The sequence below is a fragment of the Rhineura floridana genome, chromosome 1 (genome assembly GCF_030035675.1).
Source record: "Rhineura floridana isolate rRhiFlo1 chromosome 1, rRhiFlo1.hap2, whole genome shotgun sequence".
In the NCBI taxonomy this organism is placed as follows: Eukaryota; Metazoa; Chordata; class Lepidosauria; order Squamata; family Rhineuridae; genus Rhineura; species Rhineura floridana.
This window is the reverse complement of record NC_084480.1, coordinates 306,276,287-306,853,002: the sequence shown is the minus strand read 5'-3', so window position 1 is coordinate 306,853,002 and position 576,716 is coordinate 306,276,287. Positions and strand designations below refer to the sequence as shown.

Below are 576,716 nucleotides of genomic sequence, written 5' to 3'. Positions count from 1 at the left end.
ACTTAGATCTCTGCCACATACGCTGCCTAGAAGGGGTAGGGGAGAAATCAATTCAGTCGGCATTCGAAGGTGAACTTATCTAATTTGCACTTTCCCAGACATACGCAAACTGAAACACAGCCATCCTGCAAAATTCACCACTTTTTTGGATTTTGCAGTGCAGTTCTTCTGCCAAGTAATGTGCACGAAAATGCATGTGTGAGTGACTGTAGAGTGTGCATATAAATGAATTTTTCATGAAAATAACATACAAAAATGCAATATAACAGGGGAAATTGCTTTGCAAAATGTGTATATTGGGCAAAATTGCATTCAAAAATATGTATATTAAGAGAAATTCACTCTAAAATCTTGATACATTTTCAGGAAAACTTTGTTTAGAAATTAAACAATGCAGAGAACTGAATTTAAGATTGGAAAAATCAGAAACTGAAATTGGCAGACGCACCCATCCCTACCTCCCATTCAGTTTTTTCTCATTCTTTGGAGCGATCCATGCCTTATCACATTATTATTATTATTATTATTATTATTATTGTTGTTGTTGTTGTTGTTGTGATTGTGATTATTTACTTGTCTCCTAGAAATCTCAGGAATCCTATGGATTTATTGTGTCTTCTCTGAGGGCAGGGAATGTTTAACTGTCCCCTCTTCCCCCACCAAAAACACAGGAGGCAAGGATCTGTGTCTCACTGCATGTCCCAATGAGAACTCCCCATTCGTCATTTTTCAGCTCACTGAAATCCACTCAGCCACATTTGATAGAAAAGTGTATTTTGAGCTCCAGCTCATACTTTCCAACTCTCTCCCCTGTGGATCCCACACTCTTTTCTGCCTAAACAAAAGAAATGTCTTGGTTGCATTTTATATTTCACTTTATGTATGGTTAGAATCCTTTCTCTGACTGATGGTTTTAATATTCATCGTTCTTGCTTATGCATATCTTTTGTCTTCACTGGCTTCTGGCTCACGTGGGACTTGTGTCAGATAGCGGTAATTTGTCTTTGATGCAGCTGTTTTTAAGTGCCAGGAGTTAATAAGACTTGATGAGTGGCTTTTATTTATTCAACTAGCAATACCATGAAGAACAACTTTGCTCCTTTTAACACCTAGACAGAACACATCTGAGCATCAAGAACTAATATTCATGCTGCTGGCAAGATGTATGACTCCCTCTCTCTCAGAAGGCCTGGAGAGCTCATTCCTTTTAAAAGATTCTCTTGTTAAACTAGCCACCTTTTCACCCCTTCTGGCTGGCTTCTAAGAGATAAATAACCAGTTTTATTTGTACTTAATGGAAGGCAGAGTGAATGGTTACAACAGCAAGAATGGCGTATGGAAGGGATTACCTCGCGCCATATGTGCCCACTCAAACACTTTGATCTGCGGAATTGGCACTGTTACAGGTGCCACATAATACTTGTTCCAAACTTGCAACTTGTTCTTTTAGTGTGGCAGCACCTACTCTTTGGAACTCCCCGCCTATTGACATCAGGCAGGCACCTTCCCTGTATTTCTTTTGGTGCCTGCTTAAAACATTTCTGTATAGGGAAGTGTCTTCAGACACACAGATGGATGCTTTAATTTGTATTCCTGCATGGAGCAGGGGGTTGGAATTGATGCCTTATGTGTGTGTGTTATGAGCCTTCAAGTCAATTACGACTTATGGCAACCCTATGAATCAACGACCTCCAATAGCATCTGTTGTAAACCACCCTGTCCTTGTAAGGTCAGGTCTGTGGCTTCCTTTATGGAGTCAATCCATCTCTTGTTTGGTCTTCCTCTTTTTCTACTGCCTTCTGTTTTTCCCAGCATTATTGTCTTTTCTAGTGAATCCGGTCTTCTCATTATGTGTCCAAAGTATGATAACCTCAGTTTCATCATTTTAGCTTCTAGTGACAGTTCTGGTTTAATTTGTTCTAACACCCCATTATTTGTCTTTTTGATAGTCTATGGTATCCGCAAAACTGTTCCCCAACACCACATTTCAAATTAATTGATTCTTCTCATATTCACTTTTTTCACTGTCCAACTTTCCCACCCGTACATAAAGATTGGGAATACCACAGTCTGCATGATCCTGATTTTGGTGTTCAGTGATACATCTTTGCATTTGAGGATCTTTTTAGTTCTCTCATAGCTGCCCTTCCCAGTCCTAGCCTTCTTCTAATTTCTTGACTATTGTCTCCATTTTGGTTAATGATTGTGCCAAGGTATTGATAATCCTTGACAAGTTCAATGTCCTCATTGTCAACTGTAAAGTTACAGAGATCTTCTGTTGTCATTACTTTAGTCTTCTTGACTTTCAGCTGTGGTCCTGCTTTTGTACTTTCCTCTTTAATTTTCATCAGCATTTGTTTCAGATCATTACTGGATTCTGCTAGTAGTATGGTATCGTCTGCGCATCTTAAATTATTGATATTTCTGCCTCCAACTTTCACATCTCCTTCATCTTGATCCAAACCCACTTTCCATATATGTTCTGCATAGCACCTTCAAACTGCACTACTCTATGATTCTCTATTATTCTTTGTTGACTGTTTTGATCTTTTTAGTTAGTAACTGTTTTAAGTATGTTTTTAATTACTTGTTTAATTTTTAACTGTTTTAACTTTTAACTGTTTTATTGATAATCTTAATATTTTTTATAAACCACTTAGAGGTCTTTACATTTACTCCTGTACTCCTTTAAGGTATATTCACTAATAGGCAAAAAACCCTGCAGTTTAAGAACGTACCTATAGCCAACAGATATTTCTATCAAACTTTAAAAAGCAGGGAAATTGGGCAGCTATAGTGAATGCCCCAAGGGAGCAGGAGACCTGACCTCCTCTCTGAGATATTGGACTGCCCTACAAATGTGTCAAAATGCAAACACAATTTGGGTTGGTCTTTCACAGTCCAATGCACTTCCTGTGTAGCTTGGAAGAATTTGGTAACATGTGCCTCTGAGCATATGGTGAGTGGTGACAACACCTGCAATCAGCCCAAATAATAGAAAGAAGACATGTGCTGTGCTGATCTTGTTTTAGCAGGGAGGAAGCAACATTATTAAGACAGTTGAGATAGTTCAGATGGTCACTTTAAATATGTCTGATTTACTTTGCAATTTTAGTGAAGTTTCCTATAGGAAATCATTTTCTTTTGTTTCTATTTCTGTGAATATGTGAAGTACAGCAACACCTTTGAAAAATTTACACTAAAAACTCCAAACATAATTGTGGAATAATGGCACTGACTATTCTGCAGAATAGTCTCCAGTGGACCTCAGAAGTGTCTCAATTTGAGCAAGATAAAACGGTGCGAGGTGAAATATATTCTCGTGGCTGTATAATATATACTGACATCTTCTCTGTCAGGGGGCCTCTGGTGTCTCTGTAGCATGGCTGGTCCATCCTGATGCAAACATGGCCAGTTTGGAAGGGATGTGTGGTACTGATGGAGTGACAGTGAAGGTGGGGGGATGCAGCAGGTTAAGGATGGTGGAGAAATACAATTCCGTTTTCACTTTAAGGTGGACCTACCTAATTCACACTGAAATTCACACTTCTCTGAATTTTCCAGTACTGTTCTCCAGCCAAGTAATGTTGTACAAAAATACTTATATTAAGGGAAAGTGTCCATCAAACAGGACATATTAGTGAACGTAACAAACAAATATGCATTGTTTTAAGGAATGTTGTTTTGCCGAAATGTGTATATTATGCAAAGTTGCATGCAAACCTGTGTATATTAGAAGAAATGGGCACCAAAGAGCTGATGAATTTTCATGAGGACTTTTTTTTTGTTTTAGAAAAATAATTTACAGACTGACGTGGAAACGTGGAGAACTGAACTTAAAATCGGAGGGGAAATGAGAAACAGAAATTGCCAGACTCGCCCATCCCAAGGTAGGGGCCAGTGAGCTGTGCAATTCCCCCTGCAGAGCCAGCCCTGCCATTAGGCAGAGTGAGATGACTGCCCCGGGCAGCAGCAGAGCTGTGCTTGAGCACCCCAAAGCTAGCCTGCTTCCCCACCTGTGGTGAAAGATGTTGTCCCATTGGCTGCGCTGAAGTGAGATTTCGCAGCCAGTTTAGCTGGCTTCTGTGCTTGGAATGGTAGGTGCCATCTTGTCCTTTGCTCAGGTAACAAAGTGTATATGCACCTCTGTAAACAATGCTTGGGTGGAGAATTGCATTACACAACCCACATGTGTTTTTAAACATGTTTCCATCCATAATATGCAAACCATTTTCACTCAAAAGACACTTTTCTAAACATATTTTATCTGAAAACACTCATTTAAATGCATCTAATGCTCTTTTTTGAGCAAGAAATAGCTTCAGAACATTTAGGAAGAGCAAAAGCCAGTGGATAACTAACCCATTCTAATCTCTCTATTAGTCCAGGAGGTATATCAGTGTATCAGTGCAGTTTGTTTTGGAATTCACAAAGATCTAATTCTGAGAACATCCTTGTTGAGTGGTTCCAAAAGTCACTCCTTTATCCCATGGGAAGTGGGATGTGGACATTACATCCTGAGGGCACTTGATTCAAACCTGTCAGTGGAGGCACAGGGCACCTCCGTGGCAAGGAGTCTTTATGCCCATATGTTCACCAGCTATGGCTGTTCCTGGATCAGTACAGCCTGGCCTCAGTAATTCATGCTATGTCCTCTGTGTGGCGCTACCCTTTAAGACAATTTTGAAGCTTTAGCTAGTGTACAACAGTGTTGGGCTATTAAGTGGGGCAGCTAGATGGGATCATATGACACCAGTCCTCAAAAGTCTGCACCAGCTGCCTATGAGCTACCCATTCTAATCCAATTATTTATTTTTATTTTACATTTATATCCCACCTTTCCTCCAAGGAGCTCAAGGTGGTGTACATGGTTCTCCCCCCTCTCCATTTTAGGCTGAGAGGCAGTGACTGGGCCAAAGTCACCCAGTGAGCTTCATGGCTGAGCGGGGATTTGAACCCTGGTCTCCCAGGTCCCAGTCTGACACTCTACACCACATTGGTATTAGTATTGGTATTGGGGATGGTACTAACATACAAAGCCTTAAATTGCTTAGGGTTAGGGTTAGGGCCAATACCTACCAGCCTATGCTCTAAAACTGGCAGGAGAGGCCCCGCTTGTCATCCTGGTAGCAAACATGGCCTGTGGGGCAGTGGTCCAAGACAGGGCCTTCTCAGTAGCAGCACCCCATTCATGGAACTCCTTCCCCAGGAAGTGTGATTATCCCCCACACTGTTAACATTCAGACACCAATTTGCCTGGACACTTGGGCCACAAACTGGCTCTGGGATTCAACAATTCTGCTATTACACTGTTTGGTTATATTGTGTGTTAGTGTTGTGATTTTTAGATATTTCAATTATTAGGTTTTTTTATGCTGTGCACTACCCTTGGCTCTTTAGGAGGAAAGTCAGTATATAAATGAAATAATAATAATAATAATAATAATAATAATAATAATAATAATAATAATAATAATAATATTAGCAGCCTTCCTTCTCTCCCCCACCCCCACCCCCGCTTTCTTGGTTGCATATGCATCCATGAAACCATCATAAAGAAAACAGGGCTAATGATGTGGTGAGTCTTTTTCTGCCTCATCTGTGTGGGAAGGAAGGACACTATCTGGACCCATTCAACAACTCAGCCTGCATTGTCTGATGATGATGTTGTTGTCGCAGTTGTCGTTAGTATTTCTATCAAGCTCTTCTGCTCAATGAGCCCGCAGAGCTGCTTACAAGGGATGGGGAGAAAAGGGGTGGAGAAACAGTGCATGAAAACAAGAACATCTAATATGAAACCACAGGCTAAAACAATCATTAAAAGCATCAGTTACTAAAAGCACGAGGAACAGCAGCTGAGCTAGATGTTAATAGCCTGTTTGAATAAATACATATGCAGTCACCTGTTCAGGTCAGCTTGGATGGCTTTAAAAGAAGATTAGACAAATTCATGGAGGACAGGGCTATCAATGGCTACTAGCCATGATGGCTGTGCTTTGCCACCCTAGTCAGAGGCAGCATGCTTCTGAAAACCAGTTGCCAGAAGCCTCAGGAGGGGAGAGTGTTCTTTCACTTGGGTCCTGCTTGCGGGCTTACCCCAGGCACCTGGTTGGCCACTGTGAGAACAGGATGCTGGACTAGATGGGCCACTGGCCTGATCCAGCGGCTCTTCTTATGTTCTTATGTCCTTATGTTCATACCATACATTTAAAGCACATTTAAAACACAATTAAAGCATGTGGCTTCCACCAAAGAATCCTGGCAACTGCAGTTTACCTGTCACAGAGCAACAATTCGCAGCACCCTTAACAAACTGCAGTTCCCAAGATTCTTTGGCAGAAGTCATGGGCTTTAAATGTGCTTTAAATATATATTGTGTAGACAGCCTGAGTGTTGTTCATCAGACGATGATGAACAGTTGCATTATGAGCACAGAACCTTCCTGAAACCTCAAATATCTTGCAACCCCCATATAGCATGGGAAAGGACTCTGGCTCAGGAGCAGAAGGGCTGTAGCTGAGTGGCAGAGCATCAGATTTGGATGCGCAAGATCCCCAGTTCAATCCTTAGCATCTCCAGGTAGGGCTAGGAGAGACTCCTGCCTGAACCCCCCATGACTGCTGCAACCCAGACAATACTGAGCTAGACACACCGTGGGTCTGAGACAGTTTAAGGCAGCTTCCTACACCCCACCATAGTTATGTACGAGGGACAGAGTAATGATTCACCCCTCCTCCCGCACTGCAGGTAAATTCATTGGAGGACAGATTGCCCAAGCTTCCAAGCTGTAAAGTGGCAACGCCCACTGATGAAACTGAAGATAAAGATTTATCTCATGTTTGCTCAGTCCGAGGCAATTTGTCTTGAGCAAGCTTTGGAAAAGGAAGATGAATATCTCATCCAGACAAGTCAACAGCATCTGGGCAGTTCCTATTGAATCAAAAATAGAACATGTTATTCCAGATGCAAAGAACAAGTTGGGTTATTTCATTTTTATGCATCTTAGAACTTGTTGTCTTTGCCCTTCAGTAGTGTTCACGCCACTTGTGAAAAATCAAAATGCCTGGCCTGGACATTGGCACTTGCTGTGCCCCTGGATCTGATCTGGAGGGGGAAAGGGGAGAGGGTGTCAGGGGAGGGACTGCTCGCTAGCAAGGGCAAGGCAGCCAGAGCTGCCATTGACGCTGGCTGTAACGTCAAGAAGTCGTGCTTGCTTGTCCCTCCTCGCTCCTATTCCATTTTCCTTGTGTGCCATGTCTTTTAAGATGATGAGCCTGACAGCAGGGACCATCTTAGATGTGATTTTTGCAAGCCACTCTGACAGCCTTTTGGAGCTAAAAGGTGAGGTATAAATGCTGTACACAAACAAATAAAAATAAAAACCATCTCACATTCTCGGCTTCCAGTTTGAAGCTAAACACAATTGGCCGTTCATACACTTGGGACCTGAGATCGGTCTTTGGTTGATGGCAGCTTTCTGGAACATCACATCTCATAAGAACATAAGACGTGTAAAATTATGCATATTGAAGCAAAAAATCTTAATTTCACATATACGCTCATGGGGTCTGAACTGGCGGTGACCGACCAGGAGAGAGACCTCGGGGTTGTAGTGGACAGCACGATGAAAATGTCGACCCAGTGTGCGGCAGCTGTGAAAAAGGCAAATTCCATGCTAGCGATCATTAGGAAAGGTATTGAAAATAAAACAGCCGATATCATAATGCCGTTGTATAAATCTATGGTGCGGCCGCATTTGGAATACTGTGTACAGTTCTGGTCGCCTCATCTCAAAAAGGATATTATAGAGTTGAAAAAGGTTCAGAAGAGGGCAACCAGAATGATCAAGGGGATGGAGCGACTCCCTTACGAGGAAAGGTTGCAGCATTTGGGGCTTTTTAGTTTAGAGAAAAGGCGGGTCAGAGGAGACATGATAGAAGTGTATAAAATTATGCATGGCATTGAGAAAGTGGATAGAGAAAAGTTCTTCTCCCTCTCTCATAATACTAGAACTCGTGGACATTCAAAGAAGCTGAATGTTGGAAGATTCAGGACAGACAAAAGGAAGTACTCCTTTACTCAGCGCATAGTTAAACTATGGAATTTGCTCCCACAAGATGCAGTAATGGCCACCAGCTTAGATGGCTTTAAAAGAAGATTAGACAAATTCATGGAGGACAGGGCTATCAATGGCTACTAGCTGTGATGGCTGTGCTCTGCCACCCTAGTCAAAGGCAGCATGCTTCTGAAAACCACTTGCCGGAAGCCTCAGGAGGGGAGAGTGTTCTTGCACTCGGGTCCTGCTTGCGGGCTTCCCCCAGGCACCTGGTTGGCCACTGTGAGAACAGGATGCTGGACTAGATGGGCCACTGGCCTGATCCAGCAGGCTCTTCTTATGTTCTTATGTTCTTATGACTTACTTGCTGGTGGATGCATTTCCTTATATCAGTTATCAAGTGGCCACTTTAACTTTTTTACCTTTTAAAATTAGAAACAGATCTATATCCATTAATCCTACTAGATGTCTGGCTAAATTGTGGTTTTAGGACTTCCCCTCGTATTGGGTCCATTTTTATCAGTGGTCCCCAAACTTTCCATCCCCGCCCACACTCCACTTGAAAATTGCTGAAGGTCTTGACGCAGCACTTAATGATTTTTCTCTCTGTTGCAGCAATTATAATGTGCTGTGGTAGGCACTGTACGGTTTTGAATTTTATCCTTTACTGCTTCCTTCATTTCTTATGTTGTGTTTTATTGGTTTAGAATCTGAATTCCATGGAATGGAAATTGTAAGGCAATATAGGAAATAAAAGAAACAATAAAAATACTGAGAACTCTTAACAGCTAACACTCTCTCCTTTCATGCTTTTTGCAAGAAATGTTGCTAAGGATGCCTGCATTAACAAGGATCTCATTCTCAGAAACAAAAAAGATGGAAGAGGGCGTGGCTATGACTATCATGAAGGGACCCTGCACTTCTGAATTTGCCACTACACAACTGGTTGTGTTATGACCTGCGGTTACATTAAACTGACTTTCTTACTGGGCATCAAAAGTCAGTTGAAGTTCTAAACCTAGAATGGTGTTGGGGAAGGACTGTATCCAGATCGTGGACCAGATGCTTATCTCCCCCACCCCCTGTGGGATAATTTTGACAGTCCACCTGCCAATCACCTGACATCACAATGACATCAGGTGACTTGTTTTTGCCCACCCCAACAATCAACTGATCGTCAGGTCTTGCATAGCTCTGGTGCAGCTCTAAATACTACATCAACAAATGTAAGTTGTGCCTACCTCCCAGGATTGGGAGGGAGGGACTTGGGGGCTGGCCACCATTTTTGCAGCTGACAATGTGATGAGCAAAAAAGTCAGAGTGCATTTGGTGGCTGGCTGGCAAGGAGGAGAATGGAGGATTGAATCTCACTGGATGGCTGACATTTAGAAAGAAAGTGAACTTAGAAATGTTTGAAATAAGAAGGTCAAGGGTGAGGCTTTGGTCATATATGAACCTTCACGAGCCTTTAAGATCAGCATCAGAGACTATTCTGTCTGGCCCATCTTTTGCAAAAAATGCAGTTGGCAGGTACCAGAGATGGGACCTTCTTGGTAGAGGCACAGCAGTTGTGGAATTCTCTCCGGGGGAGAACTGCCAGGCCCTCTGTCTTCCTGGTTTTTTTTTTTACAGTGTAATCCTATTCATGTTTACTCAGAAGTAAGACCCACTGAGTTCATATTTTATGCCTTTTTCTATCAGGCACTAGATTTCTACTGTTTTTATGCTATGTACTTCTACTTTAATGCTGCTGTGTTTTTCTGTTAGGGTAGAAACACACTCACTCTTCTGCTGGTTCTAGTGTGTCTTCACCTCTCTCTTCTGAAAATGGGGGCACACGACGCTAGTCAAACCCCACCCCATTTTACTGTAAAACCTGGTAGGAGCTGCTTGAGTGCCTTTTTTTAAAAAAAGTTCAGCTTCACAGAGATTTTGCAACTAATCGGCAGATCAACCCATTCCTCCTCCAGGTGTGGCAAATGGAAACACTTTGATCTTGCAACTAGTGTATTCACAGCCTTCGTTTGTTTTGGTTTATCTCTAATCTGTGTTTTTTGTAGTGGCATTCCATTTTTCCCCTTACAAGTAGCTTTGGAGGAGACTTCAGAGTGAGGTGTTAATAATTAAAATAGGAATAAAAAAGAATAATAAACGGCAGTGAGATGGAAGCAGCTCTAATATAATATACTCTAATATACTCTAGTGCAGACATCTGGCTTGCAGGATCTACGTTTATCTTTTTTGACTAGAACCCTCAGGTCCACTAGATAACACTTGAGTTAAAGGATGCCTCTGAGCATGTGCTCTGTTCTGGAATTTGTTTTCACAACCTGAACTGAGCTCCCAGTCCTTTCACCCACAGCCTCACTCCTGCTTTTCCCCCAAAGGTGCCCCCTTCAATTTGCTCCCTTCCCTCCTCTGTTGTTAGCCATTCCTTTCTCTCCCCCCCCCTTCCTATCACTGGTCTTGGGGAAGCTGTCAGTACACAGTGCTTTTAACCTTCATTAAAAGGTCCTGTCCCTTATTAGCACGTTTCAATTTGGCATGGGGATAGATTCAGCTGGGCTCAGGTTTTATAGTGGTGGTGCAGTGAATCTGCTCTGGGTTTTAGTCTCTTTCAAGGAACTGTCCAAGGTGCTGAAACATAGTCATGGGTTCAGCACCTTGGAAAGCTCCTTGACAGTTTGGACTAAAACCTGGAATGGATTCACTTCCCTGCTGCCATCAGAGCCACCAGTCACCACTGGAGTTGAAAAAGGATTTACCCAACCTGCACTAGCCAGATCCATGTGAAGATTGGAACATGGGCTCACTTTTGAATATGCTATTTGGTGGGATCCATTATGATGTGGTTGGAAGGCTGTGACACTCTCTCTTCATCTCCTTTGCATTGGTTTTAAGCCTGTACTTTTCTCCTTTCTATTGTTTTATTGAGATACTCCCTGCACATCCGCACGCGCGCACACGCACGCACGCACGCACACACACACACACACACACACACACATGCACACACATTTTGGAAATGAATGCTGTAAGTCCCCTGAGACTGATAGTAGTTGATGACATGCTGTCACTCTCAGGGGGAATTATGCAGAAAACTTGAGAGTAACAGCCTGTCATTAATTTCCCACTGTAACTGGTTCAGATGCTAGGAACATAGGAAGGTGCCTTATACAAAGTCAGACCACTGGTCCATCTAGTTCTGTACTGCCTACATTGACTGACCAGGTTGTGGCCATTCCCAACCCTATATTCCCAAACCCATGGAAATGCTGGGGATTGAACCTGATCTCCACCCTGGGCTCCTGCTGGGAGGAAGGGAGGGATATAAATAAAATAAAATAAATAAATGAATAAACCTAGGACCTCTGCATGCAAAGCAGATGCTCAACTACTGAGCTATGGCCCTTTCACAAGAATGAAAAGGAGCCACAGCCCTCAGACAACCTGGCAAGTATATTAGAGCACAGAGGCACTGTGTAACTCATTAAGTCTTTTTTTAAAAATCTTTTTTTTTAATGTTAGTTTTCATGTAGAATATTTTCAGACTTTCGGGAATTTCTCCTTTTAAAACCCCACACGGAAATTGGATGGGATGGACTTGAAGTTTGTGGGATTTTGGATGGATTGGAATTTATTAATGTGCACAAGAAGACTAAGGTAATGACAACAGAAGATTTATGTAACTTTAAAGTTGACAATGAGGACATTGAACTTGTCAAGGATTATCAATATCTCGGCACAGTCGTTAACCGATATGGAGACAATACAGGCATATCCCGCTTTAACGTACGCAATGGGACCGGAGCGTGTATGTAAAGTGAAAACGTACTTAAAGTGAAGCAATTATCTATGCATGTACTGCACTGCAATCGCCACTAGATGGCAGCGGCATCATGCCATTAAGTGTCCGTTATTGCGAAACGCATATGTTAAAGTGGGGTATGGTGGAGTATGGAGCATGTACTTTATAGCGAGGCGACTTTAAGTGAAGCTACTTTAAGTGGGGTATGCCTGTAGTGAAGAAATCAGAAGAAGGCTAGGAGTGGGGAGGGTAGATATGAGAGAACTAGGAAAGGTGCTCAAATGCAAAGATGTATCACTGAACACTAAAGTCAGGATCATTCAGACCATGGTATTCCCGATCTCTGTGTATGGATGTGAAAGTTGGACAGTGAAAAAAGTGGATAAGGGAAAAATTAACTCATTTGAAATGTGGTGTTGGAGGAGAGGTTTGCGCATACCATGGAGTGCGAAAAAGACAAATAATGGGGTGTTAGACCAAATTAAACCAGAACTGTCACTAGAAGCTAAAATGATGAAACTGAGGTTATCATACTTTGGACACATCATGAGAAGACATGATTCACTAGAAAAGACAATAATGCTGGGAAAAACAGAAGGGAGTAGAAAAAGAGGAAGGCCAAACAAGAGATGGGTTGATTCCATAAAGGAAGCCACAGACCTGAACTCACAAGATCTGAACAGGGTGTTTCATGACAGATACTCTTGGATGTCACCGATTCATAGGGTCACCATAAGTCATAATTGACTTGAAGGCACATAACAACAACAACAATGTGCACATCCCTAGTCCCAATCTGGGAGTTTCCCATTTGTTTGTCATGAGAATTACAGTATGCAGGAAGAATGCTGTATACAATGAAGTTAATTAAGACATTGAAGGTCTGCCAAACATTGCTGGAAAGGCAGTATAAAATCAAGACTCAACTACTCCAGGCATTAAAAGCTGGAAAGCTTCCTGCAGTGGCCATAATGACATACTCTGCATTGGACCCAGATCAAATGGTTACTTTATACTGTGGGAAGGAGAGACTTTTTTTAAAAAAAAAATCTCATGTAAGCATGGAGGCCATCAGTAGATTTATTGGTTCATGATCTCACATCTCTGTCGATTACATCAGCTGATGCAATGGAAGAATTATTCCAGTTTCTGGATCTGCAAATTTCTTTTCTTACTTTTTAAAAAAAAATACTACCATGACAATTATGTCAAAGTTGACCAGCAAATTTAATCCATACTGGCCATTTTATGTATAATGGCACTGCTGCTGGCCTGTGAAGTCTGCTCTTGGAGGCTTTAAGCCAGGCTATGTTCAGGGAACCAAGAGATATAAGAGGGCATTCTGTTTCCACTCCACCCCATATTCATCTCATGTTTCTGTTCTGCTGCCGTTTAGCTTCCGACAAAAACAACTTCATTCCCCTTACTTCCAGAAAGGTAAAATGTTACATAATTAATTATCATTACATGATTCCACACAATTCATTTCAATGTAAATTGGTGGTGGTGGTGAGTCATCAATTACATAGCATTACAGATCATTTGGTCTACGGCCATTCTACCTTGAACATGGCCAATCTCCTCTGATCTTGGCAGCTAAGCAGGGTCAGGCCTGGTTAGTACTTGGATGGGAGACCACCTGGGAAAACCAGGTGCCGTAGGCTTAGAGGAAGGCAATGGTAAACCACCTCTGAATACCTCTTACCATGAAAACCCTATGGATATATCCAAAAAAGATGCATAGGGTCGCCGTAAGTTGTAATCGACTTGAAGGCATATGACAACAACAACAGATCATTTGTGGACTGAAAACAACTCCAACAAATGCTAGTCATATTCCTTGGATTGATTTCTCTTCCGGACATGGGACGAATAAGCATCAGCAATTTTCTCTCCTGTTTCCATTCAAACTCCCTGACATCCCTAGGGGAGTTAGCATGATGCCTTCTAAGTATTGCAGACACCAGCTCCCATCTTCCCAGACCATTGGCCATGCTTGCTGGGGCTGACTGACGTCCACAGTGTCTGGAGGATGCTTTCTGGCCCTGCTCCTCCATCAGATCCTCGCCCCCACAAAAGCCTGGGTGTATAACTGCATCTTCAGCCATTGCCGAAAACTCAAAAGGGGAGGGAATTCCCCAATGAGGTGCCAATACAGAGAAGGCCCTCTCTTATGTAGACTTGTACTGAATACAGTCAACTTCAGTACCATCAAGAGGGCCTCACCCATAGATCTTCATATATAAGCTGATCTATATGGCAGAGGGTACTTCATTGCACTTGTCACCCATTCCACGACTTTGTTGCACAATTTCCATGTATGATTTATCCTTGTTGTATGATGAGAAATGTGCACGAAAGATCTGATCACAACCTAGTCATAATGGCTCTATGCAACCTCCATATGCAGAACCCGGTTCAGAGCTGGTATGCCTGTTGATATCAGCTGTTGGAAAGCAACGATGGGAGAGAGATTTGTTGCCTTCGGTCCTACTTCTGGGCTTTCCATAAGAACATAAGAAAGGCCCCACTGGATCAGGCCAAAAGCCCATCTAGCCCAGCACTCTGTTCTCACTGTAGCCAACCAAATGCCTTTGGGAAGCCTGCAAGCAGGACCCGAGTGCAATAGAAGTCTCCTCACTTGTGATTCCCAGCAGCTGGCATTCAGGGGCATTGCTACCTCCATCAGTGGAAAGAGAACAGAGACATCTCACTGCCACTGCTGCTTGGCAAGATGGACTATTGGTCTGGTCCAGCAGGGCTCTTTGCATGTTCTTGTGTTTACTGTGCTTCATATGTGGCTCATGAATTCCAGCTTCTTGTTCTTGTTTGGTCACAGCTTATGGCCCAGCATTGAATGTCGTGGTACCCTTGATGTAAATGATGAATATTAAGCCATGACCTTTTTTCTTTTTCAAACAATGCTAGTGCAGAACTGGGAAGCAGTTAGATTCAGGCTTTGTCGTTTGCACAGCAGCAAATTTTAGCTGCGATGTGAAAATGATGGAGCGGCTGACTCTTCAAGGTACATTAGCTCATCAATAGCAAGTGCATCTGAAGATGCCTTTTAGGTTTTGCTGTTTCTGAAAATCGCCTATCACTAATTGATTTTTCTGACCTTTCCAGCCAGTACAAAAAGAAAAAAGAAAAGCCCTTATTGCTTCTCAAACAAGCTGAGGAAGAGGAAAAGAAGGATGGCAGGCTGCCAGGAGAGAGGAATGGCTGGCAGCCAGCCAATGGGATAGTGATGCTACGTGCCCTGAATGTGAACCCAACCCATGGAGCGATCCCTGTGACTGCTAACCTTGAGTTAGCAGTGGTGGTGGTGGTGGTGGTGGCACTGCTGCAGTAACTGACTATGAGAAGCACTGGCAGAGAAATGTACAGCTCCGTCACCATGTTTAAAGAAGCAAGCAGTCATCCAACTTCCAGGCACAAGTACTGCAGCAATCCAAGGAATATAGTGCAGGATGTGTGAAATCATGTCACACACACGCACACAAATTAACAAGTCAGCAAAAAGTCTGATTATTTTCAGCCTCATTTCAGTGCCAGAATATGCACACTTAGAGGACCGGTTGTGATAGGAAGCAGGGAAGTTAATGAAAAAGGAAACTATTCCAATATAAAAAAGCTGGGGCAGATATTAACCTGAGCTGGAAATAGATAATCGTGTTTGAGAAGGAGGAAAAAAATGGTTTGAGAATGGCATGGCTTTCCATAGCATATTCTAGCAGTAGCACCTCTCTTAGGCAGGGCTGGCCCAAGACGTTTTACTGCTGAGGCATAGGGCAAGATGGTGCCCCCCCACACACACCTCAAACCCAAGAATCTTTGCTCAACACTGGCAATGGGACACCCATCCTTTACCACATCTGACAGTAGAAAGTTAGCCTAGGTAGAAGTGTAGTCATCCAGGGATTTGGGGGGTTGGAGATACCTTACTTTTTTGGGAGCAGGGTCCCAACCAGGTCCCTATGTATGAGGAAATCAGTGTGAAAGGGAAGTGTGTTAGCCACTGAGGAGTCCTAGTCCTTTCATGGTGACTGGAGTCAATCAGAGTGAAAGGAGGTGAGTCAGCCACTGAGAAGACTCTTCTCAGTAGCTAACACACAGCCTCCCCTTTCGTGCTGATTGGCTCCTAGGGTCATCTTTTGTAGTGAAGTGTGGAGTCGGTGGTGATATGGAGAGCAAGGGAGATGAGGGAAAGTGGCAAAGAGGTGCTGCTGTGAGGGGTGTGGTGTGACTATCATGAAGAGAACCTGCACTTCTGAATTTGCCACTACACTACTGCTAGGGGAACCCAGGACAGGCAGAGTGGCACATAATGATTCAGCACCTTGCTGCTGCTTCCCACCTCCCCTGACTGTGGCAGCCACCTCACTGTCCAATGGTAGGTCTCTCTCTTTTTTATTATTTATTTATGATTTTCCAAAATATAAGCATACGTTGCATACTTTGGATTCCAAAGTACTTGCATATTATTACCTACAAAGGGAATGGCGTTTCTGTGGCGGCACCTCTGAACCATCACCATGAAATGTCTAGGGCTTAAAGAAGGAGTGGCAAATATGCATCCTGTGAATCATATCTGCCTCCCAAAAAAGCTTTTTGTGCCCCCCCCCACATGCCCATTTGGTTTTTTTTTATTCACCATTTTTTATTCACCAATATATTCACCATTCCACAGGTGATGGCATGGTGTCCTGCAGTGCACCTGAGGGCAGCAGGCTGCTTTAGGGAATGTATGGCAGTCCTGTGGCCTGTGAAGGGAAGGAAATTCTGTGCTTGCCATTAGGGTTGGCTGCTTACACCGGCCTTGACCCACCCTCCAGCACTGAGAGCCTTCCTAAGGAAGCTGCTTCAAGAAGAACTCTGACTTCTAGGTTGAAGCATTAAAGGAGGGATGCTAGGTCCTAACCTCATCATCTTTTTTGGGGGGGGGGTCTTTTTGATGTAAAAATATTAGATACGTTTACTTGACCCATTTGTGAGCTTTATGTTTGCTTAGATATATGTTAAATGATCAGCTGACACTATATTTATTATTATAATCATCATCATTATTATCATTATTATTATTTGCATTTTTGCACTCAGGTGCCTTGAAGCAACCTGCATAGTAAAAATAAAATAAAGACATTAAAATCCGATAAAACAAAAACTAAAATACGCATCCAACAATATTTAGTGTTGTAGTGATATTATACTTTTTTATTATATATTACTATTCATTTCATTTATGAATCATTTCCTATAAAGCACCGCAAAGTGATTTAATTGTTGCACTTCTGTATTCAGATAGTTTGTTTCTTCTGTGAACTGCTTTGCCCACAGAGGTATTTGTGGGAAAAGTGGCATGAACTTACTATGACTACATAGGTCTGATCCACAAAGGAGGGGATGTCCAGGGGTTCAAGAGGATCGGCTGGGAGGGGCTGTGTCTAGGGATGGAGGAGAAATTCAGTTCAGTTCACATTTTAAAACTGAATATGTCAAATTCACAACTTCAGAAACAATATGAGAACCAAAACACAGCTACCCTTCAAAATCCACACATATCCTAATTTTGCTATGTAGTTCTCCAACCAAACAATGTTTACAAAAATGCATATATTAGGGGAAAGTGTGCATAAAAACAAATGAATGAGTGAGGAAGCATACAAACATGTTAGGAGAAATTGCTTGCAAAAATGTGTACTTTAGTCACATTTGCATACAAACTTAGGCTTCTTAGGAGAAATTCACACTAAAATGCTGAAGGATTTCCATGAGTTTTTATTTTAAAAAATCACAAAATGCTGCAGAAATGTGGAGAAATGAATTTAAGACTGGAAAAATAAGAAATGGGGAGAATGGAAAATGACAGATCCAAGCTGGGATTACTGCGCCCTCCGCATCTGCCACCTGAGGCGATTGCCTAACACTGCCTAATGACAGGACTCACCCTGTCCGCACTGTTGTTGTTATTAGTTCTTACTGAGAGGCCCGGCACCAGTGGGTGGCTAGGCTGGGCCCTGGCTGAGGGCTCCTGTGGCCCCTCCTTAGGGTGGGAGGGTGGACCTCCAGCTCCATGATCTGCATAGGGTTGCCAGGTCGGAACAATCCAAAAACCTGAGAAAACGGGGGCAGGCCCTAGTAATGTCATGGGGTGGGCCCTAGTGACATCACGGGGCGGGCCCTGGTGATGTCATGGGGCGGGCTCTAGTGACATCACGGGGTGGGCCCTAGTGATGTCATGGGTGGGCCCTAATTATGTCATTAAGCATGATACATTAAGTATCAACCACAGTTGCTTGGAGCATACAATTAAAAAAAAAATTCTCTGATTGGAAATTAAAATAGAAATCTTACCTAAAAGAGGGTGTTCCCAAGTCCAGCTGAAGTGACAAGGTCATTCCTTCTCACAAGCTTAGGGTGCATGGATGCAAAATGGAAATGGACTGCCTTCGTCGGTCCCAAATAGGGTTTTCATGGTAAGCGGTATTCAGAGGTGGTTTACTATTGCCTTCCTCTGAGGCTGAGAGGCAGTGACTGGTCCAAGGTCACCCAGTCAGCTTCATGGCTGTCTGAGGATTCAAACCCTGGTCTGCCAAGTCATAGTTCAACACTTTTAGGGAACATTTAATCTAGCTTACTTGCTTCTGGCAAGAAGGGTTTACGTGCCCTCAGGCCAGGCCATTATAGGAAGAAAGGAGCTTAGTGTTGCAGAGATGTTAGATGGGAGCACAGATGGATGCTGTAGTTTGTCATGGGTGGCGGGAACTCTAACTGCGAGGGGGAAACTACGCTTCCAAGGATTCTTTGGGGGAAGTCATGCACTTTAAATGTGAGTTGGATGTGCATTATTTCTTGCTGTGAGCTGCTTTAGTTTCCTCTAGAAGCTAACAAGTAGGGCCCCAATACCAAAACAAAAAAATAAAAATTAACACATGGAAGGAATACACCAGGCATAGGGAACCATAGGACTTCCAGTTATGCCTCTGGTCCTGGGGAGTTGCAATTCAGAGCCATCCAGAAGGCCTAAAAAAAAAAAACAAGCAAAGCCCCCCCCTTTTTTTTAAAAAAAATTGAAATAAAAGAACATAAGGTTGCCAGTGGTAAACTTACCAGAGTCAAACCCACAACATTTTAAAGGAATTTATACACCTACACACCTGATCATGTGTAAACAATTAAATAGCTGAAGTTAGTTCAAAGCTTGTAACTAAGCTACAATCCAATACACACTTACCTGGGAGCAAGTACCATTGAACCCAATGGAGCTTACTTCTGAGTAGACATGTATTGGTTTGTAGTAAGAAGTGGGGGATGATTATATTGGATGGCAGTGGTGAAAACAACCCTTAATCCTCTGCTGAATTTTCCTCTGAGTAGCTGCCTTTTGTGTTTATTTATTTAAGGCATTTATACCCCACCCTTTAGCCAAAAGGGCTGGGAGACTGTTACTTGTGTCTGCTGTATAATGGCCAAGGGTGTTGCTAGCAGCAATGCAGTGGCAAATTTAGGAGTGCAGGGTCCCTTCATGAAAGTCACAGCCACACCCCTCCCACCTTTCCCTCTTCTGCTGCTGGGTTGAGAATGAGATCCTTGCTAATGCATTCTTCCACAACAGAGGTCCCTAGGAGCCTATAGGCATGAAAGGGGATTTATTAGCTACTGAGAAGAGTCTGCTCAGTGACTTACCTCCTTTTACTCTGATTGGCTCCAATCAGCAGGAAAGGACAAGGATGCATGTTAGAAGACTCTTCTAAGTGGCTAACACACTCCCCTGTCATGTTGATTGGCTCATAGAATGCTGGAAACACAGGGATTCTGCTGAGACCCTGCTCCCAAAAAAGTAAGGCATCTAAGACTCCCCGAGACCCTGGACGACTACACCCTTGTTGCTAAGTTCTTGAAAAACTCTGGGCAACAATCTGCATAAATGTATACAGTGCTTCTGGGCAAATTAAAATAGTGTGTGTACACACAATATATTTAAAGCATGTTTCTCCTTCCCCAAAGAATCCTGGGAACTGTTGTTTGTTAAGGGTGCTTGAAATTTTAGCTGTGAGGGGTAAACTACATTTCCACAATTCTTTGTGGGAAGCCACACACTTTAAATGTACGGTGTGTATGCAGCCTGGGATCTCACTGGCACTGTAGTTTGCTGCCCTATGAGCAAAATAAAAATAAACATGTGTTTTTAAAAAGTGGGGAGTAGCAGATCTTGGTCTAGCAGAAAAGACCCAGGGCTCAACCTCCCCTGATAATGCCCCTAGCGATTGCAGATTATTATAAATAATAATTAATGCAGTTTATAGCAAGCAAAAAAGACGGGTCTCTGCCCTGAGATGTTTAGAACAGAAAAATAAGATGAAGTCTTTCTTCTGGTTGACCCAATTCATTTTAGAGGAAAAGACTCTAAAGCCCATCCCAAGCCTAGTTACTCCAAAGCAATCCTCACGAAATTCAGTGGGCTTTCTCGCACCCAAGCGTGTTTAGGATTGCAGTCTTCATCCTGGAGGAAGAACATGCTTTCTTGGAAGTAACTATCATAGGAGGTTCCCAAAGGGGGCACAAGGCTGCAGCAAGTTTTTCTGAGTAAATGAACACTTACAGAGAAAGAGAGAAAGAGAGAAAGAAAGAAAGAAAGAAAGAAAGAAAGAAAGAAAGAAAGAAAGAAAGAAAGAAAGAAAGAAAGAAAGAAAGAAAGAAAGAAAGAAAGAAAGAAAGAAAGAAAGAAAGAAAGAAAGAAAGAAAGAAAGAAAGAAAGGGTGGAGAGCAATTTCTGGTTTCACCAGCCCATGTATCTCCACCCCGAGCAGAGAGTGAGTCTGCTACAGGCTGCTGGTGCTTGGGAGAAAAAGGCTCCCAAGCATGCAAGAGAAGAGGTGAGGGAGCCCTGGGATCAGTGAGGGAAAGAAGCGGAAGGGGGGATAGAGCAGGGGGAGGGAGAGAAATACCAATGTTTCTCACGCAAAATAAAAATAAACAGACAAAGAAATCAAAGGGGGAGGGGAGAAAGGGGAGGGAAGTCAAGGACAGGGAGAGAGGATGCCTCTAAATGCAGGGGGGGGAAGGTGGGACGCTATCCTGGGTGAGCTGGAGCTGGAAAAGAGGCAGCGCCCGATGTGTCATCCTCTTATTGCCTGCACTTGGAATGCCACTGCTCCCCGGCCACAGCTGCTCATCAGCTCTAGAGCAGCTAGAACTCCCTAAAACCCTCAAAGCCGGGGCATTTGCCAGCCAGCCAACTCACCTCCTACTTGCTCCAATTTGCTCCACGCCACAGAAGAAGCCTGGGTTCGGCTCTCATTGGGCCTCAGGGGCAGCCAATGAGAATGAGAGGTGGTGCTTGGGAAGGCAAATGGAGTCCTTCCCCTGAGGTGTGCACGTCTGCATGCAAAGGAGAGAGAGAGAGAGAGAGAGAGAGAGAGAGAGAGAGAGGAGGCAAAGCAGATAGAAGAAGCAAGGGGAAAATTGGCGTCTGCATGACTGGCTCCTCGCTCCTGGGAGTCCACAATAGCTGGAGATTAAACAACATGGGGGCAATTCTGGCCGGAGGTGAGAAAAGCAGGGGCGGGGCCGGAGTCTCCGGCTGTTTGCCGGAGACCTGGCATCGCTAGATCTGCAGCAGCATCACATCTTGTCACCTGATACTGCCATGGATCACGGAGTGGGAGCTGCCAGGCACCCCCCCCGATACAGGCGGTGCGGGCTTAAATAAGCCTGCCCGCCTCACCTACCTGTAGCATTAGTGTGTAAGCATGCACTCCTTGTGTGCTGCATGTGCATGCCTGCCACCACCCAAGATGGCGGTGGGTATTGTTACCAGGTCTCCGGTTATTGGCCAGAGTCTCCAGTTTTTGGGGGGCTCCTCCGGCTCTCCGGCTAGCACCCCTTAATCTCAGGACTCTCAGCTTCAATTTTTAAAAAAAAAGTTTCTAGGTGGTCTGGTTCCTGAGATATACACCAAAATGTCAGCCGCCCCTCCTGTGACTGTTTAATCTATTTACCTGATACAAAGCTGAAGTTGGTTCCTAGTTCCCAGTTCCTTATTTGCTTGAAAGTTCAAAATACTAAAAAAGAAGAAGAGTTAACAACTACAGCAACTTCAAACTAAATGTAACATGTCTCTGACCCCCAAAATATATGTTGGGCTACCCTGTATGATATATCACTCTGATCGGGGGACTCTCCCCATCAACAATAACAATACATTTATGCAATCAGAATCATCAGGCCTCTGATATTATCATAAATATATAATGATGTCATAAAATCATAAAAAATAAGTAACTGGGGGTGCCCACCCCAAACTCTGCTCTGGAACAGGACAAATCATATACCCCAGGAAAGGGGAGGGTGTCCTCTATGAGATATAACTGCGTCCCGCCTGGCCTAGAGCTTCTGCTGGGAGCAGGGCACGGAGGAGGGCATCTATGCAAAATCAAAATGGAAAAAAACACATAGAAAAAAATAAGTAACTGGGGGTTCCCACCCCAAAATCTGCTCTGGGCCAGGACAAATCATATACCCCAGGAAAAGGGAGGGTGTCCTCTACGAGATGCCACTGCGTCCTGCCTGGCCTAAACCTTCTGCTGGGCGCAGGGGAAGGTTGAGGTCATCTATGCAAAATCAAAGCAGATCAAAACATACAGGAAAAATAAGTAACTGGGGGTGCCCACCCCAAAATCTGCTCTGGGACAGGATAAATCATATACCCCAGGAAAGGAGAGGGTGCCCTCTACGAGATGCCAGTGCATCCCATCCGGCCCAGAGCTTCTGCTGGGCACCGGGCACGCACGGGTGCATCAATGCAAAATCAAAATGGACAAAAACACATAGAAAAAAATAAGTAACTGGGGGTACCCACCCCAAAATCTGCTCTGGGCCAGGACAAATCATACACCCCAGGAAAGGGGAGGGTGTCCTCTATGATATGCCACTGCGTCCCGCCTGGCCCAGAGTTTCTGCTGGGCGCAGGGGAAGGATGAGGGCATCTATGCAGACAGAAAGGGTAGAGAATCTTCTTACTCTTACTCATTTCTCAGACCTCTTTCTGAAGTGAAGGGTCAAATCTGTAAAGAAGTTTGGAGCAGCCACATTAAAATATAAGGGCAGGGCATTCCAGGCATGGGGTTGCCAACCCTGCTTGGAGATGGTTGTCTTTGCAGAGGATCCCTAGTCAAGGTTTACCAACAGCACAATCCAAACTATATCTACTCAGAAGTCAGTCCTGTTGAGTTCTATGGGGCTTAATCCCTTAGTAAGTGTGTTTAGAATTATAGCCTTCAGGGGCATCCATCTTTACTCCCGAATGCTCCCATCTAACATCCACAACACTAGGCTCCTTTCTTCCTACAGTGACCTTCTGGTGACTGGCCTGGCCTGAAGGCACTTAAACCCTTCTTGCCAAAAGCAAGTAGGCTAGATTAAATGTTCCCTACCCAGGCTCCATCTTTTAGATAAGATGTCTAGCTTAATTTCCAGTCAGATTTTTTTTAATTGTACGCTCCAAGCAACTGTGACTGATGGTTAATGTATCATGCTTAATGACATCACTCGGGCCCGCCCCGTGACATCACTTGGGCACTCCCCGTGACATCACTTGGGCCCGCCCCTAAAATCTCAGGTTTTGGGATGCTTCTGACCTGGCAACCCTAGCGGTGGGGGTGTACCTAAAGGGTTGTCACCCCTGCCACCATCTTGGGTGATGGCAAGTGTGTGCTCACAACATGCAGGGTGTGCATGCTGACACGGGAGTAGGTGAGGTGGGCGGGTCTTATATAAGCCCCATGCTGCCTGTATCAGGAAGGGGTGTTCGGGTGTATGGTACTGCGGGCCTGGGGCAGGCTAGTGCCTAAGGGCCCGGTCATGCCTGGTGCTGACCCTGCTTACTGAGGCCCCATAAACCAGGATCATAGCCACTCTAAAGCAAGATCACACAGCTACAGTTTCCAGAGTGGTTTAACAATCTATCACCCTTCAGAGAGAACTCTGGACCAGGGATGTGTTTGAATTTCACAAAATTCGAATTTGACACCGGATTTCCTATTTATTCGCTTTTTCTTTTTTCTGTCCTCATGGATTGGGATTTTTAATAATTCACCTCACAAATATCAATATCAATATTTTCCTTAACATTTCAATATTAATATTGATAAGAGGAAAATATCAATATTTTTTTAAAATGTATGAAAAATATATTAATATTTTTGTAGGAAAAAAAACAAATCAGTATTTATTACAAATGGCTGATCTCCAACGAAGCGGTAATGGAAGGAAGTTCAATTGAGCGAAAATCGAACCGGCACAGAAATGCGGATCCCACCCTATTCTAGACATTGTAGCTTTGTGAGGGGAATTGGAGTCTCCTAACAACTCTCATCATCTTTAACAAACTACAGTTCCCAGGATTCTTTGGGGGAAGCCATGACTGCTTAATATGGTATGCTACTGTTTTAATTGTAAAACAACACCTCAAAAATAACGATTAAGTGCTTTTTGTACGTTGCTTCTGACAACTTTCAGTGATTATAGTGTTCCTTCAAGCTTTTTCTGCCACACAATTTTTAAATGTTGTCACGACAGGCATTTATTCATTTCTTTAGCTACCTTCCCATGAAAAGCTGAAGACCCAAATGTACCTATTAAACATGTGTTTTTTAAAAACATCTCAGAATGCATAGTGCAAACCAAGAAAATCCTGGCACTGAGAAATATCCCTCTTCTATCATGCCAAGGTTGTAAGATTTTAAGCAGCAAATAAAAACAAGAAGACTGTGCTTCATATTAAACATTAAGCAAAAGCTATTGTGTTTTGTTTGCTTGCTTTGTGTCAGCACTGAAAGAAAAAAAAGGGAAAGAAAGGTTTAGATTTGGCTCCCCTGTTCTATTTAGGAGTCTACCCTATACCTATTCAGATCATTGGCCCATCTAGCTCAGTTGGTCTGTCCCAGCCTTCCCCAACCCGGTGCCCGCCAAATGCTGTTGGAGTACAATTCCCAGAATCCTTGACCATTCTTCATGCTGGCTGGGCTAATGGAAGGTATAGTTCAAAACATCTGGAGGACATCACATTGAGGAAGATTGGTTTATATTGCCTGGTTATGGCTCTACTGGGTTTCAGACAGGAGTCTTACCTGGCCCTGCCTGGAGATGCTGGGGTTTGAACCTGGGAATGAGCAGACATCACAGATGCTGACAAAGAAGGTTCCCTGGGGAGACCAGTTCATTATTATTGTTATTACCATCATTGCCATTTATAACCTGCCGTTCACCCAAAGGTCACAGGGCAGGTAACAATTTTAAAATATGACATTAAAATCCATTTGAAAACAACCTGCATAGCTTCACCAGAAGTATCGAGAAAGGCCTCCCATAGGTATTCAGAGACCTTGACTCCTTAGAAGATGAAGGTCAACTTGCATACTATCCAACTGTCCCTACCTACTATGAACAATTCCTAATTGCTGTTACATCTTCCTAGAAAATCACAATCCCTGTTTTTTTGGTGGCCTGTTGTGCTGACATGCTCCTCTGCAATGCCTGTATCAGGCAGTAGGGTTATTCATTGTTGGGGAGGAAAAAGATAGCAGGCCACACTTGCAAGTTGAGTTCTTCTCTGGATCAGGTTTAAATCTGAGCTGAAGAAGAACTTGTAGGATTGTAATGCTCTCTTTATATTTGAAAGGAGTTTTACAAGCCACCAAGTGTTGCATTTCCAAGCCATTCTGTGACATCACTGGTGCAAACCAGCCTGCTGGTGAAGTTTAGTCTATCACCTGGAACACATGCCTAGGTAATGGAAGAAGTTCACATATCTACCTGTAAGTCACTAATTGATAAAAGAAAGACTGCCAATCCCTACAGTATAGAGTTTTCTCTCTGGAGTCTCAAAGTGTCCTTTGTTGGGTCCAGAGCTTGGAAAAGTTACTTTTTTGAACTACAACTCCCATCAGCCCAATCCACTGACCATGCTGGCTGGGGCTGATGGGAGTTGTAGTTCAAAAAAGTACCTTTGCCAAGCTCTGGTTGGGTCCCCTTTCAAAACAGTGGTCCTCCTTCTATAACTTGTGGGCTCTCTAGTGGGCATGTCCTACTTTGGTTAGTCCTAGAGGTGGAGAGCACCAGATAGGAGCAGGGCCATTCTCAATGGTAGCTCATCCGCCTTGCATGCAGAAGGTCCTAGGTCCAATCCCTGGTATCTCCAGGTAGGGCTGGGAATGCCCCCTGTGTGAAACCCTGGAGAGCCACTGCCAGTCAGTGTAAACAAGACAGAACCATGGTCTGACTCAGTATAAGGCAGCTTCCTATGTTCCTGTGTTTTGTTCCTATGACTGAGAGCCACAATTTTGATTTCTGGGATTGCCCCAGGGTAGAGCTACATCAAGAGCATTGTGGGAAATTAAACTGGTTGCCACCCAGTCACCTAGCACTGCCTGTTGCTTCCAGAAGAAAGACTTAAAGGGGGGAGGCAGGCATCTGTGGTAGACTATGTCAGGACACTGGGCCCCTACTACTGTTTGAGGATACCACTTATCAATGCCAGGCCTCTCTTGTCCAGGGATGGGGAACCTTTTTCAGCTCAAAGGCCACATTCTCGTCTGAGCAACATTCTGGGGGCCATATGCCAGTGGTGGGTGGGGCTAGAGGAGGAAGTGGATGGAACAACAGGTGCAGATTTTACCCTTGCGCATCAGGCTAGTTTCTACAGACACTCGCACATCCCTCTCTCTCCTCCATCCAGGCAAGCAAGTGTCATAATCAGAGTTCACGGACACATTCTGACCAGGCAAAAACACTCTGGGAAGGGCTCTGAGGGCCAGACAGAGAAGTCTGGAGGGCCACATTTGACACCCAGGCCTGAGGTTCCCCACCATTCTCTCCTATCCAACAACGACTGATCTCTTTCGGAGATTCTGTCTCTCCACTGTCACAACACAAATTCTAGCAGCTTGCTGAAACCATCAGAGCAAGTCACAACTCTGAAGAAAATTGCATTTCCTTGCTTTTTTTTTAAACGACCTTTAAAGAAGTGATAGCACTAAAAATAAACAAGCAAAGCCAGCAGCCGCAAAGGAATAATCTCACCCAGCGAAGTAATTTTTCAGGCAAAAATGACTCAGCCATTTTCCACTGAAAGACAAATCTCCTTGGGAAGAAAAAAAAGGGGGGGAATGTAGGCTGCTTTATGTAACAACTGCCTACATTTCTGCTTTGAAAATTAAAGAGCTGCTTGAGGAAGTATGTATTCCAAACCGTTCATGTACTGTGGCAACACATTTTCCCAGCTCTATGGCTGAAATATTAACCTCCAAAAGTACTTCCGAACATCTAGAAATATATAACATGACTAACTTTTTAAATGCTTGGAGGAGGAAAAAAGAAACATCTTCAAATGAAGCCAGAATCTTAAATACAGTCATGTCAGTGGATGGTAATGGGAAATCATTCATGTGGGAGGATCTGAAGTCACAGGCAGTGGTAGATTGGGATCTTAAACCACAAAGTGCTGCATTAATTTACATAACAGTTCAAGGTGCTGGTTTTTGTGTAGAAAGCCCTATACAGCTTGGGACCAGGAAAGGTGAAATATTTATTTATTTATTATTTGATTTACATCCCGCCCTTCCTCCCAGCAGGAGCCCAGGGCGGCAAACAAAAGCACTAAAAACACTCTAAACACCATAAAAACAGACTTTAAAATGCATTAAAACACAACATCTTTTAAAACATTTTTAAAAAAGATTTCAAGACTTTTTTTTTAAAAGGTTAAAAACATTGGGGTTTTTTTAAAAAAAAAAGTTTTAAAAACATATTAAAAAGCAACTCCAACACTGAAGCAGACTGGGATACAAATAGCATCTCACCAATATGTTCCCAATCAATCACTGCACTCTGAGGGCCTCCTGCAGATATCATCATAGCAGAAGGTCCACTCCAGACAATATAGGAATTGGTCCTTTAGTGCTGTGGCAGCCACCCTCTGGAATTCCCTCCTGTAAATATTGGACAGGCACCATCACTCTTATCTGTTTGGTGCCTATCAAAACCCTCCTTTTCCAACAAGCCTTGGAGAGCTTTTCAAGTCTGTATGCGTATAGGAATTCTTTTTAGATGTTTTAGTTGTTATATCATTTGTGTATTTGCCACCCTGGGCTCCTTTGAGAGGATGGGTGGGATGATGATTATGATGATATGATAGGGAGGGACATAGAAAGGTGTCGTATACTGAGTCAGATTATCGGTCTATCTAGCTCACAATTGTCTGCATTGACTTTGGTTCTACCTGCAGTTGCTGGGGATTGAAATTGGGACCTTCTGCATGCAGAGCAGATGCTCTACCACGGAGTAGGGATTGGCCAAGCTGTCCAGTTCTGTTTCTCTCATTTCTCCTTTTCCAAATCTTATTTCCAGTTGCCCATATTTCCACACCATCTTACTTTTTCTTTTTTTTAAAAAAAAAGTTATCCGGAAAATTCATCAGCATTTTAATATGAATTTCTCCTAATGTACAGTTTTGTTTGCAATTTTATATAATATCACACATTTTAAAAAGCAATTCCCCCCCAATATAACACATTTTTGTATGTTATTTTTACTAATATATACATATGTATTCCCCCTGTAGTCTGAAGTGATATTGTCCTTCTAGAGCTGCACCATGTGATTCTCCTAACCGTGTAGCTTGGCTCTGAGTTAACTAAAATCTCCTGGTTCTGGATGTTAGGCCTTAGCTGCCTCTGGGTATTTGCTTTAAGGAATTTTAATGTTAGTTTTTGCTTTTGGAAACCTGATCATTTGGGCAGCTGTCCTCATCGACAGATTGGACACTTCACTCTAGTTCTTTTTTTAGTTGATTAAAAAAAAACAACCCAAAGATTTTGCTTTGTCTTTTTCTCCCAGCAGTTGCCAAACTCAGGAATGTTCTTCTAAAATGAAGCTTGCTGTAAAGAACAGATTGTACTTGCAAGCAATATTCCATTGTCAAGGGTTAAGGAAATGGTTCTTTTGCATAGTAGGCTATCCATGCAGAGAAAGCATTTTGAAATAGCTGGCCGGCCCCCAGCCGTTCCTAAATGGAAAACTCAGACAGCGCTGTCTTGGTTTGCTACCAGAGTGGAAATTGCCGAAAGGATGCAGGGGGCCGTGCGGGTGCCTGCCAGGAAGCCGTATTTTCTCATCTACGCTTCTTAAGCAAAAACCTATAAATCATTCTCCGCCATCAGGCCATTGCTTTAGTTCTGTTTCTTATAAACACAGCAGCAGCCTGAGATGAAATATGAGCCAAGCCAAGGCTGTTGGATTACCCAGGCTGTTCCGTGGAAGGGAATATTCTACCAACATATGGCAACCAGGCGGCTTTCAGAGAGCCCAAAGCATAACATTCTGCAGTCCAACAGCATGTAGGTGGTCCGTGATGTTAACCCTCCATTAGTTTCTATGCTAACTCTATTCTTACTGGTTCTATAATTCAGCCTGCACACTAGTACCTACCTGGCAGCTCAGTATCTTGGGATAGTAGCTACCACTGCAAAAGCCTCATCATGTGCTATGATGTGGCTAGGGTTGCCATTTCCTTTTCTTTTTCTGGCTCTGCTCTTGTTGCCTTTAAAACAACATCCCCCTGTCAAACAATTTAGCTTTTCCTGGCATGAAGATAAAGTCCTGGTGGAAAACATACCCCGCATCATTTCACAGCGTCGAGCTGCTGTGACAAGGCACAAGAGCAGAGGCAGTAAAAAATGTTGGCAAACCTAGATGTGAAAGGCAGGGACTGGCTAGGATCTGGCAGAAAGGCTCTTGCACCGCCACTGCAAGTTTGCAAGTGGTAGGGTTTCATTTTACAAAATATTGTTCTTGGCTATAGACTGTGGTAGGGAGAGTAGTTAACCATGAGTCCCAGTTTGAATGACATGCTAAGCCAAACCTTGGTTTAGGGCAGCATGCAAGGGCAGTAAAAAGGACCGGGGAGGAGTAAAGCGACTACCAGCACCTCTCCAGAAGCACACACATTTGTGTGGTCTTCATAAGCTGGAGTTTGCCTTTACTGTGCAGTGTGAACCACGTCAATGTCTTAGCAATAATCAGTGGTGGAATGGGGTGGCAGCAACTCCCTGACCTCCTGGCAGTGGAGTTGCTGCTGCTTCCTGAGAGGGAGAGGGGTGCAAATACACAATATGACAGTACTGTCAGTGTGTTTGCACAAGGCTAACCTCCTTGGCACCTTACCCCTCCCACTCTCCCTCCCAGGAAGCAGCAGCGGCTTACCTGACAAGGTCAGGTAAGTGCTGCCACTCCATCCTGCCATCTGGTACTACATATTAGGATCTTTGGATGAAGTCCTACTAGCAGTGGTGGATGGTGGCCCCATGTCAATGGCACAGTGGAATCCACTCCAGGTTTTAGTCTGAAGCACCTTGGACAGCTCCTTGAAAGTTTGGACTAAAACCCAGAGTGGATTCCACTGCCCCACTGACATAGGAGCCACCAGCCTTCACTGCTTGCTAGGGCTTCTGGGCAAGTTCAGCTATGGCACCTTCTTTCCAAAGAGTTCTGCTCTTTGAAGTCCACAACTTTAATTCACTGTTAGGTTTTCTATGTGCTGTCTTATTTTTAGCAGGCCACCGGAGCACAGCATAATTTTAATTCTGTTCGGTATATTATTCTTGGCTGTCTTTTAACAAATTAATAATGGATTTTAAGTGGTTTTTCCAAAGAGTTGTTCTTGAATTGTTTTCAAACGTAGTCGTTTTATATTCTTATTCATTTAAGACATTTCTCAGAACGTGTGTGTCCTGAAACACCCAAAACAGGCATAGATGTATGTCAAAAGAAAACTAAAATTGAGATAAAAAGCACATAATAGGTAACAATAGCCAACAAATGCACCAAAGAAATCAAAACAAATGTGTCTGGAATGGGAAACTTTTTCCTTACACTTACTTATGGAAAGCGGGTTGTGGTTCCATTTTGTGAGTAGAAAGGTGGAAGTAGAAAATAGAACAAATGTGTACATAGTATCATTCTGTAGTTAGGCATTAGGTGGCGCTGGACTTAAATGTATTTGGGTGGAGTCAAGAGGTCCCTGTTCCTGCTCTGTTCTTGCTGGAGAAAGACAATAAAGTACTTGTCCAGCTTCCTGATTAGCGTACCCTCTACCCTCAAAGCCTTCCATGGCCATGAATAAGATTATTTCCTTCCTTTCTTCCTATATCTTTAAACAGCAGGTTCATATACATCTAGAGGGCTCCCTTTCCATTTATTAAAGAGTATGAGGACCTTTGCTACAATGAAAGGCTACAGCATTTGAGGCTTTTTAGTTGTAAAAAAACTGACTTAGGGAATCTGATATGGCCCCATACCTTGGAATGAAGGTCCTTAAAGAGGTCTGGGCCTGACCAGTGCCTGATTGGGAGGGCACATGCCAACCCTACCTAGGTAGGCAGTGCCATTGTATGTTTTAATCACTAGGTGGTAGTAGTTCTACTAACTAGAGCAGAGTTGGGAGTTATCTTTTGCAGTTCTTTTTCCTGTTTGAGAAAGGCAATAAAGTTCTTGTCTAGCTTTCTGGCTCATAGGTCTCCCAAGCCTATTCCATGATGGGAGAAAGGTGAGATGTGCAGCCCATTTCAATCAGGACAGGATCATTAGGCATGATATAGGGCACCAGATTCCATCCCTGACTCTTTCTCTGCTCTTGCCCGGTCAGGTCATGTGAGCAGTAGAAGGAAGCATCTGCAGCAGCCAACTCAGCCGGACGACAAAACTGGAGTGCCGTCCACCACTTTAACCCAGATTACTAAAGTGACTCACAGTTTTAAACGGAGCCAGAGAATCCATACATCAGGCCGATTTTCCTGTCTCTGACAGCTGACAAACAATGATTCTGCAAAAAGACAATGCATTCAGTTCCTGATGTGGCTCATTGGGTATATTTGGCATGCCAGATGCCCATGTCAGAGCAAACAACCCGTAAAGATTATTTTATATGGCAGTCAAGATGGAAGCACCAGCCTTTAAATGTCCAGCTTTCTGTTCTGTGTCTTTATTTATTATTTATTTATTATTTATTTTATTTATTATTTAATTTGTATCCCGCCCTTCCTCCCAGCAGGAGCCCAGGGCGGCAAACAAAGCGCTAAAAACACTTTAAAACATCATAAAAACAGACCTTTAAATACATTAAAACAAAACAGCGTTAAAAACATTTTTTAAAAAAACAACTTTAAAAAAGGGTGAAAAACATTATTAAAAAACATATTAAGCAATTCTGACACAGATGCAGACTGGGATAGGTCTCAACTTAAAAGGCTTGTTGAAAGAGGAAAGTCTTTGAAAGTGCCGAAAAGATAGCAGAGATGGTGCCTGCCTAATATTCAAAGGGAGGGAATTCCACAGGGTAGGTGCAGCCACACTAAAGTTCCGTTTCCTATATTGTACAGAACGAATCTCCTGATAAGACAGTATCTGCAGGAGGCCCTCACCTGCAGAGCGCAGTGATCAACTGGGTGTATAAGGGGTAAGATGGTCTTTCAGGTATCCTGGTCCCGTGCTGTATAGGGCTTTGTACACCAAAACTAGAACCTTGAACTTGGCCCAGTAGCAAATGGGCAGCCAGTACAATTCTTTCAGCAGCGGGGCAACATGTTGGCGATACCCTGCTCCAGTGAGCAGTCTCGCCGCGGCATTTTGCACCAGCTGCAGCTTCTGGACCAACCTCAAGGGCAGCCCCACACAGAGCGCATTACAGTAATCCAGCCTCGAGGTTACCAGTGCATGGACAACAGTGGTCAGGCTATCCCGGTCCAGAGATGGCTGCATCTGTCTCACCAGCCGAAGCTGGTAAAAGGCACTCCTAGCCATGGAGGTCACCTGGGCCTCTACCGACAAAGATGGATCCAGGAGCACATCCAGACTATGGACCTGCTCTTTCAGAGGGAGTACAACCCCGTCCAAAGCAGGTAACTGACCAATTATCCAAACTCAGGAACCACCAACCCACAGTGCCTCCGTCTTGCTAGGATTCAGACTCGGTTTATTGACCCTCATCCAGCCCACCACCAAGTCCAGGCAGCAGTCCAGGGCTTGCACGGTCTTTCCCGATTCAGATGTTATGGAGAAATAGAGCTGGCTATCATGAGCATACTGCTGACACCTCACCCCAAAGCTCCTGATCACTGCTCCCAAGGGCTTCATATAGATGTTAAACAGCACGGGGGACAAGATGGTACCCTGCGGCACCCCACAGCACAGCTGCCAAGGGGCAGAAAGACAGTCACCCAATGCTATTCTCTGAGAGTGACGCTGGATATAGGATCGGAACCACTGTAAAACAGTGCCTCCAATACCCATCTCACCAAGTTGGTTTATCCCAGCTGAGAGTCAATGACAGCCTCTTGGGGCACACATATAGTTATTTCAAGGGACCATTTTGAGCAACTTTTTGGCTCAGTGCCAGTACAGTACATTGAACTATACCGGGGTGGAGAACCTCAGGCTTGAGGGTTGAGTGTGGTCCTCAAGGCTTCTCTGTCTGGCCCTCAGGACCTTCCGCAGGACATGCAACTTGCTGACCCTACTCTGTGCCCTCTTCCTTGAGTGCCTTTTGCCTGGCTGAAATGTGTCCTTGAATTGTGACACTGCTTCTTGCTTACCTGGAAGGTGGATGGAGACACTGTGTGGGTGTAGAAACCTCTGACTTCTGTATGGCTGCAAAGTGGCCTCCTGTGTGAAGGCAGCTGGTGCTCTGACCACTTGGACCCACCCACTATCTCTCACCCACCACTGGCATGCAACCCTGGAAGGTTACCCAGGAGGGGACCGTGGCCCTCACACTGAAAAAGTCTCCCCACTACTGGTCTGAACAGTAGCAAGTGGGAAGCTTATCTCCCTGTTGGCTGTCAGGGTCAGCGAAAGTGAGCAGTGCTCATGATGACTAGGGATGAATCAAGGCAACCTGACAATATAAGAGCCCTGATGTGTTAGACTAACAATGGTCTATCTAATCTAGCAACACCGCCTCCAACGGTGCCGGTCGGATGCTTCAAGGAAGTCCACGAACAGAGCATGAAGGCCCTGACCTATTGTTGTCCTCTAGCAACTGATATTTTTCCTAGAAATTTTGCTGGCATATGAACTTGCTTTATTTTTCAGAAGCCATCAAGCCCAATATTGTTCACTCTGATTAATAGTGGCTCTGTAAGGCAGGGCTGGGGGGGGGGGGGGCTGTGGCCCTCCAGATGTTGTTGGATTGCAACTCCCATCATCCCTGGCCATTGGCCATGCTGGTCAGAGCTGATGCAAGTCAAGAGTCAATCAGTGTCTGGAGGGCTGCACGTTCTCCACCCATGCTCTGAGGCCTCAAGTTTTCCCCCAGCCCTTTGACTTTGAAACTGACTTTTAGCTGGCGATGCCAGGGACAGTGGTCAGGACCTCCCTATGAAAGCATGAGCTCAACCACTGCACTATAGTGGCCTTATCAAGAGAGCCTAAATGGCACTTAAAATTCCACAGATGTTTTGTTCAAGTAGAAACCTCAAAATTTGCTTTAGACAGAATTCAGTGCAATTTCAGGCTGTGTGACGCCTCCCACCCCACTCCTGAGATGTTTTGCTAACGGATGGGTAAGAAATTTAAACAACAACAGCAACCTTATCAACACTCTTTTGGCTTCCCTCAAAATTCCTGAGATGTCAGAATAAACTTCAAACTTCAGTCCCAGCAATTCTTATGACCATTCAGGCAAGGCTGGTTGGATCATGAATCTTGGATTGTATCCCATGTTTTACCAAGGTAGCCCCACCCTGGAGCACGTGGTCTAGCAATTCATGTCAAAGCAACCCAACCAAGTTCACATGCTCAGGAGACGCCAGTTTAACTTTTTTTCACCTCAGACAAAGTATTATTTATTTATTTATATCCCACCCTTCCTCTCAGTAGGAGCCCAGGGTGGCAAACAAAACATTAAAAACACTTTAAAACATCATAAAAATAGACTTTAAAATATATTAAAACAAAACATCTTTAAAAGCATGTTAAAACAAAACATGTTTTAAAAAGTCTTTAAAAAAAAAGCTTTAAAAACATCTTTAAAAGCAGTTCCAACACAGATGCAGACTGGGATAAGGTCTCTACTTAAAAGGCTTGTTGAAAGAGGAAGGTCTTCAGTAGGAGCCAAAATGATAACAGAGATGGTGCCTGTCTAATATTTAAGGGGAGGCTAGACATCTGAAGAATTGCTGCACATTTTCCATGCCAAGCCAACAGAGGACTCCACTTACCATGTGCTAACCCACAGGAAGCAAACTGTATCTCTCATTTACTCTGTCTGCCAAAACAGGAAACGTGAGAAGACCAATGGGTGAAAACTCCTTGCTTACAGGATCCATTATGCTAACAGACATGACCTATGTTTAATCCCTGATCACCTATCAAGTCCACTGTGGAGGCTTAGTGGATACCAGTAGTGGCTGGTGGCTCCATGTCAGTGGGGCAGTAGAAGCTGCTCCAGGGTTTTAGTCTGAACTTCCAAGGAGCTGCCTACCTTGAAAGTTTGGGCTAAAACACAGAGTGGATTTCACTGCCCCACTGACACGGAGCCACCTGTGTTGCACACAAACCTTCTCCAAATATATCTGATATTCCATAAAGATTTGATCTTCATTACTTAGTAGTAATGTGTATCACTTTACTTACTTCAAAATAGGATAAGCCAACCCTACTGTGCTCAGGGGATCTTCTTGCTCATTCTGCTGAGTGGGGCCCTTGGCGTCTGCCCAAAAGTCTTGCCCTGTTGGCACCAAAGCTGTTTTAGTCTCAGTGGGAAAACATTCAAAAGGATAATACCAAGTCTAGCCAATCCAGAGGTATTGTACTGTGCCTGGAAGTTCCCTCCGTGGCAATTAAATCTTTCAATAGGTGGGTGGATGCATTTGGCACATGCAGGTAAATGTATGTACGTGAACATGAAAGCATCCTGCAGTGCGCAGCCTGCTAAACACACATTGCAGCCGCTAAAGTGTCTTTTGAACTGTTAATAACATATAGGACAATTATGCTTTCCTAATAGATTTTGACTTGCTGTAGCTGTGGTAATTTGTGCCAGATTGGTTTGAAATCTGGCACTTTCACCAGGTAGATAACATGTGCCGACTTTCAAGTTATTAGCCCAACAGATGCCATTTTTATAAGCTATAGAAGTCTGAAACTTTTAAAGACGAAAGCTTCATTTTGCTAACTCATCTTAACCATTGGAGCATTTCTCTGCTCCTATAAAGTAGCAGTTCTAGCGTTAAGGCTGTTTCTTTAGACTTTTCAACCTTATCGTTGTAATGAGTGCAATTTGTGTTTCAGTTAATTCAATTGTGTAATATCAGTACTTGGATGTTTAGAATATATACAAGTCCCCTTTGTGTGAACCATGAAATTGCATTATATCTGTAGAGGATTCTCCCTCCCTCCTTTGTATTCATCCCATTTTTGTTTTTCCTTCCGTACGCTAAGAGAGAACTGCACCGACAACAGCAGCTAAGTAAAGGCATTGGCAGACAGCCAGAGTAAGGGTTGTAATGAGTCTTCCATGGTTCTAACCCCTGATGTTTCTAAGTGGTGCTTTAAATTCAGGCAGGATATAATATAGCCTGAATGTCCGTTCTGTCCTTTAGCCTGTGTTAGTCACATGTATTATTGAGATGCATCTATCATTAATAATCTGTCTATTATTCAAAAGATTGGATGCTTCCCATTATGCATGCCTACTCTCTAATGGGATTTATAGCTCTATTTTCCACTTCAAAAATTAGCCATAGTCAGAGGAAGGTTGTTATTTTTAGATAAAGAATTGCTCCTTGTAGGGCTGGAAGGTGTGACGTTTGGCTGGAAGGGGCAATAAGGTGGCTACATGTCATAGTCTATTAGGAAGAGAGGTCTTGTCTGCATCCTACTTAAAGTGAGGTGTCCAGAACTGGACATAATACTCAAAATGAGGCCTAACCTGTGCCAAATGGAGGGGAATCATAGAATCATAGAGTTGGAAGGGGCCTTGTAGGCCATCGAGTCCAACCCTCTGCTCACAGCAGGAAATCCACAGCTAGAGCATCTCCCGCAGATAGCTGTCCAGCCTCTGCTTGAAGACATCCAGCGAAGGGGATCCCACCACCTCCCTAGGCAGTCGGTTCCATTGCCGAACTGCCCTTACTGTCAAGAAATTCCTTCTAATGTCCAATCTGAATCTACGCTCCTGCAACTTAAAACCATTAGACCTAGTCCTACCCTCTGGGGCAGCAGAGAACAAATCTGTACCCTCCTCTATGTGACAGCACTTCAGGTACTTAAAGAGTGCAATCATGTCGCCCCTCAGCCTTCTCTTCACCAGACTGAACATGCCAAGTTCCTTCAACCTTTCCTCATAAGACTTGTTCTCCATACCGGCTATCATCCTCGTCACCCTCTTCTGAACCCACTCTAACTTGTCTATATCTTTCTTAAAATGAGGCGCCCAGAACTGAACGCAGTATTCCAGATGAGGCCTGACCAATGCAGAATATAGTGGGACTATTACTTCCCTCGACCTGGAAACTATAGCTCTGTTTATGCAGCCCAAAACCGCATTTGCCTTTTTTGCCGCAGCATCACACTGCTGGGTCATGTTCAACTTGCAAGGTCTAGTAGTTCATGTGATTTGCAAACTACACTTATGTTTAATGCAGCCTAAAATAGCATTTGCCTTTTTTGCAGCCACATTGCACTGCTGGCTCATATTCAGCTTGTGATTAACAACAATTCCAAAATCTTTCTCACATATAGTATTGCAGAGCCAAGTGTCCCCCATCTTATAACTGTGAACTTGGTTTCTTTTTCCTAGGTGTAGAACTTTGCACTTATCCCTGTTAAATTTCATTCCGTTGTTTTCAGCCCAAGGCTTCACCCTATCAAGATCACTTTGAATCTTGTTTCAGTCCTCTAGAGTATTAACTATCCCCCATAAATTCTGTTTCATCTGTGAATTTGAAAAGCATTCCCTGCACCTCCTCATCCAAGTCCTTAATAAAATTTTTGAAGAGCACTGGGCCCATGACTGAGTCCTGCAGTATCCCACTTGTTACCTCCCCCCAGTTTGAGGAGGAATCATTGATAAGCACTCTTTGGGTATGATTCTGGAACCAACTGTGGATCCACATGATAGTTGTCCCATCCAACCCACATTTAGCTATCTTGCTAATCAGAATATCATGGGTCATTTTGTCAAAAGTTTTGCTGAAGATGAAATATATTATGTCCACAGCATTCCCACAGTCTACCAGAGAGGTTGCCCAATCAAAAAATGAAATAAAATTAGATTGACAGGATTTGTTCTTCATAAATCCATGTTGGCTTCTAGTAATCACTGCATTGTTTTCAAGATGCTTATAAATTGACTGCTTTATAATCTGCTTCAGAATTTCCCCAGGGATTGATGTCAGGCTGACTAGTCTGTAGTTCCCCGGTTCCTTCCTCCTTTTTGCCCTTTTTGAAGATAGGGACATTAGCACAACATCTGACACTTCATCCTCCTCCATGATTTCTCAGAGATAATAGACAGTGGTTCCAAGAGTTCTTCAGTCAGTTCCTTCAATAGTCTAGGATGCAGTTCATCGGGTCTTGCAGATTTGAACTTGTTCAAAGTGGTTAGGTGTTCCTTGACCATTTGTCTATTATTTATTTATTTACTGTATTTGTATACTGCCCCATAGCCGAAGCTCTCTGGGTGGTTTACAACAATTAAAAACATTTAAAACAAATATAAAAATTTAAAAACACATTTTTAAAAAGCAATTTAAAAACACATGATAAAATGCCTGGGAGAAGAGGAAAGTCTTGACCTTGCACCGAAAAGATAACAATGTTGGCACCAGGCGCACCTCGTCAGGGAGATCATTCCATAATTTGGGGGCCACCACTGAGAAGGCCATCTCCCTTGTTGCCAGCCTCCAAGCTTCCCTCTGAGTAGGCACCCGCAGAAGGGCCTTGGATGGTAAGCGTACTGTATGGGTGGGTTCATGTCGGGAGAGGCGTTCCATCAGGGATTGTGGTCCCAAGCCGTGTAAGGCTTTATAGGTCAAAACCAGCACCTTCAATCGAGCTTGGAAACATATGGGAAGCCAATGCAAGCGGGCCAGAATCAGTTTTATATGTTTGAACCGTCTGATCCCTGTTACCAATCTGGCCGTTGCATTTTGCACAAGCTGCAGCTTCTGAACTGTCTTCAAAGGCAGCCCCACGTAGAGCGCATTGCAGAAATCTAACTTGAAGGTTACCAGAGCATGGACAACTGAAGCCAGGTTATCTCTGTCCAGATAGGGGCAAAGCTGGGCCACCAACCGAAGTTGGTAGAAGGCACTCCGTGCCACCGAGGCTACCTGAGCCTCAAGTGACACAGGTGGTTCTAGGAGAACCCCCATGCTACGAACCTGCTCCTTCAGGGGGAGTGCAACCCCATCCAGGACAGTTTGGACATCCACCATCCGGTCAGAAGAACCACCCACTAGCAGCACCTCAGTCTTGTCTGGATTGAGCCTTGAACACAAGTCAGGAATTTCTTGACACAATTGCTTGACACAATTTGTCTTCCAACAGATATGGGGGTAATCGGAGTATTTGTTCTGTTTGCAATTTGTTTGCAGGGAGTCATATGATGTGTCAAGCAATGTTTATCATACACTGGGCACCTTCCCCACCTTGTTGCAAAAAAAGCTGGACTCTTTTTGGGAGGGGGAGCAGGCTTGTAGTGCAAGACCTCCCAATCAATTTTAATTGTGCAAGCTGAATTTGCCAGTATGTGATCAAATCCCACCTGAAAATAGCGACAGTCTGGAAACACCCTTGGAAGGCTAAATTGTGTCTCACCTTAGCTTATGGCATATTCATTTCTGTACTTTTGACCAGTCTCCGGAAACAGGAAAAGGAAAGGAGATACTATCAACTGTTCTGAACTGGTGCTTTGCAACCCTCCCGGAGTGTGGTGGCCTTTTGTTCTGGGTGCCTGTCAGGCTCAGAATAGCCTCCCAAGCCACTTAGATCTTCATCCAGCTGCTGAAAAGATACATTAGGAGAAAGCCACTAGTGCAAGAATTTACCCCCCTGTGTTTTGAAAGCATGCCAGAGTGGACCTAGGGTTTATTTCCTGCTCATGAATGTTGAATTTGAGCAGCCAGGCAGCCAACCCAGTTCAGCCTGCCAGTCAGTGAGTTACTGGCCATTCTACTCAGCACTGCCAGATGAAACAGTGAGTTCTTGCTTTCAAGTTTAACAGCTAGGAAGTGAGGACATGTTGCTTCCCCATCCCCAATTCTCCTTTCTGGTTTCTGGGACTGAGCTGTCTCCTTAATATGAGAAGGAGTATTATGGGGCAGGGATGTATCTGTATGCCACCATTCCACTGCAGGAGAGACAAAGCAGAGAATGTGCTTGTGCATACAGAAGTCACTTTTAAAAAAAAGAAAATAGGATCTCTTCTTTTTTTACGTTTTTAGACCATATGGTTGTGACTCTGTGCATAAGATGTGGAAGCAATACCCACTGAATCCTCAAAAGCCAGAGGTGCAGTTACATCATCATCATCGCAACAACAGCCTGCTCAGAAGTCCTTGTGAGTGAGAGCCAAAACAGGAATGTTTGAAATAAGTAAATAAATGCATTGATGTCTGGTAGCTTCTAGCTACTGAGCACGCCCGTCTGCTTGAGCAGAAGCTGGTGAGAAATATTGGCAGGAGAAGGGCTTGAGTTCTGGAGCTGTCTGTCAAGAAAGAGCAGTGGGGATGGTGTGCAGTTTGTTGTTGGGTAAACTGAGGCAAGGCCAGCAGTGTCCATAGGAGCATAAGAAGCTGCCTCCCTTCTGCCAAGGCAGACTATTGGTCCATGTTGCTCAGTATTGTCTATAGTGACTGACAGTGGCTCTCCAGGGCTCTCTGCCACCCCTACCAGGAGATGCTCCACCACTGAGCTATGGCCCTTCCATCTTAGTGCCTGCTCAGCTTGAACATTTGTAAATAAACAGATGTTACAAAGCACCGTAAGACTCCAGTGCTCTCTCATCAGAAGGAAATGACTGTCTAAGACAGCCCCTGGAACTTTCAAGCTGCTGCTGCCCACGGAAGTGGGAAACCACAAAATGGAACTATCTGAAAAGGTCTTGCTAGGAAGCGGCAATTTATTGTATGTGTAGCAGTCAGCTTTGACAAAGCCCGAAAGCATTTGTCCACAGCCTGCAATTCTCTCAAGACACACACACACACACACACACAAAAGAGAGAGAGAGTATTTTGCAAATGGCACAGCAAGGATTTCCAAGGAGTAAATACAGAGGCTTGTTCTATGAACTGGAAACAGATGATTAGAATGCAGGATTGAGTCTACCTAGACTGATTCCTTTCAAACTCTCCCTTCCTGGTCCAGCTCTTCTCTCATAGGATAAATTAGCAAAACTCACACAATAAGTGAAACTATTCTCTTGTGCGTTGCAAGAGGCGACGCTTTAAGGAATGTGACTCGGCTACAAAAAAGAGAGAGTAATTTATGGGTTACATGTCCGAAGATGCAAGGACAGATGAGTGCTTACAAAAAAAGTATGCCCTAACTTCTGCTTTTGAAGGATTAACCAGCAAACACCCCACGGAGCATGCATGCTTACCAGCTGCTGAATACATTAAATTGCGGGAACATGATCCCTGTTATTCCTCATCTCATTCAGTCCAAGTCCAAGGTTGGAGTTCAAGGTTCTTTTCGCCTGCAAGGCTGGCTCACGTCTGGGATAAAACATTGCTAGGATAAGAGAGGAAGCCATGCATCACTCCTCCTCCACTTCTTAAATCTGCTCGATTTCAAGGGGGGGGAAGCATGTGCCCAACTCAGTGGAGGATTGCCTGTTAGGGTAAATGGGATACTGCCCCACCAGCCTCAGTCTGCCCTCCCCACCTGGCACCTACCTGCCTTCTTACTTACATCAGTCCAGAGGCACAGCCCATCAGCCTCCTCCTCCTTCGTCACAGTGTTGCCTTTGTAGAACTCAGCAAGGAGGAGGATTGGGACAAAAACAGAGTTAGCTGGACCTGCCTGTCATTGGTTCTGACTCCACCTACTGCTGCATCCTCTGCCTTCCACCCTCCCAGGCCCAATGGGCACCAACCACCACTGGCCCTGCCCTCCCACTGAAACAATGGGACTTCATCAAAAGCAGTGGAGGGCAGTCCATTAGGGTGAATGGGGCACTGCCTAAACCCTAATACTCATCATACACGTAAAAGCACATTGAATGCACATGGCTTCCCCCCCCCAAGGAGTCCTTGGAACCGTAATTTATCCCTCACAGAGCTACAGCCCCCAGCACCCTTAACAAACTACAGTTCCCAGGATTCTTTGGGGAAAGCCAGGTGCTTTCAATGAGCTTTGAATGTGTGGTGTGTAAGCAGCCCTTGTCTATTTTGTTTTGCATTGTGGTCCATTTCTGTATTTTGGAAAGAAAAACTTTACAGCAACAAAACAACAACCGAGTGCTAGATTTCTGTAAGGAGCGTTGCTGTTCTGCTTTCAGGTTAGGGCAGAAGAGCAGTGATTGAGCACTGCTAAGTTGTCCAAGTCTGGAAGCACCCTGAACACTGGAAGGATATAAACAGGGATGGCTGGTGCCCACTGGGACTCAGTGCAGGCTGGTCCATTAGGACAAGTGGGGCACTGCCCCACCAACTTCAGTCTGCCTTCAGCCAGCCGCCACCACCTGCCTTCTTACTTGTAACCAGTCTGAGGGTGGCCCTGGCTGTCAGCTTCCGCCTCCTTAAGTCTCAGTGTTGCCCTTGTAGAACTCAGGAGGGAAGAGGATGGGGACAGAGCTAGAATCAGTTGTCTCTGCCTGTCACTGTCTCTTGCTTTGCCTACTGTTGGCCTCCCTGCCTTCTGCTCTTCTCATTTCAATGGGCACCCAGCCCAGTTGACTAGACTGTGCCCTTACTCCGACTGCCTGGATTGTGTCAGGCCAAGTAAATCTTATTGTGTGTCTACACGGCAGACTTAACCCGCTACATTCCATCACCCCAAGGAATCCTGAGAATTGCAGTTCTATGAATGCGATTAGGACTCCCCAAACTACCATTCCCATTATGTGTTTTTTTGGGGGGGAGCCATGGTAGTTTACTTACTACACTTATATCCTGCCTTTCCTCCAAGGAGGTTCTCCCTCATCCATTTTATTCTCACAACAACCCTGTGAGGTAGATTAGACTGAGCTTCATGGCTAAGTAGAGATGTGAACCCCGGCTTCCCAGATCATAGTCCAACACTTGAACCACTACTCCATTCTGGTTCTCCAATAAAGTAAGATTCTAGTCCTCATGGTTATAAATAATGGGCCTGGGTTAAATAGGTGCATAGGAAGTAGCCTTTGGTCTGCCTAGCTCAGTATTGTCCACACTGACTGGCAGCAGCTCTACAAGATTTCAGACAGGGAGTCTTTCCTAGCCCTGTTTGGAGATGTGAGGGATTGAACTGGGGACCTTCTGCATGCAAAACAGTTGCTCTACCACTTAGCTATGGATGTATAACGGATCTCCGTTTGTAGTATAATTATGCCCGCTGTGTGTGGCCAGGGAGCGCCTGACAACAGTCTCCTTCCTTTTGATTTTTAAAAGCACAGATACAAGAGCTGTGGGGAAGGATAAGTCCTTTGCAGCTGTGCAACTGTACCCCACAGCTAGTAATTAGCTTTATGATAGATCCCATAAGCTATTATTATATGATGAGGAAGCAAAACAACAGCCGAAGGACAAGAACAGCCAAGGAGTAAATGGAGCAGGCGACCCACGCAGCGAGAAAGAGGAAACAGCCAACTTGGAACAGACCCAAGCACAACCAAACAAGAAGGCAGGAAAGGCAAAACGTTGTGATGAATATGCCAACTGGTCTTAAGCAAACTAGAGACAATATTTTACCCTCTCTTTTTTCATTTCTTTCATGGAAAAGGGCTTTTGATTTTGACAATGCCCGCTACAACAGCTGGGCGTGCGTAACATCACAAGGCAAATCATGTGTCTCTACAACCAGCATGGCATGCTGTATAAGCGACACCAGTGCTGCAGCACTGGGAGGACAGCGTGAGAGAGAGAAAGTCAAATAGGGCTATGGACATTCATGGATCAGGATAGTCTGGTTTCAGTCACCCATGCTGTAATAACCTTTCCATTGGGCTACTGTAATGCACTCTTGGTGAGGCTACCCTTGAAAATGGCCCAGAAGGTGCAGCTGGTGCAAAATGCAGCTGTCAGCCTGTTAAGTGGGGCAGTGAGATAGGGCCCTGTGTAAGGATGGGGGAGAAATTCAATTCAGTTTGCATTTAAAGGTGAATCTCTATCTTATTCATACTTTCCAAAACAACACATAGACTCAAACACAGCCATCCTCTGAAAGCCACACTTTGCTGAATTTTGCAGTGCAATTCTCCAGCCAAGCAATGTACATAAAAATACTGGGGTAAAGTGCGCATATTAATACATATATTGGTGAAAATAACATTAACATGCATTAAATCGGGGAATTTGCTTTACAAAAATGTATATATCGGGGAAATGCATACAGACATGTGTATACTAGGAGAAAATGATGCATTTTCATGAGGACTTCTTTTTAAAAGTCACAAATTAATGTGGAAACATGGAGAACTGAACTAAGAGTGGGAAAATGACAAAACAACACTGACAGATTCGCCCATCCCTAAACCATATGCCATTGGTCCTGAAAGTATTGCACTGTCTTCCTGTGAGTTATCAGGGAAATTCAAAGTTTTGATACTGGTGTGCAAAGACTTGAATGAATTGGGCCCCAATACTGAAAGGAGTGTCTCTCCCCATGTTTACTAACCTGTGCTTTAAGATAAGCAGGGAAGGCCCTGCTGATGGAGCAACTAATGGATATAGCCCATGGGGTGGTGACTCGAGACAGGATCTTCTTTGTGGTGGCACCCTCATTGTGGAACACCCTTCCTGGGGAAAGTGCATTGTAAACTGAAGATTTTTTTTTCCCATCCAGGATTTTGAGACTTGAATATTGGCTGGCGATTTAGCAGTTTGCCATTGCTGTTCCAGACTTATGGCCAAAGCCATACAATGATGCTAATCTTGATTTCCAGACCAGCAACATTTGAGCTAGCTCTGGGAATTTTCTTGAGAGAGCTCCGGCTGGCATTTGGGACAGAGATAAAAGGAGGCACCGCTGTGAATACTTTCTGGGCAGCAACAGCAACAATGTCAGCAATCAGCAGAAGCTGTAACACTTGTGCTGGGGTGACAAAATTGTTATCTCGCATTTTTGTATGGGGATATCATTAATTTATATGTTCCAATTGATTGATCGTTTGTTTTATGATGACTTGAAATGTTATAATGTTTATTTAATCAAACTGAATTATTTGTTGGATTGTTATGTTTTGGAATGACTTAGCATTTGATTGCTATTGCTGTAGTGATTTGCATTTTTGCTCTGTTGCTTTGAGCCACGTTGAGCTTATTTATATTGAAAGGTGTCATATAAATTTAAATAATAAATACATAATAAATAAATATTTTAGGGGTGCCATTTTAGAAGTGTTGCTTTTATGATGCTGTATAACTGCCCTCAGCTCCTATGAGAGGAAGGGTGAGGTAGGAATACAGTCAATCAAACAATCAATCAGTCTTTTTCAGAGGACAGGCCTCTGTTTGAAGTTGTCTTCTATTTGAAGAGTTCTGTCCAAATCTGTTTTAAAGATACAAAACCCTAAGAAGGGAGAGCAGTGATGGGGTGATGGGCTTGAAGTTGCCTATCAACATTTAGCACCTGGACAGCGGGCTGATCACAGCCATAGGCACACAGTCCCCTGTCTATAATCTTCCCAACTAGGGTGAGATGGATTGTATCTCTGTTTAAATTATAGTAATGATTTCTAAATGTGCACCTCTACATATAAATTAGCATGTGTATATTTTATGCAAAATAGTTGTCCTCTTTTTCTGGCAATGTGTAAGTGGCCACCCAACTGCCTGCCATCTGGTCCAGGTGTGTGGGGGCAATGTCTGGGCCTCTCATGCATCAGTGGGCTGCTTATCTGACAGCAGTGGGCAGCAGGTGCACTCTGAGCATAAATGTTACTTTTTAACTTCCCACAATTCCCTGGAAAGATGCTACAGTGGGGCCATTTTTTGGGAAGTTAAAACAGTGGCTAGATTCAGCTTGGAGTGGGAAATTTTTTAAAGGGTGGGCCACAGCAGGCATCAGCAGTGGACCCTGCCAAGACTCTTGGGCCCTGTCTGCTACCCAAGGATGCCAGTTGTTGGCACTGCTTTTAGATGGTTTTGCATTTAGATGTTTAAAATATTTTATGCTTCTGTTATTCCCAGCCACCTTGAAATGGGATTTCAACTGTGCATTTGCTAAGTACCTCTGGATAAGTCTGTGTTCCTTCAGTCGCGGTTCCACACCAGCAGAATAATAATGTTTAGCATTTATATAATACATCCCAGGTTAGTCCCAGGGCATAGCCTGAAGGTATACAATACAGGAGCATTACTGATGCTAAGCAGGCCGGCATCTGGTCCATGTGTGGATGGGAGACCACCTTGGAACCCATACGGCAGCCTTGAGTTCTGTAAAGGGGAAAAAAGGTGCAATATAATTATAGAGTTGGAAAGGGACCTCAAAAGCTATCTAATCCAACTCCCTGCTGACATGCAAGAGCCAGTATGCTGTAGTGCAGCCTTTCCCAACCGTTGGGTTCCCAGATGTTGCTGGACTACAATTCCCATCATTGCTGACCATTGGCCATGCTGGCTGGGGCTGATGGGAGTTGTAGTCCAACAACATATGTGAACCGAAAGGTTGGGAAAGGCTAGTGTAATGGCTAGGCTCAGCCTGGGAAAAATCCACACTGAAATCCCCACTCAGCCATGACATTGTCCCTTAAGTCAAGCACTCTCTCTCTTTCATCTTAGCCAACCTCACAGGATTGTTTTGAGGATAAAATGGGATGAAGCCTGTGTATGCAGTTCTAAGTTCCTTGGAGCCACACTAAAGGATTTATTTCATACAAGAGCAGAACAAGTACTATGTGGCACCCATAACATGGAAAGCACACCTTGAATTTGGTCTGGTAGCAAATCAGCAACCAGTGCAGATTTCAGAGCAGAGGTATTCTGTGCTGATAGGGTCTCACTCATGTCAGCAATCATGCCACAGCATTCTACACTAACTGCAGCCCCTGGGTCAGGTTGTGCTGCATGGAGATTTCTGTGACATTGGCTGACTGGCTGCAGAACCTTTTTAGTTTGGGTTAAGAACCCTGACTGGTTGTGGGATGCTGAGTTTTCTGTCTTACTCATAGGAATCTTGTTGTGGCTGGTATGCATCACTGTCTTTTCTTTTTCTTTTTCTATTTGCATTTCATTTACATCTGACCTTATTCCATTATATCCATAGAAGCAACAACAGTGGTTCCATGCGGTCAGCTCAACCCTCTTAAACTGATGATGCACCTTGTTATTTACATGATGGTTTGTTTATTGCCCAAGAGAATTCACATACTGGGAAGTGTGGCTTCAATAGCCGTTGTTCCCAATCTACTGCCTGTGAAAGTAGATCAAACCATGTGTATTTTCTCTCTGTCAATTTTTACTCACTGGAATTGGGTTGGTTGTCAGAGTGAGTTTATAGCAGCCCACAGGACAGGCAGGAAAGGGTAGAGAATCTTCTTACTGTTACTCATTTCTCAAGCCTCTCTCTGCAGTGAAGGGTCAAGCCTGTAAAGAAGTTTGGAGCAGACATGTTAAAAGGCAGGCAGGGCATTCCAGGCAGGGGGTTGCCAACCCTGCTTTGATATGGATATCATTGCAGAAGATCCCTAGCCAAGCTTTACCAATAACACAATCCTAACAATATCTGCTCAGAAGTAAGTCCTTAGTCCGTTAGTGTATTTAGAACTGCAGCCTTCCGGGGCATCCATCTTTACCCCCGAGTGCTCCCATTTAACATCACCACCACATTAGCCTCCCTTCTTTACAATGGCTTTCTGGTGACTGGCCCGGCCTGAGGGCACTTAAACCTTCTTTCCAGAAGCAAGTAGGCTAGATTAAATGATCCTTACCTAAATTGTCTAAGCAAGTGAGAAGGAATGATCCCGTCACTTCAGCTGGACCTAGAAACACTCTCATTTAGCTAAGATTTCTATCTTAATTTCCAGTCAGAGAGTTTTTTTGTTTGAGTGGTATGCTCCAAGCAACTGTGGTTGAGCTTAATGTATCATGCTTAATGACATCACCAGGGCCACCCACTATGACATCACCAGGGCCCACCCTGTGACATCACTAGGGCCTGCCCCTGAAATCTCAGTGTTTGGGATACTTCTGACCTGGCAACACTATTACTAACTGAGTTCTAAATAAGTCACTGCTGCTCTTAACCCAGGCCTGCAACACAGTTTCTTCCTAGGCCAAGGGAAGGCAGAGCAGAGAGTCTGAAGCAAACAGTGCACAGTTAATTCACTGTGTTTGAATACAACACAAAGATTATTCTTCCAGCCAGGGGCATGATGCTGTACTATTAAAACCACAGATTTGATGCCATTAAAATTTAATTTAGATCAGAGTGCAGAAATATACTTTGTGCACTGATCGCAATATTTGTGTTATTGCAGAATCTGCCATTTCCTGGCAAAAGTGTTATGGTTATCTCTACCCCACACCTCACCCCACCCTGGGAGAGGAACAGAAGCTGTATATATTTGGAGTGTTTGATGGATCATCCCTGTAACTATTTTTTTAAAAAGAGGGTGGGGGGAGAGTCACAATCGTTCCAGTGGAATCACACAAACATTAAGAAATCTGTGCTGGCTAATTGGAAAATAATTCCCAACAACAAAAAAGCAATTTTGTTGCTAAGCGCTTAGAACAATAGAGGAAGATGAACATATATTATTTGAAACAAATGCTCCACAGTGCCCCATTAACCGTAATTCATTGGGTTTTGCAAAGTGAGAGATAAGCTTTTCAATTAACAAACCTCTCTTATTTGAAATAAGAGCTGGATGTTCACAGGCTGATAAATCGCGAGGGCGCCCATTTCTTTTCTGTTAAGAAGCCTCGGTCCCCCGCCCCTTGGGAGCGACTCCCATTTTGTGGAAGACTGAAGCAAGATAAGTGAGTTGCCCTGGGCCTGCTCCTTTCTCCTGCCTTTTGGTCTGATGCTCTCGTTGCCTATCCAAGCATTAGTCCATATTCACAGGAGATGCTTCAATGAAATAGCCGCATTTCAGGGTCACACCCCCAAGGAGGAAAGCCTAAATATTATATATCTGAGACAGCATATAAGCAGATTGGGTGAGATAAAAATGATCTAAATTCTTCCTGGTTTTTCTAAAAGGAGCTTGGATCCTTTCCAAGTTAATCAAGTGGACATTGGTCCATTAGGTCAAGTGGGGCACTGACCCATCAAGCTCAGTCTGCCCTCAGCCAGCCCCACCTGCCTGCCTGCCTAACTTACAACTAGTTCTGGGGGATCACTGCCTGTCAGTTGCCTCCTCCTTTGTCTCAGCATTGCCCTTGTAGGATTCAGCCAGGGGGAGGATGGGACCAGAACTAGAATTAGTTGGCTCCACCTGCCATTGGCTCTGGCTGCATATACTGCTGGGTAGGGATGGGGTTTGCTGCCTAGTTCCAATCTGCTTGTATTGCGATAGGCCGTTGTTCCATCCTGATCTACCGTTTTTTGTTCCAGCTTGCTTTGGCGCTTGCCGATTCGATCCACTGTGTGGTAGTTTTTTTGCTCGTGAGAAAACATTGCATACTTTTTAATGTAAATGCCTATGTAAATGATCACAGTGTTCCACATGGCTTATTTTTTTCCTATTTATCAGACCTACACACTGTTACGAATGCATCAACTTGGATGAAATTACGAAGATAATTACGTAAAATTGGGGGGAATTGAAAACAAATCTGCGCCAATTACAGCCACAGCCCACCGCAAAAAAATCTGTGCTGATTATTTATTTATTTATTTAAAATATTTCTATCCCGCCCTTCTACCCTATAATAGGGCACTCAGGGTGGCTTACAAAAATAAAATCAAACATTACAGCCACAGAGAGCCGCAAGAAATTAGTGCTGGTCTGAAAAGATAGCGGACTGTCAAATTCGGTCAGAATCCAGTACTAAATCTGATTTAGTGGATATTCTCCCCCATCTCCACTGTTGGGTTCCTGTCTTTTACCCCACCAATTCTAATGGGGAGCCACCACTGAGTTAATCCAAGGCAAATTGTGTAGGCGGATGGGAAGGGGAGCTCACTCCTTTTTATGGCCACATCCATACCTTAAATTCAAAGCACATTTCTTCCCCCAAAGAATCCTGGGAACCATAATGTACCCCTCACAGAAGTACAATTCCCAGCACCCTTAACAAACTACAGTTCCCAGGATTCTTTGGGGGAAGTAATATTTATTTATTTATTTATTTATTTATTTATTTATTTTTATTTATTGGATTTTTATACCGCTCCACTAGCATAGCTCTCTGGGCGGTGTACAACAAATATGAATAAATACAAGAAAATCACATAAGCAATACAAAAACAGATATATATAGAAATCCACAATCTAAAACCAGATTAAAAACATATATAGAAAAAATTTAAAATGCCTGATAAAATAAGAAGGTTTTAACTTGGTGCCGAAAAGATAGCAGCGTCGGCGCCATTCGTATCTCTTCGGGAAGACTATTCCACAGTTCGGGGGCCACCACTGAGAAGGCCCTAGTTCTTGTTACCATCCTCCGAGCTTCCCTATGGGTTGGAGCTCGGAGGAGGGCCTTCGATGTTGAGCGCAGTGTACGGGCAGGTTCATATCGAGAGAGGCATTCCAATAGGTATTGTGGTCCCGCACCGTATAAGGCTTTATAAGTTAAAACCAGCACTTTGAATCTGGCCCGGAAGCATATAGGTAGCCAGTGCAAGTGGGCCAGAACAGGTGTTATGTGTTCGGACCGCCTGGACCTCGTTATTAGTCTGGCCGCTGCATTTTGCACCAGCTGTAGCTTCCGGACCGTCTTCAAAGGCAGCCCCACGTAGAGCGCATTGCAGTACTCCAATCGAGAGGTTACCAGAGCATGAACAACTGAGGTGAGATCCTCTCTGTCCAAATAGGGATGTAGCTGGGCTACCAACCAAAGTTGGTAGAACACAATTCGTGCCACCGAGGCTACTTGAGCCTCAAGTGACAGAAAAGGATCTAAAAGTATTCCCAGGCTACGGACCTGTTCTTTCAGGGGGAGTGTAACCCCATCTAGAACAGGATGAATATCCACCATCTGATCAGAGAAACCACCCACCAACAGCATCTTAGTCTTATCTGGATTGAGCCTCAGTTTGTTAGCTCTCATCCAGTCCATTATCGCAGCCAGACAACGGTTCAGCACATTGACAGCCTCACCTGAAGAAGATGAAAAGGAGAAGTAGAGCTGCGTGTCATCAGCATACTGATGACAACGCACTCCAAAACTCCTGATGACCACACCAAGCGGCTTCATGTAGATGTTAAAAAGCATGGGGGACAGAACTGACCCCTGCGGGACTCCATATCGGAGAACCCACGGTGTCGAGCAATGTTCCCCAAGCACTACCCTCTGGAGACAACCCGCCAAGTAGGAGTGGAACCACTGCAAAGCAGTACCTCCAACACCCAACTCCACAAGTCTCTCCAGAAGGATACCATGGTCGATGGTATCAAAAGCCGCGGAGAGATCAAGGAGAATCAACAGAGTTACACTCCCTCCGTCCCTCTCCCGACACAGGTCATCATACAGGGCGACCAAGGCTGTCTCAGTGCCGAAACCGGGCCTAAAACCCGATTGAAATGGATCTAGATAATCGGTTTCATCCAATAGCACCTAGAGCTGGCCAGCAACCACTCATTCCAAGATCTTGCCCAGGAATGGAACATTCGCTACTGGTCTGTAGCTATCAAGATTTTCTGGGTCCAAGGAAGGTTTTTTCAGGAGTGGTCTCACTACTGCCTCTTTCAGACAGCCAGAGACCACTCCCTCTCGTAGAGAGGCATTTATCACTTCCCTGGCCCAGGTGGCTGTTCCATCCCTGCTAGTTTTTATAAGCCAAGAGGGGCAAGGATCCAGTACAGAAGTGGTTGCACGTACCTGTCCAAGCACCTTGTCCACGTCCTCGAGCTGAACCAACTGAAACTCATCCAACAAAACATGACAAGACTGTGCTACGGACACCTCACTTGGATCAACTGCCATAAACTGGGAGTCTAAGTCCCAACGATATATGCTTTAAATATGCTTTAAATATGTGTTATGTGTATGGTGTGGATGTGATGTAACACTTGGACAGGCAATGAAAGCATCAGAGTAAAAAGTCTGTGTTATCTGAGTAACTTTGTAAGGCACCATGTGCCCTGGTTACATAATAAAATAAATGATTATTATAAGAAATCCATTTCAAACCACCAGCAGAGAAACAAAACAATGCCACAACTTTTTTTGTTTCTTAAAGTCAACACAAGTTGGCCCTTTCGGTTGATTGGTTCATCTTGAACCCATCTTACAGAAGGTCCAAGTAATATTCAGATTTCAAAGCAACAAGGCCTGAAAACTCTGTGACGAGTGAGCTGGTTGAGCTGAGAGTGGCCTCCAGGCTGTCACTGCAGGAAGAATTCAAGACCATACTGGCAACATAGATTTGTTCATGTGAAGCTTCCTACTTTACATCCATCTCTGGTTTACTACCTGGTTTTCTGCTTGTTCTTCCTCCTCCTATGTTTCATGCTCACTCCCACATTCATGCTCCCTTCTTCCTATGCTCCCTTCCATTCTGCAAGGCTCACCTCCCTCTTCCTCCCTCCCTCCTTCTCACCAGTATCCTGCCCGTAGGGTGCTGAGAGTTAGGAGACTTCTGTTCCCCTGACAGAGCTCCAATGGCCAGAGTGGTTTAACAATCAGCCTCTCTTCCCAGAGGATTCTGGGAAATGGAGCTCTGTGAGGGGAATAACAGTCTCCTAACAACTCTCAGCACCTTTCACAAACTACATTTGCCAGCTATGAATGTTTAATGTGGAATAAATGTCTGGTGTGGATGTAGCCCTACTTTCATGCACCAACTCTCTTTCACTCTGCTTTCTCTCACTGATTTCCATTTGCTGCCCACACCCTCTCTGCTGGTGTTCCTTGTGCTTCTGCTTCTTTTCCTGTATGTCATCAGCTCCTGTTTCCCTGTCTCACCCTGGCTCTCACCCTGCCTTCTTTTACTGTTGGGCTGAGCATCATTGGGTCTTCAGCACACTCTCCCCACAATATCACTTCCAGTTCAACCACCCCACTTTCTAGTCAAGCTGCCAGCACCTTGGTGCATCAGAGAGGAAGCCTCCCTGCCCCTTCCTAACAGTTCAATTAAAGTGGATTTTAGTGCTGTGTTGCCCTGGCACAACCAATCCACTTAAAAAAAACCTGGACTCTTTGAAGTTAGGAAAGTAACGAGGAAATAAACTGAAAAGTGTGGGATGAACAAACGGTGAATGGAAAGAAGTGTAAACACCCCACAAGCAAATCAGGATAAATGTTCATCATTGCAAAACCACCCCATAAACAAATCAGAACAAATGTTCAATAGAGGCCAAACATAGAGCTTATCCACTTCATACTAAAAACACTGTTTTTACCTCTGTTTACTATTTTGCACCATCCACAGTAAAGGTTCAATGCCAGCTGCAAACACGGTGTTTTCTATTCACACTGAGGGGAAGGATCAATCACACAGTTTCCTAATGACCACTCCCTCTAATTTAACATTTCCACTCCCTCTGGTTACTTGGCAACTGAGCATGCTCAGTTTGTTCTACCAGTTAGTTTCATTTAAAAAAACCTGGAAGTGCAATTATTTGTATTTTCACTGATACAATACAGCTGAAATACAAATATTTGTTTGAGCAGTGTTATGCTTTTGTGCACAAGTTAGGGGGGAAAGAAAAATAAGGCACTATTTGCAGCAACATAAAAAAAGGCCAGCAGAATGGGGGACAGCACCTGGAAGTTGCTTGTCAGCCTATAGGAAATAAAATGAACAAAGGGAGGAGGAGATAATGGGCATGGAGAGGGGAACAATTGACAAACCCACCTGCAAGCACTAGAGAATGGAGTGAAGATGTTTTTTCCCTTTTCGTATTATCAGTGGATTGGGTTAGTACAGATTTACAGGGGGGGAAGTGTGTTTTAGTTTGCCAGGAATATAATGTGAACCATGCAAATTAAAAGGATATGTGAGTAGCACCATACACTAAACCACCATGTAGATGAGCCCATAGTCTACCCACCACCATAACCTTTGTGCAAGCAAATCAGGATGAATGCTGAATAAACAGGTCATTTGGAGGGGCCCAGAGTGAAATGTGTGGTGTGCCATTGGGTTCCTTGTAGCAAACAATGTTTCCTGCTACTTCACATATTAATTAGTGAGCGTCTCCAGAACATGTCACGCAAGCGATAACCGTTCCAAAGGGTTAGCAAGCAGCGCAAGCAACACAGTGGGACACCTGAAGGTCTTCTCTTGTCTCAGAGTGTTGCTGTTCCTTAATGTAAATAATGGTAGGGAAGGATGTAATCTGTTCTGGGATAGGCTGTCTTGGATGGGGGAAACACCCTCCCAATTGTTAGTCTTGAAAGGGACCCAACCAGAAAGTCAGATATAATAGCTGCGTACACATAGCTCTAGAGCCCATTCAAAGCACATCCTCTCTCCAAAGAATCCTGGGAATTGTAGTTTACCCCTCACAGAGCTACAATTCCCAGCACCCTTAACAAACTACAGTTCCCAGAATTCTTTTTTTGGTGGGGGGAATGTGCTTTGGATGTGCTTTAAAACCATGTTGTGTATGCAGTCAGTGTCAGAGTTGGGAAAATCCTTTCAGATTTCAGAGCGAGGGAAAGTGCTTGGAGTGGGGGAGATTTTAAACAACACTGAAGGCCTGCATTCGACTGTGGTGGGAATTAAACCATTTTACGAAATGCAGTGTATTTTAAGACCATTTGTTGTGGTTACTTTGTTACTTCTCATAAGACAGCTTAATGCATAAATGAAGAGGCTGGCAGTGCATCTGAGTCTGTGTGTGTGTGTGTGTGTAAGAGAGAGAGTGAGTGTGTGTATTTGTATGCCAAGTTTAAACTTTCAACACTTAAAATTCAGGACTCAGTCACCAAGCTCTTTTGAACAGCCACAAAGAGCTTGCTCAGAATCCATCTCCTCCTCTCCAAGGATGAAGGCCTCTTTGACCTAGTTCTTATTAGCAAAAGAGCCCAGTGCCACTGCACAAGGAAAAATAATGACAGCACATATATCTTTTCCTACAAGCAGAGAGCTGTAAACAAATGTGTAACTGTTGTTGCTTTTTAACCAAGATTATCAACCACCTAGGCATGGGGAGAAATTCACAGATTGCTCCACTTCTTAATGTGAAACTACCAAATTTGCATTTTCCAAAACAATACGTGAACTGAAATGCTGCTTTCCTTTGAAATCCACACTTCTCCAAATTTTGCAATGCAGTTGTTCAACCAAGTAAAGTGCACAAAATTGTATATGATAAGGGATTGTGTGTATAAGATGCATATATTAGTAAAAATAACATACAAAATGCATTTTATGAGGGGGAATTGCTTGCAAAAATGTGTATGTTAGGGAAAATTTGATCTAAAAGGTGGTAAACTTTCATGAGGGTTGGAAAAATGAGAAACTGAGAAAACAAGACATTGGGCTTATAACACGAAAGTATTAGTTCATACTAAAGTCATTGTTTTTACCTTTGTTTTCTATGTGCACTGTTCACAGTAAGGGCTCAATGCCAGCTGCAAACACGGTATTTTCTATTCACACTGAGGGGAAGGATCAATCACACAGTTTCCTAAAGACCACACCCTCTAATTTAACATTTCCATTCCCTCTGGTTACTTGGCAACCAAGCATGTTCAGTTTGTTCTACCAGCTGTAGTAGGTTTAATTTTTTATAAAACCCGGAGTGTGATTATTTGTGTTTTCCCTGGTAGGATACAGCTGAAATACAAATCTTTATTTGAGCAGTGTTATGCTTTTGCATACAAGTGCATACAAGGGAAAAGAAAGTAGAGGCACCATTTGCAGCAACATATAAAAGGTGTGCAGAATGGAGGAGAGCAACCGGAAGTTGTTTGTCAGCCTACAGGAGATAAAATGAATGAAGGGAGGAAGAGGGAGTGGTGTGGAGAGGGGAATGATTGACACACCCACCTACAAGCATTAGAGCAAAGCATCTGCAAGCACTAGAGAAAAGGAGTGAAGACCTTTTTCTTCCTTTTTCGTATTATAAGTCGATTGGGTCAGTACAGGTTTACGGGCGGAGGGGAATGTATAATATCTTCTGTTTGCCAGTAACATCATGTGAACCATGCAAATTAAAAGGAGATGTGAGTAGCACCAGACACACAGCAAACTACCGTGTAGATGAGCCCATTGATTCCCCACCCTTATAACCAATCAGGATTATCAACTGCCAAAAGCATGTTCTGTGTAGAAAACAGTAATTGAAGGTGGAAAACAACAACAGCAACGACAGCGACATTATAACTGTTCATAGTACTTTACGAAGTATAAGAAGTCAGGTTCCTGCCCCAAATAGCTGACAATGTAAGTTTCAGCACAACAGAGCCAACAAAAGAAGTAGGAGAACAGAGGCAGGGATATAAACAAAGGGGAAAATATGTGGTGGTTACAGATTCATATACTTCAGTCTAATTACAGTGGTGTATGGTAACTAGGGATGGGATCTGTTGGCTGGTGCCAATTCAAAAGCATTTCGTCAACCTAATAGGCCAGTATTGATTTGAGTTAGTTCTTTGTCTGCTAGCCGCTGCTTTTACCAATGGGGGGGTTGAAGGGGGAAATAGCCACAGGAAATCACTACATAAAAATCCAATCAGTAACAATAACCAAATTAATGGAAAATTCAGTACCAAATCCAAATTGGGTGGAATTCTAGCACATCCCTAATGGGGACACAGTGGTTAGGCCGAAGCCTTCATGGAAAAGATGGGCTTGGAGGCGTGACTTGAAAGAAAAGCCAGTAAACTCCACATGATGCAAGCTGTGCCCATAATCCTCCTGTAGTTCTGCTCCTGGCCCCACAGATTCTGCCTTGATTCCACCTCAAGCTCCAACCTTCTCTGCCTTCCCCAACTTCACCCCCTGGCCCCATCTCAGAAACGAGCTTTTTTTTTCCTTTCAAAAACAAAAATTGGCTCTATACTTTACAATAACTCTATATTTTACTAGAAACCTTTCTGATAATATGTCCTCCAAGGAAAGGGCATATCACGGTTTCACCAGCTGATTTTGAGGATTTGAAGCACCTTTATGAATTGCTACCGTGGCCTCATGGAGAAGTCAACACAGTCTGTATGCATTTTCCTCTCCAATTTATTGATGATGGGTGATGGTCTAAAGGCTTCTCAACAGCATCACCATGAAGGATGCTTATCTTTTACCTGGCATAGAAGCAACCTTCTCCTTGACTGTTGGATCCAGTTGGTTCACTGGATCTAATTTGAGGAGTGAATGCCATCAGATTGCAGTGGAGAAGGAAGAGAGGCCTAAAACAGCCTAGTGTCCAGATTACTCAGAAGCAGAGATGGGGAAGAAATTTGATTCAGTTCACATTTAAAGCTGAATCTATCAAATTTGAACTTTCTGCAACAATAGTTTTTAAGCTTTTTGGTGCTTTGTTTGCCGCCCTGGGCTCCTGTTGGGAGGAAGGGCGGGATACAAATTAAATAAATAAATAATAAATATGAGAACCGAAATTTACACTGATCCAAATTTTGCAATGCAATTCTCCAACCAACCAACGTTTGCAAATGTGCATATATTAGAGGAAAGTGTACACAAAAATGAATATATTAGTGAAAAAATACCACTATGCATTATATTAGGAGAAACTGCTTGCAAATATGTACATTAGTCAATGTGGCAGACAAAAATGTGTTTATTAGGAGAAATCTGCAATAATAAGATGCTGAAGAATTTTCATTTTTACAATTAAGAATGGGAAAATGAGAAACCGGAGAACCAAACCTGACAGATCTTTCCATTCCTACTCAGGAGGCTTGCAAAGGCTACAAGGTTACTTGCAAGCAAGGAAGCAGGCAGGCAGCAGTGCCTTTTAAGATTGCTGGGGTGGGGGGAGAGATAACATGGATGGAAGGTGTCATGTTCCTGGGGTCAGACTCTCTTTTTTAGTGGATGAAGCTGGGGATTTGGAGTGGATGGGAAAATTGCCCCCATGGCCAGTCTCAGAAGCACCTAACCAGTGGGAAGCACTTCCATAAGAAGAGCCCTTGGTGTGGCAGTACCCCTCTGGCCAGAGGATGTCTGACTCGGACCACTCCAGCTCAGAAGCCCTCATGAAATCACCATCTCCCCATCTCCCTCAGAGTCAAGAACTGCTAAAGCAGGCTGGGTCCCTTTGAGCGTACAGGCTCCTCTCAGCAAAGGCAGAGCTAGCTGCTGAGACAGCAGTGCAGCTCCTAAGATGTCTGCTGCTGAAGCAATATCTGAGCTCTGGTCATATGAACAGTCTGATCCCTGTGTAGAGCTCTCGGGGGGACCCTTGTTTCACCTTTGCTGAGGTAAGTGCTTACAAGAGAATAGAAAGGAATAGGGCTGCCAGGCTCAGGGCCTGAGAATGATTCTGTATCTTTAAGAGAAGAGACAATTCAGCCAAGTGCAGGTGTTCTTGCAACACTGTAATGGGAAAAACCACAAGGTGAAATTTTCCCTTCCCCCTGCACAACTTTTAGATACAGAAGACCTCTTGGTTGCCAGGCCCAGTCAGAGAGAATCAAGAGTTCAAAGTGTAAAAAGAGAGAGAGAGAAAAGCCAGACCTTTTTGGACTTTTTTCTGTCAGTGTTCTCATAATTTGTTGAAATTAATTAAAAATCAGCCATGTTCACAGAGTACCTGTAATCCTATTACTGACCTTGCCCCATACTCTGACCTTCATCTTCTGCAGTTTAAAAGTTAAAAAAAAAGCCTAGCTGATTTTAATTAATTTAAGAAATGTAGCATTGAAGTAAATGATAAGGCGAGGCATGCTCAGTAAGAATCAACTGTCAGTGTTCTGAAAGCCAGACTCATTTTTATTTATTTTATTTAAAATACTTATACCCCGCCCTTCTTCCAAGGAACTCAGGGCGGCTCACAATTAAAACAATAAACAATCAGAACAACCAATATACATGTTAAAAACAATTAAAAATAGATTAAATCAAAATAGATTAAAACTATAACATTTTCAGTTAAAAGCCCGCCTAAATAAAACAGTCTTCACCTGGGCGCGAAAGGATGATAGCGAGGAAGCCAACCGAACCTCGCTAGGGAGGGAATTCCACAATCTAGGGGCAGCCATAGAAAAGGCCCTATTCTCTGTCTCAGCAAGAAGAACTTGCGAGAAAGATGGAATAGTAAGGAGGGCCTCACCGGATGATCTTAAAATCCGGACAGGTTCATAGAGGGAGACACGGTCTAACAGATAGCCTGGACCTAAGCCATATAAGGCTTTATAGGTCAAAACCAGCACTTTGAATTGTGCCCGGAAACAGATTGGCAGCCAGTGGAGCTGGTATAGCAAAGGAGTAGTATGTTCTTTGAACCCAGCTCCAGTTAACATTCTGGCTGCCGCTCTTTGTACCAATTTAAGTTTCTGAGCAGTCTTCAAGGGCAGCCCTACGTAGAGCGCGTTACAGTAGTCTAATCGGGATGTAACTAAGGCATGTGTTACCGTAGTCAAGTCTGACTCATAGCTGTGGGGCTTGCCTAATCCGGGGGCCACACCCACACCAGACCTTTATTTCACTTTAGACAGTCATAGCTTCCCCCAAAGAATCCTCGGAAGTGTAGTTTGTGAAGGGTGCTGAGAGTTGCTAAGAGACTCCCTATTCGCCTCACAGAACAACAATCCCAGAAGAGGGGCTGACTGTTCAACCACTCTTGCCACTGGAGCTCTGTTAGGGGAATAGGAGTCTCCCAACTCTCACCACCCTTCACAAACTACACTTCCCAGGATTCTTTGGGAGAAGCCATGACTGTCTAAAGTGAAATGAAAGTCTGGTGTGGATGTAGCCAGTGACAGCTTTGATTTAAATTTGGGTAGGAGACTCTACATGCCTGCTGTAGAATAAAAAGGAAGGGAAAACACTGAAAAAGAATTATACTATTCAAAATGTTTTGCTTTAGGAAAGGAAAAGGGCTTCCCTTCTGCCCAGTGCCCACAGACCCAATCTCCTCCCCTCCCTCCCTCTCCTTCCTGCCCTCCTCCTCCCAGGTCAGTTTCACCTATCCTAAGCATGATTTCAGAGGAGTAAATCCTACTGAACTCAAACGGCATACAAATGATCAAACCTGCCCTCCCCTCCTCCTCCCTCCTATCCCCCCCTTTTGCCCCTTCCCTCTCCCTTTCTGCACCCCTCCCTTTCCCTCTCCCATCCCCTTCCAATCCCTTCCTTCCCCTCCACCCCCTCCCCCTCCACCCCCATGGTCAGTTTTACCTATCCTAGGACTACAACCTGGGAGACCAGGGCTCAAATCCCCACACAGCCATGAACCTTGACTGGGTGACCTTGAGCCAGTCACTGTCTCTCAGCTGTCCACACACCCAATCTCCTCTACTCCCCCTCCACTCCCGCTTCCTCCCTTCCCTTCCTGCCCTCCTCCTCCTCCCAGGTCAGTTTCATCTATCCTAAGCATGATTGCACAGAAGTAAATCCCACTGAACTGAAAAAGTAAGCAAATTATCAAACCTGCTCTCCACCATCCTCCTCCCTCCCATCACCTCCCTTTTGCTCCTTCCCTCCCCCTTCCTTTGCCCCTCCCTCCCCCTCCCCTTCCAATCCCCTCCTCTCCCCCCCCGATGGTCAATTTTACCTGTTCTTAGCATTATTCCACAGGAATAAATCCCATTGAACTCAATATGCATGCAAATGATCAGACCTGTCTTTCTCCTCCTTCCCCTCTACTCTACTCTCCTTGTCCCCCCTCCCCCCATGGTCCCCTCCCTTTTGCCACTTCCCTCCCCCCTTTGCCCTTCCCTCTTTCCATGGTCCCTTCCTGTTTGCCCCTCCTCTCCCCCTCCCCCTCCCCCTCCCCCTCCATTTGCCCCTCCCTCCACTTCCAAACCCCTCCCCCTCCTTCCCTCTCCTGTCCCATACCCCCTCCTCCTCCATGGTCAATTTTACCTATTCTTACTATGATTGCATGGGAATAAATCTCATTGCACTCAGTAAGTATGCAAATGATCAGACCTACTTTTCCCCTCCCCCTCCCACCTGCTCCCATTCCCCCCCCCCCGTGGTCAGTTTCACCTATCCTAACCATGATTGCACAGGAGTAAATCCCACTGAACTCAATAAGCATGCAAATGATCAAACCTGCCCTTCTCCCTCCCTCCCTTGTTACCAAATTCTTCCAAGCTACACAGGAAGTGGATTGGACTGTGAAAGACCAACCCAAATTGTGTTTGCATTCTGACAAATTTGTACAGCAGTACAATATCTCAGAGAGGTGGTCAGGTCTCCTGCTCCCCTGGTGCATTCACTATAGCTGCCCAATTTCCCTGCTTTGTAAAGTTTGATAGAAGTATCTGTTGGCTATAGGTACGTTCTTATACTGCAAGGTGTTTTTTTTGCCTATTAGAGAATTATTCTTTAAATATAGCCATATCTATATCTATCTTATCACAACAGTGCAATCTACACAGGTCAGTCTGTCACCCCCTCCCTCCTTTTTACAAAAGGAAAATGGGATTAGTTTATTTTAGGGTTGCCAGCTTTGTGGAGAGAGGGGGAGAGAACTCATTATGGTTGTTGAGATGCCTTTAACAGGATTGATCTGCAAAATTCAGCAGGTGACGTTTTTCATAGCATGGTGCTAAACATGATAATCTGCTAATTATAAATCCTGTGTTGAAACCTGTCCTCCCATTTCTCAAAATCTTTCTTCAACTGCAAAAGACACTTCAATTGTTCTGCTTTAGAGTTTCTTTATATTTTATACTGTAAAAACTTTGTACTTTTGGTGGGTGCAGGACTGAGCTCAATTTATCATTGCATAGTTGCTGTGGGTGGTGTATGTCTCCTCCTCCTTCCTCTATTAAACATTTCTCCAATGACCTGCAGCCTCCCCAGCTGCCTGAGCTAGATGGACCAATGGTCTGACTGAATATAAGGCAGTCTTCTGCATTCTCTTATGATGTCTTATGAATGAATTTATTTTCTAACAGTGAATTGTGTTACTTTTTTATGTTGTGAGCCATCTTGAGCATAGATTGTTATGGAAAGGTGGCATACAAATAAACAGTGGTGATGATGATGTCAATGGAAACTCCTCTCAGTGCAAATACCAGCTTCAGGAGAGCAGTTTTTGTTAGGACCACAGCAGGTAAGGAAAAACTTTCACTTCTCCTTCATGCTGCCCCCTCCCCAACCTCTGAGATTCTGATCATTATGAGCCCCCACTCCAATAGCTGTTGTTATTTAATTTTTTAAAAAATGTGCTCATGAAATGCATTTAACTTTGCATCTAGTTTGGCTCTCGGTGTGCAGGTACAGAGTAGGGATGGAGAACCTCAGGCACTTGAGATTCTTCTCAGACCACATTCCCTCCCCAGCCCTGCTGTGCACCCTTCTTAAGTTGGGTTTGTTTGTTTTTTTGTCTAGCTGGAATGTGACCTTGAACTCTGAACATGCCTCTTGCTTGCCTGGACGGAGGATAGAGAAGGATGGGTGAGTGTGTGTAGAAATGCTAAGCCATTGTACAAAGGAAACAAAGTACATCCATTGTTCCACCCAGTGGAAGCTGGTCCGTTAGGGCAACTGATTTTATGCCTTCTACGTTACATTTTACCTTTGTAGTCCCTTATATATCAGAGCTTGGAAAAGTTACTTTTTTGAACTACAACTGCTATCAGCCCAAGCCGCCATGGCCACTGGATTGGGCTGATGAGAGTTGTAGTTCAAAAAAGTAACTTTTCCAAGCTCTGGTATATACGTGTGTGTGTATATCTGTCTATCTATTATATTTTATGTATTTTAATTGTATTTTATGTATTTTAATTTATTTTAATGTTTTTGTGATTTTACTGTTTACAATTTTATTATGTACGTGTTTGATTTTATTTTTGCAAGCCCCCCTGAGTGCCCTATTATAGGGTAGAAGGGTGGGATAGAAATATTTTAAAATAAATAAATAAAATAAAAATAGAATAAATTGGGGTGCTGTTCTACCAATCACAGCCCCCCCATCTGCCCACCACCTTACTTACAACCCGGAGGTAGCACTGCTTACCATTTTCCTCCTCCTTAACTTCAGTGTTGCCCTTGTAGAACTCAGCAGGGAGAAGGAGGAGGACAAGACTAGAGTTAGTTGGCTCTGCCTGTCATTGACTCTGGCTTCACCTACTGCTGGGCTCCCTGCCTTCCGCCCTACCAGCCCCAACTGGCACCAGCCACTGCTGGCTCCACCCTCCATGGGCATGTGGTCTCCAGAAGAGATTGCAGCCCTCAAGCTGAAGGAGTTTCCCCCATGCCTGCTACAGAGGAGCTGTCCCCTACCTGGGGCCTTCCAGATATTCCAAACTACAGCTCTCAGCCCCAGCTAGCACAGCCATTTGTAGGCCAAAACGTCTGGAGCAGCCAAGTCTGAAAAACCCGTTCTAGATGCTTTTGAGGAGATTGGCCCAAAGGAGATCTCAGCCCACAGGGGTCTTGAAGACAAACCATGATGAGGTGGGCTGTGTGTTTTTCTGACTCTCGGCCACCAATTCTAAAACATGATTCCTACGAGCATGTTGGTTGTGAGACAAGGAGCTGGTGGTTTCTGGTGCACTGGATTTGACGAGATGATCGTGCAGTGCAAGGAGTTGGAGGCCCTGTGCCAAGAGGATGCTGGATATTGGCACCTGCATGAAATAAATCTCTAGCTGGGAAATGATTCTACTGCAACTGGGAAGGGAAATGTCAATGTTTTGTTTATATATTTATGAACACTGACCAACTTCTGAGCCCTTCAGTGACTCACCAAACCTGCTGCTGCTGCTGCAGATGCCAGGAAGAAACAATGATTAAATCAAAGAGCTATTTTTAAAAAGAAAAATAATAATCCAGAGGCATGCTCGAAACAAACCCTTTTTAAAGGAGCAAGCAGTCAAAACTCAAGCATTTTGGTGCTCCAGTTACTTATTTAAAATTTAAAACCTACGATTTATCTCTTGATCCCCTCCCTCCCTCCCTCCTCCTCTCTTCTTCCAACTGCAAGCTCTTAGGGGTAGGATATTGCTTTTTTGCTTTGAAATTTCATGGTTTTGGCACTGTATCTTAATACTTGAACATAGGAACATAAAGAGAGCCTGCTTTGCTGCTGTTGTTATATGCCTTCAAGACGATTACAACTTATGGCGACCTTATGATTATATATGTATAGGGTTTTCATGGCAAGACTTATTCAGAGGTGGTTTACCATTGTCTTCCTCTAAGCCATCCACTGTCACTCCCTTTATTTCCAATGATCAGAGGCAGAGATGGGGGACAAATTTAAAGCCGAATTGATTAAATTCCCACTTTCCAAAAAAAAAAAAGGGAACTGAAACACAGCCATCCATCAACATTCGCACTTCTCCGAGTTTTGTGATGCAGTTCTCCAAGTAATGCTTACAAAAATGTGTCTATTTGGGGAAAGCATGCATTAAAATGAATATATCAGTGAAAATAACATACAACGTGCATTATATTAATTGCATAATAGTGTACATTAGTCAATACTGAAGACAAAAATGTGTTTTATGAGGAGAAATTCACACTAAAAGAATTTCATGAGAATTTTTGGAAAAAATTGCAGAAATGTGGAGAAGTTAATTTAAGATTGGAAAAATAAGAAACAGAGAGAACCAAAATGGACAGATTTTCCCATCCCTATCAGAGGTGTGGGGTGTTGCATATGGAACCCCAAAAGCACCATCCAGGTACAAGGGGAATTCAGCAGAGAGCAATGCCTAAGGTTCCATCAGCACAATGATTTTTCTTTGCATGACGAAACAATCTCCCCCTCTTCTCCCACTGTGTGCACCCTTAAGCTGTTCTGGGGTTTTCCCCAACCCTCCAGACTAGTTTTGGGGGTGATGTGGGGCATGTGCAGGTGGAACAGAGGGAGGGAAATCTCCTTGTGCTAGCTCAATACCACCCAAGGTTTGCAGAAGAGTAATAATACTAATAGTAATTGTAATAATAATGTTGAAATTAGCAAAGGGAAAATGATCAACACCAGACTATTATGCGGTATGGAACATATTTGTGATTTAAATTAGGGAGCACAGACCCAAAACAGGAATGATGGGGCACTTCTCAGACTCTTGGACAAGGACCAGAATGGGCAAAGATGTACATTGGGTGGAATTGTGAAACTGGAAAAACCTTCTTCTCCTACTAGGTTTGCAGTAATGTGTTGCTGCTGTTTATTTTATTTGTACTAAGCTAACCTCCCCACCAGTTTGCACCTCATCCCTCCTGGTAAGCAGTAGTGATTCACTTGCTGGAAGGTCAGGTAAGTGAATTATTATTATTATTAGGTCCCAGACTGACACTCTAACCACATTGGCTCTCCATGATTATGCTGGCATTGCTGCCTATACAGGTGTGCATCAGTCATGCAGAGAGAGAAACTGCAAAGGTTATGCCAATTTTGATTAATTAATTAAATAGATTTATATCCCTCCCTTCCTCCCAGTAGAAGCCCACTATGCCACTAAATGTGGTCTGATTTGGAGGATTTTTCAGCCCTTCCCCTGAACCCCAAACCAGGTTGGGCTGAATGGATTTTAGCACATGAGTTGCTATGAAGCCCGAAGGGATCAATTGGCTGCTTCATTTTAAGTAGGCTACGGATTGGGCTGACAAGTGTGTTTTTCTTAAGTGTTCATTATTTTGCCAAGATCATACTCTTTTAGAACTGATGTGCCATTAGAGAAATGTGCCGTTCTCCCCCCTCCCCCTCTGTGATGCTCATTGTAGATAGATGCTGAGACCAACTCATTTAAATTTTAATTTCCTGTGAGCCACTTATCTCAGCAGGGCAATCAGGGAGCATCCTTGAAGTTTGAACAATTTGCATCTTCTTCTGTCTCTGGGTAAAAGGAGACTACTGTTAAAGCAGAAAAAGCAAATGGGTCCGATATTTATGCAGGCATATCCCCCTTTTCAGCTGCGATGGTCTCACCAGCAGAATAATGTTGGCAGGTTCTGCAAAATCCATCTGTATGTGAAGCCAGCAGCCCCAAACCCATTCCCTACATCTAGATGTGTTTCCATTGCACCAGGGACACAAACTGGAGCAGATGCATGGTGTGTACTGATTGACTTTAGTCCTCCTTCACTATCCACGCCACCTTACCCTTTTGTTTGCAGTTTGGAGCTTCAGAACGTTCTGAAAAACTCACTCAATTTGGCCCAGTTGGAGAGGTTTGAATTTAAATTAAGCGCACTGAGGGTAGAAACCTTTAAGAGGCAAAGCCAATGCTGAAAGATGCATCAAAGATTTGCACTTGCTGTTCATCAGACATTACCTGGGAGATCTTAGTTCATTTATTGGAAAGATGTTAATGTACTTGTAAATTTTTAGTGGTGCGTGTTGCAGATGTTTTCCCCTCTAGGTTGCACCTGCATTGCAAGGAACCTAGCACTCTGCCTACCGTTTGCTGTTGCTGTTTACATAGGATTCAGGTGTGGCCACAGAACATGCATTGTAGACCCAGGTGGAGCCTCCAAGTAATTGGATCTTCACAGTTCTTAAACCCACCCCCTTTTCCATTCATGTCCATGGACTGAAAACCTCTTCCCCACCATACTTCTGGCATTCCCAAAGTCCAGGGCAGATAGCATGTGTGGGCAATAAGACTGCTGCCAAATGTGCTATTTGACAAGAACTGCTCACGTTACAGCAAAATATGAAATGTGGCTCAAATGCATGGCTCTCCTCTTCCTTCATCATCCCTTTATCCTTTTGTGTCATGTCTTTTAGATCACAGGTAGGAAACCCTTTTCAGTCCAAGGGCCACATTCCCTTCTGGACAACCTCCCAGTGGCCACATGCCAGTGGTAGGTGAAACCAGAGGCAAAACTGGCAGAGCAATGAATGTGAATTTCACCTTTGTACAGTAGGCTAGTTTCTACACATACTCTCACACACCCCTCTCTGTCCTCCATCTAGGCAAGTAAGAAGCATTATCAGAGTTCCAAGACATATTCTAGTTAAGCACATACACTAAAGGAGGATGGCAAGCATAGTTGGGGAGGGGTGTGGCCTGGGAAAAGAGGGTGTGGCCTCAGAAGAGCTCCATGGGCCAAATAGGGGGCTACCTTTTGCCCCCGGTCTGAGGTTTTCCCCCACCCATTTCAGATAGTAAGCCTAAAGGCAGAGACTCTCTAGTTCATTATTGATCTTATGCAAGCCTGTTTTGGCAGAACAGTTGGGCAAAATGCTTCAAATAAATAAAAATTTCAAGGAGATCAAACCAACCTGAACTTGGCTTTACTTGGCAGTGGAGACAATTCTCCAAAATGGCTGCTCAGGTAACAAAGTGGATTCTGACCAAGTCAAGGAAATTGCCTTGCTTGCAATTATGAAATTCATCTATACAGCCAGCCTTCACCAACCTGGTGCCCTCCAGATGTTTTGGACTTCCTATTTCCATCGCGTGAACTAGGGCTGATGGGGATCATAAGCCAAAGCATCTGGAGAGCGCCAGGTTGGCAAAGGCTGCACTGAACCATCTTGCAGCGGAAGATATGCAGTGAGCAGCAGCTCACCACATAAGAGTGTCAGCTGAATCGCCCAGCTTGAAAGTTGTCAACTGTTTCTGAAATGTCACACTTAAACTTGTGAATTGTTGAAGCACTGAGACAGAGGAAACGGATTGGCTCAATAATCAAACACAGAAATGCTCCTGCCCAAGAGCAAATTTGAGGAAAAAGATCAGATGATGCCATCAGTGTTTCATGCTTCACGGAATCAGCCTGCAATCTGACCTTCTAACACGGTAACAAGATGACTCAGTATAGCCACAGGACAATTAGGATTAAAGGGATGGAATGTCCTCGATTTAAAAAAAAATAAAATAATTGCACATAGCAAACAAGCATGTCAGAAGATTGGGCTAGAGCAGCGTTTCCCAACTAGTGGGCCACCAGATGTTGTTGGACCACAATTCCCACCTTTCCTGACCATTGGCAATGCTGGCTGAGGCTGATGGGAGTTGTGGTCCAACAACATCTGGTGGCCCACTAGTTGGGAAAGGCTGGGCTAGAGCCTATCACCTGATAGGCACATAAAATGTGGTCTTTACAAGAACGTAAGAAGATCTGGCTGGATCAGGACAAAGGCCCATCTAGTGTAGCATCCTGTTCTCACAGTGGCCAGCCAGATGCCTCTGGGAAGCTCACAAGCAGGACCTGAGTGCAAGAGCACTCTCCCCACCTGCAATTCCCAGCAAGTGGAATTTAAAAGCATACTGCCTCCAGCACTGGAGGTACAAAAACTAGCATCAAGCCAATCCTGTTTAGCTTTGGAGACAGAGTTATAACAGGCCCTATCAGATATAATATAAAAAATAAATCATAAATACATCCCTGAGTGACATACATGACCATCCATGAAAAATAATAGCTGTAATATGTGTGATATATTTAACCACTTTTATTGGCGTTCATGTCTTTTTTAAAAATCTTGTTGTCCATCCTGACAAATCTATGGACTATCCGCATTTGGAATACTGTGTACAGTCCTGGTCTCCTCACCTCAAAAAGGATATTGTAGAGATGGAAAAGGTTCAGAAAAAGGCAATCAAAATGATCAAGGGGATGGAGCAACTCCCCTGTGAGGAAAGGTTGCAGTATCTGGGACATCCTATGAAGTTAATGTTAGAAGATTCAGGACAGAGAAAAGGGGGTTGGACTTGATGGCCTTATAGGCCCCTTCCAACTCTACTATGATTCTATGAAAGTACTTCTTCACACAGTGCACAGTTAAACTATGGAATTTGCTCCCACAAGAGGCAGTGATGGCCACCAACTTGGATGGCTTTAAAAGAGGATTATGTATTTATTTTTTTATTTTATTTAGATCCTGCCCTTCCTCCCAGTAGAAGCCCAGGGCGGCAAACAAAAGCACTAAAAACACTTTAAAACATCATAAAAACAGACTTTAAAATATATTAAAACAAAACATCTTTAACATTTTTAAACACTTTAAAAACATCTATTTTTTAAAAAGGTTTAAAACATATTAAAAAGCAATTCCAACACTGACGCAGACTGGGATAAGGTATTTACTTAAAAGGCTTGTTGAAAAAGAAAGGTCTTCAGTAGGCGCCAAAAAGATAACAGAGATGGCGCCTGCCTGATATTTAAGGGGAGGGAATTCCAAAGGGTTGGTGCCACTGCACCAAAGGTCTGCTTCCTGTGTTGTGCGGAATGGACTTCCTGATAAGATGGTATCTGAAGGAGGCCCTCACCTGCATAGCACAGTGATCGACTGGATATATAAGGGGCAAGACAGTCTTTCAGGTATCCTGGTCCCGAGCTGCATAGGGCTTTATACCCCAAAACTAGAACCTTGAACTTAGCCTGGCAGCTAATAGGTAGCCAGTGAAATTCTTTCAGCAGTGGTGTGACTTGTTGGCGATACCCCAGTGAGCATTCTCGCCACTGCATTTTGCACCAGCTGCAGCTTCTGCACCAACCTCAAGGGCATTAGACAAATTTATGGACGATAAGGGTATCAGTGACTACCAGCCATGATTGCTATGCTCTGCCTCCATCGTCGGAGGCATTATGCTTCCGAATACAAGTTGTTGGAAACCGCAGGAGGGGACAGTCCTCTTGTGCTCAGTTCTTGCTTGCAGATTTCCCCTGGGCAACTGGTTGGCCACTGTGAGAACAGGATGCTGGACTTTTGGGGGCTCTTCCTGATGAGGCTTTTGTTGTGTGCTCACCCTGCCTTATTCACTCAATTTTTCAGAGGGTCCTATTCTTAAATTGCTCCTGTTCTTAAAATATCATTCTTTAAATGAAGTTTGTCACTGACTTTCATATCACAAAGTAAAAAGACAATAACCCCCCCCCAAAAAAACATCCTGGGAGGAGGTGAAGCATGGCTCTAGGGGGTGTCCCCATTCCCCCCTGCCCAGGCCTGTACCCAGGGGGCAAACTGGAGTGCCACCCCTCCTAGAGCTGTGCTTCACACACACTCAATATTTTTTGGGGGGAAATGGTCTTCTTTTAAACTGAATGAGCTTCATTCCTGTAAGTTAACACACTCTGGATGGAGAAGGATTGATGGGAAAGACCACTGCTTTTCCCTTCCCTTGTCCTGGCTCTCACATTCTCTTCACCAGTGTGGGGGGATTGGCTGGCTCTATGCACCTCTTCCCCCCAAATGCCCCACCTAGAAATGTGGCTGCCCCACCTAACAAGGAAGGCTGGCTACAGGGCTAGGCCTCTCCAGCCACTCTCACTGAAGCCCTCTAGCCATTCCCCTCTGATGCAGATCAGACTTGCATGTTCCACAGGCCTGTCATGCACCCCTTAAATTAGCTTGCTACTTTCAGGTGTGGTGGAGGACGCTGATGGGAGCAGCTTAACTCTTGTGTTGCACGCAACACCTTGCACATAGTGAGGATTATTTTGGCATTAAATGGACACAGTAGTAACAGAAGTCACAGTTCACTTGGCATTTTCACGTGCCCCACCCCTGTGAATGATAGCTGCACAAGAGCTCAAACGAGGCTTGCACAGCAGGTGTTTCCAGCGGATCTCTCACATGTTAAGGATGGGAAAGAAATTTAATTTTGTTTGTATTTTAATGAGAAACTAATTTGCACTTCTTGAACCAATATGCGAACAGAAACATAGCTATCCTTCAAAATTCATACTTCCCTGAAGTTTGCAGTGCATTTCCTCAGCCAAACACTGTGTACAAAGATGCATATATTAGGGGGAAGTGTGCATAAAGATGCGTATGTTCTTGAAAATAATATACAAAATGCATTATATGTATCAGGGGAAATTGCTTGTAAAAATGAGCATATTAGTCAAAACTGCATAGAAAAATGTGTTTATTAGGAGAAATTCACACCAAAATGCTGATGAATTTAAAAAACACAAATTGCTGCAGAAATGTGAAAAAGTGAATTTAAGATTGGAGAAATGATAAACTGGAAGAAACTGAAATGGACAGATTCATCCATCGCTACTCGCAATGCAGTCAAACTGTGTGCCCTTTACCTTTAGAGGTGTGATTTCCCTCTTTGATTAACTGCAGATGGTGTGGCTGATTTGCTTAACATTATACATGAAATGATGTAACCTGAGCAAAAACAGCAACGCCCCCCCAAAAATCCCATCTATCAACCCTTGCCAGACACATTTCTTTGAGCGCCTACAGCATAACTCCAGCTGTTTTAACTTTTCACCTTTGTCCTGGTTGAATGGGTCAGGGGAGAGGGAGGGTGAAAAAGGCAACACATGATGATTGAGAAGCAGCACTTAGCTTGATTAAGATTGGTTGGCTTAGATCACCTATGATATAAAAACAGACAGGATGAAGACAACTGATACCTGCACAAATGCAAGAGCCTTTTCCTCATTTGTCTTTGGCTACTTACCAAGTTGTGTGTGTGTGTTGGTGGTGCCGATTTTCAAAAAGAGCTTCATCAAAGAAAGGAGGAAAAGAGAGAATTGTTATTGGGGAAAGGAAGAGCCATCATTGGGGAAGGACTGCAGATGAGTGGAAGAGCATCTTTCTTTTCTTTCTTTCTTTCTTTCTTTCTTTCTTTCTTTCTTTCTTTCTTTCTTTCGATTTATTAGTCGCCCATCTGGCTGGAAGCCCAGCCACTCTGAGCGACGTACAAAATAAAGGCATATAAACATCAAACATAAAAGTATATAAACATCAAAAAAACAAGCAATAAAACTAAACAAAGTAGAAGCTATCCCCCAACCCACACAGCCCAACCCAAAGATCAGAAAGTCCTCCTAAAGAAGCTGCTTTTCAAGGCTGGAGGGTGGGGCAAGGCAGGTAGAAACAGCCTCCCCTGATAGCAACAGAGTCTTTCTCCCCTCATAGTCCTTCTCCTGAGGCAGCTCCCTTTTGAAGGCTGGAGGGTGGAGCAAGGCAGGTGGAAGCAGCCTCCCCTGATGGCAACAGAGTCTCTCTCCTCTCATCATCATCTGCTTTGCATTCAGAAGGTCCAAGGTTCAATCCCCAGCATGTCCAGGTAAGGTTGGAAGAGACTCCTGCTCTGGACAGCTGCTGCCAGTCAGGGTAAACAATACTGAGCTAGATGGACCAATGGACTGACTCAGTATGAGTCTTCCTATGCTCCTATGTGCTTAGTTGTGGAAGGCCCATACCTGCAGAGCTCAGTGACCAACTGAGTATATAAGGGGTGAGACAATATTTCAAGTTTCCTGGTCCCAAGCTATATAAGGCTGTATAAACCAACACCAGCACCTTGAACTTAGCCCAGTGGCTAACTGGCAGCCAGTGCAATTCTTTCAGCAGCAGCATAACATGGGGACAATATGCTGTCCCAGTGAGCAGTCAAGTTACTGCAAAATGCAGCTTCCAGACCAACCTCAAAGGGGCCCCCATATAAAGTTCATAGCCGTCTTACCAGGCAAAGTAGGTAAAAGGCACTCCTAGCCACTGAAGTCACCTGGGCCTCTTGCAACACCCAGGAGCAGCCGCAGACTACGAACCTGCTTTTGCAGAGGGAGTATGACCCCATCCAAAGCATGCATTTGACCAATTAGGGCATTCACATTTTAATGTGAACCTACCTAAATTGCTTTTTCCGAAACAATACACAAACTGAAACAGCCATCCTTCAAAATTCCCACCTCTCTGAGTTTTGTGATGCAGTTCTTCAGCCAAACAATGTTTACAAAAATACATTTATTAGAGGAAAATATGCACAAAAATGCACATATTAATGACAATAACATACAAAAATACATTATAGTAGTGGGAAACACTTGTAAAATGTGAGACAAAATTGGACATAAAAATGTGTATATTAGGAGAAATGCACCCTAAAATGCTGATAATTTTCTTGATTTTTTAGAATTGCAAACAGTTTTAAAATTGCAAAGTTGTAAATGCTGCATATTGAACTTAAGACTGAAAAAATGAGAGAGGAACCAAAATGAACAGATTTGTTCATCCCTAACTGCTCCTGGGCTTTCCTAGCAATGGCCATGAAAAGGGCCCTACCTCTCCCTCATTGGCTTCTCTGCTACCAGTGCTCTCCTCCTCTAGTTTCAGACATGATGGTTGTATGTTTGCCTCTGATATTATTAAAGAAAAGTTATAAATAAATAATAAAGCTATCCAGTTTTGAAGTGGACCTCTTACGTAAGTACATAACATAAGTGGCCCATCTAGTCCAGCATCCTCGTCTGACAGTGGCCTACCAGATGCCCATGGGAAGCCCACAAGGAGGCCCTAAATGCAAAGAGCACTCTCCCCTCCTGCAGTTTCCAGCAACTGGTATTCAGAAGCGTACTGTCTCTGACAATGGAGGCAGAGCATAGCCATCGTGGCTAGTAGCCTTTGATACTGGTCTCCTCCATGAATTTGTCCCATCTTCTTTTAAAGCCATCCACTTTGGTGGCCATCACTGCCCCTTGTGGGAGGGAATTCCATAGTTTAACTATGCATTGTGTGAAGAGGTACTTTATATATATATATATATATATAAACATAATTGTGATTAACCAAACAGAGGTTTTTATTGTATTAACAAAACGTTTCAGCTTCTGCCTTCATTAGCTGCTAACATACAAATGTATGTATATATCCTGCCCTTCCTCCCAGCAGGAGCCCAGGGCAGCATTCTTCTTTCTTCTGCCTGTCCTGAATCTTCCAACGTTCAGCTTCATTGGAAGTCTGTGAGTTCTTGTGTTATGCAACAGGCAGAAAAACTTTTCTGTATTCATTTTCTCCATGCCATTCATAATTTTATCTATCATGTCACCTTTTCTCTTACAGCTCAGTAGTAGTAGCAGTAGAATTTATGAGGCTTATAACAAGGGGTTGCCAACGAGGCACTCAGGGGCACACATGCACCCACAGAGGCCTTCCCTGGTGTCCACAGGTCCCTTCCTTCCATCCGTCTCCTTCCTGAAATTAAGCTTGAAAGAAGCATTATCTTGTAGCCAACAGAATAGGTTGTGGTGTGTGCTGGTGCCCATGACAGTTTCTTCAGTTTCCATATGCGCCCCAAAAAGGTTTGCAGTCCCTGTTTTAAAGTATTTATGCTGTTTATAGTGCTTGGTGTGGTCATTTCCAAGAAAAGCTGTGGTCCATGATTTTTATCTAGGACAAATAACATCACACTGTAAACTGAAAATGAAATATCTTTTAAGCCTTAAGTCTAACTAATAGGAATTCATTTTGTACCGGAACAAACTGTAGAACAGAGGCAGCCAGCATGGTGCCTCCAGACGTCGTTAAAGTACAGCTCCCATCATCCTTGGCCATTGGTTATGCTGTCTGGGGCTGATGAGAGTTGGAATCCAGCAACATCTGGAGGGCACCACATTGGCTACCCCTGCTGTAGAACTTTGGAAATGAGGTTAAAGATGCTTACTGCTCCCCCTCCCACAAGCTCACTCAGAAAACACTAAGCCATGAAACTCCGCTTGGTGCCTCCGTCAGCTCGGCTTCCAGGGTGAGTGCCCCACTTACCACCAGCCCAGCCCCAAGGCCACATTTGCATCAGAGAAACTAAACCAATGCCATCCACAGTACTTTGATGCAGAGGGCTGCTCTGAGCTGCAGTAATGTAAGAAGTAAATCAGTAAATCAAGCATTTGCTGCTTTTCACTGGTGACAGTACCAGCAGTGCATTCCATACTCTTTGAAAGTAGAAAAGCAATGACCGCTTTCACGGGTCTTTTGGGGTGAATACCGACGTTAGGATAAATAGATTAAGTTGCACACTTAAGGCGCTGGGTTTGTTTTTATTCATTTAAAAAGTACCCCCCTCTCTTTCTCTCTCTCTCTCTCTCTCCTCAAAAAGAAACTCAAAAGTAGCTTGCAGCCATAAAATATAGACAGAATAAAATCAACTCCACAAACAACATTGAAAAGCGGGCAGAAAATATCACATAAATGTTTGATAATATACTTGTCCACCTAAGGGAGACGATTGGACCCTTGGATGATAAGGGAGTCAAAGGTGTACTAAAGAACGATAAGGAGATTGCAGAGAAGCTAAATGAATTCTTTGCATCTGTCTTCACAGTGGAAGATATAGGGCAGATCCCTGAACCTGAACTAACATTTGCAGGAAGGGATTCTGAGGAACTGAGACAAATAGTGGTAACGAGAGAGGAAGTTCTAAGCTTAATGGACAATATAAAAACTGACAAATCACCGGGCCCAGATGGCATCCACCCGAGAGTTCTCAAAGAACTCAAAGGTGAAATTGCTGATCTGCTAACTAAAATATGTAACTTGTCCCTCGGGTCCTCCTCCGTGCCTGAGGACTGGAAAGTGGCCAATGTAACGCCAATCTTCAAAAAGGGATCCAGAGGGGATCCCGGAAATTACAGGCCAGTTAGCTTAACTTCTGTCCCTGGAAAACTGGTAGAAAGTATTATTAAAGCTAGATTAACTAAGCACATAGAAGAACAAGCCTTGCTGAAGGCAGCATGGCTTCTGCAAGGGAAAGTCCTGTCTCAGTAACCTATTTGAATTCTTTGAGAGTGTCAACAAGCATATAGATAGAGGTGATCCAGTGGACATAGTGTACTTAGACTTTCAAAAAGCGTCTGACAAGGTACCTCACTAAAGGCTTCTGAGGAAGCTTAGCAGTCATGGAATACGAGGAGAGGTCCTCTTGTGGATAAGGAATTGGTTAAGAAGCAGAAAGCAGAGAGTAGGAATAAACGGACAGTTCTCCCAATGGAGAGCTGTAGAAAGTGGAGTCCCTCAAGGATCGGTATTTCAACTTGTTCATTAATGACCTAGAATTAGGAGTGAGCAGTGAAGTGGCCAAGTTTGCTGACGACACTAAATTGTTAAGGGTTGTTAAAACAAAAAGGGATTGCGAAGAGCTCCAAAAAGACCTCTCCAAACTGAGTGAATGGGCAGAAAAATGGCAAATGCAATTCAATATAAACAAGTGTAAAATTATGCATATTGGAGCAAAAAATATTAATTTCACATATACGCTCATGGGGTCTGAACTGGCGGTGACCGACCAGGAGAGAGACCTCGGGTTGTAGTGGACAGCACGATGAAAATGTCGACCCAGTGTGCGGCAGCTGTGAAAAAGGCAAATTCCATGCTAGCAATAATTAGGAAAGGTATTGAAAATAAAACAGCCGATATCATAATGCCGTTGTATAAATCTATGGTGCGGCCGCATTTGGAATACTGTGTACAGTTCTGGTCGCCTCATCTCAAAAAGGATATTCTAGAGTTGGAAAAGGTTCAGAAGAGGGCAACCAGAATGATCAAGGGGATGGAGCGACTCCCTTACGAGGAAAGGTTGCAGCATTTGGGGCTTTTTAGTTTAGAGAAAAGGCGGGTCAGAGGAGACATGATAGAAGTGTATAAAATTATGCATGGCATTGAGAAAGTGGATAGAGAAAAGTTCTTCTCCCTCTCTCATAATACTAGAACTCGTGGACATTCAAAGAAGCTGAATGTTGGAAGATTCAGGACAGACAAAAGGAAGTACTTCTTGACTCAGCGCATAGTTAAACTATGGAATTTGCTCCCACAAGATGCAGTAATGGCCACCAGCTTGGATGGCTTTAAAAGAAGATTAGACAAATTCATGGAGGACAGGGCTATCAATGGCTACTAGCTGTGATGGCTGTGCTCTGCCACCCTAGTCAGAGGCAGCATGCTTCTGAAAACCAGTTGCTGGAAGCCTCAGGAGGGGAGAGTGTTCTTGCACTCGGGTCCTGCTTGCGGGCTTCCCCCAGGCACCTGGTTGGCCACTGTGAGAACAGGATGCTGGACTAGATGGGCCACTGGCCTGATCCAGCAGGCTCTTCTTATGTTCTTATGTTCTTAAGGGAACGTGTTTAAATGCAGCCTGTTTAAAGCTCTTTACTTTTCACATTGTTCTTTATATCAAAGCGCTTTGTTCCAGATAACTCCAGGAGGTGGTTTAGCATGCATCAGTTGAAACAGCTTTTACATGCTTTTAAACTGACAGTAGCTGGGATGATAAGAGTCCCCTCTGACAGTTGGATAACTTGTTAGGCTATCAGGCATTTGCTAGAAACTAACAGTTGAAAACAACAGAAAGGGGGACAATGTGATCCTGAAACCAGTCTGAGTGAGGCCAGCACTTCCTTCCCTCATTTGTAAGGCTGTGTTGGAATGGAAAACATAAGGCTTGGTCACACGTTACATTGAACAGTGGCCAGAGTGTTCTGCCCTTCAGCTTCTATGTTGAAGGGAAACATCTGGTAGGCAAGACATTGTAGTAAATGCTGTGAAATTGCAGATTTCCAGTTACTATTTGCTGGTTAAAGATCAGGGCTGGGACCAAAGGGTGGCCAGGTCGGGCTCTAGCCGAGGGCCCCTAAAGGGCCCTTCCTTAGGGTGGGAGGGTAGCGCTCCTGTTCCGTGAACCACAGCAATGTCGGCTCCCCCCCCAATACAGTCAGTTCAGGCTTCAACAAGCCACATGCACACCCCGCCTACCTCTCCCTTCCCTGTGAATGATGTGCACACTGGTTAGGCACGTGCGTGCAGCTTGCATGTCAATCACAGGGATGGGAGAGGTAGGTGGGATGTGCGGGCAGGCTTATTAGCCCTGCACTGCCTGTATATGGGGGGACTGAGCTACAGTGCCATGGGCCCAGGCAGGATGGTGCCCAAGGGCCCAGTCACACCTGGCGCCTGCCCTGGTTAAGATATTTATTGAGATGTAAAACAACCAAATGGCCTTAGCAACAGTTTAGTCACTAGGTGGTGATGGACTTAGTTCTGTCTGGGCGGAGGCAGGAGTTTCCTTTTCTGTTCTTGCTTAAGAGAGACTATTGCTAGTCAAGAACTTTATTAGCTTCTCAGTCAGGCTTTGCTTGCTATCAATCTCCCATGACAATCATCATCAAACTAACTGTGAACTATGGACAAGCGATGAAGAAACAAGAAGGCACACCTGAACGCATTGCACCTTACTGTGTTTGTCAGCAACTGTTGTGCTTTATATCGCGTCTTGGGGTGAGCGCTACCAAGTTCAAGCAGCTTTACAGAAGTTTTGCAGCACTCTCAGTAATATACAGATCCTCTGTGGCGCAGAGTGGTAAATGGCGGTAACGCAGCCAAAGCTCTGCTCACAGCCGGAGATCGATTCCAACGGAAGGAGGAAGTTGAATCTCCGGTAAAAGGGGTCGAGGTCCACTCAGCCTTCCATCCATCTGTGGTCAGTAAAATGAGTACCCGGCATATGCTGGGGGGTAAAGAAAGGCCAGGGAAGGAACTGGCAATCCCACCCCATATATACGGTCTGCCTAGTAAACGTTGCAAGACATCACCCTAAGAGTCGGAAACGACTCGCACTACAAGTGTGGGGACACCTTCACCTTTTACAGTAATATACACACAGCTTTCCAGCAACAGCCAGTGCTGTTTCTATCATCTGATTAGGCCTAAGAATATCTGAAATAAGATTAGTGTTCAGGGGGGGGGAGCATGCAGCCTACTTCACAGAGGACAGTCATTTAGTTCAGATGAAGATAACTTTTGGCCCTCTAGATGTTGCTGAACCACAACTCCCATCAGACCCAGCAAGCATGGCCAGTGGGAGTTGTAGTTCAGCAACCTCTGGAGGGTTCCCCACTCTGGCTTTAGATTGAACTCATATTGCTGGGTGCATTTAGAAGAATTGTAGCAGATATTTCCATTATAGTAATTATCTTAATTATTGTGGTTTCATTCATACACACACACACATACACACTCTAACATTGTTTGATAGATGACCATTTTCTATATTTTTAAGATTTTCAAGGAAGAAAATTCTTGAAAGAAAACTTTGAGGAATGCAGAGATTAATGGCTGCCAGCCACAACTAATTCTCCAATTATCTGTTGTCTTTTTGGCGCCAACTGAAGACCTTCCTCTTTAAGCAAGCCTTTACATTATCTCAGGCTGCAACTGTATTGGAATGGTTTTTTAAGGTGTTTGTTTTCAAGATTTCTTAGTGCTTTACCATTGGTTTGCTGCCCTGAGCTTCCTTTGGGAGGAAGGGCAGGATATAAATTTATTTTTGTTGTTCTAAAAAAAGCATTGGTTTATTTGTATGCCACCTTTCCATGGTAATCTATGCTCAAGGCAGCTCACAATAAGTTACACAATTCACAGATACAAAACAATATTCAAACAGGCAAACAGTAAGCTAAAGAAAACATCTTATTAAGACATATGCAATAAACTGAAACAATATTCTTTTAATTCATAATAAGCTCCCAAAACAGAATGCAAAAACATAATCCCAAAAATGGCAAAAAATAATAACAACTGTCCTCTAGAATTACATTGTGGCCCAAACAAAAGCCCCTAAACAACACACACACACAGTCAAGGCAGTATCTGATATCTTCAGATGGAAATGGAAATGGACTGCCTTCAAGTTGATCCTGACTTACAGCCAAGCGGTCTTCTGTATCTTTAAAAGTTGCGCAGGGGGAAGGGAGAATTTCACCTTGTGGTTCTTCCCATTACAGGGTTGCAAGAACACCTGCACTTGGCTGACTTTCTTTTCTCCTAAAGATACAAGATCAGTCTCAGGCCATGAGCCTGGCAAGCCTAGAGAGGAGGTACCATTACAATACGAATGATGGCATCCCTCTGCTGTTTTAATTACTACCAGCAAACAGAAATCCATGCTGTGAGGATAGGAAGCCAAGTGCTGTCAACACTTTGATCAGTAAACCAAGTGCTAGAGTTTGTTCTCTACTGGAGGAGATTCTTGCTGCTGAGAAGGCCTTCTGCAGGGGTAGCCAATGTGGTACCCTCCAGATGTTGTTGGATTCCAACTCCCATCAACCAGCATGGCCGGTGGTCAGGGATGATAGGCACTGTAGTTCAGCAACATCTGTGCTTCATGAAGATGTAGGGTTGCCAGGTTCAGGGCCTGAGACTGATCCTGTATCTTTAGGAGAAGAGAAAGTCAGCCAAGTGCAGGTGTTCTTGCAACCTTGTAATGGGAAAAACCACAAGGTGGAATTCTCCCTTCCCTCTGCACAACTTTTAAAGATACAAAAGACCTCTTGGAGGCTGGGATTAAGATTGGGAAAATGAGAGAACCAAAATCAACAGATCTTTCCATCCTTAATCTCCAGTGTTGGAGTCAGTATGCTTCTGAATACCAGTTGCTGGGAACCACAAATGTGGAGACTGCTGCTGCACTCAGGTCCATAGGAATCTGGTTGGCCATTGTGAGAATAGGATGCTGGATTGGATGGGCTTTTGGCCTGATCCAGCAAGGCTTTTTTCTTTTCTTTTTTTCAACCTTTATTCCAAGGAAAGCAAGCTCAAGGTACATACTAAGATCCCTGAAACCTCTTGCCACTTGAAGATTGGGGTGAATGTAACAATACATTCGCCTCAGTCGTTCATGCTCTGGTAACTTCTAGATTGGACTACTGCAATGCGCTCTACGTTGGGCTGCCCTTGAAGATAGTTCGGAAACTACAGTTAGTCCAGAATGCAGCAGCCAGATTGTTGACGCGGACCAGAAGGTCCGCTCATATAACACCTGTTTTGGCCCGTCTGCACTGGCTTCCTATTTGTTTCCGGGCTAAATTCAAAGTGCTGGTTTTGACCTATAAAGCGTTACACGGCATGGGGCCGCAATACCTGGTGGAGCGCGTCTCCCAATATGAAACTACCCGTACACTGCGCTCAACATCTAAGGCCCTCCTCCGAGTACCATCCCATCAAGAAGCTCGGAGGATGGTGACTAGAAATAGGGCCTTTTCAGTTGTGGCTCCCGAACTGTGGAATGGTCTCCCCGATGAGGTGCGCCTGGCGCCGACGCTGCTATCTTTTCGGCGCCAGGTGAAAACCTTTTTATACGCCCAGGCATTTTAAAGTGTATTTTTACAGTATTTTATTACTATGTTGTATTCTGGATGTTGTTTGGTTCTCGTATTGTTTGTGTGTTTTTGTTTTTTGAGTTATTATATTTATTGTATTTATATATTGTGCCTGCTTTTACCTTTTATGTACACCGCCCAGAGAGCCTTCGGGCTTAGGGCGGTATATAAATTAAAATAAATAAATAAATAAATAAATACCTCGGTGTTTTCACCCAGATAGATTGTGAGTCAGGCTCTGTGCTATCAGCTGGTTATGTTTTTTCCCCCTTTTCTATTCTAGGCAAGGAATGTTTCTGGAAACATTAGGATTCTTCTGAGTGCTTAACTCTTGAATTTATGGGACAGCAACAATTGCATGATCTCTACAGTGTCTCAAAGGGTCTGTAGGAGCATACTGCAAATGGTGCTCACATACTTCCATAGCCTGAAGAACAGAATCTTAAAAGAAAGCTAGCTTCTGCAAATTATGCAGCTCTGAAACCCATTAGAAGCACCCTGGGTTTGAAAATAATTGGAACATTTATAAATTTACACTCTAGGATTGCCTTTTAGTCTCTTCAGACTCCTCAAGACACCCTTCTCTATGTGCAACCCTACAGTCTAGAAAAGAAAAGGTAGTTGCAAATAGTATACAGCCAGATTCTATGCACTGTAATTTGAAAGAAAAGGCCTTGGATTTCAGTAGTCAATGTGTTTACAATTGCTGTCTAATCAGGAGGGCTTGTGTAATCAAGTTCTCTGCATGCAGCCAAATGCAGATGCTCCCACAGTGCCTGTTTAGCAAAGACAATAACCACCTCTTTCAGGTTCCTGCCCCTAGTAAAAAATAACAACACCAGAGTCATTTGCATTGTCCTCCTGCATTTTTCAGCAACAGTCATGCTTTATGGCAGAAGGCTTCATGCCAGCACTATGCGTTCTCGCTGTTTTACAGCAGTTTTGCAGCACTTGCAGAGCGCATCAGGTCACTGGAGGGGAGAGCCAGAAGAGAGGGAGAGGAACATCCTTCTCCCCGCTCTCTGCTTCTGTGGCTGCTGCTGTCCCACTGGAAGGTACGTAAAAGGAAGGATGGGAAGAGGGTTAGGGGCATAGGTCAGTGGTAGAGTATCTGCCTTGCATCTAGACGGTTCCATGCTCAGTCCTTGGCATCTCCAGGTAGGACTGGGATAGATCTCAGTCTGAAATCCTGGACAGCCGCTTCCAGTCAGTGCAGACAATACTGAGCTAGATGGACCAATAACTGGCTCAGCATTAGGCAGTTCTCTACATTCCTTTCCCAAGCTCTTTGGTTTGGTTTGAGAAGTGAACCCTTTTCCTCGGGGGTTTTTGAGGTGGGGGCACAAATTGGTTCATTTTGCCTTTTGAGGATGTCTTCTCGAACCATTGTTCATGGGTGCACACGTGTAATAGGGTGGGTGTATTACAGGAGGGTCTTTTTTTTCAGCCCGCAATACCTTGTGAGAAACCTTCCAAGGGCTGTGTGCCTGTGGTGGGCGGAGCCAAAGACAAAAGTGGGTGGAGCAATGCATGCAACCCTCACCTTGCCGAGTAGGCTACATTCCAGCTGTGTAAAAATCAGAAGTTTGTACACACAGAGATGCACACGCTCGCACTTCCCCCATCCAGGCAAACAAGAGGCTTCGTCACAGTTGGAGGACACATTCCGGCAAGTCAAAAACGCTCAAGGGGGGCATGGAGCAGAATTGATGAGAGGGTGTGGCCTGGAGAGACCCCCTCCAAAGGGCAGGAAAGAGAGACCTGGAGGGTTGCGTTTGACCTCCGCCCCGGGCCTGAGACTCCACCCTCCTGTTTTATATGGATGCATCTTCATTCCAGCACCAATGAATGTAAACACACACACATAGACACAGAATGCTGGTCCATTGCTCCCTTTCTGCCACTAAATGTGTTAGAGTTGTGGCTATGACACAATCATCTTGTGAGTTAATATCAGCGGCTTGGATCCTTGGACAGATGCCAAGGCTGTCTGGCTTGTGCCTCCACCTTTGAATAGATTTTTCCCAGCCTGGGGCACCGAGTGTCATGAGGTGACTGCATCTACTTGCCCTTTTAATTTCCCACACAGTGCATCCATATAATGCCCTGGTGAATTGGTGTGTGTGTTACAAATTGCAGTTTCAATGTTACCAGGTGGCCAGATCTGAGTCCTGAGTGCTGTTGCTGCCATGGACACCTCAAAAGTTCGGACTAAAACCCAGAGCGGATTCCTCTGCCCCACAGATATGGAGCCACCAGCCACCATTCCCACCACTGCCATGGGGCCCACCAGAGGAAAGGGCCTATCTGGATATGCCCTGCTAAACTGTATCAGATCCATGGCTGAGATTAAACATCCCACAGTTTACATATCTTTATGTATCTTTTTTATTGTAAATCACTTGGAGGTGCCTCATCAGAAGTGCTTCATAAATGAAATAAATAAATCATCACCATCATCATTCTTGATTTTTGTCTAAGGCAAACTGTTGTGGCTGATTCCCTCAATCAGCTACAGAGAAGTGAATGCAATGCATAGCGATGGGCTAGAACAAGGCTGGGGAACTGGGGCTTGATCCATTGTTAGGCCCCATCTGTCCTAGATGTCTAGATTAGTGTCATGCCACTTTAAACAATCATGGCTTCCCCTAAAGAATCCTGGGAACTGTAGTTTGTTAAGGATGCTGAAAGCTATTAGGAGACCCCTATTTCCTTCACAGAGCTACAATTCCCAGAGTTCCCTGGGAAGAAGGATTGACTTAAACCACCCTGGAAACTGTAGTTCTGTAAGGGGAATAGGAGGCTCCTGTCTCCTAACAACTCTCAGCAAAGCTACACCCAGGAGCAACTGCGCCAAGATCCCAACCTAGAGTCGTTGTTTTTAAGCATTTCTGGGCAAACGTCCAAGGCCATGTGCCAGTGGGGGGTGGGGCCAGAGGCAAAAATAGGTGCAGCAAATACTGTAAATTTTACCTTTGTACAGCAGGCTACTTTCTACACACCCCTCTCTGTCCTCCAGAAGCAGAAGGCATCGTCGGAGGTGAAGGACACGTTCCAGCCAGGCCAAAAAACATTAAAGAAGAGTGTGAAGCAAGTCCAGTGAGGAGTGTGGCCTGGGAAGAGAAGGTGTAGCTAGGGAAGGGTGGGATCTGGGCACAATCCCGAGGGCCAGATACATGGCCTGGAGTGCCGCATTTGGCACCCTATGTGTATGAATGTGTACTAGGACGCTGTTCTTCACCCTTGGGTCCCCAGATGTTGTTGGACTACAACTGCCACCATCCCCAGACAGCATGGTCAATGGTCAGGCATGATAGGGGTTGTAGTCCATCAAAGTCTGGGGACCCAAGGGTGAAGGCCGTTGTCCTAGGACAGAGTTGTATGGGGCAGCAAGGAAGGAAAAGCTGAATCATTTCAGAAAGCAGGAAATGTGTTGACAGTGGTGCAGCAGATGGGGAACTGAGGGGAGCACAGCTCCAGGACATTTTTCAGAGCAAGGACTTGGGCCCCATCTGCATTGTACATTTAAAGCAGCATCCTACTACTTTAAATAGTCCCCCCAAAGGATCCTGGGAAATGTAGTTTGTTAAAGGCGCTGAGGGTCATTAGGGAACCCTTCCCCCCCTGGGCTACAATTCCCAGAGTTCCCTGCGAAGTGGAATTGACTGTTAAACCACTCTGAGAATTGTGGCTCGGTGAGGGGGATAGGGGGTCTCTTAACAACTCTCAGCACCCAGGATTCTTTTGGGGGAAGCCATGACTGTTTAAAGTGCTTTAAATGTATAGTGCAGATGGGGCCTGTGATCTCCTCAAGCTAGTACAGCTCTGGTGATTTCATGAGCTTTTAATAAGGCTTTAAGTTTGTTTGTAACAGATTAGCATGGAGAAGGTCACAGAATGAGGCAAACAATCCAGCAGTGGCTGGATACTACTTTTGCTTTTCTTTGATGAGACTTCCTGCCTCACGCTAACAATTTAAATGATTACACTTCCTCATGTTAGCAGTTTAAATTTTGTGTGTGTATCTATAATAATGAATCAAACCATCTGCTGCCTTTCTGGACAATCCTTGGGGATGTAGCTGTGGAGGAAGATGCGATGATCTCCCTTACTTCAGCATTTACCCCAACGTCACTCTGTCTGGGTAACTGAGGGAGGCAGAGTTGAGAGTGCAAAGATCACATGCACTGATATTATCCCAAGTTGTTTTTGAGACTCTGATACTTAAGCTTTGTTTTCTTTGCATAACTTTGTCTCCATAAAGTATTCATTACAGAAACATCTGTTAGGGATGCTCCAATTTACATCCTGCAACATGGTCATAAAACTGTAGCTTCAAGCTTTAACATGGCAGAGACAGACTCCAGTGGGAGAGCAAAGAGCTTGTACTAGAAAATATTCAAAGTGTTATACAGCATTTAAACTGGAGGGAGAAAAACCTCCTCTCTCCCTCTCGCCTGGGTAACTCATTCAATGTGAATTTTGCACAAGCTCATATTACAGTTCAGCCTTCTCCAATCTGGTGCCCTCCACATGTTTTGGACTACAACTCCCATCAGCCCCAGCCAGCACTGTAGACAATACTGAGTTTGATGGACAGATAGTCTGAACGGTTATAAAGCAGCTTCCTATGTTACAGACAGGGGCTGTATTTGCAGATGATGGTAACACTCCCACAAGGAACAGTACCTCCAAGGGAGTTCCTCTGGAGCACATTACCTCATGATACTGTAAAATGCACACCCTCCTCCTCCTCTGCATCTCAAATGCAATTTGCTATAAAAGAAATCAATTATATCCTTCCACTTGCTATGATATTAAGTAAGCTACTGCAACAAAATGTTGCAGTGAATGTGGAGTGTTCTTATTCAGGGAGCCTGCCAGCCATACCCTCATCCAGGATAACACTATCACACACACACACACACACAGAGAGAGAGAGAGAGAGAGAGAGAGAGAGGACTTAGTATCCCATGGCTACTGAGCATGCTCAATCCTTATTGGGCTCTTTGCAGTTTGCTTTTTTGCCTTATTTCATAAGAACATAAGAACATAAGAAGAGCCTGCTGGATCAAGCCAGTGGCCTATCTAGTCCAGCATCCTGTTCTCACAGTGGCCAACCAGGTGCCTGGGGGAAGCCCGCAAGCAGGACCCGAGTGCAAGAACACTCTCCCCTCCTGAGGCTTCCGGCAACTGGTTTTCAGAAGCATGCTGCCTCTGACTAGGGTGGCACAGCACAGCCATCATGGCTAGTAGCCATTGATAGCCCTGTCCTCCATGAATTTGTCTAATCTTCTTTAAAAGCATCCAAGCTGGTGGCCATTACTGCATCTTGTGGGAGCAAATTCCATAGTTTAACTATGCGCTGAGTAAAGAAGTACTTCTTTTTGTCTGTCCTGAATCTTCTTCCTGTACTTCTGCAAAAAATGCCCCCCCAAGCATGTCACTATCTTCCTCTTGTTTCTCCTTGGCCCTGTTTTAATTACTGTACATAGCCATTGGCACTCAGCACCTGAGTTTGCTATTAGAAGGAATTTTAGGTACATAACAAACTTCTGATCCCCCTCCTTTTTCAAAGATAACTCACATTTCCAACTGGGACCTAACTCAGCTACAGGCAAAAAGGAAACACAAAAGTGTGTGTGGGGTGGGTGGGGAGAGCATCAACGTCCAAAGTAGCTGTGACAGCAGACTACGGGTCAAAGTTCAGTTCCCAGGACCATCCTGTTGTTTGCTCTGTACAGTAAGTGATTCTGACTTTGTATCAAACTAAACCTCCCTAGATGGGCTGCAGCTTGCCTTTCTTTTCCATATCTTCCTAATGTCTTTTTAAACTATGAATGTATCAATGTGCTAGCAACCCTGCATCCTAAGATTTGTTTAGCTGAACTGCCGATTCTTTGTGGCACAAAATCTCTACCGCTATGATCCAGGGATTGTTTCCCTGCTGATCTGCAGAGGAGTAGCTAATGATGCTGGCCCTTTTCCTGGCTTGGCCTGGAGATGGAAACAGCAAATGGGAGGGAGAAGATAATAGCTAGATGGCAGAAACAGATATTGGCTATGACCCAAGGTAGACTTAAGCATGCTGAAGCCCATTGAAATCAATGGGCTTATGAGTGCTTAACTCTGCATTGGATTGTGGCCATTGCAATTAGCTGGGAGGTGGGACTTGAAACACTTGAAGCGCTTGGAGCCAAACTACACATGAAGAAGAATCAGCTGATATAATTGACTGGGAAGTCCAACCTTACCTCTGGGGTCATAGTGATTTCTTAAAGGCTCCTACTGGTAGGAAGGGCGGGATATAAATGTAATAAATACATAAATAAATAAGGGCCTAAGGACCTATGGGCTTTACAAAGGAAAATTAAGATCAGCTGGCTCTGCTTGCAAGTGTACAGTCTAAAACGTACAGATCTGATCTAGAGTTTGGCTTGACAAAAACACAGGAAAACAAGGGACATATCTTAAAACATAGAGACTATGTTGAACAGATAGCTGTAGGCACAGCTTATCAAGATTGTAGCAGTCTTGATGCCCCATCCACATCTACTGTAGTCCCCAATGAGGTGTCCAGTGCAACATCTGCTACAACTTCTTGGGAACGGTTTCAGATGATGCGGCCTGATGGCGTGAACAAGGTGCTTGCAGTGATGTGGCCAGCAACATGTCCTCTCGACCCTTGCCCTTCTTGGCTTATTAAAGCTTTCCGAGGGGATTTGACTGAGTGAATCTAGGGGTGGTCAATGCATCGTTGTGGGAAGCAGTGGTTCCAAATGCCCTGAAAGAGGCAGTGATCTGACCACTTCTGAAAAAGCCCACCCTGGACCCATTGGTTTGTGACAACTACCGACCGGTTGCAAATACCCCCTTTTTAGGAAAGGTGATTGAGAGGGTTGTGGCTCAGCAATTGCAAGTACTCTTGGATGAAACAGATTATCTTGACCCATCCCAGTCTGGGTTCAGGCCTTGTTATGGGACTGAATCATCCTTGGTTGCCGTGATGGATGACCTTTATCGGGAGAAGGACAGGGGGAGTGCAACCCTGTTATTCTTACTTGATCTCTCAGCAGCTTTTGATACCATTGACCATGGTATCCTTCTGGGCCGACTTGGTATTGGAGGCACTGTTTTACAGTGGTTCCAATCCTATCTCCAAGGTCGCTCTCAGAGAATAGCATTGGGTGACTGTCTTTTGGCCACCTGGCAGTTGTGCCGTGGGGTGCCACAGGGTACCATCTTGTTCCCCATGCTGTTTAACATCTATATGAAGCCCTTGGGAGCAGTCATCAGGAGATTTGGGGTGAGGTGTCAGCAGCATGCTGATAATACCCAGCTCTATTTCTCTGTAATATCTGAATCAGGAGAGGCCGTGCAAACCCTGGACCACTGTCTGGACTCAGTGGTGGGCTGGATGAGGGCCAATAAACTGAATCTGAATCCTAGCAGGACAGAGGCACTGTGGGTTGGTGGTTCCCAAGTTTGGATAATTGGTCAGTTACCTGCTTTGGATGGGGTTGTACTCCCTCTGAAAGAGCAGGTCCGTAGTCTGGATGTGCTCCTGGATCCATCTTTGTCACTAGAGGCCCAGGTGACCTCCATGGTTAGGAGTGCCTTTTACCAGCTTCGGCTGGTGAGACAGCTGCAGCCGTTTCTGGACCAGGATAGCCTGACCATTGATGTCCACGCACTGGTAACCTCAAGGCTGGATTACTGTAATGCACTCTATGTGGGGCTGCCCTTGAGGTTGGTCCACAAGCTGCAGCTGGTGCAAAATGCAGCAACTAGACTGCTCACTGGGGCAGGGTATTGCCACCATGTCACCCCGCTGCAGAAAGAATTGCACTGGCTGCCCATTTGCTACTGGGCCAAGTTCAAGGTTCTAGTTTGGTGTACAAAGCCCTATACAGCTTGGGACCAGGATACCTGAAAGACCGTCTTACCCCTTATATACGCAGTCGAACACTGTGCTCTGCAGGTGAGGGCCTCCTGCAGATACCATCTTATCAGGAGATCTGTTCTGCACAACATAGGAAACGGACCTGTAGTGTAGTGGCACCTACCCTGTGGAATTCCCTCCCTTTGAATATTAGGCAGGCGCCTTCTCTGCTATCTTTTCAGCACCTTTTGAAGACTTTCCTCTTTCAACAAGCCTTTTAAGTTGAGACCTATCCCAGTCTGCGCCTGTGTTAGAATTGCTTGATACGTTTTTAATAATGTTTTTAACCCTTTTTAAAATATGTTTTTAAAGCTTTTTAAAAAATGTTTTTAACATTTTGTTTTAATGTATTTTAAGGTCTGTTATCATAAAAACATAATATTTATTTATTTATTATTTGATTTATATCCCACCCTTCCACCAAGCAGGAGCCCAGAGCAGCAAACACAAGCTCTAAAAACACTTTAAAACAATATAAAATTAAACATGGTAAGGCTTGTCTAGTATGGAAATACAATTACAGGGAAAGCTTCACCAACTGACATTCTGTCTGTCAGATATCTTATCGCTTGTGTGTAGCCCCTGTTTTACTTTTGGAGCCTATACTTCAGCACAGCAGCTTGTAATATTCTGAATGCTGATTCATCGTCATCATAACTAAAGATGAACTATTTATGAACTAAAAATTCGTTTGGATGAATTTGAACTTGTTCGTTTTGTAAAAGTACAAACTTGATCTGAAACTAGTTCCTTTTTGGACAGAATGAATTTGAACTAGGACTAGTTCATTTTTTAAATGAACTTTCCAAGCACTGGGCAGAGATGGTAGTAAATTATTATTATTATTATTATTATTATTATATAATACCCTTCCTCCAAATGACAAAACACTAAAAGCATTTACGAAACATATTTTAAAACATAAAAACAAAACAACTTAAAAAAAAACTTTTAAAAAATCTTTAAATACAGTTCCAATGCAGATAAGGACTGGGATAAGGTCTTTACTGAAATGCTTGTTGAAAGAGGAAGCTCTTCAGCAGGCGCTGAAAAGACAACAGAGAAAGCACCTGTTTAATATTTGAAAATGGAAATGGACTGCCTTCAAGTCGATCCCGACTTATGGTGACCCTATGAATAGGGTTTTTCATGGTAAGTGGTATTCAGAGGTGGTTTACCATTGCCTTCCTCTGAGTTTAATATTTAAGGGGAGGGAAATCCAAATGGTAGGTGCAACAACACTAAAGGTCTGCTTCCCATGTAGGTAGGTAATATAAGAAGCTTAAGAGAGGAAAGAGGAAGATTAAGAAAAGTTGTGCGGCTTGGATGTGAGTAGGAATTGATTAGTCTATTTCTAGTCTATGTCAATTTCACATGTTCATAAATCCGCACTTTAATCTGCAATTTTTTTAAAAAATCTGCATGAATATTTGTATCTAAATATTTGTTATATTATGTATTCTATCACAAAATATGTGTTTATAATATGCATGTTTTAATGCAATGTACACTCTTATAGGGCTTATCCAAATGGAGCGGGATAATCCACGGTTTCCATATTCGGTTTGTCATCTGATACTCCTCACTTTGCCTTTTAGTTCGCTCTTTCCCAATTAAAAAAAATTTTTTTTGCACCCGCACACACAGCGGTAAGACCCCTACATTCTTTTCGCTTTTTCCAAGCTCCACCTCTAAAACCTCCCCCTATCAACCAATTGGTCAGCAAAAAAATTACGTATGCTCCTCTCCCCCTTTGCAACTAAGCACAATATGGCTTAGTTCTGGCCTGGAAGGAAAGGCTGCTGGTCAGTTTCACGCCTGCCTCCCACTAGAATGAAATTGACACCCTTTTCTTGTTTGCATTTACCTTATTACACTTAAACAAATGTATGCTTTTCTGCCTTTATTGATATTTAAGAAGATACACAGGCTGGCAATGCACTTATTTCTCCAAAAAAGCAACGTGTCCCCCCCTCCTTCTCCCATTCCTTCCCACAATGAAATTGACAAAGCTTTCCAGAGCAGGCTTGAAACCGACCAGAAGCTCTTTTCTTGTTTGCATTTGCGATATTACACTTAAACAAATGTATGCTTTTCTGATTTGAAGCAAAAACCCCAGCAAGTAGAATGAAATTGACAAGGCTTTCGGAGGCAGGCTGAAACCGACCATCCCCCCTTTCTCACTTGCTGTGCATTGCAGATCTCACCCAGAGCGGCCGCCCAGTTTGCAGGCTGGCAAAAAATAAAATGCATCTGCACAGTAGTTGCAGACACCCCCCCAACACCCCACCATTGTGATGATTGGTTCAATTTTCCCGGGCTTATTCTTGCACATGTGCAAAAGTGCAGATATGTGATTGGCTGGAATGAGGAGAAGGGGCAAGGGGAAACACCCAAGAACCGCCCATCAGCTGTAAAGTCCACGGTATTGCATCCTAACTCCTGAAGGCACAGCGGATGATTCCCAATTTTAAACAGCAAATTGCATTTTTGCCGGTATTGCAAGGGGCGGATTTAACCCACGAAAATGCATAACAGCGCGAGACGTCATTTGGATGACCAAAAAATAATGAACACACATAGCGGGCATGTCACACATTTTGCAGTCGTCTGGATGAGCCCATAAATGCATTTTATCCAAAAATACATAGTTTGTAATGCATTTTGGTACTGTTTTTGAACTGAAACTTTATCGCAAATTTTGAAGAAGTGCAAAATGTGAATGATATGAATGCTTATCCACGCATTAGCCCAGAAGGTGCTGATTAGGTCATTGCTCATTGGCTTTCATAGAAATCACAACCTTCAGTCAACCCTAGATAGAAAAAGCTATATGTTATCCGTTGCCTGCTGTATTGTGTCTTTACATTGTTTTTATATGATTGTTTTAAATTGGGTTGTATTTTTTGATAATGAGTTATAATCAGATAAGTCCTACTTGAAGCAGACCCATTGAAATTAATGAACCAAAGTTACTCATGTTTATTAACTTCAGTAGGCCTATGGTGATTAGGTCTAGCACTGAATATGGGGGGAAATCATATATTTGGCAAACTTGTGTACAAAAACTTGTGTATTAGGAGGAATGCACATGAAATTTTATCATATATTCATCTACGCACATAAGTATGCCAAATATATTTCTCCCAAACAATTTCCCCTGATATGATGTAGTTTTGCATGTTTTTTTTTTCATTAACATGATTGTACACATATTTTTTGGTTGAAAAGCTGCATCACAAAATTCAGAGAAGAGTGAATTTCAAAGGATAGCTATGTTTTGGTTCAGATATTGGTTAACAAAGTGTGGATTAGATAGGTTTGCATTAAACTGTGAACAAATTTATCCCCCACCCCAAGTCAGGGTCCTAAGGGTGCCTCCAGACTGTCAGTATTTTGCAGGAAGGGATGCAGGCGCATACCAGGAAATTTAAGTTTTTGCAATTAAAGTGGATGAAAGTGCTCTGTCACCCTAGCAGAACAAATCCATTTTAAAAATGAAACAAACTTTTTGCACTTAGGAAAGTGATCGGGAGTGAGGAATGAACAAATAATTACACATAAACAGCCTGCAAGCAAATCAGGTTAAATGCAGGATGAATGTTCATTGCTGTATATAACCTCCCTGCAAACAAATTGGAACAAATGCTCAGTAAAGATCAGACATGCTCTTACCTCTGCCTAAGCTTTGCACAAACATCAGGATCAAAGCTCAATAAGTGAGTCATCTGCAGAAACCTTATGTTGCATTATGCATTATAGAGGTAAATGGCATCAAGGCTATTTTCAGCGACAGCCCCGTGTTTTTTATCATCTCTACTTCTACTCTGAATATATAAAGAAGGGAGAAAAAATGAAAATCATACCCATATTCGGAGCACCAGGAGTTAGATAAACAGACACCAGACAAATGAAGAGAAATGAGAAAGAATAGAAAGAGGAGAAAAACTAAAAACAAAATCTATCTTGGACAAATTTAATTTTAGAAAATGAGCAGCCACCCATGAAGAAATGACACAGAGGCATGCGGAGAGGTTGGCAACAACAGATGGGGAGAGATCTGAGCTGCTTCCAACATTATGTTCAGACTTCGTGGATAGATTTCTTAAAGAAATCATGAGAACGCCTCCATGTTGCAATATTCCATGAAGATTAGTCATTGATGCAAAGATTCCAACGCAGTGCCTGTCAATGGGACCCAAGTAAAATGTAAGATTCTGTTCATGGCTTCGCCAGATAAATGCTTCAATCCTTATGTGACATGATCATTTAAAAGAAAAGAAAAAATCAGTCCTTGGGTTACAAACATTATCCTCCCGTTCCCCTCAATGAGCACATTAACAACTAGCTATACAATTGTTTGCCTTAATTTATTATAACTTTCTTCTAGAAGGATATGCAGCTACCCTGCATGTGGCCACTCAGTTGGTGCTGTTAATTGTATTAAATAAAATAAAATAAATAAATGGACTGCCTTCAAGTTGATTCTGACTTATGGCGACCCCATGAATAGGGTTTTTATGGTAAGCGGTATTCAGAGGGGGTTTACCATTTCCTTCCTCTGAGGCTGAGAGGCAGTGACTGGCCCAAGGTCACCCAGTGAGCTTCATGGCTGTGTGGGGATTCGAACTCTGGTCTCCCAGGTCGTAGTCCAACACCTTAACCACTACACCATACATAAATCAAGATGGAGGTGCTGAGGGGACCCCTGCCCTCCCAAAGCCACTCCTACTATACCTTTACTCCTAGAGACAGGGGTGGGACCATTGCAGTGATTTTGATTGGCTGTGCTATCTAGAGATGATTGGCCAGAACAGAAGATGGACAGAATCAAGTCCAGAGTGTCTCAAAATGTGAGGTACTGTATTGAATATGAATGTAAGGAACAGAAAAGGGACTGGGCTATAGGATTTATTTATTTATTTATTTAATTTAATTTATATACCGCCCTAAGCCCGAAGACTCTCTGGGCGGTGTACAGAAAGATAAAAACAAGCACAATATATGAATACAATAAATATAATGAATCAAGAAACAAAACAACAAACAATAAAAGAACCAAACAACATCCAGAATACAAAATAATGATGAAAATGCTATTAAAACACATTTTAAAATGCCTGGGAGTATAAAAAGGTTTTCACCTGATGCCGAAAAGATAGTAGCGTCGGCGCCAGGCGCACCTCATCGGGGAGACTGTTCCACAGTTCGGGGGCCACCACGGAAAAGGCCCTAGTTCTGGTCACTGCCCTCCGAGCTTCTCGATGGGATGGCACTCGGAGGAGGGCCTTAGATGTTGAGCGCAGTGTACGGGTAGGTTCATATTGGGAGAGGCGTTCCACCAGGTATTGCGGTCCCATGCCGTGTAGGGCTTTATAGGTCAGAACCAGCACTTTGAATCTAGCCCGGAAACAAATAGGAAGCCAGTGCAGATGGGCCAGAACAGGTGTTATATGAGCGGACCTTCTGGTCCGCGTCAGCAATCTGGCCGCTGCATTCTGGACTAACTGTAGTTTCCGAACAGTCATTCAAGGGCAGCCCAACGTAGAGCTCATTGCAGTAGTCTAGTCTAGAAGTTACCAGAGCATGAACAACTGAGGTGAGGTCGTCACTGTCCAGATAGGGACGTAGCTGGGCTACCAAACGAAGATGGTAAAAAGCATTCCGTGCCACCGAGGCCACCTGGGCCTCAAGTGACAAGGAAGGGTCAAAGAGAACTCCCAAGCTATGAACCTGTTCCTTCAAGGGGAGTGTAACCCCATCAAGAACAGGATGAACATCCACCATCTGGGCAGAGAAGGCACTCACCAACAGCGTCTCAGTCTTGTCTGGATTGAGCTTCAGTCTGTTAGCTCCCATCCAGTCCATTATCGCGGCCAGGCAACGGTTTAGCACGTTAACGGCCTCACCTGAAGAGGATGAAAAGGAGAAATAGAGCTGCGTGTCATCAGCGTACTGATGGCAACGCACCCCAAAACTCCTGATGACCGCACCCAGCGGCTTCATGTAGATGTTAAAAAGCATGGGGGACAGTACCGATCCCTGCGGGACTCCACAATGGAGAGTCCAGGGTATCGAGCAATGTTCCCCAAGCACTACCTTCTGGTGGCGACCCACCAAGTAGGAGCGGAGCCACTGCCAGGCAGTACCCCCTAATCCCAACTCCGTGAGTCTTCCCAGAAGGATACCATGGTCGATGGTATCAAAAGCAGCTGAGAGATCAAGGAGAATCAACAGAGTCACACTCCCCCTGTCCCTCTCCCAACAAAGGTCATCATACAGGGCGACCAAGGCCGTTTCAGTGCCAAAACCGGGCCTAAAACTGGATTGAAATGGATCAAGATAATCAGTGTCATCCAAGAGCCCCTGGAGCTGGCCGGCAACCACCCGTTCCAGCACCTTACCCAAGAACGGAGCATTCGCCACAGGTCTATAGTTGTTCAGGTTATCTGGGTCCAAGGAGGATTTCTTCAGAAGCGGTCTCACTACCGCCTCTTTTAGGCAGTCAGGGACCACTCCCTCTCTCAGAGAGGCGTTTATTATCTCCTTGGCCCAGCCGGTGGTTCCGGTCCTGCCAGCTTTCACCAGCCAAGAGGGGCAAGGGTCCAGCACAGATGTGGTCGCCCGCACCAGTCCAAGGATCTTGTCAACATCCTCAAGCTGTACAGACTGAAACTCATCCAATAAATAAGGACAAGACCGTGTTCTGGATGCTTCATTAGATCTCACTGCCATAACATTGGAGTCTAAGTCCCGGCGAATGCATGCGATCTTATCCTGGAAGTGCCTCGCGAACTCATTACAGCGGGCTACAGATGGATCTATAATATCCCGAATGTAAAAATGTAAAATGAATGTAAAAATGTAAAAAGCCCTCGTACAATTTTAAAGAGCTCCGCCGGGCGGGAGAGAGATGCCTTAATTGTGGCAGCAAAATATCTCTTTTTTGCTGCCCTCACCACTACTATATACCGCTTAGAAGAGACACTCACCAAGGCATAATTGCATTTGTCAGGAGTTCGCCTCCATCTGCACTCAAGCCTCCTCCTCTCTTGCTTCATCACTCTCAACTCCACGGTATACCATGGAGCTGTATGAGCTCTACATAGGAGGGGGCGCATGTGGAGGTTTAGGGTGGTTAGGGTGAGCAGTGCCCCACCTGTCCTTAATGAGGGGCCTCCATTGAGAAAGGGGCAACCAAACTGATCAAGGGGGATGAAACACCTCCCCCATGAGGAAAGATTTGGGGCTTTTTGGTTTAGAGAAAGGGAGAGTCACAGGTGACATGATTGTTGTTGTTATGTGCCTTCAAGTCGATTACGACTTATGGCGACCCTATGAATCAGCGACCTCCAAGAGCATCTGTTATAAACAACCTTGTTCAGATCTGGTACATTCAGGTCTGTGGCTTCCTTTATGGAATCAATCCACCTCTTGTTTGGCCTTCCTCTTTTTCTACTCCCTACTGTTTTTCCCAGCATTATTGACTTTTCTAGTGATAGAGGTGTATAAAATGGTGCATGGCATGGAGACAGTGGATAGAGAATTGTTTATCTCCCTCTCTCATAACGCTAGAACTCAGGGACATGCAATGAAACTGAATGGAAAATTCAGGACGGACAAAGGAAAACACTTCTTCATGCAGCACATAGTTGACCTATGGAATTCCCTCCCACAAGAGGCAGTGATGGCCACCAACTTGGACAGCTTTAAAAGAGGGTTAGAAAAATTCAGGGAACAAGCAATGAATAAATTGTTAATAATAATAATATAATACATTCCATGAACTGCAACAATATTTTGGGACTGAGAAGTGTTTAAAATTTGCTTAATATTTCTTCTTGTGATAAGCTTACTAAAAAAAAAAATCCCTCTTACTCTGTGTACGCTGAGTGTATATGTAACCATATACACACATGCTTTGTATTATCTCTGCTCTTCTAAACAGATTAGTCTCCAATATCAAACTTTTTTTTAAAAAAAATGGCAATTTTAAACATGGCAACAAATCCGTATAAAAGACAACCCTCCTTTACTCCTTGTGCTGCAGATGTTGCTAGCTGCCAGTTCTGATATCCCTTAGAGACATAATTCATTTGGGGGAATTGGGTCTCCATCCCCCAGAACTGGAGTGTCACAGGAATCTTTGCGATACAGATGATGCATCGTTAAAAAATGATAAATGTAAACAGATGATGTGCTTTTCTTTTCTTTTTTTTAAAAAAGGAAGCATCTCCATGACTCCCACATATAAATTTTTCCATTTGTTGCTCTTGAGTTCCAAACCGAGCTCATACGGAGGAATGTCAGGGAACAAAATGAGGGCCAGGATTCTGGCTTCGATCCTGCTTCCCCTTGGCTCTTTGCTCTCTCTCTCTATGCTTTTTCAAGCACTGCAGGAGCTTCAGGCCTCTTCCTTGCACCCTGTGTCTCTGCAGGCTCAGGGCTCCTGAGGGAGGGAAGAATAGCCTGGATTGTTTTCAGGACTGGGTCCTTTCCAGCGTGATAAGCTGACTAAAGAGGGCCAATTCAAAAGAAGCCAATTTCAGAAAGGCAGTCGAGGCAGGATTGAAAAAGTCATCAGGACTGCCTGGTTGGAGAAGGAATAAAAGTAAAATGTGCAGGCAAGGGCAGGGGTGCAGTCATCCAGGGTCTCGGGGGGTCTTAGACCCTTTACTTTTTTGGAGAGCAGGGTCCCAACAGGGTCCCTCTGTCTACAGCATCCTGTGAGCCAATCAGTATGAAAGACACTGAGAAGAGTCTTCTAACATTCTTCCTTCATGTTTCCTGCAGATGGGAGCCAATCTGAGTGAAAGGAGGTGAGTAAGCCACTGAGAAGACTCTTCTCAGTAGCTAACACTCTCCCCTTTCATGCTTATTGGCTCCTAGGAATGCCTGTTGTTGTGGGACAAGGCATTAACAAGGATCTCATTCCCAACTCAGCAGCAAAAAAAGCAGGAGGGGCATGACTATGACTAACCTGAAGAGACCCTGCACTTCTGAATTTGCTACTACACTACTGGGCAAGGGCAAAGAAACAAAAAGTGACCTATAGCCATAAGGTGCTTTATTGCACAGACACAGGCCTGGTCTACACTTACAGCAGTAGTGGCTGGTGCCCATTGGAACTGGTAGGGTGGGAGGAAGGGAGCCTACTGGGACTGATCGGTAAGAAAGCAGGGAGTCCAACAGTAGATGGAGCCAAAGCCAATGACAGGCAGAAGCTTTACTCCCATCCTCCTCTCTACTGAGCTCTACAAGGGACAACACTGAAACTAAGGAAGAGGAAACTGACAGGCAGTACTGCCCCTTGGACTGGATGAAAGTAAGAAGGCAGGCAGGTGGGGGCTGGCTGAAGGCAGAGGAGGTTGGTGGGGCACTGTCCCATTTGTCCTAATGGACCAGCCTCCAGTGCCTTATAGCAGAATGAGATGGTATGGACTGAACCAACACTTGAGAGGTCATAGCTGAGAAGGCCCTGTTCCACATGCCTGCGTCTAGTTTTATTTGTAGGTGGGTACCAAAGCATACCCTCTGTAGGAGATCTTAAACATAAGAACATAAGAACATAAGAAGAGCCTGCTGGATCAGGCCAGTGGCCCATCTAGTCCAGCATCCTGTTCTCACGGTGGCCAACCAGGTGCCTGGGGGAAGCCCGCAAACAGGACCCGAGTGCAAGAACACTCTCCCCTCCTGAGGCTTCCGGCAACTGGTTTTCAGAAGCATGCTGCCTCTGACTAGGGTGGCAGAGCACAGCCATCATGGCTAGTAGCCATTGATAGCCCTGTCCTCCATGAATTTGTCTAATCTTCTTTTAAAGCCATCCAAGCTGGTGGCCATTACTGCATCTTGTGGGAGCAAATTCCATAGTTTAACTATGCGCTGAGTAAAGAAGTACTTCCTTTTGTCTGTCCTGAATCTTCCAACATTCAGCTTCTTTGAATGTCCACGAGTTCTAGTATTATGAGAGAGGGAGAAGAACCTTTCTCTATCCACCCTCTCAATGCCATGCATAATTTTATATACTTCTATCATGTCTCCTCTGACCCGCCTTTTCTCTAAACTAAAAAGCCCCAAATGCTGCAACCTTTCCTCGTAAGGGAGTCGCTCCATCCCCTTGATCATTCTGGTTGCCCTCTTCTGAACCTTTTCCAACTCTATAATATCTTTTTTGAGATGAGGCGACCAGAACTGCACACAGTATTCCAAATGCAGCCGCACCATAGATTTATACAACGGCATTATGATATCGGCTGTTTTATTTTCAATACCTTTCCTAATTATCGCTAGCATGGAATTTGCCTTTTTCACAGCTGCCGCACACTGGGTCGACATTTTCATCGTGCTGTCCACTACAACCCCGAGGTCTCTCTCCTGGTCGGTCACCGCCAGTTCAGACCCCATGAGCATATATGTGAAATTCAGATTTTTTTGCTCCAATATGCATAATTTTACACTTGTTTATATTGAATTGCATTTGCCATTTTTCCACCCATTCACTCAGTTTGGAGAGGTCTTTTTGGAGCTCTTCGCAATCCCTTTTTGTTTTAACAACCCTGAACAATTTAGTGTCGTCAACAAACTTGGCCACTTCGACTTCCGGGAAGGGTGACTTAGCCTGTGCCTGCTTTTGAGACGGGCTCCTGCCTCAAAAGAAGCTTATTCAGATATATCAGTCAGATTTTTTTTTTTTTTGACTGATTAAACTTCTCCCGGGTAGGGAGAAACGAAGAGATTAACCTCAAAGCCTATTTTTGTTGGGACGACCAGATCTCATTAATTTATGGGACGAGGTCCAGCCGACGAAGGTGGGACGGATTTTCAACAACAAGCTCTATCTGATAAAGCGAACGTTCATCTTATCTTCTAAGAGAGAACGCACTAACAGGCAAGCACCCTTCTTTCTATATTTTTCTTTTACTTGACTTAAATTGTTGCTGTTTAAAAGAGATTTGCCAGATTGATCGGTTTTTGACATCTCACTGGGGAGCCATAACTTCTCTCTGCTACTCACTAATTAATAGCTTATCTCTGTTTTTGTTGCAAAAAGCTGTCCTGGATTTGCATTCTAAAGATATACACAGAAGAGGGATTTCTATTCCAGATTTTTATTTTGAAGAATATTATATTGTCTGAGACTACTCTCTTTTTGGTCTATTTTATTTTGACGAATCTGTTTCCTGACGACCGCCATTAATTGTTTCGATCCTGGGAACTGCATTTTGTTTACTTAAGCATGGAGAGATAAGGCTGTCTGCTCTGTTTATACTGTGATGTCACCAAGTTTGGAGTATTAACCCAATTGTTGCTGAAATAAGAAGTGGTTTTCCTATATTTTTCTTTTAAAATGGCAATTAAGAAAGTGGCTGAGAATCTGGAAATAACTATGTTTCAGAAAATAATGGATGAGATTGAGATAACGAAACAAAACCTGCGACAGGGTTGTAAGGAGCTGAAAATTGAATTGAGTAAAATGAAGCAGGAGATTAAAGATATAGGGGTCCCTGTGAGAGAGGTGACCCTGGAAGGGGTCCCTGTGAGAGAGGAGACCCCGGAGATTGGAACAAACGTGGAACAGGAAAAAGATTTGGAGTCTATGGACTTTAGAAACAAAATCTATTGTTTGGAGACACAGGAGATTAAAGACATAGGGGTCCTTGTGAGAGAGGAGACCCTGGAGACTGGAACAGGGGTCCCTGTGAGAGAGGAGACCCTGGAGACTGGAACAGGGGTCCCTGTGAGAGAGGAGATCCCGGAGATTGGAACAAACGTGGAACAGGAACAAGATTTGGAGTCTATGGACTTTAGAAATAAAATCTATTGTTTGGAACTCAATGTTATCTCTGAAGAAATTAATGAAGATTCTAGAGATAAAGTTATCAATGGCATGGATAATCTTCTGGACTGGAATGATGTGATGGAGCCCAATATAGAGAAAATCTATGGAATTAACTGCAGCCATGTGACAATGGAAAAACTTTCAAGAGATGACCCAGTGTATTTTGAAAAAAAGAACAGAGATATGATTTTACAGCAGTATTTCAGCAACCTATTCAGAATGGATGGCAAGAAAATATTTGGGATAGAGGTAATTCCCATCAGACTCTTACTATATGACTATGGCTTTGACAGCAAGATTATTATGGAATACTGATAATGGAAGATTGGATACTGAAATTACTGGACTTAACAAGACTACTGAAGATGGAAGATGGAAAATGGAACTAATAGGGATAATAGAACAATGGCTACTGAAATTACTGAACCTAACAGATTCTGATGTGATGGATTAATTGAAATGTTTATTTTGACTATGGTTATGACAATAAGATTATCATAATTAGTAATGAGATGGATTAATCGATATGCTTATCTGGAAAAAAAAATTGATAGATATATTTCTTAAAGAATTGAAACCTCTCTTTGACTTTTTGTGGAAAGAATAAAGTAATGTTTATGAGATTTGATGATTAAGTAAGATAACTACTGGAGGAAAGTGATTTTATAATATGACTTAAGAGACAGGATTGTTATATATTATAGACTTATAACTGATTTGATCTTTGACAAATGGGAAGTCAATATTTTACTTTTTATTTTTTATTTTTGTTTTTTTTTTCTTTTTTTCTTTTTGTTTAACTATTTTTGATTTTGTTTTTTTGTCTTTGAATGTTTTATGATTTCGTCTTGTATGTTTTATGAAAATCTGAATAAAAATTATTGAAAAAAAAAAACAAACTTGGCCACTTCACTGCTCACTCCTAATTCTAGGTCATTAATGAACAAGTTGAAAAGTACAGGTCCCAATACCGATCCCTGAGGGACTCCACTTTCTACAGCCCTCCATTGGGAGAACTGTCCGTTTATTCCTACTCTCTGCTTTCTGCTTCTTAAGCAATTCCTTATCCACAAGAGGACCTCTCCTCTTATTCCATGACTGCTAAGCTTCCTCAGAAGCCTTTGGTTGAGGTACCTTGTCAAACGCTTTTTGAAAGTCTAAGTACACTATGTCCACTGGATCACCTCTATCTATATGCTTGTTGACACTCTCAAAGAATTCAAATAGGTTACTGAGACAGGACTTTCCCTTGCAGAAGCCATGCTGGCTCTGCTTCAGCAAGGCTTGTTCTTCTATGTGCTTAGTTAATCTAGCTTTAATAATACTTTCTACCAGTTTTCCAGGGACAGAAGTTAAGCTAACTGGCCTGTAATTTCCGGGATCCCCTCTGGATCCCTTTTTGAAGATTGGCGTTACATTTGCCACTTTCCAGTCCTCAGGCACGGAGGAGGACCCAAGGGACAAGTTACATATTTTAGTTAGCAGATCAGCAATTTCACCTTTGAGTTCTTTGAGAACTCTCGGGTGGATGCCATCCGGGCCCGGTGATGTGTCAGTTTTTATATTGTCCATTAAGCTTAGAACTTCCTCTCTCGTTACCACTATTTGTCTTAGTTCCTCAGAATCCCTTCCTGCAAATGTTAGTTCAGGTTCAGGGATCTGCCCTATATCTTCCACTGTGAAGACAGATGCAAAGAATTCATTTAGCTTCTCTGCAATCTCCTTATCGTTCTTTAGTACACCTTTGACTCCCTTATCATCCAAGGGTCCAATCGTCTCCCTAGATGGTCTCCTGCTTTGAATGTATTTATAGAATTTTTTGTTGTTGGTTTTTATGTTCTAAGCAATGTGCTTAAGGCCCAGGCAGGTTGGTAGGAGCGCAGGCAGTCCTGTCAGCGGCCCACTCACAAACCATTCAGGGATGCAAAGACCATCACTAGCACTTTAGCTTGGAAATGCACTGGTAACCAGTACAACTGGCATAATGCAGATACAATCCACTCCAACCACCTGGGATGGAGGCATGCTGGAGACTGCAGAGGATAACACTGTCCCTGGCACACCAGAAGGCACATCTTGACTGCTCTCCCTTTTGCCCCTCCCAATTCCTTCTAGGCTACTGGGGAGAGCTGGAACGGATCCTCTTTGGAGATGCTTGGGTGGCTCCAGGAATCCTACCCTGCATCTCAGGCTCAGACACCAGTTAACTTTCTGCCATTGTCCCTGTCATCTCACACATCTTGTTCAGGTGAGGCTGTCAAGGTGCTGAACCGATGCCAGGCTGCGATAATGGACTGGATGAGAGCGAATGAATTGAAGCTCAATCCAGACAAGACTGAGACGCTGTTAATAGGTGGTTCTTCTGACCAGATGGTGGATGTTCAACCTGTCCTGGATGGGGTTGCACTCCCCCTGAAGGAGCAGGTTCGTAGCTTGGGAGTTCTTTTAGAACCATCCCTGTCACTGGAGGCCCAGGTAGTCTCGGTGGCATAGAGTGCTTTCTACCAACTTCGGCTGGTGGCCCAGCTACGCCCCTATCTGGACAGGGAAAACCTTGCTTCAGTTGTCCATGCTCTGGTAACCTCTAAATTAGACTACTGCAATGCACTCTACATGGGGCTGCCCTTGAAGACGGTTCGGAAACTACAGCTCGTGCAGAATGCAGTGGCCAGACTGATAACTGGGACCAGGCGGTCCGAACATATAACACTGATTCTGGCCCGCTTGCACTGGTTGCCTGTATGTTTCCGGGCTCGATTCAAGGTGCTGGTTTTAACCTATAAAGCCTTGCACGGCACGGGGCCACAATATCTGATGGAACGTCTCTCCCAATACGAACCTACCCGTACACTCCGCTCCACATCGAAGGCCCTCCTCCGGGTGCCTACTCAGAGAGAAGCCCGGAAGGAGATAACAAGAAAAAGGGCCTTCTCAGAACTATGGAATATTCTTCCTGATGAGGTACGCCTGGCGCCAACATTACTATCTTTTCGGCGCCAGGTAAAAACCTTCCTCTTCTCCCAGGCATTTCAGTTTCAGTTTTTAGCTTGTTAGCATCTTAGTATTTTTAGTATTTTAGCTTTTTAATATTTAATATGCATTTGTATGTGTATACATATGTTTTAATTTTTTTGATATTATTAATGTATGTTTAAATTGCTTGATACGTGGTTTTAATTGTATATCAGATGTTTTACTTCTTGTGAACCGCCCAGAGAGCTTCGGCTATGGGGCGGTATATAAATTGAATAAATAAATAAATAAATAAATAAATCGGCACACTGTTCAGCGATAGCAGCCAGTGTAGCGGGTCAGAGCTGTGGAGCTACCCTCCTCACACCAACGTTGCTGCAGCTTACCTGAATGGGACTGGGATACGGCAGGGTGGTGGCAAGGTTGGGGCTGTGTGGACACACTGGTGGCAATGCCAGAGTGGCTCTGCCAGTGTCTCCAGGCAACCCAGACCCCGCCAGACTCTGCACTAGCCTTGTCCAGGAAAGCTGCAACGGCCTGAGTTTCAGGAGGGCGGTCTGCGTCTCTGCCCCAACACACCAGTCCCTACTAGGGTTGCCAGGTTTAGGGCCTGAGATTGATCCTGTATCTTTAGGAGAAGAGAAAGTCAGCCAAGGGCAGGTGTTCTTGCAACATTGTAATGGAAAAAACCACAAGGTGGAATTCTCCCTCCCCCCTGCACAACTTTTAAAGATACGAAAGACCTCTGGGATGCTGGTCCTGGCAACCAAGAGGTCTTTTGTATCTTTAAAAGTTGTGCAGGGGGAAGGGAGAATTCCGCCTTGTGGTTTTTCCCATTACAGTGTTGCAAGAACACCTGCACTTGGCTGACTTTCTCTTCTCGTAAAGATACAGAATCAATCTCAGGCCATGGACCTGGCAACCCTAGTCCCTACTGCTGTTTAGTCACTGGGCTATGACATGCTAGAGGAAACCATCCCAGCTAGCATGCAGGGGACATTGTCAGGAGATTCCCCAACACAGAGATTGAAAGATATTTAGGTTAAGATGCCCCAGCTGACCTGCCAGTCTGGCTTTACACATGGTCCCCCTTCAGCGTCTTCTGCTCTGGTGGCACTAGCAATTAGTGAGAAGCTATGAAATTATGCTCCTCTCCTTCGTTCTTCCTCCAGGTATGCACCCTGTCATGGACAAGAGGTATGCCATCATCAGCATAACACGTGGCAATGTTTGCAACCTTCCAATTAAAGGGAGGCAAGCTGTTTGCGTGGGCTGCGGTGCTCAGCATGATCACAGCACCAGCTGGTGAACACAAGCTTGTATGCAGACACACCAAAATGCAGGACAGAGACGAGCCACATGCTGGTACCAAACTCTTTGGCTGGCCCAAAACTCTTTCTGTTTGGGGAGAGGCAAACAGGAACCTATCAACAAAGCAGAGGAGAGGACTGCTTGTGAAAACGGAGAGATAAAACCTCATCAACACTACAGAAAGCTTCTCAGTGCAACTTCTCCAATTCCTGCAATTCTTTCAGCTGTGATTAATTAGCAACTTGGGGTGTTGTTTTCCTGCCCCTGTCATCTTGTTGATGTATTCAGAAGTGTATTATCCTTAACTCCCAGTCTGTGTCTGTGTTGGAATTGCTTTATAATGTGTTTTTAAACCTTGTTTTTTTAAAAAAAAAAAACAATATGTTTTTAACCTTTTAAAAAGAAAAGATGTCTTCAAAGCTTTTAAAAAATGTTTTTAAAGATCTTTTGTTTTAATGTATTTTAAAGTCTGTTTTTATGATGTTTTAAAGTGTTCTTAGTGCTTTTGTTTGCCACCCTGGGCTCCTGCTGGGCGGAAGGGCGGGATATAAATCAAATAATAAATAAATAATAAACTCTTTCCCAGCAGTCTTTTCTGTCCTTAGGTTGTTTGCAGTTTTACTTGATGCATTTGGGTATGACCAAGTCATTCCATCACTCCTAACTCGCATACTCAGCGGAATGACTTGACTGCAGAATAGGCTTTCTATTGCTATGCATTGCATCTCTTCACGAGTCACTGTTCTGGGCTCGACTCCTTCCAATCTGCCTTTGCTGGGCATCAGCAGTTCTACCCAGTTTCTGCCTCTGAAGTGTGCTTGAGGTTTTTTCTTTAGCATACAGGTTTTGAAATGTGCTGTTTTGCAGACTGAACTGCACCAGTGTCCCTAGCTGCAATTAATTTCATTGGGTTGGATCCAGATGGGCAGAGCCAGCGGAAGGAGCGCTGGTGCAGCAGGTGCCAGGAGGAAGGTCCATGGCATCCAATTGCCATTCAGAAGCCTCCAGGCCAGCTGAACACCAGCTCAGCTGTGAGCTGCACATGGGAACCGGAAAGTAAAAGCTGGCTGTCACGAATATCCCTGCCGGGGAGTAAGCATTCTCCATAGACTTCCATTGTACTTATTTTCTAGACTTAGACCAACCTTTTTCTCGGCGTACCTTTGGCCTGGATCAGTACCTGCAGAAGCCCTCTGAACATGTGTGGGATGTTGTCTTATGTCCCCATCATCAGCCCCTCCTGTGACACACCCTCAGAATGCCCCTTTTCAGGCCTTCCACTGGCTACCGCCAGCCCCCCTTCTGCTGGGCTAGGCTTCTCCAGCAGGCCCCTGGCTGAGCCAGCAGAGTCCTGCCTCTGCCGCAGCTGAGCCAGGATGAGGGGCTTCTGCCGGTGGAGCCCGGCTGAGCTGGGACCTTGCCGGCTCATCTGGGGATCCACCATATTCACCTCCCCACAGCCTGGTGTAAATAACAGTTGGATTGCGCCCAAAGTTAGGCATGTTTTAGTTTGTCATGACACTTACTAAACCCGCCCTTTTGCCATGCACATTGATGGTGCCCACTAAATAAACAAAAATGTCCTTTAACCAGCCCTGACAATCCTTTAAGGAGCCTCCTTCCACCAATCTTTTAGTATTGCCTTTAAAATCAGAAATACTCTCAGATCCGGTGAGGTTGCAGGTGTTAACGGGGTGCTAAAAGGTACTCTAATTTATTTTGGCACACACAGGAGTGTTTCATCCCTTGCCTTCCACAGGAGTTCAGTCCTAGAAAGCCAGTACAGATGGTCCCACAGTAGGAACCAATTAGCTGACAAAGCAGAGGCAGAGATTCAGAGCTAAAGTAACTATCCTGTTGATTGGTTGTTCCATCTCTCTGCTTTCCCTGGTTTCTCTCTAGGAAGTATAAAATAGCTTTTCAGATCAGGATGCGACAGATTAAAGGAAGGGGCAGCTAGGACTGATGGCTTCTGTGGTAGCGACGGGGGAGAAATTTGATTTTCTTTGCATTTTGATGAGAAACTACCTCATTGGCACTTTTTGAACCAATGTGCAGATTGAAACAGCATTATCCTTTCAATTATGCACTTCCCAAAGTTTTGCAATGGAGTTTTCCAGCCAAACAATGTGTACAAAAATGCATACATCAGGGGAAAGTGTGTACAAAAACGCACACATTAGCTGAAAAATAACACCCAAAAATGCAGTACATATGCACTTGCAAGGGGTAATGCTTGCGTACAATTGTCTGCAACCTGTATTTGATTGCCTTATTAATACATTTGCAAAAATGTGTGTACGTTGGTCAAAACTGCAAACAAAACATGTGTGCTTTAGGAGAAACATGCACTAAAATGCTGACAAAATTTCATGAGGATGTTTTTTTAAAAAGAACGCTATGGGAATATGGAGGACTGAACTTAAGATTGAGAAACGGAGAAAAACCAAAATGGACAGATGCATCCATCCCTTTCCTGTAGGAAATATGCTGTGTGAAGGACAGCACAGAAATGCCCAAGTGAGTCTGGAATTCAACTGTAGCTTTAAATCAACAGTACTTATGCTTTCATTATACTTGCAACTTTTTTTCAAAGAAAAGTCTGTCTCAAGTTTCCAGGCTCCCCGTGTCTGCATGCTGTGTATTCACGCCAGCAATGGCTGCTGATGTCCCAGTTCTGTTGGGAGGTAGGTTTGCAGCACTGGAGCAAAAACAGGGAAATGTCCCCATGTGCAGGAGCAGAGAACACATGAGCCCATGAAGCTGCTGAGTCAAAACCAGACTTTGCAGGAGCCAAGTGGCTGCTGTTGATAAGAGCAGCCTGGAGTCTCTGGCTCCCTTCCCCCTGGTAATATTTAGAGATGCACAATGCATGTGTTGGTTGTATTTCCCTGCTGCTGATTACTGCTCTCATTGAAACATTACTAAGCAAGAGAGAAGGAGAAAACACAGGGTTCTAGGGTGTTTTTTTCCTCCCCAGCGGTAGTCACACACCAGAATGGCCATAACATGTACCTCCTGGCAGAGAGTTCTCCAAGGTCTAAACTAGAGGTGAAAACCCTTTTTCAGTCCAAGGGCTGCATGCCTTTCTGGACACCCTTGGGCCATGTGCCAATGGTGGGCAGGGCCACAGGCAAAAGTGAGTGGGACAACCAATGTAAATTTTATACTTTAAAAGAAATATGGAGAAATCAACCGGTTCCCCATTGGAAAGGGTGTGAGACAGGGGTGTATTTTATCACCCTATTTATTTAATCTGTACGCAGAACATATCATACAAAAAGCGGATTTGGACCAAGATGAAGGAGGTGTGAAAACTGGAGGGAGAAATACCAATAATTTAAGATATGCAGACAATACCGTACTGCTAACAGAAACTAATAATGATGTGAAACGAATCCTGATGAAAGTTAAAGAGGAAAGCACAAAAGCAGAACTACAGCTGAACATCAAGAAGACGAAAGTATGACAACAGAAGATTCATAGGGTCGCCTTAAGTCGTAGTCGACTTGGAGGCACATAACAACAACAACAACAGTTGACAACGAGGACATTGAACTTGTCAAGGATTATCAATACCTTCACAGTCATTAACCAAAATGGAGACAATAGTCAAGAATCAGAAGAAGGCTAGGACTGGGAAGGGCAGCTGTGAGAGAACTAGAAAAGGTCCTCAAATGTATCATTGAACATTAAAGTCAGGGTCATTCAGACCATGGTATTCCCAATCTCTATGTATGGATGTGAAGGTCGGACAGTGAAAAAAGCAGATAACAGAAAAATCAACTCCTTTGAAATGTGGTGTTGGAGGAGAGCTTTGTGCATACCATGGACCGCAAAAAAAGACAAATAATTGGGTGTTAGAACAAATTAAACCAGAACTATAACTAGAAGCTAAAATGATGAAACTGAGGATATCATACTTTGGACACATCATGAGAAGACATGATTCACTAGAAAAGACGATAATGCTGGGGAAAACAGAAGGGAGTAGAAAAAGAGGAAGGCCAAATAAGAGATGGATTGATTCCATAAAGGAAGCCACAGACCAGAACTTACAAGATCTGAACAGGATGGTCAATCTCCTCATTGTCAACTGAAAAGTTACATAAATCTTCTGTTGTCATTACTTTAGCCTTTTTGACGTTCAGCTGTAGTCCTGCTTTTGTGCTTTACCCTTTAACTTTCATCAGCATTCGTTTCAAATTGTTACTGGTTTCTGCTAAGAGTATGGTATCGTCTATGTATCTTAAATTATTGATATTTCTCCCTCCAATTTTCACGCCTCCTTCATCTTGGTCCAGTCCTGCTTTCCGTATGATATGTTCTGCGTACAGATTAAACAAATAGGGTGATAAAATACACCCCTGTCTCACACCCTTTCCAATGGGGAACCAATCGGTTTCTCCATATTCTGTCCTAACAGTAGCCTCTTGTGCAAAGTATAGGTTGTGCATCAGGACAATCAGAGGCTGTGGCACCCCCATTTCTTTTAAAGCATTCCATAGTTTTTCATGATCTACACAGTCAAAGGCTTTGCTGTACTCTATAAAGCACAGGGTGATTTTCTTCTGAAATTCTTTGGTCTGTTACATTATCCAACGTATGTCTGCGATATGATCTCTGGTGCCTCTTCCCTTTCTAAATCCAGCTTGGACATCTGGCATTTCTTGCTCCATATATGGTAAGAGCCTTTGTTGTAGAATCTTGAGCATTACTTTACTTGCATGAGATATTAAGGCAATAGTTTGATAATTACTGCATTCTCTGGGATCCCCTTTCTTTGGAAGTGGGATATATGTTGAACGCTTCCAGTCTGGGGACCATTGTTTAGTTTTCCATATTTCTTGACAAATTTTTGTCAAAATTTGGACAGATTCAGTCTCAGTAGCTTGTAGCAATTCTATTGGTATGCCATCTGTTCTTGGTGATTTGTTTCTTCCAAGTATTTTAAGAGCAGCTTTCACCTCACATTCTAACATTTCTGGTTCTTCATCATACGGTTCCTCCATGAATGAATCTGTCATCCTGGAATCTCTTTTATGTAGTTCTTCAGTGTATTGCTTCCATCTTCCTTTTATTTCATCTCGGTCAGTCAGTGTGTTCCCCTGTTCATTTTTCAACATCCCTACTCGTGGTTTAAATTTTCCTTTCATTTCTCAAATCTTTTGGAATAGGGCTCTTGTTCTTCCCATTTTGATGTCTTTTTCTATTTCTATACCATAACTATTGTAATAGTTTTCTTTGTCCCTACGTACTAGTTGTTGTATAGTTGAATTTAGCGTTCTGACCGTGTTTCTATCTCCTCTTCCTTTTGCTTTCCTTCTCTCTTTAACCATTTTCAGAGATCCTTCAGTCATCCATTGAGGTCTTTCTCTCTTTTAAACAAGAGGTATTGTCTTTTTGCATTCTTCCCTGATAATGTCCCTGACTTCATTCCATAGTTCTTCTGGTTCTCTGTCAACTAAGTTTAAAGCCTCAAACCTGTTCCTTATTTGATCTTTATATGCTTCTGGGATGTTATTTAAATTGTATTTTGGCATTATGAGTGCTTTGTTGTTCTTCTTTAGCTTTACTCTGATTTTCGATACGATCAGTTCATAATCTGTACTGCAGTCTGCCCCAGGCCTTGTTTTTGCAGAAAGTATGGAACTTCTCCATCTTCTGTTTCCAATTATATAATCAATTTGATTCCTATATTGACCATTTGGTGATGTCCACGTGTACAGTCGTCTTTTTGGTTGCTCGAAAACTGTATTGGCAAGAAACAAATTATTGGCTTCACAGAATTCAATAAGTCTTTCTCCTGCTTCATTTCTGTCTCCTAAGCCCCATTTCCCCACAATTCCTAGTCCTTCTCTGTTCCCAACTTTTGCATTCCAGTCTCCCATGATTATCATCATATCTTTTTTTGGTGTGTGATCAATTTCTTCCTGTACTTCTGCATGAAAGCTCTCCAATTCCTTTTCTCCTGCGTTTGCCATCAGAGCATAGACTTGGATGATGGTTATGTTCATAGGTTTCCCATTTAATCTCATTGATATCACTTGCTCAGACCTTGCGTTGTAGCTCCTAATTGCTTTTGCTACATCACTTCTCACTATTAAAGCAACCCCGTTTCTTCTTGATTTCTCATTTCCTGCATAAAATATTTTATAGTTGCCCGATTGAAAATGTCCCATTACAGTACATTTTAATTCACTCACACCAAGTATTGTAATGTTGATACACTCCATTTCTTGCTTGACAATTTCTAACTTTCCCTGGTTACAAAGAAAAATAAACACAGGTATAAAAATACAATAAAAATACAATAAAAGCAATACAATTTACAAAAATTAAATAAAATAAATAATAAATAACATTATAATAACAAATAACATTAAATAACAAATAACATTATCAGTTGAAATACAAATCTTTGTTTCAGCAGTGTTATGCTTGTGCACACAAGTTAGGGGGGAAAAGAAAAATAAGACACAGTTTGCAGCAACATAAAAAAGGCTTGCAGAACGGGGAGAGCAGCTTGAAGTTGTTTGTCAGCCCACAAGTAATGAAATGAAAGAAGGGAGGAGGAGGGAGTGGGCATGGAGAGGGGAACAATTGACACAGCCACCTGCAAGCACTAGAGATATGGAGTGAAGACTTCTTTCCTTCCCTTTTTGTATTATTAGAGGATTGGATTAGTACGGATTTACAGGGGGGAAACTGCATGATAGCTTCTGTTTGCCAGTAACATCATGTGAGAACCATGTGAATTAAAATGGGATGTGAGTAGCACCAAACACACACTAAACCACCGTGTAGATGAGCCCATCTAAACAGAGGTCTTTCTCAGCTCTGCTAGCATAGGTCCTTCAGCTGGGGCTACATTGTGATCACATTGCAGAAACAGAACTTTTGGAATTGGGCACAGACTCCAGCATACTAAGTGACTGCTTTGTTTTAAAGGTTCTAGTCCTTCATAATGCAGAGGAGGAGGTGCTATGGATCAGGATATCAATAAATAGGCACGACTTCAGCACTGTCCGAGGCTCTTCCATAAATGGAATTGCTTATTCAAAATGAGCAGACATTTTGCAAATATGCTTTAATTTTAATTTATTAATGCTTTAAAAAATTCTGTGTCGGTATGGTATTTAAGGAAAGGTCATCTGGATATATTTTGTTATAAATGTTTGTATTACTGCTATTGCTGGGTGTTGTCGTTTTTTGTAAGATTGGAATAACCATTGCTTGGAAATGCAAATGAAGAAGTGGTATATCAATGTCTTACACAAACAAAATGTTTTTTAAAAATAAATAAAACAATTCCTTCTAAAAATATATTATATGCTGCTTTTAATTTTTTTAAGGGGAAATAAAATCCAAAACAGTGCACACAAATGCAAATTTGTTCATACATAAAGCCAAGTTCTTTTTAAAAAATGCATCAGTACAGAATACAACAGCAGCAAAATTAAATCAACCAGTGCAAAGTCTTCAAGAGAGATCCTGCCTTCAAAATGATAGCAGCAGGGAAAATAGTCAAGCTGCCTTCTACTGTGTCAGGCCACTTGTCCATCTAGCTTAGGGTTGCCAGGTTCAAGGCCTGAGACTGATCCTGTATCTTTAGGAGAAGAGAAAGTCAGCCAAGTGCAGGTGTTCTTGCAACATTGTAATGAGAAAACCCACAAGGTGGAATCCTCCCATCCCTCTCCACAACTTTTAAAGATACAGAAGACTTCTTGGAGGCCGGGCCTGGCAACCAAGAGGTCTTCTGTATCTTTAAAAGTTGTGCAGGGGGAAGGGAGAATTCCACCTTGTGGTTTTTCCCATTATAGGCTTGCAAGAACACCTGCCCTTGGCTGACTTTCTCTTCTCCTAAAGATACAGGATCAGTGTCAAGCCTTGAATCTGGCAACCCTAAACTAGCTCAGTATTGTCCACACTGACTGGCAGCTGCTCTCCATGATTTAGACAAGGGGTATTCCCAGCCCTATCTGCAGAACCTGGGGATTGAACCTGGGATCTTCTGCATGGAAAACAGATGCTCTACAACTGAGTTATGGATGTTTTCCAAGAGCTAGTGTTCATAGTGGGCAATGTTGGGCATCTGCTGAGACCCACACCCTGCAAGGGGCCCATTGCTACTCTCTGGAGTCTCCTGGTCCTAATAATCTTTGTTGCCATTGTCTGTAATCTAGAAGAATGCAAGCAATGACAAGTGTTGGGAGATGTAGCACTACCCTCCACCTGCCTTATGCCCCCTCAATGGTTTTATGAACTGGGCCAGGAGGTAAGGGCAAGTGAGTGAGCAGTGGTGCTTGGAGGTTGGTGGCCCACGGAAGGCACTTTGCCCAAGGGTCCTCCAAAACGTGGAGTCAGCACTGAACAGCAGACTCTTTGGAGAAGGCATTCTAAAGCATTTGGGGTTCAATGGAGGGTGGTGGGAGCTCATCTCTTGTGGAGGAGGCCAGTCTCCATGAAATTCAAAGCTTCTGCAGACCTTAACAGCTGGGAGGACTCATACATTTGCATCACTTATATAGGATGAAGGATTAGGCTTTCCTTGGAGAATTTTGGTGGGGTAGGAGGATTTAGCAGTGAGGATGCAGAGCCTGGCCTCTGTGTTATTGCACGATGTAACACAGGATCAGACTGCTAATCTGGTAACAAACACACAACACTGTCTTTAAAGCTGCCCTCATTAAATTCCATTTCCGTTGCACTTTTCTGAATGAGCTCTGAGCCAAAAGAAAAAGAAAAATGGCACATTCATTGCCCAGTACTGGAACTCCTGGCAAGCTTGGTGTATAGAAGGGACCCTCCCTTTGCTTTCATAATGGGAAAAGGAGAGCCAGCAGGGATGCAGCCCTTGAAACCCCCTTGACTGCTCATTTGGGAAAGAGTAGCAAGAATGGGCTCGGCACTGAAAGTCAGGCTACAAAGCAACATCGTTTGAAACCCAGCAAGGAGTCCTTAAGCCAGTTAAGTACCGAAGACTGTGATTAATAACTCTGTTTATGCAACAACAGGGTTGTCAGTGTTTACACTGCCTCTCCATATGCGGTTTTAGTCATTTCTACAAGAGCTTGCCAACCATCCAAGTGTGTTGTTATGAAATCCAGCATCTAGTCACATCACAGGGCAGATTTGGAATGTTGGCTTTTCATCGCTGTGCATGTTAGAAAGTACATAGAAATCAAGAAACTGGGGGGAACATCTGTTAGGTGAGGGCATCCATCTCTGCTGATTCTCTGCTCGAGGGAAGATTATGCATGCTATACTAATGTGGTGCATAGTAATTTCCCTTTTACATTGGGTTTTTAAAACTATTTGTAAGGATTGGGAGGGAGGAGAAGAGAGGGGAAAGGGTGAACTGATGTTGCCATTACAAGAGCATCCTGATAGAAAGGTCAACCCTGACATGCAGTAAACAATTAGTTCACGTTCGCTTCGCATTTCGCAGTATGAAGGCGGCCTTGGCCAGGCTGCGTGTATTCTGCCATTTCATGCATAAGCAAGGAAAGTGCAAAATTAAGTGGCAAATTCAGCATCCTGCAAGCCTGTATCTCCATGGCAATGCATCAGCTTTTCATGCAGAAGGTCCCAGGTTCAATCCCTGTCAGCATCTCCGGGTATGGCTGGGAAAGTCCCTGCTTGAAACCCCGGAGAGTGGCTGCCAGTCAGTGTAGAGAATGCTAAGCTAGAAAATCAACTTGAAAAGTGTGTGGATGAGAGTAACTGAGGTTGCAGCTTTGTCCTTCAGAGCTGGCACAGCAAACCAAATCATCCATAATTTTGCTCCAACGAGGCCTGCTTTGACACAGTGATGATGTGACGTGGGACCTCCATAGTGACTTAATTTGGCCCACTGTCCAAATTCTCACTGGACCCAACCTGTATCAAGATAGCAGGCTTATGGCTTCCTTGCAAATTATTTGAAATGCAGATTGAACTAGAAATCCTGGGGGACCATTTTTCCATCAAGTTGAGCTGATTGCATCTGTGAATTTGGCCACAAAAAAAGTTCTCAGCGCTGTGGGGCTGCTTCTATCTGGAGTAGAGGTAGGGAACCTGAAACTTGGAGCTGAATGCGGTCCTTCAGGCCCCTTTATGTGGCCCTCAGGACTCTCCACAGGCCACACTCCCTTTTCTGAAGGCCACACCCCTTACTGGTCCCACTCCATTATATTATTACTATATAAAGGCAAGAGCCACACCTGTTGCTGCACTTACTTTTTGTCTCTGGCCCCGTCCACCAATACACACACACAAGCTACCTTCCCAGGCTGACCCACCCACCCCCAACTTATAGCCACCCATTTGGTGGGCAAGCAGGGGTGTAGTAGTCCAGGGTCTCAGGGGGTCTTAGACCCCTTACTTTTTTGAGAGCAGGGTGCCACCCAGGTCCCTATGTCTCCAGCGTCCTACAAACCAATCAGCATGAAAAGGGAGCATGTTAGCTACAGACAAGAATATTCAGACATGCTTCCTTGTCCTTTTCCTGTTGATTGGAGCCAATCAGAGTGAAAGGAGATGAGTCAGCCACTGAGAAGACTCTTTTCAGTAGCTAACACTCACCCCTTTCATGCTGATTGGCTCCTAGGAACATCTTTTGTTGTGGAAGAAGGTGCATGGGGAAGGACTGAGGAGTGTGGAGATGATGCCAGCAAGCAAAGAGATGTGACTGTGAGGGGTCATGCATGGCATGACTATCGATTCATGAAGAGATCCTGCACTTATGAATTTGCCACTACTCTACTGTGGGCAAGCTGAGTGTGAAGATGCTTTTGTGCAGCGCTGCACATCCCACTGCTGTGTTTGAGAATTGGAGTGTTTGGGGCAACAGAATAATACTGATTATTTTATTAGGCATTGCATCTCCTTCTCTTCTTGTCCATCATTTCCACTTTCTTGTATGGTATTATAGCCAGCCCGGCTGCTTTAGGCATTGAATTGCAGAATTCCTGCTTCGACATCTCAGGATGTCACTCTTTTGTGGAAGGGATTCAAGCACATGCCAGAACTTTAGCTTTGCACAATTAGTGGATTAAAGTGCTGTGTTGGCCTAGTACAAGAAATCCACTTGATGGGTATGGCGCACTGAAAAGTGGGATGAATGAATGGTTCATGGGAAGGTGTGTAATACTCTGCAAGCAAATGGGGATAACTGTTCATTGTTGTATAACCTCCTTTCAAACAAATCAGAACAAACACACTGTAAAGACCAGATATGATAATCTAACTTCTGTGTAAGCTTTGTGCAGGCAAATCAGAATGAATGCTCATTGTCTGGAGGAGCTCTCAGAGAGAGATCAGTTTTCCTCTCACTGTATATCTTCCAAGCAGCTTTGTGAATCACATTTTATTCTAGAATCAATGTAGACTTTGTTTTTTATCTAGTCCACACAGTCTAGGCCTATTGCATAATTTTTGCCCCTGGAGAACACTTATCAACAAACTGGTTTCATTCAGAAAATGAAAGCTCATTGCAGACTAATTCTGTGCTGCCCTGCAGTGTGAAAAGAGATATAGGTGGTCGGGTCCCAACAATGGAGAGCGTCTCCATACTTGCCCAATGACATTCTGGGTGGGTATATACCAAGATCACAAGGGGAGAGTTTTAAAATGTGTATCAAGTAACCACACCCACGCTAAATTGAAAGTGCCATGTTGAGGACAAGCATGATTCTGTACTGAGAAACATTTTTGAGCTCCAAATGGGTAAATGTGTATGCAGCCCTAGAATGTCAACACCTCTCAATACACACACACACACACACACACACACTCCTCGTGACCTTCCAGGAGGTTCTGCCGTCAGACAATGAAAATTTGCACCCTGGAGATTTATCAGAAATCAATGGCTATCAGTCATGATGGTTAAGAGGAATCTCCAGATTCAAGAGACCGGATGCCATTGAATACCAGCTGCTTGGGAGAAGAGGGCGAGAGCTATTTCCTTCAAGCCCTTATTACGGACTTCCCAAAAGTATCTTGTTAGTCACTGAGAGAAGCAGGACGCTGAACTAGATGGACCTTTGGCCTGACCCTCCAGGTCTTTACATATGTGATTCTCAGACATATTAATTATAATTTGCCTTCACCAATTAAAACTGATCGCCACTGATGGCTCCCCATGAAATTGACATGGGCTCAACATATATTCCTAGGGCCAATTTACACATCACGACTTTACATTACTTCACCTAACTGCTGTTCTCTACTCCAGGAGATGCAAGAAGACAAGAAGTGTCTTGCTGGGTAGGGCCAAAGGTCCATTAATCCTGTATCCTTGCTTCTCAGTAGCTGACCTGATGCATCTGGAAAGATCACAAGTGGAAGGCACGATAAAGGCAGCCATTCCCAGCATCCGTGACCCTCAGAGGTATACTGTCCCTAAACGTGAAGTTTCTCCTCTTTAGATGTAATGGCTAATTAAAATTAAGAGGCGGTATGATAGGCATCTTCAGATATTTAAAGGCCTGTCACATTTCCTCTTTCAACAAGCCTTTTAGGTTGAGACCTATCCCAGTTTGCGCCTGTGTTAGAATTGCTTAATATGTTTTTTAATAATGTTTTTAACCCTTTTTTAAAGTTGTTTTTTTTTAAATGTTTTTAATGCTGTTTTGTTTTAATGTATTTTAAGATCTGTTTTTATGATGTTTCAAAGTGTTTTTAGCGCTTTGTTTGCCACCCTGGGCTCCTGCTGGGAGGAAGGGCGGGATACAAATTAAATAATAAATAAATAAATAAATAATTGATGGGGGACGGTTCAGTGGTAGATCATCAACTTTGCATGTGGAAGGTCCCTGATTCAACCCCTGGCATCTCCAGGTAAGGCTATGAGAGACCCCTGCCTGAAACCCTGGAGTGCAACTGCCAGTCAGTGTAGAACCTTTCTGAACTAGATAGACCAATTATCTGATTCAGCATAAAGCAGCATGCTATGCTCCCAAAGTGGGTGAAACATCCAGAGGGTAGGACTTGAAGCAATAGGTTTAAATTACAAGAAAGGGAGTTTTGAATGAACATTAGAAAGAACTTCCTGATGGTATGAAGTGACTGTTTTACTGTGGAAGAGATTGCCTTGGAAACGGGCTCTCTTTCACTTGAGGTTTTTAAGCAGAGAAGATCTCTGTCAGGGATGCTGTAGCAGCAGATTTCTTGCACTGACTGGGGATTGGACTAAGTAGCCTTTGAGGTCCTTTCCAACCTTATGATTCTATGAGACCTATCCACTCCATATGTAAAGTAACCTATGCTAGTGGCCCTCATTTTTTAAAAACAAAAAAACCTCAAAATAAATATAAGCACATCTAAATCACTTATTGACACTAAATAATAATAAAGATTTAAAGCACACACATACAAATATTGGACCAGGTTTTAAACAAGCCAGTGGCACCCATTGTTCCATTGCGAGTCTCTTGGAAATGGACTGCCTTCAAGTCGATCCCGACTTATGGCTACCCTATGAATAGGGTTTTCATGGTAAGCGGTATTCAGAGGGGGTTTCCCATTGCCCCCCTCTGAGGCTAGTCTTCCCCAGATGGCTAGGGCCTGCTCAGCTTGCCACAACTGCACAAGCCAGCCCCTTCCTTGTCCACAACTGCCAGCTGGGGGGCAACTGGGCTCCTTGTGACTATGCCGCTTGCCCACGGCTGCACAGGTGGCAGGGCACGTAACCCCTGAGCCACTCACTCTGGGGGTGATCTTTAGCTGGCCCTTGACACCCATGAGACACGAGCGGGGATTTGAACTCACAGACTCTGGACTCCCAGCCAGGCTCTCCTCCCCACTGTGCTATACCAGCTGTATATGAGTCTTTTATCACACTGCAAATAAAACAACATTGCGAAACCTCTTGCAGGTTTGTGACTGCTAAACATTCACATTTTCCCCACAAAAAACAGGCATCTTAATGCTAGAGAATTAGATGCGTTTCATTCTGAATAATTATGTTGAATATCCTGCTGAATATCCTGCTGTTTCCTTTGGCTCTGGTCTTTTCCGCTTCTGTTCCCTAACTATTATGCAGCGCCTTTTCTGCACAGTTGGACAGCTGCTACTGTCTGGTAACACTGGTTATGGCATGTCACGGTTCTGAAAAGCACAGGAGCCCTGAAGCATGTCCCGTACCTGCCACAGAACAATCAGCCAGTGTGTCCTCACTGATCTTCCTAAGGTCAGGGTGAGAGCAAATTTTGACGCTCTAGAAAAAATACTCAAATATAATGCCTTGGGCTCCTACTGGGAGGAAGGGCAGGATACAAATCTAATAAATAAATAATAAATAATAATGGCACCTTCCCACTACCTGTGGACCAGGTCTTGGAATTCTGGATTCAAGTGGTACAGGGCGGGGAGAACTATTTGTTCCCCTCTGTTCAGCACTGGTTAGGCCTCATCCTGAGGACTGCATCCAATTCTGGACACCACACTTTAAGAAGGATGCAGACAAACTGGAACGGGTTCAGAGGAGGGCAATGAGGATGATCAGGGGACTGGAAACAAAGCCCTATGAGGAGAGTCTGAAAGAACTGGGCATGTTTAGCCTGGAGAAGAGAAGACTGAGGGGAGATATGATAGCACTTTTCAAGGACTTGAAAGGTTGTCACATAGAGGAGGGCCAGGATCTCTTCTCGATCATCCCAGAGTGCAGGACACAGAATAATGCGCTCAAGTTACAGGAGGTCAGATTTTGTCTAAACATCAGGAAAAACTTCCTAACTGTTAGAGGGGTATGACAATGGAATCAATGACTTAGGGAGGTGATGGGCTCTCCAACACTGGAGGCATTCAAGAAGCAGCTGGACAGCCACCCATTGCGTATGCTTGGGGTTGGATTCCTGCATTGAGCAGTGGGTTGGACCCAATGGCCTTCTAGGCCCCTTCCAACTCTACTATTCTATGATTCTGTTGGAATAAAGAAAATTAGTACCAGGGTGTTGCCTGAGGGCAGAGTCTTCTGGTTCAGAGGTGAGTTTGGGAATGGATCCCAGCATCTGGGGCACATTCAAGGGTGGAGGACAGCAGCAGGGTTGAATGGGACCCAAAACAAAGATGTTTGACTGGTCTGAGGACAGATCTTAGTGCAAAATTTAAATCAGGTATACAGCTTGGAAAGTATGGCATCTTTTCTGGGCAAGCAAGTGTGATTGACCTGGTCTTTTGATTTTCTGAGAATTGACTGGAATGAAGGAAAAAAGTAGGATGCTGTTGTTGTTTTCCTGATTGGCTGCCAACCCCTATACCAGGGATGGGGAACCTGTGGCCCTTTATATGTTGTTGGACTCTGACTCCCATCAGCACCAGCCAGCATGGCCAATGGTTAGAGATAAGAATGGAAGGATATGTCAATTTCACTCTCTCAGTTTCTAGTTTTTCCAGTCTTAAATTAATTTCTCCCCATTTATGCAGCAATCTGCATTTTTTTTTAAAAAAAATCCAAATAAAAACTCTTCAGCGTTCTATTGCAAATTTCTCCTAATAAACACATTTTTGTATAGCGTTTTGACTAATGTACACATTTTTGCAAGCAATTTTCCCAATCTAATGCATTTTGTATGTGATTTTCATGGACAGTGTGCATTTGTATGACACTTTCCCCTAATCTATGCATTTTTAAAAACATTGGTTGGAGAACTGCACTACAAAATTCAGATAAGTGCAAATTTCATAGGATCATTGTGTTTCAGTTCTCACATTGTTTCAGAAAGTGTGGATTTGATAGATTCTGCTTTAAATGTGTATAGAATCAAATCTCTCCCCCATTCCTACCTGAGACAACAATTACATATGGATAAGTGGCTTGTCATACCCTTATCCAGCTCCTACCCTACCCTGTGACAAACAGGGTATAGGTCAACTGGTAAACTATTTTTATAGGGAAATAGATTGTTACTACTTATTGACAAGGCTGTACTAAAATACTGATGAAGAGAACAATAGGCTGAAATGTGTCTTTATTGCTTCTAAAAGTGTGTGTGGCTAAGACATTATGGGGTTGTTCTAATGCATTTGGGACATGACATAATTGATTCTCTTGCCTTTTCCCATCAGTTCTAGATAGTCCTCTTTCAACCAGCTTTTTAAGTAGAAACCTTATCCCAGTTTGCATCTTGTGTTGGAATTGCTTTTAAAGATGTTTTTAAAGTTTTATAAATATGTTCTTAAAGATATTTTGTTTTAATATATTTTAAAGTTTGTTTTTAAGATGTTTTAGAGTGTTTTTAGCATTTTGTTTGTCACCCTGGGCTCCTTCTGGGAGGAAGGGCGGGATATAAATTTAATTAATTAATTAATCAATCAGTCAGTCAGTCAATTATTAACAACAACAACAACACATAGCTCTTGTGTTACATACATCTTAATGGTACAGAATACAGGATCCTACTCAGAGGAGACCCATTGAAATGAATGAACCCAAGTAAGTCACATCTATTAACTTCAATGGGTCTACACTGAATATGACAAGCATTGAATACTATTTGTAATGCATATATTAGCTGCAATCCAGGAGAGACTTAGGAATGTCTAGGCCTGTGGGTTTCACTGTGGCTATTTTGTTCAAGCGGTTGCAGAAGGAACAGTAAGAACATACAAACTCTTTTCCATCTGAACACCCAATCATTGACAGGGTTGCACTTTCCCTAAAAGGTCAAGACAGCAGGCTGGGGTTGTTTTTGGATTCATCACTGTCTAGGGAAGCTCAGGTGGCAATGGTAGCAAGGAGTGTCTTGTATTAGCTTAGGCTGTTATGCCAACTACATCCCTATCTAGAGAAGTCAGCTCTCACCCCATATATCCATGCATTTCTCATATTTGCCACCCTTGGCTCCTTCTGGGAGGAGGGATGATATAAATATAAATACCTGAAAGATCATCTTGCCCCTTATATACCAGTCGATCACTGCGATCTCCAGGTGAGGGTCTCCTGCTGATACCATCTTATCAGGAGGTCCGTTCCACACAACATAGGAATAGGGCACTTAGTGCTGTAACATCGACACTTTGGAATTCCCTCCCCTTAAACATTAGAACAGCACCTTCTCTGTTGTCTTTTCGGTGCCTGCTAAAGACCTTCCTCTTTCAACAAGGCTTTTAGAAGCCTTTATTGCTTCTAAAAGTGTGTGTGGCTAAGACATTATGGGGTTGTTCTAATGCATTTGGGACATGACATAATTGATTCTCTTGCCTTTTCCCATCAGTTCTAGATAGTCCTCTTTCAACCAGCTTTTTAAGTAAAGACCTTATCCCAGTTTGCATCTTGTGTTGGAATTGCTTTTTAAAATGTTTTTAAAGCTGTTTGTTTTTTTAAAAAATATGTTTTTAAGATGTTTTATTTCAGTATATTTTAAAGTATTTTGTTTTTAAGATGTTTTAGAGTACTTTTAGTGTTTTTGTTTGCTGCCTTGGGCTCCTTCTGGGAAGAAGGGCTAGACAGAAGTTTAATAAATTATTACTATTGCTATATTATTATTATTATTAGTAGTAGTAGTAGTAGTAGTAGTAGTAGTAGTGATAATAATAATGTCTGGACGACTGTAATGTATTGTATGTGGCAATGCCTTTGAAGATGGTTTAGAAACTTCACCTGGTTACCAGCAGGTTTCCAAACCCAACTGAAAGTGCTGCTTATTACCTTTAAAGCCCTGAATGCTTTGGGAGTAGGATGTCTTTCAGATGGACTGTTTATTGCACAAGAAAACCAGAATGAATTCTCAGAGTTTGTAGATTATACCCTGTCCACGGTTTTCTGAGAATTCCTAATTATTTGTTTACCGGAGGGGGGTGTTATGCAGCACTGGCTCCAGCAATTGTTATCCCCCACTTTCCAGTTCATTTTACCATCATTTTCCTTACCACAGAAAACTTTTGGAAGCGACTTTCTTGTGCTAGAAGGTCAAATCCACTTTAATTGCACAACCTGAATTTGTCAACATGCAGTTGAATCCCACCTGCAAAATACCAACAGTCTGGAAGCAGCCTGGGTTACTTAAAGGATCACCTGCTCCACTGTCTTGTTTGCACCTACATTACTGCTCCAGTACCTGCCAATGAAAGCAATCAGTCTGGCGAGCAGTTGTAACGATGGCCCTACAACTGAAAATCACAAATTTGCAAACGGATTGGCCCTACACTGGATAAAGATATTTCACCTAGCATTCCAAGAGTGAACTTATTGGGTGCAGGTAGGAATGGGCGAATACACAGTTTTGGTTTCTCTCAGCTTGTTCTCACGTTTCCAATCTTAAATTCAGTTCTCCACATTTCCACATCAGTTTGCAATTTTTTTTAAAAAAAGTCCTCATGAAAATTCGTCAACATGTTGGTGTGAATTTCACCTAATATATTTGTATGTAATGTTTTCAAATATACCCATTTTTGCAATGCAATTTTTCTTAATATAATGAGTTTTTGTATGTTATATTCTCTAATGCAGCCTTTCCTAGCCTTTGAGTCCACAGATGTTGTTGGACTACAACTCCAATCTGCCCCAACCAGCATGGCCAATGGTGAGGAATGATGGGAATTGTAGTCCAGCAACATCTGGAAACCAAAAGGTTGGGAAAGGCTGCTCTAATATATACATTATATTTTATATGCACACTTGATAACCTAGTAGATGCATTTTTGTACTCATTACTTGGCTGGAGAACTATGTTACAACATTCAGAGGAGCATGAATTTCAAAAAATGGCTGTGTTTTGGCTCACATATTGTTTTGGAAAGCTCAAATTAGGTGGGCTCATCTTTAAATGTGAACTGAATCAAATTTCTCCCCCATCCCTAGATGCAGGCAAGCAGAAAGACTGCAGAAGGACCATATGGAAGGGCTCAGCCATTGTTGCCCTTCATAGAGGAAGACCCCCTGAAATGCCTGTTGACTGTGGCAGACCACCAAATTATGCAAAACAATGTGATTAAATGTACAAGATCCAGTTCTTTATTCCCAGGAAACATATAAAGATGCACAGAAGAATTCTTGATCATCTCTCTGTAGTTTACTGTGTGGCATTTGACTGGACTGGACACAGGATATTCACACTGGGTCAGATGACAGTTTGGTATAGATCTGGTCCACACATAATGGTCAGTTACTTGCTACACTGAGAGGCCATCCAGCAGAGTTCTCTAATATGGCTGTGAACTATGAAAATCCAGTGACTGGGTGTTCCATTTGCTGTTCTGCAAGGATACACAAGATCAATTACATCTTTGCATTTAAGTATCTAGCTAGCTGGATGTTTATTGTTTCTGTACTAGAAATGCTGCCCTGGGCTGCTTTGGGAGGAAGGGCAGGATATAAATTTAATAAATGAATGAATAAATAAAATTATGGAACTCATTTTCTACTGAGGTCAGACAGGCCTCATCTCTTGGATCTTTTAAAAGGGTTTGAAAACCTTCTCCTTCTCTATAGCTTTTACTATGAGATTATGAACAGTGATAGTTAACTGGGGGTTATTGTTCTTTTAGGCAGTAACCAAGAATACAGGAACACGCGAAGACCAGAAGAACTTGTTGCTCACCTCAAAAAGGAAACCCTTTATTCCCCTTCCTTCCCAGAAGGATTCAACAGTCAACCTGGTGGCCAGAGTCAGTCCGGAAGGCTCTCCACTGTCAAGGCTGCCACATGCAGTTCAGCAGTTCACCACATGGGCAATCACATAAAGAGATGCTAGCAGCTCCTGATACTGAAGCCCTGTTTTCCTGATCTAAATACCCCCCTTTGAGGCACTATTTGATCTTGTGGGTCAGGCAATTGATACAATCATTTGTTTCATACCTGTACTTTTCCCCTCTCATGGAACAAATAGCTACTTTGTCAGGGGGAGGGGTTAAATCAGAAAAACAGCTTGGGGATAAGGTTTAAATGGCCTCACATTCCTCATAGCATTAGAACCATGTTCCTGATCAAATTATTATTATTATTATTATTAAACAGCAGCAACAACAAAATTTAAAGTTTAAAACAAACTACCAGCCCATCTTCCATAGATGCATATCATTTAAAATTAAAAACAAAAATTGAGAGATCAGTCACAGATCTCCTGGTATAATGAAATGCCTTGGGTGACCTTGGACAAATCACTGCCTCCTAACTTAATAGGGTTGTTGCGATGATAAAATGAACAACATGCTTGCGCCTCTGAGCGCTTAGGAGCTATTGTGTTAATTTTGGTTAAATAAAAAAATTTGACAAAACAATGTTTTCTTTTAAGTGGCCTTTGGGTTTTTTTATGGAATTTTTACTACCAGATCTCCTTAATGGAACACAGAGTCCCAGAAGGATATTAAAATAAATCAACAGATGACACCCTGGAATTAACATTTCAGGCTGTGCAAATGACATGTAGAAGCATGTGAAGAGTACAGTAATACCTCAGTTAAGGAATCCTCCACCAATGAAGCTCTTTTAAGGAAGCCTCTTTTTTTTTTAGTTGAAACTGACTACCTTTGCTTTCCCATAAACCTTGAAGTCTGAGCCTTTGCTTTACGGTGAAACTGACACGCCTGTGCCCTTGCTTTGCATTAAAGAGATCTCTTGCTTTCTCCCAGGGCTGCAGAGGGAAGGATCCAATATGATTCAGAGGGGTGTGTGCAGAGTAGGCACCCTTTAATGCCCCTGTTGAAGCTGCCCCCACCATCTATGAGCGGGTGTAAGAACCTATATCTATTCTTTCCATGTTATTCCTACCTCTGGTACCAAAGTTTCTGTTAAAGAAGTAATGTCCAGGAACACACCTACTTTGTTAACTGGGGTATTACTGTAATACAGGGAGAGGGAAGAACTATGAAATGGCAACAAAGCAAAAAGGAGCCACTGCCTAGGGGAGGGGGGTGGGAGTGAGGTGGACCTAGTGAATAAGTATGCTAGCATTCTTCTTCTGCTTCCAATTTTTGTGCTACATTACAGGCATGCTTGTCCGATGGAAAATATTAACCACAGAAAATTGCCAGACTTTTAACTAAAATGTTGCCAGGTACAGACTTATGAAGAATTTGGAGAGGGAAAGCTTCCAGACCCCGCCAGATGCTAGTAAAGTTTGAAAGAAAGAAAGAAAAAAAGCATTCAGGGTAATGTCATACCACAGAGGCAGACACAAGCACACTGTGAAACGTTTAAGAGAGATCCAGTTACAACAAAGCATGCCCAATTGAGTTTCACATTCAGCCCAGAGCAGGGAAGGGTTAACTGGAGAGGTTGCATGTTAACTTAACAGTGGAGATTATGGAATGTTTATCCAGCATTCAGATTTCCTGTTTAAGTGTTTGGATTTCCTGAAATCTCCTCTATCAGTCCAAGGGGTGTCCAGTGAGTGGCCTCCCCCACCCTTTCTGCTCACATGGGTAGACTTTCCTTGTTGCTGCCTTCCCCATTGTATTTGTGTCTCCTTACCATCCAGGACTTTTATGGATGCGAGTCAAAACTTTCAGACTCCCAGAAAACATCTGTGGATCACTGGACTTTGGATTTTCTGTCAGTTTAAACAAAGAAAGCAAATATTAACCCCCAAATCCTGGGAATTATCATTGCAGCAGTGTGGTCTTTTCTTTTCTTTTTCCAGCTGCCTGTGGGAAAATAATTTTAACATTTAAAATGGAATGATGGCCCTCATTTTGGCGGGCACTTTTGGAATGGGAGTTCACACTGGACAAGTCTTGGTGAGTTATCAATGCTGGCTTTAGGGATGGCTAATCAAGAAATAAGACAGAGGCCCACTTGTGGCTATGTTCATTTTAAGTGTGGATGTTTTAAATTATAAATCACAGACGTTGAAAGTGTTTGTTCTGCTATGTTGATCACTTCATCTTTTAATTGTCTGTAAATGCATGTTTTTCATTGCACAAAAAAATGGTGCTAAGCATTACTTACGCAACATCAGAAGGGATCACTTTGCAAATTTATACACTTGGCCCAGTAATCCTTACTCAGGAAAAAAAATCCCATTAATTTTTAAAAACTGCTCTTGTGAGCAATTTTTTACAGAGCTGGGTTTGTAAAGAAGCCACATGTTCAGCCCCGTTGTCTTGATACTGGCAGAAAACTCATTTTCAAATTGAGTTGTTCCCCCCCCCAAAAAATCTTCTTCAAATAACTCTCTTGTTATGGATGAATGTTATTTGCATTCCTCAAAGGCCTGTTGTGAATCAGCTCCAATTTAGTTTTTGAAATTTCAGTACAATGCAGATGCCCTATTTCTTTCTGTTGTCTTTTCAAATATTTCTGAGCTAAAGGGGAGAGTTGGAACAAATGCAAGGGGGCTGAAGAGGGGCCAACTTTAGCCGCAGACTTCCCTGCTGAAAACTAGACAGTAGTGTAAGTGTGACTAAAAAGAAATCATTTGGCTAATGGTTCAAAGTTATGAGTGCTCTTTGCACTAAGCGTTTTTAATAGAGTAATTGTGAAAAGAACCGAATGGTCTCACTCTGTGTTGGAAGGGGTTTCTGCGGTCTCTTCCTGTAAATATATCATCTAAAGTAAATGGTAAATGCAACAGGATCAGACCCTAATTATGCAATATTTTACTCTGTGCAGTTACAAAAAAATGGGATATTTTCAAGAGTAATCCTGGGGTGCATTATTATTATTTTGAAGTTCCATTGTCTGCAGATCAAATGGGACCATCTGGTGAAGCATCAGATTATGCATTTCACAAATAACTTAATGTGAAACTTACAATGCCAAGCATGCACATTCCATATAAAATTAACTTTCTTCCACTTGACTATCGAGCAATGCTTTCCAGATTAAGGCCACAACCTTATGCAAACTTAAGAGGGAGTCAGGCAGATTTCGCAACTGTCTCTTACAGAGTTATCATATGCCGTTTTACTCAGAAGTAAGGTTCAGTGAATTTCATGGGAATTACCATAGCCTTAATGAGCTTTGGGGGTTTGTGTCCCACTATTGGTGTTCATGTGTGACAGACAGAAATACCGATTTGAATGTGCTTGCTTGTATCAGGTTTTTAATTCAACTGATGGTAAAGGAAAGCAGAGCCAAGATCGCATTTGAAAGTTCTGCTTTTTGCGTCCCCTGTGAAGAAATATGATCTTCCAGAAAGGCAGTTCAGTCTCATACCCACCACTGAACACCCTTGAGAATGCTCGCTCGCTCTCTCTCTCTCTCTCTCTCTTTCTCTCTCTCCATTGATTGGGGAAATCTTGTCAGGGCCACCAACGCTGATTTCCATCTCTTCTATCTTCCGAGACAAAGAGATTAGTGGTGGTGGGAAGAGACCAGAATGGACTGAAGGCCAGGAACCTGAGAGAATGGTCACTGAAGGAGGAGGGGGCTCGCAGAAAAGGACACAACATCCAAGGGATTTAGGTTACGTACAACAAGAGAAGAAAGCGGTGGGAGCTGGTGCCTCCATGTCCGTGGGGCAGTGGAATACACTCCAGGTTTCAGTCCAAACTTTCAAGGAGGTTGGACAGCTCCTTGAAAGTTCAGACTAAAACACAGAGTGGATTCCACTGCCCCACTGACATGGAGCCACTAGCCGCCACTGGAAGAAAGGTCATAGTCCTTAAGGTCACAGGGGGACAGTCATAGGAACATAGGAAACTGCCTCATGGTAGCCATTGGTCCATCTAGCTCAGTATTCTCAACACTGACTGGCAGCAGAGGCTCTCAGGGGTTTCTGTCTGGGGTCTCTATAGCTCAACCTAGAGATGACAGGGATTGAAGCTGGAATCTTATGCATGAAAAGAAGATCCTCTACCACTGAGCAACCGCCCTCTACTTTAGTATCCTATCTGTTTCCATCTATTTTAGAAATACAGTACAGTATAATCCCCAAACCTTCAAGATAGGCAGAAGAAACTATTAATAAGTCATAAGAACATAAGAAACTGCCTTATGCTAAGTCAGACCATTAGTCTACACTGACTGGCAGCTGCTCTCCAGGGTTTCAGACTACAGCTATAGCTCTTCAGGAATGTTAGGACAGGTCAAGCGCCAGGGTGGTAAAACAGAAAGGGACAGAATAAGGGTTGCCAGGTGTCTGGTTTTTGCCCAGAGATTCCAGATTTTGGGGGTCCTCTCCAGGTCTCCAGGTGATTCACCTTAATCTCTGGACTCTCAGCTTTAATTTAAAAAAAAAGTTTCTAGGTGGTCTGATTCACGAGATATACACCAAAACGTCAGCCCCCCCAACTCCAGTTAAATCAGCTCATAGCAGGTTGCGCTAACCCCACCCTTTCAGGTTTGTAGCTAATACGTGAAGTCAGGGTTGTGATTTGTTGACCTCCAGACACTGCCTAGACCCTATTGCAATGACAGAAAATGGTTCTTTTTTCCTGTTTATCTGAAAATCTTATAAATTGAGTAAGTATATAGCTTTCAGTTTTTCTCTCTCTTGTGTGCAGGAGTCAAACAAGTTTAAATTTTCCTGGGATGTTGGAGAGGGCAGTGTTTTGAAAACCTTTCTAATATGAAGCTTTAATCCAATACTTGCTTTTCTGGGAATAAAGCTGCAATGCTAATCCCACATACCTAGAATAAACCCCATTGAATTCAAATAGGACTTGCTTTTGAGTAGACATGGTTAGGATTGTGCTGTAAATTAATGGGACTTTTGAGTGAACATAGCAAAGAATTGTGTTTGTGTTGTAAATCTCTCCCCCTCCAATCCTATTTTTAAAGCAATTAGGCAGGGCTTACTTAGGTATCACAGTTTTTATTATGTAGGAAACTAATACTGATTTTTTTTTAATGTTCTGCAATGACCAGCTGGTTTGACAATAAACTATTATATGGAGTGTATGTATTTTTACATTTGCAGTATATGTGTGTGTTTATGGAGTCTTTCCGACAACTCTGTGAGGTAGGGTTGGTGACAGGACACCAACTCAGCTCATAATAAGAAATATACCCCTTGAAAATCCAATAACCATAAAACAAGTATAAACAGTTGCAAAACAGCTTAAAGTGGCATGATTCTGAATGTTTGGTTGTGTGAGTGAAGTTCCTTATCACTTGAGGTTGCAGTTCTCTGCATGCTTCCCTGTTTGAGTAAGCCCCATTGAATACATTGGGATTTGCTTCTTAGTAAACAATCATAGGATTGCAATATAAATATCTTTACAGGTTGTGTAAATAATAAAACATCTTTGACAGTCATGCTTATATTTCTTCATACTATGTCCCAATAAGGATTTGATTTCACACTATGGCTGTAGATTATTATTTCCTCTCCATTTTAAGTGTGCCCTTCTTCCTTGGGGTGGTCATGGTTCCCCTCTGTTGTTTTCATCCTGAGGGGCAGGTAGGCTGAGAGATGGTGAGTAGCCCATAGTCACCCAGTACACTTGATAGCTCATTTCCATTTTGAAAAATTAATTAAAACAATTTACTTGCAGGTAAAGTTGATTAAGTAGATCCACACAATACAACTCACATTTAAAGCACATGACTTCCCCTAAAGAATCCTGGGAAGCATAGTTTCCCCCTCACCATTATAGTTCTCACCACTCTTAACAAACTATAGTTCCCATGATTCTGTGGTGGGATTCATGTCCTTCAAATGTGTGTTAAGTGTGTTTTAAATGAATGGTGTGGATCTGCCCTAGGTATGCTGTGCATTCATTCGTGAACTGAAAAGAACAATTTTAAAAGATACTTTTTTAAACGGGAAGGGTTGTAGCTCAGTGGTAGGGCACATGCTTTGCATGCAAAGGTCCAAAATTCAATTTCTTGAAAAGACTATTGCCTGGAATCCTGGAGAGCCAATGTTAATCCTTATCATCAATACTGAGCTAGATGGTACGAAATGACCTGAGGCATTCCTTTGTTCCTAAAAGTGAGAAGAGACTCAAGGGCCACAGTGACTCCAAAGTTTATTTATGTATTTTATTTACAACATTTATATACCACTTTATTGTAAACAATCTCAAAGCGGTTTACAGAATTAAAACAATAAAATTATTGGCAAAAATAGTTAAAGACAGGCATTTAAAAACATTCAAAATAATAAACAATGAGTTAAAGAAAGATAAAAAACATAATAGCTTCTACATGCCTGGGTAGGCTAAACAAAAATGTTTTTAGCAGGTGCCGAAAATAGTACAAAGAAGGTGCCTCCCTAAGGTCAACAGGCAGGGAGTTCCAAAGCATAGGTGCTGCCACACTAAAGGACTGATTTCTTACAAGAGAAGGACAAGTACTATAATGTGACTCCCGTAACATGGAAAGCACACTTTGAACTTGGCCTGATAGCAAATTGGCAACCAGTACAGATTTCAGAGCAGATGTATTATGCGCTTACAGGGTCTCACTCATGTCAGCAATCATGCCACAGCATTCTGCAATAACTGTAGACCCCAGGTCAGGTTGTGCTGCATGGGGATTTCTGTGACCTTGGTTGACTGGCTGCCAGGATTTTTTTAGTTTTGGATTTTGGTTATGAATCCTGACTGGTTGTAGGATGCTGAGTTTTCTGCCTTACTCATAGGAATCTTGTTGTGGTTGGTATGGTATGGCATTTAGGAAATCATTACTATCTTTTGTTTTTCTTTTCTATTTGCATTTCATTTACCATTAACCTCACTCCCTTATATCCATAGAAGCAACAGCAGTGGTTGAATGTGCTCAGCTCAACCCCCTTAAACCCACTGATGATGCACCTTGTTGGTTGCATGGCAGTTTGTTTCTTGCCCAATAGTGGTGAAAGAGAATTCACATATTTGGAAGTGTGGCTGCAGTTGTTTTTCCCAAGTCACTGCCTTTGAAGGAAGACCAAACCATGTGTGTTTTCTCTCTGTCAGTTATTACTCACTGGAACTGAGTTGGCTGTCAAAGTGAGTTTATAGCAGCCCACAGGGTAGACAGAAAAGGGTAGAGAATCTTCTTACTCTTACTCATTTCTCAGACCTCTTTCTGAAGTGAAGGGTCAAATCTGTAAAAACGTTTGGAGCAGCCATGTTAAAAGATAAGGGCAGGGCATTCCAGGCAGGGGGTTGCCAACCCTGCTTGGATATGGATATATTTGCAGAGGAGCCCTAGTCAGACTTTACCAACAGCACAATCCAAACTGTATCTACTTAGAAGTAAGTCCTGTTGAGTTCTATGGGGCTTAGTAAGTGTGTTTAGAATTGCAGCCTTCAGGGGCATCCATCTTTATTCCTGAGTGCTCCCATCTAACATCTCCACAACATTAGGCTCCCTTCTTCCTACAAAGGCCTTCTGGTGACTGGCCTTGCCTGAGGGCAATTAAACCCTTCTTATCAGAAGCAAGTAGGCTAGATTAAATGTTCCCTACCCAGGCTCCATCTTTTAGCTAAGATTTCTGTCTTAATTTCCAATCAGAGAAATGTTTTTGTTTGAATTGTATGCTCCAGCAACTGTGGTTGATGCTTAATATATCATGCTTAATGACATCACTAGGGCCCACCCCAAGACATCACTTGGGCCCACCCCTGTGACATCACTAGGGCCCACCTCTGACATCTCAGGGTTTGGGATGTTTCTGACCTCTGAACCCTAGACACAACGGCTGAAGAAGTGACAAGCCTGAGTCAAGGTCACAGGAGGAGACATGGAGTTAGGATCTCTGGAAGAGTCTTTAGATCAGGGTCAGACTGTTAGTTTATTCTGATGGCCAGCAATTCTCAGATGTCTCAGAGAGAGGCCTTTCCCATTACCGGCTCCTTGATGCTTTTAAGTCAGGTGTGGGGAATCTGTGGCCCTCCCGATGTTGCTGGACTACTAGCCATGATGGCTAAGCTCTGCCTCCATGGTTGGAAGTGGCATGCTTTAGAATACCAGTTGGTGGAAACCACTGAAGGGTAGAGTGTTGTTGCACTCAGGTTCTGCTTGTGGGCTTCCCATGGACTTCTGGTTGGCTACTATGAGAACAGAATGTTGGACTAGATGGTCCTTTGGCCTGATCCAGCAGGCTCTTCTTTATACAGCCATGAGAGTGGCTGTATACTATAGCCAGCATATGATTTTTCACATTCTGCCATGTTAAATTCAGAATACCCCATGCCATTCTGCTGCTTCCCATAAGCTCATTTCAAAACAAAATCTTACAAAACGTATAGTCCTGAACTCAGAAACGCTTGCTTAACAACCCTATATATTTTCATGGTGATACACAAAACACTCAGAGGAAATTCAGAGGAAAACAAGAGGAAAACAAGAGGAAAAAAATCCAGACCCCAAATTATGTCAGTGATCTCATAATTTGTTGAAATTAATTAAAAATCAGCCATGTTCACAGAGTACCTATAATTATTTATATTTATATTTATTATTTCAATTTATATACCGCCCTTAGCAGAATAGCTCTCAGGGCGGTGAACAAACAAGATAAAATACAATATATCATAGTAAAAAATCACAAAAACATGTACAAACAAACAACAGAAAGCACAACAAAAACGAAATACAACACAAATTAAGAAGGATACATGTTAAAAGTAGAAAGATTAAGAAAATTAAAAGATTTAAAAGAATTAAGTAATCCTATTACTGGCCTTACCCCATACTCTGCCCTTCATCTTCTGCAATTTAAAAGTTAAAAAAAATACATGGCTGATTTTTAATTAATTTAAGAAATTTAACATTGGAGTCTATGATAGCACGGGCATGCTCAGTAAGAACCAACGATTTCCTGCTCCCCTGGTACATTCACTATAGCTGCCCAATTTCCCTGCTTTTTAAAGTTTGATAGAAATAACATTTGGCTAAAGGTATGTTCTTAAACTACAATGATTTTTTTTGCTTATTAGTTAACATGTTCTTATGGAGATGATGGGAGTTCAACATCTGGGCCAGGGATCTTATGATATATAAGGTCTTTTAGTTTACAAGCTAGATCATGGTAGGAAACTTTTTCAAGCCTGGGACCCACATTTCCTCCTAAGGAACCTTCCAGGAGCCACATGCCAGTGATGGGTAGGGCCAGAGGCAAAGGTGGATGGAGCAACAGATGTGACTCTTATGTCTGTGCAGTACACTACATTCCAGCCATGCAAAAAAAAAAAAAAAGTCAAAGAGGTTTCTGCACACCCACCTCTCCATCCTCCGTCCAGGCAAGCCAGAGGCATTATCATAGTCCAGAGGTTCCTGGAAACACATCTCTCCATCTAGGCAAGCCAGAGGCATCACTGCAGTTCAAAGACACATTTCAGCAAAACGAGAGCACTCAAGGAGGACAAGGAACAGGGCCGGTGAAGAGTATGGCCTGGGCATGATGCTGGGCAGAGTTAAAGAGATCCAGAGGACCTCTTCTGCATCCCACCCCTGCCCAGGCCGGAGGCATCCCACTGCTGGTCTGCTGTACCTTCAAGAGTGATGCAGAAGGGAAACACTGCCAGCTTAGTGCACGACTGTAACCTGGCAAGCCTAAGGAGGCAATGAGAGCCAATAAGCAACGATGGAGGGAATGGATGCTGTATATCTCATATTGACTTGATCTGTTCTTTGGCAGCAGGCTTCTATGGTATTTTGGGGGGTTGCAGGGAGTTTATTAAGTGCTTCTGTCTCCATGTTTTAGACCTGATCCTGTATTCCTGACATTAATTTTGCAGGAGGATTGAATGGGCGATTCTCAGGAAGCTTTCAGATGTCCTCTGAAAATAGCTTTAAGAAACCAGGTAATCTGTATATATTATAGGGCTGGAGGAGAATTCGGTTCAGTGCCCATTCAAAAGCAAATTAACAGTTCTCAGATTTAGAAGTGGATCAGAGCACAGCTACCAACTGTGCTATACACATCTCCGACTTCTGCAATACAGTTTCAGTTCAAAAAGAAAAGAAAAAGCACTCCAAAGGGCAGCTTACAGAGTATATAGAGTACAATATGCCATCTCCCTAAACAAGAATTCAAAACAGCAACTTGCACTATCAGAGCTGTGGGCAAAAAGCCTCTTGAAATGCTCCACCCAGAGGAATGGGAGGGGTGTGTGGGGGGGGACTCTTTGGGGAGGAGGAGAAATAATCCCACACTTTCTCTGAGATGAGTCTTCCCAACAGCAGTGGCAGTAGGATAGCTTCTTTCTCCACCCCACCCTCTGGATTTCTGCTCCCCACCCATCTTACTGCTGCTGCAAGTGTTGTCGGCAGCCCGGCCACCATTGTGCACCCTACACGATGCCCCAGATGTAGTGTCGTTCTGGCTTATTGTGATGGGGGTGGGTGTGATGGCAGCCACCACAAACAAACAGTGGGCCGCCCTGGGGTCCTGCTGAGGGGAAGGGTGGGATAGAAATCAAATAATAAATAAATAATATGGAGAAAATTCTGCAAAGTGGCCTTTATCTACCAGACAAAGGGAACATTTCAGAAATTCAGTCTCTTCTAAGACATTTCAACTCGGCTCTAGTTAAACTTGCAGCTAGGATACCCACAGCAGACCACCTTCCCCCGTTACATCACCTGGGTGCATTCAATCTTCTGACGAGGCTTTGCTGACCATACCATGACTGCCGGAATGCAGAAGACGCTTGCTGGGTGGGGCGGAGCCGTCACGATAGCTTCCCAGCAGTTGGGCCGCTGTTCCTTTCCAGGGAGGGGTGAGGCTGCAGGGAGGTCGGTACTGGCAGGAGCCCTGGATAGGCAGTGCCACGGTCTTTGTACTGTACCAGCCTCCCTGCTGTCTCGCCCCTCTCCCTCCCAAGAAGCTACCAGGCCAGGTTCTTCTGTTGATATGCAAAGCCCTGAACAACTTGTGTCCAGGAGCCCTTACATCCTAGCCTGATGATGAAGATCATCCAGAGGAGTGCTCTTAGTGGTCCTTCATGTTACAGAGGCCCAACTGGCCTCAACAGGAAGTTGGGCATTTAGTGTTGCCAGTCCCTTGCTGCGGAACAATCTTCTGGCAGAGATTCGGCAGGCATCCTCTTGCTATTGTGTTCCAGGTGCCTCTTGAAGACTACTTAATGCTGACAGGCCTAGGCAGTTGTCTGGAATTTGCTTGAGCAGACAGTCATTTAAATGATGGTTCTGGACTGCTTCCAATGGTTTTTTAAAATGTTTTTCTGTTGCTGTTCACCATCCTGATATTTTGTAAGTGGAAGATTTAAAAATAATTTTATAAATGAATGAATGAACGAATAAATAAATAAGCAAAAGTGACCCTCCTGTCAGGAACTTAGTGTAGAAGCATGCAACTTCTCCCCCAGGGGCTGACATGGTAGAATCTAGAAGGAGTCTTACCACTTCACCTTCTGTGTGACATATATGTCCTCTTTCATATGGCAATGTCATGTGAGCAGCGGATTCCTCTCAGAGACGCACAAAGGGGAAAATCCAGTCATGCAATCCTCAACCTGCAGTCTGAAGTTGTATGATTAGGAAGTTTTTTTTTAATTTCACACAGCAACAAAAAATTGCAGTGTAGACCATAGGGATGTGGGAGAAATTGAATCCTTTTTGTCTTTAAAGGCAAACCTGTCTAATTCACGCTTTCCAAAACAATACATGAACCGAAACATAGCCATCCTTTGAAATTCACACTTCTCCAAAGTAACATGTACAAAACTACAGTTCATAGAAATGGATGTATTTATGAAAAGAACATAGGAAAAAGGCATTATATTAGGGGAAATTGCTTTGCATAAATGTGCATGATGCAAAATTGCATACAAAAATGTGTATATTAAAATAAATTCTCACCAAAATGCTGATGATTTTTCATGAGGACTTTTTTTTTCAAATGCAAATTGAGGTGGAGAACTGAATTGAAAATGAGAAACTGAAATGTACAGATTCACCCATCCTTTAGCGTAGAGTGATTCTGTTCAGTGTTTCAGCCAGCCAGCCAGTCATGCCTCAGGATATTCCTGTTGGAAGGGCAACAGCAGAAATCATTCAGTTTGTAACTTCAGGGTTAATCCTGTTAATGTTAAAGTCAACTAGCCAAAGACCCTTCACAAACTACAGTTCCCAGGATTCTTGGGGGGGGAGTCATAGTTTAACAATCAATCTATCTTCCCAGGGTGTTCTTGTGATGGGAATAGGTGTTGCTTAGCAACCAGGCAGAGTGGCATGATATTTAGCAAGGTTGCACATGTTCTGATTGAGCTGTGTTGTTCTGAGGGAGTTTTCTTCTGTGTGTTTCACTGTGTGTTGCCATGCTATGTGCAAATCCTGAAATGAAAGACAAAATCTCTTGTGTTCCTTTCTCCTCATCTTATACACTAATTTTTGTTCCGTTTGATCAGTAAAGTATCAGGGCTTTTCTCCCGGGCTTTCAGTTGTGTTATTTAAGTGGCATTGCTAACAATGCCATACCATGCCATTCCCTACCCACACTGTTTCCCATTTTTTCCTTCCAAGAGGCACTTGGCATTCTGTGGCCATGTACAGTTCTACTTGGGCTGTTTGGAGTAAGGGGTGCTCCCTTAGTTTCCTTACTTCTGCGAACTCTGGAGTCCCCCCAATATGCTGTTACCTCCCTCGTGTACCTCCAGTACAGTTGCTACATGTGGCTCTAAGTAGACGCTGCTGTATTTCATGTCATCCCACAGATTCCTACTGAGAGGAGCCCCATTTGGAAGCAGCAATGACATATGGGGGGGAGAGAGGGGTGTGTGTATTGTGGAATTCCAGTATCTGTTCCATAGAGTTGGAATATGGCTTGGATAACCGTTATTGCTAGCAAAAGATTGTCATCTCAAGGACTCCAAGGGTCATTTGGGAGGAATGCTGAATATCTGGGGTTCATGATTCTCTTTGATCTGAAAGTCTGGCAAGAATAGCCCTTTTAGAGGGACAGTGCCAAGGCTGTCTGGTTTCGATTAGGCTGAATACATGGTGGGAAGAGGCTTTCTGGTGGTATTTTGGTATTTCCTCTTTGAGTCCCTCCCTATGCGAGGAAATGCAGCAGAGCAGAGTTTGCTCCCCTCCCCACATCCCCTGTCACAATGGTGCTGTTTACTATAAGTGTCATGAATCCTGCCAGGTAACTCAGGGCTGGAGATAAAATTAAGTCAGGGCTGGGCACATCCGTCAAATTTCAAGGTTGCAGAACCTCTTTTTGAGAGGCCTGCTTCAGTTCTTTAGACAGCCATCTTATTGGGGGTGGGGAGAGGAAGAAAATTATTAGGCTCTGGAATCATATTTTAGGGCCATGGGATTATTTATGCCTTTGATCAGTCTCTCTCTCTCTCTGTCTCTCTTTCTTACACATGCATACACACACATCCCAGCTCAAAATGTAAACCTACAAATTGTAAAAACAAACACCAGGTTTGGCCTTACAAATAACATTTCAGTGGGTTGAGTGTAGGGTTGCCAGGCTCAGCTGAGAATGATTCTGTGTCTTTAAGAGAAGAGAAAATTCAGCCAAGTGCAGGTTTTCTTGCAACACTGTAATGGGAAAAACCACAAGGTGAAATTCTCCCTCCCCCCTCCACAACTTTTAAAGATACAGAAGACATTTGGGTTGCCAGGTCCAGCCTCCAAGAGGTCTTCTGTATCTTTAAAAGTTGTGCAGGGCAAAGGGAGAATTTCACCTTGTGGTTTTTCCCATTACAGTGTTGTAAGAAAACCTGCACTTGGTTGAATGTTTTCTTCTCTCAAAGATACAGAATCATTCTCAGGCCCTGAGCCTGGCAACCCTAGTTGAGTGCCAGTCACTTCCTCCTCCTTCTCCTCCCCCCTTTCCCACTGCTGTTTCTCATCTCTTCCATTTGCTCACCTCTGGAGATCCAGTGCCTAGTTTCTGATTCTGTTTCCTGACTCCTGACTGAGCACAGCAGAGCAGAGCAGAGCAGAGGGAGCTGTCTCAGTTGGTCCACAGGTGAGGAGATATAAGCAAGCCAGCTTTCAGAGAGCAAGCGAACAGAGCGAGTGAACAGCAAGAGCAAACAGGAGTTTGACAAAGGACTTCGACAGGGGAGGACTTCGACAGTTCCCTTCACCAGTGGAACTATGAAACCGCTTTCAACCACTCGAGGATGAGACTCGAGGACAGCCTATCATGGAAGAATTACAGGAGACCCCGTGCGACAATGAGCAACAGGCTGAAGCTCAATCAAGCAGGGGCAATGAAACCACACCCCACAACAAGAGAAGAGTACTAGTAGTGGGAGACTCCCTACTGCATGGGATCAAAACCCACGTGTTCCAAGAAGATCCGTGGACTCGCCAGGTATGCTGTCTACCAGGAGGACAGATTAGAGTTGTGACAGAAGGGTTGTCATCACTCATCAAGCTCACCGACAGGTATCCCTTTCTCCTCATCCATGTGGGAACAAATGATGCTGCCAAACGGAGCTATGAAGAAATCACATCAGACTTTGAAGCTCTGGGAAGGAAACTCAAGGACTTTGGGGGCCCAGATAGTTTTTTCATCCACCCTTCCAGTACTTAGAAGAGGAGTAGAAAGGGAAAGAAAAATACCCTGTGTGAATGAATGGCTATGAAGAGAGATTTGGATTCTGGGATCACGGGCTAAGCTTCCTGGAAGGTGGACTGCTGGCAAGTGATGGGTTGCATCTCACAAGGACTGGAAAGAATGTGTTTGGCCACAGCATGGAGAAGTTCATCAAGAGGGCTTTAAACTGAATCCTAAGGGGCAAGGAGACGTAAACTTGGTGATAATGAATGGGGCAAGTAATAAAAGGAATGTGGTGCTTGGAGTCTGCTACCGACCACCCAATCAAGGAAAATACAAGAATGTAACTTTTGAAAAGCAAATTGCCAATGTTTCAAGGAGGCATGATGTAGTAGTAATGAGAGACTTCAATTATCCCGATATCTGTTGGGAGACAAATTCTGCCAAACACGGCCCCTCTAAGAAATTTCTGACTTGTGTTTATTTATTAATTATTTGATTTATATCCTGCCCTTCCTCCCAGCAGGAGCCCAGGGTGGCAAACAAAAGCACTAAAAACACTTTAAACATCATAAAAACAGACTTTAAAATACATTAAAACAAAACGTTAAAAACATTTTTTTTAAAAAAGCTTTAAAAACATCTTTAAAAAAAGGGTTAAAACATTATTTAAAAAATGTGTTGTGTTGGAGATAACTTTCTCCTACAGAAAGTGGAGGAAGCAACCAGAAGATCAGCTATCCTGGATTTGATTCTAAGCAATAGAGATGATCTGGTGGATGAAGTGGCAGTTATGGGAACTCTGGGGGAAAGTGACCACACCATACCTGAATTCTTGATTTTAACAGAAGCAAAAGCTGAGAGTAGCCATACACGCACCCTGGACTTCAGGAAAGCTGATTTTAATAAACTCAGAACAATGGTAAGTACGGTTCCATGGCAAGCGACCCTAATGAGAAAAGGAGTCCAAGCTGGGTGGGAGTTTCTAAAAAAGGAAATTCTAAAAGCACTATGTCTCCCCAATTGCAGGGTAGGGATTGGATCCGTTGGCTGGTGCCGGTGCAAAAGCATTCTGTCAACCTAAGTGGCTGGTATCGACTCGGGTTCATTCTTTGTCTGCTAGCCACTGCTTTTATTGGTTGGGGTTTTTTTTCCCTCGCAAGGAAATATTAATATCAATATTGCTATTTTAAAGGAAATATTGACAATTTTGAAGGAAATATCAATATTTTGAAAGGAAATGTCAATAAAAGTATCATTTTTAATATCAATATTGCATTGAAAGTATCAATTTTCCAAAGGAGCCACGGAAAATCACGACATAAAAATCTGATCCACAATTATAGGGAATAAGCGAGTGAATTGAAAATTCAGTACCAACACCGAGTTGGGTGGCATTCCAGCACAAATGCGGTGCTGTTGCTGGAGCAACTGCTAGCTTCCCTGTAGTAAGAATGTAGGAGAAAAGGCACCTCCAGATGTCCTTTTTATTACACATTCAGGATTATTTGTGCTCATGATGCTATCAAAGCACATATGCAATTTCAGTTTCAGTAAGTTTTGAAGCAGTTATGGAGCTTCGTTTCCAATCAGTGCATATCATGTAACTTCCTGCTGAAATCCCATAACTCTTCATACCACAAACGTTCGGGGTTTGTTTTTTTTGTCCCACTTTTGTTATGCTATAGTCCCCACCTGCAATATACATTGAAAGCAGTATCATACCACTTTAAACAGCCATGACTCCTCCCCCCAAATCCTGGGAACTGTAGTTTGTGAAGGGTGCTGATAATTGTTTGAAAACCCTCATTCCCCTCATAGAGTGGTTTAACAATCAATCCCTCTTCCCAGGGACTGTAGTTCTGTGAGGGGAATAGGGGTCTCCTAACCACTCTCAGCACCCTTCACAGACTACAGTTCCCAGGGTTCTTTGGGGGAAGCCATGGCTGTTTAAAGTGATATATTGCTTCAAATGTATAGTGCAGATGGGGGCATAGTCCCTTCAGACAATAATAATGGGATTGCATTGGGGGAGCATAGCAGAATAACGAGAGAGAGAGAGAGAGAGAGAGAGAGAGAGAGAGAGAGAATAAACCCATCTCTAATGCACTATTATAGTGTCAAATGCGCTGCATAATACAATCGAAAGAAATCATCAGTCTAGGGACCCAAAGAGAGCAGGTGCCACATTGCAGCACTTAATTGCCTCTGACGGGAAAGTGCAGGGCTATGATAGCTGCTAGTCAATCTCTAATCTTATGGGTCAGGTAAAGCCTGGGCAAAAAGCATTAATGCCAGACTCCCAAATAATCTTTTTGGGGGGGTTCATTTTTGCCCCAAATAGTGGAAAGAGACATTTTTGGCACAGCTCTAGTTACATCTGTTTTCATCCAAAGTCACTGATAAGCCAGGAACATTTCTACATTCTCCCATCTCTTTCCAGTTCTGTCTTTCTGTGTGTATAAAGAACTCCACAACTCATTTGCTAACATGCTCTCTCTCTCACACTCTTATGCCTGCCAATCTACCAGGGTTTGTTTTTGTTATTTCTGGCAAAGGTGGATAGGCAGGGTTTACTTACACACACACACACACACACACACAGAGAGAGAGAGAGAGAGAGAGAGAGAGAGAGAGAGAGAGAGAGCTGGCATGTGAATCCTAGATCTCAATATTTTTCACTGAAGATTCTCCTCCTGCTGTTGAATGTTGAGATCCTCCCCTCTCGTGTTCACTGATAGATGACAAAACAGTTATACCTCATTTCCCTAAATACTGAGGGGGGAATGTGCAACATGTGTAAATTCAAGAAGCCCTGCAGATTCTCACTAGCTAACAGGTGAGCAAATATATTAGCACAGAGGATGGAACAAGATGTAATTAAGGAAACATGTTGGGTTGCCAACCCCTCATTTCTCCTATAATACTGTTGAATGGAATTGGGGGAGCATTTTCAGAGTAGAATTGTGGGTGGATGAAAATGCTGAACTTTTCCACTGTTTGCCGGTTCTCCCCTACACATGGCCGCTGGGTTGCTTTAAAGTGAGCCAGTGTGGTGTGAGTGGTTACAGGACTGGACCAGGAGCTGAGAGACCAGGGTTCAAATCCCTATTCAGCCCATTCCCAGACATGCAGCCCCTCAGCCTAACCTACCTCACAGGGTTGTTGTCAGGATAACATGGAGAAGGGGAGAGCCATATACATATACCTTTAGCTCCTTGGAAGAAAGGTACATGCAATAGTAAGCAAGCAAGTAAAGGATTCTCCCTCTGGCTGGCATTCCAAACTGGAAATTACCCTTTACAGAGCACTTTCAGGAGAGATAGTATATGAGGGGTTAAGCACTCCTCCCTTCAGCTGATCCTCCCTTGTAAGTTGCACCCTATCCCTGCATTCCTGGTTACCCTGGCAAATTAGATGAACCACAGGAGAGAGCATAACTCAGTGCATGCCAGTGATACCTCATTTCAGACAGATTTGGCATGTCAAGCTATGGTGAATCAGATGCACTTTCTGTACCATTATATTGTTATGTGCTCTTCTCTTCCCCCAGTAGGGAGATGCTCCAAGTACAGCATTATCTGCATTTGTTTTCCTTTAGAGGAGAGATCACTGGAGATGGAATATCTGATTTGTTTACAAATATATAAGCAGGGCAGATGTGTGGAGCAAAGCATCATATGCACTTCTACCAGATAGTAATTCTGCTATTCCACATCAGTTCCCCAGAGGAAGACACACTCAGCTCCAAGATGCTTTCTTACTCTCAGTTAGGGATGGGGGATAAGAACATAAGAACATAAGAAGAGCCTGCTGAATCAGGCCAGTGGCCCATCTAGTCCAGCATCCTGTTCTCACAGTGGCCAACCAGGTGCCTGGGGGAAGCCCGCAAGCAGGACCCGAGTGCAAGAACACTCTCCCCTCCTGAGGCTTCCGGCAACTGGTGTTCAGAAGCATGCTGCCTCTGACTAGGGTGGCAGAGCACAGCCATCATGGCTAGTAGCCATTGATAGCCCTGTCCTCCATGAATTTGTCTAATCTTCTTTTAAAGCCATCCAAATTAAAGAGTTCCCTTTTCATTTAAAGCCGACTCTATCAGTCACCCTTTCTGAAACAATATGAGAACTGAAACACAGCCATCCCTCAAAAGTCACACATATGAATTTTGCAATGCAATTCTCCAACCAAACTGAATATATTAGTGAAATTAACATGTAAAAAGGCATTATATTGGGAGAAAGCGCTTGCAAAAATGTGTATATTAGTCAAAGCTGCATCCAAAAATGTGTTTAGTAGGGGAAATTCACACTGAAAGCTGAAAAAATCGCAGAGCCAGTGAAGGTGGTGGACTACAACTTGGGTGATCAGGGTGATCAGGGTTCAAATCCCCACACAGCCATGAAGCTCACTGGGTGACCTTGGGCCTCTCAGCCTCAGAGGAAGGCAATGGTAAAACCACCTCTGAATACAGCTTACCATGAAAACCCTATTTGTAGGGTTCCCATAAGTCAGAATCAACTTGAAGGCAGTCTATTTCCATTTCAAAAAAAATTGCAGATTGCTGCAGAAATGCGGAGAACTGGATTTAAGAGTGGAAAAAAGGAGAAAATGAGAGAACTGAAATTGACAGATCCTTCCATACCTCCTCTCAACTAACTGTTGATATGTGTGTATGTGCATGTGCGTGTGTTTCAAAACTTCTTCTGTTAACTCTTGCTCAAACTAGGAATGCTTGAAGAGTTTGATTTCTGTGAATTCCATAGTGAACTGGCCTACAGTTGAATCCAACTAAGTCATTGTGCAAGGGAGCAAATCCCATTCACTCAGTGGAATTCTTCCCTTCTCTCTCCTCCCCCCAAGTGCCCCTGCACCACTCCCAAATCTGCTGCAGAGGGTTGGGGGGAACACAGAGCAGATTGGGGGAGGGTGGGAGGCGCATGGGATGAGGAGAGGGAGAGGACTTTCCACTGAATGCACAGAACTCATTCCACTCACGCCACAACTTAGTTGAATACAACCCCTGATCCATACCCTCTGGATTAATGTGCAGATTGGGATATCATTATCCTTTGGATTTTGCACATCTTTGAATTGTGCGACCTAGTTCCCTGGTCAAAATAAGATTAAAATATGTGTTTTAGGATAAAATTCATTTTGAAAGGCATGCAGTACAATAAAATAGTCATAATTGGGTGCTTTGCAATAAAATGTTGATTTACATATGAATTTGAATACACATCAGACAGATTTTTTTTTTAAAAAAGCAGAGATCAATGCAAGAATGAATTTCTCATGGACACATGAGGAACTGACATGGACTAGAATAATAACAATCCATCCATCCCAACCACACAAACACACCTGACACCTCCCTATAGCTAGAAGGCATGTCTCCTTCCATAACAGATGACTTTCTCCATTCAGATCAGTCAGTCAAATTTTTCTGTTAGAAACCATTGGTGATCATAAAAATACAAACAATATAAATATACATTTTACCATAGGTGATCTCCAGCACAGAGGACTCCATGTTCTATGATAAAATTTTGTCTAATCTGCCAGACTGCTAAGGTAAATGTAGAAACCTTATATTGTTGGGCCTCAGCTCCTCTGCAGGGGCCAGGAAGGGGGAAGGCATGAGTTTCAGGGTCCCCAGCTGTCAGAAGGAGCGGTAGGTCCAGGAGTTGTTGAGTCTCCGCAGGATAGGGGATGTGGGAGTGAGTTGGAGCCAGGGTCAGTTCCCACGGATGGCGCTCTCTCTGAAGAAGAGCGTGCCCCACCCCCAGACCAAGACGAGGAGCCGTTGGAAGTTGCTCCAGAGGGCGCGCTCCCTCCCCCTCTGCCTAGCGGTTCTTGGGAGGCACCAGGAGAGCAACCTCCCCCCGACATCGAGCCTGTTGCCGAGGCCCTTTCGGACGAGCCATTGGACGCTCGTCGTCATGAGAAACGGACTGGTCAGAGGCAGGACTTGAGAAGGAGCCAGAGATTAAGATCAAGGACTTTCCCTACTTAAACCTGCGGCTCCAGAGGAGGAACTGCTGAGTCAACTTTCTTTATACATTGCAGAGCATGTCTAGAGCGCAGCTAGGGAATTCTAGTGAGTTAGTTTAGTGCTCTCTATGAAACATACTGCTTTTGATGTATCCATTACTCTAATAAAACAAGAATTAATTACAAATGCGTCTCAGCCTCGCGGATCCCACTCTGAACGGGACATATATGGAGTGTATTTATTCCTATCCATCAGCAAATAACAGTTTGTGAATCTTCTTTAAGAACATAAGAAGAGGCCTGCTGGATCAGGCCAGTGGCTCATCTAGCCCAGGATCTTGGTCTCACAGTGGCGTACCAGATGTCTGTGGAAAGCCCACAGGCAGGACTGGAGCAACTCCAACAAAGGTTGTCACATAAAGGAGGCTGGGATTTCTTCTCAATTGTCCCACAATGCAGGACACGGAATAATGGGCTCAAATTGCAGGAAGCCAGATTTTGACTGGAAAAACTTCCTCTTAGAGCCATACAACAATGGAACCAATTACCTAGAGAGGTAGTGGGCTCTCCGACACTGGAGGCATTCAAGAGGCAGCTGGACAGCCATGTCGGGAATGCTTTGATTTGGATTCCTGCACTGGGCAGGGGGTTGGACTTGATGGCCTTATAGGCCCCTTCCGACTCTACTATTCTATGATTCTATCAGCTCTCTCTTCCTGTGGTTTTTAGCAACTGGTATTCAGAGGCGTATTCTATCTATCTATCTATCTATCTATCTATCTATCTATCTATCTATCTATCTATCTATCTATCTATCTATCTATCTATCTATCTATCTATCTATCTATCTATCTATCTATCTATCTATCTATCTGTCTGTCTGTCTGTCTGTCTGTCTGTCTGTCTGTCTCACCCTTCCTCTCTTCATATGCTATATGAAGGACTTTCTTTTGCCTGTCCTGAATTTTCCAACATTCAGCTTCATTGGATGTCCACAAGTTCTACTGTTATGAGAGGGGGAGACAGATGTATTCCTGGTGCTGGGGGGATTTCTCTGCTGATGTGGTTGGCGATCCTGATGAGGCCTTCAATTGCTCAGACCCTCACACCAAACTCATAGACCTCATGTTACTACCTGGTGCCGCTAGCTGACGCTGTACAGAGGCAATGGTGGTGGAGCTTCTTTGCCACCATCATTGCCACAGAGTACATTGTAAGGTAAGACTCAAATCGGTATTCACTCATATTCATTACAAGTTTCTCTGTCCACTTTCTCCATGCCATGCGTTATTTTACACACACACCTTTATCATGTCACCTTTTCTTCATCTTTTCTCTAAACTCATTCTCGTCTCTCGAATCATCTCCCCTCTGATCAGCCCTCTGCAGTATTCCTCAATGCCCATGCTCTATTTAAAGCCCAGAGGAAAAGGTTACTCCTCCCTTGGGGCTTTTCCAGATAAGGAAGTGCGAGCAGCTAGGGAGGCTGCAGAGAGCTGGGGAAATGTTTACTGGAAAGCAACACACAAACATCCCCCTTGGCCACACCTCCCAACAATAAAGTAATCTCAAAAACCTGCACTGACCACAACTCTAAAGCAATTCTCAAGTGCTGTAAGAACACGGCAGAAAAATGTAACCCTCTTTCACAGAGGTATAAAGCTTTCAAGAAACTAGAGAACAGATTTTGGCACAGCGCTAGGGTGGATCAGAGGCGGATGGCAAAAAGGAACATGATCAGGGAAGGGAGCTGGACTGAAAGCATTGCAAAAGGATTGTGCTGTAAATCATTGGGAAGTACAATGGATTCCTGCTACACATATGAAGCTAAAATATCCTCTTACATATATGAAGCTAATTATCTTTTGCGAACCACTTTGGGAGGCAGCGTGCAAGTGCTTTTACTGAATAATTAAATAAAATGAACCTCCACATTCAGATGCAATGTGCCTCTCTGAATACCAGCTGCTGAGAAGCAACTTCAGAAGAGGCAATTGTCTTCGTGCCTGACTTGTGGGGTTCTCAGAGGCATCTGGTTGGCCCCTGTGGGCACGCAGGAGGCTGGATGAGAGATAGGCCTTTGGTCTGATCTAGCAGGGCTCTTATGTAAGTGGCTATTTACAAGTCTGCAGTAAAGGAATGCCTTTTTTTCTTCTAGTAACAGGATGCAACACAAACTGGCTTCCTAGTGCTGCAAATTTTACCACTGGCATCTGGAAGAAAAGCATTATTTCCCTTGCTCTTCACTGAAGGGGATTTATTATGATTGCCATGACACACACATACAAACACACACACACACCAGTCAGAATTAAATTGGGAGCTAACCACCAATCTTTTCCAAGCTGTGGTTTCCAGTCACTCCCCAAAAAAATGTCTTTTCAAGTTTGCAGACAGAGCAGCTCTCCGGACAGGAAAAGCCTTTCTTTGTGTTGGTAAAATGCAGATACAGGAAACTGAGTACATTCCGCAACAACCTCCTGGCAATAAGATGCTCCCTTGTTTATCATTTGGCCCAAAACGCCCATCCATGCACCCAAACAGAGCTGCGCTCTTGTTCCTGAGGGCTATGAAATTATCGTTCAAAGGGTGGATTTGCACCCTGTTATATTTTTTTCTCACTGTCTGGTGACATTTGTCAAATTATAAAGGGGTGCTTAGGCTGTGTACACACCACTCTGGCAGCTTCTTTCAGGCAGAGAAGGCTCTTCCCCATCACCTCCTACCCTCATGCTTCTAACTGGAGATGCCAAGGGCCAGTAGTGTTGTGGCAAATTCAGAAGTGCAGGGTCCCTTCATGATAACCATGCCATGCCCCTTCACTTGCTTGCAGGGCTGTGGAGTCGGTATGTCAAACCTTCGACTCCAACTCCTCTATTTTTGTACTGTCCGACTCCGACTCCTTCATAAATGGCAAATGTATATTAATTTTTCTGCTGTCTGACTCTGACTCTGACTCCTTCATAAATGGCAAATGTATATTAATGTATTAATATTAATAAATTAATATTAATATATTAATTTTATTTTGAAGTCGGAGTCAGTACATTTCTACCGACTCCAACTCCACCCAAAATTGCTTCCGACTCCATGACTCCGACTCCACAGCCCTGCTTGCTTGCCCTCCTTTGTCGTCTCCACACTCCCAAGGCCTTCCTCCCACAACAACAGACACCCCTAGGAGCCAATCAGCATGAAAGGGGAGTGTGTTAACAACTGAGAAGAGTCTTTTCACTCTGATTGGCTCCAATCAGCAGGAAAGGACAAGGAAGCTTGCAAAAAGATTTCTCTCTGTGGCTGATAGGCTTGTAGGACACTGGAAACATAGGGACCTGCTCCCAAAAAAGTAAGGGGTCTAAGACCCCCCCCAGAGCTTGGAAAAGTTACTTTTTTGAACTACAACTCCCATCAGCCCCAGCCAGCATGGCCACTGGATTGGGCTGATAGGAGTTGTAGTTCAAAAAAATAACTTTTCCAAGCTCTGACACACACCCCCGAGACCCTGGACCACTACACCCTTGTCAAGGACTGGAGCTGCAATCTTCTGAACACACAGCATGTCCTATTTGCCACTGAGCTACGGCCCCTCCACAAGAGGAGGCAACCAGGACTTATGCTTTGAACAAGCTCATTGTTTGTGTATACCTAGTGTATGTATGTGTTTTGTTTTGTTTCCCCCCCTTAGTTACTCTGTAATAACCATTTGACACAGTAACTCCCCTGTGGCAAACTTCCTTGGAAGTTTCATTTCCTAGTCTTTTTGCCAGACCAGTAACATGCATGCACGCACACACACACACCCCAAGAAACAAATTGCCAGTTCTCCTGTTTCTTGGTTTCTGGACAATTTATGAAAATTGAACATTTGCAAAAGCACTCCAGAGAGTGGTCTCTAGAAAACTTCAAGATCAACAAAATGAGCCTGAAAAGCAAAAGAATGAATAGCGACATAGATGCCCTGCAGTTTAACTATATAGAAAGTAATGGGATGAAGGAATACGTTTACCTATTAAGAATACGGACCATTCACCCTTTGTAGTCTTGTTAATAGCCCAGTCTAAAAGCAGGCAGACTTCAATGCTTGTTGGATCTACGTTGGGTTTTGTTGTGTGTCTACTACACAGGACCACATGTGGCTCACTGCAGGTTGCCCACCCCACCCCCAGCAGCTGCCACCAAATCCACCATGCTCCCCTCAGCCTGCCAAACAGCTGTTTGGTGGGGAGTGCAATTTTCATGGGGAGGAAGGTGCACAGGAATGACTCTCTCCATTGTTATCCCCTCAGCTCACCAAAAAGCTGTTTGGTGTGTTTCCTCCCAGCCTCCCTGTAAGGATGGAGAAGAAATCCAATTCACACTTAAAGCCAAACCTATCAAATCTGCACTTTCCAAAACAATTTGAGGACCAAAACACAGACATGCTTTGAAATTCACACTTATCTGATTTTTGCAATGCAGTTTTCCAACCAAACAATGCTTACCGAAATGCCCATATTAGGGGAACATGTACATAAAACGAATATATTAGTGAAAATAACGAACCAAATGCATCATATTAGGAGAAATTGCTTGCAAAAATGTGCACATTCATCAAAACTAGTCTGTGTCTGTGTTGGGATTGCTTTTTAAGAGGTTTTTCAAGTTGTGTTTTAAAAGATTTTTTAAAGATGCTTTGTTTTAATACGTTTTTAAAGATGTTTTGTCGTAATACGTTTTTAAAGATGCTTTGTTTTAATATGTTTTAGTATTTTGTTTTTAACATGTTTTAAAGCGCTCTTAGTGTTTTTGTTTGCCTCCCAGGGTGGGATATAAATTTAACTAATAATAAATAAATAAAACCAGAGACAAAAATATGTTTATTAGGATAAATTTGCACCTAAAGTTAAAGAATGGGCTCCTGTTGGGAGGAAGGGCGGGATATAAATCAAACAATAAATAAATAAATAAATAAAATTTCCATGAGGATTTTTTGAAAGAACCCCCACACACACACACACACAAATTCTTGCAGAAATGTGGAAGACTGGATTTAAGATTGAGAAAAAGTTAGAAACACAGAGAACTGAAACTGACCCCTATATAGAGGTGAGGAGTGTTGCTTATGGAGCCACAAAAAGCACGATCCAGGTGCAAGGGGGTGGCATCAGCAGACTCAATGGAAAATCCAAGGGTTGTATTCAAAAGGGTTGTATCCCTACCTACCAGTGTGTGTGTGTGTGTGTGTGTCTGTGTGTGTGTGTGTGTGTGTGTGTGTGTGTGAGGTGGGGGCAGAGGGGGTTTGTTTGCATGTGGGTATGCAGTCCACCACTCACTGGCCACCAACAAACGCAGTCCTTAGGGCCAAAAGCATTGCCCACCCTTATTTACTAGAACCCCAGGATCCACTGAGCAGGGTCACCTGCAAAAGGCACTTGCCTCTGAGTCTATTTTGAGACTAGTGTTTTGTTTTCACACTAGAAAAGACAATAATGCTGGGAAAAACAGAACGGAGTAGAAAAAGAAGAAGGCCGAACAAGAGATGGATTGATTCCATAAAAGAAGCCACAGACCTGAACTTACAAGATCTGAACAGGGTGGTTCATGACATATGCTCTTGGAGGTCGCTAATTCATAGGGTCACCATAAGTCATAATCGACCTGAAGGCACATAACAACAACCAGAACTTAACTGACCTTGCCGTCCTTCCACACAAAAGTCCACTCCTCATTACCTCAAGCAGTCTTCTTTCAATACCTTCATCTGATGGAGGGGCAAAAACCATTTTGTTGTTGCTTAACAGACCCTTGCTGATCACCCAGAGATCTACCAGTAGATCCTAATCTATCTTCTGACCACCCCTGGTGTAGTTTACACCTGCACCAGAGGGAGTAAGTAGAATCCTGGGTGACAGAATATCATTTTTGAATATACTTACGTCTTTTTGCTATTTATTTATTTTGCATAGCAACACTTATGTATATGGTGCTTTACAAATAGCAGCTATGACAGGTCCCTGCCCAGAGAGGGTTTATAATCTACATTAGAACACAGTGAAACAACAGGAATAGGGGAAATGGAGGCATAAGGAGGCTCAGAAGAGTATGGGATTATTTTGATTATACAAACTTTGGCCCAAGGACACCTCCCAACTGTTTATTTGTTTGTTTCCGGGTGTATTCTGCAACTTGACATTGACACAACAATAGTGCATTAGTGGTGGATCTATACTGGACTGTCTACACACCATTCCACTTTAATAGTTGTTTTGTGCTGCTTCCCCAAAGCTACTGCATCATTGCCATCTGGAGGGATACTCTCGCACAATAAAAGTGGGACAAAAATTAAACTGGAACATTTGTGGTATGAAAAGTTGGCAGGATTTCAGAAGAAAGTTAGAGGAGATGCACCAATTGGAAATGCAGCAGTACGTCCACCCCAAAACTTTCACAGGCACACATAGTATTGAAAGTGGGATCATGTATTACTGCCCCACTATCATCATGAACACAGATGATCATGAATGCCCAATACAAAGGATGACTGGAGAGGCCCTCTCTTACAATAATAAGGTGACACAGGTTACCTTTTTATGAATCAATGACTATTAATAAGGCTGGGGTATGGAGTGTTAAATCCAGAGTGGACAGGAGAACAGAAGCAGGGTGGGGTGGCAATGAGTAGGAATGAGCTTCGAAGAGACAGAGAGGGAGGGAGCCATGATTTTTGAAGCAGTCGTTCATGGGGAGTGTCAGCGACTGGAGTTCTCAGGGTGGGAGCGGCCTCAAGGCACCCAGCTGGGCAAAGGCGTCACTCCCAAACAGTCCTGCTCCACTTAGGCTCGTGCAGCCTCTTAAGAGGCTTCTGGGCAGTCGCTGGAGTTCTCAAGTAGCCACTTGTGTGGGGGGGGAATCCTCGCAAGTAGAAAAGCAGTCCTCAGAAAAACTATTCTAGTCCAGCTTGCTTCTTACTGTACTACTTTTCTACTTACAAGAAGGGTTGTTTGTGTGTATGCACATTCAAAAAGGTGGTTCCCCCACATATAGCAGGGGTGGGGAACCGAGGGCCACATTCCCTTCTGGGCAACCTTCTAGGGGCCACATGCCAGTGCTGGGTGGGGCCAGTGGCAAAAGTGGGTGGAACAATGAATGCAAATGTTACCTTCATACATTAGGGTAATTTCTACACACACTGACACACTTTTCGCTGTTCTCCATTCATATAAGCAAGAGGTTGAAGGGCACTTTCCAAACAGGGAACCAGGGCCAGAAGGGGTGTGGCTGGGGGAAAGTCACGAGAGACAGATGGAGAGAGTTGGAAGGCTGCATTTGGTCCCCCAGGCCTGAGATTCTCCACCCGTGACCTATAGTCTCCACCTTCAGCTGAAGTAGTAAAGGTCATTGTACTCTGCCCAAACTCTGCCATGGCATTCTGTAGTGTACCTAGAGCAGGACAACCTCCCCAAGCGATTCCAACTGCTGCCTGCCTGACTCTGTCATTCCCCGTAAACAAAGGTTGGGTACACATGCAGGGAGATGAGGTGGCAGAAGTCTGAGGTGCCAGAACGGTCTGTACCGCTTCAGATTGTAGTTGGGGAATAAAAATATTGACATTTTCCAATACTGTAAAACAAAAAGAGAACACCGTGCAGGATGGAAACCACTGCACTAGAGACAAAAGGTTTAGCACAGCCCTCTCCATGCTGTTCATGTTTTATGCAGAGCTGGGACTGGGAACACATCACCCCTCAGATGTTGCTGAACTCCCATCATTCCTGACCTTTGGCCATGCTGCCTGGGGCTGATGGGGGTTGGAGTCCAATGTCATCTGGATCGCCACAGGCTTCCCCAACTCCTGCTGCGAAGGAGCATTCGAAAAGGTGTTGCCTCACCTGCCGTCTGAAAGTGGCACATTTCATTTTCCCACCTCGGGACTCCTCCCCATTGTTTCGCTGCCTGTGCAGATCCCGCTTAAGACAATTTGAGAGGAAGGGTCAGCCAGTGGCATGTAGGCACCAGCCCAAATAGGAGAGGGCCATCAAAGAAACTCCAGGGAAGCATGTCCGGCTGTGCAATTTATGAGATGCGTATCTCAATTACATTTCCTTTTAATAATTGAGTGGGTCAGCAGGTGCTCTGCTTATCTCTGCCAAAAGGCAGTAACCCAATCTGTAGCAGAGCATGCAGCGACGCTCAGCAAACACATAACTCAGATGGGTCAGCCATGAAAAGCAAACAGATCTACAACCATCAACCAAGTGATGTATCATGACATATGGAGTTGATGATCAATCTTGCCCTAGGCCATGTTATTTGGAAGTTATTTATCTGAATACCTGCACTTAACAACAGAGTAATCAAAACTGCTAAACATCAAGCACAGTGGCTAAGCGATACTGCTGTAAATCAGAAGGTCCTCGGTCCTAATGTTGCCTCGGCCATCAACTTACTGGATAGTCTTCAGCAAGGGACTCTCTCTCTGCCTCGGTTTCCCATCAGTAATGTGGGGATAATTATACCACGTTGTTGTAGGGGGTTACATGAAGTGCACTGAACACTCTTAAGTGCCTTAAACTTATGTGTTCTCAAACTTTTTTCTCCGTGGACTCTTGGCAGACCACTTAATCTTTTGGCTGTTGTAGTGATTGTAATGTGTTGTGCTAGATGCTGTATGATTCTGAATTCTATTGCTTCTATTATTGTTATTATCATTGTTTGTTGTTACATGCCTTCAAGTCGATTACGACTTATGGAGACCCTATGAATCAGCAGCCTCCAATAGCATCTGTTATAAACCACCCTGTTCAGATCTTGTAAGTTCAGGTCTGTGGCTTCCTTTATGGAGTCAGTCCATGTCTTGTTTGGCCTTCCTCTTTTTCTACTCCCTTCTGTTTTTCCCAGCATTATTGTCATTTCTAGTGAATCATGTCTTCTCATTATGTGTCCAAAGTATGATAATCTCAGTTTCATCATTTTAGCTTCTAGTTATAGTTCTGGTTTAATTTGTTCTATCACCCAAAAGATTGTCTGTTGTCATTACTTCGGTGTTCAGCTGTAGTCCTGCTTTTGTTCTTTCCTCTTTAACTTTCATCAGCATTCATTTCAAATATTACTGGTTTCTGATCGTAGTATGGTATCATTTGCATATCTTAAATTATTGATATTTCTCCCTCCAATTTTCATATCTCCTTCAAAAGAAGCAATAAAATTAAAATTAAAAATCAATACGAATGTTTAATGCAGTTGGTGTGTCATCTCCCATATTCAACCACAAATCCACAGACACGTTGCAGACTATCCGAATAAAGCTCAAGGACCACTGGTGGTCTGTGGAACCCTGCAGCTTGGGAACTCCTCCTGTATAAGACAGTGGCTGTGTACACCCCATCCATTCAAAACACATTCTTCCCCACTCCCCAAGCATCTTGGGAACTGTAGTTTACCCCTCACAGAGCTATAATTCCCAGCATTCTTAACAAACTATAGTTCCCAGGATTCTTGGGGGGGTGCTTTAAATATAAGGTGTGTAATGTATATAGCCAGTATGTGTGCACACGCATGCAGGCATGCACTCATACTACATAACAAATATGCACAAATATATTTATATATTTACATTGTTTTCCATTATTTCCATTATTTATATTCCAACCTATAACAAAGGTTTTCTGGGTTACGTTGCAACAGAAATGTAACAAACAGATTACAATAAAAATACAATTAAGGCAGCAGCGACAACATCAACACAATTAAAGCAGAGAACAAAGAATTCTAACCATGAAGCTGGATCAATTAAAACAGAGAGCAAAGGGATAAAAATGCACAGAGCCAAACAACAGGGAAAAAACAGAACATATAGTATATTTATATAAACTATTTTAAGATATGAATGCAGCTGTTTGCACTACACAGTGCTAATAGAATCCTGCTCCTCTAATAGCTTCCTTCATCTCTAGGATTTTTAAAAAGCATTTTTAAGCATTTGAGAACATGGGAAGCTTCCCTATATAGAATCTGACTATTGATCCCTCCAGCTGAGTATTATCCATGACTGGCAGTAGGTCTCTAGAGCAGGGGCTCCCAAACTGTGGTCCACAGGCCACCAGTGGTCCACAACATGTCTGTTTTTTTTAAAAATTAAAGATCATATAGAACTTGGCACAACCTATTACAATTACAATTTGTATTACAGTATTATATTAACATTTTTCAGGTGGTCCATGGAGGAAAAAACTTTAGGGACCACTGTTCTAGGATTTCAAATAAGTGTTTTCACACTCCTCCTAGAGATGCTCAGGATTCAAGCAAGGGTCAGATCTTAGGTCCTGGGTCTCTCTGCTTCATTCTATTACTCATGCTACTCTAATGCACTACTGCCGTGTCAATAACAGCTTTCAGAATACACCCACAATTAGGGAGGGAAGGATCAGTCAGCTGTGGTTCTTTCTGCTTTTCATTTTTCCAATCTTAAATTCGGTTCTCTGGATTTCTGCAGCAATTTGCAAATTCTTCAGCATTTGTATGCGAATTTCTTCTAATAAATTTTATATACAGTTTTGGCAAGCAATTTCTCCTGATATTATTCCTTTTTGTATGTTATTTTCACTAATATATTCATTTTTATGCACACTTTAATATACGCATTTTTGAAAACGTTGTCAGGGAACTACACTGTAAAATTTGAATAAGTGCAAATTTTGAAGGATGGCTGTGTTTCTTGCTTCATATTGTCTTGGAAAGTTGAATTTTATAAATTTGACTTTAAATGTGAACTGAAATTTCTCCCCCAACCATAACCACAATAAAACACTGCTCTGGAGTGCTCTGCTACCCACTGATTTCTAATAAATCAGCATTTTTGCAGTCCTACCCTCCTGCTTTGCTTAACATTCTAGCCTGAGGAGGAGCTCTGGAGAACTCAAAACCTTGCTCACTATTTTGTGACATTTTCTTGGCCTGCTAAAGGCCTGTTTTGGAATTGTAAATAACATTAAATAGATATTACAAAATAGATATTACCCTATACCAGCACTCCCTGAAACTTCCTACTGCTTGGAGGAACTTGGAAGTATGAAAGTGTGTATATATAATGCATGTTGTGTATAATAAATGGTATTTTATTATAAGTATCTAATCCCCGGACAAGTTAATATAAACACATTATATATTAATGTGATAGTTAATGTACATCAGCTCAAAACAGGATCGCCAAATTTTCCTGTTTAGCTGTACTTTTGAGAGGCTGGAATTAGCATATGGGGCTATACATAAACTGGAATTAAACATTATTAGCTGCTAATTATTGCTGCAGATCAAGCCATGGTGCAGCTATAGAGGCCAGTTGAAAAGTGGCCAGCTGTCATCGAAAATAGAACACTAGCCTTCGTTAGGCAGTCACAATTCCAAATGCGGTTACTAGCAGTGAAACAACACATTATTTTTATTGTTGTTGTAGGATTAGGGCAGCCTTTCCCAACCAGTGTGCCTCCAGATGTTGTTGGACCACAACTCCCATCAGCCTCAGCCAGCATGGCTGAGGCTGATGGGAGTTGTGTTCCAACAACATCTGGAGGCACACCGGTTGGGAAAGGCTGGATTAGGGGGTTGGTTTGGCTTAGGGTTGGAATCCACAGCCACTGCCAATTTGCCATCAATCCACTGCATGCTCACCCACCCCCACCACCATGGAGAATGAAGAGGTAGGAGAGGAGCCCCTCCCCCAGGCGGAACAACTGAGCAGAAGCCTCAGTGGTGAATCAGCGTACGGCAGATTCCATCCCTACTTTGGGTGTCTGCAGTTCCCCTCCACATCTGTGATTTTGCATCCGTAAGGCTAGAATCTGTAGCAGAAGGAAGCACTAAACTGGTCAAACCAGTCTCTTTGTTAATATAATGGTTCCAGCCAAGTCTGTTCAGCATCATATCTGCATAACAAACTAGCTGCTGCTGATGCTCTTTCAGGAGTGGGTAGGCATATTGTAGGTAGGAGCTAGCCTTTCAGTGTTTTTGGTCTTGCTCTGGAGCTGGACGTTGGAAAGACAGAGAGGCTGTGTCTGTGCTGGGATCCAACCTATGGCTTTGGGGAGCCTCCCTGGAAATATAATGGAGAAGCAAGATCTGTCGGAGTATTAAGGCTGTGAACCCTGCCCTCTTATGCTCAAGTTATGTATGCAGTATGTGTAAAAAATACCCCACAAATCGCAAAGTCACCATAGTCTCCAGTGAACTTCTTTCTAAGGCAACTGAACCCTGGGTAAGTGGTGGAACCCCTGAAGTCTCTGATCAATCAGAGACTGGGGTGTACACAACATTATTATTATTGGTTTTCACCAATCCAATGAGAGCATTAGGTGGCACTGGATTTAGGGCCTCTTCAAATGGATGGGTTTTTTGCTACATGTCATTGACACAATAGTAGTGTATTGGTGGTGGCCGCCACATATTGTTCCAAGTTATTAATTGTTCTTTTTGAAGTGTTACTGCATTATTGCCATCTGGAAGCACACACTTGCACTATAATTAGAGATGGGATCGATTGGCTGGTACCAATTCAAAAGCATTCTGTAGACCTAACAGGCTGGTATTGATTTGAGTTTGTTCTTTGTCCACTAGCCATTGCTTTTACTGATCCATTTTTTCCTCCTCACAAAAAATACTGATATTAATAGTGATATTTTGAAAGGAAATATTGATATTTTGAAAAGAAATATTGATAAAATTATCATTCTTAGTTAGAGGCAGATTTAAAAAAAGTTATTGAAAATAGCAGTGGAAAATAGCTACATAAAAATACAATCCACAAAAATAGAGAATAAGCGAATTAATAGAAAATTTAGTACCAAATCCGAATTGGGAGGAATTCTATCACACCCCTAGGTATAATACAACAAAAGAGGAATAGCTGACCCTCACCCCAGAACATTTGTTGTTCAAAAAGTTGCAGGATTTCAGCAGGAAGTTACAGGAGATGCACCAATTCGAAATGAAGCAGTATGGCTGCCCCGAAACATGTACGATATTTTCAATTTCTGTTGATTTTATCTATATTTTGAAAATTCTATTATGTCTACTTTCAGCCTCTCTCTGAACATCTTACATTAAAGAGTATAAAATGTTTCTTAAAAATACCAAGGAAATCAACAAACTTAAAAAAGGCATCTTCATTGTACTGTTTCTGACTCCTGTTAAAAACTTTTTTTGTTTCAGCAAGCCTATCCAAACATGTTTCTTTTTTTTTTTTTTCAATAATTTTTATTCAGATTTTCATAAAACATACAAGACGAAATCATAAAACATTCAAAGACAAAAAACAAAATCAAAAATAGTTAAACAAAAAGAAAAAAAGAAAAAAAAAACAAAAATAAAAAATAAAGAGTAAAATATTGACTTCCCATTTGTCAAAGATCAAATCAGTTATAAGTCTATAATATATAACAATCCTGTCTCTTAAGTCATATTATAAAATCACTTTCCTCCAGTAGTTATCTTACTTAATCATCAAATCTCATAAACATTACTTTATTCTTTCCACAAAAAGTCAAAGAGAGGTTTCAATTCTTTAAGAAATATATCTATCAATTTTTTTTTTCCAGATAAGCATATCGATTAATCCATCTCATTACTAATTATGATAATCTTATTGTCATAACCATAGTCAAAATAAACATTTCAATTAATCCATCACATCAGAATCTGTTAGGTTCAGTAATTTCAGTAGCCATTGTTCTATTATCCCTATTAGTTCCATTTTCCATCTTCCATCTTCAGTAGTCTTGTTAAGTCCAGTAATTTCAGTATCCAATCTTCCATTATCAGTATTCCATAATAATCTTGCTGTCAAAGCCATAGTCATATAGTAAGAGTCTGATGGGAATTACCTCTATCCCAAATATTTTCTTGCCATCCATTCTGAATAGGTTGCTGAAATACTGCTGTAAAATCATATCTCTGTTCTTTTTTTCAAAATACACTGGGTCATCTCTTGAAAGTTTTTCCATTGTCACATGGCTGCAGTTAATTCCATAGATTTTCTCTATATTGGGCTCCATCACATCATTCCAGTCCAGAAGATTATCCATGCCATTGATAACTTTATCTCTAGAATCTTCATTAATTTCTTCAGAGATAACATTGAGTTCCAAACAATTGATTTTAATTCTAAAGTCCATAGACTCCAAATCTTGTTCCTGTTCCACGTTTGTTCCAATCTCCGGGATCTCCTCTCTCACAGGGACCCCTGTTCCAGTCTCCAGGGTCTCCTCTCTCACAGGGACCCCTGTTCCAGTCTCCAGGGTCTCCTCTCTCACAAGGACCCCTATGTCTTTAATCTCCTGTGTCTCCGAACAATAGATTTTGTTTCTAAAGTCCATAGACTCCAAATCTTTTTCCTGTTCCACGTTTGTTCCAATCTCCGGGGTCTCCTCTCTCACAGGGACCCCTTCCAGGGTCACCTCTCTCACAGGGACCCCTATATCTTTAATCTCCTGCTTCATTTTACTCAATTCAATTTTCAGCTCCTTACAACCCTGTCGCAGGTTTTGTTTCGTTATCTCAATCTCATCCATTATTTTCTGAAACATAGTTATTTCCAGATTCTCAGCCACTTTCTTAATTGCCATTTTAAAAGAAAAATATAGGAAAACCACTTCTTATTTCAGCAACAATTGGGTTAATACTCCAAACTTGGTGACATCACAGTATAAACAGAGCAGACAGCCTTATCTCTCCATGCTTATGTAAACAAAATGCAGTTCCCAGGATCGAAACAATTAATGGCGGTCGTCAGGAAACAGATTCGTCAAAATAAAATAGACCAAAAAGAGAGTAGTCTCAGACAATATAATATTCTTCAAAATAAAAATCTGGAATAGAAATCCCTCTTCTGTGTATATCTTTAGAATGCAAATCCAGGACAGCTTTTTGCAACAAAAACAGAGATAAGCTATTAATTAGTGAGTAGCAGAGAGAAGTTATGGCTCCCCAGTGAGATGTCAAAAACCGATCAATCTGGCAAATCTCTTTTAAACAGCAACAATTTAAGTCAAGTAAAAGAAAAATATAGAAAGAAGGGTGCTTGCCTGTTAGTGCGTTCTCTCTTAGAAGATAAGATGAACGTTCGCTTTATCAGATAGAGCTTGTTGTTGAAAATCCGTCCCACCTTCGTCGGCTGGACCTCGTCCCATAAATTAATGAGATCTGGTCGTCCCAACAAAAATAGGCTTTGAGGTTAATCTCTTCGTTTCTCCCTACCCGGGAGAAGTTTAATCAGTCAAAAAAAAAAAAAATCTGACTGATATATCTGAATAAGCTTCTTTTGAGGCAGGAGCCCGTCTCAAAAGCAGGCACAGGCTAAGTCACCCTTCCCGGAAGATCCCTATCCAAACATGTTTCGATAGGCTTGCTGAAACAAAAAGTTTTTAACAGGAGTCAGAAACAGTACAATGAAGATGCCTTATTAATTGGCAGCGAGTTCCAGAGCATGGGTGCTCCCACATTAAAAAGTTGATTCCTTTTGCAAGTGCAGAATGAACATTATATGGCACCAGTAGAGTAGTGGCAAATTCAGAAGTGCAGGGCCCCTTCATGATAGGCATGCTATGACCCCTCACAACCATGCCCCCGGACAGACACATCTCCTTCTAAGATTATACAATACAATGAACTTTCAGCCTCTTACTTTGTTTCCCTTACTGATACACTGAAATACAGATTCCCATACGTTTCCTTTCACCTAGATTTTCTGTGCATGTACTTGGGCAAATGAACTAAGATGCTGTAAGGCAGTGCTTTTTTTGTTTAAAAATGAGGTGCCAGTACTCATGTCTTGATAAAAGTGCTGTGGGTGCCAGCCATGATCAGCAAAGAAAGAGGTGCTCATACTCTGCACCAGTTAGTATAAACACAAAAAAGCACTGCTGTGTGGTAAGGAACTTCCTTTATTGAGTTTCCCTTCTTGGTAGTCATACTAAGTTTCAGAGTAACTGCATACAGTTGTCATACTAAGGTTCAGAGTAACTGCATTTGGGCAGAGCTTATGAATTTTAGAAGGAAACTTAAGCATGGAAATTCATGATCCTAACCTCTGGTGCTGGCTACACAACGCACACACACTTAGGCATATTCATTTGCATTTCACTTTTTCATGCATGACACCTATATATAGAACATCATTAAAAGATGAAACACCATAACTCACACACATTTTCTCTCTCCCCACCGTAAACATTTTTTCTCTTCAGCCCCTTCCCTACTACTCCTGGCTTTGGGCTGGAACAGAACCACACATCTTCCCCCTCCCCCCTTTTTGCTGCTGGGTAGAGAATAAGATCCTTGTTAACAAACAAACTGGAAGCTGTACAGAAGAGAAAGAGTGAGAGCCTCCCTTCAACTCAAGTTCTCCCCACCTCCTTTTTCACTTTTGCTTGCTTGCTCTCTTGCTCTCTGTCATCTTCTCCACACTCTTCAGTCCTTCCCATGCATGCCTTCTCCCACAACAACATATGTCCTTAGGACCCAATCAGCCTGAAAGGGGAGTGTTAGCTATTGAGAAGAGTCTTCCCAGTGGCTGACTTGCCTCCTTTCACTCTGATTGGCTCCAATCAGCAGGAAAGGATGCTGGAGACAAGACCCACTGGGACCCTGGACTAATACAGTCCTGTATGGCACTTGTAAAAGTGCAAGCTCTGCAGATCAAAGTGACTGAGTAGGCGCATATGTGGTAAGACAGGGGTAGCCAACATGGTGTCCTGTAGACTACAACTCCCATTAGCCCCAGCCAGCATAAACATTGGTCATCAGTGATGGGAGTTATAATCCAGCAACATCTGAAGGGTACCACATTGGCTATTCCTGTTTTATAGTATCTTATAGCATTTGCCAACTTTGCTGAATGGCTACATCCCTTGCCACTATTGCAAATGAAACGTAGCTTTTACACAGGATCCCAAGCTGTTGAGGGCTAATAGTTGGATAGGGGAGAGAATTTCTGCAGGTGCAGCTTTTCTTCCTCCTGCAGCTCTGTAAATAGTGACGAGGAAGGGTACTGACCAAATAAATGCATTCTGTTGTAGCCGATGAGTCAGGTCAGCAAGCCAAGTCACAGGAATGCAACATTGATATAAGCCAAGCAGTGGGATTTATTTTCATAATTTGGCAGTTATGCATCTAAACTATCTATTATGCACCTGTAATAATAATAATAATAATATATTATGAAAAAGCCATCTCTGCACCAAGTTTGGAAAATGCATGTTATCAGTACATGCCACAGGGAGTTGCAGTCGATCAGAAGTTGTCCTGTAATCTGTATGCATTTTTAGTGTGCACAATATAGCTGTAGGTTAAAAAGTAGCATTGGAACCAGCCCCTGGTAGGGATAGGTGGGAATTTCGATTCAATTTGCATTTCAAGCACAATTTATCAAATTTGCACTTTCTGAAACAATATGAGAACCAAAACACAGCCATCCTTCGAAATTTGCATTTATTAGAATTTTGGGATGCAGTTCGCCAGCTAAACAATATTTACCAAAATGCATATATTAGGGGAAAGGGTGCATAAAAGTGAATATATGAGTGAAAATAACATGCAAAAAGGAATGATATGATGAGATATTGCTTGCAAAAATGTGTACCTTTCAAAACCACCTACAAAAATGTGTTTATTTGGAGAACTTTGCACTACAATGGTGGAGAATTTTCATTTAAAAATTGCAGATTGCTGCAGAAATGTAGAGAACTAAATTTAACATTAGAAAAGTGAGAAACTGAGAGAACTGAAATTGACAGATCTTTCCATCCCTAGCCCCTGGTATAAGCAAATGCAGCCTCACTCATCTGAGCTCTTGTCTTTGTGTGTGTGTGTGTGTGTGTGTGTGTGTGTGTGTGTGTGTGTGTGTGTGTGTGAGAGAGAGAGAGAGAGAGAGAGAGAGAGAGAGAAACATATAATAGTTCCTACTTTCAGATGATTCCTGCAATATCTGTGCAGATCTTTCATTCTAACATAAACATTTCCCACAAGTATTCATCTATGGGAACAATTCCAAAATATTCCAGTAGAAATAAAACAAGATGCAGTCCTTGGATTCCTGAGAGCCTTATCTTTTTCTTTTGAATAAAATCCTTGCCCTAGCTGTGGAGGAACCTAGGAAAATGCCTTATACAAAGTCACACCATTGGTCCATCAAAGCCAGTATTGTTTAAATCTTAACTTCACATATACGCTCATGGGGTCTGAACTGGCAGAGTCTGACCAGAAATGAGACCTTGGGGTCATAGTGGATAGCTCAGTGAAGATGGTGATCCAGTGTCCGACAGCTGTGAAAAAGGCAAATTCCATGGTAGGGATCATTAGGAAAGGTACTGACAATAAAACTGTCAGTATCATAATACCGTTATACAATTCTATGATGCGGCTGTATTTTGAATACTGTGTACGGTTCTGGTTGCCCCACCTCAAAAAGGATATTTAGACTTGGAAAAGGTTCATAAAAGAGCAACTGAAATGATCAAGGAGATGAAGCAACTTCCCTAAGCAGAAAGGTTGCAGCATTTGGGGCTTTTTAGTTTAGAGAACAGGCGAGTAAGAGGTATCATGATGGAAGTGTATGAAATTATGTATGGGATGGAGAAAGCAGATAGATAGAATCCCCCCCCTCATAATACTAGAACTTGTGGATATCCAATGAAGTTGAATGTTGGAAGATTCAGGACAGACAAAAGAAAATGCTTCTTCATGCAGTGCAAAAACTATGGAACTCACTCCCACAGGAGGCAGTGGAGGCCACCAACTTGGATGGCTTTAAAAGAGGATTAGACAAATTCATAGAGGGTAAGGCTTTCACAGGCTGCTAGCCCTGATGGCTATGCTCCTCCTCCATGGTTAGAGGCACTATGCTTCTGAATGCTAGTTGCAAGAAACCACAGGAGGGGAGAATATTCTTGCGCTCAGGTCCTACTTTTGTGCTTCCCATAGCCATCTGGTTGGCCACTGTAAGAACAGGATGCTGGACTAAATGGGCCCCTTTGGCCTGATCCAGCAGTCTCTTGTTACATCTACACTAGAGACGGGGAACTTATAGCTCTCCAGGTGTTGTTTGACTCCAACTCCTAGCATCTCTGACCATTGGCCATGCTGGCTGGGGCTAAAAAAAGGAAAGAACCATGGCTCAGTGGATGCAAATAATCCCTAGTGGGACTGGGGAAGACTCCTGCCAGAAACTCTGCAGAGCTGCTGCCAGTCAGTGTCGACCGGTATAAGGCAGCTTCCTGTGTTCCTATGTAATGTGATCTGGAGTCCAATGACATCTGGAAGGCCAAGGTGCCCCCTCCCTACCCTAATATAATGGTCAGCTGAACAAGATGTTCATGGTACTGAGAAAGAAAGTTCTGAAACCTTTCCAGTGGCAAACCCACAGACTCAGCACATGCAGTAATCTAGGATGGATGTCATGAGAGGATGGATAACTGTAGCCAATAATTATGGGGTAGTAAACACTTATATGTAGGCTTGACATAAACTTTCTGATTCAATTTGTCTATGAGAGATGACCATAGAATATAGCAGATTTGGGACAAAGCCGAGGATAATTGTATCTTTTTTTCTTCGTATCCAGAATGAGCTGTCAAGCTGAGTGAGCAGCAAGAGGTCAGCTTTCCTTTCCCAAATTGCATGAGACTCACGTCCTCTTTGTCTGTTAGGCTTGTGTTAAGTGCTTATTATCAAAATAGAAGATAACGTACCTGGGGGAATAAATGTGACACGGTAAAATTCCATATACTGCTTTGTTTCAGGAAAGGCGATTATTATTTCAAACTTCCATGCAGGATCCAGAAGTGTGTTACGTACTCCAGGACAGTTCCAACTAACATCAGCTTGGCATTGCAAGACAATCAGTTCCAGGAGATTTGTACGACCTGACCATCTCTGTCTCAGAAGCACACATCAGAAACTCTTCTGGTGTCATCCAAATTATTTAGCTTGTCTACTAAGGAAGGAACACAACTTATAGACTAAGGGTACAAAATCACATCCACACCATACATTTAAAGTGCATTTACTTTGCTGAATTCTGCAGTGCAGTTCTCCAATCAAGTAATGTGTACTAAAATGCAGATAGTAGGGTAGAGTGTGGATAGAAACACATATATTAGTGAAAACAACACCCAAAAATGTTTTAAATTGGGGAATATTGCTTTGCAAAAATGTGCAGTGAGGCAAAGTTGCATGCAAGCATGTACATTAGGAGAAATTCAGCTAAAATGCTGATGAATTTTCATAGGACTTTTTAAAATAGAAATTTGCAGACTGATGTGGAAATGTGAAGAGCTGAAATTAAGATTGGAAAAATGAGAGAAACCAACACTGACAGATTCTTTCATTCCATATTGGAGAAACCAAGAATTTAACCTGGTACTTTCTGTATGCAAAGGATGTGATCTGCCACTTAGCTGTACCTCTACCATCACCCACCCCAATCTCTGGAGACCATTTTTTACCCCTTGCCCCACCACTTACAGCACCATATGCCAGCAGTAAATTGGATCTCTGTAATTGATATTACTAGCTTGCTATCTTTTCCCCCTCTCTGAATTTTCCCCACTCCTCTGCTTATGACGTCTTCATGGTATAAAATGATGTCTTCCCAGACATTTGTTGAAAAGTGCTGTGTGCAAACCAGTTGCTCTCAAACCTTTGTAGATGAAATTGTTTGCTTACATAGAGAGCAATACTATAATTACGCTAGGCTTGCATTATATATCAAGGTCAAAACTGTGTGATTCAGGCTATTGTTTAGGGATAAAAGGTTTTTTTTTTGGCAAAGTGGCAGACAGTACTGTAGCAACAATGTTAACATGGACCTGATAACATTTTTCTTTCTTGGCTAATTCCAGTTCAACCATGCCAAGAAAGCTGGTTGCTTAGTATTAAAGAGGACAATAACAAAACCATCCCCTCTATCCCCGATGTTCAGGCTTGGAAGACCATACCAGCCAGTAGCAAAGTGGCAAATTCAGAAGTGCTGAGTCCCTTCATGTTAGTTACCGCCACACCCCCTCCAGCCTTTTTTTGCTGCAGGGTTGAGAATGAGACCTTTGTTAATGCCTTTTCCCACAACAACAGACATTCCTAGGAGCCAGTAAGCATGAAAGAGGAGAGTGTTAGCTACTGAGAAGAGTCTTCTCAGTGGCTGACACACCTCGTTTCACTCTCATTGGCTCCAATCATCAGGAAAGGATAAGGAAGCATGTTAGAAAACTCTTCTCCATGGCTAACACATTCCCCTTTCATGCTGATTGGATACCATGCTGGAGATATTGGGACTCTGCTCCTAAAAAAGTAAAGGGTCTAAGACACCCCCAAGGCCCCTGAGCTACTACACCCCTGTCCTGTATGTAGCCAAAAGGCCATTATCTACACTCAAAAGGAAGGTATAAGCAAGCTAAGGGGAAGCCTGGGATTTGCAAAAGTACACCTTTTTTTTTAAGGAAAAAGCTACGACTTTATCTCCACCATACATTTGTAGCACAGTTTTACCACTTTAAACAGTCATGCCTTCCCCCAAAGAATCCTGGGCACTGTCATTTGCTAAGGGTGCTGAGAGTATTAGGAGACCCCCTATGCCCCTCACAGAGCCTCAATTCTCAGAGTGATTTAATGATCAATCCCTTTTGCCAGGGAGCTCTGAGAATTATAGCTCTCTGAGGGGAACAACAACTCACAGCACCCTTAACAAACTATAGTTCCTAGGATTCTTTGGGGAAAACCATGACTGTTTAAAAGTGGCATAATAGTGCTTTAAATGCATGGTGTGGATGTGGCCTATGAAGGGAGGACCCCAAACCAGTCCAGTGAGAGCTTTTCTTCAGGTGGACCAAGTTTCAAACTCCAGTGTACAGCAATGCTCACTGAAGGTGCTATTGTTGTTGTTATGTGCCTTCAGGTCGATTACGACTTATGGCAACCCTATGAATCAGCAACCTCCAATAGCATCTGTTATAAACCACGCTGTTCAGATCTTGTAAGTTCAGGTCTCTGGCTTCCTTTATGGAATCAATCCATCTCTTGTTTGGTCTTCCTCTTTTTCTACTCCCTTCCGTTTTTCCCAGCATTGTTGTCTTTTCTAGTGAATCATGTCTTCTCATTATGTGTCCAAAGTATTATAACCTCAGTTTCATCATTTTAGCTTCTAATGACAGTTCTGGTTTAATTTGTTCTAACACCCAATTGTTTGTCTTTTTCACAGTCCATGGTATCCCCAAAGCTCTCCTCCAACACCACATTTCAAATGAGTTGATTTTTCTCTTATTCGTTTTTTCACTGGCCAACTCTCACATCCATACATAGAGATTGGGAATACTATGGTCTGAATGATCCTGACTTTAGTGTTCAGTGATGCATCTTTGCATTTGAAGATCTTTTCTAGTTCTCTCATAGCTGCCCTCCCCAGTCCTAGCCTTCTTCTGATTTCTGGACTATTGTCTCCATTTTAGTTAATGACTGTGCCAAGGTATTGATAATCCTTGACAAGTTCAATGTCCTCATTGTTAGCTTTAAAGTTTCATAAATCTTCAGTTGTCATTACTTTAGTCTTCTTAATGTTTAGCTGTAGTCCTGATTTTGTGTTTTCCTCTTTACCTTTCAACAGCATTTGTTTCTAATCATTACTGGTTTCTGCTAGTAGTTTGGTATTGTCTGCATATCTTAAATTATTGATATTTCTCCCTCCAATTTTCACACCTCCTTCATCTTGGTCCAATCCCGCTTTCCATATGATATGTTCTGCATATACATTAAACAATTAGGGTGATAAAATACACCCGTCTCACACCCTTTCCAATGGGGTACAGTCGGTTTCTCCACATTCTGTCTTTACAGTAGCCTCTTGTCCAGAGTATAGGTTGCACATCAGGACAATCAGATGCTATGGCACCCCCATTTCTTTGCTGTAAACTATAAAGCACAGGGTGATTTTCTTCTGAAATTCCTTGGTCTGTTCCATTATCCAATGTATGTTTGTGATATCATCTCTGTTGTCTCTTCCCTTTCTAAATCCAGCTTGGACATCTGCCATTTTTCGCTCCATATATGGTAAGAGCCTTTGTTGTAGAATCTTGAGCATTACTTTACTTGCATGGGATATTAAAGCAATAGTTCCATAATTACTGTAATCCCTGGATCCTCTTTCTTTGGAATTGGGATATACCGTATATTCCGGCGTATAAGACGACCTTTTAACCCAGGAAAATCTTCTCAAAAGTCGGAGGTCGTCTTATACGCTGGGTGCTGAAAAAGAGCGGGAAAATTGAGCCAATGAGAAAGGTTTGGGGTGAGGAAGGAGCAATGGCGGTCTAAAGAGAGCGCCAACTAGCTCAAGCTTCTCAAAATTTTTAAAAAACTCAACAGTTGTCGATGGCGGCTGGGGGACGAGCTATGTCTTAATAGCCGCGGAGACGGGCTCACGAAGCGCCAAATTTAAACGGAGCCGCAGCCGCAGGCTTCAATGGTCATCGCGGCGTAATTAACTGCCGTGGAGAAAGCCGGAGGGAGGGGGGGCAGAGCAAGGGAAAGAGCCGCAGCCGCAGGCTCTGGGGCCGCCAAAATAGGCGGCGATAAAAGGGAGAGAGCGAGGCGGTGCGAGGCGGAGAGCTGCGATCGGAAGCTCTCGATTAGACTTGCGGCCGCCTGCTGAGCGAGGGAGAGTCGCAGCTGCGGTCTCCCGGAATCGCCGTTAGGATCGGCAGAGAGCAGCAGCTCCTGCGAGGCTAAAGGAGGGCGGAGGAGTGCCGCTGGGCGAGAAGGAAAGCCGTAAGCTCCCTTAACAAAAGGAGACTAAGGCAGCCGCCTTAGAGAGAGAGAACCGCAGCCGCCGTATCTCTGGGAGCCGTAGGCTAAAGTTCTGGGGGAAAGGATCAGGGAAGGGAGGCCCCCCCCCAAGGAATTCCCCAGGAACAACGAGACAAACGATGTCAAAGACAAGACAGAGGGAAGGAAGAAACGTAGGATAGACAGATAACAAAACCTTCACACTCTGGGAAACGAATACACAAACAAAAAACAAGAAACTTAGCTACGCTATCTGGAATAACAAACTTGTTCGATACGAAGGCAAGAATGAACTGGAGAGTGGGAGGGGCCTGACGCCCCTAGTCTTGACTTCAAAGACATTCTTGCCTTCGCACGATAGGTTTTGTATACAACAACCAGCCAATCGCCGGTAAGGTACATCGCTTGCATGTCATAAACAGGGGTAGTCTTATACGGTGAGTATATCCCAAACTCTATATTTTAACTGGAAAAGTTGGGGGTCGTCTTATACGCCCAGTCGTCTTATACGCCGGAATATACGGTATATTGAAAGCTTCCAGTCTGTGGGCCATTGTTTAGTTTTCCATATTTGTTGACGTTTTGTCAAAATTTGGACAGATTCAGTCTCAGTAGCTTGTAGCAATTCTATTGGTATGCCATCTGTTCTTGGTGATTTGTTTCTTCCAAGTATTTTAAGAGCAGCTTTCACCTCACATTCTAACATTTCTGGTTCTTCATCATACGGTTCCTCCATGAATGAATCTGTCATCCTGGAATCTCTTTTATGTAGTTCTTCAGTGTATTGCTTCCATCTTCCTTTTATTTCATCTTGGTCAGTCAGTGCGTTCCCCTGTTGATTATTCAACATCCCTACTCTTGGTTTAAATTTCCATTTCATTTGCCTAATCTTTTGGAATAAGGCTCCTGTTCTTCCCTTCCTGTTGTCCTCTTCTATTTCTATACAATGACTATTGTTCTCTTTGTCCCTATGTACTAGTCGCTGTATTATTGCATTTAGGGTTCTGGCCGTGTTTCTATCCCTTCCAGTGATTAATCCCTTCCCATGTTTAATCCCTTCCAGGATGGGAAGGAACAAGCTAATTCTTGTCCCTTCTCATTCTGGGATGCTTTTGGTAAAAGTGGGGAGTTTGTACCCAACAAAGACAGCAGTAGAATGCCAATGAGCAAGCAGTGTACAGATTTGTTGGCAGAGAGGGCTCCAATGTCTTACTTGAAATGAAGCCTTCCTTAACTTGCAGATTTTCAAGGGCTGCTGCAAATCTACCATCTACAACTGGAAGGCTGGGCACGCACATACACATACCACCTGGTAGCCACCTTGATATTTTGCACAATGTTTGGTCAGATTCCACACACAGTTTATCCTGGGAAGACTTTATTTCTCTTTCAAGACAGGAGGTACCCTCTCCTGATACCTAGGAATCTCTCTCCTGCTTTTGGAAAATAATACCCACCAGGGTTTGTGAAGGCAACATTCTCCGGATAGCAAGAGAAACTAAGCAATCCTTCGGAGACAGTTTGCCATTTTGAATTTGGGAGCATAAAGAGATCTGAGCTGGCTGAAGATGAAACGCACTGGCGTGTAGTGGTTCTCTTGGGAATCTGATGCAGGGTTGGTTGAGTTGCTGCCTGCTGTACATGTATCTGTTTGCTTCCAATATGCTCGGTGTGTATATTTGTATTCTCTTATCCAGTGATAACTAATATCTGTAGTTCTGCCCCTGGTATGTCTCACACTCAAGAAAGTGTGGAATGCACAGCAATGCTTTCCCTGCTACCAACCAGAAAGTTAGAAAAGCTGAAGGTTGTCTTTAAAAGTGAAAATCAGGAACAATGAAAGAGCCCCTCTATGAAAACACAGAAAATATGTATTTGCTAAAACCTCATTAATGAGAGAAGTGTCCCAGATGCAAAAGACAACAGGATGCATGTGTAGAAAAAGGAATGTTAACAGGTGGAGTTTGTTACATGGTGTTTGTGGAAGGTGGGGAAGAAGTTGCTCCTGCTGAAATTCCACCTTATTTATTATTCAGGCATTCTTTATATTTTTAGGCCACCTTTCAGGGAAAAGTGCCCTCCCCGATCTGAAAAAGGTCCAAATGATCCCAAAACTTAACCAAACAATTAATAACCACCCCTGGGGCCCCTACAGATTTCCTTTTTATTGCTCATTCATGATGATTTGTGCCCATGATGTTATCAGGGCAGTTATACACAGTCCCGCTTTCAATAATGTTTATGCCTGCAAATGTTTTGGGGCACACATACTGCTTCATTTCCAGTCTATGTATAACCTGTAGCTTCCTGCTGAAATGCTGTAACGTTTCATACCATAAATGTTCCGGGGGGTGTGTGCTCTGGGTTTGTATCTTGCTTTTGTTATGCTAAAGTGCAAGACTGCCTCAATGTTACCAATGCTACTGGGGAAGCACTGCAGAACAACTGATAAAGCAGAAGGATGAATGGAAGATCCAGTGTAAATCTACCGCTAATGCACTATTATCGCATACTGCTTGGCATTAATCCACTAAGAAAAGAAAACCAATTACCTAGAACCAGAGCTTGGAAAAGTTACTTTTTTGAACTACAACTCCCATCAGCCCCAGCGAGCATGGCTACTGGATTGGGCTGATGGGAGTTGTAGTTCAAAAAAGTAACTTTTCCAGGCTCTGCCTAGAACCAATTACCTGGAGAGGTGGTGGGCTCTCCGACTCTGGAGGCATTCAAGAGGCAGCTGGGCAGCCATCTGTTGGGAATGCTTTGATTTGGATTCCTGCATTGAGCAGGGGGTTGGACTTGATGGTCTTATAGGCCCCTTCCAACTCTACGATTCTATGAAAACACACATTCTGGAGAGGCCCCTCAATATTCTGCACAAATATTCCTCCTATTTGGTCATCTGAGCTGAGTGAGAAGGAGGCATGAATGCCATATATAATAAATGTCAAAATGTCTGGATAGTTACAGATTATGAGTGCTTACTTTTGAGGTTATATGACATGTGAAACAGCGATAGATGCAATCAGTTCTCCTGGGATAACAGCCCCTGAACTCACGGTAACCTCTGGTCTGCTCCCATGTCCAAAGGGTGAATCAGAGGTCAACATACTCAAAAAAGAGTTGGCAACTTGGCAGTCCGGCTGGAAGAGGAAGAAAGAATTTGCCTGCCAGAGGTTTGAGAGCCGGTAGCCAGGACTCTTCACATAATCCCCTTCAGCATGCCTCAGATTCCTTTTGGTGAGAGGGTTTTCCTTTCTGGAGATTTTGGCAAAGTTTGTTTTTTGTTTGCACTAAAAATGGAAACAACGTGCACCAAAATGACCACTGCAAGCCTCACCACAGGTCAACAGCTATAGTTTAGCTTCCTTGTAGATTTTCAATATGAGGGACAAGCTACATGGTACCTCAAAGGTGTGGCATAGTTTAACAATGGGATTTGCTCTCACAAGATGTAGCAATGATGGCTGCCAACATTGATGGTTTTAAAAGGGGACTAGACAAATTCACGGAGAAGGCTTTCAACGGCTGCTAGTTATGACAGCTTTATGCTACCCCCAGTAACAGAGACAATATGTCCCCGAATACCAGTAGCTGGGAATCACAAGTGGGCAGTAGCATAGTGGCAAATTCAGAAGTGCAGGGTCCCTTCATGATAATCACACCATGTCCCCTCATAGCCATGCTTCCCTTTCCATTTTCCTTCGTCTCCCTTGCTCTCCGTGTCGTCTCCAAGTCCACACTCAACTACAATAGACTAGGAGCCAATCCAAGTCCTATACTCCTAATCCTTCAATAGTCTAGAAGCCTAGGAGCCAATCAACATGAAACAGGAAGCTGTGTGTTAGCTACTGAGAAGAGTCTACTCATGGGATAAATCAAGGTTTACCACCTTGAGTTCCTTGGGGAAAAGGTACAATAATGTGATTACTTAAATATATTTATACGTCTTAGAAATTCACTAATAGGCAAAAACAACCTTGCTGTTTAAGAATGTACTTATAGCCAACAGATATTTCTATCAAACTTTAAAAACTAGGGAAATTGGGCAGCTATAGTGAATGCACCAGGAGAGCAGGAGACCTGACCTCCTCTCTGAGATATTGTACTGCCCCACAAATTTGTAAAAATGCAAACACAATTTGCGTTGGTCTTTCACAGTCCAATCACTTCCTATGTAGCTTTGAAGAATTGGGTAACGTGTGCCTCTGAGCATATGGTGTCTCCTGCTCCCCTGGTGCATTCACTATAGCTGCCCAATTTCCCTGCTTTTTAAAGTTTGATAGAAATATATTGTTGGCTAGAGGTACATTCTTATACAGCAAGGATTTTTTTTTGCCTATTAGTGAATTTCTCTGCTATTTAATCTGGGAGGTACAAAATGGGATCCTGTGCAAGTTTGCTGAGAATGGATTGATCATTTGCATGCTTATTGAGTTCAGTGGGATTTACTCCCCTGCAATCATGCTTAAGATATGTGAAACTGACCATGGGGGAGGAGAAGAGGGATGGAGGGAGGGCTGAAGTGGGCAGAGGAGGAGGAGGAAGGGAGGGTGGGGAGGAGAGGAGAGAGGGGGAGGGAAAGGCAGGTCTGGTCATTTGCATGCTTATTGAGTGCGATGGGATTTATTTCCATGCAATCATGCTAAGAATAGGTAAAATTGACCATGGAGGAGGAGGGGGGAGGGGACAGGAGACGGAAGGGTTTGGAAGAGGAGGGGAGGGAAGGGCAAAGGCATTGGATAGGAGGGAGAGGAGGGCAGGTTTGATCATTTGCTTTTTGAGTTCAATGGGATTTACTCAGTACAATCATGCTTAGGAAATGTGAAACTGACCTGAAGGAGGGGGAGGGAGGGGGAAAGGGGGAGAAAAGGGTAGGAAGGGTAGGGGGAGGGTAGGGGAGGAGATTGGGTGGGTGGGCACTGGGCAGAGGGATAACATGATGTGAGTTGCAGTTAGTGAAATATCTAAGGGCATAAGTCTGAATTATCAATAGGATTGGTAAATTATTGTACTTGAAGGCTTTGGGATTTACATCCACACCAGGCCTTTATTTCACTTTAGACAATCATGGCTTCCTGGGAAGTGTGGTTTGTGAAGGGTGCTGAGAGTTGCTAAGAGACTCCCTATTCCCTTCACAGAACTACTATCCCCAGAAGAGGGGCTGACTGTTCAACCACTCTGGCCGCTGGAGCTCTGTCAGAGGAAGAGGAGTCTCCCAACAACTCTCACCACCCTTCACAAACTACACTTCCCAGCATTCTTTGGGGGAAGCCACGAGTGTCTAAAATGGAATAAAGGTCTGGTGTGGGTGTGGCTACCTGATTAGCCAAGCCAAACAGCTGTGATTCTGCTTTTAGAACACTGACTGTTGGTTCTTACTGAGCATGTCCATGCTTATAATTGATTCCAATGTTAAATTTCTTAAATTAATTAAAAATCAGCCATGCATTTTTTAAACTTTTAAACTACAGAAGATGAAGGCCAGAGTATGGGGCAAGATCAGTAGTAGGATTACAGGTACTCTGTGAACATGGCTGATTTTTAATTAATTTCAGCAAATTATGAGACCACTGACCCAAAAATGCCCAACAGGGTTCTGGTTTTTTTTTTTCTGTTTTAAACTTTGAACTCTCCATTCTCTCTGAGTGTTTTGTGTATCACCATGAAAACTTTTTTTTTTAACTGCCTTCCAATTGATTCTGACTTATGGGCGACCCTATGAATAGGATTTTCATGGTAAGCAGTATTCAGAGGGGGTTTACCATTGCCTTCCTCTGAGAGGCAGTGACTGGCCCAAGGTCACCCAGTGAGCTTCATGGCTGTGTGGAGATTCAAACCCTGGTCTCCCAGGTCATAGTCCAACACCCTAACCACTACATCACACTGGCTGTCGCATGAAAACTTAGAGGGTTGTTTAGCAAGCATTTCTGAGTTCAGGACTGTAAGTTTAGTAAGGTTTTGTTTTAAAATGAGCTTATGGGAATCAGCAGAATGGCATGGGGGTATTTTCAATTTAACATTGCGGAATGCGAAAAATCCATGCTGTATAATTATGATAATTGTATGTTTCAAAGGAAAGGGTGGAGATTTTCATTTTTGATAGGCTTATGACTTCTCTGGATATTACCAGAACATCCTAAGCACTAAAAGCATTAGTCACTTAAATGGTACAGTGAATGTATTCATCTTAGATTAAAATGTGGATTTTAAATGCAATTTTAATGAAATCCCTGGTGAATAGGTGTTCAGTACTAATGGTATTACCACTATTATTATAAGCAATCCATTTACATCTCTTTGTTCAGGCAATGGATCTCAGGTGTTACTCCTAAGAGATTCTTCCCTTTGCATTCTGCCAGTGATGGAGAAAGCCATTATCTTCATCCGTTAATTTTGAGATAACCTCTGCATTGCTGCCATTCTTCTGTTTATTTTAATTGGATGAGTAAGCAATTAATTGGCTGTCAGGCAATGCATTTCATCAGTTCAAAAGCTTTTAATTGGCTTACAACTTTATTCTCAAAACATGCGGCACGTGGTTGAACTGCAGGATTACACAACCAAAACCTGTGGGTTGTTATTCCAGAGCACTCACACTTAGAGATAAATCACCCATTTAAACCAGGGCTGAGAAATCTGTGGTCCTCCAGAAATGCTGGACTACAACTCCCATCATCATTGTTTATGCTCCTGGGACAGATGGGAGTTGGATTCCAACACAGGCTCCCCACCTCCAGTTGAAACTAATAAGAAATGTTGCTGATTGCCTCAGGTCACTGCAGTGCCAGGTCACAAAGGCTGATCACGGGTCATTGAGCTGAATGGGGCTTACTTCTGAGCAGAGCTTGGAAAAGTTACTTTTTCTGAACTACAACTCCCATCAACCCAATCCAGTGGCCATGCTGGCTGGGGCTGATGGGAGTTGTAGTTTAAAAAAGTAACTTTTCCAAGCTCTGCTTCTGAGTCAACATGCATTTTATTGGACTGTTCGGCCTTCTATGGAAATTTTCAACACTCCCCACCACACATCACCATTCTGCTTTTTTCTTTCAATGACCAATAAAAAAACAGAAGTCCATGAAAGTCCCCGTACATTATTATAACTTGTTCTCTCTCTGTGGCAACTTGCTCCTCGTTTCCAAGTTTGATGACTTTGCAGCAGGTCTTGGACATTTCCCCTGAAGTTGCCACTTAGGAGTGGCACCTCTGTGAGCAATGCATCACAGGTTAAAGGGTCTGGGGTAATAGGAAAGCTCAGGATCTGGGAGACATCAAGGCCCACATTAACGTGCTGTAATATGAAGGTTACCTTCTAAGGCAAGAAGGTCAGTAGAGTTAAGAGTACCTGCTTTGCATGCACCAGGTCCCAGGTTCAATCCCTGGGTCCTCTAGTTAACAAAGATCAGCTGGAGACTCTGGCAAGCAACTGCCAATCAGATTCAGTACCACACAATCCTGGCCTAGATGCAGTAGTGTAATGGCAATTTCAGAAGTGCAGGGTCCCTTCATGATAGTCATGCCACACACAGCCAAGCCCCCATTTCCACTTTCTGTCATCTCTCTAGTTCTCCCTGTCATCTTGTGAGCCAATCACCATGAAAGGAGAGGTTGTGCGTTAGCTGCTAAGGAGAGTCTTCTGAGTGGCTGGCTCACCTCCTTTCATTCTGATTTGCTCCAATCAGCATGAAAGGACAAGGACTCTTCTCAGTGGCTAACATGCTCCCTTTTTATGCTGATTGGCTTTGGCTCATACATAGGGACCTGGCTGGGACCCTGCTCCCCAAAAAGTAACAGGTCTACGCCCCCCCACATCCCTGGACAACTATACCCCTACCTAGATGGTCAAATAGTCTGACCTGATACAAGGCAGCTTCCTATGTTTATACCCTTGTCTCCAACCTCAGAGCTCAGGTGGCAAAGTGAAGTTCTTCAATGTGGCACCTCATCTATGCGACACCCAGCTCCTGAATCTTATGCCCTTTCAGCCCCATGCAAAATCCTCTGAATTCACCCAAGCCTTTCAAAACATTGTTTAGTACACCAAGGGGGACACTCCAGAAACAAGAGAGCTGCATCAGACCACAGCCAAAGGAAAATATGTAAAAGGTGCCGTTAGAAACAATTTTTATTTTTTAGAAAATAGCCCTGATTAGTTCAGGGGTGTCATCTCTCTCCCCCTCCCCCCTTGTAAAAGGAAAATCAATTCTCTGTTTTTCACTTACTCTCTACTCTGTGGTAGAGAAAGGAACATGTTTTCTCCGGAAAATGTTGCAAAAGGAAAATAACCCCTGAAAAACAGATCTCAGCTTGCAATGTGTGGAGCTAACTTGAGTGGGGTGGGTGGGAATGACAGAGAATAAAATCGGCCTTCCAAACATTGGCTGCCCTCCACTTTTCCTCACTGCATCTCCTAGTAAAATTTAGCTAAAGCTGGAGATGTCATTATATCCAGGGATTCCACAACCCTCCTTCACTTTATTGGTTGATACTCATCAATGGCTATCAGTGGCTGGCTACCACCCCTAATGGCTATGGTCTACCTCCACTGTCAGAGGCAGTATTCTCCTGGATACCATTGCTGGAAACTGCGGGGTGGGGCAGAGCTCTTTTGTGCTCAGGTCCAACCCATCTTCCCTGATCATTGGCCATGCTGCCTGAGGCAGATGGGAGTTGCAGTCCAACAACATCTGAAGGGCCACAGGTTCCCCATCCCTGCTGTAAAAGACGTCATGGCTTCTGTCAGAGATCCTGAATTTCCTTTACAGAACTACATTTCCCAGGGATAGGGAATGATTATCCAATTGGACCGTCTGTAGTAGTCCAGCAGTCTCTTCACACCAGCCTTATCTGCACCATACATTTAAAGCATTACCATGCCTTTTTAAACAATCATGGCTTACCCCCAGGAATCCTGGGAACTGTTGCTAGTTAAGGGTGCTGTTAAGAGACCCCTATTCTCCTCCCAGAGCTACAGTTCCCAGAATTCCCTGGGAAGAGGTTTTGATTGTTAAACTACTCTGGGAATTGTAGCTCTGGGAGGGGAATAGGAGTCTCTTAACAACTCTCAGCACCCTTAACAAACTACAGTTCCGGGACTTCCGGGAAGGGTGACTTCGCTTGTGCCTGCTTTTGGGACGGGCTCCCGCCTCAAAAGAAGCTTATTCAGATATAAATCAGTCAGAACATTTTTTTTTTGACTGATGAAATTTCTCCCGGGCAGGGAGAAACGTAGAGATCAACCTCAAAAGCCTGTTTTTGTTGGGAGGACTGGATTTCATTAATTTATGAGATAAGGTCCAGCCAACAATGCCGGACGGACTTTCTAACAAGCTCTATCTGCTTAAGCGATACGTTTATCTTTTCTTTAAAGAGAGAACGGACTAACAGGCAAGCACCCTTCTTTCTATTCTTTTTTTTACTTGGTTTAAATTGTTGCAGCAAAAGGAGATTTGTCAGATTGATCGGCTTTGGACAACTTCTGGGTGAGATATAGCTCTTCTCTGTTATTCACGAAATTAACAGCTTATCTCTGTTTCTGTCGCAAAAAGCTGTCCTGGAAGTGCATTCTAAAGATAATAAACAGAAGAGGGATTTCTATTCCTGATTTCTATTCCGAGGAATATTATATTGTCTGGGACTATTCTCTTTTTGGTCTATTTTATTTTGACGAATCTGCTTCTTCACGACGCCACTAACTGTTTTGATGCTGGGAACTAAATTTGTTTTGCATTCTTGAACATAGAGAGATAAGGCAGGTTGCTCTGTTTATACTGTGATGTCATCAAGCCTGGAATATTAACCCAATTGTTGCTGAAATAAGAAGTGGTTCTTCTTTATTTTTGTTTTGCTTTGTTTTCGTGGTTTTAAAAATGGCAATCAAGAAAGTGGCTGAGAATCTGGAAGTAATTATGTTTCAGAAAATAATGGATGAGATTGAGATAACGAAACAAACCCTGCGACAGGGTAGTAAGGAGCTGAAAATTGAACTGAGCAAAATGACGCAGGAGCTTAAAGAATTAGGGGATCCTGTGAGAGAGGAGAATGAGATCAGAGATGAGAAAAGAAAAAATAAAGGGAAGATACAAGTCCTGGAGATTGGAACAAATGTGGAATTGGAAAAAGATCTGGAGTTTATGGATTTTAGAAATAAAATCTACTGTTTGGAATTTAACGTTATCTCTGAAGAAATTAATGAAGATATTAGAGATAAAGTTATCAATGGCTTGGATAATCTTCTGGACTGGAATGATGTGATGGAGCTTGATATAGAGAAAATCTATGGAATTAACTGCAGCCATGTGACAATGGAAAAACTCTTAAGAGATGAGCCAGTGCATTTTGTAAAAAAGAAGAACACAGATATGACTTTACAACAGTATTTCAGCAACTTATTCAGAATGGATGGCAAGAAAATATTTGGGATAGAGGAAATTCCCATCAGACTCTTATTATATGACTATGGCTACAACAGCAAGATTATTATGGACTACTGATAATGGAAGATTGGACACTGAAATTACTGGACTTAACAGGACTATTGAAGATGGAAGATGGAACTAATAGGGATAATGGAATAATGGCTATTGAAATTATTGGACCTAACAGATTCTGATGAGATGGATTAATCGAAATGTTTATTTGGACTATGGTTATGACAATAAGATTATTATAATTATTAACGAGATGGATTAATTGACATGTTTATTTGGAGAAAAATTGATAGATATATTTCTTAAAGAATTGAAACCTCTCTTTGACTTTTTGTGGAAAGAATAAAGTAATGTTTATGAGATTTGATGATTAATTAAGATAACTACTGGAGGAAAGTGATTTTATAATATGATTTAAGAGACAGGATTGTTATATATTGTAGACCTATAACTGATTTGATATGTGACAAATGGGAAGTCAACATTTTATTTTTTTTTGTTTAATCATTTTTGTTTTGTTTTGTTTTTTGTCTTTGAATGTTTTATGATTTTGTTTTCTATGTTTTATGAAAATTTGAATAAAAATTATTGTAAAAAACAAAAAACAAAAACTACAGTTCCGAAGTTTCTTTGAGGAAAGCCATGATAGTTCAAAGTTGTATGATACTGCCTTACATGTATACTAGTGCAAATGGGGTCATAAGGACTGCTTTCAGGCATAATTTTCTTCACACAGTCATAAGTTTGAAGGGGCCATAATTTAAATGATTGCTGATAAGCAAATTGCCATGTCGACTACGACAAGTCTAATTGTTTGCTTCCAAGTAACTTTTATGTCCAATTACTTGGTGATGGTTTCTGTTGCAGTTGCATTCCTGTCGCTTTAGATGTTGTTTTGCTTGTTCGTTTATAAAATGGGAGATTGACAAGGGTAGGTATGTGTGTGTGTTTGCTTGCTGGTGTGCTATATTTTATTTTCCCTTTTGCTTACTTTGTCACTCCCCCCCCCCCATTTTTGCGCAGGTAACTTTCTTGTGGTGACAGATGAGACATGAGATCTTCAGCCTCCAGGCTCTCTAGCTTTTCCTCCAGGGATTCATTATGGAATCGGTAAGAAAACAATGGGGCAAAATAAGCCCAAACAATAGGTCTCTTACATCCTTCTAGAGTTGTAAAAATGCTTTGCAGTCCTAACAGGGCTCCCCAGATCCCTGTAAAGTTGTTCGTGACCATGCCCATTTTACAGACAGCAAACCGAAGCATAGGGCAAAGGAAGCTGCTGGCTTGGGAACACCACACCCATCATGACTTATGCAACTCAGCATGACCAGATTTCAGTTTCTCCATAGACTGGCTCATACCTAAGGCAGCTTCCCCATATTTGGCTATTTTGCAGCTATAGGGAACAGCCAATATTGTTGCTCGTGCCCTGCATCTTTTTGTATGGGGGAAGTGAATTGTGTTTTCCCCTCCAGGATCTGATCAATTTCCATCTGTATGTGATTACGGCAAGGGAAAGATCTGTCGGTTTTGCAGTAGTGTAGTGGCAAATTCAGAAGTGCAGGGTCCCTTCATTATAGTCACCACCCCTTTTTTTGCTGTGGGGTTGAGAATGAGATCTTTGTTAATGCCTTTTCCAACAACAGACATCCCTAAGAGCCAATAAGTATGAAAGGGTTCAGTAGTGTTAGCTACTGAAAAGAGTCTTCTCTGTGGCTGACTCACCTCCTTTCACTCTGATTGCTTCCCATCAGCAGGAAAGGACAAGGAAGCATGTGGCTAATACACTCCCCTTTCTCAGTGGCTAATACACTCCCCTTTCCTGCTGATTGGCTTGTAGGATGCTGGAGACATAGGGACCCTGCTCCTACATAAGTAAGTGTCGGAAGGCAGAGCTGGGGTCACAATCCCGGGGAGCTGGATCCCGGAGAGTTGGGAGAAGAGTATTCGGATGGATGGCAGAGGGAAGGGGGAGGAACTTCCCCCCTTTGGAGCGAAGACGAAACAGAGGAACTGCCAGTGATAAGGTCGCTTAGCAACGGGAAGCCTGAGCCCTCCCTGGACATTCTCACGCCTCCCCCTCTTTCAGGCTCAGAGCAAGAGGGGGAAGAGGGAGGGCTGCTCACAGCCAAAAAGCGGGGAGGAAGTTTACCATCAGCCCCTCCCCTATCCCCCATCCTGGAATCGGAAACTTCAGAAGAGGAGGGGGTGATGCCTCCCCCCTCACCGCGCACACGCAGACAGCTGAAAAGACAGGAGAGAAGGGGGGAAGGCGGGCAGTACCTGAGGGGCAGTTAAGGAGGAGCGAAAGATTGCGCGCCCGTTTGGCCCCTTCTTAAAGAACAGGCGGGAAGAAGTCCCTTGCTCTGTCAACTTTCTCCCAATGCCGCAGGACCTGTATCCCTGTATTGATTCATGAGAAAACGCAGTCTTTGTTTGGACATTACCCTAATAAAACATGAATTAACTACAATCGTTGGTCTGGTTCCTGAATCACATCCTGGGCCTGACAGCTTGACAGAGCCACCTAAATCACCCTCAACGCTCTCTTCACTTGACTGGGACAAGATGTCAAAGGGAGCAGCGGGGGGGACGAACCCCACTTCTGAGACGGAAGAAGTGGAACTCCTGAGGACTAAGGTAGCTGATTTGCAGACGGATGTTCAAGCCCTGCTAGCAGCAGTCAAGGCGCTGAAGACGGATAATCAAACCTTGAAGGCCATGATAGACCAGATGCGAACAGCCCCTCCAGCTGCCGTAGTAAAGGTTCCCATTGGATTGCCCCCAAAATACGTGGGACAAAGTGATCAGTTGGCAACCTTCGTGGCTCAATGCGAGTTATATCTGGATGTCAGGCACACGGAATTTCCAGACGATGGGGCTAAAGTAGCTTTCGTGATTAGCCTCCTGGAGGGAGAAGCTGCAAAATGGGTGACTCCGTATCTCGTGAGAAAGGATACTGTCTTAGGAAGGTACAGAGGATTTATACAGGAGATGACCGAGATGTTTCAAGACCCGCAAAGGGCTGAAACAGTAGCGTGGCAACTAGGCGCTCTGAAGCAAGCTAAAGGGACTGTTTCCGAGTACACTAACGCTTTTAAAATTCTGTCCCAGGAAACTGGTTACAATGACGCCGCCCTGATGTTTATGTACCGGAGTGGATTAAATGCTGAAATCCTGGATGAGTTGGCCAGGACCTCCCCCCCCCCGCTGACCTACCAGGGCTCATCCGGCTATGCCTACAGATAGATCACCGGATGGAAGGAAGGCGCCTGGAAAGGAAGCAGGAGGTCCTGAGATACTCAGCCTCGGCATCCCGCAACAAGACCCTTCCCACTACAGGGATGGCAGGTAATGCAACTGAGGGACAGGGAGGGGCTAGGCCAAGACTGTCGGAAGAAGAAAAGGAAAGACGACGCCGGGAACGTTTATGCTTTTATTGTTCAAAGCCGGGCCATGTGGCCAGAGACCGTGGACTGAAAGGGGGGAAAGTCGAGCCGTCGGGAAACTAGAACACCCAGTCCACGTGCAGGCCGGTGGACTGGGGGCAGCGTTGTATAAAGGCCCCCCAACGATCCAACCTCCCTCAAAGGGGGTGTTGGTCTTGCCTATTCGGATTACAACTTCCAGAGGAGTGGTGTTTAATTCCACTGCCTTAATTGACAGTGGAGCCTCCACAAATTTTATTGATGCAAAGTTAGTCAAGCGTCATGGAATTTCCCGGTGGAAACTGGACGCTCCCCTAGCTGTGGAGACTATCGATGGGAGACCCCTGAAGTCAGGAGGGGTGACACAAGCCACGGAGGAAGTGAAACTTCAAATCCCTGGGCACGAAGAGTTCAATTCGCTGTACGTGTCAGATCTCTCGAACTTTGAGGTGATTCTGGGAATGCCCTGGCTAGCAAAGCATGAAACCAAAATAAGTTGGAAGGAGGCGGTGGTGTGGTTCACCTCACAGTATTGCCAGGAGAACTGTCAACCTGAAGGAATCAAGAACACCTTAGTGGGGGCAGTGCAAGAGATTGAGCAAGTGACCCTGCTGCCAAAGTATGAAGAATTCAAAGATGTGTTTGATGAAAAAGAGGCAGAGACTTTACCCCCCCCACCGCCCTTACGACTGTGCGATTGATCTAGTGCCAGGAGCCAGCATCCCATCAGGGAGAATCTACTCTCTCACAGAGAATGAGAGAGAGGCCCTGAAGGAATTTCTGGATAAAAACCTGAGGCGAGGATTCATACGCCCCTCACAATCCCCTGCTGGAGCGCCACTAGTGTTTGTAAAAAAGAAGGGGGGGAACTCAGACCCTGTAATGACTATCGCCCATTGAACCAGATCACCATCCCCAACAGCTACCCGCTGCCCCTGATCTCAGAGTTGCTGGACCGACTACGCTCTGCAAAAATCTTCACGAAGTTGGATTTGAGAGGAGCGTACAATCTGATCAGAATGAAGGAGGGAGATGAATGGAAAACAGGATTCTTGACCGCTTATGGACAGTATGAATACCTTGTCATGCCGTTCGGGCTTTGTGGAAGCCCAGGAATTTTTCAAAAATTCATGAACGACGTGTTTAGAGACTTGTTGGACACGTATGTAATCTGTTACTTAGATGATATTCTGGTGTTCTCAAAGAACCAGGAAGACCACGACCAGCATGTGAAGACGGTGTTGAAGAGACTGAGAGAAAATCACCTGTATGCTAAATTAGAGAAATGTGGATTTGACCTCAAGTCTCTAGACTTCCTTGGATATCGAATCTCAGCGGAAGGCGTGGAGATGGACCCAGGGAAAGTAAGCTGCATATTGGACTGGGGCCAACCTGTCACCAAAAAGGATGTACAACGGTTTTTGGGGTTTGCCAATTATTACAGAAAGTTCATTCCAGGGTTTTCCAAATTAACAGCTCCTCTGACTGACTGTTTAAGGGGGAAGAAGAAGTTTCAATGGACAGAGAACGCCACCGAGGCCTTTGAGGAGCTGAAGAGAAGGTTTGCTACTGAGCCCATTCTGCGCTTTGCTGATCCGAACCTCCCTTTCGTAGTGGAAGCAGATGCTTCAGATTTTGCCATCGGGGGGGTCCTGCTACAATTAGACCAAGAAGTGAAGGAGCTGCACCCCTGTGCGTACTTCTCTCGGAAGTTAAAGCCTGCAGAGAAAAACTACACAGTTTGGGAGAAGGAGCTGCTGGCCATCAAGGACTCTTTTGAAAACTGGAGACAATACCTAGAGGGGACCTCTCATCGAATTGAAGTGCGCTCCGACCACAAGAATCTTGAAAGCCTCCAAACCGCCAGAAAGCTGAACCAGAGACAGATAAAATGCTCCCAGTTCTTCACTAGGTTTAACTTCCAGATTACTTACCATGCCCAAGCCAAAAACCAGAGAGCGGATGCCTTATCCAGACAACCACAATACAAAGAAAGTGAATCCGAGGACCAGCCTCAGTACGTAATCCCGCCAGAGAAATTAACATTGGGAGTATGCCAGCCTTCATGGGAAGAGGAACTCAAAAAGGCACAACAAGAAGATGCAGACATGCTAAAATATCAGCAGGAGACGGGACAAGGTCAAGACTCAGAAGTAACCTTTCACTGGAGAAATGGACTGTTATGGTTCAAAACCGCCAGATATGTGCCAGAAGGGGAATTAAGGCTCAGAATCCTACACCAGTGTCATGATTCCATCACAGCGGGACACTTTGGGATTTACAAGACCATTCAGAACGTGGCCAAGGACTTCTGGTGGCCTAAAATGCATCGGGATATTGAGAGTTATGTAAAGTCCTGCTCTGTCTGTCTGCGGACAAAAACACAAACAGGGACACCAGCAGGACTGTTACAACCATTGCCTGTCCCACACGAACCCTGGAAGGACCTCTCCATGGATTTTATAACTGATCTACCCAAGTCCCAAGGAATGACAGCCATCTTAGTAGTGGTGGATCTACTTACCAAAATGGCACACTTTCTTCCTTGTGCAGGGGCCTTAGAGGCTAAAGAAACGGCCAAGTTATTCATAAAAGAAGTCTACCGGCTGCATGGATTGCCAAACAGCGTAGTCTTAGACCGAGGAACTCAGTTCACAGCCAAATTTTGGAGAGCAATGTGGAAACAGTTGCAGACGAAATTAAAACTCTCCTCCGCCCATCACCCCCAGACAGATGGGCAGACGGAACGCTTGAACGCCGTTTTGGAAAGATATTTACGAAGTTATGTGTCCTATCAACAGACTGACTGGGTATCATATTTGCATTTTGCAGAGTTCGCCTACAACAATTCTCTGCACTCCAGCACTCAACAAACCCCGTTCTTCGCTAATTATGGATTCCATCCTAAAGTCTTTCCAAGCAGCTCAGAAGGAATGCTGGTACCGGCAGCTGAGAACTTCCTTAAGGAATTGCAAGCGGCGCAACAGACACTGAAACAGCAGTTAAACGAAGCCAAAATGGAGTACAAGCGAGTTGCTGACCTGCACAGGAAGGAGGACCCCCCCTTCAACCGGGAGACCAGGTATGGCTCTCCACCCGCTTCCTCCAGATGCTGGGCAAATGTAGAAAATTACAAGACAAGAGGGTGGGTCCTTTCGAAATAGAAACTCAAATCAATCCCGTGGCGTACCGACTGAAGCTGCCTGACACGTTTAAAATACATCCTGTGTTCCATCGATCCCTCTTAACGAAAGCCGCCCCTCCCAGTGAGTTACGGCTGGAGGAACCTCCCAGAGCTCCACTCCTGGTAAATGAGCAGCTTGAGTTTGAAGTTGAGGAGATCTTAGATTCCAGGATGAGACGCCACAAGCTGCAGTACTTGATTCACTGGAAAGGCTATGGGGTGGCTGACAGATCATGGGAAGATGCAGCTGATGTGCATGCTCCAGAATTGGTAAAACTTTTCCATCAACGTTTTCCCCACCGTCCCAAGCCCGACAAGGGGAGGGGGGCACAGCCTGGGAGGGGGGATGGTGTCGGAAGGCAGAGCTGGGGTCCCAATCCCAGGGAGCTGGATCCCGGAGAGTTGGGAGAAGAGTATTCGGATGGATGGCAGAGGGAAGGGGGAGGAACTTCCCCCCTTTGGAGCGAAGACGAAACAGAGGAACTGCCAGTGATAAGGTCGCTTAGCAACGGGGAGCCTGAGCCCTCCCTGGACATTCTCACGCCTCCCCCTCTTTCAGGCTCAGAGCAAGAGGGGGAAGAGGGAGGGCTGCTCACAGCCGAAAAGCGGGGAGGAAGTTTACCATCAGCCCCTCCCCTATCCCCCATCCTGGAATCAGAAACTTCAGAAGAGGAGGGGGTGATGCTTCCCCCCTCACCGCGCACACGCAGACAGCTGAAAAGACAGGAGAGAAGGGGGGGAAGGCGGGCAGTACCTGAGGGGCAGTTAAGGAGGAGCGAAAGATTGCGCGCCCGTTTGGCCCCTTCTTAAAGAACAGGCGGGAAGAAGTCCCTTGCTCTGTCAACTTTCTCCCAATGCCGCAGGACCTGTATCCCTGTATTGATTCATGAGAAAACGCAGTCTTTGTTTGGACATTACCCTAATAAAACACGAATTAACTACAATCGTTGGTCTGGTTCCTGAGTCACATCCTGGGCCTGACAGTAAGAGACCACTATACCCCTGCAATTTTGGCTCTTATTTTTTCAAATCTTAAATTCAGTTCTCCACATTTCTGCAGCAGTTTGCGATTAAAAAAAAAATCCACATGAAAATTCTTCAGCATTTGAGTGCAAATTTTCCTTACTAAACCCAGTGTTTTGATTAATGTACGCATGTTTGCAATCACTTTCTCCTGATATAATGCATTTTTGTACATTATTTTCACTATTTTATTAATTTTATGCACACCTGCCAGTATTATTTATTCTATTAAATTTATATCCTGCCCTTCCTCCCAGTAGGAGCTCTGGGCGGCAAACAAAAACACTAAAAACACTCTAAAACATCATAAAAACAGACTTTAAAATATATTGAAACCAAGGCATCTTTAAAAACATATTAAAACCAAACATCTTTTACAACATCTTTTTTAAAAAGCTTTTAAAACATCTTAAAAAGCAATTCCAACAGAGATGTAGATTGGGATAAGGTCTCTACTTAAAAGGCTTATTGAAAAAGTAAGGTCTTCAGTAGGTGCTGAAAAGATAACAGAGATGGCGCCTAATATTTAAGGGGAGCCAGTAATGTATGCATTATTGTAAACATTGCTTGGTTGTATAGCTGCATCGCAAAATTCGGATAAGTGCAAATTTTGAAGGATGGCTGTGCTTTGGTGCTCATATTCATAGAATCATAGAATAGTAGAGTTGGAAGGGGTCTATAAGGCTATCAAGTCCAACCCCCTGCTCAATGCAGGAATCCAAATCAAAGCATTCCCGACAGATGGCTGTCCAGCTGCCTCTTGAATGCCTCCAGTGTTGGAGAGCCCACTACCTCTCTAGGTAATTGGTTCCATTGTCGTATGGCTCTAACAGTTAGGAAGTTTTTCCTGATGTTCAGTCGAACATCAGTCAAATATTTGCAAAACAACATTCAGTCAAATATTGTTTTGCAAAGTGCAAATTTGATTGATTCAGCTTCAAATGGGAGCTGAATTTAATTTCTCCTCGTCCCCAGTTGGGATACTTCTATTTTCCACCATAATACAAGGCCAAATACAGCATTGAACTTACAGTTATTATCTTCTTTTGTCTTACAGGTGGGGTAGCTAACAATTTTTCATTTTTGTTCTCTAGCCCCCTCATTGGGGAAGAGTTCTAGGTCAGGGATAAAGCTGTAAAGCAGTGATCTGAAGTGGTCTGTTCAGCCATCTGCTCATGCTCTGGAGCAAGGGTAGGCAATGCGGTGCCCTACAGCTGTTGCTGGACTACAACTCCCATCAGCCCTGATCATTGGGATCATCAATATCCAACAAAATTTGGAGAGCATCACATTGGCTACCCTTGTCTTATAGCATTTACCAGCTGTGCTGAATTGCTACGAGTCACCACTAGTGCTGATGATACTTAGCCTTTTACACAGCATATTTCAAGTGTGCAAAACAACAAATGTAAGTTATCCATACAACAGTCTCATGCAGTAGGCCAACTGATAGAAGCTATTTTGTAGCTTTCCTCAAAAAGCAGGCTATTAATCCCTCAAATAAAAGTAGTAATAAGAAAACATACATTCCCTCAATAGTACAGGGAGAGGATCAGATTTGATGCCTAAGTAAATAGGGGCTTAAGGAGAATAGTGGTTTGCCTATTGGCACCAGTGTGCTTGTGGTGCAGTATTCGAAGGCTGCAGTACTACAATAGAGTAACCCCTATTGAACACAGTGGGGAGTACTTCTGAGCAAACATGGGTAGGCATTATGTGCTTTATTTATTTATTTATTAAATGTAGATCCTGCCCAGAGAAGGCCAGGGTGCCAAACACAGAGATGATAAAACAATTAAAACAATTCCAATATAGATGCAGGCTGGGAAACATCTCTACTTCAAAGGCTTCTTGTAAGAGGATGGTCTTCCATAGGTGCCGACAAGACAACAGAGATGGCGCTTGCGTTGACATCCAAAGACAGTGCATGAAGAAACAGAGCAGAATTGACATTGGGTAGCACGCGCTGCTGGAGATAAGAGATGGGGCTTGTTGACAGTGGTGGCTAGTGCCCATTGGCACTTTGGGTGCAGAAGGCAGGGAGCCCAAACATTAGCTGGAGCCAGAGATAATGAAAGGCAGATCCAAGTAATTTGAGTTTTGTCCCCATGCTCTTCGCTGCTAATTTCTATAAAAGCAACACAGAGACCAAGGAAGAGGAAGCTAACAAGCAGTGCAACCCCCCTGGACTGGTGGTCAGTAAGAAGGCAGGCAGGTGGAAGCCAGTAATGTAGTGGAAAATTCAGAAGTGCAGGGTCCCTTCATGATACTCACAGCCATGCCCCCCTTTTATTTTTGCTGTGGGATTGAGAATGAGATCATTGTTAATGCCTTCTCCCACAACAGCACACATCCGTAGGAGCCGATAAGCATGAAAGAGTAGAGTGTAAGCTACTGAAAAGAGTCTTCTCAGTGGCTGACTCACCCCCTTTCACTCTGATTGGCTCCAATCTGCAGGAAAGGACAAGGAAGCATGTTACAAAACTCTTCTCAGTGGTTAACACACTCCCCTTTCATGCTGATTGACTCATAGGATGCTGGAAACATAGGGACCCGGCTACCAATAAAATAAGGGGTCTGAGACGCCCTCGAGACCTCAGACGGCTACACCCCTTATGGAAGCTGGCTGAGGGCAGACTGAGGTTGTTGGGACAGTGCTCCATTTACCGTAATAAAATAGCCTCTACTGCTAGTTGGTCTCTGCTCACGATAGTCCCCCTCTTCCCCTGCTGGGTTTGGCTGAAAATGGGATCCAATTTAATTCTCTGGTCTGGTGTGAGAATGGCCCATTCATGAAATGTTTGCAAATGATACACATTCCTTATCAGAATGCAACTGATGTGAAACATTGCTGGGAATGTCACAGGCACAGAGGAGGGAGGTGGTGGCGACAGCTTATACAGCACATTCCTTTCTTCCCTTTCAGTCCTGGAGAATGTGGAACAGCCCACAGTGGCCTTAATATGCTTTTGATGTTTTTGCTCTCTGACTGGCTGGCGTCCAGTCCCAAGTCCTGTTTTAAAGTCTGCCGTATACTTTGTAAAACCACTAAAGCTACAACTGACATCCTGAACGGACCCCTCACAACAGTTTAAAACAAGCAAACAGAGAAGAGTTATGCTCAGAATGGTACCTCCACTAGATTTGAGTGTGGAAGTTATGATATTTGAGGCTAGGGCACTTTAACAGTCAAAACTGCTAGGAAATATAAAACCAGCAATTTCTGCCCTTTGTGTGAGCACAGCCCTGAACTCTGTTGCCATATGGGACAGTAAAAAGAACAGGGTGCCCCAGAGTTATGTCTCTACAAGGGATGGGAGAGAATTTTGACTCAGGTTATATTTAAAGGCAAACCTACCTAATTTGCACTTTCCAAACCAATACAAGAACTGAACACACAGTCATCCTTCAAGATTTGCACTTCTCTGAATTTTGCAATGCAGTTCTCCAGTCAAGTGATGAGTACAAAAATGCACCTCCTGGGGTAAAATATCCATTAAAATGCATATATGCATCGTATTCGGGGAAATTGCTTTGCAACAATGTGTATATTTGGCAAAACTGCATACAAACATAGTTATATTCAGGAGAAATTCATACTGAAATGCTGATGAATTTTCATTAGGAATTTTTTAAAACAAATTTTTCAAACAGATGTAAAAATGTGGAGAACTGAACTTCAGACTGGAAAAATTAGAGAACAGAGAGAAACTGAAATTGACAAAGTCCCACATCCCTAGTCTCCACTAGGTAGCCAGAAAAAAATGTATCTCTAGCCTAGGAGCAAGGAACCTAAGATCCGGGAACGAAATTCAGCTCTCTAGGCATCTTGTTTGCCAGGATGGAGGATAAAGAGAGCTATGTGTAGAAACTTGCCTACTGTACAAAGGGTTTTTTAAAAAAAGAATATTGCTGCTGTGTCCACACAATTGCATCTGACCCAGCCCACTAGTGTCATGTGGCCCTTGGAAGGTTTCCAAGAAAGAGGTTTGGCCCTTGGGCTGGAGAAAGTTCCCAACCCTAGCTCCACCTTCCCCAGCCCGGTGTCCTCCAGATGCTTTGGGTTAACCATATTTTAAAACCCAACCATGATTTGAGCCTCCAAAATATGCAATGGGCAAACCACTGTTCAGAGCTGCTTGTTTGCTGCTGTTTTCTGATTCCCTCAGCAACTCTACTCTCTCCAGGTGCAATAGTCTGCGCAGGCAGAGTAATTATGACTATTCAGGCATATGCCAAACCATAGCTAAAGGGCCGGCCCCAAGACATTCTTCTGCCTGAGGCAAAAGGTGATACAACTGTCAAGTTGAATCTTACTTCAACACTGGCATTGTGGCAACACATTCCACCACATCTCAAGGCAGTAGGCTACTTACACGGGACAGGGCAGATCACATGGAACTCCCAGCTCTGTCCTACAATAGCTCAACAATATTTCCTGTCCATCGATCCCAAAACTGCTGCCTCAGGCATTAGTCATGCTGCCTCATGGTAGGATTGGCCCAGTATAGCTAGCCGAAACCATGGTATGCAAACCCAGTTCATACTATTCTTTTTATTCTGGTTTGCCAGCTGATTGCAAATCATGGTCCATCAAGGCAGACATCACACCAAATCTCTAGTTAAACTTTCTCAACCTTGCTCTGAGATGATGTCTGAGCTAGGCCATTACATCTGGTCTCCTAGGCAGGACTGCCTCCAGTTGGGGTCCCAAAACAGCAGTCTCTTATATCAAAGCAAACAAACAAGGCCATTAATTGGTGTTTCATTGTTTGGTGTGTATGATTTGGAGATTTTCCTGGATACAGATGGGAGAAAAATGAGACTGAAAATATTGAAATATTTGCAATATGGCTTGATGAGCTGTCTTAGTTGTTTTTCCTGCAGAATCCTCATATACCAGCCAGCTTACTGCCTGCCAATTATTGCAATATCTTCTACGGTTTCTCATGTTGAACAGCCAGACAAACCCATTACTATCTTCTTTTCTTAATTAAAAAGAGTGAGCTATCTAGGCTTGGGAGAATGGTAATTAAAATATTCATTAGTTAATTCCCCATGTTACTCCTGACAGTTGCTACAAAACCTTGGTACTGATATTTATATCATGAAGGAATTATATACAGTTGTATTTTTTTTCTTGTGCAGTTTGTAGTTATTGCTATCAGGGTCAGCCCCAGACATGCAGGGGCCCTTGGGCACCAGCCGCCCTGGGCCCTGGCACCCGCATGCATGCCCCACCTACCTACCTACCTACTAGGCAGGTGATGGGGGCAGGAGGTTGGATGGGCAAGTAAGCGAACAAGCAGGGGGCAGAGGGAGAGCAAGCGGGGAGTGGGGGATGGTGGGCAGGGGGAGAGGGTGAGCGAGCGGGCACAGGTGGGCCGGGAAGCAGGTGGGCAGCTCCCTCTCTGTGATCCATAGCAGGGAGCCTGCTGCAGAAGGGGAGCACTACTCCCCCCCCATAATAAAGGCGGGCGAATGAGCAAGTGAGCGGGGGGGCAGGGGGAGTGAGTGGGGGGCGGGGAAGGGTGAATGAGTAGGGGGAGAGGGGGAGAGGGCGAGCAGGCAGGGCGGATAGCGGATGAGCAAAGGAGCCAGCGGAGAGTGAGCGAGTGGGTGGGAGCGGAGGGTGAGCAAGCAGGTGGGTGGGGGCGGAGGGAGAGTAAGCGAGTGGGCACGGGTGGGTGTAGCCTGCCATGGAAGGGGAGCACTACACCTCCACCATAACAAGGGGCCCTTCAGGGGCCTCTGTGGGCTGCGGGGCCCTCAGCCAGGGCCCCATCTGGCCGCCCTTTGGAGCCAGCCCTGACTGCTATATATTTTATAAAATTCCCATCATCCTCAGCCAGGATGGCCAAAGGCCAGGCATGATGGGAATTGTAGCCCAGTAATATCTGGAGGGTACCATGTTGGCTATCCTTGTCCTAGAGCAGGTGTGCAGAGCCCTTGGCCTTCCAGGTGTTGCTGAACTAGAACTGCCATCAGTCCCAGCAAGCACTGCCAATGGCCAGGGAGGACTGGAGTTGTAGCACAGCAACATCTGAAGAGCCAAGGGCTCCACACACCTGCCCTAGAGCATGAGCAGATGGCTGAAGAGTCTACTTTACGGTTTCCTGTTTTTCAGCTTTAACCCTGAGCTTTGGGCCTTCCCCAATAAAAGGGCTAGAGATCACAAATGAAAATCCAGAGAGGAACTGGAATACCGAGGCAAAAGGTTGCCACTATCTGTACCCCCTTCCTCTCTGGATTCAGCTTTGAGGGATGCAGGGACAGGCTAAGGCTGTAATCCCCCACTGCTCTGCGTTTTGAGCAGTACCAAAACATCTTTTAAGACTTTGACAGCACAAGCCTATCCGTGACTAACCCAGAAGCGAATCTCACAGAGTACCAGGGGAGCTTCTCCAAGGAATTTGAGTATAGGATTGCAGCTTTCCAAAGATTGCATCCAACACTGAACGAACAGAGTTCCACTCTCACAGCAGGACTTCCCCCTTCCTCTCTTCTCCTCTCCCTTCCTCACCCCTCCTCCTACCCTTCTCCCTGCCTCCTCTCTGCCAACCCGCTGGGCAGATTTTGAGAGTGCATTGGGGGGGCTTCAGAGGAGAGAGTTCCAATGTGCAAACAAAAATCTGCGGAAGCAGAACGGCAGCAACGCTGGTTCTGTCCAGAGGCTGTTCGCCTCCTCCTTTTTCCTCTTATAAATAAAGGATATTTCATGCCGCGCTGTGTCTCATGAAAGCTGCTGTGATGAGCAGCTTGCCTCCTTCTTTTCCCCCTTAGAAATAAGGGCTATTTTGTGCATTACAGCCTCATCATGCCTTATGAAAGCATGAGCAGCAGCAGCTGGTGCTGTTTTTTCATTATTATTATTATTATTATTATTATTATTATTATTATTATTATTATTATTATTATTGGAAATGGTACATGACCAAGCTTGCATTTTAAGACCAAGACCTTGAATTGGGGGATTAGATCTTGAATGCTTTGTTGGAGCGATCTGAGAGCAACCTTGTGTCTCCTCAGACGTCAGTAGTTTTTCTTTTTTGCTATTCATACCTTGTTTTGATATAACAACAACAACAACTGCCTTTCCTTTCAGTTGCCACAGGCCATTTGAATCAAGAAGATGTGATCAAAGCAATGTTTGAAAACCCATACAATGCCATTACAGCAGTCCTAGTCTGTCCCCCAGCAGCTCATCTCTCCCCCCCCCCCCCCCAGTTTGGCATTTGTTTCCGATTTGCTCTGTTTTCTGTTTCTTTTTCCGGAGACCGAGGTTCCAAAGTCCAGGCCTCATTGCTTATTGTTCTCTCTGCGAGCCTGGGATGCCATAATGTGTTTGTCAGCATGACTTGCTCTCGCATGACAACATCAAAACACAAAGGCAAAACTGAATCAGCAGTACATAGCTCTATCACATGCAGCTCAGCACTTGGCTTCCTTTCCAGGCTTGGTGGTGGTTGTTTTTCTCATTGGCAGTCTTTCGAGACAGCTTGTTGAAAGCAGCCCATGGAAATGGGATAATATTTCCAGTTCACCACCCTGCTGAAAAGGGTATGGGTGATGGGCACACGGATGTTGCTTAAGCACTTTAAACACTTTGATACTAAACTGTTTCCTTGAATGCACTCTCTCTGGGAGAGTTGATACTAGGGACAGGGGACAAAAATACCTCCCCAAATTGCCATATTGGGCACCAGTTTTATTTTGACTTGGTGTACACACCATGCATTTAAAGCACATGGCTTCCCCCAAAGAACCCCAGGAACTGTAGTTTGTTAAGCATGCTGGGAATTGCAGCTCTGTGAAAGGGTAAACTACAATTCCCGGGATTTGGTGGCGGTGAGGAGTCATGGACTTTAAATGCGCTTTATTTATTTATTTATTTATTATTTTATTTATATCCCACCCTTCCTCCCAGCAGGAGCCCAGGGCGACAAACAGAAACGCTAAAAACACTTTAAAACATCATAAAAACAGACCTTAAAATATATTAAAACAAAACAACGTTAAAACATTTTTTTTAAAAAAGCTTTAAAAACATCTTTTAAAAAAGGGTTAAAAACATATTAAAAAAAATATTAACAAGCAATTCTAACACAGACACAGACTGGGATAGGTCTCAACTTAAAAGGCTTGTTGAAAGAGGAAAGTCTTCAAAAGGCGCTGAAAAGATAGCAGAGATGGCGCCTGCCTAATATTCAAAGGGAGGGAATTCCACAGGGTAGGTGCTGCTACACTCAAGGTCCATTTCCTATATTGTGCAGAATGGACCTCCTGATAAGATGGTATCTTATCAGTTTTAAAGGTATGATGTGTGGGTAGCCTCTGTCAAGCCCCGCACCTCTCCAAGTATTATTATTATTATTATTATTATTATTATTATTATTATTAACATAATCATCAGAAACAGCTTGGACGGTATCCAACGTGCTCACTTTGTTAGATTTGGGGGAGGGGCTGCGAAGAGAGGGAGCAGCCGAAAGTCCTTGTGTCAGCCGAAAGTTCTTGTCCTGATGGAATGAGTGCACTGAATACTACCCACGGAGAACATCTAAAAACATGTAAAAACTATCACATATCTTCACGGCCAATAATAAGAATCCTCATCAGGGAACAGTATCTTTCAGGCATCAAATGCCTGGGTAAATAGGACAGTTAAAAAAATTCCTCCTGAATGTTGATAATGAGAGAGACAGACCAGGGAGGGCATTGCACAAATGGAGGGCCGCCACCAGTAAGGCCTTGTCACAGGTTAGCACAAACCATACAGCACCCAGTGACAGCACCACTGATAGGCCCTCCCCTGGCCAAGATGGTTGATATTGTGGGAGGTGCTCTTCTAAGTACTTAGGCTCCAAGCAGAGGTGTAGTCGTGGGGGTCCCAGGGAGTCTTAGACCCTTTACTTTGGGGGGGCAGGGTCTCTATGTCTCCAGCATCCTACAAGCCAATCAACCTGCAACAGGAGTGTATTAGCCATTAAAAAGAGTCTTTTAACATGCTTACTTGTACATTCCTGCTGATTGGAGCCAATCAGAGTGAAAGGTGGTGAGTCAGCCACTGTGAAGACTCTTCTCAGTGCTAACACTCTCTTTCATGCGTATTGGTTCCCAGACATTAACAAGGATCTCATTCTCAACCCCATAGCAACAAAAGTGGGGAGGGGGCATGACTGTGATTAACATAAAGGGACCCTGAACTTTTGAATTTGCCACAACACTACTGGCTTCAAGCTATTCAGGCTTTGCACATTAGTACTAACATCTTGGACTGGGCCCAGTAGCTAGACGGATGTCTTCGGCAACACATTTTGAAATGCCTGAAAGTGTGAACATGTCACTCTTAATAGCACCACTAGCCATTTAAAGGGTTACATGAGGTTTGGGGATAGCTTTGCACACTATATTTAATGTGCGGAATACTATGGTTTTAGTCTGATGGGGGGTGAGTGCGTGGATGCTGTTTAGAACCATGAGCAGGGCACCTTCCATCTCATTCTGTCCAGACTTTGCCTTCAAAACTACCAGAGCTGTTTTGATTAGTGATCTCACTGGTTCATATTTTCCTAGCTCAGAAGTATGAATCTCGCTGGCTTGTACCCCTTATCTCAATTACAAGATAAGCATTAGATACCTGAAAATTCTTATCCGGATCAAATTTTAATTGAAGCTGGAGAAAAACTCAAGCACTTCCTCCCTGTCTCCCTCCCACCCACTTATCTTAGTGGAGTCAGAGATGGGAGAGGGAATTTGGAGGTTCACCTGGCGCACTGAATCATGTTATGCTCCTAATGACATCACTGAGGATGTGATGGAGCCTGATTTGGTTCAAAATAAACTGTGCTGTGCTCGCCCCATCAATAGTTATAATTAAATCTGCAACTTGACAAAGAGCCACTGTTAAAAGCATCAACAGAAAGATCTTCTCATGTGCTTAGTCTCGCAAAGCTGTTAGGAAGTTGCCTTATGTTGAGTCAGACCATTGGTTCATCTAGCTCAGAGTTGGCTACACAGGCTGGCAATAGCTCTCCACGGTTTCAGGCAGGGGACATTCCCAGCCCTACCTAGAGGATTGCCAGGGATTGAACCTGGGACCTTCTGCATGCAAAACAGATGCTCTACCACTGAGCTATGGCCCTTTCACTCTGCTCTTTTAATGCGCACTCACATGCCTCTTGAGCTCCCCCCCCCCAATACCTCCCAGCTGCTATTAAGCAAGAAGTCTCCCTGCCCTCACTTTGGCATTTATAATGTTAAAAAAGTTAGCATTAGCAAAATGTCATCTATTGTGGGGAAACAATCATCTCCTTCTGCAACCCTCCATCATATTCATCTTAGCCAGGGGAAATGTTAAATGGGTCTTTTATTCATGATCCCAATGTACAACCCGAACGCTCCCAATTTGGCAATGTCGTTTCCGAAATAGTTTGCCTGTTTTCTGGCATCTGATTGTTAAGTCCTGAGCCCTCCCTGTTCCAACGCCTCTGCCCACCCCCACCACTTCTCTATCCCCTTCAGACTAGTGCTTTAAATATCAAATCAGCTGGTGGGCGTATCTAAAACAGGCACACGCACTGCTCAAGAGGAAGGGGGGAAATGTGTCTGTGGCTCTTCATGAGGTGCTCCTGGAGACTATTCCTTACAAGCACATGTCTAGCAAAGCGAGTGGCAAGCCAGTCTCTGTGGTTACATCATACCAGGAGTGTCACGCCATCCTCAGTGCAGGAGCGGGCAACCTGTGTGTCCTGAGGGACATATGCGGCCCTGAGCCTAATTTCAAGTAGGGGGAGAGCCCAGAGGAAGAAAACGAAGGCAAGAGGGGAATTAATGATTGATTGATTGATTGCTGAAGCCCAAACTAGGGATGGTTGAATTTGTTCATTTCAGTTTCCCTCCATTTCTCATTTTCCCAACGTTAAGTTCAGTTCTCCAACATATCCACATCAGTATGTTTTTTTCAGCATATTAGTATGAATTTCTCCCAATATACACATTTTGCAAGCAATTTTGGCTAATGCAATGCATTTTTGTATGTTATTTTCAGCAATACATGCATTTTTATGCACACTTTACCCTAAGTATATGCATTTTTATGCACGTTACTTGGCTGAAGAACTGCACTGCAAAATTCAGAGAAGTGAGAGTTGTGTAGGATGGCTGTGTTTTGGTTTGCATGTTGTTTTGGAAAGTGCAGTTTTGGTAAGTTGGCCTTTGAATGTGAACTGAATTGAATTTCTCCCCCATCCCCATCCAAAAAAGATGGAACGATGGAAAGGGAGGAGCCTTGTGCAAGCTCAGAGCTCTGCCAGGAGTAATCTGTTTGTATCCTGGCAGCCTGCAGGGCAGAAAGGCAGAGGAGGAGGAGGAGAAGAGAGAGACAGAAGAGGCTGGCAGATAAAGAGAGAGAAAAGGGGGGGACAGGCTCATCCACGTTTGGCTCTGGCCCTGCCCACTGCTGGCATGTGGCCCTTGACACATTGCCCTCAAGGAAATGTGGCCCTTGACACAAACATAGTTCTGGAGGAGAAGACATCATATGGCGCTCTTTACAGTGCCTCTGTTGACAAATGCAAAGGGTCAAGCAGGGGTATACAAAGCCCGGTGGTCCCCTATGGATTCTTGGAATAAACCTCCCTTCTGATAAATTTGATAAGTCAGGAAGGGCAAGAAGTGAGAGCAGTAGTGTAGTAGCAGATTCAGAAGTTCAGGTTCTCTTCATGATAGTCATGCCATGCCCCTCACAGCCACACCCCATTTACCACTTCTCCTCGTCTCCCTTGCTCTCTGTGTTATCTCTGAGTCCACACTCCACCACAGCAGACATCCCCAGCATGAAAATGGGGGCTGTGTGTTATCTACTGAGAAGAGTCTTCTCAGTGGCTGACTCACCTCCTTTCACCCTGATTGCCTCCAATCAGCATGAAAGGACAAGAAGTAAAAACAAGCCCCCCCCCTTTCATGCTGATTGTCTTGTACATAGGGACCTGGCTGGGACCCTGCTCCCAAAAAAGTAATGACTCTACTCCCAAAAAAGAAACAGGTATTTGACCCACAGCAACCCCGATTACCACACCCCTGACTGAGAGGCACGAGGTCAATCACACTGCTGCAAGCACCTTGTCCACATCAACTGAAATTGATCCCATAAAATCTGCTTAGAAGTTAAAGATGGCATTAAAGCCTCAGCTGGAATAGCTACAATTACAGAGTCAAGATCCCTCTGGAGACAGGTGACTTCTCAAGGTAATTAGCAAAAAGGTCACTGTGGGTCTCTGAGAACCCGAGGTCCACCCAACACCCCCTGGGAAAGTTTGACCAGCTGATTACTCAAAGTTGCAATGGAGGCAGCAAAGTAATTATTTGCTGCTCACACTGCCGCATGGCAGGCGCGATTATGTGCTCTCATCAGCGTTCGCTTGGCTTTGGACTGACATTTCCACCACCTGGGGCAGGTCCACGCTATAAAGCACATCCAGTGCACATTTAAAGCACATGACTTCCCCAAAGAATCGTGGGAACTATAGTTTTTTAAGGATGCTGGGAATCTGTAGCTGTGTGAGGGGAAAGCCAGTTGCCAGAATTCTTTGGGGACATCAAGTGCTTTAAGTGTGCATTGGATGTGGTTTAAATGTATGCCCAAGAGCTCTTGTCATCATCCAGCCTGTTTCACTTGTCTGCATCTCCCCAGAATAACAGGGAGTCAGCTGGACGCCACAGCATCAAAGAGAACATTTGGAAGAAATCATGTCTGTTGCATCTTGCTATTCGATGCTAGGGACTCAACAGGATCACCTGCTCTATGCAGAGCCGTCCCTATCATTTGGCAGAGTGAGGCAATCGGCTCAGGCGGCAGATACCGGAAGGCAGAACCCCTGCCCATTTCCTCCTGATCCTCTGGCCATTCCCCTCTGCTGGAGATCAGAGCTGTGTGTGCCATATAGCCTGCCCCTAAACCAACCTACTGATCCCAGGGTCAGGGGAGGATGCTATCCCATTGCCAGTGACAAAATGAGATTGCCAGACCAGTTGGCTCCTGAAGATGGAATTATGGGGGGAGGGGGAGCATCTTCTCCTCTGCCTCAGGCAGCAAAATGTCTTGGGCTGGCCCTGGTTCTGTCCGCTGGAAAATTATGTTGCTCTAGCTGCACTATGTGCTTTGAGAGCAGTCATTTGAAAAGCAGAGTTTTTTAACATCCCATAAACAACGAAAGAAATGGGACCTCCCTTCACTCCCGCTGCTTGTCAAAATAACGGGCATGATTTTGAAGGCAAAGAGGAATCGTGTGAGGTAAAAAAGGGAAAGGAGTCCTTTACGTTTCTGAAAGTCTTCTAAAGACAGCGTTCCAAAGAAAACACTTTCAGAGATTTGCCTAGGATGCTCAAATGCTGAAGTCTGGGCTATGAAGAGAAGGCATTTTGCTATTTATCCCTTAGAAGTAAATGAGCACTGATGTCAATATTTGGTTTTGGCTCTAGTCAGTCAGTCAGTCAGCACTGGATTGGCTTTTCCCAGCAAGTAAGTTGTGGGTTTGAAAAAAGCCAACATGCTGGATTAATTTACAACCTCCCCCCCCCTTCGTAATTGTGCAAGGCTCAGCTCATTGGACAGGCTGCACACAGAAAGTTAAGTGTCATGCTGTTTAAGAGAGAAGCATCTTTAACATTTATTTATTTAATATATTTATATACTGCCTATTACTTAAAACAGTCTCTTTGCAGTTTACAAGAATAATTTTCTCTCTCTCTCTCTCTCTCTCAATTGCTTGGTATAACAGTTTCTTTTGTTTCCCTATGGGAGGAATAAAAAGAGCAACATAATTAGGGTTGCAGTGTTTAGTTGATTAATTGGGTAGATTAATCAGTTAAAAGTGGGAAGGTGCCTTATGCTGAGTTAAGGTGCAATCCAACTCAGGGGAAGCCGGCATAAAGTTCTGCTGCATCCGATTGGCATTCAGGAGCCTCTGGGTTGGCTGAATGCTGCTCAGCTGGGAGCTCTGTACAGGGACCAGAAAGTAAAAGCCTGCTCTCCCAAATACCCTTCCATTGACGCCTATTGCAATTATTTTCTTAGACTGATTTTTTTCGCGGCATAACTTTTCCCTGCATTGGGACCTGCAGGAGTGCTCCGAACACGAGTTGGATGTGGCCTAAGTCTCTCACCCTGGCCTCCCTCCTAACACATCCCCAACACACCCCTTTTTGGGGCCTTATACCAGCTTACACCAACTCTACTTGTGCTGGTCTCAACTGAGCCGGCTGGGCCTTGGCTGAACCAGGCTGAGGGACTTACGCCGGTGTAGCCCAGCTGAGCCGGGACCCAGACAGCTCATCTGGAAATCTGCCATATTCAACTCCCCTCAGCCTGGCGTAAATGCAAGTTGGATTGCGCCTTTAGATTATCTAGTTTAGTATTGTCAACAATGACTGACAGCAGCTCTCCAGGGTTTCAGACAGAGGACATACCCAGTTCTACCTGGAGATAAGGACATAAGAAGAGCCCATCTAGTCCATCTAGTCCAGAGTCGGTTCACGCAGTGGCCAACCAGTTGTCTGTAGAAAACTCGCAAGCAGGACCTGATCAGAAGAGCACTCTCCCCTCCCGCAGTTTCCAGAAACTAGTATTCAGAGGCATGCCGCCTCTGACTGTAGAGGCAGAGCAAAGCCATCATGGCTAGTAGCTTTGGACAGTCTTATCCTCCATGAATTTGTTTAATCTTCTTTTAAAGCCCTTCAAGTTGGTGGCCATCACTGCCTCCTCTGGGAGCGAATCCCATAGTTTAACTATGTGCTGAGTAAAGAAGTACTTTCTTTTTTCTGTCCTGAAGGTTCCAACATTCAGCTTTGTTGAATGGCCACGAGTTCTAGTGTTATGGGAGAGGGAGAAAAACTTATCTCTCTCCACTCTCTCCATGCAATGCATAATTTTATAAACTTCTAGCATGTCACCTCTTACTTGCCTTTTCTCCAAACTAAAAAGCCCCAAAAGCTGAAACCTTTCCTCATAGGGGAGTCACTCCATCTCTCTGATCACCTTGGTTGCCCTTTTTTGAACCTTTTCCAACTCTGCAATATCCTTTTTGAGGTCAGGTGACCAGAACTGTACACAGTATTCCAAATGCAGCTGCACCACAGAGTTATATAATGGCATTATGATATTAGCAGTTTTATTTTCCACACCTTCCCTAACGATCCCTAGCATGGAATTTTCACAGCTGCCGCACACTGGGTTGACATCCTCATCAAGCTATCTGCTATTATTTTTATTTATTAATTTATATCCCACTCTTCCTCCCAGAAGGACCCCAAGGTCTCATTCTTGGTCAGTCACTGCCAGTTCAGACCCCATGAGCATATATATGGAAAATTAAAGATTTTTTTGCCCCAACATGCATCACTTTACACTTGCTCACATTACATTGCATGTTTAAACGACCATAAACAATTTAGTATCATCAGCAAACATGGCCACACCACAGCTCACTCCTAACTCTAGATCATTTATGCCAGAAGCTGAACCTGGGACCTTCTGTGTGCAAAGCAGATGCTGTGCCACTGAGCTACGGTCCTTCCACTGTTGATGTCTGAGAGTCTCTGGGTTTAAGCAGAATTGAAGAACATGGACATATTGTTTTTCAACATAATTGACTTTTCTCTCTCAACAAGCCTTTTAAGTTAAGACCTATCCCAGTCTGCATCTGTGTTGGAATTGCTTTTAATATGTTTTTAATCAAGTCATGGATGTGGTCTTATTGTGTACCGATCTGGTGTTCAACAACAACACACACAAGCCAGTGGGCACAGCAGATGAGCAATGAGGAACCCATCCATGAGAGGACTGGCAGCAAGGAACAAGGCACAGATAGCCTTGCCCTCATCTTCTATGGTGATTCACCACATCCCCGTGGCTATATTTCCCTCTACCTGTGATCACTGAAATTGGGGTGGCATCAGCCATGTTCCTCCATCCTAAGACTCCTCCTAAACACCCGATATGGACCCAACACGAGCCCACCAACAATACCTGCCGGAGCCAATTATCTCAGTAGGCCTCTGCGAGAATTGGGAACAGTCATACCCATTCAAACTTTTTCACACTGGGCCCATCTACTCCCCCTCCTGTCTCACACCCAGGGAGGGCCAGCCTTCTGCCAGTTACAGACTCTCACTCTGAAGGCATCTGGTGACTTTCTCCTATCATTCAGTTCACTGCACAGGCTCTCACCCTGTGCAGGAACTACATATGCACCACATGCCCTCCCCACCACCAATTTCCTCTAGATAAGTTTAACAGCGCCCTCATCCTCGGGACTCTCTAAGGGGCGTATTAATGAGAACCAACTCATATTCATGAAAACCAACCTAATTTGTACTTCCCCATAAAACAATAAGCAAACTGAAACACCGCCATAGCTTCTTTGAATTCTGTAATGAGGTTCCCAGCCAGAAAAATGCATACAAAACAGCACATATTAGGAGAAAGTGTGCATAAAAGTGTGTATCTGCATGAAAATAATGTACCAAAATGAATCATATTGGGGGGAAATAGCTTGCAAAATGTGTTCATTAGGTAAAACTGCATACAAAAATACATTAGAAGTGTGCATTACAATTCTGATGAATTTTCACGAGGATTTAAATAAATAAATCACAAACTGGTGCAGAAACATGGGGAACTGACTTTAATATTGGAAACATGGGAAATGGAGAGAAATTGAAATGGACAGACTCATCAGTTCCTAGACAGAAGAATGCACTTAGGCAAAACAGGTTTTATCTAGTCATGGCAACAGGAGAATGACCTGCTGGGTCACTGATTGCTTGACCTGCATGAAATGAAATGGATGGTCCCAGCTGGGTCCAAACAGGCAAATGAATTACAGTCTCTTCCCATCAGCCTAAGATTGACATTAATGAATATTACTACATAGTGCTAATTTCTTCTACTCTCAGAATGAAATTACTCGATGCAATGAGGTCAAAGGGACATTTCAAGCAGAGATCCCCCAGCTAGATCTAGATCTCTCTCACACCTGCTTGTCTCTTCTTTTTCCATTGCATGTGACCAGCCAAGCTGAACGGGGCTCACTAGCCACATAAAGGAGTTTGATAGGCGTCTGGTAGGGCATGATATCATGGTAAGCTGCATTCAGCTCAGTTTCTCACAAGGTGTGTTCACTTGTCCTATGCAATCTTGCAACAGGCACTGCAAATGTGTTTTCCGCTCCATGCTGGTGGTGAAGAGCGCACACTAAGGTTTGTAAAGCTATCCTCTCTGTACATCAGGTATGGGGAACATGTGGCCCTCCAGATGTTGTTGAGACTCCAACGCGCATCAGCCCCAGCCAGCATGGTCAATGGTCAGGGATGATGAGAGTTGTAGGCCAGTAACATTTGGAGGGCCACAGGCTCCCCATCCATGATGTGCATTATTGCATGCCAATCGCTAGGTGATGCTTTGGTTCAAGAACTGATGCACATCTGATGCTTTTAGGGAAGCTGCATAACAAAACATATCAAAGCCATATTTTTATTTTGTACAAGGAGGGAGGTACTACAAGTGTGATTACATGGAATTAAATCCAGCACAGGTACAGAGGAAGCTGCTTTATACTGAATCAAACCATTGGTCCATCTAGCTCTGTGTTTTCTACACTGGCTGGCAGAGGCTCTCCAGGGTTTCAGTCAGGAGGCATTCTCAGCCCTACCTGGAGATGCTGGGGATTGAACCTGGGACCTTTTGCATGCAAAACAGGTGCTCTACCACTGAACTATGGCCCTTCCCTATAATATACCATTTACATCAAAGAGCATCTTGGATTGATTTTAGAATACTCTCTCTCACACACACACACACACTCACACACACACACACGTGGATAAAAACTTATGCGATTACAAGCTATTTTGCATCCAACCACCCTGTTTTCTTTAAGTGTTAAAAAATACTGTGATAGAATGTAAAGTCCTAATCGCTCACATTTTGACTATTGATCTGCTTTTACAGCTGCATATTTTTGGTGGCTGGTGGTGTTGGCGGTGGAGCTTATGATGCATGGAGATCCTTCATGCAATTATCACATCTGATTCAGCCGATATGTCTGATTCCATTTAAACCCATGGGAAAAATGAATGAGGTTGATATCTTTGCTGCTCTGTACAGGAAGGCCAAGAAACAATGATATGTTATTTGCATTCGCTCATGCAAGGTTTATCAGCCAGATCTAGAGCTCACATTTGAAATACAGAATGCTGAGGAAGGCTTAGCTGCACCATGTTTGTCAGGCACTGTTGTGCTGATCTGTTGCATCTTGGAGGAAGCTGTGGTGATGGATGCTGCGGAAATCACTGCTGCCTTAATCTGGTATTGGGTTTTACAAAGGATGTGCCACTTTCTGTTTCGTGATGGAAAGTTCAAAAAATGATGTCAACTCTACCCGATTGCAAGTTTCAGAGCTGCTACTAGTGACTGTATCATACTTGGCATGTATATAACACTTTTGAAAGGTCAAAGGACTTGGCATGCATTTATTTCAATACCTCTGTTTCTGCCCTTACAATAATTATCATCACTATATGGAAGATTGTGGGAAGATGGGCTGGGAGAAAGAGGGGGGGCTTTCTCAGGGTCACCTAGTGAGTTCCTGGTGAAACTTGGATCAGGGACTTCTTGGAACATGGTTTAAATCTTTCAGGGCAGAATTAAAGTCATCAAAAGCATGGAGCTGTTCAAATGTAGCATTTGAGGACTTCACCTGTCCTTTCTACATTCGAACGTATTTCCTATAAACATCAATCTTGTGAGGATACCTGTTTGGACATCTGGATCACTTACATCAACTTATATATTTAATTTAAGATGGATCCACTGATGATTATTGTATCCTTATTGTGAGCTGCAGATGGAAGAATCTGTCAATTTCAGTTCTCACAGTTTCCCATTTTTCTAGTCTGAAATTCAGGTCTCCACATTTCTGTAGCAATTTGTTTGTTTTTTAAATCCTCAGAAAATCTTCAGCATTTTAGTGCAAACTTCTAATAAATACATTTTGTGTGCAGTTTTGACAAATATATTAATGTATCTATTATGCAAGCAATTTCCCCTAATATTTTGTATGTTATTTTCACAAATATATTCATTTTTATCTACACTTTGCCTTGATACATGCATTTTTGTGAGGGTTGGAGAACTACATCATAAAATTTTGATAAGCACACAGTTTTTGGATGGCTGTGTTTTGGTTCTCCTGTTGTTTTGGAAAATGTGAATTTGATAGATTTGCCTTTAAATGCAATCCAAATCAAATTCCTCCCCTATCCCTATCTTGAGTTTGCATTTTCTTCTTCCCTTCCCTTCTTTTTTCCTCGTGTGCCATGCTTTTGTAGACTGTGCGCCTGAGGGCAGGGATTGTCTTAAGCTGATTTTTGCAAGCTGCTCCTTTTGGGTAAAGGGTAGGGTATAAATGCAGTTAATAAGGAAATACATAAATCTGTTACACCTGGTTCTGACTTTAGTTCCATGCATTAGGGTTAGAGAAAACATCTTACATGCAAGCATGTGCACCTATTGCCCTGTAACCCCTTTAAACGACCCCTTTAAACAGGAAAAAACAGCATGAGGCGGCGGCAGCAGAGAAGTGGCAGAGAGAGTGTCTAACCCTTTGCCTGCCTGCCTGCCATTTTACAGCATTAAATTGCTCCTGCCAAAGTGGCTGTCCTCCTCCCCCACTCCCTCCTTGGAGGCTTAGTAAATTCACAGAGACAGCTCCCTGAGGAGATATGCAGGGGAGGAAGGGAAGGCAAATGGATGGGCAGAGAAGGTCCTTTCTCCTTCTGTTCTTCCACCCACTGTAAATTCTTAAGGGTCTCTCGTCCCGTCCCCCCCAAACTGGCCATCACAGCCTTCCACTTAAAAATCTTTCTTTATTCTTAATTGCAAAATCTGTGCTTCACCTGTTCTAGTCTGAATAAACCAAGGGAAGGAAATCTCATTATATTCCACCTCCATAATTTCATTGGCACCTTCAAGGATGCAATCCAGAGAATAGCATGTATCACTTCCTCTGAGACTGTATGCCTTAAACTTGAAGTCCCATTGATTTCAACAGAATTGGCTCACCAACTATCCTTATTTGGGTTGCTCAGTGATAGAGTGCCTGCCTTGAGTGCAGAAGGTCCCAGGTGAAATCCCTTGCATCTTCATGTATATTATGAGGAAGATTCCTGCCTGAAACCCTGGAGAGCTGCTGCCACTGTGTGTGGACAGACAATACTGAACTAGATGGACCAGTTGTTTGATTCAGTAGAAGGCAGCTTGCTTTTAAACCTATTTTTATGGTCTAATCCTAAACATTTCCATTTTGGCAAGTAAATATTTGGGGCTGGAGCATAGTCATTGTTTTGCCAGCATGGTGTCACTGAGTGTGACATTTACAGTGGTGTTGCAAACTGCACAGATGTTTAGCAGATGTCAAAACACAAATCATTGCAGAACCAGCCTCGCTGAAATGAAGTGAGGCTGCATAGGAAGCAGTGCTTGGTGAGTTTGTTAAAAATCAGCTACAGATGGAATTCCACACCATGCATTTAAAGCACATGGCTTCCCCAAAGAATCCTGGGAATTGTATGTTACCCTTCACAGACCTACAACTCCCAGCAACCTTAACAAGCTACAGATTCCAGGATTCTATGGGGAAAGCCATGTGCTTTCAATGTATGGTGTGGATGTGATCAGTCTAGTGGCTAAGGTTGCCTTCTGTTCTTCTTCTGCTTTAACCTGTTCCTTTTAGTTGTTTGGGGAAACACACTGCATGCTTATTGCAATACGTTTATTTATATATATATCCCACCTTTTTCTTACATCTTACAGCCGGGGCTGGAAAGCCATGGCCCAGCAGATACTGTTGGACTTCAACTCTCATTATCCCTGACCACTCACCCGGTAGGCTGGGGCTGATGGGAGTTGGAGTCCAACAATGTCTGCAGGGCCACATTTTGAGACTGGGGAGAAATTTGATTCAGTTCACATTTGAAGTGAGCCTACCCAGTTCACACTTTGTAAAATAATACAAGAACTGAAACACAGCCAATCTTCAAATTCACACTTTTTGCGATGCAGTTCTCCAACCAATGTTTATAAAAAACCATATATTAAGGAAAAAATGTATTCCTTAATATAATATATTCAAAAAAAGTGAATGTATTAGTGAAAATAACATACAAAACTGCATTATGTTGGGGGAAATTGCTTACAGAGATGTGTTTACTAGGAGAAATGAGCATCTGTTTTCTTTATTTGGATTGGGCCTTTTTTATTCTAGAGGTGGGGGAGGAGATTCTTGGTGGCAATTTGCCACAAAAGAATATTTGGTTGGTATTGGAGGATGGGAATCTGGTTTCTTCATGGCCCAGAGTGGGCCTTTCTCATTTTCATGTTTTTTCTTTAAAGTTTCTGAAAAATTGTTATGGGGTTATGCGAGATAATTGACTCTCATTAGGGATAAGAGGAAGAACTTATGATTATTATTTTAATTTTTAAAAAAATCTTAGTACTTTGAAAGGGGCCAGGTTTTTATACTGGAGATGGGGCCTGCACAGTCTCCAGAGAGCTAAATTAAAAGACAGAATTTTGCATTTTGTAAAAGCCTTGGAGTTGGTGATTGCTCTCGTTCTTTGGCAGCAGCCTGTTCATCCCAGCAAGTGAGAAGTTTGTGAAAGTAATAAAATGCTAAACCTTAGGCATATACATCAGTCTCTGTGTATGTGCCGGAGATATTTATGCAACAGCAATTCAGACCTCATGACCTACTTCAGTAACAGTGTCATGCTCTACATCTTTACTAAGAATCAAGCCCAATTATGTTTAATGGGGCTTACTCCCTAAATATTACCTTTCTGAGTTCTGGGAAAATGCAGTTTCTCTGCAACAGAGTCATTTCTTTGAAGAAAGATGTCTTGATTCCTCACAAGTTATAACTGAATGGTTCACGTGGGACATTATATTTGTTAAGATGTTTGACTAAGATTTTCTTAAAGCATACACTTAAACATATAAGAGACAAAAATGAGAAAAACAAATGCGTATCACTCAGAGTAGAAGTTCACTTTGTGGGTAAGTGCTTTTTGAAGCTATGCCAAACACATAATTACATTCTATCCTCCCCCCCACACACATGTGGAATCAACATTAAAGCATTACTACCGATGAGCAACTTCCCCCCCCTTTTCTAGGCCCTATTTGCGGGTAATGAATGTTGTTCTGAATTTCAGTGATTATCATGCTTGAAAACCACTATATTCACAGTCACAAAATTTGCTACGGCTCACAGATCCTCTTTGTACTCACGGGTAGCTCTGAGCAGTTGCAGTGACTTTTGACCCGCCCCTGAAAACTGGGAAATCAGGCCGTTTAACCTTCCATGCCTCCCCATCCCTGCATGTATTTAAAGATTTAAGTGTGCACCTAACATGTAACATATGAATGGAGCAAACACGTGTGCCTTACAGTGTATAGATCAGTATTTCCTGGAACGTCAGGGCAGTGGAGGAGGTCTGTAGCTCAGTGGCAGAGCACCTGCGTTGCATGCAGAAGGTTCCAGGTTCAATCCCCAGCATCTCCAGGTAAGGCCGACAGTGTCCCCTGTCTGAAAACCCTGGACAGCTGCTGCTAGTCAGTGCAGCCCACTACTGAGCTAGATGGGCCAGGGCTCTGACACACTATATAAGGCAGCTTCCTATGTTCCTATGGCGTCTCGCATAGAACCGAAGGTTCCGTATTGGGGGGGGGGTAAGAGAGGGAGAGAGAGAAGTTTGTACTTGCAGCTGCCACAAGCCTAGTGGTGCGCGCATGGAATCTTGGCCTCGGCGGCGGTTGCTGCACACGGCCGTGGCTACGCACCCCACGCGCATGCATAGAAGCGGGCTTGGAAAAGAGAGATTGAAGGAAGCGCGCGAGGGAATGTGTACGTTCACGCGCGTGCGCAGGGCTACTTCCTTGTTTTCCTCACGTGACAAGCCACCGCCTCTGGTGAGGGAGGGGAGAGAGCGAGAGCGCTGCGCGGCGCAAGTGGTGAGTTGGGGGTTCCTCGTGCGAGCCTCTGTCTTTCTCTCTCTCCCTCACGTCAGCTCACATACAGAGGTAAAACTGTCAAGCGCGAGAGCGCGCCCGCTCGCTCCTCCTTCTCTCCTGTTCCTGTGCGCGCGCTCTCGCACACGGAGGAGGAGGAGGGGAGGAGGAGGTGGCGGCGGCTGCAGGAGCCTGCGCGAGAGCGAGCTGAGAAATTGAGAGAGAGAGAGAGAGAGAACGCGCGTCAAGCAGGCAGGCAGAGCGACTCTCGCTTCCCCGGGACCTGGAACTGCCGCTTCTCGCCGTCGCCTCCTCCCGCCCACCTCGATTCTCCCTCCCCTCCCCCTAAAGCTCGGCTTGGGGGGCTCAGCCGAGGGGGAGGGGACCGCCTGCGCAAGTTAGTAGTCCGCTGAGAAGAAATGGGGGGAGGTTTTCTCTTATTTTTGGCGGGGACTATGGTGGCGGCGGCGGCGGCGAAGAGAGAAATGAATTCTCCTCACGCTTCACACTGCTCGTGGGGGTTATTGAAGACGCTTTTCTCTCCGGTTTCTAGCTTTTGCTGGTTTGGGCGGGGGGAAGAGAGGAATAAGAACTGGGGTGAGGAGGAACCTCCCCTTATTTTGAGGGAGATGTCAGGCGGATTCATGTGTAAGAGAGGGTACATCTCCCTCCCCCAACAAGAATAGGATAGAAAAGAGGCTTGAGGAATTACCCTTTTATTTCTTGGGGTGTCTGTTTTGGAGGAGGAGAAGTGTGTGCCTTTTCCCGCTTTTCTGCTAAAAAATAAAGATCTAGTCAGAAAGCTTGTTTTCCAAAAGGAAAAAAAAAAGACGTGGAAGAAAGAATGGGGTTGGATTCTGCTGTTCAAAAGGGAAAAGATCTGAGGTACCAGAAGACACACCCTCTTATATTTAAAGGGGAGGGGTAATTTGGGGAAATGGCCAAACCAGCTGAAGATGATTCCTTATGAAGCATAACAGAGTAGGCATTTTGCCTGAAAGCCCCCTCCCCACTCTTTTGGGATTTGCTGGGGGAGATGGTGGTGGTCCAAGCTTCAGATCACCAACCTGCCTACACACAGCCTCCCCCACTCCCAGCAAGTTGGAATATAGCCCCTAGGATAATCTGGGAAGTTGTTGGCTGGATATGTCCTATTTACTTAAGTGGGGGAAGTGGAATGAAGTCTAGAGCAGTGAAGCAGAAGTAATTTACAGTTGGGATCCAGGAGGAGCAAGAGGATTGGATCCACAAGGCAGAGTTCCCCTTGGTGTAATGATCTTTCTCAGTAAGGCAGTGAGGTGGAGGGACATCCATCACTTCTTTCAAAAGAAGAGGAGAGAGCCAGGTGTTGATGGGGGCAGATGAAGCAAGCTGGCAGTGTGGTCAGAAGAGAAACTGGGTGCAGAGAGGATTTTTTAAAAACTGATACTCCTCCCTCAGCCAAAGCTTATTTGACCTGCCTTGTGTTTAACACTCAGCTTCTAATTGTCTCTTCTTCCTTCTCCGTGATCATCTGTGTCTGCTGGGCAGGATCATGCCGGACCAGATCACCGTGTCGGAGTTTATTGCTGAGACCACAGAGGATTACAACTCCCCAACCACATCCAGCTTTACTACCCGGCTACAGAACTGCAGGAATACCGTCACACTGCTAGAAGAGGTAAACAAACACTTGTCACCTTTGCTTTCTGTGTTTGGTTGCAAGGGGACTGCCCTATTTTCTTCATCACTATACTGTGGGTGCTCTTGGATGATAATTGTACACAGTCCTTGTGCCTCTTTTTTATATCCACGAATTCCAAGGGTTTTGCTGTTAAATGAGACTGAATGTCTGTTCTGTGTCATGTTATCCCATGTTGCCTTCATGATGACATTAGTGGCAATAGCTGCAGGATTGTTTGACAATATGATTTATACAGAGCAAATGGTTGTACAGAATGAATGAAGCTTGATGTATCTTTGGCACAGATGAATCAATAGATAATTGGTGGCAAGGACAAGCTGTAGAGGAATTCTGTTTCCCATAGCAAAGGGAAAAATAAGGTTTTGGAAGATGATTTTGAAAGTAAGTGGGAAAGGCAGGCAAAATAATGCAGTGACACAGGCTATCTGATGGCAGTGCTGTTCTGCCCAGCCTGATTCCTTTCATCCTTGTCAGTCTTAGCAGTTGCATGTCATTTTTTGTCAAAATCAGGGAACAAACATTCTAACATTTGCAAAAAGTAGGTGATGTGGAATAGATTGTTACTTCAAAAACTGAGATAAGATTTGTGTGTGTTATGATTGAAAAGCAGATCTACAGAAGAGATCACAACAGTGTTGAAATTAGATTTCCAATCATGTTGCCCACGTGGTTGCTTAAATTAAGCTGTATCTAGTGTCAAGTGGTATAGTCTCCAATTATTTTTATTTTCAAAGGCTTTATGCATATTATGATTTTATGCATATTATAACAGGCAGAATATTTTCTAGTCTTCCTGAAGTAGAAGAAGAGTTTTATTTCACATACATGCAGTAAAAATGTGCTGGGCATACTCTTGCTTTGGACCAAAGAACATAAAAGCCATCCCAGAAGATTAGTTATAATTACTTCCTTGTTGAAAGTAATCTTATATATTAACAACCTGAGTGCTTCTAAGTAATTGGATAACAGAATTGGAGCATAAGACCAGTTTGTGAATATCTAGTTTTTGAAGTGACATTGATTCAGACTTGTAAATTTACCATTTTCCTGAGATGGGTAGTAGTTGTCTCTGCACAAGTACTCCCATGTGAAATTTCTTAAGTGGCATATGTAATTAGTCAAACATTGCTATCAGGTGTTCATGTGACTTGAGATAGCACTGAGATGGAGTGCCATTATGTCTCTGGTTGTGCAAACCGCTGTGACTTCTCTTTAGAGAGTTGCTGGCCCTTGAAGGAAGGTACAAAGGTTTTGCACAAACTGACATGGTAGTGCCAGTATTAGCACTGTCTAGCACTGGCTTGGAAAAGTTACTTTTTTGAACTATAACTTCCATCAGCCCAATCCAGTGGCCATGCTAGCTGGGGCTGATGGGAGTTGTAGTTCAAAAAAAGTAACTTTTCCAAGCTCTGCTTCATATCATACTATGTGCCTATCCTTCAGGCTTTCTTGCTCTTTAAAGAGCTGGTAAGCATACAGAAGGAAGTCAGAGCTTGGCTTGTAGCCTGACAAAGAGGTAATCACTGCTGGTATCTCAATCTGGCTTTCAGGTTGAAGCAAGGTAGAGACAGGGAGTTGGACTATACAGCAGGAGAATGGGCACAATAATTTATCTTTTCTGTGTACAGGTGATGAGAAGAGATTTTGACAGTTGAGTGCCTACTGCATTTTTCATACTGTTTCCAGCATAAGCTGTCGCTGTTGGTAGTTTTAAAAGTATATATAACTTTGAAATATTAGTATTGGGGCTTCTAAAACAATTTGTTGGTACAAAAGACATTTTTAATTGCTATCATGTATTTGCTGTGTATATTCTGGCTGTGTTGATTGGTAATACGTTGAGAATGTGTGTTCAGTCTTACATTTTCTAAGGTCACTATACCGAGTGAAGGAAGCAGAATACTAAACTGTATCTGAATGTGTTACGAAAAGATTTTGTTTAATGCAACAGTCCCAAACGCACTTGGTGGGAAAGATGTTTGGCTTATTACGTCCAGCAGGTATTCAGATGTTGGGGAATTTTCAAAACATTAAATTCAGAGGAGGAAGAGAAGTGTTTGTTCTGTGGGGAAACTGCTGCAAATAAGAATGTTCAAAAACTTGGTTAATCCACAGGAGAAAGACTAAGCTAAAGGGATCAGTCTGTTCTTGTTCAGTACCCTTCCAAAAGCAATTTAACCCGTTTTCTTTCTTCAGTGAGTCATTGAATCAGTGAGATTGTGACAGAATATTTTTAAAAAATTCACATTCCTTTATTCAAGACACCAGAGATACATGAATTCCTCATTTTCATGTCATAACAAATGGAGCGAATTCATGAAGGGGAAAGGAGGTGATGGAATTCATTGGCTTTATTGATTATAGTTGCCTCCTCTTTTTCCAAATAGCAAGCCACAATGCTGATTATTCAAGTTTTATGCTTGCTTCCTTATTACTTTACATAGTATTAAGTATTGCATATTGCTTTGTTGAGGAAAGAATCTTTGGAATGGTCTTTCAAAGACTATTCATTGAAAAGGTTGGACAAGATATTTGTTTCAAATGGTTGCAGCATTTAATGCCCCCTCTTCCCCCGGCAAGTTTTTAGTAGAGGGCATATTAATGAAGTACCAGCATCTTTCAGAAAAGAAACAGTGGGAATTAAGAGTGCCTGAAGAGGTCTTGCATAGCTAACTGAAAGCATACTTGAAAAAACTGAATGCAATGTTCAGTCATTTTATATAGTAAAAAAAAAGTAATACACAATTGGGTCAGGAAAAGGTCAAATTAGTAGAATTGTCAGAGGTGTGTTTTTGTGTGTCTGCTTGTACCACCAATGGTACGCATTTTATTGAATATGTTGATGAGCTGTGAATGCTTATGGGTGTAGTTTAAAGTAAATATAGAATAGTAGAAGGCAAATAATTTCTCAGATGTGCCCCTTTTGCTTACCAAAGAAGGGACATTAGCTGCTATTTTAATACACTGCTTTGAGTATCAAATATCTGCTACAGCAGCGATGGGGAACCTCAGCCCCAGGGACCAAATGCGGCCCTCTGAGCATCTCTGTGAAGCCCTCAGCACTCTCACCAGACCACTGCACCTCTCACTGGCCCTGCTTTGCACCCTCCTTGGGTGATTTTTGTTTTCTTTCCTGGCTGAAATATGTCCTTGAACTGTGATAATGCTGCTTGCTTGCCTGGAAGGAGGAGAGAGAGGAGTATGTGAAAGTGAAGAAACTAGCCTACTGTAAAAAGATAAATTGAATATTTTATTGCTCTGCTCACTTTTGCCTCAGGCTCTATCTCTATGTAGTCCTTGGTACGTTATCCAGAAGCAATTGTGGCCCTTGGGCTGAAAACGATTTCCCACTTCTGTTCTACAGTTTAAATCTGAATGGTAGGGGAATATTCTATTCTGTGTAGGTAGTGCCTTTAAGTTTTGATCTCATCTTAAAATTGTTACTGTAATGTTTGAACAAATGGCAGATCTATTGGTATGGCAGTGTAGTTCTGGAATAAGTGTCTTCCAGAAGCCTATGCTGATGTCAGCATTGACAATTCTCAAATGAGAATCTGTATGCAGTTTCTCCACTTTCTTCCTTTAATTACTGTGGCAGTACTTGATGGTCAAAGGATTCCTCTACTGCTATGGGTATTCACTTAATTGTGGAATGATTGCTTTTGTTACAGACTGATTCTCAGGGAGGTGGACTTTCTCTGTGGTAGCTATTTTCTCTTCTTGATATATTCACTTCTTAATACTCAAGCCCAGGGAGCATCTCTTTGTGCACATCTGTTGCTAAGGTAGATATGTCCAAGGAATGCTCTTTCTTGTATCAGAATACATTGCATATTGCTTTGACAGTGGGTAGACTAGTTTTTGGAAGTTTTTGTGTTCCTGAAAAGAAAATCACTTGACTGAATTTGGATGTGGGGTAGGTCCATCAAGAATCCATTTAGAAAGGCTAAAAGGAACTACAACTTAAGTTTACTTTTGGAAGGGAAAAGGGTGCCATAGCATAGATAAAATATAAACCTTGGTATACCCTGATAAAAATATGCCACTATAGAGAAGAATAGCTAATCACACTTCACCTGGATTAGTTCTAAGTGGTCTTAGAAATTCATACAAGCAAAGGCATCTTTTGAGACATAAGTTTAACCATTTAGTACTTTAGAGAGGATCCCCAGCACCTTGACTTTAGCCGGGGAACCAAGGCAGCCATTGCGGTTGAGACAGGATCAGTGAAATGTGATTTCTGTGGTTAGGTAGTCACTAGACATAAACAAGCGTATGTGTTTTGTACCAGCTGAAGTTTCTTCAGGAGCAGTCCCATGTAAAGCTTACTAAAATAATCACTTCCTATGAGTGTCCTATGCATGAGTGGTGGTGGCCTGATCCTGATAATTGAGAAGATGTAATAAATTGTCTATCAGATGTAAAGGATATTCCTTTGCTACTGCTGCCACCTTATTTTCCTAGGAGCAAAAGTGGGGTTCATAAGCACCCCCAGGCAGCACATCCAATTGTGGGAGAGTGTAATCCCCATCAAGTACAAGTTATTCTGGTCTCCTTTGGATCTCCTTTTTCTTGCTTCCTTTTCTTTTCATGGAGTATATTTTCTGTTGCATTTTCCAACTTCCAAACTTATCCATGCTACTTTAGTAGGTGCAGGTTTTTTTTTTTTTAAACCTGAAACATAATGTCCTAGGAAGGCTAGTAAATCTGTGACTGACTTAAAGTGAGTTGCATGCAGTCTGCAGGCAATATTAATCTACCTGGGTTCTAAAGTGTATTATTTCCACCAATAAAGAAAGGCCATATGATGATCCTTACCAAAGCTGAAATAATGGAGTTATTTATTTTATGTCCTTGCACATGTTAATACTATTAAACAAAGGTTTTGCTGATCTTCTGGTGTTGCAGATCCTTTCCAGCTGTAAAATATATTTTGGAATTTGATATAGGTACATCTTATTAAAATCTATATTTTATCTTAGTTAACTCATCAAGTTTAATTATTTTGCCACAAGCCTATATGAGGGAGGTATTCCAAAAATACAATGTAATGGGCAGTTGTTCCTTTATAAGCTATTTTTCACTTACCACTAGATAGACATGTATAGATACATATATGTAAGTATATATAAGGTGTAACACTGCAGTCCACAAAATAGAATAAATGAATTTCTAGCTAAAATAACTTTGATCATATTTTTAGTCCTAGCATCTATGATCAGATTCTTTAATTTGACCCTTACAAAATATTTTGAAAGTTGCAGTTGTTCCACAGCAACACAGAATTCAGAGGCATATAGCCATAGGGTTGTGTTCATCTCAGCTCAGTCCTACTCAGAACAGAAATTAATAAACTTAAGTTAGTCATGTCTATTACTTCAGTGGGTTTACTTTGGGTAGGACTAGCATTGATACCACCCATAATAATTTATAGGTATCAATATTATTATTCTCCATGAATTTGTCTAATAACCTTATAAATCCATCTAGCCATCACTACATCTTGTGGCATAGTGAATTGCATATGTGCAGTGTGAAGAATACTTTATGTGTCTGTTCTGACTCTTCTGCCAGTCTGTTTCATTGGATGGCCTTCATTGGGAGAAAAATGTCTCTCTGTCCATTTTGTCTAAATCATTTATACACCTTAATCATTCATGTCACTCACTTTACTTCCCTTTTTCTAAACGTTGCTTGACCTTTTTAAATCCATGCCCCCTTTAGGTAACATATAAATCCATATACCCCTTCAAACCTGGCTCCCCTAATTATTTATTTGTATTTTCAAAAGGATTAAAATATAGTGACTTTTAATTATAAATAAAAATGTTGTGCTTATTAATAAAAACAAATCAATGTGTCTTCAAAATAATTTTTTTCAATTGTTTGAAAAATCCACATGAAATTTAAAAGTTCAGAGAGTCAACTTCAGTTATCACTATCATGAGCATTAGTGCTGCATGCTTGTCACAAGCTTTTGGATTCTGGGCACAATGGAAGGTAGCATATCTTAGGTCACTTTTAACATCCAGTCTGCTGTGCGGCTTTGTCTTAAAAACCATGAGATGAGAAAAACCAGCTTTGCAAAGGTACGTAGATGAAAATGGAATAATGGTGCACAGAGCCTGTTCTCCTGTTTTGGGCTATGGAGGGAGATATTTCAACCCAAACTTTTACAAAGTGAATTATATGAAATCATCATTGGCAATTGAGTCAAACTTGAGGTCCAAAAAGGACTAACGTAAGTAATAAAAGGGTTCCTCACAAGCTTCCAAGATAATGCTTGTGGGATAATGCCGAAGTATTGTGCACACATGATGACGTGCAGATCATATAATAGGCTGTGTACAATCTTCTGATTATATTTCAAACTTTTATATTTTAATATTGTTAATTTTGTACTTATAATAATAATAAATTTTATTTTTAAGTCGCCTATCTGGCCGCGACAACAGCCACTCTAGGCAACATACATAAAAAGATAAAAGGATAAAAATACAACATTTAACCAGAACAACAGCCGATGAAAATCTAAAATCGCCCATCTATACAGCTAACCCTAGTCCACCCCAGCAATCCTGTATGCCTGCCTGAATAGCCAGGTCTTTAAGGCTTGGCGGAAGCCTACCAGGGAGGGGGCATGGCGAAGATCATAAGACAGGGAGTTCCAGAGGGTGGGGGCCACAATTGAGAATGCCCTCTCTCTGGTCTGCACCAGCCTAGCTGTTTTAACTGGTGGGACCGAGAGAAGGTCTTGCATGGCTGATCTTGTCAGGCGGCATATTTGGTGATGTTGGAGGCGCTCCTTCAGATAAACTGGTCCGAAACCGTAAAGGGCTTTAAAGGTTAACACCAACACCTTGTACATATTTTTGGAAACGCTCCCCCCCCCCCCCAAGATATCCTTCCCCCACCCTGGTTGAGAAACAATGTTTTCCAGTGGGCACCAGGACACCCTCAAGTGGGTACTGTCTTCCTCTGCTAGTGCTTGAGGCAGGAAAGAGTTAACACTCCAACAGACTGTCACCACAGCCCCTCCCATGGAGTGCTAGTTCGGTTTTTCCTGCTTGAGCAGTACTGAATTTTGCCTTGCTCTTCAGTCTGGCTAGCTTATATCCTTATTTAAGTTTAAATTATTCTGCAGGGTTGTAAATTAATTGTGTATGAGTGTATATGGAATGTACCTGCCATTTGGAATTCTCTCCCCTTAAATATTAGACAGGTGCCATCTCTGTTATTTTTTCGGCACCTACTGAAGACCTTCCTTTCAAGAAGAGTTTTAAGTTGAGACCTTGTCCCAGTCTGCATCTGTGTTGGAATTGCTTTTTAATAAGTTTTGAAACTTGTTTTGAAAAAAATGTTTTTAAAGCTTTTTAACAACTTTTTCAAGGATGTTTTGTTTTAATATTTTTTTAATGGCTGTTTTGTTTTAATATATTTTAAAGTCTGTTTTATGAAGTTTTAAAGTGTTTTTAGTGCTTTTGTTTGCTGCCCTGGGCTCCTGCTGGGAGAAAGGGCAGGATATAAATAGAATGAATGAATGAATGAAACAAGAAACAAATAGTAGGAATAAATGTACAGTTCCAGTAGGAATAAATGTACATTTCTCATAATAGAGGGGGGGGAAGGGTAGTACCTCAAGGATATGGACTGTGACTTTTTAAGTTTTTCATAAACTAACGAGTCAGGGGAAAGGTTGGGGACTTTTTAGTTTAGAAAAAAGTAACACAGAGGTGTAAAATTAAGCATTCTATGGAGAAAGTGAATAGAGAGAAGTTTTTCTCCCTCTCTCATAATACTAGAACCCCAAGCAATCCAATAGCGCTAAATGATGGAGATTCAGAACAGACAAAACAAAGTACTTCTACATGGAGCAGTTAGTTAAACTGTGAAATTTGTTACCACAGGATGTAGTGATGGCTGTCAGCATGGATGGCTTTAAGCAGGGATTATACAAATTCATAGATAAGGCAATCAATAACTACCAGTTATCAGGGCTAGTGCCAGGCATGACTGGGCTGTAAGGCATCAGCCTGTCCTGGGTGCGTGGCTCCTGCCTGTTCCACCTACCCCTCTTATGTGTTCTGCTGCTGCACTGCCATCAACCAAGATGGCAGTGGAGGCTTCTCTAAGGGGCTGATGCCCCTGCTGTCATCTTGGTTGATGGCATGCATGTGTGGTATGCTACATGCGTGCACATGCCTGCAATCAACCAAGTTGGCGGTAGAGGCATTAGCCCCTTAAAGAAGCTTCCTCCGCCATTTTGGTTGATGGTAGCCCTGCACGTGCACCATGCGCAGCAGCAGAACACAGGAGAGAGGTAGGTGGAGTGAGCGAACAGGCAGGCGGCCTAGAAGCTCTGTCCCTATGACTGCCATGGATCACGGAAGGGGAGCTCTACTCTCCCACCCTAACAAGGGGGCCTCAGCCAGGGTCCAACCTGGCTGCCCTTTGATGCCGGCCCTGCCAGTTATGTTGGTTATATATGACCTCTGGTATGGTCAGTATGGCTCTGAATGTCCAGTGGTGGGGAGCATCAGCAGAAGAGTGCTATTGCATTGTGTCCTGCTTGTGGGTTTCCCATAAGCATTTGGTTAGCTGCTGTGGGAACAGAATGCTGAACTAGATGGCCATTTTGTCTGATCCAGCAGGGCTCTTCTAATGAAATGGATCCCATTAATTTCCATGGATCTACTCTAAGCACGACTAAGGTTACATCCACGCCATATATTTACAGCACATGGTGTTGCAGTTTGTTAAGGGTGCTGGGAATTGTAGCTCTCAGAGGGATCAGCTGCATTTCCCAGGATTCTTTAGGGGAAGCCATGACTGTTAAAATTGTATACATGTGCTTTAAATGTATGGTGTGGATGTTACCTAAGTCTGTATCAAACTCTGCATTCTTATGTTGCAATTTTAGTGAGTTCTGTCCATGATACTATAATCTAGCTGCTGTTTGGACAAGATAGATATACAAGTTAGATATGCAACTTTGAAGACTGTGTGTTCTCTAACCGAGGTGGATTGATTTAAATTAAGATGATTTAAATCACCAAGAGAAACACTGGATTTATTTCAAGTTTCACTTACAATTCTTCATATAGTTCTTAAATAAAAATTTACAACTTAATATAGCATTCTACAATGAGGGCACACTTTGTGTAAATGTTTAGATAACTTAATTTTTATTAATTTAGGAAATAGTAAGTGATGTTGCCTGAGTCAAACTTCATTATGTTTCATTATTCTTGCAAATAGAGCCTGTATCTCATTCTTGCACTGTTTACATTTTGCACGTTTTCCTTTTTTTGCTCAGAGAAGAATTTCTTCAAAATATTCAGATAGTCTCTCTTACACCCAGAAGCCATGACATTTCTTCTGGGATAAAAGTGTCGGGAAATATAGGAAATGCAAACTGTCTGTGTTGTGTCTTCCCTTTTTTCTTTCCAGTCCTCTCTATTGTTCCTTTCTGAGTAGACAGTGGGTCTACTCAGAGTATACTTGGGGTGCAATCCAATACACACTTACCTGTGACTAAGTTCCATTGAACCCAATGGAGCTTAACTTCTGAGTAGACATGTATTGGATTGCAGCCTAAATCAGGTACCACTCAGGGAGAATGCTGTGTTTTGCCAAGGAATTTTAGCATTTGTTTGTTTAAGCTATTAAATCATTTTAATCATCTGTGTAAATTTTATTTATTCTTACTAATTTTATTTGGATATGTACCACCCTTTTTATCTTCTGACTAGATAAAAATAAACTAATCTATGTACTTGACTGCTAGGAGCCTTTGGCTAGGGACTTAGTCAAAAGCTTTTTTGTTTTTGTAAATCCCAGTATACAGTGTCCACCAGATCATTCCTATCCATAAATCTGTTACTATGCTGTAAGATTCTCTAATCTTAGATAGGTAGGACTTACCTCTGCAAGAGCTATGTTGACATGTCCTTCTATATGCTTCATAACTTTATATTTAATAATGTTTTCCACCAGTTTACCAGGAAGTGGCACTAAGCTAACTGGCCTGTATTTCTCTGGATCCCTCTTTAAAAACTGGTATTACATTGGTTGCTTTCCAGTTTTCTGGTACAAACCCCTGGAGGCCAATTTTGGGGACAAGTTACATGTGTTTGTTAGAAGATCAGTAATTTCATGTTTGAATTCTTTAAACTCTTGGCTGGGTGCCATCTGGACCCACTGACTTGTTAACTTTTATTTTGTTGATAATTCCTTGTCACCACTATTTGCCTCAGTTTTTAAGAATTCATTCCTGAAAATGTCCAGTCAGGCACAGTTATAATGTGTCTATGTACAACAGTATATGTTGTTTTACTCCATAATATTGTACAGGTAAGTCACTCCTTCAGTATTTAGCACACTAGAGTTTAAGACCAGATTAAATGTTCTGCATGTTTTGGAGCAAACCGCTTCTATGAATTCAAGATGCAGTGTGGAGGGCTGAGGGAGGAGGAAATAGCAAACTTAGGTGCATGTTGTTGTTCTTAGTAATGACGTGGTGGTTTAAAAAGCTCAAGGGCAGGAGTGCCAAAAGTTGCTCAGGTTTTTGCTGTGGTGGAGTGGTCCTGCATCTCTTTCTTTTCCTCTGCTTCACCCAGATGTAATGGCTATTGCCAGGTGACAGTTGATGGAGGGAGGAGCCTGGCTTTTCAGCAGAGCTACTGCTGGATATGTTAAGATAAATATTAACTTTCTTCTTAACATAACATGGTTCTCCAAATCTTATACCCCAGTTTAAAAAATGTTTGATAGTTCTTTGACTTGACGTCTATTGGAAGTCATTAAAATACAGTGAATTTAGAACAAAAACTGTTGCAATGCAGTATGTGTGGGGTTCTTTTTAGAGCCTGGGAACTTTTGTTAGTCCAAAATGCCACAGTCAGGGTTGACGGGGCAGACAAAACTCTAGTATTACACCATCTCTTTTGGTTACCCATTCATTTCTGGCCCGATTCAGTGAGGTGCAGGTTCTTAACTTCAATGCTTTAAATGGCCTGGGATTCTTGGTACCTTAAAAAATCACATTCTCCTATATGGTCTCTCTCCTGTGTACTTCGTTGAACATCTGAGGCCCTGCTCCACGTTCCCTTGCTGACTGGAGCTCAGCCATTGGGTGCAAGAGATGAAGTCTTTTCAGTCTTGTTTTGGAATGTCCCACCCTGAGAGGTATGGTGAAAATATGGAGCTATCAGGAGGAGGTGATTCAAATTTGGAATACTTGCTGCTGTTGCTGTGTTCAGATCTGCAAGCAAGTTCAGGAGCATTAGATTGGGTCGGTCTGTTGCAAAAAACAGGCTGAACGAATTCTTCCATCATCCCTATCTGTAACCAATGTTGTGGAGCTTCTTTACTGGGCTGCTGCTGATGGTTCATTACATCTAGCTCTGATGGCAGGTGTAGGTGATACTGGGGGGAAACGAAGGCATTAGAAGGCATCTGACTCCTCAGATGTTCCAACTGCCATTCTGCTGCTTAATTACATGATGATCTTAGGAGTAGAGATGTAAAATTTCCAAAATAATTTAAGCCATGGAAAAAAACAGTTCTTTCAGATAAAATGGATTTTTTTTGGAAAAATGGAAAAAATGCAGTATTAGCACTTTTTATAGATTGAAAGTCACTTTGTTACTTCAGGAACATCAAATGTAATCATGTACAAGTTGGTTTGGCATAAAATTATCATATTTGGTATATTAAAAGTACATTTTATTCAAACAATTACCACAAATTGAATTTACTATTTAAAATTTTTACTTTTTTTTTGGTAACAAATGGATCTACAAGCTCCTGAACTGTAAGGAACACCTGAACTATAAAGAACCTCTTTCATTTTGCCAGTTTATGAGGAGCAGGCAAAAAACAATTTAAAAAACCAGAAGAAACCATCAACATTAATAACAAAGAAAATTATTTATGTCTCCGCTAGTCCTTCACAGTGTCAAGCAGACATAAAGCATCCCTTTCCATAAAAAGAACTGAGAAAAAAGGGCCCCCCCCAAGATTCAATGAAACATTTTATTCATCATGCTAAAATAAAACATTCCATAATCCATTTTTTCTTCATTTTTCCCCAATTTTTCAGAAAACAAAAAAGCTTCGGAAAAACACGGAAAAAACTCCCCCCCCCAAATTTTACCATTTTTCCCCAGGCCTTCACATCTCTACTTGTTGTTATGTGCCTCCAAGTCGACTACGACTTATGGCAACCCTATGAATCAGTGATCTCCAAGAGCATCTGTCATGAACCACCCTGTTCAGATCTTGTAAGTTCAGTTCTGTGGCTTCCTTTATGGAATGAATCCATCTCTTGTTTGGCCTTCCTCTTTTTCTACTTCCTTCTGTTTTTCTCATGATGTGTCCAAAGTATGATAACCTCAGTTTCATCATTTTAGCTTCTAGTGATAGTTCTGGTTTAATTTGTTCTAACACCCAATTATTTGCCTTTTTCGCAGTCCATGGTATCCTCAAAGCTCTTCTCTAACACCACATTTCAAATGCGTTGATTTTTCTCTTATCATCTTTTTTCACTGTCCAACTTTCACATCCATACATAGAGATCAGGAATACCATGGTCTGAATGATCCTGACTTTAGTGTTCAGTGATACATCTTTACATTTGAGGACCTTTTCTAGTTCTCTCACAGCTGCCCTCCCCAGTCCTAGCCTTCTTCTGATTTCTTGTCTATTGTCTCCATTTTGGTTAATGATTGTGCCAAGGTATTGATAATCCTTGACAAGTTCAGTGTCCTCATTGTCAACTTTTAAGTTACATAAATCTTTCGTTGTCATTACTTTAGTCTTTTTGACGTTCAGCTGTATTCCTGCTTTTGTGCTTTCCTCTTTAACTTTCATCAGCATTCGTTTCAAATCATTGCTGGTTTCTGCTAGTAGTATGATATCGTCTGCATATCTTAAATTATTGATATGATAGAAAATCCAACAAAGGACTGTAGAGAGTAGAGATGGATTTACATCACTACTGTTGGAGATTGGTTTTTGGGATTGTTCTAGATTGAGCGTTGCTTTGATTTTTGTTACTTATAAGGATCTGGTTTATGTTTGGCTTCCTGATCACTAGACATGGCAGCTGCTAAGTACTTTACTGCAATTTCACAATAGTTCTGTAGCACATTTCATGCCAGATTATTCTACAGATCGAAACTGCACATTGATCTTAGTCAAGAACAGTTACAGTCATAATTGTGCAGTGTGTTGTTTGTGTGAATCTGTAGTGCTATTCTTCCAAGAGATGGGGGAAATGGCTTTAAAGCAAATACATACAAAGGTTCTGAACCATGTCGTGAGCATTTGACTTATGATACCTAGGTTCCAGAGGTAAAGAGAAAGAATTGTAGTAGAAGCAGTTTGGTTTCTCTAGAGTTTCATCACTGTGTATTTGCTCCGAACATTGCTTTCCTGTGGTGTTTGAAGGGGCAACATAAAGCAGACATGGGGTGAAGAAAGGACTATTCTCATATTAAAGTATCACAGAGCCTTAAATACAACTCCATATATTCAATTATGCATTTGTATTATAACTTTTGGTTCTAAAAACCAACAACCAGAAAGTTGTATTTCAGGAATCTGGTTTTTTCCCCTTTCAATCTGAAGATGCAAAAGATCAAAGCATTACTTGAACAAAACATCCCTCCCCAGTCCAAACCTCTAATGTTTCCATCTGGTTTAACACCAAGACAGTGATTTGAGGTAATAGGAACATAAAGAAGCACAGTAGTGTATGAACTGCGTGAAGCTCAGCTAACGTTTGCAGCTTCTAATGTGCCGCCAGTAGCAGTCTTTCATTATGCTACTGTGGTCATAGTTAGAAAAAAAAGGTAATCCTTGACAAATCAGAGCGAGTATGATCTGAACAGCCAACTACTGTTGGAGAGGAAAAAGACTTTGTTTGAAAATGAAGTTTAGTGTAACTGGGATAGCATTCCTGCACATTTAAAGGAAAGTGATTCATAATAAGGACAACAAATAGAGGGGGGAAATGCAAAGTCACACTGCAGTTATAATTAAATCCCAGTGGATGCTTGGGCTTGCATTTTTCAAGCGGAATATATATCCATATGCTAAGTAATCTGTTTCATTTCTGATCCTACAAACCCCAAATGATCTTTTGAGAACAACAACTGTTTTCACCCACATCACATACATCTGGGATTTTGCTCTCATCTTGAGTCAGGGCTGCACCCAAACATCTTAGCAAGGGTTCATACGCTAAGGATGCAATCTCATGATCATTTACCTGGGATTGGCTTTTGAGTAAATTTACTTGATCAGGCTGTGTAGCTGAAGACTGCTTTAAGAGTGTTGAAGGTGGTACGACTGATGAATAATTGTCCATGAATAATTGTCCATGAATAATTACTTGTTTTTTTTGTCCCAGTGTTACTTCTGGTCAGACAAATATTATAAAAACCTGTTTATTAGATACAATAACAGAATGAGTGTACACACCAAAAGGAAAGATGCTTCCATCGTACTATATAACATTTTAGTCCTGAAGAAAAAGATCATTTTTTCCATGTTTCCTTCTAGAGCTTAGGCTTCACCAAGGACTGATGCAGACCTAATGTGGCATATCTCTTAAGCATGGCTATGGGATTATCGATAGAGGTAAGGGATCTTGATAGGGGTATGGGATAATGTGTGCCTTCCCCAGACACTTCTCAATGAAGCATGGATTTCTTCCTTCCTTTTCACTTACCAGGCTTAATAGTTGTGCCACAATTAACCATGGTTGACACTAAACAGAGTTGATCATAACCAGCATTTGAAACCAGGCAAACTTTTTTCAGACGTCTTAAGGTAGTTATGGCTAGTTGGGGAACTCCTACTTTGTTTAGTTTATAGCTTTATTTTGCCTATTAGTCTCTGCCTTAGTTTGAAAGTAACATGAACCATAACCATAGTTCTGTGTGTTTGTATACAAGCCTACGCTCTCTTCTTCCCTCCACCAGTTGGGCCACAAGGAGGAGACTGGAAGTATCTGCTTCTGTTTTCAGCTAACCATCAATCATTTCTTTCAAACAAGGACCAATGATGGTTAGCTTAAGCTATGGTTTGTTCACATAAGAAACCACAGTTTGGCTTGTTTGGGCAAGTTTAAATTAATCATAGTTTGTTGTTTTGTCCTAACTAGGACAAACTTATATTCTTGAAAATGAAAGTACGAGTATATAATGAAAAAATAAATAACAGATAAAAAAGTTGAGAAGCTTGTTTCGGTTCATGCAAACTTTCCATTTTCTGAAATCCATGAAACTCAAAGTTCAGAATTGGAAGCTATGAATCTTTCAGGTGCAGTTCTGATTAGTGAACTACATTTGAGCTATGCAAGTATTTTAAGGAATTTTATTTGCTGGGATGGAGTATTATATAAATAGATAGGTATGATTTCAGGTAGATTTTTTTTTACATCTGTGAAACGTGCAGTTTGGTTCTATGCATGTCAGAAGCAAGCTGAGTTGAGTGAGGTAAGTTATGCTAGGATAGTCTGTACAGCATTGTATATGCTATAAAAACTTATTTTATGAACTTTTCTCTAAAAATGAGTTTCTTCTGGTTTTGCATGGTAGTGTTAAGGTCTCCATATTGGGTTATATCCAATGAAGTCATCCTGTTAGCACAAGGACTTCCAACTGTGCAATGGGACTTCCTCTCCTCTTCCTGTGTGCCTCCACACCCCTCCAAATCTGCTCTGGAGGTTTGGGGGAACCCCAGAACAGATTAGGGTGGTGAACTGGGAGGGAGAAGTCCCGCTGCACAGGCGGAAATCCTTGGGCCAACAGGACAACTTCATTGGATACAACCCACTATTTCTAAGCTCAGATAACACCTACCCTGTTGTACACTGCCCTGAGAGCTTGTTGCTATAGGGCGGTCTAAAAATGTAATAAAATAAATAAAATAAATACTTTTAAATACTAAAATGTTGGTTATTTCTATTTTCAACTTTTGTTTCCTATCTGGTGAAAACTGACACCTTAGGGTACAGTGGCTTATAGCTCTATTTCTAACACTAGGCATACTTTTATAATCTTACAAAACAAAGGTTTTCATATTTCTATAAAACTGTACAATATGTGCTAAATTATGCATAATGTCTGTTAAGGTTTTAATGCAGTTAAACTATGTAGGGCTTTGCTTAATAGATGGCCTCTACTTTTGTTTGCCACCATCCCCCCCCGGGGCTTCTGGCAGTCTGGGGTCCTAGGAGAGAGGCAGAGATTTCTCTAATTAGGCTAGGTTGTAAAGGATGTAAGGAACTATAGGAATCTCTCTTACCATTGCTGTGTTCTCTATACTCCCATATAAGTGTTATAAATTCTTTCCCCTCTTTTTTCATTTTTTCTAATTTTATTACATTTTAAAAAGAACTGTCATAAATTGCTCCACCAGTATTCTCAGTTAGACTGTGTATATGAATAAATTTCATATATAACAAATATAAAGCAAAATACTGGACGACTGAATACTGAAAGAAGAAAGGGTAATAGGAAAAAAGAAAAACAAATGGCAAAGAGTTCAAGCAAGCGCTTCCTTTATAATAAAGGAAGAAATGTGTGGTTGTATATTACCCTGAGTTTTACTTTTCCAAAACATTACAAATAAAGTTCATCTTTCAGCAAACTTATTTGTCTATTAGTCTTCTGTAATGGGCTGATTTAGATAACTTCTATCCTCCACATCCTCTTGTACTATTCAGAAATTAACAGGGCTACGATTTTCTTCTAGTTTGCTGCTTTGCACATTTAACAGCTATAGATAGGTTTGCAACCATTTTCAGATCAATATTGTTGATTTAAATCTTTAAGATAACATAGTATTGTAATTTTAGGATTTTGTGGTAATAAATATCCCATCCTTTAATAGATTAAGTTCAAACTGTAGTCCAGAAAAATTGTTTACCAGGACAGCTGCCAAAATATGCAGAAAATCTGCTGTGTTTGTCTTACAATGCCAACAGCTACCCTGTGCAATCTGGAGAGTTAAATACCATTGGTACTGAGTCTTAAATACATTTTCCTTCAAATCAGCTGATTCTAATTTAGATGGCTTGCTCTTCCATATCCAATGCTTTTCCTTTGTATAGATTTCTTGTCCCAAGTCCTTTTTCCCATGTTCCTATGAAAATACCAAGTGGGTTTGCTAAACTCTAATCAGAGGGCATATAGCTTGCCTATCAAGCTCTTCCCGTTGTTTGTCTCAATCAATAATTCACATTTCATTTATTATCTAATTTTGCTGCATTTACTGTGTAGGGACATTAGATATCTTGGCTTGAAAGCATTAAAGTCTTGGGGTCCTTACCCCCCCTCCCCTCATGGGGACTATCACCTCTTCATATGTTAAAATATCCTGCCCTTTTACCAGATTTCCTATTATAATATTGTCACATGGCCTTGGTAGTTCCACCACCCTCAGAAGTTCAGGGGATGGAGGCCCATGAGAGGGCTTTCTCTGTCGCAGCCCCTAAGTTGTGGAATTCTCTCCATACAGAGGTGCGTCTGGCACCTTCGCTGTACAGTTCATTGCGAATGCCAAAGGTGCACCTCTTTACCCTGCCTTCGGCACTTGAGATGTATGTTTTTTAGGACCCACCCTCTTCCTGTGAATGTAATGCATTTTGATGGTTCTTAATACTGTATTTTAAATTTCTGTAACCAACCCTGGGATCTACTAGTGAAGGGTGGGCTCCTTCTAGGAGGAAGGGCAGAACTTATATTTAATATACAAATAAAATAAGTCCCCTGCCATACCTGTGTTATGTTTTAGATACGACTTATAGAAGATGAAGGATCATGGTGATGTATAACTTTGTGTTATGTGTATATAGCAGGGGTTGCCAAAGTGACACGCTTGACACAGTGTCACCATTGAGATCTTCTCCAGTGCCCATGAAGCGTCTGAGCCCCCTGACTCTCTTCCCCTTTGGCCATGAGCTAGTGAGAGTGTTTCCTTTTTTCTCCTTTGAGAAGTACATAGCGCTGAAGGAGGAAGTTGGGAGAGTAACTCTCTCACCTTTTGGTATATATGGTATTAGATCAGTTCTCTTCCTCAAGTCATATTAAGCTATTTAGATCTCTTAAGAATCTTTCCACTAATTTATCTACTTTACACCGGCTCTTCAATAATGTAATGCTGCTTTAATTAGAATACAGTGTTTGGTACCCCATCCATCTTTTTCTGGCTCAGGGATGGGGAACATATTCCAGCCCTTCTGGGGGTCATGTGCCAGTGGCAGGCAAGGCAAAAGTGAGCAAACGCAAATTTTTACCACTGAACAGTACTGTAGTTTCTACACACCTCTCTGTCCTCCATCCAGGCAAGCAAAATGCATTTTCAGAATTCAAGGACATATTTCAGCCATGCAAAAGCATCCAAGGAGAGTGCAAAACAGGGCTGAGGAAGGGTATGGCCTGGAGAGAAGGGGTGGTGGTGTGGAGAGACCCCTGAGGGTCAGATACAGAGGCCTGAAGAACCACATTTCATCTGAGGTTCCTCACCTTTGTTCTGCCATTTTGTATAAAACTTGGGCAGTCACTTTTTCCCTGTTTTTTTCCGGACCTTCACATCTCTAGTCCGGTCAGCGTGGGCTTCAGTAAGCCTGCATTTATGCCCCATCTACCTCTCCCAACCCTGAGAATGCCGTGTGGCATGCCTGCCATCAACTAAGATGGTGGTGGTGGCTTCTGTAAGGGGCTAATGCCTCCACCACCATCTTGGTTGATGGCAGGCATTCACACTATGTGCGCACGGCATTCACGTGTCACAACATGAGATGAGATGCGTGGGCGGGCACCACAGGCCCAGGACAGGCTGGTGCCAAAGGGCCCAGTCATGCCTGGCCTGGCCCCGAGCCAAATTATATTCATCTTCTTTGGAATATTATATATATCTTAAAAATTAAATGTTTTTAAACTGTACAGATAGAAGGTTGAAATATACAAATCATTAGACAAATGTAGTCTATCTTTTGCCCAGCAAAGGGACACTTTAAATAATTCATTTCTAAGACTTGTTGTTATAATACATTTCAAGGATTATTGTTGTTATGTGCCTTCAAGTCGATTACTACTTATGGCGACCCTATGAATCTGCGACCTCCAGTAGCATCTGTTATAAACCATCTTGTTCAGATCTTGTAAGTTCAGGTCTGTGGCTTCCTTTATGGAATCAGTCCATCTCTTGTTTCACTTTATTGTCTTTTCTAGTAAATCATGACGTCTCATTATGTGTACAAATTATGATAACCTCATTTTCATCATTTTAGCTTCTAATGATAGTTCTGGTTTAATTTGTTCTAATACCCAATTATTTGTCTTTTCCGCGGTCCATAGTATCCGCAATGCTCTCCTCCAGCACCACATTTCAAAGGAGTTGGTTTTTCTCTTAGCCACTTTTTTCACTGTCCAACTTTTACATCCATACATAGAAATCGGGAATACCATGGTCTGAATGATCCTGACTTTAGTATTCAGTGATACATTTTTGCATTTGAGGACCTTTCCTAGGTCCCTCACAGCTGCCCTCCCCAATCTGAGCCTCCTTCTAATTTCTTGACTATCCATTTTGGTTAATGACTGTGCCAAGGATCTGATGGAACGCCTCTCTCGCTATGTACCTACCCATTCACTGCGCTCGACGTCTAAGGCCCTTCTCCGGGTCCCAACTCATAGGGAGGCCCGGAGAATAGCAACTCGATCTAGGGCCTTTTCGGTGGTGGCCCCCGAATTATGGAATGCCCTCCCAGATGAGATACGCCTGGCGCCTTCTTTGTTATCTTTTCGGCGCCAGGTAAAAGCCTACCTCTTTGCCCAGGCATTTTAAGCTTAAATTTAATTTTAATTTTAAACTTATTGTAATTATAATTTTCATTTTAATCTTGTATTTTAATTCTGTTCTTAGATATGTTTTATAATCCACACTTGTTCATATTTTAATTGTGGTTTTATCTTGTGTACACCGCCCTGAGAGCTTGTTGCTATAGGGCGGTTTAGAAATGCAATTAATAAATTAATAAATAATAAATAATCCTTGACAAGATCAGTGTCCTCATTGTCAACTTTAAAGTTACATAAATCTTCTGTTATTACTTTAGTCTTCTTGACAGTCAGCTATAGTCCTGCTTTTGTGGTTTACTCTTTACCTTTCAACAGCATTCATTTCAAACAATTACTGGTTTCTGCTAGTAGTATGGTATTGTCTGCATATCTTAAGTTATTGATATTTATTCCTCCAGTTTTCACACCTCTTTCATTTAGGAGTTCACTTTTTCCTTTATGTTTCTGTTAACTCTTCTGTAGCTTTTGCAGCAAGGCCATAAAGAAAGTGTGTGTGGGGGTTGGAGACCCATAGAGGGGGCAGGGGGGAGGCTTTGACACACATGGAGGGGACAGGAGGAGACCTTTGGCAACCAGTGTTCCCCTGGGGGGCTCTGGTGACCTGTGTGGGGTGGGGTTGGTGATGGGATGGGGAGATGGCAAGGGTCACCTGGCAGAGGCAGTGGGGGGGGACAGCATGGCAGAGGGGATGGAGAGTGCACACGTTTACAGGAAACTGACTGTAGCTGGTCATTTAACATGTTTGGTTTTAAGCATGAGTGTGTTGGAAGTAAAAACAGTATTTATACTTGTAGCTAAACTAGCTCTGTAGGACTAAATAGGCTTCTCTGCAAATATTCCTGTTCATGTTAATTTAACCAGAGGTCTACAAATACTGGTTTGGATTACTTGGTAATCTCTGTTTGTCATTGGTATAAGCACTTTGCTATTCCTCAAGACTCTGGTATGAAGAGAGGGATTTGGGAAGCAGTAGACATTTCTTTAACTTGCACTGGGATATGGAAAGAGTAAGAAACAATTGAAGTGACTCTTGCTCTATTTTACCTTATCCAAACCCCAAGCAAGAGAAAACCCCATATCTCTTCAGAGGGCTTGAAGGAAGTGGTGGGATCTTCTCTCATTTGCAGTCAAGTTTGGCTAACAGCAGGAGACTCTCTTGCTGTTTTTGACATTCTCAGTTGCAGTGCAAGGCTGAGCCTGTGGGAGGCTCCTGGATATAGTCCTTGCCAGAGGAACAGGGATGCCTGCCATTAGAGCAGGGGTGGGGAACCATTTTCAGCCAGAGGCCCAGATCAAATAGTGCCCAGTTTTCTGTAAGCCACATTTGACAGATGGGTGGGGCTGCCCAACAGTCAGTCACATGTCATCATATGGCATCAATCACCATTATCAGTTTGAAACCAATGACCTAGGGAGGTGGTGGGCTCTCCAACACTGAAGGCATTCAAGAGGCTGCTGGACAGCCACCTGTCAGGTATGCTTTAATTTAGATTCTCGCATGATGGCCTTATAGGCGCCTTCCAACTCTATGATTCTACGATCAGGTGAAACATCCTGCTGAGAAGCATCAGGGCTTGCATTTGGTGTTAGGTTTATAATCAACATATAATACAACATATAATAACAATAAAAACACAGCTTGAAAGAACAACACTTAAGTTCCTGCTTAAAATAAGATCCTCTCTTTTGTAGTAGTACAGTAGGGCCCCACTCATACAGCAGGTTAGGTTCCAGATCCCCGCCGAAAAGCAAAAACCACCAAAAAGCGGATCAGCTGTAGCGCGGGGGTCTGGAACCTAACCCGCTGATCGCACCAGAGGAGGAGAAGATCAGATCTTGCCCTCCTCGGGCACAATCAGCTCGAGCAAGAGTCTGATCACACCAGAAGAGGATGCCCTCCTTCGGCGCGATTAGCTGGAGTGCAGGGAGCTCCAGCCCCCCCTCCAGCTGATCGCCCCGCTGGCACCGTATTAGCAGAATGCCGACAAGCGGGGCGCTGAGAAGCAGGGTCCTACTGTACGTTGTTCTAACTTACGTTGGAATACTTGTAGAAAGTTTTATTGTAATTATTTTATTTTGCTCTATTTTTGCTTGATCTGTGCTTCCGGTGACAATGCTTTTCCTTTATCTCAATACCTTTTTCATTCTGTGTTAATACATGGATAATCTGTCTTTAATAACCTGCTGAATAACAAAAGGTTTGATCTATCTTTTCCAGATAATCTATAGAACCTTTTCCTGCCTCATCAAGCTATTGCAGTAAGGAATATAAAGTGCCTGTAAGCTGTCACTCTTTCCCCCCCTTAACCTCTCCTTGATCATTCATCTATAAATAAAGCTCCATGTTGATGGAGATAATTAAAGATAATTTGAGAATTCTATAAAATACATAAATTTGCTTCATGTTTAATATTTGTTACCAAGTAAATGATTTTTTTTCTGAAGTTAGCTACATGTGGTAGCGACTCAGTTGGTATGATTACCACTTTTCAGGGTAAATCAGATGAATTTAATTTTAGTTGCTTGATTTAATAAACATTAAAAATTAGTGATGGGCTTAGGTTTTCCTCTTTCTCTTGTTTACTATATTGCATAATTGGCTAGCACAAGCACAGGATCATGTTGAGAGCCAAGCTTTTTCCTTTTCCTCATATTCTTTGAAATCTCCTTGCAACTCCTATTCATTTATTCCCCTTACATTTTTTTCACACCGCTGTTTGGACTTGTCCCAACTTTCATTGAACATTTTTTACTTGACTGGGTTTCTAGTGGATATGGACAGAGCCTGGTTCAAGGGACTTCTCGCAGGAGGAAGGTTGTAAAAAGAGCCTGCTCATAAGCGAGGGAGTGATCCCTTGAGAGAGTGAGACATCAGACCACAATGTTCCATTGGCATCTGGTGGGTGTTCTCCTTAACAACTCCACTGTTGGAAGTCAGAAACCAACAGGGGAAGAGATGTGGAGCAAGACTGCTGCTTTCCATGTTACTTTTGTCTACCTAGGAAGAGAAGAAAAACATGTATTCCTCCCCCCTCCCCAAAGTCCCTTTTGCAAACCCTGTAATTTCACATACTGACCTTGATTCCATTTTCCTTGTTAGGATAAGCTGTGGGTCCATTTTAGTCATTCTTAATGCTTGTGCTACCTTTCTCTGCTTACTTGCTCCATCATTGAGATAAGTAACAATTCATTTTTAGCTGCCTGGTTTAGTTAAAAAGTGTATAATAAACATATTTACTTGAAATGAGGTTCATTTTCATTACCACAACTTCTTATTAAACATAATCCTCTCAGTAGGAATGTCAGGTAAAAAGCAGAACATTATTTGAGTGGAGGCCTGAACATTTAAGTGAAGCTAGTTCCCACGCTGGCAGTACTCTGTTAGCCTGAGTAAAATATAGACTCCCTGTTTAGACCTATAAGACCACTTAGATGATCTGTGGAAATTCTACTTGTGGCACCACACCCTACAGAACATCATAGGTTGGTGGCCCAAAAGTGGGCATTTTCTGCTATTGCCTCTGTATTATATAATGCTCTTCCCTCTGCCATATGTAAAGCAGCAACCATCAGTTGCTTCAGATATCTTGTAAAGACACATCTCTTTGCCCAGGCTTTCCCTGACCCATAAAGTTGGACCCTGTTTTATGTGTTTAAATGCCTTGAATTCTTGTTTTATTCACTTTTTATATTACTGTTCTTTTTTATATTGTATTTTTGTTGTAACAATCTTGTTTTTATATTGTACACCACTTAGACACTTAAAAATATTAAGTGGTGTATAAATACTTTTACATAAATGGCTAGTGATGGAGGTCTGTCGGTTTTTTGAAAAAACCTCACATGTGCTTTACCTTTAAGTGAAAACAGCTGTAAATTTCTTGCAACCTTAAACATTTAATCTGACTATAGGCATTGAATAACATTTCCTTATCTACCATTTTCTGAAATGGTAATGCTAATTTTATCTTATTCATGAATTTTTATTCTTCCTTTGTAATAAGCTTGTTCAGGCAAATTACAACAGCAAAAGACATAATGGATAGTAAATAACTCTTAAACCCCTGTTAATAAAATATTTCTATTTCTCTGGCATTGATGGAACATTTGGTACTACATGAATTATAGTTATGCTATAATTTCATCTCAGTTAAAAAAAATAGTGAAAACAGTAAATTCCTGTTCTTGTCTTGCAAGGTTTGCTAAATCATTGTGGCTTCCTTACAAGATTTTGACTGAAAAAAGGACATCTGTCTTTTTGGAATGATATTTCTGAAAAGCAAATTGAGTTTTCCTACAAGTACTGTGTTTGATTTCTCCTATTTGAGAATATGAGCCATACTGGATCAAGCCAAAGACCTGTCTTTTCCAGCATTCTGTTCTTACAGTGGCCAACCAGATATCTATGAGATGCCTGCAAGTGGGACATGAGTGCAACAACACCCTCCCCGCTTGAGGTTCCAAGCAAGGATATACAGAGGCACACTGCCTCTGACAGTGGATGAGAACATAGCCATTGTGGCTAGTAGCTATTGATAGCCTTATTTGTAAAGACTGTTCTTACCATGTGGTTCCTGAGTTACAAGAGAAGTAGTAATGGGGGTTACAATCATATGCTTGCCACTCCAATAGCTTGTTGAAGCTCTACATGTAGAGAACTGGGGTTTAATGAACAGTGAAGAAGGGAAAAGATAGAAGGGAGCAAGCTTAGACATATTTTTCTTCACCCTCTTATTGTCACTCAGTGGAAATAGCTTGACAGTAGCTGTGACCCACACATGTGTGCTTCCATTGGTAAGTGAAGAAACAAGGGCAGGGAGAAATTGGGCAACCCAGAATATTTCCACCCCCCTCCTCACTTCTCAGCTTCTGTTTCTCCCTATTTGAAGCAGCAAGTTTCTGGAGCCTCATCATGCATACAGCTTATACTTGCTCCTCAAACAAATAACCTTTATAAGCAGATTCTGAGTTGTTAGATTTATTTATTTATTGCATTTGTATACCGCCCCGTAGCTGAAGCTCTCTGGGCTGTTTACAACAATTAAAAACATTAAAAACAAATATACAAATTTAAAAAAACATTTTTTAAAAAAGCAATTTAAAAACACATGCGAAAGGGATGTGTTTCAAAGGGAGTAGCAGAAGATCCAGAATTAATATGCCTGTGGCTTGCTGTGGTTCCTTGCACTTGAAGTAATAGCATTTATACTCGCCCACTGTGCAGGAACAACAGAATTGCATTCAAAAGCCATTGATGGATCTACAGTTGGTATAGTATTTATTTTTTTTGTATAGTTGGTATAGGATTATTTTTGAGTTGCATGTACCTTTTCATGAAACACAGTGCTGTGTATTAGAACTGTCAAGATTAATTTCTGCTAATGTTAATTGATAAGAATCTGGTTTTAGATTCTCAAATGTGCATTCAAAGAGAATTAAGGGAGGCACTCAATTGCTCCTCAAAAAATAGATTATTCTTTTTGTAACATGCAGCAACAAATCCTTCTCTTTTGTCTTCACAGTTGCAAAGAAAAGGAATAATTTAGTTCCATGATTATCAAAAGATAAGAGATCTGTAGGTAATATATTGCTGAAGAAAGCACTTTCACATATTAAGAACAAAAGGACATAAGAAGAGCCTGCTGGATCAGGCCAGTGGCCCATCTAGTCCAGCATCCTGTTCTCACAGTGGCCAACCAGGTGCCTGGGGGAAGCCCGCAAGCAGGACCCGAGTGCAAAAACACTCTCCCCTCCTGAGGCTTCTGGCAACTGGTTTTCAGAAACATACTGTCTCTGGCTAGGGTGGCAGAGCACAGCCATCATGGCTAGTAGCCATGGATAGCCCTGTCCTCCATGAATTTGTCTAATTTTCTTCTAAAGCCATCCAAGCTGGTGGCCATTACTGCGTCTTGTGGGAGCAAATTCCATAATTTAACTATGCGCTGAGTAAAGAAGTACTTCCTTTTGTCTGTCCTGAATCTTCCAACATTCAGCTTCTTTGAATGTCCACGAGTTCTAGTATTATGAGAAGGGGAGAAGAACTTTTCTCTATCCGCTTTCTCAATGCCATGCATAATTTTATACACTTCTATCATGTCTCCTCTGACCCGCCTTTTCTCTAAACTAAAAAGCCCCCAATGCTGCAACCTTTCCTCATAAGGGAGTCGCTCCATCCCCTTGATCATTCTGGTTGCCCTCTTCTGAACCTTTTCCAACTCTATAATATCCTTTTTGAGATGAGGCGACCAGAACTGTACACAGTATTCCAAATGCAGCCACACCATAGATTTATACAATGGCATTATGATATCGGCTGTTTTATTTTCAATACCTTTCCTAATGATCGCTAGCATGGAATTTGCCTTTTTCACAGCTGCTGCACACTGGGCCAACATTTTCATCGTGCTGTCCACTACAACCCCGAGGTCTCTCTCCTGGTCGGTCACCGCCAGTTCAGACCCCATGAGCGTATATGTGAAATTAAGATTTTTTGCTCCAATATGCATAATTTTACACTTGTTTATATTGAATTGCATTTGCCGTTTTTCCGCCCATTCACTCGGTTTGGAGAGGTCTTTTTGGAGCTCTTCGCAATCCCTTTTTGTTTTGTTTTAACAACCCTGAACAATTCAGTGTCGTCAGCAAACTTGGCCACATTTTATAATCTTTAATGTAAGATGCTCAGAGAGAGGCTGAAAATAGACATAATAGAATTTTCAAAATATAGATAAAATCAACAGAAATTCAAAAAATATTTTACATGTTTCGGGGCAGCCATACTGCTTCATTTCGAATTGGTGCATCTCCTGTAACTTCCTGCTGAAATCCTGCAACTTTCTGAACAGCAAATGTTCTGTGGTGAGGGTCAGCTATCCCTCTTTTGTTGCATTATACCTAGGGGTGTGATAGAATTCCTCCCAATTCGGATTTGGTACCAAATTTTCTATTAATTTGCTTATTCCCTATTGTTGTGGATCGTATTTTTATGTAGCGATTTTCCACTGCTATTTTCAGTAACTTTTTTTAAATCTGCCTCTAAATAAGAATGATAATTTTATCAATATTTCTTTTCAAAATATCACTATTTCCTTTCAAAATATCACTATTAATATCAGTATTTTTTGTGAGGAGGAAAAAATGGATCAGTAAAAGCAATGGCTAGTGGACAAAGAACGAACTCAAATCAATACCAGCCTGTTAGGTCTACAGAATGCTTTCAAATTGGTACCAGCCAATCGATCCCATCTCTAATTATAGTGCAAGTGTGCGCCTCCAGATGGCAATAATGCAGTACAAAAAGAACAATTAATAATGTGGAACGATATGTGGCGGCCACCACCAATGCACTACTATTGTGTCAATGACATGTAGCAAAAAACCCATCCATTTGAAGAGGCCCTAAATCCAGTGCCACCTAATGATTAAACATGCAATAACACAATCCACGTACACTCTGTTATGCTCTCATTGGATTGGTGAAAACCAATAATAATAGTGTTGTGCACACCCTTGTCTCTGATTGATCAGAGACTTCAGGGGTTCTACCACTTATCCAGGGTTCAGTTGCCTTAGAAAGAAGTTCACTGGAGACTATGGTGACTTTACGATATATGGGGTATTTTTTACACATACTGCATACATAACTTGAGCATAAGAGGGCAGGGTTCACAGCCTTAATACTCCGACAGATCTTGCTTCCCCATTATATTTCCAGGGAGGCTCCCCAAAGCCATAGGTTGGATCCCAGCACAGACAGCATGTCCAGCCTCTCTTAGTCTCACTTGCTGCTTCTATCTGGCCCTTTCCATCCTACACTTTGTTTGACTCAATGTTGTATTCAGTCCAAAAGGTAGGGGTGCATCTAGATTAGCTAACTACTGCTGGCTTGCTCTGGAGTGAAGAAATTCCACCGTTGTTGTAGAGTTACCTGTAATCATGTACTGAAAGATTGTGAATAGGGGAAAATAAACCTTTTAATCACTTTGTAATCACAATCTACTTTGTTACTACAAGTGAAATTGAGGTGAGTCAAAGGGTGACTAATCTGTCAAGTATTTGCAAATTTTTGAATAATAATAATAATAATAAATCTAATTTCTTCGTCGCCTATCTGGCCGATGGCCACTCTAGGCGACTTACAAATTTGTTAGAATACAATTGATAAAATATAATAATACAATATAAAAACAATACATCTGCAGCAACAATATTAAAACTGGGCAGGAGGCATTACAGTTATAACAATTAACCCTCCCCGGATACCCCGAAGGCCTGCTGAAAGAGCCAGGTCTTTAAGGCTTTCCGAAACACATTTAGGGAAGAGGCGTGCCGGAGATCTTGTGGGAGGGAGTTCCAAAGAGTGGGGGCCGCCACTGAGAATGCCCTCTCTCTAGTACCCGCCAATCTGGCTGTTTTTGTTGGCGGGATTGAGAGAAGGCCCTGTGTGGCCGATCTTGTCGGGCGGCATAATTGGTGGCGTTGAAGGCACTCCTTTAGATAAACTGGGCCGAAACCGTGTAGGGATTTAAAGGTTAATACCAACACCTTGAATTGGGCTCGGAAAACAACTGGAAGCCAGTGTAGGTCAAACAACACTGGTGTGATGTGATCTCGGCGGCGACTATTCGTAAGTAGTCGAGCCGCCGCATTTTGTATCAGTTGTAATTTCCGGACCGTTTTCAAGGGTAACCCCACGTAGAGCGCATTACAGTAGTCCAAACGAGAGGTGACCAGGGCGTGTACCACTAGTGGGAGCTGGTGAACAGGAAGGTAGGGTTGCAGCCTTCGTATGAGGTGTAGTTGGTACCAGGCTGCCCGGCTCACTGCCGAAATCTGAGCCTCCATGGACAGCCTGGAATCAAACACAACCCCAAGGCTGCGGACCTGGTCCTTTAGGGGTAGACTCACCCCGTTGAACTTCAGGTCAATGTCGCCCAACCTTCTCTTGTCCCCCACAAGTAGTACCTCGGTCTTATCAGGGTTCAGCTTCAGCTTGTTCCTTCCCATCCATCCACTCACGGATTCCAGGCACTTGGAGAAGGTCTCCACAGCCAACTCTGGTGAAGATTTAAACGAGCGATAGAGCTGAGTGTCATCCGCATATTGATGACACTGCAGCCCAAATCTCCTGATGATTGCCCCCAGCAGCTTCATATAGATGTTAAATAGCATGGGAGAGAGGATAGAACCCTGTGGCACACCACAATTGAGAGGCCAAGGGTCTGATACCTCCTCCCCCAACGCTACCCGTTGGTACCTGTCAGAGAGAAAGGAATGGAACCACTGTAATACAGTGCCTCCAATTCCCAATCCCTCCAGGCGAAGCAGAAGGATACTGTGGTCGACAGTATCAAAAGCCGCTGAGAGATCGAGGAGGACAAGAAAGGTGGATTCTCCCCTATCTAATGCCCTCCTCAAATCATCTACCAGAGCGACCAAGGCTGTTTCAGTTCCGTGACCAGTCCTGAAACCCGATTGGTATGGATCCAAGTAATCCGTTTCATCCAAGTGTGCTGACAACTGGTTGGCCACCACTCATTGTATTAACATTTTTAATTAACATTATATACTTGCCATTATCCCCGCAGCATTAGCTGCAAACCGTTGATGATGATGTTTTTTTATCATTAATTTTATTCAAATTTTCAAACAAAACAAAACAAAACAAAAAAGAAACAAATTAAACAATAAAATAAAATGTTGACTTGCGATTTGTCACAGATCAGTTATAGGTCTATGATATATGACAAACCTGTCTCTTAATATATTACAAAATCACTTTCCTCCAGTAGTTATCTTAATTAATCATCAAATCTCATTAACATCTCTTTATTCTTTCCGCAAAAAGTCAAAGAGAGGTTTCCACTCCTTGAGAAATATATCCCTCGATTTTTCTTCAAATAAACATGTCAATTAATCCATCTCATCAAGTCTACTAGGACCAGTAATTTCAATAGCCATTTTTCCATTATCAGTATTAATTCCATCTTCCAACTTCCATCCTTGCACCCATAATAATCTTGCTGTCATAGTCATATAGTAAGAGTCTGATGGGAATTTCCTTCATCACAAATATTTCCTTGCCATCAATTCTGAATGTGTTGCTGAAATATTGTTGTAAAGTCATATCTCTATTCCTCCTTTTTACGAAATGCACTAGCACATCTCTTGAGAGTTTTTCCATTGTCACATATCTGGAATTAATTCTATAAATTTTCTCTATTTCAAGTTCCATCAAATCATTCCAGTCCAGAAATTCCATCGAAACATTGATAGCTTTATCTCTGATATCTTCATCAATTTCTCCAGGGACAACGCCGAATTCCAAACAGTAATCTTTATTTCCAGGATCCACAAACTCCAAATATTTTTCCAGTTCCACACTTGATATATCTGTTCCAATCTCCAGGACTTGCATCCTCCCTTCAATTTTTGCCATAAAGTCCAAATCTTTTTCCAATTCCACATTTGATATATCTGATCCAATCTCCAGAATTTGCTCCTTCCCTTTAATTTCTTTTTCATATTCTATTGCTTGTCCATCTGCTTCTTTTCTCATATAATCCTTTATTTCTTTCAACTCCTGTTTCACTTTACCAAATTCAGTTGCCATCTCTTGTCTACTCTGTCCCAGTTCTTGTTTCGTTATCTTAATCTCATCCATTATCTTCTGAAACATATCCAGAGGGGAAAACCCTTCCAGGGGTACATCCAGGGTCTCTGCCACTTCTTTGATTGTCATTCTTAAAGCCGGAAAAAAAAAACCCTTCAAATTTCCAATATAGCCACAATTCCCAAGCAAAGAGTAATTTGCTTCTTTTTTCAGCAATAAGGGAGTTAATATTCCAGGCCTGTTGACATCTGGCCAGCACAGTTCTTACCTCCCGCACGTCCAAGAATGCAAAACAAATTTGGTTCACAGCGCCGAACAATTAGTAACATACACGAACAGCAGATTCATCTAAAGAAAGTAGTCCAAGAAAAAGTAGTCCCAGACATATATCAATCAAATAATCATCTAAATCAGATTTTCTCTTTGGGTAAGTTGCCCCTCATCCATTTTAATCTTTATAGTTTCCAAATTCAGGCCTGCTTTTTGCCATAAAAAATAAGATAAGCTTTTTACATTTTCTTTCCTCCTCCTTAATTCCTTATATAAAAGAGAGAAGTGTAACTCACCCAGGTATCTCAATTGCTGATTCCCAAACAAATCTCTTTTACTGTAGTAATTTAAGCCAAATGATAAGATTAGACAGAAGAAAGCTCGCCCGTTGTGGATCGTTTAAAAGAAAAAATGTCTCGCTTTTTTTCAGCCCAGCTTGCTGGAAGTCCTAACTCCGTCCTCGGCTGCTAGGTATGCCTTCCTTTCCCAGGGAATTCCTGATTAATTCCAGCCACCGACAGCCCAACGAAGTTTCTGTGAATAATCTATTCGGTTCACCCTTGCCTGGGAGAACATTTACACCAGTCAAAGTTCCCTTTTGACTGATTTTAAACTGAAAAAAGCTTCCTCTGAGACAGAGCTCATCTCAGAGGCAGCCACAAGTGGAGCAATCTTCCGGGAAGTCCAAGTATTTGCAAATTTTTGCAAGTTACTTCCATTCGGCTTTGATCTAGTGGCGTCATTAGTCACAGTGCTACTTGTATTTGTCTGTTGTTCTTCCCCAGTAGCTCGGTGTGTACCATCTGACCTGGGGGTCTCATATTCCAGCAGTATCTCATGTTGCATTTTCCACAGGAGTCCTGCCATCAAGCGGGTATCATAGCTCCACCTATCATCCGAAGGCAAGAATGTTCTGAAGTCAAGACTAGGGGCATCAGGCCCCTCCCACTCTCCAGTTCATTCTTGCCTTCGTCCATGCAAGTTGGAGTATAAGATAGTGTAGCTTCTAGATAAGTTTTGTGTATCTGTGTGACAGAGTGTGGAGATTTGTGTGTGTATTTCCTGGTCGTTTCCTTCCCTCTATCTTTTACTTTAGAGTGTGTGGGACTGATTGTTCTTTTTCTGTCTTTGTTCTTTATTTTCCTGGGGATTTTCTTTGGGGGGGTTGTTCTTCGCCCTTGTTCCCTCAGTCCCTGGCTGAACGGCGGCTTACTGAGAGACAGCGGCTGCGGTTCTGCCTTCCTCAGGTGGCGGACGCAGCTTTAATCCAGGAGCTTGCGGCTGCAGCTTCCTGCTCTGCGCCACCGTTTTTTGTGCCTTTATAACCTTACCGCCTACTTTTGCGGCGGCTCCCTTAGTTTTTCCTCACCAGGCGCCTGCGGCTGTGGCTCCTTTTGTCTTTCCAGCGGCCCTTAATTTAGTTGGGCTGCTCCGCCTCCCCCCCCCCCGGCTCGTTCCACGGCATTTTAAATCTTGCCGTCACTGTCTTCAGGAGCCTGTGGCTGCGGCTCCTTCTCCTTTCGCAGCTTTACTTTGCTGTTGGCTCCCCTTCCCACTAGCTGCGACTGTGTCCCTGCGGCTGTAGGGATCTTGCAGGCCGTTCTGCCTTCTCAGCAATGATTTCCCTGGCTGGCCCTTAAAGCCGTGATTATGTTCCTCAGCCCTGTGGCTGTAGAGAGCATTTTGAGGCCGTTCTGCCTTGGCAGCGTTTACAGTCAGCCCTGTTTGAGCTCACTGGTGTTCTTCAGTGACTGCCATTGCTTCTTCCTCATCCCAATGCTTTTCTGATTCGCTAATTTTCCCCGCTCTTTTAGCGGGCGCCATTTTGTTCGTTCCCCTTTTCCTGCCCTTTCTGTTTAGCCCTTACAATAGTAAAGGATTTTGTTCAAGGCCTTTTAGTCAGTTACTGTGTGTGTGCTGCAGGGTAGAACGACCTATAATCCTGCACAGGTTCCTCAACTCAAACTGGTGACTGAGGCTGATTACTGAGGCTGTTTGGAATTGTACATTTTGCCCCATCCGTGGCCGTGTACTAAGGCTGTTTGGAACAGTATATTCTCCCCCATCCGTGGGCGTATACTAAAACCTTTGAGTCGGTACATTCTGCCCCATCCGTGGCCGTGTACTGAGGCTCTTTGGAACTATACATTCTCCCCCATCCGTGGGCGTGTGCTAAAGCCTTTGGGTCTGTACATTCTGCCCCATCCGTGGCCGTGTACTGAACCCCTCTTTGAAAATATGATGGCAGAACAGCCAGTGGCAGCTCAGGCGACCAAGCCTGAACAATCTTGTAAAACCTCTCTGATTCGTAAGTCAGCCAAACACAAGCACGCCAAAGCAGTTGCTAAAACTAAGCATTTATCCAGCCACAGTACAACCAAGCGGGCACACTACATCTCTGTTCCAGTTTCCGAGGATGCGGGCCAGGAACAGTTAATGACTCTTTTTCATTCTCCGACCACATCCTCTGAGGAGGACTTCGCAGGGTTTCCTGACCAGCCAACAGCCAGCGGCCCTCCCCCCATTTTACCACCTAGACCTCGTTCATCCTCTCAACCTACTGAGCCGTCCATAACTTTGCCTCTACAAGCACAACCATCTCCCACACCGGGGCTGCAGCTGTCTCAGGAGTTCATATCACAACTACAAGACATGTTATCATTCCTTTCTCAAGCACAGTCACAGCCACAGGTCACTGCCCTTCCTCAGCAGAGTGTTTGCGTACAATCCAACGCTATGGGCCATTATGTAGACAATAGGGCAAATCCATCATGCTCTCCTAATCCTTTTGATATTACCAGGGGCAGGTTTGTTGATGAGGTTCCTGGTGTGGAGGATACCTCATATTCTCTGCAGGCTGAAGGTGACGAGTGGAGTGATCAGTCGGAACAAGAGGAGGATGCATCCTATCTCCTGTTTGATGCAGCTGATTATCACCCCCTGACTTGCAGAGTCTTGAACACCCTGGGTCTCCAAGCTCCACAACCTGCTGCTGCCACTCCCACTATTAAGGGGGGCAGGGTCCTGAAATACCCCAAATCAGTGGAACACTACCTCCCTGTGCCAGATCCTATCGCTAAACTGGCCAAGGACGAATGGTCTTATCCGTTACAAACACTCCGCTTTACTGCCCTTGCTGACAAGCTTTATACCTTGGCTCTGGAATTTACGAATCGGCTGGCTGTCCCAGGCATAGACGAGCCAATTTCCAGTCTAATTTCTTGATCCCTCCTGCCCAGGGAAGGGGACTCACATTTGAAGGACGCCACTGAGCACAGACTAGACTTTGCCTTACGTAAAAATCACGAGGCTACCTCCTTTACTATGCGGGCTTCTACATCAGCTTCCATTTTTTACAGAGCAGCATTGATGTGGTTGGATGACCTTTTAGATGATCCTAATCCCGATCCTGTCTTTTTGAGAAGGTCACTGGTGAAATTGCACAAGATGGCGGCGTTTGTAGCTGATGCCACCTTGGATGCGACTCAGCTGGGAGCAAGAGCCATGGCAGCTCAGGTAGTTGCTCGGCGAACCGTCTGGCTCCGTCACTGGGAGGTGGACTCTACAGCCAGGGTCAATTTATCAAGGGCTCCCTTTGCGGGTTCATTACTCTTCGGCGAGGAAGCCCTAAAGGCAGTGCTAGTGGATCCCAAGGATGCTCGGAAGCCTGTCTTGGCCACTGTTAGGAACGTTGATCGCAGGCCTTTCAGATGTTTTGCCCCTTATCGCACATCCCAGCCCTTTCGAGGAGCGTGGCCCGGGGGATGAGGCCGCGATTTCCAAACCAATGATTTCCCTTCCTCCAGGGGATTCTGGAACCGGCAACGTTACCCAGGCAGAGGTCGGTACCAGGGACGCAGAGGTGCCTCAATGTCCTCATATCATGGAGGGTCTCGCCAGCACAGACAGTACTGACACGATACCGGTCGGGGGCAGACTACTGCTGTTTGCAAACCATTGGCTGCATCTGACACAGGTCGCTTGGATCAGAGATCTTTTTTGTCATGGCTACGCACTAGAGTTTGGGGCAACCCCTCCGGACAGATTTCATCCCTCTTCTTGTCCCAAGGCTCCGTCCAGGCACTGCATCATGCAGAAAGCCATATATCACCTCCTGGACACAGCGGCAATAGAGCCAGTCCCTACTATAGAGAGGTCGGAAGGGGTGTACTCCCTCCTATTTGCCGTGCCCAAATGAGATCTGTCATGGAGGGCGGTGTTGGACCTCAAGTTCATCAACCGTTTCGTAAAGTATCGCAGGTTCAAAATGGAATCTCTCTGCTCCATCACAGAAAGCCTTCAGGAAAGAGACTTCCTGGCTTCTATAGACCTAAAGGAGGCGTACCTCCATGTGCCTATTTGCATAGCCCACAGAAAGTGCCTTCAGCCCCCAGCATTTCCAATATCGAGCGATGCCATTTGGTCTTTCGTCCGCCCTGAGGGTCTTCACCAAGGTGCTACTCATCCTGGTGCCTTACCTCCGCCTACAAGGGGTGCATATCTACCCCTACTTGGACGATCTCTTAATGAGGGCAAATTCCAGGGAGCTGGCTCATCTCCATCTGGACCTCACGCTCCATGTCTTGCGGACCCATGGATGGCTAGTAAATTTTGACAAAAGTCATCTCCAACCAACCCAATGTCTTCAACATCTAGGGGCAATGTTAGACACCCTACAGGCGATTGTGTTTTTGTCCCCAGACCGTATAACAGCCATCAGAAACATAGCAAGGCTTTTGATGCATCGCCCAACCGCGGATGTGATGCTTCTCGCAAAGGCTTTAGGAATGTTGGTGTCTGTGATGTTCCTGTATTAATGTAAATATGGTAAGTGCTGATTGTATAGAAGATATATGGTAAGCGGAGTGAAAGAGGAGGGGGAAGTAGATGAGCAGTAGAATGCTGGATGATTGGCTGAGCGTTTGAATGGCTGAGAGTATAAATGGAAGAATGACAGTTGAATCTGGGTGGATGGATGTTGGTCGGTGGGTGTTAGTGGATGTGAGAGGAAGAAGGTGTTTCGTGGTGGATGTTAGGAGAGTGTGGAGAAAGAGGGAATTGGAGTTCTAGTTAATAATAAGACAAGTATCACAGGAATAGATGAAACCATATGCTTATGTAACATTATAAAAGTAATCTTGTTATTTCTGACATTTAATAAATACTATTTTGGTTTACTGAAGGCCTGATCCTTGGCTGGGGAATATACAGACCAGAAGGGAGGGCAAGGTAATTACCAAGGCTGAAGGGAAACAGTAACGAATGGTGGCAGCGGCGAAGGGAGGAATAATAACATTTCAAGTATCCAGAGCAACCCAGAGTTATATGTGTAATCTATATAGATACCAAGGGGTTGGGAACAGCATACGCACGCAGTCATAAAAGTAACCAGATAGAGAGAGACTCAGGCAAAGTCTCTGGGAATACTGGTTACAGGACGTGACTGGTGGTGCTGCCTAGCAGGGGGATCTAGTGAGATCTGTGCTAGAGCGGAGAGAGAAACCATATAAAGGACAGTCCGGACTGGTGGAGTCCCTGGTGGTGCCTAGTGAAAGGCAGTAGCCACAAGCAGGTAGGAACCTGACAGGGAGAGCCAGGGAAGGGCGTCTCAGTGTCCACCATCCATATTGTGCCATGGGCTCGAGCTCATAATCGCCAACTTCAGTGGACCTTATTACCGTTTCAGCAGGACATTGCCAGGTCCCACCATCGAACAATCCCCTTGACTCAGGCACTGCGTCTTTCCTTCCTCTGGTGAACGATGGTCCAAAATCTCAGCCAGGGCACTCCAGAGAACCTCACAGGACTGTTGTCACCACAGATGCCAGTCTCATCGGCTGGGGAGCCCACTGCAACTCCCAGTTCATTCAAGGGGTTTGGTCCGATGCCGGACAGACTCAGAGCATCAATTGGCTGGAACTAAAAGCTGTCCACTTAGCTCTGCTTCATTTGCAGTCTCTGTTCCCCTCATTCGAACAGACAACACATGTGCGAAATCTCATTTAAACAGGCAAAGGGGAACCAGGTCCCGCTCTCTACACATCCCTTCCCTACCTAATATTCGACTGGGCAGAAAAACTTCTAAAATCCCTGAAAGCAGAACATCTCAGAGGAATTTGGAATGTGACAGCTGACTGGCTGGGAGAATGGAAACTTCATCCAACCATATTCCATCTTCTACAACGTCGGTTCGGAGTTTTCTCAGTGGATCTGTTTGCCTCCAGTCTCAATTACCAGTTACCCAGGTACTTCGCACGATACCTGGACACAACAGCGGAAGCGGTAGATGCCTTGTCGCTACCGTGGCTGGCTGGCCTATTGTACGCCTTCCCTCCAATACCACTTCTAGCCAGAACCTTGAAGAAAGCGCGCCGCGAGAGGGCCAAGCTGGTTCTGATAGCCCCATATTGGCCCCGTTGACCATGGTTCCCGGACCTCCTTGCCATGTTAGTGACAGACCCATGGATGTTCCCAATCAGGCCAGACCTACTATCTCAGGGTCCAATATGGCATCAGGACCCCAATTGGCTCAGCCTAACAGCGTGGCTTTTGAACGGGGACATCTGATGTCTGTAGGACTACCTGACGCTATTATTGACATTATCTTGGCCTCTCGACGACCATCTACCACTCGCATATATCAGAATACTTGGGTGGCATTCTCTACGTGGTGTCAGTCCCAGAATTTCGATCCTACTCAAGCCACAATACAACAAGTGCTGCAATTCCTTCATAGGGGCCTGATGATGGGGCTTAGACCAAACACTTTACGTCGACATGCGTCCACTCTGTCATCCATTCTCTCAGTTTCCTCCACTGGGGCTCGTCTTGCCTCGCACCCTCTTATCAAACGTTTTCTGAGGGGAGCCGCTCCTTCGTGGAGTTTGTTGAAGGTCCTGCAGGCTCTACAACGCCCTCCATTCGAACCCCTTAAGACTGTGCCATTATGTCTGTCGTTCAAGGTCCTGTTCCTGATCGCGATCACCTCTGCGAGACTAGTTTCGGAATTGGGCGGATTGTCTTCTGCCCACCATCTCTGTGTTTTTCACAAGGACTCCGTTGTACTGAAGACAGATCCTTCTTTCCGTCCCAAGGTCAATTCAGTTTTTCATTGCAACCAGGACATTGTTCTTCCTTCCTTTTGTCCAAATCCCACCCATCCTCTGGAGAAGGCTTGGCATTCGTTGGATGTTCGGGGGGCTCTTGTCTTACTTGTCTCGGACCCAGGATATGAGACAGACTGAGCCCTTGTTTGTATCCTTTCATCCACGTTCTATGGGGCAAAAGGTGGCTAATTCCTCCTTGTCCTGCTGGTTGCGCACATGTATTGCCTTAGCTTATCAGTCCCTCAATCTTCCTGTTCCCTCTAAGATAACTGCTCATTCCACTAGATCAGCAGCCACTACGGCTGCTTTTGCTACCAACACTCCTCTTGCTGATATTTGCAGAGTGGCTGTTTGGTCTACCCCACATTCGTTTATAAGACATTACAAAATAGATCGTTATGCCTCTGCCGATGCATCTTTTGGCAGGCGGTTGTTGCAACAGGTTCTCAATGATGATTAGGATGTGAGTGGTTCCTCCCTGATATGCGCTGCTTTGGTACATCCCGCTTGATGGCAGGACTCCTGTGGAAAATGAACCATTGGTCTCACCTGAAGGGTGATTTTCACAGGAGATACCTACATATTTTTCTCCGGTTTTTTTATACATTTCTGTTACGTTATTATGTTTAGGTTTGCTAGTGAAGTCAAGACTTCTAATCCTGTTATATTGCAATGTTAGAGTCATATTATTATGAAATTGCTATTATGTTATGTCCTTGCTGGTAGGCCTGTTGGCCTTTTTTCATGCACTTTTAGATACCTCTCTCTGGACTCGCTGCGAATGAACTGCAGAGTGGGAGGGGCCTGATGCCCCTAGTCTTGACTTCAGAACATTCTTGCCTTCGGACGATAGGTGGAGCTATGATACCTGCTTGATGGCAGGCCTCCTGTGAAAATCACCCTTCAGGTGAGACCAATCGTCCATTTTGGATAGTCTATTCATAAGGTTTTCATGGTAAAAGGTATTCAGAAGTGGTTTACCATTGCCTTCCTCTGAGTCTGGATGCATCTTAGTCTGGTGTCTCAGCTTTGAACATTCTGCCTTGGGTGTCCCTGCTAGAAGTTTAGCTTCTTGACTCTTGATGGCATTGCTCTCAGCTTCTTTGACACTCTTAAACCCCCTCACCACATTGAGGTGTGCATCCTAGAAGGGGAAATTCTAGTTGTACATTTAACAGCACAATTATTACCAACTTGAACAATATGCTTTGGCAATTTTCATTAGTATATCTGAGTCTTTCCAATTTTCCTGGGATGAAAGATAATTTCAGACAACCTAAACCTATTTGTGGATATAGTTAATTCTGACTGTAATTGTGTTGTATTTTTAATTTGTTTATAATTTTAGTTGTGTATTTGTATACTGCTCTGGAATCCTTCAGAATGAAGGCTGGTTTAAGATCCAATTAAGTAGTAAACTAGTTGGAAATTACCAGACCAATTTAAGTCCTGTTTTATAGAGTTCAAGTGCACCACAGTAATGTGCTTATATGACCAGTAATGTTTGTCGTTGTTATGTGCCTTCAAGTCGATTACAACTTATGGCGACCCTATGAATCAGCGACCTCCAAGAGCATCTGTCATGAACCACCCTGTTCAGATCTTGTAAGTTCAGGTCTGTAGCTTCCTTTATGGAATGAATCCATCTCTTGTTTGGCCTTCCTCTTTTTCTACTCCCTGCTGTTTTCCCCAGCATTATTGTCTTGTCTAGTGAATCATGTCTTCTCATGATGTGTCCAAGGTATGATAACCACAGTTTCATCATTTTCGCTTCTAGTGACAGTTCTGGTTTAATTTGTTCTAACACCATTTGTCTTTTTCGCAGTCCATGGTATGCGCAAAGCTCTCTTCCAACACCACATTTCAAATGATTTTTCTCTTATCTACCTTTCACTGTCCAACTTTCAAATCCATACATATAGATCGGGAATACCATGGTCTGAATGATCCTGACTTTAGTGTTCAGTGATACATCTTTGCATTTGAGGACCTTTTCTAGTTCTCTCACAGCTGCCCTCCCCAGTCCTAGCCTTCTTCTGATTTCTTGACTATTGTCCCCATTTTGGTTAATGATTGTGCCAAGGTATTGATAATCCTTGACAAGTTCAATGTCCTCATTGTCAACTGTAAAGTTACATAGATCTTCTGTTGTCATTACTTTAGTCTTTTTTATGTTCAGCTGTAGTCATGCTTTTGTACTTTCCTCTTTACTTCCAGGTCGGCTCAGAACCAGACGAAAACTGGGGGACGCAAGGTTCCTACCGACCTTCGACTGCTGTTATGTAATGCCAGGTCTGTGGCACAAAAAAACTCGCTCATCCATGATATGATCTTGGATGGGCGGGCAGACCTGGCATGTATTACAGAGACTTGGTTGGACGAGGCCTCTGCTCCCATTCTTGAGGCCATGTGTCCACCAGGTTTCCGTTACACACAGCAGCCGAGGGTGGGAAGGCGGGGAGGGGGCGTGGCAGTCATCTATCGAGAGTCCTTGTTTTTTGCCAGACCTCCTCTCCATAGGACTCAATTTGTTGATTGTATGTACTGGAGGTTGGGCCCGAAGGGCAGTTTAGGGATCCTGCTAGTGTACCGCCCACCCCGCTGCACAGCAGACTCCCTGGCCGAGGTGCTGGAGGTGGTCTCGGCTGTACGGGCGTTGTCCCCAGAATTATTAGTGCTGGGTGACTTCAATGTGCATGCCGAGACCACTCTCACTGGAGCCCCTCGGGATTTCCTGGAAACCATGGCTTCCTGGGAACTGCACCTTAGTAATATTGGGCCCACCCATGTAGCCGGTTATGCTCTCGACCTTGTGTTTGTCCTGGGAGAGGAGAGAAGTGGTCTGAAGTTGGGAGTGGTTTATTCCACTCCTGTGTCATGGTCAGATCACTACCTGGTAAACATAGACTTCTCAATGCCGCACCCCCTCCGCAGGGGCGAAGGACCTATTAGAATGGTCCGCCCCAGGCGCCTGATGGATCCAGATGGATTCCTGACTGCGCTAGGGGAATTGGAACCTGCTGAAGGTCGCCCGGTCGAAACCCTGGTGAGGGAGTGGAATGATGGGATCACCAGGGCATTAGACCGGGTGGCTCCGAAACGTCCTCTCCCCTTGAATAGAACTCAGTTAGCACCGTGGTATACACCACGGTTGCGTACTCTGAGACAGGAGGTGAGACGACTAGAACGCCGGTGGCGGAAATCCCGCTCTGAAGATGTCCGGACACAGGTTAGAGCAGCAATAGCTGCCTACCAAGTGGCAATAAAGGCAGGAAAGAAGGCTATTTTTGCTGCCTCTATTGCGTCTGCAGAGTGCTGTCCCAGGAGGCTGTTCCAGGTGGTCCGAAGCCTGGTCGGTCCAGTTGCCCAGGAACCCTTGGAACAGTCAAAGGCCTCCTGTGACATATTGGCAAAGCACTTCACCGATAAAATCGAACACTTACGGAGCTCGATCCCGTGCGCCGTGGATACAGTGAATGAACCAGAGTTGGCCAGTTGCATGCCGGTAAGTTGGGATCGGTTTTAGCTTCTCCCTTCCGAGGATGTGGACAAGGTGCTTTCGACTGTGAAGCCTACCACTTGCCTAACTGATCCTTGCCCTTCGTGGCTCCTTATGAGCTGCAGAGAGAAATTGGGCAAGGGGATCAAAGCGGTGGTAAACGCATCCTTGAGTGAGGGTGTGATGCCATCAGCTTTCAAGGAGGCAATCGTAAAGCCCATCTTGAAGAAGCCGTCCTTGGATCCCCAAGTTTTTAATAACTTTCGCCCAATTTCGAACTTACCATTGTTGGGCAAGGTCATTGAGCGAGTGGTGGCCAACCAGTTGTCGACACACTTGGATGAGAAGGAGGCTAGAGTGCAGGTGGAGGCGAACTCCTGACGGATGTAATCATTCCTTGCTAAGTGCTTCCACTAAGTTGTACATAAAAGCGGTTAGGGCGGCGAAAAAGTCTTATTTTGCTACCACCATTAGATCATCTCTTTGCCGCCCAGCGGAGTTTTTTAGGGTGGTACGAGGGCTTCTACATTCTGGCCCTCATGAGACTAAGGAAACATCGGAAGCCCGCTGCAACGAATTTGCGGAGCACTTCCAGGACAAGATTGTATGCATCCGTCGGGACTTAGACTCTGATGTTATGACAGATGAATTCATTGAAGTGTCCAGAGCGCGGCCTTGTCCTTTATTATTGGATGAATTTCAGCTCGAGGAAGTGGACAAGGTGCTTGGAATGGTGCGGGCGACCACGTCTGCTCTGGACCCTTGCCCATCTTGGCTGGTGAAGACTGGCAGGGCTGTAACCACCGGCTGGGCCAAGGAGGTAATAAATGCCTCCTTGAGAGAGGGCGTAGTCCCTGGCAGTCTCAAGGAGGCAGTAGTAAGACCTCTTTTAAAGAAACCTTCTTTGGACCCAGATGTGCTGAACAACTATAGACCGGTGGCGAATGTCCCTTTTTTGGGCAAGGTTTTGGAGCGGGTGGTCACCGGCCAGCTCCAGGCGCTCTTGGATGAAACCGATTATCTGGATCCATTTCAATCCGGTTTTAGGTCCGGTTTTGGCACTGAAACAGCCTTGGTCGCCCTGTATGATGACCTTTGTCGGGAGAGGGACAGGGGGAGTGTGACTCTGTTGATTCTCCTTGATCTTTCAGCGGCTTTTGATACCATTGACCATGGTATCCTTCTGGGGAGGCTCGCGGAGTTGGGAGTTGGGGGCACTGCTTGGCAGTGGCTCCGCTCCTACTTAGCGGATCGTCGCCAGAAGGTAGTGCTTGGGGAACATTGCTTGACACCCTGGACTCTCCATTGTGGAGTCCCTCAGGGGTCGGTTTTGTCCCCTATGCTCTTTAACATCTACATGCAGCCTCTGGGTGCGGTCATCAGGAGTTTTGGAGTGCGTTGCTATCAGTACGCTGATGACACGCAGCTCTACTTCTCCTTTTCACCTTCTTCAGGTGAGGCTGTTGATGTGCTGAACCGTTGCCTGACCGCGATAATGGACTGGATGAGAGCTAATAAACTGAAACTCAATCCAGACAAGACTGAGACACTGTTAGTGAGCTCTTTCCCTGCCCAGATGGTGGATGTTTCTCCTGTTCTAGATGGGGTTACACTCCCCTTGAAGGAACAGGTTCGTAGTTTGGGGGTCCTTTTTGACCCTTCCTTGTCGCTTGAGGCTCAAGTGGCCTCGGTGGCACGGAACGCATTCTACCATCTTCGCTTAGTAGCCCAACTACGGCCCCTGTCTGGACAGTGATGATCTCGCCTCAGTTGTTCACGCTCTGGTAACTTCTAGATTGGATTACTGTAATGCGCTCTACGTTGGGCTGCCCTTGAAGACTGTTTGGAAACTTCAGCTAGTGCAAAATGCGGCAGCCAGGTTGCTGACGAGGACCAATCGGTCCGCGCATATAACACCTGTCCTGGCTCACTTGCACTGGCTACCTATTTGTTTCCGAGCCAGATTCAAGGTGCTGGTTTTGATCTATAAAGCCTTACACGGTGTGGGACCGCAATACCTTGTGGAACGCCTCTCCCGCTATGAACCTACCCGTTCACTTCGTTCAGTATCTAGGCCCTCCTCCGGGTACCAACTCACCAGGATGCCCAGAGGATTGTTACTAGATCTAGGGCCTTTTCTGTGGTGGCCCCCGAACTGTGGAACAGCTTACCGGAGGAGATACGCCTGGTGCCTACGGTTCTTTCTTTTAGGCGCCAGGTTAAGACCTGGCTATACTCCCAGGCATTTTAATGTTCAATGTTTTTATGTTTAATGTTTTAGTTTAATTTTGTTGCTCTTTGTTACTGATTTTATTCTAATATTGTATTTTAATCTTGTTTTGTACTCCGCCCAGAGAGCTATTAGCTATGGGCGGTTTAGAAATGAAAATAAAATAAATAAATAAATAAATTATTTGGATCCATACCAATCGGGTTTCAGGACCGGTCACGGAACTGAAACAGCCTTGGTCACTCTGGTAGATGATATGAGGAGGGCATTAGATAGGGGAGAATTCACCTTTCTTGTCCTCCTCGATCTCTCAGCGGCTTTTGATACTGTCGACCACAGTATCCTGTTACATCGCCTGGAGGGATTGGGAATTGGAGGCACTGTATTACAGTGGTTCCGTTCCTTTCTCTCCGACAGGTATCAACAGGTAGCATTGGGGGAGGAGGTTTCAGACCCTTGGCCTCTCGATTGTGGTGTGCCACAGGGCTCTATCCTGTCTCCCATGCTATTTAACATCTATATGAAGCCGCTGGGGATAATCATTAGGAGATTTGGGCTGCAGTGTCACCAATATGCGGATGACACTCAGCTCTATCTCTCGTTTAAATCTTCACCAGAGTTGGCTGTGGAGACCTTGTCCAAGTGCCTGGAATCCGTGAGTGGATAGATGGGAAGGAACAAACTGAAGTTGAACCCCGATAAGACCGAGGTGCTGCTCGTGGGGGACAAGAGAAGGTTGGGAGATGTTGACCTGAAGTTCAATGGGGTGAGTCTACCCATGAAGGACCAGGTCCGCAGCCTTGGGGTTGTACTTGATTCCAGGCTGTCCATGGAGGCTCAGATTTTGGCAGTGAGCTGGGCAGCCTGGTATCAACTACACCTCATACGAAGGCTGCAACCCTACCTTCCTGTTAATCAGCTCCCACTGGTAGTACACGCCCTGGTCACCTCTCGATTAGATTACTGTAATGCGCTCTACGTGGGGTTACCCTTGAAAACGGTCTGGAAACTACAACTTATACAAAACGTGGCAGCTCGACTACTTACGAATAGTCGCCGCCGGGATCACATCACACCAGTGTTGTTAGATCTACACTGGCTTCCAGTTGTTTTCCGGGCCCAATTCAAGGTGTTGGTATTAACCTTTAAATCCCTATACGGTCTCGGCCCAGTTTATCTAAAGGAGCGCCTTCAACGCCACCAATTATGCCGCCCGACAAGATCAGCCACACAGGGCCTTCTCTCAATCCCGCCAACAAAAACAGCTAGATTGGCGGGAACTAGGGAGAGGGCATTCTCAGTGGCGGCCCCCACCCTTTGGAACTCCCTCCCACAAGATCTCCGGCACGCCTCTTCCCTAAATGTATTGCGTAAAGCCTTAAAGACCTGGCTCTTTCAACAGGCCTTTGGGATTTCCGGGGAGGGTTAATTTTTATGACTGAATTGCTTCTTACCCTGCTTTAGTATTTATCGCTGCTGTATTGTTTTATATTGTATTACTGTATTTTATATTGTACTATTCTATTTTATTGTATTGTATTTTAACTGTTTACATGTACGTCGCCTAGAGTGGCCATTGGCCAGATAGGCGACACATAAATTAAATTTATTATTTATTATTATTATTATTTAACTTTCATCAGCATTTGTTTCAAATCATTACTGGTTTCTGCTAAGAGTCTGGTATTGTCTGCATATCTTAAATTATTGATGTTTATCCCTCCTATTTTCACAGCTCCTTCATCTTGGTCCAATCCCGCTTTCCGTATGATATGTTCTGCATACAGATTAAATAAATAGAGTGATAAAATATACCCCTGTCTCACACCCTTTCTGATGGGGAACCAATCGGTTTCTCCATATTCTGTCCTTACAGTAGCCTCTTGTCCAGAGTATAGGTTGCGCATCAGCACAATCAGATGCTGTGGCATCCCCATTTCTTTTAAAGCATTCCATAGTTTTTCATGATCTACACAGTCAAAGGCTTTGCTGTAGTCTATAAAGCACAGGGTGATTTTCTTCTGAAATTCCTTGCTCTGTTCCATTATCCAACGTCTGTTTGCGATATGATCTCGGGTACCTCTTCCCTTTCTAAATCCAGCTTGGATGTCTGGCATTTCTTGCTCCATATATGGTAAGAGCCTTTGTTGTAGAATCTTGAGCATTATTTGACTTGCATGGGATATTAAGGCAATAGTTTGATAATTACTGCAATCCCTGGGATCCCCTTTCTTTGGAAGTGGGATATATATTGAACGCTTCCAGTCTGTGGGCCATTGATTAGTTTTCCATATTTCTTGACTTTCTTTTCAAAGTTTGGACAGATTCAGTCTCAGTAGCTTGTAGCAACTCTATTGGTATGCCATCTATTCCTGGTGATTTGTTTCTTCCAAGAATTTTAAGAGCAGCTTTCACCTCACATTCTAAAATTTCTGGTTCTTCATCATATGGTTCCTCCTTGAATGAATCTGTCTTCCTTGCATCTCTTTTATAGAGTTCTTCAGTGTATTGCTTCCATCTTCCTTTTATTTCATCTCAGTCAGTCAGTGTGTTCCCCTGTTGATTATTCAACATCCCTACTCGTGGTTTAAATTTCCCTTTCATTTCTCAAATCTTTTGGACTAGGGCTCTTGTTCTTCCCATTTTGTTGTCGTTTTCTACTTCTATACAATAAGTATTGTAATAGTCGTTGTATAGTTGCATTTAGGGTTCTGACTGTGTTTCTATCTCCTTTTGCTTTTGCTTTCCTTCTCTCTTTAACCATTTGAAGAGTTTCTTCAGTCATCCATTGAGGTCTTTCTCTCTTTTTAACAAGCGGTATTGTCTTTTTGCATTTTTCCCTGAATGCCAAAATACAATTTAAATAACATCCCAGAAGCATATAAAGATCAAATAAGGAACAGGTTTGAGGCGTTAAACTTAGTTGACAGAGAACCAGAAGAACTATGGAATGAAGTCAGACACGTTATCAGGGAAGAATGCAAAAAGACAATACCTCTTGTTAAAAAGAGAGAAAGACCACACTGAATGATTGAAGAAACTCTTCAAATGGTTAAAGAGAGAAGGAAAGCAAAAGCAAAAGGAGATAGAAACACGGTCAGAACCCTAAATGAAACAATACAGCAACTAATACGTAGGGACAAAGAGAACTATTACAATAGTTACTGTATACGAGTAGGGATGTTGAATAATCAACAGGGGAGCACACTGACTAACCGAGATGAAATAAGAGGAAGATGGAAGCAATACACTGAAGATTTCTATAAAAGAGATGCCAGGATGACAGATTCATTCAAGGAGGAACCGTATGATGAAGAACCAGATATTTTAGAATGCGAGGTGAAAGCTGCTCTTCAAATACTTGGAAGAAACAAATCACCAGGAATAGATAGCATACCAATAGAGTTGCTACAAGCTACTGAGACTGAATCTGTCCAAACTTTGAAAAAAATCTGTCAAACATGGAAAATTAAACAATGGCCCACAGACTGGAAGCGTTCCATATACTTCCCAATTCCAAAGAAAGGTGATCCCAGAGAATGCAGTAATTATCGAACTATTTCCTTAATATCCCATGCAAGTCAAGTAATGCTCAAGATTCTACAACAAAGGCTCTTACCATATATGGAGTGAGAAATGCCAGACGTCCAAGCTGGATTTAGAAAGGGAAGAGGCACCAGAGATCATATCGCAAACAGATGTTGGATAATGGAACAGAGCAAGGAATTTCAGAAGAAAATCACCCTGTGTTTTATAGACTACGTAGATCATGAAAAACTATGGAATGCTTTAAAAGAAATGGGGGTGCCACAGCATCTGATTGTCCTGATACGCAACCTATACTCCAGACAAGAGGCTACTGTAAGGACAGAATATGGAGAAACCGATTGGTTCCCCATCGGAAAGGGTGTGAGACGGGTGTATTTTATCACCCTATTTATTTAATCTGTACACAGAACATATCATATGGAAAGCAGGATTGGACCAAGATGAAGGAGGTGTGAAAATTGGAGGGAGAAATAGCAATAATTTAAGATATGCAGATGATACCATACTACTAGCAGAAACCAGTAATGATTTGAAACAAATGCTGATGAATGTGAAAGAGGAAAGCACAAAAGCAGGACTACAGCTGAATGTCAAAAAGACTAAAGTAATGACCACAGAAGATTTATGTAACTTTACAGTTGACAATGAGGACATTGAACTTGTCAAGGATTATCAATACCTTGGCACAATCATTAACCAAAATGCAGACAATAGTCAAGAAATCAGAAGAAGGCTAGGACTGGGGAGGGCAGCTGTGAGAGAACTAGAAAAAGTCCTCAAATGCAAAGATGTATCTCTGAACACTAAAGTCAGGATCATTCAGACCATGGTATTCCCAATCTCTATGTATGGATGTGACAGTTGGACAGTGAAAAAAGCGGGTAAGAGAAAAATCAACTCATTTGAAATGTGGTGTTGGAAGAGAGCTTTGCGCATACCATGGACTGCGAAAAAGACAAATAATTGGGTGTTAGAACAAATTAAACCAGAACTGTCACTAGAAGCTAAAATGATGAAATGGAGGTTATCATACTTTGGACACATCATGAGAAGACATGATTCATTAGAAAAGAATAATGCTGGAAAAAACAGGGAGTAGAAAAAGAGGAAGGCCAAACAAGAGGTGGATTGATTCCATAAAGGAACCCATAGACCTGAACTTGCAAGATCTGAACAGGGTGGTTCATGACAGATGTTCTTGGAGGTCACTGATTCATAGGGTCGCCATAAGTCGTGGTCGATTTGGAGGCACATAAGAAAGAATTTTTTTCTTTTTGTTGTAGTTGTTAAATTGTTTTGTTGATGTGTTAGCTGCCCTGGGCTCCTTGGGGTGGAAGATCAGGAGATAAATTCAAATGAATAAACAGATAATTTTAATTTTGCTCGCTGTTGCATGCTGCTAAATTGTGAACTGATTACTGAATTAAATATTGAACTGTTTCATAATGAAACAGTTGCCATATTTTAATTGTCACTATTTTTAAACTGTTTTTATGATATGCACACGGGAATTTAGTGCTTCATGACCAGTTTGCATGCATTATCTTACACAAAAGCTGCACACTTATCCTAATCACATTTACTATGGCGTCAGTCCAACTAGACATGCCTAGGATTCATTATAGAGCCAAAATATTTATGTATGAGGGGATCCTTCTCCTTGTTTTGCTTGTTTCTCCATTCTTGTAGTGCTACCTTTTAGTAACTGAAGGCAGAAAAATGTTTTTTTCCACAAATGTGTGGAATTTCAGCAAGGGTTAAATGTGAAACTACTATAATGTATTACATTTGTGTACAGCTTGAAATCAGATAAAAGTCCTCTAGCTCTGTCAAACCATTTTCAGGATGCTTTTTGCCTTTGGAGCTCTTCAGTTCAGACTTTTTTGATTGACTTGAAGTGACTGAAAACCTCCCCAGAGGGTACCTCTACAGTAGGGCCCCGCTTTTCAGCGGCCTACTTTGTGGTGTTCCACTGATACAGTGGCTTTCAATTAGAGTAAGGCCCCACTCATACAGCGCTTGTTCCGCTTTTATGGCATTTTTTGGGCGTTGGGCACCATTCTGTTGAATGAGCTCCGCTTTTCAGCAGGTTCGCTTTTAGGCGGGGGTGTGGAACGTAACCCGCCGTATGAGTGGGACCCTACTGTACAATGCTTGCAACTCCTGACATTATTCAGTATTTGTGTACAAGAACCTCATGTTTGGTTTTCAGATGTACAATTCAAACTAGTAGCTTGCTTTTGACACAGTCTTTCTTTTCTTCTCCCAGGCATTAGATCAGGACAGAACTGCACTACAAAAAGTTAAAAAATCTGTAAAAGCTATATATAATTCTGGGCAAGGTAAGCTTTTTTTCCCTCTTAAATCACGATACAGTTACTCAACAGTGTTTGCAAAATGAAGTTTGCCATTTTACTACATTTTATGATTTCAAAAATCATAAAAAATCCATTTGAAAAGCATTGGTCTGATTTTAACAGACCTTGTATAATTTGTTCTAAGTGTCCATCAGTGCTGATGTGTCAGTTCCATATATCACAGTTGTAATTGTTTTGAAAGTTGCAGTAACAATTTAAAAGATAGATACTAATTTTTGTAATATTTCAAAAAAAATGTTCCAAACTCTTCCCCCTCCCCCCTTCAACAGTTCTTTTCCTTATGATTTTAAACTTCTGTCACTTCCTCTTCCCCCCTCCCGCCCATACTTTTTTCCTATCCTAACAAGTGTCTGGTTGTGAGGTGAATGAGATGAGTGGGATTCATGATTCCATGAATCTCTTCAGTCTTTTTTATTTTGATTGTCTGTGAAATGTGAAGGGAAAACAGAGGAGATTCCTAGAATATATTTCTTGATTCCTAGAATATATTTCTTTAAAATGAATTTCTCCAAAGAGAATAACTGCTAAAGGAAGTATTTAAATTAAAGGAACACTTTTAAACAAAATTTGTGCCCATGCTAACTTCACATGTTTACTCTTATATTTGGAGCTTCTTTTTAAATGTTCACAGCATTTGAAGTACCTCAATTGCTGTACCCCTTCCACCATGGCTCAGAATTCAGCTAGCAAACTGTATTTGGAGCACCTGAAATATTGATTCTCTTCTAACCAGTGGAGAGATTTTAGCAAGCTTTTCCAATAACTTCAAGGATGTTGCAACCCAGTATTAATAATATGCATCACCCCCAAAATCAATTTTTCAATAGTTTGAAACAACTATCTTATCACAGTGGCTGCCAACCTTTATAAGTACCGGACCCTCTTTATAAGCTCAAAAAATTCTGTGACACCTCCATGCTAATTGTAATTTTTATCATTAATTGAAAAAAATGGTGCAAAATCACATCTCCAAATATCCCTTTCCATAAAAAACTCCCTGCAGACAAGGAGGTGTTGCTTTCTTTTCTTAATGTAAAAGTTCATCAAATTGGTATCCCCCTCCTGCACACACACAGTCTGAGGATGTACAGTCCTGTCTCCCAATACCAGTGGGTTGCAATGTTGGACTATGATCCAGATTCAAAACCCCACCCAGCCATGAAGCCCACCGGGTGACCTGGGGCCAGACACAGTCTCTCAGCCTGACTTATCTCACAGGGTTGGTGTGAGGATAAAATGGAAAGGGAGGGAACTAAGTGCACCACCTTGAGCAGCTTGGAGGAAAGGTGGGATATAAATGCAATAACAGTTAAATAAATAAGTACATTTCAGCTGCAGTATGTGGACCCCAGCCTCAGTCAACCTGCTGAGCTTATTATTGTTACTATTATCGTTGTTGTTGTTATGTGCCTTCAAGTTGATTTCGACTTATGGTGACCCTATGAATCAGCGACTTCCAAAAGCATCTGTTATAAACCACCCTGTTCAGATTTTTTTAAATAATAATAATAATAATAATAATAATTAATAATAGAGGAAGAAGAAGCAGCAATGAGGTAATGGTGGGGATGCTACATTGTGAAGACAAAAGAGTGCATACGCTGAGGAGGGGTTAGTGCTTTTAGGGCTTGGGATGATAATCAGAACTGATGACTTGGTTAGCGTGCACTTGGGGAATGAGAGTGGAGCAGAAGACAAATCAGTACACGCACGCACGCACGCACAAACATCTCTGCCCCTCCTGCAAGCACCTGCAGCAGACATGCATGCATTTGGACAGGTGGGAGAGGGGACACCCTGAACTGCCGCAGCATCTTGGAGAGAGAGATTGGGGGGGGCAAAGTGTAGGTGGAAGAAAGGGGGGACGCTGGCATACACACTGAGCCTTAGAAATGGTGGGCGCGCAAGTCCTGAGCTTCCTCACTTCTCCTTGGCTCCATTTGGGCCGAAGATGAGGTTTGGGCGGCCTTGCAAATCAGAATAATTTTTGAAAGGAGATGGCAGTGAATCAGGATCCAAGAAAAGCAGGCAGGCTAGTAAAGAAAAGCAGGCAGGCTGGAAAAGAAGAAAAATGGAAAGCAGCCTTTCCTTGCAGCCTTGCCTCTTTTTGCTTCATGAAAAGCCCTCTCCTCTCATTCTGAGTAAGGGTGTCGTTAGCAGCAGCAGTGCAAGGAGATGGCAGTCGATGATAGCAATTCCCTCTTCTTCCTGGTAGCAACACCCTCAGCCTCCTATGGCATCTGCCATGTGTGGTACAGGCAGATGCCTGATCTTGGCATGCCTGAAAGATGCTCTGGCGCTTCAGCAAAAGTCATCCCCTCTCATTTGGAGCAAGGGGGAGGTGTCGTCTGCAGCAGCAGTGGGGAGCAGACAGCGTCCAGGGAGTGAAGACTTTTTAAAAAGAATAAGTAATTCATTTCTTTACTGTTTGAGGCCCCCTCTGGATTACTTTGCATCCCCCAGGGGGTCATGACCCCCAGGTTGGGAACTACTGATCTGTCAGTATACGTTTACTTCAAGGAAGGCTTTAATAAAGAGACAGCATGGAAAAATACATTAGGAATGTGTTGCTATACCACAGATTGTTGGTGCATAATTATTCATCTAACAGAAAGTCTTTAAAGCAGTTGAGTTAGCAACTTGCTGGGAAAAGTTAATTTTGTATACAGATTGTGTATGTTATGTTTGTAACATTAATAGTAACTTAAGCCAAGATCATCCAGTAAGTGCTATGGATGAGAAGTCATTTGTTACTGGAATTCTAAGATCCATCCCAGTGTTCATTTCCCTGATCTCCGCTGCCATGCAGGAAGGAGTATAATAGAAGCTTTCCTTGGAACTGAACTAGCCTTACCTTTAATAAATTGAAGTTATTTCTTCTTCATAGTTCTTATCACTATTTCTGGAATGTTAGGATTCCTATCTTTTTCAGCTACCTTGAATTTAAAAAAAAAGAGAGAGAAAGGATAGTAATACTTCAGTATAGGAACTTCCATAGTGGGGCAATACAAGTATTTGTAGTGCATTATCTGTTTCTCTGATATGTGATGGCTGCTGACACTATGACACTTGTTTTATCAGCATCAGTATGTTAAGTGCATTAAAGAAATGCTTACTCATCATCATGTAATAGAATTTAACTTCTCCTTATTATGGTAAAAAGATGGATTTAATTGGTGTTTTTGTGTTTGTACTTTGTAATCTTAAGGTTGTGCTCTCAGGCACAGCCAAGAAACTCCCCACTCTTACTGTTAACCATCTGTCACTGAGCACGGATAGCAAACTTCTGCCACATTCTATTATTTATTTATTTATTTATTAAATTTATATACCGCCCGACTAGCAATAGCTCTCTGGGCGGTGAACATAGAAATACAAAGCATAAAAGATACAATAAATAACACAATATGATACAAAATAACACAATCTAAATCAATGCAGTGACATTTTAAATTTAAATCAATTAAAGCCATTTAGCCACAGGAGGATGTTCTCTTTTTTTATTGTGGCATCAAAACACAGTAGTTCCAGACTTTTTTGAATGCTCTGTCTGTTTAAATAGGCAATGACATTTAATCCATTCACATTAAACCACTACATTGTTACAAGAAATCCCTGTGGTGGTGTGGCTTTTGCACTAAATTCTTATTTCTTAGCCATTCTTCACATTCTTGTTCTGAAATTAACTTGGTGAACTCCAGCCCTCATTTCCAGTCCAAAGGACTGACTATCAGGAATGTCTTCCCGCGCTGAAAGATTACTTACAGGAGTAATCGTACTTCAGCTGATTCAAAACTTTATTTATTTAAAATATTTCTATCTCGCCCTTCTACCCTGTAATAGGGCACTCTGGGCGGCTTACAAAAATGAAATCAAACACGCACATAATAAAATTGTAAACAATAAAGTCACAAAAACATTAAAATAAATTAAAATACATAAAATACAACTAAAATACATAAAATACTACACACACACACACATATATATACATATATATACATATATATAGGGAGCAGTACTAAAGGGGACTACAAGGGTAAAATTTAACGTAGAAGGCATAAAATAATAAAATGTGTCAGGCTCTACCTTCAGTCCTGTGCTTTAAACAATCAAGAGGCATTTTAAAATTGGTATTCTGGGATTAAAAAACCACTTTTGTTACTGTTAATATTGTTTCTCATTCCTAGAAAAAATATTTGTATATTTTTCCCTCTCAGAACATATCCAAAATGAAGATAACTATGCACAAGTACTAGATAAATTTGGAAGTAATTTCTTAAGTAGAGATAATCCAGATCTGGGCACTGCTTTTGTAAAATTTTCCACGCTGACTAAGGAATTGTCAACACTCCTGAAAAATCTGGTAAGGAGTTTCTAATATTCTGTTTCTTCAAAATATTGACATTTCAAGCCAGTATTGTTTTCCTAATAATTGTTTATACAAGTACTGATTTGTTCATTTACGTAACAAATGATCCCACCTAGAAAAATATTTCAAATTTTGTAGAGCCAGCATTAAGCACCAGCTACAGGTAAAGCCGGGGAGAATGTTGCATTTCATGGGTACTATACCATACTTTTAGGCATGAGATTTTTCCAGACCTACAAATGACTAGGAATATTTTAACTATACTGTAGGGTTTGAATCCAATGCAGTTCGTGCATGAATGGAATGGAATAATGCTCATGCAGTTAGATTTCCCCTTCCCTTTCTCCCTCTATAGCCCCTCATGCCCCCAAAATCTGTTCCAAATGTAGTCACAGATTGGGGGGGGTATGGAGGGTTGTTGGGAAGGAAGGGAAGGGGAATTTGTGTTGCACAAGCAGCAGTCTACTTGCACAACATTGATTCCGCCACCTTAGGTTATCTATTGTTATGCATATATATTATATATACCCTAACTTGGTTTCTAAAAATATGTGGCCTGTATGACCTTTACACAGGCATATTTAACATAAATTGGTAGAAATGTTTCATTAGAAACTCTCTCAAATTTATAGTTCATGGGAAAAAGCTTGAAATTGACATACCAGTATCATGTATGGTGGGAAAAGTTCATTATGACTTTTTGAAACGTGTATGTCTCTGAATAGAATTTTTATGTGATAGCCTGTTCTGACTGGTTGCTTAAGGTTTTTATAATGCCATCAAGATAGCCGAAGCTATATTTTTTTAAACTTCTCTAATTTAAGCTGTAATGTGTGAACAAAGTGTCCAATTTTAAAATTTAAAACTGCATTGGAAAGCTAGTGAATCCTGTTACGTAACAATAATGCTGCCCATTACCATTTTTGTGGTACAAGCCATATATCAAGAAAAAAGTTAAATTTTCCTTATTTTTATATGGTTGATTTCATATAACTCTTTAGCTGATCCAGATATGTACCTAAAGTATATTAGACAATTGCAGGGCACTCTTTTACCTTTTCAAGCCATAGCATGAATAAATTAATTTTTGATATGCCATAGGTATGACACATTTGAGCACATTCATGTTTAATGTCAGTTTATCCAATGTATGGGTAATACGTAGCTTAGGTTATTGCAAAGAAACATCTAGTAGTTTTGTGAGTTCAGCAAATGTTCATTTTGAATATGCTTTTATTTACAAATGTTACAATGTTATTTCACAACTGCTAACATGTGATCCAGAAAAAACACAGATGTAGACTTTGAAATTGAACTTGAGGACTCAGAAGGTGACTGCAGTGGTGACAAACGTTAACATTAAGTTTAATTAAAGACTAAAAGTTAGCAATTGTGAAATGATTACATTGTAACATTTGTAAATAAAAGCATATGCATATTGAACAGTTGCTGAACTCACAAAATTACTAGATGTTTCTTTCCAATAACATTGTTACCTGTTATCCATACACTACATAAAATGTGGATACACTCAAATTTGTCAAACTGTGGCATATCAAAATTAATTTATTCATGGTGTGGCTTGTTGGAAAGGTAAAAGAGTATCCTACAATTGTCTAAAATACTTTAGGTGCATCTAGATAGGTGTCTGGAGGGAGTGATAGGCTGGATGTGGGCCAACAAACTGAAGCTGAATCTTGAAAAGGCAGAAGTGTTAAATGTTCCAAACTTCCGAGTCCAGGAGATGGGAAGATGGCCTGTTCTGGATGGGGTTGCCCTCCCCTGGAATAAGCAGATTCATAACTTGGGGGTACTCTTCCATCCAGCATTGTCACCGGAGGCTCAGGTGGCTTCTGTAACTAGGAGTGCCTATTTCCAGCTCCAACCCTATTTGGAAAGAGATGACTTGGCAACAGTACTCCATGCTTTGGTAACTTCCAGGTTGGATTATTGCAGTGTGCTCTGTGTGGGGCTGTCCTTGAAGACAACTCAAAAACTTCAAGAGGTCCAAAATGCCACAGCCAGATTACTGGCTGGCATTGCTTTTTAAAACTCATATAACACTTGTTCTAAGTTGCATTGGTTGCCAGTTCATTTCTGGACCCAATTCAGGGTGCTCACATTAGGCTGCAATCCAATGCACACATACCTGGGAGTAAGTCTTATTGAACCCAATGGAGCTTACTTCTGAGTAGACATGTATTGGAATGTAGCCTTAGTGTTGTAGGACTTTAAATTACTTAGCCTCCAAATATCTCAGAGACCATCCCTTCCCTACAGACCCTCTTGAGTGTTAACATCAGCAGAGGGGGGCTTCTTGGTAGTTCCCCCAGAGGTTCGGGGGATGGTGACCTGGGAAAGAGCTTTCTCTGTGGCAGGCCCTAAGTTGTGGCATTCCCTCCCTACAGAGGTGCATCTGGCACCTTCACTATACAGTTTTCAGCAAATGCTGAAGACGCACTACTTTACCCCGGCCTTTGGCTCCTGAGATGTATGTTTTCAGAACTCACCCTATTCTTATGATTTGAAATGTGTTGTAATTCTTTTTAATATTGTATTTTAGATTTTGTAACCTGCCCTGGGACCTATTGGTGAAGGGCAGGCTGTAAATATAAATAATAGTAATAAGCTATGGATATGGATCAGGTAAAGTGTCATATGCAGTAAGCTTGTATAAAAACGAGGAAAAAACTTACTTCTTGGTATATGGATTGTACCATGAAAACAGTAATGGATAGGGTCATTAGTACAATTAGTTTTTTGTAAAAATTCAGTAGCTTTCCAATGCAGTTTTAAGATTTTGAATTGGACACTTCATGAACACATCATAGCTTAAATTAGAAAAGCTAGAAAAAGATGGCTTTGGACATCTTGATGACACCATAGAAAGCTTAAGCAACCAGTCTGAACAGGCTATCACATGCAAATACAATCCAGAGACATACACCTTTCAAAAATCATAATGAAGTTTTGCTACCTTACATGATAGCAATTTTTGGTCTGGCCCATGGACTAGTTTGCAGACCCAGGAACATTAATTTTGAAACCATGTGTGAGGGAACTCTGTTCTATTCACTTTCTCCTCCAATTCAAGCTTCTTTTTCAACACATTTCATAAATTCTTTAGGTGTCTGTTGGGCTTCCATGGGCAGGGGGACATCAAAGGGCCTGGTGTCCATGCCCCCATTCCCTTTCTGCATGCACAAAGAGCCATGATGACAGGAGTATTCTGTTTATCCTTGTTTATTAGGGACAGGATGTTACATTACACACACTTACCCCAGTGAATACCCTCCAGCAGTTCTTTGTTGGGCATAAACCTGTACCTGCCAGCCTCGCATATTCCTTTTTAGCACCTTTTCTCTGCTAGGCTTTGACTCAACTAGAACTCCAGTTAAGCCCTCTCTGCCCTATTCCTTCTCTTCCCCCTCAGTTATATGGAATGTTGAGGCCTCACTGTCAACAGCTGTGCCTCTCCCCAGCTGTTCTTTATCTGATTTATTTCCCAGCCATTTTTCACCATCAAGCCCTGCTGACTGGGGACCTGATCCAGCATTCACACAGCAGGGAAGCCCAGGGTGCAGTGAGGCAGTCCCTGCCCATCCTTCACAACAAAGTAAAGTTAAAGTGCTTAATGTTCCTGGCTCTGATACCAAATCTCAGCCAGGAATGAAGAGATTTAACTGACGCAATGGATTGAAGGGTGATCAAGTAATGGACCGGGGGAAGGGTTCAGTGCCCCTCTCCTGTGCTCCCCTTTTATTGTTAAAGCCCTCTCCTTGTCCTGTCTTATTCAACAGGTTGAGCATGTGAAAAGAAATGCATGCCTTCAACTATCAGATCTTGTTAGCCCCATGAAAGTCTTCTGAAATTCAGTTATAAGCAAGCTTTACACTTGCTTTAGCTTAAGGCTGTGGATTTCATTCATTCATTCATGGCTTGATCCAAGTGATCTCTCATGAAACAGGGCTTAACTGCCTTCTCCCCACCCCAGCCCTGATGGTTGAGAGATTTTAAGAATGGCATGCCATGTTGAACGGGGGCTACAGCTGGAGGGGGCAGTTGGCAGAAATGGATGTGTTGTCTGTGTCTCCAGCCCACTGTAGATTATTTTTTAATGGACACCTCAGTATGATATTTTTAGAGTATACTGCAGAATAGAGAGTTGATTCATTTTTTTGTCTTTGCAAAGCTTAGGTCTATTCACACCTTAACCTCATAATGATTTATGATTTGTTTCCTTATTAGGTGAGCCTAGGGAAGCCTCAGCCTTGTGTGTTCCTCCCTCCCGCCTCCTTCTCTGGCATGGCCTCAAGGGGAAGACCTAGCATTTGTTTCTGTTTGATTAACCACAGTTTAGCATTGTATCTGAAGCCTGTACTGTGGCTTGTCTTAACTGTGGTTAGTCTTAATTATGGCTTATTGAAAAAAGGCAGTATAAACCAAAGTTTAAAGTTAGGGTTTTTTTTTATTAAAACCTTATTTAAGGCTAAGCACACTTTGTCTAGGTCCAGAAAAAATGACAGAATGGTTAGTAAAAATAAAAGTAAAAGTTTCCATTCTTCTTGTGCAACTGTGTTTGAGGAGAAGAGAGGAGGGTGAGCCCAAGCTTGTCTGTGCTTGTTTCTGTAATGATGATAAATCATACTTTATTAAGTCTGAATGGGGCTAATGTATTTGAGTGCCCCTTGGCCTATTTCTGAGTCCTCAAGAAGGGAATAAATCAGTCTCCACCAGCCACATCTATATCAAATTATCCTATGGTCAACACTAGTACCTATCTTTAAGGTAGCAAAATCTTGCTTATCCTAATGGCACCTGCCTTTGCCTAGTCAGAGGAGTCCAAAGAGAGGTATCAGTGCCTTAAATAAGAGATGCTGATGAGGATGCAGATAGGTCATTGAGGGATGCTGGCCGTTGCTCCTCTTTTTCCAGGGATATAGCATAAAACAAGGAGAAGCGAGTCTATATAGTTGGCACCTAGGATTCCAAAAAGGGTGGGATGGAGGGAGAATAACACTCGGGTATGTAAATTCTCTCATGATTAGTATGGTATGAATTAGCCCTGTGTAATCACTATGGCTACTGAAATCGTTTTGTTGAAGTGTCAATATACTGGAAGTTAGTGAGTAAATCTGCCATAAGTTGCAGTACTTTCATTTTCTAGTCGTGCATGATTATATTATGAGTAGCAGAACTTTGTTCCTTCGCAGTACTTTCATCCTTAAGAACATTCTTCCTTTTTAAAGAGGGAGCAGGCTCTTATTCTCAGGGAGATAATTTTTCAAATATGAAAGTTGAGTCTCTGAAGGCTAGGAAACTGTAGAAACATTTGAAACAGACTTCCAGTGGTCAGTGATATTTCTCATTCATATACAACTCTGAACTTTCAAAGGTCATCAGTTCTAGTTCCCCTGTTACAAGATTCTGCTTTTTTTTTATTCCTCCTTGCATCTCTGCTATTGCACTGGCTTGCAGCTGAACAAAATATTTCAGCAAAAAACAAGGCGAAAATATTAAAAGTGCTTTAAAAATGATTATTCTTTTAAAAAGCCCAATACATTTCAAGCTTTATACTATTCTTCATGGGTAACCTGTTTTAAAAACCCTTCAGGGGAGTTGTTGGTTCTCCCTCCATGCCCCCGAAGTGTAAAAAGAAAACCTAATCTTTCTCAACGAGTTTTAAAAGGGAAATATTCTAAAAAAACACTGTAAAGCTCAAAATGCTTTGGCCATTTTAAAGAATAAAACTGACAGTTTAACCACCTCTTGGAAATTGTTCTCGTTTCATGGATTGGTATAGTTTTCTTTTGAAGAACCTCATGATATGAAGTTTGATAAAGTACTTATTTTGGACAATAATTTAAATTTCTGCTGTGGGTAAAATTGTCTCAGTAGAAACCAGACATGATTAATGGATATTTGTAGCTCACTTCAAACTTACGATTTTAAATATTGAATAATGCTGCTTCTTCTTAGCTCCAAGGCTTGAGCCACAATGTCATCTTCACATTGGATTCCCTTTTAAAAGGAGATTTGAAAGGAGTCAAAGGGGTAAGTCTTTAGATTTGATAACTAATAGAGAATTGTTGGCCTTGTTGCATGGGCTTCTGCTGCTTTCCCATCAGTGTTCTTGTGATGCTAATATCACATCTGCATGAAAAGCTGTAGAATCAACTGTAATTGCATGCTTACATTTTATGTTCCTTCTTCATAGCTTGAGATATATGTGCCTTAAGATCCATGGGAAAGAAATATTTAAAGTTATAAAAAGAGAAACCTTTCTTTCTTTCTTTCTTTTTAAAAAAACAACAATTTATAATCTTGAAATATCATCTTAAGTATATACATTTCAACATAGCGGTGTCATAAACCTATTTTAAGTGCATTTTCTCTTTCCTAAGGATCTTAAAAAGCCTTTTGACAAAGCCTGGAAGGATTATGAGACCAAATTGTAAGTACTGTTCACTTTGGGTAAACATTTATGTAGTTTTAAGTGTGTGATCTAATCATGTCTTTCCAGCCTTGAGCTCTTCTGGATATATTTGTCACTTACATTGGTGTCAGTAGATTATTTGGAATTATTTAGCAGGCAAATAGTAAACATGTGTTTCAGCCACACTCAGAAATCTATCCATATAAATGGACAAACCTAGTTTGTTTCCTATAGTTCATTCCTCGCTTAGTAAGCATGTATATCACATAAACAAATTTTCCAAGAATGCAACTGGCCTCATTTAAACTGTAGCTTAGTATTATGTGCTCACTGTGCCCCTATCATCTTCTTCTTCCTCCAGTGCAGTTATGAGAAGGGGATAGGGAGCATTTGATTCTGCTTTCAGCTAAACCTGGTTTAGGGCTGCTTGAATGAGTCTTGGGCTTAGTCAGTCCCCCCTCTCCACAGTTTAGTGTCAGAATGCAGCCCACTGCGTAGATGACAACATGCTTTTTTATGGGGTCCATTTGTTAGGAAAGGCAGGAGTAATAGCTTGTCCCCTAGCCCAGCAGCAGAATGGACAAACAGAGCAGCATGGCACCACTGACAACTTATAACTGCAGGCATCTGAAAACAGGAATACAAGCAATCCTTAGTGGGAAGTCATTGCCATATTGATTGAATGTTGGACTAGGACTAGAGGGACTCCTGCTCAAATTCTTTGTCAGGAAACTCATTAGATGATGTTGGGCCAGTCACACACACTCAGGATATCCTACCTTGCAAGATTGTTGTGATGATTACTGCCTTTTTTTTAAAAGGGGAAATTATATGTGGTATCAGGTTTTTAGGTGAGGGTGGGAATAAACATGTAATAAAATAGATAGCACATCATGCCTTTTTAAAGTTAGTTTTTACTGTTTCCAATAAGAATTACATAACATGATTTGTACTGTAGCATAATCACAACAGGTTTGATTTTTAGCTTCTTGGTTCTCATAATGTTATACTTTGAAATTTACCATTATTTGACCAAATTTGTCCAAATTACCAAATCTTTGTTGATGGAGTCAGTGCCCAACCCTACTACATGAAAAGATGATTAATTCATGGTCAGGAATTTAATATATAATAATAATAATAATAAAATTTTATTTTTAGGCTACCTATCTGGCCGAATGAACGGCCACTCTAGGCGGCGTACATAGATTAAAATAAATACAACATATAAATACAGTTATAACATCAATCTTCGGATAATCAGCCCACCCACTTCTGTACGTTAAAAACTTAAAATTACCTAGGAATCCTGTATGCCCGCTGAAACAGCCACGTTTTTAATCCTTGACGAAAACCTACCAGGAAGGGGGCATGGTGAAGGTCATATGGGAGAGAGTTCCAGAGGGTGGGAGCCACAATTGAGAATGCCCTCTCTCTGGTCCGCACCAGCCTAGCTGTTTTCACTGGTGGGACCGAGAGAAGGTCTTGCGAGGCCGATCTCGTCAGGTGGCATATTTGGTGATGCAGGAGGCGCTCCTTTAGATAAACTGGACCGAAACCGTATAGGGCTTTAAAGGTTAACACCAACACCTTGAATTGGGCTCGGTAAACAACTGGTAGCCAGTGTAGATCTTCTAACACTGGAGAGATATTATCCCGGCGGCGGCCGTTCTTGATCAACCGTGCCGCCGCATTCTGTACCAGCTGTAGTTTCCGGACCATCTTCAAGGGTAGCCCAACGTAGAGCGCATTACAGTAGTCTAAGCGAGAGGAGACCAGGGCATGCACCACCTGCGGGAGCAGATGGACCGGAAGGTAGGGTCGCAGCCTCTGTATCAGATGTAATTGATACCAAGCTGCCTGGCTCACTGCTGAAACCTGAGCCTCCATGGACAGCTGGGAGTCAAGAATGACCCCGAGGCTGCGAACCTGGTCCTTTAGGGGCAATCTTACTCCATTCAACACCAGGTCAATGTCTCCTAATCTTCTCTTGTCTCCCACAAGCAGTACCTCGGTCTTATCGGGGTTCAGTTTCAGCCTGTTTCCTCCCATCCATTCACTTACGGACTCCAGGCACTTGGAAATAGTATCCACAGCCAACTCCGGTGAGGACTTAAATGAGAGACAGAGCTGAGTGTCATCCGCATATTGGTGGCACTGTAACCCAAATCTCCTGATTATGGCCCCCAGCGGCTTTACTCTAGTTGCATTTGGTTTGGGTGGATTTCAAATCTTATGATGAAGTCTGAAGTCCTTGGGCCTATATATGCAGAAACTAAAGATGCATTATTGTTTCCACATCATGTGGTGTGTTTGCTCTGTATGTTTGTAATACTTGCAACAGTAATAGTACAGCAGCAATCTCTAGTTTTGAGAAGCAATTCATAAATTTCCAAAAGTAGCATTAAGTGTCTCTTGCTGATCTATCAACTTGTCCTTGAGGGAATTTTTCAATGCAGAGACTTCTAGATCTTTGATAGACTTTAATGAGTTGCCTGCCGCATTCATGCAATATTGCTGTAAATGGACCAATGTGTTAAGTAAAATGTTACATCTGCTACATGTAAAAAGATGGGATATAGATAAAAATATTAATAAACTGCAAGTAATAGTAGTGGTAGTTGAATGATGATTATATGGCAACATTTGATTTCTGTTTTTTACTTTCTAGTGTTCATTCTCTATTCTTGTCTGCTTTAACCCCCATTCCATGACTCATGTAACAGAAACACTTTTGAAAAGCAGAGGCACGTTCAGAGGTATAAAAAAATAAGAGCTGCAGCCACCCTCATAGTCCCAGTAACAGTTGTACTAAGCGAACTGAACACAGATTAAATTATCTTTGTAATTGATTCAGACAGCTGTCTACATAATTTTTATTTTTGTAAAGTGCAGCCTGTACTTAATTCATTTTGAATGTTCATTCCTGGCCTTGTTTTAAAAAAGACTATTTGAAAATAGAAAGACTTTTCAGGAAAAGGGAGAAGTAGCATTGTGATGTCTCATAGTCCGCTAACCAGTGCTGTGCACTGCTTGTTTCTTCTACAAATAGGAGAAATGGGTTTCCCCTGAGCTTGATCCTTAAGAGAACAAAACACAATGTGTGCTTCCACAGCAGGGTTGCTGCTCAAATTATGTACGCTCAGATGTACTTGGTTTTCAGTAAGCATTTTCACTGTATGTTTCAAAACATGGTCCCTTCAAACTTGAAATTCAAAATAAAAGTGTAGCTGTCTTCATTCTTTTATGGGGAGGTGCATGATTTATAGTGTGTGTGTGGACGCACATATATGTGTTTGGGCTGCTGAACCCAAGTGTCTTAGAGTAGGTTCATGCAAACTTTACTGCATGGTAGCTGTTTACAAATCCCAGTAATTACATAGAAGCCGGCCTTGGAAATCAAAGGAAAAAGGGGTGTATGTTAAGGCTCAACTCAGTTGGTTACATGGGAATGAGCTTTAAGCCTGCTTGTTTGAAGATATATTTAAGCAAAACTGGTTAATAAAAAGCTGGCCTCAAGTGCTTGAACTTCTGGGTAAATACTCTCAAAACTCACTTGTTAGTTTGAAAATTGCCTTGTTTGGTATATAGTGCATGTGAAACGTCTCGGAAGTGTTGGTGCCTTTCTTGTATTAACTAATATTTTAGTCTCCGTTTTGCTATAAAATCACCTTGTGATTCCACTCAGGACTTTGCCTCTCTGTGTTTCAGCACTGTGGGCATGTGCAACATTAAAATCCACCTATTTATCTTTATCAAAGGTTATCTAACACAGTCAAAACAGTGAAAAGGAGCCAAAAAGACAAGAGTACTCCTGCAGATATTTCCGTAGTATGTGGAGGATAGAAACTATATAATGCCCATATCATTTTTGTGTTATCACCAGCACAGCTTGCAGTATAATCATGACTGGAGCAACCTGACTGTAGCTTGGATTTGTGTCTTGCTAATACTTGTAAAATATTTATAATATCAGAATTTGTTTCATATTATGTTAACCGAATTACTGTTAATTCCATAGTTAACTATCACATCCAAATTTCACAAGCTTTCTGAGTGTACACTTTTGCAATTACAGCACAAAAATTGAAAAGGAAAAAAGAGAACATGCAAAACAGCATGGGATGATAAGAACGGAGATTACTGGAGCTGAGATAGCAGAAGAAATGGAGAAAGAAAGAAGGCTATTTCAGCTCCAGATGTGTGAAGTAAGTAACAATCTGTTTAAAATGTTTTGATTCATACTTCTACTGAAGTGTTTTAAAAGTCATGTTGCAAGGTGTTTCTTGGTGGGAAATAGTACATTGGTCAGCTGAACGGTATAGCAGTTTGTAGGGTTTTTCCTCCATTAATCTCTTAATGTTATGTAGAGCTCCATCTATCAATCACATATTGAGTTTCATATTCCTCCTAAGGCTAATTCACATTTAAGATGCTAGTCGTTCACTAAATTCAGAAAAGCTACTCAGTTTTTAGGATGGGTTAGTAATTGTGATGGGGGGGGAAGCCATCAGCTTCACACTGTTTGGAAAAAAAACCTGTTTATCATAGTGTTTGTTTTAATTACTTTTAAATAAATTTAAGTTTACCATGCCATGCTAATATAGTTTGTATACACCAAGATCTTAATCACTGTATTGGTAGAGTACTTTTAGATGTCAGCTGTAAGGCAACCTCCAGGATAATTGCTGAATTTGTTAAACAGATCTGAATTGGAACCTGCATTTGAGAACAGCTGAGGCCCCAATATATAATTATCTACTGAGCTTTGGTTTTTCTTTCTACAGTATCTCATTAAGGTTAATGAAATCAAGACAAAAAAAGGTGTGGACCTTCTACAGAATCTTATTAAGTATTATCATGCACAGTGCAAGTAAGTATAATATTTATTGAAACCTGAGCATCCTTTTCTGACTTGTTTTTGGTAATGTCTGTTTTTAACATGCAAGATGCAGCATGCAAGATGTTACGGTTTCACTTCATCAGAAAATAAAACAAAATTCTTTCTTCTCCAGTTCCATCCAAGCTGACTCATGAAGTTAGATGCACCCAGTTCTTACTACTACCATGTGGAAGGCCAAATTTTATTGCCCTTTCAACTGGCTTATAAATTAGTTTTGAAATTTGACCTGTCAGTAGAAGATTTGGCAGCTTTGTGTACAGAATCCAGAAAGAGGGGAAAGGGAATAGGAAAGACTTTGGCATTGTAACAGATTTTTAGCTCTTTTGACATTTTAGCAATCAGTATTCATTGCAGCCTAAGTCCAGCAGGTTGTGAGCTGATAGGGGAAAAAAACATTGAGGTCTTTTCACTTGATGCTTTGCCCCCAGATTCTCTCCAGGACTTTGACATGTGAGTTTCCTTCTCTTCACATGTGGATACTGTGTATTGTCAGAGTGCACAAGCCCTCAGATTCATCAGTTAATTACTGATTTTTAAAGTTCTGAAAATTGGCCAGTGATTCAATCTCAGTTCCTGCATGCACGTATTTCTAGTGGGTCTAGTGCAATGGGACTACCCTTTTCTTTCTTCTCACCCACCATTCAGACCTGCACCAGTCAGTCCCCCAACCCCCTGGAACAGATTTTGAGGGTGTTTGGGGGCTGCAGGGAGAGAAAGAGAAAAAATCCATCGTAAAAGTAGAAGTCTTCTGTGTGAGTGGAACAGTGTTGAATCCAACCCAGTGGGCTCATACACATGTTATGCTTCTTGATGACCCAGATAAGTGCTTGTCTGAGTACAGTATCTGCTTGTATTTGTGAGGAAAAGGGTAGAACTGCCTGAGGACTGTAAATGTCTGAAGTAATTCATTACTATAGCTGCATAATATGCAGATGTTAACTATATGGGGAGAAATTGTCAATAGACCTGAGATAGAAAAAGGAAAAACTTCGTAAAAAAAAAAGAAAATACTAAACTACTGGTTTTCCAATAAATCACAAGCATTTTCCATTGTAGTTTCTTCCAAGATGGCTTGAAGACGGCTGATAAACTAAAACAATATATTGAAAAACTGGCTGCTGATTTATATAATGTAAGTCATTCATAAGATAGGAATATTACCTGTTTTGGTAACTGTTTCTCTGAGGATGCTCACTAAAGAAATAGAAGACTTATTTCTATTTTAAGCATCTTAATTTGCAAAATTGTTTTTTCACAGGTCTACTTTTTGAAGGTAGTAACAATCCAAACGTTTAAATTAACCAGAGCAGTTATTATGTATATCACTTAGAGTTTTCTGATAAAACAATCTAGATTTTTTCCCAAATAAGTAAATACTAAATAAATAACGATGTAGAAAATGGGTCTGATAATTACAGCATGAAATCCAGTGGTCCCCCCCCCATTATACTCATGAGCCACTTTTCAGATTTAATGAAAAATAAAAATATACTTACTGGCTAGGGATTTGAAAAGGTAACATCTCGGTCAGTGGGGTCGTGGGGCATACAGGAATGGGTTAACTCCTGTAGTCAGAGTCAAACTGAAACAAATTTAGACGGTGGCTAGCTGGAAGGGCAGGGAACCACCTTCTAACTGCCAGACTTAACTCTGCCTCCAGCGAGTTAACAGAGTCATCTGTATGATCACTTGCCTCTTCAGGGATACGGGGGCGAATAAGTGTTTTTTCTGTAATTTTTACCTCAGCTTTTGGCTTCTCTTCCTCACCCCGACCATCACTAATTAGTCAGATGGGGGGAGGAGAAAATTTTCCATTTTGGAGACTTGGAGTGGGGCGGTAACTGGGAATTCTCCCAGGGCTCTCCACTGCCCCGCAAAGACCGTCTTTCATCTGGGGGGGGGAGGTAGCCAGAATCTGTCCCTGGCCCCTCCGTTGCTAACCAGAAACGGCGGACGACAGCTTCTTCAGAGGTGGGAGGTAGCTGGGAGGCATCCCAGGCCCTTCCATTGCCTCACGGCAGCAGTGCATCTGTTTGGCCAGCCCTCTGCTCTTCCCTCGAACCGAGGTGGGAGGTAGCTGGGAGACGTCCCAGGCCCCTCCATTGCCTCAGGGTGGCGGTGTGCCTCGTTCAGCCAGCCCTCCACTCTTCCCTCAAGTTGGGGCAGGAAGTAGCCGGGAAGTGTCCCAGGCCCCTCCATTACCTCAGGGCACCCATGAGTATCAGCGCGTCGGGATTTGAAGGAGCGGTAGGTAGCCAGGAGCTGTCCCAGGCCCCTCTGCGGCCTTAGGGCTCACCAGCCTGTTTCTACCACCAAAGAGGCTTAGCAGCTGAAACGAGAAGGTAGCCGGGAAGTGTCCTACCCCCCCCTCCATCTCTTCCTAGCGCTGAGAGCACTCGGCTGCTCAACGTGGTTCCATGCGGTGGCTAGGGACTTCACAGGGCGAGGTGACCTAACAGCTGGGGGCTTCCGAACATCCTGTGTAGGCCCAGGGCGGTCATGTGGAAATGTTATGCTGTTTCCCGTCCTGTCAAATCTTAATGGGGCGGTCGCCATACTCGTGGGGGAAGAGCATTTTCCCACCATTTCCAGTTTCGTGCGAGGCAGGAAGGCACTGAGCGCTTTACACAAGGACACCATCAGCTGCCAGTTTTCCCCCGATTTCCCCGGCCACCTGAGGACATAAGGGGTCTTGGCCCACGTAGCCCCAACCCCCCCCATTAAATGGCTGTGACTATGGAGCATTAGTCTTCCTTGGAGGAGGATGTCTTGTCTCAAAGCGAGGGGGAGCATCAGGATGATACTCCTCTTGATACCTTGGCCTTGATGGCGGGGGCCATGTTGCCTTCCCCTTCAGTGGGGGGGCTACATCCACGCAGCATGGGGGGCATTCGCCACAAGAGGTCCAGGTGTCATCATGAGTCTGAAAAAGGGTCTTCCTCGACCGTGATGAAAGTGATTAGTAGGGCCATGATGAGGGAAGCAGGGGCCTCGCTGGCCAGCCACCTAGCTCACTCTCACAAGTGGCCCAGACATGGCCAAGTGCGCTATCCTTCCCCTTCTTCAAGCCAGCCTCATGGTCCTCCTCTTGTTCTTCTGGCTCTAGTCCAGTTGCAATGAACAGCAGGGTCAAGCACAAAGGCCACCACAGAGCTGGGGGGCACAGCAAGGGGCGCTGTTCTGCATCCAGGAGTTACCACAGAGAGAGGGCCTTAGCCCGGACTCCTTAGAGGCCGCTGGGCCTTTAGATTCTGGCTCGGGGGAGTCGGAGAGGGAGGAGGGAGATTTATCTGGGGGTGACGCTCCGCTTCTGCCCTCTGTGCACAAGACGCTTTATTCGCCTGATACATATTCGGTGCTAATTACCAAGGCTATGGTGTGCCTGCAGTTGGAGTTGCCTAAGGAGACCTCTTCCAATGTAGAGGCTGGTGATGAGGGGCAGCAAGGCTCTTCTGATGTCTTCTCTCGGTCGGGGGAGATGTTCACTGGCATTCCCTTTCTGAAGCTATTCAAAGACATAGTCAAGGAGGAATGGGAACAGCCAGCCAAACCAAAGAAGGCCCACGTCTTGTCCAAAAAACTTTACAGTCTTCCTCCTCCAGTGATGGACAGCCTGAAAGTGCCAGCCATAGACGAGCCAGTATCAGCTTTAGGTGCCAAAATGGTTATCCCCAAGGAAGGGGACTCCTTGTCTGACCTTAGTGACAGACCCAGTGAAGCAGCGCTCCAGCATGTGCATGAGGCCGCGGCTCTGGCCATGAGGGCTTCGGTGGGTAACTCCTTCCTGGCCTGAGCAGATGTCAAATGGGTCAGAGCACTGATGGAAGAGGTTCAGTTTGATGCCAGGCATGTCCAGGAGGGACTTAACAAACTGGCCAAGACAGCTGAATTCTTGGCTGATTCCTCCGTGGACAGTCTGCAGTACTCTGCTCGTGCCCTAGGGTATGCGGTGGTTGTAAGATGAAACATTTGGCTTAAACAGTGGGAGGTGGATCACCATTCCAAAGCCAGCCTGTCTGTTCTCCCTTATGCGGGAGGGCATCTTTTCGTAAAGTCCCTGGATCGCCATTTGGTGGAGACCAGGGACATGAAGAAGGCTTTGCCTATGGCTAAGAAAAAGGACGGGGGTAAGCAATCTTGTAGGAAGTCAGGGCAGTCCTTTCGTTCAAAGGGCTATTCTTCCGCATATAGGAACAGCAGACAAAGCAGAGGTTCCCGGGGCTCTTCCTGGGGTGCAGCTCGACAGCAGCACCGAACCTCCTCTTTGGGAGGTAGATTTGGTAGACAACGTCATTCCAAGCCCAACTTCAAGCCGGCTCAATCATGATGCCACTGAGTACCCAGTCAGGGGCAGGCTGAAGTTCTTTGCGGATGTATGGGCAGCATCCACTACTGACCAGTGCGTATTGGACACATTAATGAAGGTGTATTCCCTGGAATTCTATCCTAGACGCCATAGCTCATCTCATGGACATAGGCGCCATAGAACAGGTGCCAATACTACAGTGTGGGTCAGGGGTCTTCTCTGTCTTTTTTACAGTGCCCAAGCGGAATGGCAACCTCCATGCCATTTTTCATTTTAAATTTCTGAACCAGTTCATTCGGCCCAGGAAATTCAAAATGGAGACGCTCCAGTCAATTGTGGAGGCAATTCAGCCTGGAGACTTCCTCACCTCTGTAGACCTTACAGAGGTGTATCTGCATGTCCCGATTCTGCCACAGCATTGCTGGTACCTATGCTTTGCACACAGAGGGCAGCAATTCCAATGCAAAGCTCTGCCGTTCAGTCTCTCCTCTGCTCCCAGAGTTTTCACAAAACACCTGGCAGCGGAGGTGGGGCACCTTCGCACTCAGGGTACACGTGTGCCCTTACCTAGATGACCTTCTTATCCAGGCTCCATCTCTTCAGAGGGTGAGATGGGGTATGGAGAGTACTATTAGCTGTCTGGAAGCCCACGGCTTTGTTGTCAACACATCCAAGAGTCATCTGTTGCCGACACAGCACCTTCAACATTTCGGGGTAGTAATAGATATGGAGCGGGCGAAGTTGTTCCTGTCGGAGAACAGAATATCCAAGCTCCAGTGTCAACTACTTACCTGTCTCAGCAGCAGGCAGGTCTGGCTGAGCGACCTGGCCAAGCTCCAGGGCTCAATGATAGCAGTGATTGATTCAGTACCCTGGACGAGATGGCAGGCGCAGGAAAGGGGGCATTCAGTCAACTGGCTGGAGCTCCAGGTGGTCAGACTGGCTCTCCAGCACTTCCTACCCATCCTGGAACAAGCCCATGTCCTGATCCGGACCGACAACGTTTCCACGATGGCTCATTTGAACCGTCGGAGGAACAAGGTCGGGTTCCCTGCAGAAGGAAACCAGTCTCCTCTTCAGGTGGGCGGAGCAGCACTTGATATCCATTGCAGCGGTTCACCTGAAGGGGACACTGAACACCCAGGCAGATTGGCTCAGCAGAGAGCAGGTACAGCAGGGCAAGTGGGTTCTCCACAGAGAAGTCTTTCGTCAGCTGGCTCAGAGATGGGAGACTCCATGCATAGGTCAACAGCTTCCTGTCGCTCAGGGGCTCAGGACATGGACACCCTCTCTGTGCCCTGGCCCCGAGGCCTACTGTACGCATTTCCTCCCCTACCTCTCCTGACCAGGTTGTTACGCAGGCTCAGGGCTCTTCAAGCGCAGGCAGTTGTGATTGCTCCCCACTGGCCCAGATGTCCATGGTTCTCCGATCTGGTGGATCTCAGCTCAGAATCCTCCTGGAGGCTCTCTCAGAGACAGAACCTACTCTCCCAGGGACTCTTGCTCCACCCAGATACAGACTGGCTTCAGCTTCACGCGTGGAGATTGAGCGGTGATCATTGAAAGGAGAGGGTCTATCAGATAGGGTCATAGGCACCATATTGGCCTCGTGCAGGTCCTCCACATAGAGGATTTATGAGACCACATGGAGGGCTTTCAATCGGCGCAGGCGTAAGCACTTGTTGCACAGTGAGTGCCATCTTAGGATCATTCTAGATTTCCTGCAGGATGGTCTGGTTCAAGAGTTGGACCCTAGCACACTGAAGTGTCAGGCAGTGGCGCTCGGTAATGTGTTCTCTCTACCAGAGGGTGGTTCTTTGGCATCCCACCCCATGGTTAAATGCTTTTTGAGGGGAGCGTCCATCATTTCTCTCCCCACTCTGCATAGATTTCCCTCTTGGGACCTGCCCTTGGTCCTTAAAGTTCTCTGTTCTTCACCATTTGAACCAGCTTGTGCATAGTCTATCAAGTTGCTCACCCTTAAGGTGGTATTTTTGGTGGCTGTGATGTCGGCTCAGAGGGTAGGAGAGATCGGAGTTCTCTCAGCCTGAGAGGAGCTTTGCATGTTTCACACAGACAAAGTGGTGCTTCACCCAGATGCTGCTTTTTTGCCCAAGGTGAATTTGGTGTTCCACAGGGGACAGAACATTTCTTTGCCTGCCTTCTGTCCACACCCTATACATCCTAGAGAAAAGGAATGGCACAAACTGGACGTCAAGTGGATACTCAAGATTTATCTAGACAGGACTCAGTATTTCCATAAGACGGAGTCCCTATTTGTTTCCTTTAAAAAGGGGGCACAGGGACGGAAGGTGTCACGCTCCACTATCAGCAGATGGGTCACGGAGTATGTGGCCATAGCATATCAAGGCAGCTGACAGATCTCCGCCTAGTGGCATTGCTGCCCACTCAGTCAGAGGAGTGGCCGCTACGGCTGCGTTGCACAGGGCGGCTCCACTGGAGCAGATCTGTAAGGCAGCTACATGGACACAGCCATCCACCTTATTCAGGCACTGCAAGGTGGGTAAATTCGCCTCCACCGATGCAGCCTTCGGCGGGAGGGTTCTTCAGAGAATACTGACCTAGCCCTGCATTCCCCCCTAGGGATGTGGGGTTCACTGCTTCAGTACATCCCATTCCTGTATGCTCCACAACCCCACTGACTGAGAACGGAAAGTTGGACTTACCGTGAAGTGTCCTTCTGGTTAGTGGGGAGTGGAGCATACAATCCCACCCTGCAGGGGTGGCTAGGCCAAGGGTGGGAAGGACCTCCTCTTTGAGGTCCATAGGCGATTTGCGTTCGCGTGGAAACCTGGATAGTGTAGGGAGGGCCTCCCATGACAACCTCCTGCACTGTCTACTATTGTTCCATATTCTTTTACTGTCTTATGTTTCGCATGTTGCATAGTTTTTTACGATTTTTGGTGGCCTGCCTCGCCGGGTCAGCTTTATTATGACTGGCAGTTAGAGGGTGGTTCCCTCCCCCTTCCGGCTAGCCACCATCTAACACTTTGCTTCAGTTTGACTCTGCGTACAGGAGGAGTTAACCCATTCCTGTATGCTCCACTCCCCACTGACCAGAAGGACGCTTCATGGTAAGTCCAACTTTCCATTCTGGTAGCTTGGCTCAGTAAGTCTTGATACAGTATAAAAATAGGGCTATGTACCAAATCTGGCCGAGTTCCGGGATAATTCAGGGGGATCCAGGCATTGATCAAGTTGGGCTGTGGGCCAGGGGCTGGGGTGTCAGGCAGGAAGGAGAGGCAGCTTTTGAGTAGGAAGAAGGAGAAATAGCAAAAAGAGAATAGGAGGAACTACCTGACCTGCTCCATCCTCCCAGGAGAAGGTAAGCATGGGAGGGTGGATGTCTTCGGATACATGGTCAGGGCTTCCTCACAAAGTCTCTCCTTTCTGTCTGGCCTTTCCTTCTTCCAGCCTGATGCCCTGCCCCCTGAAGCAGCACCACCCAGGATGGAGTCCTTTGCTTACCAGCTGGTAAGTGGAGGATTCAACCTAGGTGGATCCAGGTTGCTGTTCTTTTGTAAGGGGCTTCACTGCAGGGAAGGTGCTTGTGCAAGAGTAGCATCCTACAGGATCAAACCCTCCTTTTCTCTTTTGCGAAGGAGATGCAGTGTCTCCCCCCATTGCCATCTGTTTCATTAAGGTTTAAAAAGCAGATGGTCCCCAGGTCAGCACGGGGTGGCTCAGGCTGACCTGGACCCCCCAGATCAGGTCTGTGCAGAGCCCTAATAAAAATGACGAAATCTTAACATATGCATGTAGGCAGAGCAATTCACAAAACATTATTGGATACCTGAAACAGTTCAGACTGCTTTAACTTGGAGTTTAAAATAAGGTGTCATGGACCTTTCCAAGAAAAGCCAGTTTAACAGTTTTTTCTTTTTCTTTTTCTTTTACATCTATAAAAATAAGAACCTAAATGATACATTCAAAGGTATGAATGGAAAAGCTCGTGTGCTCATGCAAGGTGACTCCTCAATCTGCCTATTTTTGCCCTCCCTCTGCAGCGTCTAGCGTCCCATCCTATGCTCTTGCAAAGGGTCCTCCAATCCTCAAGAGGATATTTTTTGAGGACTGCAGAGGGGAAGGAAAGCCATGATTTGTGAATGGAACTCTACTCATGCTTCTCTAGATCAACTGAGAGATACTATTATGTCTGTTATTAATCGATTATCATTAACCAAGTGCTCCGTACTTCTCAGGAGATATTTTTCTTACCACTCAGCAGTGATAGCATGTACAGTAGTGGCATGCTAGTCACCATAGTTGGACTTGCAACCCTTACTGAAACAACACCTTCAAGGTGAAAGTTCTTCTAGCGATTAATACAGAATTCTTGGTCTCTATTAGTACCCTCCCAAGTCTTTGTACTGGGTCATTCTCTGCTTGGAGAAAACACTGTGAGGATTTCATATGAGATGAATTCTCACCCTCCCTTTCCATGGAATCCTCTCACCTGAATTATTGGTTTAGAGTTCCAACAATTTTCTTTCCTACTTCTTGGAAAGTATTACTACAAAGAAGACAATGTGACCCCTCATTTTTGCCAATGAACTTCCTCTGCCTAGCCACTCTGAGATTTCCATGTGTGAGCCCTTAATTTAAAAATGGTTGTTGGTAGAAGGTGGTGTATCGCAGCATGTGGAATTCCTATGACTTGACTATTAAAGGGAGCATCAACTATTTCCCTCTGAAATAGTTTGGCTGCTCCAGTGTGAGATCTGAACAAATTTCTCACTGCAGCATGGTTTGAGCATATACTGAAATTGGATAAAGAAATGCTGCTTTTTCAGAACGATCACAGAGGACTGGGTCAGAATCTTGTACCCATCTGATGATAGCTGTGTTGTAAGGTGAATTCACCTATGTCCGGCTCCTTCAAGCTGAATGTCGATAACAGACAGTTGCCTTTCTTATGTCAAGTTGTTCAAATACTTTTAAATATGCTCTCTAAGATAGAAGAGAAATAGATATTGATCTGTTTATATTGGGTTGTATCCAGTAGAGGAGACCCATTGAAATTAATAGACCTAAGTTAGTAATTTTCATTAATTTCAATGGATCTACTCTGAGTAGGATGAGCATTGAATACAGCCCATTAAATTTATTCTTGATAATGGGTTCATGTTAATTAAAATAATAAACATGAGTAGAGCTTTTAAAAACAATTAATTGGAGGGCATTTTACTCTAGATAAAGCAAACACAAGATGAAGAAAAGAAACAGCTCACTGCACTCAGAGACTTGATAAAGTCTTCATTACAGATTGATCAGAAGGAGGTAAGAATCTCAAGCAAACTCTTAGTTGTGGGCTGAACTCTTAGACCATCTTCTGCATTTATTAAAAGTGTATTGCTAAAAAGTGTTATATTTACACCGAAGAACTTGGCTGTATTTGGATATCACTCATCTATGGTTTAGTCAAATGGTACATGAATGAGCCTAGCCTCATCCCAGGCTCATGAACTCCCCAGCTTTCCTTCTCCCAGCCATGCAGGAGAAGAGGTTCAAAAGCTTTTGCTTTTTGTTAACTCCAGCTTGTTTCAGCCAAAGCAGGGATCATGGCTTAATGGCAGCTGCAGTTAGTTTCAAAACTAGCAAAGGGAATAGGGAGAACCCTGTTTATTGTACGCCTAATGACTTTTGGAAAATTCCAACTTCTAGGCCATGGTTTTAGAAAATGTTCTCATATCCAAGGTATACAAGGAGGTGAAAACTGCTTCTAAAAACATGCCACTGAAGAAGGATTTTTCAAAACTTAACACACATGCACACTTCTATTGCCTGTCCAGTGGTGCTATCCGAGTTTGTGGTTGTTTCAAAACAAGCCAGCTTCAACTCATGGCTTATAGAGGTGGCTTGTTGAAACTATAACTATGCTTAATGTTAAAACCATAATCCCTGGTTTGGATGAAATGACAAACTACGTTAACCAAAGGTGGAAGTGAAAACATCCAAAGTTGTTGTCCTTGACCACACAGGAGGAGGAGGGAGTGCGTGAGCCCAAAAAGAAGGTTAGACACATTCACATAGCACTAAACCACATAGCACTGAATGCAGCCAATGTGTTTTCTCAAGAAGCACATGTTTTTGACAGTTGCTATGATATGGATACATGATAATCAACCATGTCTTTTTTTCCACTGAATTTTTTTAAATGTGCAGTGCTTAGTTTGCATATTAAGTACTGCTCAAAATTAATGTTCTATCATGGTGGATATTTTGACACTAGTTCAGATACGGTAGTTCAAGAACACAGAAATACAAATTGGTTACATCAGATTAGCTAGCCAGGGATTTTAAAATGACAATTTCCCCCAGGTAGCATGCCATCATGTAGGTTATAGCACCATCTAGCGTCCAAAGGCAAGAATGCACAGGAGTCAAGACGCTAGCTGATCCTTCCAGTCCCACCCCAGTTCATTCTTGCCTTCGTCCAAAGCTGATCTCTTTATCCTTACTGTAGTGAGTTTTTCTCTCTGTGTGTTTTAGGATTGTATGTTTTTTCTGGGAGTATGTGGTGTGAGAGTGTTTTTCGGTTTTCTTTCCTTGGCTCTTGCCGCCCTGGGCTCCTGCTGGGAGGAAGGGCAGGATATAAATCAAATAATAAAATAAATAAATAAATCCAAGCAAGCCCTAGCATAAATCCCAGCTCTCACCATCTTTCCTCCTCCCCCCCCTCCCGGCCTTCAGGGCTCGCGGCTGTTGGACTTCAGGTACTGCACTCCTTTACCGTGTGTCTCAGTGTTAATTTCACTTTACCCTTCTTGTGCATGTATTGTACTTCGGGTTAGATTCACCGCACATACACCCTTTGTGTGTGTGTGTGTGTGTTGTGTCTCAGTGTTAGATTCACTGCACCCCTCGTCTTGTGTGTGTGTTGGACTTCAGGTACCGCATCCCACTGCTGTATGTGTGTATACCAGGTCTTACCCCTAACCACTGCACCCCTTTACCAGTGTGTGTGTTGATTAATCAGAAATCTATCAATATAACGCCTGGTACCACTCTCCTCTACTATGTGTGTGTAACCATGACTGGGCCATCTTGCACTGTTTTTATGGATCTCACTATTGAGGCACGAGAGCCAGTGTGGTGTAGTGGTTAAGGTGGTGGACTATGACCTGGGAGACCAGGGTTCGAATCCCCACATAGCCTTGAAGCTCACTGGGTGAACTTGGGCCAGTCACTGCCTCTCAGCCTCAGACGGAGGCAATGGTAAACCACTTCTGAATACCGCTTACCTTGAAAACCCTATTCATAGGGTCACCATAAGTTGGGATCGACTTGAAGGCAGGCCATGCCCATTTCATTGAGGCACAGTGCAGTGATATACAGCAGTACCAATTTCAGTGGTCATCCGTTCCATCAATCTCCCACTGGGAGGAATGTTGAATTGCAATTTGGGCTTCACCTTGTGTGCGGACACTTTGGTCACCTCAGGTCCTAAGGTAAGCAGGACAGCCAAACCTGGGCCATCCAAGTAAACCTCAGAAATTGCACCAGAGCAGCAACGTTTCTTGTCAACACTGCTTGTGGTTGAGAGAAATGGGCAGTGTTTTATCACCCTCTGCTGCATTTTGGGAAAGGGCTGGTGTTGTCCTCTGCTGAGGAGTTTTCCATAGGAAGTGGGCCATCACTGTGGGGATAGTTCCACCTATCGTGCGAAGGCAAGAATGTTTTTGAAGTCAAGACTAGGGGCGTCATGCCCCTCCCACTCTCCAGTTCATTCTTGCCTTCGTACGAACAAGATTGGAATTTCACATAGCATTTAGCTAAGTCTCGTATTTGTCTTTAAATCTTTTCTCTTTTTCTGTGTGTGTTTAGCCTCTGAGGGTTCCCTCAGGGACCGCGGCTGCGGCTTCCTCACCCTTCCCTCAGAGCTATTCAATCCATTTTATTGACTTGATTGGGGGCTCCCTCTGAGACCGCGGCTGCGGCTCTCTTCGTTTTGGTAGTTTCTAGCCCCCACCCCACCCCCGCTCAGTTGTCTCTTTAGCCAGGGGGCTTCCTCAAGGACCGCGGCTGCGGTTCTCCCCTTTTGATCGCTTCTGATCGCTGTTAACCTCCCCCCCCTGATCGGTTGCCGCGGCTGCGGCTTATCCGATCTCAGCGGGAGCTCGCAGCTGCGGCTCCCGCCGTTAACCCTCTGCCTCAGATCGCCCTTGCAACGTGGCTTAAATCCCACTGAGGGCTTTTCAGACCGCGACCGCGGCTCTCTCTGCGGTGGCGGCCGTTTTCCCCTACCTGTTTTCTCCAGGGATTTTTTGGAGCCGCTACTGCAGGTTTTGGCGGCCGTTTTCCCCTACCTGTTTTTTCCAGGGATTTTTTGGAGCCGCTACTGCGGATTTTGGTGAGATCGTGCTGGGTAGCCCTTCCCCCAGTTTGCCTCCGACGGCCGCCATTGCTTCTTCCCTCTCTGTCATTTTTTTTCCCGCTCCTTTTTTCCGGGCGCCATTTTTTTCTTTCAGAATTCGAATTTCCCGCCCTTTTTGTTCCCCTTATTATCGGATACCTCCCCTGCAGACTATCTATCCGTACGTTTGTGTATATGTGCTGCTGACTAATTTACACACGACTGATTTACACACATTACTGTGGCTGTAATCATAGTGGCTGAATTGTATTATCAAGGCTGGAGCTCCAATCCTAGTGGGCTGGATTGTATTATTAAGGCTGGAGCTTTAATCCTAGTGGCTGGATTACATTATCAAGGCTGGAGTTTTAATCCTAGTGGCTGGATTACATTATCAAGGCTGGAGCTTTAATATCAGTGGCTGATTTGTATTAAATCTGATTTACATTACATATCCTACCCCCTATGGGGCCGTGAACAAGCCAAAAAACCCAGCCTACAGCACTAATCTGAGTGTGCCTACTCTAAACAGCCTATATTATATTAACGCTGATACCTCTGTGCATTCTGCCCCCTCTGTGGCAGTGCATTCGCCATCTGCCAGTGTATCCTACCCCCTCCGTGGTAGTACGCTGTGCCAGTTCGGGTCTTTACATCCTGCCCCCTCCGTGGCAGTGTACTGCACCCAGGTTCATATAAGATGGCAGAACAGCCAGGCATGTCACCATCAACACACATGGTGCCAGATCAGCCAGACATGCCACAATCAGCCAAGCCACAACATACTAACACGTCTAAGACCAGACATGCCAAAGCACTGGCTAAGACAAAACATCTTTCCAGCCATAGTAAACCAAAGCGCCCTCGTTATGTCTCTGTGCCAACAACCACCACAGCACAGACACACATAAGTGATATTTTCCATTCTCCTGCTACTGCATCTGACGAGGAAGAGTTTGTTGGCTTTCCCCCTCACGGTTCGCCTAACGAACCTACCTCTGGCTTACCGCCTCAGACATCTGTTCCAATAGCCCACCAGGCACATACATCTCACACATCTGGTCTGCAGCTGTCTCCTGATTTCCTCTCTCAACTCCAAGCCATGCTGGCTTATTTCACACGAATGCAGTCACTACCACAGGTTCCTGCCATACCCCCACTCAACATGGACCAACGTGCGTTCCATGCTGCTCATCCTTCCTGCTCACCAGATCCTTTCGACGTAGCCAGAGGCAGATGTACGGACGAAGCCTCGTATGCGGAGGAGTTAACTTTCACTGACCATGTTGAAGGAGACGACTGGAGCGACTATTCAGATCATGAGGAGGATACATCGTATCGCTTGTTCAATACCTCAGATTACCAACCGCTCGCACGTAGGGTACTTCATACCCTTGGTCTCCAGACTGCGCCTTCAACTTCGTCCGCCCCAACTCTCAAAGGGGCCAAGGTCCTCAAATCCCCTGCACCTACTGAACACTACATCCCGGTGCCGGACCCAATTGCCAAATTAGCTTCCGAAGAATGGGCCCACCCACTCAAAGCTCGACGCTTCAAGAACACGGCTGACAGACTTTACGCCCTAGCCCCAGACTTCGCCACCAAGTTAGATGTCCCTGGCATAGACGAACCGATCGCTCGCCTCGTTTCGCGATCTATCTTGCCCAGGGAAGGGGAATCCCACCTAAAAGATACTACTGAACGTCGAATAGACTTCGCCCTCCGCAAGAACCACAAGGCCACTGCCCTATCCATGCGTGCCTCCGCTTCAGCCTCCATTTTCTCCAGAGCATCTATGATGTGGCTGGATGACCTTCTAGAGGATGATAACCCTGATCCTGTCGCCTTCAAAAGAGCACTATTGAAACTACGTAAGACAGCAGCCTTTGTGGCCGACGCCACTTTGGATGCCACCCAATTAGGGGCACGAGCCATGACGACTCAAATAGTCGCTCGTCGCACCCTCTGGCTTCGTCACTGGCAAGCTGATTCAGCGGCCAGATTGAACCTGTCCAAGGCTCCTTACTCCGGATCTCTTCTCTTCGGTGAGGAAGCTCTAAAGGCAGTTCTGGTTGACCCAAAAGACGCCCACAAACCGGTTCTAGCCACAGTCAAGAACATCGACCACAGGCCCTTCAGGCGATTTCCCTCCTTTCGTTCTAACCAGCCCTTTCGAGGAACGCGACCAGGAGGACGAGGCCGCGATTTCAGACCCTATGATTCCAACGCATTCAGGGGCTCCTGGAACCGACGCCCCCAGGGCAGAGGTCAGTACCAAGGGCGCAGGGGCAACTCATCGTCCTCATATAGGGGAGGTCCTCGCCTACACAAGTAGTATTAACGCCATCCCCATAGGTGGCAGATTATTTAATTTTGGAGATCGATGGCTGCGCCTTACTACGGTCCCCTGGATCAGGGACCTCTTCACTTATGGCTATACCATAGAGTTCTGGGCAACCCCATCAGACAGATTCCACCCGTCTCCTTGCCCAAGGGCACCAGCCAGGCACAACATCATGCAGACAGCTATACATCACCTCTTGCACATAGCGGCAATAGAGCCAGTTCCCACAACTGAAAGATCGGAAGGGGTGTACTCCCTCCTATTTGCTGTGCCAAAACGAGATTTATCTTGGAGGGCGGTATTGGATCTCAAGTTTGTCAACCGTTTCGTAACATACCGCAGGTTCAAAATGGAATCTCTCCATTCCATTACCGAGAGTCTGCATGAAGGAGACTTCCTGGCTTCTATCGACCTTAAGGAAGCGTATCTCCATGTACCCATTTGCATAGCCCACAGAAAGTTTCTTCGGTTTACCTTTGGCCACCAACATTTTCAATACAGAGCGATGCCATTTGGTCTCTCCTCTGCTCCAAGAGTATTTTCCAAGGTGCTACTCATCCTAGTGGCTTACCTTCGGACCCAAGGGGTTCATATCTACCCATATTTGGATGATCTGCTCATACGGGCCAAATCTGAAGAGCTGGCTCATCATCATTTAATGATCACCCTCAATGTTTTGCAGACCTACGGCTGGCTTGTCAACTTCGACAAAAGCCATCTCCAACCAACCCAACACCTACTACATCTTGGGGCAATGTTGGACACCCTGCAGGCAATGGTCTTCCTGTCTCCAGATCGCATCACTGCCATCACAAGCATCGCAAGGTCCCTGATGCAACAAACATCCGCAGACGTCATGCTTCTCGCCAGAACGCTCGGAATGTTCATCTCTACAATCCACATTGTGCCATGGGCTCGAGCTCACACTCGGCCCCTTCAGTGGACTCTGTTGCCTTTTCAAAAGGACATTGCCAGCTCCAACCATCGCAAAGTTCGTTTGAGCCCCGCTCTGCGCCTCTCCTTCCGCTGGTGGACCAAGGTTCAACACCTCTCCAAGGGCACGTCGTTCAGAGAACCCCGCAGAACCGTCGTGACCACAGACACCAGCCTCATAGGTTGGGGAGCCCACTGCAACTCCCAGTACGTTCAGGGGGTTTGGCCCAATGCAGAGCGATCTCGAAGCATCAACTGGCTGGAACTAAAGGCTGTCCACTTGGCTCTATGTCATTTTCAGTCTCTGTTCCCTTTGCATCATGTGCTCATTCGAACAGACAACACGTGTGTAAAATCACATTTGAACAGACAGGGGGGCACCAGGTCTCGTCCTCTGCAGGACTTAGCCTTCCTCATCTTTGTCTGGGCAGAACAACATCTACAATCCCTGAAAGCAGAGCACCTCAGAGGGATTTTGAATGTGACAGCAGACTGGCTCAGCAGACAACAGGTCTTCCCGGGAGAATGGAAACTTCATCCAGCCATTTTCCATCGTCTCCAGTGTCGATTCGGCGCCCTCTCAGTCGACCTGTTTGCTTCCAGTCACAGTTGCCAGCTTCCAAGGTACTTTGCCCGATACCTGGACTCAACAGCAGAAGCAGTGGATGCTCTGACAACACCGTGGCCAGACGGTCTATTGTACGCCTTTCCTCCCATACCATTGTTAGCCAAAACCTTGAGGAAGGCGCGAACCGAAAGGGCACAGCTGGTTCTGGTAGCACCATTTTGGCCACGCCGACCGTGGTTCTCAGATCTTCTGGCAATGTCAATGATGGATCCTTGGACACTTCCAGTAACGCCAGACCTCCTATCCCAGGGTCCAGTACTGCACCAGGACCCTACTTGGCTCAATCTAACAGCGTGGCGTTTGAACGGAGATACTTGAGGTCAGCTGGACTGTCTGACGCTGTGATTGATATTATTTTGGTCTCGAGAAGACCTTCTACCACTCGAATTTATCAACATACCTGGGTGGCTTTCTCCAAGTGGTGTCAGTCCCACCACCACGATCCATCCCAGGCCAATGTGCACCAGGTACTCCAATTTCTCCATAGTGGCTTTATGATGGGACTTCGACCCAACACTCTACGTAGACATGCGTCTACTCTGTCATCCATTCTCTCAGTGTCCTCTCCTGGAGATCATATTTCCTCACATCCGTTCATTAAACGTTTTTTGAGGGGAGTCGCCCTACGCTCTCCGGCTGTTGTCCATCGGTTCCCCTCATGGAGTTTGCCGAAAGTCCTGCAGGCTTTGCAACGCCCTCCGTTTGAACCCATCAGGACTGTGCCCCTACGCATACTGTCCTTCAAGGTCCTGTTTCTGATTGCAATCACATCTGCCAGACGCGTTTCGGAGTTGGGCGCATTGTCTTCTGCTAGACACCTCTGCGTCTTCCATAAGGACTCTGTTGTGCTGAAGACTGACCCTTCCTTTCGTCCCAAGGTCGATTCAGTTTTTCATTGCAACCAGGACATTGTTTTACCTTCCTTTTGCCCGAATCCTACCCATCCTCTCGAGAAGGCTTGGCATTCGTTGGATGTCCGGAGGGCTCTCAAGACCTACCTGTCTAGGACCCAAGAGATTCGACGAACGGAGTCTCTGTTTGTATCCTTTCATCCAGGGTCTATGGGGCATAAAGTATCCAATCCTACCTTATCCCGTTGGTTAAGGGGATGCATTACCTTAGCATATGAGTCCCTGAAGCTGCCAGTTCCTGCTAGTATAACAGCTCATTCTACTAGGTCAGCTGCCACTTCAGCTGCTTTTGCTACTAATGCTCCTGTTGCCGATATTTGTAGGGCCGCAGTCTGGTCTTCCCCACACTCATTTATAAGACATTATAAAATTGATCGTTATGCCTCTGCTGATGCTTCTTTTGGCAGACGAGTGTTGCAACAGGTTCTTAATGAGGATTAACATGTGGGTGGTCCCTCCCTATATGGGTTGCTTTGGTACATCCCACAGTGATGGCCCACTTCCTATGGAAAATGTACCATTGGTCTCACCTGAAAGGTGATTTTCATAGGAAGGGGCCATCACGACCCTCCCAGTTGGAGGATGACTAGTGATTTTATCAATGGGTTACATGTTATTGTTTCCATATTATATTTAAATGTAAGAGTGAAGTCAAGACCTTTAGTTCTGTTATGTTATGTTATGAAGTTAGGTTAGAGTCATGTTGTTATGCATGTGACTATTATGTTATTTTCCTGGCGGGCCTGTTGGCCTTGTTCTTGTATTTTTAGATATCTCTTTTAGACTCGCTACGAATGAACTGGAGAGTGGGAGGGGCATGACGCCCCTAGTCTTGACTTCAAAAACATTCTTGCCTTCGCACGATAGGTGGAACTATCCCCACAGTGATGGCCCCTTCCTATGAAAATCACCTTTCAGGTGAGACCAATGGTACATTTCCCACCACTTTTATGGTACCTCTGCTGCCACTTGTTCCTAGTCCGTCTAGCGACTGTGAAAGGGCCTAGTCTTTTCACTCGGAACCTTTGGGCAGAGATAGGGCGTAGTCCTCGGCTGAGCAATGTTTCCACCTTTTTTTAATTGGAGGCACTACAACAGTAGGTTCTGTATTTCTGTGAGACCTGATTATCTCTCTTACTAGGCCTGAACAGCAGCATGCTGTCCTTAGGAGCAACAATAGAATAATGTGGTGGCTCCTCTAGGGGGCCTCAGAGTAGCAAGGCCTGAACAGCAGCAGGCCATTTCTAAAGGCACACTAGAATAACCGGTGGGTTCCTCCAAGGGACCTCAGTGTAGTGAGGGCATATGGATTGTCTCATGAGACTCAGCTCAAAGGTCCACTTCTCCCAAGGTTTGAGCAGCAGTTGACCATGTTCAGAGACAACAGTAGAATAACCTGGAGGCTTTTCTTGGTGGAGTGAAAGTATGTGAATGGCCTCATGAGTCTCAGCTCAAAGCTCCAGTTTTCTCAAGGCCTGAACATCAGCAGGCCATTTCCAAAGGAAACTCTTCTACAAAGGCCTGATCTGCAGCAGGCACTTTCCAGAGGCACTGTAAAAGAAGCTGATGGCTCCTCTATGGGGCCTCAGGGTAGTGAAGTTATATGAACTGCCTCATGAGCTATAACTCAAAAGCTCCAATCTGTTCCTCAGTACAGTTGCAGCCCTTCATAACTGTATGTGTAAACTTTTGCACCTCTTCATAATGTGATGGCTCCCTTAGGGGGGCTCATTGTTGACAGGGTATACAAATTGCCTAATGAGCTTCAGCTCAAGGCTCTGATCTGTTCCTCTGAACAGTTGCAGCCTTTCACAAAGCTCTGTGTAAATTTTGGCAGCCCTTCATAATATCCAATGACTTCCCTACAGAGGAGGATCTTAATGTAATTTGACATAAATAAGCAAGATAAGTGAATTAAGCTGAATACAGCTCTGTCAACTGGATGAGAGTTTCTGCCTTATCTAATTCTAGGGCGTCAATACAAAGCTGAAGTTTGCTTCTCTGAACAGTTGCAGCTCTTCATACTGTCGGAGCAAATATTTGGATTTATCTAGGGACTTCCATGGAAGCTCTAAGGGTCCCATGGCTATCCTCCGGGGTAGACGTAACTTAATTAATGTAAACTAATGAAACTAAGCTGATTGTTCAGTTAAGTCCTGCCCTTCACAAGCAGGTTCCTGGGTGACTTAAAACAGTTTAAAATTTCATTTAGCCTTTGGTAAGGCTTACTTCTCTATTTTGATTTGTGTAACTAAACTCAAGGTTACTCACATTGGCATATATGCGCTGAGGCACAGTGTTCCTGGAAGGTGGTGCTTGTTCAGTCAAGTCCTGACTTTCATCTTCAGGTCTCTGGGCAACATATAGCAGTTTAAAACTCCATTTTATCAATTTGTGTAACCTGACTTAAGTGCACTGGCTGAAGTTGAGGGCAGTCCAACTGGCCCTTTGTCACTTCCAGTCAAGAGAATGCCTGCGTGAAATCACACTTGAACCAGCAAGGCTAAAACTTCATTTTATCAATTTGTGTAACCTGACTCAAGGCATGCAGACTGGATTTGAGGGCAAGTCCGTCTGGCCCTGTGCATTCTTGCATTCTTGCCTTCGGACACTAGGTGGCACTGTAACCCATGTGATGGCATGATACCTGGGAAAACCACCTTTCAGGTGACACCAACGGTCTGTTTTATACAGTAAACCACATGACACTGATATTCAGAAGTGTACCCATTGCTGTGTAAGCCAGAAAAAAACATTGTGCTTATAAAAGTACTGACCAAGAATGCCACTTTTGAAACAGTTTTGTTGATTCAAAGTTATGGTTTTGATATTTGAAACCCTAATTGTCGAGGCTAGGGTTACCAAATGTAGTGCCTTCCAGATGTTGCTGGAGTCCCACTCCCATCATCCTTGACTTTTGGCCATGCTGGCTGAGCCTGGTAGAAGCTGGAGTCCAGCAACATCTGGAGGGCATAGTGTAGGCTCCCCTGGCCTTAAGGGACCATCTTCTCTCATATGAACCTGCACAGATCTAGGTTCCTCAGATATCTTAAGTATGATGGATGCTCTCCTGGAACAGACCCTGTTTAGTACTGATGAGGGAGACTGTGCAATATCCCCCCCAAGGGAAGTTGCCTTACTGCCTTATTCCTAGTTTTCAGGCAGTTGGCCAAGAACACACTATGACTGTGGAAGTGTTGCCTCCAGTTTTGACTGTTTGTCTGCACTTGATGCTGTTTATTGTTTTTATTTTGTATAATTAAATGAAATGTATAAGCTTCTTTTGAAACTCATTGAGCCAGAAGTTGGGGTAAAACCTCCCCCCCCCAAAAAAAAACCCTTGGTGTCTCACTACAACCTCAGATCAGGTGATAATGCCCACTTGAATCTCTCTGTATACAAAGTCCAGAAAGTAAGGGCAGATAGCAGAGGATTTTTCAAAATACTTCCCGACAGTTTTATTCAAAGTCGCTTTTGATAAGGATATCAGATTTTCCATATATAGTCCAATTTTAGTTCATCAGCTTGGTGGTCAGTAGGGACTCAATAAACCATGCATTTTTGCTGATTATAAGACCTTACAAAATGTGTTTGCCATACAATTAGCAGACCATAATGTATGGCCAGTGAGCAGCATTTTATTTGGGTTAGTCCCAGAATATGCTGGCCTAGTATTGATGATGTTGGTGTTCCCTGCTTCCTGTATCTTAACTGGTGATTGCAAAATTTTCTTTGGAGCTATTGTGAGGGATGAAAGTCTTGTGAGAGATGAAAGTCTTAAGTATATAATGTCTATTGCTTTAGTTGATTAAGGCAGTAGGCCTTGAGGACAATTTGGGTCTTCCAAATTTGTTGTGTGCATTTGTTTGTTTATATCACTTATACCTGCTCTTTAGACAAAAAAGGTCCCAGATCTGTTTAGAGAAATCAATAGTAAGACATTGTCACACCTGAAATTATTTGTCTTGAGCAATTGTATTGATGTAAACTTCAACACTTTAGTTTTAATATGACATAAATAAAAATGTTAACCAAAAAAAGCGTAAGGACACATTGTTTTGTCTTTAATTCTAGATAGCATGAAAATCATCCTACACAAATACCTTTTTTAAATGCACATTTCAAAGACAGCCAAAATGTATTTTTGGTTCTGTGTGTGAGAACACTAATTATTGTTGAAGCAGATGGCCTGTTTAATAAACCATAAAAACTGCACCTTGCTGAGAAGTTAACAAATGTCCATCTCTCCTTTTACATATTGAAGAGCCGAATCTTATATATTTGACATTGGAGTATCATTTTCTCTTTTTCATCATGTAAATTAACATAGTAGTTTAACTCAGATCAATTCAAGTTTATTAATAGTCTGTAGATGTTGAAATGCAAACAACACCACCACCACAAACCTTCACAGATATTTAATTCTGTACGATATGGGAGAGAAACACAAAAATGCAGAAAGACCCGCTAACAGAACAATTAAAAATATCTTTCATTGTTAATTTTTTAAAAGCAAGATTAAAAACATTCAGTACATATCAACAATTCTGTAAAGGTTACTTATGAATCTTAGTAACTTGGAATACAAGCTTTAGAACTGGTTCAGTTACATAAGATTGTGTATCTATGACTAGGAAGGCCATATAGCACTCTAAACTCCTTTCTGGAAAGGGAACAGTTGGAGGAGAAATGATATGGAACTTTTGTCGCCATAAAGGCTACATAATAGTAATACAGGTAGTACAGTTTCTAACTCTTCACTACAATACAGACATACATGATTGGCATAAGGAATGCCATTAAATTTTCCTTCTAAAATTGCTGTGGGGAGCATTGTCAGTTCTTTCCTGTATTTTAGGACAAATAATAACTCCCAAGTAATTAGCATTGCCTCTTTTTGGGATCCATAGCAAACTCCAAATGTAATAGGCAACAAATCTTCTAGGCAGATGTTGTGGAGCTCCGATAATCACTGCCTATGACCTGTTGGGGCAAAACAGATTTCACCTTATTACAACCCGGTGGTGGTTGGGGGGGGGGAGATAAGGTACCAACAGGCGATAAGTACGAAACTTGTTTCCAGGGAATTTTTTTCAGTCACTTGTATAAGTCTTCACACATTAAATATAACAAGTTCGAAGTACCATTCAAAAATTTAAAAAAATACAACAAATTCTAAACACTAAAGCACTGCTGATAGTACACATTTGCATAGTGAGCATTTTGCACAAACATTTTGATAGATATTAGAATTACCCTTATGATCAATGCCTACACTCCCAAGACACAAAAGTAGTGCCAAGATTTAACATAAGAACATAAGAAGAGCCTGCTGGATCGGGCCAGTGGCCCATCTAGTCCAGCATCCTGTTCTCACAGTGGCCTACCAGGTGCCTGGGGGAAGCCGGCAAGCAGGACCCGAGTGCAAGAACACTCTCCCCTCCTGAGGCTTCCAGCAACTGGTTTTCAGAAGCATGCTGCCTCTGACTAGGGTGGCACAGCACAGCTATCATTTTATTTATATAACTTACAGTGTTTTTTAAATGCAGTTAATGTGCTTTCTTCTGAAGTTACCAACTGCATACTCTTTTCTTCTGATACAAGCCTTCTTTGCAGCACATCTCTAAATTCTAGCTAGCACTCTACTCTGTGTACTTAAATAACAGCTTGCAAGCAATTTCAGTGGAGGGAATACTGTTCAAATTATAAAAATCATGAAAAGAAGAACATTCTAAAATTGGATAACTTTTTTATTAATAAAATATGTACACATGGGATCTGCAACAAAAAGTTGCGGTGGGGAGCACCATGCCCTTTTGCAGGCATTCCGTCACTCACACAACCCATTTTGTTCTCTTCCTCAACAGACATCTAGTGTTGTGTTGTCACCAGGTATGCTTCCTAAAAATTTTTTGTAGTTCTGCAAACCTTGACACTTTTCCAAGCCTTCCTTGTGCATAGATAATGCCATTTTGGTAGCATAAGTACTGTCAATCAGAGAAGGAGTTTACTATTGGTATATAGCAGGAGTTGACAACAGGATTCCACTGGCAGGACAGATCCGGAGGTTCCTCAACCCTGTGTGCCATTTTTGACAGGTGGGTGGGTTTGTACCAGCTGCTGTTGCCATGATATCAAGTAACCCAACTTCAAAGGAAAGAATCAGGACAGCACTCTTAAACGTTCTCTTGATTCATAGAATCATAAAGTTGGAAGGGGCCTAATAAGACCATCGAGTCCAGTGGAACTTGCTGTTAGAGCTGATCATGCTGACAGCAAGCCTCACTTGCCAGTGAAGAATCAGGAGCACACTTTAAGGCTCCTGTTGTTCCTTTCAGTTACATTTTTCCCTGCCCCACTCCGGACATCATATGATGTTGGGTGTGGGGCACATGGGCGTGACTTGGGGAAAACAGCTTTGTGGGCCAAATTAGGATTCCTGATGGACCTAATCTGGCTTGAGGACCAGAGCTTTCCCATGCCAAGCTTGACTAAAAAGGAGAGGGGATTTGATGTACACAAATTACAATTGACAAACTCCTAAAGGATTCTGTTTGTACCCTAGGTCAGGAATGGGGAACCTGTGGCCCACCAGAAGTTGTCAGACTCTAATCCCAATTTAGCCCAAGTCAGCATAATCAATGGTCAAGGATGATGGGAGTTAGCCCAGCAATATCTGGAGGGCCGCAGGTCCCCACCCCTGCCTAGGTATATGAAATGGAAATGGACTGCTTTCAAGTCGATTCCGACTTATGGTGACCCTATGAATAGGGCTTTCAAGGTAAGCAGTATTCAGAGCGGGTTTACCATTGCAGTCCTCTGAGGCTGAGAGGCAGTGACTGGCCCAAGGTCGCCCAGTGAACTTCATGGTTATGTGGTGACTCGAACCCTGGTCTCCCAGGTTGTAGTCCGACACTCTAACCACTAAGCCATACTGGCTCTAGCATAGTATAAAGATACCTTACTATTATAATAACTTGGAAATCTGCACATACTTTAAAGAGTTCATTAAAATTAACATCCTAAGGATAAGATTATAAATATTTTCTTTGCTAAGATGCTAGTAACCAGAGTAGAGTTCAGTTTGTATAAACAACTTATATTAATTTTCTTGCATCTTTAGGTCAGGTGAATTCTTTAAGTATACTTTTAAGAATTTCTTCATAAAAAGTAGTTAAATGAAGAATTCAAAATTAATATCCGTAGTTCCTTAGTAGGGTGGATAGAAGAGGTGATGACCTCAAGATTTTATTCTGTGGCAGAAGAGCAGTGCTTCTACAGAGATACAAACAGCAAGGGTCATGTTAGTTGGAAAATTATAGGAGAATATTCTTCTCTTAACCAATAATGCTGTCTTAAAATGTTCTACTTTTTTCTTCCTATGTTGCCTTTGCCTTTCCTGATCGAAGTCTAGGAGAGTAAGTCAATGCTTTAATGAATCATTGTTGTTCATAGTGAATTTGTATAGCTTTTAGTTGCTGCATTTTTTCATCAAGGGTTATATGTATATCGGCATGCACACACGTGTATACATTGGATTTCATTCTGCTCCTTTTAAACCATGAACTAAACCAATTAGTATAAGTTGGCAAAGCTAGTTAAATAATTAAAATACTTGTACTGCAAATATGTGTTGTGTATATAGATGACCTGCTTCTATTGGCAATCTTTTGCCAAACATTTTATTTTTATTTTTCTATGGCAATGTTCTGTATTTTTTTGTAACACCATCATCTTATGAAAATATGTTATAATCCTTTACATGCTAAAGAAACTGTCCATGAAGAAAGTTGGGAATCTTATTCAGAGCAAGATCTTACATGTTTCCATAGTAATTCTGTAAATGAAGGTATTAAAATGATTTTAAGAGAGAAAGCTAAAACTTATATATGTAAAAGGAAGAGAAATATTATTTGTTCCTTTTTAATTATTTTTGTTACCTCTAGGATTCACAGAGCAGACAAGGAGGATATAGTATGCACCAACTTCAGGGAAACAAAGAATATGGCAGTGAGAAGAAGGGTTATCTTTTTAAAAAGAGTGATGGGTAAGTACTTCAGAGCATAATATTTGATAAGTGGCGCTGGCAGTACTGTAAAATGCATGGTTGGCTCTTGCATAAAAAGGGGTCCTGCTGGATCAGATTAAGCCTTCTATTTCCCCCTGTAAAATCTTAAAACCTAACATTACTTGAAAACTGACTTAAATTAAAATTTAGGACATGCATCAATGTAAAATGTGATATGATAAAACTTTGATTTCTTGCCCAGTTCTTAGAAGCAGTCTCGGTCCATTTGATATTATGAACTGAACTATTAGGTCATGTCATAGTCCTTTTTCAGAACATACATGCTATGTTTATTTAAATAAAAATGTTCATAAATATTTATGCATTATATTTGTGCTTTAAAAATGAGCTGTTAAGCCCACTCTTATGAAAGAGGGAGAGGAACTTTTCTTTATCCACTCTCTCCATGCCATGCATAATTTTATACAGCTCTACCATGTCTCTCCCTGCTCATCTTTTTTCTAAACTAAAAAAGCCCAAATGTTGTAACCTTTATTCCACAGGGGAATGCTCCAGTCCCTTGGTCACTTTGTTTGCCCCCCTTTTTTGCAGCTTTCCCAGCTCTACAGTATTCTTTTTGAGATAAAGCAGAATAGCACATTATTCCAGAATTGTACACATTATTCCTAATGAGGTCACATCCTTCTATTGTGAGAACTGTCAATTTACTCCTACTCTCTTCTTCCTGTTCCTTAACCAGTTACTGATCTATAAGAGGACCCATGACTGTTAAACTTATTTGGGAGTCTTAGGTGAGAAACTTTATCAAAAGCTTTGTGAAAGTCCAAGAATGCGGTGGCAGCTGGGTTACCCCTATGTTTCCTGATACTCCCAAGAACTCTGAAAGGTTAGACTGGGCTTATCTTTGGAGAAGCCATGCTGATTCTTCCTCAGCAAGACTCATTCTTCTGTATGCTTGATGGGATCTGTCCTCTAGTTTCCCATAACAGATAATATTTTAACTGACATATAATTTCCTGGATCTCTCTCTTCCCTCTCCCTCCAATCCCTTTTTTTAAACATTGATGTTATATTGGACAATTTCTAATCTTCTGGTGCAGAGACTGATCTTGGGGACAAGTTATATTTTGTTAGCCAATTAGAAAGCATCATTATTTTGGAAATAAATGAAGTATCAATGGGAAGTATTATTTTTAAATTAGTCCACCCTGCCTGTAAGCATAAGGGCAGCATGCATGTGCAGGCTTTGACTCTGCCAGTGTTTGTGGGGAGGTGCATGTATCAAAATCTACATACTTTTCTTGGAAAGAGATCTCTACTATTGGTAGATGTCCTCTTCTTCCCACATCCATGGTGAAGCTGTCTATGTCTGCATATGGCAGTAGTAGTCAGTCTCTGAACGTTGCTTTTAGAAAAAGTCTCTAGACCTCCTAGAAAAAGGTTAAGAAGCAAAATGTGCAGTTACCCTTCTAAGTTATTTCTGTGACATGAGCCAGTTTGGCACCTCCTGCCTGTCAATGTTCTTAGCCAGTGAGTGATATCAGACCTGTGATTGATATGTGAGGTGTTTGAACACCAGGCAGTAGAAATCCCTATTGCCCCTCTCCTTTAGTGCACTGTTTTCTGTCTTACTTTCTAGTGCTGGGAATCTCCATAGTTGGCCCTTCCTTGCCCCTAGCAATCAAGATGCATCTTCCCTCTGGTGGGTCTGTTTGAGATAAGGTTGTTCCTAGAAGTTGGTTTCTACAAATACTACTATACAATAAGTGTGAGTGGATGTTAAGGAATCCCACCTACTCCAGAAAAGGCAAAACTTTGGGGAAAGAAGCTTAGGTGTGTCTTCTGCTGTGCAGGAGCTAAAGACCAGGTACTCACTGAGAATTATCTGTGTAGTTAACTAGCGATACTATGATATACATGTCTACTCAGAAGTAAGTCTCTTTATTATTATTATTTATTATTATTTATTGAATTTTTATACCGCCCCACTAGCATAGCTCTCTGGGCGGTTTACAACCATTACAATAAATACAATAGAATCACACAGAACAATACAAAAAATATAAATGCAAATCCAGAATCTAAAACCAATTAAAACATGTTTAAGAAAAGCTAAAATGCCAGATAAAATAGGAAGGTTTTGACTTGGCGCCAAAAGGATAGCAATGTCGGCGCCAAACGCACTTCTTCGGAAAGACTATTCCACAGTTCAGGGCCACCACTGAGAAGGCCCTAGTTCTTGTTACCATCCTCCGAGCCTCTCTATGAGTCGGAACTCAGAGGAGGGCCTTCGACGTTGAGCATAGTGTACAGGCAGGTTCATATCGGGAGAGGCGTTCCGAAAGGTATTGTGGTCCCGCACCGTATAAGGCTTTATAAACATTTATAAAAAGCCCAGGCTTTTTAAACATTTTAAATTTAATTTTAAACCTAATATGGATTTTAATTTATAAACTCAATGGCAATTCTATTTTGGATTTTTATCATGTTATATTTTTCACACTTGCTCATATTTTAATTGTGATTTTATTTGTTGTACACCGCCCTGAGAGCTTTCTGCTATAGGGCGGTCTAGAAATGTAATTAAATAAATAAATAAATAAATAAAACCAACACTTTGAATCTGGCCCGGAAGCATATAGGTAGCCAGTGCAAGCGGGCCAGAACAGGTGTTATATGTTCAGACTGCCTGGTCCTCGTTATTAGTCTGGCCGCCACATTTTGCACCAGCTGTAACTTCCGAACCGTCTTCAAAGGCAGCCCTACGTAGAGCGCATTGCAGTAGTCCAATCGAGAGGTTACCAGAGCATGAACAACTGAGGTGAGATCTTCTCTGTCCAGATAGGGACGTAGCTGGGCTACCAACCGAAGTTGGTAGAACGCATTCCGTGCCACCGAGGCTACTTGAGCCTCGAGTGACAGAGAAGGATCTAAGAGTATTCCCAGACTACGAACCTGCTCTTTCAGGGGGAGTGTAACCCCATCGAGAACAGGATGAGTATCCACCATCTGATCAGAGAGACCACACACCATCAGCATCTCAGTCTTGTCTGGATTGAGTCTCAGTTTATTAGCTCTCATCCAGTCCATTATCGCAGCCAGGCAACGGTTCAGTACATTGACAGCCTCACCTGGAGAAGATGAAAAGGAGAAGTAGAGCTGCGTGTCATCAGCATACTGGTGACAACGCACTCCAAAACTCCTGATGACTGCACCAAGCGGCTTCATGTAGATGTTAAAAAGCATGGGGGACAGAACTGACCCCTGTGGGACTCCATATTGGAGGACCCACGGCGTCGAGCAATGTTCCCCAAGCACTACCTTCTGGAGACGACCCGTCAAGTAGGAGCGGAACCACTGCAAAGCAGTACCTCCAACACCCAACTCCACAAGCCTCTCCAGAAGGATACCATGGTCGATGGTATCAAAAGCCGCGGAGAGATCAAGGAGAATCAACAGAGTTACACTCCCTCTGTCTCTCTCCCGACATAGATCATCATACAGGGCGACCAAGGCTGTCTCAGTGCCGAAACCGGGCCTAAAACCCAATTGAAATGGATCTAGATAATCGGTTTCATCCAATAGCGCCTGGAGCTGGCTAGCAACCACTTGTTCCAAGATCTTGCCCAGGAATGGAACATTCGCTACTGGTCTGTAACTATCAAGATTTTCTGGGTCCAAGGAAGGTTTTTTCAGGAGTGGTCTCACTACTGCCTCTTTCAGACAGCCAGAGACCACTCCCTCTCGTAAAGCGGCATTTGTCACTTCCCTGGCCCAGGTAGCTGTTCCATCCCTGCTAGTTTTTATAAGCCAAGAGGGGCAAGGATCTAGTCCAGAAGTGGTTGCACGTACCTGTCCAAGCACCTTGTCCACGTCCTCGAGCTGAACCAACTGAAATTCATCCAACAAAACATGACAAGACTGTGCTCCGGACACCTCCTTAGGATCAACTGCTGTAAACTGGGAGTCTAAGTCCCGGCGAATGCATAAGATCTTGTTCTGGAAGTGCCCAGCAAACTCATTACAGCGGGCTACCGATGGTACTATCGTGTCCTTCGGGCCAGAGTGAAGTAGCCCTCGGACAACTCTAAAAAGCTCCGCTGGATGGGAAAGAGAAGACTTAATAGTGGCAGCAAAATATTTTCTTTTCGCCACCCTGACCGCTTCTAAGTACAGTTTTGTAGAGGCACTTACCAGTGCATAGTTGCATCCGTCGGGAGTTTGCCTCCACCGCCGCTCAAGCCGCCTCCTATCTTGTTTCATCGCTCTCAGTTCTGGAGTGTACCAAGGAGCTGTATGAGCTCTACACAGGAGAGGGTGCGCAGGAGCAATCGTGTCAACAGCCCGAGCCATCTCCGTATTCCACAGTTCAACCAGGGCTTCGACAGGAGCGCCAGTCTTTCCAGCCGGAAAATCTCCCAGAGCCCTTTGAAAACCCTCAGGATTCATTAGTCTCCGGGGGCGGACCAATTTAATAGGTCCCCCACCCTTGCAGAGGGGAAAAGCCACTGTGAGTCTGAACTTCAACAAGCGGTGATCTGTCCATGACAAAGGAAGAGATGTAAAATTCCCCACATCCAGATCATCATCTCCATGTCCCGTAGCAAAAATAAGGTCTAGGGTATGCCCCGACACATGCGTTGGGCCATTAACATATTGGGACAACCCCATGGTTGTCATGGAGGCCATGAAGTCCTGAGCCACCCCAGACAAAGTAGTCTCGGCATGGATGTTGACATCCCCCAGTACTAAGAGTCATATAATGAGTCATATGATAAAGACATTGATGCCATTCATAGCAAAAGTGAGACAGAAGACTCTATTGAATAAAGCACTTTAACAAATCCCCTGATGAAAGCCCTTGTGTAGGGCTGAAACGCGTTGGGTATTTGATTTGAAAGAAATTTATTCTCTTTTATAGAAATCAATAAAAAAAAATCTACATAATTTGGAATTTCCCTCTTTTGACATTCTGGGGTTCTCCCCCTTTTTTTCTTATTATCAACAAATGTCCACACCTCGTATTTTTTGATCACAGTTGTTACATGGACATGGTGCTTGATGAGAGAGATGGAACTCTTATAGACCACAGCAACCCCCTCTCCCCGACCCTCAGAGCTACCATGATGCTGAACCGAGTACCCCGGTGGGCAGAGCTGGGAAAGGCTAGCCCCTCCCTGCTCACCCACCCAGGTCTCAGTTATGCATGCCAGATCGGCCGCTTCATCCACAATCAAATCATGGACAAGGGAGATTTTATTATGTACCGATCTGGCATTTAAAAGCAGCAACTGGAGATCCGAGGGTTGGCTGAGAGGACAACCAACAACCCTGTGGTTGTGAGGAGGACCGGAACAAGGCACAGCCACTACTTGTCTGGGCCGCGTTCCCCTTACCTGGCATGTCCTTCTCACAACGCCATACCTCCCTGTGCCCGTCACTACGCTAATTGGGGGCCCCTCAAGTCCTCCCGTTTGTTGGTAAAGCCCCCTTCCCAGGCACATAATAAAACTCATATATATCAACTTACATACTCATTCATCAACAAACACAAACACATATACACATCCAAACATTCAATCACACCGAGTACCAAACACAGTCCCGCACTCTATACACACAAGTGCGGGCGTGAGAGTCACTTTGTGTTTAATGGAGCTTACTCCCAGGTAAGTGGGCACAGATAAAAGGTAGCCTAGAAATATTTCAAATTAAAAATAAATATTGATAACAAACATGTTATATCTGTTGATATGTGCTTTATTTTGCCAGTATATAATGAAGGAATCTGCATTTTCATACAAAGATTTATTTCACTTTTGTGTGATTGTTTAATTTTGGATAATTAGCATATTCTTTACCATTCAGCAGTGGATGGAACTGGTGGTTCTTTGCAATATTGTGCATACCAAACCTTATTACTGCTATCATATGAAAATTGTCAATATTGTTTTGGTATATGTGTAAGCTAGTAGGAGAATTAAGTATGAACTTTTAATTTAATCCCTAATTCAATCAATAGTTGCAATAATCTTCTCAACTTTTTTACTGTCACATTCTTTCCATGTTTAGGCTACGGAAAGTTTGGCAAAGAAGAAAGTGCACTGTCAAAAATGGTATTCTGACCATATCACATGCAACCGTAAGTAGTCTTTTATACTGCAAGTTTTATACTCTGGTATACCCAAATTGTACTCTGTGATGTTCCTATATATTAGTGTATATATGGTAAGTGCTGGTTGTTTAGAGTATACATGGTAAGTAGTGAAAGAGGAGGGGGAGTGAATGGGCAATAGAATGCTTGATGATTGGTTGAATGTTTAAAATGGCTGACAGTATAAATGAAAGGATGACAGGTAAATCTGGGGGAATGTGAGGTGGTGAATTGTGGAATCTGGGGGGAGAAGAGAAAGAGTGGATTGCTTGGTGGGATTTAGAGAGTTGTTTACCAGGAGGGAGGTGGAGTTCGGATTAGTATTGAGTAAAACCATATGCTTATGTGCCTTAAGAAGAAATCTTGTTAATCTTGTTAGCTTTGTTATCTGTAATAAATACTTAATTTGGTTTACCAAAGGCCTGATCCTTGGCTGGGGTTTCACAGACCAGAAGGGAGGGTAAGGTAATGACCAAGGCTGAAGGGGAACTGTAACAAATGGTGGCAGCGGTGAAGAGAGTAACAATACCAGTATTCAGAGTCTCTGGGAATACTAGTATTGGGACGTTACTGGTGGTTACCTAGCAGGGGGATCTGTTGAGATCTGTGCTAGAGCGGGGAGAGAAATCATAAGAGAGAGCGGTCCGGACTGGTGGAGTCCCTGGTGGTGCCTAGAGACAGGCAGTAACCACGCGCAGGTAGGAACCTGACAGGAAGAGCCAGGGAAGGACGCCTCACATGTGGTGTCAGTAGCGGTGGGATACGAACAACAGAGAATCCAGATACGAACCAAAGAGAGTCCCAAAGACATGTGGTGACAAAGGAGACTACGTCACAGGTGTTGGCTGTAGCAGTGAGATACGAATACTAGACAATCCCTAATAGTTGTGTGGCAAACAGAAATAACAAAACAAGATTTCTTGTGAGAGTGACTGGCAAAGAGTGAGTGAACTCAAACACCATGGCTGAATACATAAAAATGAAAAGAGAGGAGCTGGTAGAGAAGTGCATAACATTCAATTTACCTCACGAGGGTAAAGGGGTAGATGAATTGAGGGTAGCACTTACAGGATTTGCAACTGCCCAGCAAAAACAACCTGTCAGAGAAGAGACCCCAGAAGGATATTTAAGCAATCCCGCTTATATAGAGTACTTGAGAAAGAAGTTGAGGATGGAAGGTGCAGAGAAGGAAAAACAGAGAGAGTTGGAAGCTGAGAGATTGAGGATGGAGGCTGAGGAAAAAGATAAACAGCGGGAGTTGGAAGCTGAGAGATTGAGGATGGAAGGTGCAGAGAAGGAAAAACAGAGGGAGTTGGAAATTGAGAGAATGAGATTGGGGTTTGAGGAGAGGGAGAAGCAACGAGCATTGGATGCTGAATTACAAGTAGAAAAGTTAAAATTTGATAGAGAGAAATTTCACTCTGAGGAGACAAGGAAAGAGAGAGATGGAGCAAAAATAAAAATTACTCCAAAGGACTTTGCTGTCTATGAGCCTGGTCAAGATCCTCAAATTTACCTCAGCACCTTTGAAAAAGCAGCTCAGTTGTGGGGGCTACCTGAAGATAAATACATGCAGTATTTATCAAACCTGATTAAAGGGGAATTGGCTGAGGTATACCAATATTTCCCCTCAGACAAGCCCGTCACCTATGCTGAATTCAAAGAAGCAGTGTTTAAAAGATTCAGACTGGGGCCTGATTATTTTAGAAAGCTTTTCAGAAATTGCCAGATACAGACAGGGAGGTCTTTTGTGGAACTGGGAGCAAAGTTGATGGATATATTTGGAAAGTGGATGAGTAGTGCCAAAGCTCAGTCAGTAGAAGAGGTGAAAAGCCTCATGATACTGGATCAATTATACCATCAGTTACCACCAGAAATAAGGCTCCTGGTCAAAGACCGTTCCCCTACATCTGTGCAGGAGGCCGCAGAGATGGCGGATCACTTCGCCTCCAATAGAACTGGCTGGGTGGGGAAAACATCAAGAGAGTTTAAACCCAGACCATATAGTGCTGGCAGAAGGGATGTGGTACCACAGCGAGTGAGTCCTCCATTAAAATCTGAAGGGCACAGGACACCCCAGAGTGGATCTGTGTATCCTAAAAGTGAGGAGAAATTATGCTACAAATGTGGTAGACCGGGGCACCTACGTTTTCAATGTGAGGTTGCCAACCCCAGTAGTAATCCTGCTCAGACAAGGGCAGTGAAAACAGAGCCCAAGGCTTTAGAAACAGCGAAAAAGGTTCAGTTTTGCCAGATAAACTGGACAGAAGTAACAGACCTTGATTCAAGTCTGAGAGAGGAAGTGAGTGTACAAGGGGCAAATTATTGGGCATTGCTTGACACTGGTGCCACTCAGACGTTACTGAGGCCAGATTTAATAAAATCTGAAGAAATATTACCTCAGGAAACTGTGACTATCCAAGGAGTGAGGGGTCAACCAGAAAGTTTGCCTGTGGCCCTGGTGGAAATGACTTGGAGAGGCCGAGAGGGCCGATATAAAGTAGGCATTAATGCCCAGCAACAAGAACCAGTAATACTGGGAAGGAATGTAATGGGCGCCCAAGGAAAGATCTATGTAGTGACCAGACAGCAAATTGGCAGAGAAAAAGAAGCCATATTAAGGGGGGCTGAAACAAACAGGGTGGAATCTGTTAACCAGCCTCAGGTCACCATAGCAACCACTAGCAGGCCTGCTGAAGAAGACAAACTGTATCAAGTGGTCTGTGGGGAAGAAGCAGAGCAATTCAGGGAAGAGCTGCATAAAGATATCAGTTTGAAGCAGGTAAAGGAACAAGCCCTGACCCAGCAGATTCCTTTCGCTGACAAACTGAGGAGTCAAGTTGTGTGTGAGAATGGGATTTTATATGGACTGTGGATGCCTGCTGAGAGAGGGGGTGAATGTGAACCAGTGAAACAAATGATGGAAGTGGTGAAAGAGAATTTGAGTCAAGTTCAGCAGAAGCAAAGTTACTGGTATGACAGAACAGCCAGAGAACGTGTGTATAATGTGGGAGATATGGTTATGGCGTTCATACCCAGGAAACATGACAAATTACAGGCTAACTGGGAAGGACCATATACCATCAGAGAAAAGCTTGACACGGTGACATATGTAATCACCACAGACCAATTAAACAAAAGCAAAGTGGTTCATGTAAATATGTTGAAGCCTTACCATACCAGGGATGCACAGGTGTTGCAAGTTACCTTATTCCCTGAGGGAAGTGGGCCTGAACTTCCAGATTTGGTACAGGAAAGCAAAGACAAAGGAGGGGTAGATCAAGTGGAATGGTCAGAGGAGGTAGAGGAGGAAGTAAAAGAAGAGATTCTGAGAGTTTTGAAAACCTATAGGAATCTCTTTAGCAACAAACCTGGCCGAACCAGTATAGTTATACATTCCATTGATACTGGAGATCATGCCCCAATCAGATCTGTTCCGTACCATGCGAATGGGAAAGTTTTGAATGAGATCAAAAAGGAGGTGGAAGATATGCTGGAATTAGGAGTGATCAGGGAATCCATCAGTCCCTGGGCCTCAAGTATTGTCCTGGTTCCGAAAAAAGATGGAACGACAAGGTTTTGCATTGATTATCGGCTAATCAATAAAATTACTGTCCCAGATGCGTATCCTATGCCTAGGGTAGACGCTATGTTAGAGTTATTGGGGGCAGCAACCATTATCTCTACACTAGATCTCTGTAAAGGATTTTGGCAAATGGAACTAGACGAGCAATCCAGAGCCAAAACTGCCTTCAGTACACCAGATGGGTTATATGAGTTTGTGACCTTACCCATGGGACTAAGGAACTCACCAAGTTCATTTCAGAGGCTAATCAATACTGTGTTGCGAGGCATGTCAGATTTTGCAGTGGCCTATATCGATGACGTGGCCATTTTTAGCAAGTCGGTGCCTGAGCATGTCCAACACCTGACAACAGTATTGGAGGCCTTAAGAAAAGCAGGCCTCACAATAAAAGCTAAGAAATGCCAGTTTGGACTAAAGGAAGTAATCTATTTAGGACATAAGGTGGGGAGTGGGAAAATCACCCCCTTATGGAGCAAGGTGGAGGCAATACAAGCGTGGCCGATCCCCTTAACCAAAAAACAAGTAAGGGCATTTCTGGGTGTGGCTGGATTTTATAGGAAGTTTGTGAGAAATTTTGGGGAAATAGCAACCCCCTTGCATGAATTAACAAAGAAGAAGTGTTCTGAGCGTGTGGTATGGACGGATGAATGTCAGAAGGCTTTTGATCTACTGAAGCAAGCCTTGTGCCAAGGACCCATATTAATAGCACCAGACTATGAGAAACCATTCATCGTGGCTACAGATGCGTCAGACCTCGCGCTGGGAGTCGTCTTGCTGCAGGAGAGAGAAGGCACCAGACATCCAGTGGCGTATCTGAGTCGCAAGCTGACGCCGAGGGAGAAAAACTATTTGTCGGTCCAGAAGGAGTGCCTAGCGGTCATGTGGGGACTGAACAAGTTGCGCCCATACGTGTGGGGACGAAGATTCACAGTGACTACGGATCATCGGGCCTTGTTATGGTTGCAGACTATGAAAAACCATAACACTATGCTGCAGAGGTGGTCCTGGGCCCTACATGACTATCAAGTGGACTTCCAGTTCATCAAAGGCAAGGACAATGTACTGGCCGATGGACTTTCCAGGCAAGTGGCTGGGACTGCAGTGACGTGACCAGACAGAGGAACAAAGAAAGACATTTTCCCCATAGAGACTTTTATTTGTTAACGCGACGTATAAATCCTGGAACAGGAATAATACTCTGCCGTTGTTTAAGGGGGGGAAATGTGATGTTCCTATATATTAGTGTATATATGGTAAGTGCTGGTTGTTTAGAGTATACATGGTAAGTAGTGAAAGAGGAGGGGGAGTGAATGGGCAATAGAATGCTTGATGATTGGTTGAATGTTTAAAATGGCTGACAGTATAAATGAAAGGATGACAGGTAAATCTGGGGGAATGTGAGGTGGTGAATTGTGGAATCTGGGGGGAGAAGAGAAAGAGTGGATTGCTTGGTGGGGTTTAGAGAGTTGTTTACCAGGAGGGAGGTGGAGTTCGGATTAGTATTGAGTAAAACCATATGCTTATGTGCCTTAAGAAGAAATCTTGTTAATCTTGTTAGCTTTGTTATCTGTAATAAATACTTAATTTGGTTTACCAAAGGCCTGATCCTTGGCTGGGGTTTCACAGACCAGAAGGGAGGGTAAGGTAATGACCAAGGCTGAAGGGGAACTGTAACAAATGGTGGCAGCGGTGAAGAGAGTAACAATACCAGTATTCAGAGTCTCTGGGAATACTAGTATTGGGACGTTACTGGTGGTTGCCTAGCAGGGGGATCTGTTGAGATCTGTGCTAGAGCGGGGAGAGAAATCATAAGAGAGAGCGGTCCGGACTGGTGGAGTCCCTGGTGGTGCCTAGAGACAGGCAGTAGCCACGCGCAGGTAGGAACCTGACAGGGAGAGCCAGGGAAGGACGCCTCACATACTCCACTCCAGTGAATGTAACCTAGATATAGATATAGTGTCTGTGTACACACACAAGCATGTACCACATATATGTAAACTATAGTCGTCTTTAATTTTATCCCCACAAGGTAATTGGCATTACATTAGAATATATACTAAAATTTAGTATTGAACTCTGTCAGATTTCCCTGACCCCCCCCCCCAAAAAAATGGGTTGTAGATGCAGACAACTAAAATAATGAGATTTTTCTTTTGGTGTACTTGTTCACGTTAAAGATCACATTATAAAAACTTCCCCAGACTTCAAATATGTATTGGCTGAAGCTGTGGGCTGGTGTTTGCCTCTCATTTTATTTATTTATTTTATTGCATTTATATACAGTAGGGCTCTGCTTCTCGGCGTCCTGCTTTTTGGCGTTCTGCTAATATGGTGCCAGCAGGGCGATCAGCTGGAGAGGGGGCAGATCAGCTGTAGCGTGCTACAGCTGATCTTCTCTTCTGGTGCGATCAGGCTCCCGCTGGAGCTGATCGCGCCCGAGGAAGGGAAGATCTGATCTTCTCCTCCTCTGGTGCGATCAGAGGGTTAGGTTCCAGACCCCCGCACTACAACTGATCATCCAGCCACATCATTGAGGCCCTTGAGAAAATGGAAGCTGAGGCAGAGGTCCGCATAGCAAAGGCGGTAGCCTCATGGTTCTTATGTAAGGCAAAGTCCAGCCGCCGCTCAGAGGCATCCTTCAGCTGTGAATCTCCTTCCCTGGGCAGGAGGGATCGAGAAACCAAACCAGAATCGGCTTGTCTGTCCCGGGGACAGTGAGCCGAGATGTAAACTCCAGAGCCAAAACGCCCTAAGATGCAAGGCACTGCACCGATGGTTGTGGGGCCGAAGGCTACTAGGGTCCCCTTCCCTAGAAAAGGATCTGCAGTCACTGCAACTCGGCCGCTGCTGAAGCACAGAGAAAACAAGGAACACCCACAGGCTCCTGCTATAAAAATCCAAGCCGCCGCTGCCGCCTGAGAAGGGAGAGCCGCAGACGCAGTCTGTCAACCAACGAGGGGTGAGCGGCAGTAGTCCCCAAGGGACTAACGGAGAGAAAAGGGAGAACCACGGATGCAGTCTTAAGTGGTGGCAGTCCCCAACAAGGGACTAAGGGGGAGACTTAAGGCAAAACGCCAACAACCCCCCCCCCAAAAAAAACCCAGTAAAAGACAAAGGAAAAATGACAAACAGTAAGGGAACGAAGTGAAAACAATCAGTCCCACACACACTAATGTGAATAACAGAGGGAAGGGAATGATAGGAAATAACGACAATCAGACACACACTCTATCACATGAATATGCATGCAAAACATAGCTATACGCTACGCTATGAAAATACCCAACTGCCAACGGACGAAGGCAAGAATGAACTGGAGAGTGGGAGGGGCCTGAGGCCCCTAGTCTTGACTTTACAACATTCTTGCCTTCGGATGCTAGGTGGAGCTATGATACCCGCTTGATGGCAGGCTACCTGTGAAAATCACCCTTCAGGTGAGACCAGTGGTCCATTTTCACTCAACTTGCATGTGCTACTCTTTAGCGACTATCTGGTTGAACAAAGCATAGTTTGTCAATTATGAAACTAGTTTGAAAATCAAATTGTAGTTTGCTAGTTCAAAAGAAATGAAAAAATGAGTTCACTGGATCCCAGTAAATTAATGATAAAGCTAGCATAAATTGCACATGCTAGGCTTACTGAAGTTTCAGGAAAGTTTTAGTTTGGCATTGCATCTGAACAAGTCTTGGGTCTTTTTAAATCTCTGAGATCAAGTATTTTACATTTGTTAGCAAGATAATTGGCAGATGATTTTAGGTTGAATCATTCTTTGCCTCCCCCATTTTTTCTTCTGAATAGAGAAATCTAAGTGCCATTTGGAATTAAAAAAGATATCCAGAAGTAAGGTTTTTTTAGTTCATTATATTCCTTGAGCAATCATGTTCTACGATCATGGAAATCAAGATTTAATAAGCTCATAAACTCTGTAACATGTACAGCCTCTTCTCAATGGCTGAGAGATCAAGAACACCCCTCAGACTTACATGCTCTTCCTCTTGTGTGCTCAAATTTCTCCTCCCTTTTTCAGTATTATGGCTAGCATTATGTCTGTCTGCTGGATGATGATTGTAGTCAACTTTAAACCAGAGTTTTTAATTTTAAAACTATGTGTAGAAGTAAGTTTCAAATGGCAACGTAAAGCTAGCTGTGGGTAGCATTCAGCTTGGTGCAGATCAAATACTAGTCATAGTTAGCATTTAAAAAAAGGAGGGAAACTTCAGCAGGAGATGGAAAGATCAATGTTCATACATGAGTGGAGAAAAATAGGAAGGAGGTGTGAGCTGTGGATGGTGATTAAGAGATTAGGAAAATTGCATCTGTTCCCAGCCATAGTCATCGGTAGCCATTGGTGAGGCATTGGCCCTTCTCCCAATATCAGCTTTCAGATGTGGCATTTACCTACTTTGATTTAGACACAATGGGTTGGATCCAGTGGAGTTCCACTCATCTTGGTAGAAGGGATGGCTATTTTTGCCAATTCATAATTTCCCCTTAGAAAAGCTGCTCCAGAGCATTGGGGAACTGTTACTAATGAGCTCAGCCTTTTTGTCGTTTTATTGTGCCCCTAGCACTTTTGAGTCCAGAAATCTCAATGTTGGCTGTAAGTTGTATGTCAAGCAGATAATTGAGTACCCAGGGCAAAAGGTTGTATTTGATGGCCTCATTTTAGATTGATCAATGATGAACTCTTGCTGGCTATCAATATGGGTGTAAGACCCCCACAACGTGTAAATGTCTTTCTCTTTTATCTAACCTCTAACTCAGTTAAGTAATCCAAGGCACATCCTGATTTGACCTACTTAGAGCCCTGACAGTGGATACACTATGCCTGAGGCACTAACATCACTGGTAGTCATATTAGCACTTACTTGCTTAAAGTTAGAACTTTCTAGCAGATATTTGCACATGGTGCTCTTTTTTCACCCTGCATACCTTTGCTCTCAACACCTGTGGTGGGAAACTTAATCATACTAGGGTGCACACTTAAATTCCTCCACTGCCCTAGATTCTTTTCTGCCTTTGTTCTCCACAACTGCCTCCAAATGACCAAAGTTTTAATAGTTCTGTTCCCTAACCTTAATGTTCAGTCTTCATGGGATCTCTCCTAGCTTAGATTGTCCCAGCCATAGTCAGCTTGAAAGTTGTTGCTACCTCCTCTTCCCCTGTGTTTCCTGCCTACCTTCTGTCTTTAGAGACCTGCAAAGTGCCACTTGCCCCCAGCTTCACTTCACAGATTACACAAGGTGCCCCTAGCAGTTTGGCCCCTAAGACTATCAGCAATTATCTTTCCCTCAAAAAGACTACAGTAGTCCTATTTCTTGACCCCTTTGCTCTCAGAGAGGCAATATATATGTGCTCTGCTTTTCTTTCTGTCTCTCTGATTTCCTCCAGCAAATTAAGGCTGCTGTTCCTAGTCAGCTCTGTTTATATACTCTACTCAAATGCATATCTGCTTGGTGACTTCCACCTTTCTTTCTCCATATTTGTGTTAGGTTCCTCTTATCTCTCCCACCTCTTAAATTTAATCCAAAGTTGCTGGTCAAACTTGAATTTTGCTTGAGTAATCAAACTTAGAAGCTATTTTAGCAAGTCAGCAGTATATAAATTAATGAATAGTAATCTTAATGAAACAAGCTACATATTTCTCTTTAGTAATACATTTGTAATTCCTTGATTCAGAGTTTTGGTCTTTTGTCTTCCTCTGCTGGGAGCCTCTGATGGATCCTGATTCTTTCCATGAATGGAAGGAGACCTTATGTTTGAAGATTAGGAAACCTGGATCCGATGTAATGTTTAAAAGAATCCATAGACTTAATGCCTTGAAACCACATGTTGAAAGCAAAGTAGTGCAATAAAAATAATGGTGGTTGATTGAACACTGCTACTGCTGTATATCAATGATGCTGATTGTAATGATATTTGGACTCTGAAAGATTTGCTTATTTGCATTTATCATAAAATTGACCTAGAGCAGCGTTGGGCAACCTTTTTTCTGTTGAGAGCTGTATTCCCTTGGGGGTAATCTGTCAGGGGCTACATGCTGTGTGTGAGCAGGTAGAACACATTTTGGGGTGGGGCAAGAATAAGGAAGGGTGGTTGGTTAATTTTGGTTTCTTTCAGTTTCTCATTTTTCCTTCTTTAAGTTCAGTTCACCACATTTCTTCATCGTAAGAACATAAAAAGAGCTTGCTGGATCAGGCCAATGGCCTGTGTAGTCCAGCAATCCTGTTTTTACAGTGGCCAACCAGTTGCCCATGGGAAGCCCGCAAGAAGGACCTGAGCACAAGAGCACTCTCTCCTCCTGTGGTTTCCAGCAACTGGTATTCGGAAGCATGCCACCTCTGACTATGGGGACAGAGCATAGCCATCATGATGAGTAAGCATCGATAGCCTTGAATTTGTCTAATCCTGTTTCAAAGCCATTCAAGCTGGTGGCCGTCACTGCCTCTTCTGGCCTATTTATTGGTTGGAGAATTGCACTGCAAAATTTGAAAATATGTGAATTTTGAAGAATAGTTGTGTGTTGGTTTGCATATTGGTTTGGGAAGTGCAAATAAGGTAGGCCTGCATTAAAATGTGAATTGGATCAAATTTCTCACTCATCCCTAGACCAAAGCCAAAATTGGATGGGAACACCCATTCTCTCTCTTTTTGCCACCCCTTTTTCTCTCCCTTTCCGTGCATAGTGGACGGCTGAGGGAGAGACAGTTCACTTTTACCAGTAGTCTGAACTGATCATTCACAGAAGGTTTTTAAAATTAGGCCAAGGGCCACATAAAACTAGGCAGGTTGTCAACCCCTCACTTGGAGAAAAGGTTGCTGTGGATGAGTAGTCAGTCAAATTTTTTTTCAGTCAAATTTATTTTACGGTCAAAGACCCAAAGTTAAAAAACTGTACGTGTAAAATTCATTACACCGAATTACAGAAAACAACATAGAATAAACTAAATAAAACAAGTGATAGGAGTACGTTTCTGCTGAGCCGCATACACAAATTTGGCTACTTGAGTGGTAATTTCTTTAACAGAAATTTATCAGAAAGCAAATGGACAATAATTTCTTCAGACGATTTATGGGAGACTTCTGATAATATGTTATTGAGGAACTTGTAACGAATCTGAGCATAGAGGGAGCAACAAGGAGGCTATGTTGGAGTGTTTCAATGACGCCAGCACCACAGGGGCAAACACGCTGTTCATAGGGGACCCCCCTGAACCTCCCTTCCAGAACCGCTGACTGTAAGGAATTAAACCTGGCTTTAGAAAATGCTAGTCGTAGCTTAGGCATTGTAAGCAGCTCTAGATAACAATTTGGCTTCCCAGGTTGAAAGCCTAATTTCGAATGTAATGGAGAGCATGTTTTGTTGGCCAAGGTAACTGCGGTCTGATAATCAATATCTTTAAGTCGCAAACGGATTAAGGATAAGGCATCGTTTGGTGAAATGTGGATGAGTAGAAGTTTGGACTTTTAACAATTTAACAATGCTTACTCCAAAGAAGGGATCCCCAGGGAATGCAGTAATTATCGAACTATTGCCTTAATATCCCATGCAACCAAAGTCATGCTCAAGATTCTACAACAAAGGCTCTTACCATATATGGAACAAGAAATGCCAGATGTCCAACCTGAATGCAGAAAGGGAAGAGGCACCAGAGATCATACCACAAACATGTTGGATAACGGAACGGCGCAAGGAATTTCAGAAGAAAATCACCCTCTGCGTTATAGATTATAGGAAAGCCTTTGACTGTGTAGATCATGAAAAACTATGGAATGCTTTAAAAGAAATTGGGGTGCCACAGCATCTAATTCTCCTGATGCGCAACCTATACTCCGGACAAGAGGCTACTGTAAGGACAGAATAAGAAGAAGCCGATTGGATCCCCATCAGAAAGGGTATGAGACGGGTGTATTTTATCGAACTATTTGTTTAATCTATACGCAGAACATCTCATGCTGAAAGTGGGATTGGACCAAGATGAAGGAGGTGTGAAAATTGGAGGGAGAAATATCAATAATTTAAGATATGCAGACGATACCATACTACTAGCAGAAACCAGTAATGATTTGAAACGAATGCTGATGAAAGTTAAAGAGGAAAGCACAAAAAGCAGGACTACAGCAGAATGTCAAAAAGACTAGAGTAATGACAACAGAACTTTAAAGTTCTGTAACTTTATGTAACTTTAAAGTTGACAATGAGGACATTGATCTTGTCAAGGATTCTCAATACCTTGGCACAGTGATTAACCAAAATGGAGGCAATAGTCAAGACATCAGAAGAAGGCTAGGACTGGGTAGGGCAGCTATGAGAGAACTAGAAAAGGTCCTCAAATGCAAAGATGTATCACTGAACACCAAAGTCAGGATCATTCAGACCATGGTATTCCCGATCTCTATGTATGGATGTGAAAGTTGGACAGTGAAAAAAGCAGATAAGAGAAAAATCAACTCCTTTGAAATGTGCTGGAGGAGAGCTTTGTGCATACTATGGACTGTGAAAAAGACTAATAATTGGGTGTCAGAACAAATTAAACCAGAACTGCCACTAGAAGCTAAAATGATGAAACTGAGGTTATCATACTTTGGACACATCATGAGAAGACATGATTCACTACAAAAGACAATAATGCTGGGAAAAACTGAAGGGAATAGAAAAAGAGGAAGACCAAAGAAGAGATGGATTGATTCCATAAGGGAAGCCAGAGACCTGAACTTACAAGATCTGAACAGAGTGATTCATGACAGATGCTATTGGAGCCCACAGTTTCATAGGGTCGCTATCGATCAACTTGAAGGCACATAACTCCTCCAGCCTTAGAGCATTTTCATACACGAAGCTTAAATTATCTTTGAGGTGTGCCTGGCACCAACACTGTTATCTTTTTGGCGCCAGGTCAAGACTTTCCTCTTCTCCCAGGCATTTTAGCATGTGTTTTAAATTGTTTTTATATTGTTTTAAATTTAAAATTGTGTTTTAAATTGTTTTTAAAATATGTGTTTTAAATTGTATATTTGTTTTAATGTTTTTGATTGCTGTAAACCGCCCAGAGAGCTTCGGCTATGGGGCGGTATACAAGTGCAATAAATAAATAAAAGTTGAGCCTCATCTTGCCTTACTTTACATCTGATTGTTAATGTAGAGGAGAGGCATTCACAATGCAGATGAAGATTCTTGTTAATGTAGGCTTGACAGTGTAAAACAGTTGAAATGAGGGGCTTTTTAAACACGTCATGTATGTATGTATGAAAACTGAGAATTCTAAAATGTATGATCATTGTGCAATGCAGGACTTGATGCTTTGGTGTAGACACCAGTAACTTTTGAATGAAATTTTGTAGAGCCTTATATTCGTTTAAAAATCCTTGAAAGTAGCAAGGTGATCAATGAGCTGAAGTAGAAAGGTTCTCTGAAAATGTATGACACAATCTTTTTTTCTCTTCCCCTTCCTCCTGCATTTAAATGTCATTTATATGAATACCTTGCCCTATTTTTTCTCTGTGCTTATGAAATGAATGCTAATATTTCATTCCTCCAGTGTTATGTAACTAGTTGACTTTCATGAGTCAAATCCAAAGGTTAAGGTTAAAATAAGTTAGATATTATCAAGGCTGACAGATAAAGAGGATATGAAAAGAGAAGTAAAATTATATTGGGTAGATTTTTCAGGCATAGCAAGTGGTCATTTAAATGTCAAAGATAAATATGCTATTCTTTTGGCATGGCAAGATCTTACTTTTCTTTTGCCATTTAAACATTGATGATAATGCCTTTAAGAATAAAACCAAACAATAGAGCACCATATGCATAGTTGCCAGCTATTTTAGTTTTTATTTGACAAGATGTGTCACTTCCATTCACATGTCTCCTGTGTTCTCTCTAGCACAACTAAGCATTGAAATATATTTTGGTAGATACTCTTGTCTGGAGTAAGTAGTAGGTAACCAAGCAGTGATTTTTCATTACTAAAAGTGATGGCTAGTGGCAGGTTAATAGTGCAACACACATATATTCCTTGTGTCAATACTTATGGGGTGTGTGTGTGCATGTCCGTGCGTGCGCGCACGTGCGCACACACACGTATATATGCACACCTTCTGATGATAAAGTGAGCTCTGACACAGAAAATGCTTGTGTGGTAATACATTTGTTGGTAGTTTAAAGTGTCATGGAATTACTTTGTCCTTATTAAATATAGAGCTGGATGATGGGGGTGGAGCTTATTTGAAAACATAGGATTTGGAAGTTGCTTGTACCACCAATAAATTCAGCTCAGTTTTAAACAATGTCATGGTTTACAGAGGAGTTCTTAATAGAACAACTGGTTCTGACAGTTTTTGAAGCTTCCTATAGAGAGCTACTCCAGCACTATTGGCTCCTTCCTCCATCATCCTTTGGCAGCACCCACCTTCTTGAAATATTAAAAAATTGATTGATTAATTGATTTATATCTCACCTTTTCTCCCGGGAAGAGCCCAGGGGGGCAAAGTAGTGGCAAAGGAAGTGATTGTTCCATTTAGACCTCTTACGTGAATTGTTTATGGCTGATAGACCCTTAGTGGAAAGATAAATGAAATATTTTAACATGCTTTTCTGCCTAATATAACCTTTTTCCATGTAACCTTAGTTTTCATAATAGAAATAGTTGTACAGTTGTTCAAATGTGAACAGTATATTTTGCTGTTCTCACAAATTGAAGACATAAAATTTTTCATTTTCTTCTGAACAGCACCAATGTCCTATCTAAAAATACAGGGTAATATTGACTTACAAATTGTGTTAAAGTCTGCAGTAAAATAGTATCTATAAAGCACTGAAGAAGGCAGTCTCCTTGAATGCCTTTCAGTTAAACGGCATGATTTCAAGCCTGCTTGGTACAAACAAACATGTCTATTTTTTTTTTGCTTATGGAAAAGCTGCTTGACATTTGTTCAACAAGTGTTTATAATACTTTCCATATGTTACCTTACAATCTGTGAACTCCCATCAGCCCTAGCCAGTGTGGCCAGTGGTCAGAGGTGATGGGCTTTGTAGTCCACCAACATCTGGAAGGTCACAGGTTCTCCTGCTCTGCTTTAGAGCAACCCTGTGAGATAGGTCAGAATTATATTTCCCACATTGAAAGGGAAGGGGCTCCCTGAGATACTGTGACTTGTCCAAGGCCTAGTAGTGATGTGAGATCCAAACCAGGGACTACTAATTTATAACTGTGTCATAGCCTGCAGTCTTATACACTCTTACGTGGGAGTTCATGTAACTGAACCTGGATTTGCTTCTGGGTGAACATATATGGGATTGCACTCTTAGAGTTGTATGCAAAACTGTCCATGTGTAAATGGAATGGACGTTCTTTCATGCAGTGTAAATTCACCTTCTCCTTCTCTCCAGTGTAGCCCCCTGTGCACCCTCGAAGTCTGCCTCAGAGGGTTGAGGGACACTCTGGAGCAGATTTTGTAGGCATGTAGGTGGCTATTGTCCACTCAGCTACTTAGAGAGGAGTTACACTAGCATCAGGGTTCCAGATATTATGGATCATCTTGCTCTTAACTCTGTCCTATTGAATTTTGGAGGTGTTGAGTTGAGCCCCCCCTTCCCCCCCTAGTTTCATGTGTTTGTGAGCTACATGTGTTCTAGGTCTATCTTGGGAAGTATCCATATGTTTTCCATATCCATTTGGGCAATTATGCAATATGCAGCTGATAACCAGAAGAGAGCTTTTTTGCCCTAAACTTTTCTGTAATTCTCAAAGTATGTTGTCCTCCTTGGCTCCATATATTTGTTATTTTTCTTTGCTCCATGTGTTCCCTTTGCCCTTTTATTCAATGTCTAAGTAATGGTTAAAACTCGTGGTTTTTGTTGTATCTTCTTGTGGAATTTGGGGTTTTTTTGTAAACTGAGACTGTTTTTAATGTTGTATGAGCATGCTTAGAGGGTAATAAGGTAAACTGGAAGCCAGCGTATACCTGTGCCACACCACCCTAATTTTCTCCTTTGACAAGGTCTTATACTGTATGACATCAGTACGGCTGCAATCCTATACCCAGTTATTTGGGAGTAAGCCCCACTAAAAGTGGTACTTACTTCTGAGTAGCCATGTACAAGATTGTGCTGTAAGTCATTTGATCTGGTCCAACATGATATTTTCTTTTAAAAGCCCAGAGGAATTCTATAGAGAAAAAGTGCTATTTGTAAAAACCTTTCAGACCATGTTTATATGTGACATTTTTAACCTGGAAACAGCAGTGTCCTTTATCCCCAGCCACATAGATCCATTATATCCATTTTCTTTGAATTTGTGTATTGCAGTGATTCATTAAAACATCTGTGGAAAATAACCTCTGAAAATTCTACAAGAAAGCATTTGAATATACATTGTTCAAGATCTAGAGGACTGTAAACAGAAAAATAATGTTCCTGAAATTCTGCAGTGGATACTTTAAACATGGAACAAGTTGCATGCACAGTTAGCCAAGCATGTATAGCCTTTGCAAGGTTTTGTACATCCACATGAAGAAGAGACGTCTTTGGATATGTCTTGACTATTCTGTTCATGTAAACTTCTGGCATGAATGGTTTCACGAAGTGAATAACCACTCTTCAGGCAGAATCTGTTCTTGGGTTTTCCTCACAAGACTTTTTAACCTCAGTTTCCACCTGCTTTTTTCATCAAGTGTTTTCCTGCCATTGGTTTCCTGTAGTCTCCCATAGCATCATTCTACACCCATAGTGCTTCAGCCTTCTCAGTCAAGCAAGTTAAGGTCAGGCTTCAGGTTATATGCCTTTTTGGGTATGGGCACTAATTGCTTTCAAGCCTCTACCTTCATGTCTCTGAATTGATGAGTCTGCATTCTCAGTCCAACTCGAGTACTATTTTAATATCCTCCAAGGATATAGCTCCAGAGCATCCATATCCAACTGAGGAATTAGTATAAGCTTGCTTGGATATGAGAGCTAATGTGGTGTAGTGGTTAAGGTGTTGGACTACGACCTGGGAGACCAGGGTTTGAATCCCCACGTAGCCATGAAGCTCACTGGGTAACCTTGAGCCAGTCACTGCCTCTCAGCCTCAGAGGGAGGCAATGGTAAACCCCCTCTGAATACCGCTTACCTTGAAAACCCTATTTGTAGGGTCACCATAAGTCGGAATAGACTTGAACGCAGTTCATTTCCATTTTGCTTGGATATGGTTCTTGACTATAAGGGGTGTCTTGTGCCACCTGCCTTGGTTGTTGCCCTGGCCTTGATCAGAATCTATTGCACCAAAGCTCCAAACATATTTCATATGTTGCAGCCCCTGCAATCATACCAGACTTGCTTCATCTTCATAGTCTGACACACGACCTTAAGAATGAAAGATCTGATCAATGCTTTGTCTTTAGTGTGCACTTCAGAACACCCAGGGCCAGTTTCTGATACTCCATGTATCTACCTGGGAGCTGTTCCCCATGATACTGTTAACTTCTCTGCTCTTTGGTGAGGGCTGCCTTGCAAAAACAGGGAAATACAACAATCCCATATGGACTTTAGATTTTAGGCACTGCCCACCTTCACTGGACACTGAGCACTCTCATTGGGTTAGAGTCCTTTCCTTGCTATGGCTACTACCCATTCCAGAGTCATCTCTCATGATATCTCCCATATCGCATAGTGGAGCAATCCATGTACTACAGGGGATTATTTGTACCTTCCTTCTCCCAAACATCTCCGTTATGTTTAGTCATCAAGTGAATTCCAGCAGCAAACTTCTACACATTCTTTTTAGACAGCTTTCTTATTTTGGCTTGTTTGTTTGCATGAATGTTCCCTTTGGGGGCTGAGGAAGACAGTACTATTCACTCAGTTCAACAGAATTTGCATCCTGTTGACTATTTTAAGTGTGTACTATTCAGCTGGAACTCTTAACTGCCTCTCGTGCATAAGCAGAATTCCAGTAGGAGCAGAAGGATTACTCCCTGTGAATTACGGGAGTTTTATTGATTGATTTGAAACACTTATAAACCACTAAACATCATAAAACAGATAAAATATTTATATAAACAAAACAAAAATCAGATACTCCCCACAAGTAAACAGATTCTCCTGGTGTCTAATGAAATGTGTGCTGTGTTGGAGCCTGTCTAACTTTACTGGGCAGTGTTTTCCACGGGGTAGGTGCTGCTGTGCTGAAAGACCTAGTCTAAGCTGCCATGGAATGAAATGGGCAGGTACATAGGGAGTAAGGGCACCTGTGATGTTCCTGTATTAATGTATATATGGTAAGTGCTGTTTGTATAGAAGATACATGGTAAGTGGAATGAAAGAGGAGGGGGGAGTAAATGAGCAGTAGAATGCTGGATGATTGGCTGAGTGTTTGGATGGCTGAGAGTATAAATGGAAGGATGACAGTTGAATCTGGGTGGACGTTAGTGGGTTGTTTGAGAGGTGTTTGGTGGACGTTGGTGGGTTTTAGAGGTGTTTGAGAGGTGTTTGGAGGTGGATGTGGGGAGAGTGTGGAGTTCGGATTAATACTAAGACAAGTATCACAGGAATAGATGAAACCATATGCTTATGTGCCTTTATAAAGTAATCTTGTTATTTCTAATATTTAATAAACACTATTTTGGTTTACCGGAGGCCTGATCCTTGGCTGGGGAATATACAGACCAGAGGGGAGGGCAAGGTACTTACCAAGGCTGAAGGGAAACTGTAACAATTGGTGGCAGCGGTGAAGGGAAGAATATAACACCACAAGTATCCAGAGCAACCCAGAATTATATGCATTCTATATAGATCAAAGGGATTGGGACAGCTTAAGCACGCCGTCACAGAGGTAACCTGATTGAGAGAGACTCAGGCAGAGTCTCTGGGAATACTGGTTATAGGACGTGACTGGTGGTGCTGCCTAGCAGGGGGATCTGGTGAGGTCTGTGCTAGAGCGGAGAGAGAAACCATAAAAAAGGACAGTCCGGACTGGTGGAGTCCCTGGTGGTGCCTAGTGACAGGCAGTAGCCACGAGCAGGTAGGAACCTGACAGGGAGAGCCAGGGAAGGGCGTCACAGCACCCTTCAGATGCCCTGGTCCCAAGTTGTTTAGGGCTTTATACAGTAATAATAAATGCATAAATTTTGCCCATAGAATATTGACAGTCAATACTATTCTCTTAGTACTGGTGTTTCATGTTGATAGAAGGAAACTCTAGCCACAAGCCGCGCTGCCATATTCTGCTCTAGCTGCAGCTTCCACACCAAATGTAAGAACAGTTCCATGCAGAGCGCATTGCAATAATCCCAGTTGTGATTACCACTGCATGAAACACTGCAGTTTATTTATTTATTGCATTTGTATACCGCCCCATAGCCGAAGCTCTCTGCGGTTTACAACAATTAAAAACATCAAAAAATGAAATAAAATTAGATTGACAGGATTTGTTCTTCATAAATCCATGTTGGCTTCTAGTAATCACTGCATTGTTTTCAAGATGCTTATAAATTGACTGCTTTATAATCTGCTTCAGAATTTCCCCAGGGATTGATGTCAGGCTGACTAGTCTGTAGTTCCCCGGTTCCTTCCTCCTTTTTGCCCTTTTTGAAGATAGGTACATTAGCACAACATCTGACACTACATCCTCCTCCATGATTTCTCAGAGATAATAGACAGTGGTTCCGAGAGTTCTTCAGTCAGTTCCTTCAATAGTCTAGGATGCAGTTCATCGGGTCTTGCAGATTTGAACTTGTTCAAAGTGGTTAGGTGTTCCTTGACCATTTGTCTATTATTTATTTATTTACTGTATTTGTATACTGCCCCATAGCCGAAGCTCTCTGGGTGGTTTACAACAATTAAAAACATTTAAAACAAATATAAAAATTTAAAAACACATTTTTAAAAAGCAATTTAAAAACACATGATAAAATGCCTGGGAGAAGAGGAAAGTCTTGACCTTGCACCGAAAAGATAACAATGTTGGCACCAGGCGCACCTCGTCAGGGAGATCATTCCATAATTTGGGGGCCACCACTGAGAAGGCCATCTCCCTTGTTGCCAACCTCCAAGCTTCCCTCGCAGTAGGCACCTGGAGGAGATCCTTTGATGGTGAGTGTAGTGTACCGGTGGGTTTGTGTCTGGAGAGGCGGTCCATCAGGTATTGTGTTCCTAAGCCATGTAAGGCTTTATAGGTTAAAACCAGCACCTTGAATCGAGCTCAGAAACATACAGGCAGCCAATGCAAGCAGGCCAGAATTGGTTTTATATGTTTGAATTGTCTGGTCCCTGTTATCAATCCGGCCGTTGCATTTTGCACAAGCTGCAGCTTCTGAACCATCTTCAAAGGCAGCCCCACATAGAGCGCATTGCAGTAATCTAACTTGGAGGTTACCAGAGCATGGACAACTAAAGCCAGGTTATCCCTGTCCAGATAAGGTCATAGCTGGCCACCAGCCGAAGTTGGAAGAAGGCACTCTGTGCCACTGAGGCTAGCTGAGCCTCAAGTGACAGAGATGGTTCTAGGAGAACCCCCAAGCTACGAACCTACTCCTTCAGGGGGAGTGCAACCCCATCCAAGACTGTTTGGACATCCACCATCTGGTCAGAAGAACCACCCACTAGCAGCATCTCAGTCTTGTCTGGATTGAGCCTCAGTTTATTATCCAGTCCATTGTTGCAGCCGGGCACCAGTTCAGCACATTCACAGCCTCACCGGAAGAAGATGAAAAGGAGAAATAGAGCTGCGTGTCATCAGCATACTGATGGCAACGGACTCCAAAGCTCCGGATGACCGCACCCAATGGTTTCAAGTAGATGTTGAACAGCATGGGGGACAGAACTGACCCCTGCGGAACCCCATACTGGAGAGTCCAGGGTGCCGAGTAATGTTCCCCAAGTACCACCTTCTGGAGCTGACCCGCCAAGTAGGGGCGGAACCATCGCCATGCAGTCCCCCACTCCCAACTCAGCCAGTCTTCCCAGAAGGATACCACGGTCGATGGTATCGAAAGCCGCTGAGAGATCAAGGAGAATCAACAGAGTCACACTCCCCCTGTTTCTCCTGGCAGAGGTCATCATACAGGGTGACCAAGGCTGTTTCCGTGCCAAAACCAGGCCTAAAACCCAACTGAAATGAATCCAGATAATCGGTCTCATCCAAGAGTGTCTGGAGCTGGCCTGCCACTACTCGTTCAAGGACCTTGCCCAGTTAAGATATTTGTGTCCAGGAATGGCTGATGCTGGTAGGAAGCACTCCTAGCCATCAAGGCCACTTGAGTCTCCAGTGGCAATGATGGATTATGGAGTACTCCCTGATGACATACCCATTCCTTCAGAGGGAGTGCAGCCCCATCCAGAACAGGTAACTGATCTATATTCCAGCCAGTAGAGCCACTTATCCACAGGGTTTCCATCTCACCAGGATTCAGTTTCAGTTTATTGGATCTCATTCAGTATATAGCAGTCCAGTATGTATCGCCTCAGAAGACAATTTGACGGCATGATTGTGCACCCATAGCCTTTAGCATTTCTGTACTTTGTACAGAGGAGAGGACTTCTTTCTGGTCACAGGCTACCTGGTTTCTATGCTGGGTGCAGAAACTGAATAGAATCCTCCAGCCCTCTTCCACCAGGCCACCTGCATGCAATTTTATGCACATGTCTCTGTGCAATTCCTTGTTTTGTGTGACTGCCAGGCAAGTGCTTAAATACAAGGCTGGGTTTAAGGATGTTTATATTAGAACAGAACAAAGAGTGAAAACAAGAGTATCCTGGTAACATCCCCCAGTCCCATATTTAGGCACCACCCAGAGACTTTGTCATAGCCCATAAAATGTGTAGTCCACTGACATTCTTCCAATCGCCATTTTAAAAGGTTAATTTTAATGTTCATCAGTGTCACATTATGTAATAGAAACTTCATACTCAGAGTCTAGAATTCTGCACTCTCATACAAGTCCGTAATTAGGAACACCAGCTACTTGGCATGTCATTGTGCATTTTTTTTAAAAAAAACTTTAAAGTTCCATTAATTTGGAATAGGGATTATAGCATTTTTTGGAAAGTTTGGGAAAGTTGAGAAGGAGTGAAAGAGAAGCGTACAAGTTGCTGAAAGGAAACATTTGCCGGTCACATGTGACAAGACTGCAGTAGTTGGATTCCTTCTGATTGATTAGCATTTAGTAGATGTTGCCCCTATGTGTTCAGACTTTGTTGCGAAATCACTAGTAGTAGTGAGGTGCATGTTTGGTATAGCTTCTAAATATTTTGAATATGAATATTCCTAAGAAGCAATATTGAAGAATTAGCTGGCAATTGGATTGTAAGCAATGACAGAACTGTTTTCCCGGCTGAACTTGGTATATTTCATCATTTCTGACTATGAATCTTAGCAAGACGGAGGCACAGTGGGTAGGTTGTTCCCAGGTTTGGATGGGGTTGTACTCGCTCTGAAAGAGCAGGTTTGTAGTCTGGTGGTTCTCCCGGATTCATCTTTGTTGCTAGAGGCCCAGGTGACCTCAGTGGCTAGGAGTGCCTTTTACCACCTTCGGCTGGTAAGACAGCTGCAGCTGTTTCTGAACCAGGATAGCTTGACCACTGTTGTCCATGCACTGCTAAGTTCCAGGTAGATTACTGTAATGAATTCTATGTGGGGCTGCCCTTGAGGTTGGTCCGGAAGCTGCAGCTGGTGCAAAATGTGGCTGCGAGACTGCTCACTGGGGCAGGGTATCGCCAACATGTCACCCCGCTGCTGAAAGAACAGGACTGGCTGCCCATTAGCTGCCGGGCCAAGTTCAAGATTCTGGTTTTGGGGTACAAATCCCTAACAGCCTGGGACCAGGATACCTGAAATACCATCTTACCCCTTATATTGATCACTGTGCTCTGCAAGTGAGGGCCTCCTGCAGATACCATCTTATCAGGAGATCCGTTCTGCACAACATGGGAAGCGGACCTTTAGTGTAGTGGCACCTACCCTTTGGAATTCCCTCCCTTTAAATATTAGGCAGGTGCAATCTGTTATCTTTTTGGTGCCTACTGAAGACCTTCCTCTTTAAACAAGCCTTTTAAGTAGAAACGTTATCCCAGTCTGAGTCTGTTTTGGAATTGCTTTTCAACGTGTTTTTCAAGATTTTTTAAAAAGATGTTTTTAAGATGTTTTATTTTAAAAATGTTTTTTAAGATATTTTATTTTTTGAGATATTTTAAGATGTTTTTAGTGTTGTTTGCCACCCTGGGCTCCTTCTGGGAGGAAGGACGGGATAGAAGTTTTAATCATCATCATCATAGTAATAACAGTTTGTTGTTGTTATGCGCCTTCAAGTCAATTACGACTTATGGTGACCCTATGAATCAGTGACCTCCAATAGCATCTGTCATGAACCAGAGGAAACTCATGAAACTCAGAGGAAGGCAATGGTAAACCACCTCTGAATATCTCTTACCACAAAACCCTATGAACAGAGTAATGACAGTAGTAATAATGATTTCTTATATACAAGTTTTAATGTATACTACTCAGTGCCTAACTACATATTTCATGCAAACACATTTTACAGTATCTCTAGGGCTGCCCCCCCCCGATACAGCAGTTGAGAGGAGAGTGGGTTCTTCTCTTTCTCTGCTCATCCCTACTGCACTCCAGATACCCTATATGGAAGTGGCTTTTTAGAAAAGGCAGGGGGAGACTATCAGCATATTTGCATGCTTCACAGTAGTTAGGTACTTGCAGTAGAAGCTAAATGAGACTCAAAACTAAAGCATTCATAAAAGATAACATAGCTGCAAGTATAACAAATGGATTACTTAGCATTTTGAATCAAAATAAATTCTCTTCTGATAAATTTTATTTTATCGAGGTTGATTCTTCTAAACATTTATTACTAATGAATGAGATGGTGAAGATGCAGTTGTTCAGTTACATAAGTCTGTATTCGGCATATAGCTACGTTGTTGCACACAGAAGGAATATAACAATGCATGGAAGAAAATAGAATGTCTGTATTTATATTGATTCTGAACGAGCAATGCTATTAGTAAAATAACATTTCTTTTTTAGTCAAACAGGCAACCTGCTAAATTGAATTTGCTAACCTGTCAAGTGAAACCAAATGCAGAAGACAAGAAATCATTTGACCTGATATCACGTATGTTATGTTTAAAGTTAATTAGCTTGTGTATTATATAGTCATTTGGATTGGATTGTCATGGATAGTTATTCTAAGTCGCATATTTACTGAGCAATCATCCTTTCTAAATACATTAAGTATACAAGCTGACTTGCTCATAAAATGTATGGGATCAAAATGTTGTCTACTGAAGTAGATATTTTTAAGTTTTGCTGACTCATTTCAGCATATGCCCCCAGTTATGACATAGGCTTTGCTGATTTAAGGCTTGAAAGCTTTAAGCATCCAATGTAAGTCTACTGTAAAATTCATTTGATACATTCATTATTTTTATTTATATGTTTGTGTTCCAGATAATAGAACGTACCATTTTCAGGCAGAGGATGAGCAAGACTACGTAGCGTAAGAATATTTTTGTTTCTTGACTCAGCACGTTTTATTTTGTCTGCTTAAAAGCAAAATCAATATTTGCTTGCAAAACTTGTTCTAAACTGGTGGTGGTTGCTTACTGTGTACACCTCTCCCAGCAGAAAACCAGTGGAACCTGTTGCCAACCACAATTGACATTTTCCATGTATCAAAGAGAGCTATGAGCCCAGTGCACCACATCACATTACAGTAGGGCCCTGCTTACTGGCGTTCCGCTAATGCGGCAGCTTTCCTCCCCTCTTTTAAAGCCGATTTTGCGGCATTTTTGTGCGACGCACCCCATTAAAGTCAATGGGGTTCCGCTTTACGGCGAGTTCTGCTTTACGGCGGGGGTCTGGAACAGAACCCGCCATATAAGCGGGGCCCTACTGTACATTGAAGGACTGTCATAATGAATTTAATAGCCCCTTTTCCTAAGTGATTGTACTTATGGTATCCTGCCCTATTGCATTGTCTGATTTATGAAATCATATTATTGCCTGTGCAGAATTGTTTTTTCATCATGTTCAAGGCTTTTGGTTAATTGCCTTGTGCTTCTACCTAGTCCTTTATTACCAGTACAGTTGGGGAATACCATATTCAGTGTGTCTACCAATAATTCCAGAAATGAAACTGTTGATGGATAGCTTTGTCTACGTCCTTTTCCCTCCTCTTTGATCTAATACTTTTGTCTTTATTAGGGCTAGTTATCCATATTGTGAAAGGAAGTTTTTTTTCGTTCTTAACAGTGGACTGTTGGCAAAAACTTGACTTTGGTTTTTATTCTATTTTATTTTTGTTTTATTCATTTATATCCTGCCTTTTCCCCAGAAACTGGGACTCAAGGCAGTTTACAAAAATTAAAACAAATACAGTTAAAAACATAAATAGAACATTTGCTGTTGTATGCCTTCAAGTCGATTACAACTTATGGCGACCCTGTGGATCGTCAACCTCCAGTAGCATCTGTTATAAACCACCCTATATAGAAGTTATAATTAAAATCTAATTAAAATCTAACTAAAAAGTTAAAAACATTTAAAATATTATGATTAAAAAACACAAAATACAAAACAGTAAAAACAGCACCCTGTTTAATAGCCCTTGCAGTCAGTTCCCAAAAGCCTGTTGGAACAGAAAAGTTTTCATCTGCCGATGGAAGGACAGCAGAGAGGAAGCCAGTCTAACCTCCCTACAAAGGCAGTTTCAGACCCTGGTGGCAGCCACCACCACTGCTCTTTCCCATGTTCCCGCCAGATGTGCCTGTGAGGGTGGTTGGGACCAAGAGAAGGCCCTCCTCCGATTATCTCAGGGCTCGGACAGGTTCATATGGGAGGATGTATGGTCTTTGAGATAGCCTGGACCTGAGCCATATAGGGCTTTATAGGCCACAGACCTGTAAGATCTGAACAGGGTGGTTCATGGCAGATGCTATTGAAGGTCACTGATTCATAGGGTCACTGTAAGTCCTAATCGACTTGAAGGCACATAACAACAACAACAACAAGGTCATAACCAGCATTTTGAATTGTGCTCAAAAATAGCCAGTGGATCTGTTGTAGATATAATAAGGGAGTCGTGTGCTCCCTCTAACCAGCCCTGGTTAACAATCTGGCTGTGACTCTTTGGACCAGCTGAAGTTTCCAAACATTCTTCAAAGGACACCCCCACATAGAGCATATTACAGTAATCCAAATGGGTTGTGACTAAGGCACGTGTCACCGTGGCCAGAATTGTTATGCTGCCTTTTTAATATGCAATTTTTATATTAGTAAATTACCTCATATTTACTCGGTGTGTGTTCCTTGGAAACAGTGTGGCTCTAAATTCTATTCCTTGACCACAGAGCTACCAGCTACTGAAGAATTTGGCTTGGTTTGAGGCTCCAGGAGCAATGAGTGTAAACGTCTGGCTCTTGCTCCTATCTCTGTTTGCACCTTGGGTTTCCCCTTGACCTAATTATGAATCGGATAAGGGTTGGTGGCAGTCTACCAGCTCCTTTGCAGGGCTGGCTTTGTTTTGTTCAGCCTTGAACAGGGGGAGCCCCTGGAGTGCCTGGCAGGATATTTGGCTTTGGGGTGAACCTGGTTGTCCTGGTGTAATCAAAAACCTCTACATATTGAGACACACATTCTTTTCCCCCAGGTAGGATGGCATCACATGGGTTATAGCACCATCTAACATCAGAAGGCAAGAATGCACAGGAGTCAAGACGCTAGCTGCTCCTTCTGGTCCCACTACAGTTCATTCTTGCCTTCATCCAAGGCTGATCTCTTTATCGTTACTGTAATGAGTTTCTCTCTCAGGATTGTATGTTTTTCTGGGTGAGGGGCATGAGCGTGCTTTTGGGGGGAGCTGTTTTCTTTCCTTGGCTCTTAAATGCAAGCCCTAGCATAAATCCCAGCCCTCTCCACCTTCCTTCCTCCCAGCCTTTGCAGGGTTCACGGCTGCGGTCCCATATACCCCCTCTTGCTAGCAGAGAGAGCTGGCTGCCAGAGCCGACTGCTAGAGTTGTACTTGATTTCCACCTTTGTGGGGCTCGTGGCTGCAGCTAGCAGAGAGCCAGCTGCCTTACCTTGCAGGGTTCGTGACTGTGGCCCTAGAGGATCTTTGTGTGTTGGAGGCGCAGCCCTTGGCTGTCGGAGCGGTGGCACTTGCCCCCACTCACGTTAATTAGGATAAGGCTGAGATGAGCCTTTTGGAGCTTGCGGCGGTGGCTCTGGGCGGTTGGTGCTTTCCCGCCCTTTTTCCACTAACTACCATTTTGGCAGCTTCTTTCCTCCGTTAGCTCTCCCATCCACCAATTTGTTTCAGATTTTCCCTCCGCCTTTGTTAAAGATTTGCCCTTCTTTCTACTCACCTCTGTTAGCTGAAGGGCATGTATTAGTTGGCCCTTTCTTACTTATTGGCCTTTTCTCTGAAGGGCATATATAGAAATATAAATACTAAAAGGAGAAAAGCATAATTAGTACGTGTAGTCAGGGCTGTTCCGCACCCCTAGACCTTGTGTGTGAGCTTGTGCCCTAATTCACCGTACCTCTCTACAGGGGCTAAATGTGATCACTGTACCCCTCTACCATGTGCATGTGTCAAAGTGCCAATTCACCACACCCCTCTACCGTCTGTGAGTGTCTGTGTCAATTCACCGTACCCCTCTACTGTGTGTGGGTGTCTAAATGTGAAATCATTGCACCCCCCTACAGTGTGAGTGTGTATCGGAGTTAAATCACTGCACCCTTTACCGTGTGCATATGTCTAAGTGTTGAAATCACCCCACCCCTCTTCTAGAGCGTGGGTTGGACTTCAGGTACCGCATGAACATAAGAAGAGCCTGCTGTATCAGGCCAGTGGCCCATCTAGTCCAGCATCCTGTTCTCACAGTGGCCAACCAGGTGCTTCTACTGTGTGCATGAAATCACTGCACCCTTCGTCTGCTGCATGTGTTCGACTTCAGCTACTGCACTCCTTTACCATGTGTGTGTCCCTCAGTATTAGTTTCACCGCACACACCCCTTCATGTGCATGTGTTGTGTCTCAGTGTTAGATTCACATAAGAACATAAGAACATAAGAAGAGCCTGCTGGATCAGGCCAGTGGCCCATCTAGTCCAGCATCCTGTTCTCACAGTGGCCTACCAGGTGCCTGGGGGAAGCCCGCAAGCAGGACCCGAGTGCAAGAGCACTCTCCCCTCCTGAGGCTTCCGGCAACTGGTTTTCAGAAGCATGCTGCCTCTGACTAGGGTGGCAGAGCACAGCCATCATGGCTAGTAGCCATTGATAGCCCTGTCCTCCATGAATTTGTCTAATCTTCTTTTAAAGCCATCCAAGCTGGTGGCCATTACTGCATCTTGTGGGAGCAAATTCCATAGTTTAACTATGCGCTGAGTAAAGAAGTACTTCCTTTTGTCTGTCCTGAATCTTCCAACATTCAGCTTCTTTGAATGTCCACGAGTTCTAGTATTATGAGAGAGGGAGAAGAACTTTTCTCTATCCACTTTCTCAATGCCATGCATAATTTTATACACTTCTATCATGTCTCCTCTGACCCGCCTTTTCTCTAAACTAAAAAGCCCCAAATGCTGCAACCTTTCCTCATAAGGGAGTCGCCCTTGATCATTCTGGTTGCCCTCTTCTGAACCTTTTCCAACTCTATAATATCCTTTTTGAGATGAGGCGACCAGAACTGTACACAGTATTCCAAATGCGGCCGCACCATAGATTTATACAACGGCATTATGATATCGGCTGTTTTATTTTCAATACCTTTCCTAATTATTGCTAGCATGGAATTTGCCTTTTTCACAGCTGCCGCACACTGGGTCGACATTTTCATCGTGCTGTCCACCACAACCCCAAGGTCTCTCTCCTGGTCGGTCACCGCCAGTTCAGACCCCATGAGCATATATGTGAAATTCAGATTTTTTGCTCCAATATGCATAATTTTACACTTGTTTATATTGAATTGCATTTGCCATTTTTCCGCCCATTCACTCAGTTTGGAGAGATCTTTTTGGAGCTCTTCGCAATCCCTTTTTGTTTTAACAACCCTGAACAATTTAATGTCGTCAGCAAACTTGGCCACTTCACTGCTCACTCCTAATTCTAGGTCATTAATGAACAAGTTGAAAAGTACAGGTCCCAATACCGATCCTTGAGGGACTCCACTTTCTACAGCCCTCCATTGGGAGAACTGTCCGTTTATTCCTACTCTCTGCTTTCTGCTTCTTAACCAATTCCTTATCCACAAGAGGACCTCTCCTCTTATTCCATGACTGCTAAGCTTCCTCAGAAGTCTTTGGTGAGGTACCTTGTCAAACGCTTTTTGAAAGTCTAAGTACACTATGTCCACTGGATCACCTCTATCTATATGCTTGTTGACACTCTCAAAGAATTCTAATAGGTTACTGAGACAGGACTTTCCCTTGCAGAAGCCATGCTGGCTCTGCTTCAGCAAGGCTTGTTCTTCTATGTGCTTAGTTAATCTAGCTTTAATAATACTTTCTACCAGTTTTCCAGGGACAGAAGTTAAGCTAACTGGCCTGTAATTTCCGGGATCCCCTCTGGATCCCTTTTTGAAGATTGGCGTTACATTGGCCACTTTCCAGTCCTCAGGCACGGAGGAGGACCCGAGGGACAAGTTACATATTTTAGTTAGCAGATCAGCAATTTCACCTTTGAGTTCTTTGAGAACTCTCGGGTGGATGCCATCCGGGCCCGGTGATGTGTCAGTTTTTATATTGTCCATTAAGCTTAGAACTTCCTCTCTCGTTACCACTATTTGTCTTAGTTCCTCAGAATCCCTTCCTGCAAATGTTAGTTCAGGTTCAGGGATCTGCCCTATATCTTCCACTGTGAAGACAGATGCAACGAATTCGTTTAGCTTCTCTGCAATCTCCTTATCGTTCTTTAGTACACCTTTGACTCCCTTATCATCCAAGGGTCCAATTGTCTCCCTAGATGGTCTCCTGCTTTGAATGTATTTATAGAATTTTTTGTTGTTGGTTTTTATGTTCTTAGCAATGTGCTCCTCAAATTCTTTTTTAGCATCCCTTATTGTCTTCTTGCATTTCTTTTGCCAGAGTTTGTGTTCTTTTTTATTTTCTTCATTGGGACAAGACTTCCATTTTCTGAAGGAAGACTTTTTGCCTCTAAGAGCTTCCTTGACTTTGCTCGTTAACCATGCTGGCATCTTCTTGGCCCTGGCGGTACCTTTTCTGATCTGCGGTATGCACTCCAGTTGAGCTTCTAATATAGTGTTTTTAAACAACTTCCAAGCATTTTCGAGTGATGTGACCCTCTGGACTTTGTTTTTCAGCTTTCTTTTTACCAATCCCCTCATTTTTGTGAAGTTTCCTCTTTTGAAGTCAAATGTGACCGTGTTGGATTTTTGTGGCAATTGGCCAGTTACATATATGTTTAATTTAATAGCACTGTGGTCACTGCTCCCAATCGGTTCAACAACACTTACATCTCGCACCAGGTCCCGGTCCCCACTGAGGATTAAGTCCAGGGTTGCCGTCCCTCTGGTCGGTTCCATGACCAACTGATCTAGGGAATAGTCATTTAGAATATCTAGAAACTTTGCTTCTTTGTCATGACTGGAACACATATGCAGCCAGTCTATGTCTGGGTAGTTGAAGTCACCCATTACTACCACATTTCCTAGTTTGGATGCTTCCTCAATTTCATATCTCATCTCAAGGTCTCCCTGAGCATTTTGATCAGGGGGACGATAGATCGTTCCCAGTATTAAGTCCCTCCTGGGGCACGGTATCACCACCCACAACGATTCTGTGGAGGAGTCTGCCTCTTTTGGGGTTTCAAGCTTGCTGGATTCAATGCCTTCTTTCACGTATAGAGCGACTCCGCCACCAATACGTCCTTCCCTGTCCTTCCGATATAGTTTATATCCAGGAATAACCGTATCCCACTGGTTTTCTCCATTCCACCAGGTCTCGGTTATGCTCACTATATCAATGCTCTTCTCTAAGACCAAGCACTCCAGTTCTCCCATCTTGGTTCGGAGGCTCCTAGCATTAGCGTACAGGCACTTGTGAGCAGTGTCTCTCTTCAAGTGTCTTTGGCACTTGTGGTTAGGCCTGTGGTAATTTTGCTCTTCTGAATTTATATCCTGTGCCCCTGCTCTCACAATGCCTACTTCTAGGCCTACCCCTTTTAAAATTTCATCATTTCTTTGGTTTTTATCCCAGGGGGGAGGTTTATTCCGAACCGGACCTTTCTCAGCTCCTGTCGGGTTTCCCCCCTCAGTCAGTTTAAAAGCTGCTCTGCTACCTTTTTAATTTTAAGTGCCAGCAGTCTGGTTCCATTCTGGTTCAAGTGGAGCCCGTCCCTTTTGTACAGGCCCGGCTTGTCCCAAAATGTTCCCCAGTGCCTAACAAATCCGAACCCTTCCACCCGACACCATCGTCTCATCCACGCATTGAGACTGCGAAGCTGGGCCTGTCTGGCTGGTCCTGCGCGTGGAACCGGTAGCATTTCAGAGAAAGCCACCTTGGAGGTCCTGGCTTTCAGCATCCTACCTAGCAACCTAAATTTTGCTTCCAGGACCTCACGGCTGCATTTCCCCATGTCGTTAGTGCCAACGTGCACCACGACCACTGACTCCTTCCCAGCACTGTCTACCAAACTATCTAAACGACGGGCGATATCCGCAACCTTCGCACCAGGCAGGCAAAACACCTTGCGGTCTACACGCCCATCACACACCCCACTGTCTATGTTCCTAATGATCGAATCACCCACTACAAGGATCCCTCCACCCCCTGGAGATATATCCTCGGCACGAGAGGATAGCTGCTCATCTCCCGAGGAATGGGTCCCTTCTAAGGGATCGTTTCCCTCTTCCTCAGCTGGATGCTCTCCTTCCCCGAGACCATCGTTCTCCATGATAGCAGGAGAGCTATCATCGTTGGAGTGGGACACAGCTATAACGTCCCTGAAGGCCTCCTCCACACACCTCTCTGCCTCTCTCAGCTTTTCCAGGTCCGCCACCTTGGCCTCAAGGAAATGAAGTCGTTCCCGGAGAGCCAGGAGCTCATTGCACCGAGAGCACACCCACGACTTCTGTCCAACAGGCAGATAGTCGTACATGCTGCAGGCGGTGCAAAACACTGGAAAGCTCCCACACCCCTGCTGGCTTCTTACCTGCATAGTTTTGTTTAAGGTTTATTACATCAATGGGTTGGAGACCTCGGTTTAGTTGAGGTCAGGGAACAGACGGGCAGAGTGGGGGGCCCTGGCCTCCTCGCCCTGCTGCCGAACTCGCCTTGATGCTTTGTCAGCTGGGGCCTTGACGCTTCGTCAGCTGGGGCTCCCTCTAGCTCGTGGAGCAGGCTCCCTCGCCCCGCCCCTCCTCGTGTGTGTGTGTGTCGGACTTCAGGTACCGCATCCGACTACTGTGTGAGTGTATACTAGGTCTCATCCCAAATCGCTGCACCCCTCTGTGTGTATCTGTGTGCAGGTGCCTCAGTGTTAGATTCACCAGGTACCTCACCCCTCTACTGTGTGTGTGTGTGTATACCATCTTCGGTCCACAGCCAATTGTGGATTCTTTTGATATGCTATCTGCGGTGGAACACATTGTGTTGCTTTTCTGCCTCAACATCTCAACTCTAAGGTTGTTGCCAAAACCAAGCACTCGTCTATTCAGTTGGCCGCCAGGCGGATACAGTAGGTTTTCCTTCCAAGCTTGCTGGAAGCATCCTCTACTACATCCACTATTGCTGTGGAGCAGATTAGATCAGAGATCTCTGTTACAGGTCAAGAAAGACTGGCAGCCCTATTCCACTTTCCAGTGCACTCCTCCATTGCTCACATTCCCCCTGTTCCTGCATTGCACCTGCAGTGCTCAAACTGCTCCCCTCTACTGTGGGCGGTTACTCTTGCCCTTGGGTGCAGTTATTTTTGGCCTCGCTAATCCACCGCACCCCTCTACCTGTGTTGATTAATCAGGAATCTATCCATATAATGCCTGGTACTGCTCCCCTCTACTGTGTGTATGTAACCATGGCTGGGCCATCCTGTGCTGTTTTTATGGATATCACTCTTTGAGGCATAGTGCAGTGATATGCAGCAGTAGCAATTTCAGCAGTCATGAGTTTCTTCGATCTCCCACTGGGAAGAATGTTGCACTGCAATTTGAGGTTCACCTTGCGTTTGCACTTCTCCTTAGGTATGACACTTAACTTAGCAAAATAATGTAAACTAAGCTGGTTGCTCAGTTAAGTCTTGCCCTTCACAAGCAGGTTCCTGGGTGACTTAAGACAGTTTAAAATTCAGGTGCCTCGCTATATCATGGCGCATTCTGTTAGGTCTGCAGCCTCCATGGTGGCATTCACAACTAATGCATCTCTTGTATTCATCAAGTACTATAAGATAGACTGCTATGCCTCTGATGATGCTCCTTTTGGGAGGTGTATTCTGCAACAGGTTGTTTCTCATGGTTGGGCACCGGGTAGTCCCTCCCTACTAGGGTTGGTTTGGTATATCCCATATGATGGCATGCTACCTGGGGAAAACGGACCATTGGTCTCACATGAAAGGTGGCTTTCCCAGGTATCATGCGATCACGGCCCTCCCTGATGGAGGCTGCCTTCATGGTAAGGTTCCTTTAGTTTGACTATGTTATAATGTGTTAATGAGTCAAGACTCGTGTTATGGCTGTTTGTATGTGTTCTGGCTGTTGCTGCTCTTCTATTTGGGCAGTGCCCTTTTCCTTGCTGTTCTGTCTGTTCTATATGTGACTGCAGTCAAGATGTCTCACTTTGGCCTTGTCTCAGATGAACTGGAGTGGGACCGGAAGGGGCAGCTAGAGTCTTGACTCCTGTGCATTCTTGCCTTCGAACCCTAGATGGTGCTATAACCGACATGATGGCATGTTGGTGGTGGTGTTATGTGCCTTCAAGTCGATTACGACTTATGGCAACCTGTGAATCAGCGGCCTCCAATAGCATCGGTTATAAACCACCCTATTCAGATCTTGTAAATTCAAGTCTGTGGCTTCCTTTATGGAATTAACCCATCTCTTCTTTGGTCTTCCTCTTTTTCTACTGCCTTCTGTTTTTCCCAGCATTATTGTCTTTGCTAGTGAATCATGTCTTTCATTAAAACTATTGTTTCCAATGTTCTTTGCCAGCTGTGGAAAGTATAAAATAGTGCTATTAGTCTGAAGACTTTATAGAGGAGAAAAGACTTGGGGGAAGATATGATAGCACTTTTCAAGTACTTGAAAGGTTGCCACACAGAGGCCAGGACCTTTTCTCGATCGTTCCGGAGTGCAGGACACAGAATAATGGGCTCATGTTACAGGAAGCCAGATTTCAACTGAACATGAGGAAAATCTTCCTGTTAGATCAGTGCAACAATGGAACCAATTACCTATGGAGGTGGTGGGCTCCCCAACACTGGAGGCATTCAAGGGGCAGCTAGACAGCCAACTGTCAGGGATGCTTTCACTTGGATTGCTACACTATGCTACACTTCCAACTCTATGATCCCTAAGCTCCCTACGCAAGTATGAACATTAACTTCAAACACATGTTGCTTCTCATTATTAGGATTTTTTTTAAAACAAAAGAGTAAGCAACATGAATATCAGCTAGTAAAAAATAACTGAAAAGTTGCCCAATGATGGTGCTTGTTAAGAAAATTAATTTCTTAGCTTCATTCTATATTTCAAAGACTCTTGAAGTCCATGAAAATTCCTATGTTAATTTTATCCAGATAATTTTTTTTTCATTACTTACATATCACTTGTTGGAGTAGGTTTTGGAGAAGGACTTGGTAAATTCCCCTCCATAATTTCATTAAAACTATTGTTTCCAATGTTCTTGGCCAGCTGTGGAAAGTATAAAATAGTGCTATTAGTCTGAAGACTTTATATGCATAATATCTGACATAAAATGGATTTTTAAACTGTATCTTACGATACAGTCAGATAACCCCTTCTGCAGAACAGACATATTGAAAAGTAAACAGCATAGGCCTCCTGAGAAACCTTTTTCTTACAAATTTTAGCCTAGTATCACCAATAATTTTACATTCAAGGAAACTGTATAGAAATCAGACACCCACCAGAATCACACACATTGAATGAAAAAGAACATGCTAGTACTATTAGGGACATAGGAAGCTGCCTTATATCAAGTCAGACTATTGATCCATCTAGCTCAGTAATCTCTGCAATGACTGCCAGGGCTCTTCAGAGTTACTTACAAATTTGTAGCATTAAAAAAGCCCCGTGCATCGTGAGCATCTGCAAAGTGCTGGATTTATTGAGCTTTCTTTATCCACCAGGCGTTCTTAAGTTCTCTAGTTCTTCTTTGGACCTCAGCCTTTGCACTAGGATAGATTTTTTTTCTTAGCAGTGCAGTTAATGTCATTTCGCCATATCTGGAAGGCTTTCCTTTTCTTGTTGATATGTTCAATCTCGCTATCATTCTCATCAAACCAATCCTGATGTTTCTTAGTTTGGTATCCAATAGTTTGTTCACATGCTGCAATAATGGATGTCTTCAATTGACTCCAGTGTTCCTCGACATTTTCAGGGAGTTCCGTCGGTAGATGTTTCATGAGAGTTGTTTGAAAGCAGGCTCACTTAATAGGATCTTGAAGGGTATGGATGTTTATTTTACGCCTTGGTTTTCTTCCTTGGAGCCTACGTTGAGGAACAATATTAATGGCCATAGTGGATCAAATTAATGGGTGATCTGTCCAGCAGTCATCAGCACTTGTCATGGCCCTAGTGAGGAGTACATCATGACGACCTTTGGCACGGACAATTACATAATCCAGGAAACTGAGGGTGCTTCCATTATGTTTTAAATTTATTTGTCTGATAAAAGAGTGTGTTTGTAATAACAAGATTATGGTCTGCACATTTAGTCAGAAGTAGAATTCCATTCAAGTTGCTATTGCCAACTCCTTTCCCAATGGTTTCTGGCCATAAATCGAAATCACGCCCAACACTTGCATTGAAATCGCCCAAGAGGATAATTTTATCCTCCTTAAGTATCTCTGATAAGATGGTGACCAGCTAGTTATAACATTGTTCCTTGATCTTCATCAGCATCTGATGTTGATGCATAAGCACTTAGAATTTTTTGGCAAGTTTTAACCGGAGAGTTGAGAGTCGTTCATTAATGCCAGTTGTCCTTCTCCTGCTCTTCAAGTTTCCTGGAGTACTGCTATGTCATTATTAAAATGTCTCAACTCCCTTGCAATGATGGCAGTCCTGCGTTCAGGACGTTCACTATCTGTATTGTCCAGCAATGTCCGTATATTCCATGTTCCAAAGTTCAGTTGTCTTTTGCAACCGCTAAGTGGTGACCCCACTGGATGCGGTAATCCAGTCAGGGAGAGAGATGAGGCAGACTATGTTTAGGGCACCTTTTCTAGCCTCCTCCCCATACGGGGTGAGAAGAGTGGATCCTGAATAGGACTGCTCAGTCGTGGATATAGCTGCCGAACTACTCAACTGCCTCGGTCCTTGAGCCAAGACAACTGAGTCTGTATCCACCACCCATGTGCCGGTCCATGACTAGGGGCTTCTCGATTTCAGAGTCCTGCCCCCGTCGCCTATCGCCCTGGGACTTTGGGTTTGGTTTGGTTGGAAGACGCCTGTGTGTGAATTTGTTTTATGTGGGGAGATCGGTGCACAACGATCCACACACAATCTTGACAGAAAAAGCCTTTGGTCCAATGGCATGGATACCACGACGATTGGAAGTCTTTTATCTGCTGCAGCCTTCATCCGCCTCACAGCCATTGTAACATACACATTGTTATCCTCCGCCTGTTCTGCTGTTGAGTACATTCTTGGATTGTTTTTTGTCTGGTTCCTCTCCCTTGACCTTACCGCCATGGGTGACCCTGCTGGGAGCATGACTCCCAACGGCATCACTCACAGGGTTCATTGGAACACACAAGCCCACTCACCACTACTAGGTGACGATCCAGCGAGGGGTTTAGGCAATTACTTATAAATGAATGAAATAGCATCATATACCTCTGTAAGACTCTGGTTTGCAGTATGTTTTGTTTTGTTATTTGGAAGTGAATGGCTGCACTGTAGTTTATTTTAAAGATTTATGGGTATATCTCATAAAGTAATATACTAGCTAAAATGTGCCTATTAACATGAAACATAAGTGTGTGTGCTTACACTTAGTGACTAATTAGACACTTAAACAGAACATCTTGCTCTCACATAGAAATGAGGTTCTTCTAGGGGTTAGGTCTTTAACTTTCAGATGGACTGGTTACTAAATGGAAAAATGCTCCCTTGTCTGTTTAAGCAGATTTTGCTGAGGTTGGTGTCTATTTATAATAATAATAATAATAATAATAATAAATAATAATAAATTTAATTTCTGTGTCGCCTATCTGGCCAATGGCCACTCTAGGCGACGTACAAAATCGTTAAAACACAATATGATAAAATACAGTAATACAATATAAAAACAGTATAAAAGCAATACAGCTGGAACAACAATATTAAAACAGGGCAGGAGGCATTTCAATCATAGTAATTAACCCTCCCTGGAGATCCCGAAGGCCTGTTGAAAGAGCCAGGTCTTTAAGGCTTTCCGAAATGCATTTAGGGAAGAGGCGTGCCGGAGATCTTGTGGGAGGGAGTTCCAGAGGGTGGGGGCCGCCACTGAGAATGCCCTCTCTCTAGTACCCGCCAATCTAGCTGTTTTTGTTGGCGGGATTGAGAGAAGGCCCTGTGTGGCCGATCTTGTCGGGCGGCATAATTGGTGGCGTTGAAGGCGTTCCGTAAGATAAACTGGGCCGAAACCGTTTAGGGATTTAAAGGTTAATACCAACACCTTGAATTGGGCTCGGAAAACAACTGGAAGCCAGTGTAGATCGAACAACACTGGTGTGATGTGATCCCGGCGGCGACTGTTCGTAAGTAGTCAAGCCGCCGCATTTTGTATAAGTTGTAGTTTCCGGACCGTTTTCAAGGGTAACCCCACGTAGAGTGCATTACAGTAATCCAAATGAGAGGTGACCAGGGCGTGTACTACCAGTGGGAGCTGATGAACAGGAAGGTAGGGTTGCAGCCTTCGTATGAGGTGTAGTTGATACCAGGCTGCCCAGCTCACTGCCGAAATCTGAGCCTCCATGGACAGCCTGGAATCAAGTACAACCCCAAGGCTGCGGACCTGGTCCTTCAGGGGTAGACTCACCCCATTGAACTTCAAGTCAACATCTCCCAACCTCCTTTTGTCCCCCACGAGCAGCACCTCGGTCTTATCGGGGTTTAGCTTCAGCTTGTTCCTTCCCATCCATCCACTCACTTATTCCAGGCACTTGGAGAAGGTCTCCACAGCCGACTCTGGCGAAGATTTAAACGAGAGGTAGAGCTGAGTGTCATCTGCATATTGGTGACACTGCAGCCCAAATCTCCTAATGATTGTCCCCAGCGGCTTCATATAAATGTTAAATAGCATGGGAGAGAGGATAGAACCCTGTGGCACACCACAATTGAGAGGCCAAGGGTCTGAAACCTCCTCCCCCAATGCTACCTGTTGGTACCTGTCGGAGAGAAAGGAACGGAACCACTGTAATACAGTGCCTCCAATTCCCAATCCCTCCAGGCGAAGTAAAAGGATACTGTGGTCGACAGTATCAAAAGCCACTGAGAGATCGAGGAGGACAAGAAAGGTGAATTCTCCCCTATCTAATGCCCTCCTCAGATCATCTACCAGAGCGACCAAGGCTGTTTCAGTTCCGTGACCAGTCCTGAAACCCGATTGGTATGGATCCAAGTAATCCGTTTCATCCAAGTGTGCTGACAACTGGTTGGCCACCACTCGCTCAATGACCTTGCCCCAAAATGGTAGGTTCGAAATTGGGCAGAAGTTATTGAAAACTTGGGGATCCAAGGAGGGCTTCTTTAGGATGGGCTTTGCAATTGCCTCCTTGAAGGCTGATGGCATCACACCCTCTTGCAAGGATGCGTTTACCACCGCTTTGATCCCCTCGCCCAATTTCTCTCTGCAGCTCATAAGGAGCCACGAAGGGCAAGGATCAGTAAGGCAAGTGGTACGCTTCACAGATGAAAGCACCTTGTCCACTTCCTCAGAAGGGAGAAGCTGAAACCGATCCCAACTTACCGGCATGCAACTGGCCAACTCTGGTTCATTCACTGTATCCACGGCGCACGGGATCGAGCTCCGTAAGTGTTCGATTTTATCAGCGAAGTGCCTTGCTAATAAGTCACAGGAGGCCTTTGACTGTTCCAAGGGCTCCTGAGCAACTGGGCCGACCAGGCTTCGGACCACCTGGAACAGCCTCCTGGGACAGCACTCCGCAGACGCAATAGAGGCAGCAAAGAAAGCCTTCTTTCCTGCCTTTATTGCTACTTGGTAGGCAGCTACTGCTGCTCTAACCTGTGTCCGGACATCTTCGGAGCGGGATTTCCGCCACCGGCGTTCTAGTCGTCTCACCTCCTGTCTCAGACTACGCAACCGCGGTGTATACCATGGTGCTAGCTGAGTTCTATTCAGGGGGAGAGGACGTTTCGGAGCCACCCGGTCTAATGCCCTGGTGATCCCCTCATTCCACTCCATCACCAGGGTTTCAACCGGGTGACCTTCAGCAGGTTCCAATTCCCCTAGCGCAGTCAGGAATCCATCCGGATCCATCAGGCGCCTGGGGCGGACCATTCTAATAGGTCCTTCACCCCTGCGGAGGGGGCATGGCAACGAGAAGTCCGTATTTACCAGGTAGTGATCTGACCATGACACAGGAGTGGCATAAACCACTCCCAACTTCAGACCACTTCTCTCCTCTCCCAGGACAAACACAAGGTCGAGAGCATGACCGGCTACATGGGTGGGCCCAATATTACTTAGGTGCAGTTCCCAGGAAGCCATGGTTTCCAGGAAATCCCGAGGGGCTCCTGTGAGGGCGGCCTCAGCATGCACGTTAAAGTCACCCAGCACTAACAATTCTGGGGACAATGCCCGTACAGCCGAGACCACCTCCAGCACCTCGGCCAGGGAATCTGCTGTGCAGCGGGGTGGGCGGTACACCAGCAAGATCCCTAAACTGCCCTTCGGGCCCAACCTCCAGTACATACAATCAACAAATTGAGTCCTATGGAGAGGAGGTCTGGCAAAAAACAAGGACTCTCGATAGATGACTGCCACACCCCCTCCCCGCCTTCCCACCCTCGGCTGCTGTGCATAACGGAAACCTGGCGGACACATGGCCTCAAGAGTGGGAGCAGAGGCTTCGTCTAGCCAAGTTTCCGTAATACATGCCAGGTCTGCCCGCCCATCCAAGACCATATCATGGATGAGCGAGGTTTTCTGAGCCACAGACCTGGCATTACATGACAGCAGTCGAAGGTCGGTAGGAACCTTGCATCCCCCAGTTTTCATCTGGTTCTGAGCAGACCCGGAACACGGGATGGATATAATGCATCTATCCCGCGTTCCCCTATTCCGGCATGGTCTGCCAGCAGCACCCTTCCAGCGCCTGCCGCCCAAACTTCCTATAACTTGGCCCCCCACCTCCGTCCCTGGTTTGCACATGCCTCTATCCCTATCTGCCAGTCAACAGGCCACCCACCCTAATAACATTAATCCGGAGACCCGCCTCCGTACCCTATAACAACTGTAATACTAAATTAAATTAAATTAAATTAATTAAACTAAATAAATATAATTTCAACCCAATTTCACATTCACACACATTCACACACACATATTTATTGTTGCTACCACTTGTGTTATGTTTTACTTTAGTACACTTTTGTTTGGTAGTATTTTTCCATGCATCCTAAGGCAATACAGTAGTCCCCTTTCCCATTTCCACATACAGTGGGGCCCGGCTTTCCGCTTTCCGGTGTTCCGCTGATGCGGCAACTTTCAATTAGGGGAAATTCCCCGTTTTAAAGCCGATTTTGTGGTTTGTTGGCATTTTGCGACATTTTCGCGCGACGCAACCCATTATAGTCAATGGGTTCCACTTTACGGCGACTTCCGCTTTACGGCAGAGGCCTGGTCCCTAACCCGCCATATAAGCGGGGCCCTACTGTAATCTGTTTTCCTAACCTGGGCCTATGCACAGATGACAACCTCTGGAAAACATACTGTTCTGTTAAGCTAGCAAATCCCACCTACGTAAGAACATTGATATATTCATAGCAATTAAAGCACAACTCCATAAGTATGTATGTTATTGAGCAATTCAGACTCCCTGATCCATTGTGGAGGAGGGAGCTTGGATGGACAGAAGTGTCCTTCTGCCCAGCCCTGCCTGGCTCTGCCTGAGAGGAGTGCCTTAATGTACCTGCCCATGTGTTGGGCAGACAAAAGCTTCTGTTAATAGCCAGCAGAACCCCCTGAAAGGGGGATGGGGTGACAAAGGATCCACTGGGACCTGGACAATATTTCTGCTGTCATGTGGTTGACAGCAGGCCTGATCTGGAACTCTTTGCTAATTTAACTAATTTAAAGAGATAGCTAACTTAATTTTATTTCTTAACTAGCTAATTAACTGGTTAATTCCCATGACTAATACTTTGCTTCTGAAACGTTTCTGACAAGCATCCCTGATGCTTGAAGACTTTGTCTCCTGATGTTCCGTATGCGTAACAAAATCTGAATTTTTACTTTTTTCCAGAATTACAGTACTGTAGCTGGTTAGATGGTTTGCTCCACGAAAATTTCAGATTTCTTACTTAGACTTTACTAATAAATATACATTCCTCACATTTTCCACCACTTTTCCTCTTGTATTTCTAACCTGTTTCATTTTCTTTCTATGTTGTCCTCTTTTTTCAGTGTTCAGATTGCTGTTTCCCATCAGTATACACTAATCATTTTGCTCTTTCATTAATTATTAATTTGCAATGCTCAATACTTAAAAAAAGTTTGTATTTTATATTAGATGGATATCAGTATTGACTAACAGCAAAGAAGAAGCTTTAAATATGGCTTTCCGTGGAGAACAGAGTGCAGGGGAAAATAGTTTAGAAGATCTTACAAAAGCCATTATTGATGACATACAGAGATTCCCTGGAAATGATGTCTGCTGTGATTGTGGATCACCAGGTATTTCTATGTGCATTAAATATATTTTTACTAACAGAAATTTTCTGGCCAAGTGTTTATTTCTAAGAAATTATTTAATTCATCTGTTAAACTTTGAATTTGTGAGTCAAATATTATTAGTTGTCTTGCTGTTATAAGAAAAATAACTGTTTTTAATGCTATTTGTTGTTTTCCTCTGCTTTTTGTTCAGATCCCACATGGCTTTCAACTAACCTGGGTATTTTAACCTGTATAGAATGCTCTGGAATACATAGAGAAATGGGTGTTCATATTTCTCGAATCCAGTCTATAGAGCTAGACAAATTAGGAACATCCGAACTCTTGGTAAGCAGCATTATAAAATGACCAAAATTCACTAGCCTTAGAACTAATACACGTGTGCAATTACCACTAACAATAATGGAATAAAGATGTGGAAGGGTTGTATGTAGCAAAATGGAAAAGTAAATGTTTTGCATGCAGAATCCTAGCGTCAATTCACAGGATCTCCAGGTAGGCCTGGAAAAGACTATTGCCTTAAACTCTGAAGAGCCCCGGCAGTCATTGCAGAGAATACTGAGCTAGATGGATCAATAGTCTGACTTGATATAAGGCAGCTTCTATGTCCCTAATAGTACTAGCATGTTCTTTTTCATTCAATGTGTGTGATTCTGGTGGGTGTCTGATTTCTATACAGTTTCCTTGAATGTAAAATTATTGGTGATACTAGGCTAAAATTTGTAAGAAAAAGGTTTCTCAGGAGGCCTATGCTGTTTACTTTTCAATATGTCTGTTCTGCAGAAGGGGTTATCTGACTGTATCGTAAGATACAGTTTAAAAATCCATTTTATGTCAGATATTATGCATATAAAGTCTTCAGACTAATAGCACTATTTTATACTTTCCACAGCTGGCCAAGAACATTGGAAACAATAGTTTTAATGAAATTATGGAGGGGAATTTACCAAGTCCTTCTCCAAAACCTACTCCAACAAGTGATATGTAAGTAATGAAAAAAAAATTATCTGGATAAAATTAACATAGGAATTTTCATGGACTTCAAGAGTCTTTGAAATATAGAATGAAGCTAAGAAATTAATTTTCTTAACAAGCACCATCATTGGGCAACTTTTCAGTTATTTTTTACTAGCTGATATTCATGTTGCTTACTCTTTTGTTTTAAAAAAAATCCTAATAATGAGAAGCAACATGTGTTTGAAGTTAATGTTCATACTTGCGTAGGGAGCTTAGGGATCATAGAGTTGGAAGGGGCCTCTTAGGCCCTCGAATCCAACTCCCTGCTCAGTGTAGCAATCCAAGTGAAAGCATCCCTGACAGTTGGCTGTCTAGCTGCCCCTTGAATGCCTCCAGTGTTGGGGAGCCCACCACCTCCATAGGTAATTGGTTCCATTGTTGCACTGATCTAACAGGAAGATTTTCCTCATGTTCAGTTGAAATCTGGCTTCCTGTAACATGAGCCCATTATTCTGTGTCCTGCACTCCGGAACGATCGAGAAAAGGTCCTGGCCTCTGTGTGGCAACCTTTCAAGTACTTGAAAAGTGCTATCATATCTTCCCCCAAGTCTTTTCTCCTCAAGGCTACACATGTCCAGTTCTTTCAGCCTCTCCTGACAGAGCTTTGTTTCCAGTCCTCTGATCATCCTTGCTGCCCTCCTCTGAACCTGTTCCAGTTTGTCCGCAGCCTTCTTAAAGTGCAGTGTCCAAAACTGGATGCAGTACTCAAGATAAAGCCTAACCATGCCGAAATGTTCATTTAATATGTGAGGAGGGCTGAATGAGCCCCTCCCCCCCCGACAGGTCTGTGAGCTGCATACAGGAGGTGTGGAACTTCGAGCCTCTCTATCTGGCCCCTGGGATTCTCTCCAAGCCACACCCCCTTCTGGCCCTGCTTCACACCCTTGAGTATTTTTGCTTGGCTGGAATGTGCCCTTGAACTCTGAACATGTCTCTTGCTGGTCTGGATGGAGGACAGAGAGGGTGTGTAGAAACTACCCTACTGTGCAAAGGTAAAGTTCACATTTGTTGCTCTGGCCCCACCCACCCCTGGCATGTGGCCCCCAGAAGGTTGTCCAAACCAGAGTGCAGCCCTCGGGTTTCTTACCCCTGCAGTACATGCTTTGATGCACAGACATATATGAGTACAGCTGACTACTTACCTTCCTGTGCATGTAGCCCACTGCTAGGTTTGGGCATCTATATGTTTCTGCCAGGTGGTGAGAAGACTCCCATCTACTTCCCAACGTTCTCTGTATTTCTGATCAGGTGCAGAACTGTGGATACAATTTTTCTTACCAAGTCTCAAGTGAATGCTGATTGTCCCAGCCTGCCCATTGGTTTTGGAGCCCAAATCAGAGAGCGTTCTGCATCCCAGAATAGGGTCCAAATCTAGAACTCTGTTGTGTTTCCATGGACGATAGGGAGAAATTTCAAACACACTGTTCATTTCTGCTTAGGAACTTTAAAAACACACCCTGCCCCCTATGTGGAACTGCCAGAGCTCAGTGGAAGAGTATTTGGTTTGCCTGCAGAAGGTCCCTGGCCCAATCCCTGTAATCTCCAGGTAGAGCTGGGAAAGACTTCCTGTCTGACCCTATGTCACTGATGCTAGTCAGCGTAGTCATTACTGAGCTGGATGGGATCAATTGTCTGACTTGGTATAAAGCAGCTTCCTGTATTTCCAAGGCAGTACCCCCTACCATGCAATGCCAGCACAAATTGTGTAAGGATAGCAAATTTGATTTGGGAAGACAGGGCTTCCCAAGATTACAAGCATCTTATATTCTGAAAGTACCAGTGATGCTTACACCAGCATTTGTAATGTGAAATAAGATGCTTAACTCTGGGCAGGATGGGGAGAGAGGACCTTTCATACCTGGATGATCCCTGCTTGGACCACAGGAATTGCTATGGTGAGCAAAAAGAGAGAGATGGGCATTTTTTCCCCAACAAATTCTTCATTAATTTAAAGTTTGCAGTGAAATTTATAAATTTTTGTGTGTGTTTCCAAATAAGTGATTCTGAGGGGGAAATTGTAAATATGGTTTTGTTATTACTGTATGATGATTTTGACTGATTTGTGAAAAGAAAAATGATCACCCTTTCATGCAAGGCTAATGAGATTTGCAAGTTAATATTTTTATTTGCCTACTTGAAAAAAAAATCTAATTCACACAATGCCTCACAATGTCAAAATAAGAGTGCTTTTTGTTTCCTTGCTGAGCTGTGGTTCTGGCTACAGCACTGCTTGAGGCCTAGGAGAATACTGTCTGCTTTGAATTCCAAAACAGCACTATTGCTGTGTGGCCCCCTCTAGTCTCCAGCCACTCAATCCTTTTCTGATCATCTTATGTCCTTAATGCTTCCATACTCTTTTTGTCATCCTTTTGCTCATCCCTTCCAGCAGTTCCAAGCTATCATTTTCTATGTGATGTTTGGACTCTGCTGCAATTTAGGCTTGAAGATAGGGGCAGGCTGGATATAGAAGTACCCATGGATCAGTCACATTTGCTGTATTAGTTGAACTTGGGAAATGTTGCCTAGGACACTCACTGTAATCATTTTAGGATTTTGTTCATAACTCTGAGGGTTTGAAAATATACTTTTAAAAATATAAATTGGTTATATCAGAATTTCAATACATAACCTGCTTACACAGATCATTAATATGTTAAAGTTAATGTGTGGCACAGCATTTTCATTTCTAGGCTCAACAGGAACTGGACGCTTGTAATACACAGGGTTCGGTGTGGGAGACACCTTATGATCAAGAGATGTTTTGGTAAAAGCAGCAAGGAATCTATACACTTTAGAGAATGGGCGAATAAATTATTGTTATATTGTTGGTCAGATAAAGAATTTCTTTTTAATTCTTTAAAATGAATTTGTGGCTTCAAATACAAAATGGAATTTGACGTTTTATTTAAAAGCAGTCTGATAATTTCTATAGGAAGTCTAGTAACAATTTCCCATTTTCAGGACTGCACGTAAAGAATTTATTACTGCTAAGTATGTAGATCATAAGTTCTCCAGAAAGACTTGTGCATCTGCAGCATCTAAACTGAATGAACTACTTGAGGCTGTTAAATCCAGGGATTTACTTGCACTACTTCAAGTCTATGCAGAAGGGGTCGAACTAATGGAGCCACTGCTGGAGCCTGGACAGGTAAGACATTAGTGAAGATATCTGAGAGAGATGAGCATGTTTAAAGCATTTTTAAGAAAACCCACAACTCTGTAAATAGACATATAATAGAATAATGGATAATAATTATCTGCTATGTATCTCACCTTAATGCAAGCTGCTTTTATACTATGAGCTTCTTCTTTGTCCAGAGGCAATATACTTTATTTTGTAACATATTCTTGTGCTCAGATCAGATTGGAAGGCCATTTTATATAGTCAGTTTTTAAAGCAGTAATTCTGTGAATGTCTTTAATTTATCCTGGCTGACAAAAATGACCTGCTTTGTAATATTTTTATTCAGATGAAATGAACCCTAGATTCCCCGGAGGGCAGTGCTAACCCTTGGGATGGAACCTCCCTTTGGCTGTGTAGGCAGGATCTACTTCTAAATGCCTCACCCAGGGGGAGGGTCCATCCCCGCTCTCCAGGCCGGCCCTGCCTTTCACTGGGGATGGTTGGGTCTAACTGAGCTCCTTAAGAGCTCAGCTACTTCTATTTCCCTTTGTTTTTTCCTCACCTCCCCTATTTCCTCTTCTCTTCTTCTAACTCTCCTTTCTTCCCTCCCTTCCCCTCAGCCTCAGTCAGAGCAGGTTGGAGGAACACTATCAGGCTGCAATAGGGAGTTTCAGTGACAGTTCGTGCTCCAGGAAACAAATGGAGGCACAACCGAGTTATAGCACAGACAGGTGCGACCACAGGGCCAGCTCCAGGCATGCCGGGGCCCTTGGGCATCAGGTTGCCCTGGGCCCCGGCGTGTGTGCACGTCCGCATTTGTGCATGCACAGCCCCCCACCTACCTGTCCCCTGTCTTTTACTATTGCCATTAACCAAGATGGCGGCCGCGGTTTCCCCAAGGGGATGAAGCCTCCGCCGCCATCTTTGTTGATGGTACGTGTGTGTGCTACGCGCACGCATTTCTGCCATCAACTAAGATGGTGGCAGGGGCTTCAGTACTTTAGGGAAACTGCGGCCGCCATCTTCATTAAGGGCAATACTGAAAGGCAGGAGACAGGTAAGTAGGGGGCGTGGGTGGGCTGTGGATCGCGGAGGGGCCGCTGAGGGCCCCCCTATTACCCCGTAGCTCCAGGGGCCCTCGGGCCAGTGCCCCACCTGGCTGCCCTTTAGAACCAGCCCTGGGTGCGACATCGGGCTACTGGCAGGGCACACCTAATTGGCTTAAGAGAGGCGCAGCCACTATTTTTGGCAGGGGGCTGCATTTGCATGGGCTGAATTTTTCCTTCCAGAAGTCCAAGTAGTGAGGTATGGACTTGTAATGCGGCCCCAGTTCACAGCCCGCATTGGCTCCTTACCCACCCCCACCTTGGGATCGGCAAGAGTCGCTTCATTAGCCACCATGGAGACCAGCAGAGCTGGCAAATCCTAGGTGATTAGCCCCACAGAGGACCAAATGGGTTTTTTTGCACAGCAACTGGGAAGATTTTGCGCATTGATGAGGTGAGTGCACTCAGTTACCCCATGACTGGTCTACTTGGGGAGGAGAAGTTTCCCAAATTCATGGTCTGGATTAATGGAATAGTGGAAAAAGAGGTACAGGGGGCCAAAACCTCAGCAGGCACTCCTAGGACCTCTGCCACCCATAATTCCCAGAAGGGATCAAGGAGGGGGGGAAATCTTGCTAAGAAGAAGAAGGAAAAAAGGAAGCACCTTAGCATGTCTCAGCAGTTTAAACCCAGGTGCACCAAGTCATCATCCCCCATGTTTTAAATCTTCTCCCTCTTCCCACTCCTCCTCTGTAACATCATATTCACACTCTCCCCAGTCATCCCCTGTCCATGGCAGGGGCCAGAGTAAGGGGCATAAGCACAAGACCAAGGTGGCTATGAGGGTCTCCCCTGCAGGGAGGATGTGCAAACATAGCAGGAGGGTGGTGGCAGTTCTGGGTTTGCTGTTGGATTCTGAAGGCTCCCTCTCCATGGAGGAGAGGGAGAAGGGAGAGCTCTCAGAGGAGGAGCCTTAGTGGCTGAGGCCAGGAGAATGCTGGAGTTGCCTGAACAACAGGTTAAGACCACAGAAGGCACGGCATCCCTTTCTAAGGGGGTTAAAACTGCTTTTCCAGAGTGCCAACAGAAGTCGGCTACTACTCCCTTTCCTGGCTCATTCCAGGATCTGTGGAAAGTTGTGTGGGCCACCCCCACAAGCACAAACCTTTTCACAAGCTGATCAGAAAGCACTATCTCTTCCCACAGTGGATGACAAATCAGCTGCAAACACGAGCAGTGGATTCCCCTGTGGCAGCTTTGTCGTCTTCTGCAATTATCGGAAGGGAAAGGAGGTCTGAGGGATCCCTACAATAAATGTGTGGAGACAGCTCTTCCTAGAGACTTTGAGGCAGAAGCAGCTGCGTTTAGGGTTTCCACAGTGACTTCTGTCATGGCACGGGCCAGCATGCTGTGGGCACAGGAGCTTGCTAGCAGAGATGATGTCCCAAAGTCAGTTAAGGATGATCTAGCTTAACTCACCATAGCAGCAGCCTTCCAGGCATATGCTGCAAGGGATGCCGTACAACTTAATGCCAGGGCAATGGCAGCCAGCATGGTGGTGCATCACAAGGTATGGCTACGCAGCTGGGATGTTGATCCTGGGTCTCAGAATCGACTGGCAAATTACCCTTTTGGGGGGACCAAGTTGTTTCGGGAGCCTTTTGAGAAGGTGCTGGTGGAGACCGGGACAAGCAAAAGGCGCTTCCTATTTAGAAGAAGGATGACGGTAAGCAGCAACAGAGGCAGTTCTTTCAGTCTTCCAAGTCATACCAGTGGCAAGGTTCCTTGGGAAGCTACAAGCCACATTGGGGCTGCTTCCTCACATACTCAACCCTCCACATCTTATTCTTGCAACACCAAGTTCCAGAAAGGACCTAAGGAGGGTTAGTCAGCATGACACCAGGACCCCAGCTCCTCCAGGAGCTATAGGGGGCAAACTCAGACACTTTGCAGACAGATGGGCGCAAACAACAATGGACAAGTGGGTATGCAAAACGTTTTCCTTGGGGTACTCCTTGGAGTTTTCCAGGTGGCCAAGGGAGAAATTTATAGAAACCACGTGATCCAGGAAACCAGACAAGCATTGGGCGTTTTGCAAGGCCATAAGTCACCTCCTGTCTATCCAAGCAGTGGAGCCAGGCCAGGCTCAGGATCGAGGGCAAAGAGTGTACTCCATTTTGTTTCTAGTCCCAAAGAAATATGGGGATGTCTAGGCCATACTCAATCTCAAATGGCTGAATAGGAGGATGGCCTGCAAGAAGTTTAAAATGGAAACCCCCATGTCAATCTCAGAGGCCATAGCTCAGAACTGGATGGCATCCATATACTTGTCAGAGGCCTATCTCCATGTTCTGTTAAATAGGAGACACAGGAAGTTTTTGCGTTTTTGTTACAGACACCAGCATTTCTAGACAGGGCACTTCCCTTTGGGCTCACCTCTGCCCCCAGGGACTTCACCAAGGTTATGGTGGCCTTGGTTGCTTATCTCTGGACTGAGGGGGTGCAGGTACACCCTTACCTCGATGACATCCTGGTGAGGGTGCCTTTGAGGGGAGCAATGCTGCACCCATGTGGATGCCACCTTGTTATGCCTACGGAGCCACAGGTTCGTAGTGAACCTCAAGAAGAGTGCTCTAGAACCCACACAGGACATCATTCACCTGGATTTATGGATAGATTCACAACAGTTTTGGATGCATCTTATGGACAAGTGAGTGGGCAAGATTCAGACCTTGGTGAAGAAGGTGGCGACTTTGGAATCTGCAGATTTGGTGGAATTAGCAGAATTACAGGTTGTGCTAGTTTCTTGCCAGGATCTGTTGAACTGGGCACGTTTTTATACTCGTCCTCTTCAGCTACTGATTCCTTTTCAAGAACTGATACACAGTTGCACACTTGGAGTATTCAGATTCCACTGGCGTTGCAGAGTGAGCTGACTCCACAGCAGTTGCTAGAGCGAATAAACTTGGAGAGTCCAGTCAGGAGGGTGTTCACCTCAGATGCCAGTTTGTTTGGTTGAGGGGCACATCTGGACTTGCATGTGATGGAAGAGGTGTGGTCCACTAAAGAAAGACAGCAGAGCATCAGCTGGTTGGAACTGAGGGCAGTGCAGTTGGCACTGTTGGATTTTGCTCCTCATCGAGGGATGCCATGTGCTGGTGAGAACCAACAATGTGTCCGCCATCAAGGGGGTACAAGTTCAAAGGCTGTAATGCAGGAGGCACACTTGTTGTTCAGGGCAGAGTTACATCTACAGTCTACAGTCCCTGTGAGCAGAGCATGTGGTTGGGGACACTGAATGTCACAGCAGAACAGTGATTTCAGAGGCAGAGTGGTAGTTACATGCCCAGGTTTTCCAGCAGGTGTCTAACCACTTTGGATGTCCTATCCTGGACCTTTTTGAGAAGCATCACAGTGCTCAGATATATTTATTTATATATTATTTTATTTATATCCCACCCTTCCTCCCAGCAGGGAGTCTCTTCTCTCGTCACCGGTCAGAGGGGGCATTGGCGTTGGATGCTCTGGTAGCAGATTGGCCTTAGGGGCTTCTCCATGTCTTCCCACCATTCAGCCTTACCTGCAGGCAATTCGACAGATAACACCTGTGGGGGGAGGTGAAACTCATTAAACCTTACTATCCAAGGAGGCCATGGTTCCCAGAACTGCTACATCTCTCCAAGGAGAGACCCTGGCGCCTTCCAATTCAGAGGATATGTTGACCCAAGGGCCTATGGTTCATCGTTGTCTGAATCTATTCCATCCGACAGCGTGGCAGCTGAGCAGCTCTAGTTGAGGGAGATGGGGTTCTCAGAGGAGGTTTTAGATACACTTCTATCTTTCCGTAAGGCCTTCACAAGCAAAGCATACAGTTCAGCTTGGAAAGTGTTCCTGGGTTGGTATCACGGGTGGGGAGGAACCCTTCTTCCAGGGAAAGGGTTGATGTTCTGGGGTTACTCCAGTCAGGATTAGATAAAGGTTTACACTAGTACCATTAGGCGACAGGGTGTGGTGTTAGGCAGCATACCAGACAGTAGAGAGGATTTTTCATTGTCTGCACAGCCTGTGTTTCAACATTTTATCAAGGGGGTTGGGCAGCAGAATCCTCCAGTGGTTCACTGTCTCCCTATGTGGAATTTGAATTTGGTGTTATCTGCGCTCATGGGTGCTCCTTTTGAGCTGCTAGCCACTTGTGATCTTAAGTTTCTTACACTCAAAACTGTTTTTTGTGTGTGTGTGGCTATTACCTCGGCACGTCGGGTGTCCAAGCTCGGGGCATTGTTTTTGAATAGCCATCTATGCGTTTTTCACCAGGACAAGGTGGTCCTGCACCTGGACCCATCATTCCTTCCTAAAATTAACTCTTTGTTCCATAGGTCACAGGAGGTAGTCTTACCATCGTTCTGCCCAAACCCAGTCTTGCCCAACAAAAGGATGTGGCATACCTTGGATGTCCATAGGGCTTTCCGGTTTTATTTGGATAGGACTTCTGCATTCTGTAAGACAGGGTTTTTTTATTTCCTTTGGGGGGAAGTCCCCTGGGTGTAAGGTTTCATCTTCCTTCATCTGATGCTGGCTGAAGGAGGCAATCGTTTTGGCCTATCAGGCACAGGGAAGATTTCTTCCGGAGATTTCACAGCTTATTCTCTTACGGGGGCATCTACATCAGCAGCTTTCTAGGGTAGTTTTCCTCCCTTAGACATACACAGGGCAGCCATGTGGGCCTTGCTGCACACATTTTCTAAACACTATAAAATTGACTTCTTGGGTGTCTGCGGATGCTCTGCATCCAGCGTTTGGACAGAAGGTTCTGCAGAGAGTAGTGCGCGCATGACCATCTGTCCAGAATAGCCCTGGTATATTCTGGTCTGGTACGTTCCGAGGGTTAGGACTGTCCTCCAGGAACCTCTGGGAAAAAACAAATTCTTACAGTGAATTTCTTTTCCCAGGGGTTCTTGGAGGGCAGGATCCCGCCTCTTTATTCCAGTTATTGGGTCATGCATGGTTTAGAGGCTTTTGCCAGCACCCTACCTAGGGCCTCCTGGGGACTTCCTGGCATTTTCTTAGCTGTTGCTTCTAACAAATGTACTTGTTTTTATTTGTTAGTTTTTGTCTGTTTGCTTTGATGTTTTCTGTTTTTTAATAAGTTCCTGTGGTTCCTGTCAGAGTGGTGCGCCAGGCAGGTCTGGTTTCTTCTACACTGTGGGAGCCTGGATGGGGTTGAAGGGCTGTCCTTGCTCTGACATCTGGCCTGGAGAGTGGGGATGGCCTCACCAAATTCCTGAGTGAGGCATTTAAAAGTAAACCTGGCCTACATAGCCAGAGGGATGTTCCATCCCAAGGGTTAGGACTGCCTTCCAGGAACTCCTGAAAATAGAAATTCACAATAAGAATTCCAGTTTATCCTTAATCTCGCAACTCTTTTTTTCTGTCTTTAGGAGCCAGGTGAAACAGCCCTTCATTTAGCAGTCCGGACTGCTGACCAAACCTCACTCCAACTGGTTGACTTTCTTGTACAAAACTGGTAAAAACTATCTGCTTGTATTGTTGTTGTAAACATTAAATCAGTCTCCCTGAAACTTTGAAAAACTAATTACATGTGATACATAGAATCATAGAATCATAGAGTTGGAAGGGGCCTTGTAGGCCATCGAGTCCAACCCCCTGCTCACAGGAGGAGATTTCACGCCCGTGCCTGACCGCCTCCGTCAGGACGGCGCTACCCTTGGGGATTCTGATGCTTTCCCTCCCGCCGCCTTCCCCGGAGCGGCCTCCGGGTCTACCTCCAATTAAGAACCTAATATAAGAAAAGTCGTGTTGCTATCACACCAAGGGTAAAGTATACTTAAAACAGGCAACTTGCTTTTTTTCCAGAAAAAAACACCATGTGGGGCCCCAATCAAGACTTGCAGAAAAGGTGTAACTCTTCCCTTCCCTTCCTACCTTGGTTCTCCACCAGAATCACCCCAAGCTGCTACTTAACCCCAAATATGCTATTTTCAATAGACAGAACCTTCAGGGCCACATGCCAGTATATGTGTATGTGGGGGTGTTTCTGGTGAGAAAATAGCATGGGGAGGAATGAGCTACCCACTTTCCCTGAGCTGCAGTCCCAATCTTCACATCTGTTTCTTTGTGAAAAAGAGAAAGCTGTAAGTGTTCTCAGTTTGGCCCCCATTTGATGTTTTCATTGGGCTGTCTACCATAGCTCAAGACTAACTGTTCACCACCATTTCAGAATGCATCAATGTGAAGTTGGAATTTATTCATTTTGCTCTGGCATGCATCACCCATTCTTCCACATGCACTGGTCACCACCTTCCTATTCTTCTGGCTCTGACATGGTCTCCAATCTTGGTCTTCCTGCTCTTATAATAATTTTTGAATAGTAGATTGACTGCTTATCTTGCCACTACAAGACTCAGCTTAACCTTTTTCTAGCAGCTGCCACAATGTTTTTATATCATTCTGGTATTTGCGGAGTGGAGTAGGAATATATGCAAGTCTGTTATATTTGGGGACAAGAAGATTGTCTGCCATAGTATTTTGCCTTGGATGCTAGAACTACATTGGAGATAAAATGGGGAATAGGATGGCTTCCATTACTGGAGTACCTCAAAGTACTGAAAGGGTCACAGAAACTATGGGTAATACTTCCGTTTCTGCTTCATTTAAAAGCTTTTGTCAGTATAGAATAAAATACATTCATATGTGTGCATTTGCATGCATAAAACACCACAAATGAATTATTTGTGATGAAGCACTAATACTGTTTTTTCATTTTCATTTTTAGTGGAAACCTGGATAAACAGACCGTATTGGGAAATACGATTCTGCACTACTGCAGTATATATAATAAGCCTGAATGTTTGAAATTGGTTTTGAAGGGCAAGCCAGCTATAGATATAGGTGAGCAAGTCTGTCTCTTCAGAATATTTTCAGTATTCCATACAGGAAAGTTTTTAAGGATACAGTCTTTAAACAAGGGCATTAGAGTTCACTACAAAAAAAAAAGTATAGCTAACTAAGAAGTAGTTGAACTTGAAGTAATCTAAAAAATATTCCTCAAGTAATTAAAAAAGAAGTCCTTCATGCAATTTTCCATAGGAGGTAGGCCATCACTGCGGGTAATAGTTCCACCTATCGTGCGAAGGCAAGAATGTTTTTGAAGTCAAGACTAGGGGCGTCAGGCCCCTCCCACTCTCCAGTTCATTCTTGCCTCGTACGAACAAGATTGGATCTATAGCGTAGCAAGTAGCTTTTAGATAAGTTTTGTGTATTTGTCCATTTGTCTTCAAGTCCTTCCTTTCCCTGTTTGTGTTTAACTTTCCATTTAAGTTTGAGGGTCCCCACAGAGACCGCGGCTGCGGTTCTCTATGTTTCTTGGCCAATTTTGAGCTTTTTATTTTTTGAGCCTTTATTTCAGCTTATTTCTATTACTTGTTTGAGGCTTGTTTGAGGGTCCCCTCAGAGACCGCGGCTGCGGTTCTCTTCGTTTTTGTCCGCTTTTGAGCTTTCCCCCTGGCTCTGTTGCATCCATCGGGAGCTCGCGGCTCTATTTTTTCCTGTGCTGGGCTGTCTCAAGCAGCGCTCTGAGGAGCTCTTGGAGAGACCGCGGCTGCGGTTCTCTCCCAGGCGGGAGCTTGCGGCTGCAGCTTCCTGCCCTCTCTTTCTCCCTCTCTCTCCGTGACTTTAATTTTCGCCGCGGAGAGCTCTTTACTCGGCGGCGACAGCGGCTTCCCTCCTGCTGCCTTTCCCGACACAGGCTTCTCTCGGCAGTCTCCTTTTGGGGTTTTTTAGAGCCGCAAGTGCGACTATCGACCCCGCACCTCCCCCTGAGAGACTGTGCTGGGCAGCCCTTCCCCCAGTTCGTTACCAGTCGGCCGCCATTGCTTCTTCCCCCTCCGCCATTTTCGGATCATTTTTTCCCGCTCTTTTTTCCGGGCGCCATTTTTGTTGAATTCAAATTTCCTGCCTTTTTTGTTAACCCTTTATTAACCAACGGATACCTTCCCTGCAAGTTATCTGTATGTGTGTTGTATGTGTGTTGTAGACAGACTTACAGGGCTTCCTTACACACAAATTTACAGTGGCTGACTTGTACTAAATTTGAATTATATTCAGTATTATCAAGGCTGGAGCTTTAATATCAGTGGCTGACTTGTACTAAATTTGAATTATATTCAGTATCAGCAAGGCTGGAGCTTTAATATCAGTGGCTGACTTGTACTAAATCTGAATTATATTCAGTACATCCTGCCCCCTCTGTGGCCGTGTACCACGCCTGAAATCCAGCCTACAGCACTAATCTGAACTATATTTTGTACATCCTGCCCCCTCTGTGGCCGTGTACCAAGCCTAAAATACAGTCTATATTATACTAACGCTGATACCACAGTGCATCCTGCCCCCTCTGTGGCCGTGCACTTAGCCATCTGCCAGTGTATTCTACCCCCTCTGTGGTCGTACACTGTGCCAGTTCAGGTCTTTACATCCTGCCCCCTCTGTGGCCGTGTACTGCACCCAAGTTAATATAAGATGGCAGAACACCCAGACATGTCGCAATCAGCCAATATGATACCAGATCAGCCAGACATGTCACAAACAGCCAAGCCACAATATTCTAAGGCGACTAAGTCTAAGCATGTTAAAGCACTGGCTAAGACAAAACATCTTTCCAGCCATAGCAAACCAAAGCGTCCACGCTATGACTCTGTGCCAACCACCGCCACCACCACAGCAACTCAGGCACACATAAGCGATATATTTCATTCCCCTGCTGCTTCCTCTGACGAGGAGGATTTTGCTGGCTTTCCCACTCAGCTTTCACATAACCAGCCTCCCTCCGTTTTACCGCTCCAAACATCTGCTCCAATACCTACTCAGGCACAAACATCTGCCACAACCGGGCTGCAGCTGTCCCCTGATTTCCTCTCCCAACTTCAAGCCATGCTGGCATTTTTCACCCAAATGCAGTCACTACCACAAGTTCCTGCCATACCTCAACTCAACATGGACCAACGTGCGTGTCATGAAGCTCATCCTTCCTGCTCACCAAATCCCTTTGATGTAGCCAGAGGCAGATGTATTGACGAAGCCTCGTATGCGGAGAAGTCAACCTTCACTGACCACGTTGAAGGAGATGACTGGAGCGACTATTCAGATCATGAGGAGGATACATCGTATCATTTGTTTAATGCCTCAGACTATCAGCCCCTGGCACGCAGGGTAGTTAATACCCTTGGTCTCCAGACTGCGCCTTCAACTTCTTCCACCCCAGCCATCAAAGGGGCCAAGGTTCTCAAATCCCCTGCACCTATTGAACACTACATCCCGGTGCTGGACCCAATTGCCAAATTGGCCTCTGAAGAATGGGCTCACCCATTTCAATCTCGCCGCTTCAAGAACCTGGCTGACAGGCTTTACGCCCTAGCTCCGGACTTTGCCACCAAGTTAGACGTCCCTGGCATAGACGAACCAATCGCTCGCCTCGTTTCACGATCTCTTTTGCCCAGGGAAGGGGAATCCCAACTAAAGGACACTACTGAGCGTCGAATAGACTTCGCCCTCCGCAAAAATCACGAGGCCACTGCCCTCTCCATGCATGCCTCCGCTTCAGCCTCCATTTTCTCCAGAGCAGCTATGATGTGGCTGGATGATCTTCTAGAAGACACTAACTCTGATCCTGTCGCCCTCAGAAGGTCACTGATAAAGTTGCGTAAGACAGCAGCTTTTGTGGCCGATGCCACCTTGGATGCTACTCAATTGGGGGCACGAGCCATGACAGCTCAGATAGTCGCGCGACGGACCCTCTGGCTTCGCCACTGGCAGGCTGATTCAGCGGCCAGAATGAATCTGTCCAGGGCTCCTTACTCCGGATCTTTACTCTTCGGCGAGGAAGCTCTAAAGGCAGTGCTGGTTGATCCAAAAGACGCCCACAAACCGGTTCTGGCCACTGTCAAGAACATCGACCACAGGCCTTTCAGGCAATTCCCTTCCTTCCATACTAACCAGCACTTTCGTGGAACGCGGCCAGGAGGACGAGGCCGTGACTTCAGATCCTATGACCCCACTTTATTCAGGGGCTCCTGGAACCGACGCTTCCAGGGCAGAGGTCAGTATCAAGGGCGCAGGGGCAACTCATCGTCCTCATATAGGGGAGTTCCTCGCCAACGCAAGCAGTATTAACACACTGCCCATAGGTGGCAGATTACTTCATTTTGGAGACCGTTGGCTGCGCCTCACTACGGTCTCCTGGATCAGGGAGCTTTTCAGTCACGGCTATGCCATAGAGTTTTGGGCAATCCCATCAGACAGATTCCATCCGTCCCCTTGCCCAAGGGCACCAGCCAGGCACAGAATCATGCAGACAGCTATACAACACCTCTTGGACATAGCGGCAATAGAGCCAGTCCCCACAACTGAGAGGTCGGAAGGGGTGTACTCCCTCCTATTTGCTGTGCCAAAACGAGATTTATCATGGAGGGCGGTATTGGACCTGAAGTTTGTCAACCGTTTTGTAACATATCGCAGGTTCAAAATGGAATCACTCCACTCCATTACGGAGAGTCTGCATGAAGGAGACTTCCTGGCTTCTATCGACCTTAAGGAAGCGTATCTCCATGTGCCCATTTGCATAGCCCACAGAAAGTTTCTTCGGTTTGCTTTTGGCCACCAGCACTTTCAATATAGAGCGATGCCATTGGGCCTCTCCTCTGCTCCAAGAGTGTTTACCAAAGTGCTACTCATCCTAGTGGCTTATCTCCAGACCCAAGGGGTTCATCTCTACCCATATCTGGATGATCTGCTAATACGGGCCAAGTCTGAGGAGCTGGCTCATCATCATTTAACAATCACCCTCAATGTTTTGCAGGCCTACGGCTGGCTTGTCAACTTCGACAAAAGCCATCTCCAACCAACCCAATGCCTACTACATCTAGGGGCAATGTTGGACACCCTGCAGCCAATGGCCTTCTTGGCTCCAGATCGCATCACTGCCATCACAAGCATCGCAAGGTCCCTGATGCAACAAACATCCGCAGACGTCATGCTTCTCGCCAGAGCGCTCGGGATGTTCATCTCTACAATCCACATTGTGCCATGGGCTCGAGCCCACACTCGGCACCTTCAATGGACTCTGTTGCCATTTCAACTGCCAGCTCCAACCATCGCAAAGTTCGTTTGAGCCCCGCACTGCGCCTCTCCTTCCGCTGGTGGACCAAGGTTCAACACCTCTCCAAGGGCACGTCGTTCAGAGAACCCCGCAGAACCGTTGTAACCACAGATGCCAGCCTCATCGGTTGGAGAGCCCACTGCAACTCCCAGTACGTTCAGGGGGTTTGGTCCACCACAGAGCAAACTCAAAGCATCAACTGGCTGGAGCTAAAGGCTGTCCACTTAGCTCTACGTCATTTTCAGTCTCTGTTCCCTTTGGACCATGTGCTCATTCGAACAGACAACACGTGTGTAAAATCACATTTGAACAGACAGGGGGGCACCAGGTCTCGTCCTCTGCAGGACTTAGCCTCCCTCATCTTTGTCTGGGCAGAACAACATCTACAATCCCTGAAAGCAGAACATCTCAGAGGGATTTGGAATGTGACAGCAGACTGGCTCAGCAGACAACAGGTCTTTCCGGGAGAATGGAAACTTCATCCAGCCATTTTCCATCGTCTCCAGTGTCGCTTCGGCGCCCTCTCAGTCGACCTGTTTGCTTCCAGTCGCAATTGCCAGCTTCCCAGGTACTTTGCCCGATACCTGGACTCAACAGCAGAAGCAGTGGATGCTCTGACAACACCGTGGCCAGACGGTCTATTGTACGCCTTTCCTCCCATACCATTGTTAGCCAAAACCTTGAGGAAGGCGCGAACCGAGAGGGCACAGCTGGTTCTGATAGCACCATTTTGGCCACGCCGACCGTGGTTCTCAGATCTTCTGGCAATGTCAATGATGGATCCTTGGACACTTCCAGTCAGGCCAGACCTCCTATCCCAGGGTCCAGTACTGCACCAGGACCCTACTTGGCTCAATCTAACAGCATGGTGTTTGAACGGGGACATTTGAGGTCAGCTGGACTGTCTGACGCTGTGATTGATATTATTTTGGCCTCGAGAAGACCATCTACCACTCGTATTTATCAACATACCTGGGTGGCTTTCTCCAAGTGGTGTCAGTCCCACCACCATGATCCATCCCAGGCCACTGTGCATCAGGTGCTGCAATTTCTCCATAGCGGCTTTATGATGGGACTTCGACCCAACACTCTACGTCGACATGCGTCCACTCTGTCGTCCATTCTCTCAGTGTCCTCTCCTGGAGATCATATTTCCTCACATCCGTTCATCAAACGTTTTTTGAGGGGAGTCGCCCTACGCTCTCCGGCTGTTGTCCATCGGTTCCCCTCATGGAGTTTGCCGAAAGTTCTGCAGGCTTTGCAACGCCCTCCGTTTGAACCCATCAGGACTGTGCCCCTACGTATGCTGTCCTTCAAGGTCTTGTTTCTGATCGCAATCACATCTGCCAGACGCGTTTCGGAGTTGGGCGCATTGTCTTCTGCTCGACACCTCTGCGTCTTCCATAAGGACTCTGTTGTGCTGAAGACTGATCCTTCCTTCCATCCCAAGGTCGATTCAGTTTTTCATTGCAACCAGGACATTGTTTTGCCTTCCTTTTGCCCGAATCCTACCCATCCTCTCGAGAAGGCTTGGCATTCGTTAGATGTCTGGAGGGCTCTCAAGACCTACCTGTCTAGGACCCAAGAGATTCGACGAATGGAGTCTCTGTTTGTATCCTTTCATCCAAGGTCTATGGGGCATAAAGTATCCAATTCTACCTTATCCCGTTGGTTAAGGGCATGCATTACTTTAGCATATGAGTCCCTGAAGCTGTCAGTTCCAGCTAGTATAACGGCTCATTCTACCAGGTCAGCTGCCACTTCGGCTGCTTTTGCCACTAATGCTCCTGTTGCCGATATTTGTAGGGCTGCAGTCTGGTCTACCCCACACTCGTTTATAAGGCATTATAAAATTGATCGTTATGCCTCTGCTGACGCATCTTTCGGCAGACGAGTGTTGCAACAGGTTCTTAATGAGGATTAACACGTGGGTGGTCCCTCCCTGTATGGGCTGCTTTGGTACATCCCGCAGTGATGGCCCACCTCCTATGGAAAATGTACCATTGGTCTCACCTGAAAGGTGATTTTCATAGGAGTGGGCCATCACGACCCTCCCAGTTGGAGGATGACTAGATATTTTATAAATGGGTTACATGTTATTGTTACGCTATTATATTTAAATGTAAGAGTGAAGTCAAGACTTTTAGTTCTGTTATGTAGTTATGTTAGAGTCATGTTGTTATGCATGTGACTATTATGTTATTTTCCTGGCGGGCCTGTTGGCCTTGTTCTTGTATTTTTAGATATCTCTTTTTAGACTCGCTACGAATGAACTGGAGAGTGGGAGGGGCATGACGCCCCTAGTCTTGACTTCAAAAACATTCTTGCCTTCGCACGATAGGTGGAACTATTACCCGCAGTGATGGCCCACTCCTATGAAAATCACCTTTCAGGTGAGACCAATGGTACAATCTCTTGGTGAATCCTGATTTTCATTTTTTTTCTTATTTCAAACGCACCTTTGATCATTTGGCTCAGCTATATTGCCTTGATGTTTACTTGTTAAAATGAGATACCACTTTAACTCCTGCTTTCCCAGAGAGTGAAAATTCAGAACAACATTTAAGAGGATGATTTTGATGTTTAAAATGTTCCTTCTGAACACCTTGGCACTCTTGAGTGTTTCTCCGAAAATTCATAAATACACTATTGAAAATCAATAGTTAGTATGTCATGGTAGTATTTCCAAAATAGAGTAATCCAGCCAGCCCAGAGCACTCCATGCCCCCTCTTTTCATTCCTTTGCTTCTAGAACCTAGCGCTCTTGTATCCAGCACTCAATTGCTAACTGTTATGCAGCTGCATTGCTTGCAGAATAAAAGCCAGAAATCATTTTCATTCTATGTAGTGTTCTAACCAAAACAGGGTTCCTTGTCTCTAAACTGTGGTAATTTCATAAACTTGAATTGTTCCCATTGATCAGTGGGTTCTGCTGTGCTCCAAGGTCATTCTTGTTTCCCATATCATTTGTTTGAGTTTCATATTACCTTATTTTAAAAAAAGAATACTCAGTTTTGTTATTGTAAAGTCTAACTACTTATTTAACTTCATATTTAAACTTTATAGTGAACCAAACTGGAGAAACTGCTCTGGACACTGCAAAGAGACTGAAATCTATTCAGTGTGAAGACTTGGTAAGGAAAAAAAAACCCTTGCTATGCTGCAGTAATGGCAGTAAGAGAGAAAAGGGTATGAAAATTCGTCTGATTGTGCAGGGCAAGCAAACAATCCAGAGATTATATTATTGAGTTTCTGTTCATGGAAGAATAGGGGAAGTGGGGTAGTTTTCACCATTTCCTCCAGTGACCCCCCCAAAATCTGCCACAGTGAGTTGGAGAAATCTCCATACAGCATGAGATGTGGTGCAGGAGGAGTAATTGGCAAAAGTCACCTCTCGTCTACAGTGAGTGGCAGCCTCTACTGGACTCCCAGCCCTTCCACTCGCAGAAGGGGTTACTCAGGATTCTGAGACCTTGTTTTTAAAAGCACGAAGACTCAGAAGGCAAGAATGCAGGGATCTTCCTTGCTGTTGGAAGTCTAGAGCAGGCATGAGGAACCTTTGGCCCTCCAGATGATGCTGTCTTACAATTCACAGCAGCCCCAGAAAGCATGGCCAATGGCCAGAGATTATGGGAGTTATAGTTCAACAATATCTGGAGATCCAAAGGTTCCCTATACCTGCTGGTCTACAGCTTACATTAACAAAACTATGGTAGAGCTGCCCCAGAAATAATGGAATCAGTCTTTCCTTAATGACATAAGAGTCACATTTCTAAACTGTATGTCTTTTCAGCTTTCTCAGGCCAAAGCAGGAAAGCTCAATCCACATGTACATGTAGAGTATGAGTGGAATCTTCGGCAGGAAGAAATGGATGAAAGTGATGATGATTTGGATGACAAGGTAAAGAGTAGTTTTGGATCAAATTATTAGACATGCTTTTGAGAGTGTCAGTAAGCATATTGATAGAGGTGATCCAGTGGACGTAGTGTATTTGGACTTTCAAAAAGCTTTCTACAAGGTACCTCATCAAAGATTCCTGAGTAAGCTTAGCAATCATTGAACAAGTGGAGAGGTCCTCTTATGGATCAGGAATTGGTTAAGTAGCAGGAAGCAGAGAGTAGGAGTAAATGGACAGTTCTCCCAATGGAGGGCTGCAGAAAGTGGAGTCCCTCAAGGATCAGTATTGGGACCTGTGCTTCTTGTTCATAAATGATCTAGAGTTAGGGCTGAGAAGTGAAGTGGCCATTTACTGATATTAAATTGTTCGGTTGTTAAAATAAAAAGGGGTTGTGAAGAACACCAAAAGGATCACTCCAAACTGGGTGAATGGGCAGTGAAAAAGCAAATTTCACATATATGCTCATGGGGTCTGAAGTTGGTGATGACTGCCCAGGAATGAGATCTTCCATGAAGATGTCGACACGGCGTGCAGTGGCTGTGAAAAAGGCAAACTCCATGCTAGGGATCATTAGGAAAGATACTGAAAATAAAACTACCGATATAATGCAGTAGCATAAATCTGGTGTGGCCTCATTTGGAATACTGTGTACAGTTCTGGTTGCCTCATGTCAAAAATGATATTGTGGAGCTAGAAAAGGTTCAGAAAAGCACAGCCCAAATGATCAAGGGGATGCAGTGATTATGAGGAAATGTTCAGCATTTGGGACTTTTTAGTTTAGAGAAAAGGCAAGTAATAAGTGACATGACAGAAGTGCATGAAATTATGCATGACATGGAGGAGAAAGTGAATAGAGAAAAGTTTCTCCCTCTCTCACAGCACTAGAACTCGTTGATATCCAATGAAGCTGAATATTGGAAAGTTCAGGATAGACAAAAGAGATTTCTACACACAGTGCATAGTTAAACAATGGAATTCGCTCCCGCAAAAGACAGTGATGGCCACCAACTTGGATGGCTTTAAAAGAGGATAGACAAATTCATAGAGGATAAGGCTATCAGTAGCTACTAGCCATGATGGCTGTGCTCTGCCTCCATAGTTGGAGGCTGTATGATTCCAAATACCAGTTGCTGGAAATCACAGGAGGAAGTTGCACTCAGGTCCTGCTTGCAGGCTTCCTGTGGGCAACTGGTTGGCCACTGCAAGAACAGGATTCTGGACTAGATGGACCATTGGCCTGATCCATCAGGCTCTTGCTGTAAATATTTTGGTCTCTTCCAGTGCTAAGATCTCTGGCATCTTCAGTGTATCTGTAGGCCTCTCATGTGCTCAAACGGTTCCCCATTTTTTGCTTCTGGAAACAAATTTGCTGTCATAGTGGAATGTATATATCAAAGCTGCATCTGCCATTGAAGTGAATGATATTCTTAAGTACATAGGAGGTCAATGTATACATGGTGGGGTTGTATGAACTTCGTTTTCAGCTTCTTCATTTGGAAAAAAATTGCATTTCTGTTAACAGTGCTCAAAATACATGTAAAAAACAAAGGCAGCTTTGTATTGGTCTATAAGAAAATCTCCAAAATATGCAGGATGGACCAACCAAAATGTCACCAAATAGTGAGCAGACTTTTTAGTTCTCCAGGACTCTTCATCAGGCTGCATGTTATGCAAAGCAGGAGGTGAGGGGAATGAAGGGGGGAGGAGTATAAAATTAGGCTGGATGCTCTACAAGGTTTGTTTACTGTTTTATGCTGTTATTTGTATTATTTTAAATTGTTTTTTAGTATTTTAAGTGCCTGTTTCATGCTTTTAAGGTTGCATATAGTTTAATTGTATCTTAATTGTATATTTTTGTATGTTTTTAACTACATGTAGTTTTATTTGTAAGCCGCCCTGAGTTCCAGTTTGAAAAAAGGGCGGGGTAAAAATAAAGTTTCATTCATTCATTCTAGCCATAAGGTCTGCATTTGTTCTCAAGATCAAGATTGCCAAGTAATTGAGTCTCTGCTAGGTGCTGCAGATACCAGGTTACACATAAGATTTGGGGATAAAAAAGCAATGGCAGATCCCCATTTGTGAAAACATAACGTCTTGCTATTTCCCACATCTGTCTCAAGCATTAAGCAAAAGACACAGCTTACTGATTAGACAGAAGGCAGAAGTAAAGAGAATATTAGCAAAGCTGGAGATTTATTTTGGGTTGTATGCTAAGTAAGAGTCAATTAAAGCCAAATTATTTTGTTCTGCCTAATGGTCAGAGAGAATGCAAACACAAATAAACACAATTTTTGTGTTATTTTTTGTGTCTAAAAACACAAATATTTGTGTAATAGTTGTTTCTTTTTCATCAGTATTACCTTTTAAAGAACTGGATAATGCACACTGTAATAAGTGTGTTAAATTTTCCCACAGCCTAGTCCAATAAAGAAAGAGCGTTCTCCAAGACCCCAGAGCTTTTGTCATTCTTCCAGTATTTCTTCCCAAGACAAAATGGCTATTCCTGGACTTAGCACTCCAAGGGACAAACAGCGACTCTCCTATGGAGCCTTTCCCAATCAGATTTTTCTCTCTGCAAGCATGGATTCCACAACTTCTCCAACAGCAGCAGATGCTCCTCCACTCCCACCTAGAAATGCTGGTAAAGGTAGGTTATTAAATACTGTAGTAAGTGTTAGTTGTAAATCTGTGTTTAACTGGGACTTTCTTTTGCTTCTATAAACTTACTATGTTAGCACTTTGAAATATTTTCAGTGTTCAAATGAAATTATTATTTTGTTTATTAAATTTATATCCCGCCCTTCCTCCCAGTAGGAGCCCAGGGCAGCAATGCTTATACTAGACTTCATTTGTCAAATTATGCAACAAATAAGAAAGTTAAGGCATTTTTAGAAGTGCAAGCCCACATTTTAAAGAGGCTTTCACCATAAATTCCCAGTTCTGAAAACTTTGCTTTATAGACTGTGCTTTATAGATTGACACTCCTTGATTTATTGTAGAACATATGCAAGATATGAAAAGCATGGGGAGGAGGACAAAGAGTGAATGAAGAAAATAATTAAAAGTCTCTGAAGCTCTTAGCAAAGTCTTCATACAATGAACTTGTAGCTAATATAGATATACTACAGTCTAAATGCAGTTTAAGTGAAGGTGTTTTAAGTCACTGCTTTGACCTAGGTACATTTAGAACTGTTTTCTTTGGGTGGCGGGGTGAAGGGGCAGCTTGAGAGGTAAGATGTGTTGACCATGGATATTTTGTTCTTGGTTGTGACACCCTGGCTTTGAAGAAGCTTGGAGAGCCTTGGTTGATGTCTTGTCCAAGTTGTTTAGATCTTTTGAGCTCATTTTTAATGCTGAAGTAGTTTTTTTGCCTTATAAATTATGCCACTCTGGGAGTCTAGATTGAAGAGTAGCATATAAAAATAATTGCAAGGAAATTAAGCATTTTCCCAAAGTTTTCTATGGCCAAGGTTATTTATTTCCTTACATTTATATCCCCTTACTTATATCATGGAACCAGAAGCCATGTGCATCTGGTTCCAGGGTGGTCACTCATCCAGGCACTGACAAAACCAAGATCTGCTTGGTTTCAGCAAGGCGGTGAACTCATGTACCTTCAGATCATATCCTGGCAACTCTGTTTATAGCATATGGTCTTTCCACACATTCAGAATTTAACACAGTATATATGCATTTGGGTTTGGATTTTGGGTTTGGTTTCCAAAAATTGTTCATGGTTGTTTCAATTCACTCATCTTTAATTGTATGTTTCTCCAGTGAGCACCAGGCCATCCCAAAGCGGATATTGTCTTCCTCTCCTGTTGCTTGAGGCAGTAAAGAGCTAACACTCCAAAGGACTCTCACCTTAGCCCCTCCCACGGAGTGACAGTTCGTTTTCCTGCCTGGCTTGAGCAGTACTGTTTTTGCCTTGCTCTTCAGTCTGGCTGGCTTATATCCTTACTTAGAAGCCCAAATCTGAATTCTCTTCTGAGTGGTTTGTGTTTGAGTGTCATTTACAGTTTTGTCCAAATGAATTGTGTGCTTGTCTGAGTGACTGTTAAGTGTCCGTTATGTCTGTTGGTCAATATATTATATTGTTAAATTGATTGCCCTAAGCATTTGATACCCTGAATTAATGACCTAGATAATTAGCTCAGGTGTTCAAATTAATTTTGTTTTATCTAATGAATTATGTGTATTGATTCAACTGTGACAAAGAAGACTTTTCTGAAAGGGGGGTTTACTTCCAGCAGCAAAATGCCTAAGGAGCACTCCTAAAAGTAAAATCAGTACAGGTAGAGGCAAGAGCGTTTGGTGCGGTAGCACCTTCAGCCCGCTCAGAGAAAAAGATACTGGTTAAAAACACAAGGATCATAACAAAGTCTCTACAGAGCACTCTAAAAGATTAAAGTCAATTCACAAAGCGGCAGGAACTGTTGGTGCGGTAGCGCCTACAGCCCACTCAGACGAGATGACGGTTAAAAATACAAGCCACAGCAGCACACACAGAGGCAGCCGCCATTTTGACCAACAGCAAACTGCCTCACAGTCAGCGCGTGGCCCGTGCACTCTTGCGGTAGCACAGAGGGAGGCCAATAATCAGCAGCAAAGTGCTGTAAACCCCGGCAAGCAGTGCAGTAGCAGAGCAATCAGGGAGAGAAAATGCTGCCAAAACGAAAGAGAAAAATAAAAACCCAATTTTACCAACAACATTATTAGAGTGCAGAAGGCTTCCGTTTGGGCGACGGAGTACAGCCTCACAGGCAGTAGTGGCCCATTAACTCCTGCAGTAGCACAGAGAGTAGCCAGAAACATGCACAAAAGCATTACAAACCCTGCAAGCGATGTGGTAGCAGAGCAATCTGGGAGGGAAAATGCCACCAAAACTAAAGACAAAAGTAAAAACACATTTTTTACCATCAACATTATTAGAGTACAGAAGAGCAGCTTATGTGGGAGAGCAAAACCAGCAGTGGATGACAAAAGATGAGATGCTCTCTGAGGGCGAAAGGGCTCTAGATCCTTTGGTCCTTTTCTGATCAAATTCAGAGGAAGAAGAGTGTACTGGGTTTAACACCCAGCAGTCTGAACTTGCATAGATCTGTTTAGATTGCATAATGCTGTCACCTCTGGTCAGAAACAGCAGCAACAGCATAAAGATTCAACACAGTTAATTTGATGTCTGCTGCCATCTCCATTTTCAATCAGGAAATTCAGCAGGTGGAATCTTTCCATTTAAGTCCTGCTGCATTAAATCACATTAGAAGAGCCCTGATGGATAACATTTCTGCAGAACTAGCTGCATTTTGCCAGTCTTTTCAAATAGCACCTGCACAAATGCAGCAAATTACATAAGCCCACCCTGCATCAGTGAATAATCAATTACCTTCCAATACATTGCAGCACGGTGTTCATTTGAGTCAGCCAAACAATACTGTTAATGAGAAGCAGGAGCAACAGAGAACATGTGACAATGCTTCACCAGACCCACAGGATGTGTCTAGAGGTAGAGCACTGAGGCTGATGGTACAGAGGTTTGCAGACAAACCACTGAGATGCGACAGAAAATGTATGATGATTCAGTTGTCTCTATGGAGAAGGATATAGGTGGTTCACAGATGGAAGAGCAGTCCACCTTGAGGCTTTTCCATAAAGGATGGCAAAGTCAACTCCTTATGTCTATGGAATTGTAAATTAACTGTTTGGTCTGAGTAACCCTGCTGCGTTCCCTCAATAGTCTTAGGTAGTCCTGTGGAGGGTGCAACATCCACCTTGTTTATGGGCCAGTGATTGGGCAGCAACTAACGGCCACTATAAGGGCAGCTGAGTTGCTGGAGATCAGGAAGACACGCTATATGAGGGAAGTGTGGCCTGGATGCCCTGGTCAGTTGAAGTACACTAATTTAGTTTGGGAAACTGCAGCTGAGCTTCTGCCAAATGTGCAGCTCCCACCTCAAACACAAGTACTAGGGGCTGCTTCATGTGTGTTATCTTCATCAGGTGATGAATTTGTGGGCACAAGCAATAGACAAAGACACTTCATTAAAAAACAAAACTCTGGTCTCTACAAAGAAAACTCGGGCTATATGTGCTAATTGCCTACATTCAGATCAACTGAGCAGAGTGCGGTTATCTGATCTGTGTCTGTTTTTGCAGCAGATAAGAGAAGTTTGGCTGGAAGATGTTAAATCTCTCATTTGCTGAGATACAGTGGCTCAAGTGCACTCAACAGCACCTTATAGTGGCACATTGGGTGCACTGTAGTTTCCTAATTCACAGTGCATAGTTTCTCAGTCCAACCACAGACAGGGTGATTAGCCTGGTTATCCACAAATTGTTGCTGCCAAGTCATGCAAAAACAAGGATGGTGATGATTAACAATATTAAATAGATTAAATAAAGACATGTCTGTGAAGACTGCTAGGTTTTTCCCCTCAGAACACACCAGAATATTAACCCTTTGGGAAGAGTATGTTGCTTCCTCTAAGGGGCCAAAGCCATATAAGTAAATATCAGTTGCTTCATGAGCATCATGAGAATGTGAAGGTTATTTGTAGCAGACGGCCCTTTTGTTTGGAAGTGTTTTCCAAGAGTACCAGCACATAGCACAAGTTTGCTGTCCTGGGGAGCAGCAGTTCTTAATAGCAGAAGGAATGGATAATGACATATATTTTACCGATCCTTGAGGAGTTTAAGGGTCCCCTATAGGATGACCTTAACAATAAGTGTCAAATAACAACAAATAAATAGAATATAGATGAGCTTGTTTTTGTTTCACAAGTTTCCATGAGGCTTCAGACAGATCCTCTGCAACAATTCAGTATTATCTTCTGCAACAGCATATTCACTATCATTTTACCAGGGTGTTCAGTTCATTAGCTAAAGAACTGTTGGAATTGTATTGATGTTCAATTCATCGCCTGTCCTTCGCCACCAGGTCCCAGGGCTGTGTAAAAGAGTTCATAGATTAATATTACAAACAAATTATTTGCTGGAACAAAGTAACCTTTGGTAGGGATTACAACTGCACAATTTGGTAACTTGGCTAAGGTTTACACACATGCAATCCTGTTCACTTCCTCCCTCAAGGAAAATCTGTAGCAAATTTAATGCATGTTTTATGTGTTAAGTTATCTTGTCTTTATTCCTTGTCTTCAGTAGGTAGATAGTTTTTTATATGGTTTTTCGAGAATGTGGGCAACAGAATGAAGACAAACACATGCTTCTTATATAATCCTTAATTCTCTGGGAATTAAGGCTACCAGGCCTTCTGTTGTTCCTTTGTGTTCATTTAAACAGCATCTTACATTTGCAGATTACTGGCACTCAGCAGGTTCACATAGCATGGCAATATTTCAGGGGTTGCTTTGTAGGTATGTTAAGTTTCACCTAGTCGGAGATTTCCTGGCTGCTTTCAAAACATTCAGGTTTGGTTGCATAAATTATCAGGAGTTCATTAGTGAGTTCCTCCTAGCTGGAGCTTCTCTGGCTGCTTCTGAAGCATTCAGGGGGTCACCAGCATCTGGTATCATGGCGCATTCAACAAGAGCAGCAGCTGCTTCTGCAGCACATACAACAGATGTTCCTGTACAAGAGGTTTGTCGGGCAGCCACTTGGGCAAATCTGGATACATTTATCAAGTACTATAAGATGGGCATTTATGCATCTGTGGGAGGCAGCCGCAGGGAGCTGAGTTCCTTAGCAGGTGCTGCTGGATCATTAAGGGGGATGTACCCACCCACACAGGAGGTCAGCTTTGGAACATTCTGCTTGGGGGTGTCCTGGTGCCCACTGGAGAAGGAACTCTTTTACTCACAGAAAGGTGTTTCTCTGGGGGCACCAGGACACCTCCAAGGCCCACCCTGGGATGCAACATGAGGAAGAATAACACAAGGAAAATGGGAGACTGAAGGGTCAGAGAACTGAACTAGAAGTTTGCAAGTTCATGTTTCATGTTGGCTTTGCGAATGCAATGTTACTTTGAGTCATGATGTTAGTGTTATAAGTGTAATACTTTCAAGCTTGGCCAGACAGCGAACTGTCACCCCGTGGGAGGGGCTAAGATGAGAGTCCTTTGGAGTGCTAACTCTTTCCTGCGTCAAGCAACAGGAAAGGAAGATAATACCCACTTGCCAGTGTCCTGGTGCCCCCAGAGAAACACCTTTCTGGTGAGTAAAACGGCTCCTTTTGAATTTATTAGATAATCTGAACGTGGATACGGAAAACTCCTGGTTGATCACCATGGATGTGAATTCACTGTATACTAACATTCCTCAACAGGAAACCATGGAGGTGATTGAATATACTTTAGAGAACAGAGTAGGCGAAAGTGGTTCCTCCAACATCCTTTCTGTGTTCTTTAGCTAAGGTGGCCCTCAGGAAGATTTTTTTTCCAATTTCAGGAGGAATTTTTTTGACAGACTTCAAGAACTGCAACGGGAAGCAAGTTTGCCCCTGAACTTGCCAATCTGTTTATGGAAAATTTGAACAAACTCACATACTACAGCAAGACAATAGATTTTAGACAACATATTATGTACAAGAGATACCTGGATGATATTTTTATGGTATGGAGGGGTCCAGAGGATACCATTAGATTTCCTTCTGGACATCATTACCAGACATGATACCATCAAATTTGACATAAGCTATCATAAATTTAGATTAAATTTCTTGGATGTTAAGGTCAGCATGTCCAATGGGCTCCTTAATACCAATTTGTATAGAAAAAGACAGATGTTAATTCTTTTTTGAAATTTGATAGTTTTCATTTTTCACATGAAATACAATTTACCCTATTCACAAATGTTGAGGCTACGCAGAAATTGTAGTAACATAAGAGATTTTCACAAGTGGGCAGCTATACTTACAGAACAGCTACATATACGGGGATACCCCCCCCCAAAACAAAATTGTAAAAGGAGCTGTGTATAACGCATAACATAGAGACAGGAAAGAACTCTTGCACTCTAAGAATTCCTCAGCAACAACAGACAGAATGGCGATTCCCTTAATGTTTGATGGCTATACTAATAAAATAAGATATGTGATCAGTAAATATTGGCATCTGCTGAAGGACATTCCTGGATGTTCTGTGAGCCCTTTGCATGCATATAGGTGAGAGAGAAACCTTAGAGATATGCTTGTACACAGCACATGTAGATGTAACACATCGAATAAGACCTTACCAGGTAATATAATTAAAGGCAATTTTAAATGTGGGCATTGTTCAGTTTGTAAATATCTCTTAATGGGAAAGCACTTTGTAAACCCAAGTGATTACATATCTGTAAACAGTTTTGCAACTGTAACAGTAAAGGGGTGATTTATGCTGTTTTATGGCCATGTAAGAAAGTCTATGTGGAAATGACCTCAAGAGCCATCAGAGTTCAGACTTCTGAACGTAAAAGCTGCATAAAGAGAAGGATACAAGCCCCCTGGTCCAACACTTTCTAGAACTTGGATATGACCAGGAGGCTCTACAATATTTTGTCTGGAAAAGATAAACATAAAAGTTACATCAGAAACTTATGCAGAAAGAAGTGTACTGGATATATATACATTAAATACAGTGTTGCCACTTGGACTTAATGAAGAAATCAACTGGACAGGATGTGATAAATTATTCAGCAACTTCATAGTTGATATCTAAGAATATATTGACATGGGATTTAATTTTATCTTGGCCTATGTAATGAGTGAAATATGATTTCCGTATAAGTTATATCAGGTTGAATATATATACATGTAGTATCTGCAGGATTAGGATTGGCTATTTATTTTTTCAGGGATATAGTCCTTTCAGCATAACAGGGCAAAATTTAGTGTAACACCTGGGTTGGGCTCTAAACTTTGAGCCACCCTACATACTGTTTGCTGGCTGATCTATGAGAGAATTTGGAAAAGGCCCTACAAGTAGGAATGTTGAGTGTTCACTGGTAAGATACCTGGAGGTATCGCCTCACATAAAATTTGGACAGTTTTGAACCAGCTAACACCTATTTTTCATTTTGGGCAAACAACATGATAAATTCAAATCCATCAAAGGATACAAATATACTTTTAGAAATAGATAGGTGAATAGTATAAAAACAAGTTTAAACAGATTTAGGTTTTTTCCCCCCAGTTCTGGTGGGTTTATTGATTTATTATCTTTTTCTGTATATAGGTCATTATATTATGCTGTGTTACAAAAGCAAACTGCATGTAGTGACAAAATTGAACCATATATTGTATGTATACTGGCCAATGAAGGAGACCCATTTAGGGTAGAAATGCGTTTGGTCTACTATCTAAGTATTTGTATGCCACATTTGACTTGTCTCAACATTGTTGGCTATATTAGTTGACATTATATTAGCTTTTAGATATTTGATTTTATTTGTTGGTATTTTCCAAGTATTGTTTTATATATATATGGAGATTAAAGTTGGACATGTTTGTTTATTTATTTTATTAACTTATTAAATATTTTTTATATCTGGATACCCAAACCCAATTCTGTATTGCTATCTATTTGTGTAGGTTGGGTTTATATTTCTTTGTTCTTTTATCTTATCAGAACCTTGTTTAACCTTTAGAAATTGTGGCTTGAGTAAGATTTAGTTAATGCTCATTCAATTTCACTGCCATTCAACTCACAATTCAAATGCTAAATTGACTAAGTATTAACCAAATAAGTACATCAGCCCCTCCATCAAATCATCCCACCTAATCCATGCCACTGTGGAACACAATCAAATTAGATATACTAGTGCTTGTAGAACAAACAGTAATCACATGATGAGTGAATAGCTAAGTGTTGCTCCAGAAACTTAGAACAAAACTAGGGCAGAAGAGAAAGGGGGAAGGTCACTTATTGTAAACCTTGTTTGGCAAAATTAAAAAAGCTTCCCCCATCCCCGGCCACTATTTTCTGGTGATTTTTCAGTGATTGCTTTGAAGGGAGGGGGGAGGAATTAAATTATTTTGGAATTGGCTTCATTTGCCCTTAATGACATTGGCACTTACTCATATCTGATTGGTGTTTCAGTGCTGCATAGCCATTTGTTTCACTGCATAATCCCCAGTCATGACCCATGTGACTAATCAACAAAGAAGATGCAGCAACAACAACAAACATTATTTATTATTTATTTATTATTATTATATTTATCTTCTGCCCTTCTTCCCAGTAGGAGCCCTGAGTGGCAAAAAAATAGCACCAAAGAAGTAGAAGGCAGGAAAATACCTGTGAACAGGATCCAAAAAATTCTCAGTCTAAAATATTTTTAAAGAACTATTTCACAGCTACTGAAACTGCTATTTTCAACCTGAAATCAAAATGGAAAATCATTCAGCATAGCCCTGTATAAACTATAGTGCCTTGTCTCAAATAACTGGCCTAGAAATTCTTTATTAGGCAAATTTGTGATACAAATAAATGACATCGAAATAAATGTGTTCTGTTGCTACTAAATTCATGTAATCTCTTGGTTTTGTAATCTGGCTTATTCAGCAGTTTAGGGAAAAAACATGGTTGCCATCCACATTCTGAAACCTCACAATTTTTAAGGAGAAGGTAACAAATCTTCATAGCATCACTATTTGATATACAACACTAATCAAAAGGACCTAACACCACATAGAGTGAAATACATTGTTAAGATTAAAGGATCTAAAATGATGGCAGCATTTTTGGTAGTGGCTGTACAGCTGACTACATCAACACTTTCAGACTAGGAAATTCATTTTACAGTACTTTCACATAGGGCTTCTATCTACCAAAGCAAGTGTATTGCTACTTAAAGTTACCAAACATCATTGAAATGATGATACCAAACCAATAGTCATAGTTTGAGATAATTGTAAGGCTGTAATCCTATGCACAGTTAATTATTAGTGAGACCCATTAATCTCAATTGGGCTATCTGGAGTAATTTTGCTTAGAAATGTCACTGGGCATGTAAGAATCATAGAACGGTAGAGTTGGAAGGGGCCTATAAGGCCATCGAATCCAACCCCCTGCACAATCCAGGAATCCCAGTTAAAGCAGGTGGCTGTCCAGCTGCCTCTTGAATGCCTCCAGTGTTGGAGAGCCTACCACCTCCCTAGGTCATTGGTTCCATTGTCGTACCACTCAAAGAGTTAGGAAGTTTTTCCTGAAGTTCAGTTGAAATCTGTCTTCCTGTAACTTGAGCCCTTTATTCTGTGTCCTGCGCTATTTGTGTGCTGTATGAATTAATGTTGCAATTACTATCCACCTGTAGTTGTGTAGACTTTTGAATCTGTGCTCTTTTGTCTGTTGTGCTTTTTATTCAAGCTTATTTTGATGTCATTGTGCCCAAGTAGAAATTTGAATGTGCTGTGGTACCCATGGATGCACTTGGGACCTCATTTTGTATGCAGCTGTTTGCAGTGCAACCTAATGAAAAACCTGTGATTATCATCAAGATTAGGCTCTTGCACTTGTTTTGTCCGGGTAATGATAGAGACAAAGACTGTTAGAACAGATTTCTTCATTATTTCTGCAGTGGTGCTTTAATGTACAACCTTCAAATGAGTATTTGCCCATTTGCGTTAGGAGTATTTATTTAATGTGTTTGTATACCACTCTTCAAACATTTGGTTCCATAGGTGGAAAACCAGGTAAACAATACTGAAATCAGAATAAAAACTGACATCCTGTGTCTTTGCAGTGGTAATCACTGACCTTCCGTAGTACATGACACAATTGTTACATAGTCAAGTGTCATCATTATATTTGTTTTGATTCAAAACAAGCAAAAACATTTTCTTTATCAAAAGCCATGTTCTAAATTCTGTTAAGACTGGTACACTTATTTTCATCATCTGTGTGTCTGTTATGTAACTGGAGTAGGAGTGGGAGTACGACTGTTATTTCACAATAAGAATGTTTTAATCAACGAGGGGTGCTGACTTAAACTATAAATGGGAATTCAAAATTAAATTTTCATATTTCAGAATTTCAGCATCTTCACTGCTCATTTACTTTGACATTAGAACATAAAATCTTACTCATTTCTTATATGGCATTGATCTTATATGACAGTATAATGAGGCAGTAAATCCAAATTTCTTACATTTTATGTTAATAATTACCATTTATTTAATGGTTTGGGGGTTTTCAAGGCACTACACAGCATATTCTAATTGTAATTTATAAAACAAATACTGTTACTGTATTATCAGTATTATTATCTCCAAATCACAGAGAAGCTTTCCCAGGATCACCTAATGAATTCATGGCAGAAATGAAATTTAAACTGGGAGCTTTCTCTGCTCTACACCATTAGTCTTTTAGCAATGTATTTACTCATGACATTTATTATATAGGACACCCAGCAAAATGTATGTTTAGCATGCTTTTAAGATTTACAATTTCAAATAGATGGAAGTAAAATTATTGTAATTCATATACACAAATTGTAAGAGGTTTTTTTAAAAAATTAATGAAATGCATTAACACAATGCATTAGGAATTGTGGAATCTGCTATACAGAAAGTCAACAAAGACAGTATTAGCTTTCAGTGGAGCATGTCTTACAATTAGTAACTTTAAATCCATAGCTGTTCTTTCTCTTCTCCATTTATTTTTAAATATGTAATAATTTCATAATTTAAACATTGCCAGCTTTATCTAAATAGTAAACTGTAATCCCTTTGTAGTGCCTTGTCTCTAATATTTCAAATGTGTATATATGTATACTGTCCCTGTCAAAGGCTTAGAGTATAACAGGAATGTTGTTAATGTTTGGAATGGCTTATACTTGTTTTTCAGTCCTTTGCGACACTTTGCTGTGGTCTGATTTTTTTTGTTCCTTTTGTACTATTTTCATGTTAACCCATCCTTGTGTTGGTAAGAGGCTGTTTGTTTGATTTTACAGGTCCATCTGGCCCTCCTTCAACCCTCCCTTTAAGCACTCAAACCACTAGTGGCAGCTCCACTCTGTCTAAGAAGAGGCCCCCTCCCCCACCCCCTGGACACAAAAGAACCCTCTCTGACCCACCAAGCCCACTACCTCATGGACCCCAGAATAAGGGCCAAATTCCTTGGGGTGAGTTTTAAAAAACTAAGACAACACTGGAGTGGGAGGGATATATTCATAATACCTTAATTCAGACATCACACCAAACCATGGTTAAGGAACCCTAGTTAAGATTCAGTGGGATGTTTGAATTGAAAAATCATACTTTACAATTGGCTGGCAAATTAGAGTCAAAAATCATGGTTGAAGTTTGGAAACCATGGTTGTCCTACAGTTTGGCATGATGTCTGAACTAGCAAACCTTAGCAACAACCATTGCTCTACCTTCAGAGGGCCCGTCCACCTAAAGACTGGAGTGCTGAGCAGAAGGGAAATGGTGCTGTAAGGTGTGGTTTGCCTGTGCATTTGGAAGCTCAAACCATAATTTTGTGTTTTACAGGGTTAGTGCAAACCATAGTTGGGTGTGATGTCTTGAGTTGAGTTGACTGCTGATTATAAATTAATCACCCCAGCTGATAAGCCTGCTGACTTTCTGTGACTTTTTCTGGGTAAATTCCAGGGCTTACAGCTACCTTTGTTTCTAGTGGTGATAATATGTAGACACAAAACATAATATTTGTTGGCACAGCTCTGTTTGGATGAATAGGAATTTTCTCTGTGTGGTGGAAGGTGAGAAATCAAATTGGTCTGTACAGAACTGTAAATGTTAGGAGTTGTAGTCAGCTAAGTCTTGCTTGGAAGTAAACCCATTGAAATGAATGAACCTAAGTTAGTCATGTCTATTAACTTCAGTGGGTCTACTCTGAGTAGGGCTAGCATTAAATACCACCCTAGGTCTTGACTCTCCACAACAAACTTCTTCATAAGCTGTTAAATCTTCAGCCTTGATATAGCCATCTCCATCCTACCATATTGCCCTTGTACTCTGCTGAAAATGAACTATACTTTAAACTGCTAAAATGAGATGACAGAAGCAGAAGATTTTTCTGTGATATTGTCCACATGAATTTCAACTGTTTGTAAGCCTTTCCTTGATTATCATGCAATCATATATATGTCTACTTGGAAGTAAGCCCTATTGAGTTCAGTGTTTACTCCCAGATTAAGTATCTGTAAGATTGCAGCCTAAATTACTTTGCCAATGGCCTTGTTTTCATGGTAAGCCATAACCAGTGGTTTACTATGAATGCACAGATGGCTCCTGGTTCATTGCTCCCCTAGTGGGACCAACAATCCCTGACTTGGAATTACACCCAAATGGGAATTGTGGTTTGTTTTGCACCAAACAACCCATAGTGTGAAGCCATGTTTTCTTCTTGGCTTGCCTGTCATAGTTCTGAGGTAATGCTAAGTCAGAGGGTCATGGTTTGTTGCTCCCACTTGTGCTAGGGAAGGAGCAAAACTTCTCCATCTTCATGGTAAACCCATTAACTGTGTTTTACTATGATGCGCAAACTGGTCTAGTGTAACATTTCTATACACCTTTACCTGACAGGTCTGTTTTTAAACTCTTCAACTTTAGTTCTAAAACGTGTTCCTTAGAACTATTGAACTATATACTCAAATGTGATGATAGGTTTTGACTCCACTGTCACAATCTTTTAACTTGAAAAAGTCTACAATTTGATTTGTGCTCAGCATTTAGGTACAGAGAGTGAGGAAATTTACTTGATTGATATTTTTTTCAATGCAAACTGGGCAGTACAGTTCCAGATTCAGGAACAGTCAAATATGGATGAAGAATTCTGTGTCTGCTTATAGATCAAAATTACCTCCATCTATAAGCTGGCGAGAAGTTGTTGTAGGTTCAGGTGTACATCTAAACAGGTGAAATTCAAGAATAGAAAAATGTGTTTGGGCATGCAGATTAATCTTCTGTAAAAGTGGGCATACAGTACTTTTTCTCAAACTGCGAGCCATAACAAAGTTTTGTCCTATGGTTTTTACAGTTTATAGTTTGTCTATAGAAAGCTAAGTCACAAGCCCAAACCATGGCTTAGCTCAGCACAGCAACAGAATGACTAGGGAGGAGTAAAGTGGCCGTGATCTCTTCTCTAGGAACCCGCACGTTTGCTTGTTTCTGCTAAGCCATGGTTTGGTTTACTGTAACATGCAAATGAGGACTGTGAGGATTGTATTCAATGTAGTGCTAAGTCTCTCATTCCAAACATTCTCTCCATCTCCTCCTCTGTGCACTCCCTAAATCTGTTCCTGGAGTTCCCCCAACCCTTCAGAGCCAGTTTGGTGACAGGGTGTGTGCAAGAACATGGGGGAATCCCGTTGCACTGGCGGTAATCCATGCACACAATTATTCAGTTGAATGCCATCCTGAGTTTGGCAGAGTTGGCCACAGAACTGAAGTAACTTTGGGGTTCTCTTTCCAGCTGGCACAGCCAAATAATATAGTGTGAATTATTTTTGGTGTTAATAAGTCATTAGCTGTTGCATGACAAAGGGAAGACCTACTGTATGGTTAGTCTGCCTTTATTCATTGTTTTTGTATTCATGTGCTGCTTGCAATTAGAAATCTTGGGCTTGCACCTCTGGTTTGACTCTCCTCCAAATTGAGACAAGAAAGACTTCTGTGACATCTTAAAGACTAATAAATGTATTATGGCATAAAACTATTGTAATTTTGTGTTTAAACTGCCACAGGCTCACGGACCCCTTGCTTTTGCTGCAACAGACGAGAGCTTGGAAGATTACTTTTAAAAAGTAACAAGTTACAGTTACATGACCGAAAAAGTAGTAATTGCCGTTACAATTACAATTGCTCCAAAGTAACTGATTACTTTCGCTCAAAAGTAATCACTACAGTTACGTTTCAGTCACTTTAAAAAAAATGCTTACAAGGTGCTGGCCTTGGCTGCTGCACATCTAAGTAGCCTTAAACAACATTAAAAATAAACACACACATACAGAGGTAGTAGAATAATTCTTTTTATCCATGATAGCAATGGTGGTCTCTCTGCTGGTAAGGGAGGTGGGGAGGGAGGCAGAGGCCACTACTCAGATCTTTGCATGTCAAACCAAGCGCAACCCTCCCCCCTCAGCCAGCAAGCATAATCTCTCTCACTTAACCACCTCCTGGACCCTGCCCTGCCACCAACTAAGGGAAACTCACCCAAGCAAACATATTCCCCTGAGATGCAAAAAAGTTAAAATGCAGCACAGTAGCCAGAGAGGGTGATGGAGGTCACTTTGTGTACCAACTGCAAACACACACATGTCATCTTTCACTTCCACAATTCTTTATCTCCATTCTGCTGCTGCCTCCTTCTCCTCTAGCCATGTTCTTGCCCTCTGGCTCCTTTTCCACTCCATTTAATTTTTTTAAACAATTGTTTTCTCCACTCCACCCTGGCTCACTGTCCACCTCCTCCCTTGTCGCCTCCTACCCACCCACAGACCATGATGATAATGAAAGTTAAAGAGTAAAGCACCAAAGTAGGACTGCAGCTGAATGTCAAGAAGACTAAAATAATAACAGAAGATTTATGTAACTTAAAAGTTGACAATGAGGACGTTGAACTTGTCAAGGATTATCAATATCTCCGCACAGTCATTAACCAAACGAGACAATAGTCAAGAAATCAGAAGAAGGCTAGGACTGGGGAAGGCAGCTATGAAAGAACTAGAAAAGGTCCTCAAATGCAAAGATGCATCACTGAACACAAAAGTCAGGATCATTCAGACCATGGTATTCCCGATCTCTATGTATGGATGTGAAAGTTGGACAGTGAAAAAAGCGGATAAGAGAAAAAACTCATTTGAAATGTGGTGTTGGAGGAGAGCTTTGCACATACCATGGAGTGCGAAAAAGACAAATAATTGGGTGTTAGAACAAATTAAACCAGAACTGTCAGTAGAAACTAAAATGATGAAACTGAGGTTATCATAGTTTGGACACATAATGAGAAGACATGATTCACTAGAAAAGACCAGAATGCTGGGGAAAACAGAAGGGAGTAGAAAAAGAGGAAGGCCAAACAAGAGATGGATTGATTCCATAAAGGAAGCCACAGACCTGAACGTACAAGATCTGAACAGGGTGGTTCATGACAGATGCTCTTGGAGGTCACTGGTTCATAGGGTTGCCATAAGTCGTAATCGACTTGAAGGCACATAACAAACAAAACCAGCAAATTCAGGTTGCATAATTATAATTGATTGGGAGGTCTGGTGCAACAAACGCGCTCCTCCCCCCCCCAAAAAAAACATCTTTTGAGGAAAGTTATGGGGAAATGCACTGGAAAGTGTGGGGAAACACTTGCTTTGACAGAATATTATCCAACTCTCCTGCAAATAAATGGGAATGAGCATTCCCTGCAAACAAATCAGGATGAATTCTCAATAAATAGGTTGTCTGGAAGTGCTCCTGATTCTGATAATCTAGAGATGTACATCTCTGAAGTGTTGATAACAGAATTTACTGTATTTCTAAGAAGCATTCCATGCCAAGCTTGGAAAACCAAGGAGGTATAAATTGTAGACAAAAATACTTTTGACAAAATGCTGTTTATCCTTTATATCTATAATTAACAATACAGCTGAATTATGTATGTAAAGTATTTTTTCTCTTTCCCTTTTTATTAGTATTTTAGAATGCCTGCTGATTTGTTATCATTTTGGGCTGATTACCTTCAGCTATTATCTCACCAAAGCTGCATACACATGATAGATTTAAAGCACTTTTCCACCACCACCCTCAAAGAAGAATCCTGGGAACTGTAGTTTGTTAAGGGTGCTGGGAGTTGTAGCTCTGTGAGGGGTAAACTAGAGTTCCCAAGATTCTTGGGGAACAGCCATGTGCTTACATGTATGGTGTCTACAGAGAGACTCTTATAGACTGATCCTATACTCCCAGAAGTAAATCTTACTGACTCCTGTGGGAATTACTCCCAACTCTCAAGTAAGTATGCTTGGGATTGCAGCTTTTAGGTCATGCTTAACAACCACCTTGTATCAAATTGTACAGTTTCCAATCAGATTTAGACACTTAAACTGGTCAGAGTATCATTCCCTCTATTTCTGAAGCTCAGGCTGGAAGTGTTGTTGCTTATGTACAAAGGGGATGACTCCCAAAACAGCCCAAATGAGTACTGAGCATGCTCTGTTATGGAATGCTTAGTCTCTCTCTCTCTCTCTCTCTGTGTGTGTGTGTATGTGTGTGTGAGAGAGAGAGAGAGTTTTTTTTTTATTTAAGCCACTCTGAGAGACTGGCTGAAGAGGAGAACGTGTTTTTTTTAAAGTTCTTGAAATTAAAATAAAGATTGTGTAGGTTTACCATGGGGGGGGAGAGAGCTTTCTGCATATCTCAGCCTGTATAGCTTAGTAACTGGGTAGATGGTGTCTAGGGAAAGGTGAAACAGGAAAATCAATCTACTATGGATGGCACCATAAAGAGGGATAGGTGAAGATAGAAATTAATGTTAGAGACTTTAAAGTCATCTTGAAATCTAATTTGGTCTAATTAAGCAGCCTTTGTGAGGATTTGTCTTCAGATGAGAAGGAATCAAAGAGATCTAAATGCAAATGAATGCTTAGGAATTTGGTTTTAAAGGGCCAGTAAGAGAGAAAAAGCACATAAGCACAAGCCTCATGTGTGAGAGTGTGTGTGAGAGAGAGCGCATGAGAAAGAACCACGTGAGAAAACTCAGGTAAAGTTAAAACTCCGGGAGACGAGCGGCGGGGCAGCGGCAGCAGGGGAACGAGAGGTGGGGGCAGCGGGGGCAGCAGGACATGCGGTGGGGACAGCAGGGAGCACAAGCAGCAGTGGGGGGGCAGCAGGACACGAGGGAGATGGCAGGAGGTGCGAAGGGGATGCGGGGGGAGGAGCGGCAGGAGGTGTGAAGGAGGAGCAGCTGGGGTGGCAGGATGCACGGGGGAGCGCGCGCACACACACACACACACACCATCATCACTCACCACAGCTCTTCTTCAGCTCCATTCTGCTGCTGCTTTATCCTCCATCATCCTTGCCCTGGCTTTTTCCTCCACTGTCCATCTCTCTCTCCACTCCACTCCACTCCACATCATCTGCCTTTTCACTTCCTCCCTCGTGCCTCCTAAGACAGAGCATGAGGGAAGAGCGAGGCTGCGCAGCCCAGTGTGAGGCACATGTCTTCTGTCCACCAATCACAGGACCAGAAGACTTCCGTGTGCTCCTCCCCCCCCAGTAACGTCCAAACATAATGCAGGAAACGTTACCGTTGCTGCTAAAACGTAGGGAAATCGCTAGTTGTTCAATTATTACTAGCAAAATGTAATGAAGTTACTCATTATTTTAAAAGTAACGAATTACAAGTAACTCGTTATTTCTAATGAGTTACTTCCAAGCTCTACAAGAGATTAACATTGCTACGCATCTGGAAATCTCTAAATTAAGCAGCATTTTCACTACAGCTGGCAACTGTGTATTAACATAACAGAATGTATATTCTATATAAATTTGGAAAAGTTGGCAAAGGAACAAAATGATCTGATTTAAGACATCTGAAGATTTTTAATGACTTTTATTAAAAAAAAAAACTTTAACCAGTACTGCACTTTGAACCAATACATACTGCCTTTTTACTGTTTAAAAACATTGGCAGCTGGTTAGATTTGCCACTTTCCTTTCTTGGGTTGCGTCTCATCTGATACAATCATCACTGTTTCTTTTTTATGCTTCCTGTTAGCATGTCCTTGTTATTTTATGTTGTTCCTAGGACTAACTTAGCATAGAGGGTGCTCTTAAATAAAAAATGTTTTCTAAATTAATTATAGCAGGTATCTTCCAAACTTGGGTCTCAAGAATGGCTACAGCATAGAAACAGGAGCCTACCAGTTCTTGTGAAAGTAGCCAACTCTGGGGCTCTGCGGAGCTCCCAACTTCCTTAAGCCAGTGGCAACAAGTGTTTCATACCACAGCAGGATCCACACAAAGGGTTTCCCAGATGTTCTAGGGAAAGGTGCCAGCAAGGGCTACATAATCCAAAATAATAGTGACCTTTCTGGCTATAGAACAGCTGGTATAGCACAGTGGGGACAAGAGCCTGGCTGGAAGTCCAGAGTCTGTGAGTTCAAATCCCCGCTTGTGTCTCCTGGGTGTCAAGGGCCAGCTAAAGATCACCCCCACAGGGAGTGGCTCAGGCATTACATGTCCTGCCACCTGTGCAGCTGTGGGCAAGCTGCATAGTCCCAAGGAGCCCAGTTGCCCCCCAGCTGGCAGTTGCGGACAAGGAAGGGGCTGGCTTGTGCAGCTGTGGCAAGCTGAGCAGGCCCTAGCCAGCTGGGGAGGACTAGCCTCAGAGGGAGGCAATGGTAAACCTCCTCTGAATACCGCTTACCATGAAATCCCTATTCATAAGGTCGCCATAAGTCGGAATTGACTTGAAGGCAGTCCATTTCTGGCTATAAGAGGTCTTGGAGTTACTACATTCCCAGTAGTGACCTGTAGAGGGTAGGCAAGGACAAGGCAAACAAAGTAAGATTTTAACAGGAGATTTGGGGGGGGGGATAGAAAAGAAAAAGGAACAGGAGTAAATTTATTTCTAGGTAAGAGCCCTTCCCATCTCTTTGCCAAATTGCTCTTATTCTCTCTCTGTGGGGGAGGGAAGTTCATAGTTCTCCAGCTTTTCAGGGCTTTTGGCTTTCCTCCTTGCTGGGGTGGCTGCAAAGGTGGTCTCTGTTTGTTCTTCCTCCCCTCTGCAAAGCAAACAACATGTTTAAATGGCCTTTCCTCCTCCCGTACATTTTGGCTGACCCCAACCATTACTTGCTGTTTTGGCTGAAGCTGCTGGTTTCCCTGATGAGAAGAGTGTTTGCTCAAAAAGGGGTTACTCTGTAGGGCTACCTGAAATAGGTTTGGAGGCAAGTGGGGAGCTAGAATGGGACACAATTCTGGTAGTAGCACATTACACCCATTATGCATTCCCTTTTCTTTGCCAAGAATGTGGTTTTCTTTTATACCATAGATTTTAACGATCTGAGGACCAGTTCCGCCTCAAGCTCTGCAGCGGCATTTGTGTGCATCGGGCCTATAGATTCCCAGTTTGTTGTGAAAGGAGGAGATAAAAGTAAAAGTTCTCACAGAAAGAGAATATTGAACTTCCGCAGTATGGCCAGGGCCCTACAGTAGTACTGGAATGTTGCCTTCAGGTTCTTAGCACATTTGTCCACGTATATGGACTAAAGTGTGACAATTTTTTTAAAATGCCACAGATCACAAAGTTTTAACTTTGTCACACTTCTTTCATAGCACTTTGGCCACAAATACATACAAGTGCATGCAGGCAGTGTTGAGCATATTTCCTGTACGAACACTGGTGTACTCAAAAGAAATGTGTAGATGTAGTATAATTCGTTTAAATGTTTTTTTCCCTTACTAGCAGATTGACTTTCATTGCTCAAATTGACATTTCATAGGAATTCATATTATAGATCATAGTGCCTTTTGTGGCCTTAAATTGTTATGCATAAAAAATGTAGGCATGAGATCCTATAGCTTCTGCTAGGAAAGTGTTATATGTGATATCTGCTACTTTTTCCAATTTAAAATGAAAAGATGTATTTAATATTTTAATTCTTAGGTAATGATTTGGGTCCACCTGCCACAAAGACTGCAAACAAGTTTGAGGGGATGTCTCAACAATCAGGGTAAGATTTTTTTTTACATTTATACGTCTATAAATTTTTGTTCACTGTAGCCATACAAGAATATTAATTTAGATGTTGGTGGACTTTCATGAGTCAATAGAAAATTGCATTTTTTATATATTAATGGTAGACCTTAGCTGTTTTTAACTAGCACATCATTTTTTAATCAAAAAAAATTTTTTTTGCTTTTGCTAGACATAAGGTTAGGGTGTAAAATGTAAAGCCCAGTGGCCATATCTGCGCTATCCACCTTCTTCTATCTAGTGAATCACTCCTAGACACATCTATTGGGGAAAATGGTGTGCAGCTTTTCCATAAGATGGATATATCAAACAAGGTTCATGGTGAAGATGTACCTCTTTATCCTAGCCTTTGACATGTGGGCTTTCAGGATCCACCCTGTTCTTGTGATTGTAATCTGTTGTAATTGTTTTTAACATTGAATTTTAAACTGTCATAACGCACCCTAGAGCCTGCTGGGGAAGGACAGGTAATAAACTTGATGTAATAGTAATAATAAAATTTCCTATCCCTGCTTTCAATTTCCAAGTGACTAAAATGATCTACTATTTCTAAAATAAAAATTAAACATAGGAAAGTGAACAATTTGAACAACATTCTTATACGTAGATTTCCTAGTTATTTTGGTGGGTGGACAATTAATAAGGACTGCCAATTTCACGTAATAACAATGTGTGACCCAGCAGTCAAGAGTCCTGCAAGAAAAATTTTGTAGAACCGGAATAAATCAATGGGTTTTCCTTGCTTTCCAAATTTTGAGTGCAAATGAAATCCATTAATAAGCAAAATGTATTTACTAGGGCTGCCATTTAAAGAACCAATACATGCATCTAGGTGAAAGTTGTGAAAAAATCAACTTTGATTCTAGGGATTATTAAGCAAATAATAAAAAAGAAAAAGATCCAATATCATAATGCCTTTTACAAATCTTGCACAGCCACACTTGTTACATACTTTTAGTCACCCCATCTCAAAAAGGATATTCTAGAGCCAGAAAAGCAACCAAAATGATCTGGGGTTGGGGCACATTCTCACAAGGAAAGACCATAGTGTTTTTGGCTTTTTTAGCTTAGGTAAAAAAGGCAGCTAAGGGTAAGGGAGCAGGAGGACATGAAAAAGGATTATATAATATTATGCATGATGTGGTGATGTGGAGACAGTAGATAAGAGACTGTTTTCTACTCATAACATTAGAATGTAGGTTATCCAGTGAATTGATTGGTGGTCAACTCTGGTGAAATAGGAAAAAGTGCAGTGAATTAGTAATTGACATTCTTAATGGTGGCCAGTCTTGAGAGTCTTTGATGGAGGAGCTTTGCAGGAGGCATAAGGGGCTTTAATAGAAGGGAGAAGAATTGGAAAACCACATAATGCAAACAGAAGTTCCTCCGAGTATAGGACCGGCACCATTTAGCTGTAGAGGTATTTCTGTACTTTTCAGTATGAAAACAGCTTGACGACTTATGTGTACATTTTGCAAATATTGGCAAATCTGATGAAGTACTGTCCTTTTTATCTTCTGCATTTATTGGTTTTAATACAGGGATCTCCAGCCTATTCAGGACCTATGGGCAGATATGCAAACTGAAAGAACTGTTGTAGGCATCAAGCACACATTGCCACCACTCCACATCGGCATGCGTACATACCACAACCACACACATTCACCCACCCCAGTCATTAATTAGGCTTGGAAAGAGCTTTCTAGGCTTCTTGCACACCTAACTTGCACACCAAAAAAGGCCTCTGCTGACATACGTGCATGCTGTGTTGGCAACCATGTAAAAATCTTCTAAAGCACCAGTTACCTCAGAAAATATTATAAAATCAGCTTTGAAGAAATAGTCTGAGGATGTCTTCTTCCCCTGCCAAAAAAGGCAGTACAGTGCATTTGTGTGCTTCAGCCAACACTGTTTCAAAACTGTGTCACATTTTAGAGTTTATTTTCTTTTGAAACATTTTATTTATTGGAAATTTGATCAATATGCAAATGTTCAAACACAGCAGGTACAGGAGCTCATATAGCATGTGTATTTGTAGCTTTTAATAATATCCTTGGGTTGATCATGCAGCACACATTTGAGTGCAGAAATCATTCAGAATCTGACAATACATGTTTTCCCCCCAGTTCACGGTTCTTTTCCAGTTCCATTTTGAGTTCTGATCTTGTGGCATTCTCTTTTAATAGGTTAAGATGTACTTGTATATTCTTTCACTAGCCCAATTTTCTAAACAAGTTTATATACACATATTGTTCTATTTGAATAAATCAAGCCCACAATCAACTAATGCTCCTGTGAGATTTCCAGTCTGTTCTGTGGAAAATGTTTGCTCTGCTAATATTGATGTCTGGTGCTCTAAATAAGGTATTTGGATATTCCATTATAGAGATGTAACCTATTATTTGTCTGTTCATCAGCACTGGGACTGCTAAGACTGCACTGGGCCCAAGAGTTCTTCCAAAACTACCTCAAAAAGGTAAGTATATGTGTGAGCATAATTGCATACAGAACTGTTTTATACTATATCAGACTATCAGCCTTGGGTTGTCTACTGTTGATTGACAGGGGGTCCAGGGTTGTCTCTTCCTCTGTTGCCCCCCTTGCAGCATGTTTGGAATTTTATCAGGATGATTTTTTTAAAAATATAATATGATGATTCAATATAATGGACTTGCCTAACTGTGGGGTGCTTTGTAGGTTTCAAGACTTGGGAAGGGACAAGAACTAGTAAAGTAGTTGCTATAGTGGGGCCTTGAGGTTCATTCAGAAACTGCAGCTGGTGCAAAATGTGACGGTGCAACTGCTCACTGGGACAGGATATCGCCAACATGTTACCCCACTGCTGAAAGAATTGCACTGGCTGCCCATTAACTACCGGGCACTTTCAAGGTGCTGGTTTTGGCGTCTACCAAAACCTCAGGCCTGAGGCCACATGCACTCTTCCAGGCTCTTTATTTTATTTCACTTATTTGATTCCATATATGAATCGCTTCCCATAAAATATCTCAAAGCGATTTCAGAGAAGACAATTAAAAACAATTCCATATACAGTGCCGTGCAAATGTAATCAGAACCCCGACCAATGCTCTCATATTACTGAATTACAAATGGTAATTGTAATTTTGTTCTGTATGATATTGTATTTTGAAACACTGAAGCTCAAAATCAGTTATTGTAAGGTAACATTGGTTTTCTGTTTGCAAATGCTTGTAAGAAACATAAAAAACTGAAACATGTTGCTTGCATTCACTCCTGTGCTGTGGAAGCTCCCAGTTTACACAGCTGAAAGAAATTGCCCTATCGAGGACACGATTACCTTACCATTGGCCTCCACCTGTGAACCATTAAAGTGGCTATCACACTGTCAGGATAAAAACCCCACTGTTGAAGGACCATTGGCTGTGGATCTGAAGGAAAATGAAGACTAAAGAGCATTCTACAGACGTGAGAGATAATGTAATACAAATGCATAGATTAGGAAAAGGGTACAAAATAATATGCAAGAGTTTGGATATCACAGTGAGCACAGTTGCACTGCTGGATCAATAATCAGGAATTGAAGCTGCATCACACCACCCAGGCACTGCCAAGAAAAGGCTGTCCCTCAAAACTCAGCGCTTGAAGAAGGAGACTTGTGAAAGAAGCCACAGAGAGACCAACAATCACTTTGAACAAACTACAGAGTTCAGTGGCTGGGAGTGGAGTAATGGTGCACCAGTCAACCGTATCAAGAGCTCTACATAACACTGGCCTGTATGGGAAGGTGGCAAGAAAGAAGCCATTACTCAAAAAGTAGCATCTGAAAGCATGTCTGGAGTTTGCCAGAAAGCATGAAAGTGCTTTAGCTGCGATGTGAGAAAAGGTTTTGTGGTCAGATGAGACCAAGATAGAGCTTTTTGGCCAAAACTCTCAAAGCGCTATGTGTGGTGCAAACCTAACACTGCCCATGCTTCAAGACACACCATCCCTACAGTGAAGTATGGTGGTGGCAGCATCATGCTTTGGGGATGCTTCTCATCAGCAGGGACTGGACATCTTGTTAAAATCAAAGAAAGAATGGATGGAGCAAAATACAGGGAAATACTGCAAGAGAACCTGCTTCAGTCCCCTAAAAAACTGAAGCTTGGGAGGAAATTCACTTTTCAGCAGGACAATGATCCCAAGCACAAGGCCAAAGCAACACTGGAGTGGCTCAAGAACAAAAAGGTGAATGTCCTACAGTGGCCCACTCAGGGTCCTGATCTCAATCCCATTGAGAATCTGTGGCACTCTTTGAAAATTTCGGTCCACAAGCAACGTCTGAACAACCTGGAGCAAATCTGCCAAGAAGAATGGGCCAAAATCCCTCTGACACTGTGTGCAAAGCTGTGTGCAAAGCACCGCCCGTTTGCTACCGGGCCAAGTTCAAGGTTCTAGTTTTGGTGTACAAAGCCCTATACATATCGGGACCAGGATACCTGAAAGACCGTCTTCCCCCTTATATACCTAGTCGATTACTGTGCTTTGCAGTTGAGGGCCTCCTGCAGATACCACCTTATCAGGAGGTTTGTTCTGCACAATATAGGAAATGGACCTTGAGTGTAGCAGCACCTACCCTGTGGAATTCCCTCCCTTTGAATATTAGGCAGGCGCCATCTCTGCTATCTGTTCGGCGCCTTTTGAAGGCTTTTCTCTTTCAACAAGCCTTTTAGGTTGAGACCTATCCCAGTCTGCATCTGTGTTAGAATTGCTTGTTAATATGTTTTAAAATAATGTTTTTAACCCTTTTTTAAAGTTGTTTTTTTTAAATGTTTTAACGCTGTTTTGCTTTAATGTATTTTAAGATCTGTTTTATGATGTTTTAAAGTGTTTTTAGCGCTTTGTTTGCTGCCCTGGGCTCCTGCTGGGAGGAAGGGTGGGATACAAATTAAATAAATAATAATAATACATATCTACCCCAAAAGTCTTAAAGCTGTTATTGCAGCAAAATATGGCTCTACCAAATATTAATGTGTGGAGGTTGAATACTTATGCAAGCAACATGTTTTAGTTTTTTATGTTCCTTACAAGCATTTTCCAACATAAAACCAATATCATCTTACAATAATTGATTTTGAGTTTTAGTGTTGCATAATAAAATATCATACAGACAGAACAAAATTACAATGTACCATTTGTAATTCAGTAATATGAGAGCATTGGTCAGGGCTCTGATTACTTTTGCAAGGCACTGTATAAAAACAATTTCAAATCCAATACAGATACATACTGGGATAAAGATCTCCACTTAAAAGTCTTGTTGAAAAAGTAAGGTTTTCAGTAGGTGCCAAAAAGAAAATAGAGATGGCGCCTGTCTGATATGTAGCAGGAGGCACATTCAAAGTGCCACCATGCTAAAGGCCCAATTCATATATCACATGGCACAAATTTCCTGATCAGATGTTATCTGCAGGAAGCTTTCTTCTTTAGAGTTCAGTGGTTGATTGGGTATATAAGGAGTGAGGTGATCTTTTAAGTATCCTGATCCAAAGCTGTATAGGGCTTTGTACACCATTCCCAGCACCCTGAACTTGTCTGAGGTGCTAATTGACAGCCAATGTGATTCTTTCTGCAGTTTCACAACATTGTTGCGATAGTCTGCCCTGGTGAGCAATTGAGCCTCTTCATTTTGCAGTAGCTGCAGCTTCCTGGCAGACCTCAAGGAAAGTGAGGTAGAGTGAACCAGTGCATGGCAGGCAGTTGTCATGCTATCCCAGTCCAAAATGGCCATAGCTATCTTACTATCTGAAACTGGTGGAAGGTACTCTTAGCCATTTGAGGACACCAAGGCCTCTATTAATGAAGATACATCCAAGAGCACCCCCGAAGTACAAACCTACTCCTTCAGCAACAGTGCAGCCCCATACATTGCAGGCAGTTGACCAGTTATCCAGACTCAGGAGCCATCCAGCCACACTGCCTCCACTTTGGCAGGGTTCAGACTCAATTTGTTGGTCCTCATCCAGCCCACCACCAAGTACAGCTTCTCCCGATTCAGATTTTCCAAGAAATAGAGATGGGTATCATCAACAATACTGATGACATCTTGCCCTAAATCTCCTCCTGACTGCTCCAAACAGTTTCATATAGATGTTAAAGAGCATGGAGGACAAGATGGTACCCCACAGCACAACTGCCAGGGGGCTGAGAGATAATCACCCAGTGCTATTCTCAGAAACCAACCCTGGATATAGGACCAGAACAACTATAAACAGTGCCTCCAATACCCAATTCATCAAGTCTGCTCAAGAGAATACCCCGGTCAGTGGTATCAAAAACCGTTGAGAGATCAATTAGGAATAGCAGAGTTGCACTTCTGTCCTCCTCCCAATAGATGTTATCCGTCAACACAACCAAAACTCATTCAGTCCCATAACCAGGCCTGAACCCAGACAGAAATAGGTCAAGATTATCTGTTTCATCCAAAAGTGCTTGTAGTTGTCCCGCCACAACCCTCTCAATCACCTTCACCCCACAAAGAATATTTGCAATTGGATGCTAGTTGTCGTAAACTCATGGATCCAGGGTGGGCTTTTTCAGGAATGGTTGAATCACAGCCTTTGTGAAGAGAGCTGGAAGCACTCCCTCCGAGAAAGATGCATTATTCACACCCTGGAGCCACCCACCTATGCCCCCCCACCCTGGAGCCACCCACCTATACCTCCCCCGCAAGCTATAATGAGCCAAGAGGGGCAGTGGGTGTATTTGGGTGCATCATCGCAAGCACCTTGTCCATGTCATCAGACTGCGTCAACTGAAACTGAGCCCATGATGTTACAGCAAACGTTGCACTGGACACCTTAACTAGAGACTGCAATGAAAATAGATGTGGCATCAATATTGCTGTGGAGGTGAGTGACTTTACCCTCCAAGTACACGCAAGTCAAAGTGGGCTTAAAGGTCTAAAACTTCATTCCTTTGGAGTAGATGTTATAAGGCCCAGGCAGTGTGAAAAAGGCCCACATAGAGCCCCACATAGAGCCCCACATAGAGCATGTTGCAGTAATCCATTCTGGAAGTTACCAGAGCGTGGAGCACCATGGCCAAGTCATAGAATCATAGAGTTGGAAGGGGCCTTGTAGGCCATCGAGTCCAACCCCCTGCTCACAGCAGGAAATCCACAGCTAGAGCATCTCCCGCAGATAGCTGTCCAGCCTCTGCTTGAAGACATCCAGTGAAGGGGATCCCACCACCTCCCTAGGCAGTCGGTTCCATTGCCAAACTGCCCTTACTGTCAAGAAGTTCCTTCTAATGTCCAATCTGAATCTACGCTCCTGCAACTTAAAACCATTAGACCTAGTCCTACCCTCTGGGGCAGCAGAGAACAAATCTGTACCCTCCTCTATGTGACAGCCCTTCAGGTACTTAAAGAGTGCAATCATGTCACCCCTCAGCCTTCTCTTCACCAGACTGAACATGCCAAGTTCCTTCAACCTTTCCTCATAAGACTTGTTCTCCATACCGGCTATCATCCTTGTCGGCTATAATAATAATAATAATAATAATAATAAAATTTTATTTGTGAGTCGCCTATCTGGCCGAATGAACGGCCACTCTAGGCGACGTACATTAATATAAACAATTACAATATATAGACCAAAAGGTCACGATTCAATAAATCATCTAAAACCAGCTTCCAATTAATAAAAACATAAAAATTAATCCAATCCAGAGCTACTATAGGCCCGCCTGAATAGCCAGGTCTTCAAGGCTCGGCGGAATCCCATCAGGGAAGGGGCATGACGAAGGTCAAAAGGCAGGGAATTCCAGAGGGTGGAAGCCACGATCGAAAAAGCCCTCTCTCTGGTCCGGGCCAATCTAGCAGTTCTGGCCGGTGGGACCGAGAGGAGGTCCTGTGTGGCTGATCTCGTCGGGCGGCATAATTGATGATGCTGGAGGCACTCCTTCAGATAAACTGGGCCGAAACCGTATAGGGCTTTAAAGGTCAACACCAACACCTTGAATTGGGCCCGGTAAACAACTGGTAGCCAGTGTAGGTCTACTAACACCGGAGTGATATGATCACAGCGACGGCTGTTCTGAATCAAACGTGCCGCCGCATTCTGTATCAGCTGTAATTTCCGGACCGTTTTCAAGGGTAACCCCACGTAGAGCGCATTACAGTAGTCTAAGCGAGAGGAGACCAGGGCATGTATCAACCATGGGAGTAGATGGATAGGAAGGTAGGGTCGCAGCCTTCGTATCAGATGTAATTGATACCAAGCTGCCTGGCTCACTGCTGAAACCTGAGCCTCCATGGACAGCTGGGAGTCAAGAATGACCCCAAGGCTGCGAACCTGCTCCTTCAGGGGTAATCTTACCCCATTTAACACCAGGTCTATATCTCCCAGCTTTCTCTTATCTCCCACGAGCAACACCTCGGTCTTATTGGGGTTTAGTTTCAGCCTATTCCCTCCCATCCACTCACTTATGGATTCCAGGCACTTGGACACGGTATCCACAGCCAACTCTGGTGAGGACTTAAACGAGAGATAGAGCTGAGTGTCATCCGCATATTGGTGACACTGCAGCCCAAAACTCCTGATGATAGCTCCCAGTGGCTTCACATAGACGTTAAATAGCATGGGGGAGAGGATAGAACCCTGTGGCACTCCACAAGTGAGAGGCCAAGGGTCTGATACCTCATCCCCCAATACCACCCGTTGTTGCCTGTCCGAGAGATAGGAACGGAACCACCGTAAAACAGTGCCCCCCATTCCCAATAACTCCAGGCGATCTAAAAGGATACCGTGGTCAACGGTATCGAAGGCCGCTGAGAGGTCCAGGAGGACAAGGAAGGTATATTCTCCCCTATCCAACGCCCTCCTCATATCATCCACCAGTGCGACCAAGGCTGTTTCAGTTCCATGTCCGGTCCTGAAGCCCGATTGGAATGGATCTAGATAATCTGCTTCATCCAAGTGTGTCTGTAACTGTTTGGCCACCACTCGCTCAATCACCTTGCCCAGAAATGGTAAATTAGAGACTGGGCGAAAGTTATTCAACTCTTGGGGATCCAAGGAGGACTTTTTCAAGATGGTCTTTATTACTGCCTCCTTGAGGGCTAGTGGTATTGCACCCTCTTCCAAGGATGCATTTACCATTGCCTTGATCCCTTCGCTCAGCCTCTCTTTGCAGCTCACAATGACCCACGAGGGGCACGGGTCAAACAGACAGGTGGTTGGCTTCACAGAAGAGAGCACCTTGTCCACTTCCTCAGAGGGGAGGGGCTGAAAACAATCCCACCGGACCGGAATGCAACTGGCCGACTCTGGCCCACTTCCTGTATCCACGGCGTACGGAATCATGCTCTTCAGGCGCTCGATTTTATCGGCAAAGTGTTTAGCAAATGTGTCACATGAGGCTTTGGAGTGCTCCATGGGTATCATCTCTGTCCACACATGGTCCTGTGTTAAACAGGGTTGTTCTTTAGAGGCTGGCTGCATGCACATCTTTTTCTCCTTCTCGTCATGGTCCGTGCATATATTAGGGATATTTTACTATGGCATAGAAGATAACTGACACCTACAGAATGGGAGTGAAGAGAGTGTGGAACTTTTATCTGATGAAATACAGGAAAAGCAAGGCCTATTCTGAAATTCATCTTGTGTTTTCTTTCTGTTTCAGTGGCACTGAGAAAAATAGATACAATTCACCTTCCTTCAATAGACAAGTCCAGTCAACATTCAGAATTTTTTCAGAAGTCTGCTTCACTTTCTATTGATCTGCCACAGAAACCACAACCTGGAGATTTACCCCCAAAGCCTCAGCCTCTGGAACTACCCCAAAAACCTCAAATTGGAGATTTACCCCCAAAGCCAGGAGAATTACCCCCAAAACCTCAGTTAGGGGACCTACCACCAAAACCACAGCTTGCAGACTTGCCTCCGAAGCCACAAATGAAGGACCTTCCTCCAAAGCCTCAACTAGGAGATGCTTTGGCTAAAACTCCGGTTGGAGAAATGCCACCAAAGCCTCAACTCTTAGAGGCGAATCAAAAATCTCATTCTGTGGATCTTTCTCCAAAGGTCCAATCTAAAGACACCATCCAAAAGCAAGCATCTGAAGACTCTAATGATGTAACACATGCATTGCCAGAGACGCCTGTGCCACTTCCTAGAAAAATTAATGTGGTAAGTAGACATTTTGTTCTTTTATATTGCGGTACAGGTTTGTTATTGTTGTCAACATTGATTTGGGGTGTGTATTGTCAAATAGAGTTGTTTTTTCAGTTTATTACTGCCCTTCACCATAAGTTGCCAGGACGAGTTACAACAATTTAAAATTCAATATTTAAAAACAATTCAAAACAAATTAGTCACAGGAATAGGGTCGGTCCTGAAAATGCATAGCCGCCAACTCCTCACCCAAACTTCTGAGCACAGTGGGACTACCAAGAAGACCTCCTGAGGAGGTCACCTGAGAGGTTTGTAGGGAAGGAGGTGGTCTTTCAGATATTTGGGCCCTAAGTCATTTAGGGCTTTGAATACTAATGTGAGCACCTTGAATTGGGCTCAAAAATGAATTGGCAACCAATTGACCTATTTTAAAATTGGGGTTCTAAGCAGAACCCCAGTAATCTGACTGCTGCAATTTGGATTAGTCGGAAGAGTTTCCTTCAAGAATAGCCCCACACAGAGCACATTGCAATAATCAAATCTGGAAGTTACTAGAGCATGAAGTACCATGGCCAAGTCATCTCTTTCCAAAGAGGGCTGTAGCTGGTGAACTAGCCAGAACTGGAAATAGGCACTCCTAGCCACTAAGGCCGTCTGAACCTCCAGTAACAATGTTAGATGCGAGGGTACCCCCAAGCTACATACCTGCTCCTTCCATGGGAGTGAAGCCCTGTACAGAACAGGCTGTGGTCTGATCTCCTGGACTCAAAACTCAAGAACTTGGAACACATAACACCTGTCTATTTTCAGGATTCAGTTTCAGTTTGTTGGCTCACATCCAGCCCATCACTGCCTTCAAGCACTGGTCTAGATAAGTTGCTTGAAGAAAACAGCTTTCCTGATGGATTTTGCCCCAAATGCTGATATCTTTCCATTGCTTCTTGGCTGACTTTAATCACTTGCTGTACAGGCGGGCCGTGCTTATACGGCAGGTTCCATTCCGGACCCCCGCCGTAAAGTGGAACCCCATTGAGTATAATGGGGCATGTCGCGCGAAAATGCCACAAAAGCGCAAAATCGGCTTTAAAACGGGGAATGAAAGCCACCGCATTAGCGGAACACCAGTAAGCAAAGCGCCAGTAAGTGGGGCCCTACTGTACAGACACAGTCATGCATTTCCAAATTGGTTTATCTGAGAAACTATGACTAATATAGGCACTTTGAGGATAAAATCACTCACCTTCATGATGACTTGAATGCCATTGCTGGGACCAGTCCAAATGAGGACTGAGGCTGAGATCTTCAATAGTTGCCCTTGTAGTTGTACTGTGGCATGCATAAGTTCATCTCACGGCAACTTGAAAGAGGGCCATGTGCAGCAAGCCCAAGCAACACAGTGGACTCACACAATTCCCACTCCAACTCCTCCTTCCCTGTGGCTGAGAAGAAGGCTCTGTGGATATTAGCTTCTCTGTCAAAAGAGGTTTGCTTATTGTGTCATATATATCGAGTTGTTTCTAACAAAGTTCTCCTCAAAATACACCCATTGAAATTACTTGACCTAAGTTAGTTGTGTCCATTGATTTCAGTGAGTCTGCTCTGTGTGGAACTTAGCTGGATACATCCCCAAGGGGTCCTGGCTTACAACAACTAGTAAGCCAGTTTCCAGCCATGGGTTATAAAGTTAGCTCATTTTACTACGAAAATTTGCCTGTCAGAATACTGTGCATTCAGTACCAGCTTAAAAGCTGTCTGTGGGAATTCAGCAAAGTAACCCTCCCCTCCCCCCCAAATTCATCCATGGACCTTGGTGAGTGCCGAGAAGAGGAGAGTTTTATAGTTGGTGAGTTATCTGAAAGAACAGACTAAATTAAATGTTATGGTAAGCATTGTTGCCACTAAAAATGACAACCACTTGCCCTTCCCTCTTTCTATAAATGTACCTCATGTCTTGAAATCTCCTCCTCCCTCTGGAGCAGCTTTTGAGGGCAGGTGGAAGGCTGGAGGGTGGAGCAGAGAAACCACCAGTCCCATTGTGCAAGTAGATTTCTGTTGTGCAAACAGGCAGATATAATTGGATTTGCCATGAGTTGTTTTAATGGTTGGGTTATTGTGGGGGAGGGTTGTTTTTTACATGTTGTTAGCCACTTGAGCATCTCAGTTGAAGTAGGGAAGTGGGATAGATATTTTTGTATAAATAAAATCTACATAAACAACAGGGTTGGCTAGCTTCTTCACTCTTGCAACTCTCCGCTTGGTGCTGCATTATAGATGGCTTATAATAGTAGTCTGCTGAGCCAGAAAAAAAGGAATTGGTCCTAAATCTCTTAGTAGACTCTCTGAATAATGGCCATAAAGGTTTTAGCTCATATTTATTATAGATTCCCCTTTCTCTTGCTCTAATAACAGCATGGGTAATGTATCTATAGATCTTAGTGAGCAGTACATGTGGTTCATATCGGGAACGCATTAGGAATAAATATTATTGGCTGGGATCCCAAGTGACATAGGGTTTTTCTGCACTATATCCCTTTTTCCATTTGTTGCATCTTTTTAGATTATAAACCTGCAGGCAGGGACGGTCTTGCTTGTTGTTGCTCTTATGTAGGCTATTCTGGGAGCCTTTTCAGGTGAAGAGTGGGATCAGTCATTGAATAGTAGAGTTGGAAGGGGCCTATAAGGGCTTTGTTTCCAGTCCCCTTGTTGCCCTCTTCCAACAATCCTTGTTGCCCTCCTCTGAACCTGTTCTAGTTTGTCAGCATCCATCTTAAAGTGTGGCGTCAGAACTGGATGCAATACTCAAGATGAAGCCTAATCTGTGCCAAACAGAGGAGAAATAGTACTTCACATGATATGGAAACTATACTTCTGTTAATGCAGCCTAAAATAGCATTTGTCTTTTTTGCAGTCACATCACACTGTTGGCTCATGTTCAGCTTGTGATTTTATGCAGGTGCACAACTCGTTTCATTGTCACACTAGGATCATTGTGTCTGAACTAGTCTAAGAGCAGATGGTGAAAGAAAAATTGTGAATCCAGCAACAGTGTTTGTGTCATCCTGTTCACATATGTATGCATTGTGCATCCCAGGAACATTGCTGAACTGCAGCTTCCATCACTGCTGACCATTGACTATGCTGGCCAGAGCTGATAAGAGCTAGAGTCTAACAATATCTAGAGGACCACAGGTTCCCCATCCCTGCACAAGGGTTACTCAGAAAACCTAAAAATTAGTGAAAGCTTTTAAGAATGAAACACCTGGGGAAATAAAAACAGTCTTTTCCAAGTGCCTCAGAAACATCTGATCTTTTCCCTACTACAGCCATGCACATCAAGCCTGCAGCTGCTTCAGGCCCTATATGTGTATGTTTTAATGTTCTATGGGTAGCATGAATTACTGCTTTCAGAATTCTGGATGTTAGGAGTCTTAGAAAAACTGAAAATGTTAATTTACGAAACTAATATTGAAGGAAAGATTTCAAGGACTTGAGGAAGCATTGATTGGTTAAAAGATATTTTAAAAATTATGTTCTAAGCACAGACATAAGGATACTGTACATAATGGTTTTGCTGTTATCAACTAAAGAATAAATTTTTAGAACTCTGTATTTTCCTGCCTTTTAACTATTATGAAATTTATTTTTTAGGGAAAGAACAAAGTTAGGAGAGTGAAGACAATCTATGATTGCCAAGCAGATAATGATGATGAGCTTACATTTGTTGAAGGAGAAATTATTATTGTGACAGGTGAAGAGGACCAAGAGTGGTGGGTATGTATCTTCATGCTTTAAAAAATTAGCTTCATGGCTGAGTGGGGATTTGGTCTCCCAAGTCCTAGTCCAACACTCTGACCACTACACCACACTGGATCTCTACTTAACTGTTATTTTAGGTATGATCCTAATGTGGATATTTGATGTCACCCAATGTGGAACTATCTGAAATCTATTAAATAGACTTGCTTCCCCATGACAGTGAGCAGGTGACAGGTTCAGAGGGTATAAGCATAAAATTGGCTATCCAGCACATCATATACATTATTGAAGCACCTGAAAGCTTGATTAGGGTAACAGTTGCAAACAATATGTGCTACAGAACTGATGTCTTCCAAACAACATTGCTTATTCTTCTTTGCAGATTGGCTACATTGAAGGAAAACCTGAAAGAAAAGGGGTTTTCCCAGTATCCTTTGTCCACGTTTTGTCAGACTAAATCAAATCAGAAACTTGAGCATTGCACATCCTTCCTGCAAGACGGGCTTTTAGCATGAAGCAAACAGCTAATCCCTCCCTCTAATTCTGTGCACAACTGTGGATATATATGTGTATATAACTGCTGTTACAGAACAAGAACTCATTTATGGCTCACCCAGTGTGGTGATGTATACTTGTATTGTAAATAATGATGTTACTCTGCCTTTGCCAGTATTATGGTAGCCTTGGGACCTGGCATGCCTTATTGGGTTTGCTCAAGCCATCCTTGGCATCAAGCACTTACATCTCTCTGTGTGTATGAACTACCAGCTCCCTAAAAATGATTCGTCTCATTCAGTCCTGTTTAACTGTACAGAAATTACACTCCTAATAAATCAGTATTCTTCAGATAGATAAGTAGCAAAGAGTTAGATTCAGTTTTCAAAATGAACTGCTTTGGCTCATTTACAGCCCAGTTTATAACTACAAATGTATACAGTTTACAGCTTGTAAAATCCACTTCCTGGTTGTCAAAAAATTGTTCAATGTACACATCAAACAAAAGAAATATTCACTGACGCTACAGATAACCAATAGTATTTTATGGTGTGCATGAACAAGCATTTCATGTTTGTATAATGTAGTTACAGTTTATCCCTGTGATATTTACCTCACCTAACACCATCTGAAAGTCTTCAATTAAAATTACTCTATCTAATGAAGGAACACACATGGGATTTTTGGCTGGAGGCTTCCTTTCATCGAAACAGGCACTCAAAAAGAAAAATAGTCCATTCCTACTTGCATGCTTTAGATTGTTCGCTACAACCTCTGTTTATGTAGAAACGTTACAGGTGTCTATCAGCTTTTTAATTTTTCAAGCAGTGCAGCCTTGTGATAATCTAGTTGCTACCCAGATTGACAGATGAGTTTACATGAATACTAGTGTTTTAACTAATTGGCTCATTTAGAAGATCATTTTGCTGTTGAGGGATTTGAGCTTTTCAGGCCACTGGAGGATATTGTCATAATGTTCACTTAGTATTCTTGCGTCAAGAAATAACAAACACTGTTATCAGAATGAGTGAAAAATAACATTTCTTGCAAATTATCAACTATTAATTCATGAGGCCAGACAGTAATATTTGAAGTTACATTTGCTTTTATTGAATCCTAATTATGGCTCAAGGTTGAACTTTCAGAATCTGCCAGCAATCATGCAACCACAGATTTCATAACTTAAGAAGGATGTGTTAGTTGATCTGAAGTTCCAGTATTACATTACTTGCAGCTAAAACACATTTTTTATTCTAGTCAGTATATTAAGGATATATTCATTTCTGATAAGCTGTTTCATTTATTTATTATTGACCATTCTTTTTAATCATGTGCAAAGCAGAATGTTCTTGTTGCTTATGATAGAACATTTTACAATGTGGCTCAATGTGTGTTGTTAGTTTGCCTAGCCTATAATAATGAATAAAGCAGGAGTGGCTGTGGCTCTCCAGATGTTGCTAGACTACAGTTCCCACCATCCTGAGTATTCTGGCGGGAGCTGCTGTGAGTTGGAGCCAAACAAATAAGGAAGGCTGCAGGTGAGCCACACTCGCTTAAATTGTTACTTTGGTAATAGCATATGGTTTCTTTTCCTTTCCTTGTAGCAAGATCTTATGGCTCCATGTCAAAATGCTTCCATTTCACAAAAAGCACAAGTTCACATTAATCACTCTGAGGCTTTCGCTTTTGGTGTTTTACAAACCTGTACTCAGTGAATATTTATTTGTATTTAAATGGTTAACATACAAAACATAATCTAAGAAACCTTGCATGAAGAAGAGCAAAATATTTATCAGCTATTATTGGAAAGTGGTTTTTAAACTATTGCTTCATCCATGTCATGACTCATTTTGTTAAAAGATAAAAGTTTTCAAATGAGTGACTGAGCCTGCTGGCATCAACTGTGCAGTGTTACCGATTTCAGTGTTTTCTCAGACTCGTGCTGTTTATATAAAAGCCAGAACAAAAATGATGTAGCATTCCATATTGCTCATCAATGCAGTGTGCTTCAGATGCATTAAAAAACAAAGCTGATCTATCTTTTTTGTCAAGTATATTTTAAAATTGTCTCCACATCCACTGGTTGAAAAAAAAAAAAGCAAACCATATAAAGAAGATCCAGATGTGTAAAATGATGTAGAGTCAAAATGTCTATTATTTTGTATGCTTTTTGAAGTAGTATTATATGAATTTTTTTAAAAAATAAAGTGAGTTCCATCAGGAACAAGAGTTGACTATTCTGGGTGATTTGAAAGTCCATAGGAGAACTGAAATACAATGTATGATATATAGGTTGAATTTAAGTGAATTTAAGTACAATATTGTATTGTATTTAAACTCAGAGCCACTATCTACAATTTTGTACATGTCATATTTGGGAAGTCTGTTGTTTTGGATTCTCCCCCCCAAATCCTCCCTGGGAGTGTGTTCTGCAAATGGTGTGTTGTTTTACTGTTGAACAGCAATTGATATTTATTTTTTTATGACATAGTGCATCAACATGTATAGAAATCAGATCTGGTAGAGCCACTAGTTAGAAACTGAAATCTCATTTGAATGTTACATTCATCATACATCAGTACACTTGTCTCCTTGTGTGTTTAATGTGACAGTTTGAGTACTGTATGTGTTAATTTCTACTTTTTTAATATTTAAATTGCTTTTAAATAAATGTATTCAGTTGATCCTAGACATCTGAATGTCCTTTTATCAACTGGAGTCTGCTATAGGAAGAAAAAGTTGATCTCATTCACATACAATTATACAGCGTTTTTTCTGACACTCGTGTTAGTTGACTAAGGGTTAGTAAAGGGATAAAGGGCACCAGTTAAGCATATACATTCATTGCAGTGCTCATACACTAATTTGAACTTGGGACATACTGTGCGCAGAGGGTTTTTTTGTGTGTTGGGGGGGGAGAAGTATCTGATTGCACTGAAATGCTTTTTTTCCCCTCTTGCTACATTGTTCACAGCTAAGTTTATAGTAAACGGACTGCCTTCTGGTCCTTATAAGCAACCCCCAAGTGTTGGCTAAGATTCTGTTGCTTTTCTGTGCTAGTACATAGATCAAAATGATGCTTATCAAAAGCCATGTCTTCACTTGATTCTTGTTATAATGTGAAAAACTTGTTAAATCATCCACTTACATTCACTTGTGATGAGCTAGAAAAATTAGGGTGGATATATCTATGGTCATCTGCATTAGCCCTTTATTTCGGTGGATGACAGAAAATACAGTCCACGCTCTTTGAGCCTCAGTTTTAAAATAGTCTGTACAACTGGATTGTTAAGGTTTTATGGCTAAACAACTGCCAGAGTTATGTGCGTGCAGACATTATTGTAGGAGCTGCCTGACTCTAAAAATAGGTGTGGGTTACCTTTTGGGGACTCAAGGGCCACAGTCGTTTTGAGAAGTAGTTTAAGAGCCACATCTCAATGACAGTGGGCAGGGCCAAAGCAAAATGTGGATGGGACATGGCTTCTCTCTCCCATTCATCCATTCACTCACACACATTTCATTAATCCAGTCATTCTCTCTCTGGGTGTAAGGAGATGCCATGCTGAAGGAGTGGGCCCAACAAGTTGCCCATCTGTGATCTAAAGCATGCCATTGCTGTGGCACATCACTAGGGTAAATTTGTCTCCTAATGGTCTAAATCCCCACTCAGGTTTTTTTCATTGTTACATGTAGGGAGGGATTTAGTCAAGCCCACAGATGGTAATCGCTGCATTAATTTCTCAGCCAAACCCAGATTTTCATACCTCTTCCAAGCAGGATTACTAATAGTGTAGGAGTGTCCTTGGAAGAGTTTTTAAAGGTGGTGATGACAGGATGAATATTGCCTACTTTTCAGGTGCATTTTTGCATCTGCTTATTTTAATGGGAATTGCTTGTTTTAACATTTGGCCTGAAAGTAATCCAAACATTTTCTTATGAATCAGATACTAATGCTGTGAAATTGTATGTATAATTAAGTGTCTGCTGATGACTTAAAAGAAAACCAACCTATATTTACTCAGAAGTAATCCTCTGAGTTTAGTTCAACTTAATGAGGTTAGAGAGCCAAATAGAAGGAGCACGCATCACACTGAATTCTTAGATTGAAAAGGCAAAATAACAGGGATTAAGGTACATTGTGTTTTCAAAGAGCAATTTTCTTACATAGCCCTTCCCCAATCTGCGATTTCCTGGGCTCATGATTTGTATTGTTGATTATGCTTTCTCATGAGTTAGGTTGCCAGTAAAGGCAGGAAAACCATACAGCATTGTCACTAAAACCACCAGGTTATAGCCTAGACACGGGGATGTCTCTCTTTCTGATGACTTCTCCATGGGACAAGGGCTTGTGAACATACACAGCTTGTCTTGATTTCGCTTCTATGATACACTTCCAGCAGCTTGACTCTGCAATTCTATACTCCAAGTGGCAGGAGTGCGTACGATGCTTTACTGCTTCCAGATCTCAAACCTTTGAGCCATGTTGTGGAGGAAACTTTAGTCCCAGTCTGCTCTCTATCCTATAAGCTTGTCTTTAGGAATGATACTTCCCCTGGTCCAGCCAGGCACTGGCTACATTATAACATGCCACTGGCAGCTCTCCAGGGTTTCAGACGGGGAGTCTCTCCCAGCCCAACCTGGAGATGCTGTCAGGGATTGAACCTGGGACCTTGTGCATGCAATGCAGAAGCTCTACCACTGAGCTGGGGCCCTTCCCGTGATGCCATGTAGCCAATCTTGCTTAGAAAGATGTGGACGTCCCGCAGGACCACCTACTGCTTTGGATTTTAAGGCAGGTCTATCTTGTTGAAATATGCAATGAGGTCCTTAAGCCAAAACAGCATACTAGTTATATCCCTTCTTTGGAGACCTTGCCCTCAAATTCTCCAGGAACAGCTGAAAGCATCAGAACCACTATGATCTATCCACAGGTTTCAAGGACACATTAAAGTAAGCTTCATGGGACTAGCCCAAGTTCTAGTATTATGAGAGAGGAAGAAGTTCCTATCCACTTTCTCCACACCATGCTGAAACTGGTGCCTTCCCTGCCCCATACTTCAGCAGAGGTCCAAAACACCCCTCACCCTGCTGGCGTTCCTTCTACCACTGCTGCTTGCCCTTTCATTATTTATATGTGTTTACCATTTATCAGAACAATAGTCTAACAAAGCCATTGACAATCACTAAAATACATAAATAACAAAACAACTGAATCTGCTTGCAATAAGACAAAGAAACATAGGCTAAAAACAGCATAGGATACATGGTCCAACCATTGTAACCCAACTCCCAATCTCACATTTTAATCCCCAAAGGCCTTTGAAAAGTTATAGAGCTTGTTTAAAACAGTTCAGTGAGTGGTGGGGCTTGCCTGACTTTCTCAGGAATTGACTTCCATAAATGGGGGGGACTGCAAAAGAGGCCCTGTTCTTTGTTCCCACCACCCTAATAGCTTTTACTGGTGGCCATCTCACCAGGGCCTCTGACCATAGATTTTGGAGTACAGGTAGGTTGGTATGGGTGCAAACAACCTCTAAGGTAACCCAGTCCCAAACTGTTTCTTGCCCTTTTCCTGCTAGGTAGCAGTGGAAGGGCCGGCCCTACCATTAGCCAAAATGAGGACATTTTAGTAGGCAGCAGCAGCAGGCTTCCTGTGGCCATGCCTCCCAAGCTCCTCTCCAACTGTTTCCATTCTCCTGAGCTGCTGCCCCAGTGGCAACAATACATGATTGTTGCTGGCCTGGGTGGTTGTCTCACCTTCTCCCATGTCCTGTCTTGTACCCCCTAAGCAAGCCTACCAGTAGCGTAGTGGCAAATTCAGAAGTGCAGGGTCCCTTCATGATAGTCACAGTCATTCCCCCTCCACCCTTTTTTATTGCTGCTGGGTTAGATCCTTCTTAATGCCTTCTCCCACAACAATAGTCACCCTAGCAGCCAATAAACACATAATGAAAGGAGTGTTAGCTACTGAAGAGAGTCTTCTCAGTGGCTGACTCATCTTCACTCTGATTGGCTCCAATCAGCTGGAAAGGGCAATGAATGATGTTAGAAACTCTTCTCAGCAGCCAACACACTCCCCTTTCATGTTGATTGGCTTGTAGAATGCTGGAGACATTAGGACCCAAAAAAGTAAGAGGTCTAAAAAAAACCCCAAACCCTATGACTGCACCTCTGAAGCCTACTCACCTTAGCAGAGGAAACTGCCCTGTCACCCGAGGTGAAGTAAGATCCAAGTGCAGCTTTTGCAAGTTAGCCACGACTGTATGAGGCCATTGCACCCTTTTAAAGGAAGTGTAGTTTTTCAGTTCTACTTCCTGCACTACACCCTTTCAGATATGAAACCATTCAAGTCAGCGTTTGGACTTGCTGGGGTGTCACATTCCTTGTGTGTGTGCGCATGCTCTCTATCAGGGCTATTCTGCCTTTAAATGAAGCTCTTCTAGGCACAAAGGATGATGATAAAAGCTTCATCTGCTGACTTTCAACCTTCTGACAACTTTGAAATGCATCAGAAGCTGTAGAAAAGGACAACTCTATCCAGCTCTTCATGTTGAAGGCAACAGAACCCTGGTTCGTACTTTGGCTTGGTGACTATAGACTTTAATGTAGTGGCACCTATCCTTTAGAATGCCCTCCTGTTACATATTAAACTGGTGCCATCTCTTGGCTTTTCGGCACCCATTGAAGACCATTCTTTTCAATCAAGCCTTTTACGTGGCAATCTTTGTCCCAGTCTATATCTGTATTGAAATATTTGTTGCTACTGTTGATATTATTGTCAAATTGCTTTGGGTGGTTTAGGGGAAGCAATTCATAAATGAAGTAAATACTAAATATGAACTTCATTAAAAAATGCTAGGGCATTTAGAAACAAGTCTTACTAACAGAAATTCAATAGGACTTAACTTCTGAACAAGAATGCATGGGATTGCATTGCACAATGTCATGTTGAGACCTGAGAGGCCTTTAAGGCCATCGAGTCCAACCACCTGTTCAATGCAGGAATCCAAATTAAAGCATACCTGACAGGTGGCTGTCCAGCTGCCTCTTCAATGTCTCCAGCGTTGGAGAGCTCCCCACCTCCCTAGGTCATTGGTTCCATTGTTGTACCGCTGTAACAGGAAGTTTTTCCTGATGTTTAGTTGAAATCTGGCTTCCTGTAACTTGAGCCCATTATTCCATGTCCTGCACGCTGGAATGATTGAGAAGAGATCCCGGCCCTCCTCTATGTGACAACCTTTCATGTACTTGAAGAGTGCTATCATATCTCCCCTCAGTCTTCTCCAGGCTAAACATGCCCAGTTCTTTCAGTCTCTCCTCATAGGGCTTAATTTCATCTAAGATATGACTGGACTTGGCCATGTCATTATTATTTAGTCTTAATTTGTTATCTGCACAATGGAAACAAAAGTAGTCTCTCTCAGGGGTGGGGCTTGGCTGCCAAGAAAGATGGTGGTGTAGACTAAGAACTTCCCAGTCTGTGGTGCAAGTTATGCCCTTTAATAAGAGAAATAAGCAATAACTAGACCTCAAAATGACCCATCCCGACAGGGTATGCTTTCAGAGTCACAATGGAGGACCCAATGGGAAGCCAATGGAAAGAGTTCTGATTTTGAAGGTTTTGCAGGAAGAGCCAAGATCAGAACTCAAAATGGTGTCAAACATCACTGAGACTATCACAGAGGCACAAATGATGGAAATAGCGGGAGTCCACGAGACAATCACTGGAATAATTAAGGATGAAATCTCAAAGCATTTCCACACATTTAAGCAAGATTTAATGACCAGCTGGCTGGCAACTTTAGATGAAAAGCTTGCAATGACTAGACACAATGGAAGGAAAATCAGCTCAGATGGAGGAAAAAATGAAGGAACAGGAGGAGAGAATTAAAACTTTAAAAACAGCCCAAAATGGAATGAACTGCCTTCAAGTTGATTCCGACTTATGGGGACCCTATGAATAGGGTTTTAATGATAAGCGGTATTCAGAGGGGGTTTACCATTGCCCTCCTCTGAGGCTGAGAGGCAGTGACTGGCCCAAGGTTACCCAATGAGCCTCATGGCTGTGTGGGGATTCAAATCCTGGTCTCCCAGGTCATAGTCCAACACCTTAACCACTACACCACACTGGCTCTCAAAAAAACCCCAGCCCAAATCAACCTTAAATTGAAACTGGAAGACTTGGAAAACAGGAATAAGAGATAGAACCTTCATTTCTGTAGTCTGGAAGAAGATGCAGAACAAAGCAACATGATAAGTCTCATAAAATGGCTACCAACTCAAATACCTGATATATCCATTGAAGAAGATGACTTTGAGAAAGCTCTCAGTGCCCTGGGTCCACGTCATAAACATGGTCCCCGAGGCATAGTAGTGTCCTTTGCTAAGTACTCAAAAAAGTAAGCCCTGCTCAAAACCATCTGAGAAATTGAGGAAATAAAATACAAGTCCAAAATTATGGTTCTCCAAGACTTAGCCCCAGAGACACTCCAAAGAACACCATTTCTTTGCCGCTACACTCTTAATATTGCAGAACATGGGTTTGAAATATTACTGGGGTTCCTGGTCAAACTCACAGTCCCCTATAAAGGGACTACACATGTGGCACATCAGAAAAGGAAATGGCAAACATGCTGAAAATTTTACATCTGGAACTACCTCACAGAAACCCAGAAAAGGAGAGCAGAGATCATACCAGAATGGCAGACCCTGAAGAGGATGGTGATGAATTTGACTTATTATGAAGGAAAGGTTGATACATGGAGAGACAGGAGTTTAGAGGAAAGGGTGCCAGCCATATTATGATACAGCTGTCCACCAGCCCAACTTCAGAGAGCTACCTGTCTATAGCTAGAAAAGAGTTTTGGGGGTAGGGGACAGACTGAATTTTGAACCGCATAATTATCTCAAATCCTCACGATAGATACATATTCATGGAAGGGAGACTTGAGCAACTGAGGTTTATGTTTGTTGCCTTTTATGACCCTATTAAGTATCAGCTATGTTTTTTAAAAAAGCATTTTAGAAAATTGCCAGTTTCATGGATCCAACTATAATTCTGGGAGGTGATGTGAATCTAAACCTGCAGGGAATGGATCCAAACAAAATAGACAGAGGGAAAGAAGATGGCCGATGGAAAAGAAGGCCATAGGGGGAAGCAAGTCCCAAACACAATCAAGCAAGCAGCAAAATTATTCAGAATGTTACACAGAATTGGTTTGAGGGAGGTTTGGTTGGAGCTCTGTCCAAATAATCATAGCCATTCCTTCTACTCCAGAACACATGGGAAATTTTCAAGACTAGATTCAATTATGATCTCAGATGAATTACTGCCCTCAGTACAGAAGGTGGAGATTTGCAAAATATGAGTAACAGATCATGCCCCAATAATAGCTGATCTCAAGAATGGCTCCTCAAAACAATCCTGCCCACCGTGGAAGCTAAATCCTGCACAGCTCTCCTCCCCTCAATGCAGGGATAAAATTCAGAAAGAACTGCAAAATTATTTTAAGGAAAACTCTGCAGAAGGAAGAGGGAGAACAGGAGGTGGAAGACTATGAAGACCGTGTTGAGAGGTTTATTTATAAATGAGTGGGGATTTCTACACACAAACAGCACAAAGAGGGATTAGGAAAAGTTACAGGACTTGACAGAACACTATAAGGCAACGGGTTCTCAGAAGATTAGACAGAAGATGGAAAGAAAAAGGACAGAAATAAATTTAGCAGATCTAGATAAAGCAATGGTTAATCTTCTATACTTAAAACGAAGACATTATGAATAAGAGGGTAAAGGTTCAAAACTGTTAGCCCGAAGGGTCAAAGAGAAAATAAAGAATTTTGACTAAAAATAAGATGATCAAACTTGATCACAAATGACAACTCTAAGATGGGAGAAGGGCTTGCAAAATACTATGAAAATATTTTTAACCAACCAAGAGTGAATGAGCAAAGGGTGACAGATTACCAACTCTACTCCCTAATACATTCTGTCAGATACAGATAGAGATGCTTTGGAGGAACCAATCTCAGACGCAGAGGTGGAGGCAGTGATAAAACCTCTCAAAGCCAATAAAGCCTCTGGCTCAGATAGGTTCACTAATAATTTTTATGAACTATATAAAACCACTCTTATCCCACATATGACTTGACTATTCAACACTATCATGTCAGGGGCACGTCTACCTCCTACATGGTCCTCCTCGTACACAGTATTACCACTGAAACAAGGAAAAAATCCAACCCTCCCAGATTCATATCGCCCAATTTCACTTCTAAACTCAGATTATAAAATTGTTGCTTCAGTTCTGGCAAATAGACTTAAATTGGTGGTTCCCAGATTGATTCTCGCTGATCAATATGGATTTATACCAAGTAGATATATAGCTGATCCAATATGGAGGTTTTTAGCATAGAGAAATTCTGTAAATCCACCAGGTTTCTCCTAGCTATACTGGTGCTAGATACATACAGTAGTGTAGTGGCAAATTCAGAAGTGCATGTTCTCTTCATGATAGTCATGCCAAACACCTCTCACAGCCATGTCCCCTTTTCCACTTCCCCTCGTCTCCCTTGCTGTCCCTGTTGTCTCGCAAGCCAATTACCATGAAAGGAGAGGTGGTGCGTCAACTACTGAGAAGAGTCTTCTGAGTGGCTGACCTTTCATTCCGATCTGCTCCAATCAGCGTGAAAGGACCTTCTCAGTGGCTAACAAGCTCCCTTTTCATGCTGATTGGCTTTGTCTCATACATAGGGACCTGGATGGGACCCTGCTTCCAAAAATGTAACAAGTCCACAATCCACCTCATCCCTGGATGACTACACCCCGGATATATACAAAGCTTTTGATAGTGTGAATTGGACATTTTTACTAAATTCCTTAAAGACTTGTAAATTTGGTCCAAAATTTATTTCAGCTATGAAAGCAGTTCATACTGTCTCTACAATGAATATAAAATTTAATGGAACAGAATCAAGGGCAATTCAACTGAAAGCTGGTTGCCCTTTACCTTAGTTATAGAATTTCTGGCCAGCAGTCTCAGGAGAAATGGTAAAATGTCAGGGATTAAAGTAGCAAAGGAGGAGCAGGTAATAAGTCTATATGCAGATGACATGCTGCTTATGCTTTCTAATCCAGTGGAAGCGGTCCCCCAACTTCAGGAAGAACCGAGAAGTTTCAGAGATGAATCAGACCTGAAAGTGAATTTTCAAAAATCAGATCTCCTATGCTGTAATATACCCCCCCCCCAAATTCAAATTCAGATCTCCCAGGAATTAAGAGTACTGCTTGTTCATTCACATATCAGACCCAAGAAATCCTAAAAAAATCATTCCATGTCCCTTTATGGATGCGAGTCTGTGCAGACCTAAAAAGGTGGTCAAAAATTAACATGACACTATCCAGCAGAATAGTGGTAATCAAAAAGATGGTAATCTCTAAATTTACTTAACTTTTTTTATCTTCTTCCAGTGCAGGTCCAAAAAAAGGGTATTTCCATCTGGCAGTCAAAATTAAAACGCTTTATTTTTCAATCCAAAAAGCCAAGGTCAGCAAAACACTACAGACACAGAGGGCCCAAGGAAGGTGGTTGGGAAATCCCTAATCTGGTCCTTTAATTATGATGCCTTTCAAATACACCATCTTGTTTCATACGTGGACCCCAAAACAGCTAAATGCTGCGTTTACGTAGAAAAACAATTACTGAAAGAACATAACCCTGAAGGTATTCCATATGTTAAAGGGGAAGTCAGAAAAGGAACAAGAAGTTTGGATGTGACCATGGCACCTATTTTTAAGGTGTGGCAGTTTAGAAAAGAGCTTTTCATGCCAGGCATCTCACCACTTATTCCTATCCATAATGACCCAGAACTTTATATATATAAAAAAGAGGGACATGAACAATAAAACCCTTTTAGATAATTTGTTTAGATTGAAGGATTACTTTGTAGATGGTGCACCGTTACCTCGACACCTGAGAACCAAACTTGGGCTTGTCTTGTCTCTTGGTATCAATTGAGCTCATTCATTTGAAAAAAAAATCTTACAATGAACCAGGAAACGAGACCACTAACAACGGGGGAATCTTTAATTCTTAACCTAGAAAGCATGGGAAAGGAGATGGTCTCCAAACTATAAAAAAAAATTAATTGAAATATATATGGGCCATAGTGTAATGAGAAATTCAGAACTGTAGGGTCCCTTCATGATAGTCATGCCACACCCCCTCGCTTGTCATCTCCACACTCCTCAGTTCTTCCCATGTGCAACTTCTCCCATAACAACAGACATCCCTAGGAGCCAATCAGCATGAAAGGGGAGTGTGTTAGCTACTGAGAAGAGTCTTCTCAATTACTGGGTCACTTCCTTTCACTCTGATTGGCTCCAGTCTGCAGGAAAGGACAAGGAAGCATGTTAGAAGACTCTTCCCAGTGGCCAACACACACTCCCCTTTCATGCTGATTGGCTCATAGGACGCTGGAGACATAAGAACCCTGCTGGGACCTTGCTCCCCCAAAAAGTAAAGGGTCTAAGACCCCCTGAGACCCTGGACCCCTACATCCCTGGATATGGGCATTAATTTAACATTAAACACCTATGGGATAAAGATCTAAATTGCCAAACTGAGGCTGAAGAATGGGACAGTATGTGGTGAAAGTTTCCATGTAACTCTCTCTCAACTACACGTAGAGAAATGGCACTGAAAAGCAATACAAAAATGGTATTTAACTCCTATATATACGTAGCATGGGTTTTTAAAAATACCTCTTATGCTTGCTGGCAAAGATGCGATACACAAAGCTCATATTTACATGTGTGGTGGATTGTGGCAAAATCACAGACTTCTGGAAAGGGGTTAAGGAAGAACTACAGAGACTAATAAAACAGCCAATACACTTTACCCCAGAACTGGCCTTACTAAACATTTTCATGGGCCATAACTCAGACTTACAATATAAAAAGCTGATTGGGTTTATGCTGCCAACAGCCAGATCGGTGATAGCTACACACTGGAAATCCCTGGACGGTCTGTCAATTCATAAACCCTGGGAAATTGCCTTACCAGAGAAACTGTCACATAAACTGACTCTGGCAAAAGGAACAAAGAAGAACAAAGACTCATTTGAAGCTGAATGGTGACCTTTTCTTTTGGCATCAACATTAGACCACAGTATTGGACAGGTTCCCTTGCCTTCGGAACTCTCTGCATAACATGGAAGTTGGAATTCCACAAGGCAGTATCTGTAAAGGAAAGCAAAAGAACATGATTATCTCTTCATGGGAAATTGGAGGAGTAAGATTTAAAGAGGGAGGGATGGGAGGGGGTAGGAAGGAGTTTATTCATTTATCTGTTCAATCATTTTGCGTTTATTGTTGGATTGAAAATACTGAAAAATAAAAATAAAAAGTAGTATCTCTCAATAGGACAATTAGGACAAACAAAAGTGCTTTTAATAATGGCAAAGTATTTTGGAAGTTTTGGGGTCATTGAGCCAATGTGGTCCTGTTGGTGTTGGGACAGACTTGAACCTGTAGATATTGGCTTCAGATGAGGGTTAATATTCTTAGGCCTTTACAGTACAGGATAGGCAGGGTTTCAACAGGCAAAACTGGCCATCTCTCTGCATTCTCATAGCACAGGTGTGGGGAACCTCCAAATGTTGCTGAACTACAACTCCCATCAGTCGCAGCAAGCATAGCCAATGACCAGGGATAATGGGAGCTATAGTTTAGCAACATCTGGAGGACCAAACGTTCCCCACATCTATCACAGCAGGAAATGCCACACTCCTGCTGATTTTCTGCCCACCTGTCATGAACCTATTAAAAACACTGGGACCCTACCAAGGAAAAAAAGTTGGCACTGTGGATATTCACCACTTGATGTTAATAGTGATTGCAGCATCAAGTGATAACCTGCAGGTGTAAAGGGGGCATTGTCCTGAAACTGAACCTTTTGTTGAAAATGTTGCTAAGACATTTCCTTCTGTTTACACACACAAAAAACAAAGAGTTGGCATGGTTGTTCCTAACACAAGCTTTCTGTTCTTAACAGCTGCATAAGAGATTGGCATTCAAGAGTTACAGCACTTTATCACCTCATTATCACGCAGGTACACTGACAGTTTCCGACAGAGGCGGGAGGGGGGGTTGTGACGCCCTTCCCTGGCTCTCCCTGTCAGGTTCCTACCTGCTCGTGGCTACTGCCTTTCACTAGGCACCACCAGGGACTCCACCAGTCCGGACTGTCCTTTTTTATGGTTTCTCTCTCCGCTCTAGCACAGATCTCAATAGATCCCCCTGCTAGGCAGCACCACCAGTCACGTTCTACAACCAATGTTCCCAGAGACCTTGCCTGAGTCTCTCTATCCGATTACATTCGTGACTGCGTGCCTATGCTGTTCCCAACCCCCTTGTATCAATGCAGATAACTCATAACTCGGGGTTGCTCTGGATACTTATAATGTTATCTTCTCTTCACCGCTGCCACCATTTGTTACTGTTTCCCTTCAGTCTTGGTTATTACCTTACCCTCCCTTCTGGTCTGTGAAACCCCAGCCAAGGATCAGGCCTTCGGTAAACCAAAATAGTATTTATTAAATAACATTAATAACAAGATAACTTTGATAATGATCTACAAGCTTATGGTTTCATATATTACTGTGATATTTGACTTATTACTAATCCGAACTCCACCTCCCTCTTTCTCCACACTCTCCTGACATACACCAACTCACACCCACCTCCAAACTCCACCAAAACAACCCACTAAGGTCCACCTAACACCTCTCAAACAACCCACTCACGTCCACCCAGATTCAACTGTCATCCTTCCATTTATACTCTCAGGCATCCAAACACTCAGCCAATCATCCAGCATTCTACTGCTCATTTACTCCCCCCTCCTCTTTCATTCCACTTACCACATATCTTCTATACAAACAGCACTTACCATATATACATTAATACAGGAACATCACAGGGGTCCTTTCTGTAAGGCATACCCTGATACTTGGGACAGAACCCATTTAAAACATTCACCACAACCAAGTGGAAGAGGTGGAAATATCCGCCAAAAATATAGCAATGAGAGGAAGGGATTAGTGAGGTGCAAGGATGGAAAGGAAAGATGGGTAGAGGACAGGTTTCTTTTGAAACACCAAACTGCTAGCAGAACTTGATCCATTTCTTAACAGAAGGCAGATGGACGTATTTAGCAGAAGCAGGTGGTAAAACTTTTCCCAGGTTACATCACTCCAGGCTATAGGGGTGTGGGTAGGTGCATGTTTAAATGCAGTCCCATAACATAAACTCTTGTCAAGTAGAAAACTGGCATACCTGGAAGAATCCTCTAGCTTAAATACACACATAAAATAGAACGAGGGGGTCATCCTTAATGGACTATACCACTTAAGACTGCAGGTCAGGAAATTATCACTTCTGAATGCTCCCCCAGGTCAAATACTCCCTGCATGTTTTTTTTTTAAAAAAAACAGCAACAGGGAGAAAGGCTCTAGCCTTATCTTTTACTCCCACAATATTATGAGAGATTTTTATGTAGGAGTTCTTAAAAATGGACATAGCCCTCCTTTTCTGAAGTCTAAACATTATGCTCCACATATAGGAAGCTGCCTTATACTGAGCTGGACCTTTGATCCTTCTAGCTCAGTATTGTCTACACTGACTGGGAGCAGCTCTCCAGGGTTTCAGGAAGGGGGCAGTCCCAACCCTACCTAGATATGCTGGGGATTGAACCTAGTACCATACCATAGACCAGGCTTCTGTCCCTGAACTGCTAGTTTTCTATATGAAGGAAGCTTAAGTCAGACTACAGGTGTCCATGGTGCAGTTAGTTAACCTTAAACTTAATAGATTTCCTTGCCCCAATTGAAATGTGACAAGGAAGACTTGATGTGCTTGGGGAGCCCCCAGCACATCCAGCTGAGTTGGGCTAAAATTGGGGGCCAGAATAAAATCAGGGAGGAGGCCCCCTATCCCCTGCCTGTTCCTTCTCCCTCTCCCTCTGTGCCCCGCTCCTTTAAAGTAAAACACACCTTGACCCATATGGCAAACCCCTTTTGCCAAAGAAAAACAGTGCAGCGTTTTGCACTTTTGAAATAATGAATGCCATTTCTCCACTACTGAAAGGATAGGCCACTCGCACACATCTGAAATTAACCTTTGGGGCTCTCTGCTATAATGTCATTTCCCACATAACATTTTTGCCCTGGCAAAGTACATAAATATATAATATTTGATACTATAGCAATGTCCATAAGCTGGAGCTGCCAGCGGAGTCGGGCTAGGGCTCCCGATGGGCCCCTCTGGATTCCTGGGCCTTCATCCAGTACCCCACCTAGCTCACTGCTGGAGCCCTACCGCTGCTTTTTCTCCAAAGCAGAAGTGGCCAAGTGAAGCACGGATGTCTAAAGAGCGCACAGATGTCACGTGTGGACTCTCTCCTCTTTCAAATACTCCACCCATGGTGCAAGCTAGCAACAGCTTTATCAGGTGCCGCTGGCTGCACATACAAGGGCCTTTACTCGCAGGTAAACGCTTCCAGGATTGGAACCCGGGCAGCTAGCCGCTCAGCATCCAGAAAGTAAACCACGTTCTTTCCCCCTTACGGGTCCCTTCCTTTTATAGCTCTCTTTTTTTGCCTCCTTCTCGTCGCTTGCCGCCTCCTCTTCCTTGCAAACCTGGAGCGGTGACGTTGAAACTGACCAACCCGGAAGCTTCGTTGCCTTTTGCAAAAGAGGCTGCAGAAATCTGGTTCCTCCCGACCACCTCTTTGCAATTTGACTGCTGATTCCCCCCCCCGGGTTCTGATCCGCTTCAGCATCGCTGCGGAAACGGTGAGTGTGACCTGATTTCTCAAATGACCGTTTTTCTTACTGATTAAAGCATCGTTGCGTTTCGGTTGCGTTCCAGTGTCTTTTTTTTAAAAGCTAAGTCATTACAGCGCGAAGAAAACGTGTCTGCCGGCAGCATCCTCTCTCTTAGGGACGCGATACCGGAGGGAGGAAGACATTACAGTTTCAGGGCTCTCTGATATACTAGCAAAACGTGAGGAAGGGGGGAGGAGCGATGGTGAATCGGCGACAACCTTTCCCGAGGAACCGGGGTGTGGTGTTTTCCAAGCCCCGATCCCCTTGCTTATTGGTCGGAAGCGGTTCAGTGGGGGCTCTTACTCCCAGGTATGCATGCGTAAGACTGCAGCCTCGATCCTTCGGGTGGACTTGTATTATGTGCGGCCCGATCCTCTGCATTGGTTGCTCATTAGGAAGCGCCGCTGCGATTGACCGGGGCGGGGGCAGGTTCTTCCTCTCGGGTAAGCGTGCACGGGGTTGTAGCCCAACAGCTCGATCCTCCTCAGAAGTGAAATTCAAGAGGGCTTACTCCCAGGTAAGAGGGGTTAGGGCTGCAGCCTTCCAAGTCCCCTTGCCCAGCCTCGCAGCGTCCTGCCCTTGCAGGCGGCATCATTCGATCTGGGCAGGCAATGGGGGAAGAGCCGCCAAGCAAGACATTTTGTGAGTTTTTGTGTCTCCCCCCTCCCTCAGCGGAGAGGGAAGTGGACCCCTAGAGCAGTGGCAGAGCATTTGCTTTGCACGCAGAAGATCCCAGGTTCAGGAAATTCCTGGTCCCAGGCTATGGTCTGAAGGCACATGAACCCAGCACCCTGCTGAAGCTAAGCAAGGTCAGGTCTGGCCAGTGCCTGGGAACCATATGTAAGCCACCTTGGGTTTCTAGCACGGAAAGAAAAGCAGGGTATAAATGTAATAAATAAACACATTATTGGCATCTCCATGTACAGCCAGGAGAGGACCCTGTCCAAAACCCCAGAGAGCAGCTGGCCATCAGTACAGGCAAAACTGACCTCCATGGGGAAAGGGCCTGACTCAGTAGAAGGCAGTTCTACTGAGTTTACCATCCTATGACTCTCCTTTAGGCCAGCCCCAAATGAGATTCAGAAGATGTGGTCTGCTGTCCCAGGCTAGAAGCAGGCAGCGGCAGCAGCTGCTGTTAGTCTCTTTCTCTTCTCTGGTGCAATCACCCTGGGATCTCAGTTTTGCATCAAGGAAAAAAAGTATTAGGAGTTTGTATTGATCTGCACTAATTGCTTATTGATTGATTTAGTTTTTTGCTTTGCTTCTGTGCCATTTTTTTTAATACGATCACAGTGATGGAGATGTTGTTTCCAAAGGGTTGTATTCAACTAACTCCTACTCAGAGTAGACCCATTAAAATTAATGAATCTAAGTTAGTCATGTCTGTTGACTTCATTGGGTGTACTCTGAGTAGGACTAGCATTAAATACCACCCTAATTGTTAATGCTTTGTTATTGGCAAAGCTCAGTGTTGTTGGAAAACCGGCATACAAATATTAAATGAAATCAAAAGTAGTGTTGTAGACCTCTTTCCTCTGGAGCATTGATATATCTCTCTGCTATATTGTTCGGGAATTTAAAGAAACCAAAAGACCAGTGCATTTTTGGAATCAATGGTTAAGATCAGCGCAGTCTTGAAAGGTTCAGTCTGCCCTCTTGATTCAAATCCAATGGTATCCAAACTGAGATGAAAACTAGGGCAGTGCATGGACCCCCTGATCCAATTTGTGGCTCCAATTTGTACATACAGATCAGGCCCAATCCAGTTCTGGCAGATTTGGATCCAGATCACAACCATGATATTACTGATTTCCAGAAATCCCATTGACTTACACTGCAAAACCAAAATGGCTACAACTTTCTTGTTGTTTGACTTCGGGACATGAAGCTTGGAGCTATGATAGCTGCTACATAGAGGATTAAATCTGCCAGGTTTGAGCAGGAGTTTTCACAATTCTGTCTACTCAAGTCCTGGTTACCACAGTAACCTATTTTCATTCACACACATTTTGCTAGCTCACACTTCTTTGTGCAATTGCTGGCTAGTGATGAAGAACGGCCTGAGGTGCTGGCAGACCCTCCATCCAATATACAACTAGCTGCTTAGTCCCATCTCTGACTTCCAAATTCCAGCCCCTGCCAATAGGACTTGATGTTCTTGGGTCCTGCTCTAAACACCTTCTCCATACTGCAGCCTGATAGTTTGCACATTGAGCATGTTTCATCAAGCAGTCCCTGCATGGTGGCAGTTGGTGGCTCTCTACCACCCCTTTCTTAGCACAGTGCTAATGTGTAAATGGCTTGTTCTGTGTCCAGCAACACCACAGATGGCACTTTTTTTGATATCACATCTCCGGTGCATTTTTAAAAACAACAACAGGCAGTCCACATTTTCACCTGCTGTCATAAAGGGCACCTCTATTCATAGGGTCGCCATAAATCGGAATTGACTTGAAGGCAGTACCTTTACATTTTAAAGTAGAAATTCAATAAGTTTTTATGTGAATTGCTTCTTGGATAGTCTCTGTCCTTTAACCTTTTCCAGAAGTAAAATAAAGGAGACCATATTCACATACTTTGTTATTGTTGGACATTTTTTCCTAAATACCTGAAGGCACTTCATATGTGCTATGCGGCTGGATGTGTTCCTTGAGGCCTTTCTCTAGCCCTTGGGACTTTTCCTAGGCCATGCCCCCTCTCAAGCCACACCCCTCACTGGCCCTTCTTCACCTACTGCTCAAGCGCTTTTCCCAGCTGGAAGGTGTCCTGCAGATGTGATGATGCCTCTTGCTTCCTGGTTGAAGAATGGAAGGGTATGTCCGTGGCTGCAGACCCACTAGTTGGCTTAAAAAACAGCCAGACCATTTTCTCTGGCTGTGTTTTGAAATGACTCTGCTCCTAGCTGGACACATCTCCCTTCTCATCTGCTGATATCCTGTCCAGAGCTGAAAGAATAAGGCTGGAGTGTGTGTGCAAGTAAATCTCGTTTTATTAGAGTAATGGATACATCAAAAGCTTTGCGCTTCATAGGAAACCTTACGCTAACTCACTAAAGTTCCTAACTATACTCTAGACATGCTCTGTAGCGTGTGAAGGAAGTTGACTCAACGACCCCCCCTGGGAGCGGCAGGCTTATATAGGAAATGTTTTTGAATGTAATTGACTCCTTCGCAATTCCTGTCTTTGCCCTGTCCGTTTCTCGTGGCGACGGGAACGAGGAGACAGGGGACGTGCATCCAACAGCTCATCTGAAGATACCTGCTCCCGAGCAACAGGCTCGAGGTCAGAGGGCGGTGCCAAACTGGAATCCTCCTGGGAACTGCTTGGAAAAGGAGGAGCTGGCACTAACTCTGAAGCTTTCCCCCACAAGTCCTCTGCATCAACTGGGGGCGGTGCGCTCGGCTCCTCGGAAAGGGCGTTACTTGTGGGAACTGGCTGGAGAGCAGGCTGCCCCTCTCCCGCACGACCCTGCTCAGACACAACAATCCCCAACTCTGCTTCTTCTGGCTGCGGAGGTGCCTGAAACTCATGCCTCCCCCCTTCCTGTCCCTTCTGAGTTGGCTGCAGCTCAACATCATCCCCCTGTCCATGCTTTAACCTTTCCCACCCCTGAGGTCTAGGTTTCTCTGGATAAGCCTCATGGAATTCTCTCACCAAAGTCGGAGTGTGCACATTCTCCTCTGTTTCCCAGGAATGTTCAGTTGGATTGTACTCCTTCCAATGAATCAGGTACTGAAGACGCCCTCGGCGTTTCCGCGAGTCCAAAATCTGTTCTACTTCGTATTCTTCCTCCCCCTCTACCAACAACGGCGGCGCGGGCTCCACTCGCGGACGGTGAGGGTCGGGGGCAGCGTCCTTGGTCAATAATGCCCTGTGGAATACTGGGTGCATCTTGAAGGTGGGTGGCAATTTTAGTCTGTAAGCCACAGGGTTAATCTGAGCCTCCACCTCAAAAGGCCCTACCCGCCGATCCTGCAGTTTACGACACCGGCCAGGCATAGCTAGGAAACGTGTAGAGACCCAGACCTGGTCTCCCACTCATATGAGGTCTCCTTCTCTCTGATGCTGGTCAGCTGCGCGTTTGTAATCCGCTTTGGCCTGTTCTAGTTGCTCTTGGAGAAGCTGTTGCATAGCGTGAAGTTCCTGCAAGTAATCCTCAGCGGCTGGGACTGAGAGACTGTCTTTTGGGGCAGGGAAGGCTCGGGGGTGGTAGCCAAAATTGGCGAAGAAAGGAGTCTGTTGCGTGTGCGAATGCACAGCATTATTATAGGCAAATTCTGCTAAATGCAGGTAGGACATCCAGTTGTCCTGCTGATACCCTACAAAACAACGTAAATATTGTTGCAACACTGCGTTGACCCTCTCGGACTGCCCATCCGTTTGGGGATGATGGGCAGACAACAGTCTCAGCTCACTTTGCAGCAACTTCCACAACGCTTGCCAGAAACGCGAGGTGAATTGTGTGCCTCGATCGGAAACCAGGCTGTCTGGCAGACCGTGCAGCCTATACACATTTTGCACGTACAACTTGGCCGTGTCTTGAGCGCTTGGGAGTCCTGCGCACGGAATGAAGTGAGCCATTTTTGAGAAGGCATCAACAACCACCAAAACTGTGGTTTTCCCCTGCGAAGGCGGAAGGTCTGTTATAAAATCCATAGTAATCATTCGCCAAGGTCCTCCTGGAGTAGGGAGGGGCTCCAGTAGCACCGGTGGCTTCCCAGTGGCATGTTTAGCCCTCATGCAAGTGGGGCAAGAGCGAACGTAATGCTCTACGTCCTTCTTCACCTTGGGCCACCAGAACTCCCGAGTGACAGCTTGAATGGTCTTAAAAAACCCAAAGTGGCCTGCCGTGGGGGCGTCATGGCACTGACGTAGTACTGTCGCTCTCAGATCTCCGGGGGGCACATAAACAGCTTCCTGATGGTGCAGTATGCCATCCTTCCATATAAAGTCTTTCTGTTCTGCCTGGGGTGACGCACCCTCTTTGACCTGCTGCTCCTGCACGAAAGGGTCCTGTTGTTGCGCTTCACGCACTTCAGCTTCCCAAGAATCTTGGCAGGCCCCTACTACTCCCCGCTCGGGAGGGATTATGTACTGTAACGGTCTTGGGGTGGGATCCCTCAGAAATTGTGGCTTCCTTGAGAGGGCATCCACCCGCTTATTCTGTGCTTGGGAGATATAATGAATTTTGAAATGGAACCGTGCGAAGAACTGAGCCCAGCGCACTTGCCTCTGATTGAGTTTACGGGCGGTATGAAGACTCTCTAGATTACGATGGTCCGTGCGCACCTCAATTTCATGCTGCGCCCCTTCCAGATGGTGTTGTGATGTTCCTATATTAATGTATATATGGTAAGTGTTGGTTGTTTAGAAGATACATGGTAAGTGGAGTGAAAGAGGGGGAGTGAATGGGCAGTAGAATGCGAGATGATTGGCTGAGTGTTTAAAATGGCTGAATGTATAAAAGGAAGAGTGAGAGTGGAATCTGGGGGGGGGAGAAGAGAACTGAGTGGGTTGCTTGGTGGGGTTTAGAGAGTTGTTTACCAGGAGGGAGGTGGAGTTCGGATTAGTATTGAGTAAAACCATATGCTTATGTGCCTTAAGAAGAAATCTTGTTAATCTTGTTAGCTTTGTTATCTGTAATAAATACTTAATTTGGTTTACCAAAGGCCTGATCCTTGGCTGGGGTTTTACAGACCAGAAGGGAGGGTAAGGTAATGACCAAGGCTGAAGGGGAACTGTAACAAATGGTGGCAGCGGTGAAGAGAATAACAATACCAATATTCAGAGTCTCTGGGAATACTAGTATTGGGACATTACTGGTGGTTGCCTAGCAGGGGGATCTGTTGAGATCTGTGCTAGAGCGGGGAGAGAAACCATAAGAGAGAGCGGTCCGGACTGGTGGAGTCCCTGGTGGTGCCTAGTGACAGGCAGTAGCCACGCGCAGGTAGGAACCTGACAGGGAGAGCCAGGGAAGGGCATCACAGTGTCTCCAGGCTTCAAAGGCATCTCTAATGGCTAATAGCTCCTTTTCCCACACAGTGTAGTTTTGTTCAGAGTCGGTTAACTTTCTGGAAAAGTAGGCACAAGGCATCAGTTCTCCCCTTTTCTGGGCCGGCTGCAAAAGAACCCCTCCGATCGCGACGTCCGACGCATCCGTCTCTACCACAAAAGGGAGCGCCAGGTCGGCATGCTGTAGTATGGGTTTGGTAGCAAACCTTCGCTTCAGGCTCTCGAAAGCCTCTTGTGCAGCTTCTGTCCATTGGAAAGGTGCTGAGCCCTTCAGGCAATCCATGAGCGGTGTGGTCTGATGGGAGTAGTTGGCTATGAAACAATGGTAGTAATTCGCAAAGCCCAAGAAGCGTTGCAAATCCTTCTTGGTCTTGGGGGGTTGCCACGTGAGTACACAATGAACTTTTTCTGGGTCCATTTCAACTCCTGCTGGAGAGATCCGATACCCCAGAAAATCCAACGTGGTTAGGTCAAACCCACACTTTTCCAGCTTCGCGTAAAGACTGTGTTCCCGTAACTTCTGCAGCACGGCATGCACATGCGAGTCGTGCTCCTCGGGTGTATTCGAATAAATCAGGATATCATCCAGATAAACTATCATGAAGCGGTCCACAAAGTCCCGAAAGATGTCATTCATAAAATTTTGGAAGACTCCAGGTGCTCCCGACAACCCATATGGCATCACCAAATACTCAAACTGACCGTAATGGCCATTCATGGCCCACCTTAATCCTCACCAAGTTGTAAGCTCCTCTCAAGTCCAGTTTCGTGAAAATTTTGGCGGAACGCAACCTCTCCAACATTTCCCTAATGAGCAGCAGCGGGTAGCTATTGGGGATAGTGAGCTGGTTTAGGGCACGATAATCATTACAGGGACAGAGCTCCCCCCCTTTTTTTTCACAAACAGCAGAGGTGCACCAGCTGGGGACCGTGAAGGGTGAATGAAGCCTTTCTTCAAATTGGCGTCCAGAAACTCCCTTAACGCCACCAACTCTGGTTCAGATAGAGAGTAAATCCACCTGGCAGGGATACGTGCTCCAGGCACCAAATCAATGGCACAATCATAGGGCCGGTGAGAAGGGAGTTGTTCCGCTTCCTTTTTATTGAAGACGTCCCTAAAACTCCCATACTTGGTGGGCAAAGTTATCTCCCTTGGGGGAGACGCCCCTGCCAACACCTGTGGCTCCTCTTCAGGCTGGCAATGTTGATGACAGTACTTGGAGGTAAAAACCACCACAGCTTCATCCCAAAAGATTGTAGGGTTATGCCTAACCAGCCAAGGCATACCCAACACCACGGGGAAACGCGGCAAGGACGCCACATAGAATGACAGGTCTTCCCGATGCCCAGGGACCTTCACTTCCAAGGACTCAGTCACCCGAGTCACCCCCCCAGACTTCAGAGGCCGGCCATCTATAGTTTCCACTGCCAACGGCTGGCTCAGTTCTCTTGTGGGAATAGCGTGGTGTAGCGCCAAGTCCCGGTCTATGAAACAAGAGGATGCTCCGCTGTCAATCATAGCCTTGGCTGAGAAGCTCTCGCCTGAGGATAGGGTGATGCGAATGGGCAACAGAAGGGCCCCTTGGGAGGGAAGGGGTCATAACGGAGGCTCAGTGTCTGTAGCACCCCCCAACTCACTAGCCTCTACGAGAGCTGGGATGTGAAGTTTTCTGGCGGCTGGGATTTTCTGGTTTTGGCTGCACAATTTCTGGCGAGGTATCCAGACTTTCCGCAATAGAGACACAGTCCTTCCCTCCGGCGTCTTTCCCTCTCCTCCTCTGTCAATCGCGGTCTAGCCCCCCCAATCTGCATGGGCTCCTCTCCCGAGACAGTAGGGATGCCAGGATTGGGCACGGGGCGCGCACAGTGCAGCGGAGCAGCAACCTGACTCCGTGAAGGCTCCATTCTTCGCTCCAACTTTCTTCCTTCTAAGCGGCTGTCTATCTGCAAACTCAGTTGAATCAAACCCCTCAGTGAGTCAGGGGGTGTGGAGCGCGCCAGTTCATCCAACACTTCTGGACTCAGTCCATTTCTGTAGAAGTACATCAAGGCTGGGTCATTGTACTCCGTCTCCTGAGACAAAACACAAAAAGCATTCGTGTATTGCCCTACAGACCCCTTTCCCTGTTTCAGGGTCCCTAACTGTCGGGCAACCGTCTCCTTCCTCTGGGGGTCTCGGAACATGTCCCCCATCGCATTCTTGAAGGCGTCAAACTGGCGCAATATCTGGTCGTTGCGAATCAAATACGGGGTGGCCCATTTTGCCGCTTCACCTTCCAATAAACTGATGAGTTGGGAACTCAGCTCTGCGCACTTGAATGTACAACTCACATTGGGCTAGAAACGTGGCAAACTGTTCACTCTGGCCCCTGTATCGCATGGGGAGCCCCACTGGAGACTTCACAGGGGCTGCCGCCCCAGGAGGCACAGCCTGGACTTGGGCGACCAAGGCATGGAGATTCTGGTTATCCACTTGCAAGGCTTGCGTTGCGGCTCTGAGGGTTTGGTTCTCGGCTTGTAGGGCTTGCGTAGTCACTCAGAGGTTCTGGATCTCAGCATACAAGGCTTCCATGGTGATACTCTTCCTCTTGCTCCATTCTGATCCATGTCATCCGCCATGGGAACTGGTTCGAGTAGGGATGGTGGTTGAGTCAAACTATCCCATCCAGAGCCGAAAGAATGAGGCTGGAGTGTGTGTGCAAGTAAATCTCATTTTATTAGAGTAATGGATACATCAAAAGCTTTGCGCTTCATAGGAAACCCTACGCTAACTCACTAAAGTTCCTAACTATACTCTAGACATGCTCTGTAGCGTGTGAAGGAAGTTGACTCAATGACCCACCCTGGGAGCGGCAGGCTTATATAGGAAATGTTTTTGAACGTAATCTCTGACTCCTTCGCAATTCCTGTCTTTGCCCTGTCCGTTTCTCGCGGCGACGGGAATGAAGAGACAGGGGACGCGCATCCAACAGCTCATCTGAAGATACCTGCTCCCGAGCAACAGGCTCGAGGTCAGGGGGCGGTGCCACACTGGAATCCTCCTGGGAACTGCTTGGAAAAGGAGGAGCTGGCACTAACTCTGAAGCTTCCCCCCACAAGTCCTCTGCATCAACTGGGGGCGGTGCGCTCGGCTCCTCGGAAAGGGCGTTACTTGTGGGAACTGGCTGGAGAGCAGGCTGCCCCTCTCCCGCACGACCCTGCTCAGACACAACAATCCCCAACTCTGCTTCTTCTGGCTGCGGAGGTGCCTGAAACTCATGCCTCCCCCCTTCCTGTCCCTTCTGAGTTGGCTGCAGCTCAACAGCTGATTAGGACCGCCCACAGCAAAGCGTTGGGCCAATTAATGTGTCTGCTTGAGCCTACAGCAAAGCATTTTCATTGGACACATCTGGAGTGGCAATGGGGTAGATGGCCAATGAGTTCTGAAGTCAGTGCAAAGCTGACTTCAAGGTAAAACCTGAGCTGCAATCTCTGAGGTTTTGGAGTAAAAGAGGGCAGTTTTATGAGCATCATGTTCAGAAAATGGAGGTGGAGGTGCACTGGAGGCAGCACAACTGCAAGTGTGTCTCTACCCTGTGTAGAAATCTGATTTTTGTGTGGCTAGAACGTAGCCCTTTGTTCAAAAGTAAGAATTGCATACTTTGCTCTGTGCGCTTGCATGTGGTCTACTGGAATGTGTCCGTCAAAGAAATTCAGGCTAAAAACAGTTCGCTAACCCTGAAAAAACCCTATTATATGTTAATAACCCTTACAAGAACCCTGTAAATTAGGTCAGGGGGTTGTATTCACGGTAGCTCTATAAAGTTGCTGGTTCCGTCACTGCAAGGGCTTCTCCTTACAGCACATTCTCCCCCTTTATGCCCCCTGCACCCCCTCTAAATCTGTTCTGGGGGCTTCCCCAACTCTCTGGAGCAGATTTGGGTATGGTGCACGGTGCACGCAGCAGGAGGAGACGGGGGGGGGAAGTCCCATTGTGCTCCTGCTAATCCTTGCATTAGTGCAATTTATTTCGCTGAGTATTTTTCACTATTGCAATTCTTACTGCAGATTTCGCAGGGGGCATTGGAGAGAATGGCTTGCCTAACACCACACTGGGAAGCTTCTGACTCTGGTGGTATTAAAACTTACTAGTTCACAGCTCAGTCTTGTATGTTTCATTGGTTCTTTGTGGAATTTGTGTAAGCCATGCGGAAGAACAGATTAGGGAAGAAAACGATAGTATCCTTTGTGAATGAATTTTGCTTCTCTTGCTGTCTTGTTTGGAGCTGGGACAGTGTTTTTCTCCTTAGCCAATGACACTGGGGTATGTCTTCTCTTGTGCTGAATGTCTTGGCTCAGTTTTGTCAGAAATCTTATTTCATATTTAGAGCAAACTGTTTTGCAGTTGTTGTGCATTGTAATGCTTGTTCCAGCTGCTTGTTGAGGGTGCAAATAAACGGTTGGGTGAGGCTGTGTGGTGCACAGGTCAGAGTGGGCTGGAGAGGCCTGGGTTCAAATCTCTGCATAGCCATGAAGCTCACTGGATGACCTTGGGCCAGTCTCCATCTCTCTCCTTAAGCCTACCTCACTGGGTTGTTGTGAGAATAAAAGGGAGAGAATAATTAAGATGCCTCCTCAAGCTCCTTGGAAGGAAGGCAGGATACGAATGTCATAGAGCTGTCTTTCTGGAAGAAAGAGGGCCGTGCTTTGGTGATCTGCTTTCTTCCTGGCTTTGGCATTATGAAGTTTTTGAAATGGAACTGGTAAAAGGCGTCTGAATACTGCATAGAGCATGAATGTTGGTGTTGCGATTTCTGTTACATCTGACAACGTTTTGTATGTAATCCAAAAAGGTTGTACTGGCTTGGGAGCTGGGCCATGCATTGCAAAGATGGACCCCTTGTCTTTGGAGCTGCCCAGAAAGTAGAACCTGAAAAAAGAAAATATAATGCAGAGAGTTTCTTTTTATGGCTGTGTGGTTATGTCTGTAGCTATGTGCATGATCAACTCACGTAGGGTTTGAACTATGGTGTCAGTGAATACACCTGTAACATTAAAAAGATGGTACCAGTCCAGAGCTTGGAAAAGTTACTTTTTTGAACTACAACTCCCATCAGCCCCAGCCAGCGTTGTGCTGGCTGGGGCTGATGGGAGTTGTAGTTCAAAAAAAGTAACTTTTCCAAACTTTGCGGTAGCTCTATGTCAGTGGGGCAGTGGAATCCACTCTAGGTTTTAGTCTGAGCTTTCAAGGAGCTGTCCAAGATGCTGAAGCAGAAGTTCAGACTAAAACCCAGAGCAGACTCCACTGCCCCACTGACATGGACCCATCAGCTGCCACTGAATAGTACCAGTGGACTCTTTACCCACTGTGCAAACTCAGTTTTGTAACGTGTGTTATTGGTGTGCATGCCAACAAATCCAATGTTGGATCAGCCTCTAGTCTTGTCCCTCCCTTAGTACATCAAGCACCCCCCCTCTCTCTGTATGTATGTATGTATGTACAGAAACAAAATAAATTACACACACATTATAAAAACGATTGCAAAACTGTTCTGGGGAGGAAGGAGGAAAGGTATGCTAGGGATTGTATGGGTGCTGGATGCCCATCTCAGTCTGTTGCTTTCTTGTTTGGGTTGAACCATTTTGCACCCTACCCTGCTGCCCTGAACTTGCCTCAGGACAGAAAAAAATGTGTGTTTTGGAGATCTGTCACAGTGCCATCAAACCAGCTCCCCCACTCTGAAAATATTACCCCTTGTCTTCTCCCAAAGCCACTCAATTAAACTGGCAGGGTAAACTGAAGCATTTGCATTCAGTACGATTGATTTCTAGAGAAGACCTTTTCAGTAGTTCTTTCAGCACAGGAAGGCAGAGACTGTAAGCACTCCCTGCCCACTTCATTTCTACATCTTTATTTATTTATTAAATTTATATCCCGCCCTTTCTCCCAGAAGGAGCCCAGGTCAGAACAAAGCCTATGCATGTGTGATTACCACCGCTCACACAAGGAAATAATTTCTGTAAAGGGCTTGAACATCTTTCCAGAATATCCAGTGCTTGACCCTCTGTGCCAAGCAGGGATGGGTTAAGTGAAGTTCATCAGTGCACTGACCAATTTCTTTATAGCATTTATACTCTCTCCTCACCCCCACCCCCAATAAAGGTACTTGAGGTGGCTGACAGTAATCTCAAGAAAAAAACTCAGATCAAACTATAATGTAAAAATACATAATTAAAATTAATCTAAACGAAACTTGACAATCCCCAAGCAACTGTGAAAACAGGAAGCAGAGCTTACTTATCGCTTAAGAAGTAGCATCTAAGAAAGTCCACTGAAATGAGAGAGGGCTTGCTGCTTGCCAGGAAGTGAGCAGCGACAGAGCCAGATGAGCCACCCTCAGAAGCAAACAAGGGTGTCTGCAGAGGGGGTACTTGCTGCCCCCTCAAATTCTAAATGTAATAGTGAGTGGAGTGGGTCGCCAATGACCTAACAATTCATAGACCTTGTCCTGCCCCTCCCCAAATTTTTTTTAGACACTCTTGGAAGCATATTCCAGATTGTGGGTGCCACAGCAAAAAAGCCACTGCTATTCATATCCACCCACCGTCTTTTTGAAGGCTGTGCAATTGAGAGCAAGAGTTCCATGCTCAGGAAGGTTTGTACAGGAGCTGGAGAGAAGTGTTGGGAAACTCTGGCCCCAGCCCATTTAAACATCACTTTCTCTGAAAAAAACTTGCCGCATTTGTAAAAGTAGTGATGGTGGGTTTCTTCAGGGATTTGGAAGACAACATCTCTTCTTTCTCTGAAATTTAATAATGGGCAAAGCAGTACAAACTATAGGAAGCCAGTGTAATTTATGGTGGGGTAAATTATTCCAGACTCCCTTCAGGAGCAGGGCTACTACTGGCTGAGTCAGCCTGAGCCTGCAGAAGGAAAACAAGCCCTTCACATAGAGTTTTTATACCACCCTGTTTGCTGGTGTAAGTTTCGCCGCATTGTTAGGCTAGGTAACTGAGCAGAATGGAGTTTGGAATAGGGCTAAGTCTTCTCCTGCCCACACTACTCCTCTGGAACACCCCTTTTGGGGGCCTTGGCCTATCTTGCTTTGGCTGAGCTACCTGAACTCTGGTTAAACTGGGATCAAGGTACCTGTGCCTGTGCCAGGATGAGGACTTCACGCATGCTCAGCTAGAGATCTGCTGATTCCAGACTCTGCTAATCCTGGCAGATCTTGGGTTTGGATCACTTTAACTATGGCCACAATCTAGCCAAAGTTAAACATACCTTGTTGACTTCTTCAATGGGTAGAATGAAGTGCATGCTTAAATCTCTCCATTTGAAACGGAAACAACTTCAGTATGTTTAATTTTTGCTGGATCACACCCAGGGTTGACCAGTCCATAACAAACTTCTCCATTGTGAACAGAGATTGGGTGAAAAGCTTGTGTAAATAGTTGTAAATAAATAAAAATACTGACAGATGTACTGTGAGAATGAGTGCTGATGGAAGGGTGCTTCCAAAGAGTCTTGAGTTTATAAAGCTTATGACCTCTCTTAGGATAGTTCACAATCAAGGCAATAAATTCCACTGAACCACTGCAGTTCCTTGCTGTCCTAAAAAGAGCATGGGTATCACTGAAAAAAAATTGGGAATGTAAATAAAAGTTTCTACATTCTAAGGGAGAACCTGAAATCTGTTATGAGATCCATTAGTGAAGGCATTTAACTGAATTATGCTTTCAAAAGAAAGCAAGGAGATGCTTTCAGTATTAGGACAAGTGCTGACTACATGGAAGTAAAGCCATTGGGTAAGGCAGAACTGTCCGTCCATCATCCATTCCCTCAAAAATGTATAAATGTATATGATTCAGACTGCAGAAAACAGGTATGTTACAGAACATGCCCACAGAAAGATGGCTCCAGATGACTTGAGAAAGTGATGGACACTGGGAGTGTGCACTGCAGACAAGATCCTGCTCAGAGCTTGCTTTGGTATCTTGGAAAGGGAGCTGCATTGCCTTGAATCACTTTAGGTGTAACCCACTTCAGCTTGGACTGGAAGCCTACTCGTGCCTTGGAAAATCTGAGGCTTTTTTTTTAGCTTTAACTTCTTTTTTACTGTTTGACAGAAATGGGAAAACTTTGAATGAAATTAGCAGCCTCCTATGAGTGGGTAAAGCCTGCCAAATGCCAGAAAAACAGGTGTAGGGTCTTTTGTGCTAGATGCCTTTAAAGTGTGCTTGTTTGTTAAAAGGGAAGACCTATAACTTAAAAAACAATTGTGCAAAAACAGATGAAATTTGCAGGCAGCCATTTCACCCATTTCATTTGTAGATATCCCCATTGTAGTCAATGGGGCCATATGAAATACCAAATTTTCTGAAGAGAGACAAGGCTTCAGAAGTGATCTGAAGCAAGTCATGGTCAAGGCAAACCAAGCTAAAGCAGGATCTCAACTGTATTTTATCATTGGTGCACACCCCAATGGAACAATTTATATCCAGGTCACTAGTACTCAGACTCACTTCGACTGTTTATGAATGCAGGAATAACAGTGGTCCAATTTGAAGGGACAGTCAAACACATGGCATCCAATTGTGTCTGTCCACTTGCACAACAGGATGTCCCCCTTTCTCAACTTCCCCAGCATGCCTTCAAAATCTGCTCCTGAGAGTTGGGGGATGCTCCAGTGTAGATCTGGGGGACTATGGGGAGGGAGGAAAGAAAGGAGGGCAACGAAGATGATCAGGGGACTGGAAACAAAGCCCTATGAGGAGAGACTGAAAGAACTGGGCATGTTTAGCCTGGAGACGAGAAGACTGAGGGGAGATATGATAGCACTCTTCAAGTACATGAAAGGTTGTCACATAGAGGAGGGCTGGGATCTCTTCTCGATCATCCCAGAGTGCAGGATACAGAATAATGGGCTCAAGTTACAGGAAGCCAGATTTCAAGTGAACATCAGGAAAAACTTCCTAACTGTTAGAGCCATACAACAATGCAACCAATTACCTAGAGAGGTGGTGGGCTCTCCGACACCGGAGGCATTCAAGAGGCAGCTGGGCAGCCATCTGTCAGGAATGCTTTGATCTGGATTCCTGCATTGAGCAGGGGGTTGGACTCAATGGCCTTATAGGCCCCTTCCAACTCTACTATTCTATGATTCTAAATAAATAATAATAATAATAAATTTTATTTTTCAGTCGCCTATCTGTCCAGGTTAGGGACGCTCTAGGCGACATACAACAAAATAAAACAGTGCATATATATATCAACAACAATCAAATTAAGCTAAAAACCATCCTTCAATTCATATAGCGTAGAATTAATCTATCCCAATCTTGTATGCCTGCCTGAATAGCCAGGTCTTCAAGGCTCGGCGAAAGCTTGACAAGGAGGGAGCATGACGGAGATCAAGAGGGAGAGAGTTCCAAGAGCAGTAGTTAAAGTTATTCCCATTGTTCAGGTCTATCATATTAATTCCAGGGGAAGGGGTTTGCCTCACTGACACTTTATCTTACACACAATCCTAGGTTATATCAATTACTAAACTGCATTTAGCTATGCATAGTTACTTTGCAGTGGCGAAAGGTTGCAGCCCAAATATTTATCTCTTTTTTTCATGTGTTCCTTGGAAGCTGGTTGTAATTATCCAAGTGTTAGCATCCACCACATGCTAAGCTACTTATCGTAGGCTGAGCTTGTTAGGTTTCATTTGAAGAAAAGTAGATTATCCCCTTATGTCAGAGCAGATGCTGGGTCCAAGCCTTTCCTGTTTCGCCTGGTTGCATATCCAAATTCTACATCTGTTGTGGGGTGAAACATCTCAAAGACTAGGTTTTCTGTTAAACTTGGATCAGGCTGGTCTGCATTGCAAGAAGGCACAGACTTTGGCTTCAGAGCATCTGAAAGCTGGTTCCTGTATTGTAGTTACAGGCCCAGTGTTAATATCGGACACCCTTAGGCAGTTGCCATTGTCCCAGCAGGGCCCACTGGCATTGATGTCTACCCGGGTCCCTCATATTAGGCAATCAAGTCTATGAGCCACCAGTTTATAATTTCTCACATTGCTCACTGATGTAAGAAAAGGCCCTTACAGTGGGTGCTAAGGGCCCTCTTGAACCTGAAGTCAAAAGTAATTGCTACAATTACATTTTAGTTACTTTTTAAAATAAAATTGCCTACAAGGTGCTGGCCTTGGCTGCTGCACATCCAAGTAGCCTAAACGACGTTAAAAATAAGCACACACACACAGAGGGTAGTAGTATATATATTTTTATCCATAAGATTAACAGAATGGCATAACAGAATCTCACATCCTCTCACCCCACCCCCAGCAATGATACCCCAACACACATATTTTTGTATATTTATATTGCCTCCAGCTCTTTTCTCCTTCCACTCCTGTAAATTTTTAAACAATTGTTTTCTCCACGCCATCTTGCTCTCCACCACCTCCTTTGTCGCCTCCTAAGCACCCATAGATCATGAAGGAAGAACAACGCTGCACAGAAACCCAATTTGAAGCACATGATTTTTATTCACAAATCAGTGGAGCTGAAGACTTCCCTTGCTCCCCCCCAAGTAATGCGCAAAACTAATGCTGGAAACATTAGCATTACTCCTCAAAAGTAATGAAGTTACTACTCGTTCTATTACCAGCAAAATGTAATGAAGTTACCCACTCGTTACTCAAAAAAGTAATAAATTACAAGTAATTTGTTACTTGTAACTAGTTACTTCCAAGCTCTGGGAACCTTACTAATTAAGGTCTTTACCCCACCCCCTTTGCTCCTCCAAAATAGTTTTCCTGGAGTCACCCCTGGTCTCATGCAGGGGGTTGTAATTTCAAGCTCTTATACTCAAAGGATCTTTGCTAGGAGGTGTGGGAAAGGCCTTGAAGAGCCCATACCAACCTGGGTAGACCCTGCTGGCCTTGGTGGACCCAGTGGTCTCACTCAGAGTAAGACAGCTTCACCTTTTCATATATAAAATGCTATGTTGAAATTGGCCCTTGGAACTTTTCAAAGGACAAACTCTTGGCCTGTTACAGTGTAAACGAACTTGGAAATGTGGCATTACCGTGACCCACTCTTGAAAGCCCTTCATCCAGCACACAGTAGAAAATGGATCAGCGTACCTAGGTACTTAACCAACACCAGGAACATCCACTTACCAGATGCCTTGACCTTCCTGTCTATCTCTCTCCTTGCTTTGCTTAGAGTGCATTCAGAGTGCCAGTTTCTTTACTCCTGGTCCTTAACAGTACCTTGACATGCAAATGCAACAGGTGAAGTTTTCTCTCTCAGTTTGTTTCCATTCCAGGAGAAGTTTCATTTCTTGCCAGGTTCACTACTGCTAAAGGAGCTACACTTCTGCTAGCCATGCTGTGGCTAAAGCAGGGGTCACCAACCTTTTTGGACCAATAAGCACGTTTGGAATGTTGAGAAAATGCCGCGGGCACCAGTCATAAGATGCCCGCTGGGGTATATATATGGTATAACACAAAATGGCTGCCCTATCTAAAAGAGTGGAAAAAGAGACAGGACCATAAAGTGGCGTGGGCATCCCACTCTGCTCCTCACCCAATGAGCCATGCCATCAATGGAAAAGGCATCTACCTCAGCCGCACTTGCTTACAAAGAGAAGCTCTTTGCACCTCTCCTCTGTTCAGAATGGATGGGAGGGTGGGTGTCTAGTCCTGACACCAGGACTGCAGCAGCGGTAAAGCGTTAAAGCTTCTCCCCCATCATGTCACAATTCTTGTCTGGATGTCGTGTGTGTGTGTGTGTTGTCTCTGCTATTTACTGAAAGAAATAATGCACTTAGTAATTGCATGAATAACAACACTGCTTTGGCTAAAAGGAGAGGAAGTGGCAGGAACTGCAAGGGTCAAAAATGTTACCAGCCCTGGGGTTTTAGTGGACATCTCATTCTTTTAAGGGCTGAACCTCACAGGAATGTGGTGTCCTGGAGGTATTCAGGGTTCATTCAATTAACGTATCAGAGATAGTAAACCATTTTGCTTTTTTCTGTCATGGGAGTGGATCAGTATATTGTTCTTGAGCCAAGTGAAGCCAAAAGAGTGTGAATTGTGCAGATATTAAATCACAGAGCAGCAATACATTAGCATCTACACTTGCTTTGTGTGGGAGGTAAAGGGCGGGCTGTGGGCAAGCCCCCCCCCCATGAGCCTTGTCATCCCTTCCCTACACTAAACAATTAATCAGGAAGACTGAATGTCTTCTCTTGCATTTACTAAGGTAACATTTCCTTAACTGGATAATGAGCCTATAAATAAAATAAATATCAGGGCATTTGGGTTGTATTGAACTAAATCTTACTCAGAGTAGACCCAGTGAAATTAATGACCCTAACTTGTCATGTCTATTAACCTAAATGGGTCTACTCTGAGTAGGGACTAAGATTTAATACCACCCTATATATGTAAAAATTGCTTTGTAATGTACTATATTATATTACCGTGGGAGCCAGTGTAATAGTATACGCACCCAGCTTGTTGGACATGGGACAGGGCTGCATTTGAATTAAGCGCTGCTGAGCCATGAATCCCACTCGGTGACCCTGGGTCAATATCTCTTCCCCTAATCATCCTCACAGGGTTGTAGTGAGGATAAATGGAGGGGCACGTATAGCATCCTGAGCTTCATGAAGGAAAGATGGGATACAGGTGATTAGTTCTACAAACATGCCTTTTCTTTTTACCTTTTTAAAAAAAGGTAAGATCCTTTTTTTCAGGAACGTGTAAAAAGTTGCCATGTGCCAAGTCAGATCGTTGGCCTATCTAGCTCAATATTGTCGACAATGACTGGCAGCTACTCTCCAGGATTTCAGATAAGGGTCTCTCCCAGCCCTGTGTGGAGGCAACTGGGACCTTTAGCATGCACAGCATGTACTCTGCTACTGGGCGGTGACGCTTCCAAGTAGCACAACGACTTACACCTAAGTAGAAGGAAATGATACTTGGAAAGTGATAGTGCAGACAAAACAACTCTTGCCAAGGTCAAATGCTCTTGCATCCAGCAGGATAGCTCTAAGGTTTTCCTGATAGCATAGTACCAAACAACTGATAACTGACAATGATAATGAAGTCCAGTGGTGAAGCAGGATTTAGTACTAGGTGTCCTTTAGAACTTTTCCTTAAATTAGGGTTGCTTTTTTTGGACCCATCTACACCATACATTTATCATACCACTTTAAACTGTCATGGCTTCCCCAAAGAATCATGGGAGCTGTGTTTTGTTACTGGTGCTGAGAGGAGTTAGGATTCACAGAATGGTTTAATGATCAAGTCCTCTTCCTAGGGAATGCTGGGAATTGTACCTCTGTGAGGGGAACAGGGGTCTTTTTTCTAGTGCTAATCCTTGCGCTAGCACAATTATTTAGCTGAATACCACCTATAATCTTTACAACATCATGACCATTTCTTTGTATATGCCTGCGTGGTCAAGTTAAGGAAATCTTAACTCTTAAATTAATCCTATGTAGGCTTTCTTAGAAGCGAGTCTCGCCTCCCTGGTATGTACAGGCCTCGCTCTGCCATGTCATAAGTACAAACATAACTTATTTATTTATTTATTGAATTTATTAGTCGCCCATCTGGCTGGCTGTCCAGCCACTCTGGGCGACGTACAAAATAGGCATACAATACCTAGGCATTAAAAATCTAAAAGCAATGAAGATAAAATCTAGCCCACCCCAAAAGCCTGTCTGAAGAGCCAAGTCTTCCCGGCAGAAACTCATCATGGAAGGGGCATGGTGGAGATCATTTGGGAGGGAGTTCCGCAGGGTGGGGGCCACAACTGAAAAACTTCAGGTCTTCTCCTCTTCTGCTACCTGTGTCCGAAGCCAGAACAGATCAGCTTTCTGTGCCTTGTTTAAGGCTTCTTCTTCTTCTTCTTCTTCTTCTTATCAATAGTCTTAACTCAGATCTGCTTGAATGTACCACCTTGGACTGATGGACTCACCATCGTTTGAGTCCCGTTACTAAGTGATGAGAAAAAAAATGCATCAGTTGCAGTTTCATCTCTTTTTGACTCAATATGATGCAGATAGTGCCCAAAACATCTTTTTTTTTACCATTCTCAATCAATTGATGATAAAAAATTGCATCTGAAAATTATAAATAGGGAAAATTTCTGTTAAATTGTGATGGGTAGGGTACCAAGATTTTTGTTATGCTTACCTTACTTTCAAGGTGGCCAAGGTATGTTTTGGGAGTGTCCTTTCTTTCTTTCTATGAATCATCTCTCCAGTGGTCTGACTCTGCAACCTTCCTGGATGCCTGCATTTTCTGACAACCCTATATGACGCCATCAGCTGGGCTTTTCTCCCCGCTGTGCAGCTGACAGCTGCTTTTTAAAGTGAAATCGTCATTTTTTTTACTTTAAAGAAATGTGTGAATTTAGGACTTCCCTTAAAAACAAACCTCAGGGGCTCAGTAGCCAGCAGGCCTGACTTCCCATGCCTCAATTAAAGCTCAGGGGAAAACATCAGGAGGCACCTTCTTCCATGGGCCTTTTTGAGATTAGAATATGCAGGCAGCCAGGGAGGCTGCAGAATGCTGGAGAAATCTTAAATGGAAAGGGAAAAAAGACTTGCACACCAACCTTGGGCATCTCAAAACAAGAATGGCTCAACCCTGCATCCGCCAAAATGATAAAGAAATTCTAAAATGCTCTGTGAAAGATACAGAAAAATGAAATACTCTCACGGGGGCAGAAAACCAGTGAGAAATTGGAGGGCACGTTTTGGCACAGCGCTCGTTTCAGGTATAGGCCCTGGCCTTGAATTTAAAAATGCAAATGTACTGCCTTCAAGTAAATTCCAACTTATGGCAACCCAAGGGATTCAAACCCTGGTCTCCCAGGTCATAGTCCAACACCTCAACTACTACACCACACTGGCTCTCGGCCTTGAATTTAGCCTGGCACAAATTCAGCTCTGCTCATGCTTCTTAGGAACACAGGAAGCTGCCTCATAGAAGGCCTGACTATTTGTCCATCTAGCCCCATGTTGTCTACTAAACAGCAAGTCTAGTAGGGTAAGATGGGCCTTTCCCATCACCAGCTGCTTCAAATTTCAGGGACTGCACCTTGGACCTTTTGCATGAAAAGTGTGAGCTCTGCCACTGAGCTACGGGAGAAACAGATGGTTATGGAGCAGGTCCTTTCCTGATTAACTGAGTAAGGCAGTTGGGACAGGCACACGTTAAGGACCTAAAAGAGCCCTGCTGGATCAGGCCAAAGGCCCATCTAGTCCAGCATTCTGCTCTTACAGAGGCCAGCATGAGATGCCTATGGGGACCTTGCAAGTGAGACCGGAGTGCAACAGTGCTTTTTCCACATGTGCTTCCAGTGGCTGGCTTATAGCCACTGATAGTCTTACCCTCCATGAATCCATCTAAACCCCTTTTAAGGCCATCCAAGTTGGTGGTTGTCACTACATCACGTAGGAGTGAATTCAATAGTTTTGTTTGGAAGTGCTTCCTTTTATCTGCCTTGAAACTCCCATCATGTGGCGTCATCGGATGATCCCTGCTTCAAGGACTGTCTCTTATCTACTTTAATAATTTTCATATACCACTATCATGTTCCCCTTGCTCGCCTTCTATTCCCGTAAACTAAAAGGCCCAATTGCGTAACATTTCCTCTTAGGGGAGTTGCTCTAGCCCTTGAACATTTTGGTTGCCCACTTTGAGAGATGCTACAACAACTCTCATCATCCCTGGCCATTGGGCATGCTGGCTGGGACCCATCAGAGTTGGAGTTCAATAACATCTGGAGGACCACAGGTTCCCCAAACCTGGTCTAAAAAGTCAAGATCAGCACCTCATATGGTGCCATGCCATTGGTAAGATACCTAATCTCATTTCCAGATGCCTTTTGGGGGATGAGTTGCATCATTGTGCACCAGCTGTAGATTCCGTAAGCGGACATTAAGGCCAGTATGGTTGCCGTTGGAGAGTCAGGGCTGAGAAGGTAGTGGCTGGCCTTAAGGATACCTTGCAAGTTCATGACTGGGGTGAACACTGAACACAGGAAGGGGGAGGTTCAAAGCTAGTGCAGTGAGCATCTCTGCTACACCAGCTCTCATTAAGGGCAGTAAAGCTCCAAAAGGCAGCACGGGCCCTAGTGGGACTACTTTCCTAAGGCTATATATTTCAGAGATGAGAATGAGCTTACAGAGATCAAAGAGACTGACTAATCAAGCCTTAGAGATATTTAAAAAAATGTTGAGCCTCTGCATAGCACAAGTTTTTTTTCCCCCTAGAGCAGTTGCCGTGCCTCACTTTTAAGATCTTGCATCACAAAACCAAGTTTTCTCTTGCTCTGTCCTCCTCTTATAATGGCTAATAATGGATCCAGGGCAAAAGTTTCCTCTGTTGGCTTTTGCTTATGAAATGAGGACAGTGAAAGGGTCCTGTTTAGCAGCACCATTGTCCAGACATAATACTAGGCCAAATTTGTAATCACTCTGTAGATTATAGACCACCTCCCCCATGTGCACAGACAATGCATCCTTCTGGCATTTTAATTGCCCTCCCATTGTTTCTGGTTGATATTCCTTAAAGCCAGAGGTGGGGACTTTGTGGCCCTCCAGGTGTTGTTAGACTACAGCACCCATCCTGCCTGGCCATTGGCCCTGCTGGCTAGGGCTGATGGGAACTGGAAGCTAACATCTGGGGAGGAGGGCAAAGAGTCCCTGCCTGCACTTTAAACTGCCATTCAGATGAAAAAAATATAGTGAATTATTGCAATTGGTGTCTGGGCCTCCCTGCCCTCCCCCAAGTACAAGAGACCAAAGTACTGTTGGTGAAAACAGATCAAAATCTCAAATATGCAGTTTGAGCTGGGGGAATTTTTTCTGATTGAAAATATAAGAACTGCACCGTATGTTAAACTCTCTTGGTGCTGCTCTCAGAGAAATCTCTTTGTCTGAAGATAATGTGGTTGTGTTAGGTCAGTGAAACCATTATCGTCTGCCACTTTGTGTAACACTGAACCAGCAAGTCTTATCTTTAATAGCTGCAAGTTCTTAACTGCAGCCACTTGAGATGCCAATTGCACGTTGCCACTGTTCTGCCCTCCACGCCAGAGCTCCTGTGTCTTTAGGAATGGCATAACAGGTAGAAATTAACTGGGTGCAGCAATGTCCATTGCTGCATATCAGGTTGGAGGGGGAGAGACTTCACCTGTTTGATTTTCTGTCTGAACTCTTCTGTTAAAGAAGCGGGCAAAAGTGGCCAACCTCAACCAGCCAATAAGGTCCAGATATATTATATATTATTGAGATTTGTTATTCCCCCCTTCGCCCAAAAGTCTAAGGACAGGCTACATAGTTTAAAAATATAAATAATGCCACAATTAAACCACAATGAAACATAATAAAAGCAGCAAATAATTATGGTGCATAAGATGGAAATGGCCCCAATTAAGGTGTTCACAGATCTTGCAGCATAGGGACTTAACAATAAGTACTATTAGAGCCCTCCTACCATGTGGTGGTTTTATAACAGAATGGAGAACTTGTGACCTTCCAGATGTTGTTGGATCAGACTCCCATCAGTCTTAGGCTGTCTTCACACATGGGACTTATTGCATCAGTTTTGCAGATTAAAATGGTAGCGCTTTTATCCCGATTTCTAAAATTCCTTTCACACTGCACTACCTGTTGCATTAAGGAACTGTTGCTTTTTCAGCTGATATGCCAGCATTTCATGCAAATGTCTTTCACACTGCTGCAATGAACGATGTCTTGTTTTCGTTCCTTGCCTATTATACATATGCACACTATAGTTCCCCCATAATTCACTGCTTGAATTTGTGTCTGGACGCAAGGGGGTGTGTGGGTAACGGAGAAAGGGGAAGCTGCTACCCGCGCCTATGCCAGAACAATGGTACACTTTTTGTCAGGCAAAAAAAAATGGGTGCACGCCTAAAGAGCAGGAATGTATTGCATGCCCAATGCCTGTCATGTGAGCAGCTGCAGCTATTCCCAAACTCCCACGATTTTCCAGATTCCCAAGCTTGCACACGGATTATTTCTGGAATCATTTATCACAGAAACGAGCACGAAACTTCCATGCAATTCCACTAAATTTCTGGAACTAGCTTTTACGTTGTGTGAATGATCAAATAAAATGTGCAAAGGTAAGAAATCGTCAGAATAACAGAAAAAGGTGCAGTGTGAAAATAGCCTTAACCAACATGGCCAATAGTTAGGGAAGATGGGAGATGTAGTCCAGCAACATCTGGAAGGCCACTGGTTGCCTGTCTCTGGCCGAGAGCCAATGGCTTCCTGATGTGTAATTGAGATGTGTGTAATTGAGCCTTGATGCCATTTTATTAAATGAAAAGCTGTTTTGGAGGGGTGCTGTTTTAAGAGGAGAGAAGCCGAAGGGGAGGGAGGAGGTGCTCTCTTCTTTTCCTACCTGCTGTTTTCCACTCCACCCCTCTAGCTCGCCCCCAGTGATTTTTCTTCTTGCAAGGGCGGTTAGAACGATTGTGTGGGAGTGGACAAAGGGAGAGCAGCAACTCCTGGATGCAATTTGGAATGGGGAAATGGTTGGTGGCAAAAGGGTCGACATTGCCCTGGGGAGAACAGCATGTGTAAATAGAGAGTGGGTTAAGCATGCACACCTGCCCCACCCACCCAGTGACCCCCTACTGCCTCGTTTGCCTTCCAAGGAAAAGACAGGGTTGAGAAATGCTTTTTCCTTACCATATGTAGTTCTGCCAACTGGGCAGATTTGAGGCTGCTGGTATGAAAAGGTAGCTCTTCAGTTGCTCTGAGCAACTGATTGTGCCAGGATTCAGACAATGAAAGGCCTGTTGGCTGCCGAAGGTGCCCTGTGAAAAGGGCCTCTACCACAATGCCCGGTGAGGAACACTTGTGAAATGTTTCTACTTGGCTATTTCCTTCCCTGCTGCAATAATCAACTACAACTGTGTTCCTCTTTCTCTCTTGAGGGTTAGAATTCCTGACACAAAGGCATAGGTAGGTGGGCAAGGTTTTTATTAGCTCCAAATCTACCATTGGGGGAAAGCTGTGGCTGGGTTTTATCAGCAGAGTGTGCCGGTGAATGGTTCTTCATATAAACCAGGAGGGAGGAAGCTGAGGGCTGAAGGTGGACCTCTAGGCCTCTCCACCTGGCCCTTAGGACTCTTCCAAGGGCACAAACCTCCCACTGACCTTGTTCTCTGGCCTCTTCGAGTGCTTTTGCTTACCTGGAATGTGTTCTTGAATGGTGCTATTGCCTTTTGCTCACCGAAACAGAGACATATGTTTGTGTATGTACTGTATGCACGGCTGGAATTTAAGGTAGGGACACATTACTGGCTTAAAATACAGTCACCCGTTCTTTGAATCCGGGGACACACGACGTTACTTCTGATCACCTACCATCCACTGGTTTCTTCGGAAATACGATGTTTTGATGTGGTATAAACAATACCACCTTCACTCTGACATTAAAACTGTTTGAGTGGCGAATCCCAAGGTGTGTACAGCGGAAAGGTCTCTGGGCATGGTCCTACATGCCTAATGTCAGTGTGGTGTGCATGTGTATCTCTGAGGAGCATCCCATTTCCCACCCACTGCCTGCTTCTGCAATCCCACGCATGTCTACTCAGGGTTGCCAGGTTCAATCCCTGAGACTGATCCTGTATCTTTAGGAGACGAGAAAGTCAGCCAAGTGCAGGTGTTCTTGCAACACTGTAATGGGAAAAAACACAACGTGGAATTCTCCCTTCCCTCTGCACAACTTTTAAAGATACAGAAGACCACTGAGAGGCTGGGCCTGGCAACCAAGAGGTCTTTTGTATCTTTAAAAGTTGTGCAGGGGGAAGGAAGAATTCCACCTTGTGGTTTTTCCCATTACAGTGTTGTCAGAACACCTGCACTTGGCTGACTTTCTCTTCTCCTAAAGATACAGGATCAGTCTCAGGCCAGGAACCTGGCAACCCTATCTACTTGGCAGTAAGCTGAATGCAGTGGGGCTTACTCTCTGCTAAACGGGATAGGATTGCAAATCTCGTTCATTGTAAAACAAGGGGTGGAGGGGAGAGGGGACAGATCCATGCTCATCTCTGCCCATCAGTCTCTGCAAAAAAGAAGGGGAGGGGTCTGTCTCATCTCACTCACTTTAAAGTTTCGGGGTGAGGGAGTTGCAGGGATGAAAGCTCCACCAATAGGAGTTTGGGTGGCCAGAGGAGTGGGGAAACCGTGTGCAGACAGTGGGTAGCTGCAAAATCGAATTAAAATGCAGCAAGGGTTAAAAAAACCCAAACAGCCTTGCTGCATTTTAAGCCTGCAGTGTGTCCCCATCCTATATCTACTGTAAAAAGATGTAATCACATCCAGTGTGTCACCCTCTTTTTGCCTCCGGCCCTGGCCAATCCTGGCATGTTGCTCAGAAGGGAATGTGGCCCTTGGGCTGGGAAAGGCTCTCTGTCCCTGTGCTAAACAATTCCCTGCAGATATCAAAAGTAGCGTGTCAGGGAGAAGGGCCGGGCCGGTGGAAGAACCCAGTATCCTTAGGCAGGGAGAGCAGCTGCCAGGGTCTAAGTGTCCTGGCAGCGCCCACTGTTGCTGTCCCTTGTGTCTGGACTTATGGCAGCAATGGCAGGGAAGCAGCCTGGCATTTTGACTTTCCCAGAGTATTTTGCAGCACCTGATGTAGCCCTGAGCTGGAGAATTGGAGAATTTAATATGTTTTTTAACCCTTTTAAAAAGATGTTTTAAAAGCTTTTTTAAAAAAATGTTTTTAAAGTTGTTTTGTTTTGGTGTATTTTAGGGTCTGTTTTATGTTTTTATGTGTTTTTAGCGCTTCTGTTTGCCGCCCTGGGCTCCTGCTGGGAGGAAGGGCGGGATACAAATCAAATAATAAATAATTAAATAAATAGTCAGAAAATTTAAAATGGCAGGCAGGTTCTCAAGACACAAGTGCTGCCACCAGATAAGCCAAGTGGGTGGGTGGGGCATTGCCTCTGTAGGGAGCCACCACCTGGGCCCTTTCCCAAGAGTCTCCTCTAACTTGGAGCTGGCCCTGGAAAAGGGATCCAGCTTAGCCTATTTTCCCTGATGTGTTAGCCTTCTACATAAAGGGATATGTATCTCAATAAAGCATTCAGTCAATGCTGCAGTCTGAAGTGGCATAGCCCAGTCACAGGTTTCCCATGTCTGTGAGGATCAGACCCCTATCCGTGTATGAAGTTTGGATCAAACAACCCAGACACAGGTTTCCCACCTCAATGAGGACTAGACCCCTGGCCATGTACAAAGTTTGGCTCAAACTGTGGCTTGCTATTAGTCTCTCCTAGGTGGCAAAAGGCAGTATTTGTTCAGGTAGATGGGTGGTGGCCAGAAGGAGAAGAGGAGGGCCTAGCTAGGGAACAAAGATCAGGTTGCATGCTAATATCCTAAGAGGAAGGATTTTTATGCTGCATTTATGTTCCTTTCAAGCTAAATGTGGGGATGAGAGCTAGGTTTACTATTAAAATGAATCAAATCTCACTAGTTTTTTCTCCTTGAATATGCAAAAAGACAGCCTGATGCTGTGAGATGTTTGTACTAGGAGATTCTGCTAGCTTTGGCAATGATCTCTCTGCACAAGCCCCCAGAAAACACACAGGGTGGTATTCACTGCTAGTCCTACTCAGACTAGACCCACTGAAGTTAATAGACATGACTAACTTTGGCTCATTCATTCCAATGGGTCTACCCTCACTAGGCCATAACTGAATCCAACCCACATGTTCTCCAGCATCTGAAAGAGGTAGCAGCTGCATGCTTGTTAAATGGGAAGGTTATAGCAAAAAATGTATATTCCCCAATATGCAACATTTTATGCTGTACATTTTACAACCCGCTTCGGAGTCTTTTTGCTCCTAGCATGCTCGGGGATGTGGCCTTTGGGGCTCATTCTGGGGATGGCAGTCTGAGCATCTTTCCTAAGGGATGCTTGATTTTTATGGCGTGGCTCGTCCAAAAACACACACGCACAGCTTTTTTTTAAAAAAAACCCTTAATTCAAATCCTCGCTGTTTTAACGAACCTCCTGATTTATCCCCTCCCCCAATCGACCCTGCGATTTCTTCTTAGAAGTCTTGATTCCTGGCCAGTGTTTATCTGCAGGGGTTCACTGCGTCTGTTTCGGTGTCAGAAGCGCAACACGAATTCCTTCTCCTCCCCCGTTTTACCGCTTTCAGTACACTTTCTCTCTCTTTCGCACGCCCACTTCATTTTCTTCAGACGAGCCACTGAGAAACAGAAAACCGCGTGGCGAGCTTTATTTTTTGGGTTGGTGCGCTGAAGGAGCATGCGCAGTACCTTGACGGCCGCCGCCACAGCAACCGCCAAGCCCCAAACTGGCAGCAAGGGCTGAGCCTCCCGGTACATCCGGGTCACTGGCACGCACGCGCGTGACGCACGCCCGGCGGCGGTTGTCGTTGTCTTCTCCGCTACAGCCTGGTCCCTGCGGGCGCTGCTTCTTGCCGCCACCGCTGCCCACGTCGGTCCCTCCCCTCACCTTCGGGGGAGGGGGCAGCGCGGTGAGTGTAATCCAGGAAAAATGGGGGTGGGTGGGGAGGAAGAGAGAGAGAAATAAAAGAAAGACCCCCCTCCCCAAAAACTCGCCTCAGTTTCCCCCCTCCGCGCTCTCTCCTCATTGGCTCTTTCTGTGGAAGCGCTTCGCCCCGCCTTCTCGGCACATGGACTGGCCCCGCCCACTTCGCCTCTCCCTGGAACCCCCTCCCTCCGACACATGCGCCTCTTCCACCGTCTCCATGGAAACCGCTCCTTGTCCGTCTTCTCCGCCCTTCCCTTCCACGTGGGGCTGTTTCGGTTTTTCTTCGTCTCGTGGCTCTCTGCCGCTCGCTGCTGCTTTTCCTTTCCGTTCTTCTCCTCCACCCCCAGGCTTTTCCCCGACGCAGTGTTGCATCATCATCATCTTCCTCCTCCTCATCATTGCAGCAACGCTTTCTCTCTTATGCACACTTGTCTTCTACTCTTCGCCCAGTGGCTTCATTTTGTGCTTCTTGGATCTTGACAAGTTTTACCCCAATTTTCTTCGTTTCCAAGGAGGCCTGTTCCTCTTGCCCCCCCCCCCCCCGTGCTTCTGACCACTCTTGATAAGGCCCCCTTTCTTGAGCTCTTCGGAATTTCTTCATCTTGGACTCTTCCCACTCAACTAATGCAGAATTCTAGCCCTTCTTGATCCTCCTCTTACGTTCTTGTTAATCCTGTTAAGCTCCCTCACCTTTCCAACTCCATGTTTTGTTTAATGAACCCTGGGACCCTCTTTGGCTGGTGATGTTTCTTATCCTGCAAGCTGGGCTGCTCCTGATTTGCCTAAGTAGGTATGGCACTTCTCATGTCTACTCCACATGCATCCTTCCCCACTAAATTCCGCATGGATTGGACCGTTTCTGCTTGACTTTTTCCTTCCGTATAAACCTTATTTGCTTCCTGCTACACCTGAATGTGGATTTATTTCTGATGTGCTTGTTTTCTCCAAATGCACATAAACCTGATGCCTTCCTTTCCATTTCCTAAGTTTTGACAGCCGTATCTCTCATGCCACAGATTTATACCATGACATTATGATATAGGCAGTTTTATTTTCAGTACCTTTCCTATTATATAGAAAATACAAATGCTATAAAAATGTGGCTATTAGCTCAAAGGCACAACCTGGTAGCAGTAAATTTTCATAGGAGAGGCAGTGTTACCTTTGTGTTCTATATCTGATATCTGTCCAGAGAGCAGGGGAGGGTAGAGAGAGGTAAGCTATAGTTAATTGGTAGGAGGGGAAGATTTTGCAGTCATAGCATGAATAGTTAGTTATTTGAAGGTGGAAAAATCAGTGTGTCGCCAGACACAGAAGGAGAGCATAGCATGGTGAGAGCACAAAGGCAGATGAGGGCGGATGGAACACAGATGTGGGGCTAATTGGTTTGCAAGGCTGAGAAAATGCAGAGGTAAAATAAGTAGGCAGAGGTGAAGATTTGGAGGTCTAGGACAGCCTCTCCCAACCTTTGGGTCCCCAGATGTTGGATTCTAACTCCCAGCATGGCCAGTGGTCAGGAGTGATGGGAATTGTAGTCCAGCAACATCTGGGGATCCAAATTCCCATCATTCCTGTCAATTGGCTATGCTGGCTGGGGCTGATGGGAACTGGTATCCAACAACATCTGGGGACCCAAAGGTTGGGAAAGGCTAGGCTCAAGAGCTTGAAGTTTTATAAGGAAACCTGTGGAGAGTCAGCATGGGTATTAAAGGAGGGATCCTCTGCTAGAGTGTCTAGCTAAAATGTACTCCCCTGTGTTTCAGTTTGCATCGATAGGTTCACTTGTTTCCCATGGAGAAAGCTCAACCTAGCGTCCATCTCTTGCAGCCTTCTGTATGAATCTCGAGTGGTTATTTACAAGTCTGTTCTACAGGCTGTGTTTTAAGGCACAAAACCTCTGAGCTGTCGTCTTCTAATATATTTTAGTAAGGGGTTTCTGGAATCAGGAGCTGAACACCTGGCTAGTTATTTCAAATCTGTATGTAAACTTTTGGTGCCATACAGCTCTCCGCTCTGCCTGTACTGTTCTGCCTCTGGCCTTGTTCTCTTCTGCCTCCTTATAGTCTATATTTTCTTAGCCTCCTAGCTATTCCTTTCTAGGCTTAGTTTGTCGTTGTTGTGTCCTGACTTGCCCGTATTGCTAAGCGTTATTATCTGAGCTAAGCCAGTGGGAGCTGATCCAACGGCAACCCAGAAGCTCTTCTGACTGCCCAAGCGCTGCTAATAAATCCCCATAGGCTTCATCATCATGACTGCCACAAGAAAATATTAGTACATTATAATATATTTTATCTTCTGGGTGTTTTGTTTTTTGAATGGTGGGCTTGTGCTTGTGAGACCTCGGAGCAGATCTCTGCAAGGTCATGAACTCAGAATTGATATGCCCAGAAATGACTCAATCCTACCCTCATTTTCACCCATTGCTGAAATAGAGACATGTTTGGAGAGGGGCAAAAATTGTGAAGAATTTTACACTAACAGAATTTTGTGAGATGTGGTGGCATTGTGAATGTTGGCAACTACTAAGCCACAAACTGTTCATTTATATTATGGCATCTATTTATGGGGCTCACTGACCAGGAGATTGCAGCCATATTGGAGCTAGCCGCCCAGCAAGATCAGCCTCAAAAGACCTTCTCTCCGTCCCACCAGTTAAAACAGCTAGACTGGTGAGAACTAGGGAAAGGGCTTTTTCAATCGTGGCACCCACTCTGTGGAACTCCCTCCCAAATGACATCCGCCATGCCCCCTCCATGATGAGCTTCCGCCGGACCTTGAAAATCTGGCTCTTCAGGCAGGCTTTTGGGGCGGGTTAGGTTTTAGTGTTATTGTTGGGATTTTAAGGTTTTAATGTGAATTATATGTTTTTATGTTGTATGTCGCCCAGAGTGGCTGGTAAACCAGCCAGATGGGTGACTAATAAATTTAATAAATAATAATAACTTGGATTGGTATTATTCCTCTGGCCTCTGGGCCGATCATGGCTCTTCAGGGGGTCCTATTTGGTTCCTGAGGCCATTTTCTCCAAAGCATGCCCATCAGCTGATGGGCAGGAGAACAGAATTTAATCCTGAATTTGGAGTGTGAACCTGTTTCCAGCAGGAGACAAGATCATCTAGCCAAGGTAACAAGTCCCTTTCGAATTCCATCCCCTTAAATATTAGACAGGAACCATCTCTGTTATCTTTTTGGTGCCTACTGAAGACCTTCCTCTTTCAACAATCCTTTTAAGCAGAAACCTTATCCCAGTCTGTGTCTGTGTCAGAATTGCTTGTTAAGGTGTTTTATTTTTTAAAACGTTTTTAAGAATTCTTTGTTTTTGAGATGTTGTAAAATGTTTTTAGTGTTTTGTCCTTTCTTTGCTGCCCTGGGCTTCTTCTGGGAGGAAGGGGGAGATAGAAGTTTGATTGATTGATTGATTGATTAATAATATTTAATTCCTGCTTATCAGCTGAGCCGAGATTAAAGGCCTGTGCAAAAGTGCCCTTTGAAGCAGCTCTCTCATGTGTGAGGTACTTCAAAGAGGCTTTCCCAAAGACTTTATGACAACTCATGTGCTCCTGTTTGCTGAAATAGAACTATGGGGGCTGTCTTAAAGCCTTTTCCAAGTCTCCCCATGCTTTCCTTTTAAGTCTCTGACTCCAAAGAGGCTTTTGCAAGTTTCTCCCCCTTTCCCTTTAAGTATGTGATCTCAGATACTTAAAAGCAAAACACAAGGTGAGCTGGCCCACCCACCTGTCAATCATGTGATATCATAATGAGATCATGTGACTGACTGTCAGATTTGGCCCATGAGGCAGATTCTGATCTGTCCCATGGAGCCAAAAAGGTTCCCCACCCCTGTCTAATACCAATTAAGTCTCTAGGAGCTTTTCAGAAGTAGTCTTCTATCGGGACTTCCGGGAAGGGTGACTTAGCCTGTGCCTGCTTTTGAGACGGGCTCCTGCCTCAAAAGAAGCTTATTCAGATATATCAGTCAGATTTTTTTTTTTTTGACTGATTAAACTTCTCCCGGGTAGGGAGAAACGAAGAGATTAACCTCAAAGCCTATTTTTGTTGGGACGACCAGATCTCATTAATTTATGGGACGAGGTCCAGCCGACGAAGGTGGGACGGATTTTCAACAACAAGCTCTATCTGATAAAGCGAACGTTCATCTTATCTTCTAAGAGAGAACGCACTAACAGGCAAGCACCCTTCTTTCTATATTTTTCTTTTACTTGACTTAAATTGTTGCTGTTTAAAAGAGATTTGCCAGATTGATCGGTTTTTGACATCTCACTGGGGAGCCATAACTTCTCTCTGCTACTCACTAATTAATAGCTTATCTCTGTTTTTGTTGCAAAAAGCTGTCCTGGATTTGCATTCTAAAGATATACACAGAAGAGGGATTTCTATTCCAGATTTTTATTTTGAAGAATATTATATTGTCTGAGACTACTCTCTTTTTGGTCTATTTTATTTTGACGAATCTGTTTCCTGACGACCGCCATTAATTGTTTCGATCCTGGGAACTGCATTTTGTTTACTTAAGCATGGAGAGATAAGGCTGTCTGCTCTGTTTATACTGTGATGTCACCAAGTTTGGAGTATTAACCCAATTGTTGCTGAAATAAGAAGTGGTTTTCCTATATTTTTCTTTTAAAATGGCAATTAAGAAAGTGGCTGAGAATCTGGAAATATCTATGTTTCAGAAAATAATGGATGAGATTGAGATAACGAAACAAAACCTGCGACAGGGTTGTAAGGAGCTGAAAATTGAATTGAGTAAAATGAAGCAGGAGATTAAAGATATAGGGGTCCCTGTGAGAGAGGTGACCCTGGAAGGGGTCCCTGTGAGAGAGGAGACCCCGGAGATTGGAACAAACGTGGAACAGGAAAAAGATTTGGAGTCTATGGACTTTAGAAACAAAATCTATTGTTTGGAGACACAGGAGATTAAAGACATAGGGGTCCTTGTGAGAGAGGAGACCCTGGAGACTGGAACAGGGGTCCCTGTGAGAGAGGAGACCCTGGAGACTGGAACAGGGGTCCCTGTGAGAGAGGAGATCCCGGAGATTGGAACAAACGTGGAACAGGAACAAGATTTGGAGTCTATGGACTTTAGAAATAAAATCAATTGTTTGGAACTCAATGTTATCTCTGAAGAAATTAATGAAGATTCTAGAGATAAAGTTATCAATGGCATGGATAATCTTCTGGACTGGAATGATGTGATGGAGCCCAATATAGAGAAAATCTATGGAATTAACTGCAGCCATGTGACAATGGAAAAACTTTCAAGAGATGACCCAGTGTATTTTGAAAAAAAGAACAGAGATATGATTTTACAGCAGTATTTCAGCAACCTATTCAGAATGGATGGCAAGAAAATATTTGGGATAGAGGTAATTCCCATCAGACTCTTACTATATGACTATGGCTTTGACAGCAAGATTATTATGGAATACTGATAATGGAAGATTGGATACTGAAATTACTGGACTTAACAAGACTACTGAAGATGGAAGATGGAAAATGGAACTAATAGGGATAATAGAACAATGGCTACTGAAATTACTGAACCTAACAGATTCTGATGTGATGGATTAATTGAAATGTTTATTTTGACTATGGTTATGACAATAAGATTATCATAATTAGTAATGAGATGGATTAATCGATATGCTTATCTGGAAAAAAAAAATTGATAGATATATTTCTTAAAGAATTGAAACCTCTCTTTGACTTTTTGTGGAAAGAATAAAGTAATGTTTATGAGATTTGATGATTAAGTAAGATAACTACTGGAGGAAAGTGATTTTATAATATGACTTAAGAGACAGGATTGTTATATATTATAGACTTATAACTGATTTGATCTTTGACAAATGGGAAGTCAATATTTTACTCTTTATTTTTTATTTTTTTTTCTTTTTTTATTTTTGTTTAACTATTTTTGATTTTGTTTTTTGTCTTTGAATGTTTTATGATTTCGTCTTGTATGTTTTATGAAAATCTGAATAAAAATTATTGAAAAAAAAAAAAAAAAAGAAGTAGTCTTCTATCTTTAAATGGATCACTGCTTGTAAATTGCACTTGGGATGTGGATGATGTATGGATGTTCTCAGCAATTTTAGTCTATTGCAAAATAAGATGGCATGTAATGGCATCTTCCATTAAAGATGCAAAGGAACCTGACTCCGCTGTTGCTCAGGAACTGCCCTTCTTAGCCTGAAGTGTTAGTTACCTGTATTCCTCAAGCATAGTCTACTATTTCTGCTACAAGCTGCTTAAATTTCTCCATCAGCATCTTTAAGAATCTTTGATAATATTACAATAATGTGTCATCTGTGCCTGCAGAGAATAAAAGGAGCTAGTTTTACCACTTGAGTACCATTTTACCTGACCAGTAAATAGCAATTCACCACATTGGCTATGGCATGTATCTTCTCCACGTGACCAGGACAGATATCTCTTGTAAATTGGAAGACTATTCCACCCCCTCCTCCCGCCCCTTGGCTGTCAGTTTACCTGTCATGTGCTCTTGTTCTTAAATCTAGTAGCCTAAATTCCCAGCCCAATGATGATTGCTTACCCTGCTGATACAGTCACCACTAATGGCCCGCCTGCCAGCTAGAAGCATTGTTTGCCCTGAGCATGCATCTATGTGTAATAAAGTGCACCTTATTTTAAACTTTTTGCTAAGACATATCCTTGATGTTGTTGAGGGTCAAGAAGAAATCATTTAGTTGTCTCTTGAAAACCCTATTCATAGGGTCGCCATAAGTCAGAATCTACTTGAAGGCAGTCCATTTCCATTTTGAATAACTTCATGGCCTGTTCAAAGCACATGTATTTTGTTCTACCAAAACTAGTGAGACTTATTCCCAAAGTAAAAGTGATAAACTTCAGGGTAGAAGTCCATCTTGAACTTTCATTCATTAACTGCCCTAATATGAGGCTTTAAGAATTTGTTTTTTAGGGGCATTTTTACACAAGGGCCTATCTTGTTCAAAGCCCACTTCAGTCTCCAATTTGTAATCTCTTAGGTGAACAAGTTAATTGGAATCCACAATTAATTAGCGAGAAAGCCCTTCCTGTTTAAAGGCTTTTATTCATCTGTTGCTTCTTTGTGGACAGATCAGTCTTGAATAATTTCCACCATCAGAAGTGAAAATATGACTGCATAACATAGTTGGTGTTCACTTATTTCATTTTTAGTGGCTGTTCAGAGGTTAATTTGAAAGTGAAATTTCTTTTACTTTATTTAAGTGTGTAGGGAGTCCTGCTTTGGGCTACAGGGGATATTTTGAGTCATTGTTCTGCCTTGACTTAAGACAGTCTCCCTATTTGCTCTCCAAACAGTGACAAAATATTTTAAGGTGTTGAGCTAATATCCCACTTCACAGATGAGGAAATACTTGCTCCTGATCCACAAATACACTTCAAGATATCAGGAAAACTCATTGCACAACTTTTTGATTCCTGTGGCTTTCTCTCGGCCGAGTCTTCTACTGATGTAACGTCCTTCATCTTAAAAAAGTTACTGTTCCTACCATGCTTGCATCCCTTTGTCCTTTCAGCTCTCCCCACAAATTCTGTATGTAAAGCAACATGACTAAGTCAAGTTTTACCTTTAAGTCTTAAGATATTTTTATTTTTGCATAGTGTAATGCCTACAAAGCCAAAAATGCACGACTAAACAGTCTGTATAATTTTAATTAAGGAAATTAATTAATTTCTGCTTTAAGGTGAAATCTTTAGAATATAATTGCTATTGGAAACATCAGAGTCCTGTGGCACCTTAACAATTTGGAAATCTATTGTAATATAAGATGTTGGGGGCTCAAACCCCCTTTGTTGCTATTTGCCAAATCCTCCTTAAGTGTAAAGATAATAATTTTCTCTAGTATGGCAACAGTTCAGTAGCCGTGGTCATATTACGCCAGTATTATTTAATCTACACTGGCTTCCAGTAGTTTTCCGGGCCCAATTCAAGGTGTTGGTGTTAACCTTTAAATCCCTATACGGTCTCGGCCCAGTGTATCTGAAGGAGCACCTCCAGCATCACCAATTATGCCGCCCGACAAGATCAGCCACGCAAGGCCTTCTCTCAATCCCACCAACAAAAGCAGCTAGATTGGTGGGGACTAGAGAGAGGGCTTTTTTGGTGGCGGCCCCCACTCTCTGGAATTCCCTCCCGTCTGATCTTCGGCATGCCCCTTCCCTAGACACCTTCCGCCGAGCCTTAAAAACTTGGCTGTTTGGACAGGCCTTTTGGACCGCCGGGATGGGCTAATTACATACTGAATGCCCGTTGTTTTGTACTGTATATGCTGTTGTTTTATTACTGCTGACTGTATTGTATTTTATTGTATTTACTGTATTTTATTGAAATTTGATATGTACGTCGCCTAGAGTGGCTTCGGCCAGATAGGCGACCTAAAAATTAAATTTACATTTACATTTACAGCTGTTTTCGTGACTTCCATTTATGCTTAAATGGCTTTTACAAGTGAATTTACAATAAAGTTCCTGTTTTCTTCATTAATTACACCATTCTAGTAACTGGATAGAATAACTTCAGCATCTAACTGCAGTCTTCACTCTTGTCATTTTATAAATAGTTTTCAAAACATTTTTTAATTTATTTCAACAAAGGCTCTTCCACCCTGTGCATGTGAAATTAGCCCCATGGGATTCACGTTTCCAGCAATTTATAAAATGAGTCTTGAAGATTTTATTTCTCCTACTGACCATTAAATACCACAGGATGTTCTCTTGTAGTGAGATTTCTGTTTAAATATGCTGTGGCTTGCACTGTAAAAGTGCAATCCAACTTCCATTTCGTTCTCCTTGTGTATGTGGCATAAGCTGCATCGCCGCTTCTCTTCCCAGCCTTGTTACTATTAGTATGAGAGTGGCTGTTTCCGGAGTGCTGGCCATTGAGAACATTCTGCTTGTGTGTCTGCGCTTCATCAACAGGGTTAGTACGTAGTATGGCATATGTTTCAGCATAAAAATCAGCAAGGCTTGTTCTTCTATGTGCTTAGTTAATCTAGCTTTAATAATACTTTCTACCAGTTTTCTAGCTTAACTTCTGTCCCTGGAAAACTGGTTGAAAGTATTATTAAAGCTAGATTAACTAAGCACATGGAAGAACAAGCCTTGCTGAAGCAGAACCAGCATGGCTTCTGCAAGGGAAAGTCCTGTCTCAGTAACCTATTAGAATTCTTTGAGACTGTCAACACGCATATAGATAGAGGTGATCCAGTGGACATAGTGTACTTAGACTTTCAAAAAGCGTTTGACAAGGTACCTCACCAAAGACTTCTGAGGAAGCTTAACAGTCATGGAATAAGAGGAGAGGTCCTCTTGTAGATAAGGAATTGGTTAAGAAGCAGAAAGCAGAGAGTAGGAATAAACGGACAGTTCTCCCAATGGAGGGCTGTAGAAAGTGGAGTCCCTCAAGGATCGGTATTGGGACCTGTACTTTTCAACTTGTTCATTAATGACCTAGAATTAGGAGTGAGCAGTGAAATGGCCAAGTTTGCTGACGATACTAAATTGTTCAGGGTTGTTAAAACAAAAAGGGATTGCGAAGAGCTCCAAAAAGACCTCTCCAAACTGAGTGAATGGGCAGAAAAATGGCAAATGCAATTCAATATTAACAAGTGTAAAATTATGCATATTGGAGCAAAAAATCTGAATTTCACATATACGCTCATGGGGTCTGACCTGGCGGTGACCGACCAGGAGAGAAACCTCGGGTTGTAGTGGACAGCACGATGAAAATGTCGACCCAGTGTGCGGCAGCTGTGAAAAAGGCAAATTCCATGCTAGCGATAATTAGGAAAGGTATTGAAAATAAAACAGCCGATATCATAATGCCGTTGTATAAATCTATAGTGTGGCCGCATTTGGAATACTGTATACAGTTCTGGTCGCCTCATCTCAAAAAGGATATTATAGAGTTGCAAAAGGTTCAGAAGAGGGCAACCAGAATGATCAAGGGGATGGAGTGACTCCCTTATGAGGAAAGGTTGCAGCATTTGGGGCTTTTTAGTTTAGAGAAAAGGCGGGTCAGAGGAGACATGATAGAAGTGTATAAAATTATGCATGGCATTGAGAAAGCGGATAGAGAAAGGTTTTTCTCCCTCATAATACTAGAACTCGTGGACATTCAAAGAAGCTGAATGTTGGAAGATTCAGGACAGACAAAAGGAAGTACTTCTTTACTCAGCGCATAGTTAAACTATGGAATTTGCTCCCACAAGATGCAGTAATGGCCACCAGCTTGGATGGCTTTAAAAGAAGATTACACAAATTCATGGAGGACAGGGCTATCAATGACTACTAGCCATGATGGCTGTGCTCTGCCACCCTAGTCAGAGGCAGTATGTTTCTGAAAACCAGTTGCCGGAAGCCTCAGGAGGGGAGAGTGTTCTTGCACTCGGGTCCTGCTTGCGGGCTTCCCCCAGGCACCTGGTTGGCCACTGTGAGAACAGGATGTTGGACTAGATGGGCTACTGGCCTGATCTAGCAGGCTCTTCTTATGTTCTTAAACAAACCTAGTACCTTGCGAGGTTGTCGGAGTATGTTTCTGGTGCCCTCGTGGTTTGGCCACGAACACTTAATTTGACTGCTTAATTTTTTTAAAAAATCAGCTGGATGTGTAAATTGAACTTCAGTTGCTCTGGCAATGGGTATCGGGTACAAAAGATTGAGGGGTGATATAGGAAGTTCCAGACACAAATCTAGCGAGTTCATGGCTACAGTCTAGGTTGCCTTAGACAGCTTATCATTTCTCAGCTTCCCATCAACAGTACGGGGATAATAATGGTGACCTACTTCAAAGGGGTAGAGCGGAGTGGAGTTGCAATGATTAAAATGGTCAGTTGGGGAATGCTGTAAAGTACTATATAAGTGCTAAATTTTAAGTATATGTAAAATTTGGTGACTCTTGTCATGGGATTTCTATCATGTATATTTAATTGTAGCCAAGGAAAACGTAGGTAAAAGGCCACAAGGATTTTTGACATTTTCTTCTAATGCCTATGAATAAGAATTTTCCAGTCCTATTTTTACTGTTTAGTAAAAAGGTTTAGTATGAAGCATTAGTGCTGAACTGGTTATGGCATAACAATTCACCAAACAGCCTGACACCAGCCTATGTGGCAAATAAAATTGAACCAATCAGTGTTTGAGAGCACAGATGCGGGCTGAGTGAGGAGAAGAAATTGAGTGTTGGTTATATTTGAGAAATGCAGTTTCCTTGCCAGTAGCAAGAGTAGAGAATTTTAAAGAAAGGGTGGAATTGAGCCTCTTTAGAACAACAAACTGAGCTCAAAATCTGGAGATTTGGATACATACAAAGTTTCTTCTGCATTTTGAGTCTTGCAAACAAACCATTGCTCTCTTGATTTTTAATCTTAAAAATGCCAATAAAATCCTGGTAAAAGCAAACCTACTTTCCTGAGTTCTACTTAAATCCATTTTCTGGTTTTACCTGAATCCATCTCACTAGTTTATGATCAAGTGAGTCAAAGGATTTGTTGGACGTGGAGAAACAACTTCAGGTGTGATTCAATTATCATGAGCCTAGTTCAGAAATCTGTTCCAGTCTGCTCATGGATCTTTTGGAGAACACTGATTTAAGAACATGCAAATTGGACATATCAAGGGCCCATCTCATCCATCTGTGTAGAAGCCTCTGGGCACTTGCAAGCAGGATGTAAATGTGATGGTAGCTTTCCTCTGTCGTCTGTGCCCCACTATCTGGTATTTAGCAGTATTCTGTCCAGGGACAAGAATGCCCTATATATCAATCATGGCTAAAAATTATTGATAGTCCATTGCTCCATGAATTTGTCTAATGCTTTTATTCATGTAAGCTAGGCTACATCACCAAGTTATGACCCTTTTTTGTTCCAAGGTCCAATCCCTGGAATCCACATGTAGGACTGGGAAAGACCCCAACCTGAAACCCTGGAGAACTGCTGCCAATTAGTGGCTTGGTTCACACATAATGCTAGGCCTTGTTTTGTTTAGTCTAACTATGGTTTGTTTGGATTTGCGAAACCAGCCTAGCAGACTAACCATGGCTTGTTTTCTGCCAACAAACCACAGTATGAAGTCATGGTTTGTTGTTGGCTTATTAACCATGGCATATTTTAACTTATTTGACATGTCTGAACCCAACAGCCTTGATTAACCATGGTTTGTTTGACTGCTGCTCTGCAGACACTTGCCAAGTTGAAAAGGCATGAGACATGAGCAGCTGGAAAGCAAACCAAATTTGGGAGATACAAGCCATGGTTTGTATGCTTTTTTGTGGTTTATTGAACAAATCATGGTTAAAACAAGCCATGATTTAGCAAACACAGTCAATGTAGAAAATACAAAACTAGGTGGACCAATAGTCTCACTTGATTTAAAACAGCTTCCTTTGTCCTCTGTGTTCTTTGTTGTCAGGGCAAATCACTTGGATTATGTTAGGAAATACAGAAGCCACTGCTTTTGTGGAAACTTCCTGTATGGAAGGACCTCCTAGATTAGAGTGAAATGACTCTTGTTAGGTAAAGGTTCTTTTTGTTAAATCATTTGAGTCCTGCTTTTAAGGCACAGGATTCCCCCCCCCATTTCAAATTGAAGTTTAAGTCTACAGCAAACTCTGGCAATGCTCCCACGCTCTCCAATGAAAGTTTCCCACCCACTGCTATTCCAGGCAGATTTTATAGCCTCATATACACAGCCTTGCTGTCTTGCAAGACTCAGTGAAGAAACAGCAGGAACTTGGTTCTGAAAGGTTTGCCCTCCCTGCTGTGAGTTTTAAGCAGGTGTAAGTAGTTGGTGATTGGAAACAAGCATTAAAGGCTAAATTTATGCAGCATAACCTTGTAGATGTGATTGGCAGGGTAAAAATGGAAATGGACTGCCTTCAAGTCGATTCCGACTTATGGGTGAGGCTATGAATAGGGTTTTCATGATAAGCGGTATTCAGAGGGGGTTTACCATTGCCTTCCTCTTAGGCTGAGAGGCAGTGACTGGCCCAAGGTCACCCAGTGAGCTTCATGGCTGTGTGGGGATTTGAACTCTGGTCTCCCAGGTTGTAGTCCAAGCATCCTAAATATAGGGGTATTTCCAATGAGAAAGAATTGAATTTATAAAAGATATTACAAGGAGACACAGTGAATTTTGGTATTTACCAATTCGGAATAATCAAGAGTCAGAAAACTGGGTTTGTACTGATTTAACAAATGTAATTGAAATTATTACAAATAAGTAGCTATGCTCATCGCACAGTGCAATGAAAGAACAAGTCCAGCAATTTCTTTATTTGGTATAGCTAGCATTTAAAATGCTATAAATAAGCTTTTGATTTGCCTTCAAAGTTTTTAGGGTGATGTCCACCTAGCCATGGTGACTGCCCTTTGAGGTCAGGAAGTTGATGCAGGTGCTTTTAATTAGATGATGAAGTTACCAGTATTAGCACCCCAGTTATGGAGTACCTTCCCAGGGAGTCTTTTCTGGCATCATATTTCTGATCTTCTCAGTGTCGGGTGAAGACCTCTCTGTTCATGCAAGCCTTTTAGAGAACTTTGGGTCATTGGGGCTCTTTTTTTAATCTCTTTTTAATATTGGGGGTGCAGCAAGTTGTTCTTTGTTGTATTTACACATCATTTCCCTTTTTTAATGGTTTTGTTTTACTTTATATTTTAATTTTTTAAGCCACCCAGAGAACTTCATGTTAAGTGGCAACAAACAAACGTAACAAAGAAAAAAAAGGGGGTTGTATTCAACAAAGCACTAATCAGATTGTGCTGTCAGTGCAAAGATTTCTCCTTGTGGAACGGAATGATATCCTCCTCTCCTCCCTCTGCATTCCTCCTAAATCGTTTCTCCAAGTTCCAGAGCAGATTTGGGGATGATCCACGGTGTGTACAGGGGGAGGAGACGGGGGAAATCCTGTTGTCCTGTTGCACAAGTTTTGAATACTGCCCAGCGTTCCAGAGATTGAGCAGTAAATGGGGGAGGGTGGGGGAAAAGTATGTTCTAGTTGGAATTATGACAACGAAGTGTAAGGGATTTCCAGTATCACTACTGGTATCTCACAGAATCCTTAGAAGGAAGATAAATAACCCAAGGTGTTGGTCCTATATTATTGAAGCTTGACATCAGGTTTGAAATCCAATTAGATAACTGGCCCAGAAGAAGGTCAGAAGGCACACAATATTGTCTTAGCACTGAATCAGTATAGCTCTTCTGAGTTGCCTGGGTGAGAGACTGCCTTGGAAACCGATTTGAGGTGCTCTGCTCCTCATTTAGAGAGCTCAGGGTAGAGATGTGGTGAGAAAAAAGTCATATGCAAGGGTATTGCGCAGTGAACTTAGGAAAATGCCACTTTTTTTTCAAAATTGTGGAAGAGATTGATGGCATGAAAAACTGCATTGCTGAATCAGACCAAAGTCTATCTATACCAGCATTCTTTTTCCAGCAGTGGCCAGCCAAATGGCTCTGGGAGCTCACAAGTGGGACAGCAATCATGTCCTGTTTATCACCAGCACCTAACACTCAGAAGCATGCTCTCAACATGGAGGTTTTGTTAAGCTGTCATAGCTAACATGTCTAATATACCTATCCTTCAGTGGAAATGACTAATTATTTTTCACGAATCATCTCTACTGGTGATGGCTGCCGCATCTTTTGGTTGTGGATTCCAGAGCTGCTTGTGTGGAAAATACCCTTTTCCTGTTAACAGACATCCATTTATGGGCTGGGAATCTGTGGAAGTTGAGTATTGTGATGCGTCCTTCCCTGGCTCTCCCTGTCAGGTTCCTACCTGCTCGTGGTTACTGCCTGTCTCTAGGCACCACCAGGGACTCCACCAGTCCGGACCGCACTCTCTTATGGTTTACCTATCCCCGCTCTAGCACAGATCTCAACAGATCCCCCTGCTAGGCAACCACCAGTAACGTCCCAATACTAGTATTCCCAGAGACTCTGAATACTGGTATTGTTATTCTCTTCACCGCTGCCACCATTTGTTACAGTTCCCCTTCAGCCTTGGTCATTACCTTACCCTCCCTTCTGGTCTGTGAAACCCCAGCCAAGGATCAGGCCTTTGGTAAACCAAATTAAGTATTTATTACAGATAACAAAGCTAACAAGATTAACAAGATTTCTTCTTAAGGCACATAAGCATATGGTTTTACTCAATACTAATCCGAACTCCACCTCCCTCCTGGTAAACAACTCTCTAAACCCCACCAAGCAATCCACTCTTTCTCTTCTCCCCCCCAGATTCCACTCTCACTCTTCCTTTTATACATTCAGCCATTTTAAACACTCAGCCAATCATCTCGCATTCTACTGCCCATTCACTCCCCCTCTTTCACTCCACTTACCATGTATCTTCTAAAACAACAACACTTACCATATATACATTAATATAGGAACATCACAAGTATCTCCTTGGGTGCTGTTTTCTAAGTGCTGTGCTTAGATACTTTGTGAGGGGCCTTTGTATTGTCTCTTCTTTAATACGTTGGGTCAATTTTCTGTTATTTTTTTTAAACTATACAATGCAAGTAAAGTTTTGGAGAGGGATTAAAAAAGGAGCATGTTACAACACCACACTGGCCACAAGGTGGGCGTAGCTGAGCTTAGGAGTGCAAAGAGAAGCCTGTCATGCTTAAATAAATTTGTTTCCAGTTGAATTCTGCATAACCTGTAGACTGCTGAAACCAGGTCATCAGGCTTATCCTTTTTGTCATGTGCAGCCCAGTCTGAAGATGATTCTTCCCCTAGATCTTGAACACAAAAAGGAATAAATCTGTGCTAGCTAAAGGTAAAAAGGATTACATGTTGAGAGAGTATTTTCATAGAAGACCGCGGTGTTGTCATTGTTATAGAATGCATACAGTAGCAATATGTTGTACATGATATTTGTACATTTACAATAAGACACATAAAGGGAGAACGGGAAAGTTAAAAGTGGAAATTTGGGGGTTTCAGAATGGTTTCTTAAACACGTATTTAAACATACCACTGGACTCCAGAAAGGGAAGGAGTTCCAGTGCACTATATTTGGTGGTTCTTTTTACAAGAGAGCTAAAACGGATGCTTAACTGTGATCCAGTAAAGCTATGCTTTGCTTTACCTGTTTCGCTGGCAGGAGGTAGTTTGACACATACAGAGGAATGCTTACTTGGAATTGGCACTCCATTAAAATGAATGGGGACATCTTTTGCAAGCAGGAGAGTTGCAAGTAGGATCCTGGCAACTATATCCCTAGTTCCCCACTTTTTTCTTTTTGTTTGTTAATGCAGTTTCTCCATTCAGTTCAATGAGCTTCCGTGAAAAGTGAATGCTGAATTGTTGAGACTGCCTTCATTATTCTAGCATCAAAGAAGTGTACATTATGGAAGGGTATGGATTAATTCATAATTAATTGAGTGCTAAATGTTATGACGTTTAATTATATTAGTAGTTGGACTTCCATTTCTTTCAGTGTGATGGAAGTAGGTTTGCCCATCTAATCAGGTAGTATATACTGTTCCTTCCCCTTCTCCCAGCCTTTGGTCCTGTATTTTAATTCTACAATTCCCTACAACAAGACTAACAAATGCACAGTGTCTTCTTTCAACCCCTTCCCCAAATTGTAAATAGTCATCACCCTTCATCTGGGATTGGGCTGTGCACAGGCATGCATGTCTGTCTATTTGTGTGCTCTGATATGAGTGGGAGCACTGAAAAAGCACAAAATGTGGTAATGGGTGCTGAATTCAGCTCCCAGATAATCCCCACTTTAAAAAAAGTGTCAGCCCATTATTGCTGCATATCATACGCTTAAAAGCATTCAGGCAGTATCTGTCAAAGTCTCACAAACCAGGGAGTAGCTCTGTTCCCAGTGGTTGGGGATGGAGTTTCAGTGTTCTGTCTAACTAGCAAAACCAGAATAATTTATGCAAAATTAGAAATGATGCACAGTTACTGTGCTGTATTTAGTTGTTTTGGGGGGATTGCCGTTGTTGGCAGGTGAAGCAAACTGCTTCCCTAATATGGGGTCAGCATTTTAAGCAGTGCTCTCAAGAAGCAGAAAAGGGGGCGGAGGGGCAACTGAGAGCACAAGTCTTGGGAGCTCCACAGGGCAGTCTTTGCTCTCTCATAGTAGCACAGAGAAAAACGGGGGAGTCATGATACTCTTGAGAGCATCCCTTGAGGGCCCATTTGGGTGGCATTTTCTGGCCTGGGGGACCTTTCTTTTCCTCCCCCCTTTAACCCCAAGGGTGGTGCTGAATTAGCCTTGCTGCTGTTTAGCCTGTCTTATGGTGACTGAATTTGTTTACTATTCAAATGCTTGTATGAACAAAATTCCCCACTTGTTTTTAAAGGGAAGTACAAAGATGAATATGATCAGAATGTCAGTTTGTTTCCCAATTCACACTCTTCTAAAATGGAGCATAGAACAGTGTCTGAATATAGCTTTCCTTTTTTTTAAATAGGATTTGTTTGAAAAAAATGAGCACACAATTCTCACTTCCCCATACAAAACACGCTAATAAGAAACCAGTTTGGCTTAAAAAATACTACTGCTGTTTAAAATTACCATTTTTAACAGAGTGTTCTCTCACTCTAATGCTGGATGGTCCTATCATAATTTACACTGTTTTTCAAAGTTGTCTGGCAATTTAAATCATGTTAAAATTGTTTTATAGCGTGGCAGGCTTGTTTTAAAATTTCTGGCCAAACAAAACTGTTGGGTTATGTATAGAATTTAGTATGGAATTTGCATTATTGAAATGCATGACTTTTCAATAAACAAAGCTCACGTTTCTGGTCCTCATATTTGTGAAGATATCCCCCCTCCCTTGTGGGGGCAATGCAGGCAGAGACTACAAAAGGCTCCACTGTTTATTTGATGACTCTTTTGGGACATGGATAGAAACTTTATCCTACACAAAAAGTTTCTAGTTATGCCAGCATCCCCCAACCTGGTGCCCCCCAGGTGTTTTGGACTGCAACTCCCATCAGCCCCAGTAAACATGGCCAGTGGTCAGTGATGCTGTAAGTTGTAGCCTAAAACATCATCAGGTTGCCATTCAGTGACGCCTGTTGAATCATGAATGTGCTTCATCTGTCCCCCAAGAGTTCTTTAGGTCACCTGGAACAACAATAACCAGAGACAGCCTGGAAAGCTGTTTCAGGACAGTGATAAGCAGAGCATGAGCTATCCACTGGAAAGTCCCAGTTCAAATTTCTGTCATGAAATCAAGATATCTCTGTTACAGGGATAATAAAACTAGCCTGTCTTTCAGAATATTGTAACGATTCTTGAGATAATGTATGTGAAGCAGCAAGGAAGCTGCCATCTTCCAAATAAGCGTGCATAGGATTGCAGCTCTTGCCTTTTTAGTTTCTTTAAAAAAGGGAAACAAACTGGAGGATGTGACTCAACCCAGTAGAAGGAAGGAAACAGTAACTGAATGCAGTCAGAGCTTGTGACAAAGCTACTGCTTTCAGTTGTTACTGAACATAGTTTGTTGCCCACAGGACCTAAATCGTTTACTTGCCAACAGTATTTAAGATGATTGCTTAGGGCAGCGGTAGGTAACCCTTTTCAGCCCTGCAAGCCACGTTGGAAATACCTTGCAAGCTTCTCTAGCAGCTAACTTTCTCATTTCAGTTGTGTGTGAGTGGCCTAGATTGTAATTGATAAGATGTTGCATTTTTAGGAAAGTCCTTTTCTGGAATGGTTAGCCTCAGTATGAAATGCGAGGAAGACCTTAGAATATAGACTTGGAAATTGTGATGGCTTTGATGTAGTTAAGTGGAGTTGCATTTCCTCTTCGCGTTTGATCAGTTAGCATTTGTAGAATCCTACTTTTAACCCACTATGCGAGCATGAGGTCTAGGAACATGTGTGTGTATGTCTGTGTTAAAATTTTTGTGAAGCTTATATGAAGCAGTAACCATCAGTTGTTTCAGATGTCTTCTAAAGACCTTTTTTCCCAGGCTTCCCCTGACCCTGAGATTGGACCCTGTTTGATGTGCTTGAATCCCTTGAATTTTTGCTTATTGGCTTTTATATGCCTTCCCATGTTTTTATTGCTGTTTTATTAGTTGTATTTTTGTTTTAATTATATTGGGCTTTTTAAATCTTGCCTGCCTCTTAGAGATTTTTAAAATGTTAAGTGGTTTATAAATGCTTTTAAATTTTAAAGAATGGGATTTTCAGAATGTTAATGTTTGCCTGTAAGCCTGAACAAATTACCTCTGGGGTTCACTTTTCACCACTCTTTGAATCCTTCGTTTGGTTTTGTTTGCAACAAGATCTTGATGTTTTCGTTCTCAGACACGTGGATTTGTCACTAAAGAACCTATTAGCTAGAGATGCAGTCAGATCAAGTGCAAATATGAACACCTCCAATGAAGTGTGAAAATGTGGGGTGAGTGCACTCTCTAAAATGCTGTGCTGATGCTCAAGAGTAGTATCTTTTTCCAAGCCAACTATTTCCCTCCTAGACAGAATCACATGGTTTTGCTGTGCATAACTGTTCACAGTTGATCAGAGGCTATGTGTGTACATGAGAGAAAGAACAGGATGGTGTGTTCTCTACATTTCAAAATCCACCTCAGTTTGTGATTCATGCTGGTATTTCAACATAATTTTCAATTGTTCACCTTATTTGTGATACTCTCTTGTTCTTGGATAGAATGAAATCACGAGGGCCTGTCCTGTGATCGTTGTAAGTCCAATATTATGATGGATTGTTTCTTCTTGTGAATTTTTAATGAACTAAGAACTTAGTCCGTTGCTGTTGTCGCTTACCTGAATGCATGAGGGCTGTTGCTACCACAAGCTCTCACGGACCGCTGCTTGCCTTTCTCCATAACTGACTTTTTTACCTAACAATGGCCCATGGAAGCCAACCTACAAAGCAGTATTTTAGTAATAAGCCATTTGTCTGTTGTCCTTCAGTAGCGGCTAGCTCAAACCAAACACCTGGGATCTGAAGAGCCATGCAAGGAATGTTCCATGTGGCCCTGGAACATCCAAGGCCCCATGTCCTACCACAGTCCCTGTGTGTCTCAAAAAGCCAGTTCCTGAAAGTTAGGAACACTCCAAAAGGGCATCTGATGCAGCACAAGGAGTTGTGGTTGGAAGAGGCAACTCTAGAGATCCTTGTGCACTTATGGATGTATACATGAAACTCTGAATTCCACTCTTCTGAGATGTGGGGTTGTGTATCATTGTAGACAGACTGCCCTGAGTTCTTGCTGAATGCACCAAGTCTTGTATGTCTTTCAAGCTGTGCATGAAATATCTTGGTTATTGAAACTTGTCGCATTTTGTTGAGCTATCTGTTTGTTACTATTAAGCTAGGCATTGCTGCCGTCTGGTTTGTTTCATTAAAGTATGGTATAATGGGAATGAGCAGTGACTGGTACCTGGCCAGTGCTCCTCTCCTGCTGCTGCTGCTGCACTGCAGATAAAACGAGTAATAGTGTGGCTTGTCTTGCTGGTCGAACCTTGGCTCATAATTTGTTTCTCTCCAAATAAACCAGAAGTAGTAACCAAGGAATTGGGGATAACAAACCATGAGCCCAGATTTGGGTGAAATTGCATGCCAGACTCTAGCTTGTTTTGTCTGTAGTGAGGGAGGAGTGCTGTGGGAACATTTGAGCAACTTGGACCAGAACAGCGTTTATTCGCATTAAACCATAGTTTGTCTTAATCTATGGTTTAATATGATGTGCGAGTTGGGTCAGTGGCTCCTCCACTTGGGAAGGAGTAGAATGTCCCACATGCTTCAGTTTAAGCTCATCAGTCTTCCCTTGTTTCATTTTGAAGGAGTATTTATTTGCAAGGGGTGTGTGTGTTGCAGGTACATACACCAGGGGCTGCCCCAATAGGCCCTTGTAGTTTGAGACACATCCAGTCAGTGGCAATATAAAGTGGATTTCCATTACTTTTTGTCAGTGTGCTATTAAATGCAGGGTTACACATGAATTTGCCGTATCAGGAATAAGTGAGACATTCACAAGTTTTATGGGTTGGGTATATTAAGTATATTTGATTATGGTCTTGGTGAGTGAATTTTCTTTGAGCCCACAGTCAGTTTCTTCTGTGTGAATATATGGTGAATTGAAGATTGTTTGGAATTGGGTTCTCTGGATTTGGTGCAGGCAATGGGCTGAAGATACCTGATGAGGTTCACCAGTAGAGACTAGTGGTAGCGCGTTGATGAAGTAGTTTATTGATAAAGTCCATGTAGGAGCTGTATGTCAGCTCCTTAGAGCCTCATGGAGAAAAAGTGGACTTATAAACACAGCAAATATAAGAGAATCACTTAAAATTATAACAACCGTATTAGCATAAGCACATTGAGTTATGGTTCAGTGATGCATTAGTTGAACAAGAACATAACAGCTTGTGAACTGAATAGATTAATGACATTATTGTGAGTGAACTGAAAAGTAAAGATTATTGTACATTGTTAGAATATTGAATGTTATATTCAAAAGGGGGAAGGAAGTGTTAGTACAACATTGCTACTTCCCAACAAAATGGAGACCAGATCAAATATGGCTTTATAGGAGAAGAGGGATTGTACCTGCAGTCAGAGCATGAGTCTGAAATGGGAACAAGCTATATATTTTAACAATCCTTCAGTTGTGGGGAGGTGGAGAATTTGCAGTGGCATTCAGGAATGTATTTATGCTTGCAGGGTATAAGGCTATATTTACTGTATGTATATACTTCCTGGCTCCCTCTACAATTTCCATCTCTCATCCATGGTTGGTTTAAATGTATAAAGGGAAAACTCCACACCCTTGCATTCCACTGCATGTGTGGCCAGGCTTGCTCTATGTGGGGAGTTGGTAGCTATTATAAGGCAGGCTGCATCAAGTGTTTTGGCTGTGAGAAGAAAAAGTGTTCCATTTTTAGGAAACAGGATGTCTTGGCATACACATGCTAGATATCTCAAATTTTTTTCTTATGGGGGTGATGCCATAACAATTTTGTGAAGCTCAAGCGTTATCATGTATAATAACACTTGTATATTTGTGTGTGTGATGGCTAGTAAAATGTAATGTTTAAAATTGGGAGATAAATAGAGGCAAGGTGGAAAATCAGAAGGGGTGTACAAAAAAAGTGACAAGATTGCAGCGTAGACCATACCACTTCGTTGTGTGAATCTTTTCTTCTGTAGTTCATTTTGTGAGAAGCTGCAGGTCACAACAAACACTTGATCAACTTTCCCAGGGCAGCATCTGTGATTTTCCAAATATGACAGGATTTACTTTGAGAGGCTTCTCATTTTGTTGTCTTGATCCTTTTTGCTTGAGTTGTCCAAGGCCAATTCTACTTGAAAAGCACTTTTAGCGGTCCTATAAGGTTTTGATGCGGACTCTGTATTCAAAATATAGGAAAGAGGGCTTGCATTTTGCAGGTGTGCCAAGAAGCAATTGACCCGGCTTGCAGTTCAGAAATACAGCATGTCTTGCATGTCATAGGGTTTCAGTGGTTTCAGTTAGATTCTTTGTTACTTCCTCTTCTTTTATTAAAGGCCTTAAAGTACTCATCAGTGTACAAAAGGGTTTGTCTTTACATCCTTCTGAAAGTGAGTTCTGTCTTAACACTAGCAGTTCCACAAATGTGGATGCTATTGATGACAGTTACTCTCTTCTGAAGAGACCCTCCGTGGCGCAGAGTGGTAAGCGGCGGTAACACAGCCGAAGCTCTGCTCACGGCCGGAGTTCAGTTCCAACGGAAGGAGGAAGTCGAATCTCCGGTAAAAGGGGTCGAGGTCCACTCAGCCTTCCATCCATCCATGGTCGGTAAAATGAATACCCAGCATATGCTGGGGGGTAAAGAAAGGCTGGGCACGGAACTGGCAATCCCACCCCATATATACGGCCTGCCTAGTAAACGTTGCAAGACGTCACCCTAAGAGTTGGAAACGACTTGCACTATAAGTGCAGGAACACCTTTACCTTTACCTTTTACTCTCTTCTGACAACCATCTCCTTGTTTCCATTATGACAAGATGCCTCTCCTACCCCTCCTTGCCCCAGGCATTGCAGAGAATTCTGTGGTAGCCATCTTCTATTTTATACTAAGTAGGGGAGAGAGACCTCACCCCTCCTCATCTCTGGCACACAAAGAGGATAATTACCTCTGAATACTAGTGACTGGGAATCACAGGTGAGGAGAGTGCTCTTGCACTCAGGTCCTGCTTGTGGGTTTCCCAAAGGCATCTGGTTGGCCACTGTGACAAAAGGATGCTGGACTAGATGGGCCTTTGGCCTGACCCAGTTACACGGCTCTTTTTATGCTCTTCTGATGGGATGGGGTGGGGTATCAGCTTTCCATTTGACATCAAGTTTTTCAGTCTCTTGATGACAGCAAGAATCTCTCTCTGATTCTAATTGCCTTCAAAGTATGGCGTAAACTAATTGACTGTCTTCTTATGTGCTATGCTTTGAAGGCAGTATTGGAGTGTCTGCAGAGTGGAAGGATGACCCCTCCCCTAAGTTCTTAGTGAATGCCAGAGAATTTTAGCTTGTGGGCAATTACAAATAATGTCTTACATAAAATAAATATTTGGTTTTATGATTATTTTATTGTTTCATTTTATATATGGCTTGTTTTTATTCTGCATAATGTGATTTATTAAACAATATATGTATCTTAAATAAAATAAAAATAAATAAATAAAATAAAAATAAATAAATAAATGATTGGCTACTGAGGTTAGTCAACATTTTTGGGTTCCTGGCCTTTTTCCTCAGTCTTCTTCCAATGAGCTCAGAGTGGTTTATGTATGGCTCCTGGTCAGTCTTCCACTCAGGTAACTTACAGGATCGGTCTTGCTTAGCTTCAGTAATAGAATGGTATCATGAGCCTTCAGACCATTTTGCTGATTTGCAAAGCTGTTTGGTAACTTTCCTACTTTGGAAAATTCTCTTCTCCATAATGAGGAGGTAAAGAAAAATTATATGTCAGTGAGTTTTTTTGGTATTGGTTGTTCCTTCATTGTAAATACTTTCAGTGTTAGCATACTCCAGCAATGCCACCTCAGGCATTCTATGTTGTATGCAGGGTTGGTTTTTTTGTGTGAAACTACTTATGACAAAAGTAACAATCTGGTGATGCGCCAAGCAGTCTTTGAAAATGTGACGTATTTCCTTCCAGTTCCATGTGAAAATGGCTCTTTGATTTTTTCCCCCTCTTACATTTGTGACTTCTTTCATTTTTGAAACTTGGCACAGCATGATGTTGTAGTGTCATGTGGGAGGAGCCTGCTGGGAAAGTGGGCAGGCCTGCAACAGTAATATTTTGTAATATTGTGAAACTAAGAGATGTAGTTGTGACTCTTACAGGGAGTCCTTGTAGAAGGACAGATCTCTCTCTCTCTCTCTCTCTCATTAATGATTTGGGAAGGGCCTTATATTGTTATAGTTAGTGACTGTGCTTCTAAAGAGAACTCTGCTTTTCAAATAACAGTATTGCCAGGTTGATTTCAGAGAAGTAAGTATGGAAAATAGGTAATGTGAGATCCTTCTGTGGAAGTAGGTTAACTCGGTGCAAGACAATGCAAACTGTCAAAGTATACAAAGCTCTTCTTGTCAGTAGATCTGAAACTATTCAACATGCTAGATGAAGTCACTAAGCAGTTATTCTGTGGTTTGCTGGGACCGTGGTTGGGTGGGATGGTGGGGAAATGCAGTTCAGTAACTTCCTTGTCCATTTCAGACATTTGAAATAGTGCTAGTTTGAATGTCTGTATGAAGGCTCAAAGGTTTCCCCCGTTCTTTTGTATAATTAATCTTTAATGGGGAACAGGGATTTCTCGATTGTGGCTCTGGGATGATGAAGCAACGTCAAGTGGTGTGGTTGTGTTCCTCAGTCCTGGTCTTCGGCAGCTATATAAGGCCCATTTTCTCAGGAAGGCCTTTGAGCATTAAATAATGGAGACTTTTTCTGAACTGCTTGTGATCAGGAATATGTTTTATGCCTATTTTGATATAATGTGGGTATTGTTTTAGTTGACTTTATAGTGCTTTTAATTTTCAACAAGCCACTTTGCAATTAAGCTGTTGCTCCTGTTAGTGAGTATTGAGTGAAACCAATTTCAGTTAAGTCTTTGGAATAAATTATAAAAACTGCAAACTCAGTTTTCCACAGAAAATAAATTGTGATGCTTTGTGGGGCTTAGGTGTTAGTTGTTTTGCAACATAGTGAATTTGGGGCAGGCAGCCCATACTAGAAGCTGGGCAGAGATCAGATCAGACCACCTCCAACTAGTAGAAGTACTTACCAAAACTGTTGTTGAATCTTCAGCAGACATGTGGTTAAAAATAGTTCATATGGTAAAAGGGGAAACTGAGGTCCAGTTCATATATATCCAATTGACATAGTTGCTGTTTTCCCTCTGGGTGATCCCAGGCATCTGTATTAGCAGCTGAATGATACAACTGCAGGAATACTGAATGATGCCAATGTACTTCCACTTCTGCTGATGATGATTTGGGTAGTACCCATTTGTTTCTCTCAGTCAAGGAACAAAGAGAACTATTACAATAGTTACTATATAGAAATAGAAGAGAACAATTAAAAAAGGTAGAACAGGAGCTTTATTCCAAAAGATTAAAGAAATGAAAGGGAAATTTAAACCAAGAGTAGGGATGTTGAATAATCAACAGGAGAACACACTGACCGACCGACATGAAATAAAAGGAAGATGGAAGCAATACACTGAAGAACTCTATAAAAGAGATGCAAGGATGACAGATCCATTCATGGAGGAACTGTAACCAGAAATTTTAGAATGTGAGGTGAAAGTTGCTCTTAAAATAAACAAATCACCAGGAACAGATGGCATACCAATAGAGTTGCTACAAGCTACTGAAACTGAATCTGTCCAAATTTTAACAAAATGGAAAACTAAACAATGGCCCACAGACTGCAAGCATTAAATATATATCCCACTTCCAAAGAAAGGGGATCCCAGGGAATGCAGTAATTATTGAACTATTGCCTTAATATCCCATGCAAGTAAAGTAATGCTCAAGATTCTACAACAAAGGCTCTTACCATATATGGAGCAAGAAATGCCAGACATCCAAGCTGGATTTAGAAAGGGAAGAGGCACCAGAGATCATATTGCAAACATACATTGCATAATGGAACGGACCAAGGAATTTCAGAAGAAAATCACCCTGTGCTTTATAGATTGCAGCAAAGCCTTTGACAGTGTAGAACATGAAAAACTATGGAATGCTTTAAAAGAAATGGGGGTGCCGCAGCATCTGACTGTCCTGATGCTCAACCTATACACTGGACAAGAGGCTACTGTAAGGACAAAATATGGAGAAACCAATAGGTCCCCCATCGGAAAAGGTGTGAGACAGGGGTGTATTTTATCACCCTATTTGTTTAATCTGTACGCAGAACATATCATACAGAAAGCAGGATTGGACCAAGATGAAGGAGGCATGAAAATTGGAGGGAGAAATACCAATAATTTAAGATATGTAGACGACACCATACTGCTACCAGAAACCAGTAGTGATTTGAAACGAATGCTGATGAAAGTTAAAGAGGAAATCACAAAAGCAGGACTGCAGCTGAAAGTCAAGAAGACTAAAGTAAAGACAACAGAAGATTTATGTAACTTTAAAGTTGACAATGAGGACATTGAACTTGTCAATGATTCTCAATACCTTGGCACAGTCATTAACCAAAATGGAGACAATAATCAAGACATCAGAAGAAGGCTAGGACTGGGGAGGCCAGCTGTGAGAGAACTAGAAAAGGTGCTCACATGCAAAGATGTATCACTGAACACTAAAGTCAGGATCATTCAGGCCATGGTATTCCTGATCTCTATGTATTGATGTGAAAGTTGGACAGGAAAAAAGCTGATAAGAGAAAAATCCACTCCTTTGAAATGTGGTGTCGGAGGAGAGCTTTGCAGATACTATGGACTGCGAAAAAGACTAATAATTGGGTGTCAGAATAAATTAAACCAGAACTGTCACTAGAAGCTAAAATGATGAAACTGAGGATATCGTACTTTGGAAACAGCATGAGAAGGCATGATTCACTAGAAAAGACAATAATGCTGGGACAAACAGAAAGGAGTAGAAAAAGAGGAAGGCCAAACAAGAGATGGATTAATTCCATAAAGGAAGCCACAGACCTGAACTTACAAGATCTGAGCAGGGTGGTTCATGACAGATGCTCTTGGAGGTCACTGATTCATTGGGTCGCTATAAGTCGTAATCGACTTGACGGCACATAACAACAACTCCAGCCTTAGAGCATTTTCATACACAAAGCTTAAATTGTCTTTGAGCCTCATCTTGCCTTACTTTACATCTGATTATTAATGTAGAGGAGAGGCATTTATAATGCAGATTAAGATTCTTGTTAATGTAGGCTTGACAATGTGAAACAGTTGAAATGAGGGGCTTTTTTAAGATCATGTATGTATGTATGAAAACTGAGACTTCTAAAATGTATGTTCATTGCTCAATGCAGGTCCCAGTCTATGGTCTGAAGGCACATGAGGCCAGCACACTGCTGAAGCTAAGCAGGGTCAGGTCTGGCAGTGCCTGGATGGGAGACCGCCTGGGAACCATATGTAAGCCCCCTTGGGTTTATAGCATGAAAGAAAGGTGGGGTATACATGAAATAAATAAATAAAGTTGGATGGTGAAAAAAGCGGATAAGAGAAAAATCAACTCATTTGAAATGTGGTGTTGGAGGAGAGCTTTGCAGATACCATGGACTGCAAAAAAGACAAATGGTTGAACGTTAGAACAAATTAAACCAGAACTATCACTAGAAGCTAAAATGATGAAACTGAGGTTATCATACTTTGGACACATAATGCGAAGACATGATTCACTAGCAAAGACAATAAAGCTGCGAAAAGCAGAAGGGAGTCAAAAAAGAGGAAGGCCAAACGAGATGGATTGATTCCATAAAGGAAGCCACAGACCTTGACTTACAAGATCTGAACAGAGTGGTTCATGACAGATGCTGTTGGAGGTCGCTGATTCACAGGGTCGCCATAAGTCATAATCGCCTTGAAGGTACATAACAACAACAATGGGATTCAGCCACAGGGAAGTGGCAATCAATCTGTTCTAGTAATATATGCTAAAGATTCCAAGGTTGCCAGTGTTTGTAACACAGTATTGCTTCACACAGCATACATCACTACCTCTTTAGGGAGCCTTGATCACGGATCTCTGATGGGGCACTTTTCATGGTTCCCCACACCCCTGAGTTTCAGTTGGCCTTTAGCAGGAACTGAGCCCTTTAGTGTGGTGTGCCCTGCCCTGGGGAACTCCCTACCAATAGATGTTCAGCAGGAATCATCTTTCTCTTCTTTCAGATGTCTTTTGAAAGCTATAGGTCTTTGCAATTTTCTCTTTTTTACAAATCTGTATTTATTGATGTTAATGTTGTTTTTAATTAATGTTTTAATTAATGGATGCTTTTTGCTGATTTAATTTTTATTTGTTGTATACCACCTTGATATATTTTTATAAAAATATGGATTATAAACATGTAAATTAATAAATAATCCATTATCTCCTTTAACAGGTGTGTTTTTAAAAGGATCAACCAAATTCATGAAGGATGGGTCTTTCAGTGGCAGTTTACCAAGTTAGCATGGTTGCTGTTTACTGAACCAGCTTTGCCATTCCTGCATCACTTGCGTGCCAGCTCTTACTGTTGTACGTTGGTCCATGATAATACTTTGTCACATTGAGTGCATATCTTCATTTTCCCTTAAAGAGCCAATAATCCTTAAAGGCAGAAGTTAGGCAGAGAGACAGTCTGACATTTTGCCACTCTATGCCATGTTGATCACCACTCCTGTCCCTGTTGTGCCTCCCCCCCCCGTATGATTAGCAGGATCAGGGGACATGGGAATATAAGAAGGAACCTCTCCCGAATTAAATGTCTTATACAAATTCAGAAATTGTCCTCTCCCTTATGGATCTTGTCCTTAAATTTGAGTTTATTTTGGGTGCTGGTCCATTTATAATGTTAGATTGGCAGTACCTACTCTAGAGGAGGAAGTAGAAGTCTTGACAACTTGTACAACATATTGTATATGGATCAGTTGTTAGGTCTTAAATATGCAGTGGTCTGTGTGGCTGTGATTACGCAATTGCCAGGCTGGTATTAATTTTCACGAAAATCGGAGCAGGAAGCGGTCATTGTGTTAACTCGTACTTTGCCCAACTTCTTTGGAGTTCAAAGTAGTTCTAGAGTGGATTTTCTCTCCACCACTAAATCCCTAATGACTGGTGGATTATTAGCACAGTATGAGTAGATCACCATTTATTTATGTTTGCTAATCTGATAGAAAAGTTGAGAAATCACATTGTAAACAAGACTTTTCCTTTGCCTGCAGGCCAGTGTAGATGTATCTTAACGTAGGGTGCTTTCACAAAAGGCAAAATTGTCCATATAATGTAGGGACTCCTCACAAGGATATGGGGTGTATTCAACTGAACCCTACTCAGAGTAGACCCATAGAAATGAATGAATCTCATGTTTATTAACTTCAGTGAACCTTCTCTGAGTAGGACTAGCATTGAATAGTATCCTGTGTTCTCATGTCAAGGAGGAGCAGTTCAGTGAAATCACGTGAGGCTATCCCACTTCTCCTCTCTGTTTTAAAGAGGAAGTGCTTCTTCTCTCAGTGTTCCACCTATGCTCATGTAAACAAGCTGATCAGGAGTAGAATACATGCTCTTTTGAAAAGGAGCTGGTGTTCCTCCTCCTTCCTTGGTAGAAGTGAAAGCACATTAAACATTAGCTAAAGTGAAGACAGTGGCTATCTGAACATACTCATTGTTGGAAGGGCTGGCTATTGTTAGCTGCAATTGCATGATTGTCTTAGGCATTCACATGCTTTTTAAAATGAACTCTCTAGTGACCCTCTCCCCCCTCCTGTCAGGGATTGTTTGGCAGTGCTGTGAGCTGCTGTGTTGTGTATGGGTAGGGACTTGGAAGCTCTGCTATGTGCATGCAGTTTGTTGTACAAAAGTAATTTGTTCTCATTGATCATAGAGCATCTGGTTCTAGCCATGCTCTCATTTCTACTGCTCTCATACTGGAAATGCATGTGCTGAAGCAGTTACGACTAACTTCTTTCTTAAGAACCACTCTATTCTCCAGATGGTGATCTGGGCACTGGAAGTGTATCATCGCATAAGCTATAAGGGTGTTATGGCACCTTTTAAAGACTAACTGATTTATTGTGGCATAAACATTCATTGACTACAATCTTTAAGGTGCCACAAGACTGTTTGGGTGATATACGATGTTAGTTATACTTAAGAGTAAAGACCCATTGAAATGAGTATTGTTTTTTGTTGCTTTGCTGCAAGAGACTAATATGGTTACCCCTATAGAAATCATATGATCTGACTTTTAGGCCTTCTTATAAAATTAATGCCATCTAGTAGTAAGGATGGAGCATGGGTTCTTCGCCATAGCTAGGGCATTACATACAAAATCCAAAGAGGAATGTCCGTGATTTAATATTTTCTATTTACATATCTTGATCTGCCAGCCCCCCTTTTTTTTACAAATGAAGTTATATACAAACTTTCACTACAGCTCAAATATAGTGTACTTAGACTTTCAAAAAGCCTTTGACAAGGTACCTCACCAAAGACTTCTGAAGAAGCTTAGCAGTCATGGAATAAGAGGAGAAGTCCTCTTGTGGATAAGGAATTGGTTAAAAAGCAGAAAGCAGAGTAGGAATAAACGGACAGTTCTCCCAATGGAGGGCTGTAGAAAGTGGAGTCCCTCAAGGATCAGTATTGGGACCTGTACTTTTCAACTTGTTCATTAATGACCTAGAATTAGGAGTGAGCAGTGAAGTGGCCAAGTTTGCTGACGACGCTAAATTGTTCAGGGTTGTTAAAACAAAAAGGGATTGCGAAGAGCTCCAAAAAGTCCTCTCCAAACTGAGTGAATGGGCAGAAAAATGGCAAATGCAATTCAATATAAACAAGTGTAAAATTATGCGTATTGGAGCAAAAAAATCTGAATTTCACATACGCTCATGGAGTCTGACCTGGCGGTGACCGACCAGGAGAGAGACCTCGGGGTTGTAGTGGACAGCACGAGGAAAATGTCGACCCAGTGTGTGGCAGCTGTGAAAATGGCAAATTCCATGCTAGGGATAATTAGGAAAGGTATTGAAAATAAAACAGCCGATATCATCATGCCGTTGTATAAATCTATGGTGTGGCTGCATTTGGAATACTGTGTACAGTTCTGGTCGCCTCATCTCAAAAAGGGTATTATAGAGTTGGAAAAGGTTCAGAAGAGGGCAACCAGAATGATCAAGGGGATGGAGCGACTCCCTTATGAGGAAAGGTTGCAGCATTTGGGGCTTTTTAGTTTAGAGAAAAGGCGGGTCAGAGGAGACATGATAGAAGTGTATAAAATTATGCATGGCATTGAGAAAGTGGATAGAGAGTTTTTCTCCCTCTTTCATAATACTAGAACTCGTGGACATTCAAAGAAGCTGAATGTTGGAAGATTCAGGACAGACAAAAGGAATTACCTCTTTACTCAGCGCATAGTTAAACTATGGAATTTGCTCCCACAAGATGCAGTAATGGCCACCAGCTTGGATGGCTTTAAAAGAAGATTAGACAAATTCATGGAGGACAGGACTATCAATGGCTACTAGCCGTGATGGCTGTGCTCTGCCACCCTAGTCAGAGGCAGCATGCTTCTGAAAACCAGTTGCTGGAAGCCTCAGGAGGGGAGAGTGTTCTTGCACTCGGGTCCTGCTTGCGGGCTTCCCCCAGGCACCTGGTTGGCCACTGTGAGAACAGGATGTTGGACTAGATGGGCCACTGGCCTGATCCAGCAGGCTGTTCTTATGTTCTTATATGTTCAGCTTCTAGGGGCTGAATTAAATTCCTTTGTGGGTCATATCTGGCTCAGTTACCTGTACTATTTGGCTGTCCTTGTGCTAAAAGCATGCTAGGTAATTTTGGTGCAATTGGTCTGTCCAAGTGAATTGAATGGTAGTTCATTTCTCCTGTTATCCTGCTACCCTTTGAAAATGGCTTCCCTTTTCTCTCTCACCTCCACGGTGGTTTTTAAAAAATAAATAAACTGATGGTCATGCCTTTTATACTGTGTTAAGAAACACCCTGCCTTCATTGTTTTGAAACCAAGTAGACCAAAGAAACTGTGGTCTAATATGGATGGCCCTCTTAGGGGTACAGTAGAGCAACATATTTTAATTACTCTTTTCTGTGAACATAATACAGATAAATAAACTAAAAGACACCCAATTACATAATCTGCTGAATCTTCACTGTGTGGGGGTATTGTACTCTCCCTGTGTGTCTGTCTGTCTGATGTATGTATTTAACTCTGGGATATCCAACATTATACAATGGAACTTCTTCTCCGTGCCCTTTCAGTCCTCCAGCACCCTCATCTGCTGTTGGAGGGTCCTCGGGGTGGGGGTGGAGGTGAAGAAGGAGAAGTCTGTTCTGTAAGCAGGCTGTCACTGTTGGATGTCCCCATAATTTTCAACATTTTATTAGATTTTGTTACCTGGAATTGGTTAGTTATTTCTCTGTATGACATATACCAGTATGTCTTACATTGGGTGGCCTTCTTTTTAATGTATTCTATTCTCTCATCTTTTCAGGTTTCACAGGCAAACTGCTGCACCTGCCTTTTAAGGATTAAAAGTCTACAGAAGTTTCAGGACAATATTGTCACCTGGTAAGCATTTGTAAGGTGCTCTTGCCTATAAATACATTTTTCCCACTTTTTGTGAGAGACTTCTATTTTAACTGTTCAAAGCTACACATAAATGTGCTACCTTATCTGCAGATACTCAGTCTGTGTGAAGATTGGATTATTGTTTCCTAAAGGGAAAAACCAAAATCCCCTCAATTGTGTATTTAGAATATAAACACATCTATTTGTCAAAGAATTCTAGGAAATGTAGGTTGATGAGGGAACTCGAAATGTAGATTCTCCCCCCCTCCCCAGTATTACACGGGTGTATCCCAAGCTATGCACGCAGAGTTCTGCTTCTCTCCCTGCACACTCCCAAAATCTGCTCTGGAGGCTCCCTGAACCCTCTGGAGCAGGGTTTGAAAGTGTGCAGGGGGCTGCTGGAGAGATGAGAGGAGGAGGAAGTTCTGTTGCACCAGCAGAAGTCTGTTGCTCAAGTGGAACAGCAGCATTGGATGTAAACCACAATTTCCAGGGTGAGAGGAATGTACTATTAATTTAACAATCACATTTTGACAGCAAATGCAAACCATGGTTTGCCAGTTCAGATATAATGGCAAACTATGGTTTCTGACAAAGAGATATTACCTGTTGGGAAGTGTGTGAGGAAGAGCAAGCAAGTGAGTATAAGAGTCATGTGGTTCCATGCTATTTTCTGTTTGTTTAATTAATTTTCTTCCATTTATATCCCACTTTTCTTCCATCATGGAGTGGTGTACATATGGTTTCCAGTCAGTCTCCCATCTAGACATTGACCAGACACAGACCTGCTAGCTTCAGGAATGTAGTAGCCTCATATGTTTTCAGACCATGCAAAGCAGCCCAAAGACAGTCTTGCAATATAGCCACTCTGCCTGGTTGCCTTGTGACAGGTTAAGATTACCTTCAGGCAATCCAGCAGGGAAGCTTTTGTAAAATGGAACAAAACTTGTTTCCTTTTTCTTTCAGGACATTGGTGTGCCGCAGGTTATGTGTGGGCATGCAGACTAGTGAATGCTTTGATGGGCTAGTAATCTTTGTAGATTTTTTTATCAGATGTGGTAATGAATGGGCATGCTTATTCCTCCAAAAATAATGATTTCCAAAATATATTTCCTGATGATTTGGGAGGTTGAATTTTAAACTTTTTCACAGTCTCAGCTCTTCATGTAGGCAGGTCAGTTCCCAGCCTGTGCAGGATTAGCAGTCTTTTTCCCTGAAAGAAAAGTAGCAGCTTTCCAAGAAAACGAGCAGTGTGCTGGTTTTCTGTTGTAGCAAAACTGCACTGAAATGAGAACATATTGGAATAAGGACATCACAGTGATTTAGTAGAATGTGGTCATCTGGTCTGGATTAGAATGATCAGTGGCTGTTCTGAAGAAATACAAATTATGGCAATTGTGTATAGCTTACACATGCAAATTGCTTGATTGCTTTCTGACTAATAATGAGTTTCTGATTGGGCCCCAGCACTGATCAGTAGTGAGCTGTGAGGTTGTATCCACATTTTTTTCTTGCATGTTTGCTGACTTGTGGCAAACCATTTGTTGCCTTGTAATACTGATTTTTAGGCTAAAATCCACAAGTTGAGATAAAGCATCACAGATACTTAAGACCTTAGTCAATGAGGCTGCTACTACTGCACTTTTAATGAAAGTTTTGGGTACTTTGTTTTATTTTGCTGTGGTCTATGAACTAATCCAATAAACTTTATTCTAAAAAAAAAATCTCACAAGGTGCTGTCAGAGAGCTCTTGTTAACACCTCCTCTTCCTCCCCCCCCCCCCACTGTGGTCTAAATGACAACTGATTCTTGAACAGAATTCTTGCCACATGCACTGCAGCTGCTCATTCTTGTTACATATGTGTGTGGGATTATAGGAGCAAGCAGCTGAAGGGCACAATAAGAACAGATCTTTGTCGCAGTTCACGAGGGAGGGAGGGGTTAATGAGCCCCATTGTCTATTTGTCATTTCTGTGGGACCAAGCACTTGCCATGTATTTTAATATGTAATTTTATTTTAAAATGTATATTTTTAAAACTGCTGATTTTATTTATATTTTGAAAATGTATAGTTAAGCTTGTTTTAGCATCTCATTTTATTGGTAATTTGGATGTATATTTTATGTGGCCCACAGAGAGGTTTTCATCATTAAGCAGTATAAAAATCCTGTTAAATAAATAAAAACAAAATCCTGTATAAAATAAACATGCGGTTCATTTTCCTGCTCTTTCTTTCATCGTTGTTATCTGTTTTATTTGTATGCCACTTTCACACAAAATTGTGCCCAAAGTAGCTCCCAACATAACAAATGAATAACAATAAATATAACAATTCAAAAACATACTAGGAATGATTAGAAGTAATCATAATGTCAATAAGTAAATAAAAAAACACCAATCTGTACAACATTGTATAAACAACACCAGTAAACTAATCTAATTTAGTAGCTTAAAACTAAATAGGAGAGAGAACAAAGCCTAACATCAAAATAACCGTGCATCATGTGGTAGGTTGCTTCTGGTTTGATTTTGAATTGATTTATTAGACTTGTATATCACTTCATACTAAAAGAAAACACAACAACCTCCAAGCAATTTACAATATGTATAATACAATAAAGCATAACCTATTAAACAATATCAATACAGAGCAATTATATAAACACACCGAGAAGTCCAGATTGAGTAGCTGTAACAACAATATCATTAAAGCTGCCCAGGAGAATAAAAATATTTTTCTAATGCTGAAATGATAGCAGTGTTGGTGCCAGGCATGCCTCACTGGGACGATCATTCCAGAGATGGGCACCTATTATAGAGGAAGCCTAATCTCTGGTTATCATCCTACATGCTTCTTTTGTTGGTGGGACATGGAGAAGGACCTTGGAGAATGAATGTAATGTTTGGGCTGTTTCACATGGGAAGAGGCAGTCCTTTAGGTAACGGGGTTCCAAGCTACATAGGGCTTTAAAGGTGAAAATCAGCCCTTTTAATTGAGCCTGGAAAATAACTGACAGCGAGTGAAGTTGGGCTAGAATTTCCTTTTTGTTCAGTGCAGAACGTGGCAGGCATGCTATCTTCGAAGGCAGCCCCAAGTACAATGTATTGTAGTAATCCAGCCCAGCTATCCCCATCCAGGTCAGATCGCAGCTAGGCCATCAATCAGAGTTGGTAGAAGGCACTCCATGCCATGGAGGCCACCTGGGCCTTTGACTACAATGTTGGATAAACATGTCAGGGAAACCACTGCTAAGGGTCTCAGTTGTCTGGATTGAACATCAATTTATTGGCTCTCATCCAGTCGATTACCAAGGCCAGATCCCAGTTCAGCACATCCACCGGCACATGTGCTTGAGCTGTATAGAAGAAATCAGAGTTGTGTGTCATCAGGTTACTGATGGTAACACACTCCAAAAGTCCAGATGACTCTGCTCAGTGGTTTCATGTAGATGTTAAATAGCATGGGTGATAAGATTAAGCTTGCAAAACTCCATATTGGACCAAAGGGCCAATCAACTTTTCTCCAAGCACCACCATTTGGAGTTGGTCATTCAGACAGGAGGCAAACACCATAAAGCAGTGCTTCTAACTCCACATCCTGACTAGCCATTCAGAAAGATTCCATAGTTGATGGTATCAAAAGCCACCAAGATTGCAGGGTGTATTGATAGAGAGACACTTCCCTATCTTCTGACACAGGCCATCATGCAGAATGACAATGGTTGGAGCCAGCCTTAAATATCAGTTGAAATAGGTCTAGAAAATCCATCTCATCCAAGAATTCCAGGAGTTGGTCAGTGACCACTGTGATGCGTCCTTCCCTGGCTCTCCCTGTCAGGTTCCTACCTGCTCGTGGTTACTGCCTGTCACTAGGCACCACCAGGGACTCCACCAGTCCGGACCGCTCTCTCTTATGGTTTCTCTCCCCACTCTAGCACAGATCTCAACAGATCCCCGTGCTAGGCAACCACCAGTAACGTCCCAATACTAGTATTCCCAGAGACTCTGAATACTGGTATTGTTATTCTCTTCACCGCTGCCACCATTTGTTACAGTTCCCCTTCAGCCTTGGTCATTACCTTACCCTCCCTTCTGGTCTGTGAAACCCCAGCCAAGGATCAGGCCTTTGGTAAACCAAATTAAGTATTTATTACAGATAACAAAGCTAACAAGATTAACAAGATTTCTTCTTAAGGCACATAAGCATATGGTTTTACTCAATACTAATCCGAACTCCACCTCCCTCCTGGTAAACAACTCTCTAAACCCCACCAAGCAACCCACTCAGTTCTCTTCTCCCCCTCTGATTCCACTCTCACTCTTCCTTTTATACATTCAGCCATTTTAAACACTCAGCCAATCATCTCGCATTCTACTGCCCATTCACTCCCCCTCTTTCACTCCACTTACCATGTATCTTCTAAACAACCAACACTTACCATATATACATTAATATAGGAACATCACATTTCCCCCCCCCTTAAACAACAGCAGAGTATTATTCCTGTTCCAGGATTTATACGTCGCGTTAACAAATAAAAGTCTCTATGGGGAAAATGTCTTTCTTTGTTCCTCCGTCTGGTCACGTCACTGCAGTCCCAGCCACTTGCCTGGAAAGTCCATCGGCCAGTACATTGTCCTTGCCTTTGATGAACTGGAAGTCCACTTGATAGTCCTGTAGGGCCCAGGACCACCTCTGCAGCATAGTGTTATGGTTTTTCATAGTCTGCAACCATAACAAGGCCCGATGATCCGTAGTCACTGTGAATCTTCGTCCCCACACGTATGGGCGCAACTTGTTCAGTCCCCACACGACCGCTAGGCACTCCTTCTGGACCGACAAATAGTTTTTCTCCCTCGGCGTCAGCTTGCGACTCAGGTACGCCACTGGATGTCTGGTGCCTTCTCTCTCCTGTAGCAAGACGACTCCCAGCGCTAGGTCCGACGCATCTGTAGCCACGATGAATGGTTTCTCATAGTCTGGTGCTATTAATATGGGTCCTTGGCACAAGGCTTGCTTCAGTAGATCAAAAGCCTTCTGACATTCATCCGTCCATACCACACGCTCAGAACACTTCTTCTTTGTTAATTCATGCAAGGGGGTTGCTATTTCCCCAAAATTTCTCACAAACTTCCTATAAAATCCAGCCACACCCAGAAATGCCCTTACTTGTTTTTTGGTTAAGGGGATCGGCCACGCTTGTATTGCCTCCACCTTGCTCCATAAGGGGATGATTTTCCCACTCCCCACCTTATGTCCTAAATAGATTACTTCCTTTAGTCCAAACTGGCATTTCTTAGCTTTTATTGTGAGGCCTGCTTTTCTTAAGGCCTCCAATACTGTTGTCAGGTGTTGGACATGCTCAGGCACCGACTTGCTAAAAATGGCCACGTCATCGATATAGGCCACTGCAAAATCTGACATGCCTCGCAACACAGTATTGATTAGCCTCTGAAATGAACTTGGTGAGTTCCTTAGTCCCATGGGTAAGGTCACAAACTCATATAACCCATCTGGTGTACTGAAGGCAGTTTTGGCTCTGGATTGTTCGTCTAGTTCCATTTGCCAAAATCCTTTACAGAGATCTAGTGTAGAGATAATGGTTGCTGCCCCCAATAACTCTAACATTGCATCTACCCTAGGCATAGGATACGCATCTGGGACAGTAATTTTATTGATTAGCCGATAATCAATGCAAAACCTTGTCGTTCCATCTTTTTTCGGAACCAGGACAATACATGAGGCCCAGGGACTGATGGATTCCCTGATCACTCCTAATTCCAGCATATCTTCCACCTCCTTTTTGATCTCATTCAAGACTTTCCCATTCACACGGTACGGAACAGATCTGATTGGGGCATGATCTCCAGTATCAATGGAATGTATAACTATACTGGTTCGGCCAGGTTTGTTGCTAAAGAGATTCCTATAGGTTTTCAAAACTCTCAGAATCTCCTCTTTTACTTCCTCCTTCACCTCCTCTGACCATTCCACTTGATCTACCCCTCCTTTGTCTTTGCTTTCCTATACCAAATCTGGAAGTTCAGGCCCACTTCCCTGAGGGAATAAGGTAACTTGCAACACCTGTGCATCCCTGGTATGGTAAGGCTTTAACATATTTACATGAACCACTTTGCTTTTGTTTAATTGGTCTGTGGTAATTACATACGTCACTGTGTCAAGCCTTTCTCTGATGGTATATGGTCCTTCCCAGTTAGCCTGTAATTTGTCATGTTTCCTGGGTATGAACGCCATAACCATATCTCCCACATCGTACACACGTTCCCTGGCTGTTCTGTCATACCAGTAACGTTGCTTCTCCTGTGCTTGACTCAAATTCTTTTCCACCACCTCCATCATTGATGTTAATTTATTGCGGAATTCCAATACAAAATCTACTACAGATGTTTTGTACTCTCCCAGGGTTCCTTCCCATGAATTTTTTAATAGTTCCAAAGGTCCCCTCACTTTTCTAGTGAACATGAGTTCAAAGGGTGAGAAGCCTGTTGACTCCTGAGGGACTTCTCTGTATGCAAATAAGAAGCATCCCAACCGTTCATCCCAGTCTTGTGGGTGATCTTGAACGTAGCTTCTTATCATGCCCTTCAAAACGCCATTGAATCTCTCTGTTAACCCATTAGTGGCGGGATGGTAAGTAGTGGTCTTTAGATGTTTTAGACCACAACATTTCCACATACATTGCATCACTTCTCCCATGAATACACTGCCTTGATCCGTCAGCACTTCATGAGGGAAACCCAGCCTCATAAAGATTTTTAATAAAGCCTCTGCCACTACAGGGGCTTCCACGGATCTTAGTGCTTCTGCGTCTGGGTACCTGGTGGCAAAATCCACCACCACCACTAGATATTTCTTGCCATGCCTTGTGGGTTTGGAAAAAGGGCCCACCAAATCTATTCCCACTCTATAAAAGGGTTGTCCAATTATAGGAAGGGGCTTTAAGGGTGCCTTAGTCTTTACTCCACTTTTTCCCACCTTTTGGCATATTCCACAAGATAGACACTGTTGTTTTACATCTTTGGAGATGTTTGGCCAATAATAGTGTGCAGCCAATCTCCTCTTGGTCTTTTTTATTCCCAGATGTCCTGCACATGGGACATCGTGGGCTACCTCTAGCAATCTGGTTCTGTATTTGCTAGGTACTATTAATTGCTTCACTGGTTCACATTCATCCTTTCTCTCAGCAGGCATCCACAGTCTATATAAAATCCCATTCTCACACACAACTTGATTCCTCAGTTTGTCAGTGAAAGGAATCTGTTGGGTCAGAGCTTGTTCCTTTATCTGCTTCAAACTTATATCTTTTTGTAGCTCTTCCCTGAATTGATCTGCCTCATCATTATCAGAGACCACTTGATACAGTTTGTCTCCTTCAGCAGGCCTGCTAGTGGTTGCTATGGTGACCTGAGGCTGGTTAACAGATTCCACCCTGTTTGTTTCAGCCCCCCTTAATATGGCTTCTTTTTCTCTGCCAATTTGCTGTCTGGTCACTACATAGATCTTTCCCTTCCCAGTATTACTGGTTCTTGTTGCTGGGCATTAATGCCTACTTTATATCGGCCCTCTCGGCCTCTCCAAGTCATATCCACCAGGGCCACAGGCAAACTTTCTGGTTGACCCCTCAGTCCTTGGATAGTCACAGTTTCCTGAGGTAATATTACCTCAGATTTTATTAAATCTGGCCTCAGTAATGTCTGAGCGGCACCAGTATCAAGCAATGCCCAATAATTTGCCCCTTGTACACTCACTTCCTCTTTCAGACTTGAATCAAGGTCTGTTACTTCTGTCCAGTTTATCTGGCAGAACTGAACCTTTTTCGCTGTTTCTAAAGCCTTGGGCTCTGTTTCCACTGCCCTTGTCTGAGCAGGATTACTAATGGGGTTGGCAACCTCACATTGAAAACGTAGGTGCCCCGGTCTACCACATTTGTAGCATAATTTCTTCTCACTTTTAGGGTACACAGATCCACTCTGGGGTGTCCTGTGCCCTTCAGATTTTACTGGAGGACTCACTCTCTGTGGTACCACATCCCTTCTGCCAGCGTTATATGGTCTGGGTTTAAAATCTCTTGATGTTTTCCCCACCCAGCCAGTTCTGTTGGAGGCGAAGTGATCCGCCATCTCTGCGGCCTCCTGCACCGATGTAGGGGAACGGTCTTTGACCAGGAGCCTTATTTCTGGTGGTAACTGATGGTATAATTGATCCAATATCATGAGGTTTTTCACCTCCTCCACAGACTGAGCTTTTGCACTTGTCAGCCATTTCCCAAATATATCCATCAGTTTTGCCCCCAGCTCCATGAAAGACCTCCCTGTCTGTATCTGGCAGTTTCTGAAAAGCTTTCTAAAATAATCAGGCCCCAGTCTGAATCTTTTAAACACTGCTTCTTTGAATTCAGCATAGGTGACGGGCCTATCTGAGGGGAAATATTGGTATACCTCAGCCAATTCCCCTTTAATCAGGTTTGATAAATACCGCATGTATTTATCTTCAGGTAGCCCCCACAACTGAGCTGCTTTTTCAAAGGTGCTGAGGTAAATTTGAGGATCTTGACCAGGCTCATAGACAGCAAAGTCCTTTGGAGTAATTTTTATTTTTGCTCCATCTCTGTCCTTTCTTGTTTCATCAGAATGAAACTTCTCTCTTTCAAATTTTAACTTTTCTACTTGTAATTCATCCACTGCTCGTTGCTTCTTCCTCTCCTCAAACCCCATTCTCAACTTCTCAGTTTCCAACTCCCTCTGTTTGTCTTTTTCCTCAGCCTCAAAGACCCGCTGTTTGTCTTTTTCCTCAGCCTCCATCCTCATTCTCTCAGTTTCCACCCTCAATCTCTCAGCTTCCAACTCCCTCTGCTTGTCTTTTTCCTCAGCCTCCCATCTTAACTTCTCTCTCAAGTACTCTAAGCGGGATTGCTTAAATATCCTTCTCCTTTTGCTGGGCAGTTGCAAATCCTATAAGTGCTACCCTCAATTCATCTACCCCTTTACCCTCGTGAGGTAAATTGAATGTTATGCACTTCTCCACCGGCTCCTCTCTTTTCATTTTTATGTATTCAGCCATAGTGTTTGAGTTCACTCACTCTTTGCCACACACTCTTTGCCAGTCACTCTCACAAGTAATCTTGTTTTGTTATTTCTGTTTGCCACACAACTATTAGGGATTGTCTAGTATTCGTATCTCACTGCTACAGCCAACACCTGTGACGTAGTCTCCTTTGTCACCACATGTCTTTGGGACTCTCTTTGGTTCGTATCTGGATTCTCTGTTGTTCGTATCCCACCGCTACTGCCACCACGTGATGATGCGTCCTTCCCTGGCTCTCCCTGTCAGGTTCCTACCTGCTCGTGGTTACTGCCTGTCACTAGGCACCACCAGGGACTCCACCAGTCCGGACCGCTCTCTCTTATGGTTTCTCTCCCCGCTCTAGCACAGATCTCAACAGATCTCCCTGCTAGGCAACCACCAGTAACGTCCCAATACTAGTATTCCCAGAGACTCTGAATACTGGTATTGTTATTCTCCTCACCGCTGCCACCATTTGTTACAGTTCTCCTTCAGCCTTGGTCATTACCTTACCCTCCCTTCTGGTCTGTGAAACCCCAGCCAAGGATCAGGCCTTTGGTAAACCAAATTAAGTATTTATTACAGATAACAAAGCTAACAAGATTAACAAGATTTCTTCTTAAGGCACATAAGCATATGGTTTTACTCAATACTAATCTGAACTCCACCTCCCTCCTGGTAAACAACTCTCTAAACCCCACCAAGCAACCCACTCAGTTCTCTTCTCCCCCCTGATTCCCCTCTCACTCTTCCTTTTATACATTCAGCCATTTTAAACACTCAGCCAATCATCTCACATTCTACTGCCCATTCACTCCCCCTCTTTCACTCCACTTACCATGTATCTTCTAAACAACCAACACTTACCATATATACATTAATATAGGAACATCACAACCACCCATTCAAGAACCTTGCCAGGGAAGGGAATATTTGTAATTGGACAATAGATGTTCAGATCTTCCTGGCCTACAAGGGTTTCTTAAGGAGTGGTCACATTTTTAAGCAGCCTCTAAGAGAGGCATTAAGTACCTCCTTAGTCCAAATTGTCATCCCCTCCCTTCCAGATGTTATTAAACAGGCAGTACAAAGGTCAAGAACACAAGTGGTCACCCACACCCATCCAAGCATCTTGTCTATATCCTTAAGCCTTGTCATTGGATGAATTTCAGATGTTATCTAACCAGACCTTCCTCTGGACATCACATGAAATTGATCTGCCACAACTAACTAACAAGCTCTAACCCCCTCTGGATACAAGTAATTTTATCCTCAAAACATCTAGTAAATAAGTTTCAGTAGTTTGTTGTGTGAGGGCTGTGCTACCTCCTTCAGGTCAGAATATAATAGACCAGTCTACCACCTTTCATAGCTCTGCTGGATGGCAAGCCAGGAACTCAACTGAGCCAGAGAAGCAACCCTTCCTTATTTCCTTCATTGACACAGAGTAGGCTCAATAATAGGCACAATATATACGTGTGCTCAGTTTATTTGTTTGGAGACTTTCTCCGCTTGTATTCTAGCAGTCTTCCAATTACCAATTAATTACCCTGAGGTCCTGGGGATATACCATGGAGCTTTTCAGGTTTGGCGAAATGAAAGAGGGTGCTAAAGAGTGGGATGTCAATTGCCTGAGTCATGTCTGCATTCCCCAAATTGACTGCATTACACAAACTGGCCAGGACTTCAGCAGTATCTCCAGACTTGTCAACTGGAAAATCCCCCAGAGCCATCTGGAAGCCAAGTAGATCTATCAGTCTCCAGATGTGGACCCATTTTAATAGGTCCCCCATCTCTGAACTTAAGCTTGCTGTGTGATGGTTCTAACTGCATGGACAAGTGTTTTAGCCATGATCGCCATTCACTCTGTTTCTCTCATATTAGCAGCTGTGGGATTGTGTTAATGCTTGGCTTGTCATGTGATTTGTTTTTACAGATGACGACTTTCCCATGTAGTTAGACCTGCCATATAGTGAACATTTAAGCAGCTATATCATGAGCTTCATATAGACATCTTAAATCATGTTTTACTTCATTAACCTTGGTTATGATTCCAAAATCCAAGCTAAGTCCTTCATGTTTGTCCAGGTAGACACCAGAAAGACTTGTTTGTCACTTTGCAAGAAGAGAGTCTTGAAAAGCAGAGGAAAATGCCTTAACCATGGTTTGTAGACACACTTCAAACACTGATTTTGCATTCTGAATAATTTTTGCTGTCAGGTAAGCTGCTGTTGCAGGTACGATCTGCATTTTGAGAAAAGTTGTTCTGGGAACTTGACTTAATTCATGGGATCCACAAATACTCAAAACTTGGTTAGAAAAATATGGCTATTCTAACAAATGTTCAAGCTCCCTAGGAAGAATTTGCTGTTTATTCAAACCTCTCTTTTCCTTTAAAGATGCTTGCTTGTGTCTATAAATACTTCTTTCGGTTGGGAGGAAGAACACAAAACTGTTATTTGAAATCTTACTGGAAATGGTTTCATTTCCTCTTCTTTTATGTTTTTAGATTGGGAACAAAAAGAGAGAGCAGCACTGGCTATAGGTGAGAATTTCATTTTGTTGTTTGTGTGTGTCCATTTTGGCCAAGGCACCTTTCTCTAATCAGGTGCCCTCCAAATGTTGGATTACAGCTCCCGTCATTTCCAACTATTGACAATGCTGGCTGAGGCTGATGGCAGCTGTAGTCCAAAACATCTGGAGATCATCAGGTTGGGGATGGCTGGTCTCAGGGAATTAAGAAATTGTGTATGTTGTTCACAAGTCATTACTATGCACCACCATCCTTCACTTGTGGAAAGTAGCATGTAAAATGATGCATGTCCTACTAAAATGAATGGAGATAGTACAGCTGCAGACCCTGGTGTGTTGCATTCTTAATGTCTGCAATTTTATTCTGTTTTATGTACTATTTACATTGGTGCCTTGCCTTTCTATAACTAGGTGCCTCAATACTTATCCAAAACATTCCAGCATCTTAAGGATTATTTCACAAATTATAATGCATGGTTGAAAACAAGCCTAATGACTGTTGGGATCAGATGAAAATGTCATGTTGAGAAGTGAGCATTCTCAACGGATGTGAGCTTTTTATGTCTTTGCTTTACTATATATCTAGCTTGCAAGTCAACCTAAATTTATCACATCATCGCAAAGATGCCAAAGATGGATTTAGTAGCAAATGTGAATTGTGTACATTCTGAAATCACTTGGCCTCTTTATCATATATGTAGCTTAGTATGGCTCTATGTGGCCTTCAGTTGGAACTGCTTCAAAAACCATTGGTTCTGGATTACTGCATAAAGATCCAGCCATACATTGCCACAGCAGTGTAAGAACCTCTTTTCTTTAGTCACTGTGTTAGTAAGGAAGTTGGCCCCATTCATGACTACAAGGATGTGAGTCCTTTTCGTTCCCACTTGATCAGTGCTGTCTCTCTTGGCTGGTCAACAGTCATTTGGGAAGGAGCCATGAAACTGGTTTGGCCACATGGTTGTGTCCTCTAAATACTGTTGTAGTGAAAAAGCTACAGGGAAGCCTCCCATACTGCTGCAATATGTAGGTACCTTTCATATTTTAGACTCTTCCCTCTCACTTGAGGCTCAAGTAGCCTCGGTGGTTAGGAATGCGTTTTACCAACTTCGGTTGGTAGCCCAGCTACGTCCCTATTTGAGTAAAGAGGACCTTACATCAGTGGTACATGCTCTGGTAACCTCACGTTTGGATTACTGTAATGCGCTTTACGTAGGGCTACCTTTGAAGACAGTTCGGAAGCTACAACTAGTGCAAAATGCGGCGGCCAGATTGCTGACAAGGACCAAGCGGTCCGAGCATATAACACCTGTTCTGGCCAGCTTGCACTGGTTGCCAATATGTTTCCGGGCTAGATTCAAAGTGTTGGTATTAACCTATAAAGCCTTATACGGTGCGGGACCACGATACCTTGCGGAACGCCTCTTCCGATATGAACCGGCCCGTGCACTACGTTCTGCTACGAAGGCCCTCCTCTGGGTTCCAACTCACAGGGAGGCCCGGAGGGTGATGACAAGATCTAGGGCCTTCTCAGTGGTGGCCCCCGAACTATGGAACAGTCTCCCCGAGGAAGTACGCCTGGCGCCGACTCTGCTCTCCTTCTGGCGCCAGGTCAAAACCTTGCTATTCTCTGAAGCATTTTAAGTTACACTGATTTACTTTTTAAAATGTTTATTGTATTGGATTGATGATTGTATTTTAGTATTATTTTGTTATTCATTGTATTTTTATGCTATTTTATGTTCACCGCCCAGAGAGCTATTGCTAGTTGGGCGGTATATAAATTTAATAAATAATAATAATAATAATAATAATAATAATAATAAAGCTTTGCCACCATCGCACATGACTTGGTTACATCCAGTTTAGATTATTATAATGCAGTCTGTATGGAGCGGCCTTTGAAGAGCATTCAGAATGCATAAGCTAAAGTACTAACACACATTATTTTGAATGTACAGCTCAAATATTTATTGTCTTCATTGGGATCCACTCTGTTTCCAAGCCCAATTCAAAATGCTGTGTTGAAGCCCTAAATCAAGGTGGAGAATCTCTGGTCTTCCAGATGTTGCTGAACTACAACTCCCATCAGCCCTAGCCAGCATGGCCAATGAACAGGGATGATGGAAGCTATGGTTCAGCAGCATCTGGAGGGCCAAAGTTTCCCCACTCCTGCCCTAAATGGTCTGTAACAGATTATTTTTTAGGCCCGCCTCTTCCCATATGAACCTTCATCTGAGGCCCTGTTCTGTGTGCCCTTGCTTTCTAAAGCATTGTAGGTGGGAATGTCAGACAGGATCTTTTTGGTGGTGACACCTAATCTTCCTAGGGTAATTCAGTTTGCGTCTTCTCTGCCTACATTTAGGTGCTGAGTTGAGACGCTGCTCTTTAGGCAGGCATTTGGACATTGATGACAATTAAAGGGATCCCCTTGGTGTGTGCGTGTTAATTGCTGTTGCTCTTTTATATATTTTTTTTCTGCTAGCTGTTTTGTTCTTCATGGTAATATTATTTAATCTGTTTTTGTTTGCTATCCATTTTAGGAATTCTTTGGATAGAAAGGCAGAATATATGGACTTTTTAAAAATTGAGATGAGTAGGTTCTCTGCCCAGCTCCTTTTCAGAAATATAGGCACAGTGTTCAGTTTTTTAAATTTTGGAAGATCAGCTTAAGAGACACACATTTATTTGGTTTGCATGAAAAGATTGTCTTGCTTAAATAGTGATATTAGTTTTACAAGAGCTGTAATTGTTTGTGTGCATAAGTATCTCCTTTATGGCCTAGATTTCTTATGAACTTTATTACCTAAGCAAGAATCTTGATTTTTGTAGTACCCAGAAGCTGGTAGAACTTTATAGGATAGATAACGATTACCCCTCATTTCAGCTGAAATGCTAGAAAACCATATTGCATAAGAAAATGGTCTTTCATTTCCTTTTTTTAGATGGCTTGCTCTCAAACATCACAATAGTTGTCTCCCCATAATTAGAACAGTGTAGTTTTTTGCTGTTGTATATTTTTAATTTTTTAAAAAAGGAATTCAATGACTGTAACTAAAACTTTGGCTGTAATCCTATGCCTGCTTACTGGAAAGTGAGGTCCATTGAACTTAATGGGACTTACTCTTGTGTAGACATGTATAGGGTTTTGCTGTTCATTAAATACTTAATAAAACAAACAATCAGTACTGGATCCAGTAAATGACCTGATGCTGCAGTATTGCTGAAGCTAAGTGGCCGTGGGGTTTGGAGACCCTGAGGAGCCCCAAGAAAAATGGGTTATATTTTAAAAAGCTATCTAAATACATCTGTGATCCATTCAGACCCTTTCCATACACCTACAAGCTTTTCCTGTGCTTGGTTTTACCTTGAGTTTTTCCGTAATTGCTTGCATTATATTATAAATATTGCAAACCAAGATGAGATCAATTTATCCTCACTGTGAAGAGATGAGTAACTAAAATGCATTTGCTTTTGACAGCTTTTCCGAGAGAACTATTAACTATTATTTTATCTGTAGCTCTTGCCCTCTTAAATTATGTATTGCTTTTGTCCATATAAAGTGGCATACTTAAAATCTGCCACCAGATGTCAGCAGTTGAAAAAAAAATGGGGAGATGTGGTACAAATTAAAAAATGACTCTAAAGAATATTTACAATATATTTTTGAATAAATTTATAAATATTGCAATTGTATTTTCTGTTTCAAACAGGTGTAGAAATTAATTTCTGTATCTCCTAAAAATTTGCTTGTGTCATCTCTGATTATATTGATCTTAGAAAAGAAAATTTGGTGACTTATTATTCAGTCCAGTCTGCTCCCCCCCCCTAAATGTATGTATAGGATTTCTCTCTCTCCACGATTATCTTTGTTTTGTAGGAGTTTGCTTTTTATATATATTGGTGTGTAAAATTAGGCATAATATATATACTCTGTAGGATTGCTGCTGACAGGGTGAACTGGGAAACCCCCTGTTCAAATTTTGCTTGAGCCATCTAATGAGTTTATGGTCTTAGGCCAAGCCTCTCTCTTTGTAATCCTTTTGAAGGACCTATATTTGCAATTGTAATTGTAATTGATCTCTTGCTGGAGGAAGGTGAGCGCTAGCCACTTTATTCCCAAGACTACTTTCTGTGTGTTGCTTTCATATGTGCTTTGGTATATAAAGAAAGCGTGTCTCAATCCAGTTGGCTGCTGAGTTTAGGATGTCATCTGTTGCTAAAGTCCATATTACCTGGCTAATCTGAGTTGTGGCATGCTAAGATAAAAAATATCCAGACTGTTGGAAAGGATGCTGCCAAATCCTATTCTGCCCAGATGCCTGGCAATTAACCCCTCTTATTTCTGTATCCAGATTGACTTGCTTGTCTAGTGTTCTTGAACCATGCTCTTTGAGAGTCACTCAGCCTGGTGGCTTGAAATGTTGTGCTAAAAATATGCATATTCTGTGGAATAAATTAAGCTAATAAAAGAGGTTTGCACAAATCAACTTTGTATGCAGTTGTTGCTATGTTGCTTCCAGTAAGACAAAATGCAAACCAGATTTTTTTAAATTGGAAAATGGAGTAATAATTATATCACTATTCTAATTTGGCAAAGCTCTGTAACTTGAAAGCTACACAGTTTGTGTCATTTGCGTACTATTAGAGCAGAGCCTTGTGTAAAAGAGCTCATCCAACCTCTTTTCCCATTTTTACAGATTGTTAAAATCTTTGGGAAGAAAGGGAGGGTGCATTCGTGGTGTTTTACTTGTTTCAGAACAATTTTGTTCTTTTAAAAAAAATGCAACTCAGGACGGCTAATTCAAATGGCAATAAATAACTTGTCATATAAGCTAAAAAAATTAAAACACAGAAATACTTTGAAACATCAATGCAGATCAGTTTAACCAACAACCTCAACATGCTTTTGTAGATTCAGAGTTAGATTCAGCTGAAGGCAACCATCAGCGGTAGTGCCCATTGCCCTCCCATGATGAGAGCAGGTCAGTTGCTTTGCAGGGAGGGGTGGGTGGGTGAGAGAGAGGAAGGCTCTAAACAGCCCCCTCTTTATTCTATACAAGTTTTAATCAGTCTGTTATTTAATTTAAACAAATAGGATTATATCCAGCGAGATGTGTGTGTGATCTGAACACACTTCTGCTGGTGTAATTGGACTTCACCTCCATAACCCCACCACCACCAGCAGCCACCACGAGCCCTCAAACTCTGCTCTAGAGGGTTGGGGGACCTGCAAACAAATATGGAGTGCTGTAGTGAGCAAAGAAGCTATTTGTTTTAATTGCTCTCTCCAGTGACATCCAAATGTTTATAGCAATTATTTGTACAGGTCCACTATTTGTTCCTGCAAGGGAAGTCTCCTTGCATTAGTTTCACCCATCAACTGAGTCACTCGAAGCTCAGTTCCTTTGAGAATGAATAAGAAAAAGGAATATTTTAGAAGTAATGCCTCCTCTATACAGTTAAAGATTACCTAAAATTCATACTGTCTTTGCCTGTCTAATTATTGGGATTTTTTTATTGGCTTTTATCTTCAGTGTAGTTTTCCAAGAGAAAAAGCATAACGGTTTTTCCACTTGTCAGTTCTAGACTGTGAGGAATTCTATATATCTGCTTGTTCCTCCATAAATATTGAAACTAAGGTTACTGCTCACCAAGCCATGAGTTGTATTCACCAGTTGGAATCTAAATCGTTATTAATGTACTCGTATCCCAGAGAGGAGTCATCTCTGGTTCTTGGGAACTGGTATTACGTCCTGTTGCATTCTGTTGCATTTTCTCTCAATTGAATGCAAACTGAAATGTGCCCGGGTGCAAGCCTTGTTTTGAAAATATGCCATGGCTTTCCGCCTGTCTGGTTTTGACATGGCACTCTGCATCAGACAACCCCATAGACTGTAATGGGCCCAGTCATTGTAATCAAATGTGGTGTTCCATATGTCTTTTTCTGCAAAAGTAGGTCAAGTTAAAAACTGGGTTTCTCAGTGGTTCCCACAACCTGTTCCACAGGACCCGAGAGAACGGTTTGCTGATACCTTAAAAACTGCTGGGAGGTAATATGAGATGCTAAACAAGGGCAGTCAAGAGTCTTTAGAACACAATAATTAGAAACTGAAGCTGGCAAAAAGGATTTAAATTTGATGTATTGTTTTTAGGCCCTGGAATGCATCCTTTGTATAATAATCTGGTCTGTCTAGTGGTGTGACTTCACGTGGCTGTAGGCATTAGGTCTGTAACTCCTGTACTGAATAACATCTGATAATGAAAGTAAGGACATAAAAACAGACAAAAACTAAGGATTAAATCTAGTAGATAAATATGTTTCCACCTTATGGTGGGAAAGAATAAGTAAGCCTTTCATTCTTTTTTACAAACTGAAATAATAGAATCCTCAGAAACATTTCTTTAGAGCAGTGGTTCTTAACCTTTTCCACTGCCAGGACCCCTTGGATTTCCAAAATATGCTCTCGCACCCCCTGAAAAAATACTTTCATTTTTTATTTATAAATGACAGTTTTCCAAAATCTTTGGTTGTATAGTTAATTTTCTGCTTCTATTTAAATGAATTTATAAAATCTCTTGAACAATGCCTCGCACCCCTAGAAGAAATGTCTCGCACCCCCGGGGGTGTGTGCACCCCAGGTTAAGAACCTCTGCTTTAAAGCTATCTAGGGAAAACTGATGTGGAATGTGGCATTCATGTATTTCACCCTCTATTAGTGAATGTCAGCAAAGGGGTATTCAATGTGATGAGATATGAAAAGATAGCTTTTTAGCTGTTTATTTTAACTGCTGTCTCCAATGACATCAAAAATGTTTATAGCAATTATTTGTACAGGTCCACCGTTTGTTCCGGCAGTTGATTGTTTTGTTCGTATGTGTGTCTGTTACAGCCAAACCAAATTGGCTTGATAGGCAGAGCAGTCCAAACCCTCTTGTCCTGGCTGAGCCACCCACCCACCAAATATGTAGGTGAGTGGGAATACTCTTGGTTGGCTGCCTGCTGGGCAGGGCATTCTGAGAGCGGGGCTGAGCCGGTCTGGGATCTGCTAGATTCCAAAGCCAGTGTCACTGCCACTGTACTGATCATCATGGAAAAATTGAAATGGAAAAGGACTGCCTTCAAGTCGATTCCGACTTATGGCAACCCTATGAATAGGGTTTTCATGGTAAGCGGTATTCAGAGGTGGTTTACCACTGAGAGGCAGTGACTGGCCCAAGTTCACCCAATGAGCTTCATGGCTGTGTGGGGATTTGAACCCTGGTCTCCCAAGTTGTAGTCCAACACTCTAACCACTATGCCACACTGGCCCTTGATTATCATGGACAGTGTACAATAGTCAAAGCAATAATAACATTCAGTAAAAAACTAAATATAACCTGTCATAAAACAGTACAGTCTAAAAGACAACCTCCAAACCCCAAAAAGCAGACCAAAGACAAATGCAGCCCCTTTAAAATGTCTGGGGAAACAAGAAAGTCTTAACCGTGCACCAAAAAGATAGTGATGTCAACACCAGTTGAGTCTGTATAGGGGAGGGTATTCAAAATAGGGGGCACCACCACAGAAAAGACCCTGTTATATCATCCTGTCTGTAGCCGTACTTGCACAATACTTCAGTTCCTCCATGCCAATATATATGTTATTTAGTACATTTATATACCATCTTTCTTCCATCATGTGGAGCTCACGGCTGTATACGCAGGGATCCTAGGCAGTCACCTATCCAGGCTCTGATCAGACCCACACCTCCTTAGTGTCAACAAGGTGGCTGTAGTGTATGTTCTCAGTCTTGGGCATATTGTAACGCTATATTGTGTCATAGCATAGATGCTTCCACAGCTTGCATTGTGTGATGGTGCCTTGAAGAGAACTCCCAACATATTTTATCAGCTGGAGAACTGTGTTGATTGGAATGAGAGGTTGCCTCTGTTCCATGAATGGCTTACACATAAGCCTGGAATAGCCACATAATGGGAACCATAGTTTCCTACTACAAGAATGTGCTGCCATATGTCTTGGGCTCAAGTGCTCAGCCCTCTCCATTTCCTTCCTGCCCATGAGGTAGAGAGCTAAAACCGCAGCTTGATCCTGGCTTGTTCCCACCCATTCATTGTTTTACAAAAGCCACAGTTCCCTGGGTTTGGAAGCCATGGACAGCTGACTAGCTTAAACTAGAAAGCAGAAGTTTTCAATGTTGTAAACTGCCCAGAGAGCTTCAGCTATGGGGCAGTATACAGATGTAATAAATCATCATCATCATCTCCCTCATGTTGGGGAGGAGGAGTAGCGGGAGATGTGAACTGAAGCCTTGGTTAGTCTTGTTCTCACTGCGGCAAACTATAACTTTCTGTTATGTTTGAACTGGGCCATAACGATGGTCATAGCCATGGTATCGCTTCACCTTTGTGACAGCTAATGCAAAATAAACTATGTGCATGAATTAAAGGAGGGTAAGCACGAAAATCCTACAGATGTGGGGTCCAAGCAACAACCAGGAATCAAAGGATCATTTCATAAAACTCTGCAGATATTTTTGGAAAACCTCAGTGTAAGACAAACATCTATCAGTGTGTGTGGGCAGTAGCATCCATGTAGGTTTACTCAGCTGGAATGACAGTTGATATGAATGACATCCACTCTGAAATTATTCACTCACAAGACAATTTTACAGGAGTAATAAAAGTAATGAGATTCTTTGCTTCATGAGTTTCTGTTATCTGACATTTTTGTGATAGCATTTATTATGTATCTGAGAGGTTGAAACTTCAATCTTGTATGAGTGGCAAGACTTACTGATTTTCAAAGTAAAATTAAGTATGGCAAGTACATTGAATTGCCTTTTAATCTCAGAGGTTGAGATCTAGTATTGTGCCAGCAGACACAACACTTCCCCTTCTTCTCCTTCTCCTATTCCTGCAGGCACCCCCCCCAAAAAAAACCCAAAATGTCTGGAAGTCCATTGTGCAAGGAAGCAGATACAGTAGGGGCCCGCTTTTTGGCATTCTGCTAATATGGCGGCACCAGCGGGGCAATCAGTTGTAGCGTGGGGAGCTCCAGCCGCTGCACTCCAGCTGACAGAGATCAGCTGGAGTGCGGCGGCTGGAGGTCCCCATGCTACAGCTGATCATTGTCAGGTAGAGCACGGCAGCTGGAATATGGTAGGGCCCCACTTTTCGGCAGGGGCCTGGAACATAACCTGCTGTATGAGTGGGGCCCTACTGTACTATTGGATGTTATTCAGGAAGGGTCTTCCAGCAGCAGGAGAGGAAATGAAGTGACTAGTATATTACGTTAGTTAAGAATTGTCCATCCCCCCCACCCCCCACTTGCATAAGTCATTATTCTTAAGCGGAGATTCCATTGACTACATCATATCTAACAGACATCAGCTGAACCTTAATTTTGCTTCCAGGGTTAACTTGTAGCAAGCTGGCTTAGAAAGTGAAATTCTTACAATTGTATACTCAGATGCATTAATTTATATCATTGCCAGATGATGCAAGTGTGGATTCTGTTGAAAAGCTCTGGAATCTATTTCCATTTTCATGAGATCACAGACATTGGAAAGGAATTGGAGATGTTGTGGTGTATTTAGGGAATAAATCTGTCTTGGTGTGACAGTTTGTCTATGTGTTGCAGGGCCTTATGAAATACAAACTTTTCTGTGAAAACCTTCAAACATAGACAGGTTTATTGAGGGTAGAGTTCTTCATCCTTCATACACCAATAATTGCTTTTTGAACAGAAGTTTTCTGGCACCTTTCAAGCTGCACTCTCCTGGCTTTCCCAGAATATCACTCTTCTCAGCATACCTTGGAGCACAGACTTGACATCTTGTTAAACTGTCAGCACTTGAGATTCTTAGATCTAAAACGAGGCATTCCTTTGGTGTCATCCATCTTAATGGATCTGTAGCCTTTTTCAAAATGTAGCATGCTATTAAAAAAGCATGCGGTACATTGCACGGTTTGAAGCAGAGTGCTTTTAGTGTAATGTACAGAGTAGATACCACAGAAAACTACATTTTATCTGATATATCTCTGGTAATATTAATAAAAACCCTAATGTTTACTTTTCTTCATGGAGGGAATCCCTTTTGAGTAGAAGAGTTCAGTCATGTGGTTTCCATTTGCATTCTGAAGGGGAACAGTCTAGACACTGGTTTACGCCCTCTGTGAGAACAAGGCCCAAGTAGTGTGAATGAGCAGGAAGTTTGCAACTCCACTCTTGATTATCTTGTACCACAGAGCTCATATGTCTGTGTGGAAGTTGCTTTGGGCACTGTCTTCATTGCTTTGTATTCTGTGGTGTGGTATTTATTTTCTCTCTCTGCATAATAGTTTTTGAAACCACTCAGCTACATAAAACTGTCATATTAAGTACCAATCTCCCCCCCAAAAACAGTATTGGCTATAATAAAAGTATAAACAATGAAATAACAACACATGTGACCTACCTATCCCAACCGGTGGGGGGAAAGCTGTAGGCGAGTAGAACAGGTAGCTGCATACAAAGACATAGAAAACCAGGCTGATTATTGGTGCAGGGAGGAGGGAAATTACTTTTTAGATGTGCTGGATATTTGAAATGTTATTATAAACCCGGTATGAACCTCCAGATGTTGTTGGGCTACAACTTCCATCATCAGCTGATGGAAGCTGATGGGACGTGGAGTCCAACAGTATCTGGAGGGCCACAGGTTCCACACTCCTGTTAGGGACTCTGTGAGTTTGGAATCTGTTAAAACAAAGCGGAAAAGCATAAGCCTTAATGTCATTTGTAGATGTCCAGAAGTAAAACTAGAAAAGTATGAGGAGGGCCTTGTCAGGATCCCTCCTGCTGCCACCACCTGTCAGGTCCCACCAGTCAGGATCCTGGTTTTTATTTGTTCTCTCACCGGCTCTAGCACAGATCTCGCAAGATCCCACTGCTGGGCAGCACCACCAGCCACTCCCTATTTCACAATATTGCCTTGGGGCTTTGCCTTAGTCTCCTTCTGGCTTATTGTTACTTTGTGTCTGGGTGCACTTGCAGGCTGCAAACACCCCTGTATCTTTGTGCCTATAAAGCATACTGCCCTGGGTTGCTCTGGATACTTGATGATGTTACACTATCTCTTCACTGCTGCCACCATTTGATACTGTTTCTCCACCTTGGTAAATACCCTGCCCACCCTTCTGGTCTGTGAAAGCCCCAGCCAAGGATCAGGCTTTTGGTAAACCAAGAAAATATTTATTTATAAACACCAGGAAATAACAAGATTACTTAAGGTATATTTAACAAGCGTATGGTTTCATATATTGCATTACTCTTTATGTTTCTAGTCATCTGCCTCAACACCAGCCTAATACAATCCAGCCCACAACCAACTCCAACCCACAACAACAACCGACCACCCTCTCAACTGTTATCCTCTCATTTATACCTTCAGCCACTCAAACGCTCAGCCTATCATCATACAGCATTCTCCAGCATTCTAGCCCATGTACTCCCCCCTCTCGCTCAGTCCACTTACCATATATACTTTAATAAACCTGCACTTACCATATTTACAGTAATATCTATATACAGGGACATCACAGGCCTCTGCAAGATAAAGCCATCTATTATGTAACTGAAGTTTTGAAAAACTAATGAATAGGGTATGATAGGAACCTGATTGGGGAAGCAGGGGACTTTGATGGGTGTGTTTAGAGAACTGCATGTTCTCCAGAGGTGGTGTCATACATACCAGGTACTGAAAACTAGAAGGGTACCTGGAAACTTAAATCATTTCCCCCGTCACTTTATCTCGTATTTTTAAATTTTTAAATGTCTTTTTTCATTGTCTCAACAGGTACCTTAATATGGGGAACCTTCTTAAAGTTTTGACATGCACAGACCTTGAGCAGGGACCAAATTTTTTCCTTGACTTTGAAAGTGAGAACTGCTTTTAAAATATAATTATATTATCTCATGTATCTACTTGGTACCCTTGAGTAGTCCTAGGAGAGCCTTATTAGATGCAACTTGAGCTACCAATTAGGCTCCTTTTATGTGTACTTTTTGTGTGTGTGTGTGAAACACAGTGGCAAATGTGGGAGCAACTGAAGAGCACCCATGTGAGTAAAGGGGGTCTTAGTAATTATATTTATTATTTACAGTGGCATAATACAAAATTACACTTACTGATGTGAAAATCAAATGCTCCTGTGGATTTAATACATACCTGTGATTCTGAGCTTCCTTAGATTAAATTATAATCTGCCTGTTACCTTATGCTTTTTAAATCTAAAATCCCAGTTCAGAAGATGATGTCTCATTTTAATAAGCCAAGATATGCCCAAGCCTTTTGCCTGCACATGTAGCATCTTCACAGCACACCTCGAGAAGCCAATGCTAATAAGGATGCGGCAACAACAAAAACAAGTTTTTCCATAGAAAAAGTCTCCCTTGTGGTAGCAAGTATAACTTTGCTACCTGAATAGAGAAATTTGCTAGAATCGTATGAGAATTGAAGATCTTAAACAAGTTGTTACCAGAATAGATACTGCACCAAAATGAATTTGAACAGCTTTAGTATCTCACTTTACTTTTCTGTTCCTTAAAGCCACTTATGACATCCCACTAGAGATCCAGGTGAACTTCCAGCTAGGTACTTTCACTTCTGCAGCACTGATAAAGCCCTGTCAACTTCAGCCAAGACTCAGGTCCACCTGGTTTACACTTACCCACACAGTCCCCATATCTATTGGGATTATTTCTTAGGAACATATGAGCCTGCCTTCTGCCAAGCTAGGTTATTGGTCCATCTAGCCAAGTATTGCCTACTCTGACTGGCAGTTGCTCTCAAGGATCCAAATCCTGGCACCTAAATCCTTGTAAAGGGAGATGCCCCTTTACATACTTTTTTAAAAAATATGCTAAGCCAACTGATTCTGTATTTCATGTTTTCACACAAAATTAGCATACATCTGACAGAGAGACTCCCCACTAGGTACAGCTGTGATACTACTTTTCCACATTCTGAGGTCTTTTGCTTCATTTATGCCTCTTCTGGGTGCATTTAGATGTAATGCACAGATCGCATGTATACTTTTTTTTATAAAAACAACCAGAGAGAGAGAGAGAGAGAGTATATTCAACTGTGTTCAAGATGTTTATATTTGAAAATTGCGTGACTTCAAATGTGACTTAATGTGCTGTCCTGTTGTTTAGATGCTCAACCTACAGAATCAGAAAAAGAAATATATAATCAGGTAAATGTAGTGTTAAAGGATGCAGAAGGAATCCTGGAAGACTTGCAGTCATACAGAGGAGCCGGTCATGAAATACGAGAGGTAAAGCATTGTTAGATTGGGGTATTTTTTGTAATCAGTGTAGTGATCCTTTGCACTAGTGACTGTGACTTTAATATAGATCAGTAAAGGTCAGTTTCTGCCAAAGTCTCCAAAAGTTTTAAATAACAGTTTGTTTATTATCAATAGCATGCTCTGTGTGCAAAGAATTTTTACAGTCTTGACTTTACTTGCCCTCTCAGCAGCCCTGCAATGGAGGCCACTTTGGAACCCTTTCCAGACAGTCGGTTTTGTAGTGCACATACACAGCATGTATGCTTTTCACTTGTTGCACCACCATCCACACTTCTTCCCTTGGCATTGCACTTCTGTTTTAGGGCATCTCATTTTCCTCACCTTTTAACCATCAATAATATTTGGTTGCTGAAGGATCCATCACCCAGATAACGCCTGACATTCTGCTGATATTGTTGTATAGAATGTAGTTATAAATGTTTATATAAAATGTTTATACAAAAAGGAAACATCTTATATTATAAAGCCTACATCCTTGCACATATTTAATTGTTCCAGGCAATACAGCATCCCACTGATGAGAGGCTCCAGGAGAAGGCATGGGGTGCAGTTGTCCCTTTAGTGGGCAAACTAAAGAAATTCTATGAATTTTCTCAAAGACTTGGTAAGTGGTAATAGTGGCCAATGAATTGATCTGCTCCATAATATTGCAAGAACTACTTTGTAGTAGTTAAGACCAGGATCCCACAGTGCTAACTATTTCAGCATGGTAGAATTTGTTATTACTGCTAATAACTTGTATTGATAATGTGTCACCTACACTGAAATGGTTGACATTTATTACTGATTTTTTTTAAAAAAGTTCCAGTCTCTTGAATCTAGGCACCAGTATCAAGTGCTTTTTGTGGACGGCTGTTTTGAAGGCAACCCAGGTGTACCTAGGATATTATGTCTCAGTTGGGGCCTGCTTTTGTAATCATTCAAACGACGAGATATTCAGCACATTCACACTATTTTATATAACTGTTTTATTGGTTTTTGCATGTAGAAGCTGCGTTACGAGGTCTCCTTGGGGCCCTGACAAGCACTCCATATTCGCCCACACAGCACCTGGAGCGAGAGCAGGCTCTTGCAAAACAGTTTGCAGAAATCCTTCATTTCACACTTCGTTTTGATGAGCTAAAGGTAAATTGAGGATAATTCCTGAATAGCACCTGTCCAGTTGGATGGTCACAAAGCATCCATGATCCATGTTACGGCATGTGTCGTGATCTTTGGCCATCCACCAGATGTTGCCGAAAGCGGGCAGGGAAATCTCTTTCAGCCCTTGCTGCTGGATGGCAACTAAGGAGGTCTTAGTCTGCCCTGTGCAGGGGCAGCAGTTGATTGATTGATTGAAACTTTATTTTTACCCCGCCCTTTTTCCAAACTGGAACTCAGGGCGGCTTACAAATAGAACTACATGTAGTTAAAAACATAGAAAAACATACAATTAAAATACAATTAAACTATGCACAACCTTAAAACCTTAAAAGGCACTTAAAAATCTAAAAACAATTTAAAATAATACAAATAATAATATAAAACAATAAAACAAGCCTTGTAAAGCCCAATCCTAAAGACCGTCTATCCCAAAATCAGTTGTCAGCTCAAGACCTCTTACAATCAGATGCTGGCCACATCACCAGTTAACACTAAGAACATGAGAAGAGCCCTGCTAGATGAGACCATAGATCCATCTAATCCAGTATCCCATTTCCCACATTGGCTATTCACAGTGGCACAGGTTGCTGGTGGTCTCCACACAGGGACAAGTATGGCTGTACCTGTACCATCCAACCGAGCTGTCTGTCCCACTAGCAGTGGTGACTGATGCATGCCCAGGTTGGCTGCTACCAATTCCTGTTCGGCAACATACACAAAATCACCGGAAGTCTTCCTTGGTATTTTGAAGGGTATTTAATAGCTCAGTTATATTGGATTCTGCCTTGACAAAGCACTGTATAAAATCTGGTCCTAGATCACTACCACCTGTTCAACTTCACTGGCAGGACCTAGAGATGCCACACTCAGCCTCATTTCTCAGCTTTTCACAGATTTGAAATCCTAGATCCCTTCAGAATTAGGTAGGGTATATAAGGCAAAATGATGTAGGATTGTCACCAAAACATACTGATCTTCATCTTTTCTTTTCTTCTTTTTTAGATGACAAATCCTGCTATTCAGAATGACTTCAGCTATTACAGAAGAACCTTGAGTCGTATGAGGATCAACAATGTTCCAGTAAGTACCCTTCCAATAGAAGTAAAGAAAGTATTTCTTTGTGATCCTTGTACTAATTACCTTGATTATTGGAAACCAGTGAAAATGGCAATTTTTTATTTTTTTTGTAGGCAGAAGGAGAAAATGAAGTAAACAACGAATTGGCCAACAGAATGTCTTTATTTTATGCTGAAGCGACGCCAATGTTGAAAACCCTAAGTGATGCTACAACAAAATTTGTTTCAGAGGTACGTGTGTGATTAGACTTCTTTGTTAGGATAACTTTCAAAATTACAAATTTGCTCTGGAACACAAGTTCATGCTGTTGAAGAGGCTTTGTTTTACAGACTTTTCTACATGAATCTTACTGTTGAATTTCAGATGTCAACAGCACAACTTGCAGTTGCTATAGTTTATAGAGTTGCTTTGGTTATATACAGTAGGGCCCCACTATCTGGTGCTCCGCTTTGCAGCGTTCCACTGATACAGCGGTTGTCAATTGCAGAAAGGCCCCGCTCCTACGGTGCTTGTTCCACTTTTACTGTGTTTTTCGGGCATTGGGCGCCATTTACGGCGGATTTCGCTTTACGGTGGCGGTCCAGAACAGAACCTGCCATATGAGCAGGGCCCTACTGTAAAAAAGGCATTGGAATTTTATCCAGTAAATCTTGTGAATCTGTATAGGTGGGAGCATCTCACTTTAACTCAATGATATATGCATAACTAAAGTCTTCTCCGTGTTGGAAGTGGGCCAAGAGCAACTCCTGTTTGGGTTCTTTTGTTTGTATTCCAGAAAGAGGATAGAGTTAGGGTCCTCCAGCTGGCTAGGCTTGCCTACCTTAACCTGTGCTCTTCTCTACCTAACTTCCTTCTGTTGTAAACTGATATGCTCAGGGAAACTGACCTGCCCCTCCTTCCTTTGTTTTCATCTTTGACTGTCCGAGGAGAGAGGAGACATCTTTGTCTCTGCTCTCCTGAGCCATGAGGGCAATACCCACGTCTGGGCTTTGCGCTTCCAACTTAGTTAGTTAATTAGAACTAGGTATGCCTTTCCGATCTACTATGTATTTCTATAAATAAAGTATTTTTTCTTTGTTTACTAAGTCTTAAGTCTCAGTTATCTAAATGCAGGGTAAAAGCCTGCTACTTAGGTAAATACACACACTGGCACACATGCTGATCCGACCACTGAATCACTCTGCATAAATATTTCCATAACACTCCCCACCCCAGACAGCTTGTGCCTTTTGCACTTGGCTCCTATAATTCTTGTCGTTGAAGCTTCTTGACCAAAAGAAAGGATATCGCTCTCAACACCACCATGGCAGCAAATACATTCCATGACTGAGGCTGCAAGAAATTGTTTAGGAATCTACTATAAAACATTATATGGATGCCTATTTCTTCACCTCAGTTCCCTACTGATAAAGTGGCAATAATAGTAATCTATTGATCGTTGGACAAGCCAGACAAACATAGAAACATAGGATGCTGCCTTATACCGAGTCAGACCCATTTAGCCCAGTATTGTCTACACTGATTGGCAGCAGCTCTGCAGGTTTTCAGACAGAAGACATTCCCAGCCCCACCTGGAGATGATGGGGATTGAATGCCTATGCTGCTCCTTGCATTCCAGTAACAATAAATCTTTTTCTTGTACCATTTACAGAACAAAAATTTACCCATAGAGAATACCACAGATTGCTTAAGCACCATGGCCAGTGTTTGCCGAGTGATGCTGGAAACCCCGTAAGTAGAAAGGCTACTCCATACATGAAGGAGCCCAGGGTGGCAAACACACAAACAAGAAAACATCTAAAAGTGTCTTTTTAAAAAATGATGTCATTTTTATGATGCCACATGATTGAGAGGTGGGTTGTTCCACCCTCCTGTCAAAATCCCTTGTGAGTCTCTCCACGCTTCTCCTTTCCATCCCCGATGGCAGAAATGGAAAGGGGAAGCACTGGGTGGGTTCAAAGAGCAACACAGGGAGGAAGAAGCTGTTTCCATTGAATGGGATCCACTTCCCCCTCCTTGAGCAAGGCACGCTCCAGCAAAGGAACAATCAGGAGCCCGCTTGAAGTTCCCGCTTTGTTCCTTTGAAGCCCCGCCCTTACCTGCCACACACCTGATGTAATGTATGATGTCAGATATAAACAAGGTTGGCGTGGCTTCCCAAAAATGGCCTGTCAGACCAAATGGGGAAGCCTAGCAGGCCAAATTTGGCCTGTGGGCTGAAGGTTTCCCACCCCTGCCTTACAGTATATAGTTAACCACAAATACAAACAGACTTGATGGGTAGAGGGGGGAGGGAGTGGAGACTCCTAATCATTGAGAACTTTGCATCATACAGAGCAAGGAGGCAGGGCCAAGCCTAGTTTCTTAAATCAGGCCATGCATGCTTCCAGACTGAACACATCTAACCCAGATGTTTTGTTCTGGGATAGGGGCAGAGAAGAAAGTTGTGCTTCTCAAGATGGGCTTTGCAGAACTAGTCCCTGTCACGACAATATCCCAACTGCATTTTATTGTCTTCCACATAAGTGGCTGCTGATGTGAGCAAAAGTATTTGCTTGTGTGTAAAATACACTCATACATACAGCGCCTTGCAAAAGTAATCAGGTCACTGACCAATACTCTCATATTATTGAATTACAAATGGTACATTGTAATTTTGTTCTGTATGATATTTTATTTTGCATCACTGAAACTCAAAATCAATTATTGTAAGGTGACATTGGTTTTATGTTGGGAAATGTTTGTAAGAAACAAAAAACTGAAACATGTTGCTTGCACAAGTATTCAACCCTCACACATTAATGTTTGGTAGAGCCACCTTTCACTGCAATAACAGCTTTAAGTATTTTGCGGTAGGTATGTACCAGCTTTGAATAGTGTCAGAGGGATTTTGGCCCATTCTTCTTGGCAGATTCGCTCCAGGTCTTTCAGGTTGGTTGGATGTTGCTTGTGGACCTCAATTTTCAAATAGCGCCACAGATTCTTAATGGGATTGAGATGAGAACTTTGACTGGGCCACTGTAGGACATTCACCTTTTTGTTCTTGAGCCACTCCAGTGTTGCTTTGGCCTTGTGCTTGGGATCATTGTCCTGCTGAAAAGTGAATTTCCTCCCAAGCTTCAGTTTTTTAGGGGACTAAAGCAAGTTCTCTTGCAGTATTTCCCTGTAGTTTGCTCCATCCATTCTTCCTTTGATTTTAACAAGATGTCCAGTCCCTGCTGATGAGAAGCATCCCCGCAGCATGATGCTGCCACCACCATACTTCACTGTAGGGATGGTGTGTTTTGAGGCATGGGCAGTGTTAGGTTTGCACCACACACAGCGCTTTGAGTTTTTGCCAAAAAGCTCTATCTTGGTCTCATCTGACCACAAAACCTTTTCCCACATTGCAGCTGGGGCACTCTCATGCTTTCTGGCAAACTCCAGACGTGCTTTCAGATGCCACTTTTTGAGTAACTGCTTCTTTCTTGCCACCTTCCTATACAGGCCAGTGTTATGCAGAGTTCTTGATATGGTTGACTGGTGCACCATTACTCCACTCCCAGCCACTGAACTCTGTAACTCCTTCAAAGTGATTGTTGGCCTCTCTGTGGCTTCTCTCACAAGGCTCCTTCTTGTTTGATCACTGAGTTTTGAGGGACGCCTTTTCTTGGCAGTGCCTGGGTGGCATGATGCAGCTTCCACTTCCTGATTATTGATCGAGCTGTGCTCACCAGGATATCCAAACATTTGCATATTATTTTGTACCCTTTTCCTAATCTATGCGTTTGTATTACATTATCTCTTACTTCTGTAGAATGCTCTTTGGTCTTCATTTTCCTTCAGATCCACAGCCTGACCAATGAACCTTCAACAGTGGGGGTTTTATCCTGACAATGTGACAGCAACTTTAATGGTTCACAGGTGGAGGCCAATTGTAAGGTAATTGTGTCCTTGGTAGGGCAGGTTCTTTTAGCTGTGTAAACTGGAAGCTTCCACAGCACAGGGGTTGAATATTATGCAAGCAACATGTTTCAGTGTTTTATGTTTCTTACAAACGTTTCCCAACATAAAACCAATGTCACCTTACAATAATTGATTTTGAGTTTCAGTGTTTCAGAATAAAATATACAGAATGAAATTACAATGTACCATTTGTAATTCAATAATATGAGAGCGTTGTTCAGGGGTCTGATTAAGTTTGAGGCACTGTACATATAGGTGTGGGTATATATTTGTGTGTGTGTATGATCTCAGTGAAATTAACCTATTGAATGGCTATTCACAGTAAACGTTCCCAGCTCTCTAAATTTTTTCTTGTAACCCTTAGATTTGTTACAAATCCCTTTACTAATTGAACTGGATACATGTCACATTAGCAAACTTAATATGATGTGTAACCCACTCAATTAGTTTTGAATAATCGTTTTAATATTTTGACACTGGAAAGTATCGGAAGGCATCTCTGTAGTTTTGAAAATGGTTTTCTCTCCTACCTAGTTCATGAAACTAAGAAACCTGGAATGCACTGTGCGTGCTCCTTGAGCTTTTTTTTTGCAGGGGCAGCTTTCTTCTTTGGTCAACACCAAAATGGAAACTCTTTCCTGTGGGTGGGTCAAGGCTGCAGCAGCAGCTGCTCTGTTGAGTGGGCAAGACTGGAAAAATCAGCTTGATGAGCTGAACCCTCTTCAAATAGTCATCGCACTCATCACAGATGGTTTTAGGAAACTGTGCTGCAGCAGGAAGGCAAGAAATTTTCCAGCACCAGGCCTTGCAATTCAAAGTGAAGATCCATTCATCCAAGTGTGCAGTTCTTGAGGGAAGGAAGAAACTTTTCTCTGAGAAAACTGTTGTGTTGAGTTTCCCAGCCTCTTAGAGGAGGGAATTCAGCTTTCGATAATCAAGTGTTTTCTGTCTTGTTAAAATTCCAGGGAATACAGAAGCAGGTTCACAAATGAGGAAACAGTATCCTTCTGTCTGAGGGTAATGGTGGGTGTCATCATTCTCTATGACCATGTACATCCAGTAGGCGCTTTTGCTAAAACTTCAAAAATTGACGTAAGTTCTGGGACTGAAGATTCTTTCCCTTTTGCTCTGCATGTGGAGAGGAGAAGGGGGTTCCCCAGGAACAAGAAGATATGCTTCTATATGTTGATAAAAATTATACTGATAATTCAAGTATCAGCTCAGATATGAGTACCCTGGGAGTTGCATCAGGCTCCAAACTAGGCTGGGCTTGTGTGAAGATGCCATTTATGTGCCACAGGCAGGATGTATATGGCTGCCTCCTTTGGTTTCCTATGATGGCCACAGTGGTGTTTTTTAAACAGTCATTGCCATCCTAGACATTGAGGTGATCACATTAACATGAGGGACTGGATGCTTTCTGAAAAGTGAAATGTCAAGCTGTGGAATAGTTACATCTGCCAGATCTGTTTTGATGTCCTGTGGTGTGTGCGTGTGTTTTTTCTGTTGTATTGATTTCTAGATGAAAGGATGCATCAAAGTTCTCAAAGACCAGCCTCCAAACAGCGTAGAAGGCCTCCTAAATGCTCTCAGGTACCTAGCTTTTGAACATGGAATTAATGAAAGTTCCAACTCTTCTTTTTAGCAAGACCCACTGGTACAGCATAAATGCAGGTGCAGCATCTTAGTGTGTTTTTAAATCCTTCCTCATGTTGAAGGAAATCCATTATGAGCGAATCAAGGATTGGTTCCTGTGCTGTTCCCCTCCCTCCTCCCCCCCTTTTTTTTGCAAAGCAGTCAGGATCTGCTCATTAACTGTGCCTCTTGTCTCTGGAAATAGAACTGAGAAAATTATTCTTAGCAAGCCAGGCAGCCCATCCGCTCTGTAATTCACTTTTGTGAACCTTCTGTCTTAATATGTTACAATGATTAGGGGCAGGGTGCAAAATATTAAAATTTTGCACCTAAGCCAGGTAGAGTTTGTGTCCAGAAAAGTTGGATTCTGCAGTGTTGCAAATTTGCATAACTTCTCTTCTTTGTATAATTTATCCTCCAGATTTTGTATACTTTTGGCGTAGCTAATTGTGGGTGGGCCAAGGATACTCCAGTTAGTGAAGGGTGGTTGTTTTTTTCCCAACCGCTCCTTTGGCTTCTGAGATAACAGAAGGCATTACCTATACGCCTTCAAGTGTGTCTTCAGAAGCATCATTAGGACTTGAAACTTGGGTGGTGGTTGTTTTTTAAGTGAGAGCTGAATTCTCTGCCCATGTGACATCCTGGACTTTTTCTTGGCTTCTGCACAATTACTGCATATATTGTCTTTAGTAGGCAGATTGGGGTTTGGTCACTGCTTTCCTTTCTGTACTACGATATCAAATAATAAGTGGAACTGGCCATAAAATGTTGCAGAATGGGGTTCCAGCCATGCCTTCCTCCAGCATACTCCATTCCATCAACAACCCATTTCTGTTTTAGGGTTCTCCCTTCCCCATTTTCCCCTTAAATATTTATTGTGTTTCTGCAGTCCTTGGGGTTCCTTTCAGCCCACTAATGTCTCCCACTTGTGCGTAGATGATGTCATTTTGGCTACGTAAGGGTAGGCACACAGATAAATGGGTTTGCTATTAATATATAACATGCGGGAAGGGGGTAGAGTGAAGCTGGGATGGCTGGAGAGATGGAAGAGGGAGGGTGAGCCTTCTGCTAGTGATCACTTCCTGCATCTCCTGAGTGCCTGATCCTCCTCCAGGAAGAAAACGGGGCAGGGACAGAGAGAAAAAGGCGGTGGTGGAAAAAGAAAAGAATGGTCCTCCTCACTTTTGATTCTGTCCCCACCCAGCAGATTACCCCCCCCCAAGAATATGGCCCTTGATAGAACAGAGGATCCCTGCTCCTGCTGTGTAAGATGACGACAAAACTCTGTAGTTGAAAAAGTTCCCAGTATTTGCAGAAAATGCCTGTGGGTTGAGCAGTGGGTACATTGGGTGCTCCCGGGTGAGAGGGGCTAGGCAAGGACTCACAATCTGATGCTCCCATCAAACATACACTTACGTATCCATGAGTGCAATCCAACCAAAGGTAAGCAAAGTTTATGTTCCACTGAGTTCATTAGGAGAGAGTGAGTGAGCCAGAGTAAAGTGTCGGACTAGAAAGCCTGGGTTCATATCCTCACTCAAACATGAACCTCACTGGGTGACCTTGGGCAGTCACTCTCTCTCCATCTCACCTACCTCACAGGGTTGTTATATAGATAAACCTGGGGAGAGGGAACTATGTACGCCACCTTGAGGAAGGGTGAGGTTATGTAGTCAGTCAATCAATGCATAACTTTCCCACTGAAATTAACTGGGTTTCAGTTGTGTCTCTGTTACTACATAGTGCAGAATAGACGCTGCCCCAGTGAACACCCTCTTGTCCCAATAGGCTTTTTAAGGTAAACTGTTGAAGTACAAGACATCAGTGTACATTTTTACAGACTTTTTCTCCTGTTGTAGGTACACAACAAAACATCTGAATGATGAGACTACCTCCAAGCAAATTAAATCTATGTTGCAATAACAGTTACCTGGAATCTATGCCCTGCTGTAAACAGTATTCTGCAATGACCGAGATGCACAGATCTTTTTTTTAAGTGATTGCAACTACTATCTTGTTCAGTCTTGCTTTTGATTTTTCTCCCCTTCTTGTCCTCTTTTTCCATTTTTAAAAAAAATCACATTCTTGTTCTTGAGTAAGTCGATACCTTCTTTTCTGTGCCAAAATCAATGAAAATTATCAACCCTGGAAGGTAATTTTTACCTTTCAGAATGGCCATTCTGTGGCAGCTAATTCTGCGTTGCGTTTTGGATTTCTCTGGACTGGAGAAAGCTCTGTGACTTGAACTAAGTATTTTTAAATGTGGTTTTTTCTTTTTGAAAAACTAATATTTAATATTGCTTCTTGTGCATGGCAAAACTGCCTATTTCTGCTATTTAAAAAGAAAGAGAAAAACCCTCAGTGACTTCATTTTGTATTGCAGCTTTTTTATGTGCAAACATGAGGAAACTTAGAGCAGATTTGTTTAAATTAACTGTGTTTGTACAAATGGTACCCAACACAAAGGTTTTTTTTAAGAAAAAGAAAATAAATGAGTAAAACTGTTTGTTTTAAAAAGTTAAGTTTGCATTTTGACTCATTTTTGTAAGGATGTCTGTTGTATGTTTAATAACTAATGTTTTAAAAGAAAGTGGTGTGTGCGTAGCCAAATTACGTATGCATGTTCGTGTCAAATGATTGGCTGTGGAGACAACAATAAAAATTGGCTTTCATTTTTCTAAGTGTGATTTGTTTTACGAGTGTTGTTGAGAAGCCTGTGATCAATAGCTTTTTGCTTGGCTCTTGAGTTTCAGAAATAAAGAGCCTGTTAACCCTGATAGAACCAAGTCCTATGCATGCTTTTTCAGAAGTAATTCCCAGTGTTTTTCATGGGACACCTACTCCCAGGTAAACATAGGGTTGTAGCCTTAAATGTGCTCTTCTCTGTTCCAGCTTTGTTTGTCATCACAAAGTCCCAGTGAAACCAAAGGAGCAGGTCAGCCATGTCTAACTAAAGTCCTATTTGCTTTTAATGGAACTTAGTCATTACTGACTTTAGCTGGGCTGGTGCCCTTGTACCATGGCTTATTTCAGTGGCAGCAAAACTGACAAAAAAAATCACAAACCTGACAAAATGGCATTGATCATCCTATTAAACTGCCTCAAAGTTTCCATCATTGATATGATTATGAGATTTTTAATCAACTTCGTAAAAAAGCTTCCAAAGCTGCTAACACGCATCTGTAACCCGTCAGATGTTATTAATCTCCCAGCTCCCATTAGCCCCAGCAAGCATAGCCAAAGGCTGTACTTCAGCAAGATTGAGTCCATGGTTGGAGACTGTGTTTTTCTGCATACCAGTTGCTGGAAACTACAGGAGGGGAGAGTGCTCTTGTGCTCAGGCCCCGCTTATGGGCTTCCCATGGGCATCTGGTTGGCTACTGTGAGAATTGGATGCTGAACTAGATGGGCCACTGGCGTGATCCAGCAGGGTCGTCTTGCGTTCTGGAGAGCCACAGGCTGCGTATTCCTGATTCAATAAAATACCCACGTTCCAAAGTACTTTCTGACTAATTCTGTGCACGTAAGGGGATTTGAGCCTTGTGTGTCCCAAACGGGAGACTCACATGGCAAGCCACTTTTGATATATAAGGATATATAAGTTCTGGTCTCCGCACTTCAAGAAGGATGCAGACAAACTGGAACAGGTTCAGAGGAGGGCAACAAAGATGATCAGGGGACTGGAAACAAAGCCCTATTAGGAGAGACTGAAAGAACTGGGCATGTTTAGCCTGGAGAAGAGAAGACTGAGGGGAGATATCTTCTCGATCGTCCCAGAGTGCAGGACATGGAATAATGGGCTCAAGTTGCAGGAAGCCAGCTTTCGACTGGACATCAGGAAAAACTTTCTGTTCGAGCCGTACGACAATGGAACCAATTACCTAGAGAGGTAGTGGGCTCTCCGACACTGGAGGCATTCAGGAGGCAGCTGGACAGCCATCTGTTAAGAATGCTTTGATTTGGATTCCTGCATTGAGCAGGGGGTTGGACTCGATGGCCTTGTAGGCCCCTTCCAACTCTACTATGATTCTATGACTTTCTTTTTTTTATCATTAATTTTTATTCAAAGTTTCAAAAAACAAAACAGAACAAAACAAAACAAAAAAACTAATAACTAATACAATAAAATAAAATGTTGACTTCCGATTTGTCGCAGATCAGTTATAGATCTATAATATATAACAAACCTGTCTCTTAATATATTACAAAATCACTTTCCTCCAGTAGTTATCTTAATTAATCATCAAATCTCATTAACATTACTTTATTCTTTCCGCAAAAAGTCAAAGAGAGGCTTCCACTCCTTGAGAAATATATCCATCGATTTTTCTCCAAATAAACATGTCAATTAATCCATCTCATCAAGTCTGCTAGGTCCAGTAGTTTCAATAGCCATTCTCAGTGTTAATTCCATCTTCCATCTCCATCCTTGCACCCATAATAATCTTGCTGTCATAGTCATAGTCATATAATAAAAGTCTGATAGGAATTTCTTTCATCACAAATATTTCCTTGCCATCAATTCCGAATGTACCACTGAAATGTTGTTGTAAAGCTGCATCTCTGCTCCTCCTTTCCACAGAATGCACCATCACATCTCCCGAGAGTTTTTCCATTGTCACACATCTGGAATTAATTCTGTAAACTTTCTCCATTTCAAGTTCCATCAAATCCTTCCAATCCAGGAATTTTTTTGAACCGTTGATATCTTTATCTCTAATCTCTTCACCAATTCCTTCAAGGACAGCGCTGAATTCCAAACAGTGATATTTGTCTCCAGGATCCATCACAGCCATAAAATCCAAATCTTTTTCCAAGTCCATATTTGATATATCTATTCCAATCTCCAGGGCTTGAACCTTTCCTTTAATTTTTCTTTCATCTTCTTTTATTTGTCCAGCCATATCTTTGGTCTCATCCACCAACCCTCTCACAGAATCCTGAATTTCCTTCAGCTCCTGTCTCATTTTGCCAAATTCACTTTTCATCTCTTGTCTGCTCTGTCTCAGCTCCTGTCTCACCAGCTTAATCTCATTCATTATTTTCTGAAACATATCTAGATAGAGAACCCCTTCCTGTACATCCAGGGTCTCAGCCACCTTCTTGATTGTCATTCTTAACTATTCCCAAGCAAAGAACAGTTTATTTCTTTTTCCAGTCACAAAGGAGTTAATCCTCCAAGCCTGCTGACATCACCCTCTAGACAGCACAAACCGCCTTATCTCTTATGTGTCCAAAAGTGCAAAACAAATTTTGTTCACAGCATCCAAAAAATTAGTGGCATAAAAAGTAAGCAGATTCGTCAAAAAAAAAAAAAGTAGATCAGAGAAAATAGTCTCAAATGTCATAAAATCAGATTTCCTCTTTAGATTAGTTGCCCCTCTCCGTTTATATCTTTAAAATGCTCAATTCCATGCCAGCTTTTTGCAATAAAAAACAAAGATAGGCTATTTCGATTTTCTTCCTCCTCAATTCCGTGTATATGAGAGAAAGTTATAACTCACCCAGGGATTCTTTGTTGCTGATCCTTTAACAAATCTCTTTTACTGTAACGATAACAAAATGATAAGAGTAGATAGAAGAATGCTTGCCTGTTAGAATACGTTTTTCTTTAAAGAAAAAAAAAAGTCTTGCTTAATCAGTTTGAGCTTGCTTGAAATTCCCTGGCTCCGTCCGACGTTGCTGGCAGGTCCTTCGTTCCTAATGAATTCAAGTCCCCCAACAAACACAACAAAGCTTGTGGATAATCTCTTCGTTTCTCCCTTGCCTGGGAGAAAGTTTTTACCAGTTAAAAAAAACCTTTTGGCTGGTTTTAAAACTGGAAAAGCTTCCTCTGAGACGAGAGCTCGTCTCAGAGGCAGGCACAAGCTAAGCAATCCTTCCCGGAGGTCCGATTCTATGACTTTCAAAAGCAGAATGGGATGTGGCACAGGGGCAGCGGGTGGACAGGGAGAATATTTTACAAACTCACTGGGCATGGCATTTGGACCCTAGCCATCACTTAAAACCTCAATCCATAAAACCAACAATGAAAAATTCATGGCAAAATCTTTAATTATTATTATTTTATTTGTGTTTGTAACATTCAGTTTTAAAATAACTAGCCATATTGAAAATCAGTTTTAAAAATCACAAAACACAAATAATAGCATCAATATGGAGCAGTGGCAACAGACATCAAAAGCCTGTTGAAATCAATTAAGTCTTGTCTGGACATAGTGGAGGAGCCTGGTAGGTCTCCCCAGGGCATCTGTTCCACATTTCATGTTTTCAGTTTCCTTACCACAGTCTTGCAGTGTAATCCTAATAACCATCTGTACTAAGACGTAAGTCCTACTGACTTCAGTAGGGCTTACTCCTAGGTATGTGTGGTTAGGATTGTAGTCTTTGCTATATGTGACAGCAAGAGGAATCATTGGGAGAGAACAAGGTTTAACAGGATAATGTCACCACATGGTGACATTTCCCTGTAATTATTCCATGGGTTATTCATTCTTACACAGGTGCCCTCTCTTTTTTTATGTTTATGTCTGAAATGGCTAGCCTTATTAAATGCCTCCTTGCAAACAAACATTTTGGGTGGTCAGATGATGGTATAATCTCAGCATCTTGTGTGAATCTACCTTTCGATATAAGCTAGCAAGCTTGCTTGTTGAGAAGGAATACTTTTTTTAAAAAAAGTAAGGAATCTCAATGAACATTTGATTTTTGTTCTTGTTAAATTGTAATTTTTGTTGTCAGCAGTGATGTCGGATTCTTGCAATTCTTTCACAGGCAGGGTCAAATGCTGACCTAGTGGGTGCTTGAAATATAAATATTTCAAGCTGCAATCTTCTAGGCATACTTTGAATTGCTCATAAGACTGGAAAAAGTCAACTTTTAATGCTGTCTGTGAAAGGGTTGTGCATGGCACATCACAGCAAAATGAAAAATACAAAGAGGTCTCTGCTCCAAGGAGTTTATAATCTATTTTTTTATTACGAAACTCTGCATTGGTGGTGTTTTTTAGACTCAGAGCCTGTCTATTCTTCTGTGAAACATCTACTACTGAAGGACTTGAGTCATTGCTAAGAAAGGGGGAAATCTTACAAGTGCTTTGGACTTCCCATAATTATTGGGGAGCCTTTATTGACTCAATCCAAGGAGGATTTTGTAGTTTTAATCTATTGCATTAATGCAGATAGTGATTGATGATCCAAGTTTCTTGTATGATGGCTTTGAGATCCCCACACCCCAAACCGATGACCTGGGTACATCTATGCAAATAAATAAAATCAGTTTCTATCCAGTTTGACTGCCCTCACAAGATCTTTGGGAGGACCCCATTAGATGAGAGAGCTGAGGCCCCTTGTTAAAAAAAATCCTCACCCTTCACAGCTACAGTTCCCAAGGATTAGGAGCCATAGCTGTGGGAACTATTCTGGAACTGGGTGAAATGTATGTCACATAGCCATTGGGAGATGACTATGGCAGGGAAATGTGCCTCATAGATTGCAGTTTGCTCACTGCTAAGGTGGCCACCTTTTCTTCCAACTAGCCTGGGCCAGGGCCTTGTTGCTTTTGTCTTTTACAGCAACTCAACACACATATAGCAGGCCAAACGTTTAGTAGCATGGAGATGTGTGGCTGGAAAAGGGTCACCTAAATTTCTGTGGGTTGGCTCCAGTTAGAAGACATATAGGAGCAGAGCCAGCAGAAAAAGGAACCCCTATGCAAATAAATGCTCACTCCCCACGAGAAGTGAAAATGACCCTCTTTTAATTTAATGGACGGGGCTGAATGTCAAAGGAAAAAGGTAAGGAGCTACCCTAATCCTGAATTGCAACTTTGGTGCATATTTCCTTCCCTTTACAGCTGTGCTGGCTGGATCTGATGGGTCTTATAGTTCCAAACATCTGGAGGGTGCCAGGCTGGCAAAGGCCATTAGCATATTGGGATACCTGTCCCCCAGTTGACCAGCTGTTAAACTTGTAGCTAGGCACCTCCTCTTTAAAAAAAGAAGGGTAGCCTTCAACTCAAAGCTGGAATTTTGGCATCCTAAGCCAGGTGTGGGGAGCACATGGTCCTTCAGCCGTTGTCGGGCCCCAGATCCCATCATCCCTGACTACAGGCCATGCTTGATGGGGCTAATGTGGTGAAGGAGTAACAACATCTCGAGGGCCACAGCTCCCTCCTCTCCCTGCCCTAAGTGGCTGGGCTGTCCCACTGTGTAGATGAGCAGATGGAAGCTGCAAAGGGAGGGTGCCTTGCTTCCTGGAGGGCTCCTGGGCCTGGCTTCTTGTAACTGCAATGCCCTTCAGGCTTGCCCTTGAGTTGAACTCTGCTTAACTGCCTGGTGCAAAGAATGGTCTTCCTGCAGCCCTATTGTGTCAGCCAAAGATACTAAAACTAAAAAGATATGGCAGTAATCTCTGCAAGACAGAAGTGGCCATCCGCCTTTTGTTAGGGGCTGCCAAGGTCACTTGTTACCCCTGGTGTGTGTGTGGGTGTGTTTGGAGGGAGCAGGGCTCTTCCACAGCTAACAGCTTCACAACAGGCAGAAAATCAATAGCTGTGACTTTTTAGGCAAGATCTATCTCTACCTTTCAGAGGAAGGCAATGGTAAGCCACCTCTGAATACCGCTTACTACGAAAACCCTATTCATAGGGTCACCATAAGTCGGGATCGACTTGAAGGCAGTCCATTTCCATTTTCATCTCTACCTTTTAGTTACAATGGTTACACAGATGCTCCAGATTCTGGGGCTAGGACTGGGGAGGGCAGCTATGAGAGAACTAGAAAAGGTCGTCAAATGCAAAGATGTATCACTGAACACTAAAGTCAGGATCATTCAGACCATGGTATTCCCAATCTCTATGTATGGATTTATTTATTATTTATTTATTACATTTATATACCGCCCCATAGCTGAAGCTCTCTGGGTGGTTTACAGCAATTAAAAACATTAAAAACAAATATACAAATTTTAAAACACAAAAAACAATTTAAAAACAATTTAATTTTTTTAAAAAACAATTTAAAAACACATGCTAAAGTGCCTGGGAGAAGAGAAAAGTCTTGCCTGGTGCTGAAAAGATGTAAGTTGGACTGTGAAAAAAGGGGATAAGAGAAAAATCAACTCATTTGAAATGTGGTGGTGGAGAGCTTTGCGCATACCATGGACTGCAAAAAAGACAAATAATTGGGTGTTAGAACAAATTAAACCAGAACTATCATTAGAAACTAAAATGATGAAACTGAGGTTATCATACTTTGGACACATCATGAGAAAACATGATGCACTAGAAAAGACAATAATGCTGGGGAAAACAGAAGGGAGTAGAAAAAGAGGAAGGCCAAACAAGAGATGGATTGATTCCAGAAAGAAAGCCACAGACCTGAACTTACAAGATCTGAACAGGGTGGTTCATGAGAGATGCTCTTGGAGGTCACTGATTCATAGGTTCACCATAAATTGTAATCGACTTGAAGGCACATAACAACAACATGCTCCTGAATACCAATTGCTGGGGAGAACCTGCAACTGGAAGCGGCAGCCAGCGTACCCCACTTGTGAGCTCCCTGGAGGTATCTGCTTGGTTCTAACCTGGCAACCCTATATATAGGTGATAACATTCAGAAAGCATAAAATAAAAAAGTACCCTTCCTCTTCATCATTGGTAGACATTTTGACCAGGGCTCAAATCCCCATTCAGCCATGAAGCACACTGGGTGACCTTGAGCTAGTCACTGCCTCTCAGCTTAACCTACCTCACAGGGTTGTTGTGGGGATTAAAGTATGAAGGGGAGAATAATGTACGCCACTTTGAGCTCCTCTGAGGAAAAGTGGGATATAAATGCAATAATAAATAAATAAATAAAAATACTGTGGCAAATAATTTGGGATGGGATGCAGCTCGGTGGTAGAGTAGATGCTTTGCTTACCAAAAATCCCCTCTTCATGCTCCAGCATCTCCATGTAGGGCTGGGAAAGATCCCAGTGTGAAACCAGGAGTGCCATTGACACTTAGCATGCTAGACAGTACTGAGTCGGATGGACCACTGTCCTGACTGGCTGTAAGGGAGATTCATTTCACTTAGAAAATGTCCTTGCAGGTTCTGACATTCTGCTGGGCAGCTGCTTGTTCTGCGTAATTGGTTGGGCCACCCCAGAGAAAAAGTGACAGATGATGGGTAAGAGATGCATTGGAGCTAGGAGCCCACAATAACATAGCACTTCCATGACACTTTTTCAGCATTCAAAATGTTTTGCAGGCTTAATCCAGGTCATCTCTAATCACCCAATAACAGCATGATAACTTTTAGTCAACATTGTCGATGCAGTCCATGTTTAACAAAATGGGGGAACTTTTAATTATCACGTCCTTATTTAACCAGTCAACATTATTGTCGTATAACACAACTTGGAACCTCGATTATAGTTAACTACACTGTACAGTAGTGTAGTGGCTAACTGAGAAGTGCAGGGTCCCTTCATGTTAGTCACAACCACAGCTGCACCCCCTTCCCTGCTGCTGCAGAATGAGATCCTTGTTAATGTCTCCTGCCACAACAACAGACATCCCTAGGAGCCAATAAGCATAAAAGAGGGAAGCATTACCTACTGAGAAGAGTTTTCTCATCTGCTAATTCACCTCCTTTCACTCTGATTGGGTCCAATCAGCAGGAAAGGCCAAGGAAGCATGTAAGAAGACTCTTCTAGTGACTAGCACATTCCCCTTTCATGCTGATTGGCTCACAGGATGTTGGAGACTTAAGGACCCTACAGGAACCCTGCTCCCAAAAAAGTAAAGGGTCTAAGACCCCCCGAGACCTTGGACAACTACACCCCTGGCACTATATAGATGTATGTGTGTATTCCGAATACCACAATGGGGAAAATTGCCAACCTGCTTCATCTGAAAACGCACACATACAAAATATGACACTGTGGTGTGTGTGTGTATAATCCATCCATCTATGACAGTGGTTCCCAAACTTTCTTTTTCCGCAGACCCCTTGAAAATTGCTAAAGGTCTTGGCAGACTACTTAATGATTTTTCTGACTGTTGTAACAGTTGCACTGTGCTGTGCTAGATGTTGCATGATTATTAATTGTACTTTATTGCTTCTTTTATTACTTGTACTTGATTACAATCTGCATTCCATAGAATTCAAATTATAATACAATAAAATACAATTCAAGAAATGAAAATTAATTTAAAAAAATACAGTTAAAACTGAAGGCAAGCACCTGAATGAAGCTTGTGGACCACTAGTGCTCCATGGACCACCGTTTAGAAAGCCCTGATCTATAAATCACCAAGCCTGAATGCATCACATCTGTAAATATAGTTTAACAAAGAGATTAGGCTCTGGCTCTAAAAATAAAGACTTAAGCTAAAACCTTTTTTTACTAACCAAGTCATATTCCTGACACAAAAAATGGCCATACTTTTTCAACATTTCACAAATGAAAATAGGATCAGTCTTCTGCACCTGAAAGATCCCTGTTCTCACACCAAGAATAACAGCAGATGACAATTTTAAAATCATGTTTTAAACCGTGATTTACTGCCCTCCATCCAGTCTGAACATCAGGGTGGTGCGCAACATATGATTAATGCAGTAAAACATAATGACAGCAACAGAGCAGCAGATAAATTTGTTTAGAACCAGGGGGAGGTTTTCACATACTAAAATGCCTAAGTAAATTTTAAAAAACGTGTTTTTGTCTAGTGCCAAAATGATGGGGAGGGTGTACCACAACTGGTATGTCATTGATGAGAAAGCCCTCTCGCTTGTAGCTGAATAAATCTTCCTCTGATAGAGGAGTATCATGGCAGGAGTTTTTAAAGCACGGATATGAAATATTTAATCTTGCAACAAATCATGTATTTCTTTGATTAAATATCTGCATCTCAAACACACTCAGGACAATCCAGATAAGATAAACAGTTAACAGAAGGACATAAGAAGAGTCCTGCTTGATCAGACCAAAGGCCCATCGAGTCTAGCACTCTGTTGTCAGTGACCACCCAGAAGCTCACAGGAAGCCCAAACAGACCCTGAGCACCACAGCGCTCTCCCCACCTGTGATTCAGAAGCATACTGCTTTCAACAGTGGAGGGAGAATACAGCTGTCATGGCTAGTCGCCATTGATGGCCTTATCGTCCATGAATTTGTCTAATCCTTTTTTAAACCTCTCCAAGTTGGTGGCCATCACTGCCTCTTCTGGGAGCAAATTCCATAGTGCTGTGTGAAGAAGTTTCTTTTGTCTGTCCTGAATCTTCCAGCATTCAACTTCATTAGATGTACCAATTTCTAGTATTACATGTATGGGAGAAAAACCTTTCTCTATCCACTTTTTATTTATTTTATTTATATCCCACCCTTCCTCCCAGCAGGAGCCCAGGACGGCAAACAAAAGTGCTAAAAACACATCAAAAGATCATAAAAACAGACCGTAAAATACATTAAAACAAAACGACTTTAAAAAAAGTTTTAAAAAAAGTTTTACAAACATCTTTAAAAAAGTTAAAAACATATATTTTTTTTAAAAAAAATGTTGTTATGTGCCTTCAAGTTGATCACAAATTATGGTGACCCTATGAATCAGTGACCTCCAAAAGCATCTGTCATGAACCACCCTCTTCAGATCTTGTAAGTTCAGGTCTGTGGCTTTCTTTCTGGAATCAATCCATCTCTTGTTTGGCCTTCCTCTTTTTCTACTCCCTTCTGTTTTTCCCAGCATTACTGTCTTTTCTAGTGAATCATGTCTTCTCATGATGTGTCCAAACTATGATAACCTCAGTTTCGTCATTTTGGCTTCTAGTGACAGTTCTGGTTTAATTTGTTCTAACACCCAATTATTTGTCTTTTTTGCAATCCGTGGTATGCGCAAAGCTCTCCTCCAACACCACATTTCAAATGAGTTTATTTTTCTCTTATCTGCTTTTTTCGCAGTCCAACTTTCACATCCATACATAGAGATCAGGAATACCATGGTCTGAATGATCCTGACTTTAGTGTTCAGTGATGCATCTTTGCATTTGAAGATCTTTTCTAGTTCTCTCATAGCGGCCCTCTCCAGTCCTAGCCTTCTTCTGATTTCTTGACTGTCTCCGTTTTGGTTAATGACTGTCCCGAGGTATTGATAATGCTTGACAAATTCAATGTCCTCATTGTCAACTTTAAAGTTGCATAAATCTTCTGTTGTCATTACTTTAGTCTTTTTGACATTCAGCTGTAGTCCTTCTCTTGTGCTTTCCTCTAACTTTCATCAGCATTCGTTTCAAATCATTACTAGTTTCTGCTAGTAGTATGGTATAGTCTGCATATCTTAAATTATTGATATTTCTCCCTCCTATTTTCACACCTCCTTCATCTTGGTCCAATCCTGCTTTCCGTATGATATGTTCTACATACAGATTAAACAAATAGGGTGATAAAATCAGGGCCGGTGCTATCATTAGGCCAACTAGGCAGCCGCCTAGGGCGCAGACCTCAGAGAGGCGCACAGTACTGACCTTTGAGGGGCACAGTTTTATACAGATTAGTTTTTTTAACCTTTGTAAAAATGCAACTAACAATTTATATTTTTTATTTTAAGATAAATACCACAACTGTGCTATGGAATATAATTAATTATAAAGCCTTATGAAAAATTTCTATATTCTGTTTTTTATTTATCCTTTTTATACTCGAGTGAGTAACAGCGTGTTTGTGCAATTTTAGGAATACTGACCATTTAGAAAACTATCAGGCCTGGAGAGAACTTGAATTGCGCATATCTAAAGGAAAAACAATTGATTATATTAACCAGCAGAAAATTAGGCAAGAAGAACAATATTGGCGACAAATCTTGGAACGCTTGATTGCTTTGGTCATAGTTCTTGGCATACAAAACTTGGCATTCCGTGGTACAACTGAAAAGTTGTACAGTGCTAGCAATGGAAATTTTTTGAACTTTGTAGAATATCTAGCCCTTTTTTATCCTATCATGAATGAACATTTGTGCAGAGTTAAAGATGAAGAAACAATGGTTCACTACCTAGGAAAAGATATCCAATATGAGCTTATACAGCTTCTAGCAGGTGCTATAAAGCAGAAAATTTTAGCACATGCAAACTCAGCCAAATACTACTCAATTATTCTGGACTACACACCTGATGTTAGTCATATTGAACAAATGACAATGATTGTATGTTATGTTGATGTAATCAAACCATCAGTGAACGAGATGTCTGAGCCTGAGATTATCATAAGAGAACATTTCTTGGGATTTGTTCCACTAAAGGAGACTACAGGTGCCTTTATGACAGAAACTCTTCTTGGACAGCTTGAGCAAATGGGATTACCAATTGAGAATCTGCGTGGTCAAGGTTATGATAATGGGAGTAACATGAAAGGCAAAGAAAATGGCGTACAAAAGAGAGTCCTAGACATAAACCCACATGCCTTTTTTGTGCCCTGCAATGCACACTCTTTAAACTTGGTAGTCAATGATGCCGCTAAGTGTTGTCTGGAAGCAACTAGTTTCTTCAGGTTGGTTCAACAGATCTATAATTATTTCTCTGCATCAACTCAGTGTTGGCAAATTCCAACTAGCCATGTATCAGACTTAGGTATAACTGTTAAGCCATTGAGCGAAACAAGTTGGGAGAGTTGCATTGATGCTTTGAAACCACTGAGATATCATCTTGGTAGTATATATGATGCTTTAACAGAGATCTTTGATGACACAAGCCTAAAATGTTTATCTGAAAATACTTCCCAAATTGAAGCTAAGGCCCTTGCTGATGCAATTTGTAAGTTCAAGTTTGTGGTATCCCTTGTTACATGGTACAACATCCTTTTTGAAGTCAGTCTTACAAGCAAGCAACTACATAAGGAAGCTGATTTAAATTCAGCTACAAGCCAATTGCAAGTGACCAAGAATTACCTTGTGGGCTGCAGGTGTGATGAGGGTTTATTTATTTATTGTACTTATATACCTCCCAATAGCCAAAGCTCTCTGGGCAGTTTACAGTAACTAAAAACATTAAAACAAATATACAAATTTAAAAACACATCTTTTAAAAACAATTTAAAACACAATTTAAAAATTTAAAACAATTTAAAACATGCTAAAATGCCTGGGAGAAGAGGAAAGTCTTGACCTGGTGCCCAAAAGATAGCAGTGTTGGCGCCAGGCGCACCTCATCACAAAGATCATTCCATAATTTGGGGGCCACCACTGAGAAGGCCCTCTCCCTTGTTGCCAGACTCCTAGCTTCCCTCGGAGTAGGCACCCAGAGGAGGGCCTTTGATGTTGAGTGTAGTGTACGTGTGGGTTCGTGTCAGGAGAGGCGTTCTATCAGGTATTGTGGTCCTAAGCCATGTAAGGCTTTATAGGTTAAAACCAGCACCGTGAATTGAGCTCGGAAACATAAAGGCAGCCAATGCAAGCGGGCCAGATCGGTTTTATATGTTTGGACCATCTGGTCCCTGTTACCAATCTGGCCGCTGAATTTTGCACAAGCTGCAGTTTCTGAACCGTCTTCAAAGGCAGCCCCATGTAGAGTGCATTGCAGTAATCTAATTTAGAGGTTACCAGAGCATGGACAACTGAAGCCAGGTTATCCCTGTCTTGTCTGGATTAAGCCTCAGTTATCAGCCCTCATTCAGTCCATAGTCGCAGCCAGGCACCGGTTCAGCACATTGACAGCCTCACCTGAAGAAGATGAAAAGGAGAAATAGAGCTGCATGTCATCAGCATACTGATGGCAATGCACTCCAAAGCTCCGGATGACCACACCCAATGGTTTCATGTAGATGTTGAACAGCATGGGGGACAGAACTGACCCCTGCAGAACCCCATACTGTAGAGTTCAGGGTGCCGAGCAATGTTCCCCAAGCACCACCTTCTGGAGGCGACCTGCCAAGTAGGAGTGGAACCACCGCAATGCAGTACCTCCCACTCCCAACTCAGCCAGTCTCCCCAGAAGGATACCATGGTTGATGGTATCGAAAGCTGCTGAGAGATCAAGGAGAATCAACAGAGTCACACTCCCCCTGTCTCTCTCCCGAAAAAGGTCATCATACAGGGCGACTAAGGCTGTTTCTATGCCAAAACCAGGCCTGAAACCCGACTGAAATGGATCCAGATAATCGGTCTCTTCCAAGAGTGTCTGGAGCTGGCCCAGAACCACTCGTTCAAGGACCTTGCCCAGGAATGGAACATTTGCTACTGGCCTATAGTTGTTAAGATTTTCTGGGTCCAGGGAGGGTCTCTCCAGGAGTGGTCTCACTTCCACTTCTTTCAGGCCGCCAGGGACCACCCCCTCTTTCAGAGAGGCATTAATTATTTCCCTGGCCCAGCTGGCTGTTCCATCCCTGCTAGTTTTTATTAGCCAAGAAGGGCAAGGATCCAGCACAGAAGTGGTTGCACGAACCTGTCCAAGCACCTTGTCCTCAAGCTGCACCAACTGAAACTCATCCAAGAAATCGGGACAAGGCTGTGCTCTGGATACCTCACTTGATTCACCTGCTATAACACTGGAGTCTAAGTCCTGGTGGATGCTAAAGATTTTATCCTGGAAGTGCCTAGCAAATTCATTACAGCGGGCCTCAGATGGTTCTACCATGTCCCTATGTTTTCAACAAGTTTTGATTGATGCTACTGAGATTGCAAAGGAGCTAGAAATACTACCAAACTTTGAGACAGAACAGGTTAGAAAAAGGAGAAAGAAACGGCAGTTTGAGTATGAAGCCCAAGAAGAGGCACCGCAAGATCCAAAGCAGAAATTCAAAGTAGGTTTCTACTATGCTGTCTTAGACATGGCCATACAATCTGTTGAAGAAAGATTCCAACAGCTACAATATAATTCCCTATTTGGCTTCCTGTATGATATATACAGTATCAACAAAAAATCTACTGAAGATGTACTTAAAGCCTGCAAAAATTTGGAAAAATCATTGATGCACAATGGAAACAAAGATATTGATGCTGAAGATCTGTGCTGTGAACTTATACCAATAGCTCGAAGACTTCCAAAGTCTATGCCACCACAAGGAGTACTTCATACTACAACAAAAACTCCTGGATAATGTGTCTAATGTTTCTGTTGCTCTAAGGATCCTTCCCACATTTCCAGTGTCAGTGGCAAGTGGTGAACGCAGTTTCTCAAAGCTCAAACTTATAAAAACTTACATATGCTCGACAATGTTGCAAAAGAGACATGCCCAAGCATCAGCGCTTGACCTGAAGGAATTGGTGACAAAATTTGCAAAGGAAAAGGCACGTAAAGTGATATTTTGATGTGCCTGAAATTGAAACTTTTAAGATACTTAAATCTTAACATCACAATTCACAAGATTATTCAAAATAATTTGTATGCTAAAACATTTTCTTTTGTGTTTGAGAAAGATAATCAAAGATTGTTGTATTACTTATTCTTGCCATTTAAAATAAATTTAGAGGTTTCAAGTTTTGTGCTTTTGATTTTTTCTACAAGACATCTGTTTTTGAAAATTGAAGTTAGCAATTTTTTTGGGGGGGTGTAGGTAGTTAGCCTTGCCTAGGGCGCAAAATAGCCTGGCACTGGCACTGGATAAAATACACCCCTGTCTCACACCCTTTCCCATGGGGAACCAATCAGTTTCTCCATATTCTGTCCTTACAGCAGCCTCTTGTGCAAAGTATAGGTTGTGCATCAGGACAATCAGATGCTGTGGCACCCCCATTTCTTTTAAAGCATTCCATAGTTTTTCATGATCTACACAATCAAAGGCTTTGCTGTAATCTATAAAGCACAGGGTGATTTTCTTCTGAAATTCCTTGCTCCGTTCCATTATCCAATGTATGTTTGCAATATGATCTCTGGTGCCTCTTCCCTTTCTAAATCCAGCTTGGACGTCTGGCATTTCTCACTCCATATATGGGAAGAGCCTTTGTTGTAGAATCTTGAGCATTACTTTACTTGCATGGGATATTAAGGCAATCCACTCGCAGAACTGCCCATCTGTTCCTATGCACTGTTTCCTGTTCCGCCAAGGATTTGCACCAGGATACTGGGAGTGTGTAATAGGGGTGGCTGATGTATACACAGTCTAACAAGGAAAGTTAGGCTTTCTATGCTCATGTTGCAGAAGGCACAGGTACAGAGAAGGAACAAGAGCAGCTTCCCTTGATGGCCAAACTGAAAGGCAAATCAGGGACTTCCCAGTTGACAACTGGGCTAGCTAAATGTCCTCTGGTGGACCTCTCCCACTTTTGTGGGTTAGCCACTGAGAAGAGTCTTCTAACATGCTTCCTTGTCCTTTCCTGCTCTTTGGAGCCAATCAGAGTGAAAGAAGGTGAGTCAGCCATTGAGAAGATTTTTCTCAGTAGCTAACACGCTCCTCTTTCATGCTCATTGGCTCCTAGGAACATCTCTTGTGGTGGGTGAAGGCATTAACAAGGATCTCATTCTTCATCCAGCAGGAAAAAAGGAGGGGGAGGGGAGGGGGACCCTGCACTTCTGAATTTGCCATTACACTACTGCACAGGATGCAGAGGGCTTCCTGGCTGTTGTCTTCATGGCTGGCTTTTGGAGCTTCTCTGGAAGCATGGTGGGATGGGGCTGTTATTGTTTGGCATTGGAGCACACAGCTGGGTATGTGTCCCAGGCAGTGGCTGCTGGTGGCTCCATGTCAGTGGGGCAGTGGAATCCACTCTGGGTTTTAGTCTGAATGCACCTTGGACAGATCCTTGAGTGTTCCAACTAAAACCCAGAGTGGATTCCACTGCCTCACTGACATGGAGTTGCCAGCCACCACTGGTCCCAGGTTCCATCCTGGTCAGCTCTTAGATAAAAAGACCAGGTTTCAGGTGATGGGAAAGACCTGAGAAACTGGAGACCTGCTGTCAGCCAGCATCGTGAGCTAGGCGGACCAATCATTTGACTCGGTATAAGTAGCTCCCTATGTCCATTTGCCTGCCTGCTATTGAAGGGAGCCTTCGTTTGATCCAACAGGGCTGCTCTTAACATACAAAATGCTGAACAGCGACCGGAGACTGAGCAGAACCACCACCCTTCGCACCATCTGCACGTAGGAACTTAGGGAAGCTGCCTTATACTGAATCAGACGTTTGGTCCATTGAGCTCAGTATTGTCTACACTGACCGGCAGTGGCTCTCCAGGGACATTCCCACATGGTGGACCTAGAGATCCCAGGGGTTGACCCTGAGGCCTTCTGCCTGCAAGGCAGATGCTCTACTGATGAGCTACGGCTCTCCTTCTTGCCAGCCCCTGTTTTCTTCAACCCAGGACTCTTCTGGGCTGAGGGAGATAAGGGCCGTGGTTAATCCACAGGAAGGAAGGTGTGGCCCTCACAAGCGTATTCAGAGAAAGGAGTGAAGGACCTTCTATCAACGTTGCTGCCTCAGTCCTGTGATAAGAAACCTTTTGCCCAGGAATGCTTGACCGGAGAAAGATAAAGAGCGAGCTGGTTGCCAGAAGAGAGGCAGGAGGCCTCTTCTGGTGATTTGCAGGCAGGTAGCTTGCAGTCGTGACCTGGCTGTGTTGTCCCACGCAGCGATATAGGGGTGGTGCCTGGGTATCCCGAGTGGGGTGCATGTGGGTGCCTCTGGGTGCAGAGCCAGCAGCAAGGTTTTCTCAGCTCCGCTAGGCAAATTAAAACACACACACACAGGTGTCTTATCATGAAATGGAAATGGACTGCCTTCAAGTTGATTCCGACTTATGGCAACCCTATGAATACGGTTTTCATGGTAAGTGGTATTCAGAGGTGGTTTGTTACTGCCTTCCTCTGAGGCTGAGAGGCAGTAACTGGCCTAAGGTCATCCAGGGAGCTTCATGGCTGTGTGGGGATTCAAATCCTGGTCTCCCAGGTCATAGTCCAACACTCTAACCACCACACCACACTGACATGCATCAAATGCTCCCTCCCTTTGACCACTCTGTCTATGCCCCAGGCTGCAGATCCGAAGGCTCTCCGTCAAGTGCCTGGGACCATTCGCCTCTTGGTGTCTACTGCAAAAGTGCAGGCAGCTGCTCTTTCACCAAGGCTTTGGAGAGCTGAGGTGAGCTTCCTGGGAATCCTGATTCAGTTTGCCTCAGTGGATAGGGTGGCTGTGTGTCTGTGTGTGTGTGTGTGAGAGAGAGAGAGAGAGAGAGAGAGAGGGAGGGAGGGAGGGAGGCAGAGGGGAGAGAGATTGTTCAGGTTTGCTTTCAGCCGCTTGTTCAAAGGGTCGCTTTGCCTGGGCCGGGGAGCATCCAAACTAGCACGAAGGTGACATAGGAACATAAGAAGAGCCTGGCTTCCAGATCAGACCAGAGGCCCATCTAGTCCAGCATCCTGTTCTCACAGTGGCCAACCAGATGCCTATAGGAAGTCCACAAGCAGGCCCAAAGCGCTAGAGCATTCTCATGTCCTGCCGTTTCCAGAAAATGGGTATTCAAAAGCATACCTCCTCCGACCGACCGTGGAGGTACAATAAGGTGCCTTCTGGTGGGCCCCATCGCCTCTTAGTGGTCCCTGGAGGACTTTTATCCGACCTGAGGGGATAGCAGCCCTAAGAGCAGTGGCACTCAAGGGTCCCCTGACAATTTCTAAGATCCCCCCTCTCACCATTGCATAGCCTCCAACATTTCACAGGTTAAAACTGGGGCCGCTCTCAGGGACTTCAATTATTTAAAGCATTTCCATCCTGCTCTTCAGCCAAGATTCCCAGAGTGGCTTAGAAATGTCATTTATCAGACAGTTCTTGCCCTCGGGGGTCTAATCTAAAAAGACATACAGTAACACAAAAGGAAAAGGGGTTGGGAGGGCAAAGGAAAAATGGAAGCAGGCAATGCTTCTTAAGTTACAAGACTTGGGCGCCTACCCTTGAGTGCATTTCTCTGGAATTGCCACCCTCTCCTCACCTGGTACCTGTTATGGAGCCTCTGCATGATGCTGCTGTTAGTTCACTGCTTTTCAGTATTTGCTGAGTAATCCTGTGTTTCCATGTCCTCATCTCCCAACCCCCAGCTTGATTTCTAGCAATTTTTATGTGTGAGAAAACTAATTCATTTATCTTTACATTTATATCCCGCCTTTTTTCCAAGGAGATCAAGCTGGCATACATGGCACTTCTCTTCCCATGTTATCCTCACAATAACCCTGTGAGGTAGGTTTGATAGGTTACTCTATGACAGATGGTGACTGGCCCAAGGCTACCCAGTGAGCTTCAGGGCTGAGTGGGGATTTGAACCCTAGTCTCCCATGTTCTAGTCCAACACTCTAACCCAGTGTTTCTCAACCGGTGTGCCTCCAGATGTTGTTGGACCACAATTCCTATCTTTCCTGACCATTGGCAATGCTGGCTGAGGCTGATGGGAGTTGTGGTCCAACAACATCTGGAGGCACACCGGTTGAGAAACCCTGCTCTAACCACTACACCACACTGGCTCTCAGTACCAGTCCATCCCGCCTGGATAAACAGGGCACTATTAAAGTTGTTCACAGCACCTGCACCTTTAAACCAGGGGGAGGCAGCCTGAAGCCCAGGCTGGTGGCTCCATGTCAGTGGGGCAGTGGAATCTGCCCTGGGTTTTAGTCTGAACTGAAGCATCTTGGACAGCTCCTTGAATGTTTGGACTAAAACATGGAGTGGATTGCATTGCCCCACTGACATGGAAGCCACCAGCTGTTCGTAGCCCCACCACTGCTTTAAATGGAAAACACTTGGTGGTGATTTGCCATGGATGAGCATCAGAGAACAGGGACTGTCTATGGTAAACAGAGACAGCTGGAGCGCATGGCATCTGTCCCAAGTAGTGGGACCATGTCCACACACACCCTTATCAGGGCTATAACATTTTGCTGCTTGAGGGGAAGCAGCAAATCCCCCCCAACACACACACACCTCACTCAAGTACATAGTACCCAAGGTACCCAGACATTTTTTTTGGCACTTTGTGACACCTCGCAAGCACCCCCTTCCCTGGCAATAAAAAATAACAAATATAATAAATTCAGTAACTAACAGTTTCCTGCCCTTTCATAACCAAATCTGCTGCCTGAAGCAGCTGCCTCACTGCCTAATGGTAGGGCCGGCCCTGCCTTTTATTGTATGAGCTGCGCTGGCTGTCAGTTTGTTTCCAGGTCCAACTCTGGTTGTTACCTTTAAACCCTGACATGGCTTGGGACCAAGCTAGCTCAGGGGCCACATGAACCTGCCTGTCTGTTAAGAACAACTGATGCAGCCTTCTTGTGTGTGCCAAGGCTTTCTGAGGACCGATTAGTGCCTATGCACGAGACAGCATTTTTTACGGCACTCTCCTGCTACAGGAACTCAGTTAGGAACATAGGAACATAGCAAGCTGCCTACCACGAAGTCAGATCACTGGCCCATCTAGCTCAGTATTGTCTGCACTGACTGGCAGCAGCTCTCTGGGATTTCAGACTGAGGTCTCTCTCAGTCCTACCTGGAGATGGTGGGGATGAAACCAGGGACCTTCTGTGTGCAACACAGATACTCTACCCCTGAGCCACAGACCTTCCCCTGGCCTCTGAGGCTCCTCTTCCTCTTCACTGGTGCTCCAACAAACCAGACTTTTAATTCTGTTGCTGTTTGATTTTTATTATTTGTTCTTTTTATAAGAACTTGGGAAGAGCCTGGATGCTAGATCGGGCTAGTGGCCCATCTAGTCCAGCATCCTGTTCTCACAGTGGCCCACCAAATGCTAATGGAAACCCACAAGCAGGACCTGAAGTTTCCAGCAAGTGGTACGCAGAAGCCTGCTGCCTCCGTCAGTGGAGATAGAACATAGCCATTGTGGCTCATAGCCTTGTTGCCCCTGTATTTCTCTAACCCTCTTTAAAGGCCATCCAAGTTGGTGGCCATCACTACGTGCAGATCTTAGCTTCGTACTGGGTTATTTCACGATATCAATGATGTTGTTTGCTGGATTTTTGGCTGCCACTTTGAGCACCTCCATTGGAGAGGGAAAGCGGGACAGTGTTAACAAATCAAATTGCCAGCAGGCTGCCTCATGGGGGCTCTGCCTTCCACTCCCACTCATTGCAGGCTCGCCAAAGGCCAGACCTGAGCATCGTTCTGAAGCATTAAGCCGATAAGGGCTGGCTTTTGGAGCTTTTGAATAAGTTGGCAGAGAATGAGCAAGCTTTAATGATGTTTTGATGGGAAGAAGTTTCCTTCTGCTTGGCTGGGGTAGGGGCTGCCTTTATCAGCTACATTGCACTTTTGGGATAGGGTGAATATGCCCTTTTGGGGTGATCTGGATGGAGAAGAGAGAGAGATGCAAGCGTGTGTGTAGTATTGGGGTTTCAGCAGAAAACAGCTTCTTTCAAAACATTTCCCAAATCTTTCCACAGCTTTGCTGATCCTTTGCACGAACATTCAGCGGTATAAGTGCTGCCAGGTTTCGCTAGCATGGAATCTGTCACATTTGGGACACATGCCTTTCCCCTTACAATGTTTTTTCCCCCCTTTTACACAGGCGTTCTGGTTTCACAGAGCATTTGTGAGAGGCTAGAATCCAAAATCTGCTGGGAGCTGGCTGTAACTTTTATGTGCCATAGCACAGCCTCGTGGTTTTTGCTTCTCCTTGACTAATTCCTCCTTCCCATGATGTGATCTGTCACTAGAAGCTAAAATGATAAAACTGAGATTATCATACTTTGGACACATGAGAAGACATGATTCACTAGAAAAGACAATAATGCTGGGAAAAACAGCAGGTAGTAGAAAAAGAGGAAGGCCAAACAAGAGATGGATTCATTCCATAAAGGAAGCCACAGACCTGAACTTGCAAGATCTGAACAGAGTGGTTCATCACAGATACTCTTGGAGGTCACTGATTCATAGGGTCGCCATAAGTCATAATCGACTTGAAGGCACATAACTATAACATGATGTGATCAACTAGCTGAAAGAGATGTGAGCTTGAAGGAGGGTTTTAATTCTATATATTGCTCAGGGCAAAATTCACAGGACCCTGGAAGAGAAATAAAAACTAGGGAGGTGGGGGGGGGCTGGGAACCGGATGCAAGCTGGGAACCAGATGAACAAGAACACAAGCAACTAAGGGTATGTTGATATTTTAGAGGCACCTAGAGATTAACACCCAGGACCCTTTGCAATGCTGCAGGCATTTTCTGGCCCCCAGCTTTAGGATCATGTACAACCATAGATGATCCAAATATCTCTGTGACATTGCAAGTGGTCCTTGCAGAAGACCTTTCGGATCACATGCTGAAATTCCGTGGGAAGGGCCTGTAAATTATCAGAGCTCATCTTTGCATATAGAAGGTAGGGTTGTGAGAAGGCACCATTTCCTGTTCCACCTGGTATTTGCTGCATGCAGCACTGTTCCCATTCTGCTGCAGTTTGTGGAATGGCATTATTGTTGCGCTGTCCACAGTGGCGAAATCATGTAACTTGTGTAAGTAATGATGTAAGTTACATTGTCATTCCACCTATTCATTTCAGTGCAAAGGAGATGCGATGCAAATACAGGGGGGAAATGCAATCAATTACGTATCTTTGCAGACTGAAAGCAGCAACAACAGTGAATACCATTTGCTACTGGGCCAAGTTCAAGGTTCTAGTTTTGGTGTACAAAGCCCTATACAGCTCAGGACCAGGGTACCTGAAAGACCGTCTTACTCCTTACATACCCAGTCAATCATTTCGCTCTGCAGGTGAGGGCCTCCTGCAGATACCATCTTATCAGGAGGTTCGTTCTGCACAATATAGGAAATGGACTTTTAGTGTGGCGGCACCTACCCTGTGGAATTCCCTCCCCTTGAATATTAGGCAGGCGCCTTCTCTGCTATCTTTTTGGCGCCTTTGGAAGACTTTCCTCTTTCAACAAGCCTTTTAAATTGAGACCTATCCCAGTCTGCGTCTGCGTTAGAATTGCTTTTAATATGTTTTCTTTAATATGTTTTTAACCCTTTTTAAAAAGATTTTTTAAAGCTTTTTTTAAAAAAAATGTTTTTAACATTGTTTTGTTTTAATGTATTTTAAGGTCTGTTTTTATGATGTTTTAAAGTGTTTTTAGCTTTTCTGTTTGCCGCCCTGAGCTCCTGCTGGGAGGAAGGGCGGGATATAAATCAAATAATAAATAAATAAATAACTGATTGCATTTGCTAGATTGATTTCCATTCTGGACATGGGACAAATAAGGGAACATCAGCAAATTTCGCTCTCATTTCTGTTTATGCCAGAGGTCACTTCTGTGCCTCTCCACCTGAATCACTAGACAGCAGCTGCCGGTCAGAGCAGGCCAGTCCTCTCCAATATGGTGCTCTCCAGATGGTGCTGGTCTCCATTCCCATCAGCCATATACAGCATGGCCAACAGTCAGGGATTATTAGAGCTGTAGTCCAGCAACATTTGGAGGGCACCTGGTTGGGGAATTGCTGGAGTAGACAACACTAGGATAAATGGGCCAGCAGCCCGATGAAGTATAAGGCAACTTCATATTGCTTTGGCAAAAGACCACCACACCCCTGGTGTTGAAATTGTTTGTTCCCGTCAAGAAAAGTTACACACACACACACACACACACACACACAGGGAAAGAGCAAGAGCGAGAGCAGTTGTTTTCCTAAATCTTACCAGGATGTGTCTAGTCCTACAACTCCCTTTTCCCCACCTGGATCACCTAGCTTAGATTTCTCTCTGAAGCTCACAAGCAGAAGATGACAGGAATTGACACCTTCTCAATACCTAGTATGCAAAGGTATACTGCCAATGAATATAGAAGCTCCATTTAGCTGTTACGGCTAAGGACTGTTGATGGACTTCATGGACTGGTCTAATCGTTTTTAAAAAGCTATTTTATATATGTTGTCCCTTGTCACTGTTTCTCATAAAGAAATAAATTTGTCTCGTAAAGAGACAAATACAAAGATCAACCATGATCTTTCGAAAACCTGTACTAATAAATAGTTTTGTGAGCTTCTTTCTTCTCTGTCTTATATATGCCACTGCACTGGTTCATGACACTAGATGGCGCAAGCATGTCGGTTTTGCTCTCTCACTCTGCAAACAGTGCCTTTTGACCCTATCATCCTAAAGGGAAAGATATACAAGGGCACAATATAAACATGACGATCATGTGAGCCGTCTATTCTTAGGGAATCACTTCCCCCTTTGTCATACTCTGCTTTTAAAATGATCCCACAGGCCCTCTCTTTTGAATACAAAAAACCCTCATATTGATTGCTGATTATGATTATAATCAGTCTTCTAAGAGGAGATTTTAATCCCATCTGGTAGCCGTACTGGATTTGAAATTGTTTTTATATATGCCACTGTTTTAACTGGTTTTTTTAATATATGCAATGGTTTTTAAATTTTTATATATGCAGTTCTTAAAGCTGTTCTTATATACGTTCTTATATATGGGAGCCAGGGTTAGAATGGGACCTGGGAAAGCAGGATTCAATCCCCACTCAGCCACAAAGCTTGCTGGGAGACTTTGGCTCATCACTGTCTTTTGGCCTAACCTACCTCACAGGGTTGTTAAGAGGATAAAATGGGGAGGAACAGAATCATGTACTTCACCTTGAGCTGCTTGGAGGAAAGGTGGGATATAAATGTGATAAATAAACAAATATGCAGTTGTTTTATATATGTTTTATTGTATAGTGAAATTGCTTTGAGACGCTTCATAGGAAGTGATTTATAAATGAAATAATAATGGATCTATCTATCTATCTATCTATCTATCTATCTATCTATCTATCTATCTATCTATCTATCTATCTATCTATCCAGAGAGAGAGGGAGATTTGGTATTAAGATCTATTTATGTTATTATGTGAGTAGAATTTTATGCATTTAATATATGATGTGTTGAAATTTCATAGATAGATAGATAGATAGATAGATAGATAGATAGATATCGATATTGATATTGATATTGATATTGATATTGATATTGATATCGATATCGATGTAGATATAGATATAGATTTAGATATAGATAGATATAGATATAGATATAGATATAGATATATAGATATATACACACACAGAGAGAGTTTTGAAAGCAACAAACAGAACTTCACCCAAGCTTGCTCTGGATCCCTATAAGGATTCCTCTAATCACCTAAAAATATATGCACATAATTGTGATTAACAAAACAGAGGTTTTTATTGTAATACCAAACGTTTCAGCTTCCGCCTTCATCAGCTGCTAACATACAAACGCTGCTACCAAGGTGGCAGTTATAGAGCTTTGAGGATGGAATGATCACAGGGGCTCCATTTGCAGAAGCTAAGTAGTGGTGGTACTGTCCTCCAAGTTCAGGCCATGTGGTGCCAATGTGTCCAGAGAGTACATCCAAAGTTCTCCCTTTTAGTCAATGTTCTTGGATCTGCCGGCATCTCTATCGCTGTTATAGAAAAGTCCAACAGACTGTGGCCCTCAGTATTGACATGTTTTGCAACTGGTTGCTCCACTTTTTTTTGGTCAAGATTGCTGATTTGTAGTTTCTGAAGCGTGTGCGTAGGTCAGTTGTGGTTTTTCCTACGTACTGGATATGACATCCTGGTCTTTTGCATTTGGTCTTTTGCATCCTGGTCTTTTGCATTTGATGACATAAATCTGATGACATAAATTATATTGCAGGACCTGAAAGGTGATGTTCTGTCTGATGTAATATGTTCTGCCTGTCCTAGTGCTTTTGAAAGTAGCTGTCTCCCTGAGGTACACACAGGTGATACAGCGTTTGGCGTGACCCAGGGTTGCTGACAGGTGGCTTCAGTACAGCTGTCACTAACACCCTGCTTAAATTAGGAGGCTGGAGAAATGCTACAACAGGAAGCTTGTTGACGGCTCTAGCAAGATGTTCAGAGTTTGCCAGCAATGGGTAGTTCCTCCTGATTGCTCAGTGATAGTTAGGAGATGCTGGATGGAAACCTACCACAAATGGAATCCGTTGCTCTCTGCTCTTTGACACCTCAGTATGATGGAGGAGGTTTTCTCTGGACAGAATGGAGGCTTGGTGGATGTTGCAATCAATAATATGTGCAGGATATCCTCTCAAAAGAAGGTGTTCTTTATACTGATCCTTCTCTTGTATTTATCCTCACTGTTGCAAATAAGTTTGATTCTCAGAGCTAAGCTATACACAAAGTTTTTCTTTTTATGCTTTGGATGGCAGGATTTCCAGTTAAGATAGGTATGGGCATCAGTGGGTTTGCTGTAGAGATCAGTAGCTATTTTGTTGTCTTCAATGGTAAGAAGGATATCAAGAAAAGGGATGTGTGGATTATCATATGTACTATTAAATAGATGGATGGATAGAGTTTATGTAATTTTTAAATTGTTCTAAACTCTCTTTACTATTTGTCCAGACCATAAAGATGTCATAAATGTATCACCACCATATATGTGGTTTGTTAACGGCCTTTTTGAAGATCTCATATGTATATAAAATATACATTTTATATGTATATATAAAATAAGGTGCTGTTATGCATATCTTGATAAAAGTGCTGTGGGTGTCAGCACCCAGTGGTTCCCATCGGCAGCCAAAAAGAGGTGCCAGTACTCCGTATCGGTGAGTATCATCACAAAAAAAAAGCCATGTACAAAAAGCTATATCATATACAGTTGCCACTGCTTAAGCATTGATAACTGAGACATCTCTTGAGTCTTGTGCTTTGCTGTCCACTGTTGGAGGCTGTGTGCTTCTGAATGCCAGTTGCTGGAAACCGCAGGAGGGGAGAGTGCTCCTGCGCTCGGGTCCTGCTTGGGGCATCTGATTGGCCCCTGTGAAGAGAGGATGCTGGCTAACAGGGCTCTCCTTAAGTTCCTATGCTCTCCCATATGTTCCGCAAGCCATGGTTTCCCTGACAATGGCAGTAGATGGCAGTAGAGGCCAGTGAATTCTGGTGGCGGAGATGGTGGCCTGGAAGAGCTCAGCTGATCTCATCATCTTCCCTTTCTCACGACAAGCCACACGCTGGGAACAGCTCCAGTCTCTCAGCAAAGCAGCTGCTCTTGCCTGATGGGGCCTCCTGGGAGGTTACTGTAAGGAAGCGTGCTCTCTGGCTCTCTGTATGTGTGTGTGAAATAAGTAGTTGTAGTGACTCTTATTTTGCTTCTCAAGGAATTGCATGGTAGGATATTGAAATCAAGGAGTGGTCAGATAAACTGCATCACTGGCAGGGCTGCACATACTGTAGTTTGAATTTTTAAAAGAAAATCCAATTTATTACCATGAATAGAAGATCAATTTTGCAGCCTGTGTACATTTTTTAAAAATGGACTGCCTAAATGGTAAATGGACTGCCTTCAAGTTGATTCTGACTTATGGCGACCCTGTGAATGGGGTGTTCATGGTAAGCAGTATTCAGAGGGGGGTTACCATTGCCTTCCTCTGAGGCAGTGACTGGCCCAAGGTCACCCAGTGAGCTTCATGGCTGTGTGGGGATTTGAACCCTGGTCTCCCAGGTCTTAGTCCAACACTCTAACCGCTACACCACACTGGCTCTCTAACCCTACACATAGTTGGTCATATTTTCCATAGAGAGGAATAAAGAGCTAGAGAACAGGAAATCCTGGCTTTGGCCACAATCCAGTGTAGGCTCAAGCATGCGTAAGGCCAGAAAATCAGTGGGCTTAAGTGCACCTAACTCTATACTGGACTGTGGTCCCTGGAGTTTATTTTTATAGGAATGAGGTCTAGAAATTTACTTAAAAACCCAAATCTGCAGTTTTATGGATGCTGAACTCTGCAACCATTATCAAATTCCATGCTGATATATGCAGGCCTGATCAGTGGCACAATTCAAATTTTACCTTTGGATCATACACAGGGTTATACATAGTCCGCAGTGTTCAGAATGTTTAGCAAGCATCCTTACCTTAAGCCTCCTTTAAAAAAGTATAAATAAGTTTCTAGCCCTTATGGCTGCAAAGGTGCTCTTGAAGAAAACACATGCACGTGGATTCTTGGGGAAATGACTGTTGGAAGTAGATGCATTTTCGACTGGAAATCGAAGAAGCAGTAGCTACTCAATAAATTGACTTGAAGGTTTATAGTGGGCACCAATGCTCAGCAGCTGAGCAGTTCCGAGCAGTTCCAAGTTCAGTCCCAAGGGTTATGCAATACATGATGGGAAAGATCTCGGCTGGAGGCCATGGCAGAGCTGCTGCCAGCCAGAGTAGGCAATGTTGGGCTAGAAGGACAATTAGGCTGACCTGGTGTAAGACAGTTTTCTCTGCTAATGAATGGTCAAATTATGTCATTTTGATTGTTTAAATGGCTGTATATGGAGCTGAAAAACAGGTCCGGAATGTCTCAGGGTCATTTATTGTCCTATGTCGCATTTTCTCTTTTCAGAATGGTCTGTCCAACCAAAATGACATTGATCATGATGACTTTAATCAAACTCAGCCTGATGCAGGAAGGCAGACACGCATGGAGAAGCAGACATGCATAGTGCAGCCAATGCAATTGCACGTCTGGGAGCCTATGTTCACTGTCTGAATGCCAGTAGGGTGTTCAGCTGGGAATCACGAATTGGGAGAGTGCTGTTGAGCTCAGGTCCTGCTTAATTCTGGTTGGCCACCGTGAGAACAGGATGCTAGACTAGATGGGCCTTTTGGGCCTAATCCAGCAGCCAGGCTTTTCTCACGTTCTTACTTCTGGATGTGCAAACCCCATCCATGCACGCTCCAGTGCTCCTGTGCTCCCCCAGTCCTCATTGAGTTGACCCAGTACATTGTTTTATGTCACCAGTTCTTACACATAATCACGATCCACATATTAAAACTGTTATATCTCTCTCAAATAAGTTAACTGACTTTTATTCGTCCTCCCTCCCCCTTTTCTGGAAAGTATACCTGCTGCGACTTCGCCCCCCTCCAAAGATCCTTTTAGATTTAGATTACTATTTTTTAGAAAAAGTTTTAAATATTTATTTTAGATTACTATTTTTAAAGATGGGTCAAACTTCTGAAACATCAACAATTCATAAAAAAATTATAAATGGCTCGTTACCCTAAGGAAGCACATCACACATGTGGAGCAGAATTCTGGAGTTTCACAACAGAGTTATTGCCAGAAAGTCAGATGTTCTCTCTGCGCATCACCTGACTCATGTATTTTTCAGATGACAGTAATGATTCGGACTGCAATGTTTAGTCAAATCATTGGTTTGTTGACCCAAGTTAAAATATTTTCTCATCTACTAAATAAGGTGCTTCCAACAAATTAGAAAGCAGATTTTTTTAAAACTTGTATCAATTTTTTTAAAAATCACCCTTCAATAAAAATAGGGCAGTTCGCATATAAAAAATCCCAAGCAACTGAAATGAAGATAAAACAGACCTAACTGGTCATAAAAGCACAAGATCAAAAAGGCAGCAAGATCTTGAAAGCTGGAGTGTGGTGTAGTGTTTACAGCATTGGAAGAGGACCTGGGAGACCAGGGTTCAAATCCCCACTCAGCTGTAAAGCTCACTGGGTGACCTTGGGCCTAACACACCTCACAGGGTTGTTGTGAGGATAAACTGGGAGGGGGAGAGCCGTGCATGCCTCCTTGAGCACCTTTGAGGAAAGGTAGGATAGAAATGTAATGAAACAATTAATACAGGGGTTGCCAAACTGTGAACCGCAGGTCACCAGTGGTCCATGAGCTTCGTGCACGTGATCCATGGCACACCTGCATTAAATATTCATATTGATTTTTAATTTATTTTTATTGCTTCTTTTATTTCTTATTTTTTATTGCATTCCAGTTTGAATTTTACGGAATGCAAGTTGCAATACATTAAAATACAATGTAAGAAGTAAAAGAAGCAATAAAATTGCAATTAAAAATCATACAGCATCTAGCACATTACAAGTACTACAACAGGCAGAAAAAATCATTAAGTGGTCCACCAAGACCACCAGCAATTTTCAAGTTGCCCATGGCGGATAAAGTATGGGAACTGCTGAATTAATGTAAATGTACTGCCTTCAAGTCGATTCCGACTTATGGCGACCCTATGAATAGGGTTTTCATGAGGCTGAGAGGTAGTGACTGGCCCAAGGTCACCCAGTGAGCTTCATGGCTATGCGGGGATTCGAACCCGGGTCTCCCAGGTCGTACTCCAACACCTTAACCACTACACCACACTGGCTCTCTACTGAATTAATAAATCATAAATATAAAATATGCAATAAAGGAACAGCAACATAAACACCAGGGAGACTTTGCTGGGGACAGTGTTCCGTAATTTGAGGTACTGCCACCGAAAAGGCCTTCTTCCGGCAGCTGCCGGCCTTGCCTCAGGTGGCCATACCCACCTCTGGTCAGTGTCTAGTTGTTGGGTTCTGAATGAATTACAAGTCCTTGAGCCATCTTCCAAGGCAGCCCCACAGGTTCTTATGAGAGCTGGACTTGGCAAGCATCTTCTTTGAACGTAAGAAGTCCTGTTGAATTCAATGGGCCTTATTCCCAAGTGAGCGTGTGCTGGAGGAGTGCAGCTTTACAGAGCTACCCTAGGCATGTGTCTACTCAGAAGTAAGTCCCACTGAGTTCAGTGGGGCTTCCTCCCAAGGAAGTGAGCATAGGACTGCAGCCTTTCCCAGTTAACTTGTCAACTAATCAAGAAACACGCATGCGATTAATCAGCTACAGCAGGGGTGGGGCCAAATGTGGCCCTCCAGGCTCCTCTGTCTGGCCCTTGGAACTCTCCCCAGGCCACACCCCACACTGTTCCTGCTTCACACTCTCCTTGAACGTTTTTGTTTGGCTGGAATGTGGTCTTGAACTCTGATCATGCCTCTTGCTTGTCTGGATGGAGGACCAGGGGTGTAGTTGTCTAGGATCTTGGGTTTTTTTAGACCCCTTACTTTTTTAGAGCAGGGTTCTAGGAGGATCCCTTTGCCTCCAGCGTCCTACAAGCCCATCAGCATGTGTGTTAGCTACTGAGAAGAGTCTTTTAATGTGTTTCCTTGTCCTTTCCTAATGATGGAGCCAGAATGAAAGGAGGTGAGTCGGCCACTGAGAAGACTCTTGTTGTTGTGGGTGAAGGCATGAACAAGGATCTCATTCTCAACCCAGCAACAAAAAAAGGGGGGGAGGGGCATGGCTGTGAAGATCATGAAGGGACCCTGCAGTTCTGAATTTGCCGCTACACTACTGCGGAGGACAGAGAGAGGTGTGTGAGTGTGTGTAGAAACTAGCCTGCTGTGCACAGGTACATTTTACATTTGTTGCTCTGCCTACATTTGCCTCTGGCCCTGCCCACCCCTGGCATGTGGCCCTTAGAAGGTTGCCCAGAAAGGAATGTGGCCCTTGGGCTGAGAAAGGTTCCCCACTGTTGAACTAGGCCTTCTTTGATTGGATGACAGCCTTAGCAATGATACTGTCCTCTGTGCAAGGTGTGAAGTGGGTAAAAGGCAAAGAGGGCAAGTATACGTGGCTGGCAATGAAGCCCATCAGGAGCCAGAAGGAAAGAGAGAGACATAAATCCTCTTGTCAGCGTTGCATCCTTCTGTGGCTTGGTCGTTGGTCACTTCCACAACAATGTGTTCATTATATAGGGCCCTAATGTGGAAACTGGCGGAAACTGGGGCTTCCTATTACATAACTGTTCGTGTGCGCCTGGCAGATCTCTTGATCCGTGGAGGAACAGAAAGTGCTGTGGCACTCTGTGGCTGTACAAGCCCTTCTCAGTCAACTCAGGGCTGGCATTCATTTTGTCTTTACGCAACCCTGATAAACTGGCACCCTGATCCCCTTCTTGCGAAAGAGGCTGCGGCTACACCTAATAAGGCACGGACTCGTTTCACTTTCCTGGGCTGCGTATGTGCGTGTTTGCACTGACCTTTCTGCCCTGTTTGTGACCAAGCAGCCTCTAGATTTCTGCCTGAATGTGCTAACACACTTTTCCAATGTAGTGCCCTGCACATATTTTGGACTACACCTCCCATCAGCCCCAGCCAGCACTGCTGGAAGACCAGCAATGGCCATTCTGGCTGGGGCTGATGGGAGTTGTAGTCCCAAAAACGTCTGCAGGGCCCTAGGTTGGTAAGGGCTGGGCTGGAGAGCTGTCCCTTCTGCCCACCCAGGATAACCACAGGCGCAATTTGCAAATGCATGGACAAATGAGAAGCATTCAAATCGCACCATTTTCAAGTGTGCAAATCAGTTCACTCACATACATTCAGTAACTTTTGCCACTGCACAGTAAGGTAACACAATATTATTACCACCATGTTGCAAATGGGGAGCTTATGTCAAGGCTGGGATCCATTTCTGCCTTCTGTAGCGACAAGGAGCAGAAAAGAATGTCAGAAAGATGGGTTGGTCCCATATTACAGAACAATCCTAACCAACTCGGCCCGGAAGTAAGTTCTATTTAATTCAGTGGGGTTTCACAACTAAGCCAATTAAGCCAACAGCCCAGCGACAAATGAAACTTTCCATCAGGCTGTAGGAGAGGGAGGGTGATGAGATTGCAGGGCCTCTCCATCTGCTCTGTTGAAAGACCAGCAACTTTGGGCTCCTCCTGTTCTTGAAATCTTTCCATTCTAGCTGATTATTACAAGAATTCTATAACTAAGAAATAGTGCCTGAGTTGCCTTTTTCCTCTACCTTCCCAATTCTTTTTTCCTTATATCTTAGCTATTGGGCTAAGTTCAAGGTGCTGGTTTTGGTGTTTATAGCCCAATAGAGCTTGGGACCAGGATACCTGAAAGACCGTCTTACCCCTTATATACCTAGTCTGTCACTGCGCTCTGCAGGTGAGGGCCTCCTGCAGATACCGTCTGATCAGGAGGTCCGTTCCACACAGTATAAGAATCGGGCACTTGGTGCTATGGCACTGACCCTTTGGAATTCCCTCCCCTTAAATATTAGACTGGCACCATCTCTGTTATCTTTCCAGCACCTACTGAAGACCTTCCTCTTTCAACAAGTTTTTTAGTGACATTATCCCAGTCTGCGTCTCTGCTGGGATTGTTTTTTAAGAAGATTTTAAAGTTTTTCTAAAAGATGGTTTTAACATGTGTTGTTTTCAAAGATATTTTTAAGATGTTTTAAGTTGGTTTATAGATTTTTTTAGTGTTTCATTGCCTGTTAGCCTTCCTGGGCTCCTTTTAGGAGGAAGTGCGTGATATAAATGTAATACATAAATAAATAAATAGTATCTTTTTAGATTGTAAGCCTGAGGGCAGCAAGGACTATCATTTATTCCTGGCATTTATAAGCTGCTCTGTGAGGCTTTTTTTTTTTCCTGAAGAGCAGGAAAAATGCTTTAAATAATAATAAACAACTTCCATTTTTGTTTTCACCACCTCAAATGCAGTGGTTTGGCAAAGAGGTCAGTTTGTGTGTGTGTGTGTGTGTACTGCCTTCAAGTCGATTCCGACTTACGGCGACCCTATGAATAGGGTTTTCATGAGGCTGAGAGGCAGTCACTGGCCCAAGGTCACCCAGTGCGTTTCATGGCTGTGTGGGGATTCAAACCCTGGTCTCCCAGGTCGTAGTCCAACACCTTAACCACTACACCACACAGTTTAACTGTCAGCTATTGTCAGTGATATGATGGTCTAGGGAGCTGGTGTACAGCATAAACCTGCTATTAAAATTCCATCACAGCTGTGAACTCATTAGGAACGGGAGTTACTCTAGTTCAGTACTAGAGCAAATGTCTGCATGCAGAAGGTCCCAGCTTCAATCCCTGCCAACTCCAGTTAAAGGATCAGGTGACAGGAAAGACCTCTGCCTGAGATCCTGGAAGCTGCTGCCAGTCAGTGTTGACAGGACTGAGCTAGACAGAAAAATAATCTGATTTGACATAAGGCAGCTTCCTAGGTAATTTTAGGCAAGCCACTATTCAGGGATAGGTTGGCGACTGGCAGCCTGCAGGCTCAGTCCAGCCCCCAGCTAACTTTTCCACTTACGTATCCATTTGCTGCACGGGGCTGGGTGGTAGGGGCTGCAATTGATTATAAGGCAGGGCTGTCTCAGCACTTCTGTGATGGTTCATGTTGGTGATGAGAGGGCTACAGACCTTTTTTCTGTGTCAGTGGTAGCGATGGGTGAGAATTTCAATTCAGTTCTCATTTCAAGCAGAATTGATCAAATCTGCACTCTCTGAAACAATATGAGAACTGAAACACAGCCATCCTTCAAAATTCCCATTTATTTGAATTTTGGGATGCAGTTTGCTAAGCAATATTTACAAAAATGCATCTATTAGGGGAAAGTGTGCATAAAAATGCATATACAGCACCTTGCAAAAGTACTCAGAGCCCTGACCAATGCTCTCATATTACTGAATTACAAATGGTACATTGTAAGTTCATTCTGTGTGATATTTTATTTTGAAACACTGAAACTCAAAATCAATTATTGTAAGGTGCCATTTGTTTCATGGCGGGAAATGCTTGTAAGAAAAATAAAACACTTTAAAAAACTTGCTTTAAAATAATAAATATGAGAGCATAGGTCAGGGGTCTGATTACGTTTGCAAGGCACCGTATGAGTGAAAATGCCATGCAGAAAGTCATGATGTGATGAGAAATGGCTTGCAGAAATGTGTACTTTTGTCAAAACTGCGTACAAAAATGTGTTTATTCTGAGACATTCGCACTAAAATGGAGAATTTTCATGAGGATTTTTTTTAAAACAATGCAGAAATGTAGAGGACTACATTTAGAAAAGTGAGAAACTGAGAGAACCAAAATGGACAGATCTTTCCATCCCTAGTCAGTGGATAAAGTCCAAACTATGGCCTCATTGAAAATTTGGGCCCCTTCAGAGTGGTGATTGTTTGGCAGGTGTATTTTGCATAGAATCGTAGAGTTGGAAGGGGCCTATAAGGCCGTCGAGTCCAACCTCCTGCTCAGTGTTGGAATCCAAATTAAAGCATGCCCAACAGGTGGCTGTCCAGCCACCTCTTGAATGCCTCCAGTGTTGGAGAGCCCACCACTTCCCTAGGTCACTAGTTCCATCGTTGTAATAGTTAGGAAGTTTTCCCTGATGTTCAGTCGAAATCTGGCTTCTTGCAACTTGAGCCCATTATTCTGTGTCCTGCTACATGTTATCGACACATTAGTGCACTAGTGGTAGATTTATGCTGGACCGTCCACACATAATTCCACCTTATTAGTTGCTCTGTGATGCTTCCTCAAGGTTATCCCATCATTGTCATCTGAAGGGGCACTCTAGGGCCGTAAACGCACTAGTTGTCAGATCAAAGTTTTTCCATTAGCACAGCCTTTCCCAACTAGTGGGCCACCAGATGTTGGACCACAATTCCCATCTTTCCTGACCATTGGCAATGCCGACTGAGGCTGATGGGAGTTGTGGTCCAACAACATCTGGTGGCCCACTAGTTGGGAAAGGCTGCATTAGCAACACCTGGAGGGGGAACAGGTTGATCAGCCAATCAGTTGCAAGATCTCTTTGAAGCTGATTTTAAAAAAATGCACTGAAGCTGCCCCCACCAGGTTTTACAATAAAAAAGGGCAGGATCTGACTAGCATTGTGTGCTCCCATTTTCAGAACAGAGAGGTGGAGATGCACTGGAACCAGCAGAACAGTGAGTGTGTTTCTACCCTTGCCTATAGCGCAACAAAAGGAATGATAAAACAACAACCCCAGAACATATTAAACGTTACAGGTTTTCAGCAGGAAATGATGGGATGTGCATTGACTCGACTGCCAGGATGCCGCTCTGGGAGGAAGGGCAGGATATCTATCTATCTATCTATCTATCTATCTATCTATCTATCTATCTATCTATCTATCTATCTGTCTGTCTGTCTGTCTGTCTATTTAGTCATGAGCACAAAGCATCAGGAGTGCAAAATAAAAAGTATGTCTGGAGTAGGGTTGCCAGGTCTCCGGTTTTCTGCCGGAGTCTCCAGCGAAAGTGGGCCTTCTCCAGCCTCCAGCCATATTTGGTGTGAAGAGGCTGATCTCCGGCTTTTGGACGTCCCCCTCAGGCACGCATGCGTGATTGACACGCATGGCTGCTGGGTGGGAGGAGCGGCCGCGATGGGCGTTTCTGGCTGCGGTTTGCATCGCGGCCGATAGAGCAGTTTGGAATCTCGTTTGGAAGCAGAAGGCTGCTGGGTGGCAGGAGCTGGAGCAGGTTGCACTGCGGCTGATTGCAGAGAGAGAGAGAGAGAGAGAGAGAGAGAGAGAGAGGCCTGAGAGAGAGAGAGAGAGAGGGAGGGAGGGAGGCCTGAGAGAGAGACAGAGAGGCCTGAGAGAGGGGGGGCTGAGAGAGAGAGGCCTGAGAGAAGAGAGGCCTGAGAGAGAGAGAGAGGCCAGAGAGAGAGGCCAGAGAGAGAGAGAGAGAGGCCTGAGAGGCCAGAGAGAGAGAGAGGCCTGAGAGAGAGAGAGAGAGAGGCCTGAGAGGCCAGAGAGAGAGAGAGAGGCCTGAGAGAGAGAGAGAGAGGCCAGAGAGAGAGAGAGGCCTGAGAGGCCAGAGAGAGAGAGAGGCCTGAGAGAGAGAGAGAGAGGCCTGAGAGATGGGGCTCAGCAGTCTCTGGCCATCACCACACCTTGGGGGAGGAAATTCCATCACACACACACACACACTCTCACACCCTGGGCCCCCCCTCTTCCTTTTCTGATTGTGGAAAGCTGGTGGTTCCATGTCTGCCACTGCTCCTTGGATTGTTGAAAACCAAATGTTTAAATAAGCAAAATGTATAGCAGGATGAGGTTGCCATGTGATTTTTCCAGCTGGGTTTGTGTGTGTATGGAACTTCAGCAGGTGAACAGGCCCGTCCCCTCATCTCTGTGACAATGAAAGTTCTACGTCTTGAATTTCTGGCTGCCACCCAAAGAAAGCTGGCAGCCCTGGGAACAGGTGGGTGCAGAGTGGGTCTTAAAATAAAGAAAGAATCTTGCAGATGGAAGGCAGGGAAAACCAGGCCAGGTTCCCCAGGAACAATGTCTGTTTCCTAATCCCTGTCCCTGATAAATCACAGTTTCCATTTTAAGCATCACTTGTGTTGGAATTGTGGAAATGCAACTCGATTTGGGTGTTTCCACGTCTGGAGGGAGACAGAGAGGAGACCTCCAGGTTGCTAGGCTGTGCCTTTCCTTTGGTCATATGCTCATCTTCCTTCCTGAAAACTGATACCTCTTAGGAATGCTGACCACACCTTCCAACTCTCTCCTTCCTGCTTCTTCGCTGTCTCTTGAAGAGAAGAGATGTCTTTGCTTTGTCTCTCTCACCTGCAGCATGAGGGCAAAGGCCATGTCAGGTCCATGAACCTCCAATGCAGGTAGTTTACTAGAACTAGAATCCCTTTCCTATCTATTGTGTATTTTCTTCAATGAAGCAAGCTGTTCCTTATTTTACTAAGTCTGAATCCTCAGTTATTGCTGCAGCGTAAAAGTCTGCTACTTCACAGGGAAAGTCTCTCTCTCTCACTCTCTCTCTCTCTCTCTCTCTCTCTCTCTCTCTCTCTCTCTCTCTCTCTCACACACACACACACACACATCAGCGCTGGGTCTGCTCTTGATCCCAAACCTAACTCTGCTAACAAGTTTCTAGTCTTTTTTCAGCATTGAGTTGCCTCCACTCAAGACTCTGGAAGTTAAACCTCTCAGTGTGCGTGCAAAGCCCCCCGCAGCAGAGTAGGAAGCCTCTTTTTGTCTGTCAAGAGCCATTGACCACCAGCAGCCAAATCAACCTGAGGCCCCAGCTGGCTTTGTCTGTGGGTCAGTGGCCTGAGGAGATGCCTTGGGTCAGCTGCCAGCTTGCCCAATGTGCACTTTCAAAATTCTCCTCAAGCAGAGACTGCCCAGTGCTGAACACCCTCCCGCCTGAGAAGAGCCTGTGGAGCAGGTGATATTGGGGGACCTGCAGGCCAGAGCCCGTCCCCCCCTTTTAAATCAAGGGAAGATGGCCGTAACTCAGTGGTAGAGAACATGGACAGTCGCTGCCAGTCGCTGTAGACAGTGCTGATGCTGAACCAGATGGACCAATGGCCTAACTCAGTATAAAGCAGCTCCCTGTTTAAATCACCATTCAGAACCATAAGGACTAGAATCTTACTTTATTTTTAGGGAAACTGTTGCACATGCAGAAGGGCCCAGGTTCAGTCCTCAGCGGCATCTCCAGGTAGGGCTGAGAGACACCCCTGCCTGAAGCCCTGAGAGCCGCTGCCAGTGCAGACAGCACTGGGCTAGAGAGCACCCATGGGTCTGCATCCAACATTCCTGGGTAAATGAAGCAGATCCTCGCATCTGGTCCAATCCTGCCTCAGGCCAGGGCTCGGAGTCTTAGTTTGCCTTGGCCACCCTGCTTCATTCGCCCGTGCTGGGAGCTGCACAGCAGGAGTTGGGCCCATCTGTTCTCCTGGTACCTTTCAGTAGTTTTCAGGTTCCCTTAAGGACATAAGAACATCTAGTTCCTCACCCCAACCGTAATAGGAAGCCTGCAAGCAGGACCCTTCAGGGAGGAAGGGCGGGATATCAGTTTAATAGATAAATAAAATAAATAAGCGCAACTGGCCTTCAGAGGCATATTGCCTCCAAATGTTAATGCAGCTTCAAATAGCATTTGCCTTTTTTGCAGCCACATCACACTGTTGGCTCATATTCAGTTTGTGATCAACAACAATCCCAAGATCCTTCTTGCATGTAGTATTGCTGAACCAAGTATCCCCCATCTTAATAACTGCATTTGGTTTCTTTTTCCTAGGTGTAGAACTTTACACTTATCCCTGTTAAATTTCATTCTGCTGTTTTTAGCCCAATGCTCCAGCCTATTAAGATCTCTTTGAATTTTGTTTCTGTCTTCCAGGGAATTAGGTATTCCTCCAAATTTTGCATCATCTACAAGTTTGATAAGCATTCCCTGCCCCTCCTCATCCAAGTCATTAATAAAAATGTTGAAGAGCACTGGGTCCAAGACAAAGCCCTATAGTAGCCCGCTAGTTACCCCCCCCAGGTTGAGAAGAAACCATTGATTAGCACTCTGAATATGATTGTGTAGCCAACTGTGGATCCACCCAATAGCTGTTCCATCCAGTCCACATTCAGCTAGCTTGCTAATCAGAATATCATGTGGCATTTTGTCAAAAGCTTTGCTAAAGTTGAAATATATTGTGTCCACAGCATTCCCACAGTCTATCAGGGAGGTTTGTTGTTGTTGTTATGTGCCTTCAAGTCGATTATAACTTATAGCGACCCTATGAATCAGTGACCTCCAAGAGCATCTGTCATGAACCACCCTGTTCAGATCTTGTAAGTTCAGGTGTGTGGCTTCCTGTATGGAATCAATCCATCTCTTGTTTGGCCTTCCTCTTTTTCTATTCCCTTCTGTTTTTCGCAGCATTATTGTCTTTTCTAGTGAATCATGTCTTCTCATGATGTGTCCAAAGTATGATAACCTCAGTTTCATCATTTTAGCTTCTAGTGATAGTTCTGGTTTAATTTGTTCTGACACCCAATTATTTGTCTGTTTTGCCTAGAATGCCCTCCCTTGTCCTTAACATGGCTGCAACCATATCTACTCAGAAGTAAGTCCTATTGAGTTCTATGGGGCTTAGTTCCTTAATAAGCATGCTTACAGTTGCTGCCTTCAGGGGCATCTATCTGTGCTCCCATCTAACATCTCTGCAACACTAAGCTCCTTTCTTCCAATAATGGGCTGGCCTGAGGGCACATAAACCCTTCTTTCCAGAAGCAAGTAAGCTAGATTAAATGTTCCCTAAAGGCGTTGAACTGTGACCTGGCAGACCAGGGTTTGAATCCCCACACAGCCATGAAGCTCCCTGGGTGACCTTGGGCCAGTCACTGCCTCTCAGACTCAGAGGAAGGCAATAGTAAACTACCTCTGTCTGAGTACTGCTTACCATGAAGACCCTATCTGGGATCAACTTGAAGGCAGTCCATTTCCATTTTGCATCACCCTAAGCTTGTGAGAAAGAATGACCTTGTCACTTCAGATGGACCTAGGAACACCCTATTTTAGATAAGATTTCTATTTTAATCTCCAGAGAATTTTTTTTGAATGGTATGCTCCAAGCAACTGTGGTTGATACAATGTATCATGTTTAATGATATCACTAGGGCCCGCCCCCTGACATCACTAGGGCCCGCCCCCTGATGTCACTAGGGCCTGCCCCCATTTTCTCAGGTTTTTGGATGGTTCCGACCTGGCAACCCTAGTCTGGAGGGGCCTGTGCTCCTGACTTTGAATTCTCTAAGTTCAGTCTTCTCCTCCTCCTCCTCCTCTGTGATCTGAAGTCTCATGAGCAGGGCTGGTTCTAAAGGGCGGCCAGGTTGGGCACTGGCCCGACGGTCCCTGGAGCTACAGGGGGCCCCTCAGCCGCCCCTCCACTCCCCTTCTGTGATCCGTGCCCCCCCACATCCCCCCACGTCTCCCCACTTACCTTTCTGCTGTCTTTTACCATTGCTCTTAACGAAGATGGCGGCTGCGGTTTCCCTAAGGTACTGAAGCCCCTGCCGCCACCTTAGTTGATGGCAGAGATGCGCGCGTAGCACGCATGCGTGCCATCAACAAAGATGGCGGCGGAGGCTTCATCCCCTTAGGGAAACCACAGCTGCCATCTTCATTAAGGGCAACAGTAAAAGACAGCAGACAGGTAGGTGGGATGGGGGTGAGCTGTGGGCGCGCGCGAACGCAAATGCAAATGCGCACACACACCGGGGCCCAGGGCAAGCTGATGCCCAAGGGCCCTGGCATTCCTGGAGCTGGCCCTGCTCATGAGGCTACCACCTTGCTGAAGCTAAGCCTGGTGAGTGCCTGGAGAGATGACTGCCAGGAAATCACATGCATGCTGTGTTTAGTTTCATGGGAAAGGCAGAATATAAATATAAGAAATTAAATAAAGATAAAAGAAATTATCACCATTGTCATCAGTAGCTCTCCAATGTTGAATTTCAGCCTTCTTCAACCTGGTGCCTTCCAGATGTTTTGGACTACAACTCCCACCATCCTTGACCACTGGCCTTGCTGGCTGGGGCTGATGGGAGTTGTAGTCCAAAATATCTGGCAGGCACCAAGTTGGGTAAAGATGTTGCATTTCATCCTTTTATGCTGGAATTTGAGTGAGCCTCTCTGCTTGTTTTCCTTCTCAGGCTATGTGGAGTTGTGTCTGCAATGTGTCCTTCACTCCACTGGTTTCCGAGCAGGAGGCTGTTTTCTTAGGTTCTCATCTGAAGCATCTGTGGAATGCCAAATGTCACAATGAAATAGAGATGCTAGAAGCGGTGGAACCCAGACTGGCAGAAATAAGCACATCTTTGGGCTATAAGCCCCATGTTTCCCTCCTGGATTTGCACATTTTCCCACAGTCCCAAGACAAAAAATGGACTTGGGACAGCCCACAGGGCTACGTTTTGCTGTATCAGGTTCATAGCTGCCAGCTGTACAACAGTAAGGGCAGATACACTCATCTTTTTTAGAATGGCAAGCATTTGCAAACCTTTCTGTTATTTTCTCACATGATGGACAAGTGCTTGGGGGACCGTTTCTACGTTAGTGGATGCATTGAAGCAAAAGTTGCATGGGAGATTTTCCATTTTCTGGAGATTGTGTGGGAATGAATGAAGGTGAAAAATCTAACAGTTGTTACTGTTAGGTCCAAACCCAACACGCAAGTCGCCCTGTCAACCCCAACTCGCTTATTACACCCGGGAAGAGTGCGGAGTTGAGTGCAAATGAACCCACTATCAGAGATCAAGTAACACGAGACAAAAACCTTTGCAAAGGGGACCCAATACTTACAAGCCGAAGCAGGCCAGCATGGGAACCTCGTTTATTGGTGTCATAGGGTTTATATAGGCTCACCCGAAGTTTACAGTATCGGGCATACGTCACAAAATACAAAAGAAGCAGTTGCTAGACACTATAGCTTTGGGGCAGACAAAAGGAGGTAAAGGGGTGTAGGGGGAAGGACGAAAGTGGAAACACTAAGATTATCTCTTAGATTCCATGTCTGCATACTTCGCATGTCCTAGAGATAAGCACTATGCAACTACAGAAGAAGGGAAGAGTAAAGGGGTGGCCGGCTGCAACCGGGCGCCCCATGGGTAGGAGACAGACATGAAAATTACTACGCTTGCACATCAAAGGGTTTCACAAGTCAAGATCTGAGGGGCAGCGGAACAGCTTATAACATTTCTATGCAAGGCACCTTTATAGCAATAAACAAGGTCATAGGCATGGATGTGATACAAGAGATACATAGTAGGGAAGTTTCCAGCTTAAACCGGCTTTTATTATGCGAGCCACTGGAATGTAGGTAAGGGTCAGGTCACCAGGAAATAAACCGACATTTTATATCAAAAGTCAAATAAAGGCCACTTTGGTTCTATTTCCCATAAAGCCCAAGCTGGTTTAGATAGGACAAGTGAACTATAGTTTTACAAGCACTGGGGATTTCAATTTAACCCCAACAGTCCCCCCTTTCAGCCCTGAGAGACTAACTAGTCTCTCAGGTAGCTGTATTACCTTGCTTGGGTTGCCAAATCGGTCTCAAAGCCATTTCCATGTAAGTTGGTTGCGGTTTTCGGAAAAATGACAGTGTGAGCTTGTTTATACAGACTGAGGCCAATTGCATCAAATTTGGAATAGCAGATTGAGGCTTTCGGGAAAATGAAGAAATCAGCCTATGCAGGCAGGCGGAAGCAAGCTGGATTAAATTTGGGATGCATTGTATACAGCAACAAACAGCTATTAATAATACTATAACTATTACAACATAAAACACAATCTTGCATCAGTCTGCTCAACTCCCTTTTCAGTACATCGACCAAGGAACTGTCAAGTATGACTGGACCTTTTGATACTACTAGAATGGCCCGTTTGTTTGGTTTTGGTCCCTAAAACTAAACTCAGAGACCTATAGACATTAACTGAATAACATTAGAAATACATTGCAAGTAACAACATCCAGTAATAATAATAATAAAAAACTATTACTATAATCACATAAAACAATATCTTCTGCCAGCTAGATCAAAATTCACAGAGCCACCGAGGGCCAGCAGGCATTTGGCGACCCGTTAAGCCCAATAGGAAAAGAACAAGTCAGTGACCAAAGGAAAATCAAATGCAACAAATGCTACCATCTCAACAGTAATATTACCTTACCCACTGTTTTATGTCCCATTCTTCAAAGTCCAATTGCCATTTTCAAGTGGGTATATCACATGTATTGGTCACACAGACCTCACCTCTTACTAAACCGCTTATCACCCAGCCCTCCTTTACCTCCTTTAAGCTGTAGCAGGAAGCAAAGGAGACTGTACTCCTTAAGTAACAAAGGGGACTCCCACTTATCCATGTGGTGAAGTGTGTGTTCCTTGTTTTGGTTGTCCCTGTCTCCTGTAAAGTCCAGGTCAGTGGGGGGGTCTCAATATAAGAAGACCCCCTATGTCTGTATATATTTTCCGATATGTGTGCTTCTAGTCAAGAAAAAAGGAAAACTAATGCTATTTCTAACGAGCAATGGGATTCCCTGTGGATGGGGGTGTATCCGCCAAGGATTAAGATAACATTTATGCGACAGCGTTTAACTCTGCCCTTGTTTTTCTATGCACAAAACCTCTGGAACGCATTACCAGCCATGGGGGTATGTGTGAGTTGGGGTGGAAGTTATAGCTCTTGGCTTTTGCACCTCCTAGATTCCACTTGAACCAAAACGGGGTTAGCCAAGCCGTACCACTCCCTCCTTTTATGTGAAAGGCAGATGTACACAGATGACCTTTCACATATTAGCAAGCACCGTTCTGCCCCCTGGCTCCAATACTGACTTCCAGGGTGTGACTGTGCCATATGAGATGGATACACATTACAAGGGCTAATTAGACAAAGATCAGAATTCAAAATCACCACAATGGGGTGCATTATAAGGGTTAATCATTGCCTTCTTTGGCATCCTTATCCCAGCCAAACAGGGAATTTCCAAATACATCCATGTTCCTATATCTGTGAGTGCTTATCTATAATGTAAGTGACTGTATGGCAATCATGTGCTATCTAGAGTGTACTTGCTCCCCCCTTTGTTTAACTGCTTCTAATTGTTTCTGTACATAGGATGAGAAAGTAGTGTCTGAAGATCAGCTAGGTCATAACCTAATGTGATGGGTTTGAGGTGTTGAAACAAATCTGGATTAACTAATATTCTCTGGATGATCCATACAGGGACTTTAAATGGAAAATCACATCCTACCATTTCCTTAATACCACAAAGGCATCTATTGAAATGTTAGCATAGGTTGTGTATAGTACTTATCAATAACATCATAATCACAAAATGTTCTAAGGCACATGCACCCATGTCCAGAATATACAATAGTTGAACTTAATTCATTTCTTAGCATGAAAAAACCATAAGATACATTAATCATTTTGAGAGAAAAGCAATCTTGATGGAATTCCAAACTATCATCTTCCTAGATTCTTATGGTGTTGACATCCATTCACATTAATTGTTACCTATTCCTAGCCATTGTAATGACAGAGTGAGAAAATAAACAAATGGGTCAAAACTTCACATTGATGAACCTCACATCTGAAGTGGCCAAATTCAGTAAGCCCCTATTACAGAATCACTCAGAAGGATTTGAAAAGTAAAAACATCTAAAGAACAAAACAGCCATAACATATAAATTATGAAGGGAAAACAATAACAACAGCACATTCTTAAAGGACAATACATAAACAGTTACATTCAATATTACAATGGAAATATTACAAAGAAAACAAGTAAATAAAACAAATAAACACACTGTGGGATGGCTTGCACAAAGTTCATCCTGTTCCTGTTCATGTTCAGTTACAGCTTCCACTGAACATGTATGTCTTTTGCTGATGCTAGGCAGAGAAACTGGAATAATGAAAGAATCTTCATTTCCCCCCCCCCTTCCCCCGAGTGACTGTATGAAAAGATTGCAAACTTGCACAAGGTGCCCGTTTCAGGTTGCTGGCCAATATAGGCCCGAAAATAGTTCTGTGGTTAGGTAGAATGAAGCAGGCCTCTATGCTGTTATTGCAGCAATACAGGAAAATAGCATGCCAGTTGCATATCGTGTTCTGGTCCTGGAGCACTTCAAAGATCGAGTCCAAAATGTCTCAAAATAAAAATCTTCTGTGATACACACGCAAAAGGAAAATGTTCCTTGGGGAGAAAACACTTCAGTACAGGAAAGAAAATATAAAAATAAAACATCCATGGCCACAGATGAGACTTCTGATCAAAGTGGACAAAACCAAAATATTGTTTTTGCAACAGACAGACAAAACACACAACAGTACAACATATTCTAAACTCCTGAGTTTCCCCATCCTCTGGCTATGTAGAGCCTTGCTCATGAAAAGTAGCCACGGAAAGCAGAGAAAAAGGATTTATACCTCTTGCTATGAATGCAAAACAAAGAGATGTTAGTGGCACAAATAGATTAAGTTCTGTTCCAAATCAGCAGGGTGTTCCAATGGTGCTCATCCTGTATGTAGAGCAGTTGCTCTAAGTGCCTGTCAAGGAATAAATGCACTAACATGCGTTATAATTGTGAACATCATTTTAAAAGAAAAAAGTTCATTAGTAATAGTGTGATTTATATGCACAAAGTATGACAATGAGGAAAGCATTTTCCTGTTGAAAGTCCTGGTCCATCTTCAGTCAAAGAGCAACTGGGGATGAGTTTCTGTTTTGGAAGCAAAGTAATATTAATTCCCAATGTGAATTCTAATATGAGGTAGACAATTACTGTGATTTTGGTCCCCTTTTGATAATGAATTTACCTAGTCACAAGAGGGCATCACATTACGTTTAAACAGCAAGGTGGCCTCAGTTTTGCCTATCTAGGAAATGGGCAAATCATACATTTCACAGACAAATTTAAAACAATTACCTGGGATCGAGTACCTCAAGAAGAGGTGTTATTTTCCTTATGGAAGAAAGAAAAACAGGTACAGGTTCTAATCCACAATCTAGCAACAATGATGAAGAAGAGAGGGGAAAAAAAACCCACATACAACATTTTGTTATTTCCTGTCATTTTCCCTTTTCCTGTCATTTTTCCCTTTTCTTATTACCATCAATAAATATTTCTCAAACTATCCTTCCTCTACCATCAAAATAACTTCTTTCCTAGAATCCTTCATTTTACTTACAACCTTTCTAATTCATGGGTATCTTTTCCCTGTCAAAGTGTATGGGGGGAGGAAAACATTTCTACCCACAAGGCACTACATACAAATTTAGTTGGCACTTACAATTGCCTCCCTTTATATACAGGTAAATGGGTAGAGTAGTTTCAAAAGTAATTTTGTTATTTTTGCCCCTTTGGCCACTGACAGAAAAACTAACTGTGCCAGGCTTTTATCTACAAGCAACAGCCAAAGGTTCAGGTCTAATCTAAACAAAAGGAACTCTAGTATCTTCTCCTGATTTCAAGATGTATGCTTAATACGTTTGTGCTAGATCTAGAGAACATGGGGGGGGGAACCAATCTCTTTCCCTTTTCTGTAATTCTGGCTCAACATGCAGTAACAAAACAAACAAAAACAAAAAACAGAACCACGTCAAAAGAAACGTAACATTTACAAGATAAGAAATAACTGACAAATAATGAAAAGCAAAACTTATTCTAGACAAATATCCCCCCCTCTGTGAACATCTGCTATTGGGATTAATGTCAAACGGCAAGGGCTGAAATAAGAAATTATATTTAATAAGTTACAATCACATAACAGACAGCACAATAATTAGGAAAACACAGCCAATCCGTCTTTATATAAAACATAGTAAACCATAGGGATCACGTTAGACTTAAAGCATAAAACTGCTGCAGAGAAAACAATCATCCCACTGTTTAAACAGACTGGAGAAAACAATTTTAAGAAGCTTGAAAAGGAAGGGAGCTCCAAAGAAATAAAACATTCCTCAATGGCAAGGACTGAGATAAGGAAGATATAAAACATTACATCAGGAAGGAAGATGCACACAAGTAATTTGTAGCAAGCAAGACAGACAAACACAAAAAAACCCTTAATAATCTAAATTCATATCAAATAAGGAGGAAGGGAAGAAGGAGTTAACCCAGTACAGGAACAAAAGAAAAAGAAACCCTGACATTCTAAAAGGAATCGCTTAGTTCAAATCCTATACTTTCTATAAAAAAAATGCTAAGAACTACTAAGAGAACAGGTGGGCAGCGCAGCTGATCCAAGCAGTTAAAAGAGGAAAAGGTAAAATCAGCATGATTTATGAACGACAGTAATGGAAGGAAAGTTCCCTTGAAAGCAAACCCACAGAAAAACTTTCATACATAAACTCAAAAAAAGCTATACGCATACAACCTCTCACTTGGGTACCCAACTCATACACATTTCTTTTATGCAAATCCTTCCTACTACCATTCTTACGTTCTTATTTCCCGGGAAAACACAAGCCTTACACACCTAGGAGTCTGACCCGTCCCTGGGCGTCCAGGTACGGCTGGTCTCGCACAATCAATGGCGTTTCCTTAGTCAATAACCGTTTCTCTTTTTCTCTTTTTCTCCTTTTTCGCAAGCGCGTGACCGTTCCCCCCTGAGGGCCCCTCTCCTGGATCCTTCTCTTCCATCTCAGCACTTGAATCGGAAGAGACTTGTTTCCGTGCCGGCCGAGGAGCCCCGCCTTCGGGGCTGGAAGGCGACGCTGGTGCGGAAAGCATAATAGAACGACTTAAAATCATTCTTCTATCTGAGTCATCCTCAGAAAAATAACTTGGAGGGGGGGCCTCACCAGTCAAAGATCTGTCTTTCAGCATTGTAAAAAACCTTTTAATCTCTGCACTCCCATCTGCCATAGGAGCCAGAAATGCAATTAATCTGAATGTTTTACCTCAATCTGCTCCCCTACTCCTCTTAAAGGAATGGGTTTAAAGGAGCCACTCTTTGGCTACCGTTCACCCGGTGCCAATACTGCAGTTACCTGCGGTCTCACTACCGCACAGAGCTCAATCATCTTTCTCTTTTTCAGGCCTCTCTTACGCACAGGCAAGTCCTCCTCTTGCCACAGCATACACATTATTCCCAAAGGGCTGTCCTTTACCGGCACACTCCCTTTATTTCCCATGACGTCTGATAGCGGGTTTTCCTCAACTGTGCTTTATCCCCAAAATGTCAAAGTCGCCCGCTTTTATTGATAACAGAGAAAATTCTCTCGTGGCGCCTGTTATCAAATTAAGGGGTGCAATGGCAAAAAGGGGTCCGCACAAGGGATCCCGGACGAGCCCCCAATTGTTAGGTCCAAACCCAACACGCAAGTCGCCCTGTCAACCCCAACTCGCTTATTACACCCGGGAAGAGTGCGGAGTTGAGTGCAAATGAACCCACTATCAGAGATCAAGTAACACGAGACAAAAACCTTTGCAAAGGGGACCCAATACTTACAAGCCGAAGCAGGCCAGCATGGGAACCTCGTTTATTGGTGTCATAGGGTTTATATAGGCTCACCCCGAAGTTTACAGTATCGGGCATACGTCACAAAATACAAAAGAAGCAGTTGCTAGACACTATAGCTTTGGGGCAGACAAAAGGAGGTAAAGGGGTGTAGGGGGAAGGACGAAAGTGGAAACACTAAGACTATCTCTTAGATTCCATGTCTGCATACTTCGCATGTCCTAGAGATAAGCACTATGCAACTACAGAAGAAGGGAAGAGTAAAGGGGTGGCCGGCTGCAACCGGGCGCCCCATGGGTAGGAGACAGACATGAAAATTACTACGCTTGCATATCAAAGGGTTTCACAAGTCAAGATCTGAGGGGCAGCGGAACAGCTTATAACATTTCTATGCAAGGCACCTTTATAGCAATAAACAAGGTCATAGGCATGGATGTGATACAAGAGATACATAGTAGGGAAGTTTCCAGCTTAAACCGGCTTTTATTATGCGAGCCACTGGAATGTAGGTAAGGGTCAGGTCACCAGGAAATAAACCGACATTTTATATCAAAAGTCAAATAAAGGCCACTTTGGTTCTATTTCCCATAAAGCCCAAGCTGGTTTAGATAGGACAAGTGAACTATAGTTTTACAAGCACTGGGGATTTCAATTTAACCCCAACATTACTATGGGAAATCCTTTTTGTAAAGCATGTGTGGGGGCACCTTTGGCCTTCCAGATGTTGCTGAACTATTATTAATTAATTAATTAATTAATTAAATGTATATCCCGCCCTTCCTCCCAGTAGGAGTCCAAGGCAGCAAACAAAAACACTAAAAACACTCTAAAACATCATAAAAACAGACTCTAAAATATATTAAAGCAAAATGTCTTTAAAAAATCTTTTTAAAAAAGCTTTAAAAACATCTTAAAAAGCAATTCCGACACAGACACAGACTGGGATAAGGTCTCTACTTAAATGCCCAGAGATGATGAGAGTTTCAGTTCCCCCACACCTGCTGTGTACACACACACACACACACACACACACACACAGAGAGAGAGAGAGAGCCAAGAAGGCTTCCACTTGCCACTTGGCAGAGGTGGCTCCACCATGAAATGAAATGTGGCAACTGGTTCAAGTGCAAAATTCTCAGCAGCGTGAAACACCAAGCCAGACACTGTATGTTCCCTTGATGCAATGCCAAACTGATCAACAGATATGGAGAGTGTTTCTCCATTATTTAGCAATACAAATCCCACGTTCCCAAGCATATCTGATATGGACAGCAAAACATAGACATAAGATAATGGATATACCAATGTCGGATGCATTCCAGAAGAATCCCATGCTTTGGTCCCAGATGGGTGAAACTCATGATGGATTTCTTTAGAGAAAATTGAAGCACCATCACATCTCTTCCATTAAAAAAAAATGTTTTGCTTCTTCTACAAAAAAATGGTAACAATGACATCTTTTTAAAATTAATGAACTCCCCATAAGTTCCATCTGTGATTATTTGATCAGTGTCTGTGTGGGTAGGAAAGTGTATTTTATTACTGCAATGATTGTTTGCTTTCTTTAGAAAATGCACAAACCAGATCCATTTCATCTCCCATGTGATAAATCCACATTCAGCCATCGAGCAACATTTGTCCAAGCTTGCACAAGGATGTTTAATTCATTAGATGATATAATGCAACATCATGAAAGCATCATAAAACTTTTTCCTGGAATGTTTGCTGATTGGAAAAAAAATCTCTTTATATTCAGAAACCTTTAAAATGGGAATAGGGAACCTTTGGCCTTCCAGATGCTGCTGGGCTATAGCTCTCATCCCTGATCATTGGCCATGATGGAAGTTGGAGTCCAACAGCATCTAGAGGGCCACAGGTTTTCATCCCTGCTGTAGGCCTCTCTGCTGCTCCAGATCTGCCTCATAAAAGCCTTGTACAAACACCTGAATTTGCAGTTTATAGAGATCAGAATGGACCTGAATGCTCCTGAGCTGTCATGGCGTATAGGCTGAGCGTACCACGCCTGGATCAATCATAGGACCAGGGCTCCATCTGGCCAACTGTCTATGATCAACTGACATTACTGGATTAAGGTTACAATCTTATGCATGCTTGCTTAGAAATCAGCCCTATTTAAATCAGCAAGACTTACTTCTGAGTAAACATGAATAAGATCAGACTGTCTGTAAGTACCAAAGCATGAATTGTATCCATCTAAGTTTTACTTAGAGCTGACCCACTGAAATTAGTGAACTCAAGTCAGTCATGTCCATTAATTTCAATGGATCTACACTGAGTAGGACTTAAGTTGAATGCAACCGATTGGATACATCCCCATGTGTTGCACTCCAGCCATACAAACTGGTGCCTTATACATTGTAAAAGGAAATAGATGCAAAAATATGAATGAATTAAGGGATCCCAATATTTAAGGAGAGGGAAGCCCAATTCACACCGGCCCTATTGAGAAGAAACTGGAATGAACAACAAAGCCTGCCTCCCGTTCCCAATGTATCTCGGAGGAAATAAAAATACTCCGATTACCTTTTTGGCATGAGCCCAGATGCCAGCGCTGAGGGGTGTGGTAAAAAGGGGGGGGTTGGAAATAAAGCATGATGGATTCCTTTGCTAGATGAAATGCCAGACACAGCTGTTCATTTGCGATGCTTACCAGAGAGGGAGGAAGCTGGACAGCTGCTGTTCATTTCCTCTGTTGCTGTGTGGCCAACTCTTTGTTGTGCGGGAGGGGGAAGAGAGCTGCTCTCTTGCTATATTATACGACACAATTCCAGTGTGGGAATACCAGGCAAAAAAGGCATGCAAGACTATAAGGGGACGTACAAAATGCTGAAATAGGGCTTGTGTGTGTGTTTTCTGCCTCATTCAGCAGCTTACACATGCCATTCACAGGCAACGGGTGTGACATTACACCGAGGACCACCAGCTTTAGAATGAAGGATGCACAAATCTATCAATTTCAGTTTCTTCTCCGTTTCTCATTTGTCTAACCTTAAATTCAGTTCCTCACTTTCCTACAGCAATCTGCGATTAAAAAAAAAACCTCATCAAAATTCATCAATATTTTAGTGCACATTTTCCCTAGGAAACACATTTTGAACTTAAAGTTGAAAAACAACAACAGGCCACATCCACACTATACATTTAAAGCACAATGATAATACTTTAAACAGCAATGGCTTCCCTCAAGAACCCTGGGAAGTATAGCTTGTTAAGGGTGCTGAAAGTTGTTAGGAGACCCTCTGTTTCCCTACAGTTCTCAGAGGTCCCTGGGAAGAGGGACTGATCGTTAAACCACCTTGGGAATTGTAACTCTGTGAGGGGAAGAGGGGCCTCCTAACAACTCTCAGCACCCTTCACAAACTACAGTTCCCAGGATGCTTTGGGGGAAGCCATGGCTGTTAATATGGTATCATGTACTTTGAATGTAAGGTACAGATGTGGCCTTAAACTAGTTTAACAATCAATCCCTCTTCCAGGAGAACTCTGGGAATTGTCGTTTTGTGAGGGGGACAGGAGCCTCCTAATAATTCTTAACACTCTTAACAAACTACGGTTCCCAACATTCTTTTCTGGGGAAGGCATGAGTGCTGAAGTGGTATAAAATTGATATCAATGTATAGTATAGAGCAGTGGTTCCCAACCTTTATGAGTACGGCACCCCTTCTGTAACCTCAAAATTTTTTGCAACCCTCGCATGCCGCTCGCACCTGCTCAGTTTGTTTCAGCTGGTGTGAAGACTTTTTAAAAAACCAAAAAACAAATCCTCTCTTGGTTCTTTGCAACCCCACCCCCAGGATGACTTCCCGACCCCCCTGGAGGTCACGGCCCCAAGGTTGGGAACCACTGGTATAGAGCGCTGTTCTTCAACCTTGGGTCCCCAGATGTTGTCAGAGTACAACTCCCATCAACCCCAGCCAGCTTACCCAATGGTCAAGGATGATGGGAGTTGTAGTCCAACATCTGGGCACCCAAGATTGAAGAACTGGTATGGAGAATGTTCTGTCCTAACCTATTGGCCATGCTGAGAGTTGTAATCTAAAACATCTAGAGAGCAACAGGGCCAGGGAAGACCATTGTTTAGCTTTTGTTTCTCTAACAGCAAACCCCTCCCCCCAATCCAACATGATGGGAACTGCTTTCAAAGTGCAGAGGACATTCAGCAGCTGTTTGGTGTACGGAACAGGGCTTCCACTGTGCAAATGTTTGTTTCATTTCATTGATGAATCGTTTCCCATTTAACAATAACGTTACACACACACTTTCAAGCCTTTTACCTGCTTTGGTTGGTAAGTAGGGTTGCCAGGTTTCTGGCCTGAGACTGAACCTGTATCTTTAGGAGAAGAGAAAGTCAGCCAAGTGCAGGTGTTCTTGCAACACTGTAATGGGAAAAACCGCAAGGTGAAATTCTCCCTTCCACTTCCACAACTTTTAAAGATACAGGTCCGGCTTCCAAGAGGTCTTCTGTATCTTTAAAAGTCCAGGGGGAAGGGAGAATTCCACCTTGTGGTTTTTCTCATTACTGTGTTGCAAGAACACCTGCACTTGGCTGCCTTTCTCTTCTCCTAAAGTTACAGGATCAGTCTCAGGCCAGGAACCTGGCAACCCTATTAAGGCAGGTCCTGGTCTGAGGGAGGTTGACCATTGTGGTCCTGGCATTGGTTACCTCCAGACTGGATCGCTGCAATGCACCCTGTGTGGGGCTTCCCTTGCCCTTAAACTGGAAGCTGCAGTGGGGAGAATGCAGCACTTAATTTGTTGACTGGGGTGTCCGATAGTATATAACACCTCAGTGGGAGCTACACTGCCTGCCAATAAGCCACCAGGAGCATATTTTAGCATTTAAAGGCCTACATAACTTGGGACCAAGTTACCTAAGAGACTGCCTCACTGCATGTCCCACAGGTGTGCTTCGTTTGTACTAGAAACTGGGCTTTTAGTTGCAGCTCCAGCCTTTTGGAATCAGTTACCAGTCAAAATTCGCCAGATGCCCAGCATCAATGGCTTTCCTTGAAGTGTGACCCAGTCATTTTATAGATTTTTAATTGTACAATTTTAGTAATTGTTTTTAAGGATCTGTATCTTTTGTGTTCAGTCTCATTTTGTCTTACTAGACACCGTCTCAATAGCTTTTGCTGAGATGTGCATTATCAGTCTGCAAAATAATAATAATAATAGGAACACAGAAGTTGCCTTATATTGAGTCAGACCATTGGGCCATCTAGCTCAGTATTTACAATGACTGGCAGCAGCTCTCCAGGATTTCAAACAAGGGGTCTCTTCCAGCTGTACTTGGAGATGCTGACAGGGATTGAACCCGGGACCTTCTGCATGCAAAGCACATGCTCTACCACTGAGGTACAGCTCTTCTTCTTCTTCTTCTTCTTCTTCTCCTTCTTCTTCTTCTTCTTCTCCTTCTTCTTCTCCTTCTTCTCCTTCTTCTTCTTCTTCTCCTTCTTCTCCTTCTTCTTCTTCTCCTTCTTCTCCTTCTTCTCCTTCTTCTTCTTCTTCTTCTTCTCCTTCTTCTCCTTCTTCTTCTTCTTCTTCTTCTTCTTCTTCTTCTCCTTCTCCTTCTTCTCCTTCTCCTTCTCCTTCTCCTTCTTCTTCTTCTTCTTCTTCTTCTTCTTCTTCTTCTTCTTCTTCTTCTTCTTCTTCTTCTTCTTCTTCTTCTTCTTCTTCTTCTCCTTCTTCTTCTTCTTCTTCTTCTCCTTCTTCTTCTTCTTCTTCTCCTTCTTCTTCTCCTTCTTCTTCTCATCATCATCATCAAGAACAACAACAATAATTACTACTAATAATAGATTTATATCCCGCTCTTCCTCCCAGCAGGAGCCCAGGGCTGCATACAAATGCCGCATACAAAGACTAGTATACAAATATTCAGTTCAAAGGCTTGTTAGAAAAGGAAGGTCCACAGTAGGTGCCAAAAAGACAACGGAGATGGCACCTGGCTGATACACAGTGGGAGGGAGTTCCAAAGGGTAGGTGCAGTCACACTAAGGGCCTGATTCCTACACCATGCAGGCTTGGATCTCCTGATGAGATGGAATCTGCTTGAGGCCTTCTCTTGTAGAAGTGCAGTGACTGGCTGAACATATGATGGGTGAAAAGATCTTTTAGGGATCCTGATTCCAAGCTGCATAGGGTTTTGTACACCAGCACCTCAGACTTAGCCTGGAAACTACTGGGCCCAAAACTGAACTCTGCATACCTGAACTAGCTCTTTGGATCTTGATGGATACTTTTTTAAGTGGAGGCAATTCAAAAAGTTCAGCAAAGGGCCACATGAGGCGAGGTGCTCTTGAATGCAATTAGCAATTGCTTGTGAATGGCTTTTTAAAAGCAAATTGCATGTCAAACAGTCTGTTCCTCCCCATCTGGATCTGGACTAGGGTTGCCAGGTTCAGGGCCTGAGACTGATCCTGTATCATTAGTAGAAGAGAAAGTCAGCCAAGTGCAGATGTTCTTGCAACACTGTAATGGGAAAAACCACAAGGTGGAATTCTCCCTTCCCCCTGGACTTTTAATGCTACAGAAGATGTCTTGGAGGGTGGGCCTGGCAACCAAGCAGTCTTCTGTATCTTTAAAAGTTGTGCAGGGGGAAGGGAGAATTCCACCTTGTGGTTTTTCCCATTACAGGGTTGCAAGAACACCTGCACTTGCCTGACTTTCTCTTCTCCTAAAGATACAGGAACAGTCTCAGGCCCTGAGCCTGGCAACCCTAATCTGGACCTGGGGATAGGGAGCTTTAACCCTTTACCCCCACTGCAGTCCGTATCTGGCTCAGGGACCCCTGCGCCTGCAATTTACCTTTAAAAAGACATAAACACAATGCATTATTGCATGAATGGCACTGTGTCTCTTTCTGCCCTGAGGATTTGTAAAATGCTGAGTGATGGTGTGATGGGCTATGGAATGATGTTGGTGGCAAGGTATCAATGGCTACCAGCCATGGTAGTTATGTTCTACTTCTAGTCTGGGAGGCGGTTCACCTCTGAACACCATTCACTCAGAATCGCACGTAGGGAGAATGCTCTTGAACTCCTGCAGCAGCGTCACTAGTGGGAGTGCAGGGGGGTGCGGACCTCCGGCGCATGCCCTCCCAGGGGCATGGACAGGGGTGGCAGGCTGACGATCTCTCCCAGTGATTAAATCCTGGAGTCTGGACCCTGAGGCCCCGCCCCGTGGGAGATCATCCAGGCCGCTGGCGCCCTTCCCTCACGTGGCGCCTCCGATGACGTCTAAGCGCACCTGCCACGCCGCACAGGCCGGGCAGGCAGCTCAGCTCTCCGCCGGCCCTCAGGGGTGTCTGCCTGTCCCACTTCTTC

The 576,716-nt window shown here is 43.2% G+C and overlaps 2 protein-coding genes, 2 long non-coding RNA genes and 1 other non-coding gene across 18 annotated transcripts; 3 read left to right on the top strand and 2 right to left on the bottom strand.

The window, feature by feature from the left end:
* Positions 1–4,327: 4,327 nt before the first annotated feature.
* On the bottom strand, positions 4,328–41,907 carry LOC133376058 (uncharacterized). Of its 3 annotated transcripts, none has more exons than XR_009760398.1 (8): positions 41,819–41,907; positions 41,524–41,654; positions 35,553–35,646; positions 31,671–31,743; positions 24,995–25,069; positions 21,866–21,928; positions 17,234–17,308; positions 4,328–5,728 (listed from the first exon to the last, which is right to left on the bottom strand). It is a non-coding gene; the product is annotated as an uncharacterized LOC133376058 (long non-coding RNA). The 3 variants fall into 3 exon arrangements; XR_009760396.1 differs by having other exon boundaries at positions 41,835–41,893; XR_009760397.1 differs by lacking the exons at positions 4,328–5,728; positions 21,866–21,928; positions 24,995–25,069 and having other exon boundaries at positions 17,117–17,308; positions 41,835–41,893.
* Positions 13,410–13,528, top strand: LOC133376009 (5S ribosomal RNA). Its single transcript, XR_009760391.1, has one exon. It is a non-coding gene; the product is annotated as a 5S ribosomal RNA (ribosomal RNA).
* Positions 41,908–126,513: 84,606 nt separating the features above from the next.
* ASAP1 (ArfGAP with SH3 domain, ankyrin repeat and PH domain 1) lies at positions 126,514–410,847 on the top strand. 7 transcript variants are annotated; one of them, XM_061606803.1, is made up of 30 exons: positions 126,514–126,835; positions 180,708–180,794; positions 211,918–212,047; positions 261,484–261,556; positions 265,813–265,958; positions 271,944–272,018; positions 272,369–272,418; positions 276,479–276,608; positions 277,188–277,273; positions 278,360–278,435; positions 286,824–286,910; positions 302,749–302,849; positions 308,904–308,973; positions 332,590–332,677; positions 333,013–333,061; positions 350,494–350,657; positions 350,848–350,981; positions 351,547–351,638; positions 354,633–354,819; positions 361,280–361,365; positions 362,635–362,750; positions 370,081–370,148; positions 370,808–370,915; positions 373,329–373,560; positions 384,800–384,970; positions 393,475–393,541; positions 395,982–396,040; positions 403,210–403,715; positions 407,349–407,471; positions 407,839–410,847. In XM_061606803.1, exons 2-30 carry the CDS (start codon positions 180,736–180,738, stop codon positions 407,911–407,913), a joined length of 3,408 nt encoding a protein of 1,135 aa, XP_061462787.1. In that variant the 5' UTR covers positions 126,514–126,835; positions 180,708–180,735; the 3' UTR covers positions 407,914–410,847. The 7 variants fall into 7 exon arrangements, with proteins under 7 accessions (XP_061462787.1, XP_061462835.1, XP_061462797.1 ...); XM_061606813.1 differs by lacking the exon at positions 126,514–126,835 and adding an exon at positions 134,761–134,776; XM_061606851.1 differs by lacking the exon at positions 384,800–384,970.
* A 7,990-nt stretch (positions 410,848–418,837) lies between these two features.
* LOC133375198 (uncharacterized) lies at positions 418,838–424,566 on the bottom strand. Of its 3 annotated transcripts, none has more exons than XR_009760088.1 (3): positions 424,306–424,566; positions 421,012–421,190; positions 418,838–419,143 (listed from the first exon to the last, which is right to left on the bottom strand). It is a non-coding gene; the product is annotated as an uncharacterized LOC133375198 (long non-coding RNA). The 3 variants fall into 3 exon arrangements; XR_009760087.1 differs by having other exon boundaries at positions 420,901–421,190; positions 424,329–424,566; XR_009760086.1 differs by having other exon boundaries at positions 424,329–424,566.
* Positions 424,567–424,691: 125 nt separating this feature from the next.
* Positions 424,692–521,660, top strand: CYRIB (CYFIP related Rac1 interactor B). 4 transcript variants are annotated; one of them, XM_061606772.1, is made up of 14 exons: positions 453,181–453,403; positions 486,135–486,211; positions 497,385–497,516; positions 497,806–497,841; positions 509,669–509,751; positions 511,030–511,151; positions 511,683–511,788; positions 512,173–512,309; positions 513,330–513,407; positions 513,518–513,634; positions 515,056–515,135; positions 518,315–518,441; positions 518,872–518,946; positions 520,848–521,660. In XM_061606772.1, exons 5-14 carry the CDS (start codon positions 509,679–509,681, stop codon positions 520,905–520,907), a joined length of 975 nt encoding a protein of 324 aa, XP_061462756.1. In that variant the 5' UTR covers positions 453,181–453,403; positions 486,135–486,211; positions 497,385–497,516; positions 497,806–497,841; positions 509,669–509,678; the 3' UTR covers positions 520,908–521,660. The 4 variants fall into 4 exon arrangements, with proteins under 4 accessions (XP_061462747.1, XP_061462756.1, XP_061462731.1 ...); XM_061606763.1 differs by lacking the exons at positions 453,181–453,403; positions 497,385–497,516 and adding an exon at positions 424,692–424,804; XM_061606747.1 differs by lacking the exon at positions 497,385–497,516.
* Positions 521,661–576,716: the final 55,056 nt, after the last annotated feature.

Bases quoted from the DNA above. Each gene is read 5' to 3' on its own strand.
- ASAP1 (XM_061606803.1), top strand. From the start codon at position 180,736: ATGAGATCTTCAGCCTCCAGGCTCTCTAGCTTTTCCTCCAGGGATTCA. The intron at 286,911-302,748 runs GTAAGAATCTCA...TGTTACCTCTAG, and splicing joins TACAGATTGATCAGAAGGAG to GATTCACAGAGCAGACAAGG. The intron at 393,542-395,981 runs GTAAGATTTTTT...TCTGTTCATCAG, and splicing joins GGGATGTCTCAACAATCAGG to CACTGGGACTGCTAAGACTG.
- CYRIB (XM_061606763.1), top strand. From the start codon at position 509,679: ATGGGGAACCTTCTTAAAGTTTTGACATGCACAGACCTTGAGCAGGGA. The intron at 511,152-511,682 runs GTAAAGCATTGT...TAATTGTTCCAG, and splicing joins CCGGTCATGAAATACGAGAG to GCAATACAGCATCCCACTGA. The intron at 518,947-520,847 runs CTAGCTTTTGAA...TGTTGTAGGTAC, and splicing joins TCCTAAATGCTCTCAGGTAC to ACAACAAAACATCTGAATGA.